The 576,716-nt window shown below is 43.0% G+C and overlaps 17 protein-coding genes across 27 annotated transcripts; 7 read left to right on the top strand and 10 right to left on the bottom strand.

The window, feature by feature from the left end:
* Window positions 1-11,664: 11,664 nt before the first annotated feature.
* efna5b (ephrin-A5b) lies at window positions 11,665-112,760 on the bottom strand. 2 transcript variants are annotated; one of them, XM_069683335.1, is made up of 5 exons: window positions 111,635-112,760; window positions 31,882-32,174; window positions 15,637-15,702; window positions 15,183-15,263; window positions 11,665-13,726 (listed from the first exon to the last, which is right to left on the bottom strand). In XM_069683335.1, exons 1-5 carry the CDS (start codon window positions 111,757-111,759, stop codon window positions 13,599-13,601), a joined length of 693 nt encoding a protein of 230 aa, XP_069539436.1. In that variant the 5' UTR covers window positions 111,760-112,760; the 3' UTR covers window positions 11,665-13,598. The 2 variants fall into 2 exon arrangements, with proteins under 2 accessions (XP_069539436.1, XP_069539437.1); XM_069683336.1 differs by lacking the exon at window positions 15,183-15,263.
* A 70,396-nt stretch (window positions 112,761-183,156) lies between these two features.
* On the bottom strand, window positions 183,157-439,445 carry fbxl17 (F-box and leucine-rich repeat protein 17). The gene is made up of 11 exons (XM_069683066.1): window positions 439,358-439,445; window positions 436,866-437,380; window positions 435,359-435,745; window positions 435,048-435,170; window positions 434,623-434,880; window positions 434,297-434,428; window positions 351,662-351,769; window positions 336,061-336,191; window positions 261,405-261,481; window positions 205,066-205,208; window positions 183,157-185,219 (listed from the first exon to the last, which is right to left on the bottom strand). The coding sequence occupies exons 2-11, from the start codon at window positions 437,358-437,360 to the stop codon at window positions 185,082-185,084; spliced, it is 1,992 nt and encodes a 663-aa protein (XP_069539167.1). The 5' UTR covers window positions 437,361-437,380; window positions 439,358-439,445; the 3' UTR covers window positions 183,157-185,081.
* A 3,080-nt stretch (window positions 439,446-442,525) lies between these two features.
* prxl2c (peroxiredoxin like 2C) lies at window positions 442,526-446,115 on the top strand. Its single transcript, XM_069683324.1, has 6 exons — window positions 442,526-442,719; window positions 443,055-443,123; window positions 444,009-444,062; window positions 444,146-444,251; window positions 444,339-444,473; window positions 444,562-446,115. Exons 1-6 carry the CDS (start codon window positions 442,537-442,539, stop codon window positions 444,690-444,692), a joined length of 678 nt encoding a protein of 225 aa, XP_069539425.1. The 5' UTR covers window positions 442,526-442,536; the 3' UTR covers window positions 444,693-446,115.
* A 298-nt stretch (window positions 446,116-446,413) lies between these two features.
* cdc14b (cell division cycle 14B) lies at window positions 446,414-459,698 on the top strand. Of its 5 annotated transcripts, none has more exons than XM_069682820.1 (16): window positions 446,414-446,715; window positions 447,871-447,961; window positions 448,699-448,774; window positions 449,261-449,353; window positions 449,473-449,549; window positions 450,329-450,395; window positions 450,481-450,631; window positions 450,731-450,961; window positions 451,082-451,220; window positions 451,961-452,126; window positions 452,236-452,333; window positions 456,949-456,996; window positions 457,083-457,208; window positions 457,492-457,660; window positions 458,712-458,777; window positions 458,948-459,698. In XM_069682820.1, the coding sequence occupies exons 1-15, from the start codon at window positions 446,607-446,609 to the stop codon at window positions 458,733-458,735; spliced, it is 1,665 nt and encodes a 554-aa protein (XP_069538921.1). In that variant the 5' UTR covers window positions 446,414-446,606; the 3' UTR covers window positions 458,736-458,777; window positions 458,948-459,698. The 5 variants fall into 5 exon arrangements, with proteins under 5 accessions (XP_069538921.1, XP_069538924.1, XP_069538922.1 ...); XM_069682822.1 differs by lacking the exon at window positions 446,414-446,715 and adding an exon at window positions 447,449-447,719; XM_069682823.1 differs by lacking the exon at window positions 457,492-457,660.
* Window positions 459,699-460,163: 465 nt separating this feature from the next.
* LOC138609778 (intracellular hyaluronan-binding protein 4-like) lies at window positions 460,164-462,858 on the bottom strand. The gene is made up of 8 exons (XM_069682425.1): window positions 462,630-462,858; window positions 461,973-462,054; window positions 461,625-461,768; window positions 461,452-461,523; window positions 461,282-461,356; window positions 460,662-460,833; window positions 460,374-460,559; window positions 460,164-460,229 (listed from the first exon to the last, which is right to left on the bottom strand). The coding sequence occupies exons 1-8, from the start codon at window positions 462,856-462,858 to the stop codon at window positions 460,164-460,166; spliced, it is 1,026 nt and encodes a 341-aa protein (XP_069538526.1).
* A 3,724-nt stretch (window positions 462,859-466,582) lies between these two features.
* On the top strand, window positions 466,583-471,407 carry znf367 (zinc finger protein 367). The gene is made up of 5 exons (XM_069682697.1): window positions 466,583-467,097; window positions 467,904-468,054; window positions 468,362-468,481; window positions 468,944-469,082; window positions 469,207-471,407. Exons 1-5 carry the CDS (start codon window positions 466,819-466,821, stop codon window positions 469,466-469,468), a joined length of 951 nt encoding a protein of 316 aa, XP_069538798.1. The 5' UTR covers window positions 466,583-466,818; the 3' UTR covers window positions 469,469-471,407.
* A 7-nt stretch (window positions 471,408-471,414) lies between these two features.
* slc35d2 (solute carrier family 35 member D2) lies at window positions 471,415-475,247 on the bottom strand. Its single transcript, XM_069682696.1, has 12 exons — window positions 475,120-475,247; window positions 474,958-474,991; window positions 474,801-474,887; window positions 474,646-474,713; window positions 474,493-474,564; window positions 474,250-474,318; window positions 474,063-474,165; window positions 473,444-473,536; window positions 473,283-473,350; window positions 473,127-473,205; window positions 472,805-472,887; window positions 471,415-471,742 (listed from the first exon to the last, which is right to left on the bottom strand). The coding sequence occupies exons 1-12, from the start codon at window positions 475,245-475,247 to the stop codon at window positions 471,613-471,615; spliced, it is 1,014 nt and encodes a 337-aa protein (XP_069538797.1). The 3' UTR covers window positions 471,415-471,612.
* A 3,839-nt stretch (window positions 475,248-479,086) lies between these two features.
* Window positions 479,087-480,523, bottom strand: ccl27a (chemokine (C-C motif) ligand 27a). The gene is made up of 3 exons (XM_069683540.1): window positions 480,431-480,523; window positions 479,833-479,950; window positions 479,087-479,739 (listed from the first exon to the last, which is right to left on the bottom strand). Exons 1-3 carry the CDS (start codon window positions 480,495-480,497, stop codon window positions 479,640-479,642), a joined length of 285 nt encoding a protein of 94 aa, XP_069539641.1. The 5' UTR covers window positions 480,498-480,523; the 3' UTR covers window positions 479,087-479,639.
* Window positions 480,524-491,757: 11,234 nt separating this feature from the next.
* avp (arginine vasopressin) lies at window positions 491,758-493,321 on the bottom strand. The gene is made up of 3 exons (XM_069683215.1): window positions 493,143-493,321; window positions 492,111-492,315; window positions 491,758-492,010 (listed from the first exon to the last, which is right to left on the bottom strand). Exons 1-3 carry the CDS (start codon window positions 493,260-493,262, stop codon window positions 491,874-491,876), a joined length of 462 nt encoding a protein of 153 aa, XP_069539316.1. The 5' UTR covers window positions 493,263-493,321; the 3' UTR covers window positions 491,758-491,873.
* Window positions 493,322-494,753: 1,432 nt separating this feature from the next.
* ubox5 (U-box domain containing 5) lies at window positions 494,754-501,372 on the bottom strand. Of its 2 annotated transcripts, XM_069683380.1 has the most exons (7): window positions 501,285-501,372; window positions 499,745-499,808; window positions 498,906-499,007; window positions 498,075-498,814; window positions 497,328-497,959; window positions 497,044-497,229; window positions 494,754-495,748 (listed from the first exon to the last, which is right to left on the bottom strand). In XM_069683380.1, exons 2-7 carry the CDS (start codon window positions 499,796-499,798, stop codon window positions 495,528-495,530), a joined length of 1,935 nt encoding a protein of 644 aa, XP_069539481.1. In that variant the 5' UTR covers window positions 499,799-499,808; window positions 501,285-501,372; the 3' UTR covers window positions 494,754-495,527. The 2 variants fall into 2 exon arrangements, with proteins under 2 accessions (XP_069539481.1, XP_069539480.1); XM_069683379.1 differs by lacking the exon at window positions 501,285-501,372 and having other exon boundaries at window positions 499,745-499,854.
* A 1,308-nt stretch (window positions 501,373-502,680) lies between these two features.
* Window positions 502,681-512,586, bottom strand: lzts3b (leucine zipper, putative tumor suppressor family member 3b). 3 transcript variants are annotated; one of them, XM_069683286.1, is made up of 8 exons: window positions 512,376-512,586; window positions 508,672-509,640; window positions 507,733-508,203; window positions 507,473-507,640; window positions 506,957-507,085; window positions 506,629-506,820; window positions 506,224-506,454; window positions 502,681-505,820 (listed from the first exon to the last, which is right to left on the bottom strand). In XM_069683286.1, the coding sequence occupies exons 2-8, from the start codon at window positions 509,521-509,523 to the stop codon at window positions 504,720-504,722; spliced, it is 3,144 nt and encodes a 1,047-aa protein (XP_069539387.1). In that variant the 5' UTR covers window positions 509,524-509,640; window positions 512,376-512,586; the 3' UTR covers window positions 502,681-504,719. The 3 variants fall into 3 exon arrangements, with proteins under 3 accessions (XP_069539387.1, XP_069539389.1, XP_069539388.1); XM_069683288.1 differs by having other exon boundaries at window positions 508,672-509,515; XM_069683287.1 differs by having other exon boundaries at window positions 512,418-512,586.
* A 4,702-nt stretch (window positions 512,587-517,288) lies between these two features.
* Window positions 517,289-526,772, top strand: smyd1b (SET and MYND domain containing 1b). 2 transcript variants are annotated; one of them, XM_069683200.1, is made up of 10 exons: window positions 517,289-517,531; window positions 519,429-519,605; window positions 519,747-519,960; window positions 520,605-520,735; window positions 521,374-521,412; window positions 522,378-522,573; window positions 523,684-523,776; window positions 523,919-524,082; window positions 524,185-524,353; window positions 526,246-526,772. In XM_069683200.1, the coding sequence occupies exons 1-10, from the start codon at window positions 517,410-517,412 to the stop codon at window positions 526,408-526,410; spliced, it is 1,470 nt and encodes a 489-aa protein (XP_069539301.1). In that variant the 5' UTR covers window positions 517,289-517,409; the 3' UTR covers window positions 526,411-526,772. The 2 variants fall into 2 exon arrangements, with proteins under 2 accessions (XP_069539301.1, XP_069539302.1); XM_069683201.1 differs by lacking the exon at window positions 521,374-521,412.
* A 731-nt stretch (window positions 526,773-527,503) lies between these two features.
* Window positions 527,504-528,600, bottom strand: LOC138610522 (fatty acid-binding protein, liver-type-like). The gene is made up of 4 exons (XM_069683283.1): window positions 528,295-528,600; window positions 527,903-528,075; window positions 527,685-527,777; window positions 527,504-527,594 (listed from the first exon to the last, which is right to left on the bottom strand). The coding sequence occupies exons 1-4, from the start codon at window positions 528,359-528,361 to the stop codon at window positions 527,544-527,546; spliced, it is 384 nt and encodes a 127-aa protein (XP_069539384.1). The 5' UTR covers window positions 528,362-528,600; the 3' UTR covers window positions 527,504-527,543.
* An 864-nt stretch (window positions 528,601-529,464) lies between these two features.
* oxt (oxytocin) lies at window positions 529,465-531,788 on the bottom strand. 2 transcript variants are annotated; one of them, XM_069683181.1, is made up of 4 exons: window positions 531,699-531,788; window positions 531,481-531,605; window positions 530,243-530,447; window positions 529,465-529,798 (listed from the first exon to the last, which is right to left on the bottom strand). In XM_069683181.1, the coding sequence occupies exons 2-4, from the start codon at window positions 531,598-531,600 to the stop codon at window positions 529,653-529,655; spliced, it is 471 nt and encodes a 156-aa protein (XP_069539282.1). In that variant the 5' UTR covers window positions 531,601-531,605; window positions 531,699-531,788; the 3' UTR covers window positions 529,465-529,652. The 2 variants fall into 2 exon arrangements, with proteins under 2 accessions (XP_069539282.1, XP_069539281.1); XM_069683180.1 differs by having other exon boundaries at window positions 531,481-531,602; window positions 531,699-531,784.
* Window positions 531,789-533,573: 1,785 nt separating this feature from the next.
* On the top strand, window positions 533,574-543,028 carry znf366 (zinc finger protein 366). Its single transcript, XM_069683160.1, has 7 exons — window positions 533,574-533,641; window positions 536,194-537,222; window positions 537,305-537,472; window positions 538,043-538,193; window positions 538,677-538,868; window positions 541,097-541,271; window positions 541,349-543,028. Exons 2-7 carry the CDS (start codon window positions 536,201-536,203, stop codon window positions 541,969-541,971), a joined length of 2,331 nt encoding a protein of 776 aa, XP_069539261.1. The 5' UTR covers window positions 533,574-533,641; window positions 536,194-536,200; the 3' UTR covers window positions 541,972-543,028.
* A 2,903-nt stretch (window positions 543,029-545,931) lies between these two features.
* mrps27 (mitochondrial ribosomal protein S27) lies at window positions 545,932-554,666 on the top strand. The gene is made up of 11 exons (XM_069683421.1): window positions 545,932-546,004; window positions 546,316-546,393; window positions 547,974-548,044; window positions 548,163-548,221; window positions 548,769-548,883; window positions 549,335-549,413; window positions 549,847-549,962; window positions 550,175-550,277; window positions 550,396-550,538; window positions 552,592-552,753; window positions 554,208-554,666. Exons 1-11 carry the CDS (start codon window positions 545,932-545,934, stop codon window positions 554,451-554,453), a joined length of 1,245 nt encoding a protein of 414 aa, XP_069539522.1. The 3' UTR covers window positions 554,454-554,666.
* An 11,230-nt stretch (window positions 554,667-565,896) lies between these two features.
* Window positions 565,897-568,691, top strand: ptger4a (prostaglandin E receptor 4 (subtype EP4) a). The gene is made up of 2 exons (XM_069682892.1): window positions 565,897-566,679; window positions 568,122-568,691. Exons 1-2 carry the CDS (start codon window positions 565,897-565,899, stop codon window positions 568,689-568,691), a joined length of 1,353 nt encoding a protein of 450 aa, XP_069538993.1.
* The last annotated feature ends 8,025 nt before the right edge of the window (window positions 568,692-576,716 follow it).

Raw genomic sequence — 576,716 nt, 5'->3', positions numbered from 1 at the left:
GCACCTGTCAGATAACATCTGTTCATCTGTCCTCTGTCTCTCTGCTCCCTCTCTCTCTCTCTCTCTCTGAGATACTCCTTTATAAGTATGTCTGGCTTTCAATTTTATCTGAACTGAAAAGTGTACAACTTTTAATTGTTTTCTTTTACAATCATACGAAACAGAATCAGGACTATTAGAATATCTGTTAAGTACGCCCTGTTTGCTTTTCCCTGTACACACGCTACTCGACATGAGTAGAGCCCTCAATAAACTAAATAATGCAGTGTGATGTGATATGATAATTGCTGTGTTTCAACAACCTGCGTGGAGCGTCCAGACGTATAATGCTGATAATTAAATCCCCACAACAGCAGGGCACAACCCAGTGAAAACAAGAGTCTGTTTGCGAGTTAGCTGAAATTGCTCCCTTAGCCATGTTGTGCAGAGCCACCTAATGTTTAAGCCATTTTAGAAAATGCTTAAATACTTTAAACTTTGTCTCTGCTGTCCCTAAAGGATGTTCACACTGTAGCCTTGCCCTTGCCTTTGGTTTCATCAGCCTTACCTTCCCTGTGAAGAAAGAGGGTTTTTTACACTTCATGAGAAATAGGCAGCAATGAATTTAAACAGCTAAAAATACTGCGCTCGTCGATGTGTGCTTTATATAACCAGATGTTTTTTTCATGATCTCAAACAGCAGGGCCGGTGTGGTAAAAATATATATGTCTGCAGCTTTTACATGACTCGACCACTTCATGCTGACTGATATACAATATTAGTGTCTATAACATGTACAATGGCAGTACAAGCATTTAGGGCTTGTACTGTATGCCTATACCCAAAGCATGGGAACATAGTTAGTGTAAGAGCACTTCAGCGAGGGCAACCCACGTACTTTACATTGGAACTAAATGCACAGGCACACATATCTGACTGTTGACCTTTTGACCCCTGACATTTACGCTTAACCTTCAGAGGTAATACAGGAGCGTTTAGCAACCAGACTACAAAGGTCAGGGGTCAGCACAGGAGCATGTAGGGATCTGACTTCAGTGAATACTTGCAGTTGTGAGGAAGGCAGTTTAATATTGATTAGGCTTTTTCTGACTTAAAAAAAACATCAATTTTTATGTATGTTACATGTGATCTTAAGTTCTTCACATACAGTTCTACCAAGGCCTCTCTGATAAACTGTCATGACATAAAAATGAGAGGCTGATCTAAGAGAATTTATCACTTCTGCGTGCGCCAATGCTAATACGCTCATGCTCGTGTGTGCGTGTGTGTGCGTGTGTGTAGGTGAGAAAGCAGCAGAGAGGACAGCGGGGAGGAACACAGAGAGGCGGAAGTGAGACGGGTCATTTGCATGATCTTTGGTAATGTTGCCATAGCCTCGGGCTTTTTGCTAAGAATACTGAGCCGAGTTATATCCAGTCATATCAGTTCACTCTGCCAGCTGGAGATAAACACATGCATTTCCACAGTGCATTAAAACAATCATATAAAGTCGAGCTCTCACAATTAGCTCTGCCTTTCCCCCTAATGAATGTTATTCAGTTACCCTTCAGAATAATGACATTTAATAAGATCCATGAAGAACATGACTCCTAATGCATCATTTGGACACTATTAGCATAACAATCATAAACCCACATTCCCTCCTTTGGGGACTGTAGTTTTACAAGTGATGTGTGAGATGAGTATATAAAGAGTAACACTGTAATATGAACATATATGTGTATGTTCTACTGATGAGTTGGAATGTATCATTAATTATTCGTTAGTTCATCTGTTAAACATACAGGATGTGGAGGAGTTAAATAGCACCTCATAAATTCTGTAAAGTGTTCCAGTTCATCCAGAGGCTGATTCTGAGAACTCGTTTCATTACTTATCTAAAGGCATTGTGGGAAAGATTTGTACATACAAATAATGTCATCATCAGGTCACATACAGGGAGGGAGGAACTTTTCTTTAATGCTTTTCAAATATGACTGGTTTTTTCATGTATGTAGCTTAGCTTTTGTTAGCAATGAAGGGAAGAAGGTAAAGAAAGAAAGAAATGAAGAGAGAGAGGAAAAGATTGAAAAAAAGGAAAAAAGAGAAGGAAGGAAAAGAGAGAAAGATTGAAAGAAAGAGACTGAAAGAAAGTTTGAAATAATGAGAGAGAAAGATTGGGAGAGAGAAAAAGGGATTAAGACAAAAGAGAGAATATGATTGAAAGAAAGGTTGTAAAAAGAAAGAGAGAGAGAGAGAAAGAAAGTAAATTGAAAGAAAGAGAGAACAATAAAGAAAGATTGAAAGAGAGAGAAATATAGAATACAGAGAGAGAACTTTAGTAAGATTAAAAGAAAGAAAGAAAGTAAGATTGAAAGAAAGAGAGAGAGAGAAAGTAAATTTGAAAGAAAGAAGGAAAGAAATAGAGGGAAATATTGAAAGATAGAGAGAGAAAGATTAAAAGCCAGAATAGAAGGAGAGAAATACAGTAAGAAAGAAAGAGAGAGAGAGGGGAAGACTGAAAGAAAGAAACAGAATGATTGAAGGACAGAAAGAGAGAGGGGGAAATAAAGTAAGATTGAAAGACAGATTAAAGGTTGAAAGAAAAAAGAAAAGAAAGAACCAAATATTAAGAGAGAGGAAGAAAGAAAGAAAGACAATCCAGCAGCTTCTGCTCAGCAGGTCTATAAAGTAGAACATGTACTAGTTCTGTTACTTTTTCAACACATTGAAATCCGTTTGAAGGTGCAACTAATAACAGTTGAAATATTCAGTTAAACTCGTCTTTCTCCTTCAGGATGAAAAAAAAACAGAGTTTGAATAAAATCTTGAGTTTGAAAAAAAAACCTTGTTACAGCAGAAATATTCACATAATGACATCCTTGGATAAAGCATGGCCGCTCCACGTTTCATCAGTAGTGGAGTAGAATGAGGTTACTGGCAGTTATAATGTAAGTGTTGCCATCCAGTTTGATTCATTATTTCCTGGGTGTCTTGTTACGGACTGAACCTTCAATATTTACACCTGGATTAATGAAAAGCTGGAAGAGTAAAACGAGCTGTCTGCTAATCTGATTTTACACGCTGCATTCTCATTTGAAATACAATATGATGCTATCAACAACAGGAGTGATAATCCACCTGAAGACACATTTGCAGAGATGGAGGCTTCAAAGAAAAGAGTTAAAGAGTGACGTGAAATATGGCCGGAGAAGGAAAGTCTTGAATTAAGAATCAGATTAAAGCTATGGCGAGCTTCATGAATAATGCAGCGAGCGTTTATTTCCCAGGAAGTCGACTGTAAAGCGCAGTCCTCTCGCCAAGTCTCCCCCGCTCTCAGTCCCCTACATTTCATCCACCGCAGTAATGATAGATGGCGTTTTAAAGTAAACTAATTAAACCTGAAAAAGAAAATGAATTGTGACAATATTTCATCGCATCAACATCATAATGGCGCGAGTGTCAGACTGTTTCTTGCCATCAAAAAATTAAAAGCATAAATCAAAGGAGGCGAAAAAGGAGACTGGCTTTGAAAGTTATTGTTCGAACAATGTGACAAAATCATTAGAATCTAATTTATGACCCTGAGGCTAAGACTTCTCTGTGATCTAGTGTTGGCATGTCGGTGTAATATCCCTGTCATCGCGTTAACCGCGTTCATTCACTGGGCACTTGCAGGAAATGCTCTCTATTGGATGGCTCTCGTACTCTGAGTGGAACGAGCGGCTCAAGAGACGACCGGGGCTCTCTTCCCTCTGGCAACGCCGGTGAAAAGCTCAAATTCAACTGCTCAATCCGACAAATATAACTCATCCATTCTGTGAGGGAGGAAGCAGAGAGGCACCCAAGATATACAGCACTTCAGAATCAGAAATACTTTATTAATCCCTCTGAGTGTCAGGAGTTGTAGAGTCTGATGGCCACAGGCAGGATTGACTTCCTGTGGCGTTCAGTGGTGTGTCTCGGGGGAATGAGTCTTTGACTGAACGTGCTTCTGTGCCTAACCAGCACATCATGGACTAGGTGGGAGACATTGTCCAAGATAACCCGTAATTTGGACAGCATTCTCCTCTCTGACACCACCGTCAGAGAGTCCACCTTCACCCCCACAACGTCACTGGCCTCAGTTTGTTCAGTTTGTTCAGTCTGTTGGCGTCAGCTACCCTCAGCCACAGACTCATAGAACATCCTCAGCATCGTCCTGCAGATGTTAAAGGCACTCAGCCTCCTCAGGAAGTAGAGGCATGCCCTTCTTGTAGTGTCTTGGCCCAGTCCAGTTTGTTATCCAAGTACACCCCCAAGTAACTTTTCTTGCTTAACATCACTTTCCCTAAACCCAAAATACCTCCAAACAACGGATGATGAGCCATTTCAGGGGGACCGGTGTTTCGGTTTAGCGATTGACTTGCTCTCTTCCTTTTTTAACGTAACATCAAGCAGCATTCAAAACATGACTGAGCGTTGGTAGCTTTCATGACACGTTTACACAAACACTTCAAAGACATAACAGATTAGTACATTTTGAGCTTGTAATGAAGAGAGGCATTACAAGGACGTATTCTCTTTCTTCTCTTCAACAGCTGCTGTACGACTACGACAACCACAGACGCATTCTGCTAAATCACTCCGGTTTACATGGTCACTCGTCTCTGTTGTTTACTGTTCCACTCTGAACTGCCGCTGCAAGCTATGCGCTCATCACATGACATGCCAGCTCCCCCAAAAGTGAAGCCAAAACCTCTCGCCCCCCTGGGGGACCCTCAGGGAGCGGGTGTTAGTTTAGGAGGCGCTTGATTTGATATGCAACATAGTTTTCTACTGGTGGAGCACGCATTTTAAAGAGGGGTGTTATGCAAATTCATATTTCACTCTGTGATACCTGGAGAGTAGCTTAGCATAATTTACAGTTAAAAAAAAATCATTTTTGGCTGACCGCTGGGGTCAGCCCTACACTGACTGAGTGACGGAGGACGGTACTTTAGCCATAGAGAGAAAGAGTTGTGACATTGCAATGGCGGATCATGGAGCATATTGGAACTCAACTGATGCGACTCTCTGTCCCTTTAAGAAACCCGCCCCTACAAGCCCATCGAAGCCTGCTGAGGCTGCACTTTGTGATGTCACAAAGTGTGAAACCTGGCGTTCACAGCAGCCTGCAGACTGAGCTGAGAAGCCTGGGGATTACTCCAACATACTTTTACCTACAGATTTGAAACTTCACCCACGTTTAGTCTGGACATCCAACATTGTAACATTATATATATGTCTTAAAATGTGAAACAGCATAATGCCCCCTCTTTAAAAGTCAATATCGGCGTCAACCTATTATTTAATCGTGGGAGGCCAAAATTGTGACCGGGATTAATATGAATACTTGTGCAGCCCTACCCTGATATCTGATCTGTGCATGGAAAAAATGTCACCGTTAATTAAATTCTCTTGCTGTAGAAATAAACTCAATTGTAGTTCATGTGAGTTCAAACCCCGGACATTTATTTAACAGTGCTTTTGAACACCACAATTAAGAGACATTAGCCTCATCAGAAGGAGATTAAAAGGAAAATTATTGAGATTCAACACTTACTGACAGTGGAAAATGTGCCTTGTAAATTTTCCTGCCCCCATTTGACACTGAATAAACCACTAACTAGATTTGTTCTCAGCCACCCATTTTTTTTTTATGTAATCCAACACGTGTTCTTGGTGTCACAGTGAAACTTTGAGGTTGCTTTCATATTGTCACATCTCCCTGTGAAATTAGCTGTCACTCCAAATGAGGAAATCTTCATTTGTGCATGTGTGAATACTTAATGTCGCACAACAGACGTGGTGTGAAACACTGTGTGAAAACCTGCTGTTTTCAGAGCTCTTTGTAGCATCAGACTGCCTACACACAACCCTGAAAACAATCACTTCCCTCGCTAGTAAGGATGAAAAAGGACTACAGTATCAGAAATCCACACTGGATGCATAAAACACACAAACATTTGTCCCTCTGTATTCCTCCTCACCTTCCGCCGCCATCTCTTTCAATCTCTGTCCCATTTCCCCCTGAAGTTGATAGTTTGTAGTGGCGTCACATCTTCCTATAATCCTCCTCTGGATTGGCTGTAGCCCCTCATCTCTCAGCCCTGAAGGTCAGCATGTGAGAGGCATCAGTAAAAGAAAATGACCTGCGTGAAACTGCGCGTCGCAGTAACCTCCACCTGAGCTGAGAGTAACCTACCTCGGATTTATGGAGCAAGGACGGGCGGAGAGAGAGAGAGAGAGGCCTGATAATTGATTTTAAAAGAGTCGTCCAAATAAAACAACTTTATAACCTGCTGCAGACGATTTGCGTAACACCTCTGCAACAAAAGCCTTACAGGAAGTTGCTTTCTAGTATTTAGAGGCCAGGTTATGATTTATGTAGTTGCACATCTACAAGATCGGGATGTGTGCGTTTCCGTTCCACTCTGCAAGTGCACTGAAAGCGACAAAGACATTTTATTTTGAAGGGCATTGATCAAACACAGCTGGCTGGAATGATGTGTTGCTCCTGCTTTGACAGAGACGAGTTGTTATAAATAAATGTTTTGTGCTTTCCTGATAAATCTGCTGTAAAACAATATGGCTGACGGCCTCCTTCAAAGATCTCTCTTTTTTTCTCTGTACTCGGCATTTTCCTTTTTGCTTTCACTTCCTGTCTCTCATTATTTCTGTTTTTCTTTCTCAATTTGTTCCTGAAACACGTCAAAGCTGTCAAAAACCACAAATCCTGACCTTGAATCCCAACTTTCCAATTCCAACCATCAGCACTGTGACATTCCCGAGTGTGACTGAGACTCTAAAATGGATTCAGCTTATCAGTTATTTCTGGCACAAGCAGCGCCCCCCCACCCCCACCCGCACCCCCCAAAACTCCCTCTCAATAAATATGGGGTTGACTAAGTTGATATGCCTCGGAGGCGTTTTAAATATCCCAACCCCCCCTAAAAAAAATATCTATGCATAAAGCGGGGCAACATAATTGGGAGATTTATGACCTTTTCAAACCACTGGAGCGATTAACTGAAGACATCATTCAGAGCTGTCAATCAAACTGATTGTTCACATGGAAACAGAACAGCATGCAGCCAATGAGGGACCGAGCTGAGTTGAGAATGATGCCTTCAAGTGCCTTTCAGTAAAGAGGCCTCTTCAGGACTGTCACACTTGTATCTATATGGTAGAAAGAGACATAGAATCGGATGCATGGTTTCATCCCAGTGCCCTCCTGTCCCTCACTGATGGTCACACACACTGTCTATATTCACGTCTTAATAGTACATCTGGGAGACATCTTCACATAAAGCTATCATTACCTCAGATTTAATGATCAGGCGCGGTGATTTGTCTTTATTGGTCGTCATACACACACACCTGCATCTCCAGAGCCTTCCTTTGGTAGAACAACTCGACGCTAATTGGCTCATCATGTCAAGTGTGTTCATGCATAAAGAACTTCTTCTTCTCATGCTTGAAGAAGTACCAGTTTTGGGGAAAAAGGATGGGATTGGAGAGGATCGCATCCTGGATGAGATTTCGTGTCTTTGGCATCAGCGGGTTTTATTCCAGCCAACAAAGCGAGCGCTGCTTTATCCTCACTGTGACCTGAAGAAGGCTGTAATACAGAAGAAACACTGGCAGTGCAGCTATCCTTTAAAAATCCAAGCTCTCTGTATTGCATGTATCAAATTCCCTTTCAAATCCAGCTATTTATACACACCTCCCACATAAAGAGCAGCGATTTTATTCTGTTAAGTCAAATTTCACTCATCCTCATAACATCGCTCCGATTGGCTTATCAGGAGGCCTCTCTCCCCCCCTTTGGTCCTCAGGGCTTGCTGGCACTCAGTCTAATTACCAGAGATAATGGAGGGTGAAGCTAAATGGCACTGATGGGGTCCAGCAGAAGGTTATTAGGTGTCCTCATTAGTGCCCGACTGAAGTGAAAGGAGGTTTAAGGTCTTATTCTGATCCTGATGGATGGTGTTCCTCTCCGTCCGTCTTCAGAGGGTGAGATTCCACAGCGGAGACAGATAGGAGATACATAAAGAGAAGAGTGTGTGTGTGTGTGTGCGTGTGTGTGTGGTGATAGCATCCAATTTGGCAACTGATGAGACATGATTTTACGCAAGTGAGAGGAGGGAGTTCAAATGGAGTATGTTAAGTGCAGTAACATTCCTAATGCATTGGCAAATTTGACAGTGCTTCTGATTACAAGACTAACACCATTCACTTCTAGATATTGATGTTCCACTACTATTTTTTCCTTCCCGATATCGATCCCGATACCTACACTTGACTATCGGCTGATACTGTGTCCCCCTCTGATACTAGCTTGATTTAAAAACTACCCATGTTATTGGTGGAAAATCCCAGACTGCTGACATTTTGCTAGCTTTGGCTAACATAACACTCTCTGCTAGCACTGCACTGCTGTTGTTTTTTATCCTTACATGATCATTTACACCTATACAGATTTTGGGGGCTTATAGGTAGCGCTGTGACGGTAACCACATGGCCGCAATACCGTGGTTATGTGACGCCAACCGCGGGGTGGAACAAGTGACTGTCATCACCTTTTTTTTTTTTGTTAAATATCGACCCAGTGACGTTGCTAGGTACGGGTCCACCGTCTCTGACGCATTCAAATCTAAAGGGATGCAGTAAAGTCACTATCCATACATCCGCAGAGACGCATCTCATTCCATTCCATACAGAACGATACATTGTGAACAATTAACTCGTTCTACAAATCACAGTAATCAGCAAAATGAACCTTGTTGTCAGAGCACTGCTGTTTCAACCCTCTGCGCATCTAAACGGCACAGACGAGCCCGTGTGCAGTCTCGCATCATGCTAGCTAAGCCGCTACAACAACAGCTAGCCCATCACCGCTGGTTTCATTTCAACAAATGAGGATACGAACTTAGTAGTGACGTATAACTTGTGCATCCACCGTTCATGCTGTGTTCACTCATGTCGATGATGTTTTACCGTCTGGGGGATGCGCTGTAGTGAAAAAACAAAACATACTCCAGCAGCGGGCTGAGGTGGCGGTTAACCGCCGAACCGCAAGAGGGTGTTAAGTGTTTCACTGCACTTACAAAAATTCAGTACCGTCACAGCCCTTCTTATAGACCATGGTATTGGATCCGTGCATTAGCTGGCTGATACCTGATATCATATTTACAGATAGTGATATCAGTATCAGAACTCCTCTAAAAGGGGCAAAAGAAGAGTAAAAAAGTAGCACAATGATCAAAGCAATGTATTTCCGTTTTATTGTATTACTCATAGTTGCTCAGACACGTGTATATACAAATACAGATACTTTTTTGTCAAATTTTTTTGTTGTCTTATATACTGTAAAAGAGCAGGTTGGAAATAGTCCCCACTGATGGCAAAGTGGGAGCGGGGTTTCAAAGGTGAGGGAAGAAGGACAGCGGGTGGAGTGGTGGAGGTTATACAAGCACGAGAAGAATGGGGACAGGACAGGTGCACAAAATGAACAAGTGGCTCATCAGCGAGAGGGGGAGCTGACGAAGAGAGGCTTTGAGGACCTGGATCGATGACAGGCTTTACCCCGCTAACAATCCAGTTCAGGATTTGGTGCAGGGGGGTGCACTAATCCCTGAACTGTGCCCAGGACCGGCTTCTACCGCAGGGACGAGTGATTCAGGGTTGTTAAAAAGGGGGAGAAAGTGAAGGGCCCCTGTTGTAGTCTCTTCGACGCCAGCAGCCGCTCCGTGTAAAAGCACAATGGCAGGGAGCGTCTCGTACACAGACGGGGCTGCCGGGGCAGAGGCTGAGGGGCTAAGGCATGGGAAACACTCTTCGTTGCCAAAGAGGGTTGCCGCTTCCCATTCACTGCGGCAACAGCAAATGAGACACGCACACACGCACACACAAACTCAAAGGTCTCACACATTTTTGCACACTGAAAAAACGTCCACACACTGATGTATACACTCCCAAACGCCTCCTCGCGGGGGAGCAGGAAGAGGATGAACAGTCAGAAAAGACAAACTGCAACTACATGGGCTGAATTCAGTCGATGGGTACAGAAAGAGGCGTTTTTAGGAGGAAAAAAAAGTTGCTTTTGAACTACAAAAATGGCCGACCCCCTACTGTAACTTCACAACAATGGTTCGTGTTATGTACATTTGTCATCTGTCACTACACAGCTTTATGACATCACTCAAATGGGGATGCAAAAAACACACAACATGAAAGTGGTCTGAAAATCTAACACGTCTTAAAGGAAAAGAAAATAAGAGCAAAAGAAAACTTTCTTTTTCAAACTTTTTTTGATTTTTTTTTTTTGTTGTTTTTTTACATGTCATCAAGTTCATGCGCATGCCACATAATGAAACCGGCGAGATCCTTCCATTAAAAACCAAACAGTCCACTGGTGGCAGATCTTGGAGCTGACCAACATGCTTTCAAACACTGAAGGCAAAGAAGTACAAAGAAGCCGTCCGTTAAGTGTCTCTCTCCAAGGCAGGATCCTTCTGTGAAGATATGGTGACGGGTGGTGACTGGTTGGAAACATGTAACAGATGAGCCACTCGTTTGGCTAGCGTCCATCCGTCTGTACACTGGTGTACAGCTCCCCCTTCGTATTTGCTCAAAGTGTCAGTAGGCATTGAGGGTCAAAGCACACAATGCGTAGTTTGAGGACAGTACACACTCCGCAAAACCCAGAGATAATACCGTGTTCATTTTTTAGAAAAGACATAAGAACCAAATTAATACTTTAATATCAAACACTATTTACATCAAGAAGTTGTCCTAATAATAATAGTCATAATCATCATCATCATAACAGTAATAATAATTATACAGTTTTAACAATGATGTATCTCACTTTTTTCTTTTGTCCTCCAGAAAGGTACAAAACAGAGACTAACCTAACACTACATGTGGTATGATTGACTACCTCAGGATACACAGTATCCAGTTTATAAGTTGATCCTCATTTCCCAGGTTAAGGTGTGTACAGAATAAACCATGGTAATAATAGCAATAATGACAAATAGTAGTATTGGTAACTATAAGAGAGTACAAGTGAAGCTGGTTTCAGATAAAAGTCGAGTGTTAATCTGCTGACAAGCGTCCGTTCTGAATGTTAGGCGGTGCTCGCTCCCTGTGGTGTTCTCCTGAAAATTAGTACCTCATTAAAAGCTCTCGTCTCCTGTTACCCCCCATAGCTGAGCTGCTATTCCGCGGTAATAGCATTGTTGCTGTAGCGCTAAATAAAAAACAAGTTGCAAAAGGCAAAGGCAAAAGTCTTTCTGGGGGGAAAACAAACGTAGAAGGAAAAAAAAGAAGGCAGCCACAGAAATGAAACAGCAAAACAAAACACAGTGCATGCCTTTGGAGACAGAATGACACTGAACAATGGGTCCGTCATTAAATCAGGTGTTTTCCAGTGGTGTTGCGTGAATTTTCCCTTGTTTTGTTTTGTTAGGCACTCTTGTCACACTACCTTCGGCTACCTCCCGTGTCTTTTCTATCTGCTGCCGTTGTGCGCGTCTCTCCCTTTCATGCTCACCGTCTCCTTCACTCACCGATTCTCTCAAACTGCAAGGTCATTGGTGCTTTAAAACCCCCCCACGGTTGAAATCGACACCCCCCCCTCCCGAGACCCCCCAAGCCTTCCACCATCTATTTTTAATACCAGAAATAACTCCCCTTGCCACAACATGGGGTCCGCATGCCTGTCATTTTGAACCTCATTAAAGAGTCACTTAAACCAGTAACACTAGGAGCTGAAGGTGGACACGCAATTGCTCCTGTGCTGCTCTTCTTCTATCCGTCTTTTAGAACCAATTGCTGCCCTATTTCTCATCCGAAAAAAAGAACCTGTCTCTGAGCTAATTCCTCTGTCTTTAAGAAACAAGCCCCTTCCGTTTGAGAGAGAGACACAATCGGTTTCATTATGCTAACTCGCCATGTGCATCTGTGGGAGCTGAGGGGAGCTGAATATCATTACAACAATTCATTTGAATATAAGTGCTAACATAAACCTAGCCTCGCTAAATAGAGCTGTGCATTGCTTTGATTTAAACGGATAGTTTCCTTTCTAACGCTATGTGTTTTTAGCTAATTGCAGCGATGCATCAGTCCTGTAAACGCTGCACTAACTCTCTGAGCTATAAACTGAATGCGAAAGCAGCTAACTAATGTTTAATGAGCATGAGCTAAAGCTTAAAGATGTAAGACAAAGTTTGGCACTTTAAATTGAAGTGTCTTTTCGTACATGATCTCTGTAATTCTCCTAATTTAAGTGGATTTCACTACAAAAATACAAAGTTTTCAGTGTCTGCAGTATGAAAGAGAATGTTTGGAGACACTATCGGCGACGTAAAATAACTTAATGCTTTAGAGAGAAGGAGGAAGTATTCAATTTAGCTGTGATTTCTTTCAAAATATCACTTTAACAGTCGGTATCAGAAGAAGCTGTGGATGCAAATGTTTATGAGTGTTTTATATCGACAAATCCTCAAACGGAACAAGGAGAACGATTGCCGCCCGGCTCGGTAAACGTTGCATAAAAACGACTGTGACCGTCGCCGTGAAATTGTGTGATCAACTTCCAAAAGCTATCGATCCTCCGCCTTTTAATAGCAGTCTGCAAAGTGTCTGGAGAGAAAGTTTCAATTTGGCCGTCTTGCGAGTCAGAGTGAATCAAATGCTTTGCGAGCTGTTTTATTGAGCAGACAGGCGTGCTCTACGCGGAGGAGGACGAGGAGAAGTTGTCTCTTGGTTTCATGGGTTTTACACTCGCTCAGGAAAAGGGCTAAGTAGCTTATACATCAATGCACGCGCTTTATATTCAGGAGGAACTAAGGCGCCATCTTTAAACCAGCTCAGTCAAAAGATCAGGGGGGCTAAGGTGCATGCTATGTTCGTATTTCTCAGTGCTTTAAACCATCTTTTCCTACGCATCTCCCAGCCTGTTACTGCACTTTTCAGTGAAATGAAAGTGCACAGATCAGCTTCTTATAACCCGGCAGAACTTGAAAGGCTTCTTGAGAGGTCTCGGGACTATTTACTAGTGTATGTACAGTCATTTCTAACTCCTACAATCTTCACTCTCCTACTGTCTAATGCTGCTACTGTCTACAACTTTGTAAAAACCCTACTGCTAGTGACGGTTAGTGTAATTGTCTCTGTAAGTCTGCATGTGTGTGTGTGTGTGTGTGTGTGTGTGTGTGTGTGTATATGTGTGTGGGTAAACATCAGTGCTGCAATGACATAAACATGATGTAAAGGGATGTCACAAAAAAGTCACGGGAAATTAAGAATCACTAAGTGTCAAAAAAGGGGGATTTGGCATCTTAGTTGAAGGTTAAAGAGGCGGAACTGTCTCTCCCACTCCCAACATCAACTTGTTTCACTCACAGACGGAGAAAGACCACTTAAATAGATTTCTGGAAAAAATAGAGGGTTCCTTGAGAAGCCTGCTCTGATGCCCAATCAAGCAAAAAAACGCTCTCCAACCAAAATCCCGCCCCCTTCCCTGCAGCCAGCCTCGGGCAGATTCAGGCCACGCTAGGTGTAAATGCCCTCCGGGACAGAGGGAGGCGCTATAAAGTGAAGAGTGCTGGTAGGCAGACCAGCAACAAAAGCAGGAGCGGACTCGTGTTCTGCAGGTGCGGCGCAGCGTTTGTTTCGTCGCTCCGGGAAGGCTCAGCCGGTTCGTGGCTGGTATCATCTGCAGGGGGAGAAGAAGAATCAAAGGTGAAATGCTATTTATGGCACAAAGTGCTTTCCAGCATTGCATCACAGACAGAAGACAAACTTATGGGATTAGTGCGGTCTCAAGGTTTCTATTGTGTCCAAGGCCGGAAGTGATTGTATTTCAAAATTAGAAACAAGAGTGGAGACAAACTTGAGTGAAGTCTGAGTTGCCATATGAACTTCAGTTGCTATAATATGCTTCAAATCACATTTTTAATTCCGTCCCCATGTGAGGAGTCTCTTTGTCTGTGTGGCCGTGGCATCAGTATCTGTGTGCAGCCATGTGCCCGCTGCACCATGGGAAAGTAGCTGAACCATGCACAGCAAAGGACAGATAGGCAGAACAGAGGCCCGGACAGTTATATAACATTACAAATGTGTGTACGGGGTAAGGGAGTGGAGGGACGTGGCAACGGAAGATGACGGATGAGTGTTTTAATTTCCCTCCTTTGGAGGGCGTATTGTAGGGGAATGAGCCAAAAGAAGCATGCAAGGTGAGAGCAATGAAAGCTGCAGGCGGGAGAGCAGGGCGGGGGAATGGGTGGATAGACAATCAGGCAGGAGGAAAGGCTGGTTGGGATCTGGCCTCTCTGCGTAGTTAATTATAAGCTCAGAACATTACGGTGAACTCAATTCTCCAATTTCAGAATGTTATGATCATATTTTCAATTGAGTAATATCCATAAAAATGTGTTTCATAAATGTAATGTCTTATATTTGACAGTTTCTTATGAATATAGTCCCACTGGGGCGGCGTTTTATTGTTTCAGTCCTTGTGGCGAGCCGGTGCTGGGAGTGAGGCAGCAGCATGTGGGTGATGTTGTGGGGGGAAGTGTTCCACTTCAGTGACTGGGTGAGACACATGTATGAAGACATAAAAAGGCTGTGCGTTCACTGCACACAAACGAATCAATGCTGCGCTGCAGAGCCAGACTGCAGCTCAGTGAGGAGAGACAAAACATGAAACTTTGCCAGATATATTTTTCATGTGTTTATGTGTACATACTATTTAACTGATGACATCTATCAATGTATATGTATTGATTTTAATGTATAAGGGCAGAATGTTGTAAGTAAATGGAACAGAGAGCACAACATGCAGTCACAAGTCCAATAAGTGAATGTGAGTGTGAAACATGCACATCTACAAGAACATCACATGACACATTCATGAGTACCATATATGTGTAATTTAACATATACACCACATATACAGTGTATACACACACATATATTAACATGCAATAAAGACTACAGATGTACGATGCAAGCCACAGTAGCAGGACACGACTTTGGTCATCTGGAGGAGCACCAGGCAGAGATGACGGACAGACCAGCATCACAGTAGAGAGTCACAGAACAAGACACACATGTACAGATGTATGGAGGTCATACTGAAGAGAATCAAAAAAGCAGGAAGCCATACTAACCTCGTGGTTCTAATGTATTGTCTACTTTGTCGTTTACGTCAAATACGCGGTCATGTACGCCTATAGTTTTCACACAGCTGTCTATAACAGAGAATAGGGAGAATGAGAGATCATTAGAGGTATCTGCCAAATAGGTTAGTGACATTTGAAGCCCCCCTCTCAGCCCTGAAATTAAACATCCCAAGCAACAAAGTTCATGGCAACATTCAGATGAGGTATGCAGTGCCCTGGGTTTCATTTGAAGTGATCATCTATCATTGGATCATGTTTTCCACAAAACATTTTCTTAGCCAGTAAAGCAGATCTGTGAGACATGAAAGGGGAATGTTGGACAGTGGGCACAAAGGTAATTGAGGAGGAAGAGAAGGAGACATAAACTGTTTTGATTTTTAATCAAAATGTGGACTTCAACAAGCTCTTGTGCTAAAGCCCTGTGTTGCATGCAAACGCTTACTTGATGGTCGGACGAAAACTTTGAGCTTCAGGCATGTTCTCCTCCCGTTCTCAGCGATGGTGGAGGCTGGAAAGAAAAAGCAAAGGGAAAGAGGAGTGTTAATATGATACTAAATATATTACATCTGCACTAAACAATGAAAATGCTTCCCAAATATGTTTTTCTTTCATATTAAGGTCTGCGAGAAGAGTTTTTTTTTAATGATGAATCAACTTGATCCCCCGATTATTCCGACAAAAACAACCTTCAGATTGTTAATGTTGAATCTTAAGTGGATTTTGTAGGGTTAGTCATGGTTCTTGTGAAATTATAGCCAGAAAGTATTTACAGATGTGTTGTGGAAACCTCTCTAGGGAAAGTGGAAGGCTTTACTCACAATTTAATTGTAGCATTTTAGATTCTACAACTGGCAGCAGCTTAGTAAGGGATCAGGGAATTGGCATCATTTATGAGTCTTTAAAAAAACACAGATTTTTAAAGTGTTTTTGCTTTTTACTTTCCTTTCTCACAACCTCATGAAGGGACACAAAGTTCACGCAGCGAGGATGTATGTGCTGCATGTGTGGATGGTTTGCGGTCGCTGTCAGGAAATGGATCCCTTCCTGTCAAACCCATGGGGTGTGAATCTCTGAGCGTTAGCTACCATAGCGGCTGTATCACATCTCCTAAAAATATCTCCGTTGGAGAGCGTGTGCGTGCATGTGTGTGAGTGTGTGGTTGACCACTAATGGTGTTGTGGTGAGGCACCAGGTGCTGTCTCCTGGATAGGGGTCAAACACATGTCAGTTGGAGCATGGTGGCTCTGTGCTGCGAGCATCCATCACGGCAGCAGAATGTACAGTAGTTTAAAAATATGTGCTGCTGTCTCGTGTCAGGACCTCACATTATAAGGAGAATATTGCAGGATTTTCCCATCATTGTGATATATTAACGCCATTTGCCGTAAACCTGTTTTCATTTCTAGTACCCCCTCCAGCTCCAGAGAGACCATATTGTGCGCTGTCTTTCGGGCATCATTTTATGTCCTCTGTGGATCATTCCACAGCTGATGCAATGAAGCCGAGCATTTCTAAAGGCTACCATTTGGGATCTGTCAACTCCTCTCTAGTGAACCTTTACCTAAGCCCTCCCCGGCTTTCCCTCTCCCAGCTGTGTCACCCTCTCTTCTCGTCTGTCAGCGTAGCCCTATCCATTCATCAAAGCTCAATTGACTGGCCGTCGTCATATTTACAGCACATACACCAACCAATGTGTCCACATACACACACAGGACACACATTTTCTTACATATCTGGAAGTGTCACTATATGTCCTCCTTAATATCAGCTTTTACAATTCTCTGATCCCTTCTTGTCTGGAGTAGAGTTGTTCTGATACCGATACCAGTATCAGTATCGGCCCAGTATATGCCAGTCAATGCCAGTTTAATGTTACGCATACCTGCAAAATGTCAGCAATCAGTGTTTTGAGTGGAGGCAGTATCCATAAATCACTGTATCAGTATTGGTAAATATCGGTATCAGTATCGGTAAATATCGTTATCAGTATTGGTAAATATTTGTAACAGTATCGGTAAATATCGGTATCAGTATTGGTAAATATCGGTATCAGTATTGGTAAATATCTGTATCAGTATCCATATTGGAACCAGAAAAGAAAAAATGGCATTGGAACATCTCTACTCTGCGGAATGTCCTGCATTAAAAATGTCTGTATGCACATTGCTGCAATCAATATTCAGCTGGATCTATTTTATGTGGAGGCAGTGGAAAAAGCAGTGAGCTGTCTCTTTAGCCAAGGGATGTGTTCATTAAGAGAACAAGTGACTAATAACTTAAGAAAAGGATCAGAGATGGAAATCTTTCTTGCATTCTGCATACTCTCTTCTCCACATCGACCAAGATGGAGCCGCCAGTTTTCCACCAAATGCAGACTGCACACTCTTTCAATCACTTTCATTTCACGAAGCCGTCTCTCCGGCTCATCAAGCTCCCTCTCTATGCGGCTCCCCTCTCGACCTCGCTGTTACCATTTTAATGTTGTCGCTTCATCAGCCGCTATCTCTTTCTTAGTCATGTGTCAGCGTGCAAGAGAGGTGGCGTGAGATCAGGAGCTCCTTTTTTTCTTTACAGCTCGCTTCATATTCAGCAGATGCATGGGGGGAAGAAAAGTGGAGGGGCCTTATTATTTCTCTGTGGAGGCAGCCGATGACACGCTAATGAACCTTGACCACCGCTGCTCACCCACTCACTCATATATACACACCAGTACCCACACAATTTATGTCGCTCTTCTTATTGCTCCACTTCTCTTTTTTTCCCTAACACTACTTCATGCCCCTATTTTCAAAGTGTGCGTGTACACACACAACGTCTCCAGATGTCTTATCTTCATCACTGTTGTAGGCCGAGCTGAGTCACAGCCATCGACACCAGCCACTTAGCAGAGGCAGCTGATCATGAGAGAAGTATGGCCCCGATGAAAACGGCAACAGGCATGTGGGAGTCTCTGTCATGATGACAGTCAGTGAAGCTGTTGTGATGTTTATAGAACAAGCTATTCACCTCCTACGCAACGGCAAAAGGCGCAAGAGTGGACAGATGTCAGGATTGTGGTGATATAAGTAGCTTTTACCAGTTATGTAAGAGATGAATTATTCTGTTTTCTTGAGCGGTGTGCAGCAACTATCAAATACTCCCTGTAATCCAGTAAAGGACAATGACCAACCAAACTTTCACTCAGAAGTGCACCAGGATGGCAGAGTGTTTACGCCATTGGACTTGAGGTCCAATGTGGGTTTGAACTCCTCTCTTGGTAGATATATGCAGTCCCTTGTTCTTTGATTCTTTGAAGCTTAATCCAAAAGGCAACTGGACTCGGTTGAAGCTCTTGAAGACATTTCACCTCTCATCCGAAAGGCTTCTTCAGTTCTGAACTTCAACCAAGTCCAGTCGCCTTTTGGATTAAGCTTCGAATTACTATGCCCTGGATGACTGAGAACCTTCACAGACTTGTTCTTTGATAAGACTAAGGAAAAGACATCTATAAACATTATTGGCGTTATGGCGTGGCTGTGGCTCAGAGGTAGGGCCTATGACCTTCTAACTGGTAGATTGGTGGTTCAATCCCTGGCGGTCCACATGTGAAGGTGTCCTTGGGCAAGACACTGAACCCCAGGTACTGCCGTTTGAATGTAAAAGATCAGTACTGATAGGTAGTACTAAAAATAGCAGTCTTTCCATCAGTGTATTAATGTATGTTTGAAAGAGTATGACATGTAGTGTAAAGTGCTTTGAGTACAGTATAAGTGCAGGCCATTTGCTATTTACCACTGTGTTGACATGCTGCGGATGACCGAGGTGTGTTGCCGTACATTCTTGACTACAAAGGGAAGATTAAGCTTTGGCTCTACATTCCTCTCTTGCTAGCAGCTCTTCGTCCTCTGTGTTTGATGAGAATCCCTTCACCCAGGGCCCAAACCGTCCACGCCAGCGCCTGTTTATTTTGGATTAACATGCTGCGGAGGGCCAGCTTATTGTTCTTTTAGGCCGTAACATCAACACCTGCTATTCTGGTTCCCATCAGGACCCACAGCCTCAACCGTCAATCCGTGCAGCCTGAGCAAGTGGCTGCTTTGAAGGACAGAGTCCCTGAAAAGATGTCCCAGAGACGGAGGGGGGAGGGAGAGGATTGGGAGATAGTGGGGGAGAAGGAGGTCAGGTTACTCCTCCAAGCTTGTCCCCTGGCTGGTAATGGCTGGTCCCCTCAGTACACTGCATTATGCAGCAGCATTAAGGCAAATGGAATGAAGCAGAATCCAATTACGGAAGAACAAACAGGTGGGCTCAGCGCGGCTTAGGCGCAGTATTGTTTCAATCACAGGCCGAGCCAAGCTTTATTGCAACTGTAATGTTATCTGGAAAACACATTTCCTTTGGCGTTCAATGGACGAGTCAACAGCACATTCCAGACATGTGGATATAAAACCGTGTTTCTGCGGTGATAGGGAGCTTAAAGCTGAGTTTACACTGGCTACATACAGTGGATAATATCATGGTGGGATACCGATTTCTAATCCAACATTTAGGAGGCGTAATGACTCAGCTGTGGAAGAATTCTGCAGAGTGAGTTGATCAAACTGCTCAAAGTGGTTTGGTTGGGGTTTTTAAACATTAAATCTTCTGGGTGTTTTCATAGCCAGCAAACCAGCAAAGATGTGGACATTTGGGAGTTACAACACAACCAGAGGGCTTAATGCAATTTAGCAAAGTGTTGAGTTTCCTCTTTTGTATTCAGTTTAAGATTCCCTTGTTTGTAGGGGTTTAATGCAACATGCTTAAACAACCACAGAGACTACATGTCCCAAATGATGTGAAAAAGCAGTTAAATTTTAACGTTAAAATAATTTTTCATTAAGGTTTAAAGTTTAATAAGCCAAAACATGCACTTGTATCCCATCATGAGAACATGTAAGATTAATCACATCATGTTATTATGCCTCCAGTCTGCAGCAGGTCTCCAGCTGCGTTTAATAATGGTGCTGTAATCCTTTGATCCCTGCTTATTTGTCAGGATGGGACGGGTTAAACAAAATGCCCTGTAATGTTGTGTCCAGCATGGGGCATTCCTAGCGAGCTAATTCTGCCAGATCCCTGGAAAAAAAAAAAGAGCCGATGGCCTTGTCTTTGATTCAGGGAGATTAGTCATGTGGCTTATGTCGTACAAAGCTAGTCACAGTTTAAGTCCAGGAGTCCAGGAGTCTGAGTTTACATAAACCGGTGTCCAAGAGAGAGGACACACATGGATGTAAACACACACAGGGCTACTTAGAAGCATTGTGCCCTCTTCTGCTTACATCTCCTTCTTTTTAATTAGACAGCCGGAATATCATTTCTTATTTTCCGTGTATAAGAATCACTGCTCATTAACGTTTGTCCTTCAGATTCAGGGTGTTGGATGTAGGCAGTAAAATAAAGTTGAACTCTTCACAAGGACGAAAACCTTGAAGACAAAAGATTAGAGAGTTTCAGACAGAGAAAGGGAGGAATACAATTTCTGTGTCCCCTTCATTGCGTAATATAACCTGCTGCAAAATAGCCTCTTTACAATAGCACACACCTCCAGTACAAACTAATATACGACACAATGTAGTACATGCCTCAAATGCACTCAAAATAACTCAATGTCCTTCCCACATTCAACCAGTTCCAGCGCACAATACACTTTCTACTAAGAATCATAAAAAGAAGAAAAAATACACACAAAAAAAAAGACTCAAAAGTACACATAGAAACTGCACATGTGCGTGCCTACACACAATCTGTGCTCGTAAGAAGATGGAAGAGACTCTCCACTGCAGAGGCCCATTAACCAGATGCTACTACAGCGAACACACAATGGGAGGGAATGAAGGAGCGGTGAAAGAGGAAGACTTGATTCAGGCGGCAGAGCGAACATAAACTCTCCGCCCCCGGTGATGGCTGGCCTTTTGCTCTTTACTTGCATCTTTCAACCTCCGCCAAGAGTGAACCAAAGTCATTCCACACGCCACTCCTCGCGAGGTCAGGAGCGAGATCGGAGGAGGAGAAGAGAGCACTAATTCTTATTTAACACCTAATTAAACATTGCACTAGTTTCCTCATATTATTGCGTATCAATGCGATATACCGGGGTCACAATTCACTATTATGTCAATGTACAATAAGCACGCTAATTTGGTGAAAGATCTCTTTATAGCTATCCAACAAATTGCTTCAAGTCTTCTTAAAAATGAATGCAACTGATTGAAGTCTGAAAAGCCTTTAATTCTTCAACTCTCTTCTGTCTTTACACTCAAATTAGAATGAATGTGATGTTTTAATCTAAGGGGGAGTTAAGGGTTTTAAAACAAGCACATAATAATAAATCACTGTACACAATAATGTTTCATTACTGCACTAAGTGTATTCCATGGAAACATAATATTATTAGGCCCAAGTATCCACCCACTGAGTAAACTGTGTATGTGTGCGTACTATAATGTGTGTTGCAATAAAGGAGGAACAAATAAATTAGCAATAACCAATTAAACATAATGACTAATGCACCGGCTTAATAATATATGTGTTAATGGTTTATTGGCCAAGGATGAAACGTTCTTGTCTTTGTGGACGGCTGTTAGCAGCATGAATCACTCGAGGCCGAGAGGAGCCTCCTGCCCTCTGACTCACAACCCTCTCCGCCCCTACCTTACCTCCGTTCTCTCGCCTCTTCACAGCTTCTCTGTTTTCCGTCAGGCAAATGTGATGACTACTTTATTGGCGGTCAAAGTCACATAACTTGATTAGAGACTTTTCTCTCCCGCCTCGCTTTCTCCAGGCTGTCAACAAGTGTGCCATGACTTCGCTCATGGTCTATTATTAGCCAAGTGTGGCCAATGGGGGCTGGCTCGCTGGTTGACTGCTTCACTTTGTTTTTGAAAGGGGACTCTTAAAACTCCAGTGAGCTTCTCATAGTCGAACCTCTCACACTTTGTTCTTATGTTATTGGATCTTCTCAGGGGCCAGCAGACGGAGCTGACTGATTTGTTACTATTTACTGGTGTGTTTGATGTTCATATTTAGCCTGGAAACCAGACAAGTCTTCAAACGTATGTTTTATTTTCTCTGGCGGACTCGTCTTAGCCCTGTCGTGTTAAAAATCATTTTCATCCCACCTGGCTTTGGTCGGGCCAAACACAACACTTTCTTCTAATATGAGGCTGGTTTAATACAATGACCGTATAACACCCAAGATGGCTGCCGCTGATGTGGAACGTTGTAAATCTGCTGTTGCCACAATATAAAACAAATTGGACGTCAGGTCACGCTGAGTACAAATGGAAAGTGTTGGCTACTAAATCATGTCAATGCCAAACTTCTTTGTATTATGAGGAACTAGAAGCCACATGAATTGGATGTTGGAACTACTGAGCCTAGCATCCTATTGCTTTATCATTCTTTTCATCGCTCTGATTGGCTGCAGGTCTAGCCAAACACATCCAGAAGCAGTTTGGTGTACGCCCAAGTGTTTCACATTTGCAAATTGGTCTGGCAATGCCACGCCAGATGGGTGACAAACTGTAGATAAATTCAAATAAAGCGCAAGTTGTAAGGCCACCACAAGCTGCCGTAAAAGCTTCAATGCTGCTTGGCATCGATTCTACGAGTCGTGTGAAGGCTACTAGAGGAACGGAGACACTTTATACCTAATGGTATTTAGTGTTTTGATGTTTGAAGAGTGTTCTTGAACACGCCGATCGAAGAACTCTCACTCATGTTCAATTGGGTTGACAAATTGTGCGTTAAGGCCATTGAAACTATTACTCATCTTCACATTTAACAAACTATTGAGTGATCCACTCGTGGGTTTCTCTTTGAATTTGTAAGCCTGTACCAGATAGCATATCTGTGGAGCTAATAGGCATCTGGTGCAAAGAGAGGACGAAGGCTAGCTAGGTAGTTCTTTCACAACACTCAAAGAGAGAGATGAAAAGGGAAGACAAGAAGCCATGTAGTAACCAGGGGAGACTGAGGTGGTGGAATGTCCTTCCATCTGTCAGCCTTGTAATAACGCATTCCAGACAGCGTGCATCTGTGTGCCTCTTCTGTCTGTTCATGCGTATGGATGCACATTGTACACGAGTACATGTGTATCCAGCTCCCTGCCACATTACTGCATGTTGTCGGATCATTTCTGAATGCTGATGACAGGGTTGATTTTTCATGTGAGTGTATGAAAGGCTTGAGTTATGATGGTGTCCATATGCAGGTTCCCTGCTTGTACCGCAAATGGAGCAGCAGCGGCTCTTTATCATTATTAGCAGACCTCCCAAAGGCCTAACAAAACACAGGCTGCATACACCGTCGCCTGCTTCTATTTCATTTGTCCATTAATGCCATTTTCCTGCTGCTGCCTGCTCCATGAGCTCCATTCTGCTCTCAAATGCAACATGAAGGAGCGTGGTGCATCACAGGATTTATTATCAATCAGAGGACGGATATAGTCCGTGTGTACGAGGAGCTCTGAGTGCATGTAACACTCCAGTGATGTTAGAGAACATCGCAAAAAGGTTTTCTTGCATGTTAGTTTTGCTATTTATGATCAATCTAGTGTTGCATTATGCATAGTGGCCAATGGGCATCTGCAGATGACTGAAGGCTAACCAAATTTATTTTATTTAGTTATCTAACATGGGTAGACTCATCGCCCAGCCTTGGGGTCTTATTATAGTGTTCATTTGACATCAGCCACAGACTCTCACAGGGTCTTACTGCTTTGTCCTTCTTCCTCAGTGTCACATCCAGAAATGTCTATAAACTCCATCTGAAAGTGCGACACAAAGGTGTTATTGATTCTATTTACCGTGAGGAGCAGTACCGGTCCTTTAGGTGAACAAGTCAGACAACAAGCAAACAGCATCCTTTTCTGCCGACAATCTGCCACCGCGTGATCACACCAAGTGCTTCCCTATTTGCCGCACATCTTACACGCCTACAAACACCATCACTCCACTCACTCACTCATCTCTCGCTGTGAGCTGCCACCGATATTGGATTCTTGCCCTTTTCAGATTAAAATCACTCAAATACGAGATTGTGGAATTGTGTCCATATTAGAAAAAACGTGCTCGCGTCAGCATTCTGCGAGATGGGTTTCGCTTTAACCACGAATGCACTGTGACCTCTGACCTCAGGAGTGCTCCGACTTATCCCTCCTGTCCGACTCGCAGGCAGACGCCTCCGAGCTGTAACTCACTCACTGCTAATGCTGCGTTTCGCTGAGTAGCTTGAGTATATGACCATTCCCTTTCTCCGGGATACATTTAACATCTTTATTGTATTTCCTTCTCTCTCTCTCTCTCTCTCTCTCTCTCTCTCTCTCTGCTCTGTCTTGTGTTGACCGGTGGAGAAAACACAGCCGAGTGTTAACTCCAAAAGAATAAGGCTCCTGAGTGACTCCAGCTTTCATCTTGTCTTCAAATTACCTGCCTCCGAGAGAGAGAGAGAGAGAGAGAGAGGGAGAGGGAGAGGGAGCGCGGAGAGGCTGACACTAACCGAAATGAAGAATTATGACCTCCATTTGAGTAAATTCCCTCCGTCCTGCTCGCGTTGATTAAGCTGTTTCTGTTGTTGAAGCAGATGACAGCAGAACCCTGTCTCCTCGCTCTAATTTTATCAGAGATACAACAAATCAACCCCTCGACCCGCATCGAACTCGCAGGGCGAAAACACCATTAACGGCTATTTTCTCTGCAGGAATATGATCTGACAGCTTAATTTTCATCCACAAACAAGAAAGCTAATCAATCACGTCACTGAGGGCACATTTTTCATCCCCCATTCCCTCCGGTCATTTGGCTACGGAAAGTTATTAGAGATGAGGAAAAGATTAATATTCTGCTACTGTATTTATGGGCACTATTTATGTATATCAGGCCTCTGCTTTCTGTATTAAACAGAAGTGAGTCTAAATGAATTCTAGAGTGAAATCAGTGAAATATTGATCGTCAATAAATAGTCCATCTTCATTTGGGCCTGCTATAAAACTAATGCATTACATGAATTCCCCTACGTGATATACTGTTATGTCTCACGCACATGAATCCATTCACTGTGTCTAACCTCTGCCTTATGTGCTCATAGTGACCTCCAGCTCCGAGTACATTGACATGTCTGTTTACTGCAGGTGTGCAGTATGGTCAGCTTCAGAGGGTAATGATGCATAAGATTTTCCCTGTTAGCACTACGCACTCACACAATGCAGGCAAATGGCCTACAAGGGCAAAGTCTGACCACTGAGCTGCACATCATCATATCATATACATACAGCTTATACAGTGGACATCTATGCTGTGTGACGCTAGACGCTAGACTTGTGACCTCACGTCAACAGAAGTTAATAAGTTACTCAATATTTAAAAAAGAAAGTTGTCTCTAATTACTGTTTGAGATTTATAATTTACACATTTGGCCTTGGGAGCGTTCACTTTTTAATGCTGGAGAGAAGATGATTAGCTGAACGATAATGATCCCTGGAGAAAAAAAACAGGCCAATTCCTGGTGAGCACCAGAGCAGACAAGGCCACACAGGTCTTTTGACACTGCCAGCTTGAAGCCCTTAAAAAAGTATGAAATATTCAAATTTTTCATTCTTAGTAGTTTAATTTCACTATCACCGAATGAGGTCACACAATGGTGATTGAACCCGTGGCCCACTGATGAAAGCCTTTGCATTTGGGTGTCTGTGGCGATTTTTTGGCAGAAAAAAATCACAAGCGGCGCCCAAGCAGTGGTTGGTCTGCCAGAGAGGGTAGGAGGAGCTAAGCAACTGCTTCTCCGGTCCCTGCAAGTGTTGTGAGTAAACAGTAATCTACTATGGCTGAACAAACGAAGAAAAGATTGATGACTACAGATACAACTTCAAAAATAAGTGAAAATCCAAAGAAAAAGACACAAATTCGATGCTCAGATGAAGGCAAACATCACTCATGCGACACTGTCTGGATATCTGGGAAACATGCTCCTGCAATTACAGTTTATCGCCAGATGTGCCGCCAAAGAGAACAAAATTGAGATCTTCAAGATTACCACTTTAAGTCAATTTCATCAGGGCGGCATCATGAACGTTATGTGCAAACTGACTCCTTGTTTGCCCCTATGTAGTGATACATGTAGAACGACTTTTGATGTCAAGCCAACAATGAACCACAAAATGTGACAACCAACTCTGAATAGTTTCCATAAAATGATGCAACCGCAGCCCTGAGCAACAGTTTAATCAGTGTTCACTCATGGCTGCACAGCAGTACACAATGATGACTTCAAATCAGTCCACAGCTTTCTTTCTCATTGGACACAAATGAGATGGGATATAATCAGGTTGGTAGCTGGCAGAGTTTTATCATAGTAGCAGTGTAAGTTAAATATCTACACAACCTGATTAGGAAACATTATGCTTATCATTTAAAAGAGTAACCTAATGCCCTCACTTTGTTGAGCTCTTACAGTGTTATCAGACGCTGATAAACTATATATTTAATGTAATTACTCCAGCGGGAAGATTTTTATCACCTTCTGCCAGACCATGAGAAAAAAGACAGAACAACTGGACGCATATTGTAAACTACGACCAAGTAACCCAATATCATAACACTAAAGATGATTTGTGTCTGTACTGGACGTTATCTGAATATAATACAGCTCATATTAAACTGACAAGTTTATTTAAAATCCTGAAAGAAGCAGCATCTTGCTGAGGAACACTCAGGAAGGACAAAAGCTAGACAACATGCTTCTTTACATGACCACCTCACTGCTTTAGGATATCATGCAAACTTCAAATATAAGGTTGTTTATACTTTATACTTTTGTCTATTCATTTGATTTAGTCAACCAAACCAGACCTGAAGTTTAGGCGAACACTGGAGCAAGGACAAGTGGAACCGCCATGTTTCTTTCTACCAGATGATAAAGGTTCGATTAAGGGTGCTTTCACATCTGACAGCTTTGGTCCGGACTTTTGGACTTTACTCGAAAGTGCGGTTCGTTTGGACAGCTGAGAACACGCATTAGAACTCTGGTGCGGACGAAACCACTCTGTCTGTTTCCAAATGAACCACAGTCCGGCTCGATTCAGGTGAGAACATAAAAGGACTTAAAGTAGAACCAAATATAGGAAGCGAACCAAAGAACTGTGCATTTTGGGATGTAAACAGGTGCTGACATTTGCAGAGACAGCCACACAGCCAGGCAGCAAGGTGAGTAGAGGACTGACGTGCGACGAGGAAATAGAAATATGGGCTGACCAAACAATTTCACAAACGCTTGTGGAAACAAGCTGTTGGACAATGTTGAATAAAAGTAAAAAAAACTCAACAATAAAGTCTGTGATTGTGTTGAGTGTGACTGAGGAGTGTGCTCTCTCTCTTTTTTAATTCAGGGAGTTTTCCCACATGGAAATTCTGACCAATCAGAGGGCAGTTCTTTGCGCAACAACACCTTTTGTCCGCTGGTAAAAGCTGCCGTGTGAATACAAACCAAATGCAACATTTGGTAACAATTTGGTCTTTGATTCGGCTCAAACAGACTTTAGGTGAGAAAGCACCCTAAGGTTGGTTCGGTGACTTAAAGAAAGAACTCCTTTACTTCACTCAGTCCAGGCAACTTAACAAAATAGACAAAGGATCACACTGAAATGTTATTTATAGTGAGACAACAAACTACTGGAAATCTTTTGGCGGATGGTTCTAGTTTGGTGTTGAGTGTAAAGTCAGCATACACAGCTAAAAGGAGAGAGAACTTGCTCCCGTTGGTGCCAATAGACCGCCTTCTGGAGGCTTCCAGTTTTGCTTTTTAAAAAGATTAGGCATAATCAAGTTAGAGCCAGTGTTTGTTGTTTGTTTTTTGTCTAATAAGTAAGGATGTGATCCCTGAGATAAATACAGAAATTAGATTATGCTCTTTTAAGAAGTTCTGGAGCCTGTTCCTTGTTTCTGAATTTGACAGCTCTGTTTATTTATACCACAGATTAAAGGCAGTAAAATGATGCAACCTAATGCAACCTGAAAGCTCTTGTATGTGTCTGCCGGGAGGTGACGAGGAAAATTCCCCTCATGTTGATGTTGATGACGATGATGGTCGCGATGGAAACTGGCAGGTGTAGTAATGTAACCACCCCTCCACCTCTCTTAATCCTCCTCCATCAGCTCTGCGTTCTGTCCGCTAAAGAGACTGTCCAATCCATCAGCAGACATCTCCCCATGCTGCGTCTGATGGACATCCGGACCGGACACAGTGGCAGTGGGAAATCACATGTCAGATGACTTCATGGTAGATGACTTTAATATCCTCCACAGTAGCAAGAGAGGCTACACGTTAGAATCATTCAATGGCCAATGAAGCCGCGGGCCACTAAACCAATATGGCGTGCACCGGCAGAATGGATGTGCTCCATGAAAGCCCTGTCGGTCGCAGTGTAATTTAATCCAGCCCTTAGGACAAGCATCTCTCAACAGAAATGGCTAAAAAGAATGTTAGAAATAGAGGCTTGGATGAATTGTATAACCCTTCGCTAACCCTCATCTACGCTCCCAACTCTGGAGATTTGGCCCTCGTCTCATTTACTATGACTGTCCATGCAAATTGGCTTTAACAGGAAGGGAGAATCTGGTTATATTTCACCAGACAAACGACCAAACATCTTGTTGTTGAAAGGCCTCTGGAAAGGAGTTTCAGGCTATTTGTTTTGTGGACGACTTTAAGAAAGAAAACATCCATTCACCTCGGAAACAACGGCAAACATTAGGGAGGCGACTTTTATTTTATTTTCCGCTCCAGCCCATAACTCTGAAGTGTTCTAGCGCAGGCGAGGAGAGTGAAACACGTGAAGTGAATAAAGGACAGGGAAGTCTTGGCTGGCTGTCAGGTTAACTGCTTCATAAAAAGGTGCCAATTTGGAAAACAGATCCCAGCGTGTGGAGCTCGGCTCAGCTTCACTCCTGACTCTTTCAACGCTGTCTCTGGGAAAACACCGAGACGCAGGAGTTTGACAGCCACCTCGAGCTGCATTAACACCACAGGCCCCATTTTACAGATAAACAGATACAAGTATAGTAAAACCAGCAGCGTTTAGCATGAGGGTGTTAACTGTCAAAGCTGAAGCCCCCTCGCTGTGAAGGAATTTACACTCTTTCTCTCACACATTAGCCCACGAAGTGCACCAATCTGAAGCTATAATGCATTTAAGTGCATGATATTGCACTAATGCTACCCATATAAGAACATAACTCTGCTTCCTGTTCTGTAATATCAGCGTATCCCTGTGACAAATGCGTTCTGAGCGAGTGGCGGTGACAGTGACTCCTCCGTCTCCCGTGTGCCAATAGTCGGCGGTGGGAGGACAAACTCGACTCACTTCCACTCTATCACCTCGCTTTGATAAGGCCTAATTTCCCAGGGGCTTCAACTTCACACGAACTCAGTTAGGCTCAGTTCCTACGCCAAGAGGCAGACAACTCAAAATCTAACGCGAGCTGAATGGGAGCGCAAACACAATGCGGGGAGGAAGGGCTCTTCTTTTTGAAGGATGCTGAATTGTGCGGCTTGGCTCGCCGGCTATAACTTTCAAACTGTCTCAATTTAACTCCCCGGTGAATTCCATTGCCATTTTAGGGAAGAGTTTTTCCTCGAGTGCTGAGAGCGGTGTGAAAAGCTCGGCTGAAAACAGAGCATGAAAGCGTCTACTCGGATCACTGTAATGCCACCTCTCAGAGCTCTCTGTGCTGGAGCTGTGAAAACATGGCTGAGGGATAGCAGTGTGTGTGGTTTGCTCTGCTGAATTAAAGGAAAAACATTAGGTCAGGAGACGGTCGGCTGGGTTCATAATTCATGTCAGGACCAATAATTTGCCTTTATATGTGTCTGTGAATGAAAGTGAGTTTGTGTGAAGCTTTTGTAAACAAATCACACAACGTCAGAGTACTTCCAGGATAGATATGAAAGGCTGAGTCCTTCCACAGCGGCCCCAGGTTCAATACCGACCCTCGGCCCTTTGTTGTGCGTCATCCGCTTCTCTTTCCATCATTTCCTGTATCTTTATAGCTGTCACTATCCATTAAAGGCAAAGTGGCCAAAAAGAAAACAGTTTGGAGATTAGCTAACAGTCTGATCAGCTTTACTGGAGCTCCTTCGTACGTAACCACGGTTACGACACTGTGTTGTTTCTACATATGTCTTAATGAATAGGAGGACAAACATGCCAAATAAAGATGCGTAGGTGCCTTTCAAACTGGATGGCCACTGCGATTCAGTACATTAGCGTCTATCATGTGATGATTTTACATGCTTTAATGATTTGTAAAAAAACTGATGTGAATCAAACAATAGACTCTAAGAAGTGGACGAAGCCTCCAGCACTGAAAAGTGGAGCTAATGTGGAAGTGCCTTAAACCTTCTAAAGGACGGCAGGGAATGCTGGTTCAAAAAGGAAAATTAGCCTACTTCTCACTTGATTTATTACCTCAGGAAACAAGTTTATGGCCTCAATCACTGGTTACAAGTCCTATTCTAAACAGCAAGATGATCAAGTTTAAAATAGATGAGGAAGCAGGGTACGCTTGAGGGCCCTGGATCTCAACTGGTGGCTTGGGACCCAAAAGGGGGTCGGCGGATGTGTGCTTGGAAGTTGTGGCCGAAAGTCTGTGCTGCTTTTTGAAGGACATGGGATTCCTCTGATGGGCGTTCAGTAGTGGTGTAGTTTATTCACACTCCACTGATTGGGTAATCCCAGCCACAGTTACATTTACAATGTTGAAACTTGATGAGCCCTAGAGTCGTTTATTTATGTTACACTTTTTATGTTTATTTCTGTTGAAAAGAGGCGGCCGATTGAATGAATTGTAGGGGGAAAATGTTTTCCTGATGCATTGCCGCCTGCTTCTCATTTTGGCTCACTATTATACTGTTGTGTTTTGTGTAGCTGACATACTGTGATGTTTCGTTCTGTCTCAGTTCCAAACTGCACAGATTTCAATTAAATAAATTTGAGTAGTTAAAGAATTTGGGTTGCGATTCTTTATTAAGGAGGTGTTGGTGGGACCTGAGGCTACACTAGTTGAGAACCACTGATTTAGGGTGTACCTTGATTTACAACTGAGATACCAAGAGGACCTGAAAAATGATTAGTTTATCGTAACGTGTGCTAAAAGACACTCTAAAGAGTTGGCTATTAATTTTGTCATGAATTTGTGTAAAGCCTTTTTTCCCCTAGCCATAATTAGCATCCCAATTAACATCAAAGTTGCTGTAAATAAGGGATGCACCTTGCTATCAAGCTAGCACTAGTGTTAGCTGACAACGAAACATTTGCTAACGCCTAACTCCAGCTCCTCCATCTCATCAAAATATGGTTGCTTCAAACTTGGGGCTTCAAAAAGAAAAGTAGTCCATAACCCAGTGGGAAACGTCAAGGGGGCTACGTTTACATCATAAACAGTCCATTGCTATGACATTTGTAGGAACAACAACCTTAGAGAGATTTTGGAGCTATGTTTGACAGCTAATCTCCAAAACACCGCCAAGGGATTATGTTTAGAAAGAATGGTCATCCTTTCTTTAGAATTCTGCTCATAGTGGCCAAACGCTTTACTAAGCAAGACTCCATGTTGTCTTTGACTTTACTTTGACACTCATGTGTGTGTACAATGTGCACAAAGAAATCCTGACTCACAGATGTAGTAGTACTCTCTGCCCGGTCTGAACTCGAAGCCCAGGGAGAAGGGAGTGAAGAGCTGGAACTTCTCCGAGAACTTGAGCGGTCCGTTCGGGGAGTGCGGCCTGTTGCACTCCCAGCGCTTGAAGCCCTTAGAGGTGTGGTCGCACGAGCTGTAGCCATCGTAGTTGACCATGTAGAGGACGTAGCGCTCCGTCCGCTCCTCAGGCACTGTGTCTTCGTAGTGAGGACAGTAGACATCCAGGTAGTCGTTTATGCACACGTCGATGTGGTAGTCCCCACGATGGAACCTGGTGGTGAAGCAGAACGAAAGAAACGGTTAACTCTTGAATGATGTATGCATACTTCAAAAGTCAATTTAGTATAATCTTAATACAAGTGTGTGTCGACGGATCAACATTGCTTCAGTCATTAGGGGTTTGAACTCGCATTCGTAAGTAGAGAATGCGAGTTTGATCTGTCAACACTCTTTCAATGTTGTCTGGGAATTTACAAGCACCAGCGCTCTCCTCTTCTGGCTTCAATAAATTTGGGCGGGTTGGTTTATCTATAAATCTATCATTGCAGCAGATATTTACTCACACATGTACACATCTGCCGTCGGAACGATAGCAAACTGAAGTATCAAAGCCTGAGGAAATATGCCCACAGAAAACAGTTTAGAGTCTTTTATGGAAATCTAAAATTCTTGAGTATCTTTTTTTTTACAAGACGGACAACCTGAGGCGGCAATTGATCACAAGGAAACAGGATGGTCCAGACAGTAAATGTCATGATAGGAAATATACAGAGCCGGGCTGCCTCTGAGGGCTGTGCGCTGAGGCATCTTTACTGCTCGATGATCTAGAACAGGCCACACAGGGTCAGAGGGTTTCAATACATACAGGCAGATTCATCTAAAGGCCACACACTGTCTACACAAACACTATTTCTTCTCTGTCGCCCACAAAATAAGTCTCACACCTGTTGAAAAAATTCTTGTGTTGTGAGTTTGAGTCTGGGGATGGTACGACCCTCACCTTTAGGTCACGCTGAGAAAACACTGAACACCTGTAGGCTTGCAAGGGATGCCCTCAATTTAGCACACACACTTGAAGCGCTCCGAGGGTGACAATGAGCCACAAAATTGCGCAAGCACACAAACAGCTGGTGCCACTGACTCACTTCACCCAGAAGCCAGGTGGTGTGAGTTTGTAATTGAGACCCTGTTGTTAATGTTGCGAGAGCACAACCTGACAGGAGTTTAGACCAAACTTTTAATTGAAAACCGCCACTGCTGTCTGTAAGAGGGGCTTCTCCGGGCCAGGGACGCACGAAGGGCCGGAGCGTGGGCCGGAGCGTGTAACAGGCTAAAACAATTTTCTCTCTGGAGTCTCAGGATTAACATATTAAAGCCGTACACACACGCAGCATGTACAGTAGTGTGTGTTTGTCTATGTACTCTTCAAGGTCTGCATCGTGGAGAGGACAATGTGGCTCGGATCTGTTTGGCATTCTCTCAGATTCATGTTCTTCAAACATTTCTGCCAACTACTGTATCTATAAGTGCGTCATCCTGATTTTCCATACTGTTGCATGGGTGAAGGATCCCTCAGGGAGAGCGACACATGAGGAGATTAAAGAGTATATTGTCGGGAGAAAATACACACATGAACCAACAGGACTCTCTGGACATGCATTAATGTAAAGATGTCAGAGTGAGGGGGCTGCACATGGTCATGCACCCTGAGCAGTTCCAATTTCCATGCTTGGTCCTTACCAGGACTTGAACCGGCCACCCACCAGTTCCCAAGCTACCGTCTGAGCTACAGACTAAGCTACCATTAGGGTTGGGTATCGATTCGGATTCTTAATGATTCTGAATTCTTTGAAGGGCAGGGTCAAATAAGGTCACATGCTTATTTCACAGAAGAAAACAAAGAAATGCAAGGCCTCGCGCCTCTAAAGGGCCTCGCACAGGGTCCGCAGCAAAGTAGCCCAATTCCGCTGGAAAACCGCGGACCTGGCAACCCAGGCTTGTATCCTGCATTTTCTATTTTAGAAGTGCTTTCTCGTTGCCCAACCCTAGCTACCATCTACCCATAATATCCATGACAGTATGTCTCATCGGTTTTATACAGGAAGCAACAATTGAGCAAGGTATACTTCAAACAACTCCTGCAGATACTTGTGAAACATCAGGAGGGACTAAAAACGTCCTTGATTGTCTCCAACGCCTCAAACACCTGAGATGCTGATGAAAATACTATTCTGTACAGAAGTATGAAAATATCAGTATTTTGCCTTCCCTGTTGTTCTCTTTCCACCCACTTATTTGCTTTCTCTATTCAGACCTACAGCTCTGTTTGTTATTCCAACGTGATATTGGAGTTGTGACACTAAAGAATGGATTTTGGGGGATCAAATCGCTGCACTGAAAGTGCTCATCCTGCTGGGCTGCGTTTACTTCATTCTGCGGCGTGTCTACATAAACTACACAGGATTACAACCACAATGCAAACCAGAACACTTGTTTTGAAGATCAAATATCAGTCTGAGCTGAATCTGGTTTGTGCCTTAATTCATGTTGAATGATACACAGTATGATTAATGCAACTATCAAGCAATAAATCAAACCACAGCCCTTCCTCATTAAAGTATTTTGTGAGTCTGCTCAGTGTATTTATTTGTGTCTGTATGTAAGCGTGAGCTAGCATGTAATGTTTCTTTTCTGTGTTTACCCATGTAGGGTAAATAGCAGTGTGGGGGTGTTTACAACCCAGGCATGGAGTAGCTCATCTGTAACATCTCATTTAAAACATGTCTGCAGAGGTCCAGGAAGAGCCATGCATCTCTCTCACCGCTTTAAAATGTCACCGACTTAATGGTCGCATCCTCCCCTCCGCTGTCGCCCCAGCTCATGTGTGTACTAGCGTGTGTACTGTATGTGTGTGAGAGAGAAAGAGTGTGTGTGTATGTTTGTGTGTGTGTGATGTTTCAGCTGCCCTTCTCTCCCTGCCTCAGCAGTCAGAATAGTGGCTCGTGGCCCTGACTGCAAATGAAGCAGAGGATGTTTGGGTGAGTGAGCACATAAAAAGGGACAGGACAGGCATTTGTAACACGTAACACACTCTCTCTCTCTCTCTCTCTCCACCACACACACGCATAAGCAACAAACACACCACCAGCTAGTGCACACTTTCAGTCGCATACACACCCACGCACATACATTGGGGTTGTGTTATCAGCTCAGTGAGCTGCCTGGCACATTGGCAAAGGAGCAGCAGAGAGACAGCCAGAAGCTGCTAATGGCAGCGAGTGAGGACGAGAGTGAGGGCGAGAAACAGGCAGGGTGGGAGAGAGAGAGAGGGAGAGGACCTGGTTCCAAAATAAGGTGAGGTAATACAGAGAACAGACTGCGAGGCTGAATAATACAGATAGTATTGTCAGGCTGCAAGTCTTTGCAGGAGTTATTCAACCATGCTTTTATCATTGAAGCAGATTCGACTAAGCCTGTATGCGGATGACATGACTGTGTCTGCGGCCAAATCTGTACACTTTATCCAAGTCTGTTCAGAGCACGATTATCATCACAATGCCTTCTGAAAAAAACGACTTGTATGTTATAGAAAGCTGTGTTTATTGTCTTTATAAAAACCCTCTTATCAGGGGACTAATGTGGGAGTTTTAGATGCAGCCGGTGTCTTGTTTATAGCAATGGCGGCTTTAATCGGCTGCTGCTGTTCCATGAACACTCCTCCACCACCAGCACCACTCTGCTTTCCAGCACACTCCGTGTGTACAAACATATTCCAGCCTCTGTACAGGACATCCAAGCACCAGGAGGAGGTTGCACACAGGGAATGTAAATCAAAGCCGTGCTCTGTTAGAATCCCAACCAGTGAAATATATGCAGGCGAGACGCCACAGTAACACTGCGGTCAACAGAGTAGAATAATTGCAAAGATACTGCAGGATCAAAGTGTGCACAGAGAAGTGTCAATTAAAGCTGCATCACATTTGCCTCTTTTATTCATGCATGTGTCAGCGATATTGTGTCCAATTATGCCGGCTGAATAATAACAGACTGTTTAATAATCATTTAATATCAATTGTAAAAGCCTATGCTGATTAATTAAACGACCATTAAAAATGCAATTAAACGGGCCAATTAGCGTAATCTCTTTCCTTATTCTGTCTGTAAATGTTAAATAAATGTTAAACTTATTAATACATGAAAATAAAATGAATGAATACATGATGATAAAATGACCAGCTGTTGAGCTCTGACACAATGACTCCAACACCTGTTGCTGTTGGCAGAAGAAGGCGGCAGCAAGGCGAAACAACCCAGCCAATCAGAGGCGTTGTTGCTGCTCAATGGGGAAGACACTCTTTTAAATGATCAATATCTAATTCATATTCAAATATATCAATTTATAAAGTGATTTAGTTATTATAACTTATAATAAACCATTTGGTTAGAATCCTCACAGTGACTGCCTACATGCACACACATGCTTGCAATCCACTCAACCACCACAATCACTCCCTATTTTACGACTAATGGCAACATCATGAGCAACAATCTTGTGAGAAAAGAGCAGCAGCGGAAAGCGGGGCCCTTCTACCAGTAAAATAGGTAATTAAGGAGCAAAGTTGGATGCTAAGCTAATTGTCAAATGGCGATAATTGCATGTCTTTGTTATGCCACAGCTGTCCCAGTGAGCACTGGGTCAGGACACACAGCCAGGCAAAATCGGCTGGACACAGAGTGTTTGTGTGTGTGTGTTAGTCAGTGAGCGGGCTGAGAGAGAGTGAGGGAGATAATCTTTATTACTAACTGATTACATTTTCACACCACCTCCTCAGGCCCTCAGGGCAGAAACTGAAGGGCCAAGTACTGTCAGCACAAACACACACACACACACACACACAGAGATACACACGCAAACACAGAGTCACAAACAGAGAGAGTGAGTTTGGGAGAGCAGGAACAGTGGAGTGAATGCAGGCTGAGGTGGCACACCACTGCAGTCGCTGATTGGCTCATTTCCATTTCAATTACACAGCCCAGTGACATCGCTGTGCACACACTCGGGCACGCACACACCCTCGCTTTACGACAAACACCTACACCGAAACGTACGCGCGCGCCTCTCCCGCATGCACGCACACACGCAAGCACGCACACACTGCACCCGATGAACTCCCATCAGCCACTTCTCTGAGCCGTGCACGGGTGGCTGCAGACAGAAAGCGAGGAGGACAGGGAGAGATAGCTAACCTGAGTGAAAGAGAAAGACAGAGAAAAGGAGGAGAGCGGGAGCTCGGCGGCAGGGAGCAATCCGAGTCATCTCACCAGTTGAATGAGTGAGACTGAACAGAAAGAGGAACTTTTCAATGTGCCGCTGTGCTCTAAATACCAGCGCTCAAAGGTGCGACCCAGAAGCAGAGTGGGAGTGTTAACACAGGATATCAGAGGATTTAAAAGAGCCTGTTTGAAAGGTTTTGCTTGTTTAGTAGGGCAAAATATACTCTTGGAAAGTCTTCAATTCGTGTCTTCTGCCTCCTGTGTTGTTTCTTTTTCTCTAAGACAACACAGTATGGAATCATAGCAGTGCCCTAAAAGCCTATATTTACTCCTTAAGGTTAAACCTGGGGGCATTTCTTAAAGCAACAGCACACGAGGTGAGAGAGGCTGTCATTATTGCTACTAAGACAATTGATGAATGCACAGTGACAAAACCCTGCAAAGAGGCAGAGCTTTTTATGATAAATGAAATGCCAGAAACAATCCTGCTTCATGTCCTTCAGCTGCAGAGACTTTGACAAGTACTGTCAAAACTGCAGCTCTTACACACGGCAGACAGCTGCATGCATTACAAAGTAAAAGCCCTCCCTACCTCTGTAGAAAAGATCGTCTTTGTTTGGCGCTACCTCGATTTCCTTCTGTTCTCTCTGTATTTTTCTCGCTCCCACTCCTTCTTTTTCTTGATTTTCCGCCTGTCTGAAGTTCTCTCTCTCGACCCAGTCCCGCTCATGACCCCAAATCAGATCTATTTACATTATTTCACCTCTCTCTGTTGAAATTCATACATCTGATATATTTTCAATTCAATATCCTCAGGCAATGTTCCGCTGCCTGATAAATCAAATCACAGTAACCTAGAGACTAAAAAACGCACCGGGACCTTAAAAGGCAAAGCCTGTGATATCCTGTCGAGTATGTGTATGCCTGCATAGACGTGTGTGTGTGTGTGTGTGTTTTCTCCAAGTGAAAGATCATTTGTTGACTTAGGTCCACAGGGAACATTTGTTTAGCTAAGAGAAGATGACCTACGACTGAACCCTGCCTAGAGTACACATGCGGAGGCCTTTTCAGGACCTTTCAACACATGCGCATACAAATGCACATCGCAAACACTCCTCGATATAGTTGGTGCAGTTGTCTAATTACACATGATTGGTTCGGAGGTCAGAGGATGAAAGAGAGAGGAGTGCAGGACGAAAGCAAGGATTGACAGATAGGAATTGGCAGAAGGACAGAAGAAAAGGAGCGCTGCAATTTGATGTTTGTTGTTCACAAGGAGCAGTCAGAAAAGGACTTAGCCGTCCGTCCGTCCGTCCAGAGAAGTATTCACCTTGTTATTACTGACGGCAAAGGAGTGTAATGGAGAGCGAGGAGACGGGTGAGGAACAGATAACTGCATCCAATATTTCCACTCCACAATCATCTCGACTGTAGAATTAAATTCTCTGCCAGACCACCATTTCAGCAATTCTCTTTGAGTCCCAGAGATGGAAAACTTTTTTTTTCTTCATCTTTTTTGTCTGAGCGACCGACAAGAAATGACAATACCACCTTCTGGGATACTCATATTACAGCTCATAATACACGATGGTCTACTTCTCTACGAGTCAAACAATCACTCCAAACAGAAAGAGAGAGTACGTGTGGAACTAAGAGGGGAGGTGGCTTTGAGGGATCATTTCAGTTAATCACAATACAATGGAATATCAGAGCAAAGTCTGATTGGGTCAAGAAAGTGTTCAGACCGGCTGTATACAAGCCGATTGTTTAGCCGGATAAACTAAATAGTTGGATATAATCCCTCGTTGCACTTTAAAGCAGTGTGTAAGCACGGCAAGCTCCTTTACCCTTAAAGCGTCTGGAAATGTGGCTTGTAACAGTTTAAATGAATATATCCCCACTGTTGATGGACATCTCCCTGACTCTTCACACTGTTATGGTGCATGTTACAGTCAGTGCAGTGCAGCCGTAAACTTGATGTTTGAGTCATCTGAGTCAGGATCAGACGACAAAGCAGAAGCCCTGTTATCTGCAATGATTCTTTCAGCTGGACTGAGGAGGTACAAAATGCTTTGCTATCCTTGTCATAGTTAGCTGTTAGCCTACACGGCTAACTAGCTAGCTACGATGCAATTATTTGTTTTCAAAGCTATGAATAGAATGCTAGCTGATAGCTCTGTCGTGTCTGTGGAGGTTCACAGTCATCCAGGTCGTGGTAATTCGCTCTGTAGTGTTGCTAACTAGCTGTAGCTAGTGCTTGGTGTTACGGAGCTAAAGTTAGCTAGCGTTCAACACCAGCTTAACCACGCACTTTTTAAACCCAATAGCAGGAAGTTTACAGAAACTTAAATGACAAAGGCAGGACTTTGAAGCCATTTCTAATACTTTTTTAGATGCTAAATAACTTCTAACATATATAAGACCTTAAATTACATTGTTACACTATTGTGAATGTTGGTTTTGTATGTAAGTAGATTTGCATGGACATTTAGGCACTACTTTACAGATGGCCTTTGTTTTCTTAAAGGTGAGGTTACCTTTACTACTTGTGCTTCTTGCCCCGAGGCCACCACTTAAATTGAAAATAAAATATATTTGTAGTACTGATAGGATAGCAATGATAAGACTCAACTTGTAATGAACCACAGGTATCCTCTAAACTCAAAGATCTTGTCTCACAACGGGTTTGGCTGTTGCACTTTATCTGAGGTGTTTTAAAAAAGAACAACGTGATACCTAGAGGAGAAGAGACGCACTCTTTGAACAAAAAAAACTCTTGTTGAGGTCGAGAGAAGGAGATAGCCATGAAGTCAGAGGAAGAACATGTGAGAGTGTCGCTTGTTATATGACTTGACAGCCACATTCCTTCCTGACTAACCGGCCGATAAGCTTACAGCACTGGGTGAAGACACGGACACATCAGACCTATAGAGTATCACATATTACTGCCTCCAGGACATGGTCGGGGGTGAATGTACGCATAATTTAATATATTTATAGGCGATATGTGTAATGGACAAACACCCACACACGCACACACACACACACATAGGAGTGCATAGCTGCTGGTCATGCTGCATTTTATTGTGTCCATCTGCTGTAGCTTTATGGAGGGTGTACTGCAGGCTCAGAGCAGGTGGTCAGCCCTGTATAATATACTGACTGTCAGCAGTGAGGGACACAGGGACGTACCCAAGCATTCCTTCATCCCTCTTTTTCTCCCATCCTCCCTTCCTGACCCTTTCTCCTACATTTCTCTCCCTCCCTCTGCGTCTCTCCATCGCCACCCTTGACTGTGATCTTGCGATATTCATTTCTGCCATTTATGTCTGTCAGCGCTCATTCTGCCCCGGGGAGACAATGAATTAAGAGCAGTGACAGACAAGTTCTTGTTCTGCTCTCGGTCCTGAGTGAAACAGCGAGATGTAGGGCTCCACTGAGTGTTTGATGTAGTCCGCATTAACATGCTGCAGCTCTATTCCAAAACAGAGAAAAAAAAGAGAGACAGATACTTCCTCTGAGCTCATCTACTCACTACTCTGCCAAACAACCACTTTTATGGGAGTATAACACTGATGTGTGTCGGCTATATATGTGAGTGAATGGCTGTATGTGTGTGTGTGTGTGTATTTCTCTGTGTGTAAAAGGATTTCTTTATGTCCCTGCTCGTCACCAAGGGAGTCGGGGAAAAATGACACATCCCCCAACATCCTGTCAGACCCCGGGGCCATTCTCCTGAATCATTGCTGCCCCAAACCAACTTCAATCCCTTTGTAAATACTGTACGCTGACATGTTTACCGGGACCGGAGTGGGTGTGTGCGCACACCCGCTCGATGCATCTCAGTTTATGCACGGTCACACATGGCTAGTTAGTGTCAATTAATAGCTATACATCATTGAGTGGGAGACGTGTCGGCCATTAATCATAAGTCATTGTTTTATAGTGACAGCGTGTTTGGCAGCTGAGACAGAACAGCAGCAATGAAACGGCTCCGAGGCGTGTAACATGTCTTCCAAACGTGTGTGTGTGTGTGTGTGAGACAGAGAAGGACCTTGGAAGTAAAAGAGACTCTTTACAGGAGGTGAAGCTGTTAAGATCAGTGCAGTGGGAACGATGCTATAGAGTGCAAGAAGAAGATCCAATACGGAGAAGAATGATCTCACACTTAAAGGAGCAGTTCATCCCTGGAAAAAGCCGCTGTCAGTCAAAGCTGGTGTTCTCTGTAATCGATAGAAGCAATTATATTTGAAATTGGCGCCATAGCTGTGGAGAAAGTTGTACAAACAGCTCGTGGTTTCGCCCATTCTACATTCCTACAACACCCAGCATGCATTGCACCCCTCCCTCTGAAAGTATCGGCCAAGAGATGCCGAAGTGAAATACTAAGGTTTTCGCTGCAGGCAATGAATCTTCAGGTCTGACGTCTACATTTTAAACATGAAGATTTTGAACAAGACATGACATCGGAGGCAGGCCTAGATTAAGGAAGTGTAGTTTAGCGTGCTCCCTGGGTCCCTGCTCCCTGTTTTCCAGGGCCCATTGAAGAAGCGGATAGTGTCCTCCAAAGACACAGAGCAAAATCGCACCATAATGGCGTTAGCTCCCCGTAATAGCATAAGACTGAGGTTGAAAATCGGCGAACTGGCCCTTTAAATGCAAGAATTTAATGACACTAACACCTTATCCTGAGCAAACATGAATAGCAGCACACAAGTAGGTTTTTGCACAACATACCCTTTTAAACTTGTGTAGATAAACATCGGAGAACTTCCTTCTTACGTCTTAACTTCTACTGCACACCCACACATACACCTCTTTCACACTGACTTAACAGCAGTTGAATGGGTTGACACATCATCTGACCTGGTTCTGAATACTGCAAACTATACTGCTTCTTTGATCTTTTTCTTTGTACCTTCTTTAAAAGACAGAGAATAACATTTTCCTATGAAAGGGCGATTGTACACATTCCTACCTCACCTACCTTCTTGAAAACAAGACTAGGTCAAACCCTAGTATGTGGCTGACCGCATCAGGTCAATGTGCGCTTTTGTGGGCAATGTGTTACAGGGACTGTCCTTATGAGGCTGATGACAACGTGTTTGAAAGCAGGTGCGCGCTGCGGACGTAGGTGAGGACAGCAGACAAGCAGAGGAGGAGCAGCCCCGCCTACTCCCCGAACAAAGTATCCAGAGCACTATAGACAGAGAGTCGCGTCAGTGGAGGGCCAATATGCTCCATGATCTGCCATTGCGATGTAGCACCTCTCTCTCTCTACGGCTCTGAAAGTACCGTCATTCAGTCAGTCAGTCAGTCAGTCTCACACAGCACCGTGTGTAGGGCTGACCCTAGGGCTGATGTCAACTAACCTTCAGCTCAGGTGGACTTTCCCGCTCTTTTTACTACATCATCTGAAGTCAGTGCTACATCATTGTAAAACATTAAGGAGAAGAACATTGTCCAGAAATGAGGCTACATGGTACCTTGCATGTTGGGCCACTGACCAAGCAGCCGAATTGACAACTTGGGAGAAAGATCCGGCTGCCTGTTGCCCACCTGAAGCTCTATGTGGCACATTACAGAAGAACATCAGCCCACTTGTCTTCTGTTGTTGCTCAAAAGCCCCTCTCCCTCCCATGCTCTCTCTGTCTCTCTGGACAAGTGATCAGCAGATGGGTGGAGGAGTGAAACGAGTAGGAAAGCTGGCATGAAAGGGCAGAGATGGAGAAAAAAAATAAAGGAATTCTGCAGCATGTGACAGGCAGGATCCAGAGAGGTAGGAGGGAAAGAGAAGAAAAGCATGTATGAAGGTTAAAAAGCAGGGGAAAGATGGAGGGGGGCATGAAGGGAGAAGGTAAACATGTGGGAGGAAGAAAACATGAAAAGTGGAGAAAGCGATGATGAAAAGAGGCGACACAAAACATGCATGCGTCTTGTTTGTTTCATCTCAGCAAGCCTGTTTGTGTTCACCGCTGAGACTCCACGCACACACATGTACTGGTCCCCATATGCTTTGTATCCATACCCTAAATACACACACACACACACAATCACACACTGACCTTCAAGCTAGGTTGCCATGGAGCTGTGTCAGGATGTTATAATGTCACCACTTTCATAAAACCCTCGCCCCTTTCACAGTTCACAAACCACTGACTGTATACCACTGTATTGTGTGTCTGTATGTGTGTGTGTGCATGCATGCAGGGTGTGTGTGTCAGCCTTTCTGTGAGTGCAGCATCGTTAGGCATGTAAGACTTAAATAGGGAGTCATGGGAAGCCAAATGGTGAGTGTTGTGTGTTTATCTGTGGGATGTAATTGCTTCTCTGACAGATTGTAGCTATAGTTGTGCCTGCCTGTGTATCACTGTTGTCATGGGAGAAAAGAAACCTGTAGGTTCCCTCATTTCTTGAGGGGTTTCTTTTATAATGAGAGAAAACTGTACAGCTAATGTAACCTTTCACATTCCTACAGATAACATCAATGTAATCTCAAATTCAGTGCTGAAGCTGAGACTAAACGTGTGCTGTCCCTTTAAGAAGCTGTTTTTAAGAGATGAATGTCACACGGTTTACCATACAGTATTTTTTCTTCCTATCATTAGCATGTTACATTTTGTCTGGAGGTTTAAATACTGTACACACTAGGGGTACCCCCCGAATGTCAGCGATTTGAAATGAAAACTCTGAGTCAAATCGTAATTTGTCATTAGATGTACCATAGTTAGGAAGATAGCAAGATGGCGGTGCACAAGGACGCAGCAGTGTAGATTAGCTGATATTATATCTACTAACTACTTTTATATCTATTTATTCTTATTTTAGTCTATGTTTTATCTTTATTTGATCTTATTCTGCACTACGCAGCTCAGGGAGAGGCTTCGCTGTGTGTCGTTTTGAACAATGACAATAAAGACTTAAATCTTGTATCACAGAGAACAGCAGCATGACAGGATCTGAACTTTACAGACCAAGTCTCATGAGTTTAAATCGTTCACGAGGTCTTTATGAGGAGCCAAATGATCCGTGGAGATGTCCTTTTTAAAAGAAACGGACCTGGTGATCAATCAGTAGAAACATGTTCTGCGTGTGGAGCTGCTGCTAGCTTGTTTGTTGGTGCTCACGTGGTTGTTATGCTAGCATCCTTTGGGTGGTTATCTTTCACAAACCTTTCACTGAGACCCTCCCCATAACAATCAAACCCGGTAAAAATGCTGAATGAAGCAGTTTAAGCTTTTAAATTATTGCTCTCAGGCGCACTTTAGCTTAGCTTTGGGTGCTACGAGACTAAGTGCTGCTAACTTTAGCGTGCTAGCTGGCTGAAATCCTTTTTCTTGTTAGTTTAAAACTAAATTGTAGGTAATAGTAAGAAAGTTGTCCGGAAATGTTTTAATATTCACTTGACTTTGATAATCTTGCGCCTTTCTGGTGAACAACGAAACTCGTGTTGACTGATACAAGAGTTTGGTGCAGCGCTAAAGTGAAAACAAAGGAACAAACAGTTACATTTTTGTATTAGACAGCAAAATCAAAAACGGCTCACAAAACTGAAGATTCAGTGAAGATGATTCATTATAGGTGTTAGACTGTATTTGCAATTGTGTATGTACAAGTTATGGACTCGTCCTGGCATGCTGCCATTTTATAAAACACATCGATCTGCTGCGGGTGAAAATGTAAAGCTGGTTTAAAGAGGTGAGCGAGTGCAGCTGGGAGTCGTGCCGATATAAACAGTCCTTTCATTGGTTAATACTCCGTCTTCCTCCCTCAGCTTACCTCTCATATTTCCGGGGTCATTCCTAGATTTCAGTCCTGATTACTCCTGGATAGTTTAATATTACATGAGTCTGAGCAGAATGGGTTATATGAGACCAATGGGTAGATCTGTTTTGTCAGGCTTCAAGTGAGTTAAACCTGTGTCATTAATGTTTGCTCTGGGTTGATTTTCTCACGTTTTCCACAATAATCTCTCGCTCTCCCATGCTATTACTCCTCGTAAAAAGTTTCATTTAATAGATTCTGCTTGTTCACAAAATGAGGTCAACCATTTATTTTTACACTAATTACTGTCTTGAGGCGATTCAAGTGGGCTGTGAAGTGAAATGCAGTTTAACATTGGCATCTTACATTGTAGAGAAGTCGGCCCATGTTAAAAACTCAACCCGGCTAATTGCAGAATAGTGTAATGGACTCATTCTGTGTTGCTCAATAGAAAGCTTGAACCCTGCCAGGCAGTTTTATTCCCAGGGACAGTCATAATAAAAGTGTATTATTTGCCTGTACTGAATGATGCTTGGAGTTAATACTTGTGCCAGCAGCTTTAGTTATGTGATGACATGTTTTGCCCTCTCTATTATCCGCGTCAGTCTAGACAGTGTACACCTGTCTTACTCATAATGTAGTCTACACAATACAGCCTCCAGAGACAGTGTTGACACATCCTTCAGATAAAAAAGAAAATGGCAATATTCCCGGATAGGTATCATCCTGGCAGCGCTCCAAATCAACGTTTTACTTTAGGAACAAGCATTTTTAAAGGGCTCATAAATGTTTTCATGTTTACGGTGCAAATCTATCACAATGATAATAATCAGTCTGCAGGCTGAACGGCCCTGTCTCGTCTCCAGACAGATAACAACTTTCCAGTTCGATCATAACTTTGAAGAACAATGGAAATTCACCATCAGAGTTACGACTCTGTTATTGAAGCGGAGCTCTGGCAGACAGGAGATGTGGTGGATGTGGCAGCAGAGGGGAAATAGGTGGTAATTTCCAGAGCATCTGCTGATTGTAAAAGGCAGAGTGTTTTAACAGCAGATGGTTATGGGGAGATGATGGAAGTCCTTCATAACCAGCCGCGGCACAAGCCAGCAGCAGCAATCTTTCCAAACAAGGGGCTCCTGTTTCTACATGAGAGGTTTTTTTTTCATCCTGTGCTCAGCTGCAAAACATGAATGAACGTATACATGCACAGAAAGCCATACATCGTCATTAAAGATATAACCATAAAGATTTTCATCTGAATAAATGTCTGTTAAGTCTCTATCTGTCGCCGAATGAGGTCACATAATAGTGATTGAGCCTATGGCCCACTGATGAAAGCCTTTGCTTTTGCAGTATGTAGTATTATTACGGACTGGGTGTATGTGGCGACATTCAAAGATAAAATCACAAGTGGCGCCCAGTTAGTGATGCGTTTTCCATCAGCCAGCAGTGGTTGGTCTGCAAGAGAGGGTAGGCGGAGCTAAGCGGCTGCATTTCCGCTCTCTGCAAGTGTTGTGAGTAAACAGTAATCTACTATGGCTGAACAAACAAAGAATAGATCGATGACAGATACAACTTCAACAATAAGTGAAAATCCAAAGAAAAAGAAACAAACTCGATGCTCAGATGAAGCCAAACAGTCTAAAAAGGAAAGCGAACGTGAGAGAGGAAAATCAAGAGTTATAACCGCAACAAAGGGAGCCAACCGTGGACGTCTTGTTATCTGGGATGTATGCGCCCGCAATTGCTTTTTATCACCTGTAGGTGGCACCAAATAGAACAAAACTGAGAACTTCGAGATTATCACTTTAAGCTCATTAAATGTTGAATAACTCAAAGAATGCCCAACATAAGAATATAGGTCGCCTATTAACACTCCTTTGTTGGTTTGAAACCCCCTAAAAACTTAAATATATTCAATAATAATGATATAAAACTGTGAAAGATTTTGTCGACTTTTTTTACCTTTTGCTTCATAAAAGTAATTAGCTCTATATATTTGTGCTTATAGCCTGTCCTTGCATAAATGTGTGTGTATGTGTGTCAGAGGGAGATATATAGCAGCGGTCAGGATGACAGAGCAGTAGCTCAGCAGTGGGGGGGCTGACACATGGGCCTCTGCTAAGTCCTCATGCCTGTTTAAAAGCTATATGGTCCGTTAGCCCCTACACTGTACACGCGTGTGTGCATGCATGCTCAGAGTGTAAGTCTGTATGAATGCAGCGACTTTGTGCGTGTGTGTGCGTTTGGTATGAACAAAGCGTTTGCCAGGACCTTCAGGGTCAGCCTCCCATGGAGAAGCTGTCAAGGTCCCAGGCAGGGGGTTAAGTGGTGTGTCGGGTTCTCGGGCTGTGTGTCTTATTGTGGGCAATGCCTGCCTTATACGGGGCAGCAAAGGTCACTATATAATATAGACGTGAGGGTGCACTCGCTCACCCACACACACATGCACACACCAATCTGAATGCATACATGCGCATGTCAGACATGTGCACATAAATCCTTAAAAGTTAGGCTGTATAGTTCAGGGCCAGTTTGCACTTATCCTTGTATTGCCCTCATTGTAGATGGCTTACATTACTGAGGCCTTGGTCTGGCTACGTTTTTTGTATTTATTGCACACAGACCTTGTTTAGTGGGAACATGCAGAGAGCTGCATATTTGGTGTATCTGGCCGACATTCGAACATCCGAACATGATTAAAATATTCAAACTGTTTTGAAAAGCATAACAAAAAGCCTCGTCAGGATTCGCTCACTGAATATTCCATTTGTACGCTGTGTATTTTACAGTAGTAGATACATGCTCAACATTTGAAAACGTCTTATTTTCAGATCCCATTAGTGCAATCTGAAAATATCACCTGCGTGCACACACCTACTTATGAATACTGTTGCACAAACGGTGCCACTTCTCTTCCCGTCTCTGTTTCCCTCCGAAGACACTCATTGAGTTTCTCTTTGGGAAGAGCGGCAAACAGGATCAAGCCGTGCAAAGCAGGAGCAGTCAGTCCTGTCCTTGCCTTTGATCCAGACTCAGCCCTGTTTAAAAAGGCCCAGTTTGACGGAGCAGGAACTCTGTCAGTTTAACGCAGCTTTGTGTCACGTCAAACAAGCTAAAAGATGCTCAGCGGGCCTTTGTTCTGCTGCGCTGGAGAGAGGGCCGCGGGCGATGAGTGCTCTAAACACGCTGTGTGTGTGACCTTACTGTAGGTGTATATGTACGTGTGTTCGCTCCAAAATCTTGTATTTGCATGAGCTTTGCAATCAGATAGACATTTCTAATCCAAAGTCGGAGAAGGAACGCACATAAAGCAGGAAATGCTGCACATTCATGGCGAGCATACCAAATCTCATTACACCCTCCCACACACACACACACACACAAATCCCTCACAAATCACTCCTCTGATAGCAGCGATTCTGATTGATTCTCGCTGAACCAAAACTAATTCTGCATTGAAACTAATTGGCCTAGTTGAGTTTCCCCTGTGGAGGCAGACAGAAGGTTTTTGGCACTGAAACAAGGTCTTTAGGTCACGTCTTGGTGGGCACAAGCTACATTCTGTTCACACTTCCAACTGCGAGTTCATGAACTTTTGAACTCGCCTCGCCGAACAGGAAATTGAAACAATAAGCTTCTGGAAAGAAAATGTAATTTCAACACAGAGAAGGGATTTGTTATACTAGCAAATGATTTGGCCCCTTTGAGCTGTTTATTTATGCAGTCTGGTTAGTTCGGGCAAACAGAGAAATGCTCCCCGATACACACACACACACGCGCGCACACTCACACGTTCACAAAGAGGGTTTTATGGAAGCAAGTGGTGACACGCTGTGGACAGGTTTTGGGAGCTTTAGCGACATGTGTGGTCTAAAGTTAGCGCGGTTGGAGAATGCCTTCCATCTTTGCGTCCGTCCATCCCTGAACGTACACTCCTCCCCAGCTGTCTCCTTTTTCTCATCTCCTGGCCTGAGCGGGCTGTCAGGGCCTCCTGGTTCAACAGGGCATACTGCACGTTCACCACATACCACGGCTGCGTACTGCAGGACCTCATGAGGTAAAATGACTATTAATCAGCAATAAGAAAGAGGTGCAAATTATGTTTCAACGGCTGAAACTAGGCGCTGCACGTGGTGCATTTTCATTATAGTGCTCAATAGTTTTGGGCTGATTTTTTGGTTGCATCTGAGACACCTTAAACTCTATTTTTCAGCATTTATTGCATGATTATCTCTCCTGTCTGTCCTCCATTTTGTCCCCATCTCCCTCCACCTGCTGCTCTCTCTCTCCACACTGATGCAAGTGTGTCGAAAGCCTAAACCGCCCGGTATTGATGTCCCCATCAGGGCGCAGCGGGGGCCCCTTCATCGCGGACACACATGCAGAAACACAGTTGGCTGGGTGAGATGTCCCAGCTGAGGCATTAGTCAAATGTGTATACGCGAGGAGATGGTCCGTGTCAAGTCAGCAGAGCAGGCTGAGGGGGAAAAAAAAAACTCCCACAGGTGTCGGGGATCAATTCAAACACAAATCATTTCATACTTTAATCCCCTCTCGCAGCCTCACCTGCATGTTCTGACATCACACAGCTGCTAACAGACACAGGCGTATCTCCTCCTCCTCCTCTTTGTTTTTCCGCCATAAAGTCAAGCAATGAGATAAAAAAACATCAATTCCCATAAATACTGCTGACCTTTTGTTTCTCTTGCAGGAAGAGAAAACATCAGGCAGATATTTGGGGAGTGAGCACAAAGATGGATCAAGATAAGGAAAGGAAGAAAAAGATGACATGAGCCAAGATGCGTTCATTTCTGTCAGGGAAAAAACTCGATATTTCAAAGATTATTAAAAAGAAATATGATGATGAAAGAATGTCAGACAAGAGAAGAAAAGGGACGGGGATTATGAAAGCATTAGAATGAAAATCATATGTTGCTATCTAATTGACCATCTCTGCAGTTCAGTTTGAGGCGCACACAGCAGTGGGTTTGTTATGAGAGTGTGTTTTTTTCATGCTGTTCGGCTCATGTGAAACACTAAACGTATAGCAACAGAGGGAGGAGGCGTCTGTTAACCTACAGAGAGCGCTTACACGTCGCAGTTAAGCTCATTTGACAGACGATGGGATCAAAGCAGCACCAGAAACAATCAGTGTTTCTAAACTCTGTAAAAGTGGAGGATTCAGCGCAGAGGAAACACACACACACACACACACACACACACACAGGCGCGCAACACTTTCATAATTCATCAGCCCCCGACTCGATGTATTTCCCGATGAATGGTGAAATATTTGAAGTGGCTGCATCATGAATAGAGAGCGGGCGGAGGGAATGATTGGCTGGAAACGCTTATTTAGAGAGGATGCTGCCGGGGCAGGGAGCTGATGCGCGGAGGGAGGGGAAACCTGGGATTTAGCGAGGAGGATTGTGGGTAATATTTCCGCATGCTTCCCGGTCACAGTCGGTTGGCCTTAAATTAAAACCGGCACACTGGAAGGCACCAGACAAAAATAACATGCGTATACTGTACAAACAGGGATTTAAGCATGCACGGACAAGAAACTGTGTCACACTCACATCCAGTCGAGCTGCGCAGACTCACATCATCAGCGTACACGCTAAACAAATACTCGCATTAAAAACAACCCGACGGCCAGCCGCCGCTAAGCAAAAAGCACGCTGAAGCGCACACACTTGGGGAGCGCTGTAATATAGCAGACGCACACTTGTGAAGCTGAGCGTGCTCCTGCATAAAACATCAGGCGTTGAGCATTTTAAGTGCTTCTATTGTAATCAGGCCAGAGCCATAACAGCTCCCATAAAGGCCTGCTGAGAGTGGCTGAAGGTCCATTTAGGCGTCCAGAACAAAGAGCATCACTTGATCAATAGACAACCTCGTTAGGGCAATATGCTGCGGCGGGCACATTCGGAGGCTCACAGGGGGAGCGGGTGGGGGTGATGGGAGGCGGGTGTGACACGGACAGGGGGAGTCATTCTCAGTTGTGTCGAGCAAAAAAAAAGCAGCAGTGGGCAGAATCATCCTCCAGACATGAAGCAACATACGTGAAAGATCGTCCAACAATCACCGTGCAAGTGTTTTGTGCTTGTGAAAACTCTAATGAGGCCTGTGTGTGTGTTTGTGTGTGTACCCATATGTGTGTGTGTGTGATCGAAAGCCACTAAAAGCTCTTTAGGGGCACCTCAGGGAGCTATCCTTCATGACTTATCAACTAGGCAGACAGGCAAAAGTGTGCGTACACGACACGCACGCACACACTTACATGCACTTATACACACAAAGTGGATCCTTAATGAACCCTTGTCAGTTTGAAGGGAACAAAGGTTAGAGAGAAAGAGGGGAGCGGAGGAGTGGAGAGTGGGAGACAGAAGAATAGAGTGGAGGTGAGGGGAGGAAGAGAACGAGGAGGGACGGGGGGGGGTAGATTCTCCCTGGGCTGTTTGGCCTTGAGATCGATCGCTTATCACTGTCACCTAATCTGTCCATCTCTCCCCCCTCTCTCTCTCTTTCTCTCTGTGTCTTTCCTCGTCCCTCCATCTCGCTCTGGTGCAGAAAGGTGCAGAGAAAATGAAGGGCAGACAGAGATACAGGGCGACAGAATGATGGAGCGCGCGCCTCTCATGAATAGAATTAGAGAGCAGAGAGAGGGAGAGGAAGTCAGCGGCGAGATGGAGTAAAAAACAAAGGCAAATAAAGACCAACAGACGGAGGAGTGGAATGACAGTAAGCACCGAGTGACAGGGAAACAGAGGGGGGGGGGGGGGGGGGGGGGGGGGAGAGAGAGAGAGAGAGAGAGAGGAGGGGTGCTGTGCAGCCTTCCAATAAATCTACAGTAAATCTTTTCAGAAGCACAGCGGCTCACTGATATATGAACAAAACAAAAAGACTGAGGCAGAAATACTAAAGGCGGTGCCAGATATGTGGTTTCAACTGTCACACAAAGCCTTCGCTGTTTGATCGAATAAAGATGGGAAAATACAAGTAATCTTGCTGATACAATTTATGTGTGTTAACTCTTATCTGAGCAAGTGTTTCATTGATCATCAAGCAAGAAACTATTTAAATTAGGGCAACGTAAGATCTCTAATACAGGAAGTACAGTTCTTAATCTGCCTACTGGTGTGGTTCTCTAAAGCCGTTTTCCCACAACACCCGCTAACACCAGGCATTTTTGCTTAGTGGGAAAGGCTACAATCGGCTTTCAGACCTGGTCAAATGACTCTGCAGTAGATCCGAGTAATTATCGCCTCGGCTCTAATCGGCATCGATGGGAACACAAAACCGGTGTCGACGCTCTAATCTCCGCCCCCTTTCCGGCGCGTTGCTATGCTCCGTCGCTAACTTCTGCGACTCCTCGTCATCTCAGCTACAAATGCCGCCTGTCTCCGTCCGAGTAGTGGCCTATTGTTGTCTGCGTTTCCACAGCGGCCTAAAGTTCTGAGAAGATTTTGTAAATCAGGCCAATGACGTATGAAGAAGCAGTAAAAGTAACTGCACTATGACGCCAGTCCAGTAGGTGGTGGTAAGAAGAAGATGACGCCCTAAAACGCGACGAATGGGCCGGTATCATTGTTTGTGCGACACTGCAGTTAGCCTGTTAGCACGGATGTGATTCAACATGTGCTGTTTTTGATCGTGCTTTATTGCACTGCAAGATTTTAAATGCTATTACAGAGATTACTTGCCTTTGCTTTCTTCTCTGACTCCATCTCAAAGCACGGTGATAAACAATCTCGATGAGAACAGTGAAATTGCAGCTGCAGTCTTTTAAACACGGCGGGTGGAATAAAACGCTGCGAGTACTCGGCCAATTAGAAACGATCAGCACGACCTTTCCAAAGTACTACCCCCAAAGCAGGGACTTTTCACGGGGTAAATCAATTACAAATACGAAAACGCATCTTAAAACCAGTTCTGCCAGAAGAACTCCATCAACCCTAAAATAAACCCTCATATAAATGATACACGACGTTCTTTTCTCACTATAATTCAGCACTGAACAACATGTAAAACTACGCCTGAGCTCTCAGCGCAGCAGGTGAAAACTGTCACTCTGTACTTTTTCTCAACTCCCCTCTATGGCACAATTATTACACACTGCTCCCACCCCCCTTTCCTCTCTCTATCTGGCCTTCTTTCCTTCCTTCCCTCCCTGTTATTACCTCTCTCCTATCCCCTGCCTCCTGGCTCTCTTTTGGCAGCACAGGAGGGATGACAGATGAGCGGGAAGAAACAAGAAGCGAGACGTGACGCAGACAAAGACCGGGCTGTTGTTTTTTGGTGTTGCACCTCGAACGTCTTACAGTAAGATGATTTCACCTCCGTGTGCACGTTCATGGGGGTGGAAACAACAGAGATGAACAGCAGCTTTGTGTGCAGTTTAAAAAAAGAGAGACGGAGGTGTGAAGTCGCTTTGAGACAATAGGGGACAGATGATGGTGTGAGAGACAGAATAAAGGACATTAAGGATGGTGTGAAAACTTCCTCTTTAGCTGCGGTGGAGGTTCCACTTTGGGCTACAATTAACCTGAACGCTTAACCCCCATCAGAGAGAGGGAGAGAGAGAGTAAGTTGGTTTAAAAGGGAGAAATAAAAACGCAAAGTTCCCAATTCACAAAAAAAAGCACAGGAAAGAAACTTTGTGCAGGCTCGGGATCAAATGAAGAAAGAGCACATTTGGAGCGTTTAATAAAAAGAAAGCGTTTAATGAATTCAGTGGCAAAATTACCCGTCCTCGGCGAGCAGGCACTTTTGTCTCGTCTCTTGAGAGTGTTTCTCCAAAACACACAAACCCGCAGCATGCCTCCACTTCACACAACTGCTGTCTACTCTGTGGTTGAATGTGTTATGACTCTGATGTGGTTTATTACATGTCTTCCTTTCACTTTCTTCCACTCTCTCAGAGAGAATTTTTTTCCCCCCAGTGATATCTTTTTAAATCCTCGCACTGATGCGAGCCAGAAATCAGAGAATAAAGTCCTCTGGCAGGATGAGAAGCAGTTGAAGTATTGCCCTGACGGCAGGAAAGGAAGCCCAGTTTGAGTCTCTGCTCTTATTTCTTTGCAGTCAATTCTGTTGTGTTGAGCGAAGCTTTAATGGCAGGAGCACTGATGAAAAAGTAGTGCCAAAATGCATGCAACAGGAGAATACAGACAGGACAGCAGAATAAAAGATCCTGTGAGTGTAATGCTTGATTTGAAAGAGTGTAACAAGGTGCAGTTGTGTTTGTGAACTGCATTCACACACTCACACACTGCAACAGTGACAGAACCACTGCAGAGATACGATACCTGCACACACACACACCTGCACACACATCATTCTGCCTTCTCTCCCGGCCTCGAAGCTCTCCGCACACCCGTCCATACGTTCCCTCCACCTGTGAACAACGGTCTCAGTGTGCATCTCCACTTCACCCTCTGCCTTCCACTCCATCACACTCTCTCCCTGTCATTATACAACACTTATCCAGCCTCCTACAACTCTCAATAATGCAAAGGCAAATGGGTACGCACACCCACACGGCCACACGCAAACACACGCAGCGATAAACCCTCCGCGCTGTGCTTCCTAAGTGACAGAAAAATCAAAAGGTGCAGACTTATTACTTATAATTGTAAAAAATGCACATTTAACCTGAAAAGTCCGACAGTTTACTTTTGTCCTTTGAATTTCTGTCCTCTAGTTTAATGCCTGCGAGACATGGCGGGTGCAGGACAGACGAGGCCATGTTTAACTGCCTCCGTGCTCCTGACCTCGTCTGGGACTTCCAAATCATTACCAAACAGGCCTGACATTTTCCTCCGTGGTTTTGTATCATCAGCAGTAGAAAGAGCTGCATAATCACTCGGACGACATCAGCATGGAAATGTGCTCTGATGAAACAACACAGTGAATGTATTAAGACATTTAGATACCTTGTATCACCTCGCCAACCAAAAAGCAAGTTCCAAAAGCAAATGTATGTAACTACGTTTAGTCTTTCATAAGACCAGCATCCATTATCTATACCGCTTTCCTGTTCAGGGTCATGGGTGGGTTGTCGTTGTCATTCACAGGGCTGACACACAGAGACAGACAACCTTTCAAAAGGACACATACCGCCAATTTTAGAGTCACCAATGAACCTAGGAGGAAGCCAGAGTACACGGAGAGAACATGCAAACTCCACACAGAAAGGCCCGCTTCAACTAGGAACCTTCTAGCTGTGAGGTGACAGCACTAACCACTGCACCACCGTGCAGCCCATATGACCTCAGCCAAAACTGGTAATTTCATTAGTTGTCGTTAAGTGGGGTTATGGTCTTCATTTCACATTCTGAAACACTCCAACAGGACACATTGTACCAAGCCGGCCCATAAGGGGGGAAAGGGGAAAGCTTTCTAGGACCCAGCCGCTAGTGGGGGTCCATGGAGTAAAGCAATAACATCCTAAATTTAAGCAATGATATCCAAGTTTTATTTTGAACCCTCACCATCATGCATTGATATTATGAAATCAGGTCCATGCACTGGGCCTCTCATGGGCCCAACCATGTCTGTGGGCGGGCCTGCATTGAACACCTTAAAGGACTACAGTTTAGTTACTCTGTAGGCAACAAAACAGGTCCTGAGCATAAAGTCTAAATGTGAATGTAAGGGAAAAACTGATCATAAGTGACAGTTAAAGTTATAATCTCAAAGATCTCAGTTTCGTTCTCTTTGGCGTCACCTATGGCTATAAACGGTAGTTGCAGACGCACACTTCCAAGATATCCAGACAGTGCCGCAAGTGTGACGTCCACGGTTGGCTCCAGTTGAACTCCTCGCTGACGGTCGCTTTCCTTTTTAGACTGTTTGTCTTCATCTGAGCGTCCAATTTGTTTCTTCTTCTTTGGATTTTCACTTATTGTTGAAGTTGTATCTGTAGTCATCGATCTTTTCTTTGTTTGTTCAGCCATAGTAGATTACTGTTTACTCGCAACACTTGCAGAGACCGGAAAAGCAGCCGCTTAGCTCCGCCTACCCTCTCTGGCAGACCAACCACTGCTGGGTGATGGAAAACACGTCACTAACTGGGCACTGCTTGTGATTTTTTCCACGAAAGTGGCACAAAGGCTTTCATCAGTGGATCAAAGCCTCAATCACCATTGTGTTATCACATAAAGCGATGACTGGTGACTTAACAGACATATTTAAATCTAATCTTGGATTACTTTAAAATGATCGGTCATGTTGTCTAAAAATGATCAAGACAGTGAGCTACAAACATCAAAGATAACATAACAATAACATCTGAATTGGGATACAAAAGTCATTTAAGGTGAAAGCTGCAGAGAAATCTAAAAAGTGCATCAAGACTGAAAGCTGGAGCATTTTTCTAATCTGGGATGGATTCATCTTGTAATGAGTAAAAAGTAATCTGAGCGAGCTCATCGCCGTGATATATTACCAAAAACCATCTGGCAGGGAGGACCACGGTTAAATGTTGACAGTAATGACAATTTAGTTCAGCGGCCTTATTAAATAAAGAGCTCATTTGTGCAGACATATGGCCAATCAACTCATTGCTTGGCACTTCATCATGCACACACACACACACACACACACACACACACACACACAGAAAAAAAAGACACTGAATGCATGCACACATCAACTTACAGAAGGTATTAAGTTGTGTTCTGGGCCTCTATGACAAGTTCATCTGAAGTCCTGTTTGTGAAGATGATTTAAGCTTTGACACAGCTCATTAAGGACACTAGAATAAGCTAACACACAGGCTGCACATGCAGTGATGCAGTTTGTGGGTTCACATGCTGGTTAAAAAAAGAACTATCTTTCTCCATTCTTCTCTCATCCAACACATAAATCAAGCAGCTAGGCTGCAGCTATGGATGGGAATATTGTTTCAAACAACAGAGCCACATCCTGGAGGAGAACTGTCACATGGGCCATAGAGAGAAATACATGACACACAGACACACATTTCACTCGTGTGAGCAATTTAACACAGATTTAAGACTCTGTGGCAGCAAAAAAAGAAGAGTTGTAGCAGACAGACAGCTGGGAATATCTTTACTGGATTCCACATAAACACTCCGAGTGTTGGGGAGAGCGGGTGTCCGTGTGTCTGTCTTCCACATGCCTGGTTTGTGGGGTGTGTGCAGGTGTTGATCTGTGTAAAATGTCCATGACGCAGCTCCTGTTTTCCACTTACAGCTGGCATTCAGCTCACACACACACACACAGGGATGAGTGGAAGAACATGAGAGCGACACAAGTGAGAAAGGGAGACAAATACCCCTTGTGTTCTCTTAACACAACCAACTGCATCATCCATCTAATCTTTTCTTCTCCCTCTCTCTCTCTCTCTCTCTCTCCCTGCCGTTCTCTCCATCCTCTGCTCCTCTTTAGCTTTCATCAGCCTCCAGCAACACAATGAGATCATCTATTAGCTTGTTGTGTGCGTTTGACAGCAGCGAGCAGGTTAGCCTGCCGACTGAGAAAACAACACAAGACAAACTCCAGCAAAGCCCTTCATACTCATTTAGATCAGGCTGGAAACATCAATAACGCTGTCAGAGATTCCCACGCTGTGTCCTCTGTCTAAGCCTTCTGCCTTCGACGTGAAGCCTTTTCACGGCAGCTGAGAAAATCCCGCATCATAGCATCGCTCAAACAAAAGGAAACGTTACACTTAAGTGCTTCCAAAAATTGGCAAGAAATGCAGGAATGTTTACGCAGCCTTCTTTGCTCGTCTTGTCTCACATTTTTGTACTCTGTTGATTCACAAGAATGAAACCTGTTCCCTCCTGTGTTACCGCTCTTATGCTTGGCATAAGACAAGCAAATCATGAATATTCCAACTTATCTCCCATATCTTATCTCCTTTACGCTCTAGGAAGTGTCTCTTCTCGTTCAGCTTCTTACTATTGAAGAGTGATTCCTACATCAACAGTTAGAAAGAAAATGTTAATTCACATCAGAGATTTGTGTTTTTATCTGTGCTGTGGGTTGGAGCGGACAGGTTTTAAAAAGGTGATGTTATATACCTCCGAGTACGTACAAGGATTTAGCAAAATTGGATTCCAAATCCAATGACGCTGGGCCGCTGTCGTGCAAGGCCATCTTGATCGAATCTAATCAAACCCACAAGGTACTTCTGAGCATTTCAGTGTTTATTTAACTGTTAATAGATAATATGTAAGGATGTCCTGTCTCTAAACTTAAAATCTGTTGCTTATCATAAATGTTAAGGTGCATTGAGCCATCCAAACTTGAAGGTATGTTTGCATCATTTCTGCCAGATAGAACACAGAGGTTTTATATCTGCACACAATTATTACAACTTTTGATGGTAAAGAAAAACTGTCTTTACTTTTGACTGAAGTTGTGATGGTAAGTGCCGCCTGTCCTGCTGTAACGGACCCTTAAAAGGAACAAAATAGGTGACGGTCAAAATGTAATGGTTATCTATAATCGTACATTTTCACTTGGTAGGGCTTTTATTTTGAAGGTGGGTTTGGGCCAAACCGGAAATATAACGCTGGTCAGAATACAGTTAGGCTGTGTGTGTGTGTGTGTGTGTGTGTGTGTACGGCTATGGAAGTGTTTCTTCTTCATCATCCTTTACCAAACGATTTTAGCAAACCAGCTGGAAGGTGTAAAAGCTCTTGCGGCGCGGTTAAACGGGAAAAAAAAGTTTCACAAACCATCAAAGAGAGTCTGATTGGTGCCAGTTTAGCTCAGTGTGATCGGCGGTCATATACAGAGGCTATAGTCCTCGATGCGGCGGCCCCGGGTTAAACTCCCGCCCTCGGCCCTTTGCCGCGTGTCATCCCAACTCTCTTGCCCTGTTTCCAACACTATCCACTGTCCTCTCTCAATAAAGGTATAAAAGGCCTCTAGCTGGGGCTGCTACACCTGCTACTTTCACTTTGGTGAGTATAATGGTGGACCCTATCGTCTTCCTGGTTAAAAGTCAGTTATATTTGCATGATTTTGATAAAAATGCAAAAAGCAACGGTCAGCTAGGGTTCCATTTGGTAGCAGCATGTTTTGAGGGAGAGGCTGCACGGTGTCGCCTCACAGCTAGAAGGTTCCTGGTTCGGCCTTTCTGTGTGGAGTTTGCATGTTCTCCCCGTGCATGCGTGCGTTCCCTCCGGCTTCCTCCCACAGTCCAACTAAACTCTAAAATTGCCTGTATGTGTCAGCCTGTGATTGACTGGCTAACAGGATGTACCCCGCCTCTCGCCCAATGACAGCTGGGATAGGCCCCAGCCTCCGCGCAACCCTGAGCAGGATAGATAGATAATGGATGCATGGATGGATATTGTGAAGGATATAACACAGTGCTGTGACTCACAGTAGCTACAGTGTGTGACTTTCTCCGTGTTCAGACGCAGACAGCCAGAGTTTGTTTTGTCTGGTTTAATTTGCAGGACTGCAGAACTGATAGCATTCCCCTTGAAACCTTGTCTGTATCAATGACACTCAGAAAACCCTTTAAGGTTTTACATTACTCACAGATTCCCATATCTGATAACAAACAATATAACTTTTCTTCTTCTTCAGCATGTATCCTTCTTTTATTTCAGCCTCTTTCACCGGCTAACTGTCTCACCTCCACACCTCCGACTATCCCTGCCTATCAGCATGTCGGCCCTCTCGTCCTCCCGTCTTTCCTGCACACATTCTTCATCTATTCAGTTTACTTTCCTCTCCTCCCCACCTCCCTTTCTTCTCCGCTCTCCTCTGCTCTCAGGTGTGGTTTAGATAAGGCTAGAGGAGGGGATTAGCGTGAGCTCTCTGCCATGTTTGCCTTTGGCACAGAGGACAAAAGGACTGGGACGTTTTCACTGCTCCGCCATCTCCATTCACCTGCCTGTGTGTGTGTGTGTGTGTGTGTGTGTGTGTGTGTGTGTGTGTGTGTGGAGAACAGCCAGGCAAGGACACACACACACTCTCCCTCTCTCTCACTCTCACCTGTGTAATGACTGTGTCACCGTGCCCCAGTTATGAACTGAATCAGCATAATCCCTTCACACTCCATTAATCAAGAAAAGGCAGGGTGTAGTCTCACAGAAAAGGCACAAACACACACACACAGAAGTACAGCGCTGACACATATCCTCGCCCTGCGTGGTCTGCCAACTTTAGCCGCTCCCGTGGGCTGATATTACTGGTCTGCTGAAGCAAGTCAGACACAACAGCATGCACAGTCTACAGGTGTGTACATGAGTGTACGTGTGAGTAGGCCTATATATTACAAAAGATTCTAGAAACTGGAGGCGACATGCGGCGCAGGGATGTTACAAAATGATTGGCCTTGTTTCCAGCACAGGGCCGCACTGAGCTCAGCAGGTGGTTCTCATTATTGTAATATTTCATATCTCTCTGCATTTCTATCGTTCTCTTTTCATCTCCTGTCCCGCAGAGATGATTCGTCAGCGCACCTCAGCCTTTAATGAAGACGTCTGACTTCTGATCATGCCCGTATGAGTGCTGCGGTCGTGTTTATTATGACAGTTCCCCCATTGTACAAGTCATCCGTTTCACTTCTCACTCTGCATACTGTGACTGTGCAAGCATGTGTGTGTGTGTAGCTCCTTCTCACGCCAAACTCTTCAAATATGGCAGCTTGGACAGTTATGTGGCCCTGAAGTCAGATAGAGGTGAATGAAGGCGAGCTTAGGGTGCAGTCAGCGACGATGAATGCCTTTCATTAAGGAGACCAGGGTTCGATTCCCATTTGGGAAGAATAGTTAGTGTTAACTTCTCTAGTTAAGCATTAGTTACGAAACACACAACAGCTAAACGAGACCAACTACAATTTTCTTTACAACAATAACCATTTGTTGCACATCCAGACGTCATAAAAAAATTGAAAGTGTGACAGGAAGAGACTTGTTAGGCCGCTCGGGGCACCTGTTTAGCTCAGCGGTTAAATCGCACTTCCCATGTACAGAGTCCTTAAAGCAGCAGCCACCCTCGGCCCTTTGTTGCATGTCATTCCTCTCTCTCTTCCCGCTCTATCCACTGTCCTATCTAATAAAGGCAAAGGCCAAAAACATAATCTTTAAAGGGGGGGTATTATGCTAATTTAAAGCTTCATATTTCACTCTGTGATACCTGTGGAGTAGCTTAGCATAATTTACAGACTCCTCATTTTTCTCACACTGGTGCTCTGTGCAGGCCCTCATACAGCCTCTGCCTGACATGACTCAGTCAGCGCTGCCCCTTTAAGAAACCCCGCCCCTACAAGCCCGCTTTCTTCTGATTGGCCAGATGATTACTTCAACATACTTTTACCTACAGATTTGAAACTTGTTTACATTGTATACATGTCTTAAAATGTGAAACAGCATAATACCCCTCTTTAAAAAAAACATGGCCGCTTTATTTGAAAGTCTAAGAGAATGTTGCATATTTATTGTTGCTAACCAAAACGGATGCTAGGCTAACACGCTAACTTTTTATATCTTGAAATTTAGGCCACTGCACCAAGCTGCCACATTTGCTAAGTAACATGTTGGTGTTTCCAGCTGCTGTCCAAAGGAAACCATATATATCAATGATATGGACTTTATAGCAACAAATAAAGCAAAAGATTTGAGCTTTGTGATTCTGCTTTGTAAAGAGGCTCTGAAAGACTTTCTGTAGCTTTAAGAAGAACTAAGACTGACCACATGGAATATTCTGGACTAGTTGCAAAGTCAATGTAAAGATGAATGTCGGTGCAATCACAGAAAATGATTGGCAGCACTTTCATTTTTGCTATATGTCCTAAAAAAACAACCAAACCAAACCAACATGATTCTATACTGCGCACCGACGATGTCTCATCCTTTACCACAGACTACTTGGACAACCTCTCTGTTGGCAGGTCAAGTGAAAGAAGAGGTTAAACACCTATATCTTTTTGTAAATCTGAATATTTTTCACACCAATGATACCGCCCACATTCCTAACTCTCATCTACCTGTCCGTCTCTTCATGGGTCCCAGCTGGGCCGAGCCTCGGGGCGGAATTGGGCGTCAGTCCAGAGCAGACTGTAATCTGGAGCTCCTATCATCGTGGATCCGCTCGTCTGCCTGTGTGATCAGGCAGACAGAGTGCTGAGCGTTTGATCAGCCTGATACTGAGCCCAGTGGGCGCTGAGCCACCACGGAGAGAGGCACGACAATCAGTGATATTTTACACACACACACACACACACACACACAGGCAAGCCACAAGGAATCGTATATATACATGAAAATAGACTGATCCAGTGAGTGGGCAGAAAAAATATTGAGTTAGTGAAAGAAAAACAAAGACAGAGAAAAGCAAATAAGCAAGAGAGGAGGATGAATATGTGTGTCCGGGTGTTTGTTTGTGTGTGTGTGAGGAGGAAGAGAGAGACCTTGTATTTCAGTTTGCTATCAGGCGAGAGTGTGTGTTGTTATTCTAGCACCCACCTATCAGTCAGGGCCTGCAGGCAGGGAGCAGAGCAGTGTGGGTAGCAGAGGTGTCAGCTAATCTGCTGTGATTGATGTGTGAGTCCAAAACTGATGAAACTTTACTGTACACTGCAAAAGGACTATGCAGCATCCTGCGCAGACACACACGTCCACACACACACACAACGCAGGCAGTGTGTGTCTGTCCCCGAGGGAGGCGCAACATTATGCACACACAATAATGGCTGTTGCACCCTGATCTTCTCCACTCGCAGCTCGTCTCTGAGCCCGTGTCTGCATCCTCCAAAGCCGGAGATTTCCTGCCATAGCTGAGGTTTCACTCAGACATGCTCTCTCCATTTCACCTAATTGGCCGTGAAAAATGGATGACAAACATAAACAGTGACTGTCATTATGTATGTGTGTGTCACCGGCATGACGAGACGGGAGGGATCGGGCGTGTGTGTGTGTGTGTGCGCGTTGGCATTTATGTATGGAGACCGGGGAGCGTAAACCGAAGGTATTCTGTTTGTTTTTTAAGCCTAATTGCCGAAATAACAGTGTACTTTCAAACAGCGCCCAGATGTGGTGAGCTGGCTTGACTATCAGGACACCCACGCAGAACTGAGGGAGAGGAGGGGAGAGAGAGAGAGAGAGGGGGAGGAGAAATAAACAGAGGAGGAAAGTGATTTATCCGTTTGTCTGTCTGAGGATACTTTTCAGAAAGAAGAGAGAACAATAGATTCACTCATTCACCTAATTCTTTCCTGCTTTTGTCATCCCCTCAAACACACTTTACAGGCACAAATAGGACCCGCTTAGATGTGATGTCATCAGAGCGAGGGCTCAGCAACGAGGACTTGTTTTTCTTTGCAGTGATACATCTTGGAAGCGCTCAATCAGTGTTTATAAAAGAAAGAATCATCATTATTTATGCTGAAAGCTTCTGCTTTGAAGCAAAATAAGCACTCTGAACAAATATCACTATTTACATCATGACTCACTCCTTGTTTCCCTAAGAAGCTCTTCTCTAAATAACCATTTCGGTCTCCGGCAACACTCTGTTCTCTATTTCTTGTTAATTCTTCTCTTCCCGGAGGAGGCTTTGAATCATAACCAGACTGTGCTGGACTGTGGTCAACCGCTGTTCTGCACTGATCCACTGTCCTCTACTCAAACACACACACAGTGTATATACAGTGTTATGTGTGGTGGAGGTGTTGCTATCTGAACACAATCTGTCTGGGTCAAAGAAGGATTCTGTGCCCTGTGCAGCACTAATGCAGAAGCATACACAGTGTCGCTAGCTGGAGCAGGGATGTGAGAGGAGAGGACTGTGCAGTGTGTTCGCTCTAAAGGTATGAAATTAAAGTATAGTGTTTGGAAACCTTCTAAGAGAATATGTGAGAGTGTTGGAGCACAGACTCGAGATGTTTTTATTTCCTCTTTTTGTATTGTGTCATCGCCTGTTGTTGGTGATGTTCAGAAGCCTTTATTGTCATTATATAGAGAATACAATGAGATTGCGATCCACAACACACACCAATCATACATCCAATAAAACAATAAAACAAGGCAAGTAAGAGTGCATTGATGTAAATTGCCAGACCATAGTATTGCACAAGCATATTAAACATATTGCACAGATTGTATAATAAGTTCTATGTTCTATGTAAAGAAACCAATATGGCCACCAGAAAAAGGATTCATGTGACTTTCTTCTGACGTACCAAGCCATGGTATGTGTGGTTAAGATTAGGCACCTAATGGCGTCCCATGTACAGAGGCAACAGTCCTCGATGCGGCGGCCCCGGGTTCGACTCCCATCCTTGGCCCTTTGCTGTTTCCAACACTATCCACGGCATAAAAGGCCCAAACGATAATCTTTAAAAAAAGATTAGGCACTTAAACTTAGCAGGAAGTTTAGGTGCCTTTCCTTGCATTTTGTCAGCAACACATTCAAACTGGGCCCCTCCTCCTGGGCTCTTCGTCACCAGAAGCTCACTATCACTCTCTCGTGCAAGAACACGCCCACACCGCCGAGCTAACACAGACAGCGGCACGGTTATCTTTGCGCTAGCATACTGACCGCCAGTTACCGTTGCGCTAGCATGCTAGCCTGTCCTACCCGTTTTGAGGCACCTACCTGTCCAACAGAAAGAAGGCCAACTCTGCACACACACTCACCAACACACATGTATAGAGGCCAATAAGTGATGATTTATATTATACTATATTTTATTTTTCTAGGAAAATCCTGCTTATTATACCTTATATGTAATTCTCATTACATCCCGGCAGCAATAAATAAATCAAATGCCAAGAAAAACTGGAAAAAATTCCAGTGTCTGTCAAAGGGTTGGAATTGCATTGGTTGGAAGTGGCTGAACGGTTCGCCTGCCTGTTGACCAACCTACCAACCTGTCTTTGTTGCACTCTGCATGTGCGCTTATTATGCATGAGTGGATTCTTCTACAAGCTAAAGCTAGCGAGCAAGTAGCATAGGAATTGCAGGGATAGGTGGTTTCACTGAGTGAGGCAGTGAGTGTTCATGTGTAAGAGGTGAGTGGCTCTGACAGACTTGGGGTTGGATACTTTTTAAATCCAGCTTACTCCTGCTGGTTTCCCCAAAGTTGCAGACCCCAGCTTTAAGTTGAGCAGTTTGTGGTCACGATTCAAAGAACTCAACTTTTACTGTCAGGAGGTGACCGAGTCGATGTCAAAGTTGGACACTGCTCCAGATTTTCTACTGCACCAATGTCCATATAACTTTTTTCAGTGCTGTTACCACTTCACGCTACTTACACCTTTACTACTGTTAGCAAACAGTTAGCACCAGACATCGCTTGTGAAGAGACACGAACATGGGTTGTTTGCAGTTCCAAAATCAGACATGGCTCGAGTCAAACATCAGACTTGAATGTCGTGTCAAACTTGCGTGGAAAGGCCGAGAATCCATGCAAACTTTCTCCCACTTCCTGTCCCATTTGCTGCCTGAAGTGTGTGTGTGTGTGAGAGAGTTGTTGAGTGGTGATGCTCAGAACCAAACATTATGCAGGAATGCTTTTGTCCTGAATTAGACCAAATCCAAATTCCCACAAGTGCTCACAAATACTGTCACAAAACACGCTCCACAACACATGGGGGACGCTCACATTGAAACAGCAAAAGTCCCGTCGCTTTCTTTTCCCATCGCAATTAAAACTTAGAACACAAAACAAGGGAGCCAAATGCGAAGGTCCTACAAATTTCAAAAGCCTTCCAAACAAATCTTTAGTACGTCCCCGGAGCCAGGGGGCCTGGGTATGGATCAGAATCAGAATCAGTATTCGGGGACATTGACATTCTACACGAGGTTCGATGATGGGAAGCTTTGGCAGGCTTGTTTCGGTCGTTCCGGTCCGGAATTCCTGATGAGTTGATGTTTATCTTATCTGGAAGAGATAGTAATTTCTGAAGTGTTTTACATCAATTCCACTAATTCAAATGCAGTTTGGACAAACAGCAGCGGTATATCCAATCAGACACGGGGCGCTGTCACACATAAACCCTCCGTAAGCAGCCTCACAAACGCACTCACGCGCTCACAAACGCACGCCTTTTAATAGTGCTCCCGCTCCGAGTGCAATGCAGAGTGAGAGCAGTTACAGTGGTCCTCCTGCAGGACAGGAAAGAGGGGAGAGTGTCCTCCTTCTGCAGGGAGTCTCTCGAGGGCCAATTAGCCAGAGGAGCCATGGTTAATGCTACACAAGCCTCCTCTCTGCTTTATTTCCTTTGATGGCTCCTTTAAAACGTGTACGACAAAGCAGAGCAAATTGGGGGAGACAGTCATTCAGAAATCACGGCGTTTCACACACGGTGAAACGTGCAACAATTCTGGATTCGAATGCCGTTTGAGGATCAAATTTGCAATACTTTTCTGAACAAAGATGGTCCTTTAATGACCTAAAAAGCATTTACGGACAGTTACGTCTACCTCCCAGACTCATATTGATACGTCTGAAGAAGCTTTAATCAGAGGTCCAACACCTGATTGGTTCTCGCTGGCTTCCTTCCTGCTCTCCACCGACATTCTTTCCTGGTGCAACGAAAGTAATTACCAGAGACCTCTACCTCGCCCTGGGGACAGAGAGGAGAGCATATGCCATCTCACACACACAAACACACACACTCAGGGTTACACTGTCCAATACGTGTTCACCATCTCCAGCTCCCCGGCCACTGAATGACAGCCTGGCTAATTAGAATCTGATTTACCCATTTAATGAAAAAAGGAATAATTAGATAGTTAGATAGCAGCCAGGAGACATTTATTCTGCATGCGTTTAGAGTCACGGTGTGTGTGTGTGTGTGTGTGTGTGTGTGTGTGTGTGTGTGTGTGTGTGTGTGTGAGCGTGACCTCGGGGGATAGAATTTTGAAATGGGATGCCTGATCGCACCGCCCATCTAACTGCTTTCTAAATGAAATTACTGTTCATTAGACACACATACGTAAACGCACACACTCATAAGCGCTCTCTCTCTCTCTCTCGCTCGGATGCACACTGACACAGATACACACAAACATAGGCATACACACGTACAATGAATATGAACAATCATAAGAAGCTATATGTAAACATATATGTGTCCATTTGTTATTTCTACATGGGTTTCCTTTTCAAACCGGTGTGTCTTCCCATATCAGATTGTGATTGGACGCACACTAATTGGATTTAGGAATTCATTTTGTCTCGCTACATCTCCTTGTTTAAAGTGTTTTTAGGATGATTTTTGCAGTTTTCAGCTACATGGGGGCTGCACAGTGGTGCAGTGGTTGGCGCTTTCGCTTCACAGCTAGAAGGTTCCTGGTTCGAACACCACGGTTCGGACGAAGTGGGCCTTTCTGTGCATGTTCTCTCTGTGCATGTGTGGGTACTCTGGCTTCTTCCCACAGTCCAAAGACATGCTCATTAGGTTCATTGGTGACTCTAAAATTGTCGGTTGTCTGTCTCTATGTGTCCAGGGTGTACCCTGCCTCTCGCCCAATGACTGGCTCCAGCCCCTCCATAACCCTTAACAGGATAAGTGGTATGGATAATGGATGGATGGATGGATGGATGGATACAGCTCCATGAAGTGAGCGTTCTCTTACCTCCAAGATCCCCACTGTGTGAGCGGTTGTTGTCATTACAAGCAGGGTATTACTCAAAGCTCCTGTGAGGAGTTTTTAGCTCACCTAAAAACCAATAGTGGTTTAGATTGTATGCTATATTTGATTTTTTTTCTGCGCTTTACTTTTCAGTAAGAAAGCCTCTTTATTTGGCACTACTTTGTGTGGACTACGCCTGCAGCGCACTGTTAGCCACTGATCAGCTGTTCCGGTCCGAGAGCGGCATAGTGGGGTCAGACAGCGGTTAGTCGAGCTAAGACTGAATTCAACTCCACTTTTTTGAAGATTTAAAAGATAGTACATTCCTCTGTTTGTCCTGGCTGTTTAAACAAACAAGCTTCCTGGTCGCTGGCTTGGCTCTGTTGGTAGAGCAGGCGCCCCATGTTCAGAGGCTACAGTCTACGCACTGATCGCAGGGTCGACTCCCGGCCTGCCGATCATTTGGCGCATGGCATTCGCCAAAGCTTTGTCCACAGGGGGCGCCAAAATCACCAAAAACCGAAGGTTCCTCACAGGAGCTTTAAATCCGCTGCTAGAGTTGAATATCTCTCAAAGGAGAGGAAAAAAAGCCGAGCATTATGGTAAAATTCAGAAGGGAGTGATGGATGGAGTAACAGTGTTGTGGATAATATGGCGCACAAGGCAGCATATGAAATGTAACAGCCACAGTTGATAGTTAAATCCTGACTGGATTTGAAATGACGTGTGTAGTCTAAAGGGATTATACTAAACCCTCGCCTGTGTTTTAAGCAGTGACAAGGATAGTGAGAAGCTCAAGATGGAACGATGAAATTAAAAAATCATCAAGAGGAGCAAAATTTTGTGTTGAAGCATCCAAGTTCCTCTATAATCAAATTACAGCTCACGAGAGACGTCCAATAAGCAAAACACACCAGTTATTGGATGAATCTGGTGCCTTCTCTCGCTTTCAGAAAACTTCAACATCCAATATTTAAGAGTGAGCTGCCAAAAAGTCCTACGTCCATCACGAGCGATGGTGTCAGGAAATCAATTCTGAGGAAAAATATGCATAATGTGGAAAGCATGATGAGTGTTTGGGTGTTTCATGCATGGGAGAGATTGCTGCTCAGCATTAAATCGTAAGTCAGTTTTCAACCGTGCAAATCCAAATTACATCCCTTTCCCACCGAAATTAGCGCACTGACGCAGGTTTTTCAGACCCGGGAAGACCCGCTCATAAATGCTGATTGTCTCTGTTCCCATTGCGAGTGGAGTATACTGCTGTCCGTCTCTTTTCTGCTGTGTCACCGTCTGACATCACAAACACACCGGAGACAGTGAAGATGTTACGGTGGTTAGGTCTTTATTGTATCTAATACTCATTCAGTCTGTGTATCAAACTCGGCGCCGACAAATTTGTAACGATGTTCGAGCGCTGCTCGGACGGAGACGGGCAGAATTTGTAGCTGAGATGACAAGGAGTCACAGAAGTTATCGACAGAGCAAAGCATCGCGCCAGAAAGGGGGCGGAGATTAGCGTGTTGACACAGGTTTTGTGTTCCTATCAATGTTGATCGGAGCCGAGGCGATAATTACTCGGGTCTACTGCAGAGTCATCTGACCCGGGTCTGAACGCCGATTTTAACCTTTCCTATTAAGCAAAAAAGCCAGGTGTTAGCGGGTGTTAGCAGTTTTTTGACCAGTTGGAAAAGCGCTAAAAAGCTGTCAGAACCATCTCTACTTGCTACCATCCAGATATCATGTAGCTGAAATCTGTCCTAAACTTGTAGTTAACATTGGAAGCGCTTTGGCACTGACTTGAACCATGCATGATTTGTGTAATAGACTAAAAGATGCAAAATAACTCCTAAAGCTGTGGACAATTTCTGACAAACAAATGAATGCAAAGTATTTAACTACAAAAACCTGCACACAGATCCTGTCCTTGAGCAGGTAATGTGCAGCTTCCGGGTGCGAGCATATCTGTGATCCTTTCTCCATGTGCAACCCTTCCTCTGGCCCTTCCTGTACATGCTAATGTGAACCCACCAGCACCAGTCAGAGGTAATACTAATGATTCAATTTCAATGAAAAGGTCAAATCTATTTGTGAAGTAAAAAGAGTCAAAAGCTTCTTTTACCCCTCTGGCTCCAAACTCTCCATATGGTGTAAACAAACACAAAGGACACTTGGTAATGAGGTGGCATTGTTACAGTTTCTCAAGTTGTGGGCATTAGAGGACTCTCTTTCTCTGTGTGTGTGTGTGCGTGTGTTTCAGGGCCACACAGCCTAACACAAGAGATTATGAGTAATGTGTGAACGCCTCGGAGTGAGAAAATCGTCGCACAGGCGGCCTCAAAGAAAACAGGCAAGTTTGCTGTGCTGTACGACACAATGTGGCGTTGTTCACAAGGATTAGTTGCCAGCTTAATTACCCATTGTGTTAAAACAGTGTCAAATACAATCGCTGCAGCACATTGTGGCTTCTGCTTTTTAGTTCTTTATTTTATCACAGCTCTAGTTTGAGCAAAGAGCACCGGACAGCGGGTAAAAAAAAAAGAGCAACACAAGTCGTGTGAAATGCCAGTGAAATGCCAAAAAAGCTTTGTTCCCATCTGGAACCTTCTAAAGGACCCCTTTCTACGCTGCGAGTCGCTCTAGAGGGCCGCCCATCCTCGGAGAGCTGATGGAGCGTTCACCTTATGCCTCATTGAGCTGACTCACTGTAGCATTGCAGAGGATTCAGCATATGGGAGGAAATAAATAAACAAATGCCCCAAGTGTCCTCTCTCCCTCTCTCTCTCTCCCTCCGTCTTGGCTGTGTGTCGGCTCGCAGCCGGGGGCTGTTTCCCCCCCCGTCCCTTCACTCAGCTGTGGTGAGAGCAGCCCAGAGCGGCTGCTGGGCGCTGTGTTGATCCATCACGGTTCATCATCATGCTGGATCAAGCGCCATCCTGATGCCTGAAGAGGCTCGCGGAGAAATCTGTCACACTCGTCTTTTTACTCCTGTCTAACTCTCTCCTGTTTTCTGCACACACACACACACACACACACACACACACACACACACACACACACACACACCTCAATACACACCTGGTCAAACAATGCATCCCTTCTATGCCATGCCCTGGAGCACGCTTGTCAGGAAACTGTCTCACACTTCCAAGACGGCACACTAACACCTTTAATAACACACACACATAGAACAGGTAGACCAGCTGGAAGACAGGTTGATTCTGTGGTACATGGCAGGACAGGTACATGGACGGTTATGTCCTCAGGGCTGCTGATTAGGTGACGCACTGCTGGCAAGTATCACGACATGCATGCTTCTGTATCATTCATCTTCCCGCTACTGCTTCGGCTTCGAAAAACATCCCATTACAAGAAATAGGATGTCCCCTGTGAGAGTGAGAAGAAAGTATGTATGCAGGTATGTTGTGTTGTTTGCAAGTGAGACCTGCCTGCTCATCAACAGCGTTCCTTGCATGTGAGTGCAGGCTTGAACGCGGAAGTTTTGAAACTTGCCCTGGGCAACATGCTGGCTCCGAGTCGCAGCGCTGAGAGGGGAAAGAGAGAGTGATTGGCATGAGGGTGTTTACAGTAAACAAGAACAAGGGCTGGCAGGCTGGCTGGCTATTACACAGGAATGCACCCTGCTCTCTAGCCTCATTTTTTTACTCTGTGTGTGTGTTTGTGTGTGTGTGTGTGTGTGTGTGTGTGTGTGTGTGTGTCTTTGGCTGGCTCCGAAAAACAGCAACACAGCTAATTGTCTCTCCAACTTACAGTATGCGTAAATTATCTGCTCGGTGCCTACATGTGACAAGGCCGACCACAAGAGTGTGTGTGGCAGGATGTTGGATATGCACAGTGTTTAATTAAGAGATAAGAGTCGGACTATCCATCAATCTCTGTCTACAAAGAAGAATATATTTGACCTGTGTGAGCAAAAGTCTTGAGGTACGGCATCTAAATTTTCACACACACAAACAAGTGACTTCCTTTCATTCAGCTTTCTCGTATCCATCTGCCAAGTGTCTTACTTCCCTCTATCTGTCTGCAGGTAGGATGTTAATTATCCTAAGTCGACGGTGGCACCACCAGCACAATTTTAAGATATGATCTAATCTCTCCGTCTTTGATCCCCATGCCTCTCTTCCTGTCTGCTTGTGCACTCCCCATCTTCATCAACACATGCCGTACTGTAGTTACACAACGACTCGGGTCTCCGCTGATACAAAGTGTTATTTACAGTGAGCTGTGTACTTTCTGACTCTCTGTAATTCTTCCAAAAAACTGTCCTCTGTGTGTATAAACTGCTGTTTACTGTATATTTCTGATCCTATTATCTATTGTTCTTCCAGGAAACACCGCTCCGCTTATATTCCCTCACGCTGGATGAGAGGAATAAGTAAACACACAGAGTGATCACACATAAGCTTACTCATATATACAGATGGTTTTTCCTCTGATCTCGGAGCTCGTGGTGTCCCGGAAGACTCCGCTCACTTACAGTTTGTGCTGCGGAAAGTGCTGGTGTAACAAAAGCTGCATGCAGTGCGGATACAAAGGAACGTATGCACATGCATGCACAGCCATTTACAATCACTGTCCTTGCGAGACAAATCAACATTCAAATCAATTCATCAACGTTGCAAATCAATAGGAAGAACTTTCAGTGACTGAGAATGGATTGATTATGGTTGTGTAGGAGTGATACCACGCTAATATGTGCCTATGTGTCGTGCATAAAGGACATTTCCATCTGTGTTTCTTCCCTTTTCCTGCTTCCTTCCATCCCTTTCCCACCTGCCTCTCTTTGTAATATCTAGAAAACACATTCTGCATATGAATACAGAATCTGTAAGCGAGGTTCGAAACGTTCTGATGATTTCCATTTGTAATCTAAAACCCTTTTTACACTGCCAGTTCATGGCGGGATTATTACGTCTCTGTTACGTTCCGTCGTCTACGTAAAATGCACGGAGGAGGAATGCTGGAGCGATGCTGTTCTCTGACCCGGCATCAGAGGTAGTAACGGAGCCGGCAGGGCGGAACAGCGGCATGTGTATGCACTGCATTTGAAGCATGCACTGTTTGTTTACACTGTTTGTCGTACTTCTACCACGCTGGAATGCTCTGTAAAAACACAGACTGGGGCGGCTTTACGCCGGCGTTGCTTGGTCCGATGTAAAATGACAAAGGCTGCATGACGACAGAGCTTCGTTACGTCACTGAGGCAGAACCGCATTGTATAAAGGGCTCATCTAAAGGGGTTCTGGCTGTAGGCCGGAAAACAGTCCGTGTGGGGAGTAAAAGAGGCAGAATGCATCGCTTATGCAATCCGGGAACTCATCAGCTATAATCTGGTGAAGATTTAGCTTAGATCGTCATCTGACATTTCTCGCTCTCATCCACCTCCACCCTTTTCCTTCCCAAAAGTCTGTTCTGGTTTACCGTCTGGCCTACATTCCTTTGCTCTGCCTCAGCCCTCACATCATCCCAAGACAGGTCCAACTCCTCTCTCATAACAGGGTGTGTCCTTTTACGTCCTGGTTTCGGGCCAACCCTTTTTCATCACTTCTCTAACATTTTTTAAAGTCATTTTTCTGTATACTATCCACTTCCCCCTATAGCCCAGCTTTACTGCATCCCTGTTGTCCCTTTACTGGTCCGCAGAGGCCCAAACCACTCTCTTCTTCCTAATCAAAGTGTATTTTCTTCTCCCGGTCTTTTAAAGGAAGTCAAACAAGAAGAGAAGAAATGCATGCTGGTCGCAGTTGCCAGGAGACCGTGTGTCCACGCTTCAAGCTGCTATTCACAAGCTTTTATTTACCCCTCTCTCTCTCTCTCTCTCGCGCCCTCTTTTCTTCCTCTTCCTATTTGCTCTGAATCACTGTACCTGTTTATTTTCCTGTTACTTTATCTCGCAGTCAAACAGAGGAAAAGAGAAAGAAGAGACGAACTTAGAAGGAGAGCCAATAAGAAGGAAGGATGGATCTAAGAGTGTTTCTATGGTATGTTCTTCCGTCTCTTTTCTCCACCATACCCCCCAACTATCTGCTTCTTCCTCTCCTCTCCAAGTTCCAATATCAGTGTCCCTTTGCTCTGCCAGATTTCTTTCCTCATCCGTCTCCACTCCCCTCCCCTCCAGTCACACACAGCCCCTCCTACCCGTATATTTCTCGGTCTGACAGCAGCGCCGGGGGCCTGGGCCAGTTGAAAGGAGGCGTGGCAGCCATTAGCCAAGCACCTCTAGTTTCGCTGCAGGCCGAGAGGATGAAGGAGGAAACAGAGGAAGAAGAGGAGGATGTAGTGGGGCTGATCCACAATGATCTCAGCTGCATGTTTCCTCCTCTGAGCTGTTCCGTTTCGTTCTGTCCTTCCCCCTGCATGCTCCTAATGGCTTCCTAATGACAGCTTGCAGGCACCGCACACCCGGCCATTTATAACCATCTAGACAGAGAGACTGGGTGTGTGTGTGTGGAATGTTTAGAGGACGGGGGGGGGGGGGGGGGTGGGACATTAAAAAGCAGATGCACCTCATCCACAGCACACACATGCTGTTAGCCATCAGCCTACGCCGTCCATGTTTAAACAACAGTCGCCCGAGGCGGCTCTGCATGAACTGAGAGGTGGCAGAAAGAGTTTAAGCGTCTTACCAGAAGTCGTTGTAGCCACATGTTGTGTGAGAAAGCCATCATTAGCGAAGGCTACTTTGTCTAAAATACCTGCAGGCTATTTTTACTTGCAATTCACAAGCTGGTTCTACCTCAATTTTTTCCCCCGAACGCACACACACACACACACACACACACAACTCACACAGAGGTGCAAACAAAGCAAAACTTGGCACCAAACTGTCAGGTTGTTCACTCCTGGTTGTTAAAGTTAATGTGGATCTGTGTAATAAAGCAGGAGGTGTGAAACACTTTTCTCTCTGTGTATGTAAATATAGTCAGGACTGGTTGTATTAGGTGATTCAGGTTCTGCGTAAATCCGATAGCATGCTAAAGATTAAACTCACCACCCAGGGATAAGAGAACACAACACACCAATAGCTTATTATTGACATATGGATTACATAACTTGCACAGACAAGCCCTGCCACGCCAAGTGTCGTGTTTCATTAGTGAAATGGACGAGAGGAAGCTCTGCTAACGGAGGCAGTGTTCGGCATATCAGCTACAAGTATGTCGAGTAAGATCCACAGGGATGAATGAAGAGCTGAGCGATTCAAGGTCTGATTAAAAATGCGGCACACAACTGGGTCTTTGTTTTGACAATCAGCTGAGAAGTGTGTTCTACTGACTGGAGGCAGACGGGAGGAGTTAATTTTAGGAGAAAATGTTTGTGGAAGAAACGAAACACCCTGTGACCTTTGACCCACTGGCGTGCATCAACGTGGGCAAGTACGTTTGCCTCCAGCTTTATGAATGTCTGGGATCGTTTGCACAATCCACCGATCAGCTGTAACATTATGACCACCTGCTTAATTTTATGTAGGACCCCCTTCTGCTGCAAAAACTGACCCGTCGAGGCTCCACTGTGGGCTCCACTAGAGCTCTGAAAGGTGTGCTGAGGTATCTGGCACCAAGGCGTTAACAGCAGATCCTTTAAGTCCTGTAGGTTGTGAGGTGGGGCCTCCATGGATCAGGTTTGTTTGTCCAGCACATCCCACAGATGCTCGATTGGATAAAGAGTACCTGGTTATCCTTCCTTGGACCACTTGTGGTAGGTACTGACCACTGCAGAGCTGCAGGTTTGGAGATGCTCTGACCCAGTCGTCCAGCCATCACGATTTGGCCCTTGTCGAAGTCACTCACATGCTTTCACTTGCCCATTTTTCAGTTTTTACACATCAACTTCAAGGACAATAAGTTCACTTGTTGACTAATGCTGCGTTCCAGACAACTAGGAATTTCCCACTTCTGAACTGTGAAGTCTGGAACGCAGCATTTTTCCGCCCTACGACTAGAAAAATTGTTATGGAACGCCATTCGAAGTTGGAGTTCCTACTTGTGAACTCTGAGCAGATTCATCTACCCGGACTTCCCCAACTTCACCATCGGAAGTCGGAAATTTCTACTGGGAAGTTCTGGAGTTCCCAGTTGTCTGGAACGCAGTATATCATATCCCACCCACTAACAGGTGCCACTGAAAGATGTAATGAATGCTATGCACTCTGTCATAATGTTCTGGCTGATCGGTATATATGTGCAACATTTGAACATGTCACCATTTGGTAATTTCAAAATAAAAGCTTGCCAATAATTTTCACCAAAAAAAGTGTCTACATACAAACAACTGGCGTTCTACTAAACATGCAGAAATGTAGCTCTATATTAACTTCTCATCTACGTAGTGTGTATGTAATACAAGTGAGATTCTATCTGTGGCTTAAAGTCATTAACTACATTCCTCCTGGGCTGAAAGGGGATTCCCTCTGCAGATAAAGTGTGTGTTTGCGAGTGTCTGTGTGTGTTTTGAGGGCGTTGGGTGTTGGATCAAATCAACACCTCCTCACAGGCTTCCTCTGATGTCTCAGCATGTGATGAAAAGGTACGAAACCCCAGTCAGACACTCTGTGACCACACACACACACAAGCAGACACACCAGCTATCTGAGAGCAGGATAAAAACGGGTGGGAGGGGGGAGTTACCAATGATCTGTTCAGCCTTTATTTGTGTACACCTCCAATTTAGTAAAATTCATATTCCTGACGCAGCTAGTATCACTTTGTCTCACCCTGTGCCCGCCTGTCAGCCCGTCTTTATTTCCAGCAAATTAATCTCTCAATGTTCTCCCGAGCCTGTAATCCACTGAGATTACAAAACACAGAGTTGCCATTGAGAGCACATCCTCAGCTGTTAGCAAGAGCCGGTAGCAGCCATATGATCAGAGTGCTGACAGCTCGCCATGACCTCATCCATTTAGGTGAATTTTCTGCTCAGAGCCAAAAGAAGAAAGAAGACCGGGGGAATAGTGGAATTGAGAAGAGAGAAAAAAAGAAGAAGAAAAGGGTAGGAAGACAAATAGGGAGAGCAAGAAAAGGTAAGGAGATTCGGAGAGATACGAGGAGAAAGAGAGTGCGGATGGGGAATAAAGGTGAGAGAGGCTGAGGGGAAGAGGAGGGAGCACCTGGCAGCCGGTCACAATGCAAATACACTTCAAAGCATTGCTGCAAAAGGTGGGATCGGATCGTGAATGCAGCAGGGAGATGGGGTTCTGGGAGGTGACTTGGAAACTTAACCTGCATCTTCAAACCCCCTGATGCGCCCGAACGCGCCGTGAACACATGGGAGATAAAAGGAAAGAAGTATCTGTGTGCGTAGGAAGAAGATGTGAGGGTTCAAGCGAGGTAATCAAATGAGACAACAAGTGTTATTGTTCTTATTAGGTGGACGTTTGAGGAACGCTGTCTTTAAACTTGTGTCAGCTTTTCACACTGGCTGTCTAATCAGCCTCTTCTCCTTCAGTTCTAATTCACTTAACATGGCCGAGATGAGAAAAAAGAGCTGATGGGCGAGATAATGGAGCTGACTCGCAACCTGTCTAGAGACGAGTGTGTAACCGATGTCCAGACGCACACACGCACTCTTCCGAAGATGCATACCTGCTTGCACACAGACGGATACACGAGGCCACCAGACGGAGATCAGGATGGAGTGGATAATGAAACTGCTTCTGACCCTGTTCACTTATGATCCTCTGTCCATTATCCAAATGGACACCACTCTCTCGTATTGATCACTGCCCCTTCTCTTTCACTTCTCCGTTGCTCTTGTCGTTTTTCATCTCGTTACCTCTCCGCTCATCTGCATCGCTCCGCTGATGGTTTCCGTGGCCGTTGATGGGACAATAAATCAGGGGCCGCGCCTTGCGATTATCACCACAGAGACCAACTGAGCACACACTCCTCGACCCTGAAAACCCCAAATGTCCTCTTTGGGAGCGATACACACTTTCTCAGACGTGCACAATGGATGTCCAATGGGCGGGTGTCCTTTAAGTCTACCCTTTGTGAACAGGTTGTAGACAATGCGTGCGCCTGAGTCATGAGTTACGAGAGCAGTAATGGAATCCCTTCCTTGACGCGAGCAGCTCGGCCCATTCCAAGCCCTGTCAACCGTGAAAATGTCAGCCGTGATCTAGAGGGGCTGGAGCAGCTTTATGACATCATCAGTGTGCTGCCACAGCAGAGATATGGCACAGAGGAGCCCTGACAGCCTGATCTATACACAAGGTCTCAAGTCGTGCAAACAGTCACAAAATGTTGGAGCGGGACTTTGTTCCTAAGTGCTTCATTCCTCCCCAAACAGAGCGACACGCTGCAGATAGCGCGAGCGGTTTGAACTCAATCAAAAAGGTACACAGTGAAAAACCAAACAGGAAACCTCCGAGTGTTCTGTGGGTGAGACACAGGGACACTGGATACGGGCATTTCAGCTCGCTATTTAGTCTGTGGCAGGGGCTTTGCTACTTGTGCCACTTTGGGTGCCAATGCAAGCAAACTAGCAAGGCTGCAATCAGAATCAGGGCAATCACAGGGGATTAATGCTAGCATGCAGCCTTCACCACATGTGCAAATTAAAACACTTAGAAAGCACATACCCAAGCATGAGCATACTCGGGCGCACAGACAAAAGGAGCCCACAGATGTACACAGCGGGCACTCGAGCTCCTCATTTCTAAACATATGGTTGTCTCCACATATGCGGATGGAAACGCGAGAGTGGAAATTATGTTTCACTCACTTTCTGGGGACTAATGTAAATAAATGTTCCCTCAGCTAAGCCTCACACCCAGTTTGAGATTAACATGTGGAGAAAGCTTTGCTTCTCGGTGTGTTTTTGGCAGACGAATGATGCAGGTTGCTATTCAAGGCCTCCGCCCTCATCATTGTTTACCCACTTCCTTGGTAACACCGACTCCACGCTGCCAGAGATCACGGCCGTACATCTTTGTTTGACAGTTAAATGAACGCTAATGCAGGAAAATAAGTTTCTTCGTGTTTAGATGGGTTACCGTTCAAGAGAGAAAACTGTTTAACCTACTTGTAAATCGAATTTCTAACACCTTGGATCCTTGAAAAGGAAGGCCTCATGAGAACCACAGGTGGAGAAACAAAGAGAAGAGAGGAGAAACAAAGCAGAGAAGGGGGAAAAGAGAGGAGGAAAGAGAGAGCAGGACAGAGAGGAGAGTTAAAACAGAGCGCTATGTGGATAGTGGTAAATGATAGGGTACAACTAAATGAGGGTATGTAATTTGGGGTGTTTAGTAATTACCCTGGTTTGACAGAGCCATGTCAAACCATCCCTTTGTTGGTCCCCCACCGCTCGGCTGCCTGCGTCTCTGCCAGCATCCTCATGTTTTCCACATTTAGCTCCTCTCACTCTCTCCTTCCCGTCTCCCTCCCACTCGCTCCGGCTTTAAACGCTCCCACTCCAGTCAGCGAGCATCAGTCAAAAAGTTTTACCAGCTGTATATTCCGTCTTCCCCCCTCTTCATGTGACAAGCTTGAAATATAGAGGAAAACGTTAATATATGTTTTCTAGTGGCTGGCCAGGCCTATGAAATGCATTTATAGTGGAGGATGCTCTGCCAAGGAGTCGACGGCGGGTGCGTGTGATCTTCTGGTGATTTATTTTACCCCAAAAGCATATTATTCCAAAGTGTAAATGTGGTGAGTGTGTGTAAGGGAGAGAGGCGATGTTAATGTGCTTAAATCGTAAAGGACCTCAGTCTTCGTGTGTCCGGGTACGTATTCCTAAAGCTCGAGCACCAACTGTGACTTAGAGGGTTCGGTTGGAAATTCTCAAACAGGGAAAACTTAGCTTTTCTCTCAAACATCAATATCCACATGCTGAGTTGATAAAATCCACATTAGTGTGGCAGGAAACCAGCAATAAAACCCAACACATGGAAACAGTCAGGCTCCTGTGATTTCACAGCAGTATATGGGCTCTCCAATGAATATAAACTATGATATAGCAATGATGAAAGACTAAACAGAGAGCAAAGTGGGGTGTAGGAGGGATGAAGGAATAAAGAGGGAGAAATATGATGTGAATGTGTGTGTCTGATTAGCTTGGATACGGTCGCAGTTGATATCACTAAGCTGGGGGTCATGAAAATACAAAGCTGTGTCTGTCTCCAGTGTGGATTCAAAATCTTTCAAAATAAAAGACCTCATTTAAAGTAATATTCTTGAAGATTTTCATTTAAATAAATGTCTGCTAAGTCGCTATGTATCGCTGAGTGAGGTCCCACTGATGAAAGCCTTTGCATTTGCAGTATTACAGACTGAGTGTCTGTGGCGACTTTCATGGAAAAAAATCACAAGCAGCGCCCAGTTAGTGATGCTTTTTCCATCAGCCAGCAGTGGTTGGTCTGCCAGAGAGGGGAGGCGGAGCTAAGTGGCTGTTTTTCTGGTCTCTGCAAGTGTTGTGAGTAAACAGTAATCTACTATAGCTAAACCACAGACTGTATAAAAAGATGGACAACATGACAGCTTCCTAAAAGTGAAGCCAAAACATTTTGAGCGCCCCCTGCTGACTGGCTGCAGTATAGGTCATAAAGCCCGCCTCCTCCATGTTAACAGATGGGACATGAGTCAAACTATAAAATCAAAATACACGCCAAATAAATGTTTCTCAAACATGGTTTCTGTCATTATAGTTAGTTCTTAGTTCTTATAGTTAGATTCACTTCTAAGTGTTAATTTTTCTGACAAGTTTATTTTTAATTAGTTATTTGATGCTGTCAAAATGATGATTGACAGCTCTGTTGACAAATACGCCTCCTGCAGCCGGTCTGTTCCGGAGTAGCAGAGTAGAGGAGGAACAGTGAGAGGAGACGTTTACATATCTGTGAATGTCTGCTTCAGACCAACACAAGAAGCTGTTCTGCTGTTAAACACGCCGACATGCGGGATCTTTGCTGTTTTTTCGGTAAGTTAAGTGTGTGTTTTGTTAGTGGAAGTGGCTACGGCAGCGTCACCCGCCGATCTCTACTGCGCAGCTCTGGCTCCAAATGACGTCACCATCACAAGATGGCAGCGCCTATCACAGGGGCTATTTTGCCCAATTCCGTACAATGAGAGCAGATGGAGACACGTCGTCCATCTATATGTACAGTCATTGGACTGAACAAACAAAGAAAAGATCGATGACTACAGATACAACTTCAAAAATAAGTGAAAATCCAAAGAAAACGTCTGGGACGTGTGCTCCCACAGTTACCTTTTTATCGCCATAGGTGCCGCCAAAGAGAACGAAACTGAGATCCTCGAGATTACCACTTTAATTTGGTTTGGCTGTTTCCTTGCACTGAACTACACACTGGACTACACACACACATACACACACACACACACGCACACACACACAGGTAGAAAAGGGGCTGAAAGGGTGTTGAAATGAACATAAAGCCGGCATTAGTTTAACCACACTAAAACCCTGGGAGAGCCGTTCTTTTCAATCCACCCCCTTATTACATTACATGACCACGGGTTTTTAACAACTGCACACACCAGCGTATAAACACATATCCAGGCACACACACACACGAACATTCACACACAAAACATATGCACGATGCCGATTCCCAGTTCCATTTGACTGCCCCGGGCCCCTGACAGTGTTTGAACCCTGACCTTGTCAGACTTGAGTGGGTCCGAGGGGGAAGGGTTGGATTCTAAGGGGTTCGATTTTTACACGGAGGAGGTCGCGGGGGGCTCCACCCTCGCACAAAAGCCCCGGTTGTGGCGGGTGTCTGCGGGTCGGGGTGGGTCACGGGTCATCCCCGCACCCCAGCCCGCTTTCTGTCTCTCGCCTTCTTCTCTTCCTCTCCTCCATCCATCTCTCTTTTCAACGGAGAGGAAGATCCGAGGAGGAACAATGGCCTTCTTCTGCCCCCACTATCATCCCAACAGTGGGGATGCATACTGAACAGGGGCCACGGCGAGCCAAGGGGTTCCTCTCGCTGCTTAGCCTATTTTCTCCTCCATCCCCTCCACCCACCCCTCCTCCTTTCCCCATCATAACCTCATTCTGCAAACTAACCAATGTTTCTTCTCAAAGCATCCCCTGCTTTTTCTGTGATCTGATGAAATAAGAATAACACAATCAGACGTAAGATACCTGCCTCTGCATCTCCTCCATCCCGCCACCTCCCCCACCTTTCATTCACTCTCTCGCCCTCTTTTTTTCGCCAACCCAGTGGGCCTCACAGGCCTCTCTCTCCAGCTGGCACTACAAGCTGACCTTTGCCACAACAAAACAGCTAGAACGCTCCCTGTCTCTGCCTACACGCACGCAGACACACACTCACGCAGACACACAAAGACGCGTGGACCTTCGACTACAAATGCAGCAGGAATGCCAGCAGGAGCACAGAAAGAAGGCCATGCTGGAATACAAAATGACAGCCTTGTTCCTCTTTCAGTGAGGGTTTAACTAAAGAGTTCCCCCCTGTTCTTCCCTCAGCCCTCCATTTTGTGCCTGTCTGACCCCTCTGGTCCTTCTAGTTGCACCTTAGCAAGGGGCTTCACACTGAAAAGTGGCAGCCAATCCGAGTCCAAATGTGATTAATTTGCTGCATTCACCGGGGTTGTTCTCCACACACAATAGAAATGGACTGTCTGGGAGTCCATTAAAAAGCCTCACAAGCCAGAGGGCCCCCATCCCAGGCACTTGGCAACGACCAGGAGGTCACACACTGCAGTCAAGAAGTTTTAAAAGGTGTGTGTGTGTGAGGAAAAGAGAGAGTGTACACTGCAGGGCGTGCAGGTGTTTCTTTAAGCAGAGAAATAATATTTAGATAGCCTGGCATGTCACAATATGTGACAATAATTCAGCGTAACAAGAGGTGCTCCTACCGTGGGATTGGAGCCCATTAAAAGGAATTCCGGAGGTAATCAATCATGAAAGGCGATTAATGCGGCAGCCGTCAAAATCATGGAGCATATGTGGAGGGAAATCAGCGTGCGCGCATTTTAATATTTGTGCTTATGCGGCCTGCGTATTTGTGGAGCTCCTGCTACGTTGGAAATGATCCTCCCCGCTCTTGAAAGCGGCGCATTAAAAAAGCAGTTTTATTCTGAAGGGGAAGTAAATTTACATTAAAATCAAAAGTTCAGTTAAAGCAACATTAAAGCGATCATAAAGGAGGATCTCCCTCAGGCTCAGTGGGAGTTAAAATCTCCGCTTGCATTTGTTTTTGTGTTCTGCTCTCCCTGCGAAGCGTCTTTGTTTCCTGTCTCCCTCTCTCTCTCTCTCTCACTCGCTCTCATTTCCTGCGACAACACCGAGTGTTGAAACAATGTCATAATTAGTCCTGATTGATGTAGCATATTAAGCAGCAAACAATTAGCATACAGTGTATTGCTAGTCTGGCCGTCTGAGAGTGACTGATGTGACTGACCCGCACTAAGCACAGGCTCAGCAACACACTGAGAGAGAGAGACACAAGAGAGAGAGCGCGTGCTGCTGCTTCAAGGCCACAAATCCGTGCTCATTTTATATGAAACTTTTTTGTTCTGTTATTTCTCTTCCAAACAAATCAATTCTATTTGTGAGATGAAAGGTTGAAAGCTCTCATGAGTCATTTTAACTCTGTATTGAATACTAAATAAGAGCTTTTTTACCTCAGTATTCCAAAGAGGTGATACCTGGTTTTTTTTCCTGCATTCAAGATTAAAACGCCGACTAGAGGAAAAAAGAAAAGCGCCAGATTACAAGCAGGATGTTCAATTGCTACTCACACGCGAGGAGAATGAAGACGGGATTTAGGAGACAAAGATGATAGATTAAGAGCAACGAGGTGCAATTCAACTCCAACAAAGCATAATTAGTATGTTTTATTGTTCTCGCACGGTTAGCGGCGTCTAACCTTAAGCGACGAGAACCCTTTCACACAGAGGAGCGAGAAAAAAAAACACCTGCCTATTGTAGCTGTCCATCAGAGCTGAAAGTTTACACCTCGGCTGTATAACAAAGCAGAAAAGATTACAGGGTGTATATGTTCGGCTACTGAAAGGCACTCAGCAGATCAGTGAGAATGCACCATGCAGGCAAAAGAGACAGCAGTGACACACGGCTTACTCCCGCGCTGCTTTAGCTCCATCCAACAGAAACAAGCCTAGCATGGTGCGAGACGTTTTGTTTGCATTTGTGCCAGTGTGTGAGCGTGATTATGCTTGTCAGTGCATTCATGTGTACACATGTGTGTGCACAGGAAGCCGCCTAAGTCCGACAGGCCGCATGAGCTGCGCTAGCAGCGCTGAAGGGGGTCAATTATCCAGCTTTGTTCCTAGCATGGGACATCATCTTATCCCTGTACAAAGCAGAGGCCGAGACAGGGCCTCTGAAACCACTGCGACCAATTGTTCCCTCTCTGTCGGACAAATAGGAGGCAGGGGTTCGTAAGTAGGAGGGGTTTAGGGCAGACATGCTGGGAGCTTTCCCATTTCCGTTCCAGCGGTGAAAATGTACAAAATACTCATGTTTATAATCATAAATGTGCACAACAACTGACTTATTCTCACTCTTTTAGTCTGTCTTGCACTCTATCTCCATCCGCTCTCCTTCCTCACATCTCTCCCGGTGCAACACAAGACCTTGTGCAGCTACCACCAGGTCTCTAGAGCTCGGAAATCCCTGTGAGGGCTCCCACGGCAGCTACAAACCCAGCCTGGGGCTCCCTACCTGGGGCTCTGTGCTTTGGCTGTCTCCTTAGGGACCCAGAGACACAGAGGGGGAGGCAGGCTGGAGGGATAAACACAAATTTAATACCACTGGGAGGATTTAGGAGGTGAGAGTATGGGAGGTTATGAAAGCAGATGAAGTCAGGGAATATACGCGTGTGTAAAAGTAGAGTAAGGAAGGATGAGGAAGAAGATAAGTGGAGGAGTTTCTCTCGCAGAGATCTTCCCTGAGATCAAAGCATGCTGCTATTTCCCCCGGGGAGTGGGAAGGTGTGACTGGGCACATTTCCCAGATGCAAATTAAATAACAGGTGAATCAGGTGCCTGTCTTTAAAAGAACAGTAGCATGCATAAAACACCCAACAAGTTTCTGCATTTTTACCCTTTATTTCCCCCCTCACCTTTGAAGTTTATAGAGCGGTCAAGCCTGTGTGTAGCTTCAGCTGCAGCCTCAGAGTGACACCTCAGAGTGTTGTCCGTTTTATAAATGCGTGTGTGGGTGGATTACTGCATCTGCCATTTGACAGAACGCTGACTATGCCCACGTACTTGAGTGTATGCACGCGAATGTGTGTGTGTGTGTGTGTGCGTTTGAAGCGCCAGAATGCTAGCACAAAGCCACAAGGGATGGAGGGCACTCCTCATCTCCCGCCAACAGAAAAGGTCAAGCTCCTCAATATTAACTCTGGTTCAGGTCGCCGCGCTGATTACGCTACAATAACCATTTTACACACTGCATCTAAGGGCGTGCTACACCTCCACACACCCCACGTACACACACATTTTCCCCCTCGCCCGTCCTCACACGTCCATTTGGAATTAAAACCCACCCCAGAGGGAGTCCTGTCGGCGCCCCATGCAGACATACATAAACACGTTCTCACACAATCGTCCACGATCACGCTTCCTTTATAGCAGTCTTAGCATAAACCCGGAGCCCTCAGAGACCCCCGCTCGCCACGCTACACGCCACACAGTGGAAATATAAGTTGATATGAGTGTGAAGTGTGAAAATGCACACGGTTACACATGTTAGCGCGCGGAGATGCAGACTGAGGGAGGCACGAACACCATTAAGGCTCCAAGAATGTTGTGGGTTTACATCGGGGACTTGACCCAACCTCAAGCTATGACCTGGTCTCAGTGTTTCTTCGCATGGTACAAGATTGGAGGAAGATTAGGCTGAGAGCTGAACCCGGTCACCCCTCTCAGTCCTCCAAAAACGATTCTTTCCTGCAACAACTTCATGATTATGAAACGCTGAAAAAGTTTGTTATACAACGGCACTGTTCTTAATCCATCCCTCTGTGTGTTTGCAGAAGTCTTCCGCACACCTGATGGTCTAACCAGTTATATGAAATGCAGACAGTTTCACCGCATGTGCATGTAAACTATTTGACATGAAGGTAAACTGTCAAGGTGATAGTAAATCATGTCCCGGCTTCTTGGCGAACAGGCTCGTGCAGGCTTCAAAGACACACATTCTAATGGGCATGTGTGAGCGTTTCAAACACACCCCCCGCCCTCCCCTCATGTCAATAATTACAGAGATGAAATGGGACTAATTTTCCTGCAAATTGGTGGTATTCTGATTGCTGCCACATTGGAAGAGGGGGGGAGGGAAAAAAAGAGCAGAATTAAACAAATCCATTAAAGCGGCGAGGAATGCAAAGTATGAGACAGGAGAACAAATATATTAAGAGAACGAAAAATGAAAGGAGCAGAAGTCACCGTGAGTGAATTAATTTTGGCTCGGCAGCGGAGCCGTATTAAATGACACCTAGTGAAACGTGTGGCTAAAGCTGTCAGCTCCGGCGCCTTCTTTCTGCACTGAATCATCCTAATCCTGTCTAATACTGTACTGCTAAATGTCTGTCTTTACTGCATACAATGTCCTCTCGTAGCATAGTGTTGTGTTAAATTATGTGGTGGAGCTTTCCCTCCCGTTATTAGAGCAGGAGAAAAGGAATGCAGTGGTGTGGAAACAAATAGAGCGTGATTATATTTAATTCTATTATAGCATCATGGTAATAATGTGTCCTTGTGAGTAACAGGGGCGAGGCGGACTTGGAATTTTCATCTGTTTTTCTTCTATTTTTCTTAAAGGAGCATTACGTGACATTGACAGCTCACGTCTAAGAAGAGTACTGCAGTCCAAATTCTAAATATTGGAGAGCGTTGTCTCCTCCCGCCCCCTCCTCACCAGATTTAAATGTTAGCCTTCCCTGCTACAGCGTTCCGACCGTGCCACTAGCATCAGGGCTAACTCCCGTCACTTTACACACACAGCACCGAGCAGGAGTACTTGAGGAGTACGTGGCTTTATTACACGCACAGCCTTACTGTACAGCTGTTATTTTCAGTTACTGAATCCGCTCAGATCCCGTTCACTCTCGTAACTCATGCGCACACACTCCCTCCCTGTGTCTCTCACACTCATGTACTCAGCTATTCAGCAAACAGAGCTACGCTTCTACGACAACAGGTTGAGGACGCTGAACCTACTGGAGCGCAAAAGACGTGCACTTTGACAATGGCAAGCAACGAGTCCTGTGCGCCAATTTGTTTCATATCTGGCGACCCGGGGTGACGATATGGGCGGGATCGCGCAGGCCAAAACACACACAGACGTTCTGCACATACTGGCTGCAGCGTGTCGCCAGTATTTCAACCTAGCATGTTTCCTTAATCTCTGATGACATATCACGGCCATATTATGATCAATTCCAGCAAATATATTACGTATTGTAAGTCCAGACAACAAAACCAAGTATAAAAGTGTCTCTGATTATTCCCAACACACACAAATAAGCACAAATTGACCTTTTAATTGATCTGAACACTAAAAACTCCACCAGAAGCGTCTTCATTATCACCACTGCTGATTCAGAGTCTAACCCTCGAGCTAGCAGATAAATCAGTGTTAATTGTGAGTCTGGCTGCTTCTATAGCCACGTTGGCCACCACCGAGCAACTGCTTAGCGGATAAATCACATTTACCACCAAGAGGTGCCTCGCGCTCGCCTTTCTAGGCGCTGAAAAATGAGCTCCAGGTATAAAAGGGGAGTCGTGACGGATCTCCTCCCTGGTCTCATATCTGCTCCCCCTGTGATACGGGCCATCCGTGTGTGAGGGATGAGACTCCGGGAGCGCAGGAGGAACACTTTGTCATCTCTGAGGATGAGAAGGAGGAGCTGTCAGGTCTAATCAGCGGGGTGACAGGGGTGAAAGCAGAGAGGGGCACAATTTGAGGATGGATGAAAGGAGGATGGCATCCCTCTTGTTAACACAAATTATTAATCTCGCTCTGTTGGCTGCAGAGTTTAGAGTCAAACAAGAGGGGGAGCAATAATTTATCTGTCACAAAGCCTTTTGGGAATGTTTTTAACAAATTGCCCACTGGGAGTAATCACGGCGTCGGCTCTGAACCAGTTCCCCCCTCGTTACTGGGAGCCATTTTTGTTCTTGTGGCTGTGACCTCTGCGTGATCACATTAGGCAAATGCATGGTCATGTCTTATTAAGTCAGCTGCATAAAGAACACATTAGACAAAACAGTGCACAAAGAAAAATCGCTCTCGGGCTAACCATCTCCTTTCCCATTCAAATGAATGCATTGCAGGCCGTCATTAAAGTCAGTGTGATGGAAGCAGAGCGCTGCAGGATGAGCTTGTTTGTTTTCGGACACGTTAGCACCTCTCAAACCCTTTACAATGCATCTGTGCTAACACGCGATGATGCAACACATCGCTGTGTGCTCTGCGAAAAGTTTCTCCAAACAATCGCAATACTTATTTTATATCATCTTTCCTCATTTGATGGCAAAATAGGGCCTGTAATATTGCCTAAATTTGATTATATAGCAATCTTCCCTGTGGGGAATGTCTCTGCCAGTAAACAAGCTGTAGTGCACAGGCAGCGTAAGCAGCGAACAAAAGGGGGAAAAGGATCATTTTAAGCAATCAATTACCTCATTTGATTCCCCGGCTGAAACAGAGACAGTGTGTGAGCCAGGAAGCCCCCGGGCAGACCACAATCTGATTCAGAACAGCACAGAGAGCTGAGGAGCATCCCCTTAACTGAGCAGCTACTGGAGAGGGAGCAAACATAATGGAGGGCGATACATTCATTCATCCTGGATTCATTACACATACACATCAATGTAAATAAATTAAATGTAAACATGATTGCACCGAGACGAGTTCTCTCTATATTGAATCTTCAAATTCAAATTGATAGAGCTTCTTCTACTTCTGTTTTATATACATAAGATTAAACTACATTCCCTCTTCTCTCTTAAGCCCACAAAGTCTCATGTGCTCTCGAGTGTGCAGCTCCCAAACAGGAACCTAATGTACTGATGCTTTATCACAGGAGATAAGGAGTGCGTTAAAGACCTTTATAGGCTTACAAACAGCTGAAGTGCAGTCATTACTCACTAAAACTATAAGACACTTAAAGGTATAATCGCGAAGATTTTCATGTAAATAAATGTCTGTTAAGTCACAAGCTTAAGTCATTAAGCCGAATGAGGTAACACAATGGTGATTGAGCCTATGGCCCACTGATGAAAACCTTTGCAGTGTTACAGACTGGGTGTCTGTGGCGACTTTCGGCGCCCAGTTAGTGACGCGTTTTCCATCAGCCAGCAGTGGTTGGTCTGCCAGAGAGAGTAGGCGGAGCTAAACGGCTGCTTTTCCGGTCTCTGCAAGTGTTGCGAGTAAACAGTAATCTACTATGGCTGAACAAACAAAGAAAAGATCGATGACTACAGATACAACTTCAAAAATAAGTGAAAATCCAAAGAAAAAGAAACTAATTGGACGCTCAGATGAAGGCAAACAGTCTAAAAAGGAAAATCAAGAGTTACAACCGGAGCCAACCGTGGACGTCACACATGCAACACTGTCTGGATATCTGGGAAGTGTGCTCCTGCAATTACCGTTTATCGCCATAGGTGCCGCCAAAGAGAACAGAACCACTTTAAAGATACACACGTGTTCCTTTGTGTCAGCTCTGCCTCTGTGTGTTTAAAAATGTGCGTGCTGCAGGAGATCTGTTGACCCTTTCATTAAAAGAGGAGACTCAGTTGCAGGCTGGACCTCATTGTGCTGTTGCAAAGCACATTTCTTAATTTCTATTGATTGGGGGAGATTGACGAGAAGAGCAGAGCTGCAGAACAAAGGTTTTACGTCTCTGTGAGGCCTTAAAGAGAGTACAGCATGAGTAATATGTGAAAGGAAAAGAGAGAGGGATCTCTTTTTATCTCGTTTCCACTCTCTGACCTCCAGATGGAATCAGGGAGCTGTTGTGAAGCGCAGTGCCCAGAGAGGGCAGCCGTACCTGGGCTACCTTTCAACCGCGTGAACCCTCCGACCAGAGTCCCCTCGCGGGAATGAAAGAGGAGAGACAGATGAAAGCAGCAAAGAGGGGATGACTCCCCTGATCCCCCTCCCTGTCTTCTCCATCACCCACCCGGAGGAAAATTTAATAAAGTCCACATACCAAGAGCCACACAAGAGAGAGAGATGAGAATACATGAAAGGAAAGATGGAGAGATGGAGGGGTGGCGGTGATGACTGACCCCTCTCCCACGGTGTCATCTCTGACCTTCAGAATAGCCAGAGAGCAGCAAACACCAGGAGGAAGGATGAAACACGGAGGTGCCACACACACACAAACAAACGCACAAAACACAAACAATGCTGACACTAAAAAAGAGCTCATGCAACAACTCACTTACACGTTTGCACACGTAAACACACTCCGTCACGCACACCTTTAAGTTTAGCACCAATTGCTGTGAAATTGCTCCGCGGATTACACAAAAATAGGATTTAAAAAATGTGCGTGTGATTCGGCGGAGAATGAGCCCTTTTCATAAAGGTACAAGAAAGCAGGACTCATGGGATCAGCACCAGACTAAAATCTACACACACACACACACACACACACACACACACGCAGTCTGCTCCAAGTAAGTGTGACCTTGAGGAAGGATTTGGTGAGTGTGTTTGAGGAGGGAGTGCTGAGTGAAACAAAGTGGCCCATGTTGGCATCGCGGGCCACTCAGGCGGCAACACGCACACACTTGTGCACAGAGCAAACAGTGTTCGCCGTGGTAACATTAATGTGTCCTTTTTCATAGATGATTACTCCCAGCAGGAGAGGGGGCATCTCTTTAATGACACTCTTTCACACCCACCCAAAAAAGGAGGGGAGGGCGCACGAGGGAGATGTTTAAGGAGGAAGGGGAAGCAATAGTTGGGGATAAAGGACACATAGAGCGAGGGGACAGATGAGGAAGAGGGGGGGGGGAGGATAAAGCAAAGGAGGAGAGAGAGGGAGGGCGAATGAAAGTACAGCAGAGGGGAAAACAAGATTAGGTGAAAACAATGTCTGGAGAGATGAAACTAAAATATTTAGAGGAAGAAAAGGGACGTCGAAAAAGGTGCAACAGATGTAATAAGTGTGCATGGGTGTCTATGCGCACAAGAAGGCGACGGGTTCGTCAAGTGGCAGCCAACAGATGGTGTCTAAGCTATGGAGGGAGCCCTCCTCAGGGCACAGCGGGAGCTAAGGACCCCAAGTGGTGCTCACACAGTCATCAAGCAGCAGAGACTTGATCTCTGAAAAGAGCATCACACACACACACATGCACACGCACACTTGTGTTTAAACATGTCACAGATTGATCGTATGGACATGCAGATGTTTTTTGATCTCTGCAGCTTAACCAAGCGCAATGCAAGTGGCCTGAATCTCCGTGTGACGCTTCCACCTTTAAATGAACACAGGTTTCTTCGGGATAATCCAGTGAATACAGTGACAACACTTTTTACTGGAACAACTTGTTACCAAATAAATATCGCCTGAGAAAAGTGCTGACAGGTTTATGCATCATCCAGAGCGACGGGAACATTGCTGTTTGAAAGAGATGTTACTTCAAAGTCATTATTAAATGTTGCAGAAAACTCAGAGTGCCTCAAGTAAAAACAACAAGTAAAAAACATTTTGCATGACTGGATGCAGCTGGATACGGAAGCCTTTAGCGGACATGCATCCATACATTTTATTGACTCGTTTTCTTGAGATCTGGACTTATTTTTCCCGTTATCTACGGACAACAAAGCTGCTTTCCCCGTGATAACCAGTTAATTTCAGTTGTTCTCTGGCGATCTCGACCTATTTTTCTCGGTATCTCGAGATAACAAAGCTGGTTTTCTTGTGATAACGGGATAAATAAGTCGAGATATCCAGAAAACAACCAGAAATAAGTCGTTATCACGGGAAAATGGAGTAAATAAAATGTATGGTGCTATAATGCTATCTTCCGTAGCTAGAGGTAATTCCAGATGTGAATCAAATCATTAAACAATGCTTTGTTATCCAGCTGTTCTCACATCCAATCAGTCACAAAATAAGGTATTTAAGATGCCATTTTTATCCAAGGCAAATAACAATGACAGAGCAGGCGAGGGTACAACATCAAGAGCATCAACACTAAACACAGGCTGTCAAATCTGTGACATGGCACCATCTCTCTAACCGCAGGGCCACCCCGTCTGCCCTGTGAAACAACAGAAAAGAATGCAGTCAACGCATACATCCTCCTTTCATGCTCCTCAAGTGAATAAACCTAGACCACTGATGCATGCTCAGACACATATTCACACACCCCTAGCCCAAAACACACACACACACACACAAACACACGCAGCATAATGTCTACGTGGCTTTGCATGGTGTCTGTCTGGCGTAGCCCCCAGTGCTGATGCTGCTGTGACAGCGGTCTGAATCAGCAAGATGCAACATTGACTGACTGACCAGGGAAGGTAGAGGCAAGCAGGAGGCCAGGGTGAAGGTGTGCGCATGTAAATGTGCGTCATTGTGTGAGTATGTACATGTGCAATGTACATAATCTCTGTCGTGCGTGCAGGTCAAATCTGTTGTGTGTGTGTGCAGGCTTTAAACTGTCGTGTGTGTGTGCAGGTTGAGTCTGTGATGTGTGTGCATGAATGTGCAAATGAATGAGAGAAGGAATAGAGAAGCATATGGGATGAATTAAGCATTTCAGTTTAAAAAATGGAGGTCTTGAAGGCCTGATGAAAACCTTGGTGTGAACAAAGAGGAACTGTTAGTCACACCGGCCCCCCTCGGGCCGCCCTGTCCTGTGACAAGCGATGAATCAGAGGCCATTTACTCAGTAATACACAGAAATAATAGCGTCTCCAATCAGCAGCTATTCTAATGGGCCTAAATTACTCAGCAATATCACCCTGTCACATTTCAAGTTATTTTTCCTTGAGCCGAAAGTCTAACGGGAGCCTATTGTGTTCTTTGTAGCGAACGTCTAAAGGGCTAAACTGTTCTCCAGGCTCCGGGCTGTGATGAGTTTCATTGTGTGGGAAAGGTGTGTTTTCAATTGTGTGATTTCCTTAAGTAAATGTCTGTACAGCCGACGTTACAGCTGGTATTTTAACAGCTTAATTCATGAAGAAACCGCACACACGCGCGTTTTGTAACACAAAGTAAAGGTGACTCAGTGATCGGCAAGGTGAATGAGGTCCTTGTCGCTTCAAAGACTCCATTTCTCACAGATATGGGTCATTCCATCTCTCTCTGTCTCCTTTTCTTCTCCACAGCCTTCCACTAGTACCTTTTTTAAATTCAGTCCATATAACCGGGCACTTTACACTATTAAACCCTCCCTCACCCCGCCCCCACGGCAGCTCCCCGTGTCTGATCTAGAGACACAGGTCATTTGTCATCAAAGAGGGGAGCTCGAGGAAACAGCAAACCCAGCATGGGAGCTGCGCATCGGGCCTGACAGCTCTCGACGCCGCTCTACAGAAACGCTGAATATAGTCGAGTAGCAGTCAGAGAGGACGAGAGACGTGGTTGGAGAAGCGGTGTCAGTGTGTTTCCGACTGTGTGTCAGTCCTTCTGTCCTTGTGTGTGTGTGTGTGTTTGGGAGTACAATACATGAGCTCGCCTGCTTTCTCTCAGGACGGAGCTCGACTGGGGACAGAGAAGGTTAAAGCAGAGAGGACGGCTGATAGAGTCACTTCTGCATATATAGTGCAGCCTCCACTACACACACTGAAATGAGCATTCACATACACCCACACACACACACACACACACACACACACACAACATCCACTCAGGGTAAGGGGTTGCTCTGTCGTGCATGCTCGCTCTCGCTGACCCCATAAGAACTGATATGACTCTCATTACGTGCACACACACACACATACAGGCGTTCACACTCTCATTACCAGCCATCGCAAAGAGTAGGAGGAGGCAAAGAGGAGAAGAAAGGCACGGTAAATGCATTCTCAGTCTTTTAACTTGCTCACCTCTCCGCATTACATCTTCTTGGAGAAGAAGGTAGCAAGAAACGAGAGCAGGTGAATGAATAAATTAATCAAGACGTGGGTGTAGAGAGAGGACGGAGAAGAAGAGGTTAAGGAGAGATACAGAGGAAACAGGTAAAAGCATAAAGAACAAGAGGACGCTGGTTTAAGAATAGCAGGCCCCCCGCTGTGGCTCTGTTATAGAGCATGCCAGTGTACATGCAGATACTGCATCGATCCGGGCTGTGAGGGGCAGACGATGGCGGAGGGGTATTAAATAAAAGAAAGGATGAGAAAATCAATTTTCCCCTGCTTTAATAGCAGACAGCCCTCTTAAACGCAGGAGAGAAGAAGAAACAGTACGAGGAGAGATAGAGAGAGGAGTGTTGGTCAGCAAGCCAGACTGTGCTGTATGTGGTACATCTCCTTCCTCTGCACCCGTGCCTCGGCCCACACTCCTCACTGCTCGCGTCGCGGGGATGCTCCTGTCAGCACATTCGGCCTCTTTTGTCTGCAGAACCTTCACCTTTCCTTCTCTTGTCAATAACTGTTTTCACTACCAAGGGTGGGTGGAAAAGGCACTGGGACACACTCGGATGCGCATGCACACAACACAGCGCTAGACACGGATACAGACAGGTGCACGGAATGCACAACAGGGCTCGCACATGGCGCTTAAATCAGGTTAGAAGCCAGAGAAATATCGGTGTGTGTGTGTGTGTGTAAAACGTACAGTAGAGTTCAAAACATTGCGTGCCAAGAATCGCCCAGGGAAAGCTTTTTTGTGGGCCCGCCACGTGACCCAGCCTACATCGTCAGCCTAACCCAGACATCGACCACTTATCTACATGCCTCCTCCCCCTTACGCCCTCCTCACTCCACCCTCCACCCTGCACCCAAACCCCATCAGCGACACAGGACCAGGCAAGCGTGAGAGGAGGGCTGGCGATAGACACGAAATGTGGCACGAAATGCAGAAACGGAGCCCCCTCAGACACACACACATGGAGAGTGTGGAGCGCACAGACAGTCTCAGCCTTCCAGCCAAGCCTACAGTGTGGTTAACTTCTGGCATGCCATGCTGGACCAGAGGCAGCTGTTCTTTAACGGAGACGCCATGGCTGGATGGAAAAATCTTCATGGTGTCAGAGGGACCAAGAGGACTAGCCCTGTAGCCACAGTACAGTATCTGTAGTGTGATCATGGTATGAAAGGAGCATATCTTTACTCTTTGGCCTCACTTTGAATGGACACATTATTTAATACAGGGTAATATAAAGCTAGTTTCAGCCCAATTTTGAATTCAATTTTCAAATCAGTTCGTCACGCAATATCCTCAACCCAGATGGCTAATATAATAAGAGGGAAATCACATCTTAATGTCTGCGGGTGGGTTTGGATAACCTTTAAATCTGCAGTATGCGGGTGATCTCCTGCTACTCTGAAACACGTCCCCCTGACCTTCCAATTAGAGCTCACTACCCAACAGCGGCAACACACTAAATCTTCCCCAGGCTGCAGGTTTGGACACCGGTATAAAACAGCCTGCTATAAAATCATTACTGGGCTGTAAAACACTGGAAAAATTCACAATTAAAAGAGCAGCAGAGACAGGGAGGGAAAACAAAGCCAGAAGGAGAGGAATTATTCTGTGTCCAGATATGTGGAAGTAAAACATTTGCACAACAGACACAATAACATACAATTCCTGTGGGTGATCGGCGTTGTAGAGGATGTTTTCTCTGTGGGTTTCAAGGGCGAGGATGGAAGAAATTAAATTACCACCCAGATGCAAACAACCAGTACTCTTAACAGAGGATGTGTCTACCATAGACTTTATAAAAAGATGGACGACATGAAAGCTCCCTAAAAGTGATGCCAGAACATTTTGAGCGCCCCCTGCTGACTGGCTGCAGTATAGGTCATAAAGCCCGCCTCCTCCATGTTAACAGATGGGACATGAGTCAAACTATAAAATCAAAATAAACGTCAAATAAATGTTTCTCAAACATGGTTTCTGTCATTATAGTTAGTTCTTATCATGCTGATTTACATCCAAGTGTTTATTTTTCTGACAAGTTTAGTTTTAATGTAAAAAGGATGATTGACAGCTCTGTTGACAAATACGGCTCATGCAGCCGATCTGTTCCGGATTAACAGAGTGGAGGAGGAATGGGGAGAGGAGACGTAACTAAAACAATCACCACAGTCATTGAAGTTTCCAACTTCTGCTTCAGACCAACACAAGAAGCTGTTCTGCTGTTAAACACGCCGACGAGTGGGATCAGTAAGTTAAGTGTGTGTTTTGGTTAACGGAAGTGGCTACAGCGTCTCCACCCGTCGATCTCTACTGCGCAGCTCTGGCTCCAAACGACATCGCAAGATGGCAGCGCCTATCAATGGGGCTATTTTGGCATCAATTCCGTACAATGAGAGCAGATGGAGACGCGTCGTTCATCTATATATACAGTCACTGGTGTATACATACATAAATCCATATGTTAACTCCCAAGTAATCTATCACAAATCATTCGCCTTTTTCTGACTTCCCTCATACATCACAATGTGCCCTATTAGCACAGCAGCACACAGCTAATCTGAGCTTCTCTGTGACATTTAATTAATTGGCTGTTGACATAAAAACTGCTCGTACATCACACATGTTCAGACTAATGCATCAGAAAGAACAGTAGCTCATCCTCCATCAGCAATGTGGGTATTTAGACTAAATGCCATGCATGTGGCATTAACAGTGGCATTTTGTGATGAGACGCTTTCTTGATAAGACACTAATTAGGTGTGCAGAACTGTGAGGATTCATTAGAGTACTGCAAAGGGGAGAAATAAGAAAGCAATTGCAAAGGGAGGAATAAAGTTCGATTGCATCGCTGTTGAATGTAAATACATGAAGCTACATAAAATAATTGCACAGTTGCATGTAAATATGCAAAAGCAAACCATTAGTAAGGCAATCTCTAGTAAGATAGGACGATAACATTTCTAATTGCTGCACAATCTAATTAGTGACACCATAATAAGCCATTATATCACATTAATGACATTACATTAATGGCGGCGGGGGGAGCTGGGAGTGCGAGCGTGCGAAAGGTCACAAAGAAATGATTTATCTGCCGCTCGTCTCGTCAGAAATCGTCAACTGGAATTAAAAAGTGAAATTGTGGCTCTTTGTGAGCTGAGTCAGATCTGAGACAGCCCGAGTCCACTGTGGGAGGAGGATTCCCTCAATTAGCTTCACAGTGAGACAGAAAAAGGGGCCTAATCCATACCTGCTACTGCCAAAAGCAGTCCAGCTCTGGCACGCTGAGCCAGGCAGTAAATAAATAAGAGGCATACTGGCCTGTTCATATATTCTGCTGCTTCACACGGGGGCTGTCACTATTCTCTCCATGCACTGTGCTGTTTACTCAAAACAGTTGATTATTGAAGTTTCCTTTAATTAAAATGTGTTTCTCATTTGGGGTATCTCAACGTGAATTATACGCATGTAAACAGAATAATTGCAATAAAAGAAAAGCAGCCGGGTCTCTGCAATTTCTCCTTTAATAAGATAAAGGCGAGTCTCTTAAGAATTCAAACCGTACAAAGGATAAAAACATCCGTCGGAGAGGGCGACGGCGAGGCCGGCTCTTTGCAGCATTTAGCCTGTAGGAAGAGAACAATAAAACAAATCGATGGTAAGCTTGTAAAAGCTGCAATTTTAGTTTGAAAAGGAGTGTCTTCATTGGAAATAACCGGGTAAGTCCGAGATTAACAGGCCCCCTATCACTTATCGATCCGCTCTTATTACTTTTAAATGTGGGTAATTGGGGGGGAGTTTGGTGCAGTCTCCGTCTGCATCTTTATAGAATGGCTCCAGTAGGTGTGCGGGCCCTAAGTGCACTCGTAAATTGGTTTTATGACTTTCTGAGACATATCGCTGCTAATGTTTCCACTCGACGGCTTTATGGCCACATTGTAGCGACTCTGGTGGAAGATACTTTCTAATATATTGCAAAAGTGATGTTGACACAAAAAAAAAATATGTGGCTTGGGATGTAGAGCTTTAGTTCGAGCGCGTTTTGGCGCCTCAACCGAAGAGTTTGAGTGCTCATTTTAGACAATAAAAGAAGAAGAAATACCTCTTTTTAATTTTAATCAACATTAACAGGCCTTCATTTATTGATTTATTAGTGATCCGGGATGGTCAGTGTACACATATTTTCCTTATGTCATGATTAGGGCAGAACAATGAAGAAAAGGCCATAAAAAGAACACTATTTAATCCTGCTGTGGTGCTATTAGTGTGTGTGTGTACTCCCTGCATTATTCTCCAGATGTTCCCTTTCGCCGCTCCGGCATTCAGCCCTCCTTTTCCCATTTTCCGTCCTCCGGCTCACACCATCCGATCCCTCCATCAAAGCGGGCCACTTTGCCAAACATGATCCCTGCCTGTTGTGTGTTAGTTTGGTTTCGAGAAGCGGATTAAACAGTTCCCACCAACCCCTCTGATGTGGACCTTATCTCAGGTTTCTCCTGACACTGGCGGCGCTGTGGTGTTATTAGAAGCTAAAGGGCTTTGTTATGGAGCACAAAAGGCCGTGCTAGGCGGCAGTTAGTACGGCTTTGTTCAGGGTCACAGGGGTGTTAAATAGACTACACCTGAGGCCGTGTTAACACCTTCACCTGAGAGTTCCAAAAGCCTCCATGAAAGGGGGTTAAATTCAATTAAGGTGGAGATTTGAGGAGTTCTGTCTGAAATATCAAACCGTGTAAAAGTCTAGCTCGAGAAATAATGTAACTATTTTGGGAATTCAGTGAAGACGAATATATGCAACGGCAGGTCGATTAAAATAAAATGTGAAGCAGGCTCATTTTCCTGCTTCCAAGAGTGCTGTGCTGTCCTCAAACATCTCCTCACACTCTATTTCTCAGTAGATGGCCTCTCTTTGCTGCTGGAGCCGAGCCAATCACAGCTCTCCTCTGGAGGCTGCTGTTTATTGATCATTGTATCGCATGGTTGTAATGTGATGTCGATGCCTCTCTTACCTGCCTGAGCAAGCAGGGAGTGAAAAAAGAAAAAAAACCTGCCTGGATGAGGTCCAAACGGAAAGCGGACCCACGAGTACAAATCTGGCGTGCAGATAACAGAACAGTTGTGATTGCTGAGCCACGGTAATATGAAAGAAATGAACTTTTCTCATTGTATCACATTCAAGCGTGGATTCTGCCCACAGAGGAGCCCCAGGGTAACTTTGGAGTTGGGGGGGAACAGACCACATTCTGGGCCAGCTCAGCGTCAGGCCTTGTTACTCTGGATCCCCATCTCCTCGCCCTCCCACCTCCTTTCATTCCCCTCTTATCCCCCTCTTATCCCCCTCTCCTCTCCCCCCCTTGTCTGGTCTGGCTGGCCTACACACGCGATCCTCACGCTAGCTGGGCCTAAGCCCCGTAAAGGCTAACACAAGCTCGGTGTAAAAACTCCTATAGGGGCCCACCTCCGTCCCCTCTATCCCTCCTCGCTACCCCGCCGATCCCCCTCTTCCCTCCTTGTGCTGCCTGACTACACTTTCGCTTCGCATTACTTCTGCTATTCTAACTTTTCCACTTCTGAGCACTATCAATTATGCACTAGAATAACAGTGGGGCCAGGCTTGGCAGCAGGACATAAAGGCCGATTATGAGTGTGAATAATTCAGCCATCTTCGTGCCATGTTCCTCTTACCAGTGATACAGCCGGTGCGGGCTCTGCTGCTAATGTACGCCAGCAGACGCAATCTGACCTGGCCTTAATGTAAGGACAGCTCTCTACATCCCAGAGACAGCATGAGGATGGAGAGCCGGAGAGGACATTAAAATGTGGCTGTAGTGCATTATTAAAGGAGCTGGGGAGTCACAGACTGACAAGTGTGACACTGTCACGGACACTTAGAGTGACACCTGTCAGCCAGGGAACAAGAGAAGTCAAGGAATAAAGGGGCAGATCTTCAAAAAAATCATCTGAATTTAAAAAAACAAACTTTTATTATTCAAAAAAATTTGACAAAAAAACTGACTCCCATAGTGTAAATTTGTAACATCATACCAGCCATCATCATGTCTCTTATTGAAGGTCATAAAGCCAGCCTGCAGACAACCTCCCGTCACCTTCACGTCTACCTCCACTTCATTCTTCATGAATTGCGTGCAAAGCTTCGCAAGTGCTACTCTTCTTAGACATCACAAACACTGATGAATATTTCATCACTCCACCCAAAGCCGAGCACGCACTCTGATCCAACACCAGGAATATGATGCATCTGCTTTCCTACAGGCTAATCATCTACTTCAACTCTGGACCTCGTGAAAAATACTACCAGAGAAATATCTGCAAATGTTCTGACTTTTCCATTAAAAGTGTAAAAACACAGAGTAAGTTTGAATTTTTAGAAGAAAAAAGAAAAAAATTATAGATTGAAAACTTTCAAAACCCAGAACATGAATAAATATTTATTTATTTCAAAAAGAAAAAAAAACTACCTAAAATTATGTTGCTGTTTTTTCTATCATTGTCAAAAATATACTTTTATTATTTATTATTTATTGTAAAATTAAAAACTTTTTTTTGTGTGGCATCAAAAATTTTAATAAGTATGACATTTATAAAATTGCTTTTTTTTAATTTAAATTTTACTGTAAAATTTTATTTGTGAACCACTTTTCAAATAAAATACATTTTAAATAATCAATAAAAAATTGAAGTAACACAATATTACAATTTCTCAAAACACAATTTTTTGTCACTGTAATTCAGGTAGTTTTTAATAAATGTAAATAAAGTTTTATTAATCTTTAATTTGTTCACTATCAAAATTACAAAATTCTGTCTTCAATGGCAAAATGTTTCTTTGAATCACAAAGTAAAAATCTCACAGTGTTTTAAAAATGTCAAAGGCACATTAACCTTCAGACAGCCGGGACAAACACTCTGTGGTTTCTTTAAGGAAAAAAAAAGGCCCTTGACTCCCTCTTATTTGTGCTTCCGTTCGCCGTGCACGCTCTAATCCTGGCTGGAATGTCTCCGGTCGTGGAGTCCTGCGGCCCGGAGGAACAGAACAGCAGGTGAAACTGAACTCTCACAGGACTTTGTCCCGCTGCAGCTACTCCAGTAGTTTCACTGTGGAGTTCAGCGACAGCGTCTGCTGCACAAAGAGCCACATGTGCGCAGAAAATATTCCACCATTCTTTTCCTTTTAAGAATGTGCATATTTACTTTGGGAAAAAAATAACAATTACACATAATCATATCAAACAAACCCCAGATTATCTTTGTTTGTGAACGTTATCCTGACTGAGTTCATCTTTAATCACTGTAGCCTAATTGTTCCTTTTTTTCTTGAACATTTAGACTCAAAAAGAAAGTTCACACATAGCCGCCATATTGACTTCTTTGTGTCTGGCTTTTGCTCGACTTCCCGCCATGTTTTATCACTGACATACTGTAGGGGTGGGATGGGGGTGCGTGCTTTTAAAAGTGATTAAAAGAGAGGAAAAACAGAAGGAACGAGAGTTTAGGCCACTGTCAGTCATGTGCTGCAGCCACAACATTGAGCCTAATGCTGACAGTGAGCATGCTGGGTCACCTCAGCAGGACTCCTCCAGCAGAGGACAAGGACAGTAGTTAAAGGTCTGATGAAGCCAGAGACAGGAGAGGGAAGGAGCGGGAGGAAACGGAGCGGCCTATCAGGGATGCTTGGCAGGATTAGGAACAGAGGGCATGAGCTGGGTGGGGGGATTAGAACAAAGGAGGAAGTTATAAAGAAAAAGATGCGCTATAGCGTCTCAACCCCCGGCCCACAACCAAATCAAAGGATTGAAACTATTTCATCATTCACGAGGCAATGATTGTTTCTTCAGTGGAGCTGGTTTGGAGATGTTTTGGTTTGCTGAGATTAAGGACATTAGAAACTTTTGTATGCATGACTTTGTGGGAAAAGAAAAACACACACTTCTGAGGATGGAACCATAGGCAGCGCTCATCACCTCTGCTTATCCGCAGGACTTAGGCCACTTTGGGGACTCCCCTTAAGTCTCACTTATCTCATTAGACCCTTAAAACTGATTAATATGAATGCCGGCAAAGGCCAGCTCAAGGCATTCTTAAGAAAGGAGGGAAGGAGGAAAAGAGAGGAGAAGGACAGGGGGGGTTAGAGGAAGGGGGTTTTTGTGTCTCCGGACAATGAGCTGATGGCTTTTTAAGCCTCTCAGTGGCTCTGGGTTAATACCCCGCGCTGCAGTCATGGGATAGGCCGCGGTTCAAAGGCTGCTGCACTCCAAGGCTCGCTGCGCGCTGATTTAAAGGAAGAAAATAAACAAGTAGAATAAATACCACATCTCCTGCAACTTGAACCTCACTAAAGAAATAATGAACTACCCTTCCAAACCAGTGGTGTGTGTGTGTGTGTGTGTGTGTGTCTGTGTGTGTTTGTCGGCCTATGTTCTTTAGGGTGTCATATTTGGTTATGTGGGATAATGTTCAGCGTAAGCCATCCAGTCAAAGCCGGACTCAGATGAGAGGAGAGGGTGAAGATGGGATTTATCACACATTTCGGGCATCAATCGTTTTTTCGGTCAAGCTTCACACAGGAACCACAACACACAAACAAAGACGTGCACAATGCAACATCCCAACACGAGGGGAAACTATCAGGCAGCTCTCAGAGGAGCCGGCTCGGAGAATTGGGTCAGGAATAGTGCTGCGCTGTGCTGTAGTAAGAGGGTGTGAGGTTCTGCTGCTGCAGAGGTCGGCTCGGGATAACCGTGCACGCACACACACACTTACGAAAGTAAGCATGGAGCACCGGAGCATGGATATACAAAAACAAAAAACACCAATTCAACTGAAGACGTTAGGAGTCAGATCTGCGCTATACATTTTTGAACATGATTTATTATCTGCTTGATTTCCAGACTCGTCTCAGATCTACGATCAGACGAGCATCTGCCTTATAAAGGGCTCGGAGCCAGGAGGGTAGATCTGAAAAGAAATGGAGCCTTTCATGCCGAATGTAGTATTAGTAGCCATTGAAGTTCTCTTTTAGCTCATTTGAAATTATAACACAGACTTTTATAATATACAGCAGCTAAATTGAAAAATAAATGTAATTTTGCATTTAATTCTCGCTCTAAAACCCACTTAGCCTCTCAAAGACCCCGAAACCCTCAGACTGACGCAGCAAGAGACAAGCAGACAAATATGCAGAGATTTGATAGAAAATTAGATACCCACCATTAGAATCACAGTTATGCATAATTATCGAGTTAATTCATTCAAACGCGTGATTTTATGCAAAGTGTATCTACTCCTGAAGACAAAACCAGCTCATTCTTACTGTACTGATTGTCTCCACAGCAGATATGTAACAGTTAGGACTGAACCCTCCATCAAGCTGCTGCATTACACGCACCCTGCCACTCTGTCTGTGATACATGCATTATAGTGGGGGGAAAAAAATGCACTCTCAAGGGCACATTGTGCAGAGTGTCACAGTCGTAAAGATGCAACTTAGTACCACAGCACCAACCCCCAAGTAAACACAGGCCTGTGTGCGGGAGTCTTCAGTGTCACAGGAAACAAAGCAGGGGTCTAAACCTGAGCTGCCTTAATCCTGTCTCTGTAGAAAATAGCCCCAGTGTCACTAAAACCCGGACCACAAAGACGACACCTCCTCAGGGTGAAGACCAGGAGTCCGTCCCCTGGAGAACCACCACCAAGCAGAGACAGACGGAGAGCCAGCGAGCCACATGCATCTTTAAACCTTGGCAAGGACAGACAAGAAGTGAGGGAGGGGAGGAGGAGGGAGGCAGACGAGAGAGGATGGATAAGGCTAGTTGGAAATGAGGGAAACTGCCACCTCTTCTTCTCCACACACTGTGTCACCCCTGGCTTGCTGCATGTGTCTGGCGCTCGCATTATACTCCTCCTCTGCTTCTGTTTTTTTTTTCTGTTCCGAAAGCGTACTACATCTTCAGCTGTGCACTCTCCCTTTCTCCCCCCCCTCGCCATCCATTCACACCATTCTCCCTCGCTCCTCTCCTTTTGCCCTCGCTTTCTCTTTTTTCTCCCTGCATTTAAAGCACATGCATTACTTTCAGCCCCGGCTATGTGGAGTGGACGGAGAGAGAGCAGAACAATGGCCGCCTTTCAGTCTCACGGCCCAGTATTGAAGAAGAGGAGGGGGGGGATTGGCTGCTAGTATTTTCTCTACTGTCAATTCAAGCAGGCTAATACCAGCTAGCTTATTATTGGCACGTCTCGCCACAACGGTAGACTGAACAAAGTGAAAGCAACATTGTCGGATTGTTTGTTTGTGTATGTTTTGCGTCAGTGGAAATTTGTCGCAGTAGTTGGAACTTTACAAAGACGTGTTCATGTCGGATACAAGGCCAGGGGATTAATAAGCGCTTTCACCTTTTATAGGACCGTGCCAACGCAAACAAAACACGCCAGATGAGCCACACAAAGACACTCACACCATCTGCTGCTAAAAGAAGCAAGTTTAAACTTCTAAAATTAAAATATATAATAAATATAGACGTCTAAGTTTGGGAATAAACCGTCTGAATTCCAAAGGGAAAGCAGGCCGCACCATTGTACAGTCCCTCTGTGTGTTTCCCCGTCCGTCTGAGAAGAAGTATTACCTCATGAGTCATTTACAACTGGCTACAACCCGTCAATTAGGTCTTTATTCACAAGCTGGAGATGTGTTCTCTTCTGGGATCTATTCTCCACACTGCTGCCCAGCTAGAAAAACATCCATCCACACCCCCGCAGCCCCCCAAGTTAAATAAGGAAAACGGCGGCGTAAAGGTCCGAAGCCAGCCGACCATGAAAGGAATTATCTGTGGAAAATGTGTCTGGCAAAAAAAAAAAAAAAAGCCAACAGTCTCAATCGTTCGCGTCACATTTTCCAGCTGAATAGTGACCAGTGACAGAGGGAGAGAACAAAAAAAAAATGGATGCCTTTAGATTCTGGTGTTCCTGTAAATACAACATGAGCTTGACAGTAAATGAGTTTAACGAGGTCAAATGGAGCACGCCAGACAGAGCTGGTTTGGATCACATAATTGTTTGTAGCTTTCAGTCCGACTGTACACTTGAAATGCTTCTGGCTGAGAGAAGAGGGCATAGAGGGTATCAGAGCACTCTCAGTAGCGCCCCTTTCTGGTCAGGGGTGATAGATCAGCCAAGTGTTACTACAGTAACAGCTGCCTGTAAGCCTCCATCTTACAGAGGGGAGCAGGGAAGCCGAACGAGGATATGGAAGCGCCATTTTCAGCCACGCAAGGACTTACTGCACAATAGCGAGATTCCTGAACTGCAGCAGGCCTGTATTCCTGCTAATCGCTCCCTTTTAGAGGCCTTAAAAGGAAACATTAGCGTTTTCGGATATGGAAGCCAAGAATACTCTTTCTTTCCATGTCTACGGTTTTTATTTTAACTAGAAATCTGCTCAGGTGTTTGCTGTGAAAGTACAAGTTTTGGAAGGCCGGATCTGCTCCAGCAGCTGCTCCGCCGCGGCACAGAGTAACTTAAGGAAAAATAAAGAGCCAGTTGGAGGAAAAGAAACTTTCCACAACTTTGAAATATTGAGTGAAACTGAGACTCTGAGAGCAGGAACAGAGGAAAAATTAGCCCCTGAATAAACAAACTCCTGCATCCAGAAGAAAGGCAACAAAGTGTAAAATGATATTTATGTTTTTTTATCGTCCGCATGGCAGAATGTAATTCCCGCATCGAGCTGGGCACATGTGGGTGTTGCGTAAGCTATTTAATACTTTATTGTTTCCAAGTAAGAGCCATGCAGAGCGCTCCCCTGAAAGCCACGGGTTGAATGAAGGCTAGAAGACAGATCGCTCAGCTGATAGCAGAGTTTCAGCACTCCGTCTGACCTTGGAGTGATTACTCTGAAAACAAAAACCTGCACATTAAAAAAACCTGGTTCCCCGGGCAAGGGAGGGAAACATGTGCAAGTCAATACTGTCGTTCTCTGTCAACATTAGAAGAGACCTGCTCCAGTGTTTGGTGGAACATTTCAATGTAGTTATGTCAAGGCTTTGAGAAGAGATGCAACGTTGTTAGTCACGGGCAGGACGAGGAATATTTATCTTAATTTAACACTGGATTAAATCGGGTGTGTAGTACAGCCTATACCTGCTCTGTGTGTAGAGTGGGGTAACTCATGGTGCTATATAAATATCATTGAGTAATTGATATATAATCACAAGCAAATACAAGTTTGGGGATTTTCTGTTTGTGTTACTTACCAAAATAAAAGCACAAAAAAGTATAATTTTAAAAAATAAAACTCAAGTTACATTTTCAAATCATAAAAAGTTTTTATTTCTATTTATTTGCAAAAAAAATAAAAAATTATTTGGGAAAAAAACTATAATAAATATTTATATTAACAATTAATAATAATCCAGGTTGATATATTATATAGGATTATTCTTTAGATTCATACAAAAAAAATTCCCAACTATTGGGAATGTCCTTTTCCCAGTTGTAGCTCCCTTGCTCCAGCAGCATTAGCATATCCAAGCCTGCGGCCTGAGCGGCAGGCTTCCCCGGCGACAGGGCCGCTTCTGTCCGCCGCGGAGCAAGTCCACGAGGGTCACGGCCAAGAGTCCTCCCCCTCTCCCACCGCGCGCCTGACAACAGCTGCTCTGCCAAGCACATTGACTAAGCATTGACTACTGCCTGCTGGGCTCATTTTCTAGTTAATAGAGAAAAAAAAAATCTAATTTAAATGGAAAGTGCATTTACAGGTCTGCTGAGAAAACACAGAGTGCCATTTAAGCCTAATAGAAGTATTACATCGCACAACAGCATCATTACAGTTTGCTGCTTTTCCGTCAGCTCCTGTGTTTATTCCCCTCTCTCTCTCTCTCTCTCTCTCTCTCTCTCTCTCTCTCTCTATCCTCTGCCTCGCTCTCTTTGTGTCTCCTGCTCTCGCTGTCCCCGTAGCTCGGTGGCTGCTGGTGCCTGCCAATGCCACAGGCATAAAAGAATGACAGAGCGAGGGGTCATTAGCGAGAACTAATCAGCCCTCAGACTCGGGGAGAGATGGAGGAAGAGAAAGAGAGGCAGAGGAGAGGAGAGAGCAGCGAGTGCTAGCGAATGAGTCAGTATGAAAAGATAATGGGGACTGCAGGTACGAGCGTGGGGTCACTAACTACCTACTTTAGCAATATAAACTTGCTTTTAGAAATGACAGGTTTGCAGAATGTTAATTGAAAATAAAAGTTGTAGCGTATAATTTTCACATTTGCTGGAAACAGATAAGGACAAAGTTTCCACCTACGTGCCTTTGTTAGCGCGCAGTTAGCTTTTTCATACACGCTTGCAAGACGTTTGCCCATGTCCCGATGGTCTGCGAGGGTAATGAGGAGTCAGAGGAGAAAGATGCAACTGCTATCTATGAGTCTCCTGTATGACCTCATTGCTCATTTGGTACTTTGCACACTCCAACATGCACAGGCATGTTTGCAACAAAGGAAAGTTGTCCCTGATACCAGCAACACGACTGTAGCCTCCATAAGCCTCCAGTTACAGTCAGCGTAAGACTAAAACTGTAAAACTACAACACAAGCCAGCGTGTTAGAATAATGCTTCCCCGGCTGTTTGTTGTGCTACAAATTATGCAGCAAAATACAAATCACCTTGAGCAATTTACATGACCACAACCGCATCAAACTGTTTATGTTAATAACACTCCACTTCAAGGAGAGTTCTAGTTACGAGTTTGTCATTCGCGAGCCCGGCCAACTTTCTGCTTCGTTATGCCTCGCCGTCAGAGTGTGACCTCTCCCTGAGCTCCTCTCCGAGTGTGCCTGACCTCTGCGCGTCTTTCCCCACCATCAACCGTGGAGGGACTCCCGAAATATCTAATTGTATTCATTCATTTTCAGGGCCCCGGCAAGAGAGAGACGGAGAGGAAGAGGAAGGGAGGGAGGGAGGGCCGAGAGGCAACACGGGAGAAAGCGAAGGAGGGATACGGGGAGGAAGAAAGGGCAGCGGGGGAGAAGAGGAAGGAAAAGGCTGCCTCTTCGGCTTTACAGCTGAGACATCATTAGAGCCGCTGTCTGTCCCCTCATTAGAATAAATACTCACAAGCAAAGACAGTAGGCGAGTAGCAGAAGGCCAAACCACCAGGGAGAAATGTCCCTTTATTTAAAGTTATTTCAAGCTGCAGGAACTCTCTGAGGACGCATAAACCTTCAAGATTTCTCTCAGAATGGCTCTTTAAACTACTTTTTGATGGGCAAAATCTTTAGGAAAATCTAAACCGTAGAGAACTTAAATAAAAAGTGGAGATATGGGTAGCAAAAGAGAAGATAAAGGTGAAAAAAAAAAAAAACTCAAAGCAAGTTTCTCGTCTCATGCCAGAGCTGAGATACACTGCGGTGGACTGGAGCCAGCCAAACGGTGTGGAAATCCCCTCAGCCCCTGCCCCAGTCACCAACAAAGTAAACACCCAGCAGACACAACAGTGGCACCGCTATCACAGATAACAGTACACTAAACCAATAAAAAATCCCCCACTAATCCACCAATTGCTTATCATTAGAAACCCTGGAAACCGGAGAAATTCTAACCGGCAAAAACATTTAGCCGACGAAACGTTCCACTTGAGACACATAGGGTCCTTATCTGATGTCCCAGTTCAACACTGCTGCAAGTCTGAGCTGTAAAAGTGTCCACACCGGGGTGTTTTGTCTACCGGAGTCACACAACAGCCGAGGTGACTTCGACCTTTTGCTTATTTTTGTCTACGTCTAGTTTGGACTCTTTCCGACCACTGTGCAGCACATGCCGCAAGTAAGAAGAAAATGTAAAACTTTTGATCACTTTTTAAGGACTTTTTGTGTGTTTTTAACTTTAAATTCGGTTTAAAACGTCCTTAAAACAACGGAAACAGATGTGACAAACTTCTAATGAACTGTCACGTGTAGGCTTTTATCCTTTCTGTGCATTTCAGGTGATTCAAGAGCAGAACGTATCGCACACGGCGATCCAACTCGGGCACAGTGAATTAAAAGCAACATTTTTGACACAGCCAAACTAAAACTACAGCTCGTAGCTTGACGGATCGTCTATCTGGAGTAAGTCTAGGGAGCGTGCATTGTCAGGCGGTGCAGAAATGAATGGAGGTAGTAAAACGAGCTCTGAGCAACTAGCAAGGGAGAATGTCAAGAGAGAGAAACTAGGTGAAAAAACGTTGAATTAAACTTGAAGTTTCCCTCTAACAGTATTTATGACACATTGGATCATTAGCTTAATTACTGCCGTTATAAAGTGCCTGTTTGTGTGCACACAGTGAGTTCTTGCAGCAGCCGTGCTTTCGGTGTGACTGTAGCCTCAGAACAAAGGCACACGCAGGCACGTTACGTTACAGTGCCACACAAGCTCCCTACAGTAACAGACCGAGAAAGGGACTCAATATTTATTAACTGAGTCATCAATAAGACCAGTTTGCTATCTCTCTGCTGCTACGTTACCTCTCCGGCTCAGGCAAACTGTATTCAGAGTAAGCAGAACGGAGTGACTGCTGTTAGCAGCCTCTGTGAAAACCTGTTTCCTTTCCTCAGGCGAGTCAGAGCTTCACAAACAGATGAGGCTCAGGAAGCTCTCCGTTTCTCAGATATTACTCTGGACCCGACGAGAGACGAAGGCACAACAAGCGAGCAGCCAAGTGGATCACAGGGTTCTTGTCGTCTCCGCTCTCTGCCTCAGCGTTACTGTGTCAGATGTGAGATTAACAGTAGTTTTACTTAAATTTCACCTTTTTTTTCCCCCTCCTCGCTGAAACTGAGAAAACTTGTCAGCACATCTGGAACGTATCAAGTTAACCGAGCGGCCCGACAAGTCCAAACTTTTTTTGTTTTAAAAAAACCCCCAACGTGCTGTCTAATAAAAGTACGTCTATCACAAGCAGAAATCTACATTCGGCTCTACCATTGTGTTTGCCTGTGTTAAAGAAAGCGCTCCATAAATAAACAGGCAGGGTGAGCCGGAGCAGAGCCCCAGACCACAACAGTCATGGTCTACGGTATATCAGGGCCGAGGATCTACGCACCCCGCTACACTGGCCCCGGCTTCAGGAGAGGGCTTACAGTCAGCCCTGCGTCTGTACCCCTGACCACTAACTGCTCCAAGCAATAAATCATGTTTTCACAAACTTCAAACTGAATATAAATAGTTGTGCAACAAATTCGGCGTGTGCTATTAATGGCCTTGTGCGCACTTTGGAGGGTAAGCTGAGCATTTTATTCAACAAATACTAAGTGCGGTTGGCAGCTGAAAGAGATCTCTGTAAAACTGCACAGAAGTATTTAGACTTATTAAGAGCGGGATAAGGCTGTACAGTCTCCATGAGGGGCTTTTAGTTTGAAAAGCCGTCTCGACTAACATATAAACTGAATGCTCAGGTTGAGTGGAGGCTGTCTGAGCAGAGAGGAGTTTGACTCAAGGACTCCTGAGAAACTTTTATTCTAACTCTGCTGATGTCGTCCCGTGTGGCCCGTCTGAGACAACAAGTTAAAAACACACCTTTCCTTATAATAATACAATTTAAAAGTAAAAAAGTATCAACTTTTTTATTCCTCAAACATTTATAAATATTTATTGTTTGAATATTTTACTTGGAGACATTTGGACAGGACGTGACCTGAGCCTCTGACTTTGTTAATGAGTTTCTGTGTTCACAAATATGCAAAAAGAGTAAAAGAAAAGTATGTTTTTTTAGCCACTTCAGAATGAGGAAGCTGCACATTGTTACACAGAGTAAAAGTTTTTTAAAGTATGGAATGGAAAAGTTTCCATACTGTACAGCCATCACTACTCTCACACTACAGTGGAATAAAATCCCCTTCACAGTTTAATGCCGTCCCGCCTCACTGGATTTTATGTTCATATATATTTGGGTTCAATTTTAGCAAGTAAATTTATCAATATTTGTTATTCACAAGTTTAAAAATATTTTCTTAATTTACAATAGAGCCTTGAATGCCAATGATCCAAGATTAAGACTTAATAAAACTTTTCCTCCACTTCTCTCGGACACTTTTCTTCACATACAACATGCCCCATTGACTATTTTAAACATTAATAATAAATAGAAAATAGCTATGAACACTGATGTTAAAAGTCTCTAGTCCTCTGTTTGTCTTTGTAACTTAAAAATGAGTTTGTAATTTGATGTATCTGCTGGTGCCTTTATAATATTAATGAAGCACTACTTTATGTCCTTAAGAAGTGCTGAGACGTTCGCATGGCTTTAAATGTTATTATAGTAATAGTACAGGATTCCGCGAGGGGTCTATTTAATATTGACTGATACATCTCACTGCTCTTATTTAGTTTCGCTAGTTTTTGAAGCTTCACAGTAAATACCTGAAAAACAGAGCTGCTGTTTTCACTACGCAGGTCTGAGACGTGTGGCCTGCACGTATAGCTACAAGTCAAGTTCCCAAACACAACGCCACGAATCTACGCTGCTTTTCTGAAGCAATACACGACCACATTTAATCAACTTTGTGCTGATTGTTTGGTGTCCAGCACAGTTGAAACTAGTTAGATACAGGTGTTAAAGGGTCCACTGCGCACCGCCGGACAGACAAACAACCACAGATAAAGCTCCAGGTTTTAGAGCCTCATACCTCTCAAGATTCTGAACCAATACCTCACAACGACACGGTGAATTTCCCGATATGACCAATATTGACAGCGGCTACAGCGATGCAACAGCAGACGCTGACTATTGTGCCCAGGCCTTATTACGCACGGTTTTAATCTATAGTTTCCTCGGGGGACGCGCTGGTAATGAGCAGCCACGTATTGAAAATAAGACACACTTTCCCTTTACACTCCTGTTCCCATCCTCTCAGCCACAGCCTGTACCTACAGCTACTGGCATTCTGCCCTCACTGCGGAGAACAAACACAGATGAACCCCGGGGTTCATGCGGATGGAAGAGACGGAACATCGCGGTGAAACCTGTCCGCTCTCGGGCCACTTACTTGGCGTTGGTCCGGTTCCAGAAGACGGCGTAGCGGTCTGCCACCACTTTGGAACTGGGCTCCTGGCTAAATACACACATCAACAGCACCAGGCAGACGAAGAGGACCATTTCCATTTGCAGCATCACTACAGCAAAAGTTGGGCACGTATTCCTCTTCTGTGTCGGTCAGTCAGGCGAGTTTTTTGGGGGGGCGCTTCAACCGGGACAGGTGATGAGTCTCATTCACATGTGGCCGTGTGTTGCTGGCGCAGTTTGTGAATGCTAAACACATACAAATGCGCACAACATGGAGAAGGTAATGTGACCATTCACGGGGACGCTGGAGATGACACTTGTTCTGGAAAATGTCAAGTTACAAAAGCGACGCGTCACCGTGTTTTCTCTGTGATGGTGGTCGAGGGTCCAGATGAATCATGGGCTTTATTTCACGCAGGATGTCAGCTCTGACAAATCCGTGGTGGGCTGATTAAATATCTCTCCCACTAATGCACAAACAGTGAGCTCACACACACACAAATGCGCAGCACAACAGGCAGGGTGTTCTGTGGAGAGGTAATGTTCCCCTGATGCAGGGAGCCACTGGATGTAGCCTGTGTCAGGGCAAATGACAACTGCTCAACACTTCTTCTTACTCCAAACCCAAAGCGCACGAGATCAGTCAGTCCAAGATGTGATGGGGAAAAGAGAGAGAGAGAGGCTTAATGTGTCCAATGACGGCGTGTGGCGCACGTCAGATGTCCATGTTCTCCAGGCAACTTTTTAAAGCCATACAGTCAGGCAGTCTCTGGCGGATGAATCGTAATGTAAGGCTCGGTGTGGTCGTTCCCAGCGTAAAAAAAAACAGACTGTTATCCTTCCTCGGTGATTTACCGGAGGTGTCACGGCCGAGGTGGGGAGGAGTCCTTCTCGGTGTGGGAGAGAGGACGGACAGCGGTGTGTTTTCTCATGCGCTTCTCTCCGTGGAGACGCTTGTTTATGTCCGCATCCCAAAGTGTCCTCCTCATATATAAGCCATCGTAGTGCGACGTGCAGGCATGAAAAAAACCTCGCGTTCTCCCATGCGCGCGCTATGTAGTCTTCCTCCTTTCTTGTGTTTGGGGGTTTAAGACGCCGGGGCACGCAGGAAGGTGAGAGCAAAGGCAGGCAAAGCAGGCAGCTCCAGACGCCGACTGAGGGAGTGGGTTTGGTTACGGCGGAGCGGGGGATAGTCCCATTGGTTTGAAATTATTTGAATGGGCGTCACTCGAACAAAGCCAAGCCCCTCCCCCCGCCTAAAACCGAGCTAATTCAATTACGGAGAGGTAGAGCTGGAAGGGGACGGGGGAAGAGGTGGACAGGACAGGGACCGCTTTTAGATACACTACTGTCAGATCAGAGCGATATGTGCGCATGGCACTATTTAATTACACGCAAACGGACGCAGCGGAGGAAAAAGACCATGGACTCAAATTATTTAACTTTATGCTTAAAACAATACAGTTGCATAGATATTGGCTTTGATAGCCTTATTTATAATTATTGTTTTTATCTAAATATAAGCCCAGAATTAAAAAAAAAAAAAAAGATGGAGAAAGTTTGAATAAATAAAGATTGGGATGTTCCACCAATTCAATTATCAGTTTCCCTCTGTTATTTCTAATTCAGAGAGGATTTTTCTTCATATTTAATCTAATTGTGAGGAATCCAACTCCACAAAGGTCACATCTATCCCACAGGTTTATGTGGGCTGCACAGAGGCGGAGGGGGTTGCTGCCTCACATCCTCTCTCTCTCTCTCTGTGATGGTGTAAAGCTGAGAGCTGATGGTCGCGCGGAGCTCCGGGTATAGCTGTCACAGGGCAGCAGCAGCAGCCTGTTGCGGGGAGCACAGTGAGCGGGGTTCGAGGCACCGCTCCAGCGCCCAGACGCCCCGCTGTGGCGAGCAGCCGGGATCGCTGACTAAGCCGGACGACAAATCCAAGCTCGAGCGCGCCAGGGGGAACCGCGCGCTGTCGTCGCCTTAAATCAGACAAGACGCGCGCACGAGGAGGATTTATGAAAGTTTAGAAAATGAGCAGCAGGCTCTATATTCAGGTGGGAAATCCCGAACGAAAATAACTGTATGAATTCATATGGATAAAATGTGCAGAGAGTCCGTGGTGAATTTATGGTGACCAGGCCTTATGGTGCGTTTAAGTACCCTCTATCTTTTCTCCAGATTTTCTCCAGATTAAAGGACTGAAACAATAAATTATGGGGTGAGAAAAACCTGAAGATAATGTACTGAACTAAATCTTTTCAATCTTAAAATAATATGTCAAATAAGTTTATAAAAGCAATAAAGAATTAAAGAGAAAAAAAACTTGCTGATGATTCTTAACAGGTGAGTGAGGTTTTTTTTAATCTTTTCCTTTTATGGTGTCAGACAATAAGTCAGTTTTAAAATAAAATAAAAAATTATATTTGTAAATTGAAACAACAAAGACCTTGAACGTCACATATATATCTATATTTATCCTGAAAATCAAGAAAATTACATAAAGTAGTTCCCAACACCGACTGTGTGTTTCAGTGTGTCTGTGCATGTGTGTGTGTGCGTGTCTTCGTGCAACAGGTGCAGCTTGCCGTCAAGGATACAGAGGCAGGGAGAAAAAGGAGCGGGAAGACAGGAGGAGGGAGGACGGGGTGAGAGGGCAGCTAATATTTTAAGATAATCCTCTTGACCTCCTCCCTCGGACTGTGGTTAACTCAGGGCCGTTCACTTACAGCTATCACCACTCTCACACACACACACACACACACACACTAGTACTGCCACACAAACTGTGGCGTCACAGTGTTACCACATACACACTAATTTTCTCGAGCTTTTTTTTCCTGATACACACACACACACACACACACACATAAAAACAAACTCCAAGGGCACTATCAGCTACCAGGGGGAGGAGGGGTGTGGAGGTCAGCCTGGAGGTCGGCGAACATAGCTGTTTTCACACCCACTTTACAGCCATGACTGCATTCCTCTCCTGCTGCGTCCCTTCTCTCTCTCTCTCTCTCTCCATCCACACACACTTAGTCATATCCACAAACACACTTATAACAAGCGTGTATGACTGAGTAGTGCGCTCAGCGTAGACCCCCCAGCTGCTTTCATTTTCCCAGGCAGAGAAACAGAGCTGTTCCTCCCCGTCCCCTTCTTAACCTGCTGTCACTCTCATAGTGGGCTGATTACTCCTAATGCATGCGGGCCTATTTTCTCCCTCACCCGCTCCCTTATTTTCCCTTTTTCTCGGTCTCTTGAAACTTTTTCAGCCTTTTTCTTTCATGAATTGTATAAATTCACATCTTAAGCACACTTTATATCTTTTCATTTTTACTCCAGAGTCTTGTCTTTCCCCTAAAATACAATATGAGGTTTTATTCTCTGCTTCAATTTTGGTCCTGATTGTAGTAATGCCTCTTTGATACAGGGTAACTGTATAGATCAAGAGCCTCAAACTGATATATAGAAGTCATTCTGGCCAAAATGACAAGTGTCTGGCTTGAAGCCTGAGATTTTCCCCGCTTCACACTCGTTAATGTGTACGCTCGCACAGCCAGGGTCACGGCAGGGTGAGATGGGAAGCCTGACTGACTCGCTGGCTGGCTGGTAGTGTGTGTGTGTGTGTGTGTGGTTCGTACCTTTTTTCTAATACTGTAATTGTTCTTTTGCCAACTGGACAATTAGAGATTGCATCATAACACGGACTCATTAAAAAGATGTGAGAAAGCAGCGCGGTGTGTCTGGTGTCAGCGCGGCAGGTCAGGCATGCCAACAGGCAATTACTGGCATGAAAGCCAAAAGCAAAAAGATCCTTTGAACGAGGCCTCTTTAAAATAGCTGTCAATTAGAGGTGACACCGGTGAAAACATGTCATTGTGTTTGGAAAACCTTTAATTAAAGCTACGTGTGCGATCTCATCTCATTTCCTGAATTGACTATCTATTGTATCCGGTGCCATTCCACCCAAAGAGATGTAAAACCGAACCACTGAGTGGATACAGACAAAGTGGCACCGTGCAGGTATAATGGCCTGCTTTTAATATCATAAACCATAAAAAGGAAGCATAAAATCTGCTCTCAGGACACCTTTAAAACCATCCTCCCTCATCATCACATTTCTATAAAGCATCCCATCAGTTTCAAAGTACATTACTACTGCATGCGTCGTACTGTATAGCATCCCCCGCTAATGTTATGTCTGTTTACCGAGTTTCAGAGCAACCCAGATCGAGCAGTGTGTGCGCGTAATGATCTCTTCAGACAGTGTAGTACCAAACCTCATTGATATACAGCTCACACATCTATAAATATGATGCTCTCTCACAGGCCCGGCCAATGGGATCGTTGTCAGTTAGAATTACTGAGAGCACTGTGCGTGCTTCGTGCCCTATGTAACCCCTTTCACACTGTCCTATGCTGCAAACTGCGAGCGCCAGATTAGGCCCGGGTTACATGCGAGGAGAAAATAGGATTTCACCTCTTCAGAGCTCGGATGGGAGAAATTTTCGTGGCCATTTCAGCGGATAATAATCACATGTATGCAAGTGGAGATGGGCTCTACAAAGAGTTAAAAATACGCACCTGCTACCTGTGTGTGTTCATCATTTGATAGCTGAAAAGACTGCCTGACAAACCATTTAATGCCACGTCTTACGCCTGAAATCCCACACGCATCAGTCAGACTCGAGCGTAGCATTCAAACCCTCGGTGTGTATTCATAAAAACTTGACAAACCTTTCTCATCACACCCGAGCTCATCGAGAACATCATACCTCCCCTGCTCCGTCCCGCTCCCGCGCTCGCTCTTAATTCTCCGCCGCCTCCCCTCTTTAGGATGCATATTAGATTAAAGATTTTATTGTCACACTCAATGCACTTAGAGCGTTGGCAAACTAAATCACAGGGAGACAGCATGTCATAGAAGAGACACCTTGGGTTGACTAAGTCATGACGAGCCGGCACAAATCGATGAGAGGGACTAATCGGATGTATCTGCTGGGACGGGCCCTGCCCTGAATCCAAATGATGGACAGCAGATGGGAACTGATGTTGCCATTAGTACACCATCAGTGATGTAAGGACAAGGGCTTCCTATTGAATGAGGAATCAGCTTTTCAATACAGACAGTCAAGGTCCTCCTGTTCAAAGGAATCTAGTGGCGATGGCTTGTGTTTGTGCGGGTAGAAAGAGAGAGTTTGTTTGGGTGCATTTTTCTCTGGTGTGGTTGTACTTACGAGGACCACATGTCCTCACAAGGACAGAAAGATGAGGGAGGTTCTACCCATTCTTAAAAGATTATGACAGGATTTGGAGCAGATCTTATATCCAAACAACAACATAAAATGACTGTTAAGACAATGATTCATACGAGCGTTTTCCGATTCCACCCTCTCTTTAGTTAAGATTTTGTTACATTCAAGCAACTGAAATGACTTGGATAAAGTTTGGGGAAGGCTGTGGTCATGGTTTAAAGAAACCAACACTGACTGCTCACAGGAGCCAGAGTGCAAAGTGGGGTCACTAGTATCAAAATTACACACTTTCACCAACAAACAACCAACGTGCCATTTTTCCGGGGAGGATAATCTCAGTTTGGACCAATTTTAAATTATTGTAACTGTCAAAGTTTGGTTTGCAGGGGTTAGGATTAAAATGTACGTTCAAGAGTTCATGGAAAAGTTGGAGATTTTGGAAAATCGACCTATGAGAGTTATGCCCCTTTCCCACCGAAATGAGTGCGTTGACGCAGGTTTTTCAGACCCGGGAAGAACCGCTTATATTGTTTTTTATCCCTCTGTTGTCGTCATCTCTGTCTTGTATTGTATGTATTGTGTTATGGACCTATGTGTCTGATATAATGGAATAAAGAACTAGATGTCGATTGTCTCTTTTCCCATTGCCAGTGGAGTGTACTTCTTTCAGTCTCTTTTCTGCTGCGTCACCGTCTGACATCACAAACGCACCTGAAAAAGGGTTAGTGAAGATGCTACATTGGTTAGGCCTTTATTGCATCTATTCCTCATTTAATCTGTGTATCAAACTTGACACCGACAAATTTGGAACGATGTTCGAGCGCTGCTCGGACGGAGACGGGCGGAATTTGTAGCTGAGATGAGAAGGAGTCAAAGAAGTTACCGACGGAGCATAGCATCGCGCCGGAAAGGGGGCAGAGATTAACGTGTCGACATGGATTTTGTGTTCCCATCAATGCTGATCGGAGCCGAGGCGATAATTACCTGGTCTACTGCAGAGTCATTTGACCCGGGTCTGAATGCCGATGTCGCCTTTCCAATGAAGCTAAAAAGCTGGGTGTTTTGACAAGTTGGAAAGCGGCTTTGGATGAGAAGTTTGATTGGTGGATTTGAGGCTATAGGCACCAGCTTGTTCACTTCGTCTGACACCTACCCCCCCACCAGCAGTTTCAGGCATTAATCATAACTGTATAAAAATAATCACTCTTGTTGCTAATGGTCTGGTTTGCTTTTGTAGCTCATATAGACATCAGAATTATTGGTTGTTTCATAACCAGAGAAAAACTCCTCACTGTAGCTTTAAGCTAGCTAATCTTAGCATAAACAAACAGGAAACAGCTAGTAGGCTCTGTCTAAAGGGAAAAAAATACACCTACTAGCACCTCCCTCAGCACACGTTGTATCCTTTTTGTTTAAGCCATGCAAAAACTGAAGTGTAAAACATGACATAATGGTTTTCAGTTTGAGCTGTACTTGTTAGGTAGGTTTTGTTACCGTTGGTAACTGTTGGTAGGCTAGCTGTTTCCCCCTGTTTCCAGTCTTTGTGCTAGGCTAAGCTAACCAGCTGCTAGTGTATTTACTGTACAAATATGAAGCTCATAAAACATAACGCCTCTTTCCCAAAACGTTTTAGTATTTCTGTAATGAATTACTCAGTTCCCTGAAATTATTCCACCAAAGGAAGGTCTGCTAAATGTCCCCATAAATATAGAGAGCAAGAGTGCGTATGTGTAATGTATGTGGGAGCAGCTTTGTACATACAGTACATACCACATATCATGTATGTCTCAGAGAGAGTTAGCTCCTAAAGTTAGGAGTCTTATCTCAAAGTAAATATTCCAGAGAGCAGTTTTACCTCCTTGGATAAATGAGAATGTCCACACAGCCTCGTTTCTCCCGGGGTTTGGGACATACATACCATCAGCAGATAAAAAATTAATAAGAACATTCTCCCTTCTTCAGCTGGACGTTATCAGCCAGCACTGGTGTGAAAACAGCTGTTTTCTGTCTGACCTACACCCAGTTTTTCATCAGCCGTACAGTAATGCTGTCTGTTTTTCTCCCTCCCTACTGTCCACCGTGAAATGAGCGAAGGATAGCTCACACGCAGACAAAAACCACAAACAGCCCTCTGCCCCTGTAGTATAAATGTTTACATGGCCTGCAACAAAGTGCCTTGTGTCCGTGTGTTTGATGCACTATGTTGTGCGATATTTCATCACAGCGCACACTAATGACGTTAGCTCCAACTGTGTGCTGCGAGGGCTTAAAATTTAAGGGTTTTATTAGCCACAAATGTATTGAGTTACTTTTCTTATTGTTCTTTTAAAGCAAACTCTTCCCATCCGTTACCCTTAAGTGTTTAACTTCCACAGGGCCGCGACAGGGTTAATGATGAAGAGAGCGTCGCATGGTGGCATTTTTTTCCTTCTGAGAGGTCTAACTTCTCCTCATTACGGGGACCTGTAGAGGAGCAAATGACAAATCACAGTGTGCGATAATAAAGGTGACACTGTGAAAATCCCCTGGCTGGGATCCATCTCATCATTATGAGAGCATTATGAATGGATGTAATAAAAGTGAATTAAGACAGGACACCGCTGATATAGATATTATGAGCACATTGTCCCGTCTTTAATGTGAATGGTGCTCGAGCTGGCTTCTGCAATAAGGGCCTCGATTTGGAGAGGCTATCCTCAACCCTGAGTACATACAATCATGACCAAAAAAGCTGGGAGGAGAGAGGGTGGGCAACCATCGAGTCCACTTTTGTACTCTCTCTGCTCTTTCATTATAGCAATGAATGTACAAAAAAAAAAAAAAGTCTTTGATATCCCTGGCTACAGCGTGCAGCGCAGCAGCCATTCGGCTCTACGGGGGCCTCACGTCTCTCTTTGAAGTCCCAGGAAGAAATTGATGTTCCACTGTCCCTTTATGACTCTTCTGTTGGAGGGAAATATAGATTCATGGGCCCAGGACAAAGCTAATAGCCAGACTTGTTCAAAGCAAAAGGCGCAGAATAATAGTGCCGTGTGTCAGTTCAAGCCAAAGAATATTAATCTCTTATTAATACCAGTTGATTTTCTTTTCAAACTGTACTTTCTCCGCTTCTGTCTTCCCCCCTCTCTCTCTCTCGTTCTCTCTCGTCCTCTGGCGGGTGTTGCTCTGAGGAAAAGGCCACCGTTGACGAGCTCGGCTATACATCATTGATGAGCGTACAATAGCATTAGCGTATGCTTAGCCTGCTAATTCTCGCTGCCATTATGGAAAGTTTTCTAATCGGGGCCATTTGTAATTCGGCACATAAAAGGATAAGCGCGAGATCCAAGAGGGCTTATGACGCTGATCAAATTAAGATCATTTTCTCCCAACAGGAATACCTGATAATGAAGAACACAATTGCCGCGGAGAGTATCGCTGACACAGTATTGACAAAGAGATTTGCCCGGCGGTATTTATGACGAGGTGTTTGTTATGCACATTGCATATGCGAGAATGTTCCCAGCTACAGGCTATCCATTCGCATACCAGAGGTGTTATTACAAACATCAAACTTCAACAATAATGTGCCACTTTATGTGTATTTATTAGTGCATCCTGGCCCCATTGTGTCACTCATACATTCTTTTGCGTCCGCGAGAACGTTTCACATCCCGCTGACGCCACAGTAATCCTCCCTCTCCAGATATCACTCAGTCTGCGAGATAGGCCGTTTCCTGCTCATGTTCTTAATTTGCCTTATTTTTTTGGAATAGAAAGAATGAAGGCCACATAAGAGCTCTGGGTAAACTCCAGTGTGAATTCCTGCCAGTTGTGTGTGCGTGCATTTGAAATAATTGGGTGGAAACACACACACACACACACATGCACACATAACATCAAGGATGACAGTCGTGCGCACCTTAACACATGTCAAAATAAAAGCACAGAGACGTGAAAATACAACCTCTGGAAATTACAGAGTAGAAGCTTCAGGGTGTGTTTTTCCTCCGAGAAAATGTTAAGTGTAATCACATCTCAAAGGAAAGTGAGAAAACACATTATTTGCTGTTGGCGTACTGTCTGGAATAATGAAGAGTCGAGCAAATATGACTCCGTATCCACAGGTTCGTCTCCTGCTTTGACTTACAGCTTTCTGTTCCTGGAGTGATGCCCATCACACCTGGGTCGTGATGTCATCACTTTTCTCCTCTGTTCTTTATGAAATATGATGTCATCATTCATCCGCCGCTCCGGCGATACGATCCAGGGAAAATGTGAGGTCACCCCAAGTTTCCCCAAACGTAACATCAATCACAACGACTTCCAAAAAAAGCCAGAGCGCGATCCAAAGCAGGGCTGTGCTCCGAGTGGATCAGCACCTCCCCTACACATGGATGAGGGGAATAATGTCACTGCCGTTATGATTTAATCGTGGCGTAGGCGTGACACGTTAATTACCGTGATTAGTGCCAGTGGAACATATGTACAATATTTGTTGTCAGGCTTCGTAGCAGAGCATCTCGCACTTTGACTGAGAACATCTGCTTGTAATGTGATGGGTTCTTCCACAGTACAAGAAATATTGTCTCTCTTCACACTAGTATTGGTTTCTGTTTGACTTTGGATAGCTTTTTTAGATTCACACCCAAACAAAGAGTGAAGTCCCGATCAGACAGAGCCTGCAAAACACGAGACGCGCCTCACTGCCTTTTCTGTTGAAGCCTACTGTTACGCTCACTGCGCCTCTTTTTTTTTTTTTACTGTTGTTAAGGCAACCACCGAATCATTAGCTGTCATTAACCTAACCTAACTGACAGATCTGTTTTCCCTTTCATTTTGGCTAGCTAAAAAACTTATCTTTGTGTACAATAGATTAGTTATATCTGCATTTAACAAGGGACAGGTGGAGGGCAACTGCTCTGGCTTTGATGGAGGGTGAGAGGCAAATTGAACACAGCATCACCCCCACCGAAGGCCTGCCTCTTCATTCATCCAATTGGACAATGCAACGGCAATGATGTCAGGCACTTTTCTGCTTTGAGTTGAAGTTTTATCAACTCAAGGCCCTCGCGAGGCGCACAGCAGGCCGCAAAAAGCGTCCCCCTCATTGACAACAACTACAAAAAGCCGCCCCCAGCTGCTAAAACGCGCTCTGTCTGATCGGGACCTGAGGCACCTAAAAACCTGACCATCCCTGTGTGATGAGTATCAGCGTTACACCTCAAACCACCAGACTGTCACACCTGCCGGCCAGTCGAACACCAGCCGCCCTCTGAACCCACATGTTTGACTAATACCAACTTGTCAGCACTATGTATCCCCTGCAGCTCAGGATATTGGAGCAATTACCTTCACACAGCACCCCTCAGGAGCGCAGGGGTCGCCCGAGCCCCCAATTCATCTGCAGGACCCAGTCAAACCGACGAAACGGTGCCAACGCCGACTTGTTAGGGAACAAGGAGCCTGTCATAATTAGCAATGACATTTGCTGACAGAGAGGCCAAGCAGGCCCCGGCCTCCGCTGAGATGTTTTAGCATAGAGAGGGAGAGAGAGGGAGATCTGTGAGATAGAGAGAGGGCTTTCACCCGCCTCTCGAATGGATGCTGTTGCCTAAGGGGCCGTTGTGCCAATCAGCAACTTTCCAACCAGATCATTTGCATCATAAACAGTCTCCCATGATGTGCTTTGAATTAATTTGTTGTTGGGTTAAAAACTGGGATGAAAAAAAGTTTAACAAGTTGCAACAAAAATTAAATCGCACGTTCATGTTGTAATAATATCAATTGAAATCCCCAAATGTAAAAGCGCCTGTCCTACTTTTAATAGTCGTGCTTTTAAAATCTCTGTCCTCCCACCACCACAAACAATAAGAGTGATTTCCTGTTTTGCCCTCTGACTCTTTAACCACTAGTTAAAAGCAATGATTCAACCACTGCTGCAGCTGGAAACTCCAGCGACACTTATCAACAGTTGCAGTTCCTGCTAATTATCAACCCCCCCCAGGGGAACGGGGATGATAATGCCCCTCTCTGTTTTCAATCTTTACCCTTCTCCACGGCCTCATCAAACAGCACCGTCTCCGCGGGGGGAGCAGTATGAGAGCAGCGTGTTAGAGGAAGCTCGGTGGTGTGACTGATAATGCGCTGATGAGCGGGTTGGTATTGTTAGCCGTGTGTTTCTCCGCATGGAGTCCAGTCACAGCGGTAGAAACACCGGGGAGATAGGGATGAGGACGGAAGGAAAGCACAGCTGACTGCTAAAAAAGGACAATGTTAGAACTTTATATGTATCACAGTCTGCGCTATAATACTGCATGCATGTGAAGGCTAGCATAAAAACACATCTGGTGTCCATCAGAAGCTTCTCTCAGGTCAGGGGCCGCAGGATATTTAACATTTCCATCAAAGAATCCAGATGACAAGGTAATGTCTTGGACAGGGACATGGGCTCATTAAATTACTCTTGTCTCTTGTGATCCGCAAGAAAAATGACAGTAATCACTTTTAAGACCGTGAAGAAAAACAAATGTCACAGTCCAGATGATACATTTCCTCGCGCAGGTGTTTCATGTAGTTTGCAAGTTCAAGCAGGAGCAAATAGTGAACATTTTTGTCTCCCGCCGTGTTCGCCTGAAGGTGGAAACGTAACGCACAGTGCGCTAAATATATGTTAAGCTAAAGAGCCTCACATCAGCCTTTTGTCACGTCTGAGCTGCAGTAAAACAAAACAGATCTCCCCTCATGTCAATCACTCTCACATCTTAAGGAACGGCGATGAAAGCAGACACGAGTCATTTTCAGGGATGAATGAGAACAAGCGCGTCTTGGTTTGCTCGCTCCGCCACCCATGAAGTATGTTCACCGTCTCACCTGTAGCCACATCTCTGGCCTCTCTCTCTCTCTCTCTCTCTCCCTCTCTCTTTCTGTGTGTCTTTCTGCATCTCCCTCACTTCCTTGCCCCAGGCGGGACATGGGACCACCTGCCAGTGGTGAGGCAGGAACACAGGTAGCAATGACAGCTCTCCAATGGATTTGCACACGACTGCAGGCCTCGAGGCCCCGTGGCGAAGGGAAAAAGAGGGAGAGAGAACGCGGGAGACAGGAGGTTAGAGAGAGAGAACGTATTCAGATCCCGACTCCAGGAAACGAGCCAATTATTTATGTAAATCATACATTGACTTTTTAACATTTGTGGCAGAAGTACATGCTGCATAGTAATTGGTAATTTACAGCAACATATATGACGCAGTAATGGGGTCACTGTTCCCTTCACTTCTGTCACATCCTCATGTTCATCAATAACTGCTGTAAAATAAGACCATTAAGAACTTTATTTTTAGCAACACTGTTTCTTTATCAAAGAGAGGGCCTCACCTTTTTCCGTCCATCCGTTATCTACACCGCTTATCCTGATCAGGGTCGCTGGGGGCGGGAGCTAATCCCAGCTGTCTCTGGGCGAGAGGCGGGGTTACACCCTGGACTGATCGCCAGTCAATCACAGGGATGACACACAAGCCCCTTTTACACTGCCAGTTCAAGGCAGGATTATTACGCCTCTGTTACGTTCCGTCTTCTATGTAAGACGCACAGAGTCGGCAGGGTGGAACAGCGCAGTGTGTGTGTATGTGAAGCATGCGCTGTTTGTTTACACTTTGCGCATGCCGGAACGCTGGGGCAGCTATACGCCGGGATTGCGTGGTCCAATGTGAAATTGCAAAGGCAGCATGACGGCGGAGCTTCGTTACGGTGGAGAACATGCGAACTCCACACAGAAAGGCCCACTTCGTCTGAACCAGGATTCGAACGACCGTCTAGCTGTGAGGCTACAGCGCTAACAAAAACCCAGACCCTTTTTCATCCACCAAAATGTTTTTCGTCCGATTTTCAGCCTTACCGCAGAAAATACGTGCTTTCACCAACTTGACTAAAGCCCCTTTTACACTGCAGTTCTGCCTCAGCGCCATAACAAAGCTCCACCGTCATGCAGCCATTGTCATTTAACATCGGACCAAACAACGCCTGACTCTGACACTGACTCGCCTCTGTTACTACCTCAGATGCCGGCTCAGGGCAGAACGACTTCGCCCCACCATTACGCCTCTGTGCATTTTACATAGAAGAAAATAACACAACAGAGGCGTAATAATCCCGCCTTGAACTGGCAGTGTAGAAGGGGCTACAATCTCCTTTGTATTGTCTTATTTTGATTGGCTCATTTCAGCCTCCAGTACTTCTGTAACTCTCAATATTGTTTCAAGTCCAGTTGCAGTACTTCGCTCCTGTTTAGGTCTTCTGATACAAGCCTCGATTTGCTGTTTACTCATCACTTTACTATTGTGTTGTCTTACTGCTAATTAAAAAAAGAACATTTTCTGCAGCTCAGTTCCGCTTTGAGGCTTTAATTTTGAAGCAGAATTAGTGATTGAGCTTGTCAAAGTGTTTTTAGTGGTGCTATTCTTCAGTAAAAATACCGTTCCGTGAAGCCCTGTTGGACAATCAGTCCCAGCGTTCCAGCATTGCTAGAATGGTAAGTATTCCCATAATTTGTTCCCTATTGTGAGGCAAACAGTTGCCATAGAGATCAGAAAACACTCATCTGAATGTTTTGTGTATCTCAGGTATGTTTTTAAAGCATTAATGACATCCTGAGCTCTCATGTGGGTCATTGGGAGGAGAAGAGAAACCTGTTTTTTCTGCTGATTTGTTGGACTCGTTTTACATTTATATAACTTTATAAACTCTTTGCACTGTTACAATGTTGCCATGTCACATGTTATTAAAACACATACATTTTCATTATAACCCATGCCAACCCCCAGCTCCAAAATGACCACTATCTATTACAATCACTTATCGGTTGTTTCACACGTTCCCAGCTCTTCCCCTGCTATGCTCGGGCCCACGCATGCGACCGCAGACTCACAGATCTCTGACAGATTTATCGCCTGTTCCATTACAGACTTGACACAGGATGTATTTCAGATCGGCTCTCTGTGCCTTTGTAACAATGGCACATCAGACACGTCACGTCCAATGTTGTTTTTCTGGCATTAACTGGAATCAGCTGGGGATTTTCCTGCTGGTGCTTTGAGGGTCCCGCAATCCTTCTGCGACTGTTCACTTCACAAGTGCTCGCTATACAGGAACGTGTGTGTGTGTTGCGTGAGCGTGCTCTCTCTTCAAGGGTCTACCATGTAGGCATGGCAGCACCAGCGAGATAAAGGGGATAAGAAAATGGAGAGAGACAGAGAATGAGGCAATATATATGGAAGATATGGACAAAGCTTGATTCTGAGACAACAGATCCCCTTTGAAAGTCTCCGATCATAAATTAAACATATGCATCTTAATAACACTCCATGGGAAAAAAAGAGCAGCACTCTGAATGGGATCTGCAGGCATGGTGAATGAGATGCCGGCCTCCTACAAGAGCAGAATGCATGAATACCACATAGGGCTGCATCCGCATTCGCAGGGCTGTGGGAGAGTAGGAGAGGACAGATTGAGGAGAGTTGGACTGCGATGGGGGAATACAGAGGTGGAGAGGCCATTGTTTTGGTGGGGCGGCAAATACTGGCAAAAGGTTTGACAATAAGGGGGGAACTGTAAGTCATGGGGAAGGATGTGATCATTAAAACAAGCGGCAACCTCCTTGAGTCTGGCTCTGGGAAACAAGAAATAACATTAGGGCGGGCGGGAAAATGCCAATTTTTACAACAGAAATAAACATGTTTACAGCCTGGTACAAAAAATGGTTTTGTTTTAAATAGCTAATTTTATTGTTCAAGATAACTGTACGGGGCTGAATTTTTTATAACACACCTGTTTTAATTATATTAAGCCTTAAATCATTGGGGCAGGTTACTTGAGTGACAGGTGGATCCTGCTGGCTGTCTGCGAGACGACACAGTCACTGAACTTAACTTCGCCTGTTTGTGTGTTTGGAGCTTTTAGAGGGACAAATAATCTCTCTCTGTGGGATTTATGGAACTTTATGGCCGTGCAAGAAGTCTGAGCTTCAGCTTTTCTGTGAGTTAAATGGTAGTATTATTTTATTGATGTATTTTTAGCACTAAGTAGCAGGTATACTGTGCTCGCTTTAGCTGCTTGTTAGCCTGTTCAGTGTTTATCAAACATTTATTTAATCGTCAGTCAGTAAATAGGAGTCAGGACTGTTGTTGGAGAGATTACGGAGGACCGTGGTGATTAGAAGACAAGTTCTTTTACGTGTCCCGGTACATGTCGTGTACCCGCTGCTATCTCACCAGGCGAGCAAGCCTTTTTTATACCCTTTTCCCACCAATATTAGCACATTGACGCAAGTTTTTCAGACCCCGGAAGACTTGCTAATAAATGCTGATTGTCTCTTTTCCCATTGCCAGTGGAGTATACTCCTTTTGGCCTATTTTTGTCTGACGTCACAAACGCGTCTGAAACAGGGTTAGTAAGTGAAGGTGTTACGGTGGTTAGGTCTTTATTGTATCTATTACTCATTCAGTCTGTTTATCAAACTCGGCGGCGACAAATTTGGAACGATGTTCGAGCGCTGCTCGGACAGAGACGGTTGGAATTCATAGCTGAGATAACAAGGAGTCACAGAAGTAACCGATGGAGCATAGCATCGTGCCGGAAAGGGGGCGGAGATTAGGATGTCGACCCGGGTTTTGTGTTCCCATCAATGCCGATCAGAGCCGAGGCGAGGCGGGTCCACTGCGCCAGAGTCATTTGACCCGGGTCTGAATTCTGATTGTAACCTTTCCAACTGAGCAAAAAAGCCCGGTGTTAGCAGGTTTTTAGACCAGTGGCAAAGCGGCAGTCAGTCACCACCATAAAAAGAATCTCCTCTGTGGGAAACACAAAGTTAAACTAGCTCATTCACAAACTAATGGAACAGCTACAGACTGTTAAGCTGTGTTAACTTGTCGTTTGCCAGCCCCTTGCTCCTCTGCAGCACCACCCTCTCATCCAAATATGGTCACTTCAGGGTCCACTGAACCAACATGGTGGCGGGCATATTTCGGTTTCATTGCAGTTGAGAAACCAAAGGGTGACGTCACGGTGGATTGTTCCATTATTTATACAGTCTATGCATTAAAATCAGCTTTTCTGCTGTCACTAAGGCCCCCTTTAGGACACAGTCTCCAATGTCTGTAGCTTTACAGATTTTAGTACACAAAAAAATGCTCTCCTGTTGTTGTTTGCTCTCTTCTTGTCCTCCCACCCAAGCTTCTGTGCACCTGTTGGTGTGTGCGTGCACGTCAGAGGAATTCACTGTTTGTGTGTGCACAGTGCAGCGAGCGTGTGAGCCGCAGGAGCAGACAGATCGGAGCTCTCTGCACAGTGGTGCCAGAGGCAAACCATTAATTAAGCAAAGAGATAGAAATTGACTCAGCTGGTGGTTCAACCTATACGCATGAAATACTCGAGAGCGCACGCCCACGTGCAGGCTGCATACACGCACACACACACATGCCAAAAAAATGCACAATCTAGACATGAGCATGCACATGCACGGATAAAGTCTGCACTGATGTTGTGTGAAGTGTCTGTCTGCAGGCGAGAAACAATTAGTCAGTGAGCAAGAAAACACTTTCGCCTAACGATTTCCCCGTCATCGTCTAACTGTGTCTGTTTTTGTGTGTGTGAACGCTTCAGCCGCTTCTTTACACCAGCTCCTCCCCACGCTGTCGCACCATCAAACCTGCTGTTAAAATATACGTGCGCGGTCGAGGTTGCGTGGACCGCCCCTGCATGTATGGAGCAAACGACGGGTCGTGAAAAGAGAGCGGACTTTTACAGCTCGCCTGTGAGGTTTCCAGGGAGCCACTGGGGCTTTGGTTTATCTCTGATTTTACATCTTTGTCCCATTCATCATGTCAAAGACTGATAGTGAAAAGCTTTGCCCACATGAACACAGACAACGGCTACATCTCCGTCCACCTCTCCCTCATGCACACACACACACGCAGTCATAGGGAGGAAAAGAAGTTAAATCAGGTTGTTTAGATTGGCTGTCTTGGAGTAAATCCTCAGTGCTGGACCCTATGGAGTGAGGTCATGGAAGAGCAGTCAATATGGATTAAGGTAAATTGCTGGGTTGTCTATGGGAGGAGAGGAGAGGAGAACTTCAATGGGCGAGTCCTGCAGCAGCAAAGCTCCTCTCAGAGCTTCACATTTAGGGCTCTGATTCTGAATGTGATACCTGAGAGCGGACCAAAAACACATTATAAAACATTATAAGGCAGCAGAGGAGCAAAACACACCCACATATATACGTACACGCTTACACGAAACTTGCACACGTAATAGAAAAACAAGCCTTAAAGCACTGAATCAGTCGCACTTAACCCCTCCACCTGCACCCACGCGCACACTACAAACAAGCCTACACACACACGCACAATTAAAACAGTATGCACGCTGTAAACAAGTCCCCACTCAGTCACAAGCTCCCTCACACACACACATATTCCCTCTGTTTCTTATTATCCGGGCATCATGAGGCATTTTAGCGGGTGACATTTCCAAAGATCTGTCACTCCGAAACTCTTTCAACTGCCCCTGTGGAATGTGGAGCATTATTCTGCCCCTGCTGTCATCCCTTCACACGTCCACAAAGCTCCATAATGGTAATTACTCTTCACATCATGATTAGAACATATGCAGGCAGTGAATGGCCAACAGATGTGGCCTGATAATCCTGTGATTTGGGGATGAAGATAATTCTAACCTAGCCTTGAATACACAATCACGCTCCTTTTGAGAGCTCCTTGCGGCCTGTTCTCGCCGTCCCGCCGTGACATTTGCAGAAGTGATGGATGGGTTTGGTTACTCTTTTTCGAGGAAAGATGCAACCAAAGGTTTTTTTTTTTTGCACTTTGGATAAAGGGATCCCGCTCTCTGATGCCAAAATAAGATGCTGATAGGATTTTCCCACACAAACCTCGTTGCCGTTTCAGGAGGCAGTGAAACTGGAATCTGCCTGACCTTATCTTGTCCGCATCTGTCTGCTCATTTAGCCCATTTATCCGACTATCTTACAGTGCTGATCCAGCTTGTTTGTCTTGGCCGGTGCTTCCATGTACAGTTATTTCCTTATGTTTCCTGTTATTGTTGCAGTTTTCCCATCTCTCTCCCCCAGATTTAACCCGCAGAACATTCACATTTCATTCACACAGGGCTGGAAAATGTGGAGTTCACCCTCGCTGACCCACATGTTTTCCACATTCAGTCACTGACATAGAATCAAGCGGACACTGCCAGACGTAAAGCTAGATGGATAGACAAGAAGTAAAATAAATGGAGAGATGAACAATTAGATAGCTAAACACACAAAAAGCTGCATTACATGTTTCTGTATACAATAGTCAGTCACAGGTTGTCCGACGGGCGCGCCGCCTCGCTCGGACACAGAAGAAGGATGAGATTACTCTCGTTGAATCATAACCTGGACAATTAAAGGATCACATGCTAAACAGGTCCTTTATCAGCATGTGACTGACACCGTGCCACAATCCTCAGGAAGGGCCCAGGGCTCCATGGAGTCATATCCATTACCCATCAAGCACCATGGCAGCCCTGGGCTGCCCATCACAAATGAAACCATCTGCCTCTTCCATCTGCACTCATTTTGTTCATTATTCTTGGGCCAAAAACAGTCCTGCCCTCCGTCTCCTCCCTCACGCTCCACGACCCGCCACACACCTCCTCTTGCATCGACTCTTTGTGCTCATTTAAAGACGCTCTTGCTTATTTATACACCACCACTTTGTCCTCGTGTCTTATTATGTTGTCACAGCGCTGAAATCCTATAACCTTCCTCATTCTGGTGTCTGTGTGTGGTCAGGAAGATTATTCCCATTGTCAGCTCCTACACTGTAAGAAAATAAGCACAAAGAAAACAGCAGCAGGGGTTCCGGAAATGTCCGGAAAGTACTGTCTAAATAAAAACATAGATGAACAGTATCTTCACCATAATTAGCACATATAACCTTAATTTTAATTGTATTTAAAGCATGAGGGACATAAATAAGTGTGGAGTTCCTAGTGTGATCATTTGAAGTAAAGGATACAACATACTGTTGTAAATAAGTGGATAATTAAAATGAATGCATTTAAATGGAAACTGAATCCAGTGCATGTGTCTTCTTAAACTGAGACGTGTGTCATACATTGTGCAATGATGAGTGAGAAAAGGACAATCAAGGACACATCTGCAGAGTCTGTTGTACGCTGTGTAAAGATGAACAAGGTCTGATTTAAATGCATTTTGATGAATAACATCACCACAGTCCAAAATTGGTTTTAGTAAGTATTAGTTGAGAAGCAAGTTTCTTGTGAACACAGCGAGTGAAACAATCGTGAGAACGGAAAAGAACATTGATAAGTTGACTTGCAGGACATACAGTTAATATGTGATTTGAACACCTAGATGTTTAAATTTATCGACTTTATGGAGACTTGGAATTGTCCAAGAAATCTTCCTATAGTTCCTTGAATTTTTAAAATTTGAATACACATGTATTTTTAAATTGTGTCCTACACCTTTAAAAGCAGAGAAAATGATAAATAGCTCAAGTACAGACACTTACTATTATTTATTACAGAAAGGACCTTATACCTAAAACACATAAAAATGTAATTTTAAGGTGCAAAAACCCAAACTTAAACAGTCCTGCCCTCCTGCCCTTGCATATTTATACACAAGCAATTTGTCTTATTATGTTGTCACAGCTCTGAAATTATGTAACCTTTCTCAGTCTGGAGTCTGTGTGTGGTCAGGAAGATTATTCCCCGTGTCAGCAAAAAAAACATTAAAAAAGTGTGAGTGTCACAAATGTCTAAATGTCTAAATTTTACTACCATTAGAAACGTCTATAACCTTAATTTTATGAGGAATCTTCCTATAATTTACATTGTAAATACAGGTATTGTTAAATAGTGTCATTCACCTTTAAAAACAGAGAATAATTTTGAAAAAAATGAGAAGCTAAAGTAGGGGCTGCACGGTGGTTCTCTCCGGGTGCTCCGGCTTCCTCCCACAGTCCAGAGACGTGCTCTTCAGGTTAAATGATGACTCTAAAACTGCCCGTAGGTCTGAGTGTGATCATGAAGGTTGTCTCTCTGTGTGTCGGCCCTGTGATTGGCTGGCGATCAGTCCAGGTGTAACCCCGCCTCTCACCCAATGACGGCCGGGATAGGCTCCAGCCCCCCTGCGACCCTGAACAGGATAAGCAGTACAGCTAAAGGATGGCTGCATGGAAGCTTAAGTACAGACAATTACTATTGTTACTACAAAAAGAATCTTATATTTAAGACCATTTACAAATTAAACACAAATAACTTGCCCTCCGTTTCTCCCCTCACGCTCCACAACTCTTTCCGCCGCGCCTTCTGCATCATCTCTAATTGCTCATTTAAAGACATGATTGCAAATGTAAACATAAAAGCCACAGTCACAGCGCTGAAAGCCTACCACCTCTCTCATTCTGGTGTTTGCGTGTGGTCATTCATGAAGCAAATTCCCTGTGTCAGAGCCTACTGTATGTATGTGTTACTGAGTGTGTGTGTGAGTGTGTGGCTCAACGTCTCGTGTCTTTCAACGTCTTAATAAAGATGGAGATTGCATCGCATCCCAACTTATTAATCAGCCTCCCCCGCTGCATCACTCAGCACGTCTGCATGTGAACGTGTGCGTCTCCATATATTAAACTTCATAAAGCTCGCTCTCTTATCTGATTAAATGATTAACATCTGTTTAAGCTGTAAGTAGCCTGAGGTGGTTCACGTTCATTAATACCAGCATGTTGAGAATACTACTGTGTTTCAGCCTCGACTTCAATCATCTGCTGCTTTTAAATGTTAATGTTTTATTTATTTATTTAGCTTTATTTTAATGAAACTCGACAAGTCCAGACAGTATACGTCAAATATCCGCCTCCAAAGCTCACCACTGTTTGGTTTTATATCTCATCGCCGGTGCGGATGTTTATCGGGTAGGTGTGAGTAACCACCAGCATCCTCCTCCCTGATTAGCTGCGTGTTTCACATGTCCACACCAGAGGTGTTACGGGTGGAGGCAGCGTGATTTAGATCTACAAACACATCTCCTCCCTGACACATTCAAGATTAATCTCTTAAGTCTCATTAGATTAACTTGGAGGAAAATATATTTTTCTCACTTTCAATTATGCTGAATTGAAGGAGGAGGAGGAGGAGGAGGAGGCGCGCGGACATGTTGATGATATACTTCCACATCTGGGGGATGGGTGGAGCTGTCAGATACTGTAATTAATCAGCGCTCTCATAGGACTTTAATGGGACGTTCAGGCTTCTTTTGGCTGTGAATTCTCACGTACAGATTGTCAAGATCTTAAATGAGTCATCTGGAGAAGCTGGAGGAGCATCAACCCGTCATGATATCTATGAGGGGGATTCTCCTTTGGACCTAAAACACAAAACACTCCCACCTCCTGCTCTCCTTCTCTACAGCTGTATTTCCCTGTCCAGCTCTTTGTCTCCTTCCCTAAGGCCTCATACCCTTCTATACATCCTCCTTTCCTTACCTTCACTCTCCTTCCTTTTAATAATTCTTCCTCATTTTCTTCTCTACTCTATCTCTCTTCAACCTCCTCATTTCTCTAGCGCCTTCTTCACTGCCAGCTCAAGGCAGGATTATTACGCCTCTGTTACGTCTCGTATTCAATGTAGAAGGCACAGAGGCGGAATAGTGGGGCGAAGTCGCATCGGAGGTAGTAACAGAGGCGAAATGGCGGAGCTGGCAGGGTGGGACAAAAAACCTGCTAACACCTGGCTTTTTTGCTTAATTGGAAAGGTTACAATCAGCATTCAGACCCGGGTCAAATGATTCTGCAGTACACCTGGGTAATTACCGCCTCAGCTCCGATCGGCATCGATAAGAACACAAAACCTGGGTCGACGCGTTTGTGACGTCAGACGGTGACGCAGCAGAAAAGAGACTGAAAGGAGGATACTTCACTGGCAATGGGAACAGAGACAATTGTTATTTGCGGGTCTGAAAAACCTGCGTCAACGCGCTAATTTTGTTGGGAAAGGGGTATATGTGAACCTTGAGCAGTTTGCTCCCACTGCATGCTTTTTGCTTCCATAACACTGTAACGCTTTGGAAAAACACAAATAGTCTGCATATTTTTTTTTCACATATTTCACATAAAACTTAAACCATAAAACTCAAATGGCCTTAACCTGCATCATGTTTGGCGCAGAATCTGGAAATGACTGTATTAAAGGTTGGAAAACAAGAGGAGTATAAATGATCAGGGTGTGTGTGTGAGAGTGTGAATGTGTGTGTAACGAGGGAAAGTTTGGACACACAGTTGGAATGGAGCTGCAGAGTGTTAGATGCAGGAGTTTTACAGCCCGGGGCATCGACTGGGGGAGTGTTTTATTAAAGTTAACGAGAGAAGGCCGCGCCCCTTCCACTGCCCATGCCCGAGCTTAAGTGCTTGTTACCCCGTTACTCCGCAGACGTGTAAATCTCCCTCCCGCTCTCGGACACACTCAGATGAGAAAGTGCAAACAGGACAGAGGAGTGTCCAATAAAATCTCCGTCTCCGTGTTTAGAGGGCTTTTCAGAGATCCACACGGCATGCGAGACTCCTGTTGTGTTTATGACAGCAAGCATGTCATACTTTAAACACTGCAGACCTCACATTCACACACACACACACACACACACACACACATACACAGACACGGCAAATTGCTGTTATTGACCCCGCGACCTCTTCCTGTCAAAGCCGACATGTAAAAGTTGCCGTTCCAGTTTGCGAGCATGTGAAGAGACGAAGTAAAGGAAGGGAGTAAAAGGGCAAAGATTGTATAAACGGGTTGTAAAAATGACCCCATATATGTCAGAGTGAGCCGCGCTTTAAGCCTCCTTATCTGGGTTTACAAGTTGTTGAAGTTGTCTGTGCCTGCGTGGTGTCAGGAGGAGGAGGAAGAAGAGAGTGAGACATTAAGAGAAGGAGTGAGATGAGAAATCAATAAGGCAGAAAATGAGACCATAAAAATGATAAGGGACAAAGAGTAATGTGTCTCCTGCCATTGATGCATATTGCTCTTTCACACTAACACCAGCATATTAACTTGTTGGTGAATAATGACAGACAGCAGAGGGACTCGAGGAGATTTTTGATGTAAGACAATTGAGGATACTCCATCAGCCAGCAGTGGTTGGTCTGCCAGAGAGGGTAGGCGGAGCTAAGCGGCTGCTTTTCCGGTCTCTGCAAGTGTTGCGAGTAAACAGTAATCTACTATGGCTGAACAAACAAAGAAAAGATCGATGACTACAGATACAACTTCAACAATAAGTGAAAATCCAAAGAAAAAGAAACAAATTGGACGCTCAGATGAAGGCAAACAGGCTAAACAGGAAAGCAAGTGTTACAACCGGAGCCAACCATGGACGTCACACATGCAACACTGTCTGGATATCTGGGAAGTGTGCTCCCGCAATTACTGTTTATCGCCACAGGTGTCACCAAAGAGAACGAAACGCATCTTCGAGGTTACCACTTTAAAGAACAGCACAGGCGTTTGGAGATTTAAACATTTAAATGAAAGTATATTATAGAGTATTACTGGAAAAACTGTGACGGAAAAGAGGGCCGCTGGTTTAGGTCAGCCGTTAAATTGCGCGTCCCATGTACAGAGGCTGAATCCTCGATGCAGTTTGTCTCCAACCCTCGGCCCTTTGTTGCATGTCGTCCCCACCCTCCTTTCCCCTGTTTCCGACACCATCCACTGTCCTCTCTCTCTCTATCTCTCTCTCTCTCTCTCTCTCTCTCTCTCTCTGTCTCTGTCTCTGTCTCTCTCTCTCTCTCTCTCTCTCTCTCTCTCTCTCAATAAAGGCATAAAAGGCCAAAAAGAAATTTAAAAAAAGAAAAAAAAAGGACAAACATAATAAGAAGCAGCCGGTGTCTCAAATTAAGAAGAGAGACCGAGAAAATAGAGCAGACAGACTTTCTGTGTTTGATTCTGGCTGTTACTCAAGTCTGATGTTGCAAAACTTGGTAACTATTTAGTCGTTTTTTCCAAGTGTTTGTAATAATTTGCAGCTGTAATTGACTCAATTTGCAGCAGATTTTCAGAAAAACTAATGCAGAGCAGCTTTTGTTTAAAAAAATCTGAGGATCCATTGTAAGATTTTTGAGGAGAAAGATTAACTCCCACAGGCTAAAGTATTTCTGACAGGAAGTTGGAGGGCCGTGAACAGGACTGGAAGTTTATATAATGGATTTCATTTCATAATTGCTGGGTTTTTTTAATGTTTGAATTAGATAGCTTAGGTTAGGAGATCAAAGGTAATGAGAGGTGAGAGAGAGGGGGGGGGGGGGGATTCACATGCAATAAAGTGAGGCTGCAGGCTTTGTTGAATGTGTGTGTGTAACCGCTTTCTGGATGAAACTGCTGGAATGATAAGTGCCAATACTGTCATGTATAGAGCACATTTTATGCATTAAGATAGCATATATGGCAAATGGACTGTACTTATGTAGCGATTTTCTTGTCTTACGACCAATCAAAGCTGCTTTTACACTACATGTCACATTCACCCTTTCACACACACATTCTCACACTGATGGCAGAGGCCTAAGTGGCAATCTCAAACAGGAGACGCACATTCATACCTGATGGCTATGCCTTCAGGAGCAATATGGGGTCCAGTGTCTTGTCTTTATGCCTTTATTTGAAGAGAGGACAGTGGATAGAGCCGGAAACAGGGGAAGAGAGGGCCGAGGGCGGGAGTTGAACCCGGGGCCGCCACATTGAGGCCTACAGCCTCTGTTGCCGATTTAACCGCTAAGCCAAACCAATGCCCGCCCAAGGACACTTTGACATGTGACTGTAGCAGTCAGGGATCGAACCCCCAACCTATCCAATTGAGAGACAACTGTTTCTTATATAATTGATTTTAAGATGAACCTGAGCGAAGCCTGGGGACCTCTGCTGCTCCTCAGGACGTCACTTCATAAGCACTGATTTTGCAAGCACTCTCAGCTCGTCTGCTGTGCAGAAATGTTTATGACATTTGTGGCCTTAATGATATCTTTTACATTATAATTTTCAATCACAATCTACGTTTTTATTTTCTTCGTCTGTCTCTTCACTAAAAGGTCAGGATCCTCAGCAGCTGAGGAACTGGCACAAGCAAGTCTGAAAAGAGACCTCACCTCACCTCTTCGGCGAGCCGTACACTCCAGCTGGGCCTGCGTGTGTTCTCTATAGGAGCTCTTTCACACTCTTGTCGGGTATCGGTAAACAGCCACACGGCAGAGTTATGAGGGTAAAAAATCAAACAAAGAAAGAGAAAGTTTAAAAAAAAATAGAGGAGACGGTGGGAGGTAGAACCGAGTCAGATGGAAAAGAAGTGTTCTGTTTAGTGCGAAACCTAGCAGACAGAGGGAAAGAAAGAGGTCAGGCGTTTTAACTCTCTGCTTCCTCGAGAACTTTGAGAACGGAAAAGAGAAACTAAGAGGAGCAAAAAAGAAGACAGAGAGCTCCTGGATGAAAGAGATGGAAAGAAAAAGAGGAGATGAGGAAAGTGAAAAGGACCCTGATGGAATAATAAAAAAGACAGATTGTGAAATACAGTATAAGAGAGGTTTTTGAAAGGAGATAGCATCAGATGTGTGTGTGTGTGTGTGTGTAGGAGACGGGCAAAGAGACGTGATGAAGAAATGGAAAGAAAAGAGGGAAGAAGAGAAGAAGGGTGGGAAGTGCAGAAGTCAGTAGGGTGGAGTATAAATACAGCGGGGATTATAAAGTCACCCTGTTCTGCTTTCTGCTCCCCATCTCTTGTGACAGAACACAGAAAGAGGCTTACTACTGAGTTATGCATTGCAAACTGTGTGTGTGTGTGTGTGTGCGTGTGTGTGTGTGCCCATGGCCATTAATAACATCTTTAAGGGATCCAGTCTGGCCTCGCCTTGTCCTCAGTGCCCTGTCCCAGGCTGCATACCTCTGATCTCACAGGTCCGTTTGTCCACCCGAGCGCAGAGATACCAAGCGGACTTTAACGCCTCCTTTTCTCTCTCTTTTAAACTCATATACAAACCTGTGAGCGCGCACACACTCACACTGGCCCACCATAGCTGCGTGGGTAATAGCCGCCTGGCCAGCGTCCAACATTTGATTCCACTTATCAAAATAAATGATAAAACACCACACGAGTCGATAACAAGCTATTGAGACGTTATTTCATATCAGCGAGTTGGTGGCTGTCTGAAATGTGGGGATGAATGACTCTCCATCAGACCTTTTAAACACTCACGGGCCCGTCTGAGCGACGTCGTAACAAACAGCCGCCTGAGCCCAGACGCCACTCAGGTTTATTTAGAAGGTATTGATTTCACGTCGCGGCACAAGAAATATCACAGCCTTACAGTAAATATCATAAGCACGTATTCAGATGTGAACTAAACAACTATAAATATTTTTTAAAACTCAACTAAGCTGATGTAGCAACCTGGATGCTGAGTGCAACGAGTCCAGCCAAGTTGTATTCAGGTACGCTATTGGTATAAAAGAGGGTTGTTACATGCCAGTGAAATATACAGAGCGGCCACGTGTCAGTCAGAATGGAGATGAACATCCATCCTTTATCTATACCGCTTATCCCGTTCAGGGTCGCAGGGGTGCTGACCAGCTGTCATTGGGCGAGACACGGGCTGACACATAGAGACAAACAACCTTTCACGCTCACACCCACACCTACAGGAAATTTTAGAGTCACCAAGTTACGCCACGTAAGTTATGATAGCCTGCTAGCTACCTGTTGCTGGGCGACAAGAGCTGCGTCTGGTGACACAAGGTCAAGGAGCGGGAACAGCTGGCGACAGGAAATCCTCCGTAGACCAGCTAAGTTCGGCCTTAGCGGCCTACACAGGCTACGAAGACTCATCCTGTGTGGAGCGCGTCCTTCGAACAGCTATAGTTACTTGTGACACAGCTATAGAGACAGACCTTCACACCTACGGGCAATTTTAGACCAATTCGCCTAATGAGAATGTCTTTGGACCGTGGGGGGAGGCCGGAGCCGGATGCACAGAAAGGCCCCCTACTTCCGAACCAGGATTCGAACAAGGAACCTTCTTGGTGTGAGCGAAACAGTGCTAACCTTTGCACCACCGGCAGCCCTAAGGTGAGAAAGCAATAACATTTAAATGGAAGTGTTGATCTTTCATAAAACTAAACACCTACCTATAATCAAATCAAAAAATTGGACCATTGGTGGCTTGCATGGGAGCTGACAGGTACAGTATGTCAATAAACACAGGTTAAATGAGCAGCCTATGGCAACTAACTATTGCAGCTTCACTTCCTCATTTTGCATATTCAACGAAACTTTGTGTTTCTGGACCAAACGTATTTCCTGACTGGTCGTGTCCTGCCATTCTGCATTCCTGACTTTACACAGATTAACATTCTTCCTACTTGCTTTTTGTTCTTTAAACACTCACTGTCCTCATAAACCTGCTTTTTCAGCTCTCGCTCTGTAGCTGTGATGAGTTCAGGTTGTAGGTTTGGAGTTGTTCATTTCTGTATTTGTCCTGCTTTAACACCTCAGGAGTGTGCATGTCATCTGACTGCACAGACGAGGGAAATCACAAGTTATTTTAGTGGAACTAATTTTATTCAGAACACAAAGTCATACTTAATGATGCCAGACGTTTGAATTTCTCACCCTTTTAACATAAATCCCAGAGTTCAATGTGGAAATAAACTTGATGCTCCGATAAGAAGTATTTGAAGTATTTGTTTCTTGTGTTTCTCAGTTTGCTAAAGACGTTAAAAAAGAGGTTGCCGTAGACATACATGCAAGACGAGTTAGTCCGTTTAAAAGCTAAATAAACAAAAACACTACAAGTTAGTGCTCTCTGCCTTGAGGTCTGCCACAGGGAAAGACTGCTGGAAGCTGTAATTTGTTATTTACGAGAAAGGATTAAGAGCTTTAAACGGTCTAAGTAGCTTGAATTCCCCACAAATTCTTTTGTAGGAATTTTGTAACGGCACAAAACAGAAGCTGACGGGGCGAGCAGTGGGAGAGTGGCATTAGTGCCACAGTCTCAGCGATGAGTAGACACATATTTGTGATTATTATACAGACAAAAGTAAAAACATGAGTATGTCAGGCTGTAATACTAAGCTTTTAAACTATCACTGCCCGAGGGTCAGTGCTATTTATGTTAACAGCACCCCAGGGCCCGAGAGACAGGGATCAATGTCCCAGAGGCACCTCTCCTCATTTATGGCCCATATGACGAGCACTCTGACGCTCCCGGTCAATAGTCCGTACTATCAGTGACGAGGTGAGCTAATCAGAGAGAGTGCATTGACAAGGCTTTCAATAAAAATAACATTGATCGGCATAAGTAGCATGACTTCCTGTCCTGTAATTTGTGGACACAGGTTGTGTGTCAGAGAGCTCAGACTCAGGGGTGTATCGTCCTCTAAATGATCTCCCCTCTTATGAGCGAGCACAATGCAATGAATGAAAGAATGTCTGTGAGCCGAAGCAAAAAAATAATGATTGTAACCTCCTGACCTCTTAAAGTGAACCTCAGCGGTCACCTCCAACCCCTAATTCAACATCAAACAGAGAGTGTATTCCCGTATTAGCATTTGTGACACTGACATACTCTGTCTGACACAACCTTTTAGGCGCTGACCTCTGCGGGCCTCAGGGCTCCTCAAAGTGGGGCGAGGGGACCAGATGAGGTTTAAAGGGACAGTTTGCCATAAATTCAAAATTAAGTCTTTGTAATCTCTCTATGTGATCGGTGTGTGCTTCTTTCCCACACAGTCTATCAGAGTCCATGTTGTCTTTATTTTAAATACAAAACACAAATGTGGACTATTCTTACAGGATATGGGGAGGGAAAATATTCTGTAAATATTGAAAAATTTGGGATTTCATCAATCCAAAAGTAACATCTTAGCTCTAGTAGTTTTGTCTCAATGTATTAAACAACTTTGGGATAATATACCCCTTTCCCACCATAATTAGCGCATTGACGCAGGTTTTTCAGACCCAGGAAGACTCAGTTATAAATGCTGATTGTCTCTTTTCCTATTGCCAGTGGAGTATACTCCTTTACTCCTCTTTTCTGCTGTGTCACCGTCTGACGTCACAAGAAGATGCTCTCTCACCTCGCTGTCTTGCCAGTGTTGCTGCAACAAATTATAATTACCCGGGTCTACTGCAGAGTCATTTGACCCGGGGCTGAATGCTGATTGTAGCTTTCCCACTAAGCAAAAATCTGTGTGTTAGCGGGTGTTAGCGGGCTTAAGAAAGTGTGTCCTTTCAAAATAAAATAAATAAATGTGACCCAATATCTCAAGCAGAGCAATGTGATTGTTTGGCATTTTTGCACTAAATATCAGTGTACAGTAAATACATATTTTGGCCGATGCAGTGTCCAATTTAACATTGCAGGAAGAAATGCACTTAGACTGAACTATAGGAGCTAATTTGCTCTGTGTTTGGTTTTCTGGACTGACATTTGGAGTGGCTAATCATTTATTTTGTGGTCCAACATTTTATTAAAGGGGGGGTATTGTGCTTATTTCAAGCTTCATATTTCACTCTGTGATACCTGTGGAGTAGCTTAGCATCATTTACAGTTAAAGAAACTCCTAATTTTTCTCACACTGCTGCTCTGTGCAGGCCCTAATACAGCCTCTGCCTGAAATGCCTCAGTCAGCTCTGTCCCTTTAAGAAACCCCGCCCCTACAAACCTTCTTTCTTCTGATTGGCGAGCTCTTCAAAGTGTGTAGAAAAAACAGTGTGAAACCTGACGTTCACAGCAGCCTGCAGACTGAGCTGAGAAGCCTGGGGATTACTCCAACATACTTTTACCTACAGATTTAAAACTTCACCCACGTTTAGTCTGGACATCCAACATCGTAACATGATATATATATGTGTCTTAATATGTGAAACAGCATGATACCCCCTCTTTAAAGAAGTAAGAGACTGAATTCAACTGGATACGACCCCATACAAAACGTAGCCAACCATTTGGGACCCAAATTCATCTCTGTCAGCGCCGTCTTCTCCCGGTGCTCAGACAGGTTAAAAAAGTATGACACGTCAGTAATAGACCTGTCCAGGAATCAACTGTTGGAAAGCCACTTAGGTACCTTTTGGCGGTTGTTCCACCTGCACAATCCCAAACTAATCCTGAGGGATAACACTTGCCAATCACAAACAGCGGATTGGTCACAGTCCTTCAAAACTGTTTCTTTACCTCTCTCCCCGCTCGTCCTCTCCTCCCTGTGGGTGGATGACAGAACATTATAAGTGTAAGATTTGATAGCTCTCTTCTTCAATGATACTCACATGTGTCACATTGTAATATTGTCATTTTGACGCCCTGGAATGAACCGTTTCATCTCCTTGTCAATCAAAACTATTGTCTAATCCCAGTACACAGTCTTTTATTTTGTGTAATGCATGTTGTAAAGTATTCTTTCCTTCAAAGGAGAATAACTTTGAAGTCATTTCCTCTTGGTAATTATCATTGTTCCATTTCATTGTTTAGGAGCACAGAAGCCATGTTCTGTCTTCCGATCGTGTGCACACAATCATCACAGGACATGTATTAAATATGTCAATCATGGCAGTGAAATGATACGTGCACACACACACATACACATCACACCTTCAGCTCACATTGCCCATCTTAGGGGACTGCTGCGAGCGCCAGATATCATGTGCATATCCAATATTCCTGCCTCGACGCTGCTGTTTGTTCCTCTTCTTTTTTTTGTCCTGTTGCCTCACTGAAGAAAGAGAATGTGCGTGAGGGGAATTTGGCAGCGATGGTGTATCGAGGCGGGGGCAGGACAACGCTCACCTCCAGTCACCTCGTATGCTCGGCGTATTCTGGTCAGGACTTAATGCTGATGGGAAGAGGAAATCAACTTTACATTTCAAGGTGGAAGGGAGACTTCAGCCCGCTGAGATGCAGAAACATCATCGCGGCTTCAGATGCAGACTTCTCGCGTTTGTCCCAGGTGTGTGCGCTCGTCTACTTATGTGTTGTTGTACAGAATATATGTATGTATTGTGAGGATTTGTTTGTGTTTTGTAGTGGTTGCATGCAGGATTGTAAGGCCAGGCTCGCTCTCTGCGTGTGTATTCATGTGTGTTCAGGTGTCCAGCATCCCCCCGGCCTTGCCTCCATAGGGAAATCTCCTCCATTCCTCACTGTCTGCTTGGACACGCTGTATCTGTGTTCGGACTGTCGCTCCCGGTCGGAGCTCTGTGCCCCGATGTACTCGTCATGCAGCTTTAGTTTACCTCTCCTCTCCGCCCCCCACTGCTCTCTCTCTCTCTCTCTCCTTCTTTCTTTTTTTTTCCTGTCTCTTATTCTATCTCTTTTTCTTTCACTGCCTGCTCCTCTCTGAGTCCCCCAGCAGCCAGGCTCACAAACACTCACAGCACACAGAGGTATACAAGCACCAGAGCATTCATGCGCATATTCACATTCAAGTACACGCACATGCATTACTCATTCAGCTGCACTCTGGGATATATGATTGACAATATATCAGACTGCTGGTATCTGTTAGAGGTGTGGCAAAGTCGTGAGTCAGTTTCAAGTTTCGACTCAAGTGTAGTGTAGCTCACGGTGCATTCTTTACCATACTTTGAAACATGCTGTAAATCATGCGTGTGCTGCACTGGATTTAACAGGAGCAGAGTTATAATAAACTAATGGAACAACTCAAATTTAAATGACATCTTCATGTCTTCAGAGAGGATGTACCACAGAGATGAAACCAAACAAACATTTGCAGTAAGACAAATATAACTGCTGATGAGGCGTCCTGAAAGTTTCCCGACAGTTACTCCGTCGTAGGTAACACTGCAATCAAATTAAGACGTTGGGATCTTCCCTTTGGAGCTCGACAATCTCTGCGAACCGTACTCGAGTGTATTTGACAATTGTGTTACCCGGCCAGGGAATGGGCTTCTTTTCCAGACAGGTGTTTCACAGAGATACCTATCAACGTGGTAATATCCTCTGAGGCATAAATACAGGAACAGATGTCTAGCATAGTGCAGACGCTCCGAGTATGAGCTCTGTGCTCGAGCATAATGTTGGAAAGTCTAAGTCACACAGACAGTCACGTAAAACTCTTTTCTCCTTCATTCATCTGAGGCCTTCGGAGGTCATGGTGCTTTTATTGTGCGCCCTGCTCTTTCTAAGCACATTAGCGCTCTTATAATAGTTCTTTCTTATCTGTTTGGATTCCAATAAAAATTCATATAAAGTGGGAAAACATGATCACATCTAACCAGGTCTCTTTTGAAAATGACTGAATAAAGATCAAAATAATATTTAAGGTTAAAAATACTGTTTTTTGCTGCAAAAAGAAAATAAAGTGGTACAAATACAGCAGGTTATATGAAAAAAATCACAATTTGAAAAGGATAATACAGTAGTGATTAAAGTGATAATGTCGAAGATTTTCATTCAAATAAATCTCTGTTAAGTCACGATCAATCGCTGATTGAGGTAACACAATGGTGATTGAGGCCCACTGATGAAAGCCTTTGCATTCGCAGTATATAGTATTATTACAGACTGAGCACAAGCGGCGCCCAGTTAGTGACGCGTTTTCCATCAGCCAGCAGTGGTTGGTCTGCCAGAGAGGGTAGGCGGAGCTAAGTGGCTGCTTTTCCGGTCTCTGCAAGTGTTGCGAGTAAACAGTAATCTACTATGGCTGAACAAACAAAGAAAAGATCGATCACTACAGATACAACGTCAACAATAAGTGAAAATCCAAAGAAAAAGAAACAAATTGGACGCTCAGATGAAGGCAAACAGTCTAAAAAGGAAAGCGACCGTCAGCGAGGAAAACTGTGTTAAAGGTGACAAAGGGAGCCAACTGTAGACGTCCTTTTTATGCTGTCTCGCATCACAGTTTCATGGGGAAATTAGTTACTTTTGCTGTGCTACTTTGTGACCAAGACAGCCGAACTGGGGTTGCTGGTTTAGCTAAGTGGGTAAAGCAGGAGCCCCATAAACAGAGGCTACAGATGCAGAGGCCGCCGGCTCAACTCCCGCCCTCTGCCCTTTGCTGCATGTCGTTCCCCATTTTGGGCCATTTTTGCCTTTATTGATCGGACAGCAGAAGAGATATTAGGAGGGGAGAGTGAGGAACGACAGGGCCGAGGGTGTTAGTCAAACCTGTGGCTGCTGCATGGAGGACTGTAGCCTCTGCACATTGCTCTACCAACTGAGCTAAACCAGCATCCCTTAACGTTAGTACTTCAATTAGAGGTTCTATTTCAGTTGCCATATAAATAGATAAATGTTACATATTAGTTGCTGGCTTTTAAAATGCCATTGTTTTGTTTTTTTAATCTGGAAATGCCCTTTGGTTGGGATTTCTTCCATGTCAGTATCAGGATTCCTAAACACCACCTGTTATGTGGATTGAATCGTTTGCTAACTTCAGGCTAGATTATCATGAGATCTTTTAAGACATTAGACACCAGGTGCGTCCCCGTGCTCCGTTTCCTAAACCCATCCGGCCCCAACCTTGTTCCCCGACAAACACTCAGAAACATGAGCGGCACAGATTGAGAAGTTGCACTCCACCTCTCTCTCTCTCTTTCCTCATTTGCAGCCTTGAAAAACAGCGGTTAACACGGAAATGGAACCAAAGTAGCGTTTCATTCCCGCCCGTTCCTATCCTTTAGGCAGTGATTGAATTTTCCCGTTGCCTGCACAAAGCCAGTCCCCACAGGAGCGTTGGCATAAATGCTGTTGGAAGCCTGCCTGTTAATCCGCTAAGGAGAAGCATGTGATGAGATGTATCATGTTCGTCATGCCCGTCGCATCAGACACACACAGACAGTCACACGTCTGTCCGTTCAGCGGTGGAGGGCCGGGTGTGGAGAATGCACATGATATTGAGGAAGAGAGCATCAGCTGACCTGTGGGAAATAAAGTGCGCTCTCTGGTTAGCGGGTCCTGCTTCAAACACCTCATCTGTCTGTTTGGAAAAGTGCATTGAAGGGCTTTTTTCTCAGTATTTTTACTATATACTGTAAGATGGATGATATGACAGTTGGCAGATTGACAGGGAAGGGTCCAGATTTATGAGTGGGGTGGCCCAACCCGGGCACTGAGGCTCCAAACAGACGCAGGGAACGTGCAGCAGCAATCATGCACACGCAAACGTGTACGTAAAAGCAAGTATATCTCAGGCTGAAGTCCCACCTCTGACCGGTCAGATAGCAATTATAGTTTAGGATTATGTGGTGGCACCCGAGGAGGCCAACTAGATTTAAAGTAGGTCCCGTGCCACCCCCTGAACACGCCCCTGGAGTTGGAGAACACCAAGATAGAATAAGGCCGACAATTAGGTGTGTTGCTGCAGGGAGAAAGACAGCATGACTTTGACCCCCAAGATAGAGCCGGATGGTGGCAGGTAAAGTCCTCCTCCTGCCTCCTTCCTCAGTGAATATACTCTGCATTTACTGTAGTCATAGAGAACGCAGGTAGAGCCTAGAGATACTGCTGACAAGCCTCCATTAGATGTTTCACATTCCTCTGAAAAGGCCAAGATGAGTTTCCCTTAAGATCAGAACGCTGATCAAACTATAAAGGTTTACCAGACTGAGCTCAGGTTCACTTATGTGTGTGTGTGTGTGTGTGTGTGTGTGCATCATGTGTGCCATTCCTCACGTTACACAGCAGCTCTTTGATGTGATTGATGCGATTGGACTTGATCCACTCTTTCATCAACATCAAATAAATAGGCAAAGAATAAATTCAGGGCTCTCGGAGCGACGGCACAAAGGGACTTAGATAGGTAGCGTTTACTGAGTGTGTGTCTGTGCGCAAGCGTGCTCAGAGTCGGTATTTATCACTACACTGTATCAGCACACAGCCTGGTGCTCTGCTATGCTAATGGTGCCATTATGCAAGCATGTTCTCTAAATATATGCCCATACACGTTTGCTAAGAGTTTAGTAGGAGCCACCATGATTGTTTTTCCCCAAACATGATAAAACATTTATCTATCCATCCATCCATGATCTATACCGCTTATCCTTATCCTGTGGGTCGCAGGGGGCTGGAGCCTATCCCAGCTGCCATTGGGGGAGAGGCAGGGTGCACCCTGCACTGATCACCAGACAATCTGTGAAGAAAAGCTGTGCCCCAGTTTAGGGCTGCATCCTTCAAAGGACGTATTTGAAGGCCGATTTCATCTCAGCAGAGCGTCGAAGGCTGTCGCATTTCGAAGGCTCCGTCAGATGCGGCCGACAAATGAGTCTTCCTTTTCCCGGGATCCATCAGGTGCATCCTTTGTGTCCCCAGATTCATTGTGCACCAATTCAAACAAGATGGTGGACTCTTAAGCAGACAATGAATACACTTCGAAAAGTGAGCCATACAAATGTTAAAAAAAAAGAAAGGAGCCTTGAAACAATTTAATGAATATATAATGAAATAATCTTAGCCTTAAGCTTAATAGCTTAATTTAAGCAACGTAAGTTATTATAGCTAGTTAGCCCACTAGCTGCCTGTTGCTAGGCAACAAGAGCCACTTTTGGTTATGCAAGGTTGAGAGCGGGAACAGCAGGTGACGCAAACAGGAAATCCTCTGTAGACCAGACTTATGCAGCCCCTGAATTGAGACACAGCTATAGAGACGGCCTTTTAGACCAATTAACAGGCATTTCTTTGGACTGTGGGAGAAGGCCTGAGTACCTGGAGAGAACCCGCGCATGCACGGGGAGAACATGCAAACTCCACACAGAAAGGCACCCTACGTCCGAACTGGGATTCAAACCAGTAACCTTCTAGCTGTGAGGCAACTGTGCTAACCACTGCGCCACCATACAGCCCAGTCTGCTGAGTGTTCACATTAAATGTGCTTCTTTTATTTCCCTCTCCCTCTCTGACAAAAAGAATCAGAAATAAAATGCCTTCGTGGTTATGTTTAGGGAACTCAAAGTGCTCGGTAAAGGTTATGGCAGAGTGTGATTTGGTTGAATATTAAAAAAAAATCAATGGCGACCTCGAGCCCTTGATGGGATTGGGTTTTTATTTAACCAAAACCCACAACCTAAAAGAGCATAAACCCACAACAAAGTGCTGCGCTTTGTACGCCTAAAACTATGTCACGCTTCTTGCACTTTAAAAAAAACATTGCCAATGTGATCCAAGCAGCAATTGCATATCTGGTAAACACATTCGGCAAATCAAATTATTGGCCCATATTTGGTGAAAGGTTGCATTAAAGCCACACATGCACATTTAGAGCATATTTAGGAATAAATAGCAGCTCTAATTTCACACAGAACATGGAAAATGTCCCTTTGGCTCTCTCGGTTAAATGTGTTTTCCATCCTTCTGCTTGATCCTGGAAACATCAAGTATGTCTCAGCTTCTAGAAATCCCGTTTGACTGACTGACTCATTGTTCTGCACAATAAGTCTTTTAAAAATGCTAACCACTGACCCCTGAGAGGATTAACATAACTACATAGCATGACACGGTCACACCCCGCTGTTTACCAAATGTCTTGAGTCTGACATGTTTGCTCATTCCTGCAGTTTAACACTAAAGCTGCCGTCTGCGGGAGGATGTTTCCATACAAGGTCTCATATCTGCAGCAATGCAAGATGCACTCACCTCTGTGAACATAAGCCTGTCCATATAAATCTGTCTAAGGGCCATACAGCTTGTGTACGTGCTGCCTGTGTTATTAGGCTGCTTGTGTGTAGAATAAACACTACAGCTGCTTTGATAAACCATGAAGCCTTCATTCCACCTTGTATATCCGCGCCACGGCAAAAAACCCATCTGCGAGAAATTTGCTGCGCCGTTCCCGGGCAGATTGCTTTGGCTGTGTTGCTTTTCTGAAAGGGCTGGGGCTAAAAACTGGGCCTGCATGTTAAATGCCAGCGCCGTTTCCTCCAGGGAGGTCTCGTAGCTCTTAATCGGCATTTTGTTTCGAATTTCAATTTACAGGAGAAAAAAAAAGCTTTCTTCTTTTGAATAATATAATAAGAGACAGAGCGAGGTCCCTCCTGGCCCTCTCGCAGCTCGCTGCAGGCCCAGGCCGGGGTCAAAACACGTGTCATGTTCGCGATACACGTGGCTGTGTACGTGTGCGTGAGCTCCCCGAGGGTTTCGACTATACGTTCCCGGCACTGAAACAAAAACGCAGAGAGTTCTGTTTAGCTGAGCTCAGGCGAATTCTCCCTGGCTTAATGACTCCGATGAAGTGTCGTACATTGCAATTCAGTGCTCCTATTAATTTACTTGAGAGAAGAACGAGAGTGAAATAATGACAGATGAGTGCATGTGTCTGGTGTCTGGAGAGTGTTTTAACCTTTCTGCGTGCGTGTGAATGCGTGAGAGCGCATATGTGTGTGTTTATTAACCTTTTGCTCCTGTCTCTGCCTTATGTCTCTCAGATCCCAGGAGCCTGACACCGGGCCACTTCACACATGCACGCACTGACATCACGGGACAAAAGCACACACTCGCACATAAAATACCATCGCTGAAGCAAACCGTGAAAATAGAGGCAGAACGAAGGAGTCAATTGAAACATTAAAGCAACACTTTAGTCATAAAAATCAATAAATGAATCAAGCTGTATTAGACATTCGGCCTCTGGGCAAACCAAATAATTATGGAGTTAAGAAAATCTTCCATCATGTGCAAATTTTCAGCGGTTTTGAGAGAAGACAAAGACTCTTTTGAACGACATCACTGGCTTTCATAAATGCTCCATTTGTAATCCCAAATACACATCTGTGCTCGGACTGTACTCACTAGGATGTATCACTCAGCTTTCATTGTGTATCTGTGTGTGTGTGCGCACACGCTTCAGGTATTCACGCGTGGGTGTGAGTTCCAAAATAAAACAGCACCAGAATACAAGTTTGCTGGAAGCGGAGCAATCAAGAAATGAAACAATGCAAACAGATGGAGCCATCTCTCCCAAATACACACACACAATCACGCACACGTATACAAACGTCACACACAGATGTCCACAGAACCAAAGGTTGCTATCAAAGCACCTACTGGCTCCCCCCTTTTAACAGCGCAGATGGTGTTAAATGGTTTTGTTTGTTAGACTTACAAACACCCACAGACAAACTGTAACGCATCCAAACACCCACATACATTTGCGGCGTGCAGGTACTGTAGCTCAGCCTCCATATGCCCCGCTTCCTCTCCTGCGCGAGAGAGCGGTGTCACCTCTCTGGAAGAAACTGTTTTTCTAATTAAAGGGAGAGCCTGTTTCCATCTGACTGAAACACAAAACCTGATGAAAACTTCCTGCTGCACTAAGCCAACTTCTGCTAACAAGTACGAGATGTATGCCTGCAGCATTTTACTTTGGTATAAATCAAACTTAAGCCCACTCAGACTTCTTTTCCCGGTTATGGCCATCAAGTGTGTGTAAATTATATTCTTGTTTCATCTCTTTTTATGTCAAACACTCACAACAAAGACCAGCTTTAGCAGTGATTGGAAAGAACTTTTACAGCATCATTTCAACACAATTTTACGACATGCAGGACTTATTCCAAGGGACAAATCATTACCAAATAAAGACATCGCAGGAGCGGAACTCTGAAGAGTACCTTCAAGGAAAACACCAAGTAAGTGTCAAAAAGGTGAAGCCATATTTAAATAGATTTTTGCTCTGCTCGTAATCATAGATTTAGACTTTTTTTCTTTCTCGATCAATGTCATAGTTTTGCCGCGCTACAGAGGCCCGATGAGTCCCAACAAAACATCAGGTTATAGATCCCGTTTGGTCGACTGTCAGGTTAATAAAATGCATCTTGGGAGAAGAAATTGGTCTCTGTGCCTCTGTAACAGTTCGCGGTGACATGCTGTGAGTAATATCTGGCCCCAAACATAATTTACCTCAGAACAAAGTGTCTTCCTGTGTGTGGCTCTGTGAGGACGAGACAGTACGCAAGAGAGGAGAGCACATGAGGCATTAAGGAAAGGAAGCATTACTTTTAAATAAGACGTCAGGTTGAGGTTGCTTGGCCGGTGCTGTGTCAATCTCTTTTTGGTAAAGTAGAGGTAAAAAAACCTCTTTGTAAGGATCTATAACACTTCTACAGTTAACATCAAAGGCTAACAGCCAGCGCTGAAGGAGTGTGTACTTTATAAAAGCGTAGAGGGAGGATGTAGAGGTCAGGGGGGGTGATAGACATCAGATTTATGATGGGGACCAAAGTTTGTGTCTTGTCCCAAGAAAGAAGAACTTATTATCGTATATATAGATGCAGTGCTTGGAGTACAAGTACTGCACAGAGTCTGAAGAAGAAGCTGGGTTAACAGAGAAAGTTCACAACCACCACCAGGTTCAGCCAGCTTACTTAAATAAAGCCTGGGTATGTTGAACTTTCTTCGTAGTACAGCCTCCGTTCTGCGTGCATTGTTTCCAAGCTGCTGCTTTGGGACATCCTCACCTGTATGGCTCAGGTCGAATTCATGCCCCTCAACCAATTAAACCAGTTACAGGAATGCACGACCCTCCACCTCCCCATCACTGCCCAGTCTTCATCATCAGCTTCGTCATCTCAGCAGTCTTAAGCCGGAGATATGGCTGCCACGCGTTCTCTGCGTCTGTTTGGATCGCCGGCTGTGCACATCCTCAAAACTTATCGCTACGCGTACGCGAGATGCAGTATGCACATGACCAGTAGGGGCAGTGTAGCGGCTGAGGGGATGTGACAGGGTCAACACAGCAGCAGGAACAACAATTGCAGAACGTTTTGAAGAAGAGCTGATAGATCAAGTCTACATCTGTTTGATGTGTCATTGCCACTGCACAGTAACAAACATGCCTTTCAAAACAGCTGGAGAAAGATAAGTTACATGTTAGAGGTCGACCTGGAAACCTGCAAAACTAAATGGAAACAAGTCTGGGACCGTTACGTCTGAGCATGGAGGAACGTGTTGAAGAAATGGAGCGGGGACGATGCTGACGGTCACAAAAGCTGTCGTTGTTTCTGCCCTGATCTCACAATCAACCTAATAGTAGCCTCCTCGGATGTCAAACATGTCTGTTGTTTACATCCCGCACATGCGGTAGTTGTATACGGCCTGAGCGCTCTGGTGTGCCCTCTAGCGGAATCCAACAGTAACACGTAGTGCAAAGAAAAGTATGTGAACAAATAAGTTTATAACGCAGCCGGTTGTGTACGCGAACGCAAGGCCAAGCAGCAAATATATGTTACAATGTTGCAATTTCATATAGCAGACACTTTTGTCCAAAGCGACGTACATCTGAGACTTTATGATCTATGCATTCTTACCCAATGGCTATGCCACGAGGAGCAATTCGGGGTTCAGAGTCTTGAACTCTGACACTTGACATGTGACTGTAGCAGTCAGGGATCGAACACCAACCTTCCAATTGAGAGACGACAACTCTACCACTAAGTCTAAGACAACATGCTCAGCAAACACCTCCACCTCCAGCGTCTAGACTCCATGGGGGGATATATCTTGCTGCTGCTCCGGGCCAACACCCTTCGATCACCATACCTCCCCGTAGTGCCAAAGACTTCTGGCCGTGATTCATTACCACATGATCTTTGTAAAACACTTACACTGTAGCGTTATTAGCGCTACGCCTAAAGTTCCTTTTATGTTCTTTCGTTGTTAGCGCTCCTGCATTATGTTGTGAGATAATTATGGTGTCAAGGGCTTTTAAACTGTGATATTACCCTGGAAAAAGTCATTTCATGTACTATTAGTCTCACACTAAGGTTTCACACATACAAGAAACCTCCTGTTGGGTGTTATTATGGAACTTCAGATGCAGCCAAATATATGAACAGAGCTTTAAATACACCTGAGAAATAAGAGTGAAGGGACCAAGGTCCTCCTCCTATTGTGAATAAATCTGCTGCTCTGATACATTCCACATAAAAAGGGTACGAGTCCAGTGTGTCTTATAAAAAGGCCTTGAAGAGGATTTCAATAGCAGTATCATTATTACAGAGGTGACAACAGCGCTCGGACATGATGAAGTGCATGCATAATATTCTCCATTATGACCTTCTGTCGTTACAGGTCCTAATAGAAACGCTCTCTGTGGGACTGTGATGGCGCGCCACTCTTGATCCTTATTGATATTCTGTCCCATGCACTCAGAGGTGAAGAGAAACTTTGCAGCCACAGTTTGTCAAAGAGCACCTGAACCCTGGACCGCGAGGTCAGGTCAATGTGTGCCAAACCCTCCAGCAGACAGGTTTGTTTGTGAGCTGGGGAGAGTCGGGCACGCCTCGCATTCTGATCGAGAGAATATTTCCCTCTCTCTCGCTTAGTGGCTCTCTTTACCTCTATACGTGTGTGTCCCTGTAACAGTCAGGTGGAGAGGAGGAAGGGAGAAGGAGGGGTGGGAATAAGGATGGAGAGAAGGGGGAGTTTTCAATCAGTGTGCTTGGCAGTTGCTCCTCAGCGGCAGTCACTGCTCCATTCTTTGTTCTGGGAAGTTTCTCTCCTGTAGCTGGAGCTCTGCTGAACGCACTGGACTACTATCAGATGGAAGAGTGAGCCCTGGTGGTGAGGTGGAGAGAGAGAGAGAGAGGGAGGGAGCCAGGAAGCTATTCAACAGAAGGGCAGTGCAGGACCTGCCAGGCCGAGGGCTCAGTTCAGACATTTATAACAAGCGACTGAAAACACCCCTGATTTACTGGAATCGCCTGCCCAGTCTGACAAGTCAATTCAGCTGGAAACACGAGTAAACAAACAGAATCACAGAAATGCCAAAGCAAAATGTTCACGCTGAAAGTATCTATGGGATTCTCTCTGTCGACGTCCACCTCTGACACTAAAGCCAACCGGCACTTGTTAAGAAATGAAAGGTTCACTGGCTTGATGTGTGAGACAGGATGCTCTGACTTTTTTAGGATCCAACCAACAACTACAATGTTTTCCTAAACTTTATCAGGCAACACGTAATGGTAAGCAGGAAGTTTTCACAAGCATTCACACTGACCTTCTCCCTGTGACCTTTGCATTCGGGATGTCACACTTATCAAATCCAGGCCTTAATCGAATTTTCGCCAAAGAAGGGCAGAGACGGTGCTGAATTTTTCTAACACTAATGCCCCCTTGCGGTTCGGTGGTTAACCGCCACCCCAGCGGGAGGAGCAACGACCCACCTCTCTCTCTTGCTCTCCGCCAATCACAGGCGTGATATCTTGCACAGATCGCTGACTGACAGGCTTACGGCCTTTAAGCATCTTTCAAAACACTGCTGTCATTTAACACATTAACTGACATTCAGGAAAACTCTGGGATTACCCTCAAATCTTGCTTTGTCTGGTAGCAATGTGGCTTGTTGAACGAAAGTGTTGACGAATGCAGTGAGGTCAGCGACTGTCCATTGCTACACAATGCAACGCAACATCTGGCGCTTGCACGCCGTTAGCCAGGTCTGTCTCCATTCCCGTAAGGCGGTGATAGCGGGCACTGGGTCCACCCCGCGGTTGGTGTCACCGGCACAGTCAATACGAGTTATGTTGACTTCCTTACGTGTGGTCTACGTCCTTCACCAGCTCCGCCCCTGCCCACAAGGACCTTAAACAAGAGGTTGAGCTGGGGCTCATCAGGGGATGCAAAGGTACAAACACACAGGAAACAAACACCCACAAACACAAACACCCAGGTCATTGAAAGTCACAGCAGCATATTTGTTCCGTTTCCAGACAACATAATTTAAAAGCATTGACTCTAAATGATGTTTCAAAATTACATTTCAGATAACGCGATGCAATGTAACAAAAGTATGCTGGCCTGCTGACCACACAGACGAGATTTGTATAACATAAAGAAAGACAACTTCCTGCAGAATCAGCTACAAACTTTCATCCCACCTGTGGCTTTGGTGATGGAGTCACTGTCTGACTTCTCAGAGTTTAATGAGTCGGTCGTGTCATTGTCGAGCTAAATAAAGTCATCTTGTGTGTGTCTGAGTGAGGCCACCACTGGCTGTGTGGCAAATAATGAGGATGTCCTGAGCTGGCTGCTCCAAGTCAGACAAGGCAGAATCCACCGCCAGCACAGTGAACTCCACAAAACCCTCCACCCAGACGGAGCAGCGGCCGGCTGGGATTGTCAAGTAAAACCAGGAGTCAAGAGGAAGACGAAGGACATGACATGCGAGACAAAGAGAGGGGGGTAGGGTGAAGAGGAGACAAGAAATAGTTTTAGAAGACAAAAGGGGGAATTTGTAGAGAAACAGGAGATGAAAGAGAAACTGTAAAGACATGGCAGGAGACAGAAAAACAGTGGTAGAAAAGCAGAGGAAATATTGAGAGTCGGGCAGAAAGGAAGTGAATAAGAAAGTAATAAAGGAGACAGAAGAGATTCGCATACACACACAACAGCCTGGGCACCAAACCATCTAAATTGAGTGCAAATAAAGAACCGCAGCAGTGTTTGGCAACCTTCCAATTGCCATGCAGGAAGTGTAAAGACGGGATGATTGAGTAGTTTTTGGACTAACAACATTGTGCCTTCGGAAGAGCCAAACCCTCATTCGTCATCCCGGCGAAGACAGTCAGTTATTGGAGCTGTTATGAGCGATGATGTTAATTATGTATCTGACTATTTTTACACCACGAAACAAGGGCAGATCGGATCATTACTGGGGCTCTGGTTGCAGACAGGTTGGCAGGTAGATGGTGTGATTCGAAAGTAGAGCAGACAGATGGGCGAGCAGGGCCGTGATTACCGGCGGATGAGAGATGATTGCAGTGGAGATAGCCACTGTCATTAATCAAACATTGGTCGATATGTTCCCCTGCGGCAGTGGCCGCGATGCATAAGCAATATTTTGAGGGTAAACGCCTCAGATACAACAGTTAGAAACAATCATTCACATTGTTAAATACAGTTTGAGTCCAAATGTTTGAGTTGAGGAACTGAGGAACAGGTACAGTAGTGAGCTTTAAGTTAACTTTGGGATTATTTCAATGTTAGATTTGAATTGTAAGACAAATGCAGCCAACATCCTTCTTCACTAAACTGTTAAAGGGGTTGCTTTACTGTGATATTATGTAGACATCCAGCTAACAAATATAGTTTGGGACTGCCAAATATCTTCTGGAAAAGAGCATCCCTTACATGATTTAAGATTAATTTATCATTAATATATCATCATCGGTTTCTGAGGCCGAAAGAGCAATAATGTTTGGAGTTATTTTTTCCCCTTAGAGTTATGAACAATTTAAACTACCCTGTAAGAGCCTGGGCATATAACTCTGCAAAGTTCATAAAAATAAGGTGACAATATGTAATCAAGAATTAATATCTCTTGGGCAAAATTCTGGCTCCGGTTGAATGCTCATCTCTGATAGATGACTCCTCTTCAAGCTGACTCACTAAATTCACTATTTCTAGCTCCGTCCACCGGTCACTTTAAGTCTTCAAGGACTTCAGCCAAGTCTAGTTGCCCTTTTTGGATCAAGCTTAGCATTACCATGACCTGGCTGAACGGTGGTGCAGTGGTTCACAGCTAAAGGGTTCCTAGTTCGAGCCCTGGTTCCTTTCTGTGTGGAAGACATGCTTGTTACGTTCATTGGTGACTCTTAAAATGCCCGTAGGTGTGAGCGTGAAAGGTTGTCTGTCTCTCTGTGTCAGCCCTGTGACTCACTGGTGATCAGTCCAGCGTGTACCCCGCCTCTCGCCCAATGACAGCTGGGATAGGCTCCAGCCCCCCTGCGACCCTGAACAGGAAATGCATTACTAAGTGAAACAACTGCAGCCAGTTTTGATAAAGATTTAGATCGTTCAATAAGTTATGCCTTACGTCTGTCCTTTGGCTGGATGCATGTTGAATAATTAAATTGGCATTTTGTTTGGTGATTCAGCCATGTTTGTGCCACAGCTCATCTCACAATATGCAAATATTCCACCAACACAAGTTCCCTCTCACTGTGATATTCCAAGGGCAAAAGAACCCACCGTGTTTAATTCCCTTAGTGAGAAATAATGTTGGGTTCAGCCAGACATCTCTCCAGCACTGGCACAGAGAATAAGTCTGGCTTTGCAGGACTAACTGCTGGTCAACAGACCATGAATAATGAACTACACGAAGGAGAGGGAATCAACCCGATACCTGAGAGCTTAGAGACCTACAAATGCAGAAAAGCCCATACATTAACAAACAATACTGCCTCTCCGTAGATGGGCACATGATATTTCTAGTCAAAATGCATCTTCTTATGTGCTTTCAGGACTCTTTCAAGCAACACACACACACACACACACACACAAAGTCACAAGTCAACTGCAACAAACATACTAAACGCTGAGAGCAACAGGTTTGTTTTTTCCTCTTACGGCTATCGCAGAAAGTGTTACTTTTACAGTAGAAGCAGAGCTGAGACCTTTCGCAGACACTTTGACCAACGATCCAAGCAGAATGTTTCAGTCATTGATTTGTTGATTGTAGTTGAGATTAGAGAGATGAGAGATTTCTCTGTGCTGTAAAGGATAGACTTGTTTGTGTGTGTGTCCGTGTAGCCTTGACCCTGCCTCACAAATAAAGCTCAGCTCGCTCATACTGGAAAGAAAAACACTCACTCAGACTCTCTCTCTTTCCCCCCCCCCCCCCCCACACACACACACACACACACACACAGACACACACAAACTGAGACCACAGTCTGTCTACAAGGTCAAACCGGTGGATCAGCAGCATCCTCTACTCCACTCATCCTTTTCTCCATCTTTCCCCCATCCCTCTCTCTCTCTCTCTGTCTGAGCGTGTCACCTTTCTGCCCCTTTCCTCTCCTCCCTCCCCTCTCTTTCTCTCCTCCATCTCAATGTGTCAGTGATCCCGGTCCCTTCCTCCCATATCACTTTCCTCCTCTCCTCCTCTCCTCTTCCCTTCGTCCCTCTCCTGGCGGGACAACTCCTGACCTCGCGGCCTGACCCTTTGCTCCTACTCTCCGGCTCTTCCCAGTATCACCAGCTGTCAATCTCGTCTGCCCATAGCTGTACTGCTGGAAAAGACCACAGCTGTAATCCATATAAAACAAAAACTAGGCCCTGATGTGGAAAACTGATACCCTGAATTCCAAACTTTTTTATTTGTTTGCACAGAAAACATCAGTTATATTTAGGTCTTTAGACTTGTGTACACCAGCACTGCTGCATAGAAGATAGAGGCTCTGAGCTGCTAAGTTTCTATACAAGAGACTTGTATGAAGGGACACTTGCCTGAAGACTAAAAAGCAGGTCGGAAGTCACTTACTTCTTGATTTATGCAAAAACATCCATTAAGCCGCAGTAAAATATTGGCTTGATAAAAGCAGAATATGACAGCAGCAGACAGGCCTTGACTCGGCCTCTTAGAAACATTGTGGCTCAGAAAACCAATGAACTGAATAAATGAGTAGTTTCATAATTTCAAAGTTTGGGAAGATCCCAAAACATTCGCAGGCCGGATTGGATATCTAACGTGATAGTTTTGCCTATTCAGGTCAATTTAAAATCAGGATGGGCATCTGATGCGGCTAACAATTAGCATTAAGGCCTGGTTACATCAGCATTTAAAATAGCTACACTGATGACTGGATTTGCTCTTTCCAAATTTTTTTCTGGCAAAATTGCATAATTGACCAATGATGCCGAGCTGTCTCGACAGTTTTGACCTTTGAGAAAAGAGAGAGTCCGAAATGGGAGAGACACTGTTATTAACTGCATTCATTTTTATAAATGTCCTCTGTCTGAGTATAAACTGCTTCAGCTACAAATCAGGTTAGCAGTCAAGTTTGCTAAGAGACAGTTAGCAGGCTGTTAGCGGGCTTATAGAATAAAAGGTACAACCACAATACAATACAGACAAGGAAGAGTAAGAGGCATAATGCTGTGAAAATCAAGGACGTAAAATTGAATAGTAGGGACACGTCTCTACCAATATACAGAAATTACTGAACTGTATAAAAATATGATACGCGTAACTGTTGCACTTTCAACCTGCGGAGGAGTCGTGCTTGTGACACTCAACAGTTCAGTTCAAACACTTCACTAAAGTGAAATGTATACAGCGGAACGTGTCTCATGCTCAAATGACCACTCTTTGCGCCGCGTCTGTGCTGTCCACATGCATGCTCCCTCTCTCTCTCTCTCTCTCTCTGAGGGACTGCAGTTTGTTTAAATATTATATATACCAATATTAATTGCCTGACTGTTTTTGGTTACAGTGGGACATGTGAAATGAAAACACCTCATCATCAAAGCGTGCGGTATCAAAAGTTACATTTATTCATCATAAAAAAACCTATTTACTGATACAAATAACTTGTGGTTGGTGATGATAAAGACATAGAGATTGGAGTTTGTATACTTAAGTAATTTCATCTTTTCAGTTTCAAGCAATGATGAAACAATAATAAGTTGTTTGTGAAGTCATAACTCCTTCATAAGGCAGGGAGGGTGCAGATGAAGCACATAAACTGTCCTCACTCTCCGTCTACTAAACTACTCTGAGACTACTAGGAGATATAATGACATGAATAATCATAGTTTAAATAAGGCTAGAAATAACAATTGTTTAACTTAAATAAGTTAAACAATTGTTGCCCCCACCAATGTTACCACGAAAACTACGCCCTTGATGAAAAGAGAAAGAAGCTAGGGGGCCAGAGTGACTGACTATGTCACTTGCATGCTAGCCACGTTGTGTTCTAGGTTTAAGCTAGCTAGCTGCAGCAGTTCATCGACTTCCGCTACCTGTATTCACTACGTCACCAAACATAGATGCAAATATTTGATTGTTAATGACAGAATACGAGTTCTGCTGTGCCTCCTTCTGGTGTAATGGAGTCTTAATGATCTTGTTTCAGAAGACAGTTGGTATCACTTAGCCTAGTTAGCCATGACTCTACACGGCATGAAAGGTGAGATTTCTGGTTCCAGAAGCTAGCTTTTTAAACAGCTTTCTACACCTATCTCTGCCTTTGCATCTGATCTGCAATGCCCCATACACCTATTCTTGGAAAACTGTGGATGGTAGGCTAAAATGGTGTTCATATCAGTTTCCAGGGCTGGTTTTTTTTACGTACCGTAGCCTATGCGACTTGACTCGAGGCTTGCCCAGACAAACTTAAGACGTGATTTGGACTTGTGTTGAAGTCTTTGAGATTTGACTTGAACTTCCCCCAGACTTTAAAGCTGTTTTGTAAATAAACTGTCTTCTTTATATTGCTGAAATATCACATCTACTCCTTTTTGTTCCTGTTAACTTCACCTTTCTTTCCCGGCTGCACCACGTATTTGTCTATCGGAATGTTTTTCCACACAGACCTCAGAACCCCTCTTATCCTCCCAGTCCAGCCTGGCCCAGACCTGGCCAACTTATCACCCGAGCCAACCCATCTTCTCTCCATTACACCACAAACAAATTGGTCTGTTACACCTCTGTCTGGGCCCAGATTGCATTTCTCTTCTCATCCCTCACTGCCTAAACATTCTTTCTTCTTCACTGTGACATTTTCAGCCGCCTTCGTCCACACTTTCACATCGCCCTCCCCGCTCAGACAGCTTCTCTCTCTTCATGTGTGCCCTCGCTGCTTAACTGCTTTTACTTGTCAAGATTGAATCACATCTCTCTTTTGCTCCCTTACATACACACACATATACACAAAGCAAGCATAAATCACATCTCTAGAGAGCGTGTTAAATATCTACCCACATGAGACAACGACCTTTGTTACTAATGCATGGGCAACCGGAGACACACCACAACCAAGGATAAATTGAACTCATCAATTTCTTTGTAACACAAATGCAACATTTTATCCAATTTCTATCTTAATAGTCCCAAGAATTAACTCAGCAAGGAAAAATGCTTTTTGTGCATTCTGGGTTGACTTTCCATTCGCATCTGAATAAATGTAAATACAGCCAATTAAATTAACATACGCAATCTTTATTTGAGACATAACACATGAATCAAAGTGTTCCTTGCAGTTTACTGTTGCCCAGCTTAGGGCTGTCAGGGTACTGAAGGTTTCTTTTGCTCTTTACTGTGTTTTTAACACGAGTTTGTTGTTCACAATGTTTCGTTGGGTATGGGAAAGATGAGATGCTCATGGATAGTGAGTTTACTGTGTTCGTAGACGTAGGATGCGTACCTTGCAACATCACTGGGTCTATAATAGAAAAAAAGAAAATAGCGGTGATGTCGGTCACTGGGTGCACCCCACTGTTGCCGTCACATAACCGCGGTATTATGGTCATGCGGTTACCATGACAGCCCTAGCACAGCTGCAATATGGATGTTCCAAGAGAGGCATGCAGAGAAGAAAAGAGAGAGTGGATTAGCAACATGAGATGCTAACACCTTTACATATCAAAGTAGCCACACTTACCAAAGTATAATGATTTGTGGTTTAAGGGGGAATTATGTGAACTATTTTTCACTGGGGGGTGGTCACTTACTGGAGCCGTGTCGTCACTAAGAGGTTACCAGCAGAGAAGTGAAGATAAAGCCAGACTAGCTAATGGGCTGCAGATTTACCATGCAGATGTGAGAGGTTATCGGTTATAGGTGGTATCGGGTTTCTCTTTCTCTCAACGATGAGGGACTTTCTGTGGTCCAGACACAAATTTAGACCCTAATTCCTCTGACACAACACAAATAAAGTTCCTCAGTTCTTAGAATTGTTCCTAGTTTTCTATAAAAGCTCCTCCAGTGGGAAACGCATTTACAGAATATACATACAGTAAATCACTGACGCACAACTGATGTTCCCACGTTTATGTAGGATGCTACCCACTTGAGCTTTTGGTTTACACAGCCTGAAATCTCCTGAAATCTTTTCCACTTGTTTTCCCTCTGAGACACTGACCCGTCTCAGGTCACATGTGAGGTCTTGCCAGTGAGTTAAAGTCTTAACTGTAGCTTTGGTGTTTCTTTCAATACTCTCCACTGAGTAAAATGATTTAACCACAGGACGCTATCGGCTTTCACTGCAGGCGGAGGCGCACTACGACAGAAATACTCCACCGATTACCAACATATATCAAACCACACACACACACATAACCACACATGATGTACTCATGTACCAACAAACACATGCCTACAAGCTTCCTTAATTTTAATGTTCATTCTGTGGAGCTACGGAGTAGAGATTTTTTCCTGTTTGTTTAAATCTGTCAATACGGCCTTTTAATCAAACAGTCTTCCTCACCCTTTAACTCCCCCTGCCTCCCACACATTCTCCCAAAACAAACATATTGACTGGGATTACAGGGAAGGATGAGAGCAGCAGAACAAGTACAAACTTAGCTTTCAGGTGATGAAAGTCTGACAGACATGAACAGTCAATTTCAGGTGTGTGCTGTGCCCAGCATTGGATTCCGGCCTGGTTCTGTGAGGCTGCATTAATGATCTGACCTGCGCATCACGTCCACATATTCCTGTGTGCACTCGCATGTATGTACATCAATGTGTGCATGTTAGGATGTGTGCTATCATAGTTTTTCAGAGGTTGTTTTCTCAGAGGAGAGACTCTGCAACACGAGCAGACACATAGGAGGTTACAGGGGTTAATACAATGTGGGACTGCGAGTCGTAGGATGGTACAGGAGGAATGCAAATGTTTCATTTCTAAACTTCCTTTCAGATAGAAAAAGGCAGCAAACACGTACAGTATATGCAGGTTCTGTGCTCTTACAAAGCCCCAATACAAGGCTGTCTGAATGAAATAGCACCTGGAAGAACAGGCTGATTTGTATCCTGAAAGTATATGGATACATTTTGCCAGATTAGCATAGAAATTGGCACAGAAATCAGTCCGGGTCACAAGACATAAAAAAACTTTTTTAATAAATGTGGTTCCCAAGAGCAAAATCTGACAAGAACAGTGGGGCCTGAAGTGATCTCCATTTTTCATCAGTGCTCCATTCAAGCTGACCATAAGAAGCTCACAGTGGCAGTCTGCGGGCCGTGCCAGGATCCTGCCTGCCTCGCAACACTGCACAAAGAGGAGACACAGTGATGTTTCCGTATGGAGCGTGGCCATGGAGCTGCAAGATAATCAACCCCATGGCTGCCTGTGCAAGCTTGTGACTCCTTTCCACTGCCAAAAAAAAAAAAAGCAGGAAATCAGTACTTATCTGCGAGCACCATCGTCATGAGACAATGTCAAATCAAGTTTATCTAAAAAAAATTCGAAATCACAAGTTTGTCCCAGAGAGCTCCCCGATCACCTTTTGCCCTAACTCCCTACTTTTAAAATTCCATAAAACAAGGACAGAAAAAACAACATACTATAGGTCTCATAAAAACATACATAGACAGACAACAATTTGATATATAGAGGAAATACAATAAAAAAGAAAGTAGGAGAGCTACAAGTGTTGTACAAGTGGTGATGTTGATGCACTCTCTTTATCAATGACATTAACAAATACTCAGCATACTTCTGCACTCCCACAGCACAGTGATGCACGCCACACACCTCACTGATAAAGTTCCTAAGAAAAGCGACTGACACTATGAAATTAAGCAGTCACACTTTATCTGGAAACTTCTGTGTGATGCTCAGCTCAGAGTCAACTGACTACAGGCTCATGTGGAAAATATCTCAGATTTTCCGGTCTTACAATAGCATGAAAAGTAGCATGAGGATATTAAATGTGTGCACTAGAGTTGGGGTCATGGGTGTGAGGTCAGGTTAGGGTTACATTTACATACACTGTAAAGGCACAGCGGGGAGTAAACTGCCACTCAGTGTCATCAACTTTGTGTGCGTGCATATGAGCTACGACAGTCACAGAAAAAATGTTGGAGTTCAGACGTTCACACATTATTTTTGGCTGACAGCTGGGGTCAGCCCCACAAATGGGTCTGTATGACTGACTGACTGAGTGATGGTACTTTCAGAGCCAGAGAGAGAGAGAGAGAGTTGTGACATCACAATGGCAGATCATGGAGCATATTGGACCTCCACTGACGCGACTCTCTGTCTGTACGGCTCTGGATACTTTGTTCGTCCGCTGTCCTCACCTACGTCCGCAGCTCGCACCTGCTTTCAAACACATTATCATCGGCCTCATAAGGACAGTCCTTGTAACACATTGCCCACAAAAGTGCACATTGACCTGATGCGGTCAGCCACATACTAGGTTTTGACCTTGTCTTGTTTGGATACATTCGCCAACCAAAAGAATTTCAAATAACAGAAGTGCCATTCTTTTTCACGACGAGATCCTTGTCAAAGGTATTTTCCTCACTTGTATCTACAATCTGATAGTAATCCTTCAGTTGTAACCACTTTGCCAACAGTTTGTCTGCAGGTATCTGATGGTTGCTGGGGCCGTCATTTGATGGGCCAAATGGGATGAAAGCATGTCCCATGTATCCAGGGCAACATCTAAAAGGTCAAAGGTTCCCATGCTGAGTGTGAACGCATGATGCGTGTTCATTAAATTGTTTCTTATATTTTCAGTCAGTCTTTTGTGATGTGTGTAATGAGTTATCATGCTTAGTTTTGTATTTTATTTATTCAGTGTTCTTGTGTTGATTTTGTCTTGTTTAATATGCATTTCTTTTGTATTTCGTTGTTTTGGTATTTTCTGTTTTACTTTGACACCTTGGATGTGTTTAAAGTGCCGTTCTACATACTACATACTCACCTTTGCCCGATTAGCCTCACCTCCCTAGTTTATTTAGTCTCTGTGCTCCCCTGTCTCAGTGTCTCTTTGTCGTTTGTCTTCTGTATGTCTCATCCTTCTACGTGATTCCTTGTTGTGAGTCCCTGTTGAAGTCTCCTGTGTTCTTTATTGGTTGGACCTCTTTGTTTCCTTTTGGATTATTTCACCTGGACTCTTTCAAGTAAGCTTTTGTTTGCCTTTTTTTTGTTGTTGTCTTTTAGTTAATTAAACTTTTTTGTAGTCTGCATCTGGGTCCTCTCCTTTTTGTGAACAGTGACAATGTGTTTATTGAGCATTCTTTCATCTTGCAATAAAGAAAATGTGATTTATACTGCAGCCCTAGTCAGCTTGCGGATGTTTGTTATGTGTGGTGAATGTGTTCTTTTAATCGTGGTATACGCAGCTGCATAACCTCACTTGATTAAAAGGAAGGTTATTGTCAGGGAGTAAAACTATCTATGTATTAGAGGTTTTGAGGAGGAGTCGTGGTGAAGTTACTCATTTTTATTTCTGAAATAAAGGAAAACACATCATACCTCTGCACACCCCAAGGACAGTGATGCACGCCACACACGTCACTGATAAAGTTCCCAAGAAAGGCAACTGAGGCAGGTAAATTAAGCAGTCACACTTTATCTGTGTGATGCTCAGCTTAGAGTCAACTGACTACAAGCTCGTGTGGAAGAACTGAAGGATTTTTCAGTCTCACAATAGCATGAAAAGTAGCGTAACGATATTAAATGTGTGCACTTGAGTTGAGAGGTCAGGTTAGGGTTACAGAGCCTGTAACGATACAGTGAGAAGTCCACTGACACTTTGACTTCAACCTGCTTTTTGTCAGTTGAGAATCAGCTTTAAACTCTTTTAAGCTGTGGAATGTACATGTTGTCAATTCACTTGGGTTTTGTGCCGGACTACTTCTTGGTGCAGAGATTTCCTGGAAACCTTGCCACCAACATGAGGTTGCCACGTGCCAGGCAATTGGTGGATGTATGAAACTTGTAATGTTTGAATCATATAATTAACGGCTACATTACTTCACCTGTTGTTCAGAATTGTCAGGTTATTGTGTAATATGTTTTATCTCACACAAGCTGTGTCCCAATCCAGGGGCTGCAGTCTTTGAAGGCCAAATGCGTCACAGCGGCGCGTCGAGGGCTGTCCCAATTCAAAGTCTCCTTCAGATGCGGCCGACAAATGCGTCCTCAGCCGCGAAGGATCCCTCGGGTGCATCTTTCGCGGCCCACCGTATCCCAAGACGCATTGCGCACTAATTCAAACAAAATGGCGGACTTTTAAAAAGCCGAGGAATACACAGTTTTTGGTTTCAACTAAATTGAAGTGTTTCACACGTTTAAAAAAACAGAAGGGCCCTTGAAACAAATATCTTTAAAATAATAGGTTAACTTACGTGACGTTAGTTATGCTAGCTCGATAGCCCGCTAGCTACCTGTTGCTAGGCGACAGGAGCAGCGTTTGGCGACGCAAAGGTAGACCAGACCGTCTCATTTCAGTTTAACGGTCTACACAGGCTATGAATGGAGCATCCTCCCTGGACCGCCTCCTTCGCAGGCTGCAGCCTGTGGATTGGCACACAGCTACAGAGCCCTTATACACCAGCATACTGACAGCACGTCACCACATTCTTTCACACCGTCTCTCTACATGCAGGACAAATACTGCAGAGGAAGAGATTCGAAACGGTGAGGGCACATCTTTAACGGTTAGTTTCATGAGACTCAGCTCACAACTCGTAGAGTCATCACAGCTTTCATTTACAGATTTGACGACACTGCTTACATGTTAAAAATAAACTGTCATTTGAAGTGGTGTAACCATGGTGACAGTGAGGTTTCTTCATAGGGAACATATTTATATTTGTGGCCATTAATAACATGTGGATTGCTTGTTCCTCTCTAACGCTATGGGACATTAGCGTTGTTTCTGTTGAGCTGTAATGATCACCGAAAAGCTTTTAGGGTTTAAAGGGCACCAGCTGTTGGCACCAGCTCATAATTGATGCCCTCTGCTGAATTACTGAGGCAGACGGTACTGAAAATGAACACACACAACTGCATATAAACAACGTTACTGGATTATAGAATATAAAATGTGCAATACAATCAATGCAAAACAATTATGGTATTATTAAATGCACAGCTGGAGATAGCAGTTCAGTGCAGAGTCTGAATGGATAAACACTCCACCTACCATCACATCTGGCTGGATGGATGCCACACCACAGCAGGCCTTAATAACAAGCAGCATGTTAAGTTGGGAACATTCAAACTCCTACACTTAAACCTCCGGGGAGCCCCAATGCAAACAGAACTTTTAATAATTAGATGAGTCTGTTTCCCACGCACTTAATTGCCACATCATGTCGTCTCGCTGGATTCAAGCAGCAATGTGTCTTCTTTATGCACGACAATGAAAAGCACAGGCATGATCAATCTTCCTGCACTTTATCGCTGTACATACAGGACTCCTTTGCCTTTGGAGGATTCATTATCCTATAGTGAAGAACACTTGTGCACGGTGTGAGTGCTACTCAACATGTCTGTTATCCTAATATTTGATTGATGATTAAGCTGTGTTTGTGCAAGTACGGATGCTTGAGTATTGCAATGCAAGCTTTCCACAGTGCAGTGTGTCTATTGAAAGAATAAGCTCTTAGATTGGAAACAGAGAGGGAACACAGAGAATGTGTAACGCTAGATGTACAGAATGTGTTTGCCAGATGAGAGAAGACAGTAAAAACCATGAGCAGCAACATGTAGCAAACACCATGTGAGTCTGCACAACAAGATTTCTCCTCACTGATTTTACTTTACGCACCTTATTCCTGCCAAATGAATGATGTAATGGGAAGTCTTAACTTGCTTGTCAATTATGCACCATCTTCCAACAGGTGCAGCCCTTTACTTTTTTTGTATCCATTTGAATAATTAAGATAACCTGTTTAAATATATAATAAACAATTCTAATGCTTCTTATGGATGAGGATTTTTCAGCAATACCCATTATTTAATGAGCTGAATGTTGTACTCAAAGTGCACTGTCATGCACAGCAGCAACAGGAAGTGATGTATGATCCAGTGGACAAAAACGTTCAAAGACATGTGTAACATGTGGTAAAGACGAAAACATTTGATCAATGGTTCACAATGTGTTTTGTAACGCACTGAATCTGCTCACATCCACACAGGCAGCCTAAGGTCCCGATCAGACAGAGTGCGTTCTAGCAGCTGGGGGCTTTTTTGTAGTTGTTTTCAATGAGAGGGACGTTTTTGGCGCGCTGCTTTTGCGTTGCAGAGCGCCTCGTGTTTTTGAGGAAGCGCTGTGAGTGCCTCGAGTTGAAAAAACTTCAGCTCAAAGCAGAAAGGTGCCCGATGTCACTAGTGTTTTTTCTCATTGTCCAATCGGATTAACGTAGAGGCAGGCCTTCTGTCCGTTTACATAATAATGGTTAGGTTAATGACAGCTAATGATTCGGTGGTTGCCTTAACAACAGTAAAAAATAAGTTATTTTCCAAGATCCACAAATCAAACAAAACCGAACGGAGGACGAGGCCGGTGCATCACCGTGCGAACAGACTTCATTAACAACAAGCTTTTGTTGCTTTAGCAGCCGTCTTAAACTGTATAGCTGCATACCTGAGAACACCACCAGCCTCACCTGATAAATCACAGGCGCTGCAGCCACCCGTCTATCAAGGGGGCGCGGGTGTTTATACGCACCGTCCTCCCACTCCAACCAGCCGGCATTCATTAATCATCACTCAAATCATAACTGAAAACACACAATCCAAAACAAAATTAATGTTAATATAAATTATTAAAGCAACTATTTGGCTCCAACAGCGCACTTGTTTCTGCCCCCAGACATCGGGAGTCATTTGGAACTGAACTCTGGGGGCAAATAAACCAGGACTTTAACATTGTGAAGAGGTGACTCAGTCGTAATTAACATGATTCTTGCATCATGCAACATAGTTACACAACTAAGTGTTTGCTATACTTAGAGCTTAAATGCCCACAAAAATGTCAAAGTTTCCATGCATGCTTTCCCACACCGCAATAGTCTGACTGTTCTGAAAGACATAGATTACACTATCAGTGTTTCACTGTGGGTCAGAAAGCAAAGCTCGCAGACTGTTGCCGCCTGGAGAGACAACCCTCCACTTTCAAATTTCCAACCCTCACTCTGACAGCGATCCCCGCTGCTCGCTCCATGAGATGATAGTGATAGTAAAGATGAACATGATGATAGTGAGAGCGATGGCGGCGCTGGTGGTGGTGATGAGCGTGATGATGATCATGATCTGTTATTGCTGTTAAGTCTTTCCCAGGTAAAGAGAAGCGCAGCAGATATGCTGGCTGTATCAGGTTGCCGGTGGGGGTCCGGGCCAGCAGCAGCAGCAGCAGCAGCAGCAGGATGGGTGAAATCACATTAAGTGGAATGAATGTGATTGGGCCCCAGGCCTGTCTGCAACACACAGGCCTCCAACTGTTCCTGGATTACATCGTGAAGGGCATCGAAGAGGGATCCAAAAATTGCAAGCAATTTACCGGAGGGTGTCTGGAGGTAGAGTGTGTATAGACTTGTGTTTATTTGGATTTAAGAGCGAGTGTGTCTTGTATAAAGTTTGAACAATGAAACAAACATACGTGAGGCCTCTTGAAGAAGAAACAGGGCAGCAAAGCATCACTTTTAAACTGTAGGAGCGCCTGTGTTTCGCCACCAGCAAAGAACACCCCACTACTTACACTGTCAAACAAGCCTCTCAAGTGTCGCCCTGTCTTGTAGCGACACATGCACTCCGGTGGACGTCTCTATCTCTCTGTGTCACTTTGGTTCTGACGGCTTCTCTTTAGACTCTTATTCTCTGGATGGAACCACTTTTCTGATCCATCAATCCGGGAGAAGACGAGAGGAGAGGACAGCAGAGGTGAAAGAGACGACAGGGAGCGGAGTGCAGTGGATGGAGATGAGGTCGGACTTGTCAGACGTATATAGAGTGTCTTTCTCTGATTAAAATAGCACGTTTTGGAGCGACACGCCACGCTGGTTGCGAGGCAGTGTGGCTATGTGAAGGCCCCTGGTCGATAGCACTCCACCACAGCGGAATATGAAAAGTATTGATCTGCTTTTTACCTCGGACAGCTTTGAGCACAACGCCTGTGATGTTTCTGTAGCGAACCTTCAAAGTCAATACGCTTTTCTCTACATCACTCTGACTTGTAAAGAGAAGGAAGGCAGAGAAAAAGGGATTCCTGTCATACCAGACGGAGAGCTGCGTTCTGCTGTGAGCCTTTGTGTCGGAGAGGTCAGCCCGGCTGGTGTGTTTATTACCTCATGGATCTGATGCAGTGGGAGCGGAGGGATAAGGGTGATGAGGGTGAGGGTCAGACGGAGGAAGGTTAGAGCCGGAGAGATGCAGTTTGTGGCAGGAAGGGTTACAGGCTGGAGTAAGAAAGATGAGGGCCAGCCGAGGCCGCGACCTCTTGTCTTTCACACATGCACACATGAGGGTCACTTCTCATGTTCGTGCATTAGCCAGACAAGACCATTTTTTCCCTCCCTGTCTTTTGAACACATACAAAGGGGAAAAAAAGGTGCAGCTTTAAGCCTTCAGACTGTGGAAAATCAATGGAATGAAGAAGAACTGACAGACGAGTTTAAGGGCACAGATCTGGTGTAAGAGAATCCTCCTCCGCAGAGAGACCTACAGAGAGAAACACACTCGGGACAATCCTCACTGGCAAAGCTGGCTGATCCCGGATCAGAGTAAGGGGAGGTCTGCAGGGAGAAAGACAGCGAGACAGACAGCCAGAAAGCACCGGAATAGCAGATCATGGAGCAGCGCCTGAGATCACAGAGAGCTGCTCCACTCAGGAAAAAACACAGACGGAAATCGAAGTGAAGATGTTTCTCCTTTTTTAACCTTGCTCTGGGAATTTGCATTGTTCTCATGCGCTTTCAGACACCGTCGTCTAGGTGGGGACACTTGTATGAGGCTGCAATCACCAAGTCTCTCGGCCTGATTATCTCTCCCGGTCAGCGGCATCAGGTCGACAGCAGTCGGGGCGAGGAAGTGGGAAAACAGAAAGAGACTGTGTAATTAGAATCGAATGAGTAAACGCACCGGGGTGGCTGAGAATTGGACACATCTGCTGTGATCAGAGGAGAGGTGTGGCACTGCGGACCTCTAAGTAGCTGGATTAACCACTGGCCACGGGGCTATTGATGTTATTGAACTGACAGGCTGATGAATGGAGTCCTTCCGCAAGGTGTATGAGTGTGCTGCCGTAGCTGGTTAGTGTGTTCACAGGCCGGCCGCTGCTCGAAAATATAGAACTGCCAGCAATTAATCTTGAAAGAGAAAGAGTTTTGTGAGGGAGCCTTTGATTATTGTTGGGAGAGGCAACATTTGCATGATTAACAGGAAACGTGCCCCGAGGCCAGAAACCTCAGCCACCCCCGAGTTAGCTGTAATTAATCCGTGTTACAGAGGTTAACCTGCCGTCTGCTGACACGTGTCTGACAATATTATTCATTTATTATCTATAAATAGATTTATTCCATTTGTAAGTTACATTATAAGTGCACAGCATAAAGATCGCATTTTTGTTCTCTTTCGCGGCACCTGTGGCGATAAATGGCAATTGCGGGAGCACGCTTCCCAGATATCCAGGGACAGTGTTGCATGTGTGACGTCCACGGTTGGCTCCGGTTGTAACTCGATTTTCCCCGCTGACGGTTGCTTTCCTTTTTAGACTGTTTGCCTTCATCTGAGCGTCGAGTTTGTTTCTTTTTTCACAAATTTTTGAAGTTGTATCTGTAGTCGTCGATCTTTTCTTTGTTTGTTCAGCCATAGTAGATTACTGTTTACTCGCAACACTTGCAGAGAGCGGAAAAGCAGCCGCTTAGCTCCGCCTACCCTCTCTGGTAGACCAACCACTGCTGGGTGATGGAAAACGCGTCACTAACTGGACGCAGCTTGTGATATTTTCCGCGAAAGTCGCCACAGACACCCAGTCTGTGATACTTCAAATGCAAAGGCTTTCATCAGTGGGCTCAATCACCATTTTGTTCTCATTCAGTGATAGATAGTGACTTAACAGACATTTATTAACATGAAAATCTTTGAGATTATACCTTTAAGGACCTGTAAATTACAGGACAGCTGAAGAGAGACGGGGAATGGGAGAAGAGAGTGGGGAATAATATGCAGCAATGGGCCAAGGGCGGGAGTTGAACCTGTGCATTATAGCCTCAGTACATGGGGCACCTGCTCTACCGACAGCTAAACCAGCGCTCCTCAACTCTCTGTTTTGACTGAGAGTCAATTAGACAGTCAAAGAGCCACTCTAATTACTTTCTTAATCTAAAGCACAGAGTTAATGTTAAATGTAGTCATTCGTGGAAGCTTATGGTGGTTTTAACACATTAAAAAGGTGTTTCTGTAGAGTAGCTAAAACGGTACAATAGGCTGGGGCTTAATTCACAGTCACTTAGAGTCATTATTATAGCACAGTGTTAATTAATCAGTCATCTGAGTTTGGCTGTATAACATATAAATTGGAAGGTGTTGAATATTTCTATTTCAGTTACGGAAGGACAAAACTGCTGCTCCACACGAGCACCTGTAGAGTTGTGCAACATTACTTTTAAAAGTTAGTCGTTACAAGATTACTGCCAAAGTAACTCATTACGTTACAGCGTTACCTACTGGGAAAAGTCATATGTCAGGCCCCGTGTCCACATAGCTCCCTTTTCTGGCAGAAAAGCGCTGAAATGAAGCGCTTGTTCGGTGAGAGAAAAAAAAACGCTGCACTCTGGTTTTTAAACAATAAGTTTTACTAACTACACAGCGCACAATGCATAGGGCGATAAAAGCAAAACACTTACCAGCAACATTTAGTGTCCGGCCGATCTGCTCCCACATATAAGCTTTTTGGTCTCTATTGTGATACTGTTCGTTTGTCATATGTTCAGCTCCAGGTAGACAGAAACGGACGAACAAAGGTGCTCCCCCATGTTTGGTGGTAACCAGGGTGACGACTGGCGCCCCGTTTCATTGGCTGCCTGAAAAAAAGAAGCGGTGGCGACACCAGCGTCTTTCTGAAAAGTTCAGAGATTTTCAACTGGAAGCGCCCGGAGCGACCGCACAAAAAGGTGGAGCGCATGTGGGTTATATTGTCAGCATGGCATGTAGCATGCTACATGTCTACCTTTGAGTGTATTGACTCTACCGTCATTGCAACGGCTCATAATCTGTAACTGTGCAGCCTAATAACAGAAACGACAGACGCAATATATCCTTTACAGCTCTTTATTATGCTAACAATCTGACAGTGAGCCGGGCAGAGGCGTACAGTATTAGGCACAGCTGTTTCAATGAAAACAATACAACACGGCCCTTAGTCGCCACCACTGTTTGTTGCCGAGCTGTTTTTAGCTTCCAGATGTTTCTGCGAGTTTACTTAGCGGGGTGAAATATTTTTTGTGCTCCTTGTTTGTGTTATCTTATATAAACTTTCCAGCTGTTTTGTACGTGTGCTTGTCTGCTGTGCAGTTTGTGTGTACACACACTTTCCTTTGGTCTACACTGTAGACTGTATTTTGTACCTTGTAACACACATGCACGCAGCACACCCACTCCCTTTCACTGTCTAATTTCACATAATTAAACAAACAACAGGTTTAATGTTGTATCCTCTGATATAAACATGTCCTCAGAGGTTCCTCAGGGTGTTGTTTAGCTAATCCAATGATAAGGTCAGGAGGATTACTCATATTGTTCTCCACATTCCTCCTCTCTGTCTGACAGGATCCAGTCAGCTGAGCTCCTCCACTAACCTGCAAATCACTCCCGCTCAGACGAGCCGCCCTCCTGACTACAGCTGACCTGGACCCTCCCTCCCGCTTACACTAAACAAATCTTGATCATCTGCATGACACAGTCCCAACACACCACACCTGCCTCCTCTTTGATATACAGGCTGAGAAGTTAAAGCCAAACACCACCTCAGGAAACACAGACACGAGAGGACGAGTCAGACATGAATAATAGAGAAAAAATCCAGGGTGGAAAAATAGTGAACAACAGCAGGAAGAGTTCATCCTCTTTTATGGAAATAATCTGTTATTGTCCATCAACGACATTCCAGGGAAATGTTCACTCCCAAACAGAGACATCATGATCAGATCCTGGCAAAGTCTCAGAGTCTGTTGTCTCAGCTTTTATTTCTGCTTGCCCCAGAGTGGCTGATCTTATCGAATTTGGCTGAGATGGATTTGGAAGAGGAAGATTTATGTTTTTATTACAGTTAATACACATTTATTACACATTTATTACTGTGTGGTTCAGTGGGGAAATTCACAGATCAGGGACGTGGATTTTTAGGGATGGCAAGTGTTCTGGTTTCTGTCTATACAACGCTTGTAGTCCGAGTAATATTGACCAATCACGTATCAGCAGGCTGCGGCGTATGCAGGAAAAACAGTCTGCGTGGAGACAGACGCTGTTCTGTTTTAGGTCAAACATTCAACTTGAGATAAATTCCCTTGACCCCGTGTCACGAAAGCCGTTCAACGTTTAGATTTCCCGACGTCCTCGAATGCATCAGGAATGATCGATCCGACCTCCGTTGAACAAACGAGCATTTTAAAGTAGTTTTCTCTCCTCTTGAGGACAGACCTGACAAAGCTTCATTTTGACTGTTTACTAATCTGCATCATGATGTTGACATTTCCGCAAACTTAAAACCCGTTAATTAAAGTCAATCACAAGAAAAACTGGTTCTTTTTGGGGTTCATACCGCTGAAGTAAGCCAGAGTGCAGCCTCCCTGTAACTTACTATCTACAGTGAAACTGATTCTCACCACAAACAGATGAACGAGCACTCCTCCGGGGGATTTAATGACGCTGTTTATTTTGCCAACATATCTGTAGGGACGATATTCGCTTCACTTTTGATCTGAACACACTCTCGCTTCTCAAGTTGCTAACTGGACTGTGAACAATGCAGCGCGCGGAAAAGGACGTCTTGGCTGGAAGTCGTTTATTGCTAACCTTTGGCTAGCCTGACATGTTCACCGTTGGCCCCACAGGCTTTGTCGTCATCAGACTGATGGGATCAGAGATTGTAGAAATTCAAACACTTTCCACCACGAGTAAAAAGTGACATGTTTACATAAAAACTTCAGAGGTAATTAAAGTATAAGATTTAGCTGAGAAACTTGTGTTATTGCTTAAAGAACTTTTCAATTGGTTTGGCTGAGTTTATCAAACAGTAATGTAACAATCTCTGGCTTAAGTTCGTCATTTCACACTTCAAAAATGCAGAGGATTCATTACGTGCGTAGTTATCTATTTGTTTTGCAGCCAATGATGAAGGTTTCTCACATTTCCAGAGAGAAAACATAATTAACTCAAGTTTACTTATTGCTGGCTGTAATTGTTAATCAAACAAGAAGTCACTTTATTAAATGGAACTAAAGTCTGCATGTTGTGAATGTCTGTTTTTTAATTTTAAGCAATAGCACAGACGTGACTCGTTGTTTACCTCTAAAATAACATCACTTATGTAAAAAGAAAATCAAAATGTAAGACAATAAGACGAACAAAGGAAAGCTGAGAAACCACTCAAAGAGGACGGGAAAGTAATTTCCCAAGTCTGTGCCGTTTTTTACTTTCCTTTCACTCCAAACAGCAGGATCTTTTTTAGAAAAAGAACTCTCTGAAGAGCTGCGAGGAGACAGGTTGTGACTGTTTTAACCACAGAAATTAATTTCCTGAATAGTGGCTTCACATGCCGTTCGTGGCGTTACAATGGTGGGAGCTGGACAAGCAGACAAGACTCCTGCAGGCTGGTCACGTAGGGTGCGCTTACAGACACAAACACTGGTGCCCAGGCCTACACACACACAAACTGGCACTGGAGCTCATGCCAGTGCATTGTTCAGCATGTTTAGATAGTTCAAAGATATGAATCCTGCCTCCTTTTGATGAAGTCATTTCTGGCCTTAAGGAACTACATCACACAAGAGCAACAAAAGAGAGACATGCTCGGTTCGTCACGTAGCTGGATCTATCCCCGGTGTTGACATGTAGACATTTAGATAATTACGCTAAAGAACAAAAACACGGAGCCAAAAACAATGAGCTCCAATCCTGCAGGTCACATTTTGACATTCCTATTGAGCATAGAGAGCGGGTTATTCAGAGAGTGCTACAGAAAACTTGAAGCTCATCCAAAAAGCTTTTCTCTGTCTACCTTTTTCTACACCAACCATGAGGTTATTTCTGAGAGTTAAGCTTCGACTGGAAAGCAGTTTTTCCAAGTCCCTGAGCTGGGAACACGAAGGCAGACGAATGAAAAAAAAAGAAAAGAAAAAGCCAGCACATTCCCAAGTAACTTTTGTGGAAGTGACCCTGAGCAAAGCAATTAACACCCGGCCGGTCAAGTAGAAATGCTCGGTGAACAACCGTGGGGGAAACGTCGGCTCCCAGAGGTGCGAGAGTGTGTGACTGGATGTGGGTGAAGCAGGGCGTTTCTGAAAAAGCGGCTCGGACAAACTAGCTTGAGTAAATGGAGGTAAATAAATAAAGAAAGCCTGTTTTTCCGAGGCCAGCCGCAGCGGAGGAAGCTCTGTCATGCTGGTTTGAAAAAGATCCCCGAACACTGTCTAAAGAGCGCAGCGGGGAACGCTGCCTTGGCCCACATCCTGTGCAAATTCACCCCATTTTGGTTTATTCAAAACACAGTATTCTCATTACGCTCAGTTTGCTCGCAGCACTGTCATTTCATCTGGCTTTCCGCACACCAGCACATTAGCCCCTTTGGTCTAGTAATGTTCAGAACATAACCCATAAAGAACCATTGTAATGTGTCTCTGCCTCATTATTGCCAGGTCAGTGTACGGAGCAACACCGGAGAATAGGCTGCCTCGTATGGCTTGTTAATTCAACACCTCTCTCATTCAGTGCAGCATTTGTACAGCTGGCCTTTTGAAGGGAGTTCAAACTATATACTCCTACACATGCAGACGCAGAGATATGCAGTGACAGCTCACACACACACACCGAGACACACAGCTCTGACATCACTCCACACCACCGGTTCCTGCCCAACCTTCAGCCCCCACCTTGGGAAATCACCCCGAGCCTGTCCAGCCACCAGGGCGTGAAATGCACACCCCTGGAAAGCAACCGATGTGGGGTGGAGGGACTGGGCGGATGGGGTGGCGGTGAGGGGCCGAGAGGTGGCGGGTAGCAAGTGTGAGAGTGCGAGGTTTGGAGACGGAAAATGAGGGGAGAATTCAGTGAGGAAAATGCAAAGGGGAATGTGTGTGTGTGTGATTCTGGAGGGAGCAGAGGGGGTGTTGATTTTAGGGTTTGTGTGGTGAGAGATGGAATTGAAGGAGGATTAAATGGACACTAAGTTTCAGGAGGAGGAGGGGAGAACTTTGAAAGGAGGTCTGGGGGTGCACCCTCGGCCTTGAGACGGGGGCTCCGTCACGCCTCACGTCTCTGCGAGCCACTTGGGCCCGGCGCTCCAGAGGGGAGTCGGCCCAACCTTTGTTACAGTGGAGGAGTGGGGAGTGACAAGGCATACCAGCATGTCTGACAAGTCAGAGCAGTTGGCTTGGAGACCCTGAATTTGGTCGGGTCTGACGCCGGCCATCTGTAGCTTCAGAACAGGGCTGGACTGTTTTAATTGATGAAAACCGCCCCGGGGAGGATGTAGGATCGTGCTTCAAGGAGAAAACAAAGAGCATTTGGTGAATCAGGCGTTGATTAAATGTGCACCGAGTTATTTCAGCGAGCAAACAAGACCAGCATATCCTTGGAGGAACCCTAATGGTAGCTAAATCAAAGAGAGAGGCTTTTTCTCTGCTGAAAGACAAATAGAAATATGCGTGATCAGATTTGAGCATCGTTCAAGTCCCCAGTTGGATGTATTCATCCTCATTCCGTTCTCTAAAAGAGCTCCTTTAATGTCACCCAGCGAAGGGAAGTGATGAAATGGAGCAATTATGTATCCATTTGTGCTATTCAGGTGAAACCAGGTGTAAAATTTCCAATCTGTGCACCTGCTGTATCTTTAATTCATTGTGCTTCCTCACCAGTGTTGCCTGTTAGAAGGTAATATCCAAAATATGGACCAAATATTACATGCAATAAATCTATTTAGCATTATCATATTGCTTCTACAGAATAGTGTTGTTTTTCCTGTGTAGGTTTCGCCCCAGAATTGCAATATCTAAGCACCAAACAAACAAATCTCCTATCAGAAATATAACAGAGTTGTTGTCTTGCTGTAATAAGAGAAAGAATGCATTGCAACAAAACAAAATTGTCCCTCATCAAGAAGCAACATGCTTTATTTGATATCCAGACATTTAGGAACATGAGAGAGAAAACAATGGAGCATTCTCGTCCTGAACGTCGGGGAGAATTATGTTCTTTGGTGAAAACAGATAGCCGAGTCATCTCCCGTCGGGCGGGAGATTAATTTTCATTTTTCCAAAGAGTTTGTGCATATAAATATTCATGAAGCACCTTGAAAAGCGATGAGCGACTTTATAAGGCGGTCAGCAGAGAAACCAACAAACCCCCCTCCCTCCTCTGCAGCTGTGCTGATGAGGGGGGGGTTAGTTCATGATGAAAGACTCTCACTATCCACGACCTTTCCAGTCTAAAACAAAGATTTGCACAATTAACTACTTTTAAATGTCATCCAACTGCCAAATCTGCATATCAACGCCGAGGCTTGCATAGAAATGAGGATGTTTGTAGAGGAATCGTTTTCTCCCCTTTCCCATCCCAGTGCCACCGAATGGGCTTCTTTCTCGTTTCAGCCAGGAAGGAAATGTAAATGTCAACATATCTTGTGTGGAAATCCTTCTGTTGCTAATTAACCTTTGCCGTTTAGAAGCTAGTCTGAGCGCTGCCTAAACACCGCAATTAACTCCAGCTTGAAAGACGGAGAGACAACATCTACACGGAGCCGAGTTACAGTGACTTCATTATCCTCGCCGACACACATACTCCACACACCTCGCTTTTTGGATGGTGCTCATTGGTTGGTATTTACCCCAGGGCGTCCGGAATGAGCCTATTGGGAGGATGTCAAAATTTGGTGGATTAACAAATCTCATTTCTTTTTATCTTCATGAGGTTGGACAGGGAAGCTGGTTTAGCTGTAGCCCCTGGTGAGAAGCAAACCATTATAGGGGAATTCATACTCATAAATCTTCATAAATCAGGCCGACGACTGCCGGGCTCTGTCATGTTCAAGTTCAATTTTCAGAAGCAGTGACTGGGAGGAAAATTCATCCTCCTCTAACTGTCCAAAACAAGTCAATGAGCCGCTGTAATTCAAACACTCTCTTCTGGTGTTGTCAGTGGGTCTCGTCTGGGCCTGAGCTGCACAGGCTCCTCTAGGGTCATGAATAGAAACACTGAGCTCGCTCCTGCTGCTCAAAGGCAGTGTCAGTTACAAAGTCAACCCATTAACATCTTCACTATTCAACCAAAGGCTCTTTCCCAACTGCAGAATCAACACAAGTCCATCGGCAGGCAGAATACCACAGGTAGCTTGGCCAAATACCTCCTCGCTCCCCTGGGAGCGGTGTGAGAACAGTATACGATGATGGACAGGAAATATTTTTTCTTTTATGTGTTGATAAATTTCAAAGTTCTCGAAGCACTCCAGCCAGATGAGACCAGACAAATGATTGACATCATTTCCAAGCGAAAGGAAGAATCTGGGTTTGGAGAGGGCAGGGGTGAAGCGCAGGGAATGCTGAGCGGTGCCAGAGTAAAGTTGATTCAGTGTAGGATGAATGGGAGGGAAGCTTTAGCAGAGTGGAACCCTCCGCAGTCAGCGGAGTCATGGGAGCCAGACAGAACGAGACAATATCCGAGGTAAAGATGACCAACCGAGATTACATGAAATACTTGGAAACAAGACATGACTCGTTCAAGGAGTTATGAAGATGATACTTGTTGTCCAAGCTGCTGGTATGGCCTGCATTGTGTCAGATGGCTACTACAATAGATACGATCAAGTGCAGACACGTTATCGTGGGCACCACCATTGGCTGGATCAACAAGTTCATGCATGTAGCGTTTGCTTATCGTCAGTATCTTGCTCTGTTGCACTAGCATCAAAGGATCTGACATACTTAGATCCTGACATCACACCGACGCCTGAAGAGTGCAATTCTAAGCATCATCCAAAGGGCAGCTGGACTCGGTTGAAGTTCTTGAAAACGTTCCACCTCCCATCCGAAAGGCTTCAGGAGGACGGAGCTAGAAATACAAGCCTCTGTAGGTCATTAGTATGCTAATAGATGTGTAATCAGGGGTGAGTCGTTACCCTGAGCTGTGGCCTAGCATCACTGAGAGTCGTTAGTACCGCCTGGTGTTGACCAGTCGGTTTAGAACTGAAGACGCCTTTGGGATGAAGTGCAATGTGTCTTAAATATAGCCTTCATCATGACTAGAAGCTTTGGATCAGTTCTGGTGAGGAAGTTCAAAGGAGCTCCTATCTTTCCAGCTGAGGACATCCGTCAATGTCAGCTATGATTAGGTCTTGATGATACTAGTGTCTTCGGAAAACTAGAGTAACGTCCTTGCAGGTCCGACAAGACAAATGTCCTGTATGGTCAGTGTCAGTTCTTATCAGCAGTTCATTAAAAATGTAATGACCACATGAATATTTACAAAGTTTAATTACTGCTCTCTTTTGCTATTCTGCCGTTCCACGCTCGCTATTTTCCTTTCCAGAGGGCAGCTTCACTTCCAAGTGCCGGCCGAACGCCTCCTTCCACCTTGATGAATATTGCAGAAGTCCAAGGAGCGAGAGCCATTGATGGAATCCACCTCAATCAGCAAGAGAATCGATGGCATACACTCACATTTGCAAAGGCGCTAATTGGTGGCAGTAAAATTCAGGAGGCTGCATAATTTACCCAAGAGAGAAACCGGAGCCGAGTGCATGGAGATCAGCTAATTTGTAGCAGAGGTATTAAAAAAAACCTGTCATTCTAAAATTAGAGAGCCTTCAACACATGCAGAGGAGACCAAGCCAAAGGGCAAATTATTAATGGATCTGCTTGTCAGGGCCAGTGAAGTACAAGCGACTGAAGGAGGGCTTTTCTTGCAGGAGAAGTAACACTGAAAACCTCTTAACTGATTGATAGAATCTGACTAGCTGATCTGCCCCTCTTCTCTCTACCAACATTTGTTACTTTGAAATATTAGCTAGATCGCCAAAAACACAAGAAAAGACTGGCAATCATGCCAGGAGGAACAGCATTCAGTGAATATGTATGTCTTATAGATAGCTGGTGGAAAAGAACACAGAATAAAAACCTTGCAATTGCATTATTCTCTCCCTGTTTATCTGATAAGAGTGTGCAGAGGAAGTGAGATCAGAACAGAGAGTGCAGAGGAGAGGAAGAGCGAGTTAGAAAGTGTGGCTGTTACCATGGACGACCCCTCAGTCTCTAAGGAAATGACCCTCTGAGTCCATAACAGACCACCAGGCTCAGAACTACTTTCTCCAGACATCAGCTGGGGAGAAGCAGGAAACCACAACTGGTGCTGTTATGGCTGTTCCCCAGGAGCAGGTGGAACAAATCAGTAGTCAGAGAAAGAAGTACTCCAGTACATGATGGCAGCTTTTTGAAGTCTTACCCCCTTCTTTATTTCTCTCCATGTTTGAGTCCATATCTACAATGCGCTGTAAAGATAACTATAGTTGATTTTCTTACAAGTTACTCATATTTTAGCTGTGTAAAGATTTTTTTACATGCAAACAACAACTTTTTAAAGAAAAATTCAAGGGATGCACGATATTATCGGGTATTTATTCATTTTGCAGATATTTTCCGCCGGTAAAACAACGCTTCAATAATGCCTAAGTGCTCGATTACTCCATAAAGAAGCTTGACATAATGCTATGACATTAACTCAGCACGAGTGTGTGAGCACACTGCCTGCATACAAATAAAGACTAAAAAGTCACAGAAACTTTCAAAACTCTTAACTAGCTAACAATTAGCTCACATTCTCGTCATTTTACCGGACCTAACATTAAACACACCGAAAATACACTCACGCTAACAGAGTGTAACATAAACATCAGTGCAAAACTTACTTACATATTCATGGATGCTCACACGATTCAGGTGCGCTCAGAAACTCGGGTGATCAGACATGTGACCATTTGTACAATGCCTCTTCCGTCAAGCGTGAAGAAGGGTGCAAGATGTCTGCGGTGTGGCAGTTTTTGGCCACTACAATAAGAGTAGGCATGATATCAATTCGTTTACAGGGGGGACTTGATGTTCTCTGCAATTAGGTGGGGAAAAAAATGTGCCTAATATGTCGGTATCAAAATCGGCAATCTGCAAAAAAGGGTTGGGAGATATCGGATATCGGCAAAAAATCCAATATCGTGCATCGCTAGAAAATTCAACTGTCGTTTTGTCAGTGAAATAATTTGCAATCTGACCAGACAGCCCATTCCTGTTAAAAATACTACCCTTTGAAGCTTATGATATAAGATTATTCAGTATAGTAGATGTTGTAGGGCCTAAATATAAGTCTAAATATGTAATTTTTGACATGGAAGTTTACAATACATAAGTTGTCCTAATTTTTCTCAGCAAGTAAGATACATAGTGCAGGTTTTTAATGCTACAACGATCAGCATGTATATCTGCGTCAGCTCGATGTAGTAATGCATCTACAACTGATGCCAAAGACAGAGCTCCTTATGCTTCTATTAAGAGGAGAAAACCTCCTTCCTTTCTAAGAATTGCGCCTTGAGTCGAGACAAATTGTGTTGACAACACAAAGAATATATCTGGGAAGAAACAACCTTCCACTCCTGTTTGATGCTATCTCCCGCGTTTGATCGGCAGACATGAAACACTACAAACACACTGAACAGTAAAATAGGCGCTTGAAAGGGACGATGTTGTCAAAGACTGGGAACATACTGAGTGACAGCTTTTTAGCTCTTTGAGGCCTTTGCTCTCTTGCTGTGTAGCAAGCAATTTCCAAGCTTTGTCTCACATGTTAAGCTCCTGTGATTGTGACAACAGATTGTACCTTGGTTTCAGAAGGGTACTTTAATGGAAATGCAGTTTGACTGTAGAAAAGACATGATCAATGCATGGGTATCTATCCTGTATTTGTAGGCTTTGTCATAGCTGCACTTGCTGGTATTTGCATTTTGCCTGAGAATACAGATGCAGTCTGTGTTCAGTCTAAATGTCTACCATTATAGTCATTGTGTGAGTGTATAGTCAATGTGATTGATGTAATAAAAAAGTGTGGAGAAACCCAGAGGAGAAAAATGTTTAAGGAGTCCACAGATGATGTGAAATGAGCGGAAAAGTATTCCACTGTCAGTCTGAATAGTATTCTCCTGCCTCAGTAACACACATACAAAAAGAGAGAGAAAGAAAGCTTGAAGTTGTAGTGTTTTATTCATCTTTATGTAAATCCAGTCATTTACGGTTGCCTTAACAAATCAGGAATCAAGTGTGTCAACATCTAGCGGAGGAGAAAGTGCATATGGGGATTACAAAAGAACAGAACAAAAAAACAGGCCGAGGGAGAAACTCTCCATCGATTAAAGTCTACAAATCCTGACAAGGGTAAAAGGAACATGTTTTTAATTGTCTGAATCTCTATATGCTGTAGAAAGTTTACAGTTCTACTGAGACTCTAAGCTCAGTAAGCTATTGTTCATATCTGAGTGACAGAGTGTGGAGGCTGAGCCCAGAGCTGGTTCACACCATAGAAAAATACCCTGGTTATTTGCATTTTTAACTGTACACTACTGAGTTTCTATAGGATAAAGGAAACATGATCAACTCCTACCTACCAGCTTCCCCTGACCCGGGTTATAGACCCAGGCCAGTGTACTCTTAACATCCTACACCACTAAGAAACAGAAATCCCTCATTGCATTGCTACATAGATAATGATACAAGTATATGCTCAAAACCAATATTAGGCTAAGTAAATCCCACACAGTATTTATTATATGTATATATCAGATCAAATAATGGGAGCATGGTACAAGAGAAACATTTCTGGCTCCATTCCAGGTTGCTAATTGAATGGAAATTACCTACAAACCACTTAAGGCAACGCTTCCTCTCACCTGTCATCACGGTGGTCGTGGTTAATATATTCTCATTACATGACTCAGGGTTTTTAGGTAAAGGCAACTTCTATTTCAAGCACTGTTTGATTTCACTCTCTGCTCACTCAAGGTGATGCTCAGTTAACTTTAAATCTGTGCGGCATCAAAAAAACAGCACCGTTCCCCGAGTCGCGCAGAGTCGCATCCTCTGCAGACATCATCTCTTCGGCTGAAACATAAAGCGAGGGTCTCAATGTAAACATGCAGTTTTTGGGGGAAATTATCAATACCGTTTTTCCTGCCATGCATTCGCCGACAGCGTTGAATCTTTCTCAAAACAAAAATGCATATTAAGTCACAGCAAAGAGCTCGGTCCTTCAAACGGAGCCTTGTCAACAATCTCAACACGAGTTCACGAATGCCTTTAAGAGTTTACTGAACATGAAGGAAAGGAAAAGTCTTCTAATGGGACAAAAATAATCGTTACAGATATTCCTCATGTGAGTTCTCTTCTTCTTCTCGGGACGTCCTCTCCTGATCTCCGAGTCTCTGCTCTGTGCTGTGTGATCGTACTGCAGCTGGTGAGTTCAGTGTGAAGGAGGTAAACACGGCAGAGGGCTGGACGTCGGTTCCAGTTGGGGCGACAAACCGTTTTTTTTTTAATCTATTCTCATTAAAAACAGTTCTGGTCTGAGTATCGCTGAATGCCTTTGATTTCATGATGCATTAGTTTAAGACCGGACCACCCCTCCTTATCGTGTATCTTTACCTTCACTTCATCCAAGGTGACGTGAGGACGTTGAATGTATGAGGCTTAATACTCTATCAGCTGAGTAACACTTAAAGTAGATAACAAATAACACTCATTAGTGCACGTCTCTGCACCAAAACAAACTAGATAATCAAGATTCTCGCCAAAGAAAGTACACGATATTGTCACAAATAATCTGACTTATAACCGATGGTGATGATAACGTTTCAGTCACGGCGCTGACTGTAACCTGTGATTGGTGTGCGTATGAAGGGCCCACATGACTTATTAAAGTGGGAGCTTTGCTTTAAATGAAACAGTCGACGGACTGGGCCTTTTGTCTGTGAGTGTGTAGCTACATGTTCACATGCATGTTTGAACAGTGGATGAGAAGCAAACATGACTTGAACCGCAAACATTGTGTATGTGTGTCTGTACACAAATAGGGCCTCTGTGTAGCTCTGTGTTTGTGCATGTGCGTGTGTGTGTGAGATCCAGCAGTAGCTACGAGGTGTTCGATGTGTTGGGGCTCCAGCCCATTTGATAAGCTCTCTCCAGGGTTCTCTTGCAGTCCTGCATCACCGTGCTGAACACAATGTGAGGGTACTGGACCACCAGCCTCTCCACTGTCTCTTCATTTACCTGGAGAACACACACAAAGACGCACACTGTTAATGTAATCATTAGAATAACTGAAATGACAACACATACAAAACATTCGCAGGGAAATTGACAAGATGTTTTTTAAGTTAGTCGTGCATGAAATTGTTTTGTAATGTTTGTTCCCTTCTGACATGTTTGTGCGGTTTGAAAACAGTACAAGTTTAACAAAAGACAGACATGTACACTTTGGAAATTAACACAATCTTTCAAGTTTGTCATAAAACAATATGCAGGAGCCCAAATGTAGACTGAAATGGCTTTGTCTTATTGTATCATCCCTCCTGTTTAAAGGACGTCTTATTACCACAAAGTTCCCTCTATAATGTTTTTTTTAATGGAAGTGATGGAGGACAAAATCTACCGCCCTCGTTCTGTGCACAGACGTATGTTTGCATGCTTCATTGGTGTGATGTAATCAAATCTAACTGGTATGTAGTGGAATTACTGTCTCTGCAGAGGTGGGATAGTGACTCTATTTTTCTCACTAAGACTGCTGAAGCTTCACATTAACTTCAAATAAACTTCACAAAGACCGTGGGCCCCCTCTGGTTCCATCGGAGGTGCATTATGAAAGGTTCTTAAAAGGCCATTATGAGCAGGGGGAGTGATTACAGCGAGCAGAAGCTGCTTTAGTGTTCATAAGGGAACATGACGTGATTCATCTGAGTCTATCCTTTAAAGATGCTCGACTACTTTATTGATTGTTTGAGCCTGTTGTTAGATGTTACTGAATACTGCAGCTTTATATACATTCATCATATTACAATTTTAGCAATCTCAGATCCCGTCGGCTATAGTCTGACGACGATATAGCCTCTGGGGACAACGGTGATCGTGCTGGCGTGCAGCCAACGGTTAGCGATAAACAACTTCCAGTCAAGACTTCCTTTTCCGCGTGCTGCATTGTTTACAGGAAAATAAATCGTTTTTCTTGTGATTTACTTTTAATAACGGATCTTAAGTTTGCCGAAATTTCAACATCATGATCCAGATTAGTAATAAGTAAAAATGAGGCTTTGTCAGGTCTGTCCTCAAGAGGAGAAGAAAGCTATTTTTAAATTCCCGTTTGTTGAACGGAGGTCAGATCGATCATTTCTGATGCATTCGAGGAAGTTGGGAAATGTAAATGCTGAATGGCAATGGAATTTATCTTAAGTTGAATTTTTGATCTAGAACTAATTGTTAGGTGTAAGCATGGAGATGTCTGTTTATAGAGATTAATAAGAAGCTGAATGGTCATCAGATGTCATCACGGCGCTTTACATCCTGCCTGCTTTTGCTCTCCACACGGACTATTTTTCCTGCATTCACTGCAGCCTGCTGATACGTGATTAGTCAATATTACTTGGACTACAAGCGTAGTACCAACGGAAACCAGAGTACTTGCCATCCCTAGAATCCCCATCCCTGCCTACATAGAGATTACAATATTAGTAACTCTAGCAGGTCAAAGATTCATAATGTAATTTGATAAATTGCATCCATTGTCCGGCCTTTCATGAACACACTGGGCATGTAACGATTTATGTAAGTCAACCAATCGAGCACAGTCTTGCGTACATGTATTAAAAAGAGGCAATTAGCTTAAAACCATATAAATGTAAAAAATATTGCTTTAGCTCTAATAAATACAGATTTTTAAATGACCTCATTTTAATAGAGTAATTTAAAAATCAGTCGACCGTCTCGTCATCACCCCATGATGCCTTATTAAGATAATCAGAAACACAGATTGAACTGTTACTGCCCTGTCAAATAGCAGTGCACTAGACTAATATGCAGCATAGGCAATTTCTAAAGAGCACACCGTGTCTGCACACGTGCACACACAATTGGACTGTGGCAATGGGTTTAGCACCAGAGGACAGCTGAGCTCACAGGCTAATGAGTGCTTCATGTTCTCAGAGGAGGAGAAAGACAAGCAGCTAATAGCCACTCCCGCACTTCTTTGCCAGTCTAACACTCAGTCAGAGCGCCTCTGACAGCTCAGAGTGAGAACGCCTGAGAATCTGACAAAGAGCAGAGCCAGAGGAGCCCTGGAGACCCTCAGAGGTTAACCTCAACCCACCCAGAACCGACCCCCGCCCACCCGCGAGCATGACACTTTCCAGGGGAAATGATGTATAAACACGCGCACACATGTTGAGCACACAGTCATCCGTTGTTGCCAAAGCAGTGACAAAGTGTTTCACAGTTTCCCCCCGAGCTCACTGCCCGGGAGCGCCTTTCGTTTCTGTGTTGTCTGGATGATTGGTAAGAGTTCCCTGGCTCTTGCTTAGGTTATGACCTGTTTTGGTTGTCATCTTTCTCTTCATTGAATATAATTTCTGTAAGTGGTGGCAATTCTTGTCAAGTAGAGAAACAAATGGACTGACAGATGGACCAAAAGAGAGTCAGGAGAGAACCAGCAGCATCAGAGATAGGAGTAAGTGTGCTTGAGCGAGCAGACCACCGATGCCTCTCGGATCACAAAAGAAACTCTGCAGAACCCAACTGAATACAATGAGACTAAAAGGCAACGGCGGCTGGTTAGTTTCCCCTTTGATTGCTGGGAAAGAAACTACAGCTGAAGCTCAGATACTTCATGCCAACACAAGGAGACTTAACAGACTGTTTAAGGGTGCTGTGGATACAGGAAAACATAAAATAAAATCAAGATCACAGGGTCAAAAGATTTTCCTCTGTCTGTTATATTTTTCTGATCAGACGCTTTGAGAAAATTCTTGCCAAAAATCCGTCTCTGTTCTCGCTCCAGTCGCTGTTGAAGAGACAGATACACAGACGGGCTGAAGGCTGGTAAATTAGAAATAACACTCTGACATCTCAACCGCTGGAAAGGTGCATTAAATAAGCAAGTAAGAGAAGTAGTGGGAATATTAAAGCGATAATTTCAGCGCTGTGATGAATGATTCATTAGTAAAGCTGATGCATTAATAAAACAGTGTTTCAGGATATTGCCTTAAAGAATCAACATTATTAGTATAAGAACCTGTCAGACGCTCTAAAACAAACTGTACTGTGGAGATCAGACCCAACGAGTGAAGCAGTCTAATGACCATACTGGAGAAAAGCAGGAGACCTTCTGGATACTTGATCCTGAAAGCTGATTCGCACAGGGCATGAGAGAGGGTGTAACAATCAAAGAGCTGCTGCTGAGGTCTGAGGCTCTGGGCTCTGTTTCCACATGATTTCAGCAGATTCACTGGCTGGGCCAAAGGCAGCCTGTGGAGATGCTTTATGATTACAATAAGAAGCGTCCACAGTCAGTTTTTAATGCGCATATTCAATTTGTGCATCCAAAAAAACACAGACAAATGTTCTTTTAAAATGGAAGAGAGTATTAAGCTTCCACTATTGAATTGAAACTCCCCTCGGGGATTAATAAATACATCTTCCCTTCTCACTAAAAGATGAAGAAGACTGATGAGGAGCCTGTAACCTTGTTAATGTTTTTTACATTAAAGCTGCTGTGAGGAACTTTCTGTTCGTGTTGATTTTGGCGCCCCCTGTGGACAAAGCTTTACCTCTTATCTCTTTGCTGATTTTATCCTGTTCATGCTTAAGTGGTGTTTTTTAACAAAAAACTCATCCTGCCTTCTTTAACAGTCATAAGTATCACTCACTTTAAATGTTTGCCCTGGAAAATGTAAAAAAAGGCAGCATGCAGTTGCCAATCTGAGAATGAATGAATTAATGAACTGAATTAATTTCAGCCTGTTTCATAACCAGTGAAAAACTCCTCACAGTAGCTTTAAGCAAACATCTGTAATATTTCCATCACGTCATTTTCATTAGTTTCAGGTTTAAGTGAAACTTGTTAAGCCCTGCTCTTCTGCTGTGGTTTTAACAAAAACTAAGGGATCATATTACACCTGCTTTAATGACCGGACACTGGCTGCCCATTTCTTTTAGGATTGATTTTAAGGAATATATATCCGAACTGCTGTTCCCCTTATCAACCAGTGCACAGCCTGAGATCCTCAGGCAGGAACCTCTTTAATGATCCCACCTCGCACTTAAAAACTAAAGGAGACAGAGCGTTTGCTATCCGGGCTCCTCAGCTGCGGAACGACCTGCCTGAGGAACTCCAACTCGCTACGTCTGTATCTTCTTTTAAATCACTTTTAACTTGTTCTTCTTTTATTCGGTACAACTTCCTATCTTATTGTGTCTTCCTGTTTTATTCCCTCATTGTTGTGTATTTTATTATCAGGCTTTTATGTTTTGTAAAGCACAAAGTGCTATACAAATAAACGTTATCAGTATTATATTAAATAGCAGCCAACAGGAGAATTAGGGCGTTTGCACAATAGGTACGATTGCTTCGTACCATACCCGATTACGCTTTCCTTTTTGAAAACTTAAGCTAATGGCGCCACCTCATATTTTGTGGGACATGAAATGTGTTTATTAGTCTGCAGTAGCAGAGAGATGAGAGGAGACAAGGGAGGGAGAGATGTATTAAATGTGCTGAGTTGAATCGGGGATGTTGCTGTTCATGCTTAGCGTCTTAAACCCTAATCCACAGGGGAGACCCCACACCTGTTATCTCCAGACAAACACCTGTGGCTTGCCTACAAAGATGGCCGCATGTTGCCTTCACAGAGGACCAAAGCAGGAGCAGAAGAGCAGCCTAACCGAGGCGCGCAGAAGCCGCTGCGACAGAGAGAAGCGAGGTTTGTTATGACATATGGCTGAGCCTCATTAGCAGATAAAATGACAAACCCCTGACTGCCTTCATAACATATTACACTATATCCCTGAAAAGAGAATGAAACATCCCCCAGCTCGTTAATCAGGGCTTAATTACAATTAAAACAGATCTAAAGAATAGACCTGTCAAACTGATGGGAGGCCATAACATTCATTAATGCTAATTAAGTGCAGCTCCACTTGCTGAGCAAACACGGCACACACAAAAAATGGCTCCCAATCAAAACGCTGAATCACTTCCTAATTGCCGGTTGCAGCTACGCTAAATGTTTGAGATGCAACAAGATCACTTTGATTTACATGAAAAGACTAACTATTGCACTGGCTGCTGTTGATAGTTTTGTATGTGCAAAAACTTGTTAAACATTTGTCTTCTTGAGTTTTAAGTCGTTATATGTAATTACAGTCACATGGAACGGACATTAAATTATTGGAATTCAACATGTTATTATTTCAGAGGCAAACGGCAATCAAGATTAAAGAGTAAAGTGATTTTACTATCAATCAAATCACACAGAACAGAAACTCTTTGGACCTGATTTGAGATTTATTTTTATTTTAATTAACTGTCTGTGGATTGAAAATCTTGTTGACTGAAAATCAGTCGATAGAGGCATTTATGCCGCTATATCATCCATTAACTCTGCTCCTCTGCAGAAAAATGACAACCTGAGTTACTGTAAGTCTTTTTCAGGCATTTAAAGGGGGGGTATTAGGCTAATTTCAAGCTTCATATTTCACTCTGTGATACCTGTGGAGTAGCTTTGCATAATTCACACTCATAATTTTTCTCACACTGGTTCTCTGTGCAGGCCCTCATACAGCCTGTGCCTGAAACGACTTAGTCAGTTCTGTCTCTTTAAGGAACTCCGCCCCTACAAGCCCGCTTTCTTCTAATTGGTCAGCTCTCTGAAGCCTGCCGAGGGGGCAGAACTCAGTGTTTGAGGCCCGCCTCCTACCCTGTGGCCGTGTTGCAGAGTTGTGGGCAAAGAGTAAACTTCACTTTTTCAATTTGAAATAAATGTCTGCTGCTTTGTCCTTTGGAACAGTAAACACTGATGTCTCCTTCACAGCCACAGAAACACTTTCTCAAAGACCTACCTAACCAACGTGATGCAGAGCCGTTGAGCTGTGCGGTGAAGGGAAAAACATTTCTGAGGCATACTGAGCTGCTGGGTTGCCATGTCCTTGAACTGCGGCAGGGGCAGGAAGTTCTGCTGTGTCTCGGGCAGATTCCCAAATATAGAGTTCCTTCACTTTGTGACATCACAAAGTGAAGCGTCTGGAGAAGCCTGCAGACTGAGACTATTTTAGCAGGGGATTACTCCAACATACTTTAACCTACAGATTTGAAACTTGACCCACGTTTAGTCTGGACATCCAACATTGTAACATTACATATATGCGTCTTAAAATGTGAAACAGCATGATACCCGCTCTTTAAATAACAGCCTTTAATAAAAGAAACATGTCCGGGCAAGTTTACAGCTACAATCCTTCTCTTTCCAGAACACGCCTGTGTGCCCTCTTCATGGCTCTGTGGTATGTGGAATCAGATGCGATGACATCACCACACCTGCTTGGTATTTGCGGCTCAGAGCTGATGTGAGGCAGGAAGGTCAGACTGAATGCTGGCTGGCAGAGAGGGGACTCCTCTGGTTTCAACAGTTGTGCCACTGACTCCTTCAAATCAGTGATTCAGCAGTTTTTTTCCCTGAGAGTGAGGTTTGTTACTGGGCAAAACTGGGCTTAACTGTATTTTGTTTCCAGGCAACATAAGCTTAAAGTTGATATCATGGAGCAGGGGCTGGATGGCGCTGTAGATATACAGTACAGCTCTGGCAGGGAGTGTTTTTTCCTTTTGCCCCATACAGTCCTGATCCAGTGCGCTGTACTGTACAACCACTCCTCCAGACCTGCTGCCAAGTCTGCCGGAGAGCCATATGATAGAGCCGATCGCTGCTCACTGATGATTCTAATCTTTGAGAGGCATCTGGGAGCGCAGCCACAGCTATCTGGAGCGAGGCCTATACTTATGATATTTTCCCCCATTTTAACTTCAAAGATGCTGCCCTGTAGATCTGAGCGCGCTGTAATGCATGCTGACGGGTAATGTGCCGTTGTCAGGGTTTACAAGAGGGCGAGGGCGGGATGAGCGGAAAACAAAAAGATGTACGTCTGATACGCCGTCTGGCTGAGCGCACCTTTTATTTAAACATGCTGTACAGTAAACCTGACTAGCTTATACGCTAGTGTAGGTGAGCGCCTGCTGACAACATGACGGAAAGCGACAGCACGTTCCCGAGCTGACCTCTGACCTCTCTTTGAGTGCTCCCTTTCTTAAAAGTGAGCTGCTTTTTAAGACTGATCCCCGGATGCAAATGCACTCTATCACCACGTAAAATATACATTTACCGCAAGCCCCTGTCTTTCCCCTCGTAAGCAGCGCAGTAAAATGCGTCGTAAAGATGACTAATGCAGCCGCAGTTCACATTCTCAGCGGGAAAAAAGAAGAAGAAGAAGGTTGTAAATCGATAATCAGATACACAAACACGAAGGTGCATATGATATTATGGCGGCGTGGTGAGAACACCCTCTGAGTGCTGCTTGCAATCAGGCGAGGGAGATGGAATAAAGACAGAGGGAGAGAGTTTAGGAAGAAAAAAACATGGCCTCCGCTCCTTCTTGAATACATCAACGCCACCGAGCGCTGGATTATGCGAAGCAACAGTGACCCTGAAAAAGCAATAAAACATGATTTTGAATAACAGAAGTGAAAGTAAATGGATGTGCATGCTGATATCAGACAACAAAGACATGTTCAGTGGTCCTTTTGATACGACAAAAATGATTCCTTTCCTGTGTTTTCATTACATTCAGCGCAGCTCGACAGGGTTCCTTTCTCCTTCTACTTTCCTCCTTCATCCCATTTCCTTTGGCCATGTGGCAGCCATTGCAGGTCCCAGGCCCATAAAGAGAGACAAATACCCCCCGCTCCCTGTCGACTCCCATGTAGAGAGCGTATAAGTCAACCAGTAAATACATTTGGGGTAAATGTTTAAAAGGCCTGTTTAGGCAGCAGAAGAATGCAGTGCATCAGGTCTTAGTAAAAGGCAGCTTAAACAAGTCTGGATTTAAACAGGGCAGATTTATAGCCTTCTTTAAACTGCTCAGAGGAAAAGCCCCCGCTGTAAAGTTTCTAAACGAGTGACTGGACGACTGTAAGATACTTCTCTGTCTCTGATAGCAGGCGGGGGAATGGAGGGGATAGAAAGAATAAAACAAAGCAGAGGATTTTAGAGACAAAAAAGAGGTCGCCGAAAACTTATTCTGGAGGATTCAATACTTCTAAACGAACTATTGATGCATTGGCTGGGAAGCTTAAGGAATAGACTGCTCTTTACCGAGGAAAGCCTGAGCTCAAACATTTTGATTTAGTCTCAGCAAGCCGAGCGACCCTCGCCGAAATCTGTAGTGCATGCCTCCAAATGTGCTTTAAAAAAAAACAGGTCAGGCACCGATTGCGACAACGTAGGCCTGGTCCCGCTCACGCATGCACCCGCATCTCTGCACAGCATCAGACAGCAGCAGAACTGAGAAGCAGGGTGTCAGTGCAGAGGCACACGCATGTAGGGAGGAAGCTGAACAGGGTCAGAGAGAGAGAGAGAGAGGTTTCTGCAGGCCAGGTTTGTAAAGCCCACACTCCATCACGCGTGACAAAGGTAACTAAAGGAATGTGTACGAGGCTCAGTCCAATCCCTCTCTGCACGCCGGCCGCCTTATCTCTGCAGACTGCAGGAAAACATTCCACAACTCGAGAGGCTTTGCACAATTTATTTGTTAGTCTCAGAAGGGAAAACACAGTAAAACACTATCACAGCCACATCTATAGAGCTGAAAAAAGAAACTAATTAAACGGGAGCTGTGGTGACACGCTGGACTAACAGAGTTAGATTTTTGGTAGCTGTTATACTCATAAACGACCATTTCATATACAGTCTGAACAGGTCCAGGTAGGTTCACATTCTATTACTGTAGGTGTGTGGGTCAATATTATAATATGCTTGGAAGCGGACTCTATCAGCTCTGATCACATGGTGCAGCTGACAACATTTTGGATCGCGTCCAGCTGTCCTTGGATCGATTTTGGACATTGTCTTGCTGTCCTCGCGTCCCTTTCAGATGGGTTTTCTTTATTAATTATATATTATCTATCATTTATATAAATAAATATTATATCATGTAATCAATGTGGGTTTAGGGGTGTGTAACATTGGTCTATTTTGGATTGGATGTAGCATTTAAAGGAGCAGTACTCCCCTGGAAAAAGCCACTGTCAGTTAAAGCTGGTGTTCTCTGTAATCGATAGAAGCAATAATATTTGAAATTGGCGCCATAGCTGTGGAGAAAGTTGTACAAACAGCTTGTGGTTTCACCCATTCTACATTCCTACAACACCCAGCGTGCATTGTGCCCCTCCCTCTGAAAGGAACGGCCCAGCGAGGGCGTGGTTACATAGGGACGCTATAGGTCTGCGCAAAAAGTCTGTTTGTTTTGTTCTTCCGACCAGAACAGTTGGTAAAACATAGAGTGCTACCAAATATATCTACAAACAAAACAAAAACAGAGCATCAAGGTGCCCACCTGCGTTGTACCGGAGTGTAAGGAGAGCAAGAGGAAAAGAGATGCTTGAGTGAAATACTACCGTTTTCCAGTCAAGGAAAGGCGGGGAATCTTCAGAGGGGGGCGCCCTAGTTTGAGGAAGTGTAGTTAAGTGAGCTCCCTGGCCTCCGCCAGATGACGCGTTTTACGTACTCTGGCGTAGGTTTTCCAGGTCCCATTGGAGAAGCGGATAGCGTCCTCCAAAGGCACAGAGCCAAATTGCATTTTTCTTTTCTACCATAATGTCATTAGCTCCCCATAATAGCATGAGGGGACTGAGGCTGAAACGAACTGGCCCTTTAAGACCAATAAAGACCTGTATTTTAAACACTTCTGCCATACACAGTGAATCTAACACAAATATCAAACCTCAAGTTCTTGAAGATAAAACTTAATTTAGAGATTTTAAGCTACACAAAGAGACAGAAAGAGCACAGAGGAAAGAATAACACAGCCTTGGAAACACAGAGATAGTCAGAGATGGAGAGACGTTCAACAAGTCTGCTATTACATTATTGAACCCCCCAGTCTTACATTGTTGTCACTGGGGGGTTCAATAATGTAATAGCAGACTTGTTGAATGCTCTGTAAACAAAGACCACATCTTCCTCTTTAAATAGAAAAGAGAACAATGTAGGGTACACACACATACTCACACACACACACACACACACACACACACCTCCAGGAACTATAGGAACAAATTCCTGAGCGGCTTACTGGAGGTCAGACACAAGCAGAATTCTTTGCAGAAAATCACAACAGAGCTTCTGTGTTTAATTTTTTTTTTTACGGCGCATGACTCCCTCGTTCTTCAGAATACATAAAGCACAAGGACAGCTTGACCTCGTCCTTACAGAAGAACACCATGATACAAAATTCATCATGAGTCTTCGGAGCGAGGAGATTAGATTTGTGGACGGTTACAAACACAGCAGTGATCTCATCTGTAAGGGTAGACATACTGTGGAGTGATTAGTCTGAATCATTGGTTCATTCCGAGTATTTTAATTAGACCAGAGCAATTAGTGGAGCTCTATATGTGGATGAAAACTTCGTGTGCTTCAGCTTTTTGTTGGATTCACGGACAGTACAAGCAGGAATCTTGTCCGCGTGATAAATCTGTTTCTTTGTTTCTGCTCTCGGCTGAAAATTGGTCTTTTTCTCAAATTGTTCACGGAGCAGCCGGAGGTCATGAGAACTCGCTTTTCCTGTGCAAAACTTATTCAAAGCTTCTACAGGGAAGCTCTATTGCAAAATCAATTACAAAACCGGACATCAATCAGGCGCTTTATCGATATCCACCGGAAACTAAAGAATGTCCCGAGCTCGTCTGGAAGTATTAAATTCATACAGACACAGCAGCCAGCGAGGGGAGCGACATCGTCATTAGCATTAATAGCTAATTTATCACCGGCACAGTCAGACTCTGTGCCTGCAGGCTAAAACAAAAAAAAGGGCTGCGACCACCTGCTGTCTCTGTGAATGTCTGAGAGAGGGAAAAACTTTCCCCCAAAAAAACACATCAGGAAAGGCAAGTCTGAGTAACCAGACCACACTGAGACGCGTCTACTGTCTGCCCATGACTCCATGAGATTATGTTGACCTCCGTTGTGATGAGTAAACACTGCTGGATGAGGGAGGAGGGGGAGAAAAAAAAGGGGTGGGGGTTGACTTGAATGAACTAATTGAATGAACAAAAGATGTGAGCGGCATTCAAAATTCAGACAACCTTGGCTGCCCTTGCTTAGAGGAGAATAAGTGAGGAAGAGAGAAACAAAGAGACAAAAAGAGGGGAGAATAAAGTGAGGATAAAGTGCAGGAGGAATGCACGAGTGTGTGTGTGCGCGAGCCAGGTGAGGTCAGCTTTACGCGTGTGTGTGTGTGTGCGCGTCTGGTAGATTTTTGTTGAAGGGCAATTCTGAGATTCCTTTCAGATACTCAGTGAACTCTGTCGGTGTCTCACTTTATTTCACCCTCTCTCCTTCACTGTCCCTTTCTGCTGCCCTTTAGAAACAAGATGAAGGGATGATCAGGAGGCAGCTTCAGTTAAGACCGCCAATCAATACGGCTCTTCTGTGTGGGATGAGACTCCAAGATTACACTGAAAATCACAAATAGCAAATGACTCTTTCAAACTACTTTCCCCCCCCGACTTTGAACGTCGGAGCCTGAACCAAAGCCTGGAAAATAGGAACCAGAGAAGCTGGCAATCTTGCACTCGACGCTGTGCATGCGCGATCTTTCTCCTAATTCCCCCTTTTTCGCTTTCGCAGCCTTTAAACGGAGAATCCCCGCCGCTCACAATAACAACACTCATCAAGGAAAGTTTCGCCCAAGTCTCAAACTCTCATTTCCTAAACGAGACTTAAAATGCCTCTTAACTCTTCGCCATGCTTCATCGTTGTTTTCCTCACTCCAAACCTCCAGGCCCCGAACAATTAGGCCCTTGTTTATGTCTGCAAATTGCTGCGCCGTGCCTATCTGTGTGTAGTCCCCGGCAGCTGGATGCACCGGTGGAACGGCCATATTGATTGGGATGTCTGTTCTTTTAACAAGGTCTGTCTGGTTGCTCTAACGGGGGGGTGCCGCACTGCTCATACGTGTCCCCAAAACGCTGCTTCACCTCACTTTAGGTAATGGGCGCACTCTTCAGAACTGCTACACAAAACACTTTTTTGGAGGGAATTAGCAAACACTCACTCTATTGTTCCCTTTTATCTAATTTTACTTTCTTTCCTTCTGTCATTTGTTGCTTCATTTTCACTCTTTTTTCCTGGAGGCCACCCCTGGTTTTACTTTCCCTTCTCCTCTATTACTTTGATAACTCCTCCTCTCTCCAGCAGCCGTCCCTGAAGGGGCCAGCAGCAGTCAGTGTCATTACTTTCCTAGTCCGGCTTCGTGCTGACTGTGTGAGTTTGCTCCCCCTCTCTGTTTCGCAACCTGGACTGCCCATTTGTTTTCACTCTAATGAAGTAGTGGAAACGAAGCAGAGGGGGGGGAAAGACGGCAGATGAGGAGAGGGGGGAAACTAAAGGAGGAGGAGGACGGAGATAAGAGAGGAGGGGAAGATGTGGGATGGATAGGAGAAGAAAGGATGAGAGGGAAAGAGGTACAATTTGAGCAAGCTGTGAAAACGCTTCTTAAGAAAACATTCCACCGAGGCTGAATAAGATCAAAATCCCCAAAGTGATACATCAGCGCAGAATGAAGGTTGCCAGGAGAGCCCATTATAGAGAGCAGCAACTCACACGTATAGGAGGACGTATGAAAAACCGTGTCAAGATAAGGAGGGAAATGAGCTACACTCTGAGAAAGAGTACAGTTTGCTCGATCCCTGCTGCAGCGCCTGGAAACTTGGTTTTTGTGGTTAGCCAAAAAAGCTATAAATCTTACAGCATTAGCATTTTGGCGTGTTTATTTGTGTCTCTGTGTCTGCCCTGTCCAAAGAGAGGAATGTTGTTTCAAGATAGTTAGTTTTAAAATACCTCACCGACTCCAGCGCATCGAACTTCACAGCCTGGATTAAAACATAATGTTCCATTGTGTGTGCGTGGAAGTGTTGAAAGATGAATTCCTCCCACAGAGAAAGACCTTACATTGAACAGTAGACTCGCTGGGGAGTCGGGCTTCTCTGAGACACATGTACTGACATACGCAGCACCGCCAAGCAAGAAAGGATCCGTTTCTCTGAAGATTAAGGCACTTTTTCCTTGAGTCTTTCAGCTGAACACTTCAAAAGGCCCGCACAGCGGCGCAGCTGAAAGAGGACAAAATGAATTGATTTGATTATTTTTGGGTGAGTCTGGATCAATCGCATTCTTTCCTCTCGTCAGAACGGGGTGCTTCTGCCCCCGAGGGCAGAGGGGTGTAATCATTTGAGGCAGGCGGAGCACGCCATTTGCCCGGGCCTGGAGGGGTTCTGATTTCAATGCTCCATTATGAGCTGTGTTAACAGCAAATAACATAAATTCCTCCCGGAGAACACACACAGTTACACAGTTACACAGTGACACGTTGCATTACAGCGCGTATAAACACACAGGGGCACAAAGGAAATCCTTCAGACGGACGTGTGTGGATGACAAACGCACACATTCCTTTCTATAACAAACACATAGCTGCTGAATGAGAGGCTAAATAAGAAAACATTCTAACAATTAAATAGAAAAATATAGAAATTAAAGTCAAAGTCGCATGTGGACGTAAAATTTCAACTGCCAGGAAGTAAGTAAAGTGTGTACAGTACGGAAGCACGTTAGTGTAAACTGTGACAGAGGAAATCGATCCCTCACACCGCTCCACATGAGGAGAGCCAGATGGATCCTGTTAACAGTTCCTATATGAATTCTACACTTTCTAAGTCCTGTGACATACAGGAAAGCTGTTGCATTGAAATTCCCAGCGTTTGACAATTCCAAACAAATTTACACGGGCCGAGCTGCGCTACCGAGTCGGCGGCTGGGGCTGTGTGTCAAGGTTATCACAGGACCGGATGTGTCTTAAAGAGACAGGACCCGCTCTGCAATCTAACTCTATATTCGGAGTCGGAGGTGGCTTCCCATAACACTGGCTAACATAAGTTCTAATTACGTCTGAAAGAAAACGTTTTAATCTAATATACAAAGAACGTTTTAAGGATGATGATCATTTCTTGTTCTTGTTTTAAAGTTTTAACTGCAATATTCTGCAGATATGTTCAGGATGTTATTGAGGCCTGGGACGTCAGAACGCCTTTCATAAAACATTGGCTCAATGTTACATAAAAACAAAGGTAGAACACGCTCACTGCAACATTCTGGGGATCTTTTCAGGATGTTAGTACGGCCTCAACTATCAGAACGTGATTTATAAAACGTTCCTGAAATGTGATTTGAACATTCTTACTGCAACTTTCTGAGATGTGTTTTGAGAGAACGTTCTCCCACTAATAAAAGGAACTTCCCGCTGGAAACATCACCAGAACATTCTCAGAACATTCTAAGAATAAAACATTTCTAGCTGGGAGAAAGGAAAAAGTGAGGAGGAAACTCAATCGGTGATTTATTTTGAAAAGCCAAATTTGGACTGCATAAGTCACCTGAACACCTGTAACAGAGTCAGGCTTCAGCAGCATGGTAATTAAGCTCTAGGAGATCTGTTTGTGTTATATCATCTCCTCTAATCATATCAAGTGTTTTCGACATTTTAGTTGCACTATTTGTATTTGTGAAATGCACATCCTGAACAGAAACCAAGCAAAGTCCTTGTAAGGGAAATATTAACTGCGGAGTATTTGCAATATGTCCAGAACACTGTCAACACAGCTCCTGTGAGAGATTACCACTTGCCAGCGCACACCACTGCCTGTAAGTGTATACAACAATTTGTTTTCCCAATGCAAACATTCACGGTTGGTAATTATTTCAGTCGGGGCCACTGTCAATGACCCTCTTAGCGAGAGTATGTTGGCTTGGACATTAGTTGGGTGATGGATAAACATTGAGATGGTTCCTCAAGTGTGAGCTAAACAAGTGGAGGCTGTGAAAGGTCAAGCTAAGAGTGTTAAAGCAATTAAAATCAATCAAGCTCGGTAATATGGAAATACCACCCACAAATGCTTCCGTTGGATACTTCCCCCTGAAAGCACGTCCTGTTCTTGTCGCGTGTTTTATTACATAATGTTCAGGTCAAGAGCAACATGAGGGCAGAGAAGGAACATGCACGAAGCACTGCTGATCTTATATGGTCATTCATGAAGAGGACACGAGGCCGGGGAAAGAAAGAGACGGATGCATATACATCGATCCTTTAAGTCCTGTAAGTTGTGAGGTGGGGCCTCCATGGATCGGACTTGTTCGTCCAGCACGTCCCACAGATGCTCGATTGGATTAAGAACTGGGGAATCTGGAGGCCAAGTCAACACCTTGAACTTGTCGTGTTCCTCAAACCATTCCTGAACCATTTCTGCAGTGTGGCAGGGAGCATTATCCTGCTGAAAGAGGCCGCTGCCATTAGGGAATACTGTCTACATGAAGGGGTGTACTTGGTCTGCAGAAATGTTAAGGTAGGTGGTACGTGTCAAAGTGACATCCACATGAATGGCAGGACCCAAGGTTTCCCAGCAGAACATTGCCCAAAGCATCACACTGGTCACAGGCCACCTTCTTCCATTGCTCTGTGGTCCAGAGCTGATGCTCTCGTACCCTATGTAGGTGCTCTCAGCGGTGGACAGGGGTCAGCATGGGCACCCTGGCCGAAAACAAACTGCGATGCACTGTGTGTTTTGAAACCTTTCTATCAGAACCAACATTAACTTTTTTGAGCTACAGTAGCTCTTCTGTTGCATCGTATCACACGGGCCAGCCTTCACTCCCCATTAAGCCTTGGTCACACATGACCCTGTCACCAGTTCGCTGGTTTTCCTTCCTTGGACCACTTCTGGTACTGATGACTGCACAAGAGCTGCACTTTTGGAGATGCTATGACTCAGTCGTCTAGCCATCACAATTTGGCCCTCATCAAAGTTGCTTACATCCTTAAACTTGCCCATTTTTCCTGCTTCCAACACGTCAACTTCAAGGACAAAATGTCATTCCTGCCGAACATATCCCACCCACTGTCATGTGCCATTTTAACGAAATAATAAATGTTATTCGCTCGACCTTTCAGTGGTCATAATGTTTGGGCTGATCGATGTACGTGTTACTTTAAACAGCGAATATAACAAAGTGAGGCACAAGGAAAGAAGTTCTAATGGATTTGTCAAAAAAGAAAAGAATCAGTGGCTGAGAGAAATCTTCAGTAATTTGCACAAGACTTTCATTACATGGGAACCTTGTGGAACTGAGAGTAATCCCCCAGACTCTGTGTTTTTCCCAGAACAGAATTAAGTGCAGAGATGAGATTAGTTTGCCCTCAGATTAAATTGGACATGCCTCTGGATTTTGCTGGAGTGATGCACAAATAAAGCCTGATGCAGCATTGGTACGGCTGAAATGTCAATTGCCAACACACAAAACAAAACTCAAACCAAATTGAACTCACTGAAAAAATTTGCAAAGTACTTTAAAATATTGATTTGATTCATTTAAGAGACACGGCATGCAACGTAGATTACAACCACTCTGGAACCAATTTAAAATCCTCTAACCAAACACCGGTCAAAGCACTCATAATTGGTGCAAAATGACTGTGATGCTATATTTTTGTGAAATACAGTGTGTAATTTAATCAGGTCTTTTATAGAATCAGAAGTCACTTGACTCTGTGAAGCAGAGAGAGGAGGCGAGGCAGCGGGGTTAGCAAAGGGTTGGAGGCCCAGCTCGACAAAAACACAGAGAGAAGTGTCAGATTCAGTAAAAGCCTGGATGTGAAATTTGTACAACTTCTTATTAAAGGTCAGACAGAAAAACAGAAGCAAGGATTTTTAGCCGAGGTGATTGATGATTCTGGAGAGGCGAGGAGAGGAGGAGGAGGAGGAGAGAGAGGAGAGTTGAGGAGAAGGCCGAGCATGGTCACTGCTGCCCCTGGGCTGACTCGGTGATAACCGCAATCCCCCTGGTCCGTCTCTGCGTCTCACCTTCTTTAACTCACTCTGTGGCTCTCATTTTCCCTGCGACCACGGTAACAACAACCTATTTCTGTTTATTTGTTTCCCTCTGAGCGAAATTCGTATTACCCCTGTTCCTCTCCGTGTCTCCTCCTGAAACCTGACCTTATCTACTGTAACTCCTTTCTTCGCCTCACATAATAAAAAACAACAACTAGAATAAAAGGAAAGTAGCTGCCGCGGGCTGCTCTTTTTTCCCCTCACACAGGCCCTAACCAATCCTCACCAGTACTCCAGGCTCATTTGCAATGCAAACACAATTTTAGGACAGGAATTGGGTGAAGGGGGCAAGCATGCAGTGAATTAATTCTGTGATTCAGAGCTGGTGATGCTCCTGACCTTGGAAACTGTCAGAATCTTCTCTCTGCGCGATTCACACTCCATTACAACTCTAATAGCACCAATTACAGCTTTATTTAGCTATGTCATCTCCAAATTCCCCCCTCAGAGCAGAGGCAGAATAATTATTTATCTTTCCATCCTAAAGGTTAAATTATGAGCATGAATATCACGTCTGAAGAGAGGGATGGAGAGATAAATAAGGGCGGAGGGAGACGCGAGCTTGTTCGTTTGGAAGGCAGGAGCATGAAAGCGCACAGAGGAGAGAAACTGAGAAAAATTGTAATTCCAGTAAAGATGTAGGTCATTCCAGAGCAGATTTTTATTAGCATGGCCGCAGATATCGATTGTTGGGTCACTGAGGCAGGCGGGAACTAAATGAAAATGGAATCTAAGTGATCACCTGCGATGTAATGCAGTTACTCTTTATTACTCCTAGATAAATATGATAGATACACATTCACGTCCGCAATAACGTGACTTGAATGCACCGCTTCATCACGGACACCTCACGCGCGGGGTCACTGTCGTACCCTCATATGTTTTAATTTTATTACAGTATAAATAGATAAATATGATACACCGACGTTCTTGTCCTGCTTAACGATCTGCGGGTAGGCCTTTTTATCAGAGAAATCCATAGGGTCAAGCTGGAGGCCGCTACACGCAGATAACACCGATCTTATAATGAAGGAATAAAAATGATGAGTTCCCAACCTGGTGAAAGGCCTCCGCTATAAGTCAAAATCTCTCCTCCCGCCTCCGCTCCCTCTGCCAACTCCTGCATCCACTTTTTACTGCACAGCAGAGCCTTTTAAACTCCGTCAGCCCAAAAGCCAAAAAGTAAAATTTAGCCCCAGTGAGAAAACAAAGAGCTCATTAAAACATACCGTTACACTCACCATATGGAGGCCTATCAGCAGTGGGACTGTAGCCTGTGTTTGTATCACACTATAATACAACAAACAAGGATGTACAGTAAAAGTGCAGGCGAAAGTTTCTGGGTTAAAACCAGCTGTTCACTTTCCCTCCCTTCTCTGCCCTCATCCCACTCATGTCAGACTGACACTAAGTGCATGCATCTGTGTGGTAGCAGCTCCAGCCGGACCAATTGGAGATGTGGGTGGAGTTGTTACCATGGCACTTCAACCAAAACCTGCATCCGTCTGGTTAGTGACTGGACAGGCAAGAAGCCAGATGAGAGTTTAAGGGTGACTTTGGAAAGGTCGTCACTCAAACCCAGAGGCGTCTCAGAGTCGGTTTGAGACAGGACGATATGTCACTTTAGTTATCACAGAACAAGCTGACACACTGGGCACAGGCGGCAGAGGATTAGCTGCTACACACACTCTCCTCAATTGGCCCTAACTTGGCTCAATTGAGGGTTCATGTGTATGTGTTTGATGATTTCTCTGTGTTTATGTGTGTGCATTGGGGAAGGGTATGAAACTAGTTAACAGATATTTTAATAAACCATTGATACCATGGGAAACTTTTCCCTTAAATATCAAAGTGTAATGGCCAATATGGTTGCTTGTGCACACAAGGAGAAGGACTGCTTTATGGCAGTATTGTATTTTAAAGCATTTTTGCACCTGGTGTTATTATTACAATCATTATCTGTTATTAATCATAATAACTATAATTAAGAATTCATACAAGAAATAATATAATTGTATTGTGCAACAGGTTTGCAATAAGACATGCGTGCATACACACACCTGCAGACCCATTTCAAGCTATCCCAGAGCAATGGGGGTTACTGCTGTATCAAATAAAGCAGGGCTGCAACAAGTGACAATTATCAGTAATCAGAGTTTTTTTGAAAATCAATTTAGTGGAATGCTCATTGCAATTTCCAATTAGCAGGGGGACACGTTAATGATCAGTGCTGATTAGTTTCCTGTTGGGGTGGGAGTCACAGCATAACTCACGATACGATACGTGGCCCACGATAGCGATAATTTCGTGATTCTGCGATATTGACGTATTGCAAAACACTCATATTATGATACATTATGATATCTGATTAACTGAAGAACACAAAATGCCCCTAAAAAGGTGAAGTGTAAGATTAATGTATTTATTCACTTCAATTTGGTGTCAGGTCAGTTTGGTGTGTTGGTGTCGACCAATTAAATTCTGTTGACGTTACCCTCACACCCTCAGTTATCAGTGCACCGCGAGGAGTCATGAAGTAGTGACGTGGTGAGTCAAAATCGCAGTGTTCCATAGTGTCGAGTGTCATATATTTGTAAATTAAAGTATCCACATTTGGCCCCAGCCTATAGTTGTATTACACGAGTCACAACGAAGATAAATTGCCTTATAGATATTTTGTCCCACCCGTAGTTTCCTGTCAATCAACAATCTAATGTTTTTCTGCTTTTTCATGGAATGCTTGCATTCTCAACTTTGCTTTTTTGCTGTACATATTGCAAAAAATCCTATTTGCCATGTCAGAATATACTTCTGAGAGCGCTCCCCAGAAAGCAGACGGTATGGGCAGTGCCTTGTTACCTTGTCACATCTCATGAGGCCCAGGTAGCGCAGGGACTTGCTGCTCTGAGCGATCTGCGTGGCTCCCTGGTCTGTGATGTCCTTACACCAACCGGCATCCACCGTCTCTATGGTGCTGCTGTACTGGCCTATGGCTATCAGAGCTGTGGACACGGGAGAAAGAGATAGAGGGACAGGGGGGAGGAGGAGGGAGACGAGGAAGGGAGAGAAAAAAGACAAGGTGTTAGTCTGACAACCTTTTCTCATGCAAATGTGGCAGCATCGTCCTCCCAGAGAGACGTACAGAAATTCGAGATGAAACCGGGGCGAGTCGCGTGGCCAGCTGTGACACATAATTCCAATGTTTACACAACACCTTGAAAATATACTCGCATACACACCGAGTGTAACACACATATGCACAAATCTCTCACACACGCCTGTGCTTGCTGCAGGATTCATCCATTAGAGGGCTGGCATGAGTCACAGCACTGAAAGGCACTGACACCGTGCCAGGGTAAAGTGTGACTCCATGCCAGTATATGATTTAATTTTGCTCGGGTGTGCATGTGTGTGTGTGTGTGTGTGTAACTGCTGCCAGGGAGGAAACATAGTGCCAGGGTAAAGAGTATCCACCGAAACAAATATCTGTCAGCGTCTGGGGGCTTTGTAACAGCGAGGAGCATGTGTGCAGAGAGCTTTACACACACTTTGAACCTCACACATGTTGTTCTTTTGAAACTTTCTATTATAGCAACGCAAATTAAACTGCGCAGCTAACAGACAGGATCTTCTGCATCTCACATAAAGACATACTCTGTTGCATAAACACACACAGACACAACAATCTTCCTCATCAATCTTCGCCCCTGTCAATCGCGGGGCAGACGGAGGAGACCTGTGCTCCACCAGTCGATTGATAGTGCTGCTCGGCGATCGATTGGCCGGGGCCCGGGCTTTGTTCTCCGCTCTCTCACAACCATCACTAATGAGAGTGGGAAGGGAGGGATGAGGGAAAGATGAAAGGAGGAAGGTAAAGACAGAGAAAGCCTTTGACAGCACCTTCAAATAGTTACTTAGCCCTGATGTTGTTTCTCTCATTTGTGGAAATCCGTTTCACGTCAAACTTTTTTAAGCTCGAGACTCAAACGTCTCTTCTTCAAACCGAAGGGGGGATTTAATCTTTACAACTTTTTCATGTCGGAGCTCTTCCTTCTTTGCCTTTCTTGTTCTTATCAGCAGCACTCTTCCAATAACCTCCACATATTACAGTATTTAATAACATTAGACTCGCTGTGGAAGAGTGACTGTATGTGTGTGTACTGTATACAAGTGTGTGCTTACACTGTGGAGCGGCAGCTTGTTCCCACAGGAGAAGGGAAATGAATAATCTTATGCTTTTTGAATCAACTGCCTGCATTTAACCCTCTTTCCTCCTGTCCAACTGGAGTAATGTAATCTAGAGCCTCCTCTACCCACACGCACACACACACACACACATAGAGTAATCATGCGTACAGTATGTAGCATATGTAATATATAGCTTTGGGCACTGAGGGCTCCACATGTGGTTCCTTTTGTGCTCCAGCATGCTCTTGGATGCCATGCATAATGGCACATTACAGCTAAACAGGCAGTAACGTGGCTTTGAAGCTGCAGAATGTTTCATGTAAAGCAGCACCATGGGGCAGAGGCTCCATCAGGCCAGATGGGTGAACAGCACACGGGGCAGCCATGTTGGATTTGTGCTGACCTGGCAAAGTGTTCTAAAAATGGCTGTTTTTGTGTGTGCGACTAGAAAAAGGTAAAGGTAAGTGAAGATGAATGGCTCCCCGTCCCATTCCCCGTGTCATGTCCAATCACACGATCCCAAATTTGATTACCTGTTCCCCGACCTCTCCTCTGATGTTAAGACAAACATATTGCTGCCGTTAAACCCCCCCTCTCAGGGAGCTTTCCGACGAGCAGAGATCAAATAAAAGAGAAGCGCTTCATAGTTAACCGAACCGAACATCCGAACTCCCTCTACTTCCCCTTCACCGACTCCCTGTCCCTGCTTCTCCCCCTTCAACTTTACTTCTTTCAGCCTGACAAAGTGAGAGGATAGGAGCGGACAGGCGCCTACCACAGGGGAATGTAGAACAGGTGCAAGTGAATACATTGTCCACGCATTTCCTGATTACCTTGCTCGACTCACCTAAGCACAGAAGCTTTAATCTGAATAACAGGCCTCAGACTTTGCAAAGAAAACATAAGGTAGTTTGAGATAGCTGCGCGGACAAAGAGCAGAGCAAATAACCCTGAACATCGCTCTGGTAAAGTCTCAAGTTGGTAAACTGGACAGTGAGATAAATCCTTTGTTAGAATGAGCCGAGCGTTGGGCTGTTTAGAACTCTATCAACAAGTTCATCTGGTCGCCATTACAGCCTAATATCCCTGTGTGTGTGTGTGCTCTCTCCCTTCCTTTGATCCTCTATCAGGGGACTGTAAACTCCTGCTACTGCCGGTGGTAAATGGAAATCGTTGGCTACTTCTGGAAAGGAGAGAAACCTTTTAACTGCAGTCGAGCAGTTTTGTTCACCTTGTCGAAGATAGAGAGAGGAAAAGGAGCTTAGTGTCTTGGTTTCTAAGCTAGTGGTGACGCACACATAAAAAAGTATGCTTTTACATGTGGCGTATATTTGTTAAACACAGCTCATGTACATGTTTTATTAACACAGTTATTGTATAATTCTAGCATACAAACATACTTTCATATGTTACAGTAATTGCCTTTTCTTTTACCTTGTGAGGTGACATTTGCCTCACTTGAAGACTGTGTGGGTGCGTGGTGTCTCCTCTAGGATATTTCATCCATCTGTGCTGTCGGCTGGAGCTGCTTGATTGGTGCGTAGCTGAAGCGATCCACCAATCACAAGAGAGCACTGCCGAATTACTGTTTAAGGACCTGTGCCTTTTGATCGAGCCTCTCTTGCTAGTATTCTTTCTGTTGTTAGTTAAATGGATGTTAGCTTTCTGAGGCACTCGTTCTGTCCGGACTGGGCCAGGTATCCGTTTATGTTAGGATCACACGCTCATGCAGGATAATTCATTTGTTAGATTAGCTAGCGATGTGCGAGTCATGAGTCAATTGTTCGAAACGCACGACTCTTTTTCCTGACTTGGGAGTCACGAGTCCTCATCTCCACGCACTCGTTCACTTACTCGCCCCTCCTACCCGCTACTAGCCACTGCAAACAGCGAATTTGAAGCGAGACCACCGTATCAGCCTCGGCGCTTGCTTCAACTCAGTACTCGCTCCCACAGTCCAGAGCTCACTCCCTACCCCGAGCTGAAGGTCAAGTTACAGGAATCACTCACTGAAACACTCACTAAGTCAGTACCCGCTCTCCCAACACGGCAGGGAACAAAAAGCCCTTTTTCCGCACACAATCACGGGAAAATGAGCATCACAAACCCCACGAGATGACTCTCTTTACTATCAAAAATTGATCAATTAGGTCCCAAAACAACCAGAACGTCTCGAAATTAATTTTAATCTTCATTAATGTCAGCAAAATGCGAAACTGAAAGTTAGCCCGATCCGGCTACAGAAGTCTCTAGTGCCCACGCTCTATAGGCGCTTGGGCTGCTGGGGGATTCAAGCTCTGGGTAACTGACTCACTCAACTCTCTTTAGACTCATACAAACCCGAGTTAGTAAAAAGAGTCAAACTTCCCAATCTTTAAGACACACTAGGTTAAGGGGTTCTGTTTCACTTGTGTTGGTTTGGTAAGTTAGTGTAGTAGGTTTTATTTCCATTTATTTGTTTCACTCTTTAGCAAGACAGCGTTTTCTACTCTAGTTTAGAGTCGTCCTTTTGTTCTACTTATTTATTCATTTAAGCAGCATCCACAGACCCTTTCAATTACATTTTGCCTCACTCTGTCTTATTGTTACCAAATGTACTTCTTTGTTAATAAATAACTTTAACCAAAAACAACTGGTTTTTATGTTGCTTCCCTTTCCCCTCACGAGCTGGGTGGTAACAATGGTAATGGGACTAATCAGGTACACACTGGATTTTTTTTAAGGTCTGCATGACCATGCCAGGAATATAAAGGCATTTTAATTGTTTTATTTTTAATTTGGGGCTAACAGAAATGGTTAGCATGAGTTGTAAGTCAAATATATTGACCAATATTGAGAAATACGTAAGCCCTATTTAATTTTATCTACATCATTTCAAACAAACAAAAACAAAAATCTTTGCTTTTTAGAGAAGTTATTAGCTGGTTATTACATTTCTTTTAATCTGTCCCAAACATGTTACAATAAAGGGTTATCAAAAACTTTTGACTGGCATTATATAAGGGACCATAGGAGCAGGAAATTGTCTTTCCTGACTGATAATGATTTTCTGTCGGAGGAATAGATGAAGCGATATGCAAGAGAAGCTACGGTGAAAAAGAGGTGGACGAGTCAGAGGAGGGAAGAGGGGAAAATCCCATTCTGGCAGCAGGAGCTGTGACTGACTGGTGACTACACACTCACAGACGGTAATGAGGACACACTCTGCTGCCCTGCCTGAAAATGGCTTTAGGATCTGGTTCTGTGTGTGTGTGTGTGTGTGTGTGTGTGTGTGTATACACTCCCCCTTTAGAGTGAAGGGAAGCAGAGAGAGACAGAGATTGACCTTAAATCCTGGATATCATTCATTTCCAGCATGGCACATTTCCCCTGTCTTTTACCAAGCCTGTCATTTGGGGATAAAAGAACGTCGTCGTACGAGGAACAGGTGGGGATCACATTTAGAACCAGTTTATTTATGCATCTCCTGGGATTTGGGTCAACATTTCTCCATGTCAGTCAATCAACAGATCAATATAAGGAGTGTCAGGGATCATTAAGGGCCTTTAGGAAGGGCATCTCTGTGTAAAAACCAGATCCTCATAATAGAAGGTCTTTTAGTTATTCCACTAAGGCCTTCCACATGTGAGAATATAAGTGTAAGGCAAGGCGAGGCAAGAAGCGCGGCGACAAATGTCGAGCAAAGTTGAAAAACAGAGTCAGACCCTAAATCTTTGGTGTTCCATTAACTCCTACATTATCTCCAGACTAAGACTCATAACCTATTACTCTCCCATATCAGGCGCAGGCTGTTATCAAACGCCATAAATAGCGGATTTATCCAAACATAGGAGCGCTTCTGAGCTGAGGTAACCGCACTCCTAACAGCGGGGTCAGGAGCTGGTCAATCCTGTGACGACCGCAACGTGAGAAGAAACCTTCCTTAATCAGCTTACTCTCCTATCTCTCCACCTGACCTCAGAGCTGCAGGGGTTAAGCATCTTTTACAGGCTTATTAGATATTCACTTATTACATTCTCCTAAATGATGGTGTGCCATTACTGCTATCTTCTTTCTCTGAAGCCATCTCCATGCCTGTCCGCTGTAACCCTATACACCATCTTTTAGCCGCTGATGAAGACTGAATGCGTAGGAAAGAAGGGATGGTTAAGACTTACTGATGCAGTATGTGCATAAATATGGCAGCAGGGACAACAGAAAAAGGGCTTATTAAGGCTGATGTATTCCAGAGAGCACAGCTGTCATGTCTAATGTGAAAGCCGTTCACTCGGCTCTTTGTGTTGTGTTTAAAAACTTGGCCTCGGCTGTGCCCTCTCCACTGTGCTGCTGTAGGCCCCAAACCAACGTTTCACTTATCATTCTTGTTAGTGGAGGAAGTTCTGAGGGATGCAAAAGATATTCTCCAAGCGGATATGATGGTCTTTTTTTCCCTCAGTCTTTTGCCAACGCCCTTGCCAATACTGACAAGCAGTTTTGCAAGAGGCCAGTGTTAGTTCCTAATACATACTTAGAAGGATTGGACAAAAGGACAACTCAAACTGTGATAGATACTTATACCCTGTGAGACGTTTCCACAATGTTTATGCAGTATGATTTCTACCCCGTTATTTACTCTGAATGTATTAAAGGAATGTTTTTAAGCTTTTTTTCATGCCTGCCTTTGGAGCAGTGGAAGCACTTAATTCCTGTAACTGGGTATCCCCGTTGGAGAGATCAGGTAACACGAAGGTGGATATGAACTTTCTCTGTTAATGCAGGCTTTCTACTTCAGGCTCAGTGCGCGCTCACGCGCTTCGGCACAAAAAAGGAGCGATCATCAGCTTCTGTGGATGATCTGCTGAAACTTAAAGTGTTAATTTTACCTGAAGCAAACAGGTAAAAACAAGAAGAGAGAAAACAGTTTTATTGACTAAAACTGGATTAAAATGTTTTTAGTTTTCGTCAACTAAGACTAGACTGAAACTATAAAGGCCGAAAATCATGCGCCTAGATTCTAAAATGAGCCACAAACAATCTGGTTGGATTATCTCATCAAATACATGTTTCTAGACTTTTGACTGAGTGATCCTTCATACACTGCAGTCAGACTCTATAACACCAGCATTACAATATAATAACAGTAACTATCATCAACACTATATGACAGTTACTGCATTGATTTATTTAGTCACGTATATACATATCAATACATACCATAAATATATATGTTCTTTTTCTATATATTGTTTTATTACATATATAGTTATATTAATCCATAATCTTGTGCAATAAAAGTTTTACTACTGTATCACTGTCAATACTGTCAATTTAAGTGCCACCTTTTCTTTTTGCTACTTTTGTAGATAACTACTGTCATGTTGTTATTCTATAATGCACTCTCTCTATAATGTCTCTTCTGCCTTAATCCATACACTTTATATTTTATATTTTCACTTATATTGGAGTTGTTTTTTTGTGTTTTTCAAATTTTGGCTACAATTTCCTTCGGGATTAATACAGTTCTATCTTTTATTCCTATATATATTCATATAGCCCTGCAATAATGCTGTGCAATTTATTACCCCTACACTGTGCAGTATTACTGCAATATGTTAACTCATCTTGGACTACTTATTATGCTAACACCATATGTGTGTCTTTTTTTATAATGGCTGTACAATTTTCTGTGCAAAAAACAACCTATAAAACAATCTACTGTACATGGACGACTATCTACAGGGGAAATGGTGAACATAGTGTGAATAGTTTTTTTTTTACTGATGTTATTATTTATATTTACATAGTTTTTTAGTTTTTTATTTCCCCCTGTATTTTTTTCTATTTTTATCACTTGATTTCTGGCGCTACTTATTGACTTGACTACTGGTTGTGTACATGAGCAGAAATAGGATCTCACAGGAGTGTTTCCATGCATGTAAACGTACATGTATGAGCACACGCATATCATACACAAGTGTAAAACCTGTGTAATGCGGCCTCAACAAGCAGCATGTGGATGTCACTTAGCTCCTTTGAAGCCTGTGTGACCTGGCCGAGCGTTGGCCTCGCAGTCTGATTGATTAACACACTGCTCATCTTCAAAGTGCTCAGACAAACTGACCGGGGTCAAACAGAGTGCCACAACTAATGCGGTAAACAACATACAAAATAAAGCATTTTCACACGCACAGGAGGCGGGAGAGAAAAGAGAGGCGCTGTTGCTTCGGCCTGTGGTGAGCGGAGAATTAACAAATTAAAAGCTGTGAGAACTTGAGGGAACTGGAGACGGCATGCAGACAATCCCACCATTTAGAGGGAGGAAAAACCCCTGCTGGGCCGTGGACATGAACTCAACCTGAGTGAGTTTAATCTAGCAAAGCAGATAAAATATTAAGATATAAAAAAAAAGATAGAGAATGAGGAAAAGGAAAGAGTTGGAAGAGAAAATAAGCGAGGCAGAGGTGACGTTCTGTGCCCTGACATTTTGGGCTAACGCAATCAAAGACCAGGGGAACTGAAATGAGCCAGGCTCCGCAGAGAGACACAGGAGAGAGGAGGAACAGATTGAGTGCGACACCAGAAGGAGGGGGAGCACTTTATGGTGGGACATGCTCGATCTGGGAAATTAATTAGCCAGAGGGCAGAGAGAAGGCAATGTGTGTGTGTGTGTGTGTGTGTTTGCACTGAGGGCATGGGCATTTTCCCAATCAGCCTCTGATCTGATGTAAACCAGCTGACACATACCGTTTGGAGGCAGCGTGGGCTTGTATGGTTTTATGTGCTTTTTGGCTATGTTAGTGTGTGTGTGTGTGTGTGTGTGTGTGAGAGAGAAGGAAACAGAGGCAATCAGCAGACCCTGAAATGCTTAAGTGGTGAGGCAGAGACAGTACGACAAAAAAAGTGACTTTGATGTTTTATGGAGGTCTAGCATCTGAGAATAATACACTTAAACACACACACACACACACACACACACACACTGCGAGGAAATAGACACACACAAACTGTTTCAGCGGTTGATGTGTGATAACCTTGTGGAGAGGATGTGAAGTTTAAGAAAGGAAGATTGGAAAGGTGAGTGAGTGACAGCGAGGAGAGAGAGGGGGAGAGAGGGTGAGATAGAGAGGAAGAGTGATGGGCGAGGACAGATAGAGTGAGTGAAGGGGTGATAAGGAGAGATGGAGCTATCACAGAGGTGACCTACAACAGGCTTTCCTTCACCACCGAGAACAAGCACTCGTCACACATTCACACACACACATGCACGGGTCAGAGGGACTCTTAACAGGTCGGCGTGATTCATCAGGGCTCAATTAGGTTGAACGAGCTGGGGTCTAACATGAGAGCAGTACATTTAGTTCAATTTGAAGCAAAGATGTACCCACGAAATACTCTTACAAACTTTAAGTACTCAAACCATTTATCACCGTTTATTACACGGCTGTGCTGAATACTTGATTCTGATTGGTTAATTACAATATTCCAAGGTCTGCTATTTCTCTATAGCAGACCATTATACTGTATAATCATTTTTTAAATCAATAAAATCATTTACAAATAAATATTTTTCGTCTAATTATTACAGCTGCGTAATAAGTGGGTTAGACAAGACCAGCCTCCTTCACAAAACAGAGTCGCAGGTGGAAAATGCAAAATGCCACTTGTGTTTTTGGGCGATTTTGTAAAATGTAACTCATGATACTGGACACAAAGTAGGGATGCACAATATTGGATTTTTTGGCGATATCCGATATGCCGATATTTTCCAACCCTTTTTGCCGATTTTGATACCGGTATGTTAGGCACATGTGTTTTTACCACGTAATAGCAGAGAACATCAAGTCTCCCCTGTAGTGGAATTGATATAATGCCTACTCTTATTGTAGTGGCCAAAAGCTGCCATACCGCAGACATCTGGCACCCTTCTTGACGGAAGAGGTCACGTGTCTGATCGCTCACGTTTCTGAGCGCACCTGAATGCAGCATCCTCCCCAAAACGGGGCAGTGAGGGAGACATGCCCGGACTTGTTTACTGCACCTACTACAGAAACAGCAGTGATCGCCGACAGACTCTTCTAATCGTGTGTGCGTCCATGAATATGTAAGTTAGTTTTGCACTGATGTTTATGTTACTCTCTGTTAGCGTCGGTTTTGGCCACGAGTATATTTTCGGCGTGTTTGATGTTGTTAAGTCTGATAAAATGACGAGAATGTGAGCTAACTGTTAGGAGTAGGTGTGTGGAGAAAAAAGGTTATCTGCGCGGTGGCATTTGCTTTTATTTCTCCACCCTGCTCTTCTGCAGTAATGCCGGCAGTGACGGATGCAGGGAAGAAACCAGGCTCTTAGCGTTACAGCGACATCTACAGGAGCGGAGGTCATTATGAGCACAGGAGTTTGAGGGAAATATGAGGGCGTCTTAAATCCATTAAATGTATCGATATGAGGGGCGGGTAAATCAAGACATTACCATGAAAAAGAAATATCACGATACTGTGCTGTGTATTTTTGCACAGCCCTACTGCTCTCTGTACATGATCCCTTAGGGCTGCAGGATTCTGGCAGCCTAGTATCTATATGTCCATATTGGATGATGCCACCCCTAAATATTTATGTGCTATGCCAAAGTTCAGTGCCAGGGCAGGAGGACAAAAAAATCAGTTTTCCTTTCACTAACTGTTATCTTTTTGTTGCCTGATCATAATGTAACACATTTCTGTTTATACAATTACAATTTTTCCTTGACCTCAATCATAACGAAGTGTCCATGCACAGATATCCTCATAATAAAACATGTCAGAACATTGTCCTTGGATGTAAAACATGTTGCTGTGTGTAAACCTGAGCATGAACGGTGCATTTCTGAAAAGAGAGGATTCCACTCAGTGAAACGAAAAAAAGTCAAGGTCAGTAGTCAGGTATAGTGAAGCAGCTACATATATATTTACCTGAATGACAGGGTGGTGGGCGACGGTTTAGTTCAGTGGCTAAATCGCGCGTCCCATATACAGAGGCGACAATGCAGCAGCCCAGGGTTCAACTCCCACCTAGTGTCATTATTATTATTCCCAGTGTTGGGAGGGTAACTTTAAAAATGTGTTCCAATACTGTTACTAATTACCTGTTAAAAAAAATCAGTAACCTAATCCAAGTATCACAGTTTTAAAGTAAGTGATTATTATGGATAATGAGAGCATTTTCACAGCTGGAAGAGATGACTTGCACTGTACTGCGATGTTGCTCCCATTTCCACCCAGTGAAAGCATTCGTTTCACCACAAGGCCGTGGCAACCACAAACTTTGAGGAGCGGAGTTGTGAGACTTGCGTGTCGTGAAGTGTCGTAACGTGTGCGCGCAGGTCCATGGTATTATCAGAGACGGTGGTCAGGCGGACGGTTTAGAAATGAGACTCCAGATGTTATAGAGCATGTTTGGTATTATATCTATTTGGTCTTCATTTTAAAATGTATTATGAAATTGTAATCCTGCGAGTAATACATGTATGTAATCTAATTACCTCTCTATATTGGGGAACTGTAACAGAATACAGTTGCCATTTTTTGTATCCTAATTACGTCACGCTGTTTGTACTCCCCAAATTACAGCTGTGTAATTTTCTCTTTTAGAGTCTGACTTAATGTTTTCAGTTTTTTCCCCCGTTCCATCACTCCTCTCGCACATGTCATCTGTACTTTTGTGATTATTGCCGTCTTGTGCTTTCGCTGATCAGGTTTAGATTGCTGCGATTGATCAAAAGCATCTCCTTTCTTATGAAAATGCAGCAAAATTGAGATCAGGCCAAAATTAAATTGCACAGCGGTAGGAAACGATCTTTTTTTTAAATACAAATACAGAGAAATGCCTATAAAAGGGCCCATTAAAGGCTTATTATAACATACTCACAGGACTACTTCCTGTGTGAGCTTGTGTGCACTGTTAAGAGTGTTAATCTGTGTGAAAATAGTGTTTTTAATCTTCATCCCTCTTTTTTAAGACATCACAGGGAGAAAATAGACTGAAGCACGCACACACACACACGCACACACAGGTTCCCGTTGCCATCAGCAGTAAAAGAAGGATATTAAGCTCTATTTCAAACCAACAGCACCTCTGCTCCTGTGCACCTCTCCTCTGAGGATATTAATCCTCCCCACCTTTCTCTCTCTCCGTCAGTCTCACTTAGTCCCCCTCTTCCTCTCTCTCTCTCTCTCTCTCTCTCTCTCTCTCGCTCTATCTTGGATTGCGTACAACAGAATAACTGCTCTCCAATTCTGACATCACAGACGGAGGGGCACGAAGCTTAACAACTTCAATTTCGAAACGAGAAGGTGAGAGACGAGCGGGGAGGAAGTGAAGAGGAGGCGAGAGGACGGAGATGAAGACAGACGGCACCCTCTTCGCTGAACTGCGCGTTGCATGCGTCTGGCTGGAATTAACGTAGCATAGCAATAGTTCTGGCTTTGGTTATGGATTACGGCTAATCCTGTAGCATAGGGAGCAGGTCTTAAAGGTAATTACACGCTACTATTGGATCCAGAACCCAGAAATGGGCCTCTCGTACATCACGCTTATTAAGATCCAGAGGAGAACTGGCTGCTTACACGCTGCGTAGACAGAGTACAGGTTAATAGAGCGTGGCATTGTCTGCCAATCTTAATCTTAATTTAAACTGGGCTGGAGATTAGAAGAGCATTGTTGCAGAGGTCTCAGCAAACAAGGCCGAAGGATAGAAATACATCTTTAATCTGACTACTGTATATTCTGGTTATATGCGATGCCATGCTCGCACACGTTTCTGACCCTTTCCTCCTCAAAATACCCGTCTGACTCCCGCAGACATACACAGTCAGCGCTCCCAGTGCCGCTAAGTCTGTTCCTTTGCCTTATCTGCAGCCTTTAATAGTCCACTCTGTCCGCCTTTACCCAGCGGGAATCATTAACCAGACACACACTTCCTCCTTCCCTGCCCCTGACAAAACCCTCCAAACCATTATGATCACAAGACGGTGTGTGTGTGTGTGTGTGTGGTTTCGTTTGTGTGTGATTTAGGGGTTTACTTAACCCCTGAAACAACCCTAAAACAAATGACCCAACACCAATTAGTAGACCAACAATTAGGTTAGTAGACCGTAAGCAGACCCACCTAAGGAAAGGCTGCAGTTCCTTCCCTGAACCCTGACACCCGCTAGAATAACAACAATATGACCCTGACACTGCAGACAGAAAGCTGCAATGTGACCAGAGCTGGGACTGAAGTGTTGTCATGTAAGTGTCAAAGGGAACAGAAACAATGGACTGAATATGACATTTTTAATGAGTCACGTACACCCTGCAGTTCAGCAAACTTAACAAAAGTTTTTGAAGCCTAATTCTTAGCTTTAAAATAATATGATTTGGGGCGCTGGTTTAGCTCAGTGGGTGGAGCAGGCGCCCCATATACAGAGGCTACAGTGCCTGACGCAGAGGCCGCAGGCTCCCCTCCTGCCCTCTGCCCTCTGATGCATGTTATTCCCCCATTCTGTTCTCCCCATATTTCCTGTCCCTCTTCAGCTGTCCTATCTAATAAAGGCAAAATGGCCATAAAAAAATAATAAAATATTTATTTGAATATCTATTTAAAGATCCAGTGTTAGATGTAAAATAAGCCTTAAGGAATGCTCTTACAAGATAATGAGGGCAACACTTCCTGAGCTTTAGGGCTGCGAAATGGCAATACTGGTGTCAAATTTGACCAAAGTTACAATATCCAAATCAGAGAAGCTGCATTTTTTTTAGGTTAAAAAAATGGGACAAACTTTGTTATAAAGCAGCTGCAGCGACACTTTGGCCCACACATGTTGTCTTCCAGATGTAAGGAAACGTGTTAGTTGGGTACAGACCCCCAAATATGTAACATTATTGTGATTTGCATATTGTTGTTTTTGCTTTTTGCCTTTATTCAATGGGATAGCTGAGGCTGAAGAGAGACAGGAAGTTTGGGGAGAGTGGGGGATGACGTGCACCAAATGATCGGCAGACCGGGAGTCGACCGTGCGATCAGTGCGTTGATGACTGTAGCCTCTGTACATGGGGCGCCTGCTCAACTGAGCTAAACCAGCGCCTTATAATTGTTTTTATAGTGAAAATAAAAATTGCGATGCCAAAATAATCCGTCATACTAATTGTGAATTTCAAAGAGAACATTTGTCAAAATAATGACTGTATGAAATTTCCCAATACAGTGTAACCTGACTCAGCGCACAGAAATTCCATTCATCTTTCATTGATGTTTATAATTATGAATTCATAACAAAAAAAGTACAATGTCACTGGACCTTTTTTCTTTCATTTAAAGCACATAATTTCAAAAATACTACAATCCTTTTGCCTGAAATTCAAATGCCAAAGTGGTGATGATCCGATGCCCCTTGTTTGACATAAGGTGTTAGAAATGCAGGGTTTTATGACTGGGCGAGACTACATGTGACCAGTGGGAAAATATTGGGGCCTGTGTCCACAAACAGCATTTTCCACTTATCTCTCACAGACCATTCAAAATCAAGAAGGGGCGGGACTTCTGATGTCAACTTTGTCAACAACAATAGTGGAGGACAAGCTAATCCTTTCGTTTATTTGAGGGTACAATTTCTAGATGTAGAGCTGCTGCTAACACCAGGAAACGATTCTGTTTTCTTTGAAAAATTTCCTTGAATAAAAGCGATTATTTAGCATACAGAGCGATTTAAAACAGACTTAACGGTCACTACCAAAGAAAACGTAAGTGCTGCCAGACAACCTTCATAACCTAGCAATAGTATTCGCCGGTGTTAGCTCTCTGAAAATGAGGTTGTGGACGCTGCCAGCACAAGTGGACACAGGCCCTTAAGGTTGCAAAGTAACATCACATTAAAGGAAAATTAACAATCTGATAGTGGAAAAGTAAAAAAATAATAAACAAAAATAGTTTATGAAAGAACAAACTGTTCATGTGAGTGTTTTATTTTGAAAGTGTCAGGATGTTGGATGCTAAACAGGCTCTATAGAGGAGCTGGAAGGAAAAAAAACAAAAGAGTTGCATGTGTTTGAACTGACAAAAAAGGCAGACAAATGTGTTCTCTCTATTTAATGGTGACATTTTCTTCCCTCATTGCTCCGCGTGTCTCACGTCGCTCTCTTTTACACAAACTCCTAATGGCTCTTGAGTCTGTAACAGCACTCCGTCAGGTCTCACCAAAAGCTCTTTAGCAAAGTTTAAAGCTCCTGTGATGTTTTCTGATCAATACCTGGCCATAACTCAAATCACACGTCAAGTGCCATTACTGTATACACAGCACACTATCAAGCAAAGTGCACTTCTGCACAAACACACACACTCATGTAGATTTTCATGAGCTTGGACGGTATTTTTTGATCAATACCTGGCTATAGATCAAACACCTTTTTCACTTTATGGCTAACCTTTCCCAAGGCTCATTTCAGACGCACGCCGAATAACTCATGTCTTACTTCAGACCGCCGCTTTGACTGCGTCTATGAAATTGATAAGTGCTCTTAAATGCAAAATGACAGTTTAAGAACCTTGTTTTTGTACCGCGCCGTAGTCAGAATGTCTCATAAAAGCACAAAGCACTTCTCTCCAGGAGGTAACTTCACAGTCAGTGCCAGGGAGAGAAATGAACAACAGAACAAATGTGCAGATAAAGATGTGGAAGTGCAGAGAGAACTTCTTTACAGGATCATTTGTCCGGACGTAACGAGGGACGCTGTGTGCTGGGAAGCTGTTATTCCCTCATTGTTATCAATTATATGAAGAATTCAAGAAAGACAGTTTATTTTGCCACAAGTTTCTCTCCCACCTGAATATCACTTTCTGTTGAAGGACCTCATTGACGACCAATTTAGCTGCAACACAATCAGCCAAGGATCCTGTTGAGAAAAACTTTCAAAATCACTCTGTGAGGAAAAGTAACTTTCTTTTCTTCATTCATCATAATAAAGTTGCTTTTGGGCTTTTTCACTGCTTTCTCTAACAACATTTGAGTCACCCTGTACTCATCTACCCCGTACTGACCTGTATGCAAGTCATCCTTTTTCCCACTCTCATACCCTTTTCCCACCGAAATTAGCGTGTTGACGAAGGTTTTTCAGACCCGGGAAGACCCGCTTATGGATGCCGATTGTCTCTGTTCCCATTGCCAGTGAAGTCTACTCCTGTCGGTCTCTTTTGTGCTGTGTCACCATCTGATGTCACAAATGCGCCCGAAACAGGGTTAGTAAACAGTGAAGGTGTTACGGTGGTTAGGTCTTTATTGTATCTATTACTCATTCAGTCTGTTTATCAAGCTCGGCGCAGAAAAATTTGGAGCAATGTTCAAGCGTTGCTCGGACGGAGACAGGCGGAATTTGTAGCTGAGATGACGAGGAGTCGCAGAAGTTACGACGGAGCATAGCATCGTGTCGGAAAGGGGGCGGAGATTAGCTTGTCGACCTGGGTTCTGTGTTCCCATCATTGCCGATCGGAGCCGAGGCGATAATTACCCGGGTTACTGCAGTCATTTGACCCAGGTCTGAATGCCGATTGTAGCCTTTCCCATCAAGCAAAACAGCTTTTTTTTTGACCAGTGGGAAAGTGTCTTTTTCCTTGTTTTCTCTTGCTTCCTCATCATCTCAATCTCTGACTTCCTCTCTTCCTGTCCCCCCGCCTTCTCTCATTTCTGCCCCCTTTTCTTCTCTAATGTTTGCTTTACACTCACCCTCCCTCCCTTACCCCCTCTCTGTCCTCTCCCCCTCCTCCTGATCCTCTCTAAAGGATGTTCCTGCGTTCAGGGTCACTGTCACCCCCTCAGTAGCTCTGTTGACCCTTGACCTCTTTACGACTGGGGTCAGCGCCTGTCGCCATGGTGTTTAACATCCCCGTGGGAGGCCGTCCTTGTACATGGGTAAAGTGTACGATTCAAACGTGCGCGCTCAAATTATTTATAATGTCAGAGGCTTACACATCGACCTTTTACATTGACTTTAATCTGCCGCTCAGGTTACGAGCCAAGAAAGACAATAGTCACAGGATATGACAAACCTCCCCCGCTGTTTGCTTCAACATCTTTTACTCATTCTTTTATCCATGCTCGCTCCATGAGCCTCTCTTTTTGTCCTCTGTTGCCCTCCCTTCTCTTCCTCTCCCTGCGCTCTAAACAGGTCCTCTTTTTCTTTGGATGTTTCACGTCTCTGTGACTTTCATCTGCAGGCTATAGAGTTACACAACCACAACACAAAGGCATCCCACAATGACAATTACCCTGCGTAGCGATGGCTGTAACCTGTGCCTGGGAACCAAAGAAGAACGTTTATGAAAAGCGCTCATCCTGCTGAAGTGAAGAGCTCAGTGGTGGCAGAAAGTAAACAGGACTATTTCAGGTTTGGCAGTTATTCTCCGAGTTAACAGCAGCAGTTTGAAATCAAGTGGACATGTGGTGATTTTCTCTTTTAGCCCCGGTAATGTTTCCACACATTTCTATTTTATAATATATGAACGGAAGATATGCAGTTCCTTCACCATGACAAACGCTCATATGAACTTATGAAATAATGTTTTTTTTTGTCCTTGACAAGTCTGTTTCTTTTCATTTTTGCACGCACGTGTATGCATTTGTACAACAATGTGATGTCTGTTTGTGCACATCAGTCCTGTGGCTGAATGGATACAGTTTGTACATCGAAGAGAGAACTCACAATTAACCCTTCGCTAAGTCCCTCCCTTGAACAGCTGCTGTCCAATCCTACGTTAGCAACTGTGGAAGGGAGGCCTGTCAATCTTTCAGAACAAGGAGAAATGCCGAAACGGTGTGCATGTGGAATCTGCAAGTTCAGAGGGGGGTGTCATATTTTTCACTTTTCCAAAGCCAAAAACTCAAAGAGGAGAGAGGTCGGACACAGATTAAAAATTGTGGAAGACAATCAGCTGGTCTCCGCTTGCGATCATGTCTGGCCTTCGCTAACACCGTTGCTGATATTGGCACAGCCTTCATTTTGCCAGCCCTTGATTTGTGCCATTGTCGTGGCAATGTTGTTGGACTTTCCTGTTGAGCCTTTAGGAGATCCAGTGAATGGATCAAGCCCACGATATGCGAGCAATATCCTGACGCACTTTAAACAGAATGAAAAAGCTGGATCATTTAGTTTTGCGAGCAACGGGCTAAAACATATTAGATAATGAAAGTTATAGGGAGTCACAACTAAACATTAGCTTAAAATAAAACAATATACTGACCTACCCTGCTGTGCAAGAACATTGTTGTTCCTGTATATGATTGCCCTTAACATGAATAGTCAACACGTCTGTGCCAAGATAACACAGATACAATTCATTGTCATACTTTCTGAACAGGTTATATAAATTAGTCAATAATATCATTATGAGACGGGCTACTGATACTTTGTCTTTCCTCTTTATAAAGACCGGATACTACAAGTGAGAGTGCTGCATCTTGGCTGAAAAAAAACTAACTTGACTTGGGACTTGACCTGCCTTAACTAAGGACTCGACTTGACTTGACTTGCCAAAGAAAAAATTACTCGAGACTTACTTGAGACTTGGACCAAATGACTTGAGACTTGAGCAAAGATGACTTGGTCGCAAAACTGCTATTTACAAAACAATAGCAGGGTCAGTTGTTGCTGTTGTGCTTCTTTTGCTGCATGACCAGGTGTTCATATTAATTTGTCAATATATGCACCTAAAATGTGTGTGTGTGTGTGTGTGTGTGTGCGGTAGGTCCCTACCCATTTTAGGGGTGTGTGTCTCTGTGAGTTGGCACTTGGCTCAGAGAGTGTATGCATGCGATTCAAGTGGGAGTGGGGAGGCCAAACACTCAGTGGGCAAATGATACAGGTCCTGCACTTCTCCATAAATTACCAGCTCATTACAGTAATGCAGCCCATTTAGCATAGGAAGACGGGGGAGGAACAGAGGGAGATGTAAGGCAGGATTAAAGAAAACAAGTAATTTTGGGATAGCGGGAATTGTACGCAGTGCAACAGATGAAGCACAGATGACAAAAGAGGAAATGGGGTGAGAACAGGGGAGGAAATAGGAGGAGAAGAGAGCAAGGAGGGGAGGAGGAGGAGGAGGAGGAAAAGACAGAGGGTTTGCTGTGATGTGTTTAAGGAGCTTTTCAATCTCAACAGAAGTGCTTTTCATTAGGTTAAAATCTATCATCTATGCTGCTGCAGGAAGAAAAAAACAATGGGGAAATATTAATATAGATAGTGGCTACAGGAGGAGACAGATATAGACCCACACAGAGCGAGAGAGAGAGAGAGAGAGAGAGAGAAGGAGGAGGAGGGGGGAGAGAGAGAATGGGATGAGATGTAACAGTTGTAATTGAATAGTGAACTAGAGAGGGCCTGAGTGCAAGCACTGATTAATACAATTCAAATTGATTGTCTCCTAGTAGCTGTGAGAACATCTCATTCTGACTTTCATATTTGAATGTTCAGCATGTTCTCTGTGTGCATGAGTGCGTGTGAGAGTGTGACACAGTGTGTGCGTGTTTAATATAGAGAGGAGTTGTGAGGGGTAGGGAGATAGAGAGTGCCCTCTAGTGCTTCATGCTTCTTTTACCCCACAGATAGATTTTGGCTTGCTTTGCTTTTTGTGCTTTACTCCATCCCCTGCAATTTTATTACTTACAATCAGAGCAGAAAATGCACCCAAAATGTATACACTAATCCATTTGTTTTCCTCCTAACTATCTTCCTTTTTAATATGGATTAAAAAAAACATCTCTGGAGAAGCAGAACACAATCAAACAGATGAGAGTGAAGATGGCAGAGGAGGAAGAGTCCAGCTCCATTTGCACCTCAGGAGAAACGGAGATGGATTTATAGTTGGGGTGTGAAACAATCATTCACGTTAGCGAGTCGGGCCCTGCTTTCAATTAGCAATAGCTTGTGTCTCACACTCATTTTCTCAGCCTGTGAGCCAAGGAAATGCAGCAGTGTTGTGAACACAGACCACCCACAATTCATTGCTGTTTTAACTTTTTGGAAAAAGGGGAGCGCTGCCTGTCGCACTTCTCAGGAACTGTACTAACTTTGCCCAGTATAGGCTCGTTTTAGCAGAGGAGGAAGGATAGTGATAGTGAAATAATTACCTTATTAAAAGGGTAGTCTTAAGTATTTTAAACTAGTACAATGTGCTTTGACGTTTTATTGTCCTCATCATTAAAAAATGTGGTAATAACAAGTGACCAGGTAAGTGCACTTAAAGGAGCAATTCGTCCCCTGTCAGTCAAAGCTGGTGTTCTCTGTAATCGATAGAAGCAATAATATTTGAAATTGGCGCCATAGCTGTGGAGAAAGTTGTACAAACCGCTCGTGGTTTCTCCCATTATACATTTCTACAACACCCGGCATGCATTGCGCCCCTCCCTCTGAAAGGAACTGCCCAGCGAGAGACTCTACCCTTATCAATGCAGGCAATGGCTCAGAGCGGTACAGAATCCAAAATAGAACGAGAATATACCGGTGGATCTTCTAAAAAATCTTCAGGTCTGCAGTCTACATTTCAAACCTGACGATTTTGAACAAGACATGACATCGGAGGCGGGCGTCCTAGATTGAGGAAGTGTAGTTAAGCGAGCTCCCTGGCCTCCGCCAGATGACGTGATTTACGTAGTCCGGCGGAGGTTTTCCAGGGCCCATTGGAGAAGCGGATACCTCTAAAGGCACAGAGCCAAACTGCATTGTTTTTCCTACCATAATGGCATCAGCTCCCCATAATAGCATGATAGGACTGAGGTTGAAAATCGGCGAACTGGCCCTTTAATGATGTTTTTGTCTTTTAGTTCAGTGGCACAGCCTGAAAAGGGGATTTTGGACATCAGGTGACCAGATCATTTTAAATTAAACTTTTTTTTTTCACTTTTAAACATCTAAAAACTCCAAAGTGACTCTGGGACTGGAACTAGGTTTGTATGGAGATAACCCTGACATGGAAATAGTCAGGAGGTCTTTAAAACTAACCAGAAAATGAGATGCATTATGATGAGCGAGGACATTATCCTCACTTCATATGGGAGATTTTGGCCTGACTACATCTTTATCTGTACATTTGTGCTTTTGCCTTGTTTACTGATTATCAATCAAGCTGTTAAATGTGAAAGAGAATCTCAGATTAACCCAGAAGCAGCTAACATTTATTCTTTCTTTCCTCTTACTGTGCTTACTCCCTTACTGTACTTATGTCTTCCTGTCTTTCTTAGATACACACACAAAGAAGCACTCCCACATCTCTCTCATATCCAAGCACTTTATTTTTAAGAAAATATGCAATTATTCTCTTGTTTATAAATTGAGGGAGGTGTCAAGTGGAGAATGTAGAACTGAAAGGCCAGCCACTGTATCTTATATCATTTTATAATCTCTTCAGACAAGAGGTGGTGATAAAGCAGCCTGTTATTTCGGACTATAAGAACAGATTTTTCTGCACTTCAGGATGTAGTATGCACTATATTTCCCTTACCCTTGAAAGCACTTCCTGTGTCTCGCTTGAGAATGCAATTAAAATTGTATCATTAAGTACTTGATAAGAAAACCCGAACAAACATCACCTAAAGAAAACTCCGAAACAGTAACAAGCAAAACAACTTTTGCAAATCACTCTATGGAAATTTTGTTTAGTTTTTTATTACCAATATTTTTACAACCACAAAATCTCCCATTAACCCTGAAGAGACTCCTACAGCCGGGTGAGAAAAGCTACATTTCAAACACAAGAGAACATTTGGAGGTTAGGTGTCAAGTAGGTACAAACTGTGTGAGTGTGCAAGGTATTGATCCAGGCAGCTGATCAAACCCTTCATTTATTATGGAGAAACAGAGGAGAGGCCAAGGTTCCATGCACATGAATGATTTAGAGACCGCCCTTGTGTACAGCAAGTGTGAAATTTGTGTAAGCGTGCGGAGAGTGTGTCTGTGGAACCAGCTACCTACGCAACTCCAGTAACTCACCGAGAAACTTGGACAACCAACAAGAAATGAGAGTGTTTGAACAAACCCACTCGTGTATGCGCCAACTTTGAAAACCAAAAGGGAGAGGACGTTTCTGAGCTTCTCTCGACTGCTGCTGTCTGTTCTTTTTCCTTTTCATACTGAATACTTCCAAAGCTATCTTTGTGTAAAGCTAAACTAGTAATTCAACAAGATGCGCCACTGCGCCAACCCCCAAACATTTTCTAAATTATAAAAGAGATAAATCTTGTATGTAATGAATAAAACAGTCCTCAAGTTTAAGGCCTTAAACCCTCATAGCTCCCACACTAACATTAACTACTCTTAACTCTGGTCATGTTGGATGGGCTGCTGCTCAATAGAACATAATGGCCAATTATCCTGCATGCATACGCTAAAGACCCACAATAACAGGCTGGAATACGAGGTGGGATGGTGGTTATTTAGTAAAACAAAGTTTTCTACACATCCAGAGTTGTGTTGTTCACAAGCAGGAAGTTTGGGATTTGGCACACTGCTGCCTGCTCAGGTAAGGTTGAATCATCCTTCAAAGGTCAAGCGTTTGGAAGCATCATGCCTCTGGGCCCCAACACGCAGGAGAGAGAATCTGCAACATGCTGAAATCCTGCAAAATCTTAGCTTACTTTTGTAATGTAGTTGCATAGTTATACTTTAGTTATACTTTTAATGATGTTTCTAGAGGTAGGGGTGGGAATATTTGAGGTTCTTCACAAACTGATGGACGCCTAGGTGGTCATCAAATCCAAAATTCATCCAATTTTTCGTCCAGGCTGAGATTTATGAATTCATTATGCCCCTTTAGAAATAGTTTCGACTCGAATTGAAATCGTTTTATATGCCTCCTGGATGGTGGAATTTATTAGTGTTCTTGCTTTCATGGGCTTTTTTTGATGATTCTCCAAGTTGAGACGAGACTCAGGCAACAATTTTGAAGGAACAAAACGAACCCTAAGACTGGATGACTCCTTGGACTGCGTGTAAAGACCAAGCGGCAACCTCTGGTGTTGAAAAATGAAGCCAATGTGGAAGTGAAAAAAATTGTAGTTCCTCGAGTGGCCACTTGAGGCTGGCTCCAGAAAACAAGAAATAACATTACAGCAGGTGGGAAAATGCCAATTTTTACAGCTGAAATAAACATGTTCACAGCCTGGTACAAAAAACAGGTTTGTTATAAATAGCTAATTTTATTGTTCAGGATAACTGTACGGGGGGTGAATTTTTTTTATAATACACTCGTTTTAATTACATTAAGCCTTAAATCATAGGGGCCGGATCACTTGATTGACAGGTGGATCCTGCTGGCTGTCTGCTGGACGTCAACACAGACACACAGACACTGAGCTTAACTTCACCTGTTTGTGTTGTTGGAGACTTTTGGGGATTTTATCATTCAAAGTTTGGACAAATAATCTGTCTCTCTGTGGGATTTATGGAACTTTATGGCCGTGCAAGAAGTCTGAGCTCCAGCTTTTCGGTGAGTTAAATGTTGCTGTTATTGTATTGAAATATTTTTAGCACTAAGTAGCAGATATACTGTGCTCCCTTTAGCTGCTTGTTAGCCTGTTCAGTGTTTATCAAACATGTATTTAATCATCAGCCAGTAAATAGGAGTCAGGAGTTGTTGGCTTTTCCCCAGAGAGATTACAGCGGACTGCAGTGATGAGCAAATCAGTTATTTGAAGTTTCCCGTGCGTGTCGGCTCGCCACTCTCTCACCGGGCGAGCGAGCAACGAGTCCGCTACTTCTTTAGTCTGATAACTAAACACCTGCAGTCAGTCACCGACAGAATTTCCTCCTGGCAAAGTCAAACTAGCTCATTCATTATTTATACAGTCTTTGGCCATAGCTGGCTGATTCATGCGGCCCGCCCATAGAGCTCAGCCATAGGCTGTAGCACGGTCGCGCTCCGCCTCTTTGCCTGCCTCTGGATAAGCTGGCTCTGGCATTTCCAATATGGCGACCGCCAGCGGGTGACGTCACCGAGACTACGTCCATTATTTATACAGTCTATGGTTATGAAGCACCATATTAAAGGGAAGGAACCACAGATCATTGTCAGCACAAAGTCTACATATAACTATTATATATTCTCTTCATTCATGCCCCCTCATAGGGATTGTTTAGACATTCACGCACTCGCAACAGAAACCTGCTCACGTGTAAACACAAACACAAGGATGCCAACAGGCAATACCACCTACACACACACACACACACACACACACCTATTGTAGAACCTGTTCACCTTCAGCAACTCCCTTCACAATCACCTCCGCCGCAATTAATCAAAGCTGGTTCCTTTTCTTCCACGAGTTAAGCCTGTCACACTTACCTCTCACTCTTTCATCATCCCGCGCTTCTTAAAGAGCCACGTGGCGGACAATATGAGCCCTGCGGGGGCGGCGATATGACACGACGTCGACAGAAAGCTGCGGCCGTGGTTTAAATCATACTGACATGCAGATTTATCACTGTTTAACTTGTCAAAAGTGTCTCCTCTAGTTGCTGCAGATCTGACTGTGTGCGCTGGTTGGCTTTCCTCAGGGAGGGCCCGGAGTCCCAGCCAGGTTCAGCTGAGTTCTGCTCAGCTCAGCACAGCACTCAGTCATTGCTACAACATACCAACAACATTGGCTGCAGCATTTGACTTTACAAAGCTTTGTTTCTATTGTGAACACTTTACAAGGCCATGACCTTGCCGCTAGCTCCGTCATAAATCATTTTCATATTCGCAAGAATATGAATATTGAATATAAAATGTTTAGGGAATTGTCTTTTCTTTCTCACCTATTCAATGACAGTTTGAAAGAGGAATTATTTAACAGAGTTAATAATGCTGGATAAATGAGTATGTACTGAAAATTGTTCCTATCGTTCTTCCTTCTATACCCGTCCTATGGGGGTCATCCAAAGGCAATATGGGAAATTACCTTCTTAAGCATTTGTAGAAAAGGAAGTTTTAAGTGAAGGGGGTACAACAAGATGGTAAATTCCAATAATTAATCATACAATGAGTGCTGGGATGCATCTATCATCACTGAACCATCAAACAGAAAAGTGGAAAACAAACAATGTTTTTCTTTACAATCCTCTTGTCAACTGTAATTCAAATTAAAAAAAGACGTGGGCGAATGGTTGGCGGTGAAGGCCCACGCACAACTTAATGCGGAGTACGGACTACAAGATAATCACGCCAATTTTGGGCCCGATTCCTCCCTTACGACAAATGTAAGCAAAGTCCAGCATTTTTGATGGTTGTAAAGATTCTCTTTGGTGTGAGGGATGTTTAGAGTGATTTTATTTCCCTCGATGTTTGGAAGAACGTCGTGGCCGCACCAATTTTAAATATTAACCATGTTCAGTATTTATTATCCGATATCCTGTTGTGTAGAAGGGAACCCACGAGGACAGACAAGCCCGCACTCTGTGCATTGTTACGTGGAACGAAACAACAGCCAATTGGGAAGCAAGCTGACTGAAGAAGGACGCACAACAACAGCAGCCACCACTTCATCCATAGTTTTTTCTTGGTGCATTTTTTGGTAAAAATGAGTCCATCATTGCCAATTGTTCCTGCCTATCGTCCGTAAGCATTTGTTTACTCCAAAGTCACGTTTGACTGCGACAGATTTAGCGAGATTTCTGAGGGTCGGACTCTGCTTGTTGGTGAATGGAATCTGTTGGTGTGCTGTTTTGGCGTTATCGTTGCTCTACAGACACTACAGGAACAAAACTGTTAAATCTATCATTATTTGTCATCACGTGTGGAGTCTTTTGCATTTTCACCATCTGTTAACATTTTATAACTCTTTCAGTGTATACTGAAAGAAAAAAATATCCTAGGTCCTATATAGGACAACCTTCAGTGTCTTGTAGACATATGTGCTTTCTCTGATGAGTGCAATGGCCAAAGGATATTGTTGGATATCTTTATCACAAGTTGAAGGACAGTTAATGAAATTCTCTCTTCTCTTGTATTATATCAGAAGAAAAATACATTCTGTAATACTGTTCACTCTTAAGTCTATCTGTAGTGTTCTGTTATTTATCCTGTCAAAGATCTTTATCCTTTAAACATGATATAAACACACACAACATATAACACACTATATTGACCTAGTTCTCTGTCTTTCTGCAGCTTGTATAAGTGGCTATATAATGCAAAGGCTCCTATGCTTACGTTTCTAGCTACCAAGTCTTCAATATACCAGCGATGTTGGTCCCCTGACAATCATACATAATTCATCAGGAATGCAGAGAACGTGCTGCAACACACACACAGGCACAGATACATTAACTGTTAGATATAAGCTCAACGCAGCACAGCAAAGCTGCAGCCTGATTGTGCGTGATGGATGTGATGGTGAACTGGATCACACAGAATCAGTGTGGTAGGAAAGAAAGCAGGAAGAGAGAGAGATGAAAGGAGGTAAATCCTGGCCCTGAGGAAGGACAGAAGCCAGGACTGATGCGAGTTCATGAGGAGAGTTTAGTGTGAGGTTAGCTGGTGTTTACAAAGCGGGACCAGAGTGGCGAGATAAAGAAGACTCAAAAGGATACAATTCAAATTGTACATTCGGAAACGTTCTTCACTTGTTAACCGGTTGTTAATCTTCTCCTTTCTAGTTCTTGCAAAGTAAAATGTCAAACGTGACAAGCACTCATTCTACAAAGTTGGACAGGGTGTTTTTAAGATACGCCTCGTAACGCAGGAACAAAACAATCATTTCACGCGCCCTCCTCCCTTTCAGCAATCAATGCAATTGTAAAAGTGACAGATCAAAGTAGAGACATGCATCATTCTGTCACGTTCAATCAAAATCCAGCGAGTGGTGTCTGAGATATTGAAAGTGACGGATGGATAAGCAAACAACCAGATGGAGACCAATTCACAGTCCAAGATGGAGAGGGCCATTTGCCTGCAGATACAAAGAGAAATGTGCAATGGCACTGTGAACCTTACAGCTGCGAGTGGGCAATTCAGAGATGGAAGGCGGCAGTGAAAGGAGGGGCCCGAAGGTAAGCAGCCTTGTTGCGTGAGGCGACAGGGGGTCTGCCTTTAGATGGATGGGTCCCGGCTATTGATAAGGTCAGACCTCATTTGCGCCAGACCTTTTACATTTTGTGAAATGTTGGCCTAGCTGTTGGGCTGTCAGGAGCAATACGTCCCAGTGAAAAATGGACTGGCTCATTGAAAACTGTGACTCCATCGTAAAAGCACCAGGCCCTGGCACTGTACTACTGTAACTGGTCATATAAAACCTTCCTGCTTATGTCATATCTCCTCTATGCTGCCATCTACAATATGGCTAACCCCCTCCACATCAGAGCAACAGAAAACCATTGTATTTTTCAAGCCCCCATTTTCCCCAACATCACAGGTTGTCATTTTTAGACTATTCCCAGGTGCAACCCACCACTTTGTCTTCCTGCTCATCTCCCATATCTGTTTCTGTGTCCCTATTCTCTGATGATTGCGAGGATGGTGTGAAAATCCCAGATAAGAGCAAAACTCTAACAACGCTAAAAATAAAGAAAGACACAATGGGCAATTTACCTGACAAACATTTAGGCTTACCCAGCAAGCATAAGTCAAGATGCCCATGGACTATGTCATGGTCAAAGGTGGTGTCCATTCAAAGAAGTAGGTTTTTTGGTCAGAGAGAACTGTGTTGACCCTCTTGACCCTCTTCATCCTTGTATAAAAATAAGGACCACCATTGAAGACATGCTGCGCTTAGAGAATGTTCAACACTGTGTCTAAACATGTACCACAGTGTTAAAGTGTGTAATTTAAAGTATGCACACATGCATTTCACACATTTTAATAAGATTAACTTCAATAATTATTTTTAAAGGTTTTTCAATTATATAACTTAAGGTGACTAAGAAAACGGGGCTTTCTTTAAGCAAGTTTTCAATTAGTTCCTTCCGCAGAGCCTGTGTGGCCTGTATGACAAAGCTATGCCTAAGTGGTAATTCATTTACTTGTGCAAGGAAACATTCAAGGCCCATTAACTTATGCAGTGGAGGCTTATACCAGCGTAAAGCACATTTCCCAGACTGTCCGGCTCACATTTCAAATGAGCCCAGCATCTAATTTGTTTAAAAAGCAGCCGATCCATGTCAGCTTTTAATGTAAAATACAACCACTTTTGATTAAATTGGACTTTGCGCTTCACAAACAACCCCATATATCAAAGTGTATAGGAATTCACTTTGTTTCACTTGTTTTCATCCGTTCATCATTAAAGTACATAAAAGGCTGACCCTCCCACTCCTTAAAACAAGGACATATACCTTGAGTCCAGAGGACTGTAACTCCCGACAATAAGACACCAATCTGGCAAAGCTCCAAGGCACAGTAAAAACAGCTTCCATAAAATAACGCTACCATCAGTGTTTCAGATATGCAATCCAATTGCATCTCATCAGCCCACTGGTCACTTCCATAAAAGAGTTCTGTCTGCACTATTGCCCGAGGTCAGGGTTTATTCCAAATCATGTTTGAAGGGTTTAAGACACAACAGAGCAACATGATTCATGTTGGAACATCCCCCAGAGAGGCTGCGCATCAAGAATCCATTCACTAACAAGGTGAGTAAGGGGCTGGTCTGGCTGTGAGTGGAGGACATTTCAGCCGTATTCACCTGTATCAAAACTAAAGATGTACTTTCAGCTCTAATATGCCAGCACAGAGCAGCAACGGCACATTGTCACAGATCAAAGCAGCAACAGCCAACTGGAGATAATGAGAGGGGAGCATGCTTAAAAAACACAAGGCGCTGTAATGACTTGTACAACACAGAAGAATATGCTAAGGCGCCAGTGTTGTCTGTAGAGCTGGAGAGATCTAGGTGTCTTGCCAGGTGAAGAAAGTCAGCCCTGTAATACCATCCGCCATAGGCTGCAGACAGCTAGCGTGAGCGAGGCAGATACAGACCTCAGGGTAATTGACATAACAGGCCAGATTGGTGTGTCTGCACGACCTGGCCGTCCAATGTTTACATTGGAACTCACTCACCATTAGTCATTAGGGGCTCAAGGAAGAACCAAATCGAGCGAGACGGCACTGTCATGGATCCATGCAAACATCATATATACACGAAGAAATATATTTCATAAAGTCCTCGGCGAAGTCTCCTTCCTGACAACAGCCAAAACACAAAATAAAGCCTCAGTGTTGGAGAGTGAAGGGCTGCTGTGAGGTATAAATCCCCACCACACTGGTGCCTCAAGCACATGTTTACACCCAATTAAACAAACCACAGTGTGTTTGTTGTAGTTGACTGAAGCAGAATTGTATCACCATGCTTTTGTAGTGACTGCAGGCCAAATAAAGTACCTGGTTGGTCAGGTTAAAAGAAAGAGGCCTTATCATACTGAGGACCAGCTAACCCCTCTGGTTTAAACACTCCGCTTCAGCCCTTCCCCTTTGGCACTGAACTCACACTGCTCAGGGAAACTGTAATAAAAATACATATGGAGTTCCTCCGAGTGATGGAAAGAAAAAAGGGCAATTCAATCCAGAAGAGCTGGTGCCATGTAGGTAACCGCATATGGTTGTTCTTCCTGGCACCATGTGAAGTTCATCATGCAAGAAAATTGGAAAGACTTTTCAGGACCAAATTCCAGCAATTTGCCCTTTCCAATCACATTATTTTTAACTGTATACTACTCAGTTTTATGTGAAATATAAACGTTCTATCATCATGATTCAGCAACTGGAGCTGAATTCAAGCAAGGCAATCAAGTTTCCATTCACAGTACAAAATGTTCTAAGCGACATATGAAAGAAGTTACCTGAGAGCGCAAATAGCAGCCAGCGAGATCCAACTCTCTTTCCTGTAGGCTTGATATTATAAACTTGCACGTATCATATTCCTGATTCTGACCGGCCATGGCCATAACAGTGTCTTCTCACACATCTCCCTTTCCAAGCTAATAGCCTGCTAACTCTGGCTGGTTGACCCTGACTGCTGCCATATCAGGCAGAGACCTCTGAGCTGAAATCAATAACCGGTGCAGAGGATAGAGCTTGTTTGTCACCCTGTCCCTGGTCTGTCATTCACCATTCTCCATGTCCTCCATCTGCCTGAGCCATGTAACCTGGATGATTGCGCTGTCCGTGAAAGAGACCTTGAAACGACAAAACGTCTTATAATTTTCGATTAGGATGCTGCTAATTGCATCCATTAGCACAATTTGTTTAGGGAAGGTGTGGTGTAAGACCTGTAGGCGCATGTGAGCTGCGGGTGAGACTATAATATCTTGGCCACAAAGAGTCTTTGTAATAAGCGTTTTTCTTCCATTGATAAATAAAGCAATTTCTGAGTTTGGGTGATAAGGCCTGTTTCATAATAACATAACACTTCACCAGATCAGCCATGAACAGCCAACTCAACTCTATGAAAACAGGTTTACTTCTCTGTAGCATGAGCAACTCATCTTTGTGAAGTACATTTAGCATTCACATGCTCCAGCAGCTAAAATGACCCTAATCAATCCAATAGACGCTCCTATTAAAAAGGACAAAGATCATTCCACTTCTCATCCACAGTGCCTGACTCATTACGGGTTGATTATGTGATGGTTATACAACACATTTAGTAACACACCAACACTAAAGGTCTACCGCAACTCAACCCAAAACAAACAAAAGTTACCAGGTAGATAAAGTGCTTTCACAGAGTTGTCTCTTTTCGGTTCTTTCTAAAACTCCCCACAGCTCCGATCAGTTCATGAAGAGTAAGTGAGTGGAGTTAATTTATTTAAAGAGAGGTGAAGCTGACAAGTGTAGCACTTCACCATAGAGCCGACTTTAACCCAATGTGTCATGAGGGGATTGCACAAGAAGGACAGCAGGCTGTTAAGAAAAGTCGCTGGTGCTCAGAGGTATTTGGAGGTGGCTGCAGGCACTTTGAAAGAATTGATAAAAGCCAAAAAAAAGAAACTGCCCAACAGCTTTAACGCCGTGTTTGAAAGGATGTCAAGAACCACCAGCAGCTCCACTTATCACTGGATGCTAGCACCTCACTCCCTGTAGGAAATGTTTCAGCAGAGGGTGGTTGAAAACCAATCTTTCCTGGAAGCCCACATTTGAACCGATTTCTGGCACATGGTACTTGATGGAAGAACTTGACAGACTCCTTTAATAGCAACTTCACAAAAGAGAGCACAGGTCCAAAGGAATCAAGTCCTCTCTCCTTCTGGAACCACTGAAACCACTGTGAAGGCAGTACTGGACTCGCTTGCCTTGGATTAACTCAGTGGGGGACTATCCTTGATGCACCTGCCAGCCCCTCTCAGGGTCCAAGGCTTGAGGAGCTGCCCCAGGTAAGGTGTGCACCTATAACTCAGTTCAGTTCCTTAGAGAAATCGCCTTCATTTTTTAGGGATTGATCGTGGAAACCAGTGGTAGCTGAATCCACTGTGGCCTCACATTGAAGGCAAAGGCTGAAGGCGAATGGTGCTCTGAGTGTAAGAACGTGATCTTTGTGGCTTCTGAAGGTCAACCCTGCCATAGAAACACTTTCTGTGGACTTGACGTCACTGGTAGAAGTTTTTGTAGTTTAACATAGCAATGGTAAGTTTTTCCTAACTATCTACTTTGTGTTGGCTGGGGATGACAAAGGCCTGTGATGTTGACCTCTTGTAAAATGTTATTGTTCATTAGCCCCCAAAAGCCAATATACAAACTTTACAGATGCTATCCTTAAGCTAGCTAGAGAATGAAGCATTGTCCTTTGATATGGTAGTGTGTCTGCTTGTGTGAAGGTGAGAAAGCCAATTAATAGAGCGTCGTGATTATGAACACACATTTTCACTGCCAGCTCATTTCTCATGTCCATTGACTTTGTATGTGAATGCTCCACAGTTCTGTCTTAAAGATACTATCTCAAATGTTTCAGTTTCGTGCCCCTGAGCACCACCCACTGGTGATAATCGGTAATTACCGTCTACGGCTGACTCCCTTTGTCACGGTTCAAACTCTTGATTTTGCTCGCTTTCGTTTGTAGACTGTTTGCCTTCATCTGAGCGTCAAATTTGTTTCTTTTTCTTTGGATTTTCACTTATTTTTGAATCTGTAGTGATCGATCTTTTCTTTGTGTGTTCAGCCATAGTAGATTACCGTTTCCCCGCAATGCTTACAGAAACCAGAAGTTCAGCCGCTTAGCTCCGCCTACCCTCTCTGGCAGACCAACCACTGCTGGGTGAAAACACGTCACTAACTCGCTGCGGCTTTTTTCTGCGAATGTCGCCACAGACACCCAGTCCATAATAATATGATATACTGCAAATGCAAAGGCTTTCATCAGTGGGCCATAGGCTCAATCACTATTGTGTTACCTCATTCAGCAACAGACAGTGACTAAGCAGACATTTATTTAAATGAAAAATTTGGAGATTATACCTTTAACACACATTTGGGATTACATCCAATAATATAACATGATATAACATAATATATATACATGATTTGCCTGGATTTGCAAGGATGGCCTGGCTCTGACAACAGTGACCTGACCTTAGACTATTTGGTTAATTTAACATACACACAGAGAGAGAGATACTTACCAACCCTACCAGCAGTGGACTATCATTGTACATTACTACTGTTACTTTAAATGTGGGTTTTAATTCAAAATTAAAGAAGTGGCCGAGAGGGGACTTGCAGGCAAACACACACAGCTGCTTGCAAGTGTCTTAAATCACAGCACTTTAACCTGCTTTTTAATAAGGCCAATGTTGGAGCGTCACATATATTTCATGAACTTGTACTAAAGTTTTATGGATCTGAACTCTGAAGACAGAAAAATTGTGAGAACTGCAGATAAGTTTTCATTAAAATGTGACTTTGGATACTCCCAACACTGAATCATCTCAGTCATTCCAGTGTTTGTGTTGCTATCTAAGAGCACATGTGCAAACACTCAAACAGCATGCACGCTCACACACACACACACACACACACACACACACAGAACTTGCCATGCTGCGCCTTCTCAGAGCATATGGTGGATATTTAATATAATTTCCAAATGTCAGTGCAGCCTGTTCACAAGTGTCACCACCAAATCCCTGCTGGGATTTTCCTTTTTTTTTTTAAAGGAGCAGAGCGAGCCAAATGAAACCAAATGCAGACTTCACTTGGACACTAAACTGCATTCCACCTCACCATGTAGAGGAAACCAATAAGGGAAACAAGCCTGCGAGCGGTGGAAAAGATAAGGAAATATTGATATGAACAAATAAAAATGTGAATCAAGTGGAGCCTTAAAGGCTTTTTCCCTTTAATGCTAGGCACTTCACTGCACACACGCACACACTCGTCTCTTTGCATTATTATAACATGCATGGACATTCCATTCATTAAGCCTCCAATCTCTCCAGTCACAAGAAACATTTCAATAAAGTCTGTTAATTAACATGCACACCGATTAGAATGTCATGTTTCAGAATGGGCAGCAATCTGTCTTCCTGTCACTCTCTCCCTCCCTCACGCACATACACACACACAAGCCTCCCAGCCAGTGACTTAATGGCTTTTTTCACCTGCACTTAGCAATGGACTATGGTCTGTGAATAATAAGTGGGAAGAAAACAGGAGAGGGGGAGACTGAGGAAGAGGAAGAGCAAGATGTATTTCATGATTTGACTGTCAATGTAAATGCCATATTCTATCTAGCGTTTCATATTTCTGCCCCTGTTTCCCTTAATTCTGCTTTATTGATGGATGTACTGGGAGTATTTCTCTGGAAGCAGCCAGCACTGATATTAATGGATGTAGTCTGCGCAGGGCCTACTTTGTAGATGAATAAACAGCAAGTGAAAATGGAGGTAGGCACTAAAAACCCCATTACAGCCTTTTAGACTTAATTATAAATATACAAACTGAACGCACTCTCAGTTTCTGTCTCTCAATGCACGATACAGCCGACTTCACTCCACAGCAAAACAACACGTCTCTTCTCTGTCTACATTTAAAGGCGCTGAAGAGAGAAGGCTGAGTACATCTGTATATTTGTGCGTAAGTCTACTTGCATTGTATTAGCCAGAAGCCAAGGCCACTCAGCTACATCTGATTGTACTCAGAGGAGTGGAGAAATAGGTGTCGATAAAACGCGCCTTATGCCACAATGGAGATTGCGTTTGCTGCATTCCAATGGGGCTGCTTTGTCGAGCACCTGCGGCACGGCGCAGTCATACAGAGTGGAGAGGCACTCAAAACAATCGGCAGGCCCCTGGGTCTCACAAACCTAATCTGTGGAGACAAAGGAGGAAAATACACATCCACAATTACAGCTAAGAAATGGAGCTCCATTCTCATTAGTGTTAAAAATACACTGCTAATGTCTGCGCTTGTGCGTGCGGCTGAGGGACTGAACGTGCGGCGCGTGGTCATGTATGTCTCTCTGACGCTACGGTTCAAAACACATTACAGTGTTTTCAAATGAGAACCACAATTTCCATCCCATAAACTGTGCGGAGACTGCTGATCGACTATACCATAGCCTATAACCAAACAACACACACACAAACGCAGAGCCAGTGTATACCTGAGCTCCCCCGGGGCATGTCTACGGGTGTGAGGCTGGAACCAAACTGCCATTTCAGGGAGCTTATAGCTCTGTAAGCCTTCGTATCAGTGTGGGCGTGTGTTTATGTCAAGTCTCCCATGAGGTACAATGCAGACTAATACAAGGTAATAAAGGTAATGTTGACCTTGTAATAGCTGGTTTCCTGCCAACGCCAGGGCCTGACAGGCTGTCTTTGTGTGACACAAGGTGATGTTTAGGCAGATCACTGGAGGGGTTCACTAAACACCAAAGAACACCTTTCTGTTTTAAAGCAGTCACACATGACTAAAATGTCTTGAGTATTATCACAGTCACTATAAAACGTTTAGGTCATATGTGTTGACGGTTGTGTAGCACTGACTCTGAAAGTGAACGTTAGGGCAGAGATATTTTTACACCTCTTTCCTGGTTGAAAGGTCGCTATCATAGCGACTGTTCAATCCCAAGTAGCTTTATCGTCTCTTTAACTCTAAGTGGGACCATCATTTACAAAATTAACATCATGCTGTATCGAAGAAAGCTTAATACGAGCAATTGAGACAATGAAGTCATTAGGAAAATGTTTACTATGGTCATAAATCAAGTGAGAAGTGGGGTCATTTTCTTAATGACTTCCATAGAATCGCTGGCCATTAGAGAGAACGCAGGTTCGCATTGCACTTCAGCATCCGCTTCACTTCTGAAACCAAGAGGCCACATTAGCTTCTGATGAACAGTCTACGACTACAGCAAACATGCATTTCTCTTTTAACAGTTAGTCATTCAAGCCACACTGTGCTGTTATAGCTGTAAATGTATGTTAATAATTAAACAAGTGTGTAGAAATGTTTCAGAACTAAAGACATATCATTGACTGCTGCAGGTAGTAAACCCTGTCCACATCATCGCACTCACTTTTAGGCATCATTGGTGCACCAGCAGTAGTGTGCAGTGACACTGCAGTCTGCTGCAACAGGAAACTCGAGAGTTCTGAATATTAATAATCCATGGACTTGTAAACCGCAGAACTGTAACTAGCCACTCGTGGCCCCTAACTTGCAAGGCAACTTTGATTAAGAGCAGAGTGTATTAATACTGCATTTCTTACGTTGGCATCATTAGCGATTTCGTACTGCAACTCAATGTCTTTGCTAATTAATGGTTTTTAGTAAATTAGTCCTGAGCTAACACAAACGCCCGCTCTCGTGAGACACGGGGAGGAGAGTATCATCAAATGCATCCACAGCTTGGATTATGAAGCGAAGCTGTGTGACTGAGGGGGAAGAACTGGGGACGACCAACTCATTAAACACACTAAGAAATCTTGTTTTAACAAGTTTTGTGAGCTTAAAGTTACTTTTTCAATAAAACAGGGAAGTAAAAATTTGCAGTAGTTGTGTATAATCTCCTGGACATATGGTTTTTCTCGTGTGGGACTCATTATAGATACTAAAAATCATTGATATTGACCATAGTAAATAACTTTATTCCGCCATTAATGGCTAAGTTTGGGCGAAGCAGGCGGATAGTGATCAATTCGCAGTATTGAATGGCGCCATCACCTTGGAGATGAGAGAGAGAGAGGATTGAAGTTTAACAAAAGTAATCAACTCTCTCCTCAAATAGTGATTTACTAAATGCTATATACTAGTAATTACTAAGAAGTAGAGGAATTGTCAGATGATACAGTTCTATATAAAAAAAAGCGTAATATTATCATCATCAAATAGAGCTTTGCTGTTTGCACTGCAGGCTGCATGATAACGAAGCAGAAAAGCAAGGTCGACTTGTGCTGTGATTCCTCGCTAAAGGTTACAAGCCTCTACGGGACAGTACGGAGGATGAATATTCTATCTGCAGAGGTAGGCAGCCTTGAAGCAGTGAACTCCAGCAGCAGAAATGTTCAAACACAATTCATTGTTTGCCCTCCCAAGCTCACCTTTTCATGCTTCATCTGATTCCACCCTGGTGTCTCTGTGGGCCCCGACGCCACAGAGCCTAAACATAAGCTTTGAATGGCCTTGAAAGTAAAATGGAAAAGGATTGAATCGACACAGACCCTTCGTGCCCGCCACGCTGCACAGAAAACTTGTGGGTTTTTATAACAATTCCACCTTTAGACACACTTTATATCGTTATACAGTGTATCAATATCGATTTCAGAACTGGCCGACATGAGACTTAACCTGCATTGTGTTTTAATTGGTACATTTTTAAGACTTTAGGCATTAACAACCTTTAGTGAATGCCCCAACACCTTTTAGGTTTTACCTGTGGATTTCAGAAAGTGATACATAGAGACAGCAATGGTGTTGGTTATAACATGGCGTAACACAACAGACAATATGTCCAATGAGTGCAGGAGAGGAAAATGTACAGAAAGAAGACGCACAACAAACACATGTGTAGCAAGCATCAGACACATTTACAAATATCTACATCAAGTTTTTTCCATCACCCAGTGAGGTAAGAGGGGCAGCTGTGGCTCAGCGTTAGAGTCTTCTTAGAATGTCTATAGATCCTGATTGGATATCGGCACTATCACCATCAGTGTATTACTGTGAGTGTAAAAGGATGAATGCGGTAGTGTAAAGGAGCTTCAAGTGGACTAGAAAAGCGCTATATAAGTACAGTCCATTTCCCACGTTCAAGGTTAAATTTGTGTTTATCTATTTCTCTCAAGCTGATCACTCGCCCCCTTATAGTCTTGGATTCTAAGGAGATGTGGGATGTTTTAAACCAGTGGTTCTCAACTGGTCTAGACTCAGGACCCACCACCACCTCCTCACCTCCTCACCTCACTGGTAGCTCAGTCTGCAGGGGCTCGGAATCGGAGGGTTCAAGCCCTGGTACGGACCAAGTATGGAATTAGAGCTGGTAGCTGGAGAAGTGCCAGTTCCTTTCCTGGGCACGGTTGAGGTGCCCTTGAGCAAGGCACCGGATCCAGAACTGATCGGGGCAAAATGTCCATGTGCAGCCCCCTCACTCTGACATCTCTCCATTAATGCATGTCCATTGGTTCCTGTTGGTGCGTGTGTATAATTTGGGCCTTTGTGTGTGTAGCATGTTTGTACTAAATACTAACTAACTACTAATTCTAAATAGAATTTCCCCTCGGGTTTATGAACCCTCAAGTAATGAAAAATGGTGCAGTTTGGACCTGAGATGGAACAAAACATCAATCATCAATCACAAAACACAACAGTATAATATTCAAACAAAATAACCAGCAAGTGGCAGTGTGACAAAAATATTCCCTCTACAAATCATTCAATAAAAAGCCTTTTCTCAATAGAAACACACAAGTGCAAAATAAATGCAACTACATTAGGGCTCATCAAGTTTCAAGAATGTAAATGTAAGTGTAGCTGGGATTACCCAATCAGCGAATACATGGAGTGTGAATAAACTAGACTTCTACTGCACGCACATCAAAGGAAACTGATGTCCTTCAAAATAAAAGCGTAGCAGACTCTTTACCACAACTTATTTTTTATTAAGCACACATCCGCGACCCACCGAAAACAGCTCCGCGACCCACTTTTGGGCCCCGACCCACCAGTTGAGAACCGTGGTTTTAATCAATCCTATTTTATTAGCATTGCAAAAGTCTTATTAGGTCATGTTCTGTAGGCCTACCTATAACAAGATTACATAGGTTTCACAGGATAAAGAAGAAAGAAATGCACCGTTCATCACAGGTGGTTTTACAGCGGATGTTTGCCAATAAAACAGGACACACATGTGTGTGTCTTTTAATCAGGCACATGCACTTCACACTGACTTAGACACATTAAACAGGAAGTCCAAGCACCTCTTTATGTTAACATAGGGCAGCTGCCAGAATGCTCACTACTATACATGTGTCCTATAAAGGAAACAATTGGCTTGTAGTTCAACTTAAGACACATTTCTTCTATAAGTACGTCCTCTGTCCCTCCTTCTTCTACTTGAACTGATGATCTACAATTGCCTTTTCTGTTTTTCAATCTGCGCAGCACACAATGACAATAAGCTATATAAAGCCATGCACACACAAAACGACACTCAGACACATAAGCAACAGCATAAACAGGCCTCCCCGAGTGTCTCTTTCCTGCGTCTGGGTGTCGGGCATATAATTGAGGGCTTATGATGCGCTCCCCTTCTGCTAAGCCTCGCTATCTATCAGGCCACACACTGCTCTCACAAACTGCCCTCCACTGCTACATATCTGATTAGGGCCTCTCTGTAAATGAAGCTTTACAGGACAGAATGATAACAAGAGGAGGAGGAGAGGGAAGAGAACGATTACAATATGTAGAGAGGAGGCGAGGCGCGGGCAGACTGGAGTACCAAACAGGAACAACAAGGTGAAGACAAGTGAGGGAGGAATGTGATACTTGAGTGAGGTCACATGGGGGTTTTTATTGACACGATTGGCTCTAAGTGCCATTACAATATTTGAGCAGCTGCTCAAAACAGCATTTTAAGGTCCAATCAGCTTATTGAATGGAATATATTCTACTTCCTGAAGAAACATTTAATTCTGATGAAGCATTTAAAATTCTAAATTAACTTCGAATAGATTCAGAAAGTTAGTTATCAAGTGTGAATCATCCTCCCGGAGTCAAATAAATGACTTTTCACCTATTTCATTCATTAACTTGAACCTTTAAACCAGGCCTCCTCAACTGGTAGCCTTAAGTCATATTAAATAGTCCCTTTAATTTGTTAGTGGAAAAAATAATTGAAAACAATATTAATTTATTCTAGGAAATATAGTGCCTTCAGATATTTTCACAAACAAAAAGGAGAAGAAGCTATTCCAACTCATCCCGCCCTGTCAAAGGTTAGAGCTGGAGGATTTAAGGACTTGCATTATACAGCTAGCGAGCTTTCCAGCAACACCCAGCCTCGTTTCCCTATCATGGTGACAGATAACTTCTGACCCTGCTTTTGGGAACCAAACCTAAAACAATTATTTTTAATTTCATCATGAGTTTATGAGCTTTACAAGGTCATGAAATATAACTGGATGGATGAACTAATTGTAAACCAAACTTGATAAAAACAACATGATTTAGTCCACCAAAAATGCACCGCTTGAATCCAGCTTAGGGACCACCAAAACTCATGCAACTGCTCTTTTTATGTGGGGACTGATATTTAAAAGTTATACTATAACAACTTAAAGAGAGGGTATCATGCTGGTTTACATTATAAGACATATATATCATGTTACAATGTTGGATGTTCATACCAAACGTGGGTGAAGTTTCAAATCTGTAGGTAAAAGTATGTTGGAGTAATCCCCAGGCTTCTCAGGTCACTCTGCAGGCTGCTGTGAACGCCAGGTTTCACACAGTTTTTTCTACATGCTTGCTTTGGAGAGCTGGCCAATCAGAAGAAAGCAGGCTTGTAGGGGCGGGGTTCTTAAAGGGACAGAGCTGATTGAGTGGTTTCAGGCAGAGGCTGTATGAGGGCCTGCACAGAGCACCAGTGTGAGAAAATTTTTAAAAGTTAACATTTGTTTAACTGTAAATTATGCTAAGCTACACCACAGGTATCACAGAGTGAAATATGAAGCTTGAAATTAACATAACACCCCCTTTAAATGCAATTATTTGAAAAAATGAATACATGCTTAACTTAAAATACATAAAATAAACGCTTAACAACAAACTCTATTTTCATAATATGGCCTATTCCTTAAATCAGTGCCTGTTTTTGTACGCTAAACTGTGAATGACAATGTATAAAATGAAATAATGTATTTTTTACAAGATCATCCAAAATAACAAAGTGCCAATCGAACTATCCCTCACAGATCCCTACATTATACAACACAGACACATGCTGACTGAAGCATAAGCTGTGCTGTCATGAATCAAGGTTGTGCCAAGACAGCAGCCCCCCACTGCTTTCTGTGTTTGAAGAGCAGTGATTTACACATGCCTTTTAACATATAATCATGTTCATACACACAAAAGCACACATGCTAAGTACAATGGCGGAGGGTTTTGCTCTGTGTTATCAGAACCATTGATCAAATGATGGAGAGGAATAGCCAGCACCCTGTGTGACACCGTGGCTGTGTGCCAGAGCTGCTGCTGAAGCACGTTTAAGAGTCATCAGCAAAGCCATTTAAACGTGGTCGATGCATTATGTATAATAGCCATTCCCCGTCAGCTGAATGATGTACAGCACTTGTGTCAAACAATAGCGTAACAGCAGGGGAAGACATTGTGAACAGTGAGAGGGAAAATAGATGAGAGTGAAGGAGTCAAAGAAACTGACTTCAGGAGCCGATACAAAGTGAGAAAATAAGCCGATATTAGGAACCCAAATGAAAAGTGACCTTTAAGTACAAAGAGATTTTTGCATTTAGATTCCCCAGTAACCTTCCTGTAAGCAGGGGGAGTCCTACAGAGATAAAGATGGGGATGTTCTCTCGGACAGCGGCCACCGATGTGGACTAAACCGCGGCAGCGATAGGAGGTAAATGACAGGTCAAATGTCAGAGGCAGCAGGAGGAAATGACATCAGCAGGAAGTATGAATAAACAGTGGGGAACAATCATCCAACACAAGAGCTGACCTTGTAAGGGATTAGCAGCGGTATTATCTCTCAAATATACAGATGTAGAAAAATGAGCCCGGTGCTGAGTGACCTTGTTATAAGAAAGTTTGTTATTTCAAGTTTCAGGTTTAACTGAAACGCATGATCTGACTAATGGTGTGTTCCTGTTAACTTCTAGGTGTTTATTTCATGGCTTATTTCAATTAAATATTCAAACTGTAGAAAAAGGACTTTGATTTGAATTATCAGTTTGCAAGGTTTTGCATTTTGATGATCAAAGTCAAATATTGTACATGTACATTAATTGTACAAATATGATGCCGATTTTATTTTATTTGTGCCTTTTTGTTTCTTTTTAGGAAGCTTTTTAAAATTAGTTTTGAGATACATTTTTGAATTTTTGTAAGAAATTTGACAAAAAAACAAAAGAAAACACACAATTTTGGGAGTTATTGAGTCTGCCTGGATGTATAGAGAGACCAGTCACTGTCTCCTAAACATCACTTGCAATACATTTTTGCTTATTAATAGCTTAGTTATTGTGTTTTCACTTTCACAGTGTCATATATAAATATATAAAATGTTAAAGAGCAGCTCCAGTCATGTTTTAAGACATATAAAATGCTCTGCTTGAAATAATAAATTGTGTCTGATATGTTTTTACTGCTCCTCTCAAGGCATCTCCTCCTTTTCCTTCATCTACATAGGCCCCGCCCACTATGCAAATTTCCAACCAGCCCCTCCGTCGTGAAAAACAAAACACGTCTCTGCCACCGTTTAGTAGCAACTTGTTGAAACTAAGCTAGCTTGAAATGTAGTAATTACTAGCAGTAACGTTAACGCAAAAATAACGATGACGGTTACAGCTGGCTCACGCACTGCCGAAGTGGTCACCATAGGTTACACATGATGACATGCATAGCGTCACCCCATCCATTAACGTGACTGGCTCCTTAGGTTTGTGACGTCTCAAACCTGCCAATCTGAAAACGTGTTGTTCAGCCTGTCCTTGGTACACTGCAGTTTAAAAGCAGACAGGCCCAGCCATGGAGATGACTGCTCATGTTGTCCCTGATATGTCTTGTAGCACATGAAAAACACCACATGGAGAGGTTCACAAGGTTAAACACTTGATTTTCACTGGAGGGGGTCTTTAACACATGTTCATTAAAATAAACTGTTGTAGTGTAATCCTCGGGTGTTTGGTTAATATTAAAACATTAGCCTAGTAATCGTTGTAATACTTGTATCCTTGGAACAAAGATGTAACAAAAACAGCACAAAGACATGCCAAAGGAGCAGTTATTTTCAATCAAGTACTTACATGCAAAGTTCTTCAGAGATTATAAGAAAAAGGCATCTGCTTGCCAAGCTTGCAAAGTAAAGCATTCTTTTTAAGCCTCATCAGTGAAGAAGAAATCTCAATTGAAGAAGAAGCCCCACAGCAAAAAGAAACTGCCTCTGGCATTTAAGTAATATTACATGCTGCTTCTGCTGTATGTCTTTTTAAATAACCACAATACTTTTGTAAAACAGCTCAATATTTACTTACCAGGTGGGCTGACTTTAGACTACACAGGTTTAATGCTTTGCAGGCTTGTTTGTATTCCAAGCCAACCAGTCATACCTAAAAACACATCCAAGTCCGACTTTGATGTAAATGTTGTATAAGTCGCATGCCGGTGCTATTTCTATCATTGATACCTGCTTAGATAAGACTTTCAACGGCACAGTTGAGTGTTAAGATGGACTTTTTCCAACATCGTTTTCAAGACAATTAGCTTTGGGAGACTTGGACTCAGCTTTTATTAGCTACTTTCAATTTACAAAGTATTCATGATTTAATTAATTACTTCGATTTATTTTGTGCATCCACACTCTGTCACCTTTAATTCGGCAAAGTTTGCCAGTAGCAAGATGTGTAGCCTAAGGGTTCTGTTGGTTTGTGTTAAAGTGATAATCTCAAAGATTTTCATTTAATGTCTATTAAGTCACTGTATATCGCCTAATGAGGCAACACAATGGTGATTGAGCCTGTGGCCCACTGATGAAAGCCTTTGCATTTGCAGTATAACAGACTGGGTGTCTGTGGCGCCTTTTGCGGAAAAAATCACAAGCAGCGCCCAGTTAGTGACGCGTTTTCCATCAGCCAGCAGTGGTTGGTCTGCCAGAGAGGGTAGGCGGAGCTAAGCGGCTGCTTTTCCGGTCTCTGCAAGTGTTGCAAGTAAACAGTAATCTACTATGGCTGAACAAACAAAGAAAAGATTGATGACTACAGATACAACTTCAAAAATAAGTGAAAATCCAAAGAGAAAGAAACAAATTCGACGCTCAGATGAAGGCAAACAGTCTGAAAAGGAAAATCAAAAGTAACAACCGGAGCCAACCGTGGACGTCACACATGCAACACTGACTGGATATTTAATGTGGTCCTGCAATTACTGTTTCTTGCCATAGGTGCCGCCAAAGAGAACGAAACTAAGGTCTTCGAGATTATAACTTTAAGTAAGTTGTAAGAAGCATAAGGAGAGTTCTTAAGCCACATTTTTCAAGTAAGCATCTACCTTTTTGTTGTGGGGATAAATTTGTGTCCTTCATGTAATTGTGTCGTGTTAAATCGCCCAACATTGTTGAAGTAAAACCTGATTATTATCTTGACATCTTAAAGAAGGCCTTCACCTGGGGTACATACATGATCTTAGGTTAAAACGTCATGCTACTGCAGCATCTTTGAGACACCGCCACCATTCTGCAGGGTTTTTGTAAATGTATTCAATGCTGCAAAAGAAAGGAAGACAAAAAGGAAGGAACTAAATTAAAAGCAGAACAGCTGCTGAAATGATACAGGACCTGAAGGGTGGAAAAGAAATAAAGAGCCCTCATGTGCGGTAAGTGGGAATCTCCCTAAAGGGCTCCGCTAAACATTATCAGAGAGAGCCAGGGCTATCTATAGAACTCACAGCAGGGTGCTTAAACTATTAAACACTCACAAATCCGGACACCAACACACATCAGCACCCACGTAACCTGCAGGACAGCTCCATTCACACCTCAGAGAGAGGAGGGGGAGGAATACGAGGGGAGAGGGACGGAGTTAGAGAGCAAGACAGTGAGGGAGAGGAAGGGAGGAGGGTGGCAATGCTCAGGAAAATAAAGGAGATAACCACAGAGAGAAAGAGAATCCTCCAAGTCATTATAGCAGTACTGAGCATTTTACACCTGTCTACAGGCTGTATTAGTGCGGCTCCCAGGCACTGGCGCAGTGGATTTGATGCTGCCTCTGGAGAAATACTTGTCATATCTACACACACATACACACACACGAAGGAACTAATAAGAAAAATAAGAAAATGCAATGTCTCACTTCTATAAACAAAAACCTTATAGCCAGCAATAACAGGGACATCTTCTACAACTTACACAGCTTGGTGTTATTAAGTCCCACGGGCACACTTACAGCACGCAGTTATTGGGAGCTACAGGGCTGAGAAGATGCTGAGAGAGGAGGTGGAGGAGGAGATAGAGAGGAGAGAGATAGAACAAATGGACCATTTATAACAAAGCTTCATAAACACACATGGGGCCTCTTGTTGCAAAAGCTTCTTTCTATCCAGAGCAGAAACATTACGGTCCTACAGCAGCTCATAGATACACATCCTTTTGCAGCACGCACACACACACACAGGGATACATGCATCTGTGTACACACAGACAAACATACATTTACATATAAATCTGAATATAAACAGTCATTTGAATCCTTCTTCTCCGTAGACTTAAGCCTCAAATAACAGAGGCTTAAGATTTTTTACCCAGAAAGTTACAGCAAAGCATGTGTGCTGAAATTTGATAGAGTGAGTGAAGGAAGATATTAACATGAGCTCCAATGTTCAGAAGTGTGTGTGTATGTGATAGCGTCTGGGTGTGTGTTAATGCAAACGGTACTTTTTGGTGGCTGTAATCCCCAAAGTAAGGGGTGTGTGTGTGTTAGTTGGAGAGAGAGAAAGAGTAAGTGTGTGTTTGTGTGTGTGTGACCAGTATAAGATGGTAGACAGCGTAAGCCCCAGCCTTCACAGCTTAAGCCCCCCTCTCTTTTCTCCCCCATAAGGCAAACAGTGGATAGACCACAGGGCTTAGCTGGAGAAAGAGGAGGAGAGGACAATATATGGAAACTAATTCAATTTCAGCCTCTGTGCGCTGCTCCCCAATCTGCAAATACCACCACGGGCTGATGTAAGGAAATGGAAATCTGGACTTATATACTCAGCGACACACTATGAAGAATGTGTAGATTGGAACCCTATGGAAGAGTACTTATGCACTCGAGCAGCAGTCATCCTGCTAAATGCCTTCCCTCTGCGGAGGTTCAAGTCCAGCCTCTCGAGCCGTTTCTGCTCCCTCTTTACCCGTCACCCTCTCAATTTTCCTCAAGATCAACTAATGAACTTTCCAAACTTGCAAATGATGGGAAATGGTCATCCTTCATCTTCTGTACGGAGAGGCTGCTTTGCAGTTTCCATGGCTGAAGCCAAAGCAAACTTTTTTTTTTTCTGGTAGAGACATTCTTTACTTACTCTAAGGGTTTGTACTTATTTCATTTCAAACTTAGTAGTACAAAGAAAAAAACAATTCCAGTGTCAGGTTGCAAAAAAAATTGAAAATAAGATTGCCGTGTTACAATGGCAACTGTCAGTGGGTGGGATATGTTAAGCTGCAAGCAATTTGTCCTCAAAGTTGACGTGTAGGAAGCAGGAAAAATGGAAACAGGAAACAAATTGTGATGGGTAGACGAGCGGGTCAGAGCATCTCCAAAACTGCAGCTCTTGTGGAGTGTTCCCGCTCTGCAGTGGTCAGAACCAAAAGTGCTCCAAGGAAGGAAAACCAGTAAACCGGCGACAGGGTCATGGGCGGCCAAGGCTCATTGACGCACATGGGGAGCGAAGGCTGGCCCGTGTGGTCCGATCCAACAGAAGAGCTACTGTTGCTCAAATTGCTGAAAAAGTTAATGCTGGTTATGAGAGAAAGGTGTCAGAACACACAGTGCATCGGGCTGTGTAGCCGCAGACCGGCCAGGGTGCCCATCCTGACCCCTGTCCACTGCCTAAAGCGCCTACAATGGACACATGAGCATCACAACTGGACCAGGAGCAACGGAAGAAGGTGACCTGGTCTGATGAATCTTGTTTTCTTTACATCATGTGGGCGCGTGTGAATGCCTGAGAAGACATGAAGAAGTACCAGGATGCACTATGGGAAGAAGGTGAGCTCGTGGAGGCAGTGTGATGCTTTGGGCAATGTTCTGCTGGGAAACCTTGGGTCCTGCCATTCATGTGGAATGGACACGTACCACATACCTGAACATTTTTGCAGACCAAGTACACCCCTTCATGGAGACAGTATTCCCTAATGGCAGTGGCCTCTTTCAGCAGGATAATGCGCCCCACTCTGCAAGAGTTCAGGAATGGTTTGAGGAACACGACAAGTTCAAGGTGTTGACTTGGCCTCCAGATTCCCCAGATCTCAATCCAACCGAGCATCTGTGCGATGTGCTGGACAAGCAAGTCCGATCCATGGAGGCCTCACCTCACAACTTATAGGACTTAAAGGATCTGATGCTAATGTCTTGGTGCCAGATAGCTCAGCACACCTTCAGAGGTGCAGTGGTGTCCATGCCTCAACGGGTCAGGGCTGTTTTGGTGGGACCTAAGGGGGACTTACACAATATTGGGCAGGTGGTCATAATGTTATGGCTGATTGTTGTATGTCTCATGGTACTTCTTTTTAGTAAAATTTACCTGACAAACATATACCATTATTGAAATGTATTAAATGTATATAATTGTAATTAATTATTTCAGTCATGTTTTAGGACAAAACACAAAACAATACTTGGTTTTAATTAGCGTTCGATTTCTTGTCTCATTTTATGTGCCTTTTAACTGAAAATTTTTACCCTGCTTAAAAAACTACTTTTTCTAAACTATTCTAAATGATTAATTTCTTGATTCACCAAACAACAGTTAAGATCAAATAATTATTAAAATGTTAGTTGCAGCTCTTAAAAACACAAAGGAAATAGTACCATCCTGTAGCTTCAGCATCCAGGTGGTGTTGCAGTAGCACCACAGTCCGACTCTGCGCTCGGTGTAATGCTGCTTGTTTTCCCCGCGGCGCAGGCACTCTCATTGATTTGCAGAGATAATAACCCACTTTATGGGTCTTTGCCCTCACCATGTCCAGTAGCACTCTGCAACATATGTTACTCTCTCGACGTCCCACTGTCTCTCCAGCACCTCGAGGAGAAAACACACAGCTTATGAACTCTCTTATAGGTGCTATTTCTGTGTGCGTCTGCTGCAGTTGTTTTTAGGGTCTCTGCGTGATGGGGAAAAGGGTCATAGGAGGTGGCCTGAGGGCTTGGCCTCCTCCTGATTCCATTGTTTTACGCTTAATGGAATTGATGTCAGTGGGATTGCGCCTGGGTAGGTGTAGTGTCAGGTTGTGTTGTGATGGTTGCACTTGTCTACATTTAAGTCACCAGCTATATAAAAAGTATATGCTTATATTCACAGCCCAGTGGGCAGTATTGATTTTTTACTCTAAAGGAAAATCTAATCAATAAAAATAACCTAATCCGACTCAATAATGCTTCTCCATAATTCATGTGCATTATCACCTTAATCAATTATACATGTATCATTAAAGGGGGGGTATAATGCTAATTTTTATGCTTCATATTTCACTCTGCGATAACTGTGGAGTAGCTTAGCATAATTTACAGTTAAAAAAACACACACTGGTGCTCTGTGCCGGCCCTCATACAGTCTCTGCCACTCAATCAGCTCTTTCCCTTTAAGAAACCCCGCCCCTAAAAGTCTGCTTTCTTCTGATTGGCCAGCTCTCCAAAGCCAGCGTGTAAAAAAAACAGTGTGAAACCCGGTGTTCACAGCGGCCTACAGACTGAGCTGGGAAGCCTGGGAATTAATCCAACATACTTTACCTACAGATTTGAAACTTCACCCACATTAAGTCTGGACATCCAACATTGTAACATTATATATATGTGTCTTAAAATGTGAAAGCATAAAACCCCCTCTTTAAGTTGTTATAGTATAACTCTTAAATATCAGACCCCGCATAAAAAGAGCAGTTGCATGATTTTTGGTGGTACCTAAGCTGGATTCAAACACACCTAATCAGCTTAAGTTTAAAAAAATATCTGCCAGACTTTCAATAACACCAAGGTATTAAAAAAAATGCCTGTCAGGTTTAAAAACACTATTATGAGGCCTTTATTAATGCACCCATGCATACTAAACTTCAAACGAAGAAACCAAATCCCTTTTCCTACTCAACATACACACACACAAGCACACTCAGCAGTGATAGAGACAGACATCTATTGTCTGCTGCCTTTCTCTCCTTTGCAGCCCACATAAATCTGTCGAACCGCTCTGCGCATTTTAATCGACTGCTTTAAGAGTTACATTATTTACCTACTGGATGCCAGACACAGAGGAGCAAACAAGCTATTACACTATCTTAGTTTACATCACATTATGTTTCACAGCACTTACACTGTATGGGGTGAATAACTGCTTGGTAAACAAACAAGATGGAGGGAACACAAACAAGAGCTTAAAGAGAAATAGAGATGTGAAAAAGGAAACGACGAAGGGATTTACACGTTGATGTATGTAAGCAGTGGGAGCAGAAGAGATGCTTCCTTTTATGTCATTACCATATCACCGCAAGGTTTAAACATGCCACATGTATATACAAAAACGGATCATCTCCTTCAAGTCCTGCTCCCTGTGTTTTATTGCACTGGTTCTAATATTGTGTGGCATTTTAAAAATGGCACCATGCCATGCAGCCCTGGCTGGCAAGCAAAGGATTTTGTGCTAAAGGCTTTGACATGCACATCAATCCCACAAATAGTGCAGAATAATAAAAGTGAATACTGGCTTAAGGTTAAAAGCTAGTGCAGTAACTCTTGAGCTTTGAGTTTACCCTAATGGCCTCATCATACTGTATATGTGAGCCAAACAATCACATGTCATTTTCATAGTCGCTAAGATAGTTACCATGCTTTTTCTGCTGCTTTTATGCTAAGTAACCTCACCTTGTAAAAGCACTATGATACTCAAGGGACTGAGTGTGTATCAAAATTTCCCCGGCGGCAAGGGAAACCTGTTAAAGTCCACAAAAGCTCGCAGAAAGGCAAGAAGAGAGTCGCACAAACACGCATACATGAGTGAAGACGCACGCATGCAGCCATACTTCATCCCTCTGCTCAAGGGGAGGGGCAGGGAAGCCCCATCTATCAACGTTCAGTGCATTTAGAGTAAAGCGCCTCAGATGAAAGTGAGAGCTGAAAGATGAATGGAAAGAGGGATGAGAGGAGAAAAGAGAGGAAGAAGGGGTTTGGTAATGGAACAGGGTTCATAGCAGGGAAATGTAGATGCATGTTAAGTATGAGAGAGCTGAGAACTCGGTGATTAAATAAGAGAATAAGACGCTAAAAACTGAGTGACAACAATAATCCCACAAGCTGACACATGGGTAAATACAGATGGACATGACAATGAAATGCACAATCTGAGAAGCTCAGTCCTTCTTATACAACTAGGCAACACAATCACAGCAGTCTGGAAGATGGGCTGTCAGTGTTAGGATTTCTTATTAGGTGCTTTATAGATGCAAAGTAGGAGGCGCTTCTTCAGAGAGGATTTTTTTGCACTTTTAATTCCCTAGTTCCCGTGAACTTTATCTTTTAATTTCTGCAACATAGAACCAGAGTTACCTGGATGTTTGTTTTTAAATGTTTACTTTTTTGGCCTTTTATGTGTTTATTGAGAGGGAGAGGATAGTGGATAGTGTCGTTAACAGGGGAAGAGAGAATGGGGCTGACACAGCACAGGGCCGAGGACGGGAGACGAACCCCGTGGGCCGCCGCATCGAGGACTGTAGCCTCTGCATATGGGACGCACAATTTTACTGCTGAGCCAAACCAGGTCCTGTGGGCAGCATGGTGGTACAGTGTTTAGCACTGTCACCTCACAGCAAAAAGGTTCCTGGTTCAAATCCCGGTTATGGCGGCGGGGTGTTTGCATGGTCTCCCCATGGGTTCTCTCCATTGCCAGAAGGTTCCTGGTTCGAATCCCGGTTATGGCGGCGGGGTGTTTGCATGGTCTCCCCATGGGTTTTCTCCTTGCAAGAAGGGTTCTTGTTCAAATCCCGGTTATGGCAGCAGTGAGTTTGCATGTTCTCCCCATGGGTTCTCTCCATTGCCAGAAGGTTCCTGGTTCGAATCCCGGTTATGGCGGCTGGGTGTTTGCATGGTCTCCCCATGGGTTCTTTCCATTGCAAGAAGGTTCATGGTTCAAATCCCAGCTCGGGCAGCAAGGTGTTTGCATGGTCTCCCCGTGGGTTCTCTCTGTGTTCTCCGACTTCCTCCCACAGTCCAAAGACACGCTTGTTCATTGGTGACTTGCCCATAGGTGTGAATGTGAGCTAGAAAGTTTGTCTGTGTATGTGTCAGCCCTGTGATTGACTGGTGACCTGCCCAGGTGTGTCCCGCCTCTCGCCCAATGACAGCTGAGATCGTCTCCATCCCCTGCAACCTTTAACGGGATCATTCATATAGCAATTGCAAACTATACACTCAACAGAAGCAGGACCCTATTCAAACTGCTGAATTTATAGTTAGGTTAGCTAAGCTTCAGCTTGTGTTGCAGCACACAAAATAGTTCACAGTTTGTCATATAAAAGTGCCCATATTCAAAACTGCTGATTCAGCCAAGTGAATCCTCTGTCCATCCAAGACTTCAGAGTGTTTAAAATGTCAGCCAGCTAACATTGTCTACGCGGTAAACCTTTGACTTCTATCAGTGTGGAGGCCTGAAATCCCTCTCACTTTAGCTACTCTATAGCAGCTCTGCTTGAAGTCCTTTTAAATACAGACCAAAGCTGCTCCGTCTCCCACCTCTCACTCTCGCACTCCCACAGGTGTCTTTCTCGATCTTGTATTCGCACAGATGTACACAGGAGGCCGTGACTGACAAGGTAAGGGATCGTGGGGAGGCGTGCGGGTGAAAGAGGAGAATTACCATATGTAAAGAACGGAGGTGCCAAGGTCTCTCTTTTTGTCTCTGGATAAAGCAGGCGGGCTAAGAGGGACAAGATAAGCACAGGTACATGTACACACTCAAGAGGGCACACACACTAATGGATGCAAGTGAATGCAAAACACACACACACGGAAGAACAAAAGAGGCACAGGGACAATAAGTGCGAGAGTGAGAGGAGGCGAGGGGGTTTCGGTGTCTATCCAGGTGTGTTGCACACACAGTATGTGCAACCTGCTGTGTATAGGTCAGTAAAGGAGGATGGCAGTGATGGTGTGGAGATCTGATTAGCACTGGGAGCGAGGCTGAGGACGGTTTCTCATCAGGATCGGCTTTCAAACCAACGTTAAAGTGGCGCTTTTATTTCTGCAGAGGAGTGGGTAAACGAGACCCTGCTGCATACGGGAGAAAGGAAGCTAGGTGGTCCTGTTTTTATTTTGTTTTAGCGTGTGTTTAAAGTTTAAAATTGGGGAAGTGTCGGAGAGGCCTGTTTTTTTTGTACTTTTTCAGCCGAGATAAGCATGTCATATCACCACTTTAACTAATGTAACAGGACATGTAAATACATAATCACTGGATGTGTTGGAAAGTGTCTGTGCAGCCCTGGAAGTCTTGAAGTGGCAGTGGTAAGTGGGCACTCTGTAGATTAAGGGGTTCTTACACAACAGGGTCAGGACTTGAAATTGCTAAAGCTGGAGGGTCCCTGTGAGAAAAGATGAGTTGTATTATTTAAATAACACTGGGTCTAAGGGTGATGCCAAATGTGTTCCACATGGATTCATGCTTTTGGAGTAACAAGAACTACAGAGTGCTCCTCATGTGCGATGAGATGGGTGCACTTAATACAGTTGTTCTGGATATTTTTGATGACTTCTTCTGTAGAGTCAATAGTTATAGAGTAGTTATGATTGATTCATATATAATGCTAATAACGTTTTTTAAATTAAATTAACCACACATGAAAAACTAACCAAGTCTTTTTGTTGATGTTCAAAATGGGTTTGGTTGATGAGTATTATTCTTTTCATAGTGGGGATGTGTTGTGTCTGGGTATAGGGGCGGCTGTGGCTCAGTGGTCGAGTAGGTCGTCTTTGACTCGGAAGGTTAGAGGTTCGATCCCCAGCTCCCTCACTCTACATGTTGATGTATCCTTGGGTAAGACACTAAACCCCAAGTTGCTTATTGGTGTGTGAATGTGACGACTGATTGACAGTTGGGCACTTTATGTAGCAGTCTCTGCCATCAGTGTGTGAAAGGTTGAATGTGACATTTAGTGTAAAGCTGCTTGGAGTGGTCGCAAGACTAGAAAAGCGCTATATAAGCACAGTTTACCATATCTTTACTTACATTTTCTGCCTCTTTAGTTGATCCTGGTTTATGGGCACATATTAGTGGTGATGCACACAATTTCATGCTAACTTATGGGTGTAGTGGGTGTTGATAGCTTTGGAAATTTTCAGGAAGACAGACCAACATTCCTGAAAAGTAAGAAAAACCAATGTGTACAAAAAGAAAACGGAGTGTCGAATGAAAGATGGAGGATTCTTTGGAGGATGCTTTTGGAGGTTGTACAAAAATGTAAAGAAGCGTTACCATTATTAATTTTTAATCATTAGTTAAAGGTGTGAACGAGCTACTTAAATATATATGCGAATCTAACATCTGGATGAAAGAATCCAGGTGTTTAACAGGCCTTTAAACTGTGCTAAATGAAAGCAAAATGTTATTTCAGCTAATCAGCTTTCATGTTCTTTGATGAATGAGAGAAGTCCAGGAAGTTTTTGTTTTCCTTTTCCTCAGCATTAATAGCCCTTTCAGCGAGATCATTACGCCAAAAAAAGCTCTATCCTCACTTTTTCCGTTTGTTTCCTCTTCCGCACAAAATAATCTCCCAAACCATCTGCACTGAGAGTAAAATTACATGTTGCCTTGCTCTCTCTTTCTGTCATCTAAACCTGTCTTTATGTCTCTCTCTGTCTGTCCTCAAGGCTCCTATAAAAATCACACAGGAAGCGAACGCTGGCAGGAAAAAACAGAACACTCAAACGCAAGAGGCTTGTGGACATCTCAAATGCACTCAGAGAGGCCATTAATAAAAATAATTAGCAGAGGAGATGGGCGGAAAAAACGGGGGCCGGCTTGGCTGATGTGAAATCTCATTTCTGTTATTTAATTTATCAGAGGCTGAAGCAGGAAATCCACCAATCATTTTGTTAGAGCGCAGAGCTCCGACAACAGGCATCTCTATCCTGGGAGGACATACATGTACACACTCGCACATTAATACACACAGATCCAATCTGAAGCCAAAAGGGGGCCGAAGGGGTCATTAGTGAAGGAAGAAGATCAGATATCACCAATTCATCTTGGTCAGAATGATTAGAGAGACAGAGAGAAGGAGAGGGATGTATGGAGGGGAGGTTGTGTGCATTCCTGGTTTAATGTACTATTGTGATCTTGGAGTCATTAATCAAACACCGGTGGACACACGCCCACTAAACGTTTCACACACACACACAGTTAAGGCTCAGGTTCAGAGGGGTCAGGGTGATTATTGTCGCTGTAACTTACAGAAGTCAGCAGAAAACTGCAGCTCCTGTTGGAGAGGAATACGGTAAAGGAGCAATTCGCTCGTGGTTTCGCCCATTCTACATTCCTACAACACCCAGCATGCATTGTGACCCTCCCTCTGAAAGGAACGGCCCAGCGAGAGACGCTGGAGCGAAATACTACCGTTTTCCAGTCAAAGACATTGATCGCCGCAGGCAATGGCTCAGAGCGGTGCAGAATCTGAAACACGAAGAGAATATACCGGTGGATCGTCTAAGAAGTCTTAAGGTCTGCTGTCTACATTTCAAACCTGATCATTTTGAACGGGACATGACATCGGAGGCGGGCTTCCTAGATTGAGGAAGTGTAGTTTAGCGAGGTTTTCCAGGGTCCATTGGAGAAGTGGATAGCGTCCTCCAATGGACCCTGGAACACAGAGCAAAATTGCATTTTTCCTACCATAATGGCATTCGCTCCCCATAATAGTGTGATAGGACTGAGGTTGAAAATTGGCAAACTGGCCCTTTAAATCTGTGGTCAAACACGTGATATAATGACCACTTTGGTAGGGAACCTTTGAGAAAAGTCCCTGGCATTTCAATATCTTCTTTGCATATCTGTTGTCATTACAAATTAAAACAACTGAAAGGACAAACAAACAAGTGAAAGCACACAGAGAGAAAAAGGATGGAGTTTATAATTGTCAGAAAAGTAGCCAGTAGCTGGAGTTGTAAATTGTTAACTGGCTAATACCTCATTCAGACACATGATGATGCGGCCTGCCAATAAAGCTCAATAGGAAAAACTGTGTTCCAAGATGTCGCCCGATTCACTTCTTTGAGAGTTTTCCACTGGCTGCATACGCTAAGACCTATTTTCAGGCTTGGACTGATGTTCGACTTTAGCAGGCCACTTGAGAGGAAACAAGTTAGAGACTTCCTGTTTCCAAGCCAGCTGACTTCCTCCTGGCTTTCACACGTACTTTTTCAAATTCTGCTCAGAGATTAGTCATTCCAGGGAGTTTTTGGTCTGGAGAAAATGTCTCATTTAGAGACACTTCCTTTGTCATGACTGTGTGTTAGGGCGTCATCATGTTCCTGAGGGTTTGGGTCAAAATGTGTCACTTTACATAGCTTTGTGCTGTTCCTGATCTAGGTTGAATTGGCTTTATAATTACTGCTCCAGTTTTCTTCCACGAGATTCTTTTCTACATGAGAATTTAGTTCCAGTTTACAGACTTTTAAATCACTATCCAACTACCCAACAGGAACTAGCAAACAAGACAGAGAGTGTGCATTAATTGGACCAGCAGAACAACCACAACCACAACAGGTCTGTTTAAGTAGAATATGAATGCTTTGTTTTAAAGCTAACCACTTGTTGGGTTTACGGCCCATGTCATATATTGGTCCCTGTAAGAAAAGGGGGTATAATACAGCATCATACAAGTCAAGTTCATCTGTAAATCCCTAGTTCACAAACCAAGTCTCAGTGGGCTTAACAGACCCCCACAAAAAAACAGCCTCAGACTTAGCCTAAGCTCCCTAAGCTCTGGAGAAAACACCATGAGACTAACAAGCAGAGGGCTTGTTTCTATTATCTCAGTCGTCCCTTTGTGCAATTTCCAATAAGTTAATTATTCAGACAATAGCAAGTTTAAAACAACTAAAGCAGTATTGTCTTAGACAGAGAACTGGAATAGAAAAAGCACAGACTACTTAAGTTCAAATGCAAAACACACCTGCTTAAAGTCGCCAAGTGAAGGAAACTGCATGTGGCAAACAAGCACAAGACTCTTTGGTTTGTCATCTCATTAGTCCCTTTGTGCAATTTTAAAAGGCAAATTTGAAAAGAAATTTATGCAGACAACGTGAGTTTGCATAATGGAAAAGCAAGGAAAAACAAGCTCACACAATACCCACTTACAGTACAAGGGACATAAAGTCAGATTAAACTTACCTTAACAATCAAGGTCAAGGAAGCATGTTACATCCCAGTTTGGGATCTCTCATCATCATCTCTTTGTTTTTGGCTAACCGCCGGGGTCAGCCCTACACATCTGTATGTGACTAACTGACTGACTGACCAAGAGAGAGTTGCGACATCGCAGTGGCGGATCATGGAGCATATTGGACCTCCACTGACGCGACTCTCTGTCTATACGGCTCTGGATACTTTGTTCGGGGAGTAGTGGGACTGCTCGTCCGCTGCTCGTCCGCTGTCCTCACCTACGTCCGCAGCGCGCACCTGCTTTTAAACACGTTGTCATCGGCCTCATAAAGACAGTCCTTGTAACACATGGCCCACAAAAGCGCACATTGACCTGATGCGGTCAGCCACGCACTAGGTTTTGATCTAGATGATGCAAATTCTGGGTTTGTGATATGTAAATTTAAATCTTCATTTTCAATCTTCATTTTTGTCACACTGGTGCTCTGTGCAGGCCCTCATACAGCCTCTGCCTGAAACGACTCCCCAAAACCACCACTTCCTTCTGATTGGCCGGCTCTCCGAAGCCTGCTGAGTCGTCACAAATGACTCCAACATACTTTTACCTACAGATTTAAAACTTCACCCACGTTTAGTCTGGACATCCAACATTGTAACATTATATATATGTCTTAAAATGTGAAAAAGCATAATACCCCCTCTTTAAAAATGAAACAAAACTAGTGAGAAAAAAAAAACCTTTAGATGTTGTTATAATAAGTACCTTACCAGTAGCCACCTAAAAGCAAAGGTTGGCTACATTTGTGGAAGTCCAAGGATACACACATACAGAACACAAACAAAACACACATATATAAAACAGCATTGCAACAACTAAACTCCCACGCAAGGAATCAAATAATTCATGCAAGCAGAGTCAGCATTGCAGCATTGATGCTTGAGTGCTAAAGTACTCCAACTGTGGATTGCATAAAAGACTCAAATATTCTGCAAAAACTCAGGGCCAAATATGTTGCTGCTGGCTCGGTTCAGTTCAGAGCATTTCGACTTGAAGTCGAACATCTCTGAACTGCACCGAGGAGATCCGGCGAACATTACTTTATTCTGTGTGAACTTTCCAATAATATTTTTACTGTTTGCAAGTCTCGTTAGGGGCTGAGTCGTAAAATCAAATGAGTCCTGAATCACGGTAGTGACGCGGGGTAATAACGCTTGTGATAATAATGTCGGAGGTTGACTGCAACAAAGGGACAGTGATTGAAAGTATCCTACCGTGGTCTGTGATTTTACAAGACACCAGGTAGAGCTCCTTCAGACTTCTGCCCTCCTTGGCGATGATTTCCACACACCTGCGGAAACACACAGAGAGAAAGAAGTATAGTTTAAAGTGTCACCTGGGGCAGCACGGCTCTGTATATTGCTTTTACTCTTTCTTCGATCTGTCTCACTGAAAATCATGCAGCTTTCTTTCCCTAAAACTCCTCCTTGGCACACACGGGATTATTCCAAAGCAAAGGTTAAACAGTGCAGCTGCAGGGTCACAACTCCTCACACATCCTGCCTCTGCTTCTTTTAACACACACATTAATAATTAAACACCTGATCTGATTAAAGAACATGCACTGACACAGCGGGAGTGTGTGCGTGTGCCTGTGACACACGCGTATGCATAGCACGCCTGCTCACTTCAAAGGCGGATATCTGCATTCAGCCCAGCGCCTCAGCCCAAAGGACCTACAGCGCGTGTGTGTGTGTGTGTGTGTGTGAGAGCGAGCGTACTCCAGGGAGGGCCGAGGGGAAGATCAGAGTATCTGTATCAAATGATTCTCTTTAAATGCCTCTAATGAGAGGAGTGTGTGCAACAACTACATTTTGATCTACGCATTTGACCTATTAACCTTCAGGAGAAAATGTTTTGATCTTTACGCTGGTGTTCGAGCATGAATATTTATGAGAGAGCACACACGCGCGTACTGTACGGCGCTCGCATTAATGTGAGAGGGGAGGCGAGGGAAAAGAGGGATGTTGAGCCGTCCTCTATCGTCACGTCAGAGTGACACATGGAACAATATTGAGTTCAGGTGCTCATATACTTTCCCGCTATATGACTGACAAGTGATGTTCTGAAATGCATTGTTCATATCGCCGGCTATCCCGAGGCTTATCTCACTATAGGATGACTTGTTTAGAGACTCTGAGCTTCTGCTCTGTCAAACAGGAGCGAAAATAGGATGCAGATCAACAGGGAATTCCAGAACAGGGAAAAATTTCCCGTCGAACAAAGCAACATTTGTAAGCTTGTCTGTTTTTTTTTTCGCTCCAGGTTTCATTCAAGGTGACACCGTTCGTGGATTTTGCTTGATGTGTGACATATCACACCGCAGGATCAGGCAGGAAGACGCGCTGCTGAGAGAAAAGTTAAAATGTGTGTCATATTTCTTAAATCCTTCTTTCTGAGGGAAGCCAAAGCTGTTAAAATGTGCAGCGGCTTGTCTGCTTTAGTTCACTGGGCTGCATCTTCATATTTCACATTTTCTATTAAGTTTTGTTGCCCTGCGAGCCTCTCTGTGTTATCAGGTTGTACTTTTTCTTCTTTTTCATTGTCCTCCCACCTCTCCTTGTTTGTTTTCCTCTCTTACTACGTGCCTTTTGCGCCCACTGTTTGTCCCTTTTTTCTATTTCCTGCTGTTTTTCTCTCTCTGTGAAACAAATAAGAACAACTCCACTCTTGGAAATGAAAAAAAAAACACCAGTTGCAAGTGGTCAATCCTGACCCGACCTTGTGCCGCGGCCGGCTTTAGATTAGATTCAGTTAAGAGAGCTGGATCGCAATATGATGCAGCACATTTTGGGGATATGGCATTAGGGCTGCTAATGAATGAATGCACTGGGAAGAGGCAGGCGGCGAGGAAACAGAAAGCGGTTCAGGGATGCGGCGACGAAGGCCGAGGCGGAGTGCATCCTCTGGGAGCTTGTTACACTGTGCCCAGGGTCAGAGCAAAAGCAATTAGATCAGACATCAATGAATCAGGGAGGGAGGGAGGGAAGAGAGAGAGGGAGTAGAAATCTTTTTACTGTAGCTGGAAGTTGAACAGAGCGGGAGCATCATTGGAGGAAAGGAAACCAAAGAAGAAACAGTAAAAGGCCATTAATAAGGTCGGAGTCGGGCGGAGTGAGGGGATGGAGGATGCAGCAGAAAGTGTAAGGCCCGCTGCACACCACATGAAAGGCCTTCAAGAAGCAACAAGATCCCACCCACCTCCACTCAAACCCCAGAAGGCTCAGCTGACATGAATTAGTGATCCGCCCGCTTTCATAATGTACAGAGCCTGTGACAAAAGGCCCCGGTCGGACGCGCTGTGCATACCGAGCATTAAGACAGAGGCGATGCTGCAGGAGATGATGTGGAGAAGGAGAACATTAGGATGCAGAGTGGAGTCAACAGTGTCGTAACATGGAAGCTGCTGCTGCTGATGATGGTAAAAAGAGGTAAGAAGTGAAAGGTAGGACGAGGAGGGGTGGGGGGGACTGACAGGTTTTGGAGTGAGAAAAAAACTTTTAAGAGAGAGGAAGGAGGAAAAACGGGGGAGAGGGGAAAAAAGGGAGGATGCAGCTGAGGCAGGTGTGTGGAGATGAAGGATTAGGAGGAGGAAGTGATGAGGTGACAAAGAGAAAATGTGCACAGGAGGATCCTGATGATGAGAAAACAACGCGACATGCAGGGATGGAAATAAAGTTAAGAAAAGGAAAACGAATAAAGGAAAATGTGTCAAAAAAAAAAGGGGAGAGGAGTGGAAAAAGTAGTTAAGCGAGGAGAGGATAAACGGAGGAGGAAAGGAGGCAGAGAGCTTGAGATGACACCAATGAAGGGCAGGTTGAGGGGAAGGTTAATGAGGATGATTTGGAACAATAACAGGAAAATGAGCAGGAGGGAAAGAGTGCGAGAAGATGAAGTGTAAATGACGATGCGGACTGAATAATGGCCGAACGTCGCTCCTGCAACCACAAAGGGCAACAGATTCTCAATAACATTATTAATGCAGAAAAAAGTCCAGAGAAAGGATTGTGTTATACTGAGTTAATTCACAGCTCAAGGCCACTTTTTTTACCAATAATACGGCAATAAAACAGCTTCCATTGAAGCTGAAGGACTGCATGTTTTAGTGATTAGTGTAACCGGCAGGCAGAGAGGACCAAGAGAGCGAGTCTCATCGGGGGTCAGCGTGTGCTCGGCACAAACAGCTGGAGGTAAACAATAAAACTGTCACTCCGCTCTCGATCTCATTCTTTCAGTCACATACAAACTAAATCTAACTTCTCTTTGGTCCTCGGCATATCTGGGAATCAGGAGGATTTTTTCTTCCTTGGACACAAAGTCATAAACACATTTTCGATCATAATTTAATCACTGGACTCACACACAGCTGGACCTTGAAGACTTTGCGTAACCCTAAAACATCTTTTATATTTGATTTAATGTGGTTTTCTTGCCAGTTAATGCTGCCTGCCAAATAATTTAGCCTCCACACTGAAAGGTACAAGGCTGAATTGAAATAAAAAGGACAAAGTTACAACTACTACTACTAAAAGGAACAGGAAGGAGGGAGAACAGGATGTAACAGTTTGATCATCTCTCTGAAACACCTTTAAGGGTGTAACCGTGCTCTCGCCCAATAACAGCTGGGATAGGCTCCAGCCCCCCACGACCCCGAACAGGATAAGCAGCATATATAATGGATGGATGGATGGATGGAACACCTTACAGGAGGTGCTGAGGTGCAGAAGCAGCTTTCTATTTCAGGAGAAAAAATAGAGTAATTTGCATTGCTGGTACATAATTGCTCTTCCCTTTAAGAAGAACATTTAATTATGTTACACTATGGTACTACATCACCACTGATAATTAAAGGTAAGACACGTTTAGTGGTGTAGATTAAGGTGGAAATGCCACTTTTTTTGTAATTTTACAGTATTAAATTGCAACTCCCTACTGGCAGGCCTCTCTGCAGGCACATTCAGGCCTCTGCAGATGCGACTGGTCTTCAACCAACCCAAAACATCACACATCACTCCACTGCTCATATCCCTCCACTGGCTCCCAGTCGCGGCTCGCATTAAATTCAAAACCCTGTTGCTCGCTCTTTCACAAACACCTCTGACCTTAATGATGCTATTGATGATGATGACATTAAGGATTGACTTCTTTACGTGCTATGCACTGGCTGTCTGCACCTGCCTGAGCTTGAAGCTGTTCGTTGGCACTTACTGACTTTGTTCCCTCCTGTCTTGATCCCTGCTTGTGTTGTATTAACTCTCACATGAAAAGAGTCTAACCTCTGCTCACTGCCTTTGCAAAGCTCCGTGTCGTATTTTATTTAAAGTTATAGAAACTACTGTGGCCTTATTTCATTTGCTCTTTAAAAACTTCCATATTAAAATGCTATTTAAATGCACTTGATAGAATATTTGTAAAGAGTCTTCAATAACTTTGAATAGGTCTTGAATAATAAAGAGGGAAATGGCAGACCAGCATTATCAGAGGGATTAAATCATGACTGTATTATACTGAGGGTGAGGAAATGGACTTTTAAGTCGAGGCCAACGTATTAATGCAGCGTCTTCTTCACCTTCAGCACGGAGCTGGAGTGACTCCCAACACCTCTGACAAACTAGCGAAGCCTTTTAAAAACCCCTCCATACATCTGCTGTAATGTGAGCTCTTTCACAGCTTTGACCAGTGTATGAAACATGAAAGGACCAATAAAAAAGAGGATTAGCACTTAGAACATCATCGCGCAACCAGGAGATAACCTCTTCTTTTGAGCTCTATACTGTGCTTAAGGCTTTCTTATAGGACAACTGGCCTTTGACTGTACTGTATTTGAGTGTATGTGTGTAGGAGAGCGTGTGTTTCGTTGTACAACCAAAGGTTAAACCTGTACAAAGCCCGGTGATCAACCCTTAATCCCAGCTCAGTGTTTGATCAAACACATCTCTTTTATGAGCTTGTTGCCAAGGTCACCCGTTCGCTTAGAAACACTTAGCGGTTATTTAAGATTTATAAAGTATAGTATGTTTTTTGTGCTATTTCTTATTTAATTTCCTTTATATTTTATTGGTTATTAAGTATGTTTTGACTGCCTTCCTGTTAATTAAAGTGTCTAATTAAACTTTATTCCAGTAAAAGGGTTAGTTTTTCAGTGCTGAAGCTGGTGTTAGCATTAGCATCAGTGTCCACTGGTTTAAATCAGCTAATCTTAGCACCCAATGCTCTCTGTTGAACACAGAGATATCCAAACATACAAATTCAATCACCATATTGATTATTGTCCGAACACAGGCATCTGGAAGGAGTCCACAGCCGGTCAGAACAAGGGGATGTGGGGGACAAAGGGACTGAGGGACAACCCAGTGTTTGTGTGCAAGTGTGTAGCTTGTGCTTGTGCGTATGCGCGCATGTGTCCCCCAGAGGTGAAGCTAATCTTCTTTTATGCAGCACAGCCAGAGGTATCCAAACAGACAGGCAGCAAAGAGGAAGAATAGTGACAATACTTGAGAGAAACTGAGGTCCATATTTATCACAAAGGCTGCAGACGGTCTTCTAGCCAAACAACATGTGTAGCGCTTCTCTTTAGCTAGCCCGTCACAATGGAGCAGGAACAAAGCGGCTGCTGGGAGAATGGCTGTAGGTAGGTACACTAGCATAGTGCTCATCCCGCTCCTCACACGGCCCACAATTACACGGCTGTCTAGCCACACAAAGGGAGCAGGGAAATAGAAATGGATGATTTTGGAGCGAAGAGGGCGAAAAAGAAAGAAAGTAAGCATGAAATGTATAAAGAAAAGCGGTTGAAGGTCTAGGGAGAGGTTGGGAACATAAAGAGAGGAGGAGGAGGAGGAGGCAGCGCTGACAGACGAGACTTCAGACTTCCACGGCTGTCTTTAGACTTAATGAAATGGAAGGGCGGAGCAGCACGGAGGAGGAGAGCAAGGCAAGACAGAGTTTATACTTCTGCAGGGAACGCTCTTGCAAAATGATTCTTGCTGTAAATTTTCTTTATATCGCCCATAAATCCATACGCAAGTGTAAGGAAGCGGAGTTCTGCTTCCTCGGACACCGGGTCTCTGGAATCTGCAGCACAAAAGAACTTTAAGACTTTTTTCATCGGGCTAATATAATAGGATATAAAAATATCCAATACCTCAAAAGAGCCCTTCAGTAAGCAAATAGTTCTTACTGAGGAACAGCAACAATCTTAAAATGGAGCAATACAGCTTTTATTGAATTAGAGGGAGCGTGTTCATCGCTTTTGGAGCTGCTCAGCCTCTGATAATGTCCGCACACTTTTGTTTTGCTGCTTATTTGGGGTTTAATGAAAACTGTGTTCTCAGTAAAAAATGAGCAAAGCAATTGTTTAGTATCAGATGTTATTTCCTATCTCGAGAAGGAGCCGTTATTAAGAAAAGCAGAACGACTTCAACAACAGAGAAAATTACCTGAGAAAGGCTTCATCACAGCAATCATCACGTCCTTTTTGGTTTTGTGAAATCATGTAATTTTTTATAACTTCCTATGGATTTTATAGATGTCAGTATAGGGATGGGCATTTAGAGCAAAAAGACTATTCGAAACTCCCTCGCACACAAACACGCGGACCATTTATCACAACGCTGTTGGTTCTTTCCACGTCAATGTGTGTTCCGAAAAAACTCGCATAAAAAGCGGGGTATAATAAACTGTGCATCTTCCCTATATAACACACAGACATGGATCATTTCTCTTAAAGTGACAATCACACTGTGCATAGTTGTTGTAAAGTTATAAACACTAGTTGTATCAAAGTTTACTTTATTTTCGTGATTTGAATGAAGTTCAAACAGAACTCTCTGACGGCTGCAGACGTCTCTGGGCCTTACCCAAACCACCCGACTCCCTCTCCACTCTCTCTGAGTCTGAGTGGAAGAGTGACGGAGTGTGAGTGGGAAGGGTCAAGTTTGAGAAAGGCCCTCTATGTATCCGGTTCCGGATCTCATAGTGCAACACCCGCTTAACAGGCACCTGGCACTAATGCTTTCTTCTTCTCTTGTTATTTAATGGCGGTTAGCAAGAGTTTTCAGAAGTCCTACAGCCACCGCCTGGCGGTAGAACCACATCACAACCAGGCGCTGGAAAAAAAAGATGAGATTGTCGCTTTAACTTTTTGATTTTTTATACGAATGACTATTCGAATATTTAAAATTCATGACCCATCCCTCGTCAATAAAATGAAAAACTAGAAAAATAAAGTAGTTGTTTCTTCTCAACATCCACACCTTCAATTTACTGTCTCTGTAAGATGTGTGTTTCAAGATAAGTGTAACTGTACAAGATGTTAATAATACATGAATGCATACAACCTGCAACAGACCAACAATGCTGTTAAGTTGTTGCTGTGTCACTGATATCGTAGACTGATCCCATATTTCCTTTTTGTTAAGATAAAGTTACCCAGAAGCCAAGGCTGTAAGTTACACCTTATGTCCATATCTGCATGTGTGTTTGGTCAGTGTGTGTGTGTGTGTGTGTAAGTTCCAGCCGTCTGAATCAGGGTCTGCTTCAGCAATTAGGGCCTGGATGATTTCCCAGGCTAGCCTGCCGTACCCACCGCTCAAATGAGAATCACATTCTTATTGTGTTCCACCACCGTTAATCATGTTTTCAAACGACTCTGCAAAACGGCGGGGCATTCCAGCAGCTTGTCATCAGCCCGCTCAAAAATGTGCCGATGGGGTCATAACTGGAGCCGTAAATGCCCATCATCCCCGGCTTTCCTGTCCAACCTGGGCTTTTTTTGTTTGTCTGGGAAAGGAGCGGCGAGCACCAAATGAGTACATTCTTCAGGCCAAGGCAGCTAACGGGAAGCAGAGACATCAAGGGCCTCATGTGAGCCGCTTTCTGCTCTGATCCTCGGTTAAGTTTGGGCTCTTTGAACATTTGAAGCATTTTCTCCAGCTGAAGGGAAACAGTAGTTGCAGAGTAGTTTAATTTAGTTTATGTGTTTCACACAATAATACAAAAACTCGTGTGAGTGGGTGTAGTTAAAACCTGTAAATGGCTATGAAAACTACACGTAAACACATCCATCCATCCATTATATATACCACTTATCCTGTTCAGGGTCGCACGGGGGCTGGAGCCTATCCTAGCTGTCATTGGACGAGAGGCGGGTTACACCTGGGCTGTTACATCGCCAGTCAATCACAGGGCTGACAGACAACCATACACACCTACAGGGAGTTTTAGAGTCACAGATGAACCTAACCAGCATGTCTGTGGACCGTGGGAGGAACCTGGAGGGAACCCACACACGCATGGGGAGAACATGCAATTGAACCAAAAACCTCGCTAACCACTGCACCACCATGCCACCCCTCCTTCCTCTCCTCTAATATGCTCATTCCCGGCTGTAGAAAACCAACATGGCGGTGACCGAATGCCAAACTCAAAGCTTCATATAACCAGTCCAGAAAAACAACGTGTGATGTCATGGTGGCTACGTCCATTATTTATGCAGCCTGTGATAAAAGGGTCATACAAACATACAAAATCACAAAAACAACCCAAATAGCATCGTTCAAAAATACTCACACATGTGAAAAAGGGCTGAATTTTAGTTTAAAGAAATGAATGGAAAGACGGAGGAGATGTTGCCGTAACCATGGTAATTCGAAGCTTAATCCAAAAGGCAACTGGACTCGGTTGAAGTTCTTGAGGACGTTTCACTTCTCCTCCGAGAGGCTTCTTCAGATCTAAAAGAACTCGGTTTCCGCGTTTTTTGTCACTAATGAGGCGACATAAAACAGTGATGCTTAACAGGACTGTTTACATGTTTACACATATATGTACAGTTACTCGTCTACTACACTGCGGAACAAAGGTGTTGGGATAGATTTTTTCAGACTTTTGATTGGCCGCGATTCTTCTTCTTTTTTGCATGACCGGGTTATAGCGCCGCCTGTTGTTGTGGCATTCTCATGACAGCGTTTATGTTGTGTTTTGGCATTTTCGTGAGACACTTTTCAGGACACAATATTTTAATACAGGGAAAGCAGGAGATCTGCTGTGTGCGCATGGTCATTTAGAAGATCTAGAGGTTTCCAATAATTAATATAGAGCTCAAAAGTGCATCAGACTTCCGCGTATAAATCGCCCTAAAAAGTCGTGTTTTTATTACATACGTCAGCCACCAAATTCACCATCACACACCAGATGATTTGTCCATCTAAACCCCGAGGGAAAAGCCAGCTAAGCACTTTGTGAGGTTAAGTGGCAGTTATTCACTTTAAGCTCATCCAAATGGACAGCCTGTTGCCGTGCCAACTGACAGGCCTCCGTGATGCACATACACAAACAGCATTTTAAAGCAGATGCTCGTGAGCCAGGAGAAACCACCACCGGCCTGACATCGCTCACACATCATGGATTTCTCATAGCTCCTCGCTCTGCCTCTGCGGTTCCTTCCTCTGCTGCACCTAAGCAGTTTCCACCCCCGAGGACATGCAAGTGAGCTCCTCACCTCTAAACGAACAACTGTAGTGTAAAGCTGTGCCATGCCCCTATCTGCCTCCACGGTCAGCCCACTGCAGCCAGAACACAATAAATAACTGAGCAGAAGATGAGCACTGCCCCATGGCAGATGGTGATAACACTTACAGCCTCAGGTCTGAGTTGACTCGGCGCTGTTTGTGTGTGCGTGTGCGCGATTTTCTGTGCATGACAGAAAGTTGGTGGAGCTCTTCCCCTGTGAGATGAACAGTTAGGTTAAAGATGGTTGCCCATGATAGATGTCACCGTGGGGAATAAAAGCAGAGGATGCATCTGTTTTCTTGGTGCCTGTCTTATTTCTCAAAGTTATGGTCAGTGAGAGCAGGAGAAACATTCCTTTAAACCTCTCAGAAAACTGAACACATATTAGATTAAGTTACCACGGCATAAATTAGGCTTGTGTTTTTACATTTTAAAGAAAGCTCAAAACTAAAATTACCAACATGTGGTTGTTTGCCTCCACCAAAAGTACCAATTCACATCCATCGGCTTTTCCCACAGATTGACTGTGGCCGGGATGAGGGATACGTTTTTACATTAAACCTACCTGAAAGAACAAATTACCCTAAACAGCCTAACTAGTCCAAGTGTAATCAGGATATGTCTCAACATGTGATAGCAGACAATCTTGTGACAGCACAATGGACAGTAACAGGATGGTGGGACAGAGAACAAAGATGGTCTTGGATGCCGTGGCTCTCTTGGACCGAAACAAACGTTACCATAAAACAGATGTTATAAGATTCCCCTCAGGCCTGCTGACAGATCACTTCAACAACAATGGGACAAATATAAGCTCGCAGTGACCATCCAAATCTAATCAGTTCATCCTTTAGTCCAAGTACACACTTTTGCCAAATTTTGGAGACGCTCTCTTCCGTACACAGATTTGGCCTTTGGGGAGGCATACAAATGTGCAAGTGCAGTACACATTAAAATCATCAAGGATCAGGCGGCTGGATTCGCTTAGTCAGTAGAGCAGGCACACTGTGCAAAGAGGCTCCTCGGCGCAGCGGCCGCAGGTTCGACTCCTGCCCTTGGCCCTTTGCTGCATGTCATTCCTCATATTTTCATTCCAATATTTCCTGTCTATCTTCAGCTGTCCTGTCAATAAAGGCAAAATGGCCACAAAATATATTAAGGGGAGGTTATTATACTCATTTCAAGCTTCATATTTCACTCTGTGATACCTGTGGAGGAGCTTAGCATCATTTACAGTTAAATTTTTCTCACACTGGTGCTCTGTGCAGGCCCTCACACAGCCTCTGCCTGAAACGACTCAAGTCAGCTCTGTCCCTTTAAGAAACCCCGCCCCTACAGGCCCACTTTCTTCTTATTGGCCAGCTCTCCGAAGATTGCTGAGACGTCACAAATTACTCCAACATATTTTTACCAATGCCTGAAACGACTCAGTCAGCTCTGTCCCTTTAAGAAACAAAAATATCATGAAGGTTGTTCTTTGTCTAAAGTTATTATTTACAACGGTTTATTTCATTATGATCGATTTTCACAAAGGTACAGTAAAGGTTGTGTTTGTGTTTGTTTTTGTTTGAACTTCCATGTAAAACAACCTTGGGTTTCTTAATAGGCGCTATAACAATAACAACAACAATAACAATAACTTTTTTTTTTCTGAGATATAAGTCTAAGTTATTATTTTTATTATTATTATTATTACGAAAAAGTGTAAACTCCCGCACACTGTCTGACTTGCAGAAATGATATTTATTTGCAATGTTTCGGTACTAGAATCTTCATTGCCTGATGTAAACACCTGATGAAGGTCTTTTTTGAAGGCGTTTTTCAATATTGTATTAGTATTATTATTATTAAAAACACAGACAGGAAAATGGTTAACAAATGGGCATGTGACATAGACATGTTCAGCTGGAATCAAACCAGCGCGATGCACCTGTTTGTTACGCCACAAGGATGCCCTGAAGCAGATGTTGTAAATTGCTGTTGAGACATACTTTACTGGAGGATTTCTTAAGAAAATACATGTTTCAGGTCTAAATTATCCACAGAAATCAATAGCTAAGAACATAATTCTTTTTCTTGGGACAGAAACATGCCGCTAGGATTCTAGAAACCTATCAGATAATATATATGTGACCAAAATGTACAGGATTTCTGCGGCAAAGATAAGAACTAATAACCACCAGCTAACAGAAGCTTGTTCCAGGCTGTAAAGAAAAGCAGCAGTGTGACTGTGATGAATAGAGCTGTGTGCGCTCCTCGGGGCTGTATATCGTAACTCTTCTCCTGCTCGTGTCCACACGCAGGGAGAGGTGAACTATCACAGTGTTTACCAATAGGCCTGACACAGTGGCACATGGTAACACACAGCGTACACCCACCGCCCACTCAGCCATGGCTAATTGCTCTGCACTTTGATTACTGCCATCTATTTTAATGAGAGCTTACCAACGCATTCTCTCCTGCCCGCTTTTTCTGTCAAACACGGTACACACATGCAGGAGTGCGCAAGTGTGTGTGTGTGTGGCTGCACGTACGCATAAAAGTGAGGAGAACAATACTGTGAACTGTGTTCGTCCCGGTGGCAGGAAATTGGAGGGTGTTCATTAGGCTAATGGATATGAAGAGGAAGAGAGAAGGAGGATGAAGATAAAACAGAGGGAGGACAGGAGGGAGGGCGGGTGGGAGGCCACTGAGTTATGCCACAACAAATTCGGTACAATCGCACAACAAGTCATATTGCAGTGTGTAATTTCCTCGCCACAATGATAGAGAGAGAATAACTTCAATTACGCAGAGCGGCTTTAATTACGCCGAATTTGCCTCATAAGTCGGCTCCTGCAGGGAACGAATGAGCTGTTGCATTTTTGGTGCTTCTGCTCGGCTCGGCTGGATGGACTCGGCTTCATTAGGATCGCTGGTTTACCAGCACACACACAAGGACGACACAGTCTAATCAATGGACTCACACTGCTCTAAAGACTCGAGGAGAGCGGAGACAGTAGATACCCGACTGGACAGGGTTGCTGATCGATGGTGGAAATGTGTGCTTTCCAGCGAGGCTTCAGTTATCCTCGATTTTCCTGTGGCTCAGGCTGTTCAGAAACTTCCTTACATTTTCTTCCAAGAGTGATACAACTATGCTCAGAGAGCTGGACAAAAAGTGTGCTTTACAAAAAACACATGTGCAGAATGTACATAAGCAGCAAGAAAAGCAAAGGAGACAAGAACAGAGGAAAAGACAGGAAAAAAAGGGAGGAGGAGGAGTGTGAAAGAAAAGAGTGCATTTCAGGGATGGAGCGCGACAACCGCATTACAACCACAGCTATGCCGGATCACATGGTCACACTCTGTCTCATCACTTTACGAGACGTTAGGTCGGCCATGAAACTGGTTCAACATGTCGAGTATAACAGTCATCGGTACCACAACACCACACATGCATACACACACATGCAAGTCCGAAAATGTTGTTCCAGGAAAACAGAGCTGGAAAATAATGCCAAAGTGTGTTTGTATGCAAGGTTTCAAAATGTAATTTAAAAAGGGAAAAAAAGCTTTTATCTTCAGATCCTGAATGAGCCCGGAGCTGCTCATCCTGCTGACAATCAGCCCTGATTCATGACCTCTGACGAGATGTCTGGAGAGCCTGACCTGATGGTGACCTTTAGCTGTCTCAGTTTCATTCTGTGTATTTCTAATAGCTGTTTTTTTAAGCTCTTTTTAACTTTAAAAACCACCACTTAAACATGTACAGGACAAAATCAGCAAAGAGATAAGAGGTGCGGCTTTGTCCACAGGGGGCGCCAAAATCATCACAAACAGAAAGTTCCTCACAGGAGCTTTAATTTCTGTTTGATTGATATGACATGCATTATTTAACACATATTAGTTAATTAGTTAACACATATTTCATATATACTTGGCTACATTCCTTTTATATTAACCTTGAAGAGATGGTGGTGTACCAGACTGTGGATGCATAATTGATGTAAGTAATAACCCTTATTAATAAAACTACCTTATTATCATAATTTGTTTAACATTTGCTTGGTAGGGTATATTTCCCTTTGTTATTATTTTACTCAGATAAAATCATCCACAAACCACCATCCACCTGTAAACCTTAAAACTCCACCAGTACTCCACCAGTAGATTTGTTGAAACAGCTCTGGACCCTGTGTTTAAATGTCGGGGTGCAACCATTAGTCGACATTGTCGATGACAAAATTAGTTGGCAACGAATGTAATTGTCCATAATTAGCTGGTTACGTCATCGCGTGTGTTTTTCATGCTGTGTGCGGACATCGTTTTCCGGAGCTGAGTTTGCAGAGGAGTGAGTCATCTCGCACCTTTCTCTATTATCTCTGCTGAGAGTAGCGCCTGCAAAACAGCAACCAGGAAGTGACAGGTAAACTAAAGTCTGGGAGCATCACCCTGAACTCTGCAAAGAAAAAGGATTGCCTACAAGATTTGTGAAGTGGACATTGCACATCGGTAATGCGTGGCCATTTGAAGAGACGGTCAGTTGGCATTTGATTCAACCCTATTTAAATGTGCACGACAGGTGTTCTGTGAACCAACTGTAGCAGAACCATCAGAGCCTTTTCATTAAGCTCATTAGTATCATTATTATTATAGCAGCATGAGCACGAGTAGCACTTTACCTCAACACAGCACCCTACATAGTGGCACTGTTGAAGGAATTATTACTACACAAAACACATGGTGTGGTTTACTACAAGCAGTCCTATCTCCTCATTTCCAAACTTTACCACCTTCTTTTTCTGGGTATTATCTGAAATGATCCCACCTGACCAATGAAACACACAAGACGCACTATAAATAAACCCCCTTATAAATGAAAATAACCTGAAATATAGAGAGAGGGCTCTGGCATTCACAGTGAAAACTAGCTGCTAATCCAATTGTCCCCTCCAGAGGGACAGGGATCCTAATGAGAAACTGGTGGCTAAATAACCATGATGGTAATAACAGTGGGATGTCTCTCAGAGCAGGCGTTTGACTCTGGTGACACACGGCCATTAGATATTCATGGAAACAGATGTTGCCTGGCTTGCAAGCTCATTGGCCCCAAAAACCTGCCGAAAAAGGCCAGAATCCGAAATGAATTTCCCATCGGAGCGCACCGTTTGATGCCATGCCAAGAAAAAGTGAGGAGGGTTTTTTTATGCTATAGAAGACGGGGAGAGATCGCAGGAGGAGAATGGGGAGGACGGCGTAAGAAAGAAAGAGAGAGAGAGAGAGAGAGAATCAGGGTTTTATCCTCCTTGAAGCTGTCTACTCTCATGACGCCTCCTCATCACCGAACCTCATCTCCGGCTCGTCATGTCCAAAGATGCCATCTTTAGCATGGGCGCAAGAAACAAAATCCTATTAGCTTGATAGCAAAGTGAATTTTGTTGAAGCAGTCGCAAGCAGGCGACGCTCCAGTGGCTTATCACTGGCTAAGCAGACAGAGCTTAGGAGGGGAACGGGTGAGGAGACAGAGAGACGGGGAAGGGGGAGGGCAGGGGAGTTTAGGTGCTTTTATATACAGTGTAAGAAGGGCTCTTTATCATCTATTTCTTTATATTTAGCAGCTAATTTCAAACTTAAAAAGCAGACAATATTTCATTTTTCTCGCATATTTATGTCACAAAAACTAATCTGAAGAAACCTTTGAATTATGTTTGAGTTTGGCGCAAAATTTGCAGCATTTTTGCAACATTTTAAAGTAGTTTACTCTTAATTGCAGTGTCCAGCATGCACTTACAATGCTATGTATTAAAGATAAAAACATTGGAGTGTGTGGGGACATAAAATCTGGGTTTAAGTACCTTTAAATAAAGTACGTCACTGAGCTTGAGGAAGACTATGAGGAAAGAGAAGTATCATTTGTTCCCCTCCCTCTCCATAACTATTGATAGCATAGTCATCATCCTTACAAAGATCTTCTATTTAGTGTGCTGGCAAATTGACCAGGGCTCGCGGTCTGGAGAGGCAGAGGGAGGAAGACAGAGTGGAGGAAGAACAGACTTTAATAGACAGTGTTGTTGATGGATGTGATTATAGCCTCTTCATGCTGCCCATCCATTCTCTATAGATTCCAGATGATAACAGTCCTTAGACCCTCTCTCTCTTCCTCTCCCTCCCTCTCCATGTTTTTTTCCCTTTCATATTTGAACATCCTGTCTTCTTCTCTTTCAGACTTTCTGTTTCTGTTTATCCCTCTTTTTCTCTCTCAGGCCTTGTTCTTTCTCTCTGCACTTTTTTTTTTTTTTTTAACTCCCTCCTCCCCATAACACCATCCTCTTCTTCTCCAATCACTTCCCCTCTACCCTCCTCATGTGCTTCACAGGGAGCCAACAAACCACATCACATATCTAAGACCCCCCCTTTCCCCTCGCTACATCCCCTCTTCTTGCCCTACTATCTTTTTCTCTTTACCACTGCCTCTCATCCTTTCATGGCCATCATCCCAGCGCGCCTCCTTACAGTTCACGACAGTATTCACATTTCCAAAGAAAAAACACCCCCCGATGGGCGGTACATGTTTGCCTGGAAACACATTAGCAGTGTTGGGTAAAACGCTATGACAAATGACAGGAGACTAACAGTGGGGATCCTGCTGGTCATTCAGGCAGCCAGCAGAAGCACTGGAGTGCTCTCCAGCACAACACCGAGGCTCAAAGTGAAACCAATCCTCCAACGCCATACAATATCTGCCTTAATCTTACTCAAGCTCCGCTCATTACACACTCAGCATGGGCCGGAGACAGGCAGCACGGGGAGCTATGCGGCTGGGATTTGTACGCCAACTGTGTGTGTGTGTGTGCGGACGCAATGATGTGGTATTGCTATCACTGCGAGACGAAGCCACACTAAAAGGGTGTGTAATACGCCGTGACACTGTACGCAGATCAAGTGGATTTATCGTCCCCATCATCCCCTCCCGAAGAGTCCAAACCATAGAGAATGTTAATTTCCACCGCCATAAACAACCGTAATAAGCATCGCACTGACATGTGTGCATGTTTGCATGCCTGCGTCACAAATAGCATACTTTCTGCGTACATGACATGCATATGCCTGCGCGGGAGTGTGTGTTTCACCATATGTGAGTGTGTCTCCTTTCTACCTCATTACCACAAAAACCTGACCATGCTTTCTTCATTTGCTGCGTCATGCGAGGTGAAGTCATCCACAGTGAATTCAGACAATCCTAATTGTGCAGGGTGATAATGCCCCCACATAAAGACGAACATATTTCAACCCGCAATAATACTCTCCGCGATCCAACAACTTTTCAGCACCCGCCGGTTTCCAAGCTCACATTCAAGGACGGGGCGGAGGAGCGGCCGTGCCAAGAAACGAGACGGCTGATCTAAAAAACAGAAGAAAAACCTGAATAAAAAACGAATGTTTAAGCACAAAGACGCACGCTTTTGAGAGCCAGATTGCTTCCTCGCATACATTATTTGCTCACATGCGTAAAGAACTATGTACACACGCACACACATGTAAAGAAAGTGGACCCAAAACAGCAGACTGGAGGGTTGGAGAGCTGCGGCTCCCAGTCTGCCAGTTCAGTTTTATGTCTCAGCTTTGATACAAATCCACACAGCATGGGAGCTCACTCCACCACCTGAGCTACGCATGTGTGTGAGTATATGTGCGTGTATAAATGTCCAATCCACCACCTGTTTGTTCGCACAGAAAGCCAAACTCCATCGACTTCCAGAGGGCGCGCTAGTGTGTGTGTGTTGTCGTGCGAGTGTGTACCTGCAGTGTGTGATTCATTCTGTTTTCCTCATGAAGCTGTTGCTCATTAATCAATTTATGGTGGGACAGCTATATGAGTCGAGGCCCTCTCTCCCACTCCTCCTTCACGATAAAACCTCACCAGGGCTTCTTTTCCTGCTCCAGCTCACATAACCCACCTTCTGGCCGGATCGGGTCGAACACACACACACACACACACATACACGGTTACAAGAAAAACCACAATGAGGATCAGTGGAAGGGGCCAAACACATGCTATGATTATTCAATTTTTCAGCTGAGCTACTGTGGGTGCAAATAACGGACGCGCTTTGAAGGTAACGTTTCGACTGGGATGTTAAGGTTGCAATTTCCTTGCCAAATTGTTCTAATTTCCGCATTAAAAGAATAATAATCACACGTTTGCAGGCAAATTTGAGTTTACAGTGTTGAATCCTGGCAGAACTGAGGTGCAGACTTTCAAAATAAAAGCCACGAAGAAAATATATTTTGTAAAATTATGCGGGGAGACACCTCTGGCAGCCGTGGGCAAATCTCTTCGACCACATGTCCGATAACCTAAACTTTTCTCATTCCCCGTGAACCCCACGGAGAGCACATGACAAATGCAGCAGAACAATGTTTTATCTCATCTGACACCCCGACAACAAGGAAATAAACATAAGCTGACAGCCAATCAGATCGCCCATCTGCTGGTCTGCCTCGCAGCGGTTGGATCGCCTCGACAAGTGGTGGAGGAATCGTTTCCATGAGGGACACACCCCAGAGATGGGGAGCAAGGGAGAGAGAGGGGAAACAACAAGAAAGAGGGGATGCAAGGAGAGTGGAGTGGGCATCCACATGGCAACTCGGGGGTTATTTGATTGGTGGAGGCGAGCAAGCAGCCAGGCAGGAAGACCAGGAAATGTAATTCAGGGAGGCTGTCTGAATATGACATCTCTGGGAGCTATTCAATCTGCAGCCAAACCCTCAAGTGGCGCCTCGCCTGGCATGGTGGCAGGGAGGTTACAACTGTGAGCTCACTGCCTGTCAACCCCACTACACCCGCTGTGGAGAAAAAGATATGAAGGGGAGAGAGGAGAGGAGAGGAGGAGACGAGAGGAGAGGAGAGGAGGGTGACAGAAATACCAGATTAAAGAAAAAAATACATCTATATAGCGTAAATGTAACTAAAGAAAAGGTGCAGCCAAGAATAAACAAGATTTAAACAGAGTGGGTGAGCGTTTGAAAGGAACGGCTGAGGGATTGCCAAGAGACGGAGGCACAATGGGACTCCGCAGAATGAATGGGAGCGAGGCTGAGGAAGGAAAGGCGGAGTGAGTGAGAAAGTGATCCAGGCGCCGGCTGTGATTCTTCTCTGTCAAGCATGGCTCATAGAGAGGAGTGATAATTGACAACAGTGGCTGACGGTCTTCATCGGACCACTCTATTCATTACAAACCCGAAAACAATCCAACCCCGGCCCGCCTTACTTTGCCGTAAGAAGTGCATTAAGCAACAGTGAAGTAGAGCTGTGTCTGTAAAGTGTTTTTAATGCAGAATGTCTTGAATATGTTAAATGTAATGCTGTACAACTGGGAGCAACGAGGAGGGACTACATCAGGCAGTGTGGTTTGTGTCAAAGGGGTAAACCAGCAGTATTTAAGGGCTGAAAGAACATCTATGTATGTGTAGTTCAGTCATTGTAAACTCTCGCCTCCTTTAGGCCCGGGCGAGGCTCAAGGTCAAGCAAGCATTATTAAATGTGCAGATAGACTTTCAAAATAAAACACTCTAGTGAGCAATAAGCAACATCCAGTTCGATCCCGTTTGAAACTAAAGCATACTGACAAACATATCACATTACATTAATGTTAAGACTCTTATTCAGTCTTTAAGTGTTACATTTACACACACTGGACACTTTCTGCTTACATCACATACTGTTATTTTATTATTTTATTCTGTTAGATTTGTGCACCTTCCTGCACACACTGTAGAGCTCTTCCATTCACTTATTGAACATATTATATATAATATTGTTTTTTATATTTGTGGCTGGGCCTGTCTGCTCTTAAACTGCAGTGTACCAAGGACAGGCTGAACATCACGTTTTCAGATTGGCAGGTTTGAGATGTCACAAACCTAAGGAGCCAATCCTGTTAAAGGACGGGGTGACGCTATGCAGAGCATTATGTGTAACCTATGGCAACCACTCTGCGATGCGCGAGCCAGCTGTAACCGTCATCGTAATTTTTGCAAAACTCACTGCTGACTACTAACGTTAACGTTGCTACTACTAATTACTACATTTCAAGCTCGCTAAGTTTTAACAAGTGGACACTAAACAATGGCGTTGTTTAGTTTTCGCGACGGAGGGGGCGGTTTTAAATCTGCATAGTGGGCGGGGCTACGGAGATTGGGGAATTTTTAATGATGGAGATGGAGGAGATGCTTCGGAAGGTTTTTACAAGGTCATTAAACATATTTTGCAGAAAAAACGTATCAGACACAATTTATTATTTCATGCAGAAAATTCTATACGTCTTAAACATGACTGGAGCTGCTCTTTACCTTAAAGGTATAACAAGTAGGATTTTCATAGAAAAATAAAATCTAGACTTTTACAAATATAATATAATATAAATCTTCACTTATGGGCCTCTATACATGTGTGTTGGTGAGTGTGTGAAGACCCTTGTGAGACCCTTCCCTTTACATCTATTCTGTTGTTTCGCTTTGCACAGGATGTTTTCAGGAGGGGCGCTGTTCTGGTTCCCTGAGCCAATCACAGCGTATAGGTGAGTGTGGGAGTGGTTCAAATTAGCAACTGGGCCCCGTCAGAACGGCAAACATGGCGCAAGAGCAATGCAGAGGTGGCCTTCTTTCTGCTGGACAGGTAGGTGCCTCAAACCAGCTAGAACAAGCTACCCGGCGGTTAGCATGCTAGCGCAAAGGTAACCATGATGCTGTCGGTGTTAGCTCGGCGGGTGTTCTCGCATGAGAGAGTGAGAGTGAGCTTCTGGTGACAGGCTCAGGAGGAGGGGCCCAGTTTGAATGTGTTGTTGACAAAATGCAGGAAAAATCCTACTTAATATACCTTTAAGTAAGATAAGTAGCTAACGCACATTATGTGGCATAAAAAGACGTCCACGTCTTACATGATGTCAACATCGACTTGAACCAGGCTCGGCCCCTTTCAACCTAGTTTTGGGTTTCTTGTTGCAAACAAAGACACTCAATTAACCAACCTGAGGAAACAACTGGATGACCCTTCTGAACAAAATGCACTTTATACTTTAAACTTTTAAACACCAAAACAGGACAAAATGACACTTCAACATCAAACACATACATGATGCTGCTCTCTCACATTTGGACAGATTGCACCTGGGCCACAGAGGAATGACATCATGGGAGGAAATGAGTGAGCGTCTTTGGGAGCTAATAGTTCAAATGCTGCCATTCAGCCTCAGATCCCTGCTGTCTTTTCCTGCTGGTTCGCCCTGTTTAATGGCAGCTCCTGAAGAATCTTATCAGTCAAGTTATGACTTCACTGTCTGGTCCTCGCCGGTCGGCATTCAACCTCCGAGATAGACGATGACAGCTCACTATTGGACGCAGCTCCAAAAATCTTTTATCGAGCCCATTCATTCATACTTGCATACAGATGGAGAAATTCACAGACACACAAAGACATACAAACAGATCCGCCCCCCCCTTTACCCTCCTTCACAGACACACTCATCTAGCATTTCATCCCAAAGAGACTGTACACATTCAAACAAACAGAGGAGACGCTTTTTGTCCGAATGCAATTATCTTGTACTGTCCATCTCCTTGACTACTGTGGGACAAAGGGCCCTCTGTTGATGAGGCTAGCAGCGTGTGAATGGGAGGTTAGACATCCTTGGCCTTTTCCATGGCTGTGGACATTCAATCTGCCATCCACACATCCCAGTGGATCTGATAACGCTAAACAAACCCCAGAGAGAGAGGGGGAGAGAAAGCCAGACGCTAATGGCTTTAGTATTGTGTGTAAATCCTCTCTTATCTTGCCTGCTCTCTGTGTTAAGAGACTGGTCAAGGGCAGGGGGAGAGAATAAACTCCATAACCGCAATGTTGTCTGACAGAGTTCACCTCAACGTAAACAGTTTGGAATAGGCCGAAACACATCATGTAATTCCATAAACTACACAAGCACACTGACACGCATATACACAAAGCTTGCCTTCCTGACTGCTGCCAGGAAAAAAAAGGCTGACCTGGCATTAGACTGGAGCTAATTATTCTCAGCCTCTCAGATTCTCCCATTGGACTTGTCTCACATACACGCGCACGCACACACACACGTGCACGCACACTAATTGTTGTGCTGATTCTCTCTTTAGCGCTGTCTTGTCTGCGTCTCGTGGCGACAGAACAGTAAGAGGGAGAAAATTAGTGGAAAAGGTAGAAAGGAGCGAGGATGGGAGGAAAAGAAAAGACATGGTGGATTATCCCCCCTAATCCCCCCGCCCTATTATAGGAGGGGGGCTCAGCTTCTAATGCACTAAGAGTACAGTAGGAGCCTGCGTCTTTTTTCTTTCTCTACCTCTCTCACTTTCCGCGTTTGGTTCTCCTTTTTCTTCATCCCTAGCAGAGTATATAATTTATACTCTGCTTTAAACAGTGTTTTATGTCGTCTAGTTTAATTTACCTGATATCAAAAGCTTGTATATTACCAAACTGAAACAACAAACACTTCATAACAAAGTGGGGACTTTATAATTTGCTACAATAATAAAAAACACACCTTTTCAACACTTATTCAGGTACTAATCATGTCTTTTTCTTTTCATTTCTTTTCAGTCTTTGTTAAAACACTTCTGGGGACAATTTATGCATTTATGATTTACGATGAAAAATGCCCTCCTCTAAACGCAAACAGTGCCACAACCACTGGCCACAAGGGGCGCCTAGCGTGCATGTTTAATCATGTACTTTTGTTTTTTTTTTAAAGGGGGGTTATTATGCTAATTTCAAGCTTCATATTTCACTCTGGAAGCGCCTGTGGAGTAGCTTAGCATAACTTACAGTTAAAACAACTCATTTTTCTCACACTGGTGCTCTGTGCAGGCCCTCATACAGCCTCTGCCTGAAACCACTCAGTCGGCTCTGTCCCTTTAAGAAACCCCGCCCCTACAAGCCCGCTTTCTTCTGATTGGCCAGCTCTCCGAAGCCTGCTTACACCTTTAAGAAGAAGCTACATACCCAGCTCTTTCATCAACACCTTGATGCTATTGATGATGACGACGATATTGAGGATGTTGTTGATGTTGATGATAAAAAAACATCTATACGCCCTGTGCAAAGCCTCTGTAAACTACATCTAAATATTTACACGTATTTGATCACACAGTAAAAAGTACTTTGCCTTTAGCACCTTGTTTTTCTTATTCATTAAACAACCTGAGTCACCCCCTCAAACATTCAGTATTTAAATTAATTCTTATGAGCTAAATAAAGAGGTGAGCGTTGATGGGCACTGCTAATAGCAAGCTGCCTAATAAACACTGTGTTATGCTAATGAGAACCTCGCAGTGACTCTGCACTCTTCTCTCTTTACTTCTGTTTAATGCAGTCACACAGAGAAACTCTGTCCAGGTAACAGTTAGCATATTAATGTTAATTGTTTACTTGCACATTTAACTGATGGGACAAAATTGTATTTGCAGACTTCGCAAAATACAACTTAATGGAGCTCCGAACATCTTTCCTCTGTCTGAACCTAAATGTAGGAAATTAGGTGTCTGTAACTTCTATGCGTCTCCTGCATCACGATTGCATGAATGTATGAACCAGTTCTAGAAGTCAGGCTGCAGGTTAAACCAGCCAGTGAGCAGTTAACACTAAATTGTGAATAACTTTCAACACTGTGCAGCAGCTAAAAGGAATCAAAAGCATATTGTATGCATCTAAGACCAACCTGCCCTATTACAGTGACACAATCTGACATCTGAGAGGCCCCGTCTCTACTCCAGTGTCCCGGACACAAAGGCAGGAGAGCGGCAACAATGGCCTGAGAGCGGAGACTTGGAGGAGTTGGGTGTCACATTGTAGTCAGGTACCAAGACTTTGGTCTGTGAGAGAGTGGCAGTCTGGTCTCCTTTGAAAGCTGACAACAAACGCAGGGCCCTCTTTTCTTTCCATTGATGGAGTTCCTGTTCCTCACAAGATGTGCTTAGTGTAACGCCACAAAAAAAAGGACAGCATGTTTCTGACTCGCAAATTAGGCTCGCGAAAAGTAGGTAAATTACAGAGAATTGATCAAATGCGTGTGCGTTTTCAAGAATAAACACATTTCAGGAGAAGTTGTTGGATGTAATGAGTTGCGAAACAGCTGGGAGTGCGGACCCCATCACTGGTGGAAACACCCTGTTCTTGTACACTGAACAGAAACACACACACACTCTTCCTGTACTTCCCAAACTGCATACACACTGTCAATAGCGCTCGTCTTTCAGGGAGTGATTTTGAGCAGAAGAGAGCAGTGTGATGGAGGTGGTTCACACCTCTGCGTGTCAGTGTGTGGGCGCCTTACACTTAACACGGGTGGACAGATGTCCTCCCATGCGTGATGCGTGTGGCAGGTATGGTAATGTGTGAATTAATGTCACAAGACCACACCTTCGCCTGTGTAGTAGTCTCATCTCTGCGGACATGATCCTACTGCAGATGTGATTGCCTCCATCTCCTGCTTTCAATCAGCTCCCCAATCTGTCCATCAGTAATTCATCTCCAGGTACGGCGCTCTCGCTCCGCGGACGCTCTTATCCCAAACATCATCAAAGTCTGAGGGGCTTTAATTGACAAGTACAAGAAAGGAAAGGGAAGTTCTCTTGTAAATGCCTGATGTAGAGAAAAGATACGCTAAAAGCCGCGCTATAAATAGTAGACAACATATGCTGTTCCATATTTAAGATTTCCATATGGGCTGCATTTGAGATGCACTCATTTCCGTTCCATCCTGCAGCCTCTCCATCTTCAATCCCTCCTTCTGTCTGGATGATAATCAGATACAAATATAAATGCTAAAAGCATGGGAAATGAATGCACGGCCAGCATTAGCACTTTGTTACTCACCTGCCTGCACTGTGAGAGGTTTAGAAGACGGAGACAGAGAGGAGAACCCAATAATCATTGTGTGATGTGCTCTTACTCCTCTTCCTTTCTTTCAATCAGCCCCCCGTTTCAAGTCTTTCCTCACCTCGCTGCCGAGCGTGAAGCCGCTCAAAAGCTCTCAGAAACTCATTAATTTGCATTCTTCCATCCATCCGTCCATCCATCCATCTGTCTGTCTATCCATCTAAAAAGCAGCACAGCCTCTCCTCTCCCTCCATCCTCATTGCTCCATCTGTCCATCACTGCTCATTACTCTGCCCAATTTCCATTCCTCCCTCTGTCATATTTGTGACCATCCATCCATCTTCTTCAGGAGGCACAACAGAAAGTGGAGCATGTAAAAATGTAGGAATTCTCTGGAGTTGGAATAAAAGTGGTAGCACTATTTTTGACATGCATCTTCTCATGCTAATTTAAGAAGGCTTCAGTAGTGACGGTTTTCCTGCAGATCCACACGTGAAGCCAGCAGAAACGTTACACTGGATGCTGATGCCTGAAGTTTCTGCAGATACTCGAGGTGGTAGTTAATTGACTAGGCTGGCAATCTGAAAGAGAGTAACAGGGCTGCACCATATTGGAAAACTAACTAAACTATTTATTGCAATTTCAAAAATACAGGGAATTATACAGAGAAATGCAGTGCGTTATTGTGTCCAAATAAACAATTAATGATAATACATTTTATTATTTGGGACTTTTAAGTCTATTTTCTTCAAACAAAACAAACCCCCTCCTACTTTTACCACACTTGGTTCGGGCACTTTGACACCCTTACGCCTCGATCCCAAAAGATTTGTGTCCGTGGCGCAGACGGAACGCGCGGTTCTGGTCCATCAAACGGGCTCGGGTGCGAGCACTCGCCCACAGGAAGCATGTCTGGTCCGCTGGCTCAAGCTCAGCTGGATTTGTGAGATCACAAGATTGCGGGAGAACTACGTTAAGCTTGACGCGTGCTTGAAGCGGCCACGGTCAAAAATAGACCCGGCGTGTATCTTTAGCGGAGCAGAGCGGAGGCACGCTTCTGGGATGCGGCGGAGATGGAATCACGAGCTTTGACTTGACTTGCGATCGACTCCTAAGGTCACGGCGCACACAGCCCGGCGATGGTAACTTTTTGAAACGAAAGCTCACGTCTTCTGCTTCTTGTCGGCACACGCGTGTTAGCTGCAGGGGTAGCCGCTCAAAGTAAACACTCTGCGGCACATCCGCTCCGTCAACGGTCCGCTTATGTAATTAAGAGCAGCATTAAGCAGAACCGCGGCGAGGAGCTTATAAGCCACCGAGCGTCTGCCTCGATCATCCCGCCGACATGATCTGTGACGGCAGCAGCGTTACAGTTTACAGGCAGGTGACACACAGACTCTGTAGCTCAGCGGTCAGGTGTCTGTGTGCTCTGGTGAAGAGCCGCACTAATGTGATATCAGACGGACTTTTCTGTAGATTAGAGATGGAAAATGAGAAACTGCAAATTTGCACATTGCATCAGCTTGACGTGTTGCAGTTAATGTGCCTTACTATAGCACGTCCTGCGATGTGACTATTGCATATGTGCACATGGTAATTGCGATTGTTAAACGGGAAGTCGTGCAGCGCTAGAATACAGTAAAGTCTGCACAGGTAAATGAGTCTAAAACATCTTGAATAGTCCTTGAAGAATCTCAGTGATTGGCTCTAAACTAAGAAAACAAACCACCCAACGAGGCACTTCTTCCATTAGCTTCAGGGGGGAATACAGTCTGTATATATTGTCTGACATCTCCAATCGCGTTTTATTACTGTATGGTAAAAAGCACAAACTCACTCACAAACACAATCTCAAGTTTCTCTGGCAAAGTGGAATTAGTCTAAACAGACAAATAGCTGTTTATTCTCGGCTTTATCTGCAAAGTAATCCGGACAAACAAAAAGGCGTCTGGTCTAACATCCCCCACTACCTGTGGCGACTTGATCTGATAAAAGTCCCCGGCAAAAAGATTCCCCTTTGTGCAAAACCAACTCATCATCTCCAAATGTGAACAATGTATCTCTCCCCTGAAAACTAATTTCCCTGTGAAAATGGGGTTTTAAGTCTTTTGAGGCTCCTTTTAGATTCTAATAAACTAATTCCAAGGCCGACGCCGAGAGAGGCTTATTTCAATTTCACGAGGCTTTGTTCGAATTTGTTTTACATTACGGCGCTGGTCGGCGGGGAGGGGATGAAGGGAGGAGAGGGGGGGGCTGTTTACTGGGTGATGTTTTGTTTTAATGCATTCAGGTGTCTTGTTTTGTTGTTTGCTCTTTTTACACCTTAAAAAGAGAGCAGAAAATAATACGAACAAACTCAGCCTGGTTCAAACACGCTCCGTGTTTCTGTCTCTGCTGATCTGTTATACAGACAAACACTGGGATGCTGCTGGGATGCCTACACACACTGGTGTCTGTGTGCACATGTACCACTGTAAGGCTCTATAAAATAATATTTTCGCTCCACATTACAGCAAAGTAAATCCACATAAACCCAGTGATTATTCTCACTATTTTCCATTTGGCATGACTAAGCCAGGCAGCCTCATACCAACTGTTGTAATACCCCAATAAACAAACACACACATGTACACAGAGAGTGAGAGTCTGCGATCCTTCTCTGTTTGTTGTGAGGCGACAATAACAGCTATAGAGATGGATTTCCTCACATGAAAACAACAAATAAAAAACATGAATGAGTAAAGTTGCAGCACAACAAGTTCCCGGGGGGGACGCGGTGCATACAAAACCGTGGTTAAGATACAGGGTGCAGAGCAGTATAATAGTAATTGCATCCACTAATGACTATAATAACATACCTTAACACTGGGCTGCTCAACTCTGGGCTGCCTCTGTTGATTGCAATCATTGTTAATTGCACGTGTTTGAGCCAATTAAGAACAGTAGCAATTTCAACTGTTGCTGCTCCGAATACGTCCGTTTCATTTACACCGCTTACAGAATTTTAAAGCAGGAAACTTTTAGGGAAATATAATAATCATGAGAACACGCAGAGACTTTAGAATACTTGGGCACAATCAATAACTCCAACAGAATCAGCATCATCACAGCAGCTTGATAGGCCGTCTCCAAACGTAAAGGCTGTGTGCGCCTGTGTGCTCCGGCTTCGTGAGGCTGCAGACATTAGTTTCCTGTTATCTCTCAGAGGGGCAGAATTATGTGTCCACATGGAGCACATGTGCAGCAAAACCAATTAAATGTATACCCAGGGAGGAATCTTACCTTATGTGAATAATTATGCACGCTCACAGAAACACACATAACACAATGCATACCAGAAGCAGACTTATGATACCACCCCGACCCTGCATATGCACTGGGTGAGCCAGTGCGATTAGAGGACAGATGTGCCCATGGGAAGCGATAAATCATTACAGTATAATATATTATTTATTCAGATACATATGGACACATGTTATTCTGCTGTATAGGGGCTGCTCAATGGTTATGTCACGCATGAGTGCTGTAAAGTATCTAAAACACACATGCATGTCTGCTAGAGTTACACCGTCTCTTTTCAACAGCCTCCAAACCGGATGATTTCTGTCCAATGGCACGGCGAGATATGACAACATGCAGCACTGTGCCCGCCAAGGAAGAATTTCACTATAGTTCTTTTTACACTTTTTACGCAACAGAGCCGTAACGAGGCTCCGCCGTCATGCAGCCTTTGCCATTTTACATCGGATCAAGCAATGCCGGACGCTATGTGTGTTTTAACGTAGCGTCCGGGGTTGCAGAAGCAAGAAGTGTGCGAAGTTTAAACAAACAACGTGTGCTTCAAACACGCGCACACGGCAGGCTCTGCAGTTTTGCCTCTGTCACGCCGATGTTACTACCTCTGATGCCGGCTCAGAGGAGGAACGACTTCGCCCCATCATTCCGCCTCTGTGCCTTTTACATAGAAGACGAAGCGTAGCAGAGGCGCAATAATCCGGCCTTGAACTGGGGGTGCAAAAAGGCTTTATAGTACACACAGGTCATATCTGTGATGTTCTACACCCTCAGCAAAGTTGTGGCAAAGAATGTGGGGTATTTGAGAGTTTTCAGTGCATATGTTACTCCTGTTGTATTGCTTTGGAGTTAACAGTAGCCTATTTTAACCTGCAACATAAAGATGTCTCACTACGTTCTGATTTGCTCCCCTGCTCCCCGAGCCAATGCTCTACTTTAGATGTGAAAATACCTCTAATACAAACTGAGAGCACTCTTCTGTTTCACACTGACAGAAACCATTCCACGGGTACATTGTGAAACTGCAACAGCAACTATAAGATTCCAGGTTTGCAACTGACTGCTGCCTCAATGGTCCACACAACAGGAAAACCACCTCACTTCGGCACAACTGTCTTCCTAACCACGACTGAAATCCATCAACGTTTCCTACGCGTCATTTTAGGATGATCTGCACAAATATAACATCGACATCACAACATTTCAACAACAAACAGCAGCCTCCCTCACTTTCCCCTGAAGCCACAGTAGCATCAGAGAGCACCATGCAGTTCAGCAGGCCTTCACAGCAGAGTGAAAATAGTTGGGCGGGTAGAACGGAGTCATGCCTATAAAACATCACCGCTTGCCAACCCCTGGCATGATGGAACCAGCTGAGCTAGCTAGACGCTGAGGTAACGTGCCATTGTGTGGAGACTGGAGCTGTTGACACGCTTCCAGCAGGCTTGTGCTGCTGTGAAATACGAGCCCGAAAGTTACACGGGAATATTTGGATCATGATACAACGGCTGTCCTTGACTTTTACTGCATGCTTTTCTTGGTTACATTTAATGCCCCAATTAAGTGTCCCCTTTGCCAGCCTTTGAGGGAATAGAAAGAACTTACCACAAGACTGCTACTGTAACTAAAAAGGAATACAACCTCCAAAAAAGGACTCAAATTCATCACTTACTAAGTCTAAACTATGTTGGAAACTTTACAAAATAAGAACTAATGGTACTCCCAATCTTTTCCAACAAGAACTTGTCACCTCTGATGCAAATGAAGGTGTCACTTCTTTGAAAAGTGCTGAAAAATGCTCCATTTAACCAAAAACCTTGATGTTGTGTTTGATAGCGATACAACTGCCTTGAAGTCGTAATCGATGTAATGTCTGTTCAGTCACTATCTATCGCCGAATGGGGTAACACAACGGTGATTGAGCCTGTGGCCCACTGATGAAAGCATTTGCATTTGCAGTATTACAGACTGGGTGTCTGTGGCGACTTTCACAGAAAAAATCACAAACAGCCCAGTTAGTGACGCGTTTTCCATCACCCAGCAGTGGTTGGTCTGCCAGAGAGGGTAGGCGGAGCTAAGCGGCTGCTTTTCTGGTCTCTGCAAGTGTTGCGAGTAAACAGTAATCTACTATGGCTGAACAAACAAAGAAAAAATCGATGACTACAGATACAACTTCAACAATAAGTGAAAAACCAACAAGAAAAACAAACAAATTGGACGCTCAGATGAAGGCAAACAGTCTGAAAAGGAAAGCGACCGTCAGCGAGGAAAATCAAGAGTTACAACCGGAGCCAACCATGAACGTCACACATGCAACACTGTCTGGATATCTGGGAAGTGTGCTCCCGTAATTACCGTTAATCACCAAAGAGAACGAAACTGAGATCTTCGAGATTACCACTTTAACTTATTACTTAGTGAGTAAAAACAAGACATATAAATGAAAGTAGGTGTAAACTTGGTTATACTGCTTGCATGAAAAACCTGCAAAAATTAGCAGGACTTTGGTGATAATCACGACACTTCAAGGTCTCCTTTCGCTGTCCGACACCCACCATATTAATTATTCTCTTTGAGTAAAAACAGGCTCGGTCAATCACGACCCAACATCCTTGAGTGACTGCATGTGCACGTCCACTGATTAAAATTCTCAAGGGATTGAATCCCGAACCTCCACCTGCTGCGCACATGTAGCGTGCACACCGAGACACACACTGCCAGCAGCGATTTCACCGAGCTGCTGAATGCCATTAATTCCCGTGCCACATCTCCTTAGGTGAGAAACTGGTGACAGAAGAAACCTCAGTCAGAGAAACACTCTTTCTTTCCCATTCCTCCTCCTCCTCCTCCATCTATCCATATTCAGCAGATTCAGGCATGTGTAATAAGGAGAGAAGGAGGAAGAGGAGGGATGGGAGAGGGAGGGCGGTTTGGTGCGGGCGATTGTAAATTCAGCACCCGCTCTTCTTGTTGCGCAGGAATGACCCATCATTTCACACTGGGCCAAATGGCATGAATTCATAAATATAAATAACAGCAGCAAATTCGTCTTTTCAGGACGGCGTACAGAGGCGCAGACAGGACCGTATTAGAATAAAGATGCCTTCTCTCTCTCTCACTATCTCTCTTATTATTGCCCACCACACACAACTTTTGGCCTCCTTTATCAACTTCCACATTTTTCCCGCTCCTTCCTCCTCACTTCTCCATCACCACCGGCTCTTCTTCTGCTCTTTTGCACCTATCCGCTCTGTGATGATTCATGCAGCATGTGGGAAGAGTACGGAGGCACAATAGCAACGTTATTTTACTTCCTTTCTTTTCAATCTGAAATAAAGTGTATTATCTTTAATGCATTCCTTATGCTCGCTGCTGCTTTTAAGATTTTCTGCCAATTTGGAGTTGGTTTGCAGGTGAGAAACGAGTTCCTCACGACCACGAGTTGCGGGGTGAACCTATGAGGCAGTGGGAGGAAGCGTAAGAGTGGGCAGAGATTGGCCTGAACCGCTGACAGTTGGATTGATAAACAGCTTGGCTCGCTCTCTGCAAAACCAACGCATCCATTTGCCGTCCTGCACAGTTCTTCAGTCCTCTTTCCTGTAAACGTCCATCTTCTCTCCCCGTTGATTGCTCAATTCGGTGCCTTTTTTCCTCTTGGCAGCCGCCGCGCGCACACACAATCAAAAGTGTTGCTTTGTGGTCGTGCTCATACACACAGCGAGAGACGCAGCGAGCATTAAAGCTAGGGCAGATACAACTGATTAGTCAAACTGCCACCTCTCCACACCACCAACGCTAATGGTTGCCACGGTAGTCAGAGATAAATACGGCCAATCAGAGACAATCACCGGGCGGGCTGAAGAGGCAGGTGAACTAATGACAAGGATGGAACGGAACGATGAAATTCTCTCGCGGAGCCTGACAGTCATTTGGCAGGAGTGAAAACAAGTGTTTTTCTCACGCATCAGGTGGGAGCAAATGACACCCACAGCCGCTCTCGCTCATTCGCTCCTCGATCAGGCTCGCCCTTCACCATCTCTCGTCCCCTCTCCAATTCCATTTACCACTTTTCTGTAATAGAAACTCAAACCGGGAGAGAAGGGAATCAAATAAATGTAAATACAGATAAAGTAGAGACCAGAGAGGCGCACAGCCACTCTTTCAGCTGAAATGTAATGGACAGTATGAGTATACAGGCAGGGGGGGGGGCTGTCCTGTTTCCTGTAAGTCAGCTCAACTCTAAATTACTACACTGTCTCCTCTAAAAACATTTGTTCTGATCAACACAGATTCCTAGACAAAGTTTTAAAGTCAGTGCAGTTATCTAAAATTTAAAAAATATGATCATCCATCCATCCATCCATCCATCCATCCATCCATCCATCCATCATCTGTACTGCTTACCCTGTTCAGGGTCACGGGAGGCTCGAGCCAATCCCAGCTGTCATTGGGCGAGAGGCGGGGTTTCACCCTGGACTGATCGCCAGTCAATCACAGGGCAAAAATATGATCAAATATTTAATGTTCTTCAATAGAAACAAAAACATGTTGTGCTACAGAAATGTATGAAGACACATTTTACAGCTTAAAATTAACCAGCAGGTTGGCAGCAACATTAAACAGAGCGCAACAATAAACACTCCTAAATCATTGTGAATAATTACTACAATTAAAAACGCCTCAAAGAAAATCAATGTGAGAGCCTCCAAAGGCATCCTTTTAAATATCTCCTTATATAATTATTTAAGATAAATACAAACCAATGAAAGCCGACGCTTTATCTTTAAAGAAACTTTCAGTTTCACTCAATAATTTAACACTTGAGAACTCAACAACTCTGCTTCTTTCACAACTTTGGTTGGTTTTTGGTTCAGTTTGATCAGATTTGATTGACGGTGGTCTGGCAACATGATCAAACAACCGAACAACTGTCCTAACATTTGCTTCCAATATCGCCTAATCCTGATTGGCACACAGATTAATGTGACATCCAAGTCAGTCCTGTCCACTGCAAACCAGCGAGGAGACGGCAGAGGAAGAATGATTGGACTGAAATATCTCATGTGAAAAATAAAACACTATTCCGTCTGCAGGAATCTGTCGCTCATGTTCAAAGAAAAACTTTTCGGTTCAAATACACATCAACGTGGTTTTCTTCCCAGCTCTTTAATGTTTTTGCAAATACTCTTAAAGGCCATGTGATAACTGAATATTACCCAATAATGCTAAAGTTTTAGTTGGAGTCTAATTGACACGAGCAACATTAAAAGGGACATTTTATTAGAACATATGATTCATTTAAGAGGGCCAGCGCATTACTCAGGCCAGCACGTGCACCATAAACCTCCTGTTGAGTGAATTTAAACTGAAAAGGACAAAAGTGAAGAAGAAAATGCTCTTAAGAGCACTCCATCACAAATGTGTCTCCTTGGACGAAACCAGAAAAAAAAAATGGAACTGTGCGAGACCTTGGACGTACCGGCACTTTGGAGAGCAAAAAGGCAAGGAGCCATCAATGACGAACATTCAATTCCTCTCATTCTTCAGAGCTTCGAGCCGTTCTTCAAATAATAACAGCTCTGAAAAGCCCACAGAAAAAAGGTCCTACCTGGGAGAACAGGGCTCACCTGCTGTATAAGCCGAGGGCAGTGACAGAGATCTCAGCTCTCTCAACCACACATGACCTTTCTCTTTATGTTGCTTTTTTTGTACCCTCCACCTCTCTTACCCTCTATTTTCCCTGAATTCATGTTTTCTCTTGTTCCGGGCTGTTGCCGCTACAGGCTTTTATGGAAAACGAGCACCCTGTTACATATCAAACAAAGGTCAGTATGTGTTAGTGGAATATGCGCGCCTGTCTCCGTGGAAAATGGAGTCGTGTCAAATCACAGAGAAAGGTCAGCGTGACGCGCGTTTGAGTGATCAGGTTTGACTTCCTGCGAGCGACTGGTGTTTGGAATAAACTAATACGCACGACTGCGGATGCTATTAGAGCTCATTCGCACGATCAATACTGCCAATCACTGGAGCACGAGCGAAAGCATTCTCTCAGACATCACAAAACGAGACACTGCTGGACAGAATTGTGTTCCACTGCGCAACAGTAATATTTTACACCTCAGCCTCTTATTGCACAGCAGATAAACTGCTCCTCGTTCATTTCCGAGATAATTTAACCACATTTTCTGCTGCTGCGGTGCTGCAGCCAATAAACCAACAATTCCTTCAAGTGGTATTTCTGAATTCCAGCTCCAGCAGAAGAGAGTAAACAGATATAGAGTCTGTAATATCCATCTGCTTGTATTAGTTTCTGTTGTTTGGATGTGGGTGTGCGTTTCACGGGCAGTCATCTCGTAGGTGTAACTACATCTGATGATTGCTCTGCAAAATCACATTATATCCGAGGAATATGAGGCCATTTTGCAGAATTAAGCACACCCAGTGGTGTTAAAGCCATTTCCTCATGATGTTTCCACGATGGTTACACTCCCATCCTGTGCACCCTGTTAAACAGATTTAAAAGCATGTCATTAACACAAATCAAGTGATTTAAACACCAGTGAAACTTTATGGGGACCTCTGCAGAGACATGGATTTACAACCAAGACTCCATCCTTACAAACATTAAGGGTATTTTGAAGAGGACAAAAGTCCCACAACAGGAATGATGCAGTAATTTGAGACGATAAATATCAATAATTTGTCATTGATAGTCAGAAAGTGCCGGAAAAAACAGGAAATCCACCTCGAGCAAGAAACAGATGGAAAGTCCCTCTCTCTAAAAACGGAAAGCGACACGCTGGCAACAAAGCAATAAGCTCACCTCGGAGGGAAAAAGGAGCTTTATTTTTGAAAGCCAAAAGGTCCGCTGCTGACGCCTGAGTTCCTTTTGATGGAGCCAAGACAAACTGCTTTTATTGAAACATCAAAAAAAGAGTTGAAAAGGAAATAATCTTGACGTGACGTGAGCTGAACTAGCATTAAAGACGGCCCGCCAATGTCAACATACTCAGGTGAAATTTCCTGAGGAAAAAGAAAGAGAAAAAAATCCACCTGCATCAGGATTGGATGGTCGGTCAAGGTCCTCAACACTGTCGCAAACTTCCCATGCAACTTGTACAAAGAGTTAGAGCTAGGTTCATATTGTCTACACATGCATGAGCAAAACTAAATGATAGCAGTGATGTGCTCTGGACTGTACACTCATCCGTCTCCCACCTGCTTCACTGCTGACGCTCCTCTAGCTTCAGTAAAAGTGTCATTAGGTTATCCAGGATTACTCAATACATGATATCACACACCTTTAGACACTTCTTAGGCTTTATCACAGCCTCCTCTGCTCGTGCGAGGAGGGTGAGAAAATGAAAGCGAGAATGATAATTGATAAACCCCCCGGGGCCGACAGACAGGTGGCTGAAGATTCAGTGCCAGCATGCGAATGTGGTTTCATCATCACATGAAAAGGTGCCAGGCACACCGAGGACGGTGTGTTTGATCGCTAGGAGTTATGATGTACTTAATGGTTGTGTAGAAAGAACGCAGTGGAAGTGAACCAACAAGAGATGGAAGCGTGATCCACTCGCAGACATGAATAGCTGGTAGCCGACTGGAGTTCAGTGTCCTTAGGGAAGACGTTGAACCTCGCAAAGATCGTGACGGTCAGAAAAGCAGCCTGCGTGGTAGCTTGTAGCTTGAGCGTGTGCGTGCGAGCAGCAAATACTTTTTATTGTACATTTTACCTTTTACATTCAGTCTGACTTTGTGTTTACTTTATCAGTAGCAACTAATGTATCAGTCTGTCCAAAGTCATTTTCCGTTGACACAGAGGCTATATTAGAAGTTAAAGTGGTAATCTCAAAGATCTCGGTTTCGTTCTCTTTGGCGGCACCTATGGCAAAAACTGGTAATTGCGGGAGCACACATCCCAGATATCCAGACAGTGTCACATGTGTGACGTCCACGGTTGGCTCCGGTTGTTCCTTATTATACTGTTTGTTTTCATCTGAGCGTCGAGTTTGTTTCTTTTTCTTTGGATTTTCACTTATTTTTGAAGTTGTATCTGTAGTCATGGATCTTGCAGAGACCGGAAAAGCAGCCGCTTAGCTCCGCCTACCCTCTCTGACACCTAGTCTGTAATACTGCAAATGCAAAGGCTTTCATCAGTGGGCCATAGGCTCAGTCACTGTGCTACCTCAACACACTGGAAAACATTCTTTCCTGTATACTATCAGTGGAAAAAAGGGCAGCTACAAGATTCCAAAATAATTCTTTAAATTTTGACATATTTGGATTCTATTGGTCCATCCGTGGAAAATCTAAAAGAGCCATATGTTTAACTGTTTGATCCTTTTAATGTGTGCTGGAAGCTAACAGGAAGTTAGCCCCATTGGCGAGCAGGAGGCTACCTTGAGGCTTTTATGAGGTATGGTCTCATCTTTAGTAATGGAATTAATACACCCATGTTGGTTTTCACAAAGACACATATCAATATGTTGTTTTATATCTGTGATTTCACTTGAAACAACTTGTGCAATTGCAATTTCATCCATGTCTGTTGCTATTTTTCATGACTGCAGCTTGGTAGCTAGCTGTGTAGGAGGATGGCGGTTAATCCGATATGATACATTCTGATTGGTCGACTGTTTCTCCAAGTGGTGGAAACAACTGTCAAAGAGCAGACTTATGGTAATGACTGAAGAAATAATAGCTGCACTTCAAAGGTTTGCATATGTATAAATACTTTAATATGATCATATGTTTGAACGTCAGGTGTCATTGCTTCAACAGTAACAGTTTATACATCCTGAGTTCTACTGAAGCAGGAAAATATCCCCATTAATATAGTGATACTTCAACCGTGTCAGTCTTACATTATAGTTTAAAGAATGATCTCTCATCCTGCACAGCAAACTTCCGACTTCCTACTCCTCTCCATCACGCTCCACCTCCCTCTCTCTCCTCTTTCACCACTTCCCTCCATGGCAGCATGATGGAGGAGCGATGTCTATGGAGAGGTATGACAGTCGGATCGTTGGCTGTCACACAGACTGATGTCCATCTCTGCCGGCTCAGACAATTCTGACAGCTTAACAATGAACATCTCAATGTCCAAACAGCAGCCGTGTCTACGAGAATACACACGCACATACACAATCACAACACTGTGATCGAGAGCGATGGGACGGGCAAACAGGCAGTCACACTGGGGGAAACACATAAATACTCTGCCACAGGAAGTTAGGGCTTTAAATCTATTCTGCAGGTCAACAAGATGCAAGCGCACATTAGACGGCTACATGGAAGGAAAGCTAACACTTCATGGGACGATGCATGAAAGGTAAACACCATTTTCAACACTAAGATCCAAACCATCTAGAGACAAAGCAATGCTGTGCAATGGGTCTTCTTGGTTAAAGTCGACTCCAAACATGGCTTTTTTTTTTTTATCATAAAGTGCATCATTGTGTGCAGGCTGATTTGGGAATACGCTGCAACACCTACAGTACCCGGTTAGGAACAGCAGATAAGAAAATACCTATTTACTGGTGGTTCTGAAACTGTTCGATCGTATCACACAATCATCCTCAGCAGATGGAGTTTGCCCAGATGTCAGGGAATTATAGATTGTAGATGTTCTGAATGTCTGCGGCCTGAGCACCTCAGGTAAGTTAATGAAACTCTAGAACAGCCAGGAAATAGATCTTAATGAGATGGGGGGGGTTTTTTATACCACTTCCAAGCTCAAGAATGACCTAAAAAAATCAGCTTTGAAGCCAATGTGGACAAGAAATCCCTCATTTCATGAAACCTGAGCGATCATCTCTCTCCAGAGCTGCTACCAAAAGGACCTTGTGGTGAGATGGTTGGACTAAGGGTGCATTCACACCTGACAGTACCTCACCTGGAAAGTCCGGTTTGTTTCCACATGGTGAGAGGACACATTCACACTCTGGCGCTGACAAAACAACCAGAAAAGATGGGACTCAAGCACGGTCCGGGTCGATTCTGTGGACTGTGGAGCGATGTCGGTTAAAAGTTAAAGTCAGAGATTCTCTCTCTTTGTTTACTTCTGGGAGTTCTGACCAATCAGAGAGCAGTATCCTCACGCATCAAAACTTTTGGTAAAAGCTGCCGTGTGAACACAAACCGAACTCGAGGCGAAATGCAACATTATAACAACTTGTTCTTTGATGCGGCTCAAACAAACGGATCTAGGGAGAGTTTTATTAGCTACCCACGACCCATCTGAATAATCCACAGTAAAACAATTCGATGATTTCATGAGCCCTGTAAGAGTGCGGTGTTGTTTTTAACCCTGGAATCTTGTAATCTTCTCCAGGACAGGTGCCTACAGAGGTATATTTTTTTTATTCCCAGTGTTTACAGTCGGACAGGGGGTTTGCTCGCCTTCCTACCAGCTCAGCTTCTTCAATAATAGATGCCTGTAAGACGTTGCTGTTCTATCTCCAGCTGGGGGGCTGTGAGCCAGCGGTTCAGATGGCTTGTAGAGGGTTATTCATAGATTACGCGTACACACACACACGCACACACACATGCACGCACTTCCCATTTCACCCATGCAATCCTGCTCTATCTTCTCCCAGCTGCCCTATTAAACTGAAGAATCTCGGGAAGTGAAATGAAACTAGTAAATCTCGACTGCTTTTATGATTGACTTGATATGATTTGTATTATAATTTGGACCCGGTGCTCGCTCCCTCCCTCTCTCTCGCAGCCTCCCACCAACACACTCCCTATCCCCTTCTCACTCCTTTCATTACTTAGATTGGCTCTTGTGAAATAGGCCATAGGGTCTTCACAACACACATATGTCCATATATTTAAGCACTCGCATGCAAAGATAGACACACTCTCCTGTATATCCTCCCAGTCCCTAGCCAGAAGGCTCTACAAGCGCGATAAAGGTGATAGAGAGTGGACGCCTCTTAAGCGTTCAGAGAGTCTCCATTTGAGGACCAAGGGAGGAAGCACAAGTGAAATGTGGAAATGAGATGAACAGTTATGGAGGGAGAGCGCGATCTGACAATCCAATCAGACCCCTCCCCCGGACAGAATGGGCCGAGCTCATAAATGAATGTATGAGAAAGCCCTGCGCGATAACCAATGGGCATAAGGACCTCAAGAGAGACGGAGAGAATCATTATATCGAGTAAGTGATGGACTAACTGACAGTCTGACTGACAGACTGATGGAGCGACTGTCTGAATGGACCTTTTGAAATGCAGGCAGCTTGAAGTTGGAAGTCCCGGGGTCTTTGACCATCACAGACTGAACAGACAAAAGCCAAGAGAGGGCAGAGGATTCGACGACGGCCCTTTAGCCCTCTGTGGCTCCATCAAAAGAAATGATAACCACGTCTCCCGACTTTCTCTCTGCTCGGATTATGCGCCCTTGGGCGAACACTTTGCTCGCCGCTCTGTTTGCGAGAGCATCTGTTGAGAACGAAGGCCAAGTCGTAAGTGCCGGCCAGGACTTTCTACTTCACACTCAGATCAGGGGCCTTAAACACCTGCAGTATCCTTTGCTTTGACACTTCGCCAATGAGAACTTTTCTTATCTGTTGAACAGCAGAGAGCCGGCCTCGCCTTCAGTAGCTCTTTCAACCTTGCTTTGAAGCATTAATGTACAGACAGTTTACACAAACAGTGACTCCATATGTTCAGAGAGCATTGTGCTTTGTTGAAGAAAGGGTCCACATCCTCGTCAAGGTCATCGCGAGCTAGGATCGAGCTCCCTCAGCCTCCTTCCCCGTCTCTAACCACTCCATATTTCCGAGTACAGCAGAAAATAATCTTAAAAAAGCAATCCAATCTCTCAGGTCCTTCTCTGCGGTTCAAACCGACTCTGGAAGAACTTCTGAGGCAGCCACTGAAGGGCCTGCAGCCACACATCTGTCTCCAAAGCCAAATGACTCACAGAAGTCCGGGCCCAGTTACCTGCCGGGGCCCCGTGTCTGTCCCAGTCGCTGACCGCAGGAACACACGTGAACATACTTTAACACAAGGACACAGGCAGAGTGACAAGTACACACCTGGCTGCGACCCTGAACACTGACACGGGCTCAGACTCGCTCCACTTTTCCAGGTCCTCTCTGGATGGCACGCGTTGTTTCAACATCCTCTCCTGCCAAAATCAGCTCTTTTTAACAGAGTGGGAGCAAATCATTCAGTCTATAGTCTGTGGTGGGAGGCCAAGGCAAACTGGGCCTGTGGAGGCCGGGGAGAGAGAGAGGAGAGGAGAGGAGAGGAGAGGAGATGTAAGTGAAGAGGAGTAGAGAGAAGAGAAGAAAAAAGTGGAGATATGTCAAGATATAAGAGGACAGAGGAGTAAAGGAAAGGAAAGGAAAGGAGGGGAGGAGAGGAGAAAAGAGAAGAGGAAAGGAGGAAAGAGGAGGGGGGAATGGTAGATAACTAAGAGGAGAAGAGGAGATGAAAGTACAGGAGAGCAAAGAAGATATAACCTAGAGGTGAGGTAAAAGAGGACAGGCAAAGGAGAAAAGGGTACAAAGGAGGAGAGGAGATATAAGGAGAGAGGAGTAGGGAGAAGACAAGAGAAAAGAGGAGGATAGGAGAGCATATAAAAGAGAACATGAGAGAAGTCAAGATATAAGAGGACAGAGGAGTAGAGGAGATAAGGAGACAAAAGGGAGAGCAAAGAAGATATAACGGAGAGGAGAAATGAGAGGAGAAAATGGTAGAAAGAAGGAGATAGGAGGAGAGGGGAGAAGAGGAGATATAAGGAGAGAGGAAAAAATGAGAGGAGATGTGAGGAAACTAGGGGAGAGGAGAGGAGAGTAAAACAGGAGAAAAACTGAGGGGACAAGAGGACACGAAAGGGAGAGAAGATGACATAATAGGAGGTGAGAGGGGGTGGGAGAAAAACTGAGGAGAGGAGAGGAGAGGAGAGGAGAGGAGAGGAGAGGAGAGGAGAGGACAAGGGGGTGTGGCACAGGAAGCACATTATCTCTATCTGTATGGTAATGCTATTACCTCCCATCTGATCAGCATGGTCCCCTCCACTCAGCGGCTACCTCCTAGCTTTCATTAGCAGCATGAATTATGGATCTGCCTCGGCATCTAAATGCTAAGCATTATGCCAATTGTGATGCAGTTTTCCACATTCTTCTCCCTCTTTCTTCAGCGGCTCTCTCCTATCTTCCTCCACTTCACTGTCCCGCTCTTTTCCCCGAGCTGCCGCGGACTACGATTACCGCACAACTATTAGGGACTGTGTGGAGCTAATTTCCATCCCATCATATGCCCCTTGAGATATTGATGGTGAGAATTTTGCCGCGAGATATGAAGGTTGGAAAAAAGGTATTAATGAAAAAAAATAAAGACAGTCTGTAGAAGGAAATAAGGAAAAATGTGAGGAGACAAAAAAAGAGATTTGGCCAACAGATAAAAAGAAGGAGGACAAATGGAGCTTGCGTGCGTCATGCCACATCAATAAGGCCGGTGCAGCGCAGGTTTTTAGACGATACATCAGCGGTGCGACTGAAACTGGACTCTGTGAAATAACAGCTCACTAAAAACATTACAGCTGCTCATAAAGAGCCCAAACCTGCTTTAATAGCTGCCGAGATGTTTCCTTTGGCCTAACTCAGGGGGAAAGAGGACACATCTGAACAGACAGGAAGAGAGTGGGTTTGTGTGTGCGCGCACTAATACAGGTCAAAAGATCTGTCTTCGGCTAGCTGATCCGTAGAACTTTACTGTAAAACCCCAAACCGAGTTCATCTGCCCGTCGAGCCGTTCTTTCGTTAACAGAGTCACAAATAGCCCCGCTGCGGTCGGCTGAATGACATCAACCTCTCATTGGCTGTTTTACGAGCTTCTCTGACCAGCGTGAGAAACCATGGGGCTCTAACCTCACGGAGGTGCAGCCCAAAAGAGCCAGCTGAAAGTACACAAGCTGAAATACGTACACACAGGGAGGATACAGTGAATATGCACACACACACACACACACTTAAACTGTAAGGAACAGCAAAGGCCAAGACCGCACATACTTTCCCCTGCTGATGCCGGAGTTACAGAGTTTTACAAGTTGAGCTTCTCCTCCTGGCCGCATTTCTTTGGGTAAAACACAAGATCTTTTTTGGAAACACACACCAAAGCTTTTAACTGATGATTCAGATTGTTATGGTTGGAATGTGAACTGAGCTCGAACACACATCACAGAGAACATTAGCTCTCGCCCACTGTGTCTTTTTTTCTCCTCCCAAACTCATAAAACATCATCAGATTACAGCAGCAGGAGAGGGTCAATCAAAAGGCAGAAATTACTCAGACGCAGGAGCGAACTGCAGGGGAGGCAGGGAAAAGGTGTGCTTTGGCAGGGGAGTGTCGACAGGGTGGCTTTGGCCCCCTCCGATTGGCCACCCCATAATCCTTGACTTTGATTGGCTATCTGCCTGCTCAAAGGCTGCACATGAGTACAAACCAACTTGGAGGGCTGTGTTGCAACACGCTGCTTGTAGCTTTTGAGGTATTTTAGTGTAGCACATTTTATTATGTTGGCATACATCTTTAATTGGCTCCTCACAGAATTAGAATCAAACCAAAACACAGGAATATAGCAACTTTAAAATGCCTTAATGTTAGTAGTTAAAGTAGATATGGTTAGTGGAGACAGCAAATTGATGCTATTGGGATATGTGTGTGTGTGCGCTCACATTTTTCATGCCACCCCTGCATAAGTCAGTGCCCCAGTTGGGCCACCCCCGCTCATAAAAGTCTGTACACGCCTCTGGTACTCGGGATATGAAGCACGTTTGAGAGACAAATAAAGAAGATGTGTCCATGTGAGATTAAAATGCTACAAAGTTGGCAAAAAAATGATGTTCGTGCTTTGTTGTCTGAGTCATGAACAGACAAGAGAGAACAGAGTAGGTGGGAAATAATAGTGTTATTTAAACTCCACAAATAGTAATATATGGAGTTTCTGGGAACTTTGAAATCAGGCTGAGCTTCAGTGCACATGCATGATGTGCCCTCCTGAAATTGTTGCCTTCTAATCCCATTGGCTGTAGTCTGACAACGATATAGCCTCTGGGGACAATGGTGAACATGTCGGGCGTATCCAGTTAAGTCAGCAGTTGGCGATAAGTGACTTCCAGTCAAGACTTCCTGTTTGCGTGCTGCATTGTTTACAGAAAAATAAACAGTTTTTCTTGTGATTTACTTTAATTAACAGGTCTTACCTTCGCCTACATTTCAAATAACAACACTAGGTCAAAACCTCGTATGTGGCTGACCGCATCAGGTCAATGTGCGCTTTTGTGGGCAATGTGTTACATGCACTGTCCTTATGAGGCTGATGACAACGTGTATGAAACCAGGTGCGCGCTGTGGCCACAGGTGGGGACAGCGGGCGAGCAGCGGAGGACCAGCCCCGCCTACTCCCCGAACAAAGTATCCAGAGCTGTATAGACAGAGAGTCGCGTCAGTGGAGGTCCAATATGCTCCATGATCCGCCATTGCGATGTCGCAACTCTCTTGGAGGTCGGATCGATCATTTCTGATGTATTCAAGGAAGTCAGGAAATCTAATCACTGAGCGACAGCGTCAGGGGAATTTATCTCAAGTTGATTGTTTGATCTAGAACAGATTGTTAGCGGTTAGCATGCAGATGTCTGTTTATAGAGATTAATAAGAAGCTAAGTCATCGTCAGATAGGCGCTGATAGGAGCCGGGATGTCATTACGGCGGATTACGTTGCGCCTGCTTTTGCTCTCCACACGGACTGTTTTTCCTTCATACGCCGCAGCCTGCTGATACGTGATTGGTCAACAGTACTCGGAATACAAGCGTAATACAAACGGAAATCAGAAAATAAAATCCACGTCCCTGCCTACAGATTCTACATTTCTTTGTAGAATCTGTAAATAGAGATTAGTCTTCTGCCACAGCTGCCCTGAGAGTAACCTACATGGAGATGCATCAGTGACCTGGATTATATTAGTTTACACAATCTCTGAAACAACGAACAAGATGCTTTTCTTTTGCCGTGGCAGCAGTTTGTGAGGCTGCATCCAATTACATTTTCTTTCAGGGTAGAACATTTGTTTGTTTTTCTGAACTGGTCCAAATTTTAAATTAAAGAAATGCACGAAAACAAGTAAATACTCGCAGTTCTTAAATGTCACACAGGAAGTTGCCACAGCTGCCCTGAGACTAACCTTCTAATGTCCTCACAGGTATCCAGACAGGCTCGATTACAACACAGACAGAAGAGGGCAGACAGATGGAAAGTCTTCTACAGTATCTTACCTTTACAATCCACTCTGCAAACTCTAACACACGAGCAGCCCTCATCTTAAGAGACTCCACTTCAACCGTCAGCACTCAGCCCCTGGATAAAACAACTGTCGCAAGGGTCACTCTGTGAGGACAACACACCACTATCAGAGCCATAAACAATCAAACATATGGAGCCAGAGTCAGGCTGCTATGTTGGCCATTTTCGTAACTTTGCAACAGGGGATTTCCTGTCCGTTGCATTGCATTGTGGGTGATACTTGCGTCGCACTCCACTTGCTCTGAGGTTGCCCTGTAGTAAACTTGCATAATTCAGAGCCTGGGCAGACCTTCATGACGTGGGATAGCTTCCAGTTTTGACGGGGGGGTTCCCTGAGGACTCATGGGACTGCGTTTGCCTGAATGGGATCCAGGCACAGAGGAGGAGCAAGAGCGACCATAAGGGAAGGGATGAGAGAAAAACACTGTATGCCAAACCTCTTCGTCATCATCCTTCTTTCTCTTCACTCCCCGGGGAGCTGGCTAAAAGACAGACAGGGACACGGGCTCTTTTTCCCTTCATCTTCTGATAATCCCATTTTTTTTGTGTTTGATGTTCCTCTCTATGCTCTCTGAACAAATCCCCTGTCCCTGCCCCCCTAATCGTATTACCTAAGGTGTAGTGCACTCTGGGTAACTGGACTTCCCCGGTGCCAACGCAACTACTCCAAGAGGACGGACTGCCAGCAGAACATACATGCACACGGTCACACACTTGACTCCCTTTAAGACACATACAAACACATTCTGGCACTTAATATAAATACAACCTAAAGAGGCGCCAACTTGCCTCCTGCTAGAGCAGCAGACTAATACTGCGATGACACTAGGCGACCATATTTGATTCAGGCTACAAGCTGGCATCACACCTGACTAAAGCAGCGCGATGAAAGCAAAGAAAGAACAAAGAAGAGTCAGAAGGAGACGAAAAGGTATTAAGCCAAGGCTGGAAGAGAAGAGTGGGCGGCATCCAAAAGCTACTAAAGCTGTTTTTCATTTGGAGCCAACAAAACATAAGTGAGGTTTTAAATATGGACCCTATCAGACCGAGGCCAGGGAGAGAGGAGGTGGAAAAAAAGCAAGAAAAAGCAGGCTGACTTCCACTTTCCATAGCAACACCACAATGTTTCTTTATCGTTGTGTTTGCTCTGCATGATTGTGGACAAATCTAAACCTCTTGTTGGGCAGGAGAGCCAGAAAATACCTGAATGATCAAAGCTCAAATAAGATCCGAATTGAGGGAGAGAATAAACGGAGGGAAATAATGAGAGTCTGAGAAAGCTGAGCAGAGGGGACTGGTTGTCTTACCTGGGTTTGACGCAGGGAGATCAGCAGCAACATGAAAAAAGAGAGAGAGAGAGAGAGAGAGGTTGGTAAATGCTCACACAAACAGGGTATTATTAATATTCATAGGTGCACGTGCTGTGTGGACGTGTGTATCCAGCCCCCCCGCCTGCCTGTCTGTCCACTGGGAATCTTTGTTCCCCGTGTTTCCTCATATAAACATGAGCATAAAAAAACTCCCTGATTTGAAGTCTATATCAAAGTTGGTGATTCACAATCACATTTATTAAAGCAAAAAGAACCAACAGCCACACATGGGAAAACATTTCAGGCGTATTGTATATCATGTAAAACAGTGACTGGGTGCTTGTTCCTTGCAAGAGAGGTAATATAACGAAGATATTTCCTGACAGAGAAATATTCATTATTTCCAGTAGTCATCTCTTTGTGTGAAGAGTTTTGAGATTAATACAGATAACAGAAAAGGCAGCGTATGGGAGAAGCAGCAGCAAAAGAAGAAGAAGCAGAAAAAGAAGACGCAGAAGAAGAAGAAGCAGCAGCAAAAGAAGAAGAAGCAGCAGCAGAGGAAGAAGAAGAAGCACCAGAAAAAGAAGCAGAAGAAGAAAAAGAAGAAGACGCAGAAGAAGAAGAAGCAGCAGCAGAGGAAGAAGAAGAAGCACCAGAAAAAGAAGCAGAAGAAGATGCAGAAGAAGACGCAGAAGAAGAAGAAGCAGCAGCAGAAGAAGAAGCAGCAGCAGAGGAAGAAGAAGAAGCACCAGAAAAAGAAGCAGAAGAAGAAAAAGAAGAAGATGCAGAAGAAGAAGACTCAGCAGCAGCAGGAAATGAACTGGCAGTAAAATAAGATCAGATAGATCAGATCCAGCAACTAGCCCTTATTCCATGTTTGTTCCCTAACAGGACTTGAACCTACCGTCCTCTGGTTCCCAAGCCAAGTCCCTACAGACTGATCAGCGTGTACCCCATGTGCCTTCATGTGCATACTGAATAAACCAAAAGTGTGAATAATAATGACACAATGACAGAAAGGACATAAAGTCTGCTTCCATTCAAATGGTATTAAAGAAACACTCTCTGCAGTGATTCCCACGGTGTGGGCTTCAAAAGTACTCGTACGTGGGCTGTGAGAGGACAATTACAATAAATAAATAAAACGTTTTTCAATTTTAAAATCAACTATTTGCAATTTTTCTTTCTCCTTGAAGAAAAATGTTACTGTGCGGATAGATTGTTAATTTTTCCCTGCATTGCTGTAGGCTCACTTTCACATAAAATCCTTCAGTTGATGAAATGAAAACACATCGGGGGGAAACTGAGTCTCAGAGTTGTGTGATGTGAGGTTTGGTGGGTCCTGGAATATTTTGATTGATTTCAAATCGGAGCACATTTTCATGTTTACGAATTGCTACAACACAATGTTACGATTTCATTTAGCAGACGCTTTTGTCTGAAGCGACGTACATCACAAGCAAAGATGTAGACAGTACTCAACTAACGGCTTCAAGTGCGACTGGACACAGCTGCCGACAGGCAGTGCACAGAGGCGACACACAGGGTGTATAGAAGCAGATTTTTTTTATCATCATCAACAACATCCTCGATATCGTTCCACCACCGGGGGACTACAGAGGAGAAGAGTCTAGTTAGAGACTTAGGGCCCTGTTGGGATGAGAGTACCAGGCGCCTGTCATCAGCAGAGCGTCGTGGGCGGGAGGGAGTGTTGACCTGGAGGAGGGCGTTCAGGTAGGCATGCTCTAGAATAAAAACATTGCTGTCATTATAGAAGCTGCTGCTCTCACAAATAATATTATATATATATAATATAGTTTGTGTCTATTTTTTCTTGCCAGTCATCTTATGTTTGCATATTGATTCATCCAAGAAGGGAAATTGTGTCACAGCAAGGAATTAATGTTGTGGAAAGTAATGAGAAAGGTAATAAGGGCTTTGAAAATCAATAATAATTAATTATCACTGTTTGTCTGTGACTTTGTCTGTTTGTCAAATCAATCAAAAGACAAATTTAAAAAAGAGTGCACACGACTTTGGAGCCAACTCTGCCTGACGTAATTTCTCTTTGCAAAGTAACTTGAACGTGTCATCAGGACTAATTTCATCAGAAGACATTAATGAGAGAATCCTGCAGGTACGTGAGAGGTTGGCACATAAACAGCTCATTAGAGGAGGTTCAGAGTGTCCCTCTAATTGATGTTTGGTAAAGAAGAAGCCACCACCTCTCTGCTTCTTCTTCTGACCTGTGGGAGCGCGCTGAAATCAAAAACTTCTCACAAGCTCGGAAAGAGGTTGATGAACAGCGGGGAGAAGGTGCAATATGTCACAACTATAAACAACAATCACGCTGGTGACACGAGGCGTGGAAACTACCCATGCACACACACAAACAGGCAACAACACACACACACACAGCCAGACGGAGCCAAGCACATGATCACGGACACACACGCAGATGCAAACACACAACAACTCTCTGTTGGCTTTCAAAACAAAGGTATTAATCATCATTACACACATACACACAAACGCACAACGCGGGTGGGCCGGGGGTGGGCGCGCCTGCGGGACTCGTCAAAGAGACACACTGACACCTCAGCGCAGTCTTTACTGCTGCTGTCATAGCAACCAAGGTCAAGTGGTCTGAAGCTGCGTTATGCATGTGTGTGTGCGTGCGTGAGAAGGAATGGTTACACGCTCCCAGAAGAACTGGGAGGAAATAATGAGCTAGTCGCTGTCAGGATGGAGCGGGAAGACAACACAAATCCCTCAGCTGTGCAGCACGGCTCTACCTGAACACACCAACACAATCACACAATTAAGCCTCTAAATGATATACAAGAGGAAGACGAGTTACACAATGACTGATGCTAATGCGTTAAATATAAAGATTGTGACACCTGTGGAGATTTCCCAAGCCGAGATGGCACGCCGCCTGCATAAATATACATCAGCGTGAATAGAGCCACAACACTCACACCAGTTGACCTTTATATGTTTTAGATTTCACCCTACACAACTCAGAAGGTAGTCAGGGAAATTGGTATTAAACGCACCGATAACCTTCCACTCAAGAACACCCCTCGACAAAGAGAAACCCATTCTGACATCCTTCATGCCCCGGCTAAACACAATGTCAATGATGACTTTGCGCAGGAGGATCTGAGGAGAGAGTTTTGAAGTGCGACTCAGTGGTTTGAAGTTCAGCACTCTTCTTCCATCTCGTCCAATTTATTCTCGTTTCAGTCACTGAGGCACCGGTATCCTGACTCCGAACACGGCGCCTGTCAGAACTGTTGTAATCTTCAGCGGAGTGGTGTCACTCCCAACACAATCTGTCACCATCCGCTGAAGAGGCACACGAGTACAAAACAATATTTCTCTTTTCTCATACATGAAGACAAAAAGGAGACAAAGGATGACGGAGGAAGTACAGCTGTCGAAGACGTATGCAGGCGAAATGTTTGAACGAATAATGGCTTTAAATTCTCATAACAAATGCACATTAGTGTCAAAAAATGTGGTGCATAGTAAAAATGAACAAAGGAGCTCTTCAAAAACATGGTCACACACACACATGCACACAAGTGGGCAAGCAGTGTTTGTGAGATCTGTTCCAGGCCAGTGGCTTTGACCCCACCAGCTGCAGATCAGCATCCTTTTTCTGGTTCAATAAATCTCCAATGCCTCAGAAAATAATAAAAAATGACTCAACAGATATTGCCCTAAAAAGAGCATCTTGGTACAAGCTGTGATGTAACTTATACTTCCTCTTGACAGCTGTTTTTCATCAATAAGTTATGGTGGCCGACAGGGGCAATCGAGCCGCAAACGCTCCAAACGATTTCAATTAAGAGAAACAGAAGTCCAAAACAAATGCAACGATGGAAACGCGCTGTAATGGAAAAAACGTGCTGCAAAAAGCCAAAACACATGCATTAACATCGAACGCGCTGCAAATACAGAAACGATACAAACCCAGAAAACACATCCGGTCCACACAACGGAAGTGCTCCAGGCCTGTAGGGGGCGCTCTGCATAACAGGTTTATTATTGACAGGAGAGAAAGAGCGAGACGAGGCGGTGGATTTATTAAACATCAGACTCTGTAATGTTAGACGCCGCTGGAGTGGAGCATCTCTGTTGTTCATGTACCACTGACTGAATTACACAGTTGAGACATTTTGTTGAGAAATGGCCGATCAACAGAAAGCTTTGTTTGAAACAGCTGCTAACTGTAGCTTCTGTTAGCCGTACACCTAACGGTACTTCATGATGAGTCTGCCCGGCTCGGTGTAACTGGTTTATTATAGACAGGAGAGAGAGAGAGAGAGACAGGACAGTGAAATTATTATCAAGTGGAGATTGATTGACGACAGGGAGTAACGTTAAAGTTACAGTAGCCAGGATATTTACGTTTATTTCTAATGTAACAACTACACACAGTGCAACTCTTAAAGGTATAACAAGTAGGATTTCTCCTTGCATTTTGTCAACAACACATTCAAACTGGGCCCCTCCTCCTGGGCTCTTTGTCACCAGAAGCTCACTCTCACTCTCTCGTGCGAGGACACACCCATCCCGCTGAAACACTGACAGCATCACGGTTTGCTTGGCACTAGCAAAGTTTGCCATGTTAGCCGGTCTGAATGGGGCCCAGTTGCTAATTTGAACCACTCCCACACTCACCTATACGCTATGATTGGCTCCAGTGCAAAGAAAAACAACAGAACAGATGCAGAGGGAAGGGTCTCACAAGGGTCTGCACACACTCACCAGCACACGTATAGAGGCCCATAAGTGATGATTTATATTATATTATATTTGTAAAAGTCTATATTTTATTATTCTAGGAAAAACCTACTTATTATACCTTTAAACTATAGTACAGTCAGGAACTGCAGCTCGGTCGGATAACTTTCACTTCATGAAAAACGCGAGGAAAGTTAAAAAAACCACCAATCTGTTGACCTCTCACTCTGACCTACCTTTATGTTAATTCCCCTCATTCTCTCCCTCTTAAATCTCTCTCCTTCTCCCCCCTCCATCTTCCTCTCTCATTGTCCGCATTACTTATCCAGTGTCCCCGTCTCTCTCTCTTCCTCTGGTGTGTTAACTGCAGGAGCGGGAGACAAATCTGACCTTTTCAGTGTAATCATCCCTTTGGCTCCATTAGATCTACAACACGGGCCCAATCACCTGCACATGCACACACACACACACAGACACGTAGACTCAAGCACACCTCAGTAAAAAAAACCACCAGAGGTTAATCACAGAGAGAAAGTAGCTCCATCCAGGGCCGTGATAATCATTCTATCCCCTGTGGACGCTCTCAGCGTCTCCTCAGCGCCCTGCAGAGGCCTCCTGTGCTACCAGAGCAGCTGAGGAGAGAGTAGAAAAATACCCCATCAGTGGTCATAATGTATATACTTTTCTAGCACTTCACAGCGGTTTGGAACTGCACACGGGTCATAAAGAAAATCCAACATATGGAGAGAGGAGCTTTGAATTACAATAACAGGGTTTCTTTTGACTGGTGGTGAGGATAAAATCAGTTAGTAGAGATTAAATCTGCACTCTTATTGTGTGTGTTGGCAGGTGTCTGTACGCACTTCAAGCTACACTGTGAAGCAGAGGCGGGCCGACGTCAGAGAGAGAGAGCAACAAAAAAAGACTGATAGAGTAAAGAGGAGAAGAGGACAAGGACGCACTGGTGACATGGCCGATATCATCCTTCTCCTCACATGACGTCACGCTAACGGTGATTAGATTTACGGCACGCGCCGATGAACACATGCACACGCTCAGTGGAGAGCAAACAGACATTCCTACGTTAACACACACCATCTGAAGCAGGGAAACGGGCACGGTGACCGACACACACACTCACACGCGCCCATCAATCAGGACGGAGCCATCCAGTGATCAGTAAAAGCTGACTCTAAGCTATTAGTTGAGACAGCGTGTTACAGATTGTGGCTGCTCCTCTCCCTTAACTCAACCTTTCCTTTTTCATGCTGTCCTTTTTAAGAGGGGGCAGGATAATTAATAACTGGTATCATTCCAATAAAGCCATTAGCAGTCACTACATTTGTTCGTTCTGTTCTCCCTCCGTGTTTCTCTCCCCCTCTGCCTCGCTCCGTCTCTCGCCCTCTCCGTGATAGATGAACATGCTTGAAAGCAGCTGTAATGCACGAGAGCTTTTAGGCAAAGAAAAACACAGTAAAGCATCCAAATTGGAAATATAAAAACAGGCATGCTGCAACAAAGTGGACCACTGTCATGAAAAACAACCGCAGCACGTCATCGCTGGAGTTCGTCTGTGCCCTTTAACTTTGGAGGTGGCTATTCTGAATTTCCTGTTGCATCGCCATGGCAGTGGTGGGCCGCAACATTGGCAGACATACTTAAACTTTAACCAAACAGAATAATGGATCTTAGTGTGTCAGCAAACGCAGAGCAACTTTAAAAATACTTATTTTCATAGTAATTATCAAAAGAAAATACAGTTACAGTGTCCTTGTAGTCTATCTGCATGCCAGTCCTCTCATTTTTTCCTGTCTGAATCTAGAGGTCCAACGATTAGTCGACAATAATTGATGACAATTAATTTAATTTTTGGTAATAGTTGGTTACATAATTGCCCATTTTTTATGCTGTGTGCTGACATAACACCGTTATCCGGAGCCGAGTGAGCCATCTCGCATCCTTACTATCTCTGCTGATAGTTGATCAAGCAAAACCGCGACCGGGAAGCGACAGGTAAAGTAAAACATAGCAAAATGGCGGCTGCCCATGCAACATCATTGCTTCCTAAAACCTATAAAGTCTGGGAGCATTTCACCCTTAATGCTGAAAGAAAAGAATTGCCTGCAAGATCTGTGAAGCAGACCTTTCTCATCATCAGGCACACCTCGCTAATGGATGATGCAGACTCACGCAGATAAGATACTTAGCTTCTCAGCTAGCTAACATTAGCTATCTGAGACTGAGTTGTACTGGCTTTTTACATTACACTGTAGTGCTGTAGAAAGAAGCTGACGCATCTCTCTTTTTAACATCAACTTAACCGTCGAAGGTTACAGCCACGCTGTGTGATTGTTCTCTCTTTTACATTGTCAGTCCTTCACCTTAAAACCTTCATCTTTTTCTCTCCTTCTCATCTCTTGTTCTTCATCCTTTCATTGATCTTTTGTATCAGTAGGAGCCAAATCAGCAGCAAACTTTTAAAAGATGTATTTTTGAATGAAGAAGTCTTTATTATTAGTTTGCACACGCTAAAAACGAACTGTTATTGTGCAGTTCATTATCCGATCAGTCGATTAATCGTTTCTATAATCAGTGACTAGTCGACTATCAAAATCGTGGTTAGCTGCAGCCCTATCTGAATCTCAACACTTCTCTCCAATAGAGGAAATTATAGTTTGGAATCAGAAAAAAGTCTTGTTTTCCCTGAAACAATAATCGAAGTATGTGTTTGTTCAGCTGTTCCAGCACCAGACGATGGACACTGATCTGCTTTGATTGGTTTTCTGCTGCCGTAACTAATTAAAATTTCCGATAATCACGAGATAAAAGAGTTGCATCGATACGGTGGAATCACATTCTGTTGGTTTCTCATCATTGACCTATTGATTTTGTTTATGCAGTATTAATATCAAGGGCGCAGCTATACAATCTGTCCAAGCCTGATCAATTAACTCCTCCCTCATTATTCACTTCCTGTTAATTTGCCCGGCTATGGAGGCTTGTTATGAAGTTGCAGGATACGACGTATATAAAGAGAAAGAGAGATAAGGAAATGACAGATTAAAGAAACCCTATGTACAGTTTGAGCTCCAGTACTTTGTGGTTTAAAACATGTTATTATATATTCTAAATAGCTGCTGCTGCACATTATCACAAACCACAGCACACATGAGCTGTAAAACAGGGAGAAAACAAAGCTCCATCTATATGCTGATTCCTCATTTTCTCCCTGTTCTCACTCTCCCTGAGGACGTTCTATGATAGCGCTCGCTCCATAATGGCTCAGCGCAGCTACAACTTTTAGGGGTAAATTGATGTCAGTGACATCGCTGTAAGTTTGCATAAAACCGTGGGAACAAGAGCACAAGAAAAAGTTTTGCTGGCGGGTTTGAGAGCAAATTGACAGCAGCCTGCGCTATCTAACGCTTTTCAGATCCTCAAACCCGTGCTAACCTCTGTGCAATCACAGTCCAGCATGCCGGATAAAGCTTTGAAGCAGCCCACACGAGCAGCTCCAGGCTGTGAACACACCGCGCCGCGTGCTCATACCTCTGCAAAAAGAAGTTTTTGAAAGCGGACGAGGAGAAAAATCTTTTGACATCTATCAATTTCTGAGATTAATGAATATATATATATTTTATAACACATTCCTGAAGCAATGTGAATAAATTTGAACTATCTTCTATTTTTGCGACTGACAATTAGTTAAACACATACAATTAAGGAAATTAAGCGCAGCTCTGCGTGGACTTAATGAGTTTGAGTTAGAGCTTAGCATGGTGGTTTTATCTTGCAGGATGAAAAGCAACAGACGTGAAGTATTACACAGCCAGCAAAACTAATGAAGCACTTTGAAATGCTGGTTTTTTTAAGCCTAGGGTCAGCCAAGTCACTTACAGCACAATGGGGTGCAGCATCAAACTGTGATGAAACATCTGTCAGATCTCAGAATGCAGATGTGAGGTAAAGAGGAAAACAAGAAATAACATTACAGCAGATGGGAAAATGTCCATTTTGACAGCAGAAATAAGCATGTTTACAGCCTGGTACAAAAACACGGTTTTTTATAAATAGGTAATTTTATTGTTCAAGATAACTGTACGGGGGGGGAATTTTTTTACACACCATATTAAGTCTTAAATCATAGCGGCAGCTCACGACGTCAACACAGACACACAGTCACTGAAGTTAACTTCACCTGTTTGTGTTGTTGGAGCTTTAAGAGGGACAAATAATCCGTCTCTCTGGGTGATTTATGGAACTTTATGGCCGTGAAAGAAGTCTGAGCTGGAGTTAAAGGCTAGTATTATTGTACTGAAAGATGTTTAGCACTAAGTAGCAGGTACACTGTGCTCGGCATACCTGGCTTGTTGTTATTCAGATGTTGGAGTCAGAAGTTGTGGGCCTTTCCCCGGTGAGATAACGGCGGAACATAGTGATGAGAAGACCAGTTGTTTTATGTACGAGTGCGTGTTGTTCACCTGCCACTATCTCACCGGGCGAGCAAGCTGCGAGTCCGCTACTTGTGTAGTCTTGTAAATAAACACCTTCAGTCACCGTCACAAACAGAATCTCCTTCTGGGAAAGTTAAACTAGCTCATTCACCAGCTAATGGATCAGCCACAGACTGTTTAGCTTTGATAACTTCAGCTTTGGTCACTACAGGCGCCACTAAACCAACACGGCGGCGGCCATATTTCAGCTCCATTTACGCAGTCAGGAAACCAAACGGTGGCTAAGTCCATTATTTAGACAGCCTGTTGTAGAGAAGCATCTTATTTTGACATTTACGATTCATGGGAACAACTGTGCATCACATTAAAGAGTTTAGTTGTTGCTCAGATCCCAGTTTAATCTCTCAGGCCACCCTCCTGTTCTGAAGCTGCTTTAATGTTGGATTAAGTGATTTAATTGCGGATTAACTCAGCAAGTTTTACGCTCATGAGGTTCAGGTTTGGAGGTTAATCACCGTCCAACATTAAAAACCAGTGACCACACGAGACGCCGACGACAGATGATGCAGCAGGATTTAATCTGAAACTGATCAACTCGAGAGCTGCACAGGAGGAGGCGACAGCTTGAGTTTGTTAGCACTCATCCAAACTGTTGGGACTGAGAGGCGACTCCTGAGTTTCCAGCTCCGACCTGAAACATTTGTCAAAGTTTGGACACGGGGTGATCTTTTCATTAAGAGAAGATTTGTGCCCTGACATTTACAACACCCGTAAAAATGAAGATGTATTACATATTTCACAAGGTGGCAAAAAAGGCATCCATCTCTCTGCCTTAACGTCGCTCCCTCCCTCGTGAAACGCTGTACAGTTAGCGGCTTATTAATCTAAAGTGGACTGCATCAGCCAATCCGACGTGAATATGCTAATCAACAATTTTGAGACCTGATGAAGTTTTTTTTTTACGAGAGGCTGTAAAAGTATTTTTGGGAAATTCACTGTCAGGTTCAATTGCTCAAAGTGACTATCCAAGGAGAACCGTATTTCAGCAGTGTGTTAAAGAGGAAGTGAACTGATGCAGAGGATGAGCAGCAGAGCGACCAAGTCACAGATATGAGACAGTACTGCTGTTACAACTGAGTTATCAGTGACAGGTTTTTTCAACAAATGTTGGCCTTTATATTTAATGGAAATCAAGTGTCTAAGTAAGTAGTAGTAGTAGTTATAGTTATTAGTATAATAAAAGCAAGACCTGTAGCCTTGTAGTGACATAAAGTGCTGTAACCAGAGGATTTTCTGTTAATCTGGAGGTTAAACCTCATTATAAAGTTGATTTATTGACTGCTGTTGTCGCAATATTAAAGCGGTTGATCAATAAAGTTGAATATTGTCTCTATGCATCTATTTCACAAAGGTGCAGTCTTTTATTTTGTAAATCCAATTGCAAATTTGGAAAATTCAGTGCTCATGTTGAGGAATGTTGATTGCTCCATGTGCACTAAATTTGAAATCTTTTTTTTCCAGATGTTACGTCAGACTTTAAACAGATGTCTTAAAGTACAAGCCAAGAGGGCGCACCCCTATCTGCTTTATAGGGTCATATCTTATCTCTGTTAAACTGTTCTAAGCCAGCGGGCCACAATGAAACGTACCCTGACATTAGTTAGAGGGCAGAGTCAAATCGGATTGAATTTTCAAGTCAGATCCACAGACTGTATAAAAAGATGGACGACATGACAGCTCCCTTAAAAGTGAAGCCAAAACATTTTGAGCGCCCCCTGCTGACTGGCTGCAGTATAGGTCATAAAGCCCGCCTCCTCCATGTTAACAGATGGGACATGAGCCAAACTATAAAATCAAAATACACGTTAAATAAATGTTTCTCAAACATGATTTGTGTCATAATGGTAATTTCTTATCATGCTGATTTAAGTCCATGTGTTCATTTTTCTGACAAGTTTATTTTTAATTAGTTATTTGATGCTGTAAAAATGATGATTGACAGCTCTGTTGACAAATAAGGCTCCTGCAGCCGATCTGATTTTGAATGTGTAGGCTCCAAAAAGATCACCGAACAAAGTAAGCCCTTGCCTCCTACACTTATTTAATATTTTACTTCTTGTGTGATGCTGCCATCTCATTGTAGACATAATAAAAGTCAATTTAAAGCCTTTAAATGATTCTAAAGTCTTTAACTTATTTCTTACACAAGAGTAATTCTTAACATAAGGGAATCACCGGATCCTTTTCTATGTCAAATAAAACTAATTTATAGTGATGTCGAGGAAAAGCAAAGAGCAGACACAGAGCACCCTGCAGGCTTCAATGTCACGTCTCCCTCCTGATGCCATGACATGTCACCCATAACTCATAACCTCTTTTAATGAGGAGGACATGGTGCTGATAAAGGACAAGATCAAAGACAGATATGAGACTGGAAAATAAAGAGAGAGTAAAAAATATGGTACCTCATCCACGTCTCTCTCTCTGTGTGCACGTTTTATCCTCTGCCCACCTCATTCTTAACGCCCCCTCCCCTCCACGCCGTCAGCATTTATTCCTCTATGAAAAGCTCTGATCGAAGAGTGATTTGCATGATTGCATTTTCCATACCTTGCATTAAAAGTGCAGTAGGGATGAATAGCTAATGGCCTATCACATTTAAGTAGCCATCTCAACCAGCCATCACATTACAGCTCCTTCAATCTGCTAATGAAACAGGCCTCTCTCTGTGTGTGTGTGTGTCACTCTGTGTCTCTCTAAATCCTCCTCTCTCAATGGTCACCTGGTCCAGGCAGGTCAGGGGGATGCTTTAAAGTCTGACATTAAACTTCATGTATCAATCAGAAATTAAGTTTGTATGCAAAGATGTTGATTAATGACAAAAGCAAAAAGCCTCAAACTTGGTCAACACCTGTCCAGCATATCTACAGTATGCACTACAATAAGGCTGCTTGTATCTTTCTTTTAAGACGAGGGGGAAATGGCAAAACTATTTTCAAAATAATTTCACTGTTTAAAGAGGGGGTATCATGCTGTTTCACATTGTAAGACATATATATGATGTTACAATGTTGGATGTCCAGACTTAACGTGGGTGAAGTTTCAAATCTGTAGGTGAAAGTATGTTGGAGTAATCCCCAGGCTTCTCAGCTCAGTCTGCAGGCTGCTGTGAACACCAGGTTTCACACTGTTTTTTTCTACATGCTGCACTTTGTGACATCACGAGAGATGGCCAATCAGAAGAAGGCTGGCTTGTAGGGGCGGGGTTTCTTAAAAAGACAGAGCTGACTGAGTGGTTTCAGGCAGAGGCTGTATGATGGCCTGCACAGAGCACCAGTGTGAGAAAAAATGAGTTTTTTAAACTGTAAATGATGCTAAGCTACTCCTCAGGTATCATAGCATAATACCCCCCCTTTAAGTCAATGTTCATGCAAAATTGCAAAAGAACAGCTTTTGCAGCTTCTCCTGGGACTACTTTCTCTAATCTTAAATAACTTGGAGGATGCAATCACAGGCTCAACAAAATAATTTCACAAATTTCTTACTATAATCTTACATTTCACAAACAAAACATTAATTAAGAAAACAGTCAGCAGAATGATTGATCCAAAAAAATTTAATTTCTTACTTTAATTAGTTCTGAATTAAGAAGGACAGACAAACTTTGAATGTCACAACAAGTGTTTTGTACCATAATTAAGATGTTTTTCATTTAAGAGAGTTTGACAGGTTGTTGGAAGGCGTGTGTATTCATAGGAATGTATCACGCTGTGTGTGCGTGTGTGAAGGTTTTTAAAAGTGTGTGTTTTTCTCTGTGGATGTGCGAATTTAGTATTTCTGTACACACTTGAATTGTTTTGGCTAAGCAGAGCCTGCGAGGGACGCAAAACCTCACACCACAAGGTCACTGACGCCGCACTCCATATTTTTACTCTCACCGGGTTACGGCGAGCTCCCCTCACACCCCATCACCACAACCACCTTTTTAACGCCTCCTGCTATGGCGAATTTCCCTAATCTCCTGAATCTGCTGCCAATAGATTTCCCACCAGAGTTCACGCTCAAGAAGGGGAGATACCCTCAACACCAATGTGCATACATACACATATTACCACATATCCCTTTAAATTCACACTGACTGTACACATACATGCACACCGGCACACATACACACACACACACTGGGAAAGCTCTAGAGGCCTCTTTTAATAGTGTTTGGCTTCTAGGGGATCTGACGGGACCTTGGAGCAAAGGAGAGTTTAAATAGTGATTGCTTTGATGAAAGGAGAGATGGAGCCAGAGAAGGAAGGAAGGATGTAGAAAAGGAAGGAGAAAATATGGATCCAGTAAACGGAGGAATATGAGTAAAGCGAGGGAAGAAAAAAAAGTCGGGGTGAGAATGTATAAGCCTGAGCAAATAGTTATTACCAGTCTCTGAAGGGTGGCGGCGTGAGCTGAATAGACTGGGACTTGGAAACCACAGTTACCGGTGGTGATAGGGGACCGCTTCACAGCCCTGCAATCTGACAAAGGCTTAGCAGGTAATGGAAGCAGACCTCCGACAGCAAAAAAACACTGAAGCTTTAGCACGCTATATCAGATAAGCCCGAGCCCTCTTCAGGTCCAACAAGGCAAACATGTCAACGTCAGGCATGTTTATGGCTCATGATTTGTCTAATGTGGACTTTAAGAAGAAAACCTGAAACATTAATTTACAGTGCAGGGCAGCATACTGATTTAGGAAGTGTTGTTTTGCCTAAAGGCCTGAGCAGAAGCGAGGGAACGCTCCACTGAAGTGTCCTCTGGCAAAACACTGAATCTCTCCCGGCAGCTGGGATGCTGTCTTGTAACTGACCTTGTATTAACCTTCCCATTAGAAGGAACAAATAAAAAGACAGATTTATCTTCCTCTCAGTGGGTCAGCTCCTGTTAACCTAAACAAGAAACATGAACGTTGGACCCTAAAACAAACTGCAGCGGCTGAACACCACGTATACCGTGCATGGTTTTCTCTTTGGGTTTTCTTCATGAGCTCGTTGATAGAGTTACAAACATGCGACTGAAGAAAATAGTTCAAGTTTGAAGGAAGAGGGCAGATTTCCAAGACTTCCCGGGGGTGTCTGGAGAGTGTTTATGCATCATTCTGCTCCAGTTGAACATTAAATTTGAGGTTCAGCCTGATCAGAACAGACAGGCCATATGTCACGAGTTTGGCAGGTAGGAGTCGACTGAAAGAAGGGGGAGAGGAGTTTGTCTGCGCGTGTCGGCATTTGTGTTTACAAATTCCTTGGCTGATGAAGTCATGTACTGAGTATTAACATTACATGCACATTTGCATACATTCTGCATTGATGTATAATACACATAACATGTATGTATTAGTAAATGTTTTGGATTTTTCACCCTTGATTTTGTTTTCACAGCAGCAGGTGAGCTGATGTGAAAGAGGCTGGTCGTTAAAGGGGAGGTATTATGCTAATTTAAAGCTTCATATTTCACTCTGTCATACCTGTGGAGTAGCTTAGCATTATTTACAGTAGGAAAAAGGTCCCATTTTTCTCATACTGGTGCTCTGTGCAGGCCCTCATACAGCCTCTGCCTGAAACAACTCAGTCAGCTCTGTCCCTTTAAGAAACCCCACCCCTACAAGCCTGCTTTCTCCTGATTGGCCAGCTCTCCGAAGTCTGCCGTAGCGCAGAACTCCCTGCCCTGTGGCCGCGTTACAGAGTTGTCAGCAAAGAGTAAGCTTCACTTTTTCGATTTCAAATGAATGTCTGCTGCTTTTGTCCTTTGAAAAAGAAAACACTGATGTCTTTCCTTCACAGCCAAACAAACATCTTCTCCAACACATTCTGAACCAACTTGATGAGCAGAGCCGTTGAGCAGAGTGGTAGAATGAAAAAAAAATCCAGCCATACTGAGCTGCTGGGTGGGCATGTCTTTCTTCTTCTGTTCTTCTGTGTCTCGGACAGATGCCCCAAATATAGAGTTCCTCCACTTTGTGACATCACAAAGTGAAGCGTCTGGAGGCATCTGTCTGAAAGCAAGCGTTCACAGCAGCCTGCGTCAGAGACTTTTTCAGCAGGAGATTACTCCAACATACTTTTACCTACAGACTTGAAACTTCACCCACGTTTAGTCTGGACATCCAACATTGTAACATTATATAAATGTCTTAAAATGTATAACAGCATAATGCTGTTCTTTAAAGCCGAAGCGAACAAAACGTGGTTATGAATGACACCGGAACTACACAGCAGCACTTTAAAAGCTTTTAAAGTAGTGGCATTAAAAGGTCCGTATTTAACACGGACATACTAGAAGAGCTGTTACTCTCTGTATGTGTGTGCTTCTCTCTGATGTGTGGAGACGCTGCTCGCAACAGGTACAGGAGTGGCAGAGCGCGAGAGGAGGATGTACAGTAGTCAATCAATCGTGGATGATGATCACTACACATACATGGGCGTCCAATAATATACCTTGGCGGCCCACACAGGTATAGTGTATGTGGTAAACACTGCATATATAGGATGACAGCTTTGTTTCATAGATCCCCTATAAGCTTGTGACCTGTTTCACAAAGTTGAATGCTGTACAGACGTACTAGTAAAGTCATTTCTGCAGCTTATCTAGTGCAACTTGAGTAAAGGAATACTTTTGAACTACTTGGAAGTTACTCAGAACTTTATTAAGGATTTATAAATAGTTGCTTTGATACAATCCAGGCTCCTCGGTCTGCAGTTTGTTTCTAAACAGAGAAGTTGCAAGTAAGCAGCCGGCATCATGTCCCGGCTTTCTGGAGGCTACACAAGCACATGCATAGCAAAACAAAGAAGAGGAATAACAATCAGCGCAGTATTTGTCCCCAGGACCTTCTAATACAAACCAGGTGAGCTACAATAGAAGTTAATAACTCCAATTTACTTTGTTGTTCAAGTCCCATCACGGAGCTCTGTTTAAAATACCAATTTGAAAAAGTAAATCAGCCACGCAGCAAAAGCGTTTATCCCCGGAGACTAATGCAAACACAAATATCCCACGGAACAAATTCAAGCAGACACAGAGGCCCCTCCATCCATTTAGCATGCTGTGATACCCACAATTTCCTTTCTTCTTCTGTGGTAGAAAAATGGCCTTCCTCTAATTCTCCAGTGCTCAAAACCCTGGGTAATTTTCTTAATCTGGGCCTGCTTCTGAACATTTGCATAAAAATGTTCACTTTTGAGCCTCCCCTAACAGAACATAGCTTTAATACGCAATTACTCTTCTCAATAGTGGCGGCTAATTACAGAGGTGTCAGACAAACAGGTAGCAGAGCAGAGAGGGGGGCCTCTGACACAATGGCTGAGGTGCTAGTCGGCCACATGGGACGGAGCGGCTCAATGGAAAGCAGTAAATTCATTTAGGCTGGCTTCATTAAACCCTGTTCCTTGGGCCCTGCGTCATGCGCTCCCCTTTGCTCTCCCAGCTCTCATTTGCGGGGCGGCGGATGTGCTGTGGGTGAGAAGAAGGCGATCACACAAATGAGTTCAGCGCAGAGGGAAATGGAGGAGCGCTGTAGGGAGGAAGAGAAGGGGAAAGAGGGAAAGGATGGAGGGAAATAAACAGAGCAGAGCAAAGAGAAGAAAGGAGGGAAGCGAGGGAAGGAAGGAAAGGACGGTATCAATAAAGCAGCACGGCGATACAAAAAAAGAACAGAGCAATATAAGAGAAAGTGCTGGTGGGATGGATCAAGGGCATGAGGACATGTGCTCGCTTGATGATAAAGAAATAAGGCATAAAAGGATGAGCATATAAAAGAATAATTTTGAATATGGCTTTTGTTTTATTCATCTGACCCAGTCTTTCCAAAAAGCCACAGAGAAAAGAGGAAAAACAGAGAAAATTACAGCTTTGGTCCTCAAACGCAGGCCAAATGCCAGGTCTCCAGCATGGCGAAACAAGGGCAGCCGAGCCCCGTGGTCTCTTTACCATTTAGATTATACCGGCAACTTTGTGACCCCGCAGTATGGATAACCATAATAAGCCACAGCCCCCACTGTGAACCACCTGTAAGCCAAACATATTCACAAACAACAACCCCGACTCGAACCCTGAGCGCCAACCCGGAGCCCAAAAGGGACTCCACTCGCTGAAAAGAGGGAGGCTGATCGTGTGAACTTTCCACTTCTGCAGAGCTTTTGTCAGAATCCATTCAAAGCCACTGCTTTTCATTTGCACCATTTTGTACCCAATTTAACAGAGCGCACGCTGGGAGGACGATTATGCCTGTTGTAAAACGGACGCAGAGAAGAGCAATGCAATGTTATGAGAGGAAAATGTCATTGGAAGGCTTGGAGGGTTTGGTGAAAGACTTGTGCTCTCTTCAGCGAGTGAACGTGGAGCGCCGACGGTCACGCATTTCCACAGAGAGGGTGTCACCATTCTCAGACCACCGCTTTGGTTCCTGGCCAGCGGAGCACTTCATGAGAACATTTCTGTGTGATTACATTACCTTCTTGCTCGGTTGACACGCCGATTCTGAGCGACTCAAATCACTTTTACACATGAGCCACACATTCAGCTCACACGCAGCCTCGCTCTCCGGGGAGGCGAGGCAGCGCGGCACTCTGTGAGAGTCACACTCAGAGCCTTAAGGCCATATGCACTTAAGCACCCATTCACAGGCAAGCATCTACGACTATGCATACATAGATGCCCACGAAGGTTTGGCTACAGACCAAAGTATCCATACATATGCAAGGAGATACGCACAGAAAAGCACTGGTGTTTTCTGGGTAAGAGAAATATGCACGCCTGACTGAGACTGTATTCAATCTGGGATAAAAAGAAATAAATAGTGATTGATTTAAGCACGAAAGGTCTTTTAGAAAAAGTCAGAAAACAAAATGCCCTTTCTCTTTTTGACAAGACCTTTCTGAATCTTCCATTCAGCAGAAATTTAACCTTCAGAGCGGCATGAATATGAAAGAACACCAGCCCACGACGAGAAGGGAATTCAATAAAAGCTCAAAAATGAGATCAAGTCTGAAAACAAAGACATAAAACAAGATCAGAGGGAAAAAATCTAATGAAAGCACATCCCCAATGTATAGACCTTGTTAGAGGATGCACGGTATATTGTACATATATTTTGCATCACGGCACAAAATCTAATGCTGTGTTTTTTAAATCATGCTCTCTATCTGCTTCCTCTCCTCTCTGCTGCTCGGGTAATAAGCCAAAGTGACAATATGTTTCCCGGCCTGACAGAGCAGAAGGTAAACCTATACACGGAAAAATCTAATTACAGGAAAAATGTACTTGGTCAAAATGGAAGCAATAATTTAGCTGTCAAGGGTCAACAATTTGGTTAACATGGATTTTAGCTGAATTTCAGTGTCAGGCTCATGACTCATTTGGTCAGATAATAGAGCTTCAAGGCCGCTGTGTAATGTGGCCCCACGGCTGAGATGCAGGGTTTTCCATATAATGATTACATTTAGACCAAGGTCATTTAAACGCAGCAGAGATACATCGTTATTTAGGATTCGGTGAGAAATGCTAATCACTGTAAGAAGTGGAGCTTACCAAGACCCAAAGAAGTGACGCTATCAGAGCTTTAATGGTGTTTGACAGTGTGCATGTAGCTAAAATAGAACATTAGCATGACAGGAAGATCATGTCAAATAAAATCTGCTTACATAGAACAAAAACACAGTATTTGACACTGGGGGAAAAAATTGGCCACTCAATAAAATAGTTGGAAATATTTTTTTCCTCAAGACTTAACCAATGTCTTCTGTGGAAATCAGACTTCTTTGTCAGACTGTATGTGACTGACTGAGTGATGGTACTTTCAGAGCCGTAGAGAGAGAGAGTTGCGACATCACAGTGGCGGATCATGGAGCATATTGGACCTCCACTGACGCGACTCTCTTTCTATACGGCTCTGGATAGTTTGTTCGGGGAGTAGGCGGGGCTGCTCCTCCGCTGCTCGTTCGCTGCTCCACCTACGTCCGCAGCACGCACCTGCTTTTGTCATCGGCCTCCTAAGGACAGTCCTTGTAACACGTTGCCCACAAAAGCGCACAGTGACCTGATGCGGTCAGCCACATACTAGGTTTTGACCTGGTCTTGTTTTGTTGGACTTTACCAGAGTCTTATGTGGATATCAGACTTTTTTATCAGACTTTAATGGTGTCTTTGATGCACAGTGGGGGAAAATATGCATCTTGACATCTTGTCCGACAGCCCACCACTAACATTTTAGCCTCGTCTCATCTCGTAAACAAAAACAAAACATACGTGTTGTCAGAGTTTTTGTCATCAACGATCTATTTTTAGCTCGTCAGCCTCCTGTCTTCATCATGGAAAAAAAGATTGCTGACGAACATTTTTATTAACGAAAATAAACACTGGACCAGTGCAATTCCTTTGTCAATGAATGAGGGAGATAAAAGTCAAAGATTCCTTTGGGTTTCAGCAGCTGTTTAGCTTTAACAGACCGTGAATCACAAATCAAATCTTACAACTTCCAGCAATGAGAGCGATTCAATCAAAGTAAAGACCCGGGAACAGCAGGGTGGCAATGCAGGCAGGGAGACTTAATCTTAAGCCCATCAAGCTCATTTCATCTGTGCAGTATCTCCAAGAAAGTGACCTTTTTAATGATGTAATTTACATATTTTATATTGCATATGTGAGTCAGTGAAGTGTTCGACTTTTCATGGCATACACGGAGAGCTTCAGGATGCCTCTGGCCTTGGATCCGCGCCCGAACACAACAGCAGCTCTCACGCTGCTGCGGCCTATAAGCTCCAGCTGCTTGCCTTCATTGTGTCTCTGCGCCGCGCCACAAATGTTCCTCCATCTCCGATACTTATCAAGGCGCCGGAGTTTGACGCTGCCATTACTCAAAATTAATAACCACGGCGGCGTGTTTATCATAGCGCACTTTCACACCCAACCTGCCAGAAATAATCACCTCTGTGTTTGTGTGCGTGACAGAGAGAGGGAAAGAAAGAAGGAGAACAAGAGGAGGAAACACAGAAAGACAACTGGAGGAGAGCTGAAGTGTGGAAAAGAGACAGAACAAAGAGAATAAGAGCCGGAGATGAAAGCTATAACTGCGGGAGAAATTAGGAGAAAATATGCTACATGCATACGTGTGCATCTGCCGTACCTAATCACTCCGCCTTCATTACACCTCGTTGGGTTTTCCTGCACCTTTTTCTCACCATCATGTCTGACAACAGGGCAACACCAGCTCTCCTTGCGCAAGCACTCAGCTAAGCAGGGCTCTAATCTGCGCTGACAGCCCATCTGCTCCAGAGTAAATAAAAAAAGAGCCGTTTTAATTTACTGATCACGCGTGTCCTGCGCAGGATCCGCTTCTCCACTGGAAGGACAGAAATAGAAGTAGGAAAAGAAAAAAGGTGTGATTTTTCTTAGTTGAAGTATCAGTGCTCAAATCGTCGGTCCTTGTGCCGTCTGTGTGGAAAAACTTGAAAGAGAGAAGTGACAAGGACAGGAGAAGGCCCCTCAGCACCTCTGTTCAAACCTGGCCGGACAGGTGGTGAAGAAACAAGACAAGGACAAATGTCTGTCGGTCACCGGTTCGCGCTCAGCTGACATTTTCTGTGACATTTAGAAAACATCCAACAAAATTTGAAAAAGAAAGGCGGGGGAACCTAAAAATAGTTAGCAAAGCGAAACCTGCGCTCAGCGAAGTTACACAAAAGATATAGAGACTTCAGATGATCTCTAATCTGGATGATTTTCTCACTTTCCCACAGTCTTTAACAGAGACCAGCCTTTAAAACTGAACTCAGCAGTTAGCGAGGTCAGAACTGAGAAACATCTAGTTTGTTGTGTTACTGAGCTGAAGGCCGTCCCCATTTATGTCAAAAGAAAGAAAAGAATAGTTCCTTTCAATACCTCGGGCTGCTTCCAGGGACTGTATTTATCAAACTGTGACAGTGAAACACAACACAGTTCAAATTCCTTCACTCTTCTGCCTCTTCACAAACAAAGCATTTCATCGCAGAGGTCGCTGTCGTTATAATTACCAATGCATTCAATTTTTTATATTCTTTTCAAAGGATATTTGGAGAGGAGATCGAGAGTTTAGTCAATATTGGCTCAGACAAATATGAACAAATGGACGATGAGAGTGATGCAACGATGTCAGATAAACTGAAACTGCTATGGAGAAAGGAAATGGGAAACTATCCTGGGCACCACTCCTTCAGTAAGTGAAAGTCCCCACAGACAATGTTATGTGACTCATAGTTGGAGCACTTCTACATTCTCTACTATGCCAAAAGTGCAGCTCAGCAAGAAACATCCCATCACAAGCCTAAAATGATGTTTGTGCTACAAGCGGATGGAGGAACAAAGCAGAGCTTTTTGGTCTGAAACAACAAAGTGATGTGCATTAAACACCACTCTGATTCCTTTAATAGTCGTCTGTTAACAGTGTTCATACATATGACTCTTAGCACTTTGACAAAAACATGCCCGTGTCTCTTTCACTGTGGCCAAGCTGAGCACAGCGACACGTCATAGATCAAGCTGATGTTTCATAAAACGATTCGATTGTGTGGTTCGATGCTTCTCCAGGCACTGCGAGGTCTGCCGGCAGCAGTAGCTCGGTTTACATGGAGCCTAATATTGCGATTATAATCAGTTTAAAATGCTCCATATAAACACCTCAATCAGAATTCAAAAGGCCCAAACCGATTGAAATTTCAACCAGTTGCCGAGTGGTGGTTTAAACCTTTTCATAAACCGATCAAATTAAAAATGGTACCATGTAAACGATCTGCGTTCTTCTGCACATGCCCTCCTGATGGTGACTTCATCTGGAGCCATAAATCCCTCCACCAGTCCACACCACTTTGTAAAGGACCCGCGCATCATCCGAAAGTTTTGCTTCCATTCAAGATCGGTAAATTACACCAGCACAACTCTCTCCCACCCTTCATCCAAAGATGTCTGGTCTTAGGAGGCGGCAGGGGCAGGAATAAGCTTACGCTTCGCAGAGTAGGCCGAACAGCTTCTTGCGCCCGTCCTCTCCTCTCCATTGCTTCCAGCAGCAGTAAGCATACGTTGGTGTTGGTGCGAGAACAGACAATAGATTTCCATCTTGAGCTGATATAAAACACGCAGGTGTTCAGATTAAATGCGCCAGTGCAGATCGTAATGGATCACACCCCATGTAAATCAGAATGACAAAAAACGTGTGCATGTAAACCCAGCTAGTGTCTGTTTGGAATCAGCTTCCATTTCAAGAGACAATATAAAAGAGGGTGTGTTACTGGGAGAATCTTCCTCCAATTATTTCCCGCTTAATAAGCTCCTGAAAGTCAGAGAAGGCCCCGAGTCGTCCCTCATGGAGTCCGATTTCTGTGAGAGGGGACAGAAATGTAAAAAAGCCAATTTGGGGAGTGATTTGTAACGCTCATAAGTGATGGAGATATGCAGAGAATGTTGGCCTGGAGAACAAAGCGAAGAGGGGGAGAGGGACGCATATTGATTCCACTGTTTGAATGAAGCTGGAGGAAAGATAGAGGGAGGAAGACGGAGGGAAAGAACGCCAAGGCTTTTGGGAAATGCCCGACTTCTTACAATACAGATCTCATAAAAGAAATGAGTCACTCACTCCACGAGTCTTCTTCCAGCAAAGACGACAAGCCCGGCTGTCCAGAAGTTGCTCAGAAACACACACACACACACACAGATAAAGAGGGACAAACACATTAATCTGCGTGTCAACACAGGCCGTGTGTCCAGCTGCAGAGTGAATGTTAGCAGAATTGAGTTAAGGAGGCGTCACCGCACACTTAAGAAGCATAATATTCAAAGAAAATACATGTTTAATCTTTTTACTGCTGGCAGAAAAGAAGTAAAACATGATAAAAAAAAGTAATTATACAAATGAGAAATGGTACTATGTAATCAACACAGTCTCCCCTGGGAAAAAAGTCAAGATATTAAATAATCCTCACACAGAGAACATCACAAAACACCATGCACACAATGCAAAAGCTTCCCGTAGGAGTTTCTGCAAGATGAAAAAAAGAAACCAGTCACCAAGCACCAAAGAAGGATAGAAAAAGCGTTTAACTTTGACACTATGTTCTCAAACTGGTTCTAAAAAGAGCGGCTGCCATTTGTTCGGCTGTTCCTCTTTGATCACAGCTCGCTTTCAAACGGTGCGACATTCGAGGAAACACAATCGCACTTCGGTCTCCTATCAGCGCTGGAAGGAGAATACAGGGAAATAACAGGGCCGCCACTCCCCACCTGCAGCACATAGCATCCTCTCTCCACAAGAAATGACGGTGACCAAAAAATAGGCGTCCCACTGTCACAATCTGCCCGGCGCACTGCGACGATGGGAAGTCCATATTTGGTCGTCGTTCCTCGCTTTCTTGCACCGAGACGCTGTTTTTCGGCTATTACCGAGGAAGATGAGGGGGAGTCAGAGGACATTGGTTTATTTTTATATTTTTTTTAAGAGACAAAAAGACAGAGAAAGAGAGATGAAGGGAGGAGGAAATGACTGAAATGCTTTACCTCCCGCAGAGCTCCATCTCTCCAATGGCTCCTCGTCAGGGGACAAATTGATCCTGGAAATAAGGGGTCATTTCCCCCGCCTGTTTACCTGCTCACTGCACACTGTCATCACTTTGAAACACACACACACACACACACACACACACACACACCAAAGATGACCCAGCTGTACCCTCAGAGAGCTGATGTGAGGGAGGTTGAGTCATTTTGGTCCTCACCGTGACAGCCAGCGAGGAACTTGTGTGTGTGTTTGGTGTGTGTGCTGGCTGCAACAGAAGTGACCCTGATGACCTCTGACTCTTTGAACTTGGAGCCAAATAAACCTTTCCAGCCCCTCTCTCTCTCTCTCTCTCTCTCGCTCTCTGTACGTCCATGCGTGTGTGTGTGTGTGTGTGTGTGTGTGTGTGTGTGTGTGAATACACTAACAGTCTGTCTACAGCAGCAGCCATCATCGATAAAATCTCTCTTTGTAACAGCCCATCAGACTCCTCAGACGACTTTAGCTGGAGAGTGTGTTTGTCTGACCGTGTTGATATTGATGTGTGTGTTTATGTGACCTGCTGACTATTATTTAGATTGTCTCAGTTCTGATTGATTCAGGCTCTTATCAAATCGCAGTCCTAATTATTGTCATGTTTCAGTCCAAAAAGTCCGTACAGAAAATAAACCCGCAGCTTATAAATCTTTTCTTATGACAGGATGGTTTGAATACTGATGTTATGTTGTGATTCTTTAGAGAGAAAAAAGGTAAAATTAAAGAAAAAAACATCCTCGACCTTGTTATATACTTCTTTTATCATTACATTAGCATTATAAGTAGGGATGCACGATACTATCGGCAAGTTATCAGTATCGGCCGATATTGGCAAAAAAATGGATATCGGCCAACACGCCGATATCGCCGATATAATTACAGATAAAATAATGGGCTGCTGCATACTTGATTAAATGCCCGACCTCGGCGCAATGTCCCTGGAGCGAATAAGACCTGCGTGATGACGTCACGTGTGTCTACCTGCAGCATGACAGAGTTAAAAGCCAAAATGTCCGTGGTGTGGGAGATTTTCAAAGTGTCCGAAATAGATAGCAAAACTGCTATTTGCAATGACTGCTCAGCTTCGGTGATGCGAGGAGGAGCCAAGGCAAAGTCTTTCAACACTACAAACTTGATTAACCATCTCAAGACCCGTCACCCCGACCATTGTAACAAATGCGATAAGAGTATCACCATTATACTGTACGCTAATTCCAATACAGAAGAGAGTTGATGATCTCTGCAATTAGGTGTGCGGGAAAAGAATATCGGTATCTGTATCGGTAATCGGCTAAATGAGACGTAAAATATCGGCATATCGGATATCGGCAAAAAATCCAATATCGTGCATCCCTTATTATAAGGCATTAAATCAGCCCAACTGTGGACACCGAAACAACTGCATTCTTCATGCTCCAGTTTACAGTTTAATAAAAGCTAAATCTGCCTTCACGCATATACAGCTCCAGAAAGAAATAGAGAGTCCACTTCATGTCTCGGCCAGCGCAATCCTGATCTGAACCCCATTGAAAACCGCCTGAATGTGATCAAGAGGAAGATGGATGTTCATAAGTCAACAACAACAAAGCCGAGCTGCTCCAAGAGCGACCTAACGTCACCCAACAGCAACGTGACAGACTGGTGGAGAGCATGCAGAAAAACCAGGGTTCTTCCATCAAATATTGATCTGTGACTCTTGAGTTAAACATTAGTATTCTGTTGATTTAACATGAACATAAACTTGTTCTCTTTGCTTTATTCCAGGTCTGAAACACACTGCCCTTTTCTGTTATCTTAACCTGTCCTCATTTTCTGTAAATAAAAGACCTCAATGAGAATATTTGAGGCAGTGGGGAGAAATGTTTTAAATATTAAAACAAAAGTTAATTTCACACAAACACACACCTGTAAATGGTAGAACCAGAGAAAAACATGTTTCTGCAGCGGTCTCACTTAAATCTGTATATATGATGTTTATCATCCTCCACAGCCTGAACTGACAGCACAGTTCCATCAAATCTATAGAATACTTGACTTGAGATAAAGATGCTATAACTGCTTTTTAACTGGGACTTTAAAGTTGTAATCTCAAAGATCTCAGTTTTGTTCTCTTTGGCGGCACCTGTGGCGATAAACGGTAATTACGGGAGCACACTTCCCAGATATCCAGACAGTGTTGCAGGTGTGACGTCCACGGTTGGCTCCGGTTGTAACTCTTGATTTTCCTCGCTGACGGTCGCTTTCCTTTTTAGACTGTTTGCTTCATCTGAGCGTCCAATTTGTTTCTTCTTCTTTGGATTTTCACTTATTGTTGAAGTTGTATCTGTAGTCATCCATCTTTTCTTTGTTTGTTCAGTTATAGTAGATTACTGTTTACTCGCAAAACTTGCAGAGACCGCAAAAGAAGCCGCTTAGCTCCGCCTAACCTCTCTGGCAGACCAACCACTGCTGGGTGATGGAAAACGCGTCACTAACTGGGCGCCGAAAGTCGCACCAGACACCAAGTCGCAATTTTGTAAATGCAAAGGCTTTCATCAGCAGGCCATAGGCTCCATCACCATTGTGTTACCTCATTCGGCGATAGATAGTGACTTAACAGACATTTGTTTAAAGGGAAATCTTCTAGGCTGCTAGGCTTGAAATAAATCTGCCTCACACTTCGACAATCACCTTTTTCTGTCGTCTGTATCTGGCTCAAAATCTGTCATTAAATCTTCCCTCTTCAAACCAGCCCTTCCCCTCTTGCGCTCCCTCAGCCTCTCTGTAACATACATTTATTTACACATTATTGCCACTGCTGCTTCAGAATTTTTACGAAATGTCAAAAAAGTGGCACACGACTCCTGAGCCGCCTGCTCCACTGAACTCAAACGTCCGCTCTCGTTCCACTTTGAAGGTGAGCGACTGCAAAAGAAGCATTTTTGAATTTGAATTTGTCGGGATGTCACTCACACGTGAAGTCAAATAAACATCAGTGCGACTACAGCGTTTTCCTCCCGGGCAGATGGACGAACAGGGACAACGTTACGGTTACTTTACAAGAGCCAAGGAAAGCGACGCTAAATAGATACTACAGTTTAGATAAAGACTTCACATGTATGGGCAGTGACGACATGTCTCTGTTGAAGTGGAGGTTTCTAACAGGCCGACCAACCCCTGCTGTGAGCCTGTAGTGGAAACACATGTCATCGTGGCACAACGCGGCATGGCACGGCGAAAGCAAGAAACATTCTGACGACCACCCAGCCGGTTTCTCCCTTTAAATAAACCCCCTCTCTTCCTCCTCGTTCTGAGCTGTGCGACTGTAAAGTGTAACCATAAAGCAGCTTACGACTGGTGGCTTTTATTTGCACTAAGTCCTGGAGCAGCTTGTACACAATACACACGACTAAACACACACACACACACACACCTTCAGGTCCAGGACGCAGGGCAGCATCAGAGCAGCAAGCATGTAAGACCCGTCAGCTACAACTGTCCACCTCGGCCCATCACTGCCCCGCTGTCTCTGCTTCATTCATAAGCAAACGGCACACCGACTGTACGCTGCAACGCACACACAACATGCTGGCTTTATCTCCCACACACACTGCCTCCAACACACACACACACACACACACACACACAAACCATTTTAAATTCCAATATCCCCACAGGAGATCCAGAGAAATCCAGTCAGACGCACATACACCTTCAGCCCCCAAACCAATGCAGTAAATATCATTATGGAATCAATGCAGTGTGTGTGTGTGTGTGTGTGTGTGTGTGATAAAGGGAAGAAGTTGATAACACCACGTGCTCCTGGGAGGATTTCACCAAACTCCATGTTTTTTGATTGAAAGGAGGCGGGTTGGTTATTACCATAACCTTCCCACCACATGTCTGCTGTTAACTCAATAATGCAGGAATGATTTCACACATGATGCACACACACACACACACACACACACGCACGCACACCCTGCACACACATCCATTGTTGCTATGCACCACAGTAAATTCAATATTGTGTTCGCACTCCTAAGCCAGAGTGGGAGTACAGTCGGCAGAGAAGCCACAGCCTTAGCTGTAAATCAATAGATTAAATAGAAAGGTATGAATAAAACACAAGATAATAAATAAAAGAGGAGATGGTTTACTCTTGCCGTCACAGACTGTACAGATTCTCGCCTATTTGAGAGAGAAAAGGGTGGAAAGAAAAATAGGAGTGGGAGCAGCAAGAAAGATGACCAGAGAGAGAGAAAGAAAAGTTCTTGGCGTGCTTTCAACCCGTGCTTTTTTATTCCAGCTTCCCCTGAGCCAGTGTTTGCATGCTTGCATAAAGAGAGTACCTGTTTACGTACATTATGTATGAATAGAATAGACCAGGATTTTTTTATACTTTTCATTACCAAGTTTTAAAAGCGATGCAATCTCCGTTATTTTTTACGTTCGATAGTAGCGAAAGGTACCAAAGCTTTTAAAAAAAACAGATTGACAGTCAAACGCAAGCTGCAGAGAGAGAGCAGCTGTTGTCAAGCGACATAGACAGGAAGTGAAAAGAGTGAGCGTCGTTAATGTAAATAAAGCAGTGAAATAGATAAATAAGACAACAAACTAACACGCCTACACCTCCGCGTGACCCCGCAGGAAAGTACCGGGTTTCATCCTGTCGACCATGTGCGTCTCTCTGCTCCGCCCTCCGTCACACCTGTCGCTCTAAAACAGCAACGACACACAACGGCAAATACCGACGTTCACGTCTCATAAAGATTGCGACAGTGTCCGTTGCAGACACAGAGAGCAGAGCAGAGAGACACAGCCATGTCACGTTTTCATTTAGTCCCGACCTGCTGACTGTTGGCCGAGCTGCACACCGCTGCCCCGGCGACTGATGCCCAGAAATGTCTCAAACGCAGCAGAATAATAAGAGGAACAGAAACATAGAAGAAGGGCAGATCCTCTGCAGACACCAGCTCACACTTCAACCGGATTATGAGCGATGATTAACAGGGAATATTTTAATATAGAAAATCCTGCTTATTAAGCCTTTCATTACTAATGACAGTATGACTAATGAGCTGGGTTTTTTTTTTTTTACTAGTATCGTATGGAAGTTCATTCAAGTCTGGTTCTAGAAAGGTGACATGTAGATAACAGCTATTTCTTATCATCTCTCATCACTGCAAGAGACGCTGTGTCTCTTTCAGGCCTGACATTTTTAAATGCGTTTCCTTACACAAAGCTAGTTTTAAAAAAAGTCTTTTATATCTTCATAGCAGTTACATTTTGATCAGTTAGGAGTCTTTGTTTATACATATCTTCCTCCTGGTTTTTATTAGTAAATTAGTATAAATGTGCCTCACATAATGTAATGCACATAGAGGGATCTAAACATCTCGTGCTAACTAAAGATGAACGCATATTTGTGAATGTATCAGTGATTCAAGGGAAGCAAATACTACTTTTCATTAATCATTTACAGCCCACGCCGAATAAAAAGATCAGAAAAAATCACTAATCAAAAGATTTGTTGGACCCTAAAGAACCATTACTCACACGATCAATGAGACGGGGAAGCCCCACAAAACCACTTTGATGCGCCTCTTGTAAGATTTCTTTTCCTGATATGATCTGATGTCCATTTTTTAATCATACTTTTCTCATCTCTTGGGACTGCCCGGGCTCGGTCAGTGAACGCTGGATATCACAGCGTGTGGTAGTGGTGTATACAGACAAGCTGTACTTGGCTTCACATACCTGTCGTTGATGCTCCAGTTGAGGCAGAGGTTGAGGGAGCTGAGGTTGCGACATTTCCTCACCACCTCCATCACCGTCTCGTTGTTGAGCTCGGAGATGTGTCGCAGGTCGAGGACGTTCAGGTTTCGAAGCTGCAAGAGGAAACACACAAAAACATTTAAATGATTGGATCATGTCTAATTCACACACATAGCTAACTATGCTGCGCACGCTAACTGATAACAATGCTCCGTTTTAAGTGGACTAGATCAGACTAAGTTAAAATGTTGTTTAAAACATTCTCAGACGTAGTTTAGATGGCTGGAGGAACATCTTGTGTTGTAAACTAATGCCATCTGCAGACAGTGTGTTGTTAATGGGACTGAAGACAAACGATCACACCAGCAGCTAACAGGACCCAGGAGAGATTTGCCAGTACGTGTGCATGATGTTTAATGTGCTGCAGCTAAGATGCTAATTAGCTATACAGCATGCAAACTGGCCTCAGCATTCGACTTGCTGCTTCAACAAGCGAGGGTGCAGGACAGGACGCGATATCATAAGTGTTACTTAAAGATACAATCTCGAAGATTTCAGTTTTGTGCTCTTGAACACCACCCACTTGCAATAATCGGTAATTACAGGAACACATGTCCCAATTTAAGCAGACGCCTACTGCTCTCTTGATTTTCCTTGCTTTCCTTTTTAGACTGTTTGCCTTCATCTGAGCGTCCAATTTGTTTCTTTTTCTTTGGATTTTCACTTATTTTTGAAGTTGTATCTGTAGTCATCCATCTTTTCTTTGTTTGTTCAGCCATAGTAGATTACTGTTTACTCGCAACACTCGCAGAGACCGGAAGTGTAGCCGCTTAGCTCCGCCTACCCTCTCTGGCAGACCAACCACTGCTGGGTGATGGAAAACACGTCACTAACTGGGAGCGGCTTGTGATTTTTTCTGTGAAAGTTGCACCAAACATCCAGTCCATAATACTGCAAATACAAAGGCTTTCATCAGTGGGCCACAGGCTCAATCACCATTGTGTTACCTCATTTGGTGTTAGATAGTGACTTAACAGACATTTCTCTACATGAAAAAGTTCAAGATTATCACTTTAAGTTAACAAGAAGACTTCAGGGAAACTTAAAGGTTAAAGTTATCTATAGCTTGTGTTGTGTAGTAGGCTGCTGCGTGGCTCTGTGTGACTGTCTGCTCTGCCTATGACAGACATCAGTGACATCACTGCTTTGTGCAATGTTTAATTGGCTGTATGGAAAAAAAGGGCTTCCATTTTCAGAGATGAAAACACAGTATTTCATTAATTCCATGCAAAAATATGGGGCACCTTCATGAAGCAAACAAAAAACATAAAAAAACACATTTCTGCCTTTTTGGTTTCAGATTTTTTCTTTAAACAAGAACAACAGAGACGAAGTGATTCGCTGTAGCAAAGAAAAATAAATAAATCCACCTGTCTTGTACTTTATCTCTCCCACACTAACAGGTACACAGGCACACAATTTCCTGTCTGTTCATGGAGGAACCAGCAGTTGATTTTTTTCACCGTGAGTGGTGCAAAAGCAGGAAATTACAGGAAGAGAAATACTTGTTTGGTAAAACACACACCTGCAGAATTACACGGATGTTTTTAATGTGTCGCCGAGGAATCCGTCTACGTACTGGGTTAACTTGTTTACCTCCACATGTTCGGAAAGAATTAGCATGAATTCTGAATAAAAGCTAACAAGGCAGATAAATGACACTAAATTGCTCTCTGTCACTGTTTATCATTCTGCGCCCGTGTGCCTGGTGTGAGAGGTTACGAGCCGACACGAGCGTTCACTTTCCCTCTTTCTCTCATCTCCCCGACTCTCAATAATCCCCCTTTCCGATCTGAATACTTTATAAGAGGGGGTTTAGTTTAATCCTCCAGTCTAAATCACAACTTCCTGACACACTCTTAGAAACGCACACTCGCTGAAAATTACCTTTTCAAGTCCCGGCACAGGTGTATTTCCTCTGATTCACGCTCACAACTATTTAAAGCACAGGTGCACACCCACACACAGATACACACACACTCATACACACTCCGGGGATGAAAGATAATAGAGGTATGATATTCCGGCCGGCCGCCAGGGAGGCAGGGAGCTAAATGTCACGGCCGAGGCTAAAGAGAAAACAAGCTTACAGTCGGTGTTAAGATCACTGAGCACTATTGTCGCCTCCATAGGCATGACATATACCTAGCAGCATGAAAACACGCGGGAGAAAGGATAAGGACAGAAGCTCGCTGGGTGAAGTAAGCACACATGTAAACACTATTCCCTATCCCGGAATCAAAGCACACGCCGAGTGCAAACAAACACTTGGAGTGTGTGATGCTGCAGAGCTCTGGAGGTAATAAAAAAGCCTTTCAGAACCTTTAGTCCGAGCTAGCTGCTCCATTTGTCTCAGCGGCCTGCGGCTCGCTTTGTCTCTCCTCAGGAGAAAATTGGATCCACACCTCTTGTGATAAAAGATCTTCTTAGGCATGAAAAAAACATGAACAGGTTTTATTTGAAGCGTATACGGTGAAAAAACGCTTCCATATACTAATGAAATAAACATTTAACAGCCGGAGTGTGCAGAGATCACCGGGGACGGGTAAAAACGGACGTGATAAACAATGTGGTTTAATGAACAGACTAAACCCTTAACTGTGCGAATTATCATACAGCATGCATACCCACATGTGCAGGAGCGCACACACGCATGCACAAACTGTCATGTGCCCTTGTGGCCAGTGTTGGATCGATGTGCTAAATTATTCATGCAGAATATGGCTGATCTGTGTGTGCATGACCGTGTCTGCGAGCGTGTGTGTGCGGCATTGTTTGCAAAACAGAGGCGTTGCAGAAATCAAAGCCAGACGCAGGCGAAGTGACCACTCATATTCAGACAAACACACACTCGCACAGTCGAAGTAATTGCACACACATCCACAAGCACTGGCACATTTGCATTCAGTATTTATATTTATAGTTTTTTAAGCCCGGAGTCAGTTTGAAAAGCCCCGACATCAAAAGTAGTATTTGTTCTCAAAATCTTCAAAACTGCTTATGTCTGCTAAACAGAATTTCTACTACAGCCAATAGCAGCTGTTTCATTGATGTGGGGACCCAATGAGAAACCAGGCCAAGCAGCGTGAGTTTCGATTGGTCTGGAGTGTAGCTAGGTTGTAGAAAATCGGAGAATTTAGCAGATGTCTGCATGAAAGGGAAGAGGCAGAGTCACGGCGGAGAGACTGTAACTTTGTTAATCCATCTGTGAAAAAAGAAATTCCACAGTTCAGGAGACATCTGCCAAAAAAAAAGAAAAATATCCCCCCAAATCCCCTGAAATGAAAAGTGGCACCAAAAACAAGCGCTGGGTAATTAGTGGCACCTCCACAATGTGACAGGCCCGTGTTTGTTTTCTCAAAGCCGACACATTATCACAATTTGACTCATAGGTGAATGCTTCCAATCTTATTTAATCATTTCCACTCATGATATAGCTTATTATTTTCTGCTTGTGTGTTTCTGCGGCCCAAGAATGAACAGGCGGGAAAAGAAAGATAAATAAATAGATGGAAACGAGGTGGAGGAAAGAGACAGAGAGGAAGACAAAGCCGGTGATTCAGCACACAGAGAGAGAGAAACGGAGAGCGACGGAGGAGAGGGCAGGGGATTTGGTGAGGGGCTCGGCAGGTTTTTCCTCCTTGTTGGCTGGAGTCTGTAACCAGGCAGAGTTTGAGTCGCGTCTCCTGAGTTGGCAGCTACACCTGGATAATTATTCATTCAGTTCGTAAAAACAGTGAAACCTGCAGAATCCAGCTGCTCCGAGGCCAGCGTGTCGTCCCCGCCCTGTGAGCACACTTTCATGGCACAGAAATGAAGGTGCACACTGATTATATGAATAACACAAGACTTTCACACACGTGTGCACATGCAGTGGAGGGAAGTACTATTTACATACAAGGCACTCTACACAAGTAAAAGCTGGGCAACTTGTACTTGAGTATTTCCATTTTGTGTTTAAACATCAGCTCTAGTACAAGTAACAGAAAGATGTTACTTATATGTTTTCAGCTTTAATTCCTTTAAGGTAAATTTGAAGATGTTCTGCTTGATATATTTATGATTGTGGTAGTTTTAGACAAAGCTTGACTGGTGTTACGTGTTATTTCATGTCTTTTATTGTGTTATAATCACGTATCCTGTGTTATGTTTGTATGAATGGCTGCTGATTGTTTGTCAGAAACGTTAATGTGCTGCTCCCCGTCTTGGCCAGGACACTCTTGAAAAAGAAATTTTAATCGCTTTTTCCTGGTTAAATAAAATACATAAAAAAGTCCCATTATAAATGTATAAAGTATTGTTCTAAATTTTCCTACCTAGACAGAAATAATGAGCTCAACCTCGAAAAGCTAAAAAAGAAAAGTACTGCTTTCAAGTTTACCCACCAGAAATAAGGATCCAATATTTATACATCCTCACACTACTTTTGATATTTACATTTTTCTTTGTTTTTCAAAAATTTCTGTGCTTTTACTTTGAAATTTTGTACCGCAGACACGTACTGGAAAATAAGTGTTATTATTGTGCTGTATTGCTTCTGATTACCAAAGTAAATAAACGGATCTCGAACAAAAACATGAAGGAAAAGCTTCACAATATAATACTTGTAAAAGAGTTTTGCAGAACTTTAGTTCGTAAGATTAATAATGGCAAAATAAAAGCTGACATTTTTCTGCAAATAAATGTAACCATCCTAAAATGCATTTAAATCATACTCGTATTTTTTTTTTATCTATTTAAATGTTCAATTTGTCCGACAAAATCCGCGGAGCGAAAAAAAATGACAGATTCAAATTAATTTTCACATCAAATCAGATGTGAATCTCAGTTTGTAGACCGACTCTAAACCACTTCAAATATAGGAAACATCAGGCTTTACACAAAGATAAGAGAAAAGCAATCACTTCATTTTACAAGAGCTGGATGAGCAAACAGAACTCGTCTGAGACGAGGGTGTAGCAGCACATTTCTGTGTTAAAGAGGTTGTTAAATTCAGTCCACATGACCTGAGGAGATCAGTGAGCTCGAGCCAGCTTGGCCCCCGTCTGCTTCAGTTAACAAACTCTGTCAAAGTGGGAAAATAAGAGCCTGGGTCAGAGGTCAAACACAAAACGCCACATTGAATAAAAGAGAAAAATAACTACCTGCTTTAAAAGGTAACAGTCTGGCTCACTGCGTGTGTGTACCTGTGCGTTCTCCGCCAGACTGCAGCGCTATAACTACCTGAACTATTACTTAATCTATTTACACAACGTCAAGCATCATAATGCCAAGCAGGAAGTGGAGGCCTAGCAGACCCCATGCAGAGGATATGATGTCATCGGCCCGAGCGCTGGCACAAAGCAGCGTGAGCTCAAGGCTGTTAGTGTCCATCAAACTCAGCGTCCCAGCTGACAAGCAGCTCGATGACATTTAAAAAGCACGCACAGAGCGAGCTTTGTTTTAGTCATAAACAGAGAACATGTTGGATTTGGAAAATATGAGCTGCTATTTCATTGCTGCAGTTAATTTATAACCACTTCAAGATTTAGTATGTGAGTTTGGTCAGTGAAAAATGGGTCCAACTGTGGGAAGTGCATGTAGATCACCAAGAAAAACATACAAGCACTGTCCATGAAAGGGGGGAAAGAAGCTTTTTCGGTTAGGCTAACAGCCGTAAAAGTGGAAACTCTGAACTCGCGGAGATGAGAAAAAACAAGTTGGAATCATGGAAACAAAGCAGGTAGAAGTTTGGAGAGTCACTTTGAAGTAATACCCAAAGTCCTGAGGAAGGAGACAAAGTCACAGGGTGTTGTTGAGGTGGCATTGTGCGCCCTGACACATTTTGCTCGGCTGTCCGCATGTGTTGGAGGCTGTGTGAGACAGGGTGAGGCGGAGGTGGAAAGGTGGGGACGAATGGCAGCAGTGTCACGAGGTGGATACAAGAGCGCACTCATGCATACACACCCTGCTTTTTTTTTCCATATCGGAGCATCCAGACAGTTCAGTCAGACAGGAGAAAGCTGTGTCGAGACAATCCCTCTGCGGCAAGCCTAAATCACACGCAAACCCCCTACTCTAGACTAACACACACACATAAATACACACACACGCAGGCCTGTGCAGACAGAGTGATATGAATATTTGAAAAAGGGGACTGAGGCAAATACTGGAAAGGCCATGGGTCTGGTATCACAAATACATTGTCTGCATCAGTCATGGACCAGTGAGCTGATCCCTGTGTGTGTGTGTGTGTGCGTGTATGTGTGGTTAACTTCTCTCTTTATCTTTCTTGTGCCCATCTACTGTCTATCACTTATTTTCCCTGTCCTACCCCCTTTATTCTCTCTCTCTTCCTCCCCGTCAGTCGCTAATCCTGCATGTGTTGGTGTTGATAACAAACTCAGTGGCGAGGAAAGGCTCGAGGAGATAGAGAGCGCCGGTTTCTCTTCGCCGCGCTAAGCCAAATGACCACGTATAGGCACGCACACACGCGCGCACGAGGTCCAATGTGACAGCGCTGGATGAGAGTCGCAGCACAGTGACACTAGTGTGGCCAATAATGAGACATGATACCTCCCTCCCCCTCCCTCCAGAGGTCACAAACCTCTCTATCTGTGTCTGTCTCTGGGTTAAAAGTCTCACAGCCAAATGAATTATTCTTCAATTACTCCTGCACGAGACGCACATCATCCGTAGGCTCTTCCCCGCTCATTATATTCATAAATCCTCCAATCTCCTCCATACAGCAGGGAGGGAAATTATTATTACAATTTAGACTCATTCTGCGACCCCCACAACCCCATTACCTTTCTTCCCCCAAATCCCCTCCACTCCTTCGTTTTTTCTCTTTATCCTCTCTCCACACCCCCTGAGACACAACACACATACAAGTACACATCGCACACACGCCCGTACACTGGAAATGTACACATAGACACGACAAGCGCACACACGCACACGTACTTCTCTGGTTTGCGTTGGGGGTTATCAGTTTGACACAGGGCACTGTGATTATGTATTTTCTGTGCTCCAGTCAGAGGGAGGAGATAAGGGGCCGGCAGAGTACAGCAAAGCCAGACACCACTCATCCTGCATGGTGGGGAGTAGTGTGTGTGTGTGTGGGGGGGCTGGAGTGGAGGGTGTGACGGTGACAGTGGGTGCAGACCTGTATCTTAACCTTTTGTGTTCCACCATTTTGACACATATTTTCCAACCTGTGTTAACGACAACGAGGGGGAAAATGAGATAATTTAAAATATTACTTCATTTTTTCTCTTTTTCAGCCAAATTTAAACTCAAGACATTGCGAGTGCACACATTTTATTTATCAATTTAGTTTAAGTGCTTTTCAGGCCAAAGCACCAGGCTGGCAGCGCCTATTGTCAATACAAAGCCAATGCAGTTTAGCGTTTTCGGCGCTCACTGTCCTCAGTGCAGGCGTCAGCGTTTTTTTGTCGCAGCGCTCTCAGTTTAAATAGTTCGACTTGTGGAACACAGCCACGCTCGTCAATGTCACTTCTCCCTCACCGACTAATCAATATCAAGAAGGGGAGGGACTTCAGATATCAACTTTGTCAACAACAACGGCGGAGTAGAAGCGTATCGTTTCATTTTTTCAAGGGTACAGTTTCCAGGTTAAAAGCTGCTGATAACGCCAGGACACGATTCCTTTGCATTGTTTTTGTTTTGTATGTAAAATTACCTTGAATTAAAGCAAATATTAAGCCCACTATGGAGGGACGCCGAACTGCCGCCAGACAACTTTCATAACCCAGCAACAGTAAGCGCCCGTTGAAGCGCTCTGAAATTGAGGTCGTGGGTGCTGCCAGCGCAAAAAGCGGCATTAGTGGGCACAGGCCCTTATGCTCATTTATTACACAGCTGTGTTAAATATTTCCGAGGTCTGTTATTCCTCAATAACAGACCGTTGCTATGAAAAACAGGCTGGACAGGATGCAGCTTTAATCCCACAATCCAGGACAACTGTAAACATAACAGAAAATATTAATTTAGAAACTATATTATTAATTTCAAAATGATTATATTCCTGTTTTCCATTTAAAAGTAGTCCGTTACACTCACAGTGAGAGCTGCGTCCATAGCAACGGTTAACTCTAGCCTTGTTCAAATGAGCTAACCGAGCTGTTATTACTCACATTTCCACTGATGGTGAAGTAAGACATGGTGAACAGGGCCGCAGGAATGAGCACAGCACCTCATGGAGGCTTTCTGTCTCGTCACTGCCAGATTCTGTTGATATTTTCTTTTCCTTTCACCGTCTTTAAACACCGCCGTATCCCGTGCTGTGTTCTGTTTAAGGTTTACTTCATGTGTCAGCTTCAGTTTTTAAGATCTCTCTGTCGTAGCCTACAACCTTTGTGTCTTTAAACCTTTATTGCTTTCACTCGACTGTTTTCGTCTCTTTTCTGTTTTTCCCTCTGTAAACAGACCGACGTCAAATTTACCGGACTTCTTTCAGCGGATTGATATGATTACAGTTAGCCTTTCAGATTATATAATTAGGACAGAATCCCAAGCAACGTTATCGAGACATAGCAGACCTCGGAATGCTGCAATTACACAGAATCAAGTATTTAACACAGCCTTGTTATAATACGCCATAACCTGCTCACTATACTTTATCCCTTACATAAAGCACTTTTGGAAAAATGCTATGTAAATACATTTAACTGACTGGCATGCTGCTCCACTGAGCCACCAGGATGGATATGACATATGATTCTGGTTATGGATTTAAATAGCTTCCCTGTCATGAAGCAGACTGTTTTATTTGCTCATAAACACACAGAAAGAATGAGGCATCGCCCGCGGTCCAATTCTGTCAAATTTAGAGAGCATTTATCAAAAGGTCCTAACTCTTTCTCTGGAGAAGAACAACAAAGCCACCGGAGCAGCACGGCTGACTTAATGTACAAGGCCTGAAATTAAGACCAGAAACATCCTGGTACTGCACATCAGAGAGACAACACACAGCTATTACAGTCTCCAAATATACCTCTTTTCATCTCTGACACATTCTTCAACAGTCTCTCCATTTGTTATGTCTTTGGCCTCCTCGCTCTTTCTCCCGAGGGTGGGAACATTCACACACAAAAAAGGCTTTTTGAGGCCCACAGTGTCTTAGGGGCAGTGATAGGTCTGATGTATGAGGAGGGGCATTGTGGGTAGGCATGACAAGGGAAAGGGGAAGCCATCAGTGGGACATCTAAGGCTGGGGGAATGAAGGCTCTCTGGCACCCAGAGCTGCTCTCGAACACTGGCTCTGTGATAGAGCCGACCTTGGACTTAATCACTACCAGAAGAAAAGAGCACGAGCCTGACAGGAAGATGGAGGGACGGTGGGAGAGCGAGTGTGTGAGAGAGAGAAAGAAAGATTTCGGCGTCATGCTTAAATGCTGTAACCAGGAAGTGGTTAAAATCAGAGACGCCCACCATTAATAAGTGGATAGAAATAATATGTGAAATATATGTCATGGAAAAATGTCCATCTCCCTCAAAGTCATAAAAAAAAATCTTGATTTCGACAAAGTGGACTGAGCACATTAAACCTATGAGGTTACACTTTATTTGAGTTGGTAGAATAAAAGAGTGAGAGCATAATGTGATTGTTATAGCTCGTTCTTTACTCAAATTACTTTTTTTTTTTTTCTCTTCTCCCCCCTCAACCTTTGTGGCATCTGCGTTGAAAGCTCCCCATGTTCATTTGAATATAATTCAAGCTAATGTCATTTAAAAACAAGCCTCCAGAAGAGCCAGGCTGTTAATCGATGTCAGATTTACAGCTATTTTTGAAAGATTATTTTTTGGGGCCAATTTTTGCCTTTATTGACAGGACCAATGACTGTATAGATGGACGACGCGTCTCCATCTGTTCTCATTGTACAAAATTGAAAACAAAATGGGCCCCGTGGCGGGCGCTGCCATCGTGCACATTTGGAGCCAGAATTGGGCAGTAGAGTTTGGCAGGTGAAGCCGCCGTAGCCACTTCCGCTAACCAAAACACACACTTAAATTAGCAAAAAAACAGCAAAGATCTTGCACGTCGGCGTATTTAACAGCAGAGCAGCTTCTTCTTGTGTTGGTCTGAAGCAGACCTTCACAGATATGTAAACTTCAATGACTGTAGTGATTGTTTTAGTGACGTCTCCTCTCACCGTTCCTCCTCTACTCTGCTAATCCAGAACAGATCGGCTGCAGGAGCCAGATTCGTCAACAGAGCTGTCAATCATCCTTTTTACAACATCAAATAACTACTTAAAAATAAACTGGACATAAATCAGCATGATAAGAACTAAGTATAATGACAGAAACCATGTTTGAGAAACATCTATTTGACGTGTATTTTGATTTTATAGTTTGTCTCATGTCCCATCTGTTAACATGGAGGAGGCAGGCTTTATGGCCTATACTGCAGCCAGTCAGCAGGGGACGCTCAAAATGTTTAGGCTTCATTTTTAGGGAGCGGTCATGTCGTCCATCTTTTTATACAGTCTGTGGATAAGACAGGAAGTATTGGGAGAAGAGAGTGGGGGAATGAAGTGCAGCAAAGGGCCGAGGACGGGACTCGGCAAACCAGGCCCCCAATGTACAGCAGTTTTATTTCTTTATTGTTATAAAAATAGATTTGCAGTGATACAATGTGAAATAATAAACGGAAAATTGATACTTTTCCTGAATAAAATAGATAATATAAAAGGAAGAAACATATGAACTGCGAGTGTAACAGAAAAAATGATTCATAGGGAGGGTGGAAGGGACCAAAAGAGGACCACAAAAGGGACATCAATAGGTAACAACGCTGTTCAAACAGACGGATAATGACTTGGTGGTGTCATACATTTTTAAAAAGAAGAGAAAGCTCAGAAACTACAGTGTGTTTCTGATTCTAAACCCACACACATATCTGAAATGCAGGGGTTACCCTCAAGCTGGCTGAGTAAAGCCGTCCACCCTTAATAACGCCAAACGCCCACACACAACACGCACACACACTAAATCTACTGCGCTTCCACCTAGTGCCTTGTCACAGGTTTGACTAAAGGGCGAACCCGCTGAAAGTGAATTAGGAGCATGATTAATATCACCAAAGTCCACAAAGAAACCCTATAAAGTTCTCAAATTAGCTGCTGGGGGAGAGAGAGCTCCGGGACACCCACAAAGCCTCCTTTCCCATGATGCTTTGTATCCATTACAAAGCCTTGGGATGTGACAAGCCTCATCAATAAAGCTATTATTAATGTCAAGAGCTAAGAGCTAACTTTGAGCTTCCCTCTCAGAAACCAGCCATAAATAAAAACGTACAGGACGGTCCTGGCAGGGGAACAATAAAGACCACATGAGACACGTGTTTGCTCTTAAAATCATCAGTTTGTGTTGTAACTTTTAAAGCTGTGTGTGATTTTTAAGTTAGGAAAGTGTTAGAAAGCTTATTTTAGTGTAAGCAGGCTAACCTCAGAGCCGGCACAGATCCGGATTTTTGCGTTTAGATCTCTAACAGGATGATGATTTATCAAACTGTGCCTGCCTGGCTATAAATATTGAGTTGTGTTGCAGATCACAGAGGAGCCGCAGAGCTCCCAAAGGGCTGAAACAGTGAAAAACCATTAAGAGGAGCATAAATGCCGCAGCTTTACAGTTACTCTACAGACCATCTGCATCGAACTCGGCTCCATGGGTGGCCCATTTCAACCTTCAGCTCACTTGATTAAGAAAATACGATTCCAATTGATTTCCTCGCACCCTAATTTGTGAGAAGTCGGCATACAAAAATATATCAATCAGAAATGAGTGTGTCGTATGAGAGAAGTTAATAAAAGTAATGGATTTTTTTCTAGTGATGGCTGGATAGCAAGGGAGGAGGGTTGGAAGATTATCAGAGAGAGAGAAAGAGAGAGAGAGAGAGAGAGAGAAGAAGTGGGAGGGAGGGTGTAATAATCGAACAAGAGAGCGCCACAGTCCTGGAATGGCATGCGGGTCCACGGAGTCATCAGAAATGCAACGATTCTAAACGCCAGAATATGATTTTCAATCGACGCTGGATGGGACCAAGTGGGAATGAATGAGAGGAGGAATCAACTGCTAAACGACATAATTACTGTCAGAGATTATAGAGGGACAGAGAGGGGGAGGGAGAGAGGGAGAAAGAATTAGATGAATCACAGAGACGACGACTGAAGTGACAGAAACAAAAAGATTTGATTGGACTATAAATCAGAATGAGCGGAGTCAAAATGTTATCTTTGAAAGTGTCTCATTAATAATCTTAATTACAACGCTGTTTGGACAGTGAGAAAGACTTTTAGTAAGTTTTGGGTGTCTCACAATGCTGTCCAAGTGAAAGATTGCTATAATGAGGTACACCCTGACTGACACAGGATTTTAAGGGTCTGTCAATATTTAAGAGTTATAAAAATCCAATAGTGATATATTATATTATATATTAGCCCACTGCACTAATATTTCTGACCTCCTAAAGGGTGAGCCAGCTCCTCAGGTCAGGCCTCAGCTGTCCACTTACATTTAAAGGACAAAGGACACCCCATTGAAGACAGCAAGGTTCACATCCTGGCCAGAGAAGACCGCTGGTTCAAAAGATGTGTCAAGGAAGCCATCTATAGCTGTTTTCCCACTGGTCAAAAAAACGCTAACACCTGGTTTGCTTAATGGGAAAGGCTACAATCGGCATTCAGACCCGGGTAATTATCGTATCGGCTCCGATCAGCATTGATGGGAACACAAAACCTGTGTTGACACTCTAATCTCCGCCCCCTTTCCGACACGATGCTCTGTCTGTAACTTCTGCGACTCCTTGTCATCTCGGCTACAAATTTCGCCCGTCTCCCTCCAAGCAGCACTCGAAGATGGTTCTAAATTTGTCGGCGGCGCGTTTCATAAACAGACTGAATGACTAATAGATACAGTAAAGACGTAACCACTGTAACGTATACTGTTTACTTACGCTGTTTTGGCCGCATTTGTTATGTATGCTATACTCAACATGCACATTTCGGTGGGAAAAGGGCATAAGGCACAACCTATCACCCACTTACAATGCAGCGTTGAATTCTCTGCTCAAACAGCTGAGATCACACTCAGGATCATGTGAGCCTAACGACCCATCAACATCATGGAATACTAATGACTCTCAGTGTTACTAGGCCACAGCTCAGGGTAACGCCTCACTCTTGCTTACACATGTATGAGCCCACTAATGACCCACAGAGGCTTATATTATTAGCTCCGTCCATCGGTCAGTTTAGACCTGAAGAAGCCTTTCAGATGAGAGGTGAAACATCTTCAAGAACTTCAACCAAGTGCAGCTGCCTTTTGGATTAAGCTCAGAATGACCATGACCTGGATGACAGAGAACCTTCACAGACATCCCTTTATAGTCTTGTTTTTGCTGACCTCTCGTGGTTTAACATATCATCTAGCTGCCGTGATGAAGAAGTGCACAGGGTGTGTCAGTACACTGTGACATCACTTTAGGGTGGGCTTACAGGTGCAGGACAGCACACTTCTGATGGACCTCTGCTTTTCAGCCTGCTGTGAGGTTACTTACTAACTTCAACATATCAACTTGAGGAGTTTAACATTGAAAAAAAACTGTTGACAAATCTAGGAATTGTGACACCGTTTCTAACCATCTTACATGTGTCTTTTGCGCTACTGTAACATTCTTTCTTTAGCACACTATCACTCTATAAGGAGGTAAAACAAATGAACCCATTGGTCCATTATTGGGTACTTCTATCAATCTAAACCAGCCAATTTAAACATGACCTTTATCATACCGGTGATCATTGGGAAGCTTGTGTGAAGCCAATTCTGATTTATTTATTGGGGCCATACTTAAAGATGGTGTGGTACCCGCATTACTTTGAGACAATCAAATTGAGGTGCTTCTATTTGTTTGTCATTCCCATTTGCATTTGTGAGAGGGCAAATATTAGAGGAGCAATTCAGTCCAGGTCAAACCTACTGCTAACTATGACCTCAGTGATGTTGTGTCCAGTTGTTTCAGATGTAAACGTGCGGTCTTCTTACAGGACATGACCTCACAAGAAGGGGTTAGGAAACATACTTAAAGTTCCTTTTCAGTTGAGACAAAAGTGCAGCTTTAAAAAAAAAAGCATAAATATTATCAGAATCATGAACCCACTCATCTAAACTCCTTAAACTTCACCTTGGTTAATATTGTAATAAATAATAATGAGCTGTGCCAGACTGTGCGTGTGGGTGGATGTGTGTGCGCGTCCACCTCCAGGTATGCTAATGCTGTTATGACTGGCTGGCTTCATTACTGTCTGTCTACAACACACCGGCCAAGGTCAGTGGAGGCTGCAGAGATGATAGGGGGCCAAACCATGAGCACAAATTAATCTGCTGTTTAATCTAATAATGCAGCACAGCATCGGGTGTCTCAGTCCTATTAACACAACTGTAATTGCATTTGAGGAGGAATGGACGCATGAAACCCACGAGGGGACGTTCACACTTGCGTGTACACCCAAGAACATCAAACACAAATCGAACTGTATTACCCAAGCACACATGGGTGCCAGCATACCAAGCACACCCACGCATAGGTGCGCACACACATTCTAGATGGATGTTTAGATGGGAAAAGGAAATAAATGAGAGGAAAAATAAAGGTGCAGTCTTTTCTAAGGGAATTCAATTCGCACAATCATCGTGTGGGTGCATGTGTGTCCGTGTTTATATGGCATAGCACATCTTAAACCAGCGAGCCCTGCTCATTAGCATGGTAATATCCAAACAGCAGGGTGTAGTCAGAACAGCAGCGTATTATTAGGATTCATCTCATTAGGCTTTCATGAGATTTAAAAGTTAAGAAGAAATAAGTTCAAAACTAAGTCTTAGATAAAACACACAGCGAGGTCCTGGGTTTACTCTCCACAAGTTAATTTCCTCCCCCGGAGACGATTCATGGCCCGCAGCAACACGGAGAGCTCGTCGACAGTAACAGGATTAGACAAAAAACTTAGTCACGCTGAAACTCCTGTTGATATTTACTGATACTAGTAATTACTTTAAAAAAAAAGAGAGGCTGCTGAGTGAAATTAACCTTCATTTAAGTGTGCTGCAGAAACTACGGCATCCTCAAACTATGGTACAAAAGTAAACACACGTTTTAAGTCCTTTAATAGGCCACAAGTGAGTGAATGAATGGGCTGCACTTGGTGTCACTGCATGTTCATCCTCTCACACACACATTCACACACTGTTGGCAGAAGCAACTATGCAAAGTGCCGATCTCCAATCAGGATTTAACCATTCATGCACAGTCATGCGCCGATGGCTACGCCTTCGGGGGCAATTTGGGGTTCAGTTCTTGCCCAAGGACACTTCGACACGCAGACTGCAGGAGCCGGAGATCGATCCGCCAAACTTCCGATTGGGAGAGGACCAACTCTTCCCGGAGCCACAGCCGCCTCCACGAGTGAACCACCGAGGAACACTATGATAAGGAGGGTAAAATAAATGATGTGACACTTACCGCAGTGAGATGGATGACTCCCTGAGAGGTCACGGGGCATCCCATGAAGCCGACAAACTGCAGCTCAGGACAATTCTCTGCGACGGCTCGCACAGACAGATCAGTGACCTGGAGAAAAGGACGGCAGAGAAGAAGAAGAGGAGAAGAGAGGGTTAAAATAAGTATCTCAGGATGAAAAGCTCTCTGTCGTATCAAATACAATCTTTCATTTACTGTACACAGGTTTCATTTTCTCTCATTTCCAGCATCAACGTAGGACTTTTATTGTGAAAAGACACCCCAAAGGCTTTTCCTTTTTCCTTTAAATCAACCGTTTGCAGTGTGGAAAGCTGAAAATGCCCATGAATGTAAGAAATAAGTCTTTTAAGAGTATTTTCAAAGCTACTTTGTGCAGACAGGTGCTGTCAGATTCAACACTAAATGCGTACTCCATCTGTGCCGCGTGTCTGATGTGTTTGATGAACAGCAGAGAAAAGGAGTTACAGAAGGAGGATCACAAAAAGAGAGGAACAGTAGGTGGAGATGCTAAACAGCCAAAAGAGCATATCTGCCAAGCAGCGAAGGCGTCGACTTATGATGGATGGCCCGCTCCCCATCATTCACCAAGCCGTCTGCTAACAGCTCATAATGGATCAGCGATCAATAAGGAAGCAGGACACTTCCACCAGCTTCCACTGTACTCATCGATACAGGTATTGATAGCTACTTCATCTCCCTCATCACACTCAACACCGCAACAATACGTGGGAGATTGTTTGTCCTCTCTGTAGGCCTCCTCAGTGCTTCTGAGAACTCTTCATCAATCACAAAAAAAAAGATGAGAGGGAGCGAGAGAACTGACTCAACTGTGTGATTAACTCAGGAAACAAAGAAGAAACATCAAACAACACCAGAGAACAAAAAAAATACACTCTTTCTAGGCTTCCCTTTTAAAATCTTCAATGTGCAATTCCTGAAAAGAAAGTCATGCAAATCCGCTTTTCAATACACGCAAAAATCCCAAACTAGAGACGGAAGTATACAAAAGCTAACTTTTCCTCATCAACTGGGAACATCTGTCAAAGTGAATTTGAGCCTGACTTTATTTTGAAAACTTAATCACAAGTAAGGAGGGAAATTAGGCAGAATAAAGCTTGAAAAAGACGGAATAGAGATTTAAATGTATGGTACAACATCTTTACATCAACACCGTCACAGTCCATCCTATCTATACCGCTTATACTGTTCAGGGTCACGGGTAGCTGCAGCCTGTACCAGCTGTCATTGGGCGAGAGGCGGGGTACACCCCAGCCTGTCAATCACAGGGCTGACACATAGAGACAGGCTTTAACGCTCACATTCACACTTACGGGCGATTTTTTAGAGTCACCAATGAACCTAGCGAGCATGTCTTTCGACTGTGGGAGGAAGCGGAAGTACCCGGAGGGATGCACGGGGAGAACATGCAAACTCCTCACAGAAAGGCCCCCTACGTCCAAACTAGATTCTAACCAGGAACCTTCAAGCTGTGAGGCGACAAACATCTGGACAAAAAACATACACTGAGACTGAAATTTGAGCCCGAAATGTTTTGAAAACAAAAGACAAAGTAGTTCTGAAATTTAATGTTTGATATGAAATACAATTAGGAGTAAAATATGCAAAATATGGAAGAACAGAGCTAAAAGGCTTCAACATCTTTACATCAACACTGTCAAGTCAACAATAGATGTTCAAACATGTAGAAATCTTCATGTAACTTTGTCTTCGTAAAAGGCAAAATTATTTCATTGAATCATCAATTATATGCTGTGTTTGTTTCTTGTTTTAGTGGCCTTGACAACTTCTACTAATGTCATCAACAGCTCCTCAGATGAATAAAGAAAAAGCCATTTAATGATTCCTAACAGTCTGACAGTTCATTAGTATTAGTCATAATGCAGAAAGGTTTCCAAACAGTGTATCACTGTAGCGCTGTCGCCGCTGCATGTTGACAGGATAATTAATTAGCCGGTTAGACAGAAGAGAGTGCTGACTCATAAGTGCAGTGGTGTGGTTAAGTTGTACAACAGAAACGTTGATCAGTTACAGGCAGGAGGATATAACAGCACGACACATTCCTCAAGTTGTAATGGCTGCTGAATTATTGTCTTATGGATTATATGGGTTATTAACAGTGTTTAAATGTTACTGAAAACACTGGCACAAACTTAAAATATGTATCCTGCAGCCATGGATTTAAATAAAACTAAGATAAGAAGAACAACACTGTATTTTGGCTGCGATGACATGTCTTAGAGGTTTTGGTTTTAGGTAAGGAGTAAACTTTTTTGTGCTGTGCTTTGCTTTAGCTCGGCCCTTTGGTTGAATTATTTGTATGATTTTGGTGCAAAGAGTCAGAGTCTTACTGCAAGTCATACTGAGAGCAGACAGACACGAGTACAGATCATAATCCATCTCATGCCCTCCTGATAATACTGATTTAACTACTACTTTTAAGTCGTACTGATAACTATACCAACATACGCACCTTCAGACTAAATCAAACCCCTGTAACACCGCGGGTCTACCTTTAACGCAGTGAGGCGATGCAAGGGAGGATGGGAAGCCTAGAAACACAGTGAGTGTCCATTAATACGTACAGTCTGTGTGAAACGCCTGCTTTCACTCGACTGGAGCTCAAAGGTTTCTCATCTTATCAGAAAAGAGGAAATAGAGGAAAGTGACTGCAAAGGACTTCCAGTCACAGGTGAGGCAGTGGACATGGGTTTTGAGGTATCACTTAACAATAAATAAGGTGTTTTAAGTTAGTTCTATTGTGTCTGATTGAAAACAAAAGAAGACAAGTCAGTTGGTCTACCTACACTTGAAGTAACTCAGCCTATTCGTGTATCGTCATGGAGGTTTTTTTATGCACATTCATTGTCACTAGAGGAATAATCTTCACGATGTTGGTGATCCTTTAACTTAAGCTCCATAGTGCCATAACCAGTAGAACATTTCCACATGTTCACTAAAATATCTTAATATCAAATAGATTAATATAATTTCATACAGATATTGGTAACAAGGCAATGACATTTGTGTTTTTTTCAATATATATTCTGTATATATATATTGATGTTTTTCACCACAATTTGAGGGATTGCTAAGAGGTTTGGTACACACATTTATGTTCCGCTCAAGATGAATTTCACTTTTTGTTTAGCTCAAATTAACAAACATGTATGCTAATAATAGACTGGTATGTTATGTTAGCTTGTAAATAGTAAATATTACATGGTAATTATAGGCATGCTAGCTTTGTCACTGTGAGAATGATAGCAGGCATACTTATCATTTAACATAAACCCCGCCTTCGGCTACACATTACTTCACAGAGCTGCTAGTGTTGCTGCAGACTCATACATTATTTTTTTTAGATGTACTGTTTAGCAGTGAGGTTAGGAATTTGAATTGTCTAAGTATAACAAATTGGTTCATTTTGACAGGTTACACATTTTTTGGCTGACCGCCGGGGTCAGCCCTACACATGGGTCTGTATGTGACTGACTGACTGAGCGAGTGAGTGACGAATAAAGTAAAAAAAAACAAAAAAAACAACAACAACGCCCGGGAAACACTTCAAAATAAAAGCATTGTCTCCAAACGAGGGGAGTCAGAATTCCAGATCGGGCTTTTACTTTGAAAAAGCAAACCGGAAGTGTTGACCTGCTTTACTCTCCATGCCTGTGACTTTTACAACAGCAAGAGATATTGCTGTCAGAGATCAATAGGACTCATCACAATTCATGTTCACCATGTATTTTGAACCACAACCTCGCACGGCTCGCTGTATATAAAAAATAGATGAGCCTCCTATTCTCTACATTTTCGGCGCGCGTGTGCATTGTGAAGACTCCCATCAGTTTTCATGCATTGAAAATGAAAATGAACACGTCCGGCAGCCGTCACGCACACGTCACACACGTCACGCTTCCAGTGTTGCCCACTAAAGCGCACGTCGATCTGATGCGGTCAGCCACATACTATAGGTTTTGACCTAGAGCTCTCTTAAAATACGAGCTGCATTAAATTTACACAAATTAAAAAATAGACCTCATTTTTCAATCCCCAAATGAATGAAAGTCCACACTGTATAATATAAGAGCTTTGTACCTGCTTAAAAAAACCCATTGCTGTAGTATCGAGTCAAATAAAATGGATTGGTGTTAACCGAGGAAATAGCCGGCTGTGAGGGAGTTGTTTATAGCTGCACAGTATCCTTCCTCATTCCACAACCTGTTCTTTAAGCCTTTTCAAAAAGTTAATAAAACATCACCAAAAACAGGAAGGTGTTTATCCTGGAGTCGTGTTCACAAGTTGCAGCAGCTCACTGTACGTTCTGCCTTTGTACAGAACAGTTTCTCTGTCCAATCAATAACTGGATGCACCTTAAAATTCCACACCTCAGGTTTGGACCCACCACACCACCCTTCAACACTCGCTGCAGTCAGAAAAGATTAACTGAAGGTGAGTCAGAGCTCCCACTCGGAGACACTGATGCATATGGAACCTGATCTGCAGGGCCAGGTGGAGATGGGGGGGGTGGGGGGTGGAGAAGAGGGGAGTTGTCTTTTTGAGTATAAAACTTGTGTTGGAAAAAAAGAAGCCTCCAGAAGGACCAGTCTGTTCCGAGCAGCTGGCAGGTGAAGTGAGCTGGCCGGAGCTCCTCCAACATGGCCTCTGCCAAAAAACCATCAAGGAAAACATTTTCAGGTTGACTACCAGCAGAATCAAAAAGCTACACACCGCCGCGATCCCTAAATCAGAACCTTCTGTGAGAGGAGCAGACGAATCGCAGCAGAGGCCACCTCCACACTGCAACAAGCGTGTTGGTGTGTGCGCCTCTTCTACACTTGTGTGCGAGAGCAGAAGAGACAAAAAGAAAACGAGCAGGTTACACATCTTACAGCAACTCTCAGCAGGTGAGAGAGGAGGAAAATCCCAGCAGAGCAGAACAGGCCAGGAGGGCATGTACCGTATCAGATTAAGCCTGTGTATGCGGGTGTGCGTCTGTGTGTGTGTGTGTGAGTAAGACCATGTGGGTTTGTATCTTAGATGTGTCTCCAACCCACAAACACAAAAAACAGTCCCAAATTTCTCTCCGCTTCCCCACTCCTCCCCCTCAAACTTTCACGGACTTTGATTTAAAAACAAGAAAAGAGCCGAGGCACGGCTTCGGAGAAAAAGTGGCTAGCCATGTGCGGCCTTAAAGCCTTTTAGAAGAGATCTGGTTTAATGGTCTCTGGGCGAAGGAGAAAAGTCGGGCTGGAATGGTGGAAATGCTGCAGTCATAAAGATAGCCTTTGTGTGTGTGTGCGTGTGTTTTAAAGAGCTGGGAGGTAATTGTTGAGAGTGCTGTGGTAGCAGAAAGGAGTAATGCTGGATGTGAGTGTGTGGTTTTTTTTTTGTCTGGCGGTGTGTTCTTAGAAAACGCTGGGGCAGCACCCAAGGGCCACTTCTCATCCAATAAGGGCATTTAAGCTTGTCAATATCGTCTATCATGCGACTCTTTTGACTCCATCAAACAGGCGAAAGAGGTGGAAATAGAGAAAGACCAGTTCCCTCGCTTTCTCCCTCCCTCGCGCTGAACTTTAGCATCCCTCCTGCGTTTAAAACTGGCCGACCTCACCAACAAAAACAACCCAAATTTATTTCTTTTATTTCTTCCTCCGTGCATAATTTACCCCCGCACACTCACATCCAGGTGAGGCTGCTTTAATCACCGAGAGAGACGGCGTGGAGGGCAGGCGCGCTCTCATTTGTCTACGTTTGAAACTCTGATAATGATACACAATCACACACACACGCCCCCACACAAAAACTGATTTATCCCACCAACGCTTTCTTGCCCGCCCAAGAAAAGTAAAATATTGGAGAACTTTTTTCTTTCATTGCCAGCTCTTTCAGTGCAAGTCGATCCTTGCTAGACCTCCTATCCAGCTGTGCCAGATGGGTGACCGGCCAAGAACCGGAGAGAAGGAGAGATGGATCATACTCAGAATGCACTCAGGCTTTGAGGGTTACATTTTACAGTCATGTAAGACAGTATTTAACATTTGAGTTATGAGGAGCCAACATCGTGACCCTGATGACTTCTCTAAAGTCTCACACTTGGATTGTGTTTCTTCTGTTGTTTAAACAACCCAAATGGCTGCATTCCAGTGCAACATGACGTACGATCCACGAGAGCAAGCTTTGGTAAAAGATGCATGAATTTGAAAGATTATAAAATCGCCTGATGTCAAAAGGAATTGGAAACTCACCACAAACTGATTTTCATCCTCAGTCTGACATTTCCTCCACTCCAACTGATTTCTGTGGGGAGGAGGGATTCGGCTTCCACTAACCCCCCGACAGAGACCAACGAATCAGTCTGAATCCAACGCCATCGTTAGTTGAGGCAAAGCCATGACAACATATTGGTTTTTCCGAGTGGAAAAACAAACTACAATGTCAGGTAACATTGAGAAAACATGTTGCGTCTTTTCTGTAAAGGTTCTCAGTAATCAAGGCCATGGTCATTTGAAGCTTAATCCAAAAGGCAATTGAACGTGGTCGAATTTCTTGAAGATGTTTCACCTCTCACTCAAAGGGCTTCCCTGTCAATGTCCCATGTCATTGTGTACTAAGCGTCTTTGGTCTATAGCGTTTGCAATTGTTGTAAGTACTGTGTTAATTCCGACTAATTATAAGTCCACAAGCAACTCTTATTTGAAGGAGAACTTTTCAAATGGAGAAGCTGCTGTTTAATGTGAAGATGCCAAAGGAATCAGTCGACTCTGTGGACTACAGGGCGTAAAGGTCCAGACAAAGGCGAACGCTAAAACCCAGCACAAGCACTGCACGCCACTCTTTTGTCACAACAATCATAGTAGAAACAGTAAAAGTAAAGAGTGTGTAGTAATGAACCAGGAGTGTGTGCTTGGAAGTATTTGATTGGCCAGCACTTATTGCTAAATAGCGGCCATTAAAAGAACTCAGGTAGACGGTAGCTGGACAACTGATCAGGTCATGCCATTCAGACGTTGACGGACAGTTGGGCTCACCATTGAAGTTTAGCCTGAGCAGACACCATGTAGACATGGGAGTATCACAGGGTGAGAGTCAAAGGTAAATGGACTGTACTTATTTAGTGCTTTTCTAGTTTTCAGACCACTCAAAGCGCTTACATGTCACTTTCACTCATTCACACGCTGATGGCGAGGCCTAAGTGCCAATCTCCAATCAGGATCTATGCACATTCATAAACCGAGGGCTATACCTTCAGGAGCAATTGGGGGTTCAGTGTCTTGCCCAAGGACACTTCGACATGTAGACTGTAGCAGTCAGGGATCGAACCCCCAACCTTTCAGATTGAGAGACGACCGACTCTACGACTGAGCCACAGCCGGAAGTTTAAGATGGTAATAAGTCAGGGTTAGAGAAAGGTGTCGGCTATCAGAGGGCTGTTTGATCCTCACTATAAGGCCTGAAATGAAGATTGCATAAAAATGGTCGCCCAACATTTCCCCACGCGTCTAGTTATAAAAAACAAATGTTAATATCTAATCTACATTGACCGTAACAATTTAAACATGGTGTAACTTTCAGATCTGCTGCACTGTCTAAACCTCAGACACAAAGAAAAGTAACAAAGCCAAAGTCGTAACAATCTGGTTGGAACCAGTTTGAAACAAACTACAATTTCAAAGTGACAAAGATGTTTAATATCAGCAAAACGCCTCAATCAATAGGCCACTGAATATCATGATGTCTTTATGAAAGCTCTCTGTTACTGAAGTACTCGCTGCAATTTTACGGATTTCCAATATTACCCATAAACAAGGACGCCAACTGCAGGCCTGCGAGGTGCAAATTGAAGTGGGACGATTTTCATCAAAGTTCTGTTCTTTCCAAGGTAATCATTTTCTCCATAAATACTCTCTTAGGGGTGATACTGGAGTGGGTTCATCACAGCCTTGGATTACACGCACACAAACACACACACACAACAAACTAAGATGCAAAGTCATAAACCCGTGCACGCACACACCGCTAACTTTGTCTGGTTTTAAAGAGCTCAGATGGGCTGTATCGACGCGAAGGAGTGGTGATCTGGCAAAAATCTAAATGAATACTCATCATCCTCTGTAATATCCGATGCCTGGAGACAAAAGCAACACGGAAAGTCGTAAAGTTTTACTACAGCGAGGGAGAGTCTCTTTACTGTGCTGTCTCCGTGCTGATGAGCAGGCACTGTGCGATAAGTGCAGGAAGGTTTGCGCCGACTTGTGTGGTGTATCGATCAGAAAAGCCTCACAGAGACGAGGAACTAAAGCTGATTCACATTTTAATCTGCAGGAAAACAAAGATATGCGACGCAGGCTCGCTCAGATACACACAGAAACATTCATAGGCAGAGTCTAGACAGATGTAAGGTTCCCTGGTCTCCGGCTATCCAGTGTGTTGTTTTCCTTGGCTAAACAGAGGGACCAGTCATACTTATGAGACGTGATGAGACAGGAACACAGGATGGATCATGCTGAAAGACAGAGGAGGGAGTCAGGGGGAATGAGAGATTTGCAATCGCTTCATGTTAACATAATGTAACTTCTAGTCTTCGGAGTATTGCTTTGGCAAGCTTGGCTGCCTTTTTCATGCCTGTAAATCCGGCCTGAATATGGATGTGACAGACAGGCAGTGAGAAGGATGGAGATGACAGGCCAAACAAGCCTTGTGTGTATGTGTGTGTGTGTGTGCGTGTGAATATGAGAGCGATCTGATCTTATTAGGAGGCCTGACGGGATGAGGAGCTGTGATGAGAGCGCTGAATCACCACCATCTAATCAATCAGTCTAATTAACCGAGCTTTATGAACACCGGGCCGAGCCGGGGAAGAATCCGCCGACACACAGATTAATAATGATTACTGAATACACTGCAACACGTTCTATTAACAATCCATCCTCGCGCCCATCCAGCGGCTTTGCATAACAAGTCGCAGGAAATCCTCTGAAACGTATTAAGAGCTTCTTCTATCTGCATCAAGTCCTCAAAGCAAATGAAACACTTTCTGTCAAGAATTCATTTTTGGTTAATGAAGCGCTCAGCTCGAAAAGTGACACAGAGTGTGTATCATAATATAAGCGTGCTGCATTGTGCAGTAATGTTTTTTTATTCAATGGCAGTCTGTGGGCCAAATCAGGCCCTTTAATGACCTCAATCCTGCCCTTTAATCACTCATAAATGTTTAAAAAGTATTGAATACATTTAAATGATTTCCTCCAATAAGAGATAATAATCTCCAAGATCAGTTTCGTTCTCTTTGGCGACACCTTATGGTGATAAACGGTAATTGCGGGAGCACGCTTCCCAGATATCCAGACAGTGTTGCATGTGTGACGTCCACAGTTGGCTCTGGTTGTAACTCTTGATTTTCCTCCTTTTCAGACTGTTTGCTTCATCTGAGCGTCCAATTTGTTTCTTTTTCTTTGGATTTTCACTTATTGTTGAAGTTGTATCTGTAGTCATCCATCTTTTCTTTGTTTGTTCAGCCATAGTAGATTACTGTTTACTCGTAACACTTGCAGAGACCGAGAAGGCAGCCGCTTAGCTCCGCCTACCCTCTCTGGCAGACCAACCACTGCTGGGTGCTGGTACGGGAAGCGCGTCACTAACTGCGCTGCTTTTGATTTTTGTCCGCGAAAGTCGCCACAGACAAACAGTCTGTAATGCTACAAATGCAAAGGCTTTCATCAGTGGGCCATAGGCTCAATCACCATTGTGTTACCTCATTCGGCGATGGATAGTGACTTAATAGACATTTATTTAAATGAAGATCTTCAAGATTTTTACTTGAAGTTGTATAATGTTTGTATATTGTGCAGCTCTGTCAGTTTTCAGTTCAATTAATCTGTTAACACATCAAAATAAATAAATAAAAATAAATGAAATCATCATTACAGGCCTGACAAATCAAATGTTCGACCAGTTGGAACTTTTTTTTTTACAATCAGACCCTTCTAAAGAAGTGAAAGTGAAAGAGACTGCCATAAATGATAAAACCCCTCAGTGGGAGACGGTTTAAAAACAGTCAGAAGTCATTTTTGTTTACACTCACACTCGACTTTAAGGCCGGCGGGCTGCACTTTGACACCCAACCATGCCCTCACAGGAGAGTCCTGGTGTGGAAGTGGAAACAGGTCACAACAGAAGGAAAGGCAGTAGTGCATTGCTTGTTTATATGTGTGTGTACACATCCGTGTGTGTGTGTGTGCCAGGTCCTCACACTGAGCAGACCTTTAATCGCTAGCGGGGGTCTGCATGTGCATGCGGTGTTGCTGTGACCTTCCGCTGGGCAACAACTGTCAGCGATGACATAACCGCTCCCTGAGTACTTGACCACCCTCTAAGTCACGCTGTGGGCAGCCAGCTTTGTGTTTGCGTTAACAGAAAGTGTGCCGTATTTCTCCCTCTAAAGTTTTAGAGTGGGCACAAACACAGTTGTTACTGTCTCTCTCCCTTTCTCTACCATCTTTCCTTAACCTTTGTCCTGCTCATTTATTTGAGCTGGAAAAAAATATGTAAAAAGCACAGCACAGTCAGAAGGCCAGTGTGTAACACAAAATATGTTAAAGGCCTCATTGTCACACAATTTAATCACGAAAACAGCGGACTAAGGGCCACCAAGAGCCAAGATAAGTGGTATTATGCACAAACAATGATTCATGTGGTGTCTTTGTAAAAACACTTATTTTCTTAAGCGAGTGTGGTCAGTTTAGCACGGCTGCAACTAATCATGGTTTGCATTATTCTGTGTGAATATTCTGCCAGTTATTTTGTGTGTTTTGACTACAGCACTAAATCATAATATCCTGTATATCAATAAAAAGCAATGACATCTTTTCATTTAAGCAGGAATGGCTTTAACCTATAATCCATAAGATAATTCTTCTTCAGGTGTAGCAGGACACCTTGCAAACAGCAAGTAAATACAAACAGAGCAAAAATAAAAATAGATTAAATAAATAAAATAACTGTTATACAAGTAGGAGTGAGTGAAAAGTTAAAGTAGCAGTTATGGGATAAAGTGTATGGGTAATGGCAGCAACATTTAGCAGTATGAGATAATACAGTATGATATATGGAAGTATGAGGTGTAAGACATTGGACAATTCTGGAGCCAGCTCAAGCGACTGCTGAACAGAACACACTGTCGTCCCCACTCCGTTTCTCCAACATGTTCCTCCGTGCACAGACGTAACGGTCCCGGAGTTGTTTCCACCTCGACTTCTAAAGTAGAACTTATCTGTCTCCAGCTATTATGACAGACATGTTTGTCGCTATAGTGGTAATGACACATCGTACAGATGTGGATAATTGCGAACTTGGCCTATCAGCTTGTCTTCAAAATTTTCCGCCACTGTTGTTCCTGCTGCTGTGTTGACCCTGTTACATCCCCTCTACACTGCCCCTACTGGTCATGTGCATGCTGCACCTCGCGTACATGTAGCGTTAATTTTTGATGACGTGCACGGGCGACGCGGCAAACAGACGCAGGGAATGCGCGGCAGCCATCATGCGTATGCGTAGTTAAAAGCAAGTACATGTCCGCCTAATGGTGCAATATAGAAGTGGTAATAAATACAGTATTGTATATTACAGTATGTATATAATGTAGTATAATACGGTATTATAGTTATAATGTAATATGAAGGTAAAATTGCAATTATACAGTATAATAGTATAAAATAAATATAGTATAATATATATATTACAGTATGTGGTATCAATAATAATAATGACAATAACAACGTAATAATGTGTTGTACAGCAAAAAATACTATCAATTATTTTGTTGGTTCTGTACTGAAAAATCAAGTAGTGGAATTAAAATCTATAAAATAATGTAAAAAAAACAGATTAATTAATTCATTGTTTCTTTAAATAAAAAGAGGTAAAGAGAAAAAAAAGCTGTGAAAGTGTCCGCTTGGACTCTGGGAATCACTAGGACCATTTTCTTGCATTTTATAGACCGAACAGAAAACCTATTCTGCGCACAAATCAATAATAAAATATATCATCATTAGTGACATCCCTTATTAATGCACAGGAATGAGCTGGAGTTATGCTGAGGAGGTGCATCACCACCTCACACCTAACCAGGGATTCTGCACATTTCTCCACTGTGACAAAAAGGCCATAAAATGATCTGGAAAGCTCACTGTATATTTTTCAAAAATCGAAGCTGGCTCTGAAAGATGACTATGTTTGAGAAATGAAACTCCCAGGATCAATAGATCCACTTTTCTCCAGCTGTGGCCGCCTCAGACACACTCGGAGAAGGAAAATCTATGAAAAGCTTGCCCTATCCTTTTCTCACATCTCAAAAAAAAAGTAACTGCTACCTACTTAGCAGAGATGATTCCATGGCCTGACCAACGGCCGCATTTTATGCGTTTTTAACGGAAATCAATTAATGTGCTATCTTCACAACACTTCTCTCACTCACACGCACACTTGTCCCGCAATCTTGTCTCGCTGTGACGCTGTCGTCAGCCTTGATAACACCAGGGAGGACTGAAATCTGCATGGGTGATCGCCGAAGTGATTGATCGCCTCACTTGTCTGAACGCTCCACTCTCAACTGAAAATTACCTGTCATTTATTCAGTGGCTTTAGCCCTCAGCTCCCTCAACGCTTTCAAACACTGTCTTTGTGTGCATGCGTGTCCTTGTACATACTGTACGTGTTAGCGTGTTGGCTTCTGGAGACCCCTACATGGCAGTTTCCATGAGATGAAGAAGAGGTTTTGTTCTCGGCCCGTTTCCCTCGGGATCGATCATTCTTTGTTGCGTGTCAGACGAGAATCAGAAGCTACTGCTGCTGAAGCCAGAAGACATACTTTACTCCTTTAAATGTAAAATCATTACACCACATCGTCAAACGGCTCCAACAGTCCTCGCGAGGTTTCAAATCCCACTGTGTTCTTCTCCCAAGCAACATATCAATAGCTCTTTGTTGCATGTCTGACAGACATCAGGAGGTAATGTGGTGGAAGCCAAAAGTCACATTCTACTCCTTTGAATGGAAAGTGATAACTGTCATTGCAGCACAGCGTCAAAGTCCTTGAATGCCTCTCTGGAGTTTTCAAATCCCAGTGTTCTTTTCACAAGCACAACCTGTCTATCCACTGAAGGCTTCATCCTCAACGACAATTTACTTTGACAAAACACATGAGCATACATTTGGTCGATTGTCAAGGACATACAATATATGACTGTATATGACTTTCTCTTAATTGACATATGTGACTATTGTAGAATATTAGCAATGGGCTTATAGGACTTAAACACATGAACAAGTGGTGCATTTTGATGCAGTTTGGTTTGAGTACAGGGGGGTAAGGGAAAGATCATGGTTTGGGTTAAAATACATTAGGGGGCGCTGGTTTGGCTCAGTTGGTGGAGCAGGGGTCCCATGTATAGAGGCTGCAGTCCTAAATAGGGCTGGGTTTAATTCGATTCGAATCGATTCTCATTTGAATGACCCAATATCAATTAATACATCCCAAGATTGATCTTTAAAAATATGTGTAAAAACGTGTCTGATCGCTCACGTTTCTGAATGCTCTTGAACGCAGCACGACTCAGCGCATCCCCCGAAACACGGCAGTGAGGGAGACATGCCCGGACTCGTTTACTGCACCTACTACGGAGACATCAGTGATCGCCGACGGACTCTTTTTATCGTACGTGCATTCATGAATATGTAAGTTAGTTTTACACTGATGTTTATGTTACTCTCTGAGAGCATCGGCTTTGGCCACGAGTGTATTTTCGGTATGTTGTATACAGTATGCCTTTCCCCATAACTCTAGTCTCGTGTGGTTTTGTTTTGTGAGATCTCGTGGCCAAATCTCGCGCAAGTTGAAACCCAGTTTGTTTAATCAAAACCATGAGCCGGATGTTCAGACTAAAAATCTGAAACTGGAAAAAGAGTTTATAAGCTGTCTAATTCATAAAATTGTTAATATCGTGCTGACTGCTGTGTGTTTGTCATATTAGATAAAAAGTACATGATGTCACTTCTTTGAGGTCAATTCTTATTGTAAACATAAAACGTGTTTTTAATGCACCAGTTTAGAGGTGCATTGATATTGTACCTGAAATACCCATAACCAAATTGATATATCAAATTGAATCGAATCGAATCAGGACCTTGTGAATCGAATTGAATTGAGAAATTCTTATCGATACCCAGCCCTAGTCCTAAACGCACTGATCGCAGGTTCGACTACCGGTCTGCCGATCCATTTGGTGCATGTCATCCCCCACTCTCTACTCCCCAAATTCCCTGTCTCTCTTTGGCTGTCCTATATAATAAAAGGCAAAAAGCCCCCAAAAATAATCGTTAAAAAAAGTGTAACAAAAAAAAAACTACATTAGCTACATAACTTAAAGCTGTTGTGAGGAACTTTCATTTCATGTGGATCTTGGCACCACCTGTGGACAAATCGGTACGTTTCATCTCTTTGCTGATCTTGTCCTGTACATGCTTAAGTGGTTTTCCCTGACTAAAAGAATCCTCCTGCTCTAACTTAACAGCCAAACCTACTTCTAACATTGTAGTCCTTTCCATGGAAAACGAAAACAAAGACACTATCATTCTTTGTGCTGTAAATAGCTATGGACACAGACCGGGTGGCAGCAGTGACAGGCATTAAAAATAACTATAAAGAAATAATCTTCTCGCTGAAGGTTTTCATAAAGAGACATCAGTATGTTAAGTTTGACTCCTCCGTACATGCCTGTCTCCTCCATGTTTAGACTTTTAAACTCTATATATAACATCATCTGACTTCCTGTCATCGTAACTATGATCGCCTGAGCTCGCTGCTTATCTATAAAGGTGTAAATGGATGTTACCGTTGCATGCACAGACAATCCATACAGCTGTGTTTTTGTGTGCATGATCTGGATTCACAGTATAAGAGAGAGTGCAGGTTAGTTTTGTTTCGGTGGTGGTCCCAGTTGTAACAAAACATCTTTAAAGCAGAAAGTCCAGCAGTATGTTCAGTACAGTGAAAGTTCAACATTACAAAGAAGTACAAACCGGCTGAACTTGGTAACGATTTTGCAAAACAACCACAAAAGACACCATTTCATAACAACAACAAACTCCCTGTTCTTTCTAGCCTCTTTCAGGGAAGCCAGAGAAAATGCATTATTGGAAATGCTCCTTCAAAAGCCATTCACTCTGCCTACAGCGAGCCATCAATTTCCCAGCCTGCCCTTCAGCTTGTGTTTCTACACAGCTCGACACAAAGCATTCGTCTGCACTCATCAACTGTTAAAAGGTGCCACGCTGTTGAATTTGAGTTTTTAGCATATTTCCAGTGAAGATTACAGCTAGCATACATAAGGTTTGACCTTTGTGATGCTGGTTAAATAAGAAAGAAATCCAGGTCAGAAAAGCAGAAAAAGACCCTGAAGAAGAGTCTGATTGATTTAACTTAAGTACACAACTCTTTCAAAAGGAAGTCATGTGTTTTACCCTCCTATTTGTCATGATTAAAAGGTTCCACAGCAGTCCTACCCTATATTAAATCTGATCAAACTTTGTATACAAAGTAGCACGTAGATTCTAACTACATACACATTGTATGATGGTTTATAAGTATAAGGCACTTCCATGCATCAAAGAAAATGTTTGTGTATACAGATCTGATTATTATATGTTTTTGGGGGTTTTTTTAAAGATTTTTTTTTTTTGCTTTTTGCCTATAATCGATAGGACATGACATGTACCAAATGGATCGGCAGACCGGGAGTCGAACCTGCAATCAGTGCGACAAGGACTGTAGCCTCTGTACATGGGGTGCCTGCTCCACCGACTGAGCTACACCAGCGCCCGTATTATAAGGGTTTTTGATTATATACATCAATGACTCCCCTACATCCTAGTTTCAACATATAATTATCAGTAATGCAATATAAGAGCAACGCAAAACCTCAAGCTTCATATTTTACTCTGATACCTGTGGAGTAGCTTAGCATAATTGATAGTAAAAAAAAAATAAAAATAAATCCTAATTTTTGTCACACTGGTGCTCTGTGCAGGCCCTCATACAGCCTCTGCCACTCACTCAGCTCTGCCCCTTTAAGAAACCCCGCCCCTACAAGCCCACTTTCTTCTGATTGGTCAGCTCTCTGAAGCCTGCACGTCAAAAAGTTCAGCGAGTGGAAAACACTGTGTGAAACCTGCCGTTCACAGCGGCCCGCAGACTGAGCTGAGAAGCCTGGGGATTACTCCAACATACTTTTAACTACAGATTTAAAACCACGTTTAGTCTGGACATCCCACATTGTAACATTATATATATATATGTCTTTAAATGTGAAACAGCATAATACCCCCCCCTTTAACTTAACCTCTGCCAGTTTACCATTATTTCAGCATCTAGACCACTGCCACATTTTTGGATGGATGGATAATGGATAAGGTATTTGGGCGGCTGTGGCTCAGTGGTAGAGTTAGCCATCTTTCAATCGAAAGGTTGGTGGTTCAATCCCGGGCTGCTGCAGTCTACATGTCCTTGCGCAAGACTCTGAACCCCAAATTGCTCCCAAAGACATGGAGACCCGATTGATCTTGATTGGAGAGTGGCACTTTGCATGGGAGCTTTTGCCATCAGTGAATGAATGTGTATGAAAGGGTGAATGTGACATGTAGAGCTTTGAGTGGTCTGAAGATTTAAAAAAGCGCTATATAAGTGCGGCCCGTTTACCTTTTAGGCATCTAATTCTAATTCTTCTAAAACCTGAATATGGAGTAAACATGCAAACAAATCAGGATGCTCCAGAAACCCCATTCTTACAGTCTATAATAAAAAGGACTGTTGTCAGCATGTTCTCTACATAAAGTAATTTGTTTGAACTGCACAAGTTCACGACTTGTTGGCTTGCAGGAGGTCTGTCCCTTTCACAAAGAGCTGGAAACCACCCAGAGAGACACTTAACCTTTAACCCTTCACTGTCCCCATGGTAACTGCACAGAACAATCAATCACGCTGGACCTGAAATTGACTTTTAACACTTTGAGCCTTATTTAGAGATCAGTTTTATGTCTCATGCTAATGATGAAAAATGGGACTTAAAGGGGCCGATCGGACCGCAGACCAGGACCAGAATGACAGGCTGATGTGGTTAAACTTCCTATCAATGCCTGGCGTTACAGCTGTGGTCCATATTGGATTGTTCTGTTCAGCAGCCTATGGAGGGAGCCGCCGCCTCTTCTTCTTATCGACACAGTGCTGAAGGTATGCAGCAAGAGCTGGCAACGGCTGAGAGACTCGCAGGAGAAGCAACAACAAAATACAGCTTCAGTGCTCTTCCTCGACTGTTTCAGAACCTTTGAGATGACATTGATCTCGCTGGTGGATCTTTGCTGTTAATCTTCGCTAAATAAGCTATTCAGCAAATATGATAAAGCCCCGAGTGGTGTGTGAATGTGAGAAAGAGTTTGTGAAAGAAAAATATGCAACTACAAGAGAAATGTATGGCAATACCAAGCCTTCAGCCTTGTGTATTACATTTGTAATGGTAATCTTTTATGCCAACATGGCCTTGCTGTGGGTTCTCCACCACGTTTGGTAAATCAATCGCTTGTGTGGTTCCTCTTGTTTCTAATGTTTCAAAAGAGAGCAATTCAGCTGGATTGCAAATTAAAAATAAAGTAGTGGTCGCTGAGGAATTTCTAAATACAGATAAATATTTATTTTTAAAAGTCCTAAATGCAAGAAAACTGTTGAAATCCAGTCCCATTGGTTCGGTTAGCCGTCAACGAACTAATGTTTCGTTGTGTGTTATGCTGTTCAAAGTAGAGCTAAAAAGTTAACTAAAAACACTTGAACCATTCCCAATGACAAAAGCAACATCCTGTGAATGTATCTTCTTCAGATGCTCAACAAACCTTTTACGTCTAAACTGTTAATGACTTAAAAGCAGGATGGATGTGAAAGGCAAAGAAGTCTGTTTCTAAAGCAGAAACCTGGCAGGGTAAACAGTTTTGAAGACGTACATAATTTTTTTCACTCTGTAAGTACTATATCCAGTACATGCTACACACAAACAGGCCCGAAATACACACATGCACAAACAGGACAATATGGGCATGCATTGATGGAGAGATGTCACAGTGAGGGGGCTGCACATGGACATGCAATTGGGGGATTCGACTCGATGACATCTCAACAGTTACAGAACAGGAACCACCTACCAGGCCCAATTCCATGCTTGGTCCATACTGGTACTTGAACCGGCCACCCTCTGATTCCCAAGCCGAGTCCTTACAGACTGAGCTACCACCTTCCCTCTACTGATAACTTACTGACTAATAACTTACCCAGCTACAGGAAACAAGGTTTTTTGTTTGTTTTAGGTTTTTTAATCTAATATACAAGACATTTATTGTATTAACATAAATCTAAGTTACCTACACTGTACCATAGTCTCTTCAAAGAGCAGCTTCTCCTGTAAACTCCCTGAGATACATTTCTAATTGCTGCAGACTGAATAATAACTGTGAGTGAACGCTGATTTCCATCATTTGTGTCCTGACAAAATGGGAACAATCTTCGAGCACAGATATGTGTAGGAGTTCTTCCATTGATTCCAGAGATCAGTCACTCAATGCCTTGAGAAATAGGCCTACCCGATTTAAATTGCTAATTCTTCAGAAACACAATCAAGCACATGTTGGGGAAGATCTGAACCTTATGGCTACCTCCTTTCAACATTTCTTTCTAATAACCTATAAGCTGCTCTTCTTCCTGCATCTGAATGTTACGGATGTGGACTTAACAGGCTTCTCGTCCCAACTTCCACAAGCTATACACCCTAAAAAAGGGGGATGTGGGACACAGGTAACTGTGGTTTGCAGAGTTGTTTTTGGAGATCATCTTTATGTCAAAGTCAAACTTTCACATTGCAGTATCATGGTTGGCCATTGGCCTAAACAGTTGTTCTGAGGAAAGCAGAGCTTATATCTAGAAGATGCATCTTTAAGCTAACGTGACCTGATTTGAACTCTTCCTAAGACTAGGCTCTCACTGAACGCTTCTTCATCCATATTCCTTATACAGCAGAACTCCACGTTGTACTCCCTCCTCCACGTCAGTGTCATGGGAGGCCAGAAAGACCTGGAGCTGGCCTGAGGGCAGCGGCCTCCTCTGCCCTTAAGGCCTCTGGGCATGCAGCCTGCACCTGCTAGTGCTTCACCATAAGAGCTGGAGGAGCTTTATGGAGACAGTTGGCATCCTGAATACTCCGGAGGTGCACACACATCCACATACACAGGAGTATCCAGGGTGTTCTGTAATGCAGATGAATGCCAGGTAGGTGACAGTGCCCAGGGCAGGGAAATTAGAAGGTTGTCACATGTTGCTGGTCTATGCAGAGCTCATTCACAGGGCATTATTCATGCTGATGGGATGAGTAGTGACAGGGACAGATATCAGCTGTCAGAGAGGCGCAGGTATGATTCAAATATAGAGCAAGTGGAGAACGGAGAGGCCTTTTCCATATGCTTTAAAAGTACAGCAGCAGCCTCTGACAAAGTGGCTGAATGTACAGAAATCCTGATGTCCTGTGGCAATTTATTCATGTAGAGTTCTGCCTCCAAACTGACATTTTTTTTATGTATGGTTAGGCAACACTCACTGAAACTGAACAATCTGACATTTAACTATAAAACCGAATAGGTACGAAGTTAACTCATTGCAAACTATGGGGTAAAAGAAGTCTTTATTTAACGTAGGCCACCTGAGTTTCACTGATCGGGCTGTTCGTCTCAACTTTTCCCAACTTATATAAACTCTGAAGGATTTCTGTTCCCCTGCGTAGCTGCTGTGATTAATTACTGCAAAGAAAACGAATTATGTGATCGATCAATCACCTGCTGAGCTGCAGACAGATCCTGATGCATCTCATCTTTTTTTTACTGTCATCCAGTAAAAGCACAGAAAATCTCACCTCTTTCATTAAATATGCAGCATTTTCTTTTTGATAAAGCACCGATGCAGGTTTTTCTGGGGCTAAAAAACCCTAATATTATACTGTTTAAAAATATTATCATTTCTTGGAAGCGTTATTTCAGGTGAGGCGGGATGCCTTCACGATAATATGCTGCAGGAATTGTTGAAATAACCAGATAAGGCTTCTGGCTTTAAAGTAGCACTTCGCCCCTGGAAAAAGCCGCTGACAGTCAAAGCTGGTGTTCTGTGTAATCAATAGAAGCAATAATATTTGAAATTGGCGCCATAGCTGTGGAGAAAGTTGAACAAACAGCTTGTGGTTTCGCCAATTTTACATTCCTACAACACCCAGCGTGCATTGCGCCCCTCCCGCTGAAAGGAACGGCCCAGCAAGAGACACTGGAGTGATATACTACCGTTTCGCTGCAGGCAATGGCTCAGAGCGGTACTGAATCTGAAATATGACGAGAATATACCGGTGGATCGTCCAAAAAATCTATTTTGAACGAGACACGACATCGGAGGCGGGCATCCTAGATTGAGGAAGTGTAGTTTAGCGAGCTCCCTGGCCTCCGCCAGATGACCCGTTTACGTAGTCTGGCGGAGGTTTTCCAGGGCCCATTGGAGAAGCAGATAGCGTCCTCCAAAGGCACAGAGCCAAATTGCATTTGTTTTTCCTACTATAATGGCATTAGCTAACCTTTAATAGCATGATAGGACTGCGGTTGAAAATCAGTGAACTGGCCCTTTAAGTATAAGTATAAGTATAGAGGGTTGCATTTAAGAGATTAAAATCTGAGCAACTCATGCCCTAAAAGTCAAACAACAATTTCCAATATATAAAAATAGGCCCTAAGCAATGGCTCTAAGTGGTTTCCTATTCGAAGCTGCCTGGACCGGCTCTCGCTCTATTTCTACATAATAAGCTGCAGACAAGGAGACCATTATCTTTCCCATTACTGCTCAACTTGACAATTAATGTCCAGTAGTTTAACGGGGGCTCAACCCATTAACATGGCTAATAGCTATAGAAGTCCACAGTGTGTTTGTGCATGCACGTGTGAGACGGACTGATAGTGACTGACAGTGAGAGAGAGGGAGAGAGAAATCAGTGGAAGGCTAATTGGTCCAACACTATCACAGATGGCTAAGGGGTCACTGTTAAACCTTTATTCACTGCCATATTACCCACGTCAATGCAAATTCTACAGGAGCTGGGTCATCCGCAGCATGGTTTGCATAATAAATGCGTCCATAACACGGCCCGGGGTGTCGGCAAACCTGAGCCTGACCGGCGGAAAAATGGAAAACTGACCTTTTGTGTTGGTTTTTTTTTCTCCCCGACTTACATTGCTCAATCATCAGGTCCAGAGGCTTCCTGCAAAAGGTTGATAGAGAAGCATTGTTCCCCTGGGTGCCACGGGGTGCAATGAGATAGAAGGATGGAGTGAGAGCACAAGAGAGCGTGAAGAAAGAGGAAGAAAAGTAGAGACCAGACTAGAATTGCCGCCTCATGGTTGTATGCCTCCGCCAACCAGTCAAGTTGCCGTTTACATCCATGTCTGTCTCAGACTCATACAGTGAAGACTTTGAAGGAATTTAATAACAGGTATTAAGTATATCTCTTGGCAAAACGTGGATGCTTCACACACACTTCTTCAACCCGGCAGCACAGAGGATCTATACAATCACCGAAGTTTCAAGGTGGGCACCAAAGATCAGTGTCACTAATTCAGTATCTGACCAAATGTAAAATATGGTCACAATGTCCCCTTCTGTTCCTGAGTTATGGCGTTGAATGATGACCAGAAAAGTGTTTTTGCAGAACATTATGATGTCACAGTGAAGTTAACCTGTAACCTTTTGGGTATAAAATGTCATCACATTTTTATCCTATTTTGTCATTTGTCATAGAGCAAATAGCGTATGAATTCTTGAGTTATAGCCAAAAACGTGTTGTCATGGTAGTCACAGTGACCTTGACCTTTGACCACCAAAATGTAATCAGTTCATCCTTGGGTACAAGTGGACAATTGTGTCAAATTTGAAGAAATTCCCTCAAGGCGTTTCTGAGATATGGTGTTCACAAGAATAGAATGGACATGAGGTCACAGTGACCTTGACCTTTGACCACCAAAATATAATCAGTTCATCCTTGGGTCCACATGGACAATTGTGCCAAATTTGAAGAAATTCCCTCAAGGCGTTTCTGAGATATCGTGTTCACAAGAATAGAATAGACATGAGGTCACAGTGACCTTGACATTTGACCTTTGACCACCAAAATGTATTCAGTTCATCCTTGGGTCCAAGTGGACAATTCTTCCAAATTTGAAGAAATTCCCTCAAGGCGTTTTTGAGATATCGCATTCACAAGAATGGGAGGGACGGACGGACATAAAAGATAAAGCAGAGAGAGGGACAGAGAGAGTTGGAATGGAGCCATGGACTTGCACAGACATCACATGAAAAAGAGGCCGCACTGGTGCATTGGCAACAAAGTCAAGTGTTTCTTGCACTTTCTGCAGATACAGACACTCGTACAGATGCTCCATTACAACAAGAGTGCTTAGAGAGAGATGTTTGAGCGTGGAGAGCAAGTATGCTAATTTTCACTGCCAGACAGAACACATCAAGTGCATGTTAGTCCATCTCACCCGCACGTATGAGCTACTACTGCCCACACACACTCAAACACAGACATCCAGGGAGACTGCATCAAATGTATTAGCATCTGAGAAAACCAATGCAGGCCTCGAACTTCTGACATCAACAGAGCTCGTGTGTGATTTGAAGCCCGGCGTTGAAATACCAGCAGTGCGGCTCCCCGGGGTTTAGTTGTAAATCCAAGAAATAAAAGTCAAGACATCTCCAGTGGGGACAGCACTCTGTTTAAACACGCTCGCTGCCTTTCAAACAGCTGGTGGGGACTGAAGTAATGAACAGACAAACAAAAATGAGAATGTTGTGAAAGGAAACAGAGATATAAAAGGCACTAAAGCTGTGTTGACACAAGCATTTGTGGCTGCTTTTTTTGAGATGACAGTAGTTATTTGAAGAATGTTTAATTCAAAGTTAAATGAAATAAAATATGAAGCTACTGAGAGCAGACAGTTAGCTTAGCTTGAACAGTTGGTTGGCTTTGTATAAAGCTTAAAACCCTCTGAAAATAACACATTATATTTTGTTTCGTCGACATTTTAAGACATTACCTTGCAGTGTAAGAGCAGCTTGACTCTCTGGCTTAATATTTATTGTAGAGTCACAACAGTGGCACCAAATCGGACTATTCCTTTACTGATGAAAGTTTCCGTTGCTCTTACTCCAGCTGCATCGCTTCAGGAGCTGAACTCACAGGAAGTCTGCATGCTAATGTATCACACACTGCTGGAGTTAGTTTGCGATCCCAGCACAGCATCTGCACAGATGTTGGGCTGCTAATTTCAAACATATTTGACATTTCGGAAAGGCTAAGATCAGGGTCCAACTTATGGTGAGGATTGACTCTGAGAACTTCTCACGGAGACACATCATCAGAGCAGCAGAGTCATGATTTCCGCTTATAATGCTGAGACGGACAAAATCTGGTTTCAGCTGGGTTTGTGATCCATCTGTGGTTCGTCAGCCTAGAGTCCACTGTATCAGTGAGTGTAACAGAGAGACGATCTTAAGTTAACGGTGTCTAAAGTAAGTCTTTTAGGTAACGATTCAGTCCATCACTTTGGCAGTGGGAGAAAGTTGAAACAACTACTTTGCAGTCTTTGGTTTTCTGGGATGTTTTCCTTTCAAGGTTTCAGAATGGGTAATCGATACTTGCAATTTGTGTTAAGTTTTATGAATTTAAAGATGTGATTTTCCTTTTTGAGAACTATCAAGAACTGGAACTATAAGGGCTATAATAGGCTGGTGAATTCAGGCAGAAGCACCTGGTTCACCTGCCGCATAATGATGAAAGAACAACAGTATAACTCCAGAGGGTTACATCAGCATTTATCCTGGTGTGTGTGTGAGAGAGAGTATCACATGTACCGTCCCAGGCCTCCCCCCGATGGGGACAGCTAATGATAAAAGAAAGCAGAGGGGAGGATAAAAGAGTGGCACATTTACAGGCCGCATTAGAGGGAAGCATAAAAATGTGATATTATGGGATGGCCTGCTGCAGAGTCAGCTCAGCGGGGGGTGACACAGAGATGTGCTATCTTAGGCAATCCTTAGTCCTTGGTGCATACGCAGTGCACTTCAACTCATATGGTATCAAATACGGTATCAGATTATCACACACACACTGAGTCACACAATGTCATCAGCAGTAAATGGTAAGGGGTTGCAGGATTTCAGATTAAAAGCACCTTTGTTTTTTCTTTCAGAATATTAATGTGTGGTGTTTCACAATGTTTAGCTAAAATACACAATTTGCCTGTTGCAATTTTGTTAAATGTGAAGATTTTCTGGTTTGCTGTATCTGATTCAACTATATAACTACATATTATTATATTCAGGGTCAGGGTTAGGGTTAGGCATTGGCCTCTTGGTCGGACAAAATAAGCAATTTGAGACATTCCCTTGAGCTCAGGGAACATGATGTGTTTTTCTTTTACATGTTTTACAACCCAAAAATTAATAAAGTCAGACTAATCAATAATAAAAAAAATATTTTTAGCTGCAGCCTTTACAGAAAACCAATGGGAGAAGCACTGCAGACCTGTGAAAATTCAAGCTGTGCTTCTGCATCACGTTGACCATCAGCAGTTACAACCACTTCCAGGCAACACGGAGGGAGGGAGGGAGGGAGGGAGGGGGAGAAAAAGGAGAGACACAGTAAGGGCAAGAGAAAGACCAAGAGAGATAGTAAAAGAAAGAGAAGCATTGGAGGCCAGCAAGAAGAGAATAACAAGAGAGCAGAGAAAGAAAGCTGCAAATGTATTATTAACAAGCCTCCCCTGCTGATTGTGCTATCAACATGTGCACAAACTCTCTCTCTCACACACACATACACACACACACACACACACCAAAGAGGCAGTGTTTGGGGCTCAGCAGGCTCAGATTATAAGCAGGTTATGATTAATGCAGAAGGGTTAAGACTTTGATACCCCCCGCCACTCTCCTGCCCGTTTTGCTGTGAACATCCTCAAACAGTCCGCACCAGCACAAGCACACAAAACATACTTAGGACAAATGTCAACACACACAATCACACGGAAGATAAAGCCTCGTGTTTTGCATGGGCAGAGAGCGTAATGTAACAGTCCGTTCAGACTCAAACAGAAGTTGTGAAACATCAAACGGACACGCGCACGTGGTCTGCGTCTCCCGCCCCCCTCCTCGTCGTTTTTCTGAGGCAATCCCTTTGTGAGCCAGAGAGCGTGGGCATGCTGGGTATTGCCCGGAGGGAAAGACAGGCATCCAGGAATTGAACAAATGAATCGAAGCACCCAGTGATGAGCAAGTAGACAGCCGGGGTCAGCCTCCTCCAGTGGTCACTGATTCACAATCCCACACCTGTCTAACCCCATTACAGCCATCACAGAGCAGCAACATCTGGAGGCAGTGTGTGCGCGCTGCAGAGGGGAAGTCTGACAGCAGCTGCACTCGATGCGAGGTTTAACTGTAGAGAAGTGTTGTCTATAAATCACATGAAACTCATATTGATCTGCTCATGTCGAACTATGAATCCACTGGTATGAAACGTCCAAAACTTACAGGAAATGTTTGACATAAAAATGTAGAAGATAAGGTATAACATATAAAACAATTGATTCTGGTTTGGTTAGGCCAATTCGGATATTAATATTATATTTTTTAAATTCAATACAACATGCAGTATAAGCAGAGTTTCTGTTAACTTGAATAAAACTTTATTCGCACCCCGTCTGTGAACGTTATTTCTTCCAGAGTTCCCTCAAAAGATTTGTATCGACAATGGTGGTTGTTAAACATTGAAGACAACAACTCCCATGATCCCACTACTACTCTATTTCATGCGGTCACCAACAGTCCCTTTACAAACAGTATTAACATACTGCATTTACTGTATTGTTTAAAAGATTGGGATAAAGATATATAGCCTACTGGACAGGTTATTTTACAGTTAGAAAATAAAATCAGGATCTATTTTATGGGAAAAAACGAAAAAGAGACGAAACAGCAAAAAAGTTAAAAGATGCAAAAACTGTGAGAGATCTGCAAAGCTGAAGACGGCACATGAAGTAAACATTAAAGGGAACACAGCACTGGATACGGCGGTGTTTAAAGACGGCGAAAGGAAAAGAAAATGTCAACAGACTCTGACAGTGACGAGACAGAAAACTTCAATCAGGTGCTGCGTTGATTCCTGCGGTCCGGTTCAACATGTCTTACTTCACCATCAGTGGAAATGTTTCCATTTAATGCGAGTGATATTAGCTCGGTTAGCTCATTATAAGGAGGCTACAGAGTTGCTATGGACGCAGCTCTCACTGAATGTAATATAATCATTTTTAAATGAATAAAATTTGCAAATCAATATTTTGTGTCAAATTATTTTTTATATATCATACTAGGGGCCAAGACAGTCTTTAGACAGTCTGATCGTTTACTCAGAATCTTCAGGACAAACAGTGCTTAATGTGTTGTGTGCGCTAAGTGTAAAACATCTTACAGGAAATCAAAAGGAAATTGAAGTATACTTAAAATAAATGTTTATAAATGAGTCACTTTGATTTTCTTTTCATACTCATTAAACTGAACAAGTATCTGCTGTTTGGGAAGTGAGAGCCCAGTGTGTCTAAGTATTACATACTCCTGTATTTTAAAGGCAATCACAGCAGTTTTGTCTCACTTTTTTTTTGCTCATATAATAAAGAAGAATCAGACAGACCGGCTGTTACAGTCAGCGATGTCTCACTCTTTGTTTTGTACACTTGTGCGCTGAAAGTGTCAGTGTCAGCTAGTTTGTCTCAGATCACACTTTGCTGCTCTCAGTGCACTTCAGGGTCAGATGACTGAGCCCTGACAAGCGTGTAGAAGCCTACATCATGTAAAACAAATGTGCTCAACTTTTTACATTAGTTTTTGGGTACATTAATTAAAAAATATTGCATTATGTGGTTTAATAAAGTTAATAAGTAAAATACCTAAACTGATAATCTAATGTTAGAAATGACTCATCTGTCTTTTAAGAGAGAGAGCAGATACAGAAATGGGGCAAAGGGGATTTTGAAGTAGCGCAGCATTACAAAAAACTGTTTTTTGAGGTGCTTCGTCACCCTGAGGACGGAATTAAGCATGCTGAAACACATGTTTACATCCGTACTGCAGGTAATGTGCTCACTGAGACACAAAAGCAGGGCAGTGTCCTGAGGCGAGTTGCTACAACAAGCCTCCCATGAGCCGACACCTTTGACCTAAAACATGAAACACTGCAGACTCTTATTCTGCGCCGTCACTAACGACAAAAATGAAGAGTCGTCATTAAAGCTCATGTGTATTGCTTTCTCTCTTGTACTAGCTTTAGGGAAGGAGGCACTTAAATCATAGTTAAATTATTTCTAGCACCGTTGAGAGTGTTGAGAGAATCTTGGACCTTCAGATTTGACATCCACCTGAGGGCAGCTATACTGTACAAACCACCTGCTGTTTGTTTAGTTTTTCTCCATCAATTTACATTAACCCACCATCCTCACCGCCTAGCTTACAAAACAGATGCTATATTTGTCCTACAACCTTAATTTCACACCCTGTTTCCCCCTTATTAGGGGCCCTTCTGGGGCTCCTAACCTCCTAATCACTATGGTAACAGGACAGACAGTGACACCGCCTCGGTTTCCTCGCCAGGTGTGGAGCTTATCACAGGAGAGTAAAAAAAAGAGATGTAGGGAAATGAGAGGAGAAAATATGAATTATCAATGTGGTGTGAGCAAATGGAAAATGATTATTTCATGGTGATTGTCTGATGTCTGATTCTGAATTGTAATGATACATTATTTATTCCCTGAATCAGATGAATATTTGATGAAAGAAACAGAAACCGTGGTTGATGTGATTCAAGGGAGGGGTGGAGGAAGGTCATAGGTCATTCAAAGTGGAAAAAAACATCTGCATGCAACTAGAAAACCCTTTGAAAAGCAGATTATTTTAGACTAAATCTAAAATGTATATAACATTAATGACACTTGCGATCAATCTAAGGAGAGTTAAGCTGAAAAACAAGTTTATTCAGACGACAAACAGCAGAACTATCAGAGCAGAAAAGCTCCTTTAGTTTGGAGATCGAATGAATAACCTTGAAAAGCAGCCCAGGCCATTTCGCTGGGGTTTTTACTGCTAATTACAGACATCGCTGAGAGCAACGCATAAGTCAAAATGCCTCTCTTACACACACGCAAAAATGCAAGAACAAAACCGCACCTCGCACAGAACCCTCATGTGCTTTTCACCTGACAAAAAGCATTCGACACACACTGCTCTCGCCGATAATGGATGTTCAATTTCCCTTTTACCAAAAAAAAAAAAGAAAAAAAAGTTCACAAGAGAAAGGATTTTATACAGATTAAAAGCCTTTTAGTGTTACTTCTGCTCGAGTTGCTTCAACAGTCACGTCTCCGCCGAGCAGATTGCCAGGTAACAGTCTGTGAGACGGAGGGGAAAGAACGAGTGTCAGGGGAGGGCTGAGGGCTGTGAGGCAGACGACGCACCAACAAGCCAATTCCTCACTCATGTTTTCATCTGTCTTTATTGCCAGCAGAGCAAATTGGAGAGTGCTGTATTGGTACTGAGAAGAGAGGGAAAACAAGAGAGACATATGAGAGGGAGGAAGAGAGGAGACAATGACAAAACAGCAAGAGAGAGAGTGTAACAGGCTGGGACAAAGAGGAGGAGAGAGGGAGAAGAAGAGAAAGGTCAAGAGAGGTCACCAGACTAGCAACCTGGGAAATTTAAGGCCACTTCAGGTTCAACGCCTGGATACAAAGTGACAAAAAAGCTGCCCTGAGATCAAGATCACAGATCAAACCTTCTTCAAACTATAATTAATTCCTTCTAACATGCCACTAGCACAGACAATGCCAACACACTGCTAAAATGCAGGTCCATAGACACAGTGGCTTGTATCTACTCCAACTGATGCTAAATACAATCTCAGAGACACAATAATGTAGAAGTTAAAGTTTATTATCACCAGACAGAATTACTTGCTACACTCCTTTTCCATCTTTAGTGACACTTTGCCTCAACTCTAACCGATTTCTTTGAGGGTAGGGCCTTTTAATTTACCCCAACCAATCACAGGAGACCAACGTATCCGACTATTATGATGCCAGGTGATATTTAAAGACATGCTGTCTATGTAACCATCTCTTGACTACAGCCAACACCATTGTTTTTATAATTCCACCGATGTTAAGGCATACAGCTTTACAAGAGCTTGATAACAGCATCAGTCCCTTCCATAATGCTGAGATAAAAGGGTTTTTTTTTAATTTAAAGCATCAAGTTTAACAAAATATACCACCGCCCCGGTGCACTGGAACAGCCTTAGCGCACATGGAACATCCAGCGGTGCGTCATAGCAACAGGACTGTACAGGATATTAAGAGTAGTGTGCCACCAAAACTTTTTCTTGTCTACTGTGAGAGCTAAAAAAAAACACAGTGGAAGTTGTGATATTCCCTAACAAGAGAGTAATGACCGCCGGACAGCGCTAGAAAATGGGACACTGGCTAATAGGTTGGGTTTATGTAAGGGCTGACTGTTGCGTTTTTTTGCAGGTGCACAAGATCGTTTTAATCTTATCATGACGACAAAGATGTATTTTGTCCTACTGAGAGACACATTTCACCTTGTAGAAGACATAGGTATAATGTAGGACATGACTGAGGTCCCTCTAGCTACAGGTTACCCAAAAAGTTAAATAAAAGTATATGGGAATTACACCAGGGAGCATGAGCACTCTGGGACATGGGACGGTGGTTGAAAATAGCCTTAATCCCATGATGCTCTATGGCTGGAGCTGCATGTTTAATTAGGGCTGGACAAATAGAACTACAATATGTATCACAACAGTTTGCATACTATCCCATGATCCTTTTAAATAGAGATCAGGAGGAAAAAAAAGGCTTTAAACACCTCATTTTAAATTTGAGAACGTAATTTAGCAATTTATTTTTTATTCCATTACATCTGCACTCATGTTCTCACCCCACACTGTTTCTGTTGTTGTGTCCCATGTTGACGGTGCAAATGAACAACAGTCATGTTAAAGGACTGCCTTTTGGGAGCCATTTGTAGCAGCTTCAGCAACGGTGGAATTGAGGGCTGTTAATAAGCCACAGAGGGAGCGGGTTTGAGGTTTGTCTGTAAAGTGGCCGATATGTCACACGTCTTCAACGGTCATGATTTACAGTAGCCGGGGCGTGCATGTTACTTGCTTTCACGGCAGTTACATTGGATGCAGGTCCACACCATTTCCACGCCTGTGTCGAGTCTGCACACCGTTGTTAACGGAGTATCTGCAGGGCAAAAATGGCCCAAACAAACACAAACAAGTAAAGGGAGATTGGTAAGATAGAGGACGGATGGATCATTCAGGCGTATATAAAATCATAATGTGCACATTTCTGTCCATGCAGGCAATTATTTGTCAATTAGAGAAGCTAGTACAGCTTTTGCCCCGTAGGCCGACACTGTTGTTTGTTTTGTCAGCTGACAATTATGCTCACTGCTGCTGGCTGAAATATTTAATTGCATTTTAACAGTTCTGCGAGCCCCGGCTGTTAAGTGGTGTATCGGCACATCAAAACGGATCCAGTGAAATCATCTGACAATCTGTCGAAAGATTTTCCAATTGCTATAGGTGGAGTTGTCTATCACTGGTACATGTTGCCCTCCAGGCCTCGGTTTAACACACAATGTTTTATATTAAAATTAGGACACTTCCTGTGTACGGCGCATCGTGTGTGATCTTTTCAAGTCAACTTTTCTATTCAAATAAATACAAAAGTTGAGGAACATCAAGACTGATAAAAACTGACCAAGGACAGAAGGCAGACAGCAGGGGTTAAAAGGACGAAAGGAAAGGGAGAAAGACTTGCAAAAGTAACAGAAAGAGGAGCAAAACAAGGAGAAATTACCGTGTAGGAGTAATCAGCGGCTAAAAGCTTCCCCCCGCTGACTCAAAGTGCTTTTGGGAAAAGGCCGAATAGCAGGAATAAAGGGATGTGAGAAATTAGTGGAGCAACACCGGGACTGTGTGACAGCCAAGGCTGATAGGCAGAGCGCTGCTGATGAAGAGAGGAGCGGAGAGAGTGAAAAAAAAAAAAATGAGTGAGTGATTGAAACGGAGTGAGAGGGTAAAAGTGAGGGAGAGAGAAAATGAGCTTCAAGAACTCCAAGGGGGCTTTCTGTCCATTTCTGCATCATTCTGTCCTATTAGTACTACTCTTCCGGCTGTCCAAACACCACTGAAGCCTAATAAAGCCTGAACTCAGTCACTTACACACACACGAGCAAACACACACACAGTGATAGGCTGAGGAGGCTGAAAGGGGGGGGTCTTTCCACAGGGCTTTTAAAAATGACCTCCAAACACTGTGGCCTCACTCTGCCAAGAGCCCGGAAACTTTAATGGAGACCATTTGGGGGTTTTCGGTGATTTGGCAAACGGCCTATTTGGCGCCAGCTCCTCCATTTTCCACCCATTTTGAGGGGAATGGGCAAATAGAAGTTGAAACAGCTTGGAAAGGCCGTTTTTTGGTTGTGCGTGTGTGTGTGTGTTGTGGGAGGTGGGTTGCTGTGTAGGTGCACTCTAGTGTCCAGACAATTTTAGCATAAAGATGGAAATGCAGTTGAGTGTGTACTTCTGCTGTCACGCAGGTAGCTAAAACACCACTCTGCCAAAGAAGAGGTTGTTTTAAAGTGTTAAATCTAGCTGAAGCACGAGAAACAATCGGGCATTATCGCTGGCGGTATCAGCGAAAAAGACGGGCAGAAAACAGGAGATTGGAGTGCAGCAGATGACCCGAATGGGGGGCATCAAACAAAATCATTTCAAAGAAAGACTGTGCGGGTGTAGTAATGTTCACAGCAGCACCTCATAACCGTTCTAATTGCTGTATTAAATATTGAGACGACGCGCTGTATACGGGGCCATGGGTGACATTAAAGTTTAACGTGGAAACAGAGAGCAGACTTTCACGGGATTGTAAAACTTTTTCATAACATGCACATCTTTAATGCTGGAGCGAGGGGATGAGGAGGATGGTGAAAGTGTCGAGGAGGAAGATGCGCAATCTTCTACCAACTGCTCGTCATAGTTTTTACACTCAATTTTGAGGTGCGTTTTTGAAAGAAAGAAGAAAAAACAAAATCCAGACGGTGAGTTGGGGTCTCTTTACACCGTGCCACCTTCCTGAATCTGTGCACCTGCAGCTTCACACCACAACAAACCAGAACAAAGACAAATATGCAAACAGTTAGACACGATTTAAGTCCCTACTTCTGCGAAGAGCAAAGGAGAGTGCCTCTATGGATTTAAAGATTTTCCTCCTCTCAACATCAACCAAATTATAGACATGAAAAGGAAGAGAAATGGAGCCGAGATTAAAAGCGTGAGACCAGACGATGTGTTATTCCCTTTATTCCCCATGCAAAACTCCATCCCCAAATCAATTACTCAGAGGGGGGAGGAGAGGGGCATGAAAAGCGAGGAAACCAGGAGGAGGAGAGGAACGCGCACGGCCGCAGCTTTAAGAATCTTATTAGAGGAGCAGTTAGAGTCTCACTGAGTCTGTGTGCTTGGGCCAGATATTTTTCAAACAAATGCCAAAAATTAAAATAACAATGAAGACAATTTTAATTTAACAATGGCAGAAGATTTCTTTTGAGGCCTGTAACCTTGAATTTAATAATCGCTCGACAAGAAAAGGCTGAAAACATCGACTCCGTCATAAAAGGCAAGGTCAGTCTTTGTGCGCTCTTTGTTTGCTTGAATAATTGGGATGTGATTTCTGAGGGCAAGTGCACCAACAGCAGGTTCAGGCAGAATCTAGGTGCTGCTGTGCACCAAACAATAGTCATATTTCAACTTCAAGTCCAGTAATTACAAGAAAGCTATTTAAAAAGAGGGTAAGGTCGATGTGAGCGTGTCAGAGTTGCAGGCCAGTATTAAACTGAATAATAAAATTAAGCATAAAACCTTAAAGTAGTGTTAGTGGTGCTACGCTTGCAGTAGCACCAAGGCTCCATGAAGAACCTGCTCATGCTTCTGCACCAGAGCCCCAAATGGAAACTCAAGAGAGGAAACCGTCGAGACCGCACAAATCCCACGGTCGCAAACGTCATCACAAGAGGGTCAGGGAGGTGATCCCAGACATGATTTGAAACTATAAATACACAAACCCTGCAGTTGCTGCATGGACACCCAGAATACCGTGGATGCCACTGAGACCATGAGAAGTATAATTGAGCCTTAAGGGTGCATAACGTGGAGGTGAAGTGTACTGGTTACAGGCCTTTTTTTTTATATGTGGGGCATGCAAACTCAGTGATGTGTGTACAGAAATTAATGTGAACAGGACCACAAGTGTGGATACAGAAACACGGCTGGTTTCATGAGACATAAAAAGGGGTAAAATGTTGCAATGGAAGCAGATCAAAGGTAGAGCTAATTTTGTTGCACAGAGCGATGAAATACAAAGACCATGCAAAGATGCAAGAATTCCAATGGGCTCGAAAATGCCTGAAATTACAAGTTGTCCTGACAGCATTCAGCGTTTCTCTCCTCCTTATATCCTGACGTTAAATCAGAGCTGCTCATTCCAAACTCCATTTAGAAAACAAGCATTTTGAAAGTTGTTTGTAGTAATCCAGAAGCCTTCCTTAAAGGGGGGGTATTGTGCTAATTTCAAGCTTCATATTTCACTCTGTGATACCCGTGGAGTAGCTTAGCATCATTTACAGTAAAAAATAAACTCTCCTCGCACTGATGCTCTGTGCAGGCCCTCATACAGCCTCTGTCTGAAACGACTCAGTCCCTTTAAGAAACCCTGCCCTACAAGCCCACTTTCTTCTGATTGGCCAGCTCTTTGTGACATCACAAAGAGCAGCGTGTAGAAAAAACTGTGAAACCTGGCAGCCTGCGACTGAGCTGAGAAGCCAGGGGATTACTCCAACATACCTTTACCTACAGATTTTAAACTTCACCCACGTTTAGTCTGGACATCCAACACTGTAACATTATTTATATGTCTTGAAATATGAAACAGCATGATACCGCCTCTTTAAGAAGATGGTGAGAGGTTGGTTTTCAACTGTATCTGTCGGGGAGAATATTTCGGCTTGGGTTTATCAATGGGAGTAACACCCAAAACTCTGCAGAGTAACCCAAGGCCAAAATTCACTTCACTTTTGGTCTGAAACAATAAAATTGCTCCCTTATTCACCTCATGTCGGCTTTTACAATAACTGCACAGATTCTTTGTCAAGGCCTGAGGGAAGCAGACTGGGCTGAAAAGTAGCGTTGTGGAATGACCTTTGTAATATTACATCTAATGTAATCAACCCTTATTTCTTTCTTCCATTCTTTCCGAAGATAAAGAGTGCTGGAATCTGCGGTTTGGTGCTTTTTAGGCTTGAACTTTTAGATAAGGGTTAGCACAACCTGTTACAGTCTTTATATTGTTGTACTGATAACAGAAGCACACAATCTATTTGGATCAGTTAATCAATGTAGAAGAAAACTTATCTTATTATAGATAACAATGAGGTTTAATCAACAAGAAAAAAGGCACGCTTCTTCGGCTTTATTTCCACAAATAACAAACAAGTTGAATAGAGGAAGAACACAAGATTTGGCAGAGATTACCGAATTAATCCAGATGAAAAGCACTGGACCAACAAACTAGGAACAAGCACAGTGTGAACTGGTAAGGAGGAAAGTTTGAAACGGGAGAATATAAATGTAAAACATTTGGCAGGAGAAATCTTTTTGTGAGAGGAAAAGTTCAGCGTTTTCTGGCCTCTTTGCTTTGATAAAACCACTCTGAAATAAGCTCCATTAAAAGTAACACAGTGTGTCGACATCAGGCTCTGACCGCCCTGCAAATGTAGCTCTGAGGGCGGAGAAGGCACTGTGTATAGAGTTGTAAAGCACAGATAAGTTCAGAAACAGAAAGATATTACAATCATTTACATTTACTTTTTGAGCCATCCTACGATTTTTGTTTTATCATCTACCATGGACTGAAAAGATTCAAGATGCAGCGACTGTGAAATCATTATACGCAATGTTCCAACTACAAGCTCTGATCTTGACGTTTAACACACGATGCTTGACAGAAAACAACACCTCACACCGAAGATGTTTCACTCCTTCATCTCAGGACGTCTGCTTTTCTGTTTCTCTTTCCAGCAACAGGCATTTAATGTCAATCAAATGAGTAATAAACTGGTGCCTGCGGTGGGAGAAGCTCTTGCCAACACTAAGTGAACATACAGATGTTGCTGGCAACCTCTGGTTGAAGGAAAGAATGTGGCTGGCAGAGGCTGACATTTTAAATGCTTGGGCGACATCAAATTGATAGGTGTTTAATTCTAATGTATCCAGAAAACATTACCAGCAAGCTAAAGCCTATCAAAGCTTAAATTGTGACTAGCTTTTTGACTACTTGTGAAGCATTTAGTTTAGGCTCATTTAAAAGGTATAATAAGTAGGATTTTTCCTGCATTTTGTCAACAACACATTCAAACTGGGCCCCTCCTCCTGGGCTCTTCGTCACCAGAAGCTCTCTCTCTCATGCTGTGTCCGAAACCGCTTACTAACGTACTGCCTACTACATACTCAAACAGTATGTACTGCATACTGCCTACTAACCTGACCTGCCGGTGGCATCATACTCAGAGCCGTCTTCTCCGTGTCACGTGACTTAATCGTTTACGTATGTCCGGTCTGATCTCCGGTCCATCTCCGCCATAGTAGAAGCTGAATAGCCGCAATGCATTTTGGGGCGGTTGAGTACAACCAGTGAGCTACCGTCTCATACTCAAATATCCGGGCCGATCTAGTATACATTCAGGCATTTCTCGCATACACAAAATTGCATACTATGAGATGGGAATGCATGACGTACTCAATTTTACGTCACGGTTAGTATGATTAGTATGATTAGTATGATAGTATGCGGTTTCGGACACACCGTCACTCTCTTGTGGGAGAACACGCCCACCCCGCCAAGCTAACACAGACAGCGTCACGGTTACCTTTGCGCTAGCATGCTAACCGCTGTTTACCGTTACTCTGCATCGCTCTTTCACCATGTACGTGATGCAGAGTTGACCTTCTTTCTGTTGGACAGGTAGGCGCCTCAAATCTGGTAGGACAAGCTAATTGGCAGTTAGCATGCTAGCGCAAAGGTAACCGTGATGCTGTCGGTGTTAGCGGGGTGGGCGGTTTCTCGCACAAGAGAGTGAGAGTGAGCCTCTGGTCTGAATGGGGCCCAGTTGCTAATCTGAACCACTCCCACACTCACCTATGCGCTGTGATTGGCTCAGTGAACCATAAAATCGCCCCTCCTGAAAACGTCCCGTGCAAAGCAAAACAACAGAATAGATGCAGAGGGAAGGGTCTCACAAGGGTCTGCACACACACTCACCAACACACATAAGTGATGATTTATATTATCTTAGATTTGTAAAAGCCTATATTTTATTCTTCTAGGAAAATCCTACTTATTATACCTTTTAAGTGCATCATTAAGAAGAAAGACATCAAGGTTTCTTGGCAAACACAAATTAAGATCCAAAGGGGAAAGTCAATATCGGATTTTAAATTAATAACTAGAAACAGGAAGTGTAGACGCTTCTTTAAGCAGGCAGTAGGGGAGTGCTTGAGGCCATTGAAAATAGAGACATGTTAATGAGTCAGACCCGGAGCTGGGTCAGAGTGAGAAAAACTTTATTCAGCTTTCTGTCAAGGTCTCCTGCAGGAAACGCGATACCCCCTCTCCTGAAAATAAAAGCTCCTTCACAAAAGTAAAATGATGTTTTTCCCCTTTCCTCCCGCCGACTCGGCTTCTGTCAATTAACTTGTCCAAATGACTATTTATTTCAAACAGCCCTCCATGCAAAGATCCCTGGGAGTCAAACAAGCCTCAATCAATTAGAGCCGTGTAGGCAAAAAGGCCCCGACAATAACAGCTGGTATCAGAGCAACACATGAAATTCAACAATGCGTAGGCAAAGCAGTCGACAAAGCAGCAATATGGAAGACATCTGCATGCTGAGAGCTGGAAAATAATGTCCCTCCGAGCGCTGTCAGAAATAGAGGCAATAAAGAGAGGAAGGCATTACTGCAATATGTGCTTCTAATGCTAAGACATATTTCCATGAATTGGCTAGATAAGGTATTTCTGAGCTTAGGGCTGTTACAGTACTATATAAACACTAAGCCTACAAATTGATAACACAATAATTCCCTGTAGAATCCTGTATAAACTATACACTGTGGAGAAGATGTTCTTTTTTTATGCTGCCAGTACTTCAGGGGCTAAACTGGAGCCCAACTATTTTATGAATCCAAGCTGGCACTGACAGTGTTTCAGCCGGACATTCCTCTCAGCTCGGTTCGGTTTAGGATTTTGCAAGTTTCAAGTCAGGATTTTCCCATTATCAGAACAGCAGCACTTGATGTAAAGTGTTTGTTTGACTTTTCTTTAGGTTTCCCCTGTATAGAACTTTAGAAAAAACAACAACAACAGCGACAGTAAAGGCGTTAGGATGCTTAAAACAAAGTGTAGGAACGCTTTAGAGCTATTTTAGTGTGTACAACCAGCTGCGACTCCATAACTGGCTCATAGCAAAGACTTTCCAAAAGTGCGTGCCGCATTTAAATCAAATAGGCCAGATGATAGAGATGTGAAGCTCCCTCATAATAACGGCTTGTGACGTTCACATCATCCCGACAGTTGCATAAGTTGTGTGAGGTCTGATAGACTGTGAATTGACAATATAACACCACACATTGAATGATGGTCTTTGGCTGATGTGAAGCTTCTATATTCGTCTGGTTTGAAGGCACTTCCATTAATAAGAGCCAGATACATCACAGCTTTTTCAAAACTATCTCAGAGTTTAAATTATGACTGGAAAGTTAGAAGGAACTTTTAGGTACTTTAATATCACATTCATGTTCATCACATTCACTCCTCTCTAGGACAGAAATTTCTTCAGAGAAAGTCTGAACACTTCTACCTCTCGACATGGTCGGACAACACCATAGACTGTATAAGAGGATGGACAACATGACAGCTCCCTTAAAGTGAAGCCAAAACATGTCGAGCGCCCCCTGCTGACTGGCTGCAGTATAGCTCATAAAGCCCGCCTCCACCATGTTAACAGATGGGACATGAGTCAAACTATAAAATCAAAATGTATGTCAAATAAATGTTTCTCAAACATGGTTTCTGTCATTATAGTTAGTTCTTATCGTGCTGATTTACGTCCAAGTGTTCATTTTTCTGACAAGTTTATTTTTAATTAGTTATTTGATGCTGTCAAAAGGATGATTGACAGCTCTGTTGACAAATTCGGCTCCTGCAGCCGATCTGTTCCTGATTAGCAGAGTAGAGGAGGAACGCCGAGAGGAAACGTAACTAAAACAATCACTACAGTCATTGAAGTTTCCATATCTGTGAACGTCTGCTTCAGACCAACACAAGAAGCTGTTCTACTGTTGAACACATATAAGCTGAAGGGGCGGGACATCGTTACCCCGGCTGAAGCACCTGATCTCAACTGCACAGACTGGCTCTAAAACAACGTCATCAGCGCAAGATGGCAGCGCACGCCTCGGGGGTGTTTTGGCTTCACCTTTGTACAATAAGAGTAGATGGAGACGCGTCATCTTCTTTTTATACAGTCACTGAACAACACTTACATACTAACTACACCTGCTCTTTACCTACACACTAATGACAGACAACACAGAGCTTGTTACTGCATATATATGATGCCTCAAACTGCTGTTGCTGTCTCTGCTGTAATGTCAACATTGACGATATAGCAGCCTACTCGGATGTCCTCATGCTTAGCTATTCTTACAATGTGGAAAATGAAACAGTATGAAGGAAAATATTCAGCCCCAAAGTTAAAATATGTATTAAGGCACAAAGTTTATAGGAAAGAGTGTGAAAATGCTGTTAAATCATGAAGACAAACAACATGAAAAGAAACATTACAAGCACTACGCTAACAAATTGTTTTTGTCCACACCTAATAAAACAAGTCGTAATGTATTTCAGCACATTGTATTAATCTTAAACGCATTACAAAACATCTGCTGAAAAAACAATAAAAGCATTGATTTTATACGTTGTTCAAGGCTTCATAAAAACAAATGCATATTAAGGAAGCCTCAGCCCCATGTTATAACATCAATAGCAGACTCTTTGGCTTAAATGACCTTATCCAAACATGATTCCACAATGATCCCTCGAAGCTGGGTCGAATGTGAACCCAATCAACAATATTAGAACAATCAGGCTGATCTTTGAAATGACATTTTCCCTCTCTGCACCGATGTGCCCCTAGCGATGAAAGCGTGAAATAAATGTGTTTTTGATGTAATAGTTTAAAGAGCTAAGAAGACCAGGGTTCAAGAGGCCACTTTCCCCCCGCACGCAGCATGAAACGTACATTAGAAGTAGACTGTTGATTCATCAATACGGTCTGTCCCTTCTGGGAGAGAGCGGGAGCCAAAGCTATCTGGCATCACACGACAGTTGGCAGCCAAACAGATGAAAGGAGCTTTCTGAACATTTCAAAGAATTATTCAATGCGACTATTTATTTGTTTATGCCTGCTCTATAATCATGTGGTGGGGCCAGAGATGCCCCTGTTATTAGAAAGATTGTGTGCAGCCTTCACAGGTTTGGCATGCGAAAGAAGATACACAGTGCTCAAGTGCACTTTGCAAATGAAACTTTTATACAATAGGCAGGTAATTGTCTGGTTAAGAATGCAAAATGTTGACAGGAGCGGCACAAAGGTAACAAGTAAAAAAAATAATATTACTGATGCAAAGTTTTCTCGACTGTTGCTCAGACGCTCGAACAAAAACAAGAATTTTACCTGCAGCTCGGTTGGACAAATCACATCTGCAGAAATGAAATCAAGTCAAATTTTCAAATTAATAAAAAAGAAAAACTCAAGTAGAACATCACTCCTAATAGACGTGGGCTAAAAAGCTTAGTGAAAAGGTGTTTCAGGCCCGAGCAAATGTAAGACTAATCAGGAGCTTTTATGCTTTTTTTTCTGTGTAATGTTCCGAGATTTTCACACCAAACGTGCCCATTATTCCACTCAGGTGTTTCCACCGAACTGGCAGGCTCACCAATTAATCTAATTTCTTTTTGGATCCGTCGAGCAGGAAAAGTGAACAAAGCCTTTGTGCTCTCACAAGGCTTTCTGGGTGCTAAGTGCATTAACACAGGAAGACTGAACCGCACGGGCTTCCATACACCGAGGAGAGGACACGCTGCCAGGGGAAAAGAGAGATGTGGAGAGAGAGAGAATGACAGGCGAAAGCGGGAGCACCAGATGCAGGTGTTTTTCTAACGCCTTTAAAGAATGCATGACTAAGTTATGCGGGGAATTGTCTAGACATCTGGGTCTCTTCTTGGACTTTCACACTGGACTTTCTGGAGCGGTGAGTTTAAACCTCAAGAGAGAGAGCAGCCATCTTTATAAAAACAGTGTGTGCAGCAAAAGGCGCTGATGAAAGACAAAAATAAAGAATGTGACAGATAGAGGAAAAGCAAAAAGGGGAAAGTAAGACAAAAAGAACGACTTCAAACTCAAAAAGCAGACCTCTGTATAATTTCTCTTTAAATCTGTCTTCTGCTTGTCAATGCTGAAACTCATAATACACCACTTTTCACAAGCCTTTAGGCTCCATCACATCACTCCGACATAATTTGAACCATACGTAGGCCGCACACTTAAACAAATGTTAACATATAAACTGTTTAAAACTGTAGATGGACCCTTGTGATTTCAAAAAACATTTAAATCTGTATAAAAACTCCACCACTGAATCTCTGTCGTTGGAGTCACGCCTCCTCGTGCTCTGCCGATGCCGTTCCAACCCAGCCCGAGCCCCATGTCGAGGGCTTAATTTCATTTTTACTGCGATGCTGGCCACAGACCTGAGTCCCACTGTATTAATGAACTTAGCCAATATAAACGCAATCATGCCTGAGGAGCAATTACAAATCTAATTGAGCATCTTAACAGAATATTAAATTGGCATTAAAGCAGGCCTCTAATTTAGAAGACACTTAAAAAGTCAAATCCTGGCCTGTAAAGTAAACACTATATTACTGGAGGATCGGGATGAGCACGGCTTCCTTTTTTTTTCCAGAAGAGCAAAAACATTCAACTGCAACTGGCTGCAGAGAAACTGTGACAACTTTTTCGTCTTATTCCCAAGATGTTTGATCGTGCTTAAGGTCCATGCTGAGGCTGAATCTGTTCAAATGATTTGCCAACAAATTAAATTACATAATATTTAAGTTGTAGTTGCCCGAGAGAATGACTCATAATAAAAAGGCATTCAAAGTACAAGGGAAGTTGGAGAGCCCGGACCTTTGAGTTTGTTGATGAGTTGGATCAGTGTTTGCTACAAAAAAGTAATGTGTTCTTCCTTTGCCCATGCTACTTCCTTCCACCAAGTTTAAATTAAATTGGGCCAGTAATTTTTCTGTTGTCCTGCTGACAAACAGACAAATGACCCCATTAAAGGGAAGACTTTTAATGTGAAGGAACTGTGAGGGAAGGATGGAGATTCTTTCGTGGTAGCTCAACATTGTTTAGGGTAAAAGGCAAGGTGAAGACTTCAGCTGTATTAATGTAATTTGTGTATTGGAAAAGTATATTTTACTCATTGTGATGGCACTGAGGTAAATAGAGGCAACAAGCTGAGAATTTAAGGTGTAAGCGTTTCCTGAGGCAATGCCTTCATCATCAAGCAGTGCCTACCAAAACTGTTTCAAATAACATTCTCAAGAATAAAACCTCTTTTGTAAAATGACACTGATATGTTTCAGTTTAGTTAAAGGAAGGATAGAGGTTTCAATTACAAAAGGCTACATTACTTTAGTGTCATCATTGTTAAAACTAACTGCTTATTAAAGTGGTAATCTCGAAGATCTCAGTTCTGTTCTCTTTGGCGGCACCTATGGTGATTAACGGTAATTGCGGGAGCACACTTCCCAGATATCCAGACAGTGCTGCATGTGTGACGTCCACGGTTGGCTCCGGTTGTAACTCTTGATTTTCCTCGCTGACGGTCGCTTTCCTTTTTAGACTGTTTGCCTTCATCTGAGCGTCCAATTTGTTTCTTTTTCTTTGGATTTTCACTTATTTTTGAAGTTGTATCTGTAGTCATCCATCTTTTCTTTGTTTGTTCAGCCATAGTAGATTACTGTTTAATCCCAACATTTGCAGAGACCGGAAAAACGCTGCTGAGCTCCGCCTACCCTCTCTGGCAGACCAACCACTGCTGGCTGATGGAAAACGTGTCACTAACTGGGCGCCGCTTGTGATTTTTTTTGCCACAGACACCCAGTCCATAATACTGCAAATGCAAAGGCTTTCATCAGTGGGCCATAGACTTAATCATCATTGTGTTACCTCATTTCTTTAGTCACCATTAAGAGACACCAACATTAACTGGGAAACAGGAAACTAAAGAAGGTTCCCTAAGTGAAAGTCTCAGGTCTTTTTGAACCATCCATCCACCCCATGCAGCTCCCTCTGCTCTAAGTCTGTGGCCCTACAATACTGTCAGAACATCACCTCTCTTGCCACAACACCAGGTCTTTGTTGCTCGGGTATAAACATATTAACCGGCATGACATTACTGGGCAATTGCTAAAATAGCTGTCTCCTCCAGGGTTAATCTTGTTTTAGCCAAGAAGCCCTCGCAATTAAACAATTAAGCACTGAAAATGTCTGCAGCATAATTTGTAACAAAGACTCCAAAGAGTTTCCTTATTAACCCAGTGCAAGGTTTGTTTCACTGAATCTAAAACCCTCTTATTTTTAAGGCATCACATAATTTGGCTCCATCAGTGGGTTCTTTGTGCTCTGACAGTGTTGAGACTAGTGGTGTCAGTGGTTTAAAAGCTTGCTAAAACTACAAAATTGTTGCCGAGGTTTTTACAGACTCCGCTGAAAAAAACCTTAATGTGTTTTGAATTCAAGTGTGTGGTCAAGTTTGTTGATGCCTCTCAGCTATGGCGCACCCCTGATGAGCAATGTGGACACCAGCTGCCACTGTGTGTACTCACAGTAGGCAGGAAGTTCAGGCCAAATGAAGCTTGAGCCAAAGACAATTAGCTTGCCTGGCTAGCAGTATGGCTGCTTCAACAATATTAAGAGCTACAAAAAGTTATACAAACTAACTTGCAGTTCCACTTCACCTTCCTTTGAATGCAATCGTTGGAAAGACTCAAAGATGAGGTAAATGTTAATTAAAAGTTGCAACAATATAAAATTCTATTTGGAGAGTGAGACAAAGCTAAACAAACAAGTTTGCCCTCTAAAGTCTGGCCCCGAGTCGTATATCTTATTGTCAATGAACAAAGAAAAGGTGGGAGATGAGATGAAGAAAAGAAAAGCTCATTTAATTCAGAGAGTTTTTGTAGTGGTGGCTTCTGTCTCAGTGGTGGGAGCCGCAGTGTGCAGAGGACAGCTTGGCTTCCTGTCTTAGGGCAATAGCAGAAGAAGAAGGGCAGATGAGAGTAAAAGTGAGCAGAGGAGCTGAGGAGAGCGACACACTGAGTCAACCCCTTATAAAGAGCCCAGGGGGAAGGTTAGCCCTCCTCTCAGCCCCTCTCTCCTCTACGTTTTCCTTTTCCCCTCCACCTTTGTACATCTGTGAGCAGCAATTAGCCAGCAGCCATGCTCTTCACCTTACTCTCCATGAATATTAACAGAAAGCATTGTATCCAGCACAAACTGCATCTTTGATGTATCTTACTCGCGTACAATTCCTCACACAGCGGCCATTTTCCTCTGATGGAACACTCAGGGTGGGAAGCTCAAATGCTAGCATAGATTTTAACTCCTTTAAATGTAGGGTATCTGACAATCGTTATCATTTATTCACAAATTGAAAAGACAGTTCATAGCTAAAACCAAGAGGGACATTGGGTCATGTTTCAGGAAAACAACATGCTTGATAAATTCCAAGCTGACATGACGTCAACATTTTCCTAGCTTGGAATTAAATTCCTCGCTAACGTTAGCTAGGAATTACACTTTTCCTAATGTATCTTGTAACACGAACAAAGGGCAATATTAGCTTTCAGCCATTTCCCAGCTAACATTACATTAGGAAGGAAGTCAATTCTTGCTTACGTTACATTAACATTACATAAGCAAGGAAGTTAACTCTTGCTAACACGATGCTACTCTAATGTAAGCTAGGAAGTAAATTGCTTGCTAACATTACGTCAGTATTTTCTAAGCTTGGAGGTAAATTTTGTTACGTTAACATTACATTAGCTAGGTTTTACAAGTTTCCTGTTGTATCTTGTAACACGACCAAAGGGCAACATTAGCGTTAGCCATTTCATAGCTAAGATTAGCTAGTAAGGGGATGCTAACATTTGCTGTTGCCTTACAGCAGCTAATAAGTTATCGGATATGATGTTTTACATTAAATATGGCCAGATTTCCCTCCTGATTTCTACTGTGTGTGGTCTTTTTAGTTACTGATCAATCAGGAATGGGTGAAATGGTGATAATTTATGGGATACCTTTAATTCAAATGACTAACAACCTGGAACTCAGCCGGGTGACATTATAATAGCATTTCAGCTTCCTACGCTGCGTGTGATGTTTGAGGAAAATGGCAGCTGTCTGAATATGGTCAATGGCCTATTACTGTGTTTGCACTGGCATGTTTTTTAAAGCAAGAAAAAGTGAACATTATTTCTTTTTCAAGCTCAAAAAGGCCCAAATTAAAGAGAACATCCAGATACCTGCGGCAGCACAGGAGAGGGGTGACACTAGGCATGTTGCCTAGCCGTGTAGAGCCCAGCTGGCCTGAGGGTAAGCACTGATTTACCGTCTCTTGCAAAGAACAAATAAATCAACCATCACACTGAGCCCGACACAGACCTCAAGAGATGCCTCAATACCGCTGTTTATCGATCTCTTCCGTGTGTGTGTTTGTGCGTGTGTGTGAGGAAAAGAGAGCAAGAGTTATTTATGTTGCCGCTTACTCATTTGTTGGGCAGGAGGTACTTTATCTAGCCTGTGTTTGAAAAAGTTAATGCGCTTACTTTTAAATTAAAGACCCACTTAGGAAAGGTTGGAGGGCAAACAAGTGTGGTAGCAGAGGAAGAGAAGAGGAGGAAGAGGAGGGGGGTGGAGGGTAAGCTAAGTTGAGAAGGCCAGCAACCCTTGCTGACGAGAAGGATATTGAATTTCAATTAGCACACACCTGCATTTACATACAGCCTACATGGCGATGCTTGGATAGGCAATTTAACACTCCAATTCAAACAGCTGCTCCGCATCATTTACATAAATTAATAGAGCAAATTAAAATTCTATTGAAGTTTTTTTTTTCTTCTTTCCTGCACGTATTTTTCCCTCCCTCTTCCCTCAAAAGTGAGTAGAATTTATGAGCGAGGGGTCAGGGCAACAAGTTGGCCGATCCAATTTGTGACTCCCAGGAGAAATTATGTCTCCGCCTGCTTTGACTAAACATAAACAGCAGGTAGCTGACAGTTCCACTCGCCGTGTTACCGCACTACCTCGACCTCTGTCAGAGGCACATTTGATTCAACCAAAGCAGCGGCAAGTAATCAAGATCTGCCTGAGCCGGGGCCTAAAACTAAACATCCTAAAACACTACATCATGGCCGACCTCCTTAAGGCTCAGTGCACTCACTGTGACCAAACCAGCATCCAACAAGCTCAAAGCAAATCCTCCAATCTACATCAGGATCCCGACTACCTCCCAAGTGCTTATATTTGGATCTGAACATGTAGGTGTCTTATTACTAATACTTCAACGATATGCACTTTGCTGCAGTGAAATACAGTATTGCTCAACAAAGAGAGAGAATGAGTCTGGCGTTTTGAGGTCAGTAACACAAACCGTCAGACGTGCAAAGCCAACACGTCTTAAGAAACCCACAGATTCATGGAGCCAGATGGAGAAAGCCTAAAGAAAAATTGGAAAGTAAACAATTCACACTCAAAAATAACTGTACAAATGTTCGTTTTTAGGGTGAAACTGTTCGGAAAGCTTACACTTGGAACAATGTCTTAGGTCTTTTTTAAACAGACAAAAAACATTTTATTTGCTTCAGATTTTTCCACATAATAATAACCATATTTAGACTCCTGTGCCAACTATTGCGTTTGTCGATAGCTGTTTTAGTTTGAGCTTTTTCGCTTTCAGCCCCCGCTGTGCTCTTCTGAAGTCAGAAAGGAAAACCTGATATGACATCAAACTCAGATGACACGAAGAGAAAAACACAAAGGCTCCACTTCCTCGACTTCAGTCCGTGAAGGTTGCGGGAAGACGTATGGAAAGAAAGCACTTCTGGACCAGACAATTTTCTATATCTCAGTAATGCATATGGAAATGTATGTGTGTGGACATTTAAAAACTTAATAATGTTACTGTTCTTTAATAAATATTGAACTTTTTAAAAACCAAGAGGCCAAAAATAAAGAAATGTATTCGCCAGAGGGGGAACAACAAAGTTCTGCTGCTTTATCTTAATCAAAAACAATAAAACATTTGCTTTTCTAATTTGCATTGTTGTTATCTCCTTATGTAATTTTGGTATTTTGTGATTTTACACCACAGTGAATAAATGTAAAAAAAAAAAAAAAAAACAGGACAGGACTGAGAATATTTAAATGATTTCAGCAAAAGTAAGAAATTGAATTTCTTTTTATATTATTACTTTATTTTAATAGTTTGTTTGAAGAAAAGGGACAATGTACATTAATCAACATTCGAACAAAACGTAAATGCACCCGAGTTAGCCAGAAAGCTAGTTTTTTTTCTTTTTAGAAATAGATCATTAAACAGCTGTTTGAATTTAGTAAAAAGTTCAGAAGTTTAATCTTGAATGTGGTATTGAATTTACATTTTTGTGTGTGTTTAAGTGCAAAAAGCCAGGCCTTAAACTCCAGCAGTGGGGGGTTTGTTACATTTGTCCTAATGCTACTATTTTGCATGCCTTTAGAGCAGGGGTCTCCAACAGCTACCTCGTAGCTTCCGGCCTGGATTTTAGGATACCAGACAATTAGAAAAAATCCAACGACAGTAAACGCACCTTGAAAGCCTCTTCCCACTTCAATTCAATCAAACACACAGATGTCCCACCCCCTCCAACACAAAATAATATGATGCTGATCAGTGGTCAATATAAAACGGTGATGCTCCTGGCAAGTTCGTCAACATCTGAACCTGACCAATCACAGCAATGCTGCAGCAACCTCCATCGACAGGTCAGTTATGCTGTACGCTACTTGACAACACAAGTGGATAGGATCTGATTCACAGGTGATATGCAGTAACAGTTAAAGCAGTCAGCGTTGACATTTTTGGTTATCAACGAGCCATTTCTTGACATTACACTTACAAGAATGATATGATGGGTGCTCTCTTATTGCCTGTGGTACTGAATCCCATTAATGTGATGCTCTGAGGGAAAAGATGGCCGGGCTAAGTGCCTCCCCTAGCTGCACCTCTAGCTGCTCTGCTTACATTACATTTAAAGATGAGGAAACCAGACAGAGGAGGAGGAGCTAAACCGTTAATAACCTTATAGTCTAGGCAGATATTATTTGATGAGGTTTTCCCAGCTAAGCAGATTATATTTCTTTATGATATGGTAAAGATGAAAGCTGTATGTCTAAAGTTGTAAGTGCTTGTTTATGTAATGATTCCAGTGGTTTCAATGCTGTAGAGTGTGCATTGGACCAGCTTGTTAGATCCCTTCCAGACTCATTTAAGTAACTATTACTGTAATATACAGTAAACTAGTAGGATAATTTATTGTACTGTTACACACTGTGAGTCGTTCTTTTAATGTCTGTTGTTACTTTTTTACTTTCAATTGTGTTCTTATTATGTCACAATCCTGCTTATTCCATAAAAGTGTATAATAGACATTGATATATGATAATATGATTATAATCTGTCTGTAGTTCAAAGGACCCCAAGAAAATGTTAACATTTTAGAAGCGTAAAATCATCTTAATTTCACTCCCTCTCTTTTAGAGATCTTCATGCTAATGATCTGACACGTAAAGGGAATGTTTGTCTGGCTTACCTAACCCTTTGTAATGTGCTGAAAGAGTTCAGTATATTGTGGAAAATTCAAAGCTGAGAGTAGAGAAAACAAGGGTCTGCAACATTGACTATTGGTTTAAGGTTGGACACATCACATACTAAACATTACACAAGTGAACACACACACATGAGGCCCTGCCAGAACAGCAAATCCTTCAAAATCAGAGTCTGCTCTGCAGTATCCTCACCTCGTGCCAAAGAGCTTATCTTCAGATGTGATGAAATGAGGACATTGTTCTGTTTCAGCCTCTAAAACTCCACTCAGTCTGTGGTCAGCTCTGGAGAGGAGTCTGGTTTACATTCAGCCTTAAATGGCTTTGACAAATAGCAATACGGCTGTTACAGATTTGAACTGAGAAAACATGAAATATGTTAGTGACATGTGCCAAACTGCTCCCCAAATCCAGATGAGGACGGAGGGGAGGACAGCAGGACAGAAATGTTTTGTTGAGCTCAAGTCATTTCTGAAGACGTCGCCCCCTGGTGGTGTCTGGAGAAGCTACATCAACGGCTGATATCTGCGGCTGCAGAGCTACTTTCAGGCCAGACCAGCCGGTCTGCCTGTGTGCTCCTCAGGTATGTCTTTAACAAGATCCCCACTGTATTCTTCAGAGACAAACAACTGTTTCAGCTGTGTCTAATTTGTCCCCTCGCCATTCCCTGTCCCACACATCTCACTCTGGTTGCCTCCTCCGTCCTCCCTCCCTTCCTCCTGAGCTCCCTTTCTTCCTCCGTATATTAGAAGCTTTACTGAACTGTGACTGAGTCGTTTCAATATGGCCTCAGGATGCCACGCACAGTGCTTAATTAGCTTGTTAAAAAGGGAGGGAATCATAGCTAATTCATTTTCTCTCTCTGCGACGCCCCCTCAGCGTAACCAGGTGTGGGCCTGCGAGGTGGCACAGAGGTGTTGTGTTGTATTCTCAAGAGGAAGAGAGGCCAAGTTATGGGTGGACGGGCCCACTGCAGGCATCTGCTTGTCATCATTTAGACCCCGACTCACATTAACAAACACGGGCGGGCACACAGAAACACATGCACACCCTCCTCAATCACGTAACGAGGCAGTCCAACGGGGACGGCTCCATTCTTCAGAGGCCAAGTTAACCATGGTCATTAGTCTTGCTTTGCTGCCTAATTGGTCTGGCGGAGGCGCAGGGCCTGTTGTCCATTCTGACTGAGTACACGGCTCACTGCGGAGAGTGCTACACACGGCTACACAGGAGTGCATTTAAGCTTGATCTAAAACGCACAAGTACACAGCAGAGTACACAGGTGTGTGCTCCCCCCGCCTACACCCACATTTACTACAAAGCTGCAGGTGTAAGTGAAACCAGTCTAAATGTATTCACACAAAGATGATACACAAGAGTGCAATCAAGCTTGCATAGCATTTGTTAAGCAGACATACTGCGAGGCCTTTTGTTCTGTGCAGCAGGCTGGTACATAAAAATGAAGAACAGGAGATATATGTACGCTAAAACACGACCAACTTAACTGCAGCATGATCAGCAAGTAAGAAAAGAAGCCTTACACCAACTTAAACGGAGCTGGTTAGACCTGTAGCTAATTAAGTCACAGTCTTCTTCCTGTTTACGTCACGCCAAATCTGATTGGGATGCATGCTGTTTCCTTTTTAGAAATAGATAATTAACTGTTTGAATTTAGTAAAAAGTTCAGAAGTTTAATCTTGAATGTGGTATTGAATTTACATTTTTGTGTGTGTTGAAGTGCAACAAGCCAGTAGTGGGAGGTTTGTTACATTCGTCCTAATGCTACTATATTGCATGCCTTTAGAGCACGGGTCTCCAACAGCTACCTCGTAGCTTCCGGCCTGGATTTTAGGATAACTATGTTTTAGGATAACTATGTTCAAAAAATCCGACGACACTAAACGCACCCTGAAAGCCTCTTCCCACTTCAATTCAATCAAACACACAGATGTCCCACCCCTTCTAATACAAAATAATAGGATAGGCCTATCAGCTGTCAATAAAAGACGGTGATGCTCCTGGCAAGTTTGCCAACGTCTGAACGTAACCAATCACAGCAATGCTGCAGCAACCTCCATCGACAGGTCAGTTATGCTGTACGCTAGTTGAGCTAAAGTGAGGAGTTCGGTGCTGTTAGCCTGTTTAGCCAGATTTATGATGGACAATAAAAAAGCAGAAAACATATAAACACAAGTGTGTGTGTGCCTCATCTGCGGTACCAACGTTTCAGACGACAAAAGGATCAACATGAGGCGCCACCAGCAGTTACAGCGATGTAATGCAAGTAGCTCCTGGCCACTTTCATTTATTCAAAGTAGCTCTCAGATGAAAAAAGGTTGGAGAGCCCTGTTTTAGAGCCATGCTGAACTGATAATATGAACAATCTCAAAAGTAATGTCTGGAAGCGTTTGGAATTTGACACCATAGATGGAGAAATCATTGATGAAGGTTAGCCTTTTAAAAATGCAACTTCCTGTTGTTAGTGGACAAGAAATCTGCTGCATCTGACTCGTGTACAAAACTTCCATCTACAGTTTTATGATTTGGTAACATTGGGAGGCTTTTAAGTTGATCTGAACAGCTTATATGTTAGCTCTAATTTGCCTGTTAGATACGACTTTACCGTTTCAATCCTAGCTGGAAATTAAATGCGTAACCTGCTACCACAGAAGTCCCAAATTAGCTTTAAATCTGTTGTGTAACCCAGCGATTGTTTTCCTGGCACAGATTTGAATTCCTTCCTAGGGTGATGGACAATAAGCACGACATTATACAATACCCACACTGACAAGAAAAACTCTCATCCTGCGAAACAACTTGGGAGAACAAAACAAATTAAGGCTTCGTATTAACTGTGATGGATTACCTGGCTACAGCAATTTACAAGTCTGTGGAAATTGTTTTTGTACTGTACAAGGCTGAATGGCAGTAAATGTGTTCTTCTGACGGGAGAAATGAGTGCTTAATGAATACACGACGAGCAGGCTGTAAGGTAGAGAAGAGTCCGTGGTGAGAGGAGTAACTCAGGGAAGAAGCCTCCTGAAGGAAAAAGCTGCATTTTCAGAGCGCTACAGCTTAAATTGCAGGAAAATGTCAAAAAAAACAACAAGTAATTTCCGCACAAACATTCTTGCTGAATGCTGCCGTTGCTTTCATTATTTTTTTTTCTCCAATGCAACTGCTTTAGAGATGCATCATAGCAAAAAAACAAGCAGCCTGAAAAGCAAATTACTGCTCCTAAAAGCGGGGAAACACATTTAGACTCTCTGCGATAAAAGGCCAGAATCAGCATAACAACAAATCACATTTTCCAAGAAATTGAATAAGAGGAAAATGAGTGATGTGAGTCAGAATCCCCTCGTACGTCACTCAAATCGCTAAAACTATATCGTTTTCTATAGTAGAATCTAGATATTGGTCACTCCATACTGTGAAAAAAATGCTCTCTATGGTAGCTGACAGTCCCTCGGCGCAGCAGAGCAACATACATCACACCAGCTCAATAAAACCCCAGAGCAGACAGTGGGCACGAGCAACACAACAGCAGCCTTAAACTGCCACGCTGCATTGTTGTCGGCCGCCGCAGCATGTAAGCCAAGTCTCAACACATCTATTATATTGCACTACATATTAGGAGCTGGAGTAAAGACCCTGAGAGACAGAGCCATCAGCTGTAAGTGGAGTCAAGTCTCCCTTCTAAGCACCACATTGATATTGCAGAGGTAATTGGAGCTCCAATGTCACTACTTGGTCAGAGGGACTTACATAAACAAGTACAGAGGAGATATTCCATTTATCTTACCTTGTGCCGAGGCCAGACACATCGTTATACACACAACAGTAAGTGTAGTGCTCTAACTAGGCTTGTATATTTGTGAAATGGATGGAGCTGAAGCATGTCCATGCTTTCTCCGGGAAGGATCGCAGCTCTTGTGAGAGCCGGGAGGCGAAAAGGAAAGAGGGGAAGCAGGGAAACAGTCAGTCTCACTTTTTCTCCAGTTCTTAATTTTAAATGTGAACTAGAGTGTTTGGAGCATTTCTTTTTCCACTTGAGGTTTCTAATTCTTCCTGCAAGCCGTTTTACTCCCATTTTCTCCCATGTCTGACATCCGTTCCTGTCAAGTTCTCCTTTTAGCTCCTAATTCAGTGGAGCAAAATGGCTACAGTTAGGGAAAGCCACTTGAGTGTCAGTGTCATTGTGCCCCTGAATTTCAAGCTTTCAGCGCAGAGCAGCTTCCACAGAAAGCGCCGGCTGACAAATGATTTTCAGACAAAGGTGAGAGGGCAACAAAAGCGTCTGAGTCAGGTTAGGGCGCAACAATAGCGCCAACAAGACTGTATATGCTGCATGATAATTGCATTGTTATGGCCAGCCTGCACACCAGAGTTTTCTGTGGATGTCTGAAGGTTGTCACAGTCCAGTAAATGTCCCCCGGAGTGGCACAGCAGGGGGTCTGAAAGTGTCCAGCTGCAGCAGGTTTCAGGCCAGTGCAGAAAATCCAATCCAAGTCCTGCTCGAGGACTAAGAGAGGTCATTTATTTCATGAGTGTGTTGCCATTTTACAACATTTCAGGCCTAAACGACCATAGAATTATTTTTTTTCATCTAAAAAGTTGGCAGCTTCCTATAGACCGGTGCGACCTATATATCAGTAAAAAAAGCAAGGAGGTATTTTATTGTGTTACGGTATTTTACCCAGACGATGGCCGCTACGCATTAAACTGTTTCCAGGTCCGAGCTGCTACAACGTCTCCTATTTAAACTAACTTGATTGTTGCTAATGCTTCGTCACAGACATGCACCGTCATGATCGCCATTGCGGCCGCTACCCTCACAGCAATCATCGTGACCGTCGGCTGCCAGCTACCGCTAGCTAGCAGGACTGCAAACTGGACATGGCGAAAACAGATGGTAGGCTGTAATTTGTGTGTTTTGAATGTGTTTAAAGTGAAAATAAATTGCAATAATGTTGAAATAAGTTGTATATATACGTATTTATTAATTTATTATTATAAAAAAAACCTCATGGATACCTCTGGGATCTTATATTTCAGATTTTACGGTACATAATGATTGATACGGTGATCAAATAGCACAGTAAGGATACACAATTAACCACACAATATGTTTCTATATGTTGTGATTTATGCGCCATTTGCAGGACAATTTTAAGTATTATTTTTCCCACCCTTTGCTTTCAAACTGTGGCAGGTGTCAAAAGGCCTCTTGTTGAGAGCGTGCACATGCTGTATACTTGTACACATATCGTCCCTTATTCCCGAGCGTTCCCTTCCTTTACGTCAGATTGTGTTTTAACAATGTGTGCCAGGTGCTTTCAGATGGCTCTCAGCGTGAAAGATTTGATTTTTACACATTTGTATTTGTTACAACGAATGATCCGGTGTTCGGCATGACTTAAGCACACAAAACCAGGTGTTAAAAGTTACTTCTTTTTTTCCCACCCTTGGTACCTATTGTAATCCTGAGAGATTTTATGGAAGATCCATCTTCCTCTAGTGACATTGGCACTCAAAAGAACATCACTTGTTTGTAGTTTACTTCTTCTTTTTACGCTCTTATCTAAACCTTGAATAAAGAACACCAAATATGGAAGAAAATGCAGCAATGTTGCAACAGGGGACACATCTTTGTTTTGAATTGTGTTTCGAAAGCACAAATATTTTTGTCTATCCGTGTCTTTTGTTTTTAAGAATTTGCTTGCAAGTTGAACTAAATCTCCGATCATATTCTCTGTTTGTCATGCACACTAAGAATAAGAGTTTGAAGGGTCTTTCTTTCATGTCAGCAGTGGACGCAGTTTGCCTCCAGCCCTCCGCCCAGCAGCCACAGCTATGAACTATTCACCACAATCCCTGAGCCAGCGTTCTTCAGGCAATTTCATCAAAAACTTTTCTTCCATTGTATAAACAGCCGAGCATTGCTGATCTGTACCTTTCTGAGATGGAAGTCTCTCCTCAGAGACCCCAGCCCTGGTTTCTCTGCCTTCCTCTTACACACACACACACACATTCACAACACAAACAAAAGACAGCCCGTGTCTGTCCCACCGGTCTGGGAAAGGGTCACGGAGGTCAGACTTCCTGGGCCAGACTGCTCCCAGACGCTATGGTGGAGCTCAGTGTCACTCCGCCTCACACCGTGTCAGCATGAAGTGACAGAGCCGACACGACAGACACCCCCTCCCTCCTCCTTTCTTCTCCTTCGACTTGCACTTGCTCCTACAGCCCTTCCCGATTGGTCCAGCGGGCGTGGGATGCTGAGTGTGAGCTGGGATGAAAGGGGGAGCAGGGGCCAGCAGGATGACAATGGATGGGGCAGGAGGGCAAGGAAACGGGGAGAGTTCCTGTCCTGCCTGATCAGAGACATTTTAGATCTGTTCCTACTGCTCGCCAACGACCTACAATGCCAAAGATCCCTGTCAGGGTCAAAGGTCACTCCCTCTGCATGTCCATATTGACCGCCATACATTTATGAATTTACACAGGATCACAGAGTTCAGCACAGCAGGGGAGAAGAACCAAAAAGAAACGATGCTTTCATGCATGTTGAAACATAATTGAATGTTTGCAAATTCCTCTACATGCATGCAGAATCAAAACCCACACCATTAATAAAAGGACTAAATCCCTTCACATCCTTCGCCTTTGTCTTCGCTGACCCAGAGAGCTGTCAGAAGAGCAGAAAGGCCGTCAAACACGCCCACTGAGAAAGCTGACATGGACCAGTGACCATGACCCGGGACTCAGGACAGAGGGGAGCTGGGGGGGAGATGGAAGTATGCAAGACAGGACAGGAAGACAGGAAGCTACATTACTCTAACAGGGATGGTGCATTGACTTGCCGATACCCGATACTGCGTTTTAGGCCGCATCGGAGGCTAATGCTGAAACACTCTAAGAATAATGACCCTGTTTTTTAGTCCAGAGGAAACAAAGAGAGATGAAAGAAAGGAGGCTATATTACTTGTTTTCTTTGTTAATGCAAGTGTGAAGACATAATTTGACTGATATAGGGATGCACGATATTGGACTGTTTGCCGATATCTAATATGCCGATATTTTCCAACCCTTTTTGCCGATTTCGATAACGGTATATTAGGCACGTGTCTTTTCTACCTAATAGCAGAGAATATCAAGTCTCCCCTGTAGTGGAATTGATATCATGCCTACTCTTATTGTAGTGGCCAAAAGCTGCCAAACCGCAGACACCTTGCACCCTTCTTCACCTTTGACGGAAGAGGTCACGTGTCTGATCACTCACGTTTCTGAGCGCACCTGAATGCAGCATCCCCCCCAAACACGGCAGTGATGGAGACATGCCCGGACTTGTTTACTGCAACTTCTGCGGGGACAACAGTGATCGCAGATAGACTCTTTTTATCGTGTGCGCGCCATGAATATGTAAGTTAGTTTTGCACTGATGTTTATGTTACTCTCTGTTAGCGTCAGCTTGGGCCGCGAGTGTATTTTCGGCCGGTTTGATGTTAAGTTCGGTAAAATGACGATTAACTTCTATTCATTGGCTCGAGTTTCTGTGACTTTTTAGTCTTTATTTGTATATTGTTGATAATTTTGCACAGGCAGTGCACGCACACACTCATGTGTTAATGTTGTAGCATTACATCAAGTGATTTTAGGGAGTCATCGAGCATTTAGGCAGAATTTAGGTGGAAAATATCTGCAGAAAAATGACATATCTACCGATGCCAGTATGTCATCCCTACTCATAACCATCTTCTAATAACAACCTCCTCTGATCTAAAATGAATAAAGAAGGCCTTAAAGGAAGAAGAGATGAAGAGTATGGCAAAAGGAAAGTAAGAAAGGAAGTAGGGTACAAGCAGGAAGGAACGTAAGACAGCAGGAAAGACAGAAAGGGCAAAAGACAGAACAGAGAGCGGATTAGAGGAGTGTCACGGCCCTGAGAGTTCACCATGCATCTCGACCCAATATCCTCTGCTCTCACCGAAGATAATAGAAGCAAAGCAAGGGAAACCACGGGAGGCGATGGAAAGACACGAACACAACAAGCAGATGTGTCGTCTGGCCCGCGCTTAAATTAATCCTCCTCCCTCACCCTGCTTTCTTCCTTTTATCAGCCAGAACAAAGAGACCTGCTTGTGCTTCAGGTCCAGACAACAGAGGTGGCTGCATGGTGGATTCAAGTTCCTGCTGAGAGAGGAGACCAGCAGGGGTGGAGGGGGGGTGGAATAAGGGGATTTGGGGGAGATGGGTGGGAGATGTGGGCGAGTTTGTGCCTACGTGCCAGGTCAGCCGGGGTCTTATGGCAGAGGGAAGATGAGGGATGAGAGGGAGACAGTGAAGGTTCGGGGGGTTTGGGGAAGCTGGCTGGGCTCAGAGAGGAGAATCAAACGCTGGCTCTCACAGAGCTCAGACACACTCAAGGGGTTAGCAGCGTGTCTGAGATAGAAGACGAGGGAGGGAGAGATGGAGGAGGACAAGAGGAAGAAGAGAGGGGGATGAATAGAAAGAGACAAGCATCTTGAGACAGTAAAGAAAGGCATTTTGTCAATGGTTCCAAACTTTTGTTTCGCATGTTTCATTAGATTATTTCAAATTTCATCTTTTCCAAATGATTCACTGTTTCAAACTTTATTAAAAAAGGGGAGGACGAGGAGTCAATATTGAGGCCAAACTTGTCAAACATTTTGGCTTCAGTTGTATTAAAATTTTGCAAGGCCAATTTAAAAGTAAAAATGGGACATACAGTGCCAGAAATGACTCGTAAATTAACTTTTGGTATATGACAAGTTAATGCTCAGGATGCATTCAGCTCAGTACTCATAAAGCAGTGAGGATTTATGCCCAGACTAATAAAGTCTCACTGTTGAATTTTTTGGACCTACAGCTCCGGAAAAAATTAAGAGACGACTGCAAACGCAGGCTTTTCTCTGGTTCTACTACTTATAGGTTTGTGTTTCTGTAAAATGAACTAAATAACATTTCTCACTACTTCCAAATAAAATATTTTATTTGTAGAAAATGACAACTAGTTAAAGGGCCAGTTCGCCAATTTTCATCCTCAGTCCTATCATGCTATTATAGGGAGCTAACACCAATATGGTAGGAAAAAACTTATTTTGGCTCTGTGCCTTTGGAGGACGCTATCCGCTTCTCCTATGGACCCTGGAAAACCTCCGACAGACTACGTAAAGAGCGTCACCTGGTGGAGGCCAGGGAGCTTGCTAAACTACACTTCTTCAATCTAGGACGCCCGCCTCCAATGTCGTGTCTCGTTTAAAATCCTCAGGTTTCAAATGTAGACTGCAGACCTAAGATTGTTTAGATGATCCACCGGTATATTCTCATTGTATTTCGGATTCTGTACCGCTCTGAGCCATTGCCTGCAGGGACAGGTACAACAATACAACAACAGTAGTATTTCACTCCAGCGTCTCTCACTGGGCCGTTGCTTTCAGAGGGAGGGGCACAATGCACACTGGGTGTTGTAAGAATGTAGAATGGGCGAAACCACGAGCTGTTTGTACAACTTTCTCCACAGCTATGGCGCCAATTTCAAATATAATTGCTTCTATCGATAACAGAGAACACCAGCTTTGACTGACAGCGGCTTTTTCCAGGGGCGAATTGCTTCTTTAAGAACCTCAAGCTCATGTTTAAACAACAGCATCCTAATGTTTTAACTCAGGAAGAGTCAGAAATCAATATTTGGTGAAATAACCTGGTTTTTAAATTACAGCTTCCATGCATCTCAGCATGCTCTCCACCAATCTGTCACATTACTGTTTGGTGACGTTAGGCCACTCTTGGTGCAGCTCGGCTTTGTGACCATCCATCTTCCTCTTGATCACATTCAGATTCACCTTGAACACCTGTTAATAAGCCGTTTCTACATGTCGTGTTAGTGATGTCATACAGGCCATTAAATGAAGGAAATACAGGGGCAATGACAAAAGACAATATCAATATCAATTATCATTAAAGAACTCAACAACACAAGGGTGTAATAATGACATATCTAAACCAGAATCTATGACTATGTGTGTGCATGTGTGTGTTTTCATCCATGTTGGAGGTCTTCTTCTAAACCTGCCTTTAATAGACATGATAAAACCTCCCGACATGAGTCCATCCTTCCTCTCTCTGAGCCGTCTGAACACTCGTAACAGAGGATCCCTCTAACACATAGCCAGTCTTGATTGGTCCCTGCGAGACGAGCCGGTAAACCCCTTCCTGGGGGCAACTGGCCCAAAACCCCTCTGCAGGATTAGGGTCTGACCTGCAGAAAGGCAGCAGATGAGCAGGGATGGACACACACTGAGCTGGAGAGCCACAGGAGTCCTGGCAGCAGAACATCTAAGCCCTGAAAGAGGCCACAGCACAAGCCAACATGTCTGTGTCTGTGCATGAGTCCAATTATTAAGCTGTGGTTTTCTCCTGTTTGGAAGGAGGTGGGCTCGTATGCCACCTGGAAATATGCAGCTTTTTTTTGGACATTTATGACTTCATAGCAAAGTCAGCAGGTGAGAAATGACTGGAAATGAGAGGATGGAGAGATGGGGAAGGACAAGCACACAGAAGGTCCTTTGCCAGGCTTCAATCAGGGATGTTGTGGTTCAATTCAATTCCATTCAAAAACTTTACTTAACTGTAAGGAACTTCAGTTGTGTAAAAGCATCAGCATATACACAACACAAAACCGGACAGAGAAACGTAGAGTCAACATACAAGAGCAGCTTAAAATGGCACCGGTAAGAATAAGTAAATCTCAATATATTCATGGTGAAACGCTAGGTTTAAAAGGACACTCCCTTATGATCTCATATTTATTTGGCCATTTCGCCTTAAGTAGATTGGACAGCTGAAGAGAGACAGGAAACATGGGGAGGGAAGAGTGGGGGATAACATGCAGCAAAGGGCCGAGGGCAGGAGTCGAACCTGCAGCTGCTGTGTCGAGGACTGTACCAAATGAGCTAAACCGACCCCCCAGGATGCAGCCTTATTGGAGGTTTGAATGAGTTATTTTGGTATATTAGCACTCAGCATGATTTCAGAACCTAACAGGGAATAATAATGTTAGAGGGAAACTATCAAGAACAACATGCCTAATGTGAATCACAATTGCTGTAGTTGCCTTTCTTTATTCAAAATTGAAGTGCACAAAGTTGCATTTTGAACAAGGCCAGTCTTTTTATCTAACTTCATATGTCGGCATCCTGAATGAAAACAAAACAGGCCCAGTGGTAATAATAGACTTATAGAAGACAGCAAATCTAATGTTTACAGAAATAATCATGAACTACGTCTATGTGTGAGTACTTAATTTGAGGACAGTGTGTTTTACGTGTGGCTTTTGGAAAGTATATGCTGAGGCACTTAACAAAAACACGACCTGACTGAGAGTGGTGGGATGATGCAATCTTCTCTTCTCATGATCTGACAGGCATGAAGACAAAGCTACATGTAGACATAATGATATCGCAATATACACAGCTGTAAGGACATGTGATGAAAAGCTCTTAATCCCAGGTAAATAATCACACGTACTCCCGTTTCTCCCTATAAACTACTTGCACTCTGCATATTGTACGACAATAAAACAAGCTGACAGACTGAGCCGCTTCCCTCTGGAAAAATAACGCCAGGCCTCTGCCAGATATCAACGGGGACTAAGAAGGAGCTCTCTTCCGTTGTTAGAGAACAACTTTGATCAAAGTTATTTCTCCTCATCCATCTCTGACTCTCCTGGCCAGTCATAAATCATCTTCACTGTGCCAACTGTCAGGCTCGGTCCCAAAGCCGTGAAGAGCTAATTCACCAGCAGAACGCCCTGAGCCGAACTCTGCTCTGCTGCCTGAGAAAGAAGCACAAACCCCTGCCTCTTTGGACGCACATAAGTGGCCACAACCTACATTTTAAAGAGGCTAACGTGACCTTGATTATTGGCTAATTAGTTAACAGAAGAAACACAAAGAAAGGTAAGTGTTTCCATGTGTGGCCAAGTCACAATGATTGATCCCAGAGTATTGTTAATTAAAGGGCTCTTGCACATACTTACACATGAGGAAACAAGATGCATCTCTTTGTAAAGCAAGCGCCCGAAGAGAGCCCACAATTGGAGTCTAGTTGACATGAATGAGACAAACCTTTTTAGCCTTTAACTCCCTCGTGGACCACAGTCATAAAATTATTTGCTTGGCTGCGCTGAGTTCTGCCAGAGCGTATCTGCAATGCTAATAAAGTCGGTCGGCGCTGGCAGGTAATAGCATGCTACTGTAACTTTTCTACCTCGGCTCAGCACAGCTCAATCAGCCCCCGCCAGAGGCCTCCACTCTACGAGTCCCCCCGGCTCAGAATCAGCAACTTTCAATCTCGGTGTGTTAGCACGCAAGAAGACGCAACTGTACGTCTGGGATGGGTGATGAGACAAGCAGACAGCACAGCGTGAGAGTGAGAGAACACACACACACACACATACTGTCGCACGTACAAACACACACACACACACACATACTGTCTAATATCAGCTCGGTCCCGAGCTCCCTTTAAGAGACCTGAGAGCAGGAGAGGGGGAAATAAATACTCTGCTTTATTACTGGGAGAAAGACAGAGAGGAGAGAGGAGGGGAGGAGGAGGAGGAAGTAAAATAAAAAGGCAGGATGAGACTGCACACACACACACACACACACACACACACACAGAGTCATGACTGTCTCTACCTGATCTTGCTGAATCCCATATAGCGGTGGAGAACTCTTTAATTTTCCCAGTCAGCAAACCTCCCTCAACCCTGTCCTCTCATATACTGTCATCTAAAGAAGTAGGAAGAGCGCCACCACACACTATATAATGCTGTGTTACCACCATATACATACCATGGTTACATGGTTGACAAAATCTCTCACATAATGAGGCAAAGATCTTTTTTTGGTATCTGCTTCCAGAAGTGCATGAGGGAACACAGAGCTAATGTTAGCCGGCTAATTTTAAATTGTTCACGACAGGTGAGTTTCAATAGATGAAATAACTTCCTGCAAACATGATCACATCTGTTTTGTAGGTTTGTTATGCATCTCCGGGTCATAAAGAGTAACTCTGGTAGTTTATTGCATCTCACTGAAACACAATTTCTTCTTTTGTTACAAAAGGTTTTCAGCTAAATTCTGTTATAAATAATATAATTAATGAATAATGTTATTTGGGCAAAGTTAGCTCCTCAGCTCAGTTCTCAGGTTTATGCCCACCTTCTCTTTTGCAAACCTGGCTCCATTAAAGTCTAATAAGCTCACACATCATGTTCATGTTATCTGGAGTAACAACCAAATTGGCAAAATTACAATTTCTTAAAAAGTGTCAACATTTGAAGTTGTTATTAAGACATAACTTACTGGCTCCCAGTCGCCGCTTGCATCAAATTCAAAACCCTGTTCGCTCACAAAACAGCAACAAAAACGGCTCCTGCCTACCTGAACGCGCTCATCCAGGTCTACACTCCCTCCCGCCCACCACGCTCTGCCAATGAGAGGCGCCTGGTACTCCCATCACAGCAGGGCCCGAAGTCGCTAGACTCTTCTCCTCAGTAGTCCCCCGGTGGTGGAACGAGCTCCCGAGAGTCCCTGTGCCCCTTTAAGAAGAAGCTAAAGACCCAGCTCTTTATGAACACCTCTGACCTTAACGATATTGATACGCCCTGTGCACTGCCTGTCAGCACCAGTGTCCGATCGCACTTGAAGCTGTTTGTTGGCACTTACTGACTTCGTTCCCTCCTGTCTTGATCGTTGCTTGTGTTGCATTAACTCTCAGATGTACGCCGCTTTGAAAAAAAGCGTTGTAGCATTCGTAACAAAATTGTAACACTGTAAACAACTTGATATAACAACATTGAGTTGTCCTCTAACATACATTTTCCAAAGTCCATTGGAGTCTTTCTCATGTCAAGCTGGTTGTGTTGATGTTGATTTGCAAAAAGCAGAAACAGAAAGATCTGCTTTGTTTTTGTTTGTGGTGATCTGATACTGCAGGTTAGTTTGCATTAAAACTGGGTGCATGCGTAGTCATATATCTGCATTGGTGTTGTCTGCTAAAATAAAGCAAAACTGATCTGTCCAGTCAGATTTAAGCTGTTGCAGTTTGCTCTGGCCATGTTGTTCTTGCTTTTGGATAGTTACCGATTGTCTGTGATTGACAGTAGCTTAGTTGTAGGCTAGTTTGCATTCTGTGGGGAGCATTTAATTGCATAATAGGCTGTAAAAGTAAAAGTGTTGAGCGTTAAAGTTCATGTGTTTGTTGTGGGATGAGGTCATCATAAAGTAAAGCAGGCACAGTTTATGTTGCTTCCTTTAATTCACACTTTGTGCACTTTATGTTCTACTATGACAGGGTTCAGTGCGGGCCTCATGATCGGCTCTGGCAGGCCGGAGCCCTCATATTAAAATAATCATTAAGCATCATTCCTGAGTACTCCCATTAACAAGACCCGCTCTGACCAACTTATTTACCAAACTTAACAACCCCCTTTAAACAGGACACACCGTCACACTCTCAAACAGGAGTGTGAGAAAGTGTCCAAGAGGCCTCAGTGAATCACCCTCCCTCGTTACAACCCTGTAGGAGGAGGAAGGAAGGTTTCCCTGACCCAGTGCCACACAGGAGACTCCCTCCAGACCAGATCGGCCCTCTGCAGCCTACACGGACATCCCTGGGCACATTTCTCTGGTACCCCACACAAAGTTTGTGTATATATAGTGTGTGTCTGTAGTAATCCCACGCTACTCTGGCACGGCTCCAGCAGACATGGGAACATCGCAATGGATTACCCATGGAAGAGAGGGATTTACAGAGGAAGAGAAAGAGATCAATGGAGGAAGGTACAGTAAGAGGGGAGGAAGAGCAAAGAGTTCCCTGAATACCATTAGCCTGCAGAGACACACGGTGAGAGAGGGGCAATAAGTTTAAGATTACCATTTCTATCAATACAGCTCAGATAAGGCAAGAGAAGAAAGGGACAGGGGAAATAGGACACTGTATAGCAGCCTACAGAAACTTATCTTCAGATGTAAGGGGATAATGGGGTGCTGGTTTAGCTCTGTTGGTGGAGCAGGCGCCCCGTGTACAGAGGCTACAGTCCTCGACGCACCGATCACAGGTTCGAGTCCCAGTCTGCCGGTCATTTGATGCATGTCATCCCCCACTCTCTCTTCTCCCCACATTTCCTGTCTCTCTTCAGCTGTGCTATGAATAAAGGCAAAAAGCCCAAAATAATAATCTAAAAACGAAGAATGAAAGAAAGAAGGTGACAACACAGTTGATCAAATATAAACTGTTTTGATTTCGGTCTGATGTGCGAGCGAGAATCAGGTAATTATGACATTTGTAATTATGACATGCTTTGACAAAGAGTCACAACAGCGTCATGGCGCTAAATCAAATTGTATATTTAGTTATAACCAATAAACATAATTAACATAATATTATGTTCATTCAAAAATGGACTAAAAAAGCCACTCGAGGGGAATTCACCTCTGTGGCAAATAAAAAAACTGCATCTAGGCTATATAAGGCTATATTTCTTTAGATTGTTTTTTGTGCATTTTTGCCTTTATTGGCAGGACAGCTGAAGATAGACAGGAAATATTGGGTGAAAAGAGTGGAGGGATGACGTGCAGCAAAGGGCCGATGGCGGGAGTCGAGCCTGTGGCCGCTGCGTCAAGGACCGTAAATGGGACAAAACTTTCAGATTTAAAGACGACTCTGCTTCCTTTTCAATCAATCAATCAATCACATTTTATTGGTATAGCGCCAAATCATAACCACAGTTATCTCAAGACACTTTACAAAAAGAGCAGGTGTAGACCGTACTCTTTGTTATTTAGAGAGAGACCCAACATGAGTCCACCATGAGCACTACTTAGCAACATTCGGCACAGTGGCAGGAAAAACTTCCTTTTAACAGGCAGAAACCTCGAACAGAGCCAGACTCATGCCTGCCATCTACCTCGACTTTTCTTATTTTGTGTTTATTGATAGCTGGCAAACCAGCTTAGAAACACTTCAACAGAGGCTGAGTCCTTGCCACAATTGCCCCAGGTTTGATATCAACCCTTAGCCCTTTGCCGCAGGTCATCCCTACTCTCTCCTCCACACATGTCTAGCCAGTCAGACGACGCCAAGTGGACTGGAGTCGACTCGCCCTTCTTACAGTCCCATCATGTCACACTCTGGAGAGGCTGCTGGGTCAAGTGCAACACCTAGTGGTAAGGCTCTTTATAAAAGTCTGGTCCAGTGTTTGGCCTAATATCAAACTGTCTACAACAGCTCAAAGCTATGCTGAAGCAAACAGTTATAATGATGTGAAGGAAAATATGTCGCAAAAACATGCAACTAATATCAAACAGACATGTGTGAGCTAGCTCGCTCTCTCCGTCTCTCTCACACATACACATGCACACACACACACGCAGCACACATCATTCTCCCACCAGGCTCAGCTGCTCCTCTACCTCCCACCACACTGACCTTCACCTGTCACACAGGCTTCATATTTACAGCCACCACAGCCCATCTGCCCACACTCAGCCCTGACTGTCAATCAGCAGCAAGCCGCCTCCCCCTCTGCCGATCCATCAGCGGGCCCAGAGCGGTGAACCACACCATCCGGCACAAACGCCGACAACAACAACAACTGAGCCGGTGTCTGATGGCTCGATGCTACTTTTTGCCAAAGTAACAACTCAAACTTTTAGTACTTTGAACTTTAGCACACATTGTTTTAATGGAATTATGACATTAACAGCGTGATTGTGACCCTGGGTTTTACCCGTCTCATAGTTAAAAGCCTCTAAGTGTAGGGGTGGGCTTCATACATGAGTAAGGAATGGAAATGCGTAAAACACTAACTCCCAGCAGAGATCTTGTGTCTTTATGAATTTGAAGTGATGAAGGACAGATGTGAAAATTTAACAGCCACACCCTCCAGAACACACTGCTTCAACAACAGCCTGTGTAATGGGATGCAGCGGCAGCCAGTTGTGTGCAGTCGGTTCTTATTAGTCATAAATTTAGTCCTGTGCCGGCATAAAAAGGTCATCTACAAATTCATTTTGAGCAGGCACACACCTGTGTTTCTGGTAATGGCTCATATTTTCATCCCGTCACTGCTGTCTGGAAAAGTGGGGCAAATGCTCCAGGTAGAACAGCATGCTAAGAGCTCACAGACACACACACACACAGAGAGAAATCCTCGCCTGCAGGTAGTAGCGCCTGGGTGGGGGGCCACTGGATTCAGCCCCCTGCATCTCAATGACAGCCGCACATCCACAGGGATTTATCTAAATGCAAATCAGCCGCCTTCACTCAACAACAACACACATAATTTACTTTGCATGCGCCAAAATACACGACGCAGCCGGGCACGGCACAGGCAGGCAGCCGGGCGAACCCCCTTCGGCTGTGGCTTCTCCTTTTTATCTGCGCCCTCTGGAGCCGCTCATTTTCACCAAATTCACTTTTAATTGAGAGCTAATTTAGCTGAGCCAAATTCACACTCTGAGGTGGATCAGGTAGGAGCAGAGGAGAGGAGCAAAGGGAGAGGATGAGAGAGGGAGAGAGGAGGGGAGAGAAGTTTCAAGGAGAGAGGAGGGAGACGGTACGTGGAGTGGCAGGTGACAACAGAATCTGCTGTTGGTGTCAGTGTGGCTCTCGAAGGAGGGAGGCAGTTTGAAAGAGAGGAGGAAAACAAGGAGGAAATTCTGAGTTTTAATTTGTTAGTACGCTTAAAAGACAACTATCAAAAGCTCTTCTAGTCCTACAAAGACACAAACAATATGTTTTCATAGCTGCAACAACGTCAATCTAACTTCTGTTCACCTCAGCGACCTGTGCAACCCTTCCCAGTATCAAAGCTGACCCAGAGCAATGTGAAAGCTGTCCATGAAGCAGCTAGGACCTGCAACCGTTGATGTAAAGTGATCTACGCTCCAAAAGGTTATCCAGGGTCTCAGCGATGGGGAAACTACCTCCTCACTGCTGCCTGATGCTTTCTCCACTTCTACATAGCTGTTAATTAGCCCGGCTAAGTGCACCATTAATCGATTGCTTGTCTCCATGCTATATCTCATAACGGTGCTGCACTCTGGCAACGCCGGGCGAAGAAATGTGAGGTTCAGGAAGTCACACTTTTTCGGCTGGTGAAATACTGGTGCAGGAGAGAGAGAGAGGGGAAGCAGAGAGTAATGGCTGCTAGTCAAAGAGGGGCAGGAGTGGGTGGTGTGCTGATGGAGGGGAGGAAAACCGCTGCAGAGTTTAGCATTATTTTTCAAATTATATTACAAGTGGACAAGTGGAAGAATATTTGGACATGCAACACAAACTTGAAATTAGCTTGAACCGTAAGATCAAAATATGTCAAAGAAACACAGACTTTTATTTTGAAATTAAACGAGGTGGAACTACGTGCTTGTAGAAACTCTCACGTTACAGATGTGACTTCCTGAAATGTTCTGAAACACGTAAGAAAATCAACTCTTAAGAGACAAGTGAGGAAATTTAAAGTGTAAGTAAAATTGAAGTTGAGCAGAAAGTGGAAGAAAATCCTCAGAAGAAGCAGCTCTTGTTGGTGCAACAAAATACTACAAGTAATGGAGACACAACATACTTCCTGTTGTTGAGGCCCTTTTGTTAGATGGCAGACACATTAATGTAGAAACAAAGGCATTTTCTTGACGTTAACACACTATAAAATACAAATCAGGTACTGCTTTAACAGATGGCCGTCATGCTGCTCACCTGAAAGCTATTTAAAGTCAACTTTCTGGTTTAGCTGAACTGTGTCAGCATACATTGGCAAGGTTCCTACTAGGGGTGGGAATCGCAGGGGGAACACCAATCGGGACGACAATATATTGTGATATCAATATTTTGTCTCACCCCTAGTTCCTACTAAAGCTGATGGTGACATAAACATGAATCATTTGTCATTTTTTAACCATTTCTTGTATTTGTCATTACAAAGTAGAGCAGCATAAAATGACTTGTGTCACTGTCAAACAATGATGTTTAATGTCGTGATAAGTAGTGGGTGACGGTGGCTCAGCCTGTAGGGACTTGGCTTGGGAACTGGAGGGTGGCTGGTTCTTTCCCCAGCACGGCCCAAGTGTGGAATTGGGATAGTTCCTTGCCTGGGCGCTCGAGGTGTCCTTAAACAAGGAACAGAATCCTTCTCGGGGCGCATGTCCATGTGCAGCCCCCTCACTCTGACATCTCTCCATTAATGGAGAGAGTCCTGTCTGTGCATGTGTGTATTACGGGGCTGTGTGTGTAGCATGCTTGTAAAAACATACAATTGAATTTCCCCTATAATAAAATATGTCTTCTCTTCTAACAGACTACCACATATCCATCTAAGGCTCCATATTACTATTGCTAAGGCTGTGGATAATGATTCATTTGGAGGACATTATTAACATGTTTGGTCACATAAGTATTAAAAATATCAATTTTTTAATTAAAGCAGCCCTTGATGACACTCTGGACTGATTATACAGTAACCACCAGTCAATGACACACTGAAAGCATCTCAATCTCACTCAGATGAAAAACTCAGAGGCTTATAACACCCACCACCGCCACCTATGACATACTTCAGTACGAGTGCAGAAAAACAATATTGTGCTGCGCTGAACAGTTTTAGGAAATAGAAATCCTTCATTCAATCTCAGTTCAACCAACTCCCCCTGCAAGTCCGTCAGCGGACAAGTGAGTGAACTCGCCAGGAAGGGGAAAAAATGTACAAACTCTACCCTGCAAAGTTACATTTGTACTCAAAAATAAAAAACTCCTCCTCGCAACATGAGAGAAGCAACATGTTGTCTCGAGTTACAGGCAGCAGCAAAACAGGAGCAGCCTGAGAAGGAAACAGAACAAATCACAGCCCTTGAGTTCTCTGAAGTCCACAATTGTGGCTGCACAACAGCAAGTAAAAAAATACTACGACAAGCAATATCCTGTGTAAAAATACATGCTATAGTGCAATTCTAACCATGCCGTTTCCTACTGACAAAATAGAGAAACATTTAAGATATAAGCACAAAAAAAATTACAAATTTGTCCAACAGTAAAATGCCCCGCAAATGTTTGCACTTCATGCAACAAGTTTCTAACATTTTTAAAAGTTTGTTGTCAAGTTTTAAAAGATACAGCAGCAGTTATTTCCCTGATTTCCAAAGAAAACAGTGCCGTTCAGTTACATTTTAAAGGTGTTATTTACATATTAAAGTTATAATCTCAAAGATCTCTGTTTTGTTGTATTTGGCGGCATCTAATGGCGATAAACGGCATTTGCGGGAGCACACTTCCCAGAAAACCAGACGTCTACGGCTGGCTCCCTTTGTAACGGTTGTAACTCTTGATTTTCCTTTTTCTTTGTTTGTTCAGTCATAGTAGATTACTGTTTACTCGCAACACTTGCAGAGACCGGAAAAGCAGCCGCTTAGCTCCGCCTACCCTCTCTGGCAGACCAACCACTGCTGGCTGATGGAAAACGCGTCACTAACTGGGCGCCGCTTGTGATTTTTTATCTGCGAAAGTCTTTGAGATTATTACTTTAATATGAATTAAAATATTTATCAGTATATTTAAAAGTATCAGTTAAATCTGCAATAGCGAAAAATCTGATTTTAACCAACAGTTGACCGCAAACAAACACAGTTAGCTGTAAACTAAAGACACATCAAGAGAAGTAGAGCAGTGTGATCTGCAGCTGTCTGTCTCAGGAACAGAGAGGTTTCTCTGACGTCAGGACGCGCTACAATATATGCTCCGAGCCTCCGGAAATAGCCTGGCAGGCCTCTTAGAAAGCCGCTTCTAAGAAGAGAAAAAAAAAGGGCTCGCACAACTGCAGACCATTTCAGTCAGCATTCCTCAGGCGGGTCGTCCTTGAGAAGATGGACAAGCTGCAGCGAGACGGAGGCCAACAGGCGGAGAGATCGACAGAAAGGAAGAAAAATGTACAAAGAAGAGAGAGAGAGAACAGGAGACAGACGGGAATGAAAGAGTCATGAGGACAAACCAATAGAGGGAAAAACAGATGTACAGTACTAAACAAGAGCGGGGAGACGGACAGAAACCGTACAGGTGAGGGAATCCCGATTACAGCGTGACCTTGTTAACCCCAGAGGCTCGTTAGAGTCTCGTTACAGCCGCGTTCTGCAGGCCCATCCTCTGTCACACCTTCATTAAGCCCATCGACCCGCTGTGCTTATTAAACACATTCATTACCCCGAGTATTGAACCGCTGCTGCTACCACAGGCCCCTGAATGCATCACAAAGCGGGGGTGGGGGGGTGGGCAGAAGGGTGACGTCTAGTGGAGGGCGAGATAGTGGACGACACGACACTTTTAGACGTTCATACGGAGACACACCTTTCTGTCTGTTATCAATCATCTCTAATGAAGGCAGCGATTAGAGCTGTGTCGGCCTCTCAATCACGGAGAGACGGAGGGGAGGGGAGGGGGAGGGAGGATATGGTTAGTTTGAGAGAGGGGTGGAGTGATGGGAGGAGTGTAAAAAGTTTAAATTAAGCTGAAAAGGAAGCTAAGTTGATCTGATACAAATACCAGTATCGGTATTGGCCTGCAAGTGTCTCAACTGTGGTATCGGATATCGGCAAGTACGTCAGTCAACACACCGATCCGATAACAACGACTGGTTTCAGGCAAATTATCATTATCCCTTTATAACAACACCAGCGTGGTGCTAGCATAGAGTGTTATGTTAGCCAAAGCTAGCAAAAGAGATGTACTCGCTGTCGACCAACGCTCAAGTCCTGGTATGAGAATCTGTTTCTGGAAGGAAAATTGGTATCATAAAATCTCTAAAGTGGAAGTTTATCTTTTCTCTAAGTCTCCTTTGCTTCTTTACATTTCTGTCTTTCCTCCACAGCGCAGCACAGAAGAGCATCCCAAAGGAGGCCCATTCATCATGATGCACACACACCGGTCCACTGGGCCACAGGCGAGGCCTCCGTCCTGGCTCCTTTAAAATGATGACATCATTCCTGCCCATCTCAAACAAAAGGAAAACTCATCATCAGAGCGAGGGAGAGGAGGGGAGAGGAAGGGGAAAGAGCGCAAAGAAGATTAAGAAGAGTAAAAGGCGTGAGCGAGGTGTCGGAAAGGGCCATGAATCATGGTGACATCTCTGGCTGGGTGTCAGGAGCTACGGCTGTCTGGAGCTGGATAAACAGAGGGCCTCTAAAGCGATGCTCTTTAAACACCGGCCAGGTCAGGGCGCAGAACTGGCCCTCAGGACGGGGAACGGCTGCCAAATTCTTTTCACCAAAATGGATTGTCAAAAAGTTAGTGTGGCCAAAACCTTTGTAACGTGCCGCTGGCTGGCAGGGAAGACCAACAACCAAAACTACCACATTCAGATTTGTTCCAACAGAGAAAGTAGAATCGCTGGTTTGAAAATGTCCACAAGGTCACAAAAAAACAGACTTAAAAAAGACAGAAGGACAAATACAGCTTTTTATTTTCATTAATCTATCAATTAGTTTCTCGATTGGTCTAGAAAACCTCCAAAACTTTGAGTGTGCCCATCACAATATCCTTGAGCCCAGGGTGATGTTATTAATTGTCCAACCAAAAGTCACAAAAGTCACAAAAGTATTCAATTTAAGTCACACACACACGGCCAACGTGTCAAAGTAACAGGAACGCACACACTAGAATCAGTTGCACCCTGATTGGACTGTTTAGCTTCCTCTGATTGGATGGACAGAAGACAACATGGAGGCGAGCCGATTGGCGTAAAGAAACGGTCAAAATTTGTGCTTGTAACTTCAGGTACACACATGCAGATAGGAAATTTGTGTGTCTGTAACTGAGACTTTGTGAAATCTCAAAGTTGAAAATATTGTTGCACAAATTTCAGCTACACATTTTAATATATAACCGAAGTGTAGTAAAAGAAACGGATATTCCGTTATTAAACTTCATATTGATTGTGAAAAAAAATCAACCCAACCTCGGCCGTCTCTTGTGTTCTCGTGTATTCTTGTATGGCCTCATGCGCACTCTCTTGGTTACGGAGCATCTTTGAATGCACACAACGTCACGAGACGTGAATAATTAACTTTAGTCTCGCTGAAATGAGCTAATACAACAACCGTGAGGTGTGTGCTAATGATGGTGGAGAGTTCAAATCCCAGCCCGGCCGGAGAGAGAGATTCTCATTCCCAGCATAACAGACTGGTATAGGTATGTTTTTTAAAAGACATGTTTATGTTTAATAATGTTTTAATAATTCTACCTGTCACAGCACAGCTCGCTCGGAGCGTTGAATGTCCGTTCTACCGTAACCTAATTATTTTGTTTATTTTGCAGGGCGTAAGAAGCCTATGTTTATCTTTTAAAAGGTGTGTTTACGTTTATATTAGATATATTTGCAAGTAAATTTGTCTGCCGTTGAATTGGTATGTCCTCTCTGGATATATTGCGCAAAAATATATTTGAATAGTTCGAACCTATGTGTTTTATTAGAAGGAATAATCGAACATCAGCACTAGTACACAAACATAAATACTTTCTACACCTGCAAAGCTTGTTTACAAATTCACAAATTTGTAATTTTTTTACACATTCATAAATTTAGGATGCAAATTTTTTCACATGCACACAAAACATGAAACGCAACTGCAGGCTTTGAAATTATTTGTAAACATCATTTTGCGAGCGCAAAATCTTTTTGACCTTTATTTGCCCCCATACATTTTACACTTACTTACGCCACCCAACATTTAACTCAGAGCTGCAACTAGCGACACTTGCACTGCCGATATATTTTTTTGTTAATTGTTTTGTTGTTTTGGTCTTTAAAATGTCAGAAAAGTGGAAACTGTGTATCAGTGCCAAAACCAAGATAAAGTCCTCAAATAACTTGTGTTGTCCACAACAGGATACTCAGAGGAGTGAGAGCAGAAAATATTCACATTAAAGACGCTGTAATCATTAAATGTGGTTCCCAAAATAGTTGTTGATTTATTTAATACTTCACAACTAATTGGCTAATTGTTGCAGCTCAATAACTATTCCTCTTTTGAATGTACAACAAAGTCTCAGCGTATGAAATGGAGCCGCAGTGAGCCGTTAGCCCCGAAGGCAGGATTCATTTTGCACAGCCGGCACACAAACCATCCAGTAAAACATGTTTAAAGCGTAAAAAAAGATCAAATTAAACGTGGGTTTCATCTCAGCTTCACCCCCCGTCTCAGGCTGCAGCCCCTCCGCATGCTCAGCCAGAGTAAGCAATGAGCAGAGGAGGATTGGAAATGGAAGTCACATTCGCATTAACATTCCTCAGTGCTTTTCCTGCTGCTCTGGTTGCTGCGGGCGAATGCTTGATAACGTCATGAAGATGAGTGCTGCTACAACGTCTACGGCGCGAGGAGATTATGTATAACAAGCGAAAAGGCCATTCAGAGTTTCTGGCTACAGGTGTGAAAACACTTTTTTTTTTCATCTCAAGAGTATATTCAAATTACCTGCCTGTCAAAGGACATGAAAGGTGCAAAGAGCAACCATCCACTTTATAATTCTACATTTGTGCAGGGAAATATTACAGCCCAAGCATCAACAGGTCTTAAAGCACCGCTCCTGCCCAAATCCAACCACCTCACAGAGACTCCTTTTTAATTCCTCTCGACTACCTGACCCAGGTAAATACAGCGCAAAGAACATAAACAGTGTTTAGGATATTTGTGTTACTTAATTATTCATGAATACTCGCACATTTCTGACAACAGTTTGGATCTTTCATGCACAAACACTCGAATGCCTCCTCAATCACTGCTCTTATCCAGTCCTACGACACCCTCTGCAGGTGAAAAGCAGGAACAGCAACCAAGTCTTGAACTGGTTTGTCTAAAGCAGTATACATGACAGTTGCTGTATTCGTTTAACACAAATAGTTTTTAAATGAGGCGTGTGTGTACTTATTGATAAGGTCACAAAAGTGATTTGATCTGATCTTTGATCCAGAGCTACTGTTTTTTTTACAGTTAATGACTTTAATGAGATTTAAAGGACACCACTGTCCCTCAAGGAGCAACGTGAGGCATAGGGGATCATTAGCACAAATACAACAAAGAAAAATCATATTTACACAATGTAAATTACTTGGATACTTCAGGGTTAAGATAAATAAAATAAGAAAATTAAGAAACTTAAGAAATCTGACAACATATCCCAGCACATTATGTCAAAATCATCATAAAGTGCAAGAACATTAATTAGCATATTCACTAGTCAACTGACCTTGTCTTGTACCATGTTACTGGGGTGCTAAAATGAATATTGACCAGCAAATAAATGAATAATAAATAAATAACATTATAATAAAATAACAAATAATAAAATAATACTTTTTTTTGGGGGGGGGGGGGGGGGGGGGGTTAAGATTATTTTTGGGGCATTTTGTCGTTATTAGATAGGACAGCTGAAGAGAGACAGGAAATATGGGAAGAAGGGAGTGGGGGATGAAGCAAAGGGCTAAGGACGGGGGTCAAACCTGCTGTATATGTATATATAACCCACACCCTGAAATACAAGAAAGTTCAAATACTTTAAGTTAAAAAACATAAAGAACGTTTAATACACATCAACAAAACACCATCATATATGAGCCTACTGTAAATACAACACAATACTGCTAAATGCTAACACAACTGCTGCTATCCATCTTCCAACCACTTATTTTTTGCCCATCAGTAGAGCTACACTTAAGTCCCCTTACTCCACTCTGATCTTCAAACTATTTCTTTTCTTCTTCACAGACACCCAGTCAATAAAAATACGATATACTGCAAATGCAAAGGCTTTCATCAGTGGGCCATAGACTCAATCACCATTGTGTTACCTCACAACGATAGACAGTGACTTAACAGACATTATTTAAAAGAAAAAGTTTGAGATTATTACTTTAAATAATATACTGTATATACTGCACAGTGTGGATGCCAATCTAATAGACAGCCTACTAAGGGTTATATTGCACAGTGCAGCTGGTTCTGTGTGTATTTTATTGTATGTAAATAATATAAGTTTTCTAGTTTTAAATTTAACAGCAAAAACCTTATAGTACTGCTACTGCAACTACTACTGCTACTTCTACTGCTGCTACTACCACTGCTACTACAGGCACAAGTCTCCCTCACTACTTCTGCTGCTCTACATTTCTGGCAGACTTAGAAGTCATCTTTGGCACCCTGTCACTGTTCAACAATAGAAAGCCAGCTACATTTGCTTTCCAAATTCTCACTTACAATGTTTGTCATTGGCATGACTTTGTTTTCTGTCCACAAGTTAAATACTTTGAACATTTCTTTGAGCCACTCAGGGGCTCAAAGAGCATCCAGCCACACCAGGGTCTCTTTCTCCTTTTTCAAAATGTAATTTCACCTGTGTTATTGAAAAGTCGGGGTAAAGATGCCAAATGTTGACGCTGGATCTTTTCATGTGGGAAACTAATGTTGAAAACCAAACAGTACAGCAAGGTTAAATATCACTGCGGGGGCCAGCTTCACAGACTCACATTTCCAGAGGTGCTTTCACTTTGTTCCCTTCTTTCTCCTCCTTTAAGACTTGTTTTGTTGTTGAGCAGACGGCGAGGGGAACATATCGACGATGTCTGTGTCTGAGTGCAGCCGGCTGTCCAACTTAAAGTCAGAGCTCATTAATGCATCTGATTACTCTTCAGGCAAAGGCTGATCAGCAACCGCTCCACACACACACACACACACCCACACATACGCACAGAGCAGCTTTTTGGGGACACGGATCGATACGAAGGCACTTCAAAAGAGCAATGAAGAGGAGGATATCGGAGAGAGGAATGCGCTCTGAGCTTAGACTACACACTGAGAATGTAAGCAGAGGTAACAGTGAAAATAAAAGTTTTTGGGGAATAATTCAAGAGCGAATGACTAAAAAAATTATCTTGTGTCCTTCTTATCCAACTTAGTCAGGCAGTGAGGGCTGCAACTGACAGTTATTTCTATTATTAATGAATGACTCTAAGGCAATATATGTAAACTTAGCTCAGAAAAATGATGTTTACATTTGGTGTTACTTAAGAAAACATATCACTGAGGTGTAAGAAACATCATGAACAAATTTCCTTCCTCATAAAACACCTGCAAGGCCAATTTATATTTTGCACCGTTTACATCCATGCCGCATCCGGCTGTGCAGGATACAAACAAATAGGGACCACAGTGTAAAACTATTGCTCTGTAGCTTTACTCGTCTTTAAAGAGGGGCTATTGTGCTGTATCACATTTTAAGACATATATATAATGTTACAATGTTTGATGTCCATAGTAACCGTGGTAGAAGTTTCACATCTGTTGGTAAAAGTATGTTGGAGTGCCGTAAAATTCAGTGTTTAAGACGCACTTTTAATTTTTTCATCTAAAAAGTGGGCTGCGTCCTCTATACTGGTGTGATCAATATACCAATACAGAAGGGAAGGGTGAGTTATGTTATTGTGTTACAGTATTTTACCCAGATGATGGCGCTATCCGGTCGCTAAGTTGTGATGTCACACCTCTGCATTAAACTGTTTCCGGGTCCAAGCCGCTAAAACGTCTCCTATTTCCAATATGACGCAGTGCTGTTTTGTGTTTTTCTGTTGTTTCTGTTGTGTGTCATGATCATCATTGCAGTCGCTACCCTCAAAACAATCAACCTAGCTGCAGCACCGGCAGCTAGCAGGACTGCAAATGCGACATGGTGGAAACAGATGGTAGGCTGTATTTTGTTTGTGTTTTGAATTAAAATTAATTAAAATAGTGTTGAAATAACAAATAGTAATACATAGCTCTAGAAAACATTTTTCCCTCTGGGATAGCTCCAAAAAACAGACTGCGTCTTATATTCACAGTAATCCCCAGGCAGGCTAAAGAGAGCTGGCCAATCAGAAGAAAGTGGGCTTGTAGGGGCGGGGTTTTTTAAAGGGACAGAGCTGACCGAGTCGTTTCAGGCAGAGGCTGTATGAGGGCCTGCACAGAGCACCAGTGTGAGAAAAATGATGAGTTTGTTTAACTGTAAATTATGCTAAGCTACTCCACAGGTATCACAGAGTGAAATATGAAGCTTGCAATTAGCACAATACCCCCCCTTTAAAAAGTACTACTTCATGCAAAATTAGCCATTTTTAGAATTGATGCTAAACCATTTTCTATCAAATAGTTACGTGACTAATCTACTTATTGTTTCAGCTCCAAACAAAGGACCTGCCAACATACCAACAGTGATGATAGAACTTATTCAGAAATGGAGTGAGCACAAAAAAAATTGGAAATTAGGTGAAAAAATGAGTTTAAATAAATTAGAGCAAGACCAGGTCAAAACCTCGTATGTGGCTGACCGCATCAGGTCAATGTGCGCTTTTGTGGGCAATGTGTTACAAGGACTGTCCTTATGAGGCCGATGACAACGTGTTTGAAAGCAGGTGAGGACAGCGGACAAGCAGCGAATGAGCAGCCCCGCCTACTCCCCAAACAAAGTATCCAGAGCCGTATAGACAGAGAGTCACGTTAGTGGAGGTCCAATATGCTCCATGATCTGCCATTGCGATGTCGCAACTCTCTCTCTCTACGGCTCTGAAAGTACCGTCATTCAGTCCCGTGTGTAGGGCTGACCCTGGCGGTCAGCCAAAAATTAAAGTGAAAGCAGGGAAAGTTTAGAAGTAAAAACACTTTAAGCCTATTTATTAGGAATTCCCCTGCTGGGACAAACAGATGGTTAAAAGAAACGCTCTTATCTGCACAGTTAGGCATAGTGAACATGCCGAAATCCACAGAGACATGAAAAGACAAAGAAAGAACTTTTGATGACATGAAAGCTTGGAAAATCATGGAGCTGAGCTTTTCCTCCATTTGACAACCATAATCCCACACCATTAGCTATTAAACACACTGAATGCATCGTGCAACATCTGACAATCAACATCCTTAAATCTCCTGTCGATGGAGTCCGGAGGGGATTGGGGGGGGCTCTTTAAGAGTAGATGCACAATGTTTGTGTGTGTGTGTGTGTGTGTGTGTGTGTGTGTGGCTGGTCAGAGTAGTTCTCTTTATCTCTAATTACAGTCAAATACGTGAACAAAGTTTCCAGCTCTGGCAGCTACTCAATTCATCTGTGTTTTAAATAGGCCCCTGTGTGTTTCAGTGTGTGTTGCTTTATGTCAAAGGTCCGTCCCATAATAACTGACAGCTATCATTATCACTTCCTTTGACCCTGCAGCGCCTCTAATCTGGCTAATTGAATCAGCTAATGTCAATATACAGTTAAATCTGCCATTATGTTTGATTGGCCTTCGCCGTCTGCCAGACAAAACCAGGCAACTGACAAGCTGGACGGACGGACAGCCAATCAGAGCCTCCTCCACTGACCGCCAGCCAAGAAACACCATCCTCTCTGACAGGTCGTCGTTTCATGTTGTTCCACAGACAAACTCTTCCATCCCAAACGCCGACGTAAGAGAGAGACAAAGCGCGGGAGTGAAGCTCTGATTGTACACGCAGAGTGGTAATTACACCTAAATTGGGGGCACATGGTAATCTATGTTAGGTCATCTCCAATTCCACTTACATTTCCACAGTTTGCACTAATTAAAACTGTAAATAATCAGAGCCTGAGTGAGAGAGAGAGAGAGTGAGGGAAAGAGAGAGCAGGCAGGAACAATGTCTTTGAGATGAGCCGGTGGAAGAAGCGTCACATCACGATGCGGGAAAATTAAGTGCACACTGTTTGATTTTAACAAGACAGGAGAGCAGATAAAGTTTTGTTCTTTAAGAGCGGAAAAGAAAGAAGGAAAGTGCTTCCATGGCAGAAATGTTTGCAGATTCCGAAGTGCGTTTAATTGGAGGGAACGTTGGAGCACGGTTACCGACACGGAGAGACGGGTGACGAGAGCGCTTTGCAGCTCATACTCGTCCACCGGTTGAAACTGACAGAACTCGGAGTCAAACTTTCAGGGTTGTCTTTGCCCCCTACGGCAAATTGAAGAGAGAGATGAGGAAAAGGGGAATTTGCTATTCTCAGAGCCTTTGCCCTTCGAGGTGGTGGAAGAGAACAGAATATGAATGGGGAGAGAGAGAGAGAGAGAGAGAGAGAGGAGAAAACACTTCAGAAGATGAAAACCAGCCTTGAAAGGCAACTGGTGCAATATAACCAACTGTGGCATAAATACTGGATGAACGCCAATAAAGGATGCAGGGTAGGTGTCAGAGGGAGAGCGGCACAGAGACACCGGAATCACCTGCCTTTCACAGAACACTCACTCCTAGTCCAGGGATATCTGTAGCCCGGGGCTGATTTGGCCCCGGGGCTAACAAGCAATGAAAGAGGGAGCGTCAATTTGTCAACTGTAAATAAGTCGCTGCTGGATGCATCCTCGGCAACTTCCAACTGTCATTTGTCAGACAACAGACGTGCCCTTCAGTGTGATAATGAAGACATGAATTTATGTGTTGTCCTTTAGACGGAGAGATTTCACATCTTGCATCATCGCAGAAACGTACCTCGACTGCGCCTCAGTTAATTACCAACCAAGACTTTTGTGGTTTTAATTTGTGGTGCAACATTAGCAGAATTACTAATGTTTGTACAAGCTCTGATTAAATGTTTCCTTAAGGCTACAAAGGCTTTCCCTCAGCCTAATACTAAAACCTATTTAACCATCTACAAAGCCAGATATGGCTTTAACACAGAGAACAGACCCTCCAGCGTGGAACTGAAACCACAACTAAGACGAGAAGAAGGGAAGGAAAGAGAGGAAAAAATGTGCGTGGGTGTGCGCATGGCAGAGAGGGCGAGCGATAGACCACACAGAAGCATCCTGCAGCAATTCAATTATTCAATTTCAGAGGAGGAGGAGAAAGAGGGCAGATCACAGTGAGAGAAAGGCTCATCCTCATCTGTGATTGATTAGGAGAGACAGAGACAGGATACTTGTGCCACAAAAGCCAACGGAGAAGAGGAGAGGGGAGGAGAGGAGAGAGGCTTTCGCTGTACGTGCACAGGACTGCACGATTTATAGCGCACTAAAAACCGAGAAGCCCATCTCTCAGTGATGTTTCCTGGATCATTTCAAGTAGAGAACAAAGGTTCAGCTCACACAAGAATGTTCAGCCATTCCTTTTTTGTGCATAAACCTCTCAGATAAGCCTTTTCTATGCTGCTTCAAACCCTTTTAGTCGGTCTATAAACAGCTGACCTCGGGTGAAATAAGATCCTCAAAGTATAAATAGATGAGTCACCTGTTAAAGTGGTAAGATCTCAGTTTCGTTCTCTTTGGCGGCATCAATGGCGATAAACGGTAATTGCGGGAGCACACTTCCCAGATATCCAGACAGTGCTGCATGTGTGACGTCCACGGTTGGCTCTGGTTGTAACTCTTGATTTTCCTCGCTGACGGTCGCTTTCCTTTTTAGACTGTTTGCCTTCATCTGATTGACAAATTTGTTTCTTTTTCTTTGGATTTTCACTTATTTTTGAAGTTGTATCTGTAGTCATCGATCTTTTCTTTGTTTGTTCAGCCATAGTAGATTACTGTTTACTCGCAACACTTGCAGAGATCGAGAAAGCAGCCGCTTAGCTCCGCCTACCCTCTCTGGCAGACCAACCACTGCTGGGTGATGGAAAACGCGTCACTAATTGGGCGCCACTTGTGATTCTTTCCACGAAAGTCGTACCAGACACCCACCCCTCTGTAATACTGCAAATGCAAAGGCTTTCATCACCATTGTGTTACCTCATTCGGTGATAGATAGCGACTTAACAGCCATTTATTTACATGAAAATCTTTGAGATTGTCACTTTAAATTCTTTATGTAATGCAATATTTACGATTAAATATTAAAGCCAACAGCGTGTATAATTTGACATCCTTCTAAATGACGCATTTATTAAAACACACCTGTACATTTTTATGCCTATCTCTGGTGCCAACACTTTCATCCAAACTCGTTCCGAGACTAATTACAACAATTTTCCTGCAAAGCAACAGCATATTTTTCCGGAGAAGTTGGAAGAGAGCGCCCTCAGTTAGTCTTTCAAGCTGTCAGAGAGAATTTATGGCCCCTGTGGAAAAATGTAAGTGTTTCTGGGTCGTCTTAATTCCTGGCAAACTTAATGACAATTTCGGGCCGAGCAGCCAGAGCGCCTAGACATAACAATTCCCATATAAGCTGGGGCCATTTCTCTGCACACTAATGACAGGAAGCTAAAATAACTGCGACCAATTCACGTCTGAAAAATGACCGTCTGAAATTGATACTGCTGCGCTGAAATGTTATCTGCGGCAATATTAATCTCTCACCCAGAGGTAATCGCTAATTTCATATACTATTAAGTTGATGAATGGGGTTTTAACAAACTGAGCTATTGTTAACAACTTAAAGCAGACTAATTCATCAAGGTCATGATTACTCACGCGCTGCAAGGAAATATTAGCAGGAAGAGTGCAGAAAGGAAGATCTTTTTAAAAGGGCTTAGAAACAGACGTGCCAAATTAATATTCATGCTTCTATCAGATTCTAATACTAAATGTCAAATTGAGTAAAAGGGGGGAATGTGTATGTGAGCGTTTGGTGGAGAAATGCACAATTCAACATCAGCTGACTTCAGAAACTGGGGAAACAGTGACATCTAGTGGTGAACCTGACGTACCTGCTGATGCTGGAGATGGAGCAATCAGCAAACAGATTCAGGAATTATTTTCCTCATAAAACTGTAATATTACAAATTTAGGATGGCCAGGATGTGATCAGATCCTCATATTAGAGTTAAAAACAAGATGCTTGTGTCCTAATGATGAAGGATAAGCGCTCAGTGAAGAAACCCCTCCCCTTGTGCCCTCATCTCAATACCTATAAGCAACCTGCCACATGACCCTTAGTGGTCACCGCGACCCAAGGAGCATTGCCAACTTCAAAAGACCCAGGCTCCACCATGTGAGCGACAATGGCGACAGTACAATAATGTTTTGAATTAAACACAAAAGAGAAAAATAGAGAGAAGGATAGAGAGAGGTGTGTTAGGAAGAAGACGGGAAAGGCAGAGGCAGGGTGACCCCGCTGGATCAGGCTGTACTCTGTACCTCCCCCCGACTCCCTCATTTTCATGAGGGAAGAGAGGAGAGATGAGAGAGCAAGGAAGATGGGGGTTAAGGCTAGGGTAGGGGGTAACCCTAAGCCAATGCTACCTACCCTACCACATGGCTTTAAACAGCCCCCACAACTCAAACTTGTAGGTAGACAGGCAGCGAGAGCAAGCACATCAACAGGGTTATCAAGTGGGCCATGAGAATCTGTAGATTAAACCTAGAAATGTTTGTGTATTTTATGATAATTAAGAAAAATAAGTGTTTTTTGTCCCCTGGTCATTATACTAAATATCAAAGACCCCCTTAATTCTAAAATGTGCTTTCTGATATGTCCCTTTAAACACGTGGCTTTTACCATACAGACGTGTTTCCATGTTTGATATTCGACAGGTGTTCCACATTCCTGTACAGAACTGGGAGATGTCTGTGCACTTTCCTGAAATCTTGTCAGTACAGAGAGTGAAAGTTTGCATCAGCTCAGAGAAAGTATTGACAGCAAAGGTAGAGTGTGCTGTTATGGGATGTCAACAAGACCTCTGAGCTTCCTTCCACCATCAACCAAAACTTCCACCCAACACTTTTTTCTATGTTTCACAACTAGCGCTCTGTCAGCAGCTACCAGACAAGCTAAAAGCAAATGGTGCTCCTCGTCTGAGTCGGGATCTGACTCAAGCTCAAACACGGATGGCTGATCTTTGCATGCTTCCTTCCTTGCACAGGATATGTGGTGAAGAACAGAAGAAAAGAAGAGAAGAAGCAGGTCTGCAACAGCTGATTAAGAGATGTGAGAAATGAACAAAGCTTCACAGTGATGTAAATTGAACCTGATACCATCAAGCTGACGGTGCCTTTACAGTTTTGAGCTGTACACACCACAGTGACAAACAGTGAGACACAGGGCCGCAGTGCTCTGCCGATATAACCGCAGAATAACCACAGAATATTAGCGGTCGCTACATAGCTTAGAAGAGTACGTCTGTAGAGCCAACATGAGAACAATGCACACAGACTTTTTGCTCCTGTGTGAGCAGAAACAGAAGCACAAACACTAAACAAGATGTGTGGGACTGACCATTTTGTTCTCTTGCAGGTAGAGTCTCTGGAGTTTACGGCATCCTCTGGCCAAGGCCACCATGCCATCATCTGAGATGCCGTAGCACTGACCCAAGTGGATGTCCTTCAGCTCACTGCAGGACGCGCCCATCTGAAGGCAAAAAAGGAGAAATACATGACTATAAGAAATGTTAAACACTGCAAATCTACGCTTTTTAGAGTAAGACTACTTAATACTTATTATTTGGGATTAAAGAGAACAAATGAGACAAGTGTACGACACACAAGCAAAGTAGAAAGAGGCTTTGGATATGTTGCGTTTCCATTTGGGATTTAAATGCACACCTTTTTTAATGCCTCATCCGTCAGTTTGTCCTGGTTGCCCACATGCACCTTCACCAGCAGAGGGCAGTGTGTAGCCAAGGACGCCAGAGAGGAGTCACCGAGTTGCTTGCAGCGGTACGCTGTGTACTTCTGCAGGCCAGGACAGTGTGAGGCCAGAGAGGACACACCGTGGTCATGGACACCTCTGCAATCTGAGATGTTAATCTCTGTCACATTCTGCCTCCGAGAGGCGATTTTCACTAGGAGATCGTCGTTTACCTGGGGAACAGGGACACATAAAGTGAGCACATACAACTATCTTTTTCATTCAATTGGTTGCACTGAAAGTTTAAATGGCATGTAACAGATTTGATTACACAAATTGGAGTATTATCTTAATATCTTAAAAGTATCAGATGATGAATGTCACTACTTAATTAGCTTACTTGTTGTAGGCCACTGAGGTCGATTTGCTTCCAGAACTGGAAGTCCAAGCAGAGATCCCTCCAGTACTTACAGACCAGAGAGGCACACAGACAGCGCTCCTTCACTGTCAAGTGGGAGAGCACCTGCATAGAGACAAGGGCCAAAATAATGCACCAAAACATTTCAGATTCTTTGGTTTATTCATAAAAAGAAATCATGTTTTTATCAATAGAAATTTCTGGGTTCATGTTTTGGCATATTTCTTTGTCTAAATCCGGAGAAAAAACATCAGTACTTATTTGAAAAAGCAAACACATTGCTGGAGTCTGACCTTGAGAAGGATGGAGGAAGGCAGGTGGTTGATACTTGAGTGGTCAGCAGCGTCAGAACTTCTCGCCTGGGAGTCGTCATATTGATGGAGGCAGCAGGGGGACGAGTCTGAACTATGAGGCAAATCAGCATGAAGACCCAACCCACAGCAGCCATCAGCAGGTGAGGAGGAGGAGGAGGAGGAGGCAGAGGAGGAAGAAGAAGCAGAGGAGGAGGGAAGTGGACAGAGGGGAAGGTGGCAGTGGCCAGTTTCAGAGTTCGAGGCAGCCTCTCCCCCACCACCTCCCACTCCTCCGTTCTCCAGCCCTCCGTCAGGAGCAGCAAAGGCGCAGCGGGGCTGCTTGCAGGGGGTGCACCTCTGCACCTCTGAGCACTTCCTCTTACACACCTGCAATCAGAGACACACACACACACACACACACACATACATCAGCCAGGTGGAACCAGACTTTCTTCAGACAAGTCAGAACAGATTGAACTATAAAGCCTTTAAATACAAATACAGTTGAAGAAGCCGACACCGCCCACATAATGAAACATCAAAACAAAACAGCACGCCCGACCTGGGATACTCAATAAGAATATTATAAAACAGTCGTTTTACTAAGTTTGCCTCCAACAATTCTGTTAAAAAACAAAACCCCATGTGTCATGGTGTAAAACTGTTTAATCATTTAAACACTTGGACATTTTTGCATGTAGGTTGGAAAGCAATAAAATGATTTCCTTAAGTTTTGCCCCCTTTTTTAACATATCCACTGTTCAGCCTTCTCTGCTTCTAGTTAACGTGATTGGTTATCGTGCCTGAATACTGCCTATTTATATAATACTGCCTATTATAAGTATTTAAGATTTAAGCTGATTCAAATTTGGCCTTTTTGTATCATATATCACTTTAAATAATGGAGCTGCCTTCATTCAGTTATGTTCTTAAATACATTTAAGTTGAATTGATAGTTCACCATCGGGGGTAATGAATTAACCACTTATGTCGTGGCCGTTTGGGCCATGTGTATAGATTCATGCCGTATCTTAAAGAGGGGGTATCATGCTGTTTCATATTTTAAGACATATATATAATGTTACAATGTTGGATGTCCAGACTAAGCGTGGGTGACGTTTCAAATCTGCAGGTAAAAGTATGTTGGAGTAATCCCCAGGCTTCTCAGCTCAGTCTGCAGGCTGCTGTGAACACCAGGTTTCACACAGTTTTCTCTACACGCTGCACTTTTGTGACGTCTCAAAGTGCAGCCTCAGCAGGCTAAAGAGAGCTGGCCAATCAGAAGAAAGTGGCCTTGTAGGGGCGGGGTTTCTTAAAGGGACAGAGCTGACTGAGTCGTCTCAGGCAGACGCTGTGTGAGGGCCTGCACAGAGCACCAGTGTGAGAAAAATGATTGTACTGTAAATTATGCTAAGCTACTCCACAGGTATCACAGAGTGAAATATGAAGCTTGAAATTAGCATAATACCCCCTCCCCCTTTAAACAGTTGGTACCCAAGTTCCCTACCATCTCAGTGTAGTCGCTGTTGCAGCCAGACACAGGCACAGGTACAGGTATGGGCACGGTCACAGACACCCCAGCAGTTCTAAAGAGAGCTGGTGGTGGGATCAGTTTGGCAGGAACAGCTGATAAAAGGCTCCTCCCTTGGCCCTCCCAGATAGCCAGCTCCCGAGGTGACAGCAGGAACTTTGAGCAGTCTTCAGGTGATGCGAGTGTCGCGTATCGCTCAGCGAGCTTTGAGGCAGCCGCTGCTCCGATGCCAACTCCACCCACACCAGGGACACTGATTCCTGTGATGCTGTTGTGACGGCACCCGCTGCCGTTAACGCCGGCCTCCAAGTGGTCGCTGTCGTCTTCGAGACCGCTGCTGTTGCTGTGGACGATGAAGCAGAGCATGCAAGGCAGCTGCAGGAAACAGTTCCTCTTCTTCTTCTTCCTGTGGTGCAACTTGCGTGTCCTCTTCTTCAGGCGGTAACCATTTTTCGAGAGAAGATGGCCCATATAGATGATTCAAGGAAACTCTGAAAAAGAGGAAGTCAGGCCATTAGCAAATATATGACAGAGCAATATCATAAACATCTAGCAGGACTGGGTGTCAACGTTTGTATATAAATGGTTAGCCACAAATAGCAAAATGATGCTAAGTACCATACTTTTAAACCCTATTTTATAAAGTTCTAAAGTTATGAATACATAAACATCCAATGCAAAAATCCTAATCAAGGCTTTAAAGTTTAGAGGATTACCTTGACAGTAAGACGTAACATTAAGTACTCGACAGTTATCAATATTTAGACATTAAAGCTACACAAAAAAGTACTGTTCCCAAATAAGTAGTGTGACATTTTAGGAAGCATGTACGACAATGCTGATGTATCATGATGGGCCCATATCAGCCAGCGGATATATCAGTAGGGCTCTAGTTAATATGATTTTATAGGTGGAGACCTGCATCTACAAGTAAAGAAAAAGGTCCTCATGCGAAAATATTCTCTTGAATAAAACAAATTAATATAATGTACATACTAATAAAAAATAAAAATACATTTAAAGCTGGAGAGATACGAACACAATGAGTGACTTCATAAAAACCCTGAAACTTAAGGCTTGATTTGCTTTTTCTCTTGTGTCAGAAAGAGACCCCATTTGCATGAGGAACAACTGCTGTCACAAAAAACATTTGCACAATGAGTATGGTGTTAAGATTTACGTTTACACGACCCAAAAAACTGTTGGTGAGAGATTAACCAGATCAAGAGTAAGCTGAGACAAAGCTGTCCCAAGGAGAAAAACATCTTTCAGCCAGACAGCTTTTACAGTAAGAGCTTCCCAGTTTTTGAACATCCTCCCTTTCAACATACGCTACAGTGAGTCTTACCGTTCTCTTGTACATAATATTAAAACCTGGCTCAAAACACAACCAGACCTGCCACCATACTTAGCCACTGCATGCTTGCCCTGTCTGCTCTCGCTCTATGCTCTTGCCTGTCTTCTGTAATGTAATGTGATTTTATGTTGTTATGTCTCAATCATTTGCTGATTGTTTGCTTAATACTGTGTTGTATTTATTGTTGCTTATATGTCCTACTGTGCATGATCTTCTGTTCTTCTGTTCTGTTTTTATATATTGAGTGTTTTGTTTGTTGTTTTAATAGTCAACTTTACACCAGGCCGAGGGACAGCAGTTGAAAATCATGCTTTTGGCTAACACTGGCACATTTACAGTGATGTTGATTAATATGCATTGTCCCTGAGAATAAACAAATAAAATAAACAAATAAGATAGATCTTAAAAATGTGAACCTATCCTAAAAATGTCAAGGACAGTCAGAATGTACTGAAACAGCTGTGAACATAGTGCATGTGATGCTGAAAATAGACCGATGGTGGCCAACACTGTCATTACACTCCTCCCCCCATGTAGTACACATTACTAGAAAGCACAGCAACATCCAAGCTTAGTATCACTGTCAAATACTGTTCTTGTTTGTAAAAAGCAACGATATTAGTAGTGTAAGTAAACGTGCATTACAGCACACAACAAAGGAGCTGCAGGCTTTGGAGCAGTGTTTATCCTCCAGTCGAGCCAACTGACTTTTAATATTTGTGTTATAAAAACATAATATGCCACATGTTAAATCCTAATTTAGTTAGAATATAAAATAGCAGATTTGTTATTGTTATACTGCTGTGTTGTAAGGAAACGGCAAAGACCCCTTGTTTGGTTGCTAGCGTATGAAAAGATGTAAACAGTGAACAGGTGGTCATTTGTTTAGCATACACACACACAAAGCAACATTAACGTGACGGTGGTGTTTGGTCTGAAGTCGCGACAGCTTTATGTGCAACATTTGCTCCAACTTGACAACATATTTACACCCTAATTTAAAGAAAAGGACATTGTTCGGTTGCTAACCCAGTTTTCTGACAGGCTAGCTTGCTCCATCACTGATGCTAAGTTAGCTGTGATAGACCCAACATAAAACATCATGTCTCACCACTTCACACGGTGCTCCCACACTCCGGACGGTGCTCGCATAATACTGCGATGCTGCACGGTCACGATGAGCGCTGACAAGTCCCGAAAATAGAGACGGGGATGCAAGAAAACCTGCTACTGAACTAGCGTAGTGTTTATCCAAACAGTGGCAGCTCTGGCTCTGCTGCTGCTCTTGAGGACAACACTTCCGCACAGAGAGGGCAGAGGGATGGAAGCCGACGAGGGCGATTCGTAATTGGTTAAGGTTTGCTAGACGAAACTGTTAGCCTGAGGGCCTTTAGGGAGAACTGAAACCTTTATTTTGGCACCAGTCGCTACCCTTAGTTGTGTGTGCATGATCACATGTTTTAGATTTGAGATATTTGCATGTATGATAACTTTCCATGCTGTATGTACTTTGGTCCAAAAATATATACAAGGCAAAAATACATATCCTGAAGGTCAGGGGCAAAGGGACCAAGCAAGGTAAACCCTTTGCTACACAAATATTTCTGAAAGCATTCAACTCTACAGCAACATGAATCATTAGAAAACGATATCTACGTATATTTTTGAGAAGTAACTACACAGCAGACAGACTATGTAAAACAAGAAAGGGAAAGAAAGCAAGACATTGAGTCTTTCATCACCCTCGCCCACGTGAACTACAAACACACAAAATTGGAAACTTTTCCTGTAAGAACAGTCTGTGTTTTTAATAACCCCAAAATAGAATCAAACAAACAGAACAAACACAACTAATGCTAGAGACAAGGTGGGCACCTTTTGCAGGTCACACCCACATCTTTTGGTCATGTACCATCTTGAAAACCTTCTGGTCAAAAAATTTTGGCCCATCGCCTGGAAGATGTTCTGCCAAATATAATATCATCAGACCAGACAGGTTTCATTAAGCATAGGCAATCCTTTTTTAATATTCGGCAGTTATTGAACATTGTGTATTCTCCCTGTCAAAATGCCTCGGAATGCGTTCTCTCCATGGATGCAGAGAAGGCGTTCGACAGAGTGGAATGGTATTACCTCTTTGAAACTTTGGGAAGGTTCGGATTTGGTGAAGCAATCATATCATGGATTAAACTACTATATTCTAACCCCTCTCCTACAGTTTTGACTAACAACTTATATTCTGAACCCTTTGATTTGCATCGTGGAACTCGCCAAGGCTGCCCTCTCAGCCCCCTTCTTTTTGTTTTGGCCATTGAGCCCCTGGCTCTGGCCATAAGATCTAACAACTCTATATCGGGCATAGTAAGAGGGGGTATAGAACACAAAGTATCGCTCTATGCCGACAATCTCCTCCTATATTTGTCCCACGCAGATATGACGATCCCCTTAACACTTAATCTGCTACAGCAGTTTGGTAAGATATCAGGTTATAAGCTGAATCTACATAAAAGTGAGGTGCACTTTACCCACCTTGGAATCACAGTGACAAAGAATTTCCCAGATCTCCATAAACATAACTTAGGAAAACTGCTAATACAAACTAAACAGGATGTGGCTAATTGGTCTCCCATCTTCTTGTCACTTATCGGCAGAGTCAACACCATAAAAATGTCTGTACTCCCAAAGTACTTATACATGTTTCAGTGTTTACCTGTGTTTGTTCCCTGTGCATTTTTTAAAGAGTTAGATTCGGCAATATCATCATATGTCTGGAATGGCAAACGGCCACGTCTGCGTACAAATCACCTCCAAAAACCTAAACAGGAAGGAGGTATGGCTTTGCCAAATTTTCGACACTATTTTTGGGCATCCAATCTGCATTGTATGTCTTACTGGACATATCACCATTTAGACAGTAAGTGTCCTACCTGGTTGAAGATGGAGACGATTTAAAGTGGTACATCGTGCCCATCTATCTAAATCCAAATTAGCTAAAATATATCCCCAAGTGTGGAGATCTTTCCTGACATTTTTTGACAAACCTTCCACACAGGTGAACGAATAGATGCTGAATTTATGTTCTGACTCTTGACACATACTCCATATGGCCTGATCATGCTGCTTCTGGTCAATTTGTTTTATTTTATTTTTTATTTTATTTTATTTATAACATAATTTGAACATCAGATTACCTTTGTTATCTAATTGCTTAACTGTTTGAGTGACAGCTAGGGGGAAGGGATTGCCGGGTGTGGGGTGGGTAAAATGTTCTGTTCATGTAAATTTGTGAAAATGTCAAAATTCAATAAGAATAACTTTGAAGAAGAAAACCTTCTGGTCAGATGTACAAGCTGCCACTATGAGTATATTAGTATTTGATACTGAGATGGCATGTCTCCTTCTCTACCTGGATATCAGACACAAATTGTCAGTGTAGCAAGCAAGATGTCAAGATAAGTTTTCCACCTTTAACCGATAGATAAATATAGTGTGCACAGGATGTGTAATAAAGAACAAATTACTCAATTTAAGATTACAGAATGTATGTTTAAAGGATAATGCACAATACGAGATATGTTCCAGCTGATTTGAGGAGCCTTTGAGCAATTTAAGTGTTCTAGGCCTCAAATCTAAACCACTGCTGCTTCAATATTCAGGCTATATTTGTGGGTTTTTCTTTAATATGTCTCATGTCAATTCCCCAACTTTATGAAAGAGCAATATTGAATCGCTTAAGAATTCTTTCTGGTTCAGCACTTAAAGCCAGTGCAATGCCAAAATGAAACTCATTCAGTGACTATTTTCTGAATGCACAAATCTCAGAAGACAATCTGCAAATGTTTTTTTTCAATCAAATAACTGCCTGTACATATCTGTTGCTGTACATATGAACTGATGAGTTTCTATTCTTTGTTGAATAAAATATGAATAGAAGTATAAATAGTACGAAAGGTAGCCTATAACTTGACACAGTTCAGCATATTTGAGTATGGTGGTGTATTTGCCTCCAAATTTAATGCATTGTATAGTTATTGTTATTGGTGTTAAAGTAAAATAAATGTAATAAAATATAAATATTGCTTTTACTAGTTTTAATATCTACCATTTCGCTTTCCTATTGCTCCGTCCGCTCTCTTTCTCTGTCGCGCTCTCTTTCTTTCCTTCAGTACACACTGACAGACACACACGCATTCACAGATATTATGGGCGTGAATTTCCAGCCTCCAGCTCCTCCACCCTGAACGCAACCTCCTAAAATAGCAGTGCGACTTCGGGAAGCCTCAGGAAAAAATGGCTGAAGTTGTTTCACCAATAACTCGGCAAGTAACTAAAGAAAACCAGGAAGCTTGGGCCTCATCTGTTGATATTCGTCTTGAAGACGTGGAGGACTGTTTAATTTACGACCGACATGGAGCCTCTTTTCCTTTCAAGAGTTTATATCAAGACAGGAAATCGGTCATAATTTTCGTGCGGGTATGAGAAACACTTTGTTTGGCTTAACCTTGCAGATCATGAGTCACAGGCTGAGCTGCCTGAAGCTGCATTCGTTAAATGGGAGGCTCGATTTTTATAGATTTGGCCCCAAATAGGGCATCAAAGTAGGCAACAGGTGAGCTTCAGCATGTCTGGACAGATGCCTCAACACCATCACAAGCTATGATGGAAAAGCAAGTATGGAGAGATCATGTCTATAGGTGAACACAGAGGGCTAAACGTTAAATAGTTGCAAGATTAGAGTTGTAAAATGTAACGTATTTTGTCATTATATAGCCTGTTGATGTATAATTGTTTTATTTATGTCCCTGCAGAATTTCCTGTGCTACAGCTGTAAAGAATATGTGGATGACTTGAGTAAAATCCCCAGAGAAGCCCTGGAGGTAAGTAATAATCCTGGGCTATGAATGCACCGGAGGTTAGCACATCAAGTAGCATTGTTGCTAATTTGCTGCCGTGGAATGTAAATAAATACAGACTTAAGTATTGTAGGCTTGTTAAGTACAGATGTGAAATACTTTTACTTCACCTGAGTAACTTCCGTTCATGAAAATGCTATTCCTAAATCTCAGGGGCAAATACTGTTCTCTTTACTTGATCACATCCGTCTGACAGTTCTTTTCAGATAACAATTTTTCATACACTTACTTTCCAGTGAAAACCATTGAACTCCCATTGAGTTTGCTTATTAATAAGATTTCTTTCCTATAAGCTGAAGGATTAAGTGTTCCTTTATGGATGGAGACAATTTTCCCACTTCTAAACCAAATTACTATATTAAAAACCTGGAAAAACCATAGTCACATACCTGTAAACAGTGTTGTATTTCGAGAGATAGGATTTTAATAAGATGCATCGCTGTAGATTAAACTACCTAACAGTATATAAAGTAGTTAAAATAGATCTTAACTTACACAACTAGGGTGCAGCAATACATTGCAACAAAACCCATTGGTGCAGCTGTCAAATTAATTACAAAAAAACATCAGAGCAAAACCCTGAGAGCAACCATTTTTCTGCATGAGTACTTTTACTTTGAAATCTTTAAGTACATTTTGCTGATAATGTTTAATTACTTTTAACCAGTTATGGTTTTGAATAGAAGACTTGAACTTGTAAGGGAGTATTTTCATAGTGTGGTGTTGATCTGAATGATTCTTCTGCAAATTGGACACTGATATCAGAGAAATCAACACGGTGATATCTTGGATAAGTGTGATTCTACCATTGACAATGAAAAATAAGAAATGTCATGCTCTTTGTTGCAGGATGCTGAAATTAGACTGGTGGTGATAGGTCAGTCTGCTCATCATCATATAGAGGTAATGATTTTTCTGTTGTTACGCATAATTGTTGTACTTACAGCTGTGCCTATTATGCTGATTTAGCTTTCTATGTCGTCTAGTCATTCTGCTCCCTGACGGGTTATCCTCATGACATATACGTGGACCCAGAGAGGTGCATTTATCAGAAGCTTGGTATGAAGAGCGAGGAGGTGTTTAAAGACTCAGGTAATGCAACAGCAGTATGAGGGTATAAAAACACAGCATATTGTGAGATGATAAATACTGAGGAATTGTATCTCTCTTTTTTTTTAGCCAACCCTAGTCCCCATGTCAAGTCTGGTTTGTTAATGGGACAAATGAAGAGTATATGGAGGGCCATGACAAGCCCTTTATTTGACTTCCAGGGTGACCTACATCAGCAGGGTGGAGCCATCATTGCAGGGCCTGGTAAGCTTCCTCTCTCTCCTCTTCGCTCTCTCTGCCTCTATCTCGTCATATCTGTATCTTTCCCCCTCACTCTTTCTTCTCTCCGCAGGCTCTCAAGTTCATTTTTCCCATTTTGACACAAACCGCCTGGACCACATGCCCATTAACTGGCTCCTGCAGCTCGCCGGAGTTCAACAGTCTCTGGACTTCAGCGATAAGCCAAAGATCATTCATGTGTAGCCAGCTGAGGCCTGAAAGTGTACTTCAACCCATATCAATGTTATTATCATATATACAGGGATGTACAAGTCCCTTGCTTAGTTACAACATTATTGTGCACTGACAAAAACAACAATAAGAGTTTTAAGCTAATACATTCTCTGTGGTATGGAAGCCCTTAGAGGACATGCATTCATACATTATATTTACTCAGTTTTCCCGTGGAAACAAGTTATTTCTGGTCATTTTCTCGAGATCTCTTATCACATTATCACAAGATAACAACGCGGCACCACCATAACGTCAGATGATCATAACTCGTATCCCCAGGGTTGTAAAAGCACTAAACGAACATAGAAATAGGCTTAAAGGTATAATAAGTAGGATTGTCATAGAAAATTGAAATATAGACTTTTACAAATACAATATGACATAAATCATCACTTATGGGCCTCTAAACATGAGCGTGTGTGCAGACCCTTGTGAGACCCTTCCCTTTGCATCTATTCTGTTGCTTTCCTTTGCACAGGACGTTTTCAGGAGGTGCGCTGTTGTGGTTCCCTGAGCCAATCACAGCGTATAGGTGAGTGTGTGAGTGGTTCAAATTGGCAACTGGGCCCCAATAAGACCGGTGAACATGGCGAAAGAGCGATGCAGAGTTGGCCTTCTTTCTGTTGGACAGGTAGGTGCCTCAAACCGGGTAGGACAAGCTAACCGGCGGTTAGCGCAAAGGTACCCGTTGGTTAGCATGCTAGCGCAACAGTAGCCAGTGGTTAGCAAGCTCTTGCAAAGGTAACCATGATGCTGTCTGTGTTAGTTCAGCGGGGTGGGCGTGTTCTCGCACGAGAGAGTGAGAGTGAGCGTCTGTTGACGAAGAGCCCAGGAGGAGGGGCCCAGTTTGAATGTGTACTTGACAAAATGCAAGGAAAAATCCTACTTTTTATACCTTTAACTTACCTCATTAGTGTGGGCAATGACAGCTTGTCATGTGCTGGTCTGTAATAGCACATAGCCTATTGTTTTGTTTTATAGATTGCCGGAAAATCCCGTTATCACAAGAAAACAAGCTTTGTTATCTCGAGATAATGGGCCAAATAATTCTGTTAAAATGGGAAAACCAGATTTGTTTTCCCGAGAAAACGACGAGAAATAACTTGTTTTACTCGAGTAAATAAAATGTATGGATGCATGTCTTCCATACTGGGCAGGGCTTCCGTATTGTGGTCTACTGTTTGAACTACTACTGGGGAATGAATGCATTAGACATTTTTGTCTAGTTTGTTTTTCTACATTTTCTACCTTTTCTGCCCAAGTCATTATACATTATACTGTATGACAATCTCTTGTGTTATTATGTCATGTATACTTTGTGTGATTGCTATTTATAAATAACACCTGGCTTACTGCTGTAAAGGATTGTCTTCATAAAGTCTTTTAAAAACCCTGTTTCCTCAGTGGTTATTATACTGTAAATAAATGTATTGTTATTTCTTGGCTGCCTTTTTCTTGTGTTATGACCCCTCACACACACACCGCATAATGCATGGACATAGCACATCTTATCCAAAGACAATCTATCTAGTCAGCGGCTTGGACTCCATCCACAACATGTTATCTAGGCCTATACACAGCTGCTGAAATTGAACAGTGAAGGGTGGGCACTGGACATCTAATCCTGATACGTCACATGCAGGGGATTCAGAATGCAGAAACCTGCCCCTGCTCATAGACGTCACCACCACCAGAGAGGCTGGAGCAGGCAACTGTACCTCGGTTGACACATATACAACAAACACAGACCATCAGCAGCGCAGGAGCAAGACATGCCGTAATAATACGGCAACAAAACAGGGACAAGACGCCGCACTGAGGAGCCGTGGTGGTCTGTTGCAGCAGCAGTTGAGGAATGTGCACCGTGCAGCCCCTGAGGAGAAAATGAAGCGCAAGAGCGAGAGGAGACGAGCCGAGTCGAGGAAAAAACGCTGTGCAGCTCACAACAGCTCGGAGGCGGCGCCAAACTCCGATATTTACATTGAGATAACAGGTAAGCGGGTCTGCAGAACGAACCCTGTCAACTTTAAGCCCAGTTGGCAAATATGCGCAGAAGCTGTCAGCTGGCTGCGCATGCACCGAACTGCGTTTTAAAGGATCAGGGTGTGTGAAAAGGTTATGTTTTTTCAGGTTTTGACCTAATATGGCCGCATGAGGAGAACGTCGTTCTCTTTATTTCCAATGCAATGGTTTGCCCAGATTTATCTCCCTAATTTATGTACAAAATGAACAGTATTAATATTTCAGCTTTGCTCAAATATTTTTTCAAAGGCAAGAAATTACACCAGAACTTCGCTTTGTTTGCTCCATCCTGTTCTGTGGGTTATGTTTGAGTTATAGATGTGTAAAAAAAGATGAAGTGAAGAATAAATGCTATAAATATCATTGTCAGTCCACTGTCAGTCTAGTCCAAAGCTAATTTTCCTGGTTCTTGTCCCTACGCAGCTCAAATCTGAGAGAGGGAGGTTCGTCCAAGTGGTAATCATGAATTTGATTGGCTGCAAGATCGTCCTAGCAACCGCTTGGGCAACGTTCCCAGGGCCTATCACGTGTCTTATGTAGAGAACTTTAAACTGAAATGGGCGCGGTAGAGCTTGACAGACAGGAACATCCTCCAATCATGTCGCGTTGTGTATCTCTCGCAGCCAATAGTGACCCGCGGAACAGCGTAGGGGAGGAGTCAGGTGGAGAACATTTTTAGCAGAGTGCGCACTTGCACTGGAAACTCTCCTTCCCTCTCCGAGTGCCAACTTTCTTGTCTTGAAGAGATAAATCAGGCTTGAAGGACGTTTTTTATTACTTTAAAGTTTAAAGTTGTCGCTCTTAACTTACTTTTTAAATCTTTTTGCACTCTACCAGTTTAAGTTTAACTGAGTATGAGCATGTCCTCGTGAAGAAAAACAAGCTCGTGCGTTTCTCTGCAAATCGTCATGTTCAGAACTGTGGGCAAGATGACTGCGGACGATCTTTCGTCAAGATGTATTGAGTTTGTCAAAGGTAAGTTGCTAGAAAATATTATTATATGTAGTTGTAGACAAAGATGAGCAGATATGAGAGGAAAGAGAGACAACAGAAGTGTGTTTGCATGACAAAAACAATTAACTGCCACTCTGTTTGTCGCCCTACCCCCCCCTCCTCCCTCCTCCAGATCAACTATATTTCGCCATACTAAAGCAGAAGATCAAGACTACAGCTGAAAGACACTGTTTCTGCATAGATGAAGAGCTGGCATATGAGAAGTAAGTTGTCCTCCTCGTCCAATCTTTTCATTTTAAATGAACTTGGTTTTAAGGTTATTACTGTGATTTGTGATTTGCCCCCTTGCCGTTGCACATCCTCGAGTGCCACCATAAAAGACACTTTAAACCGGCACACAATGCGTGCAGCTTGTGATATCACTGCAGTCTTCTTAAGCTGTGTGAGCATGCTACATGATATATTCTTATTGCAATGAGCCTGGCTTTGATTGCAAAAGCACCTCAACATATTCAGAAAATATAGGAGATGATAAAGTATTTTGATGCACTGTTTTAAATAAAGAAATAACCCATTCTACTATTTGAAAAAACTCAATAATCACTACATTTAAAATATAAGCAAAACCAATAAAAGCTCCTTTCCACTGCCTAAGTTGCAGTCTCAGAGTTTAAAGCAGGGGGCCTGTGTGTTTTAATGGACTGCTTTTATATTGGCTCAGGACAGAACAAGACTGACCTTTTAGAGCCAAAGACATGTCGGCTTTGCAGCTTTTTGTCCTGTTCTGACCTACCCCTCCAGCATCAAATGCTTCCAGATTTAGTTGTTACTCTGTCAGTGTTTTTACTGTTTCAGTCTGATGTAGCTGAATCTATCTACTGAAACGTCCCCAGAGACCCTGGCTGGATGCATAAATAGGCACTCTGACACTCTTTCTTCTTCTTTTATTCCCTCCCTCCCTCTCTTTCTCTTTCTCTCTCTCTCTCCCTCTCTCTCACAGCTTCTATGCGGACTTTGGTCCCCTCAACCTGGCCATGTTTTATCGCTTCTGTTGCAAGCTGACAAAGAAGCTCAAGGTAAAGGCAACCACTGGTCTTAATTGCACTTCCTGGACGAGAGAATGGGAAGCAGAACCAGGGTTAATCAATAGCTAGTTATGCATGCAGTAAGTAGGCTAGACAATGTTTCGTTAGAGTTGTTTGCATGCTAATTAACAATAATTAGCACCCTTTTGCGGTTAAATCCAAGTCCCTAAAAACTGGTTTGGTCATTCTGGAAAACTCTGTTCCACTTTGTCGAGTCTGTACGTCAGTTTAAGCACATGATGTGATCTTTAAGACAGATTCAGGAAGCTGAAGTTGTTAAACTTTTTTTATACAGCAAATTTGTTCATTTGCATTCACCCCACCACACATGCAGCCACCTTGGAATAAAGTCATTATTTCTTTCATAAGTTGTCCATAAAGGAATTTACATTTTTATCTTTACAGTGTAATATTATCTGTTTAAAAGTGAAATACATAAATTATGATTTAATAATTTTTCTTTTAATGCCTTCACAGTCCATAACGCTCTCAAGAAAAAAGATCATATTTTATACCTGTGGAGATCAGAAGAAACAAGCCAATGCTGCCTACCTTATCGGCTCATATGCAGTAAGTGCTGCACAGATGCAGATTTTACATATGTATTTACGTATTTTCCATACAGCTTGTGAGATTGTATCGTCATGTAACAACAGATGTGCTAACTGATTTGATGTTTGTATTGAAAGGTAATGAATCTAAACATGATGCCAGAGGAGGCCTACAGTCTGCTGGTGTCAAGGAATTCAACATATATTCCCTTCAGGTAACATTTCACCATTTCTGTATACATTTCATGTTTAACTTGGTTTTCATTCATTAAACTAAGAAAGGCAAATGGACTAGACAGTTTCAGGATGTACCATAGTTACATAGCATATTTTCCCTTTTCCCTATTTAAAAGAAGTAATTTTTTTTATTATAAACATAATGTTGTGATTTTAAATGCACTTTGCTTTTGGATGCAGACTGCAGTGTGAATAACCAATCAAAGTAATTGTCAGACTGTTCTGTTTAGCATTCTTGCTACACCAACACCCTACAACCCAACAAGCTATTGAGCATCTCATCTGGATTATGCATCTGTTTTAAAATTGGTAAAGAAGACAAAAGAAAACATTACAAAAAAGGTTTATCTGCTATAGAAAATGTTTGAGAATAAAATGAGGCAAAGCAAAAACTTGTCTGTATACATCTTGTCACATGATGTGACCTTTTTAAAATGCTTCAGAGATTTACATTAAAACAATCATTATGGTAAATATGTTTGCGCACGTAATGTTTGGACTTAACTGCAACACATGTAAAGATACAAGATCACTCGAAGAGGAGTAAGGCCCGTTTAGTTTTACTGCAACTATAAATTGTTGAAGTAAAAGAAGAGTTGAGAAAAGATACAGAGCACTAGGAGAGGGGATGTATTTCAGTTCAGCTTATGTGAGATAACAGATTATATCTTTGCCAGAGAAATATTTCAGGCGAAATAAAGATTGTATGTTTTTCTGATGATGACTTTTGGACTATACTGTATATTTTCTCTTTCAGAGATGCTTCCTTTGGAACCTGCATGTACAATCTGAACATCCTGGACTGCCTTCACGCTGTTCACAAGGTACCTCATTATACGCCTTATTTATTTGTCATTCCTGCTGTGTCATGCTCCTAATGAAATTAACTCCATCTCACCCATCTACCAGGCTCTGCAGTACGGCTGGCTCGACTTCTCCAACTTTGATGTGGAAGAGTATGAGCACTATGAGCGGGCAGAAAATGGAGATTTGAACTGGATCATTCCAGGAAAGTTTCTTGCATTCAGTGGGCCTCACCCAAAAAGCAAAATAGAGAATGGTTAGTAATATAAACCTTTCTAATGTACCTCAAGAACAATGTCTGACCAACTTTTAACACCTTCTAAACATACAAAAAATCTATTTTCTCTTACTTAAGGGTATCCTTTGCACGCTCCTGAGGCCTACATCCCGTACTTCAGGAATCACAACATCACAGCTGTGGTCAGACTCAACAAGAAGATGTACGATGCCAGGCGGTTCACAGAGTCTGGCTTTGAGCATCACGATCTGTTCTTTGTGGACGGGAGTACGCCAAACGACTCCATCGTCAGGAAGTTCCTCAACATCTGTGAGAACGCAGAAGGAGCCATCGCTGTCCACTGCAAAGGTAAGATCTTAAACCAACATTCAAGCTGTTCTGGCTGAGTCTGCTCAGTGCAAGACACCCGTGCTGCACAAACTGTGTCCCATTTATTTATAAAATGTAATGCTTTTTTCCCCCCTTTAGCTGGCCTGGGGAGAACTGGCACCCTGATTGGCTGCTACATGATGAAACATTACCGCCTGACCGCTGCAGAGGTCATTGCCTGGATACGGATCTGCAGACCAGGCTCCATCATCGGACCTCAGCAGAACTTTGTTGAAGCGTAGGTTTTTACTAATGCAAGATTTTCAAAATGACACTAATTTTAAACTATTTCTCCATTATTACATGAGCATACACATAAGTTAAAGTTCAGACAATGACAAAAAAACCTTAGAAACACAGTGAATCTGTGGTTTAACCAGACATGATTGACAGTGTAGGCAGCCAATCGCAATAAATACCAACTGTCATTACATTTAAAGTGTTTTTCTAACCAGTGAGGAAGGACTTAAGAACTAAAAACATGTGGCTGACCGCATCAGGTCAGTGTGTGCTTTTGTGGGCCATGCGTTACAAGGACTGTCCTTATGAGGCCGATGACCACGTGTTTGATAGCATGTGTGCGCTGCGGAGGAGCAGCCCCGCCTACTCCCCGAACAAAGTATCCAGAGCCGTATAGACAGAGAGTCGCGTCAGTGGAGGTCCAATATGCTACATGATCTGCCATTGCGATGTCGCAACTTTCTCTCTCTCTAGGGCTGTGAAAGTACCGTCATTCAGTCAGTCACCTATAGACTCATGTGTAGGGCTGACCCCGGCGGTCAGCCAAAAATGTTGTGCATTGATGTTCTTAATGACCCCATCACTCATAGCAAGAAGGTGATTTAAGACATGGTGCTTCAGGGCCTTTAAAAATACTCTATAGAGGGTGTCATGTGAGCTGCTTAGAAACCTTAATAATGGTGGACGATGTTTGCATGATAAGTTTGGTTATTTTGTGTTTTGTTGTTTATTTTATAGAAAACAGAACAGCCTGTGGGCGGAGGGAGATATTTTCAGGGAGAAGATGCTTAACGAGCGAGAGAATGAAAAGATGGCTGTGACCAGGATCCTGTCCGGAGTGGACGACATAACCATCAACGGCAGCAACAAGAACAGAGCGTCCAAGAAGGAAGAGCTGGAACTGGTGAGCATTTCAATTCCACTCCTGCCACGCCTTTAAGTACAGCTGCATGATTTGTATTTAGTACTTCTGCAAGCTCTGCTTTTTCTATTCACTGCTTTGTGTTTTCCAGTACAACGACGAAGAGGAGAGAAACGGTCTCACACAGGGTGATAAGCTGCGAGCACTGAAAAGCAAAAGGCAGGCCAGATCGTCCTCAGGTTCTCTATCGTAAGTACTCAAACTGTCTGCAACTCTCATCATGCTTAATGCTAACGTGTTGTAGTACTGTAAAATGTGGGTCATTACACATACAGAGGTGTTTTTCAAATCATAAATGACTTATGCTTTGAAAAATTAGAGATTTGATAATAACCAGGAAGTGACCTTGTAGGATTTATTTGTTACATTTATCATTTTCATTAGATGAGCTTCTCCTTTCATCAGTATTTATTCAGGGTAGTCAGCTGTCCTCATGGCTTATCTTTCCTTTCACATATTTGGCATTTTCATCCTAATATCATAATTTATCTCTGAGTTTAGGAACCAGGCAGTTTTCCTTTAAATATTTCAATGCTTCTGTTTTTCTGTCCCCTTCTGGTTCTTTAAATGCCATCACATGCAGATCAAGGGTAACACAGGTTTTCATCCCATCTTCATCTACAGTCAGTATGCGATGAGAATGAACAATAAGTAAAGGAAGAAGAAGTAGGTCAAATACTGAGAGAGAGTGACAAACTTGTTTGGAAGGCTTGAGTAGAGTTACCTGACACACAATCTTCAAGAACAAAAAAAGGCGGGCTGGATTTAAAAAGGCACAAAGGATATGGAAGTTAAAGATATAGGCGCTGGTTTGGCTCAGTTGGTAGAGCGGGCGCCCCATGTACAGAGGCTGTAGTCCTCATCGCACTGATCGCAGGTTCGACTCCCTGTCGGCCGATCATTCGGTGCATGTCATCCCCCGCTCTCTACTCCCAACATTTCCTGTCTATCTTCAGCTGTCCTATAAAGTTAAAAGCCAAAAAAATAATAATCTTAAAAAAAAAAGAAGGTATAATCTAAATTTGTTTTACTGCAGGATTGCTAATATGGACATTTTCTTCTATATTAAAAACTTGGCAATCTTAGATTTGAGGGGGAAAAGATAAAAAGGCCAAATAAATATAGACTTCGCTTGTCAGTAGATTATCACGTCACAATGTCCTTGAGTTAATTGGGACTGAGCAAAATATGTGAACTGAATTTTCTTGAACACATCTTGAGTAGCATTTTCAGATCTAAAATAAATAGTATGAGACTATGCACGTATATTACAGGGCCAGTTAGCCAATTTTCAACCTCAGTCCTCTCATGCTATTATGGGGAGCTAATGCCATTATCGTAGGGAAAAAATGCTATTTCGCTCGGTGCCTTTGAAGGACACTATCTGCTTCTCCAATGGGCCCAGGAAAACCTCCGCCAGACTACGAAAAAAGCGTCACCTGGCGGAGGCCAGGGAGCTTGCTACACTACACTTCCTCAATCTAGGACGTTCTTCTCCGATCTCATGTCTCGTTCAAAATCGTCAGGTTTGAAATGTAGACTGCAGAATATTTTTTTAGATGATCCGCCGGTATATTCTCGTCGTATTTCGAATTCTGTACCGCTCTGAGCCATTGCCTACAGCGATCAATGTCCTTGACTGGAAAACAGTAGTATTCACTCCAGCGTCTCTCGCTGGGCCGGTCCTTGCAGAGGGAGGGGCTCAATGCACGCTGGGTGTTGTAGGAATGTAAAATGGGCGAAACCACGAGCTGTTTGTACAACAGCTATGGCGCCAATTTCAAATATTATCAGCTTTGACTGACAGGGGCTTTTTCCAGGGGTGAATTGCTGCTTTAAAAATGCTGCAGACTACAACTACCATAGCACCTCATGCAAAGCTCCGTACTTGAGAATGATCAAAAAGTTTTGCATTCCACTTAAAGTTCAAAAGCCCCAGAGCTGATACATCAGTAATGTCTGAGCATGTAAATCAGTGGTTAAACACAAAACAGGCAAGGTCTCTGTCTCTGTGAGGATAGAGTTGCATTGTCAGTGCTTAACAGTCGGTGAAATCTGAAGCAAATCTTCTTGGAAAGAACACATTTAATTCCAGTTTAGTTGCCAAAAACAGTCATGGCAGCATGTTGCTGCAAACAGATCATGCCTTTGCAGTTTGGATTTTTGTTCTTTAGTGGAACAAGTAACGAGTAATGCTGCACCACTGTAACATGAGATAAGCAGGGTCTCTTTGCTTCCCTGTTGTTTATGGTAATAAATCCACCTCCTTTGTGCCCATGTAAATCCGGCTGTGGAAGGTTGTGTGTCAGCAGGGCTGAGGATGGTTGACCGGCCTCTGCCAAATGTATCCATATGGCTTTGGCTTTTGTTGTCCCATGTCAGGCAGGTGGTAGTGTTCTGCTGCAGCCTCATGGGCACGGCGTGGCCGATGTGTTGCCTGCCGTTCAAAAGATAGCAGAGAGAGGCAGACAGAGAGAGAGAGAGAGAGAGGGGGAGAGGATGTGAGGTTTTGTATGATGGAGGTAAGTGCACATCACTTCCTTTCTAGCTGACATCCTCTTCCTGTAGAAATGGTTGCTATGCCAGAGAACGGTATGGCTGACTTGAAGTTTTCTTTCTTTTCTTTCTTTCCGTGGATGACTATGGTGTGAAGTGGACATGCACTTAATGGATGCAATACATTTGACCCGCTCTTCATTATCTGCCTCTCATGGACACATCGAGCTGTTCTGCTTTGATATCCAGGCTTATCTGAGATATCCTCTGAGTTACAGTGAAGCTCTCGAGTTGAGCCTGCTGTATTTGCACCAATTATTCAACTAATCACGGCTTCACGTTAGATCTGGATTAGTTGAATTTAATATTTTAAGTGCTTGGCTTGCACTACTGACTTTGCGCCTATTAAGAAAAAAACGTTAGTTCGTGAAACTTCGACATTGTTCTATAAAGTCGCTCAGCTGCCTGTTCAACCACTTCAGCTGTAGGTGTTTTTTAGAAATCGCCAATTGTTCTCTATGAGTTAAACTTGAACACCTCCTGATCCTCACTCCAATACGAATGACTATAAAGCATTATATGCGAGCGTCTGAGGAGGTAGGTATTGGGATGAAATGGGTTCTTCTCTGTTCTAAGGAGCGAGTTGAGACAGAAGGGAGATTTGCCGGCACTTCAGGCCATATGCCCTACCTCTAAGATCCAGCTGAACTTCACCATCTGGCGCCACTGTTACTTTTATTATATAATCCCGTAGAGCATGTTGAAATCCAGCTACGATAGCATAGAAAAAGAAGTGTCTTCATCTCTTATGCCTTTTCATGCATGGCAACAGGCATGAAACCCTTTGACATGCACGCATGGACATGCCTCTATGTTTGATCTATGTTTGTGTCTAACATGTTATTGATGTTGGGCTGGGTTCATTGTCGATTGCCTGTTGTTTTTCCATTGCTTTTGTGACTGGATCAGTGTACACATACCTTCTGAGCTCAGTTTAGTCCTTCAGCTGTAGGTCTCTAACAGCTTTGTTTAAACAATCTGTTGAGGTGGAACCAAACTTGGTAAAGGACACTAAATTATTAGCTTTGGCAGGCTTGTATCAACCACAACACAGATTTAGCTATTGAAGTATATTTTGGCTGAAATAACAGTCTTTACATGATTTTTAAGGCTGCCTTTTTAATCTAATGCATTCAGTGTCCGTTGGTAAACACGATATTTTTAATTTGTTTTAAATATTGTTTTTATCAGGTTTCTCATAATATCAATTTTAATTTAAGTATCAGCTGTTTTTTGACTCATGTATATTATTAGCCTTTTTAGAAACTCGTGTATATAAATATATACTTCAAAACTCCGCATCGGCTCTAAGTATAGAGCAAAGTGCTAACACATCAGAGCAAGTGAAGGACAAAAACTTGCTGACTGGCGCTCTATGAAAGGTATTTCATCTAATCCAGTCCCAGTGGAAAAGCAGAACATCAGAGGCTTTGTGTCCTGCCTGGACGTCTCTTGTCTCTCCTTCCTTTGTTTCCCCTTTTTTCCGTTTGCTCTTGTTGTTGGATTTGTCCTCCTTTCAGATGGCTGGTAGCCATGCTGCTCTCCTCCCTGTGTAGCCTTGCCCTGTGGTGGATTGTGTATGGCTTCCCTTCTTCCATCCTGCATTTCTGTATAGACGGGTTAGGATTTCTATGAGTTCTACCGCCCGTCAGCCCCCCAAAAACCTGTCCTGCCCCCCTTCTGGAGCTCTAACTGAGAATGCTGTAAGTGAGCCCCAAGTCTTTTTGTTTTTTTTTTATCCCCGACCCAAATCAGAAATTTGTTAAGACTCATCACCTCTTGTTACGTTGTCCTTTCTGCAAGCACAGTAAACTTAAAGCTGATGAGCAGAGCTAGCTTCTTAAATACCCTAGGCTTGTCCATATCTCCATTTTATGTACACGTTGATTTTTGTCCCATCATCCTGTCTCCTTTAAACCTCATGCTTTGCTGGTGATTATGTTGACCGCAGTTCAATTGTTTGAATGAAATCCTACGAGAGTGTTACCCCTTCTTGATAAAACTAAAAGGCAAATCAAGTCCCCTTTCCACTTAGTGCCATCATGTGGCTTCTACTGGTAACATTCACTAATCCTACCAGGCTGCTGAAGCTGCAATAATCTCTGCACAAGACTAACACCACCAGATTTCTATAACCCATCTCCATACAGCCTCTGCCTCTACTCTGTCCTCTCACCTTTCTCTCAGATCTATCACACTGTAAAGCTCCATCACATTTCTTACTGTCTTGTTACTTGTGTTTTCACAGACAAGAGGAGAATAAGATTCACACCAGGTCATCTTCACAGTCTCTAAGGTTTGTAGTTTATGCACAACATGTAAACCTCGACTCTGACATTCAACATGACTCAGGCTTATTCATGACTTCTGTCTCCTCTGCAGCGCCGTCATCCTGCAGTCCAGTGTTCAGGGCTGTAAGGCCGGCATCACCCCCCTGGCTCTGTCTGACCGCTCAGACAGCAGGAAGAGGAGCAGGGCCTCCCTGCCAGCCAGAGGAGTAGGAGGAAGGTCAGTGGCTGGATTACACCCTCCATACTCATTTATGACTGAACACTTTCATAAAAACATTCTGTTCTTTTATTAGAAAGAGGAAAAAATATATAAAAACTTAACTGAGCTTGAACTGCATTTGTTGATGAAGGCCTTGATAAAGCTGTAAATCCCAGAAACAATACATGAACTGTTTTGATGTGTTTTATGTGAAGATGACACAGCAGTGAAGCAACCAAGAGGCTATAGCCACTCATGGATCCTTGTGGGGTTAATTAACAGCTTCCCTTCTCTCTGCCAGCTCCCTCTGCCACACCAGACTGGTCAGGTCTCTAGGAAACTTGCATGTAGTGGCTGGCGACAGAGACCCAATGTGTGGTGAGCCATGTGGCAGCCACAGAGACACAGCCAGTGCCACAGTCAACACAGGTCCTCTCATCAACTTAAACATGGCACAGGTCCACCTGCAGGCAAGCTCCCCCAGACCCCCTCTGAGCCATATGGAGACCTGAGCTGCATTTGCACACAAACACATTTTGATAACTGTTCAGTTCTCTATGAAGAGATGATCTCTATGCTGTCTGAACAGTGAGTCATATTTTTCCCTCAGTTCTGGCAGCATACAGATGATCAGATCTTTGTTAAAGATGACTTCATTGGTGTCTTTGTAAATCCAGTCAAACTCCAGAGGCTCAGCTCTCTCCTCCTTTCTCCTTTAATGCTGAACATAATCACTTTAAGTCCCTAGGCTGGGATGCATCAACAAGGATTAAATGTTTAAATTAAATGGCATTTTATTCACAAATACATTGAAGTGAGATGTATTATGTTAGGAGTTGGCAAGATTCAATTTTAATCTGTTTTGATCTGACAGTTTATACATGTCTGCAGGGCAGGGTTTTTGAGGTTATTGGGAGACAAAAATAGTCCCTTCATGAAACATAAGAATCGGACTAAAGTGGCCTCTTCACTTTAATTTATTTTATTAGATTTCTTTATAGAAAATAGAAATTAAATTTTCTTTTATATTCTTATATAGTTTAATACTTTGTAATCAGGTTAAGTTTTATTCTAACAAGGATTACATCAAACTTGACCAATTTATTTACCCATTATATTTACCTTCTCTCTATTGTCTGTGATTTAAAATTATGCCATCATGGTGCACCCCAGCCACAGTTTTCCTTCACTCTTGTTTTAAAATTAGATACAGACCGTCTGACATTGTCCAGAACTAACAGTTATCAAATCTGAGCCTACTTATACACCACTGTGAAATGAAATGTTTCCCTCAGTGTCCCTGCTATGTCTTTCAATATCTTTCCTTGCATGTTTCCTAAGAACAGAGGGTTTCTGGGTATGACTGGCTATAGCTTCTCTGGGTCTGCTGCAGCTCACTGTGTCTCCTGCCTCTGGCCTGTCCTCTTCACTTTGTACCAATGTCTGCATCCTTTACTCGTGCTTATCCGTTCTGTTTTTATCTCCCGTTTCCTTCCCTTTTATATTTCTAACATGCAACAGACACGCTGTCTCCAGAGGACGTAAAGCTCGCAGCTCTTTGCAATCTATTCGATTTTCCAGGCTATGGTATCTATTCACTTTCTCTTGCATTTGCAGATTTTTAAAATTATCAATACTATCAAATTATCCAAGTATTAGCATTGGACAATGACATGATTCAATTTTGATTGGTTAATAGAAAAGTGCAATGTTTATCAATCTCTTCATGAATGCTGACATTGTGTTTTTCTTTATAGTCACTCCATACCCAAGGCTAGAGCACCCATACTTCGGTGAGCCTGAGGATCTGGAAATCTGGAGGAACTTTACATGAAATCCATCTTCTATACAGCTGTTCAACAGATTTTTAAATTTGAGAAAATGTTGGAACACATTTTAACCAACATAACGTGACATGTAAATCATTTATGAATCGTTTGATTACAAGTTATTTTACTCGTAAGGCACTTTGGTTTTTATATTTTTAAAGAAGCATCATGAAACTGTTTTAAACATTGCCTGGTTGTTCCTACTTATCAAAGCATGCAGTAGCAAACATGAGCGGACCACAACTATCAGCATGTGAATCTGAGAGATCTTCTCCAAAATGGGCCTCCTGCAGCAGATATCCTGGTTTATAAGATGAGAGATTCACATTCAGTTTGAAAAATTTGAAGATGGATTTGGCCAGGAGTTAGGAATAAGAACCTGCTCTTGGTCTTCCATCAAGAGATACTGTGCACATTTGTACCTTCAAATATCTGGCTTGTCTTTTCTCATTTCCTTGTGAAGCTTTTCAGCTACTGTATTTCAAGACTGTAAATACGTCAACATTTGATATACTCAGTTTGTATTTTTTAAATATTTTGTACTACGTTTAAATCATGCTATGAAATATGCCAGTGGTCCTAACGGGGCCTTGTCTAAAGTCATGTTCATAATCCACTCAACACATTTGCTTAAAGCACATAGAAACAGACTTTTTAAATAAAATGTACTCTAAGAATGTATCTGGCTTTTATTCTTGCATCACATGCTTCAGGTACCCAAACGTGTAACACTGTTGAGTTGACCTGTGTGATAACAAGTTTATCAATGAACAAAACTATTGTTTTATGCCATGTGTTAGTGAGGACCTAACCTGTTGCCCAGCTGAATACAGTTGCATAAATACCTTTCAAATCTGGCAACACATGTCCAATTACCCAAACGTTTACTTGTTGTGTTCAAATCACAGTGATGGCTTTGGGTGGAAAATAAGATGTATATCTCCAAAATAAACTTGCAAAAGCATTTATTCTACAGGAGTCAAATGCTAAACAGTGTGCCTTTGGTGCAATAGAACAAAATAAATCAAGTACAATAAAACCCCAAACCTTAAGAACAGCAGAAACATGACCAGTGTTACTTTTTTTTTAGCAAGTGTCAAGTGCAACCAATATTCCCTGCAGGAGGTAAACTGAGTGAGTTCAGTTACATTCCTGCTGATAGTGCTGGGAAGTCGTCGGGGTCATCAGGGTTTGGAGCTGGATCATACTCCTGTTGGGATAACAACACATTTTAAACAAAAATAGAAAATCCTAATATTTAGACTGATTCCTGTTTCATTGACAGAATATATTGTTTTTAGCCGATTTGATTGCCAAATCAGGTTGGCGCATTGCCAGACTATTGATAACATACCCTCTCCAGTATGGGCTTCGGTCTCTCTGGGCGACTAGTTGGACCACCTCGCCCCCTTCCCCGACCCCCACGACTGGGACGTCCAAGACTGCCAAAATTGATGTCCAGAAGGGAGGTGATGTCATTCACAGACCTGCGGAGGAAGTTGCCATCATCTTCAATGTCCTCAGGAGTCCCTTTGACAATCTGAAGATTGGAGGCAAAGAGTTACACAAAACACAACATCTCCTGAAGTTACCATCTGATTGTTCTTCCTTATGAAAACCTATGAGTGCTTTGCATTCTTACCTCCAGGTGCTTTGACTGGTGGATGACCTTGGCTTTGGAGGGAATCTTGTCCTCTGCTTTGCGGATATTAAACTCTGCCTTGGGACGACTTATCTCCTGCATGGCCTTCCACTCGTCCAGGGTCATCTCCATGGCAACCTGAACCACCATCTCTCCATCTTCTTCTATCGCTCTGTCATGATCAAGGAGAAACTACACGTCAGTGACCTGTATTTGAACATTTCAATAAATTGTGGCAGGAGTGGGTGCATTAAATGTATCAAAAAGGGGCTTAAATCCTTTTATATTCCAATTTATATTTAATAAATTTCAACTACTTTACAAAACGTTACTTGTTGTGCTGCACTTATACACAACAGCAAATTATTTTGTGGGCCCTTCAAGAATTAACAAGTGTTATCTGTGCTGCATGTTATTCTTAGTTTAAATGAACAAAATACAAAAGTCTGTTAAGGCAGAGAGGCTAGATTTTCTGCTTCCATTTTTCAATCTATGCTAAACCACAAAGGCAAGATTTGGTATACAGGTTTATACTAACTCTTGACTGATAAATCTGCCTCTGAACAAGGTGATTTAGCACTGGTATCATGTTAAGACAGATGCTCATGTGTGCCACTCACTGATTCTCTTCTTCTGCAGGTATTTGGGGCTCCTCGGATTTGATTGGAGCATCAGAAGTCACTTCCATCAATTCACTTTACAAAAGAAACACGGACAGAAAGAAATCCAGCTTTCTTGTGTCAAAGTATAGATGTTGTCATTTCCACATTTGTAATCCAAGTTCACTTACCTTCCAGCTTCTTCAACACAGCCCCAGTTCCAGGGTCCCCTTCCTCCTCTCTTCTCCTCAGGAGAGATACCGCTGCAGTAAATGTTAGAAAAGCTGTCAATACACCATTGACAAAAAAAATTGGGGGCTTTTTGAAATTGGCAGCAACTTGTCAAAAATAAAAAGGGGCTTACGTTCCGTTGTGTCGATCATACTCCCTCTTGCCCCTCGGGTTGAAGTTGTCAGGATTCCTGTTGTTCCTTCCTCCACCTCTTGGTGCTCTCCTACCACTGAATCCCCCTCTACCCTGATTGTCTGGGTCTGCCTTATTGGAAGGCCTGAGGTCCAATGAGAATAAAACTCAATTATTACTGTGTTTTCTACATTTCAAACCCAGCTGATGGTGTATTGCTGTAGATAAGGGTCTCTTAATCGGGGGAAATTATTATTTGTTTTATTAAATTGGTGATGGAGCAGTATAACACAAGCATGGGCAGGCTTTAGAAAACATTTTTTTAAGTTTTAGAACTATGACAACATACCGTGAAACGGAAAATTCCGGTGGGTTGTCCCCTTGGTTGGCCCTACGATCCCCGAAGGCAGCCCTCTTAGTTCCCCTCTGGGCTTCCTCTCTGCAATCCCCGCTCTCTGTCACCTGTCCAGGACGTGCATGCTGCTGCTTACGGACTGAGGATAGAAAGTGTACTCAATTAAGACTAAATTAACACTTCATTCTTTAATACCACAAAAATTGTTTGCTAAATATTTAAATTGTCCTGCACTGTTTAAAGTTGCATTCCCAATTATAAAACTGTTTTCTGTATCTCATACTTACACTCTCTAAAATCGCCATCTAGATTCCAGTCAAAACACGTTTTACATTCACTGAATCAGTACATTTCTTGTTCTCCTTTCAGAATTGAATAAAATGCATTCAGATTCAGTTTAGCGTGTACAATAAAATAAGAAGAATGCCATTTGGCAATAGATAACCCCCACAGAGAACAGTGAGGAAAACCCACCCCAACAGCCTGCACATGTGCTCAGCAGCTTTGCTGACCTTGCACTACCAGCAGCTGACAAAGCGCAAGCAAACTGGCCATTCTTGGCTGGACTGTCCAGTCTAGAAATACTACCAGCTGCCAGAATCATTTCAGTTTGGGTTTTGCAATGACAAAGCAGCCAAGCTGTTAGCTTACCTGGGACTGGGTCTTGACCGTCCGACGCAACGGGGAGGCGTCGGTCCTTCTGGGATTCCTTCTGACCCGGTTTCTTCTGCTTGCCTTTCTTCTCCTCTCCATCTTTCTTCTTTTTCTTTTTGTCTTTCTCCGTTTCCACTTCGTTGATCAAGTCGAACGGGTCAGCATCATCATCCAGAAGATTCCCGAACCTGTTTGCCACAACGCAGCCATATGCGCCCGGCAGCATTTTAGCCTGTGTATGGTGAGGAAAAAAGTTCAAAGGCTGATTCACTCCTCAAGATGAAAACATTCCTTGCAGCAACCAAACAGCAAAAATAAAAGAAAAGCGCTGCTGACGTACTTTGCTGCCCCAGTGAACATCCATCAAACGCACATTGTCGAGTTTGTCGACAATTTTAAATGTTTGCACGTGTGGAGACAAGAGCCACCACGCCCCTGCGCTCATCAATTGGCTATTCGCTAATCAATATTCATTGCATAGACTAGGCTGAAGTCCTTTGCCAATGTTGGCGGATTATTCTCTGCTTAGTCAGGTCCTTCTGCTTAATTAGCGCTGGGGCTCTGATTCTTTTATTTATTACATATTTTGAAAAACCTAGCCTGTGACAATTTACACAACCTTTCACGATAGTGGCATAAAACCATTTAAGTTAAATGCATGACACCAGCAAACCAAAAATATACCACACAACATAGCCACCTGGTCAACTAGAAAAAGTTTCAGTTCACGTTAACGTTAACGTTAGGTATCTCTATTAATGTCTAACGGCCACCTAACGTTCGGTATCGATATTAGAATACATCGGCTAGCTAATATTAGGGACAATACAAACCTTAGCTAGTTGAAAAGTTGACAATGTGAGAATAAAATTACACAATAAAGCCGGCCAGGCACGCAAATAGTAAAGCACACAGTTTATGTCAGCCTAAGTTAAATCGATACAACTTTTAGGTCATTAGCTATGTGTGGTAGCTAATTAGCTATACGTTGCTAGTCCTAACAGCTAAGCTAGTCCAACATTCACTCAGCTAGTTACCGTTGACACAAACCATTAACAGTTTTTAGATATTTTTAACTAGCGTTATGTAAAATATCAATCAATCGTTAGCACTGTGCGTGATTGCCGTCTGGGCCGTTTTTTTCAAGACTTACAGTTTGTGAGCCTGGGTATCCGCAGCAGCTGTAGCGTGTGCTGGTAACAACCGATAACAAGTTGAAGGCAATCTTACCTCAGTGTGAGGTTAGGTAGCGTCAAGCAACGTTTTTCTACGACAGGAATAAGGGGGCGGGGGGGAAATCTGATTATTCCCCTCGTATACTCTTTTTTTAATGGTACAGCTACAACATTAAGATAAGATAAAATTATTGAAAAAAATATTTATTGATCCCCCATTCTTGTTACAACAGCTCAAAGTAATAATAATAACCTTTATTTGTAGAGCACTTTTCAAAATCGAAGTTACAAAGTGCTTTACAGAGGCAGCAAAGCAAAACAAACAGGTCATGAAGTAATACAGACAGGTCATAAAATCAAAGGCAGATATTAAAATAACAATTCATTTAACAAATATATAAAATTCATTTAAAAGAACTCCAATGACATAAAATTCCTCCAAACTGAATATAAAATTCATTTAAAAGAACTCCAATGACATAAAATTCCCTTAAATGAATGCTAAAAAATACAATTCTAGTAAAATCCGGAAAGGCTCGCCTATAAAAGTATGTCTTAAGAAGGGACTTAAAAGAGATCACTGATTCAGCTGACCTGACCTCCTCGGGCAGGTCGTTCCAGAGCTTCGGAGGCCTCACAGCAAAAGCTCTGTCCCCCTTAGTCTTCATTCTGGCATTCGGTACACACAGAAGACCTCTGCCCGAGAATCTCAGCATAGGTGTCGGCTCATACAGTACTAAAAGGTCTGAGATATAGCTGGGAGAAAGGCCATGGAGACACTTAAAAGTACTCAGTAAAATCTTAAAATCAATTCTAAAACATACTGGGAGCCAGCAAGATGCTAAAACAGGAGTGATGTGGTTGTATTTATTTTTTTTTGTAAAGGACAAGGGTTAAACAAGTGATGGATAAGAAAAATGCAGGACAAAAGACAATAAAATACAATAAGAACATAAATAATAATAAACATATACACTATGTACACCTTTCACTTTTTGTGGATGGTTAAGTTTTTGTACAAAAAGAAGTCAAAAACACACATGGTGTGTATCATGGTGATATGGTTCATAATAACTAATGTGAAATATTGCAGACTAAATAACAATTGCACATGAAAAGTAATTGCATGGCATGGATGAGGTAAAAATAATGCAGAAATATATGTACCAAAGTATGATATTATACTATATAATATATTACAGTAGATATGCGTAAACTTAACATAACATTCGTCAGAGAATTGTTATTTTATTGTCAATACATTACACTAATAGTTCCTATAGAAATTTTAGCATAGTAAGTAAGCATATAAGGAAGTAATCATTCAACATTGGTTCAAGAAGGCCTTGTCCTGTTTGTGCTTTATGAGTACCCTCCATGCCTATATTAAAAAAAATGTCTATCTTCCTTGAAGTGGACAAAGATCAAAGTAGACTCAATCTGAAGGATATTCCATTAAAGGCTGCAAGTGTGTTTGTCCTTTGTAAATTGCACAACTGTCACTAGCCTACTTATATCTAAATATTGTTCAGACAGAACCAAATTTCCCTCCATGGATCTCTAGATAATTAAAATCAGAACAACAGAACAAGCTGTGTCACTCTCGAAGGTGAATAAGGCAGTGAAACTTAGCTTCATCTAGTGGTCATAGCAGGAAGTACATGTCTGTGGTGTCAACGTACGCAATATTACGCCCAGGTGGGCAGAGGGTCTATTGAAATGTATCTAAAGGCCACATAAGGATGTAGGAACAAGATATTTAGATATGAAATCTAAAAAAAAAACTAAATATGGTCAGCAGCTACATTGTAAAGACATTGTATAATGCAGTAGAATATAAATGGTTTCAGTTAAACTGTATGAATAAGAGACATACAGGCTGGCAGCAATGGCTCAAACCCATAAAACAAACAGAGAGGCCACTGTGACATCACAGTGGATAACTGGGGAAACTCATAGGAAACTATGACAGCATACTTTATTGCAGTGATTAATATGAACATTTTTACCTACATTAAAATTAAACTTATTTGGATATAATATCTGAGACAATGTCGGCGGGTTTTAAAACTGATGTAAGCATTAAATTATGGATGTTCGTTTTCCCAGCACCAGTAGCCTATGTTTAAATAGAAAAATGTTTTCATTCATTCAAGTTCTTTATGGAAACAAACCTTGGCTGCTTTACATGAATAGTAAACAGGGGCCATGTGGTTAATTATTGTTTTCCCCATAACGTTCAAATAACCCTTTGTTTCTATTTCATTTTCTCTCACACAGTATACCCTTTGTTCACAGGTTTCCGCCCTTAACGATTACGTAACTTTGGCGCCTCTGTACCACCGTTTCCCTTCCCTTTAAATTGAGCAAAAACGTAACAACATAAACAGACTCCCTAGCGCGGGAAAGAGACATCTGCTCGTCTGCAATGCAAAATTAACCGCCCTTCACTCTGATTGGGTTTGGCATGACCGCAAGTACGCCGCTTCCTTCTTATTTGCCTATCATAATGTCAGCGTGCAAGGCGCGTCAAGTGTTTAAATCTCATTGGAGGAAAAAGTGTCGACCAATAATTACACATAGAGCGCTCTCCGTACTTCCTATTGGCTAACGGGCATACGGGGTGGCTTAATGTGGCTGCTGCCATTGGTTACTTTGACACGTGGGATCAGATCCTTGCGCCTGATTGGTCAGTCGACTGCTCAGGCGCGATTTTGCAACGCGGGACAACGCTCCTGTGGGCGCACAGTGCACACGGGCCAGTTCAGAGGACCCTCAACGTCAAAGAGGAAACCTAACATCATCTCCATATCTTACTGTATCTTTTGGATACTTTGTTGCGAAGGAAGGATCAGAGATTTTTTTCTAATCCTCTTTGGAAATGAAGGACATATTCACTCCCGATTGAGAAGGCGCACTATTTATGACTTTTACTTGTTGAACTAGAAAGTTATTACGGTTAAAGCTTTTAGTTTTTGCGTGATTTGGTGAGCAGCTTTGACATCCATACTATGGCTGAAAACAAGCACCCGCAGGTTATTTTCTGCAACGACTCGCCTAAAAGAGTTTTGGTGTCTGTCATCAAGACAACACCGATCAAACCCCGGAAAGCTGAGGCCTTGACGCCGACAAGCCCTGGTTTCAGCGACTTCATGGTCTACCCGTGGAAATGGGGGGAGAACGCCCACAATGTGACCCTGAGCCCGGGCTCAGTGAGTGGGGCTTCGTCACCCACCGGGACCCAGACAGCCAGAGAAGCGGACACAGCACCTTCACCTGACCAGATCAGGGTATGTTCAGGTTTCTCTTTTAACCATAATGTTCCTGAGTACAACATGTGGCCGGTCAGGCGTTGGAAATACTGATTACTATTTAAATTCTCAAGTTATTATTTATGTAGCCTATAGTTTTACATGTTGACGACACTGTAATATACTTATAACAACATTATTAAGTTATTACAACACTTAGAGTTTAACTTCTTGTAATAAGCTAAATTTGGGAATGGGGAGGGCATGCATGAAGATACTGACATCTTTAAAAGACACAAACTATTCCAAACTGAGTCGTTATAGAAGAAATGTACAGTCTAGAGAACAACTGTTCATGTTCCGAAATGAGACATTTTAAAACCGTGAACTTATGTCTGCAGTCGGCCTTAATATGGCCGATATAGAGTCATTTAAAAAAACGCCCGCGCAATAGGGTGTGACATGGTGGATTTTAAACCCCAGTTACTTCCTGATTCTGGAGCAGCTGCTCATACATGACGTCTAGTCGCGCGCCAAAAGTGTAACCGGATGTGAATGTATTATAATCGACCAACGTGCCTCCTGCTACAATGTAACACGTGAGCTCTGCTAAGGAAATTCTGATCGATATGATGTTGCATTTCACACAATACAAATCACATAATGAACTTTTGTGCACTGAATATTTCTTCATAATCACAAATATTAATCTTTGTGTTATAAATGTATCAAATCTTCTAAGTATTTAAATATGTGTACTCTGCCAAGGTATGTGTTTCATAAGAATAAAGAGGTCCTGAAGTTCTTTTAGTTAATGTAAAAACTGTTTGTGTTGTTCCTGTCAGGATGGAATCCGCAGAGGGCGTCCACGGGCTGACACCGTGCGGGAGCTCATAAGTGAGGGGGAGACCTCGTCAAGCCGTATTCGCTGCAACATCTGCAACCGAGTGTTTCCCAGAGAGAAGTCTCTGCAGGCTCACAAGAGGACACACACTGGTGAGAGAGACAGGGAATGTTATAATTGCATTACAAAGTGCTGGCTTACTGTCAAAAAGACTAGTGTCTAGAGAATAGGTGTATTCACTGTGATATTATGTCCTTTACTAGAACATTATGTCATATTATACATATATACCTGTAACTGATGCAACAGTGACATGCTGAACAGAAGGGGCTCAGCTATTACTGATTTGACACACAAAACAATCAACTTCCCAGAACATTATTCTGGGACTTTATTGCTATCTTATAAGCTGTGTAATAACAAGTGAAATGTTGAACAATATCTCTATTTCCCCTCCAGGAGAGAGGCCTTACTTGTGTGACTACCCAAACTGTGGGAAAGCGTTTGTCCAGAGTGGTCAGCTGAAGACGCACCAGCGGCTGCACACTGGAGAAAAACCCTTTGTCTGCTCGGAGAAAGGTGAGATTGAATGGTCGAATTTGGAAAAGATTATACTATTCAGTTGGACAGAGTCATTAAAGTGATATTGTTCTGCCAAACAACGATGTCAAAGTTTTGTATCCTTTCATTTTTAGGTACTTTCCAATTGCATGAAATGTGGCGAGCATTTAGTTTTACTGACTGGAAATTTTTACAGGCCAAGCTTTATCTGAAGCATTTGGAAAGTACCTGATAAACCCAGAGTAATATGTAAATATTCAAAGTGAAACTCACTGCCAGTGTTTTTCTGGTTAATAACAAGGTCAAATAAAAAACAGCAAGACCTTAAACTACTATTACATAAGTTACTTGATGCATTTTCATAACAGAAGTAAACCACAAAAGGTCATATATTTTAAGTTTTTGCTCATCTAAAATCACAGAAAAATATCCCCTTTAAAGTCTTACTGCATATATTCATACCTATTGCTTTCCCTGCAGGATGTGGCAATCGGTTCACACATGCTAACCGTCACTGTCCCAATCATCCTTTCTCCCGTCTGAAGAGAGAGGAACCGAAGGAGGGCCAGGAGAAGGCCCAGTCTGTGGATAACAAGGCTGTGGCAGAGTGGCTGGCAAAGTAAGACAATACACAGAAATGCACATACTGGTCCTCTTCTACGTGTATTGAGCAGAAACAACCTGCATGTAACATCAATTACAGCTTACGTTGTATGTAATTATACTCATCTCTGTTCCTGCAGGTACTGGCAAACCCGTGAGCAGCGTGCCCCTACAACCACCAAGGTGAAGGCACAGGGCAAAGTGATAGCAGAGGACCAGGAGCAGCAGGATCCCATGGAGTTCCTCCACTCTGATGAAGAAAACGGGGAAGAGGACGAGCCCATGGAGGAGGAGAAGGGCAGCCAGGGAGGAGGAGCCGCCAAGCGCCGCCTACAGGAGCAACGAGAGCGTCTCCACGGCGCTCTGGCACTCATTGAGCTGGCGAACAACCTGTCTGCCTGAACACCCACCCACTCCCTGATCCTGGACTCCCCCTCCCCTTCCCCTGAATTACCTCCATTCTTAATCCGCCTTCCTGCTATGTGCTGTAGCTAAAAAGGTTCATAAATGCAGATCACTGCCTAGTTTACCTTCTTCTATCAAGTTGTGAAACCAGACTTTGGGAAAGAGCTGAATTGGCCTGAGATCAGTGTTAATGCATGGCATAATCTACCCCCTCACAGCAGCAGGAAGGCACAAGCTAAAGCACCTTACTCAGCTTCCATTTTATCCTTTTAGGCTGCTATAATTGTAGATTTGACAACATGAAGAATGTCACTCTATCTTCTGTCTTCTAAAGGCAAAGAAAGAGTACCTTTTATGTTAAAATTTTTGTTTGCACTTTGATGGTAACGAGTTTTTTAAGTATATTGTGAGTGTGTATGACTGATGTATATATGGATTAAGTTCAGATGGACAGAATGGTACAGGGTGTGGTCCTACATAGGAAATGTAAAGTTGCATTCCAACTGTCAGATGGCCTCTCATCATGCGCCGCAGGTTTCATCTCCAGCATTGTAAACTTCACTGCTACTGATGACAGCAGTGATGGTAGGATCGGATAGTTTTATCCTCACTTGGATGAGCACTCTTCAAGGAGTGTGCACAGGTGGGCGAAACGACACAAAATAAGTTAGGGGAGCTGGATCGGTCTGGCATGTAACATGGTCATTTTTTTATATGAGAGTTGATCATTGCAAGCCTAATCCAAGGGTCTGGTTAGGCACAAGACTCTCAAAACATCCAAACTTTGACAGATTCAGCACTTGTCTTATTATATTCACATCATTATATCTGCATGAAAACATCAGAGGCACATGGTATCAGTCCAACTCAAGCTGCCTTCTGGATTTACTATCATAACTAACTAGAAATGTAAAGATATTTAAACGTCCAGCGTATCTTTTGAACCATGTCATATTTTCATTTTAACAGCTGTTTCTTCATAAATACACAAACCTGCAGGCCTAAAGTTGATTTACAACCCGACAGGAAATATTTTATAAGGGATGATTTCCATCAACTTTTATATTAAAAGGTGACGGACCAGTTATGATAGGGCATCATGAAATCATAGTTATACCTTTTATTTGTTTGTTTTTAATATTTGTGTTCTGGCTAGCATTTGTTTTTTCACCTGGAACGTGTGAAGGAAAATATTTGAGCATCAGTAAAAATCTGCCAATATTTAAGTTTAAAATCCAATCCATTACGAATATGTCAGAAATTTAAACATCAAGTTGATTAAGCACTTACTTTAAGTCTTGGATTAAGCTTGCAATGCACTGAAGGTTTAATTTGTCGTACAGTACGTGTCCAGGCAAATGGCACCTATTTTTCATGAACTGATTTGTGTTGTGCTGGTGGTTTTTTTCTTTTTTTTAAGCAACACTACATCATTAAACACTGTATGAAGCCTCTCATAACTACCCTGCCTCTGGTTGTCTTGGGTAAACCTGCACCAACAACCTGTCAATCTGTCACTCAAGCTATGTTTGAATCCGTTTGATTTACAAATTACACTCGTGGAGTTGCGTTTGAAACTGGAAAGCAAGTTAATGTTGATAATCAAAACACCAAATGATTTATTTTACCCAATCATAGTATATTTTGAAACATTTCTAACCCTTAGTCTATTTTGTGGTTTGACAAGAGTATGGCATTTAATATATAAAGATTGTGTTTGTTAGAATGTGGAGTGTGCACAATTTGTGGAAAGCTTTGAAGTTGAATTTTAGTTTCAGTTTTTCTCTCTGCTAACATCTTCCAACAGTTTTTGTGTTTGTGACATGTATAGAGCTTGCTTGGTAGACATTTAATTCCACATTTCAAAGGTAAGATTTCTCCGACAGACTGTCCACACTGTTATAGAATTCCTGGTCTTCAATAAACATTCACTGAACCTGACCTTAAAATATAAATTTGTTGTCGATTTATTCAATCATGATAATATAGGGAAAATGAAACAGATAGCACTGGTAATGTATCAAGGGAAATCAAAGAATTGATTTAAAATGAATATAAAAAAAATCGTGCAGAGGTAACATAAAGCTCCAATATGGAGCAGAACAATGCCACCAAGTGGTGGATGCTAAAATATTGTCCATTTAGTCTGCAGAGCAACTCCCTTTTATATCTTCTGTAGTGTGAATCTTCAGCTCCTGTGCTCCTTCAGCGTTACCTCCAGATGATTTGCTGCTAAAGGTGAGGTATGAGTACACTAGTCCACCTGACATACTGCAGAGCAAAAAGATGAAACCATTTAATCGTAAGGCCATGGAAAATAATGTTTGAATCACTCAGCTGCTACTCAGAGTGACCCAAAGAATGTGTACATGCATACATTTTCCAATACTATTTAGAATATGACAACTTTTAGAATTTGATACAGGTCATGTGAACACCATACGAATATTCTGAATTAGGCTTTATTCAGAATGTAGTATAATCTGATTATGACATGTAGGAAATGTCAATATCATTTTGGTTTTAGGAGCATTGTTATGTACTTGTATAAAGCTATCTGTAATATGCAGACGTGTGTGACGCACAGCCTCTGGTCTGTTAAAGGTCAGCTCTCTGCATTAACAAACACATTTTGCATCAGTGTATGCATGATTGCATGTAAACAAATTATTAGTGGAATATTCACTTTAATTAGCAATGTAAAGAGCTTAGTTGCAATACTGTCTTTTACATAATAAGGACAAAAATGTGTGTATGTAACGTTGTAATGTACAAAATATCCCAGTGTTATTCCAGATGAGAATAAGCTGTCTTCTAAAGAATGCTCCTAAAACCTGAATCATATCAGGATATCCCATGTGTCATAATTGGTAAATGCTACATACGGAAGAAGGCCTAATTTAAAGTATTCAAACAAAGTGTGCGATGTGGAATATTGTCATATTCAGAATACAAGTGTAAGGTTACTGTGCATGTAAATGTATTGTGCACTCATGCAATGTGAGTGCTAAATCAACAAGCTTGGAAGATGCCTGGAAATCAACAGGCATCTTTGACGTGGATAACAGATGAACTACTCATAAGTGTCTGAACATTTCGGAGCTTGTGTATCTATGTTTTGGTCTGAATTGGAATTTGGGTCTGATATTGAACCTAATGTATGCTGCTCATATAAAATATAATGTGTAATTGTGTATTTATGAAATGCTGTGGCCTCTTATGTTTGGTTGTTTAACCACCTCAAAATCTTCAAGAATGTTTTTGTTATAGTCAGGAAAGAGTTAAAACAATAATTACAAAAACAAATAAATCCAGAAAGGAAAAAAATCTTACCAAATGCTGAGGCCGAGGAAGTTTGTCCAAGAGAACAGGTAGTCTCCACCCACAAAGATGCCAACATAAGCAACTGCAACGTTCTTAAGAAAGTTTAAATAGAAATCAAAGTTAGTGATGAACAAACCTGGACAGGTAAAAATATGTGAATTGTTTTCAGTTTTATATGGTTTTCTGTCTGTTACTTAGCAGAACATCCTAAAAGAGTGAGACAATTAAAAGTAACCAAGTTTCTTCTTGTTCCGAGCATATGGAGAGATTTATGATTTTTCTTTATCACTTGTTTGGTCTAAAAATAGCATTCTTATCGGTAGGTTCGAACCTTTATTGCCCCAACAACTGCAGTTGTAAGTGCAGAGTTATAGTAGTTGCACAGGACTATGGAATACATCAGCACAAACCTGAAAAAAACAGAAATGAGTCAGTCATGTAAGAGCTTTGGAAGTATGGTTTTAAGATGTTTCTGGAGCTTACATACCCCATGAAGCAGGACATGAGGAAGCAAAAAACAAATGTAGATTTGACCCAGTCCTCAAATGTGACTGCCTGTAGATCAAAACATACAAGTTGGTCATGCAAGAAAAGCACACAGTTTTGGGAACACAAGCACGCAGAGTGGGTCACAGTGACTGTATGTACCTCGTGTAAATCTCCAGTAAACACACTGGCCAAAAGAGTTGGGATGATAATGACGAGTGCATTGTAAAATAAGAGACCATGCTTCCCAAGGCCCTTAACGAAAAAGACATACAAATAGTAAAGTTTAACAAACAGATACTTTCTGGAGACGTGTGAGTAACAAACATCAAATCTAAAAACAGTTACTTTTCCAACATGTTAACATTGAAAGTACTAACAATTCTTACCTGACTTTCAAACATCTCTCAGTATCCAAAATCATATGTTTAATACAAAATGTATTTGAGAGTGAGTGAGACAGGGACACAACCTTTTTTTGTTTAGATTTCTGTATTTACAGTTGGCCTGAGTGTGGACAAACAAAGCAACACCTTTTTTGACACCTTAACAACAAAAACATATCTGATCCCAAGCAATTAATCAGTCCGTATGTACACAGGACTAAGAAAACAAGCTTTAACCTATTCCTTTCTTGGAAGGACGTCATATAATCTGCTATAACCTTATAATTAGTCTTGCCCTGGACCATTTAAAATATCAAATAAAGCATTTAAACACACCCACTTGTAAAATACAAAACATTCATCTCTGTTTGCGCAGAATGATCGGGGAATGTTACCTCAGAGCCAAGTTTCTTCTTTGTGTACACGCTGCTGGCAGCAGTGAAGGCATCATTGAGCAGGATGAAAGTATAGCCCTCCACGTCGAAGGACAGATCAGAGCTAGACAAGAAAAGAAGGAGGTAACGCACAGGTGTTCTTCACAATTCCAATTCAATGAATTTACTGTAATAATAAATTCCATACCTTGCAGCCACCATGGCACCAAGGACTATGGTTGCAACACTGTACACAAGGTGCTTTGGAAATGTTTTTCTGAAATAAGGAAAAACATTCAGATAAAACCTTTATCTTGTTTAATGCTTCTCATAAACTCCTTATAAATATCTCCATAATGATAATGTACAGTCATTTAAAACCAGATTTACCAAAATCGTGATGAGGCAAATTGAAATACAAACAGAAGTATAAAAAGGGGATACATCTTACCTTAGTATGTATACTTCCAATATCATTGTCATCACTATGGTGAATTTCCGTAACACTGTAAACATGGGTAAACTGTAAAAGACAACAAGTTAGAGCACTATGAAACTTAAGGACCATAATGAACTTATATAGGTAACAGCAAAACTTTTAAACCTGAGTTTTTTAGTGCTTGCCAGTCCTGTTAAATGGTTCCCAACATACAGCAAAGGGAGAGGGAAAATCTGGTGGGATTAAAAGGTGTACAATATTTGGGATAATAGCAAACAGTAAGTAAAAGATGAACGATGATAAACATGAAAAATGCTTACTTTTAAGAGAACACTTCTGTCAAAATCTTGAAACTGGACCGTTTTGCTCATTTTGGCAGCATATAGGACAACAATAGTGATGCCCATCTGAAAGTGACCGTACATTAGTTTGTGTGAAATACAGACAAAGAAAAAACATCACACCTGGACAACTTACCTGGCCAATTCCTAGACACAAGTAAGAGGGAAACCTGGAAAACCAACAGTAAAAGAAGAGGCATAGTGTAAGTCTGAATAAGTTTTACATAAGCTTCGTCTGTGTGTGAGCTCTCCACTGACACCATAGGTCTCGACGATAGCACGACAAAGCGAAACATACCTGAAACTGGTCAGCACGGTTTTATTCACCACCGTTATAAGAAACGAGCTGCAGGCGTACAACAGAGCGGAAAGGAACTTGAGCTGTCCGGAGTGTTCAGCAGCTTCTTGACAGACTTTGTTAGACATTTTCAGACACTAAAACGACACATTTAAAGAGTCTTTCTACGTTGAAGTGGTATACCCAGGAGAGCCAAGCTGTGTAGTCAAGTACGCGTGTGTCAGTAACGGTGGACATTCGTAACCAGGAAGTCACGTGACTCAACAGCCGTTCGCCTTTTCGCTTTAAAATCTTTCATTTTTTCATTTCTATGAAAACTTTATTTAAATAAGTGATTAATAATGACAGTCTTTGGCCATTTTAACATTTATTTAAAACAAGACAGCATTTTTTCTTTATTTAAGTCTTGGTTCTGTACCCACCCTACTGTAACAGATGGAAAGTTATAACCTGAGCTCTATATTGGTAAGTAGCTTATACAATGGCAATGTTTCATACAGCAATTGACAATTTCATGTATGTTCAAGTCCACATTTATATGAAACTTGGTCCAATTTGAAATTTTTCAAATTCCCGGCAAGGCTGTACAATGGGTTACCACCAAAAAACAATTGTTATATTGGAATATAACATGTAATACAAATACTGAATATACAGTGTGCGGTTCAAAATACATTGATGCCTGAATTTCAACTCATATTTGGTAGTTGTCCAAAACCATGAGCCTTACTAAAAGGACAAGTGTGCAAGCAGAAAGAGTACAATAACTTTGACCAAAATTGCCCAGTCATCCCTTTTCAGACTCCTTGCGAATCATGAAGACCTAGGACTTCATTCCACACTGTTCAACTTGCACTTGGCCCCTGGCAATGCAAGTGGGCAGCCACAACTCATCCCTACCTCACTATCTACACAGGAGTCCACCAGGGATGCGTTCGGGGCCCCCCTGCCTTGCTCCCTAAACACACATGACAGGGTGGCCACAACAGACTCTAATACAATTTAGATTGCTAATGAGTTGTGGTGGGCCTGATCTCGGATAATAAGTTGAGGTGACCCAAATGGAGAATTGCTGGCAGTAAGCAAGACTAAACTCAAGCCTAATTGTTCTAATTGCCAGATTCTTTATTCTATCGAACTGGAATTCGAATCTATTAAAGTCAAACTGTGTATGATTATGAATGTGTCAATAAAACATGATTTAATATAAGATCTTACTATGGTCAAACACACTTTCTCCTCTCCTTGGTTTCAACAGGTCACATGATGACATGTTAAATATTTGCTACATTAAAATTACCATATTTTACAATTATGGTAATGCCAGCTAAACTGTGTAGCCTACAAAAAATACATATATATATTCTGCAGGGTGCTATCGTATAAATATTATATCTTTCACAATAAACTATACAAATGGGTATCAGTTAAGATACACAGTGTGTAGATTTAACACAGAAATCATTGAAATTAAGTAACTTCAATATGCATCATACAGGATTGTAGCAAGGCAACTGTTTTAGTCACTGTCATAGTAAGTAGAGAAGTCAAGGCTTAACTATTATTCATCTAAAGAAATTTTGCAGCACATTTCTGCTCAGCCTCAGAGTGAAACGCAAGCTGATAGTTATTTTATTAATTAAACACTTTTAGCCTAAAAGCAGTCTTTGTACTTTACTAGACAAGTGTGCAAAACAAAGCATACGGTCTGTCTGCCATAGTATGCTGCACCAAAACATCTGCTGTTTGGAAAACAAAGTACTTTGCTGAGCTGAGTTCGCCTGAGTCAGCAGATTTTTCAATATGCTGTTGTCAATAGATCTGTGTGGGAAACGAGGCTGACTAAATGTTACATCTGTGGCGCACATGTGCTTTTAAGACTTGATTGTACTTTATCCATAGTTATTAATCAAAAGAGACATGATGTGCTTTATATCTGCCTGCATGGTTAATCATATTATTATGTGGCACTTTGCTAATATGTGCAGATTGTTATCCAATTTTTATGGTGCATTTGTGGAGTCAAGTACCATCAAGTTATCTGACAGTGAAGAAAGCTGGATCCCGTACAGTTTAGGGGCCTGTTTCCTGAGTGAAACTCTATAAGGAGGAAGTGCTTTATGCAGAATGTGGTGCTACTTTGCAGGGACATGCTAAGTGTGCAACGTTCATAACCATACATGCTCACTATAACTTCCTTTAAGACTAATACATTTATATTTTATCTTAACTCTTACAATCTGAACAATCTGCATTTGAGGTATAATGGGATTGGAAACCACTGGAGTCCTAATGTACCTTTCTTTGCACACCAGTCTCTTTTTGCAGTTCCCCACTTGAGGGTGCTATTGCATCAGATTTGTGAAGTGTTTACAGTGTGAAAGAAAAAATCTTTAACTGTTTGAGAGGCAGGTAAAAACGTTCTCTCACTTTCTGTTTTTCCACCACACAGATGTATACAATAATTTCTTTGTTATTTTTTTGTTTCCGATAAGTGACAGCCAGACGTTTCTGACAGCCTAAGTGCTGATGACAGGACCCTGAAGAGTAATGATGACAGATGAAGCTGTAGGCAGGAGTTCAACAGCTGTGACTTTCTGTGCATGTTATGGGAACCTTTGCTGTGACCCCGTTTTGTTTGCTTTCTCAACATCTATTATCACACAGATGCTGATATCTCGGAGCCAGATTGACTTTTTAACTAATTCGATTCAGCCTCAGGTCTCTACTAAAGGAAATGAAACTCCTGCTGTTGTGGTGAAAGATCTTGGTGTAAGATGTTGAAAAGCCTCACATTGAAAGCTTTTGACTCAATGCGCTGTAGAAACCTGCTCTGACTTGAGCTGACACATATGAGAAAGAATCCCTGCTCAAGAGTCTGAGTGACTGAAACAAATAAAACTGAATTTAGCTTGAGGTGTTTTTTCTGCTGTTGAAAGAGATGAGTTATTAAAGGTCAGAACAGACTGAGGACTCAGGTCTTTCTCAGGTTACCATCTCATTGTTGGTGACTGTAAGTTGGAAGTAATTTTGTAATGAGATCAGCATATATTTAATCTAACTGTTACATGGACACTTTTGGATTGTGATAAGGTTTCATCTAAGTCCAACTCTTACATTAGACTACTGCCTTATTATCCATGATTGCTGCCGGAGGTTAAATGTCAATCAGTATTTGCCAATCCCACAGCTCTTTCATTAATAACTCACTTTTCTGCACTGAATATGAAGTACTGCAGAATACTAACAGTAGTAACAGCATGACATTGCTGCTGCTTTTCTTGACTTTTTAAATTTGTATATGTGACAACATCCTCAAAACAGTGTTTACCAGTATTCTTTTATTATCTTTTATTAAAGTAAGTAAAAGTTACAATCCAAAAGTACTGAGTAAGAGTAAAAATGTTGCCCCAGACTCAAACTAGATTAAAAATGTTGAACAGTGGAGGGTTGCGAAACAATTTCTGCCCTTTAAAAGATCATCGTTAAATAAATCAAAGTATAAAACTTTAACAAAAAAGTGAACGTAAAAAAAGATCCCCACTAAAGTACATAAAAGCTTGTCAGTAACTGTAACAGGAGTAAATGTAATTAATGTTCTTTGACCTCTCTATTGATTCTTTCTAAAAGGATCTTTTTGGAATGAAACCAAATCAAACAAATAAATCAGCTCAGTGAAGCTTTTACTGCCTGTGCTCAGTGCAGGAGCTTGTCTGAGTGGGATTAGTCATGACAGTGGTGGAGGCGTCATAGGACAAGACCGTTCAAGTCCATTTAACTTTCATTTCTGTAAAGATCTGGAGTTATATTTCCAATAAGTAACAGGATACATGATTAGACACAAGAGAAACCAAAACTTCACCCTGATGATATTCGGCTATTACAGGACCGTAAACTGCTACTGCTGCGTCAAAAATATAGAAAACAACATAAACAACACAGTAATCAAATTTTTTTTTAGGGGGGATTCTTTATTTACATTATGAAGAGGCAGAAGTTATGTCATCATTTTAAAGGACAGGTAACATTCAAACAAAATAAAAGCGCATATGTTTTTGAAAACAAAGGGAACATATATATGTGTTATATCACAGATCATTATTATCAATGTTTTCACATGTAAGCAAACTTTAAAAGAGCAAAAGATGGATCTGATTATAACCACTTCACATACGATTGGGTAGTTAAGCATCAAATTGTACATGTGACAATATGTTATGTATTAAAAATCTTTATTTGAAAAGTATCAACAGAGTAAACAAAGTAAATGTAAAAAAAAAAAAAGGACAATATTTCTCTTTAAAATGTTGTAGGGGTTGAAGTATAAAGTTGTATAAAACCGCAAAAGTCAGGTTAAGTCCCTCTTGAGCACTTTACAAGTTAAACTGGATATGTTGCACAATCAATAAGAAGCAACAGCCGTAGGAACTTCTGTATGACACAAGCTCTTAAAAAAACAACCAGTAGAAAACAAGATACACAGAAACAGAAATTTTGCATTTAAGTTCTCAGTAGGTAGTTCACAGCTTGTTATGCCTCTTCCACTTCTGAACCCTCATCAGGGCGCTCTTCAGCTTGGGATTAGCACAGATTGGCCTCCTCGAGTCCTGTACGTACAGTCTGTGGACGCACAAGAAAAGGAAATAAGGTTTAAGTTTCACATAACTTTAAAAGCATTGGATACAGATCTATTTGTTGATCTTCACTACTTACATCAGTGCGTGGATGTCACAGGCGCCGTTACTTTCCTGCATGTCCCATCTTGTGACCTTCCACAGCACATTTAAAGAGATTTTACTTTTTGTGTTGATGCAGCATTTTGGGATGGCAGCTGCAACGGGGAATCGATATCCATGGTGAGACAGTCGGAAATAAAAAATATAGATTAGCAAAATAGGACAAAGAAATTGTTAAAAATTTGCTGTTGACTGATGAAATGTATCACCCTAAATCTCCATAATGATACCTTTGCAGAAAAATGTCCCATTTATTTATACAAAACCATGTCTTTATTTAAAGAGTGCAATATAATAAATGGGATCTAGTTCTGGCTTTGGGTTCAGCTGGGTTTCAAAGATTATTACAGACAAAACTGCAGAGTGACATGTTATTCCTCCAATTGGAGGCTGTAACACTAAAAAGCAGCTGAATGACATAAACAAGCTGTATAAATGCAAAATCTTCCACTTCCTGTTGACAACAGTTAACATAAAAATTGTTCCACACCTGTAGCCTCCCACCTAACAGTATGTACAGTTTGTGTTTCCCTCCTTTGAATATGAGAAATTGTCATGGTTAAGGGTCTTCTTACCATCAGTTGAGGTGAGGGCGAAAGCACACAGACAGACAGTCACGAACAACACTTTCAAATCCATCATGGCAAATGTGGGGAGACTGTATGTGTGAGCTGTTTAAATACTGGCACTGAACACGCACACACACACCCACTAACATACAGAGGCAGTGTGTGAACATGTGCTCGAACCGTTCATGACAAAGTAATTAACCCCCGGCGAGTTAAAAGTCTTTATAAAAACAAATGTTACTTTCATTTTTGAACCCGAGTCTTTGTTCTGAACTTTTTGTTGATGGATGAGTGTGTGTTTAAAGAATGCTCCTCTTCAGCGTGCTCCGACAGGTTTAATAACCACTGTTTCAACGACATCTCATTTGATTGATGGAAACTGGATTTAAACTGGGCAAGTGCAACACCCAGAGTCACGAGAGGCAGGGGATATAGGTCAGCGTGAACTGAATTAAGGCCAAATGTCAAGTTAAGTAATATATTTTATATATATATATATATATATATATATATATATGTATATAGTAATGGTCTCTGCAGATGGCCCTGACCTTTGACTTCCACTTTGAAGAAGAAGAAGAAAGAGCTCAAAAATGATTAAGTACAAACTAAATCTGATATATAAAAGAATAGTACTCAAGTAGCTTATAATCAAAGCCTTAATCAATAAGATAAAGATCTGATGACAAGATGTTTTGTGTACCAGAAGCTACTGCTCGCCTGTAACAACATTTCACATTCATTGTGCTCTTAGGTGTGGCTTTCAAACCTCCGTTGCATGTTGTGCAATTTATCACAGCAAACCATACAATATAATTATTTGTAAAACCAAAAAATAATAATCAAACCGTCCCTCAGGGGAATTCTTGTGGCAGCATAAATGACAGACTGACTTCTTGGTGTTTATTTGAAAGTGGGAAAGTTAGAAATGTGCTAACAGTCGAAACCATCTAAAGAAAACAGTGTCTGAATGATTTCAGGTTTGCTATGTGTGGTGGCAATTTTCTGATGACGAGACCAATAAAGTTATTAGGGAAACAAAGTTGTCTTTTGATGTCATTTAATTGAAGAATATTAAAAGATGAGTAAAAGCAATTAACAACTCGAGCTGGGTCAGACCAGTACTACACAGAACGCAGCTGTCTAGCTGACTGACACAGAATCAAGGTTCACAGTGTATGTTATACATTACAGAAAGAACTCCCTCTCACAGAGACAAAGTAAGGTGTTATTGTTATGACTTTAGCTGAGGCGCCTGACTATCTAGAGTTTACCCCTTGCCCTGGAGCTCTCAGCCCCAGACAAGGCCACTAACTATATCTCTCTAGGACAGAAGGAGCAACAGTAAATCATGCACAAGACCCTGGAGAGGAGCAGACAAATATATCCTTAAAATTAACCTTAGCTGATTATACCATGATTATTAACTCCATAATATTAAAGAAATTTAAACACATGATCAAACAGGTTAACATAAAACATCCTTCACAACTCCCCACTTTTTATCATTAACTGATAATTAAATTTGAGTATATGAGTATATAAGCCTTCAGCAACATCAGAATGTAAACCCTGTTTTACAGTTTAATTACACTCGTCACACAGAAGGGGAGTAAAAGAATCATGGTAAAAATCATTGTGATATCTGCTGTCCTGTGAGAATTGTCAATACTTACCCATGTGTGATATCATGTCTGTGTCATAGTCGGGGAAGGGGAAAAGGTCAGGTGAGCGGGGGTCATTAGGGAGGTCAGAGTCAGTTTGGATCAGTGCTTTGAACGCCTGCTGTTTAGTCGCGTTAGTCTGGTTTGTTTTATTGGTCAGGTCATGTGTGTGCGACACGCTAGTAGTCAGGTTATCAACTCTTGTTGTCTGCTGTTGCATTTCGAACCATAACAAAGGAAAAATGACGATCAATGTTACAAAAGTTAAACAACATATCCAGGCTGCCGGAATGGTCACCACGGTCGTTGACGATCCATTCTGGGACAGCACCAAAGGCCACTGATGAGAGGGAGCTTGGCACGCTACTGTTGGAGGAGGGCGCTTATTTCACCCCTGCCTCTTACTTTAGGTTCCAACACAGCTGTAGGGTAGGGTGGTGCTAGGCTCACTTCCCAGTTGTCTTCCTCAGCGTCTCAAATTTTGGCTTTTCAGCCTTGTTATTTCTTTCAGGTTCCCCCCAATGGGAGAACAAAACTTGTATATTCCAAAGGTTGTAAATCATTTTCTCAGAGGCTCCCCTGTTGGAGAAGGAGCCAGTTTGCAGTTGCTGGTGTGGACCCAAGTGGTCCTCCCTTGGACTTTGAGAGGGTTGTGTGGTGTTAGGAGGACCTGGAAAGGGCCAGTGAAATGCCTTTGCTTCCATTGCTTCCTCCTGACATCTCTGAGCACCCAGTCACCAGGCTGGGTGTTGTGTTGAGGACCAGTGGCCTGTTTAGGCAGTGCAGCCTTCACTTGGAGGTGAAGGGCTGAAAGGGAAGCTGTTAAGTGTACCCAGTAATATCTGAAAAGGGCTCAGCCCTCGCTTATCTCACATGCGCGTCCGCATGTGAAACAGCACAAGCAGATACATCTTTACCCATAGTTCAGCATCATTAGCTTTAGCATTTAGCTTTAGCTTTAAAGGAACCATTTTCATGCTCTACTGCACCTGCACTCTGTGGCTGATAGGAGCAGTGGTGTTTTAAATCAAACCCCCAAAACTTCAGACATTTCTTTGATGTATGTTAGTTGGTTAGTAAATTAGTTAGTTAGATACTTTATTAATTGTTTACAGGGAATTTCACTGCTACTGTCAAGACACCACATGTAACACTAAAACACAAATCAGGCACATAAAAATACCAAAATCAGTTTCTAAACAAAACTAAAATCACAACTGACACATTAAAAGATACTTAATAAATGTACTAAAAATACACATTGTGGATAGAGATGGACACAGATTGCTTGATGAATGACAGCAAGACCATTACCACAGCTTATCTTACCAGGGATCCCCCTCCGAGGAATCACTTCCATGAGCAGTGCCTTTGCCACTGCTGTTGAATCCTGTTTGTTGGAGGGGAAAACTTCAACCCATTTACTGAACATGTCCACCATGACCAAACAGCACTGTTTACCTTCACAGACTGAGAGTTCAATGAAATCCATCATCCAATGTTGTCCTGGGCCTGTAGGGGCGGATGACTGTGCTGTGGGACTTTTGGAGCGCCCACTGCATTGTGAGCTGCACAGATAACAGTTTTTGCAGAAATGTTTAGCAACAACAGAAAAACCTCGTGTATACCAGCATGAATTAATGGCAGCACACATTCCCCCTTCACCCACGTGGTCTTTTCCGTGAGCCAGGCGCGAATACAAAGTGAAAAGAGCATGTGGTACACCAACCAATTTTGACCAAAGTGTTTTTTCAGATTGTGTAGCCATGTGAGTGAAGGCTGTTAGATCAGGTGGAGTGTCAGACAAATGTGAGGATGAGAACATGTTAAATACATCAGACAGAGCGGGCTGCTGCCAAAAAGGTTAGAAACAGGATTTTCAAATCCTCTGTGTCTCCAGAGAGCACCAAAGTCATGCACTATTCCAAATGCGTATCGAGAGTCAGTGTAGATGTTAACAGATTTACCAGCAGCTTGTTTACAGGCTTCTGTGAGGGCGACAAGTTCAGCTGCTTGAGCAAAATTGTGTGAGGGTAATTTACCTGATATCAAAACTTCATGTTGTGTAACTACTGCAAACCCTGTTTGATTCTTCCCTTTTTCATCACGTGAGGCAGAGTCATCAACGACAAACTCGAGGTCAGCATTTGGAATGGGTACATCTTTCAGATCCACTCTGGGAGAGCAAACTTCCTGTAAAACTTGAACACAATCATGTGAGTCATCAGCCTCTCCATCCTCCTCAGTGGGCAGGAGGGAGGCGGGGTTAAGAACAGGGTGTGTAAGAACAGTGATGTTAGGCATGTCCAATAAGTTAGTGTGATACTTAAACCAGCGCTGCGCAGAGATGTGTGTTCTGAGTGTGCAGAATGAGTGTGACAGCGTCCATGTGATCTTATCATGGGCAGAGAGTTGTTGTCATGAATCAAAGATGAGAGAGGAGCTTGTTGTTCAGAGTAGTTAGGGATTCGTTGTCGGGAATATGACGTCATGCAAAGGAAACTCATCATTTGTTTGTTTGTTCCCGGTTTGAGGAGCTCCGATTCAGGCTGAACACGTTTGGGAGAGAGGGATTTGCCCTCTGCTGTGATCACATGTCCCAGATAGGTTTCTTTAGTTTGAGCAAACTGCAGTTTTGTGAGACTTGCTTTGTGGCCATTTTCTGCTAGAAACGTCAGCAGTGCGAGTGTGTCTTCTCGACAGGCTTCAGCTGAAGGGCTACACACCTTTAGATCGAATGCACTGAATGAGGGTGGAGCCTGATGGAAAACTTGAAGTTTAGCAAATTTTGAGTCAGCTGTTGATGGAAGTGCGCGGGAGACTCAGAATAAGCTTGGACGCAGCGTGTCCATGTATAAGTTTTACCTTTAAACGAGAACGCAAACCAGTACTGGCTATCGGGGTGTACTGGGACCGAAAAAATACCGCATTAGAGAGGTCGACAACCGAAAAATGAGTAGTGGTGGTACTTGCAGCAAGATTGTGTGTGGATTCGGTACCTCGGGAACTCTTAGGTGAACTGCAGCATTTACTGCTTGCAGATCTTGTACAAATCTCCATTCTGTGGGTGCACCCTGGTTTCTAATTTTCTTTACAGGAGAGATAGGAGTCCTGACTGGGGATGTTTCACAAAGTATAATGATCCCTCTTTTAAAGGGACTCAAAAACTGGCATAATCCCGTTAACTGCTTCTTTATTTTACTTCTTTATTTATTTATTTGAGAGCATATTGTTTTGAACAGGCCTGTAGTCTGATTTTGGATGAATGATTAAAGGTTCTGAATTCTTCATGAGACCTACATCATATTTATGTTTGGCCCAGAGACACTCTGGGACTGTTGACAGATAAGGTGGAATTTCAGGTGAAGCCAGGGTTACATAGGCATCAGTAAGCAAACCACGTGGTGTGTCCTCAACTAATTGGACATTTCTTTGCACATGTACAGCTGTTGTCAGTCTCGTACGATATACATCACCTTGTGCGCTGTATTCTCTTAGGATCCTCGATGGCAAACGAAGTAAAGACAAGCGGCCCTCTAACGAACCCAGTGTCCCAGATCTTGCCGCTCCCAGTCTCGTGGTTTAGCCAGAAATACATGCATTATATTTCTCTGAAAAACACACTTTTGGGAGAGAGGACAGGGGAAACAGCAACAGCAAACACCAAACTTTTCCAGTATACGTGAGGTAAACTTATTCTCTCTGGTTCAGCAATTTGCCTAAACCATCTGTCCTCATACTCTTTATCTGGACCTTCATGAATGTGTGAGGTGCAGTGTAAATCAGCTTTAGGCATGTAGTCATCTGCACGTGGTGTTTGTTTGTGTGCAAATGCAATCAGTTCCTGTGACCATCTGGTGAGTGTGTTGGGAATGAGCTGCCACACATAGGCATACAGCAGTGAGTGTGGGATGTACTGCACCATGCATGGGGTGGGGTATGACGGGTGAGATCTTGTCAGTACTTTAACTCCTTCTGGTGTGGAAATCAGTACAATGCCGAGGAGACACATAAGATCTCTTCCTAACAAATTTATTGGGCATTGAGATGAGCAGACAAAAGGATGTTTCAAATTGCTGTCTTCTAGGGAGCATGCTACAGGGATGGTAAATTTCTCCTGTACTGGGGTACCACTGGCTCCTACTGTCAAACAAGATCTACCGCTGTACCTGGGGGGGTTGAAAGTGCGTCTGCCATAATGACAGATGTCGTGGCGCCTGAGTCCACTAAGAAGGGTATTGACTGGCCTGCTATCTGTAGTGTTAGTGTGGGAAGTTTTCTGCATGCTTCAGATGCTTGATACAAAGCAAAATTGTACACATCATACACTGGCAATGGCTTTGGATTTCTTTTAGCAGGTTTTGGTGTGTCATTTTGTGGTGTCTGTGTGTGTGTGTGTGTTAGTGGGTGTGGTGTTCTTACTGTCAGTGTTCATGGGAGGTTGGACTTCACTCACTGGGGTCCGCCCACCACCCGGCAGTCAATCTGAAGAAGGCGCCCTCGATGTGTTTGTCCCCTTTTTTCTGTTACTCGGTTTCGGGCAATCCGAAACCCAATGTCCACATTCTCCACAGCGAAAACACACATCTGGATCATAGTCCTGTCCTTGACGCGTAAAGTCGCGTCCACGTCACGTCCACGTCCACGTCCTCTGCCTCGACCTCGACCGCCTCTTTCTTGGCTGCGGCCCGTGGCAAACTGGACCTTTGTCAAATTCGCTTGAGCTTTTATGTCCTTACTTTTCTTTTCTTCTGTTCCTTTCTGGTTTCTGTCCAGGTCCTCTGCATGTTCTGCATGCTGCAGGATGCTCGATAGAGGAGCTGTTTTCCATGTGATGCAGGAGCGTCTGATGGCTTCAGACAGATGTGGGTGCATCTTTTCCAAGAACTTGCTTTTTAGGTTTGATTCATAAGAGCTTTGTGGACTTCCGCCCAGTCCTCCTTCTGGTTTCTGTATTCCGCTGTGTTGGTGGAACAGGGCCGTAAGACGGGCCAGGAAAGTATCCACTGGTTCTTCAGGTTTTTGTCGTAGTGCGTTTACTGCAGACATGTCCGATATGTGAGGGAATTTCGCCGCCATCAATCTTATGAGACCTGTGATGGCGTCTCTGTAGGGAGCATTGTCCACATGTTCCCAGTCTACTTGTTTTAGACGGAGGGCCGATAGAGTGGAAGTAAAATAGTCCCGAATGATATGATACTTTCCACCCATTTTTATTTGCAGGAGGCGTTGGAGCTCGTGCATTGTTGGTCTAAAATCTTGACAAAAATTCTCTATTTCCAGCCCCCATTGGGTAGAGCAGGTCACAGGGTCTGAGAGGTCCCCCATGGCTTCTTTGAGATCTTTTTCATTCCAATGTCTGTACACAAGGGTGGGACCATCATGTTCTGCTACTTCTAGCAACAGAAAATGTCCTTTTTCTTTGGGAGGATAATTTCTCCTCACTCTCGTGGACCTTTTGTTGGCCTGCCATCTTTTAAACAACTCTTCTTCTTCCTCCTCTGAAGTTTCATGAGGTATATCAAACTGAGGTATATCAAACGGCAGGGAGTTTGAGTGAGGAGGGCCAGCCCCTCCTGTAGTGGTGGATGAGCTGGCGGTCTTTTCGTGGCTTGATGTCGATGGTTGCGCCGGGTCGGGTTGGGGTGGCCCTGATGAAGGGCTCTGGCTTGGTGGAGGTGGAGGGTGCGCAGGTGCCGCCGCTGCTGGGTTGTAGGGTGGTGGTGGAGCGGAGTCCAGGTCGTGATCCATTTCTCTCCCACAGGGCCCATGTAACACAGGGTATAACGATTGGGTTAGTGTGTGTTCTTTTGAATCGTCTTGTTTTTTCTTTTCAACCTTATTTAAATTTTTTGCTTCATTCCTCAGTCTCACCTCCTCCCTTCTACATGTTTCGGTTCTCCAATCACCAACTGCCTTCCAGTTAGCCTGGAACGGCACAAATTTCTTTTTTTTAAATTTAGACATTTTTTCTGCTTTCTTTCCGTCCTCCTGTTCTTTATTCTCTAATATTTCACGTAACTGGTCAAGTTGGCGGAGACTGAAACTGCCCTGTTGAGGGAAACCCAATTCTACCCATTTTGGTAATTGATCACAGCTTCCTGGGTGCTTTGACTCCATCACTTTAATCATGTCTGATTGGAATTTAGGTTTCGGACCTGGGTCCGGTTCGCGAGACTGCTTGCTCTGAGCCCTACCCATCCTATCCCTAGCCTTAACTCACCTCCTCTTTGAATAAACAACCTTGGTATCAGTTATCTATGAGTCTCCGGACTCCCAACTACTATTAAGTATTATGACACGTCTATCACCGCCCCCGTGAAGCCCTTCTCTCTACTTTAATAAACGACCTTGGTATCAGTCATTTACGAGTCAGCCGGACTCTCTCCTTGGCGACACGGATTTTAAGCTTTTTCCTTCTTTTACCGGTAAACCTTTAGCCTACTCAAAAATCAATACTCAACAACTAGACATCATTGGAAAATTTCAAAATTAATTACAATTTTCTCTCACCGTCGTATTGTTTCTTTGCACGCGGTTTTGGGTTGGTTCTTTTCCCTTTCGATAGGATCCGAGCGCTGGCCGGGCTCCGCCGGGTGGTCAGCTGCGCTTTTCTGCCAGTCCGACGGAGTCCGATCAGGCGTCGGATCCCATCCTCGTCGCCAAGTTGTGGTGGCAATTTTCTGATGACGAGACCAATAAAGTTTTTAGGGAAACAAAGTTGTCTTTTGATGTCATTTAATTGAAGAATATTAAAAGATGAGTAAAAGCAATTAACAACTCGAGCTGGGCCAGACCAGTACTACACATAACGCAGCTGTCTAGCTGACTGACACAGAATCAAGGTTCACAGAGTATGTTATACATTACAGAAAGAACTCCCTCTCTCAGAGACAAAGTAAGGTGTTATTGTTATGACTTTAGCTGAGGCGCCTGACTAGAGTTTACCCCTTGCCCTGGAGCTCTCAGGCCCAGAAAAGGCCACCAACTATCTCTCTAAGACAGGAGGAGCAACAGTAAATCATGCACAAGACCCTGGAGAGGAGCAGACAAATATATCCTTAAAATTAACCTTAGCTGATTATACCACGATTATTAACTCCATAATATTAAAGAAATTTAAACACATGATCAAACAGGTTAACATAAAAAATTCCTTCACACTATGCATTTTTCAGCACGCATCGCTAAGTACCGGATTTCTTTTTAAGCCAAGTAAATACAAAACAAGTAAAGTACATCTGGAGGTTTATTTGTTTGTCTGTCGCTTTTATTTTACCAAAATTATAGACATGCTTTATTTTCATTTATTCAGACAGACAGGCAGATAGACAGATAGAAAGAAAGAATAAAAGAACGACAGAAAGAGGCCCTCTTGTTCCTGAGTTTTGACCAACAGACCAGTTGACAGCCATGCTACCACACCTGTATTTGTTTTGAGAAAAGGGGTGCTTTGAGAAAAATGCTAACCAAAGTAGCTAATGTACTTAGCCCATTGCCACCACCTAAGGCTGATGAAGGGTTAACAGTGTGGCTGATATTTGGTACAAAGATTTGACAAATTTGAATTTGGACTTAGTGGAGACACTAGATTAAAAGTTGACTAAAGTTGCTACAATTCTCTCTTAGGAGAGGCTTGTTGATGCCAGGTGTGAACCGCTGTGCTTAGAGCTGTCCACTTGTGATCGGATCACCCAGGACACATGCAAAATACCCAATGTGAACAGGGCTTTAGAGGGGCATGATAGACTCCTACTAGACCCAGGAACTCTTTTGTCCCCCTGGCAATAACTGTTCAACTCCTCTCGGCGATGACAGGGGGAAACAGACAACAAACAAAGTGAGAATTAATCCTGGACTAAATGCACCCATTGTACACGCTGATTATCAATTCCATCCATCCATTATCTATACCGCTTTTCCTGTTCAGGGTCGCGGGGGCTGGAGCCTATCCCAGCTGTCATTGGGCGAAGGGTGGGGTACGCCCTGGACTGGTCGCCAGTCACTCACACCCACACCTATGGGCAATTTAGAGTCACCAAATAACCTTACAAGCATGTCTTTGGACTGTGGGAGGAAGCCGGAGACATTAAAATATATATAATTTATAACTTATTTGGTTATGAATATGCACATTTGCACCTCTGAACTTGTGTCCAAAATTTCACGACAATCGATCTAATACTTTTTTAGATTTGTCACTAAAACTATTCATGTCGACATTATGTTCATGCAAGAGAAAAAGTCAAGGGATCTACAGATCTCACAAAGATATCTCACCAAGATACATCCTCTGAGAACCTCGAATGGGCCAATCCAACAATTCGATGTTGGTATAAATGAAGACTTTGACCTGATGGTGGCGCTGGAGGAAAAGTCAGGGGATCACCAAAGTCATTTTGATTCTGATCCTCTGGGAATCATGATGATGATGTAAGGCAATTAATCAAATAGAAGTTAATATATTATAGAATGGCCACAGTTTGCAGCCTTTTCTCTGTTTCTGTTTCAATGTCTGATAATGAGTAGATAGTAAAGCCAAACTTTCCAATTACTCACTGGTAACTTTGACCCAGAGGCAACATGGGCCTTGCAAGAACAAGCCATTCCCGACAAAGATTTCTGAGAGCAAAAGGAATCTCAAGACGCATCAGTCAGATTAACAACACATTTCTGAAAGATCAGGTTCTTGGATATGTCTTATTAAATCAGTCAGAACAGGTAACTGTCAATAAGGGGAAGATCCTGACTCACATTCCAGCTGGATCTGGAACAAGCTGTTGACAAACCGCCATCAAACACACTGTTCTTGGCATAAACACCTGCTTTCAATCGTTATGCACAAAGGAAAAGACGCCTTAACATTTAGTGACTTTCAGTGATGCGAATATGAACATGTTGATACAAACCACACAAAGGTTATGTCTGTGAAGGAGATGAATGAAAAATTCCACTGTGTCATGTGTCACAAATGCTGTTCATATGTGTCATCGAAGCAGCAACTAATACATTTTCTGGACTATTTAATACATGATTTATAGCAACCACGTTTTAATTTACCTTTAAACACCAGATCTGAAAATGCTCGGCAAGTTCAAGTGCTCAAAAATCATTAACCAAATTATTCAGAAGTAGTTGCCAATCTTGGGTAGCATTAGATTGCTGTCAATTGCACACACACAAACACAGGCAGATGAAAGATAACACATCAATGAATCATATTTCAAGGTGTAATTATTTTGAGCCCGCATGGGAATAACGAGAACAGACAGCACAAGGTTTTTCTGGCAGTGATACATTCTGTATTTTTCTCCCATTTTCAATAAACAATAATATTTCTACTACACAGGAAGTAACCGCTCAAGCATGTAGTCCAGCTTTCTTACAGTCATGTCTGTAACAACCTCATCTTTCTCACTTATTAACAGTGCTTTCTGCTATAACTCGTGTATTTGACATGGAGCTCTAAGGCTTTTAAATCTCCTTTATATAGAATACAATTTTGTTTACAGTATGTGCATAAGTATATACATTTCTGAAGGGGAATAAACCTTTTCATACATATTATCAGGATCTGGATGAAGCGTCAATTACCAAAGTGGAAGATAGTTCTCTTTCTGTCATCCTAAACCTTCTTTACAGATAAAGAAATATGACTACAGTAGGGGATAGTGAGAATAAGTTTGACATGGGAGTTTATTGGTTCAGGGTTCAAATCTCTAGGCTCATAGTGGAACAAGATCTTCAGACCATAAGACCCAGAGGAGCATCCACAGGTGACAGTCTCAGTACTCGGTCTGTCCTCTGGTCGCCACGTGCAGCAGTCGGAGCAGCAGCTCTGCAGGTGAGCTACCTGCAGAGCTGTCGGCCAGATCTGAGGCCTCGATCTCCCCAAGGCAGTCGGAGTCAACCGCACAGCTCTCTGAGGGAGAGGAAAATAATTTTATTGAGACTCTGCCAATTCACCAAACATTAGACTCACGAACATGTCTGAACAATCAATCAATTAAACCAGACTGCACCTGAGTTGCAGCAGAGTCCTGAGGCAGCGCAGTGTCCTCCCTCAGATCCACAGGCTCTCCCTCCGGCCTGGCAGGGGGTGAGCAGGTAGTTCTCCTCCACACAGTGAGCGGTTTCTGGGGAGCCCAGCAGGCAGCCGAGGCCCTCCCCGCAGCAGATACTGGGGCCGAAGCAGCGGCCCTTGTCTCTGGGGCCACAAGACATGCACTGCAAGAGAATTGGTGAATTTAAGCATTTATCAAGTGCTATAAATCTAGTTGATTACTTTTGGAACATTGCTACTTTTGGTTTGGCATTAATCTCTGTTATAGCTACTGATGCCTTTTCTAGTTCTGACAGAACATTTTTTGTATTTTAAAAGGAACTTTGTCTCTTTCCTTTCATATTCAAACACTATTGGGACTTAGCACATAGAACAGCTTTTTTATTACTGAATTACAAATGATTGCACATTTAACATCTTGCTTTAGCCTGTATTTCTTATGTGTCTTGCCTCTACACCAGAAATCATGACAATTAAACAATGTAATAAATAACATTCTAACACCGACACCATTTTTGTTTCCCTTTAAAGCCACAAGGCAAACGTTTCTCATAAACACCCACACACCCACACACCCACACACACACACACTTTAAGGTACATCTTATGCTCTTAAAAAAGGGAAAAGGTCTTTGTATTGCTGCCTTTAAGGGAAAAATGTTTTACCTTATAAGGTATACCTTATAAAATTTCCTGTATTACTTTACTAACATAATGACTTTCATGTTGCTAACCATCTTTGGTTCAGCTTTTGGTGAGTGGCTTAATTGTCCTTTATACATCCAAACCTAAACCACTAAACAAATATTATATGATCTCATAAATGTCTTGTACTCTGTATTCCAGAGTTTTGAAGGCTACTTAAAAATCCTTCATTATTAACAACAACTTACTTACTTTAGGTATTAAGAAAGAAATAATTGTAATTCAAGAAAAAAAAAAACTTTAAAAAAAGCCTTTAAAAGAAGGCAGAAGAGATAATGGTCCTCACCTGTCTGATTGCAGTCTCCGGCAGTGCTCGTTTCCCTCCTCGGGGGCAGTTCTGGATGTAGCACGCGGAGGAGAGCGCGAGGAGTCCCAGGACACACAGGGGGATCACGGAGTTAGGCATCGCTGCTGGTGTGGGATGAGATGGTGCCTGGGTGGATGTCTGACTGATGTCCGGGTCGGTCTCTCACTTATAAGCAGATGGACATAATCTGACAAAGCGTTTGACACTGACGTCACTCTCCTACTATTCTGCTCTCTCCACACATACACGCACGCGCGCCCGAAGGCCACCAGCGTGCGGGCGGTGTGCGCGCGAGAGGTCGCGGCAGATGTGGTTCTGCATCAGAAGTGTACCATCTAACAAATGTACTCAGGAAAACAGCAACGACAGCAGAAGATGCAAATGATGTATTCAACAGTGCGCCGGGTTTATGTGGAATAACTTGGCGGTATAATTTCAGCCTCCGTAGTGGATACAGGAGGGCCAACGATAAAATGGCATGGCATGAACAACTAATTAGACTTGTGGACAGTTAATTAGATTAACAACAATGAGCGCACTGATTACGTAAATTTCATGATTATCATGCACAAACCATCACCTCAGGATAGACATTTCTCACTTTGGCGAAATGAATGCAACAGATAACATGACAACCTCAAGGTCGCACAAATTATCCTCCTGATGTGATTTGAAATCAATCAATCAATTAGCACAACAACATTAGCATTTGAAATAAACATAAATATCTGGAGTTCATTATTCCATTCAGTGTCTGGTTGCATGCTTTGGGTTGTATCTCACTTGTTAGCTGTTGTGATGCTCATTAACAAGGAAACGACAAAATGCAAAACTGAGCATCAGAGGCAGCAGGTTAAGCTACATATCAGCATTCAAGCTTGAGGTCTTATTTTGTATTACTGTAATCCTATACAATATGATATATAACCTGTATAAGAAAGTATTTCTAGATGTTTCCTCTCAGAAATACCTTTAATACATCTTGAAATAAATATAACTCTCACAACATTTAAGTTTGAGGCAACATATAACTGTGTGTGCAGAAAACGCATATGTGCGTCACTCAGCCAATCCTTTAGGAATATAGAAGCAGTACTTAACATCACTGAAACACATTTGAATTGGGTATAATTTAAGGGCTTTATCTCTTGTACCACTGCACTGTAAACAGCATGTCTCAATTTCACATGCAGCTCATCTGACTCCAGTCTCGCTCTTACTGAGCGGATACAGGATCATGACCTCGGTGAAGCATAATGTTGTCAAGGAAACCAACATATGAATTATTCTGTTGTTGAATGCGAAGCCAAATAAATTTCCTTTGCCTTTTGGCTTTTTAACCCTTTTGTGCACGTAATAACGGACTCATAAGAGGTGATTAAGGTGAAGTATTAAAGGGTAGAAAATGAAAACGTGGCCGATGACTTTTAGCGTCTGCTATAGGAAATATTGTGCACACATTTACTTCCTCATACATCACCTTAAAGAGAAACCAGAAAACATAATAGGAAATATAGGAATTAGTGGAAAATTAAGGCAGTATGAGATATTACAAAGAAATTCAGCTTTTTAATATTTCCTGATAAACACCTGCTATTGCAGGAATTGATACCAACCTGTACAGTTCAATATTAACACCTGGAAAACATACTACAAAAGGTGGTATGTAATCACTTCCAAGCATTCTCATTATCTCACCTTTGCCTGAAATTAACCCTCTTAAGACACCACAACGCCTATGAGAGTGTAGCAAATGTAAAGTGGTGAATCTTTACAGAAGGGAAAGAGCAGAAGCAGAGCGTGATCCCGTTTCTTTCAGCACAATGACCACACAACCTTGAGTCGACTCGATTTCCGTTGAAACATTTCTGGGTCTCGCTGTCCGTACTCTCGTCCCCCAACCTTTTCTTTGTGCATCCTTACCCATCCAGAGTCTGCACAAAGGCTGCAGAACCAAGGCTGCGACTACACTTCAATGCATGATGAAAAGGCTTAGACAGGGAGAGGGGGGCGAAGGAGAAGAGAACAAGACATGTATTATATATTTTTATGCTATTTATATGTTTTGTTTTTTTTAGAAAGGTCTTGGCTTGCGATGTTCTCTCTACGACTGTGGGTGATAAAAGCAGGGGCCATCAAATGATGATGATGCATTTGTGAAGATATTCACAAAGGAAGGTGGCAGCATCGAACAAAGTAAACAATCTTTAAATTAAATCTTTAAGCTGTGAATGTTTTTTTAATCCAAGTTTCGAGTTCAACACGGTCGTGACACTTAAAAACCTTGAGTACATTCCCCTTGAAAATAACCCTCCCCTTTCATCACAGGCTTTGAAGGTGAGCATGTGCTTTTTACAGCGTCTGTCAGTGATGCACTCGTGTTATGTCACTGCGTGGGGTAGGGTTCTGACAGGAGGGACAGGAGATGTGATTGGATGTTGATCCAGTGACAGAGTTCAGTGGTTGTGATTTCTTCCGCAGGCATGAACCGCACAGCAGGTGGCCGCAGCTTAGACTGTAGAAGGGCGATGAGGATTTGGAGTAAACGGAGATAGAGCAGGAACATGCAGAGCAGGTCTTGTCACCTAACAAGCAAATATGAGAAGAAAGAAAAAACACTTCAATACTCCTACACAATAAAGTCATAAATGTGTGTTTACCAAATGTGTGCATTTAAGAACTTTCTTTGATATATGCATGTTGTAGCTGTCTCTGGTGAACCTGTTTCTCTTAAACATCCTGAGTTTTTTGATTTTGTGAGACCCAGAATGCCCCTCAACAATGAGAAATAATTTTTCCAGATCAGAAAGAAAATGTAAGAATTTTGTACCTAGGTTCCTGCAATTGTACAATTTCAGAGCAACATCTTTTTGAAGGCTGATGAACCCTTACATACTAAACGTTATGTATAGGAAGAACAGAATCAGGCTGGTGACTGAGTGAGCCATGACAGAGCAGTTTCGCTGAAAATTGTTAGTTAGCATTGAGCTAGTTAGTCAGCTACTATGCAAGAAGGCACTACTAATGTGAAGGTTTATCTGATTCCGAAACACTGAACAGCACATTATTATCATTATTCATTCCTGTGAAACTGATGCATCAGAGCATACATGTTATCTTTGGGTGTAATAATCACCTGGTAAAAAATACAAACATGTAAGTGATCTACAAAGATTTGACTGACATTCACAGTGCCTTTTCATGCAGGCTTAAGTCTGTCTTACTGCAGCTTTAGAGTGGGATGCACATACTCCAATGTGCAAAATCACACTATGCTTACATACAAGCTAAAAGTGCTTAAAGACTGGGCAGTGTGAAATGCAGGTGGTGATTTTAGCCCTATTTCGGACAAACAACAGAGTTTCTGAAACATACTGAGTACAAGGATTAGGAGCAGTGAATTGGATTATACTGTAGCAGTGATTTAAGTAAGTAAATATCGATCCGATTGATGCCACTGCCACCTTCTACAAAGGATTACGACAGGACCTTTTTAAAGACACGTTCTGATGTTTGTGTTGTGTTGGTTTTATTTCTTCCTATTGAATTCATTTTCTTAAACTGATTTTAATCCCCTTTACGCTCAGTTTCCTCTCTGCTGTGTTTTTACATGTTTGTTTACATCTGTTGTCCTATTGCTTTAACTTCATATTAACAATAACTTTATATTGTCTTGCTGTGTCTGCCATGTTTGGGTTCCTCTGTTACCTACTGTGCTCATGTTTGCTTGTTTGTCAAAACACTTTGTAAACTGCTGTTTTTAAGGTGCGATAAAAATATAGGTTATTATTGTGATTAAAGTTATTATTTTCCGTTTACAGAGGGTAATATCTTGACACGAGTTGGAGTGTTTTTCAAAGTGGACCTTACTAAATGTTACCTTTTGGCATGCTGGGAGTGCCAGCAGTCTGACCGTGCAGCGAGGTAATCAGTGGTTCAGATTCAGGAGCAACCTGTTTCTGCAGGGACAAGTTTGAAGTGAAGGAGGGTCGGCCTTGCAGGGCAGAGAAGAGGGCCTCATCCAGGCTGGCTGACAAACGCTGCTCATGGGAGCTGCAGCTGGAGGCTGAAGGAGCAAACGTTAACACAACAGACGAGTCAGCAGGAGAGTAACTGGAAAGAGAGGTTTCAGGATCTGTCTCTTACAAAATATATTGAACTCACCTGACACTGTGTCATTTCTTGGTCTTTTTCTTTGAGGTAGAAGTTGCTTCTCAACTGGCAGATCATCTGTTGAGTCTTCAGAAATTCCACTTAGATCTCGTTTGTTATTTCTCTCAAACTCTGATTTACTATCTGTGGTCAGAGGGTGTGAGCTAGATGTGCGATTCCCAATATCTGATGGATGTCCTAATAAAGTTTTTTCTAGTTTTGTAGTTCCATCTGTGTTCCTGGTGCCAGCATTACATTTAACAACAGTACTGTTTGTTGAGCTTTCACTACGACATGAAGAGTTCTCAGACTTTACATCCACCTTAGAGGCTATAAGTCTTGAGGCTTGTGGATTCTCTCCCTCCCCTTTTCTCCCCAGCATCCCGTCCCTTCCCAAGATCCCTTTCTGCAAAAGGAAGAGGTCAATCCGGCTCTTCAGTTGGGGGTTCGGAAGAGGCTGGGAGGTCGAAGTAAACGGGACGCCAGTGAAGGGGTCGTTTGGGGGTCGACCCCAAGTGGCTTCTCTCTTCTGGTGCTCCTCCAGCGTGCTGTTGTCCACTGACATACCGCTGGGCAGCAGCATGGGCAGCAGCATCACCTCCTGGGTTATTGGGTCAAGGAACTCTTCTGGGATGGAAAGATTGCTGGAGTCAGACAAAAGGCAACAGATAATTAGAAATGTAAGAAATGTCATTATTAAAAGCTCTATTTGTATCAACAAGAAGGAGATTAAACAGTTCATTCCTCATTAACACACACCTTGGAGGTGTGGCTGCTTCCGATGGTGCTTTCTTCTGGCTTACAGTCGGAGCAAAAAGCACAGGTCGTGGCAGCCGTCTTTCACTGGCTTCTTGGATTCTTTTAATCCTCTCCACTTCTTCTGCCGGACAACAATAAGCAGGTTGTCCCCAAACGACCAAAGCTTTGAGCCCCAGAGCGGACGCTGCGCCGCCGCAAGGTACAGTGACACGAAGTTGTGTCACAGCACCTAATGAGAGCAGACCCCTGCTCCACAGATCCTCTTGGCGACAATTGGCAGGTTTCGGAGGAAGTGAGGAGAGGAATGGAGGCCGGCGACTAAAATTGGAACGTGTGAAACATACGCAGGTTTCCTCCCTAAGTTCGCAACGACCAACCAGTTTAAACTCTGGCTCAGGATGGCATGATTCAGTGTTTGACCGACACTTGACTGCATGGTCTCTTTGTTGACGCTCATCTTGAGTCTGTTCACCCCACTGCTGAGCCTGAAGACTCCACTGGTGCCCGTGATTCTGCCGAGATTTACTGCCATGCTTTTCTCTGTTCTGTTTGTTCTGGTCTTTTACCTGCATTTGTTCTTTTTGCTGAACCGGTTTGTGGCCAAAATCCTGTGAGGGAAACCGGTCAGAGCTGGTGCTGATCTCCAGTCTCTTGCAGGCCTGTCCCTTGTCCATACCCCACGGCCACAGCTCCACATCCACCCTGCACAGCTCAACCGGGAAGCCAAACTTCAATGTCACCTAGAGGAAATCAGGGTAAAACTGCATGAGAACTGTATCAATCTTCTCATCTTACTCTCAGAATAAAAGTTTAACCTACCGATCATCTTACCTGTACGGGTGGACGTAGGAAGTACTCGAGCTTGAAGCCCCGTCTCCGGAGAGCAGGGTCGGCTGACACAAGGTTTGTGACATCATAGCCATCTGCACACAGCTACAGTTGAAACATAAAAAATAGGTCTCAAGTGAAAACTTAAATTGAAACCTAAAAGAGAGATGTTACAGTATAGCATTTTTTATCATAGTAGACACAATAAAGGTAGGAAACAATAAAGAAAATATCTGCATATTTTCAAATGCTAACAAAAAAACAAAGATATTCACATTTAAGTGTTCATTTTAGGCATGTTAGATTCAGCTAAATATAAATGTTACATTAAAAAGCAGATTTCAAAAGGTTGTGCTGGAAGATGACTAAGAAAAAAACGGAGAAACTCTTGAAGGATCGAAGGAACATTTTTTCATCCACAGTGGGAAGAAAATACATTCAAGATCACATTACAAAATACCAATAAAAAGAACACAACAAGGTCGGATGTGATTCAGTCTCCCACACACAGCTTTGTACATCTGCTTCTTTATTTTCACATCATTCTCCTCCAGCTTAACCCTGTGGCATTCCGTGTCCATGTAAGGTGATGCACCCTGTTCAGCTCACCACTTATCGACCCTTCTTAAACTTTTTATAGGTAACGCAAGGTGAAATGGTCTCGTAAGACAAGAGACTGGTGTAGAAAGGAGAGTTTTAGATTGTTTTATGTTCTAAGTAATTGTTGCTAACCCAGGTGACGTGCCACATTTTGTACTTGACAATAAACTGACATGCAAGCATTGAACATGGTATATAAAAAAGTACAGTTACGTGATAGGTCCATGAAATGTGTGTCACACCTTGTTGCAATGAACTGACGTACAAAAGTGCGGCAGACAGAGATTCAAAACCATGATCTCCAACCTGTGAAGAAACAGATTTACTTTAGAGCTGTACATCTTACCTTGCGTCAGTTATGTTTGGCTTCTAGGTCAAGGCAAAATGAGGCATTCAGTGACAACAACACTGAATCACATTGGTACATTACCCACATCGCCCTGCATTATTAGAAGGTATTCACAGTTTTGCGGGGTTTATACCTTTTAACAAAACAACCTTCAGGGAGAGAAAGACTAATTCACCTCTAAGCAACATTCAGCAGGCGTTTTTTTCAAGGACATACGCTCATTTAATGTTGTTGTGGCAAGTCATATAGTGGTAAAAAGGTAGAAAGTGACTTACACTTATGTTTGACACCTTACTATAAAGTCATCATTCAATAAATTATACAAATTAAAGCCCCTGTGAGGAGTTTTTCACTGGTTATGAAAAAGACCTACAAAAGCAAACCAGACCAGTAACAACAACATCGATTATTTCTATATAGTGATAGCTGAAACTGCTGGCAGGGGGCAGGTATCAGACGAAGTGATTAACTGACACTAACACTAAGGACACAGTTCAGTCTTGTGGCTGCCACAGTGCTGTAATAATAAGTCCATTAATCATTCAGTCAATCAACATAGAAGAAGAAAAAAACAATTAACATTTACTTCTTTTAAAGTGATTAAAAAGGGGGGAAAATGTCAGTCACAGTTTTCAGCTACTCACGAGTGATGATGTACTGTGTTTCTGTTTCAAAAATGAAATATATTTGAGTTTAGGGTTATTCTTGACAAAGACGTTTGATCTGACGACGTGGCCTAAGAAAATTATGTTTTCTTTTTATTGTAATCAGTTATTTCATGGACTTAACGATTGATTAAATCAGCAAGCATCGTTGAGAAGCTCAGTCAATTAAATAATTAGGCGTTTGAAAGAAAAGTAAATCAGCAACAATGTTGATAATCGGTGCGTATATTTTGTATTTCTATGAGCTGCATGTTTATAAAGCTTGTTGTTTTAGTAACCTTAAGTTAAATAGGTTTTAAGTGTTGGTCAGATTTTTTCCACTTTTCATCTTTTATAGTCCAAACTATTAATCTTTTAATCGATAACACAACTAGAACATCAACGGATAGTTAAACATAATATATACATGCAGCCCAAACTAACTTCGTTGTTAAAATGAGTCTCATTGTGGCTCCCTGCTTATGCAGCCACTGGATACTAAGAGGTTAACTTCTATTTCACTATAAAACCCTATTTTATAAACACATTTCAAAGAACATATTCCTGGACCTGAATCAGCAGGCTCTGGGCCTTGCACACAAATAACCGGTGAAGACATTAAAATGTGTTTTGTGCTAAAAACATATCGCATCGTTCCAAGCTAGCTGTGACAGTTTGTTACAGGTGAGCTAATAGTAGCTAGTAATATGATGTTGGCTTAAACTAAAATGCTGAGCATGACTGACAACAATAACAATAGCTTAGTAAACTAAAATAGACAAAGCTTACGTTGCTTGTTCGCTGAAGAACTTTGCTGTTTTGACTCTTTATTTCGCCCCTCTGACCAAATATATATGGTAGCTGTTAGCTAGCTACTAGCTAGCTTAGCAGACAACAACTGCGGAAGCCTAGATAGGACAAAAAATCCTCAATTTTAATTGCGAATTCCGTCAGCCGTCCAATGTCCAAGGCATGCAACAGGTGTTCATTAAAAGTATTACTTGCTTTTTGTTGACATTTTATGTTGTTTTTCATCAGCACAGTTTAAAAGTCAATGGCGAACCCATGTTAACATCTGATAGCCATCGTTAATTGCGTCTTTGACATCTTTAAACGCATTTTTCATGGTACTTTCAAGACGTATCTCCTCTTCCACAAGAAGGTGAACAGGGTTGCTCATCTTCACAAGATGCAACACTTGCAGCGTTTCAACGACACCCCAGTAAGATGCATTTTTTTATCTATGGGGATATGATTTTGACTCGGTGTTATACCATTTCTTAAAAAAATTCCATTTAGTTTACGGTATTTTCATTCAATTGCATAAACTTAGAAGACATTTAGTCAACATTTAAATACTTGTAAGAGCGTTATCCGTCATATTATATGATGAAATAATTTTTTTCAGCCATTTTTAGTTTGTGACATTTTATAAAACAATGCTATGTTTACTTGAATCCTCCTCTGATGTAATTGTTTCAGGATCATATATTCCTAGGCCCAGTGGTGGGAACATTTTCCCAAGTACTGTATTCAGAGAAAGCTCAGTTTTTAGATACTTTTACTTGAGTACCCTGATCTAATGCTACTTTATTTTTTGCTTTACTACATTTTAGAGGGAAATAATGTTCTTCATACTCCAGTACATTCAGATAGTTCTTGTTACATTAAGCCTACAGATAAAGATTTTACTTAAAAAGCACAAAGGAGCCTATAATATGAGGCTGCTGTACAGGTCAAGCTACCTTACACCCCATATATTATTTAAATAATAATTTCAGTAAGATTATTAATGACAATATACAGAGGTCTTTCTTTCCAAATTTGCTTTTGTTTGTTCTTTTGCTGATAATACTTAAATTCATTATTCCGTTTTTCAGTGCAGGCCTTTCACTCATAATAGTTTTGAGTTAGTTAATAGTTGAGCTTTTATTTAAATATAAGGTCTGAGTATGTCTTCCGTCTTTCCAAACATTTAATGACCTCTAACATTTATTCCTTAGCCCAAAGTCAAGAACCAATGTGATAAAACTTACGTACCTATAATAATCCTGTAGTTTAGTATTCAGAGGTCTCCAAAAAGTCCTTTTTGTCAGTCTTTTCAAGGCTGATTACCAAAATCAAATATTTTACTCAAGTTAAGTCTTAATCACAGGACAAATGATTTGCTTAAAGACAAAAATGCTGAATTATTCACATATCTTTATTAGATCTGCTGAAATTTAACAAAGGGGTGTTTTTAATCAAGCCAGAACAGTACTAGAAACATAAATGCAAACAATAAAGTTGAAACATGTATAAAATCCGTAGCATTTTGTTCTCTAAATAATGCAATACTGTAACTACATTTATCACCTACATCAAAAGGAACATCATTTTTTGGACAGGGTTGCTATGATTGCACCATCATGGTAGGCCGATAGGCTATCTACACAGTTAAAAAAACACATAAAGGAAAGCTCAAATGGCACATATTTTCTCTGTCAGTTCACCATAATATAATAACAGTAATAAAGATGATAATACTATGTAATACCTTAGAGATAAGTTAATATTCTTGAGCAACATCTTTGTATGCTGGCATAAACAACACATATAAAAGCCATGATATTCACATCTGAGTCTACTGTACATCATAACTCGTGTGTAACACTACATAGTGCAGTTAGCCTGAATGCTTCCTTTACAGAGCACACTCTCCACTTTTTTTGATTTTTTTTCACTTCCTTCTCCGCCCGCTTTGTCTAAATGAACTATACAGAAGAAAGTAAGAGTTTTTAAAGATATACAGACTCCTCCAGTTTGAATTTCCATTCTCACCGCCTGTTTGTCAAGCTCCAATGAACATCTAACTTAGCCCCAACCCCCGAAAAACAAAATCCCTTTGCACTTAATATATCTTCACTTGCTGTATTGCCACTAGTCCCTCTATCCTCAATCTCATAAGCTGAAGCTTTTCATATGTATACACACATGCACACACTCTCTCTCTCTCTCTCACACACGCACACTCACTCAAACACACATTTACAATCTATAACTATTATAAGTATTTCTTTCTAGTATATCATACATTCTATAATTTTTAAAACTTTGGGAATACCGACTGATTTCTCCGATTTCTTGGCTGTAAATGCACAAAGTGAATGACACAATTATCATAATAGTTAAATTCAAATTGTGTGCTTCTATTCACATTCTCCTTACAGTTCAATGAGAGGAAAGTTGAGTCTGTGAAAGCTCTCTAATGACCTCTAGTGTTTGCTTTTAGTCACCGCAGTGAAGGCGAACCAGGTTCTCCCGTATCGTAAAACGTATTCTATATTCATTTGGGGTTGATTATCTGCTAAACATATCTATTTAATTCAATTTGTAGAAAATATAAACTCTGTTGCTCTTAATGACGTGTTTAAATGACTCATGCATGTTGGACCCTGTGCATGAAATGACTTGAAATCAAGAATCAGTCTGTGCGACCGTTAACATCGATATCTGCTGGGTTTTTAAATTAAAAGAGTCCAGCCATGTGTGATAATTCTGTGTCACTGGTTTTGCTGATATTTTAATTAAAGCACTGAAAATGATAATCACACTTTTTTTTTTTCATCTATTCCCAGCGTTTGTTATTCTCTTATACATGCTGGAAAGGATGGAGTAAGGCGCTCTCTGGCCAAAAATGCAAGGTAACATCACACACTCTGACCACTAATTCTACTTGTACATTACCAGTGACAAAGACTTACAATGAATAAATACCGCATAATATTCTTGTTGATAATTTCTGACAATATCCCTGATTGTCTTGGTCCTTTTTAACTTGGGCGATAAATAACCCCCGGATTAGTGCTGTTATCTAAATATTGTCATTTAACATTTTGTTTTTTTGCCACCCGTCAGTGTGGCACACTTTTCATGAACACTGGTTATGTAGGATGTAGTAGTGTGCAACTTGTGAGATAAAGGCTGCTGAGGAGGTTAAACAATCATTGATGGATTCAACTTCCTGTTCAGATGATCTGCTTGTTACTGATAATGCTGGATTTTACAGTCGGCTTCTGTTGCTGTTTGGTGTCTTTAGTTGCTTTGAAAAGTATGTCAGACTGCTCTGATTTATTCTATTGTAGACTGCATTGTTTTTAAACTGTATGCTGCAGTGGTTTGGTTATGAGAGGCCTTGTCACTGTGAGTGTATTAAGCTGGGAAATGTGTGTCATGGAGCTGTCTCTAGATCTCAGTGGACTCTATCCTCTCCAGGCGGGAGGGTCCCGCCCAGGGAGGAGCAAGCTGGTGGAGAGAGGGAGGGCCCTTCTGGTCCTCACAAGGCGGGGAGATGGTGAGGGCAATGGGGCCAGAGATAGAGGGCGGGGGCGGAGGAGACAGAGGTGAGAGGGCTGGTGGTGGAGGTGAAGAATTAGAAGAGGTGGGTGAGGTGGTAGTGGTAGTGGTAACAGTGTTGGTGGTGGACGTTGTTGTTGGTTTGGCTCCCAGCTGGCTCATACGTTTTTCCAAAGCTTGGTTCTTTTGCAGCGTCTCCACGTAGCTGAGCTGCAGCTGTGCCTGGTATTTCAGAACCCGCTCCTTCTCGTCCTGCCAGGTGTGTCGTTCCTGGTCAAAGTTAAGGGCCTGGCGTTCCCTTTGTTGCCGCTCTAGACGCAGTGCGGCTTGCAGCTGCTCAAGTTGCCTGCGTAGCTCTCCAGCCTCGTCCCAGTGACCCTCCTGGCCTCGCTGAGGCGGGTGGCCATCCTGACGCAGCTGCGCCTCCTGACAGAGTTGTGCCTCATGACGTAGCTGCGCCTCTTGACGCATTTGGGCCTCATGACAGAGCTGGGCCTCCTGACGGAGATGGGCCTCTTGGCGGAGCTGTGCCTCTTGGCGGAGCTGGGCGTCTTGACGAATTTGGGCCTCATGACGGAGGTGAGCCTCCTGACGGTGCTGGGCCTCCTGGCGCAGTTGGGCTTCTGGTCTGATCTGGGCATCCTGACGCATCCTCATGTCCTGCTGCATGTGGGCATCTTGTCTCTGCTGTGCATCACGCCATTGAGCTTCTTCACGTTGCCTCTCCTGTCTCTGAGCTTCCTGCCTTTGGGCTTTGGCCTCATCACTCTGAAGACTCAGCAGGGTGTCAGATGTTGAGGTGAGGGAGTTAGCTGATGGTTCAGGGGGGTTACGTGGGCAGTGGACCACTCCCCAGGGTGGCAACAGCCCTGCAGCAGCTAAGTTCGGGCTCACCACAACTTCTGCTCCTCTGCTCACTTCATTCAGCGCCCGCTTCAAACTAAGCACCTCTGCTTCGAATACACCCAGCTTCTCTCGAAGAACAGACACCTGTAAATGGAAAATATACATTGCAGGAAAATGTCATTTAATTGCAGTATTTGACTTTCGACTGGGAGCATGTACACTTTACATAGACAACTCAAAAAGGCATGTACAGCTGACGAGCGGCGGCTGATGTGTAAGCAAACATACTGTAACATGTTGTCAGACACTGGCCTGGTATGGGTTTTTGTTCACTAATTAACTCCTATATACAAACTAGCATCATGTCTTTCTGTGTGCAAAGAAGCCCGGCGAAAACTGATCAAGAATCTGACTTATAGTTAAGGATTGTTATTATATTTGTTTTGTTGGATTATTGACATCTGCTTATCATTATTCTGTCTGTGTTTTTCTGTCATCAGTAACCCTCATTGTTAAAGCCTGAATATTAGTTAAATTGGGAACGTACCTCTGACAGAGTCCTCCTCAGCTCTCCCTCACACTTCTCCAGCTCCAGACTCTTGGTGCTGTAGGAGTCCTTCAGGCCCAGCATGGCCTCCTCCCGCTCCCTCAGCTGGGCGTTGAGCTCCTTCAGCTGACCCCTCAGGGCCACCATCTCTCCGGCTCGCTGGGTCACTTCAGCCTGACTCTCCCTCAGCTGCTGCTTCAGCAGAGAGATCTCTCCTGCCTTCTGACACACCTGCACATGTAGAACGAGTGAGTGAGTTACATTTTTTCTGGTATTTAAATACTGTTGTTTACACATCACAACACACACACATCCTTAAATGTATCACTTAGTCTACCATGATGTAACCCTGATAGCATTTCACTGAACTAGTCAAGCGCACCTGCTAATATACTCATATCTCACCTCCCACTTGGTCTCCTCCAGACGAGGCAAGATGTCAGCCTGCTCCTTCCTGTAGTCCAAACACTTTCTCTCCAGCTCCTCTCTCTGGGCTAACAGAGCGGCCATCTCCTCCTGCAGCCTCCTCTTGTCCTGGGACAGGCGGGTTATCTGGGCCTGCAGGGCGGTCTGGGAGCGCTGAGCTCGACGGGTAACCTGCAGATTACAGATGGTATCTTTTTTATGTGATTTTGACGTTGCATTTTGAAAAGTATTAGAATGTGAGTTTAGCGTCAGAAGTGCAGCAGCATCCTAAGGATTTTTGTAACATCAAAATGGGTAGTAAGATCACCTGCTGCAGGCGGGAGGCATAGTTCTGTCTCAGCTCGTCCATCTGTCTCTCCCAGACGCGTTGCTTCTCCTCAAACACCTGAATGATTGCTGCCTCACTTTGGTCCAGGTTTCTGCGCATATGCTGCACCTGTTAGAAAAGAGTAATCAGGTTAAGTAGACAAAGTTTAACATAGATAACAACATTTTGGACACTCAAAAACATGTCTAAACATACTGTGATACAGCATACATTCTGCTGTGAGCTGAACCCAAATGTATTTATTTCAAAATCATTTTAGGCAAGAACAAATATTGTTTTTTCCAATCAAAGTGTGAAAGGTTTTTGACTTCTTCAACATGTTTAACATCAGCTTGAAGGTTTGTTATCAGCCAAAGCTCATCACCACAGGCAAAAGGGTTTTAATGTGGCAGACCGGGCCCTTAAACTGTAGGCAAACACCCTTCCTCTTTTTAATGAAAGGCCTACAAAGTGCAAGAAAAACAGCAACTGGGACATTTCTGATTAACCTCTGACCTCTTGCTCTTTCTCCCACAAGCGGTCTTCGAGGTCCTGGATGATGTCATCAGAGGAGGGGGAGGGACGCAGAGGTGCAGGGGCATCACTCAGGTGGCTCAGTCTCTGATAGGACGAGGAGCTCTTTCCTGAGGAGGACCGGCCGCTGTCTGAGGCGCTGAGACCGTTCTGGAGGAAAGGTGCAAATCAAGATACATCAAAGATGGTGACAGCGGGCTGCATTAACCACCAGACTGTGCGTGTATGTTTGTTCACCCTACCTGGTATCCAGGCTTTTCCAGCTTGTCCAGGACTGCAGCTGCCCCAGCCATGCCCAGCCTGTTGATGTGGCTGGTGGAAGCACTGAGAGGCCCCAGGACAGCTGGGGGACCACAACCAGACCCGGAGCCCGTATAGGTGGGCAGGCTGGTCAGGGAGTTCCTCCCTGAGTCAGACATCCCTCCCTGAACCACTTCATTCCCATTTCCCCCGCCCTCACTCCTGCTGACCCTCACTGGGCTGTCCTGGTCCAGGAGCAGGGCCTCTGGGACCTCTCCTGCTTCTCCTCCTGCTCCGTCCCTGCCTCTCCTGCCTCCTCTGCTCTCACTGAACCCTTCACTCCTTGCCTCAGTCTTGCCCTCACTCCCAGCCCCTCCTGCCTGGCCCACAAGGTTCTGCATGGAGTGGAAGCTCTTGGGAACCACCGGCTTGAAGGCAGAGGGACGAACAAGGCCTGAGTTGTTCTGCATCGCCTGCGAAAGGGATGGAGGAAGGAAGAGAAGGAGAAAGGTAGGATGAAAAAAGAGTGCATTGTCATGCATTAAGTATAATATGTGTCATGTATGTGACGTATTGCGATATATTTGGAATTGCATGACATGCATTTAATTCATTTTCTGAGGCACTTTAATCTTTGCAAACAGGTGTAGGGTATGGGTCTTTATAAAATACACATATGTCCACTGAGTGTTACTGGTGGCTATTATAGTTCCTCCTATCCAAACTACTGCAAAATAAAGTTTGTATCTCTCAAAGTTATTGTGTTTTCAACAATAATTCTGTCTTTGTGCTAAACCACAGCTCAGCAAGGAAACACTGTTTGAGCAAAGGAGCTCAAATGATTGGGTTGGTTAGGTAATCATGTTGTGACCCTACAGATTCATTCTACAACACCTGTTTGACCCCAGAGTTGAGAACCAGTGTCCTGAGTCTTGCAGTACCTGCTCCAGTTTTCCCGACACAGGCATGATCTTAGGCGGGTTGTGGTTGGGAGGGTTGTGACCGCCTGGATTGTTCTCGTTGTCGGCTCTGCCGGACGCCATCTCTCTGTGCTGGTGTGGGTTCATGCCAACGACGTTCTTCTCGTTTCCTCCTCGTCCCACAATGTTCCCACAAACATCTAAACCTGCAGCCTGCATTTCCCTCTCTCTCTCTCTGTCCATCCTCTCGTTCTCCAGCCTCTCTCTCTCCCTCTCCCTTTCCCTATCTCTCTCTCGCTCCCTCTCTCTCTCTATCTTCTCTCTCTCAATCCTCTCCCTCTCCCTCTCTCTGGCTCTCTCCCTCTCCCGCTCCCTCTCTCGTTCAAGCCTCTCCCTCTCCACTCGCTCCCGCTCCCTCTCTCGGTTCCTCTCCCTCTCTCGCTCCCTTTCTAGCCTCTCTCTGTCCCAGTCTCGGTCCCGGTCCCTGTCTCTCCCCCTCTCGCGCTGCCTCTCCCTCTCCCTCTCCCTCTCCCACTCCCTCTCCCGCCTGCCCGCTCCGTTGCCACAGTCCAACTGGTTGTTGTTGGACGGGGCGGTCATGGTACATTCAGTGTTGGTGGAGGAGGCTGTTTCGGTGGGCCGGTCAGTCCCGGTACAGGTCCCAGTCCCGATACTAACACTCCCTCGTTCATCGCTAGAAGCCGTCCCGTCTGATATAGTCGCCGGGGCACGGGGCAGCCGCTCTGCGCTGCAGCTGCGGTCAGCAGGGCAACGGCGAGAGAGAGGAGGGGCTCGAGGCAGGGTGGTCCTCGTGCCCACAGACTTCATGGCAAACTCCTGCTCTCCTGCCACCCCACTGCCAACACTGCCCATAGTGGGGGTCAAAGGTCAGGGATTAGAGGTTAGGAGTCAGGATTGGGGAGGGTCACAGATACATTTGGAAGTAGTGTGGGTCATCACAACCTAATGCAGGTAGTGGGGGCATACACACTAGAGGAACACAGAAAAACGAAAGGTGTTATACAATATTGTAATTGCATAATAACTAGTTATACAATAATAGTTCAAGCAGAATAGATTCCAGCCCACATATAGGGGCAGCGGGGTCCTCCCACCATGATAAAAATGAACAGGGTCAGACACATAGGTCTGGACCGTCATGTATATCGTGAGGTTATAAATAAAGTGTTTGTGTGCAGAAGCAAAGGGATGTTGGGTAAAGAGGTCACGCACACCAAACCAGTGCAAACTAAAGATTTTGTCTCAATTCGTATCATTGAACTGGAGGAGGTTCTGTGTGTGCTCTTTTGTACACACAAACACAGGAACACCTGCACAAAACAGCTCTAATACAATGCAAAACAACAGCCCTGCAATAATATCACTCTCTGTTCACTCTGGATCAGATAGATGTTGCTTTTTACCTTGTGTTTGAAACCTCGTTGATTAGAGTCCCCTGACCTCACTGCTGTATGGGTTACAGTAAAAATAACTAATCTATCACTGCTGAATATATATGAACATCAACATAAAAAAAAAGGATTTATATTTCAGGCATATATATAAAGCAGATGTGGGGTTTATTACATCATCAAGTTTTTTTAATCTAAATGAACTTAATTGGGTTTTGGGTTTAAGGAAGTGCTGCTAAAGAAGTACTGCTAACGCTAATCACGTTTAAAAATCCAAATCAGGAAAAAGTCATAAAGTTTCGAGATGATAAAGCAATGTGAGGTGTGTTTTTAGAGCTGTTTAACAACCTGAAGACTCCAGGAGGCAGAGCAGAACATTAGAGCTACGTGAACGGTTACTTTTTTAAACTGTGGTAATAGTTGGTGTATTAAATTGCTTAAATTTATTGCAGGGGTGTCTATAATTTTGTCTTTGCAGAGTGCAGGTAGTCCTACATATGTTTCCTTTATACGTTTCCAGTTTATTAGAATGGCTGGAAAAATAAACATCAGCCCTGCAGTAAATCTTACCTTCATGATAGTTATGATGTCATTTTTTTGTTGCAACTGTTTTAGAGACGTGTTGACATGATCACAGTTTTGGAGGCTGCGGTTTGGGTCCGCTTCTGAATGGTATTCTGTTATGTTCAAATGCTGGACGCCTAACTGGGCGAAGTGCGCAACTTCAGAGGTTGTCTGTGTGGCAGTAGCTTTATTGTCTTTTTATTAATTGAAACTTTGATTGGTTGAATGCACCAGTAAAACACATTTTATCTATCCTGTCCTGCCTTACAGAGGGCCCGTATATTAAGATCATCTTCAGTACTCCTTACTATTTACTATACTGTTAGCTAGGGGTGGGAATCGCAGGCTAACGATACACGCTAAGTGGCCCACGATAACGCTAATATCAGGATACAGTGATTTTTGCGATAATTGATATATTGCAAAACAATCATATAATGATACATCACGATATCTGACTTTTTGTCCCACCCCTACTATGATTCAAATTTAAGCAATTCTGTGTTTAATCAAATCATTACAAGCTAACTTTTAACAGTTTAAGTTTTCGGGTTGGTTTCTTGGCCACTTGGCAAAATGGGTCGGGGTGAATGTGAGTGTGGAGGGCTCAGTAGAGGACCCGAGCAGGTCACCATTAATTGAAATAATTGGGGTGGATAAAACATTTGAAACGCCACTCAAGATAACAGAAAACAGCACTACAAACTACAACCTCCATAAGGTGAATTATTACCTCTTTGAACAGTTGTAACCAAATATTTATTGCAGGTCTGTGTTATCAGTTATCAGTGTTATTATTACTTGGAAGCTGAGGGACAGTTTGCCATCAACTAAATTGACTTTACTTAGAGGTGTGTCTAGTATTTGTCCTATTTACATCAGCTAAAGTAGACATCCTGATGGTCTGGGGTTTAGAGGTGCATACATAACATCATCTAAAACTCTTGCCCTGTTAGCTATTTACTGCCTACTATACAGTGAAGGCAAAAACGTCCCAAAATACTGCAATAAACACCTCTCACTGTTATGCAATACAATTCAACATCACCACAAACTGCTGCCTACAAGACGAACATAACCTTCATGTAGGTAGGGTTTATTGCAGGACTGTTGAACTACTTTTAGGTAGGTGTAACTAATAATATGGCAATCCAGTGAATACACATACACATATATATATACACATGTATGTGGGGGGATAAGAAGGCTGTGTGCTTGCAAATATGCATTTTGTAATAAGGCTGTTTTGTTTATATGGCTATAATCCTACAGCTCACAAATGTAGCCTACATTCACATCACCAAAATCATATGGTAGCATATTACCCTGCTATAGATAGATAGATAGATAGATAGATAGATAGATGGATAGATAGATAGAGACGCAGTCATGCTAGTGCACCTCCCCTTCTCAGCCCATTTACTCGAGGTTTACTTCCACTTGGGTGAATAGTAGTAGTAGTAAAATACACTGCCTATCTATGTGCTGCTCTGCCTCAATCCCCTCCCCTCACGACTCCCCCTCTCTCTCCCTCTCTCTCTCTCTCTGCCTTTTTCTCTGCATCCCTGGGCGGCAAGGGCGGCTTTAGCAGCATCCGCATCAAGCCCTGAATCGACTGCGCTCCCAAACAATTACCTCCTCGCTAGGCCTGAGACAAGAAAGCAGCGCACGAGCCTCGCTGAATCAAAAAATACATCCACATTAAAATGCACAGCGTCATTGACATTGACGACAGTAGCTTTGATTTACCGATTGTAGCATCCTGGCGGTCCATCATCAAAGGCTACTCACTATTTTGCAGCTCGGCGGTGTGTAAGATGGCAGCCTCAATAAACAATATTTTCACAAGACAGCAGCGTCAGTCCTGGTCGGCCCGGATCTCTGTTATTCCGCGATGTAACCGAGGCTCGCTGATATTAGGGATGCTGTCTTCGACCGCTGTCAGCGTCGGATGCTGATGATGGAGTCGGTCGGTTGATACGCGCATCAGCTGAGAGACACACACCCACCTCTGGCCCCGCCCCTCCGGCTGCATGATACTAACGCCCCCTTTTGGCTTTCATCCAGTGCTCTCCCCCGGGAAAAGCCTATAGAGTCATATACAGTCCCCCGGATGGATGCATGGATGGATGAAGGTGGATGAGACGTTGAATGGCAGTAGTAGTCATGCTGGATGCATCACTAGAAAAGTGCTTATTTTTATTTATTAATTTTTAGACTACATCATGTTAATAACCAATTATTTGTTTTATAGAAAAATATATGTTTTTGCATATTAGTCTTTCTTGGCATCTCAGTTTGGGTTACCCATAACATCATAACCCTGTAAGATGAAGACACCATTTGATACAGAACATAAATACAAATCATTTTAATTAATTTAAACCCACATTAAATCATTTTTGGACACTTTGATGACAGGCAAAAAGCTGTAAACACAACACTCACATATAAAAACAATGACTGCTTCCAAATCCTTGTGATGGTGATGAACGTTGCCTCATTCATTCACTTACTTCACCTGTGCCAGGAACATCTGTTCGTGCACTGTAACTTGGGTTACTCCCGACTGAAGTGCACGATGCTTTATGGCACGGCTTCTGGCGGAAAGCTTTTCGAACTTCTCATGTTACTGGTCTTAGCTCTGCATTCTCAATATCTTACGAAGCGAGAGTAGCTGTTTGCAGTAAAGATATAAAAAGAGAGGTAAATCCGTGACTCATTACTCATTGGCTCGTACGGTGCATAAGTCTTGCTAATGTTGCTTCAAGTTGTTTTAGGCCATGTCCACACGGAGACGGAGCCAACTTCGTTTTGAAAAAGTTTTCCGTAAACACGCCGTCTCAGGAAATGTCGAGGAAGATGCGTAATTCCGTATAGGCTGTACACACGGAAACGCCAGGGTGGCGTTTAGGGATTTATCCACTCTGGGAGGCGGTCTCAACAATTAGCGTATACGGGCTCCTGAAACGCTGGTTCTGTGTACGAAACGACCATACAACAAAAAACTTTGGCGTTTACTCCTAAAACCCGTCTCTGTGTGGACATGGCCTTAGTGAACACGAAACCCTTTGAGCAAAATTGCCCTTTGGATCCCTGTTTATGTTGACCTAATGACAGTAACTCCAATATTGACCGTCTTTTAGCTCTATTTTTGGTCTCCACCATCTTCCTCCTAAATTAAATATCTGGCTCGTTTGCTGCTAAATGTTCCACTATGTTCACCAGCTTTAGTTCATTTGTCCTTAAAAAATACAATGGTTATGAGAGAAGTGCGAGTAAACCAAGACAGGCAGGTTGTAAAAATAATTTCTATTTGCTTTTCTTTACGAGCTTCACCTTTCACATTTCACAAAGGCATTTGACCAATAATATTGAGCAGCTTGAAGTTTTCCATACTAGACATTTGTGTAGGTATAAGATACGTTCTTACATTGTGAACTCAGAAGAACTGAGTTAAAGTAACAAGTTCACAAGAGTGATTTTCTAATGTATCAGGCCAAAATATGAGCACAGACACAAACCTTGTTTGTCCTCACATGTGAGGTGATATTTGGTCATATTTGTCCAAAGCACTGCATGAAACGACTTCAGATGAAATGTATGAACAGTGGAAACACAATGGAACATGCTGGAATTTATTTCACTGCAGTATTGACTCTGATGTAAAGTTTAGTTTTACACATTCTTGCAGTTTGGGGATTTATTAGACATATTTTGTAAAGAGTTGTCATCATGCTGCAAAAGTCAAAATATCCAGATTTTTAACCTCTGAAATGGCTCAAGCTACAAATTCCTCGCTTCTCATAATGCAACTCAAGAGCATCTTTTAATAGCCACCCTGTCTGCTAAACACCCACATGTAAAACAAGACAATCCACAGATTTAGCTTTATTTTTTAAAATGGTTTCGATTGACATGTCTTGACTTGCTTTTCCTGTTTTGGACAATATTCTATCCATTCACTGATTTTATGGTGGTCACACAAGTTGCCAGAGAAGCAGATGACTCCTCGCCAGTTTTTGTGCTGAAGTTTGACAGGGTGTCACTCCAAAGTCAAGTTGCAGAAATCCACAGATTCATTGTCATGTATTATTTAACTGGCATCACTTTTAAAGAGACTTTAATGTACTTTTTCTGTGACATTAACTGTCCAGGAGGGGGCAGCAGTGCCTCTCTGCTAGACCCACTGTATTTGGTCTTTAACAGCTGCAATACTTCTGCAGGCATGGTGGGGGAAGACTTTTTCCCAGGTCGCAAGGCTACTTTTACTTCCAGATTAGAATACTTCTTTCACCCCTTCTGATGTCAAGCGGAAATGATCATGCATGTAAATTAAGGGATGCATAATGAGATCATATCTCTGCATCTAAGAACTAATTTACTAAAAAAGAGAAGAAACCACTAATGTATAAAACATTTTAACTTCGGCCTGTAATCACACTTTTTTGTAGTTTTGCAGTAATATTGTGTCTGTAATTATTCTTATAAGTGTTTTTGCTGTTTAAGTATCTTCTGTCTTTATGGTATTGTGTGATTGTAGGGAGGGTAAAGTTTTCCATAATAATAGACTTTTTGGTTCTTAAAGCTCCTGTGAGGAACTTTCTGTTTGTGTTGATTTTGGCGCCCCCTGTGGACAAAGTCGTACCTCTTATCTCTTTGCTGATTTTTTCCTGTACATGCTTAAGTGGTGGTTTTTAACAAAAAATCTCATCCTGCTTTACTTCACTTTAAATTTTAGCCCTGTAAATTGTAAACAAAGGCAGCGTACTTAGCCGTTTCCTCTGACACCTACCCCCTGGCAGCGGTTTCAGGGATTAAAAATATCTATATTCCTCTTCATCCCCTCTCCCTGTGCTGTGACCTTGTCGTGGTGGAGAGGCTTGCGTGCCTTTGAGACCCTGAGAGCTATGCTGGGGGGAGCCTCTGGGTCCTGGCAGGTCTAACCTTACCAGATTGGTCTTGGGCGAGGGGCCAGAAGAAAGTCAGCACACTGGCCCTCCGGGTTGGGCGTGGCGCTAACAATGCCACCCCGTAAAAAACTCACTGTTGACACCAGGCCCATAGAAGACCCCAGCCACGCAGACTTTTTGGGTGGTAGTATGACCACTCCTGATGAAAGCCAAAAGGAAGTCAGGAGTGTGAGAGAGGGTCTTCTTGGGCCAAAAATCAGGTTCCACCTTGGAGCATGGAATGTCCGAACCATGTTTGAGACCTCCAAGAGAGCACAAGTCCTGAGTGAGAGGAAAAGGTAACACCTGGACATCCTGGCCAGTGCTGTATGATGAATCTGTCATCCTCCATTCAGGTCATGAGAATACCCACACACACGGAGTAGCCATCATAATACATGCAAAAATGTCTATATAGTAATAATCAGTCTTGTCACTGATGGTCTTGTTTTCTTTTGTAGGTCATATAGATCTAATCAGAATGAATTTCAGTCTGTTTCATAACCATCGAAAAACTCCTCACAGGGGCTTTGATTAAAAAAAAAAAAAAGTGTATTTGTTGTTTATATGACACTATGACCATGACACTATATAATACTTAAGATTTATCCTATTTCTTATACATAAATATGCACATTAACCATCATTCCTGGGAACATACATACTGTTACTTTGAGTCATATTCTTGGAGGCCAGTGTAGAGGACTGTAATCACCTTTGTATCACTTTACTTAGCCATCTAGAATACATTTCATACAGAGGAAAAAAAGCTACTTTTAAACTGTTATCTTACCATTTAATTCTTCTGGATTTTTTTCCGGCACTCATGACGCAGACATGCGGAAGGATATTAAAAGATGTACAGGTGTTAGTCTGTAGGAACTCGAGTTCTACGTTGTGTGATCAATATGAGAGGAGGGAATAACATGAGTGTAAATTAGTGTAGTATCAATTCTTATCTCTCACTTGCTGAATGTATAGAGAGAGACCTTGCTCTTGGTAGTCTGTTTTCAAGTAAAGGAGTTCAGAGTCGAATCAAATACACTGTGTATGAGGGAGTTTTATTTTGAATATTAACATACGTATGTCTGTGTTATTCTTATTTGTAGCACATTGTGGGGACCCAAACTTTATATTCCACTCTTGTCGGTTGATCTAACCTACATTCTGGGGACCATAGAGCGGGTCCCCTAAACAGTGTGTGAAAGCGATGATGTTCTGTTATGTCATAACTTGTATTGCAATCACCAAAAGAGATGGAGAGCGGGTAGGTCAGAGAAAGCACCAGAACAGGGTGGAGGCTGTGAGAGAGGTCTGTGCCTGTCAGACTTCACGCAGCTGTCCAACGTCACCAAAGACTCTTGATAGGCAGCAGCAACTGGGGGCCAAAAATAACCCTCAGGGACCAGGCGCCTACCACAGTGGGGGGTAGTTCTGCTAGTTGGAAGGACAAAAAACAAACGTTTGAATATTCATTGACAAATGAAAAGAGCGGGAACAAGTGTTCAAGTGGTGTTACTTTTAATTAAAGTACTTTTATTGACAGGTCTGTCCTTAGAATACAGTTTATTTCTCAGTGGACTACTGGGACAAATCACCCATTATCTGTGTCTTGGTACAGTTCAAGAGGTGGAGGGCTATTTTAGGACCCCGGGTGTGGAATGTGCAGTTGTCATTGAAGAACACAAAGGGCACAGATTGGTCTACGAGTTCCTCAACTACCCTAACTCTGTATTTAGCCTCTCTCTAAGGCTGAAACCCTCCTCTCTCATCTGTTCACCGCCTACTCTCTCTTCGCCAGCATCTCAGGAAGCAGAGCAGCCACTGAACCATGGAGAATGTGGCGATATTTGACTCACCTGGAAAAGGGAGAGGTCTGAAGGCTACCAAGGAGTTTTGGGCTGGAGATGTCATCTTTTCTGAGCCCAGCATCTCAGCTGTTGTGTTTGACAGGTACAGTAATGATGAGAATTGTGGATGTGGTCGCTGAATGGGCCAGCATTTGTTCGGATGTGTTCATTTTAAGGCTAATTGGAAATGAACAATACTTTTTGTCATTTCTCAGATTTACAGTATATGTACAGTACGTTAGGTTCTGCTATTAGGGAGGGCCATTCACCATATTCACATGGCAGCCCTTTTGCTCTGACGTCACGCTCATGGTGGGAAGCTGAAATGCTGTTATAATGTTGTGCTGCTGTGTTTCAAGTTAGCAATACATATAAAGTAGTGCAATCTGATCATTTTTTACTCATTTCACTGCTTCCAGATTAATCAGCAACTGAGAAGCAGAGTTGGAAAGTAACTAATTATATTTACTCTCGTTACTGTAATTAAGTAGTTATTTTGTATACTTGTACTTTTTAAAGTAGTTTTTAAAATCTGTGATTATACTTTTACTAGGTCTACAGAATCCACAATTGATGCCACCTTCGATGGTTGTGTTGTTTGAAAATGTTTTATGGGACGGTCTGAACTAAAACGACACATTATACCTCCCTCAGGGTTTTAAATGTCATGTGTCGACATGTTTTATTTTGTTATTGCACTTGAATTTGTAAAGATTTTCCTTTCATCAAAAACAACTAGCTTGAGATTTATATCCCCTTGTCCTTTTAGCACTACACAGGAGAGGCCCCCTCCCGTTGTTAAAAAAGTAACTTTTACTTTAAGTAAACAAGCTACTTTTTACTTTTACTTGAGTACATTTTTAGACTGGTAATTTTACTTGTACTTCAGTAAAATATCATCAAAGTAAAAATACTTTTACTTGAGTAGAATATTTTAGTACTCTTTCCACCTCTGCTGAAAAGACAATCAATAACGGAAAGCCAGTGGGACATCGGGCAATATTTTAAGTCAAAACAACATCATTTTTAATTAATCAACTACCGTTAGGCTAATGATGGACTTTAACCACTTTCTAGCTGACATTACTGTTTGATAGAGTTACATGATATGACTGGAAATGCGTACATTCCTAGCTAACAGTAAACATAGTTAGCTAACGGTAATGTAAGCTAGGGATTAGCTGAATGCTAACGTTAGCGTTATGTTGTTTTACCTTAACGATAGGCCAATGTCCCTCTGGATTTTCACTAATCATTGTCTTTTCAGCTGCTGATAGATCAAGGAGAGGTTTATTGATAACAATTTTCAAGTTTCCCTCCGTTTGTACCATTTGCAAAGCTGTAATACAGCAGTACAACATTAGAACAGCTTTTGAGTTTCCCACCCTTGAAGATGGCCTCTATCTGAAAATGATGGATTTTGTCTTGCAAGATAATGATACATGAGAGCTGCATGCTTACAGTCTGTTACTTTATGACATTGATTAAATTACATGTAGAAAACTTCTATATCAAAGCTCAACCTAAGGAGGATAGTTAATGGTAACTAAATGTGAGCTAGTTAACATTACATACCAAGCTAACACTACATGTCAATAACAATCTGGATCAAATTAGGTATTTATTTTATGTCACATGACAGGTTAGACTTTACTTTCTTTTCATCTAACCTCTTCTATTTAAGACCCATAGTCCAAGTAATAACAAACACATTTTTTATAGCTAAAAACAAATCTTACCTAAAGGTCCATTTACTAGCTTTATTGGAGCTACTTCTTGATCTACTAATGAAAGGATGAACTATCATACTGATCTGAAAAGTTGTTTTAAACTGGCATAAATATATATTAAGCCAAAGGAATAACTTACCATATGCAGAAAGCTAAAGCCAGACTTTACTTTTATTTTGACAACTCTCTCTTTGTATCTACAATAATAATAAGCAGTAATGAACAGATCATGATATATTTTTATTTTGTGTGTCCTCTCTTGCTCTGCAGTCTAGCAGAGCGTATCTGCCACAGCTGTTTCCGCAGACAGGACAAGCTACAGAGGTGCGGCCAGTGCAAGTTTGCTCATTATTGTGACCGAACCTGCCAGCGTGCCGGCTGGGCCGAACACAAGCTTGAATGTTCCTCCATCAAAGCTTACGGCAAAGCACCGAATGAGAACATCCGGTAAGTGGAAGAAGAGGAAATATTAAGTAATAAAAAGGTGTAACATCATGCGTGTCAAGAAGTCCTTTATATTAGATAATGTGTGTCTGATTTTCTTGTAACGCCCAGAGTTTCTACTTCATTGTTCTTTTTTATGGTCAGCTTGGCGGCCCGCATCATGTGGCGTCTTGACAAGGAGGGGAGCATGGTGTCTGACATGCAGATAACCACAATAGAGGAGCTGGAGGACCACATTGCTGACATGCAAGAGGATGATTTGAAGGAGTTCAAAGTGGACATCCACAACTTCCTGGACTACTGGCCCCGAACCAGCAAGCAGCACACGATCGACGACATCTCACATATTTTTGGAGTGGTGCGTTTATGTCTCATCCATTTATTGGTCATAACTTATTTCCTAACATGTGTCTAGGTCTAATAATTAAAATCGGCAGCATTTTTCTCCAAATTACTGGAAGATAGTTTTCTTCTCTTCCATATTAGACAATCTAGCATCTCAGATATGAAAACAGATGCTTAGCTCATCCTCGTAAACTTGTCAAAACCAAATATTTACTGTTAACCACCAGCAACAGCTGTCGTTCACATTCAGGCCCCCAAACAAAACAGACCACAGTTGTTCTGTGGCTCCCAATCCTTTTAACCCTGTGACGAAGCGAAGCATTATTTACTGCCATCCTGGAATCACACATTTCTTGTGTCTAACAGTTCAACTTAAGTGCTATTTTGCGCTATAAAAGTCTAAAGGAAGAATTTTATAGTATTTATTTTATATCATCTTGAGAACCCTCACATTTATCTCATGACCCTACCTGCGACAGTGGGAACGTATATATTAGTTTGATAAAGGCAAAGCTGCTTTTGGTCACTGTTATGTTGCCTTGTTTTTGTCCTTTGACCCTGAAAAGAAATGTGAGGAGATACTAAGAAAAGTTACTTTTCTCCTTAACTTTGACGTCACTGTGTTTAAATGAATATTTCTTCTCTTTCTTCCTTCAGGTTAACTGTAACGGTTTCTCTGTGAGCGACCAGAGGGGCCTTCAGGCTGTAGGAGTCGGCCTTTTCCCAAATTTGTGTCTCGTGAATCATGACTGCTGGCCAAACTGCACTGTGATCCTCAACCACGGCAAGTAAGTCAAAGAGAAATACAGTAATATAGATGAAACAAAGTACTCTTATTGATATTTGTCCCTTAAAAAATCTGCTTAAAATTGACCCTGAAAGTGACTGCACACGGCCCAGACGACGCCCAACTCACCTCTACATTCTAAAGTTGGCAGTTGCTGGTTGCAGTCTCTAGAATGTTCCGGAAACCAACTGCCAGCTCCACACTGCCCCGACACCAGCTGACAGGACTGACTTTTGTTGCCTTCTTACTTAAGTTTTTGCTTTATTTTACATGGACGAAGGTCGTGCGTACTGATGTTCCACAAGCGAGTATGGGCTAGTTGTCAAGGGAACACACTCTCAGAATGTTGTGGTTTGTTGGGAAAAGCTGCACATTGGTCCGACTTTCCTCGTCTCCACCAGACACAACTGGACATGTCAAACTGGAACAACTTCATCTGACAAACACAGACTGTCGGCGCACACTGACCCGACAGTTGGTGCTGGTTGGTGTTGGTCGGCGTTTGTCTGGGCAGTGTGCAGACACCTTAACTTGATAAATAGAAGTTTTAAGAGTGTGTGTCCATGTTTACGCTTTTATTGTGAATACGTGTGTGTCAGGGGGCATTTGGTGTATAACTGCTTCCTGTTTGTCTTTCAGTCAATCGGCTGTGAATACTATGTTTCATTCTCAACGTAGGTGCGTTACCTCAACCTGAGCCTTTTTAACTTTATTAGAGCACCATTAAGTCTATGACATTAAACGCCACATCTTTATATAACCACCATCTTTCATCCATCCCGCCTCATCCATCGTAGAAAATAGAAGTCTCTGTCAGTAGCGCTGTTTGTGCACCGTAGGTTTGATGTGACTCGATTTCACATCAATATGTCAACTTGATTGCTCTAACCTTTATTCAGCTTTTTCAGTGTAACAAAACACTGGTATGGGTTTCTCTATGCGTATTTCTCCACCTGTTGATCCACTTCACAAATCCATCTAACTGTTTTTCATGTCCACACAAAGTTTTACGCGTGTGCTGCTGGTTTTGTCACTTTGTGTGAGCGCACTGTGTGTCTGTCCATCATGCCAACACAGATTGCTGTGTGCACACAAACCTGAGTAACAACGTGTAACAACATGCAAAAACATGAACAAAAACCCCACTTATTTCATGTATACATGCATTTGTTAAACTTGAATATCCATAATTATTTCATATTTAAGCCTATTATTACCCTTCTTTTAATCTAATATTCTAATCTAGACATTTGTTAAATGCTGAAAGGTATCCCAAATTTAGTTTGCAAGTTTTGCAAAATGCTAAAAGAAGTAAAGCAAATCTAATGTGGAAATAACTGAATAATAAATGAAAGAAAATATCCACTGAAAATGGTGCAGACATGCATAAAATGTTCTTTTCTTCACGTGCATACATATGCATTTAGAGAAGTTGTACATTCACAAAATACTTAACTGAATTTTGGCTTAACTGTGAAGTAAGGTCTCTGATATTCGTTCATATTCACTCCTTCAATCCTTCAATCCTTCAACTGGATTGACTGAACTGACGATGGAGCAGAGTTTTACCATCAATCAGAAACATTAATTCTGAGCGTGTTTCTGCCTCTCTGCCTGCATTAAACTGTGTGTCTCCTCTTCAGGATCGAGCTGCGATCTCTGGGTAAAATCGCAGAGGGAGAGGAGCTGACGGTCGCGTACGTGGACTACCTGAATTTGTCAGAGGAGAGACGAAGACTGCTGAAAACACAATACTACTTTGACTGCACATGCGAGCACTGCAAGAACGGCCTCAAAGACGACCTGAAGTTGGGGGGAAGGGAAGAGGAGGGAGTCAAGGTTTGTGCACGTTTGCAGAGTGTTTCTTTTACGTGGAGCGAGAGAATAGTTTGATTCTGCACCAGGCAACAAGGACCCAACCCTCTCGCTGACTTTTAGTGCTGACAGCATGTGTAATAGGGATGGTCGGGAAACATGAGAAGCAGAGGCGCAGGGACTATTTTAAGCAAAAGATAACTCCCGATGGATTCAGCTTCATCACACATACATTTATATAACAGTGAAGTAGAAAAAAATAACGTAAATCTACTTTATTTACTGAATAATTACTTCAGAGTTGTTTCTTTTTTTACGCACAAGAAATCATAATGATGCCTATTTTATTTTATATAATAATCAATATTCAACCTTTAACACTAAACTGCTTCATAATCACTGTTTAATACTCTGGGAGGTGTAAATAAATGTAAAGAGTGATGGCCTTGAATGATACGGCTTGACATTATCTTAATCTGTGAAACATGAGGCACTACGCTTATTTCAAGGCAAAGGTTACCAGTCTGTTTTGCGTGTGTGTGATAGAGTAGATTGTGTGTGTGTGTGTGTAGGTCAGAAGTGTCAGGGATTATCAGCAGATAAAAGTAATATAATAAAATAATTTATTACTCAATTTTGTAACCATTTACATCTGAGAAGAACTTTTATGAACTTCAGGATTTGCCTGTGTAACAATGAAAAACAAGCTAATTAATAATTAGCTTTTTTATAGTATAGTAAATCTTGTTTATAATAAGCAAAACAAGCAATAAAGTCTCGGTCAGGGCTCCTTCAGCCGGTCAAAGCTCTTCTTAAAGGACCCTCGTGACAGACAGGCTTTGAAAAAGAGGGCGAGGGGAGCAGTTATCATATTATTGCAATTTGCAACCTCACCACTAGATGCCACAAAATTCTAAACACCGCTCCTTTATATAATATATACGTTCACCTTCCTAGTCTTAGATAAGGATAGCATGTAATGTCTTTAAGAAATATACAGTGTGTACTTTAAAAAAATATCTGTTTGTTTCATGTTTTATTTAATTATCAGTGTGAGTGAAAGGTGAAGCGTGTAAGTGATCCAGCAGTCTCTAATTTGTTCCTTAAAATCAAATCACCGTCTCCCATTTTTAGCCGTCAGAGGAGCAGGTGAAAGAGGCGACAGATTACTGCTTTGAAATGCTGGAGAAGATGGAAAAGGCTCGATTAAATGCAGACTACCATGAGGTATTGTATCAAATCATCAAATTAACTTTTATTAAGTTGCTTCAGAATGATGTTTTTATTAATAATAATAATAATTTATGTTTTTTTTGCTCGCTCCTACCTCCAAAATCTTTCTCTCTATGTTGTTTCTTTTCATCTTCAGGTGGTAAAATACTGCAAGGAGTGCGTAGAGAAAACAGAGCCAGTTTTGGCTGACACTCACATCTACCTGCTGAGGATGTGGAGCACACTGAGTGAGGTGCAAGCCTACCTGCAGTACTTTAACGATGCCGCAGACTACTCCCGCAAAATGGTGGATGGATATGTGTGAGTACAGAGATAGCATCTTGCACGTAACCTTCTTGCAAGAGTCTGTGGTGTTAAAAACATTAATAAATAAGTACTCAAATCAAAATTTTGGCTTGACAGGAAACTGTACCATCCAAACAATGCTGCTCTGGGTATGGCTGCTATGCGAGCCGGAGTGACTCACTGGCAGGCCGGGGAGATCGAGGTCGGCCATGGGATGATCTGTAAGGCCTACGCCATTCTCATGATCACACACGGCCCAATGCATCCCATCACCAAGGACCTGGAGGTAAACATCTCAATATGACATCGCTATCCGATTACTCACTTTTTTTTCTATGGTTATAACATTAAAGCTGATATAATCAACATTTTAACAATAAGAATGATCCAAATGTCTTTGTGAAAACTGTGTGATGATGTGAATAAGGTCATTTGAAGTCATGAACTAGAATTATCACTTGAATCTGCGGCTCCACTTTGCAGAGCTTTAGAGTGAGCTTCAGATCCTTGTTCAGCTAGCAGACATGCAGTTTTACTGTTTGGGTTTTCGCTCACTGCTCACATATGGCTACATTCACACTGCAGACAAATGTGGCCCAAATGTTTTTGCTCAAATGTGACTCACAAATCACATGGAATCTGATTTGGGCCACTTTCATATGTGGTCCTAAATCAGATACGGGTCTGATGTTTTGCAATGCGCCCTGAGTCTTAACTGTCAAATCGGAATGCATGCGACTATAAACATGGAAGGAATCTTGGCTCAGACTCATCGCATCCACACACACCTCTGTACTGAAGTAGCAACCATTGCTCCACAAAAAGCCAGAATTAAAAATGTGGCCCTCTTTCTCCTCATCCTCGTTATCATCTGCTGTCGAATTCGCTGGCTTCCACGGCACATCAATTTATACATGAAACCGCAAACGCTGACTTCCATGGCACCCACGTGCTGCGCGTAGTCTTTGTTATTGTTCTTTTGCGCATGCGGGTCAGTTCAGGACCGTGACCAGTTCACACTGCAATCTGACATTGGCCACATTTTAAAAATACTGTGAACAGCCAAAGAAAAAAAATCAGATCGGAGCAATAAATCGGAATTGAGCACTAAGGGTTGCAGTGTGAACGTAGATATGTTGGGCCACAGCAGGCAGCTGTTGTCACCTGCCAAACACTGAAAAGCAAGCTGGCAACTGGCAATCATAATTGGGTTTTTAGCAGCTACAGTGCCGGTTAAAAGACAGTGGATACTGGACTGGTGTTTACCAGGTGGCCATAAACTCAATTCCAAATGAATGTTTAGGTTTGATCTGAGTGCTGGATGTGTAAATAGGCAAGTGTTTGCAAACATGTTTAAAATAATAGCTGTTGTGTTCATGTTTAGTTTCCAACTAAGCTGTAGTGACAAATGGGCTAAATGCTTATATCTGATAGTTTTATTAGCTTTTGTTTAGCCAATATATATATATAGATTAACATTTGAACTTTATATACCACTTAAGTATACAATGACTTCAAATTAGGGATGCATGATTTTGGATTTTCTTACCGATGTCCGATATGCCGATATTTTACAACTCATTTAGCCGATTACCGACACCGATATTCTTTTCCCGCACACCTAATTGCAGAGATCATCAACTCTCTTCTGTATTGGAATTAGCGTACAGTATAATGGTGATACTCTTATCACACTTGTTACAACGGTCGGGGTGACGGGTCTTGAGATGGTTAATCAAGTTTGTAGTGTTGAAAGACTTTGCCTTGGCTCCTCCTCGCATCACCGAAGCTGAGCAGTCATTGCAAACAGCAGTTTTGCTATCTATTTCGGACACTTTGAAAAACTTCCACACCACGGACATTTTGGCTTCTAACTCTCTCATGCTGCAAGTAGACACACGTGACGTCATCACGCTGCGCCGTGCAGGTCTTATTCGCGCCGGGGACATTGCGTCGAGGTCGGGCATTCAATCAAGTATGCAGCAGCCCAATTTTTAATCGGTTAATTATATCGGCGATACCCCTAACCCGATAGTTCATTTTTTAGCCAATATCGGCCGATACCGATAACGTGCTGATATCGTGCATCCCTACTTCAAATCATACTAAAAACTGTCCAAGTTACAAGCCTGCGTTTCCTTGTATACAGCAGCGACCCTCTTTGTGATCTCTCCACAGGCGATGCGTATGCAGACAGAGATGGAGCTGAGGATGTTCAAGCAGAACGAGTATGTTTACCACAGTATGAGAGAGGCGGCTCTGAAGAACAGACCGATGACCATGATGCACGAACCAAGGTCTGTGGAGGAGGGGATCAAGAACCTGTTCCACCGGAAGAAGTAATCACACGACTGCAGCTATTCAAACCAAAGGAAAACCATCCCAATGTTTACTGTTAACTTCTGAGTGTTGGTGTGTGAGTCTACACGATAAGTCACATGATCATTGTCTGAATAACTCACTTTTGTAGTTACACTTTTCATTAAAAACATGTCACGTCAAGCTTGTACCTTTTTATTTCAATACTTCCAACACAGTGGTGCTACAGAGAGTCATTAAGAAAAACTGAAGTAGCAACTGTTGCTCGTTATGCCAACAATACCAAAGCAGTGTTCCCTGCAGTTAAACGTTAATGAAATCATTGTGTAACAGAGTAGTTTAATATAATGCCCATTATACTTGAACTATATTGAGACACCAATGCTACCAGCTTTTACAACAGATATTCCCTGTACATGTTTTTTCTATAAAGTTGTTTGAAAAAAAAAAAATTGGATATATTCTACCCTTTAGACTTAAGAAATGTTGTACTTTGTCTTGAAAAAAATATCTAAAATAGATATTTGAAAAGCCCTCAATTTTGATTAAACATACCATATATGCCTGTAAGGGCTGCACACAGAGGCACCTTAAGGACACCACAGGTGTTGGACTCCAAGCAGAATACTCTCAGCATGCAGCCACTGACTTGTGAATTAGCTGTGGCCAGCTGCTGGGTTAACTTAGGTCACATTGAGCAGGCGCAACCCTGACACCAATGTAGTGCTCTGTAGATGTAAGACTCCCCCTGCTGCTCAATGAGTGTTACTGCTGTCAAGTCTTAAGCATAAAACAGGTTCCCCTTTCCCCCTGTTGCTTCTTGGTCAAATTGCTCTTCAGGTATTGCCTCCTTGTGTTGTGACCCAGGCTCAGTTTTATCATTCAACCTTTAGTCCCAGCAGTCAGGAGGAGTGACCTTTAGTCTGTTAAATCTTTGACCCTTTAATCACAAATACAAAGCCAGCTGGTCATATTGACTCTGAACACAGCATTTTTGTGGCCTTGATGATTTTTACTATCACCTTAATTAAACTTGTTTTAAAGCCTCACCAGTGACTCTTTAGGTAAACTACCAAACAAGGTGCGAGCGCCAATTTAACCAAAGAAACTGAGACAGTTCTGCATTTTTAAATATTTATTATCCCAAGTGAAGACATTTAAACACGTTTGCTGATCCTCTTGTATACAATACCACCGAGAGTCATAGTCTGGAGACAGGGGAGAATAAAGAGTCACATTAGAGTCTTGTTAAGTGTAACTTAACACTGAATCTTTCAAGAAGCATTTCGTCTACTCACATTGACAATCGTGTTCCCATCCACCAGTTCTGTAACCGACTCGATTCCCTTGAGGGAGACCTTCAGCTTTTTGCCTTCACGATTAACAACCGCCTTAACCAGACAAAAAAAGAAAAGTCTTAAGTCTTGAACAGGTGTGCGATTGTGCAAGAGAACTAAGGAACATTTGCCATTTTTAGTCAGTGATTTGCAGCCTTAAATTCAACGTCCTGGCTCACCTTGAGCTTCTCCCCAGTGATGGTCTCAATATCGGCCTCCTGTCCAATGGTGAAGGAGTTGACGAGGACCTTTGTGCCGGTAGTGACGGTCACTTTGAAGTTGTCACCCGTCTCCTCAATCTCGGAGAAGCTCTTGATGTCTTTGCCTTTCTGGATGAGCTCATCAGGGAGACCTGAGGCAGAAAAGCAGCAGGTTAAGAAACCACGGAAGCATGCATTTCCTTTGCTTATGAGTTTTACGGAGTTAAAACGTAACACTTTATTTAAACTGCTAGATTAGTGAGGCAACAAAACATCTCATCATCATCAATGCAGAGCCCAGTAACAGAAGCACATGTAACAAACATTTCAAACTAGCAGCAGAACAAACACTTCATAAGCAGAAATCTTACCGATGGCCTTCATGAAAGGCTCAAAGTTCTCCTGGGACTCAAGCTGGTATTTTCCAGAGAAAGACATGATGACAGACAGCGAAGGTAAAGATAAAAGTGTCTCTTTGCCTCTTTTATACTCTCACACTGCAGCGCTGCAATCATTAACCCCAAGGTGTCTCCAATTAAGGCAGAACCAGCCCACCTCCTCTAACAGAGCTCAGAGACGATCCAGCGACGCAGATAAGAACACACTGAGAGATAAAAGCGGTTCAGGGTGACGAGACTTAAGTTAGGTAACCCTGGAGTGACTGTATTTAGCATCTTGTGATTCATGCAGAGATCTTGAAAGTGTTCAGACCAATATATGATGACATTTCATGAACTGCACCCCCAAAAACAGCTTAGTCTGCTGCTTTCTCGCCCCCTTCTTCCTTCTTTAGCTTTGGCTTCTCATTTTCTGTTCCCTTTTAGCTCCCTTTTCTCACTTTGGTCTCTCACTTTCTTTGCTTTGTTTTGCACGTCTTTCTAGACATATTGTTCTTTAGTTCTTCAGTGCAACTACTTGTGACAGTAACAAAGGTAGTGGAGCAATCAGGGGGTTGTATTTCTCCTTGTTTCCACCCAAAACAAGAGAAAAGAAAAGTTTCCAAATTCATGCAAGAAAATAAACGTTTAAGCATTTTAAAAAGTAGCAGCTATGGTGTCATGTTTGAAGTGTTGTTTAACTTACCACCATTTCTATCTTGTCTAATAAAAGATAGCTCCACAGTGTGAACTATACTCTTGATTTCATCACAGGTACTTTACTCAGGTGATGTCACCGTCCAAGATAAGCTTCCTGAGCTCCTACAGAGACAAAATAATCAAATCAAGCACAAAGCCAATGTGATTGATTTGCAGAGAAAGACGAGCTTTACTTTGAAGTTGAAGAAAAAAATGGTTCAAAGTTGACTACTGTACGAGATAACTGTCATAACTGTTGCAACAGTTGTATTGTGTCAGTGAGAGTTGCCAAGACAAAGCACACACACACACATGCTGCGTTATGTGAGGATCCTTAGGTGCTGAACATCAGATAAAGACGGCTGTGGGCTTTGGTGATAGCTGGAGTAACACTGCAGCCTGATAAGATTATGCTGACTTGCTGTGTAGTGGAAAAGATTTCTGCTGTGAAATAAAAACACCACATTGTACTCTCCCAAAACTTTATTTCAACATGCACATATCTGGATGACCACTGTCAGTATTCATCCCTGTTTTCATACATAAAAATAGATCGACAAAGGCACTCTACAGAAGTACTTCAGAGAGATGAAGACGAACAGAGAACTCTAAGAACTACAACTACGAGTCGAGGCCGTGGCGTCAGGAGCAGCTCATTGGTGGATTCGATGAGGAGAGGTGTGACCGGCCAGATGCAGCAGCCTGAGGATGATGTCACCGGGGTCGCCGCCTTCCAGTTGGCCGGTTTGGTCGTCTCCTTCCTCGTCGATGAGGCAGGATTGGTCTGTGGTGCAGCTTTCTGTGGCAGATTAAAAAAAATAGAAATAAAGGAGGGTTATAAATAAGATCATGTTTGTTTATTGTTGCAACCACAGACTTTACAATGTGTTGTTATCAGGATGTGTCCAGGGACCGTGAACAAGAGGGCAAATGATCAAAACAAAGTTCACGGTGACTAATGCAGCATGATGCTCATTTCTTCACACTTTACAGCAGTGAGAGAACTCGCTTTTTAATACAGCTCTAAAAGGAATAATGCCTCTGCTCAAATAAGTCACAAATAATATAGATACCCTTGGATTGGAAACCAACATTCAAACAAAGCTTGCAACATTATAGAAAGTAAAAATGATATAATAAAGATATAGTACTAAAGAAATCACATCAAACAATCCTAAGTCCTAACTTACACATTTACATTTACTCAAGTGCAGCGCTTTCAATCAATTAAGCATTTCCTGACCTGCATCACAGCAGAGTCCTGAGGCAGCGCAGCGTCCTCCCTCAGATCCACAGGGTCTCCCTCCGGCCTGGCAGGGGGTGAGCAGGTAGTTCTCCTCCACACAGTGAGCGGTTTCTGGGGAGCCCAGCAGGCAGCCGAGGCCCTCTCCGCAGCAGATACTGGGGCCGAAGCAGCGGCCCCTGTCTCCGGGGCCACAAGACATGCACTGGAGGAGGCAAAGACCGATTATAATTGAGGAGCTTATTAACCAGGAGCTGATGTTTCTCTTTAGCTCTCCTAAAGTCCCCTCCAAAGTCCAAACTCCTCCAAACTCTTTTTGTGTGCAATAACTGAGAAACAAAAAAAACTTTTTATTATTCGTTATTTTACTATACTAGTTTTTTTCTATAGATACTATTTGACACCTACTGCACGTCTGCCCTTTCTAGAAACTTCTATTTTTCTTTTATGTTTTTGTTGGGGTTGAAGTTGTAATCTTGAAGATCTCAGTTTCATTCTCTTTGGCGGCACCTATGGCGATAAACAGTAATTGCAGGAGCACACTTCCCAGATATCCAGACAGTGTTGCATGTGTGACGTCCACGGTTGGCTCCGGTTGTAACTCTTGATTTTCCTGGCTGACGGTCGCTTTCCTTTTTAGACTGTTTGCCTTCATCTGAGCGTCCAATTTGTTTCTTTTTCTTTGGATTTTCACTTATTTTTGAAGTTGTTTCTGTAGTCATCGATCTTTTCTTTGTTTGTTCAGCCATAGCAGATTACTGTTTACTCGCAACACTCGCAGAGACCGGAAAAGCAGCCGCTTAGCTCCGCCTAACCTCTCTGGCAGACCAACCACTGCTGGGTGATGGAAAACGCGTCACTAACTGGGCGCCGCTTGTGATTTTTTCTGCAAAAGTCACACCCAGTCCTTGATACTGCAAAGGCAAAGGCTTTCATCAGTGGGCCACAGGCTCAATCACCATTTTATAACCTCATTCAGCGATAGATGGAGACTTAACAGACATTTATTTAAATGAAAATCTTCAAGATTACTTTAAAGGTGTTTTGTGAATTGTTTTTTTCCATATTAAAAGGATATATATACAGTAGGTGTAAAGATAGAGAGGGTTTTGTTGGCTGTAGACACTTAAAAAAAACCCTTTCAGACAACTTGAAAAAAACCTGTGAATCTAGCAAACATTTGTCAGGTGGCTGATTCTGACTTCGTAATAAGTGAAATGGTGGTAAAAGCAGCTCACCTTGCGCTGTGGTGCATCCATGATGGACCTCTTCCCTCCGATGGGACAGTTAGAGATGTAACACGCTGAACATACAGACAGGAGGAAAAGGAGGCACAGGGACACAGCGGCTCCGGTCATTTCTGCTGAGAGAGGGGACGAAAGAAGGAAAATGATTACAGTTAGTACCCGAACACGGAAAACAAAACGTCCACTGACCACAAAGCCTAACCACTCACTTGTTGCTTATTCGCTTGATGAGCAGAAGATCTTAAGTTCGTTTCAGTTGCTCCTGGATGCTTCTTCTGCTCTTGGCACCTCTGACACGTCTTATATACCATCAGAGCTTCTTTAGAGAGTGACACAGACACTAAAAAGCCACTTAAGGATCTTTAATGAGCCCGTCACCTCCGGAGATGAAGATGACAACTGGGCAGGCCGGGGTCAAAAGGTCAGGCACATCTGTGGCCTGCTTTACTTCGGGCTATCGAGAATCATTAAAGAAGGGCTCGCGGTGCGTGACCGTGCATGTACGAGATGACGGGGAAGTCGGAGAGGTCGAGAAGAGAATGGGAAGATGAAATTATTCAAAGCATGAGACACTCACATACCACTCTTTGCACGTAAGTGTAGTACAACTATGACTTTACTAAGGACATTTTTTAGGGATTTTTTAAGCACCTTTTTCAGGCTAAATTGGCGGGAAAGTAAAAAGAGATGCTTGTAAACGTCTTCACAAAAACTCTGTGTCTGATCCTCGGCCTCCTGAGCCGCCATCTTGGATCAGAAGTGCTGTTCACAGACTAAGTTTGTGGACCAGATGCTTGTAAACAAACACACAGATGACGAAACTACAAACACACACCTACAAATCTTCCTTTCTTATAATAAAGTCATAAATTCATGACAAGAGGTGGCGCACACATTGTTCAGGTCTGAGGTTAATTGGCGTAATAAGCTAATTAACTCAGCTAATGATTGGCCACAGCCCGTAAAAGACGGTCTCGCTGTTTCAATGATATGAGCTCAATTACTTCAGCTCCCCCCTGACCCGCTAGCTGCCACCTCATCTCAATTAAAAACAAGTTGATAACAGCGTCCAACTTCTGCCAAGGAAGAGAAGAGTTGGACGTTGAGACGTGGCCTCTTTTATATTTAGATCATAAAACAGAACTTAAGTCATCATGTGAGGACAAACTGTTGTCACAAAGTGTTGTAAAGTGGACTGTCACTCAGAAAACAGACCACTCTTGCCTCCTAGTGGCTGTTGTGACACATCTAAACTATCAGTGCATTCATATATTGTGTCATTGATCTATTTTCGTCTGCCGAGCTTCCGTGGGAGATGGAAAAATAAGAGAAGTACTTAATTTATTATAATAAAGGCACAAACAAGGCACCCAAAATATTCTTAAGAGAACATGAAATTGTGTTTTTTCCTTTTTGTCCTACAAAAAATAAAGAAACACTGAATTTTAAATGTTTAACAAAGAGGAAAAAGGTGTTTGCTGCAGGGCTTCTCTGCTGGATTGCATTCAGTTACACTTCTCATGTCTTGGTGTGAATCTCCTGCATGATAAACACACTGCACGTATGCTTAATCTGCTGGAACACTATAAGAAATGCTTTTGTGGCTGTTTACAAGCTTCAAATCTTTTAATTTTCCATCTAAAAACATAGAAAATGCACATTCTAAAAGTGAAAGTCTTTTACATGCATTTGTTTGAGCTGTCTTGAAAGAGAGAGCTGGTTTTAAAAGACAGCGCCCATCTACCATCACTGCATGACACTCCACAGCTGTAAACATGCAATCTGCTTTGTTTTCTCGTGCAACATCAGATCTCTGCCTCCCCGCGTTCCTCCAAAAGCTCTGCAAATCCCCATTTCATAGAGAAATGGAGATGTCTATCTAGTGTTTCCTTATTTTTCTGCAGGAAGGCACTCGGCTTGTTGACTTCCTCTCCCCTCCCTTCCTTCCTTCTCTCCGAAGGTACTCATCTGAAAAATGAGAACAAAGTGATTGTTCCTGTTCTCTTTCTTAAGTCACTTCAAATGCTATCCGCGGACGGGCGGCTCATTGTCAGGAGAGTTGCAGCGCGAGCAGGAGGGAGAGAACGCAGGTACAACAGCAGCAGCAGCAGCCGCACTTGAGCCACAGCATCACAGAAAACACACTCAGCCGGTAAGTTACACACGCTCTCACAGACAGCCGCATGCTCACACTAACGCACACTTACATGGCACTGACTGGCATGTGAGGAGGGGCTTCGCTTTTAATGGATTGTTTGGAATGCATGGAGGGGCAAAGTAGAGGCTGGGGTCTCTGCACAGTGCACCTTATGAAAGAGAGGATTAAAGAACAGGGGGATATATAAGAGAGCTTTAAACTGACTGAAAGGGAGAAATGAAACATTTAATTGCATCTAATTGTTATAAAATCCTGTGAAGATGCAGAGTAACATTCTTTTTGTTTTCTACATAAAAGTTGCATCCACTCACTTGTGTCTCTTTATCTGTATTTCCATTGTTTATTGATGTGATGCAATATTGCCTGTTTTTAGAGCGTTTGTTGCATGCCTTCAAGTTTCCGAAGTATTTTTTGCAGAAAAATAATACAAATTATTATATGAATATATCTGAACTGCCTGCAAGTTTCTCTGATCATCATCCGATCTTCCCAAACTCTATAATTCTCATTCATCATGATTTTGTCTGTTAAGCTGATTTTCTGTCGATCTGTCCTTCAACTCGCTTGAGTTCAGACCTTTAATCCGCCAAATCCACCGGGTAATGAGATGTCACTTCTGTCTGATGTGAGGTAATCAACGCACAGAAAATAAACTAATTGGCAATGAGTCATCATAAATGGATTTTTAAGTAAAAACACCCAAATGTCTCCAGTTTCAGACGAGAATTTGTTCTTTTCTTGTGTGTTTCGAAACTGAAACATTTTGGGGAATTGTAAAGACAGATTCTGATTTTCTCCCCAAACAAAAACAAAAGTTTAATTGAAAAATTATCTGCAAATTAAGTGATGAAATGAATGAAAATAAACTTCCGTTTGTAACCCTTATGCTCACATGAGTATGTGGCTGCTGTATCTGCAGGGATTTCAGCAGTTTCTCATTGATAAGCTCTGAACTATTTCCAGGAATAGAATAGATACGTACAATACCGCTAAGCATGATTTGGACTTCATGCAGAAGTTAGACAGTTCCTCTCTCAGTATCACCATCTCTTCACCCATGGCCATCATCTGCATACAGTAACAGCAGTGCAGACGGTATTTATAGCGTATCTTAACACAGACACATTCATACTTATCAGTTATTTCATCTAAGTCAGACTTCAGGCTGCTCACTGAGATACAGATTAAAACATCACTAGGAGGAGAAAAGGGGGAAGTTCTTCTCAGAGCAACAAAAAACAAGATGAAGAGAACAGAAAAAAAAGACATGGAGAAGCGAAAAGTGAGTGGGAGGTAGAGGTGAACATTTTACTGATAACTTCCTAATTTCAGGAGAGGTGAAGATCTGTGTGAAAGGAAGAAGTGAAAGGTTTCAGGTTAGACACTAAAATGTGCGGGTGTCGTAAACACACACTCGTATGAGTGTACCTGGTTACAATCCCTTCACCGTAACCTTCAGAGAAACAGTTTCATATCACAAAGAAAAAACAGACGCGGAGGGGTTGGATCTGCTTCTGTAAAAAGTTTCTGCAAATAACTTTACTACAGCGTTAGGTACTTTAACTGTACTTGACCCCAAGGTTGTAAACCATGGGACGACACGACCAAAGAGTGCTTGAAGCAGTTAAAACTAGCTTTACTGTCACCAACTACAACATTAAAATGCTGCTTGTGTATTGATGTATAGAGTAGTACTCTTACTTTTGAAACTTACACTTACCTATGATGCACAAAGCAGGACTATTACGCTGGTTTAAAACGGAAGAAGAAGAACACATTTTTTATTGAGGGGAAATTCAATTTTTTCACTCTGTTAGTGCAAACATTCTACACAAACATGCTACCTGAAGTACACACATGCACAAACAGGGCTCTATAGATATGCATTAAAGGAGAGATGTCATAGTGAGGGGGCTGCACATGGACATGCGCCCCGAGCAGTCGGGGGATTCTGTGTCTTCTGTGCCTGGCTCAAGGGCACCTCAACAGTGCCCAGGAAAGGTACTGACACCTCTCCAGCTACCAGCCCTAATCCCATGGTTGGTCCACACTGGGACTCAAACGGGCCACCCTCTGGTTCCCAAGCCAAGTCCCCTACAGTCTACTAGTTCACATTAGCAAACATTGTTGCACTCATCAAGGACAGTTTAAAGGGAAAAAAAGCATCAAAGTCGATGCTGCAGAACCGGAGATATCATCTTTTTTACTCCTTGCTTTCTTCTTCATTGTCAAAAGCTCAGGTCCACATTACCCACAATGCAACACAACTGCAGACGGTTCAGTCTGAGAATCGGGTGTTATGTTGTTATTCCTTTTTTCTTTTTCAAATGTGTAGTCCCGAGGCAGTAATCACATCTTACCCAACTCCCTCTGGAGCCACAAAAGGCTTTATGAAACTTTGCTTGTATATTCAGTAGTCGTACTCCCAAACACCTGTAAACACCGTGAATGTGCAAAAATGGTGGAGTTCTCCTCAAAGTAAAGGATTCTTCTGTCATTGTATCTGAGAGGACGTTTGACCACCTCTTGTTTTCTCTCTAACACAGAAAGAAGATGGAAACAGACAGGGTGAATTTCCCACCAGCAAGAAGTCCTCTGCTCAGAGACGAGCTAAGACAAGCGTCCCAGCACAGTTTCTACCTAAGCCCACCTCCGCTTTATTTTAAGCCCTCAAAGTTCTCTCCTCCAAGATACCCCAGCATATCACCCAACAGAGACACCTATGGCGCGTTTAGCCCGCCTGCTTTCTTTCCCATGCTCGGCCACAGTTACACCCAAAAGGAAGGATCCCAAAAACGCAAAAGAACTCCTTTTAAAATGGACGCACAAGGAGGTGAATCTCCTGACAGAGGAGCAGAGGAGGAGGAGGAAAGCAGCCATAAGAAGACAGTTGACCTCTCCCACAATCCCTTCTCCCTCCCACATCCTCCTGTTCCTTCCCCGTCGCCTAAACTCATCCCCGGCATGATCGAGCTGAACAGACTACAGCTCCATCACAGATCACCGGGCATGAATCTACCTGTGCAGGTAAAACAGGAACCTCTTGGTCCTTCTCCTGTTTGGCCTCCCTCTCCTCTCCTCCTCCGTCCTCCCTACTTCCCATCACTCCACCACAGCCTCCTCCCATATCCCTTCTTTATGCCCGGCCCTGTCATGCACCTCTCCCCTGGTTCTTTCTACCCGAGAGATGACCTCCGTCCCAGGCATCGCAGCAGAGACGGACCTCCTCGCGGTGGGATGACCAACGCAGAGAAGCTCGGACTAAACGTCCACGTGGATGACAGTTACTATGTCGACGTGGGAGGAGACCAGAAGAGGTGGAAGTGCCGCATGTGTGAGAAGTCCTACACCTCTAAGTACAACTTGGTCACGCACATCCTGGGGCACAACGGCATCAAGCCACACCGGTGCCACCTGTGCGGGAAGCTGTTTAAGCAGCTGAGCCACCTGCACACACACCTGCTTACACACCAGGGCATGAGGCCGCACAAGTGCCAGGTGTGCCACAAGGCCTTCACTCAGACCAGCCATCTGAAGAGACACATGATGCAGCACAGTGACGTCAAGCCATACAGGTACAGCAGGGTTTCTTTTGTACTTTCTACTTTCACTCCCATTTTTATACTAATATTTCACACACTTTTTCGGCCCCTCCAGCTGCAGTGTGTGTGGCAGAGGTTTCGCATACCCAAGTGAGCTTCGGGCCCACGAGCTGAAGCATGAGAAAGGCCAGGAGAACGTATGTGTTGAGTGTGGTCTGGATTTCCCAACGCTGGCACAGCTGAAGAGGCATCTGACTGTCCATCGTGGTCCCACCCTGTACAGGTGAGCACAAAAACTCTACGTCCACCTCATTTATTGTGTTGTTTTGAAAAATCGTTCAACATTTTAAGATAATGCTCCTATTAGTATTCTTGACAAGAGTTAGACGAGAAGATTGATACCACTCATGCCCGTACAGTAAAAATGAAGCTACAGCTAGCAGCTAGTTAGCTTAGCATAAAGTAGAAACAGCTAGCCTGGCTTACATCAGATCCTAAAAATATACAGCTATCAACACCTCTAAGGCTCACTAATTTAGACATTATATTTAATTTATTGAATCATGAGAAAACTATCCATCACATAAGCCCTAAGGACTCACTACATGTCTTCTTTATGCTTTGTTTTTGTTCAGATAAAACAAACAATGTGTTCAATATTTGCGAGCTTTAGAGAGAGGTTCTGTTTTAACTTTTTTTTTTTTAACCACTGGTTTACAATACAGGTACAAATGTGTAATCAATCTCTGCAAAATAGCGAACAAGTACATCTCAATAATGATTTACTGCTTTAACATGTCAGTTCTCTGTCTCTCTCTGTAAAGACATAACTGTGTACCCGTTGTTCCTGCAGGTGTTCCGAGTGCCAAAAGACTTTCCAGTACCCGAGCCAGCTTCAGAACCACATGATGAAACACAAAGACATCAGACCGTACATCTGCAGTGAGTGTGGGATGGAGTTCATCCAGTCACACCACCTGAAACAGCACACGCTCACTCACAAAGTAGGTTTCATTGGGAGGATAAACATAGTTGACATAACATTTTGTCTTTTGTTTTGACAGTCAGAAGCAAAAGCATGGATTTTTTGCACCAAATGGAGTTATCGATTTTGTTTTCACATATAAACTTTGACATTATTGTTTGTGGAAAGTCTGGAGAGTAAGAAAGGAGTTTAGACAGTGGCCTTGTGGCTGAACAGGTTGTTTTGGCAGCTGTCTTAAAGCCTTTTTGCCATATATTCTGTCTCCTGATGCTATTTTCAAACCAATTATAGTTTTCATCTTTAATTTCCCCTTAAGTCACTTAAGGGATAGAAAAACACCTGATTCCAAACTGTTACTGCATTATTTGACAGCATTATTTATGCTAAACCTTGATACACAAAAAAACTAGAGGTCAAAGTAACCACCACTTCAAGCAGCAAAAAGACTCGTCTGTTGACCACATTTCTCACACCGCTACTTCCACATCCTGTCGTTCTTCAGGGGGTGAAGGAGCACAAGTGTCGCATCTGTGGTCGTGAGTTCACCCTTTTAGCTAACATGAAGCGCCATGTCCTCATCCACACCAACATTCGGGCCTACCAGTGCCACATGTGCTTCAAGAGCTTCGTCCAAAAACAGACTCTCAAGGCTCACATGATCGTCCACTCGGACATCAAGCCCTACAAATGCAAGGTTGGTGAAATATTACACCTCATGCGGCTCTTTTCATTGTGATTTTGGACTTTGATTCCACTTTTTTTCAATGATTAAATGACTGGTTCGACATTTGGGGGAAAAGCCTTTTTTAACCGGACGTGAGATGAGAAGATTCCTGGGAGATTATGCTCCCATGTCTGTGCCTTGATTAGAAACTCCTCCCAAGAAAGGTAACGGAATCCAAAAAGCCATTAGAAGGTGTGATGATTGATAATGAACATGCTAGTTATTAACTCAAAGATGGTTCCCTAACACTAAACGCCAACAAGAAGCTAACAGGAAGCTAACAAGAAAGATAAAGCTCCCTCTTCCTTTGTGCCTAAAGCTAACTAGCCATAGCGCAAACACATTAAACCAAATTATTTTCCAACACTTATTAGTAGCAGTTTTAGAAGGTAAAGAATAATGTTGCCGTCCATTTACGAGGGTTGTATGACATTTTTTTTTACCTTAAGACAGAGATGGCTAGCTGTTTTTCTGCGACGCTAAGCTTCATATTTAGCCTGGACATGAGAGCAGTATTGATCTTCTCATCTTATTCCTGGCAAGACAGCAAATTAGCGTATTTAGCAAGATGTAAAGCTATTCCTTTTATTGTAAGGCGTCAAAACTTCCGTTGCTACCATGAATTTGTGTTTATTGATGATCACAGCCAAACCTGTATTTTTTAGTGGTAGCTGCAATTAAAGGATTTCCCACTTTTTTGTCGGTCTGTTGTGACCTTGGTGTTTGGTGCAAGGACTCAGACGATGACCAGATAGCAGAGAGGCTTTTTGGCAGTAGGACCCTCCTCGTCCATAGGAAGGATATCGCCGCACAAACTGCCTCTCTAACAATGGCCCGCCGGCCTCCCCGGAGAACAGGGCCCTCAAATAGATTTCATCTCGCTTTCTCTGCTGCTGGAGGGAGCTTCCTGTTTTCTCACGGTCCTCTTGGACAGTTTACAGTCCCTCTCTCCTCCTGAAGGAAAGGACCACCCTAATAAAAAAGAATGCAGAGGAAGGACAGCGCAGGAGTAGCCCTTCCCTGTTCTCCTCCTGGCCCTGTCTCCATGTTGCTTCCTTTCTCTCTCTCTTTCTGTTTTTCTTGTGTGTGTGTCAGGGAGTAAGACAGAGAAAGAGGGTGGGGGCAAAGAGGAAGAGAGGAAAACAAGGAAATAAGGAGGGAGAAAGGGTGTGTGTCTATGTATATCTGAATGCCTGCACATTCATTCATGATTACGTATCTCTACAACTCTGCATTCTCTGAAAATTAGTCATCTACCAAAGGAGATTTGGCAGAGAAAGAAAAATAATAGGTGGATGGTGTTTGTCTATTGTTTCTCTTTCCTCAAATAGTGTCAACAACAGGGCATTGGTTGAGTTACTGGGTACAATTACTTAAGGACTGTGCTTGCGTGCAGATTTTAGCTTTATCTGCCAATTTTTAATCATGCTCCACTGCTTTCTGAGGGCCAAAATTTCGTTTTATTTACTTAGCCACATGTGTTTGGCAGCTATTACTACTAGTACTTTCAGAATGAGCTTTGGTATTTAAAACGCATCAGCTTGTCGGTGACTAAACTAATAACAATACTTTATATATTTTAAGTAGATTGTTGTGATAAAACATCTTTACTATTACTTGAAGCTTGAGCCTAGCCTGAGCCAGCTGTTCATTAGCTTAGCCTAGCATAAACACTGCTTGCATGGCTCTGTCCAAAGCTAACAAAATACTACCTACTAGCACCTCTAAAGCTCACTAATAATTAGCTCATAGCGTTTTGTTTGTTTGATCCATACATTTTTATCAGCCATCCAGATTGCAAGACACGTATTTGTCAGTTAAAATAAAAACTGCAGTTCCTCAGACGGCCACTTGAGGCTAGCTCCAAAAGCGAGTCAATCCCCATAGACTGCAATGTTAAAATGCTACTGCTGCAAAAGACATGTTTACAGCGGATTATTGAATGGGGACTTAAAGATCTGACTTACTACGGTTGGCATATGGATGCAGCAAGTTGTCTACAAAGCTTTTTAAAGTTGGCCTCTTGGGCATCCATTGTCTCATCCAAATAAACAAACAAAAAGGTGGTGACAGTTAAACGATCAGACTAACTGTCAAAGAGGTTACATCGACCTCTTATATACAGTGAGTTGTAAAACATTTCTTATATGGTTCCTGATAACTTACCCAACCATGCACTTCTCTCGCTTGTCATGCAGCTTTGTGGGAAAGAGTTCAACAGGATGCACAACCTAATGGGCCACATGCATCTCCACTCAGACAGCAAACCCTTCAAATGCCTCTACTGCCCGAGCAAGTTCACCCTGAAGGGAAACCTCACCAGACACATGAAGGTCAAACACGGCGTCATGGACAGAGGACTGGATGAAAGACGTAAGCTTATATTGTCAAAGGTATATGCATGCAAATTTTGTTGCTAAAGCTGCCTAACCTTATTTCTCTGGCTTCAGTGTTTAGACAAAGAGGACGATACTGTCTGTCCCCTCCAATGGACCTCCTCACCCGCTTCAGTCAGGAGGAGCCCTTTGACCTCTCCCAGAAGCCCCCGGGCCTTCCCGGCCTCCGTCTCTCCCAGTCCGACGGCGAGAGCGTCCCTGGAAGCTCGTGTCAGGAGGAGGATGAGGAGAGTTTGTACAGGAGGAGCCAGTACAGCCCAGAGGTGGACCACCATGAGCCGGAAGGGGAGGAGCAGTACTCCCCTGAGCCTGAGGAGAGAGGGACGGGGTCTCCTGCTGAACGAAGACAAGGGGAGAAGCAGAAAAAGATGTATCAGTGTAGTTTAGATGAAGACACATATGAGAGGGAGTCAGCATCAGAAGGACAGAGTGTAGATCCAAGAGGTGAGCAGGTGCATCTTCTACAGTCAAAGGAGACGTCTGTGATGGTGTATGAATCTGATTCAGAGGACTCAGGTGAACAGGTGTACCAACAGGAGAGTGGTCATAGACAGTCAAGTGATTATGACTCAGATTCAGAACTAGATGATCAACAAGAGCTAGATGGGGAAGAGCAAAGGGAACAGAAGATTGAGGGTTTTTGTGACGCAGACATGGATGAGGAAGAGAGAAACTAAAGCAGATCAGAGACAGGTGAATTCGTGGAAGTAAAAGGTTGACTCGATGAAGAAGACGTCAATGATTCAAAAAAGAAAAAATGGCCAGAAGATGAAGTTGTTTTAGGGACGGCTGATGTTTGACTGAAAGCAAAACTGACTGACAGTGGAGGATGTGGTGAAGAAGTTTATCACAGGAACAAGAAAGAGAAGGGAGCAAAAAAGTACCTGAAATATGAAGCTGTGAAGAATACTGCATGCACCGAACATATCATAAACTGACAGAAGGTTAATGTGCATATATGAGAGGAGAGGGAGGACAAGAGTGTGGCTATTTTGTACATTCATCCATCCATCCATCCATTATCTATACCGCTTATCCTGCTCAGGGTTGCGTGGGGGTTGAAGCCTATCCCAGCTGTCATTGGGCGAGAGGCGTGGTTACACCCCGGACTGATCGCCTGTCAATCACAGGGCTGACACACAGAGACAGAAAACCTTTCACGCTTACACCTACGGGCAATTCAGAGTCACCAATGAACCTAACGCGCATGTCATTGGACCATTGGACTGTGCTGGAATGAGGTAACCCACGCATGCGCAGGGAGAACATGCAAACTGCACACACCCACTTCGTCCTAACCGGTTTCGAACTAATATCCCCCTAGCTGCGAGGTAACAGCGCTCACCACTGCACCACCGTGCAGCCCCTTATTCTGTATAGAAAATGGAAAAAAATATATATATTTAATATTTGTCTTACAAATAATTTTGCAATTTTGAATCAAATATACAAATGCCTTTTACATCTGACTCTCAATTCTATGTAAATATATGTGATGAAAATAAAATTGGTTTGGGGCCATATTGATATTTTTGTCTGAAGTAGGTATCTGGTGTAATGATGTAGTTTTTGACAAAGCTTGAGATTCTCAAATCATTTTATTGTCCTTAAAAATAAACTGCGATTTTATATTTTTTGTCAAATGTTTAGATTTTTATAAATATGCATTTTGTAGTTGGATGTTTTGTTGTATGGTTGTGTAACGGTGGTCATCTGATATGATTCTGCTGGATAATTACCAAAATAAAAGCCTTAAAGCATGAACTTGTGCAAAGAACCTGTGTTTTTCCTCGCCTCATAAACATCCCCATGACGACTTTTAAAGAATATAAGCCCCGATCAAAAATCCCGATCCTCTCTGTCTGACGCATTCTTCTCTTTCTACCGAGCCAGGGATGATTGCTGCGAGTTTCAAAAAGCTTGCCTCTCTCCTCCTGCTTCTCTTTCAAAGCAGAGGAAGAGGAAGAGAAAACACCTCTCCCCTTCTCTCTTTTAGGTTGTGATCAAACAGCGGTGACGGACACAGTGGGTGTCCCAGACAAAGGCTTCATATGTCTGTGTGACTCAGAATGAAGCATTGTTTCTCCTCATTGCAGAAGCCCCTCTGAAAACACCACAAGAATGAAGAGTGCGGAAAGTTTTTCATTAAAGTAGAAGATGCACTTTTAGACAGAGCATCATTTCACACGTGTATTATAACTATTACAAAGTAAAAGGTAATCTATAGTATCATTTATCACTGTTTCCATTGCATCAAGTTCACTGTGCTTTGCTTTCCTGTTACGCCTCACTTTATCGTGCCAGTTCAGGTAAACAGCGAATCATTTCTTGTTAGATGAAATGCAGAAGAGCAGCTTCTCTTTTCCTAGTACTGACGACCACCGTGTCCTAAAGGGCGAAACTGCAAACAGTTTGAGGAAGTTCTCACATCCTCCTCTCCTTTCCTTTCCTCACCTACACGTTTCAATCCCGACCGCTGGCTCAGAGAGGAACCACGCAGAGTGAATCTGCTGCTTGTGTCTCTTTCTCATGTCACCTAAACTGCTCTATCTCAACCAATCAATCAGATGTATTTATTCATAGAGCGCCTTTCAAACAAATCAGATGTGATTTGAAGTGTTTCACAAGCACCTGACAAAACGTAGGATGTTCAAAGTGAATTTAGAGACTATTACAAACACAAGAAATAACAATACAACTGTAAAATACTAGACAACAGAAATATATAGCAAAACAGTGAAATGTTTTTCAACCACAATAGAGTATTATTCAAATGGTCAAAAGTAAATGTCACTAAAAAATAGATACAAATAATTCAAAATGATAAAAATAGATAATAACATGGAAAAGCCCTACATAAAGGCCAGACTAAGCATTATATATGTAATCTCTGAGGAACAACATGTTTATCTGATACCTGCTCAGACACCTGATGAAAGAGTAATTAAGTGTCCTGTGTGTTTTTACTGAAACTGAGCTGAAACTTTAGAGACCATGAGAATCTAAAGATCAGACAGACACAGGAGAAGAGGTAACTACCTGTCTGATGGGAAAATAAACCCAGTGATTAGAATATGTGATGTTCTGCTTTTCAGTGAAAACTCGCTCAACCATGACCATGAAAAGATGGCGCCTCATTAGAAGAAAGACAAGTTGCTAGGTAGGTAGGTGAATCATTCATTCTCAGAGAAAGCTTTCAAATAGTAACAAAGTGGTTGGCCTTAAACAGCATTTTAAAATTGAACATTAAAAAACTCATTCGCGGCAGACAACCCCTTTGTTCAGTTCTGATTTTACGAAGTTAGGTAGTTGATTAAATAAAAGAAATGCATCCACATGTTCTCCCTCTTACTTGTTAACTACAGTATATATCATATGAATTCGTTCTTTCATAGATGTTCTCATCTTCGCCAAAAGATCCACTAATTTGATCTATGCAGACAGCAGTGTCCTTTACGGGCATGAAGTAAAAAGCAGGCAGACAGAAGATGCATGTAACTGGGAACATGGAAAACAAATGCTAAATTCCTTGCATCGCTGGACAAACAAACATCATTTTTTGATGTGCAGAATCGCGTGGCAAGGAGTTTCAGATATGCACACTAAGTATTGGCTTTTGATTCATATTTTTCCCCTATGCCCACAAGAGGATACAACAGTGTAGCAAGCAATCATAACTGAAGAGAAAAGACAATATGAGACTCCATTAATATTATATTCCCAAAAAAGACAGCAGCATCCCCACATGTGCGTGTAGAAATGTTTACTTCCTGTCCGTTCTCTCTAGTGCGGCTTGGGTTGGAGCTTCCTGTTTTGCTGGGGAGAGAGAAAATGAGATGGTGCTAAAATTCTTCCACGTTTTGTTTCACAAAAGTGTCCCACCCCTGGCTCAACCTGTCACCTCCTTTGACCCACAGCCAAGAAGCTCAATGTAATAATAGGAGTCATCTGAATTTAGAACAAAAAACACAACAAGAGGTGAAAGGGGACAAAACAGGTCAATGGACGAAGTTAATGAATGTATAAACTCAACATCTCAGCTCCCTGTTTGAAGTGAAATCATCTTTCGGCCTTTATTTTGAGGGTGTTAGTTACTGTTTCAGGGATTGTCTGCATTAGACATGTCTGCATGACTGGAAAAATCTAAAGTTTTGACAGGCTTCTGGCAGCACTTATCCATGCTGTGAAATTAACACTGTGACTTTCTGTGGCTCTTTTTGCAGCAATGACAGAGGGCAAAAAGAAGCTGCTGTGCTTTGACTTTAGTGTCTTCATCTGGTCTGCCTCCTCCTTATATAAACAGCGCCCTCTAGTGGAGGGACATAAACAAATAACTTCGGGATGCATTATAGATTGAAGAGATTAAATTGTATCAACCTTTAAAGCGTCATAGCCAGTTACTTAAAAACGTTAAATGGAAAATATCTTGCTGATGAACTCATTTTGCTCTTTTATATTCGTTGATTACAAATAGTTGTATAAATGCTCAATTTCTGTACCAAGTAATAAAAAAGTCTAAAGGCTTTATGGGATATTCATCGGCTCTCACTTTTGGTACAACCCTCTTAGTCAGTTACACGGAACATCATCAATATCAAACACCCCCCTCAGAGTTTAAGAAATGGTATCGTCCAAACATGGCAGCCTCCGTGTTGAAGCGGTGTGTGACTGCAGCAGTCAAAGTTAAATGTTTTTCTCCGTCTCTATCAGGTAAATACTTCATTCATGTGACTACGATAAAATCAAAGATATAATTTATTACGTTTCTTTGTTTAACTTATATTTTTGTGTCTTTATTTGGATGTTAATTAAGGAAGAGCTAAATGTCCTCAGTGTATGTTATTAGCTAGCTAACTGTATGTAAGGCTGTTAGCTACATGAACAAGCTAGCTGTAAGATTAGGGTTTTATTAAACACTTTGCAGTCGTTATGGTGCCTTAAAGTAATGTTAACCATGTTATAAACAGCCGATAAGCGTACATGTTGTGTTCTTAATCTACATTGGTTGGCTGTCTTTGCAGCCAGGAGATGGTTGCTCTCAGCAGCTTACACAGACACCAAAGTGTGGGAGGCGAGAGAAAAAGATCCTCAAAACCTGGGTAAGAGTACAAAACTGCTAATACTCGTATTCACACATCAAATTTAATGAACAATCGTTAATTACAACTGCTAAATGTCGCTGGTGGAATAGGCTCCTGCACATGATCAGCAGGTGTTGAGGATGGATGAAACTCGGTAATAGGTACAGAAGGCTTTAGAGGATACAGTGTGTATGCCTTCCAAATTCAAATACAAGGATACATTTCTGTGCTAGTTTTTATTGTAACAGATGTTATGTCTAAATTTGATGTCTGTGGGGGGACATTAATCTTCAGTATTTATTGGATACCGACTTAAAGCCAAATGAGCAGGTAACAGTGTTAAAGCATTAAACATTGGCCCTTCCTCCCCTGGCTAGACACAAGTAGCTTCCTCTTGGATGCCTGCTTACAGGCCTTTTTCACAGAAGACTTTTTAGCATATCGCAGTAGAAAAAGCGCAGGTATTTATAGTAGCATTAATGATGGCTGTATTCCATTTAGCTGCTTCAATTTCGTGCATGCTGACTGTCTGTCATAGCTCTCTCAGGCACCTGAATAGAATAGAACAAGCTAATAAATAATTTCTGACACCTGTGCTTTTCCTCCTGTTAGAAGTCAAAATGTCCACTGTGAAAAAAGCCCATGATCTGGGCACCAGGTTGCTACGTTTTTATATAAGCAGAGTCCTGCCCCTACATGGTGTTATTGGCAAGGTCTCTGGAGATGCAGACACCACCAAACATTTAGAGACGGTCATATTTTTGTCTACACAATGTGTTAGGAGTACTGCTCATTCTGCCTTAAAATGCATTCAGTGCACAGAGTTATGGCTGACGTCAGGTACTGAACTTTGACATGCAACATCAGAATCTTAGTTGTGTTTTTTGACCAGATATGTCTTGATTTAAATCATAATTTTTCCAATTTAATGTTGTACTGTTAGGTAATGTTGTAATGTCATTGCCTTATTGTGTTATTGTGAGTTTAAAAAGCACTGAAGTCAGGTTTTTTGTAATGTTGAAATAAATTTTTTTATTGTCCTCAAAGTAAGATCACAATATATTGGTTGGGTATTGGTGCTGCATCTTAAGTATTTTAAGCACATTCTTTTTCATACAACATCAAGCCCCTACTTTCCCCTTTACACTTAGGAACAAATATGACATTACTCAGACATACATACACATACAGTGAAAATAATGAGATACTTTTGGTGCATGAATAAGATCTACGCAGCTGTCCAGCAAATATCACATTTTTTGAACATTATTTTGTGTGTCATCAATCAACACTAGGTGGCAGTATAACACTGAAATCTAATGGTGCACTAATTTATAACTGCAATAGATTATGATTTATTATAATTTCACATAGTCTGTGGTGACTGGAATAAAATACAATTAATCAATACTGGTACAAAAAATTCTATTATTAACAATTTATGATGATTTTCCAGTATTTGGTTGCTGTATTATCTCAGACACATTTACACTGTCACATTGTTTCTTTATACTGTTAAATCCATTCTGAGTTGTGTGTTTATTAAACATGATAAATTGTGTTATTATATAACATGTACAATTTATTTTTACTTACAGCTGCACTGGCCAAAAACATGGACCTCACATATGAAAGGAATCTCCCAGTTAGCTCTCTGACTATGTCGCGGGTGAGTTGTGTCCAGATTTAAATAACCTGAGTTTGGTTTGTTTTGAGTGAAAATGACAATAAATAAACAAATAATGACAGTATGGACAAAGTTTTTCAATAACCGTTTAAATTTTCAGTTTGTTGACAACATTTCATCTCGAGAGGAGATCGATCAAGCAGAGTACTACCTTTACAAGTAAGCGCAGTCATTTTTCCCTTTTCTGTTATTTGTCAAATTTCTGTTGCTCGCTTGGTTTTCTGTGGTACCAACTTTTCCCTGCTTATCTTGAAATGAAATGTCTGTTTGGTTTGTCTGTTTTGGTTTATGTCAGTCACATGCTTTTCTTTGTTCGGGGCAACTCCAGACCTTTCCTGTTTACTCCTTCCTCTGGAATTTGCACCCATTCTTGTCATTACAAGAATTGGTAAATTTCCCAATTAAACCCTTTTTCAGAGCACATTGGTTTTCATCATCTGGCAAGAATTAGATAACCACTTTCCTTATTTAGGAAGTTTATAAATAGCAATTATTATTGTGAAACCTTCAACTGTTTAAATTCAGTTTTTATGGCGCATTTTTCAGGATGCAGCTGTCTGATTTTGTATTTTCTCTGCTGTTGGTTCACATACTGAAATAGTTTTCCACAGACTTGTGAAGTTGAAATGTGATTCTTTTCCACACATCTCTTCTCACGAGCAGATCTTTGATGGCAGTATGAAAACCTTGTTTTTAATCTCTCCAGGTTTCGTCACAGTCCAAACTGCTGGTACCTGAGAGACTGGACCGTTCACGAATGGATCAGACAGTGTTTAAAACATGGGGCGAGGGAGAAGGCCCTGCACACACTCAAAAACAAGGTACACACATCATCATCCCTCTGTTTATTCCTAAGAAGATAAAGTGGACACAACATTTGAATTTGTAAATGAGTCTCGTCTTTTTAATCTGAAAAGAGGCTCCAGATCGGGGCTGACACCTGCTGTTATCAGGCAGTGGAAGCGATCACACCAAATGAATCTCCCAGCAACATGTTTAACATATTCAGCCCTTAATGAGGTGTAACATCTGAGAATCACTGAATAATAACAAGCAGAGACGTCCACCAGCCAGTGACGTGTTTACAGTGAGGTAAAAGGGCGTCAGTAAAGCTGCCTCTGAAGTTGTTCTAATAGGTTACTTTGAGATGAGAGGCCTCTGTGTCAGTGTGCATTAGGAATCAGCAGCAATATATACAATCTTTGTCAATGATCATGTATAGATAATTTAAAAATAATCAAGCTGTACATGTAATGCAACTTTTGTATACAGGTCCAGTATGGGATATTCCCCGACGACTTCACCTTCAACCTGCTCATAGATTCTTACATTAAGGATGGAGACTTTAAAAGTAAGGCTTATGTGAAGCTTGTTATCAAGCAAACATTTAAATAAAGGTTAAGACAATTTGAAGGCAGATTCTTTGTATGTTGAAGTTTTGGTAACATTTGTTAAAATAATAAAGTAGCTTTTTGTTTAGTGTGTACTATGTGTGTATTTTGGGCGTATGTGTATTAAAGGAGTGTAAAAATGTAATTTCAGTAAAGGATTAAGAAAGGTATTTTGTCTTCTTGTAATGTATGACTTTAGCATAACACCTAAAATCTGATGTCTTCTTCCTACTTTTAAAGATAAATCTGTCAGTATCCTGTATTTACAGTAGTTTACATTAGTGCAGTTGTTTCAAAAATACTTGTATATAATACATGATGGCACATATTAAAGAGAAAGAAATATACATTTGTAATGTAAAATATGACAATGTTTTTGTTGGATCTTTACAGGTGCGTGCTCTGTAGTTGAGGAGGTGATGCTTCAGGAGGCCTTCGACCTTCCCTCCACACAGATCCTATCTGTGTACGCTCTGGGCAGTTACCTCGCAACCAGACCACAGCTCACTGTGAGTAAAACGGCAGCAACAACAAACTATCCCAGAATATTCTAAAGTTCAGAAACAACTTTAAGCACTCTGAAGTCATCAATATCCTAGCACTCCTAGTGATATACGAGGGGTTTCATGAAGAAATTTCATATTAATCATGATTAAAATTAATGCCTGAAACTGATAAGCATGTGGTTCTGAATAAAATACTTGTTCCTCACTGTGTTCAGGTGTCAGAGGAGCGAGCTCTGGGAGCATCACTGTTCATCTGTGGACTGACGCAAGACAACACTGTGGGCCTCAGCGCTCAGCTACTTGGCAATGCCCTCCTCGGTGTGTGTTTCTGTCTTTCCATATGATGTTGTCTTGTTAATGTTGTGATTTATTCATCCAGTGTTCTTTCACTCTGCTGTTTTTCTCACTTATTTCTCTCATTATTTTCCAAAACCAGGCAAGGTGGAGATGTCAAAGGGCATACACGCCGTGTTCAAAGGGATGCCTGTCTCCTGGAATCGAGGATATCTGGGCCGAGCGCTGGCTATCATGGAGGGAGTGGCTGCTGCTTCTGGTGACATCAAGCTGTCCAAAGACACAGTAAGAACCAAGAAATTCAGAGGTTTCTCAGGGTAATTAGCCAAATAAAAGCTTCGTAAGGGAACAATATGTGAGCAGAGCTGAACTGCATTAGTTTGTATGGGTGAAGAAGTGGCTAGGGAGGGTATCAGTGACTAGCTTGCTTTGATATGTATTATTGTATAACAATAGACAACATGAAAACAAGTAGGTGTGCTTCAGTTTGTGCAGGTATGACTGTAATTAGCTTATCAAGTTCAACCAGACCAAATAAATACATTAGCTTCATCAGTGTGATCGTTAGCTTAATCATTTCTGCTTTTAGTTGCAATCATTACGTCACTGAGGGCTGGACAATCACTATTTACACAACAGTTATTGGAGGCATCATGTTGCCTGTCATGAAAATGATCCCAGTGAGGTGCTCACACGAGTAATGGTACACAACCTTTACATTTCGGGAAAAGTGAACAGTGGTATTGAACCATAAAAGGATACCGTGAGTTGAGGTGTTGGAATGTTTTCAGGAGATTAAACTTCACATCGTATCACATAATGACAGACATCTTGAAACAGGAGTGTCTTTGGAGTATGTGAAAGGCATAATGTTGTCTTGGTTGACTGACCCTCCTGGTTCAAGTCTTTGTAGCTGTGCTGGACCGTTTCTCTCTTTCGATCTTGTTAATCTGTTAATCTCCACAAATCATCAAGTCTTCATTTAGATGTAAGAAAAAAGTTGTTCTTCTTTTATGGTGGCTCATTTAAGGGTAAACAACCGCCTGCATTCGGCCAAAAATCTGTTGTTCTTCCAGCACCAGCGCTGTCAATTGCCAATTACAGTGATGTACTAAGTGGACAGGAAGAACAACAGATTGCAGTTCTAGTCTTTGACTTTGCTTGTGTTGCTATCAATCTATAAAGCTGGGTATACACAATGAAAATGGCATGGTATTACACCTTTTACACTGTCTTGGCTGACTTGGACATACAGCTGTATTTATTTATGCAAGAAATGTAGCAGAGAGTGGCTGCAACTGCCCATGGCTACATTCTGGAAATGATCGGATGATTTTACATCCGCATAACAAGTGTTCAAAAATTCCCCTTTAATGACAAATTATTGACAGAGCGGTCACATGGTACCATGAGTATGACGATTTCCTCTGCATTCAAATAGTTCTACCTATCTTATAATAAAGCAACAAACAGTGCACACAACTACACAGCATTGATCTTACAAGTTCAAAGAATACCAATATACTTTGCAAAGGAAAAACAAACAAAGACGCCGTGCCAGACAGCTTTTCTCTCCGCACTCACTTGGACCTCAGAAAAACATACTGTTAAACGGCTGCTGGAGGATTATTGTGGATGCTGTGTTTACAAATAAAACGTTGCAAGTCTTAAATATTGAGCAATGGCTCTGAGTCACACAACAACATAATAACAGCACCGTGTTACTCATACAGAGTGAGTAGAGACTGTTATAGTCCAGGTGGGCTGTATGACGCAGACCGTCTTCATCTCCTGAGATGGAACACACACGCTGTCATATCGCTGTTATTTTTACATGTATGAACGAACACACAGTCGGGTGTAGCGCCTGTAATCCTGCCTGCGCTGTCCGGTTTAATAGCTCAGCTTTGTCCTCGTCTAATGAGATTTTGAAGAGCCTGGAGCGCCGAGGATGTCTGTGAGAATCACTGAAACAGGAACCAAGCGGCCGGTGTCAGACAGCGGCACAGCAATAATGTAGACAGAGCAGATAACGGCAGAGGACAGAGAGGAAATATTACGTCTCAAATGAAGGCGCTGGTGACTGCCGCCTCAGGTGACAGTTAATTTTACCTCTTCCTAAGATTTAGAGGTGAGTTGTCAAGTGAGGTGTTCAGCCTCTTTCATCATGACACGCTTGTTCTGTCAACTTTAAACAAGAAAGTTTGACTAAAGTTTTTTAATGTAGAATAAATAAAACTTTCCATGGGCTAACAGCTGTTTCTGTACTTCATACATAATAAATACAAATTAATAATCTCTTTGCAAACTTCACCTGTTCATTTTCTTTACTCTTCAGCTGGACTACGTGAATGACTTGCTGCAGGAGCTCTCACCTACGTCGGACTCAGACTCGTCTGGAGAGGAGTCGGCAGATGAAGGGGACAAGAAAGAAGAGGCAGTGGATGAAGATGATCAGGCCGAGCAGGCTAAGCTACCTCAATACGCCAGCAGATTTAAGGTGAGTGTTTGTTGTGTAGGGCAGGTTTAATTCTCTGTCATTCAAATTGAGCACTGCAGTATAAAGAGCAACAAAGCCCATGCAGGTAAGGATGGATAAATGGGTTACACACAAGACTTTACCCAGGTGACTGTGGTTCAAGACCTTAAAACCCACACAAATCATTGACTTATTACATGATCTTTTCCTGAATCTAACAAAGTAGTTTCGGTGCCTAAACCGGCCAAACTGCGACCATTTCACCATTTTTCAAACTTTTGTTTAAAGTTGTGGAAATTGTTGGAATTTACTGAGGTTTAGGCAACGAAATGACTTGGTGAGAGTTCAGGAAAGAAGAATTTTTTGCTCCTCTGTTATAAAACAGACATCTTATGACTATATATGACCTACAAAAGCAAACAAAAACATCAGCAACAAGATTGATTATTTCTATGTAGTTATTTTTAATGACTGAAACCACTGGCGGGTGGTAGGTCTCAGATAAAGCGATTATCTGCATGCTGCCTTTGTTTATATTTTCCAGGGCAAACATTTAAAGTGAGAGATACATATGAGTGTTAAAGAAAGCAGGAAGTGATTTTATGTTAAAAACCACCACTTAAGCTTGTACAGGACTAAATCAGCAAAGAGCTTTGTCCACATAGGACGCCAAAATCAACAGTTCCTCACAGGACCTTTAATCCATGATATGTCAAACGTTTGGTGTTACATGTCGAACTAACAGCTGTCTCCATCATCCTGTTATTTTTGCTCAAGTACCAAGTAAGTCTCAAGTCATTTTTTCTTGTCAAGTCAAGTCACAGGTTATGTCAAGTGAAGTCGAGTCCTTAGTTAAGGCAAGTCAAGCCACTTTTTTTCCACCCAAGATGCAGCACTCTTACCTGTAGTATCCAGGCTTTATAAAGAGAAAAGACAAGGTGTTAGTAGCTCTTCTAATAAAAATATTATTGGCCAATTTATATAACCAGTTCAAAAAGTATGACAATTAATTGTATCTGTATTATCTTGGCACAGACGCAGCCATGATGATGGTCTGGTCTGAGACAGCATTGAGTAGTAACGAGTACGACTGATGAGGCTTCTTTTTGGGGAAAAACAGACCTCAGTCCTCTGGTTAGGTTCAGGGTGACATAGAGCTCTGGATGGTAAATCTCTTTAATCAAACAGTATGTTCTTAGCTTTGGTATACAAATTATTTTGATACACAGGTTAAACATGTAGAGATCTAATTTTGCACTTCACAGCAGTCATGCAGCTTTAAGTCTGGATTTAGTCTATGTTATCGGGAATGAAGGCAGCAGAGATGGCCCACTGAAAAGGAAATATGGGTTCTCAGATTTCTTTATCAGAATAATCAGAAACTTGAAAAAAGTCTCACTGGCTTGGGGAGTTGATTAGATGACGAGAGCCCTTAGTTGGTGCTTCAACGCTTTTCTGTTCCCTTTCTTCTTCAGGAACTGAGGGCCGAGCTGGACTCTCAGGGCAAAGTGGACTCTTCGTCCTTCCATGCTTTGGTCACCGCTCTCGCGCAGCAGAACCTGGCTGCTGCAGAGAAACCCGACTTGGATCAGTATGAGAGTCGGGTGCAGGCGTGGGAGTCTGAGAAGAGGCAGCTGATCCGGAGAGAGAAGGAGTCGAGGGAGAGGGCAGAGCTGGAGAAACGGGAGCGGTTAGCGGCCAGAGCTGCAGCCCAACAGTAGAGACTCTTAAACAATAGCACCTGAGTTTGTACATTCAAGCGATCACAAGAGTTTCATGTCTCATATTGTAAAATACCAACATTGTCGCCATGGCATCTGCTTGTCTCCCTTGTTTCTTTTCTATATGTCAATTAATGTGTGTTTATGTGACATGTGTTGCTCTGTTTTTGTAGAGTTAAATAGGGCAAATACAAATGTGTTACCAAAATTAAATAGGTTTCATTTGTGTCTTAATTTTGTTTGCTCTGTGGATGATCTCATTATTGGAATGAACGCACACATCAATTGTTAATACAGGCGGTCGGATGACCTCATGTAAGCAAAAAGGAGGAAAGCTGGGAAAGATCTGACCATCACATCCTCCCACTCCTTTTCCTTTCTGCCTGCGGTCATCTGTGTGTGTGTGTTTATGCATGTGTGCGTGTGTCTGCCATAAGCATCTTTGTATGATTTCTCACAGGGGAGTGAAAGGGGTATTGCACAGAAGAATTTGCTGATAACCTATCTGAAGAAATCCAAATTCTCCAAAGGAATGCATTCATGACCAGAAACCTTTCAGTTCACCACGGTTACATAAGTCATGCAGTATGATCCTTACAACTGTGAAAATAGACACAGCGTGCGCCTCGGTGTTTGAAAACATCAACAGGAGAGCGCAGCATCAGCTAATACGCTAAAACAGCACACGTGAAACAGCTAATTGAAAGCCTGGCGTGTTTAGCCTCTGCGGAAAGATAAGATAATAGATCTTTGGAGAAGAAAACGCCGTTGTGGTGCACATAATGCATTCATTCCACATTATGTTGCAGCTATTCAGTATTCAGAGCGTGATCTTGGGAAACAGCCTGGTATGCAGTGCAGGATGAATGAGCGCCACTAAATGTTAAAACAAGAACCATTGTGGTGCTGAGGCTCCTCGCTGACTGCTCCTGTGAGAGCCGCTCTTCATTCATAGTCAACGTTTTGTTATATAAACATGAGAAATGTAATTTAGCTGTTTATAAATACCATTACTCAAATTTCTCAATTTCATAACATTGGGGTTTTACTTTCACCCACCTACTGAAACGTGTCTCTCTTTTCTAACTGTGTGAATAGCACTAATATTACCATATAGATGTATTTCTCGCTTTATGCACAGTAACTTAATTCCTACATTTATAATTAAATATATTGGTGCTAGATGATAACCTTATGTGTCCAAAACTCTTGCAAAATGTGTACATGTTCTTATTCATCCAAGTGATTGTGTACAGCATTAGCGTTAGCAGGTAGCATGCAAGGATGGATAAATGGGTCACACACAGGACTTTACCCAGGGGACTGTGATTCGAGACCTTCTTAAAAAAACATGCAAATCATTGACTTATTACGTGATTTTTTCCTAAATGTAACAAACTAGTTTCGGTGCCCAAATCAGCCAATCTGCGACTATTTCACAACGTTTCAAACCCCTGGTTAAATCTGTGGAAATTGTTGTAATTTGGTGAGGTTTAGGCAACGAAATGACTTGGTGAGAGTTCAGGAAAGATTTTAGTTTAAAGCTCCTGTTAGGACTTTTTTTGCTCCTCTGTTATAAAGCAGACTGAAATAAATTCTGATTACTCTATATGACCTACAAAAGCAAACATTTAAAGTGAGTGATACATATGAGCGTTAAAGAAAGGTTGAGGCTAAAATATGTCAAACGCTTCACATGTGAAACTAACAGCTGTCTCCCATTTAAAAGAGAGACAGCGTGTGCTAGAGTTTACAGTCTGAACCTTACCAAATCTGATGTAGTCATAATAAAGCTTTTATCGATACAGTGACTTCCTGTTAACATTTTTAAATGCTTTCCATTAAAGGCACTTTGGACGTTTCCTATCACTCAATTTACACATCACTAACCTCTTTATGACATATCTTAAGTTTTGATCTGGATGGTGAAACTTGTGTCTGAGCACATTTATGATTCCTAATTTTGACTTAGTTGAGCTTGAGAGCAGAGATACAGAAGTACAGAGAATGTTGCTCCTGAACTTGTCATGCCAAAATTCCTGAAATAGGCGTCCATCCATCCGTCCATCCATTTTCTTAAGCTTATCTGGGGCCGGGTCGCGGTGGCAGTAGATAATGAAGTAGGAATTAATTGGTGTATTGGGCTGAAACATGACTGTCGTTGTTGATCATTAGCCTCTTGCCACCACTGACATCAGCTCACAGGTCATTCCCTCCTACTGAAGAGTTTAAAAACTAGTTCATTTCTAAAGTGGCCTAATAATTTCACTTAACATCATCCTCTACAACGATGTGCATGTTTAATCATTTTTGTAAATCAGTGGCACTTTATTGAACAGAAGAAGGAGCTAACCAGGGCCGTTGGCCTCTCTGAGTGCCCTTTCAGTTGACCATCGCAGCAAATGGGCAAAATTGGCATATTGATTTTTCCTTTAGTGTTTGTTCTGTCACTTAAAAAACAATTAAAACAAAATATGATACAATTTAATCCTTAAACTATTACACACAATTACACTGCACATTTTTTTGGTGCGTTTGCCCTTTTTGCTGCAGTTACGTGGTGAGGGGAGAAGGCTGCAAATGCTCTGCTTATGACTAAAAAAGGTTATATAATCTACTGAAACTATCTAAACAATTCTTATCTTATAGCAGCTTCCATCTGGCTATTTTTAGTGAGATGCTTGGTTCCCACTGATAAAGCTTTAGCTGCGGAGAAGATAATGAATCGGCTTCTTTCCATCTCTGGCCGCAGGCTCAGAGTAAAATCACTGATTTAAAAATAATATCACTGTTTACATTTCCTGCTGATGTCAGAGGAGGTTTTCAGCCGTCGCTTCGGGGTATCGATCAGTCAAGTGAGGTGCGATGAGGGGAAAAAGTCAGGAAGTTTGACATCCACATGACTGGTTACCTGATGCACACAGCCTTTTAAGTGTTTCAAAAGACCTGTGTGGGGACGGGTGTAAATATTGCAGAATCAGCAGGAGAAAAGGGGGATGCATTAGACATCAGAGTCGAGCCCTGATGCTGTTCAAACAATCTATCACAACTAGGAAACCTTATTTGTAGAAGAAAACTTCCTTGTCTAATCTTTACAGCTCAGTACGTGTCTTCCTCTCTGAACTGTACCTTCTTCTGAGTGCCTGATTTGCACATTTTGCACACTTGTATCAGAGCTTTTATCTTCCCACGCCTTCAGTTTATCTCTGTCATGTAAATGCAGCCATTGTTATGTTTTCTTTTTGATCCTTTCACTAAAGTCAACAGGATTCTGTTTCCTTTCTCCATTTTTCACATGTGAGTTTCATCTGCAGTGGGAGGCCGTCGTGTCTGTCCTGTTCTGTAAAGCAGATAACAGGATAAGATGCCGCTGCTCGTGTTGCTCTTGGTCCGAGTAAAACATGCTTATTAATCTTCTGTTATTCATCGAGGTCGACGGCTTCATATTTAACAGTGTAAATAAGTGAAAACCAATAAGGTTTAATTTGTCTGTCTATGTTTTCAGGGTATGTGTGGCTTTTATGTGTCCTGACATCAGTGCAGTGCTCAATATTAAGCTGATAAATGAGACAGATGTAAAGTGGTAATTATTAGACATTTGATTTATTAGGGGTCAGATTATTTTTTCATCATGAGCTTATTTATACATAACCTTTTCAAACTATTGAAATGTTTGTATCAATGATGCAACACTTAACTTAAACCTTAATTAGTTTCTACACCTTATTTCTGTATTAATAGGAGGCTCGGGCATTTGTACGTTTTGAATGTAGTTTAATGGACATCCCTAAAGCAACATGAGGATGAAGTTGTGACTAGAATTTTTTTGCATAGTTTTTATGTGTTTTTATCTACATTTTAATGAATTTTGTGAGTTTTGTATAATTTGTTGTAATTTGCTGTAATCTTGAAGATCTCAGTTTTCTTTTCTTTGGCGGCACCTATGGCGATAAACGGTAATTGTGAGAGCACACTTCCCAGATATGCAGACAGTGTTGCACGTGTGCCGTCCACGGTCGGCTCCGGTTGTAACTCTTAATTTTCCTCTCTGACGGTCGCTTTCCTTTTCAGACTGTTTGCCTTCATCTGAGCGACAAATTTGAGTTTGTCGAAAACTTGTTTTTCTGTTTTTCCACACACAAAAAAAAACACACTTCGTATTGCTGTTATAGTTGTCTGGTGCTCCTCACTTCACCCCTCATTCTTCTCCGAACATGTTTAAGATTGATCTTGTACAAACACAACCCTGCTTTGTATAAGGAAAACTTTGATACTCATAGATTTCCAGTATCTCTCTCAACACTCTTGTTCACACAGTGCTGAAACCTTTTATCAACAAAGCTTTGTGAAAGAGTAGTGAGGTGACACTGATAAAACACATCTGAGTGTTCAGCATGTGTTTAGAAAACATATCACAGCCTTGCCATATGGACCGATAAGCACAAAGCAGCGCTGTAGGCTCCACTGAGGAAACCGAAACTTAGCGTTCATATCTATTAATCCTTCAAGAAATTTAATCCCACCCAAAACAAATAATCCTCCTTCACATTGAATCATGGGATCATGTGGGGATCACTGATGAGAAATTGCCAGCAGGACTTTCTCTGGTAAATGTTGAGCAACCAGGTTAAAGATAAGACATGGCTAATCACATGAAGATAAAGATGCTTCACATGTGGGAGCCTCTAATGGGCAGCAAGGCTCATCTAGTCCTGTTAAGATTAGCAGTAAATGTCCATAATGTAGCTTTGAGGTTCTCTCACTGGTGATAATTAACCTCTATATTGTCTTAATCCAATGTAGTTCACACTAGTTCTTTAAATTAATGTGTGTGTGGATGGGAGTCTTTGAGGGCAACGTCTTATAATGTTACCGTTTAACTGTTGCTATGATCTGAGTTGTTCCCTCTTTAGGGATAGTCTGACTCACCAGATGTAGACTGTGTATATATTAGCCTCCCATCAGCTGCCTATTTTAGATTATGTTCCTCTTCCTTGATGAGCAACCACACGCTTAAATTAGCAAGATTTGGTCAGTGCAATGGAGGCCTTTTGTCTTCTATCTTGTCTTTTAAAGGGCCAGTTCACCGATTTCCAACCTCAGTCCTATCATGCTATTATGGGGCGCGAATGCCATTATGGTAGGAAAAAAATGCAATTTGGCTCTGTGTCTTTGGAGGACGCTATCCGCTTCTTCAATGGGCCCTGGAAATACTCCACCAGGCTACGTAAAACGCGTCATCTGGCGGAGGCCAGGGAGCTTGCTAAACTACACTTCCTCAGTCTAGGACACCCGCCTCAGATGTCATGTCTCGTTCAAAATCATCAGGTTTGAAATGTAGACTGCAGACCTGAAGATTTTTAGACGATTCAACGGTTTATTCTCGTCGTATTTCGGGTTCTGAGTCTGAGTCATTGCCTGCAGTGAAATGTGGTATTTCACTCCAGCGTCTCTCGCTGGGCCGTTCCTTTCAGAGGGAGAGCAATGCATGCTGGGTGTTGTAGGAATGTAGAATGGGGTGAAACCAAAAGCTGTTTGTACAACTTTCTCCACAGCTATGGCGCCAGTTTCAAATAGTATTGCTTCTGTCGATTACAGAGAACACCAGCTGACTGACAGTGACTTTTTCCAGGGGCGAACTGCTCCTTCAATGTTGTTTTATCTTGAAGCCATTGGCCATTTTAATACCAGAGCTAGCCTTCCTTCCCGTGTTTATTATGCCAGGTCACAACTGCGGCATCCTGGGCTTAGTGCTGCCAAAGATGATTGTGATTGGTTTTAAGTAAAACAAGCAGGTAGGTTGGACTCATGTGAGAAGGTACCACAAAGATACAAGAATGAATAGCCATAGGGCTCAGAAACTGCTGCTTCATCCCTTAATACGAATCCTTTCCATCAGTGCTGAATTATAATGGGTTCAGGAAAGGTCTTACTATGTAAGACTGCTTTAAGGGAAAGAAAGTGTGTAAAGCTCAATATTAAATGCAGAGTTACTTATTATGAGCTGACGTAGCAGGATTTTACAAGCAGCGTTAAGTACATCGAAAAGAACATCACAAACTCAGTAGCTGGAATATAAATGAGCCAATTACATGAGATTCAGTCTTAGTCTGTGTGCTTTGCTCATTGCTTTCGTTTTCTCCCTGTGGCACTACTTTTACACCATTATCCTCAATTTATTCACCAGCAGCCATGTAACATCCTGCATGCTCTTTTTCCATTCTGCTCTAATGGGCAGCTCGGGTCGTCTGGTCATGTAAAGATTAGCAGCAAATGTCCCTAATGTTGCTTTAGGTTTCTGTTCCTGTTAATGATAAACCACAATAATGTTTGCAGGTATTGGAACACTTGTTCAGCAATGTGCAGTGATGTAGGACTTACAGGCTGTTTTCCCAGAAGTCTGCAGTGTTTGGTTGAAATAACACTTTGGAGTTATAGATTAGATATGAATTAATTTGATGACTGCATGAAAAGTCAGAACAAATGAATGACAGAGTTAACTCAGGGTGAATAATCTATTAAAGAAAAACAAAGCAGGCGAAGTGTTTCTGTTTTCATGTTGGCATCACATGTCAAACACGATGCCAGTCCAAACAGTTTACATCCCGATTCGTTGCACAGCGGCTTTGTTATGCTGAGCCAGATTGCATACGGATGTTATCTGCAAATCTACCAGAGCTCAGAATAAACACATCCAGCGTCTCTCTTAACCAACGTTTATAAAACAAGCTGCAGGCGGGGAGTCTTCAGGGACAACAACCGGTCCACCTGCTTTTCTCAAAGATGTCCGGAGTCCGAGACTGAAGTCAAGCGGGGTGACTGAGGATGGTCTGCTCTGTTTCAAAGTCTAAGATTTGTGCTTAAAATAGCAATGTAGCAAAGTTTATCTGGAGTGAGGGTCAAGATTGGTGAAAACAAGCATCTGAGTCATTTGTGTAGAATGTATCATAAAGCACCAACCTCAAATGACCACAACAGTGTTCTTGCAACTTTTAACCCATTCACTGCTTCAGTCATTCACTGCTGACATTTTCATTTCTGTTTAAATGTATGTCACTTTATAAATGTAGATAAAAGTACAAATCATTAAAGTAGCTACTTGTTTTAATTTTATCCTTACGATATGAAATAGTTAAGATTTAAAGTAATTTTTCACTTTGGAAACTTCTTAACTCATATTAAATAACCAGTTTGACCTTATATAATATGTATATGCCCTTTGTTCCCAGTGTTAGATCAATATTGGCTCGAGCCAGCTGCTCAGCTTTAGGTGGCAACAGCAACTTCCTGACATGTACTCCAGCTCCCACGCCAAGCTGTAGCTTTTTGTACAGATTAAACAACCAAGATATAACATGTTTATTTCATAGCATTAGTGCTGACAGGTGGATTTTTGTTCCCTTTGTACAGAGCCAGGCTAGCTGTTCCCCCCCAGTCTTAGTGCTAACTAAGCTAGGCTAACAAGCTGTTCGCTCCAGCTGCGGAGTTACAGTTCAGACATGAGTGGTATCAATAGTCACATTCTACTCTTTGAAACATGGCGAATAATTGTTGTATATAATATTTCCCGAACTATTCCATTAAGCCAACATGTTTGTAAAGAAAGAACTAAATAGCAGCTTTTAACATCAATAATCCCATTAAAACTGTTTTTCCACTAGCTTGAAGCTTGGTGGAGATCGCCAATCGATCACAGTGAATATCATGTCTGCTTGCTTTATTCTTTAGGATTAAGGCCTGTATGAAAGTCCGCTCATTATAAAAAGTGTAAATTGTGCTTGTACAGAGTCCGGTTTGTCGGTTATGAAACGTGTGGGTGTGTTAGCAGTGCATCCATGCACACGTACTGCAGAATCACACAAGGTATGAAGACGGCTTTCTTTAGCCCATCCCAGAAGCTAGCAAACGTGTCTGTACCTGTCCAAAGAGATCATGTTTACTCTACGGGTAGCTGTTGTATTTCCTAAACATAAAAGGCCCGCAGCACATCGTAATCTCAGGTGATAATTCCCACGCTCAAACTGAGCATTAAACCAAAACACAGACGATTTGTTGCAAGGGAAATCAGCCAGAGCCACACCTAAATAGTGCTTTAGGTTTAGTGGAAATTGTGCTTTATACACCTGTAATTGCATTTCTAGCTTTCTCCTTGTCTGTTATGTTTTTAAGTCAAATCTCTAACAGCTACCACAGGAGAAAAAGCTAAAGTGTTTTCTATTAATGGCCTTCACTGTGAGGATCTATTCGTCTGTGGAGCGAGAAAACCTTCCTCAGACACAAAGTAGTGATTGTTTAGCACAGGAATTAAAGCCCTGAAAAATGCTGTGTTTGGGAAGTTGTTTTCTACAAAGTCCGCAAAGAACAAATGTACGAACAGAGAGGCCAACTCTGCTCTACAATTGTCAGTCTTCAAAACATAAACAGGAGGTTATATTGACAGGAAAATTGATTCTTTTGCAGTGTGCCTGTGGTCATTACTCTGCGTTTGCTGCAGGTTATCTGACTTTGACAAACAAATCCAGGAAAAGCACATTCATGAGAAGCCTAATCTCTGAAATCTACTTACAGAACATTCTGCAAAGCTTGAAATCAGACGTACTCGTATGGGCAAAAACAACAGCAGGCTGAAATCAGGTTTTAGACGTACGCACAGGCCGGCATACGCACACACATTACATAAGAGCTGTTTTTAAAGCGTGGACATTTAAAGGCCAATTAGGTTTCAAACAGTTTACGTATGAGTGACACACTTAAGAAAATGTTATTTTTTCAAGGCTATGTTACACCCACTCTCACACGGGGTTTCCCCCTCTCTGTGTTTGAATGAGTGGCAGATACAGGCAACAAAGAAAACAACAAGTGTGTTTTCAGAGAGCACAGGGTCAGTGTAGTGGGATGACGTCAGGCAGTGGGGCTCAGGGTCTCGGCTCTTTAGAGCTCAACTTGTTCTGTGAGAGTGAAAGAAGTCTAAAGAAGGGGAGGAAACAGACTGAATATGTGTCTGAAAGTTTGTTAACTCATGCAGATTAATTGGGGAATGCTTATACTGTATGTTCCCAGGCCTCTCTGTTACAACTTATTGACACAGTTAGGAGGCCTTTCATGGGGTTTTATGTCCGCAGCGATGTTTTCTTTTGGGGTCAAATGATCAATATACTGTATGTTTTCCTAGGCCAATATGTACTATACCTACGCCCTAAAACCTGTGAGCAAGACAGGCCGTACACAATTGTATCCATTCAAACTTTAACATCAATCTAACTTTGTTATTGTGCTAAATGTGAAGATAGCCCTTACCTAAAACATAGAGATGACCCCATATACACAAGATTTTCTACTCTTTCATGTCATCCAAATGATAAAAGAACCTAAATCTTAGAAAGTAAGAGTGTATTGCATTTTGTTTTGCAACTGACAGCGAGTTCAGGGTTAAGTAAATTGCAGACACACGGCATACAACCTCCAGCCACACACGATTCCCCCGCCCTCTGATGAAATCATCTGTACAGTTTAACAACACCAACCTGAGCATAGTGATGTTAGGAGTTTGTTTGGCTAAGCAAGTCCTGATCATAGACTGTATAAAAAGATGGACGACATGACAGCCCTCTAAAAGTGAAGCCGAAATTCCAATCAGTTCCACATTAGCAGAGTAGAGGACGTGCGGGATCTTTGCTGTTTTTTTTTCAGTAAGTTAAGTGTGTGTTTTGGTTAGTGGAAGTGGCTATGGCGGCTTCTCCTGCTGATCTCTACTGCGCAGCTCTGGCTCCAAATGACTTCACCATCAAGATGGCAGCGCCGTCACAGGGATATTTTGGCTTCAATTTTGTAAAACGAGAGCAGATGGAGACGTGTCTTTCCAGTCCATCTTTATATCAGGTGTCACTCAGGTGTTCCTTAAATTACACCAGAGGAAGGGCGATCTTTTTTTGCGACTTATCAGAACAAAAACAATACCAGTGGTTTCAGGCAGCTGTAAAACAACCCAAAGCATGAATGCAGTGCAATGCCCCTCATGCTGTGAATGTACTAAAATGGCTCCTTCTCCTTCACCCTGATGCTGGTGCTGTCTGCTGCGTTCTTTTAAATAAGTCATACAGGTGTTGCTGTGTTTTTCTCATCTATAAAGTTGTGTTATGCTCTTCTTTGCTGTTCACATTTTCATACAAGTTTACAAGAACAGAAAAGTAGTCCTCTGACACAGATGGATGACAGCCTCTCTAAAGGTCACAAAGATACTGCAGGACTTCTTCCTCTCTTTAACCCACCGAGGATCTGCACAGCACCTTAGTGCTGCTGCTTGTCGTTGGAAGCTTTACTGCATCAGTACTTATGTTGGATCATTAACAAACTGGAGTCACAGTCTCTACGGAGCTATGAGTGATGCACACACTTTCTGTTTGGACTATATGCCACAGGGGGTAAATAGTCCCTGTTTTGTTGTGCAGATGATTTTACAAGCACTGTGATAATCACAGGGACACTGCCTGTCAGCAGGACATCCTGTTTATTTGCTCTGAGATAAATAACGAGCACAGAATAAGCTGTGGTCATCTTGTTAAGTTCTGATTAAAACAAAATGTGGGCTGAATATAAATGAACTGATAAAATGTTTTAATCAACACGATGTTAGGAACAGACTCTTCAACTTAATTGTGTTTTCGACACAGTACTTTTGTATATTTGACTTTTCACAATCAGGCTCTATGAATACAGCTGCATGACATTTAGTAAACTCATTGATAGTGAGCATTAGACTGGGGAGCAATTGATTAGACTGAGCTGATGTGACAGAAGTCTTAATCCAAACCTGCTATGAGATGATTGACAGTTCAGTGTAACCTTTGTGTCTTCTAGTATTGTAGCAAGTTGAAGCTTAATGCTGGATGTTTTTATACATTTTTATCCATCATTTCTACTCTATTCTCTTACTTGCTTTTGCCAGTTTTGAGTCTCACTTTTGCAACTTTTTCCCCCATGATGTTAAAGTTGTACAAGATTGGCTTCGAGATGACGTTGCTGAGGACCTTTCCTGCACCAGACTGAGCAGCTGATGGGCTGTGAAAAAGTTAAATGTAGGGGAGGGGCTGAACCCTGCAGGAAGCTTGAAGGCAGAGCTGTTTTTCAATGAAGTCACTGCTGTCTGTTTTGTTGCTTCTATACCTCTCTATCCTGGAGAGTGAGACCTGCCTGTGTCTGGAGGATTTATTACTGACACATCACTGAACCGTCGTCGACCACAGCAGCAGCCAACACGATGCTCTGCGGAGGTTAGATCGGTTTTTAGTTAGAAGTTAAGAAAAGGTACAAACTGTTTTTTTTCTGATTTGGACAATGTTGTCCCTTCTCATTTCAAGAGCTCATAAGTTTCCCGCTCTGGATTGGAAATACCGGCGTTAAGAACACTTGCTTCACTTGTGTTGAACTGCTCCCATAGGACATTATGAATAATCAGTCGATGACCGGGAGGACCATGGTCCCGACCATCCCGTCTATTATGTTCATTTTCGGGGTGGTTGGGAACGTCATCGCCATCGTGGTTCTTTGTAAATCTCGCAAAGAACAGAAAGAAACCACCTTTTACACGCTGGTGTGTGGGCTGGCGGTCACGGACCTCCTGGGCACTCTGCTGGCCAGTCCGGTCACCATCGCCATTTATGTGAAAGGCTCGTGGCCCGGAGAGGACCCTCTGTGCCAGTACTTTGGCTTCACCATGCTTTTCTTCTCTCTGGCGGGGCTCAGCATCATCTGTGCCATGTCCGTGGAGAGATACATCGCTATAAACCATGCTTACATCTACAATGACTATGTGGACCAGAAACTGGCGGCTTTGACTCTCCTGGCGATCTACATCTCCAACGCGCTCTTCTGTGCCCTGCCGATCATCGGCTTTGGACAGGTGAAGAAGCAATACCCGCAAACTTGGTGCTTTTTAGAGTGGAGGAGTAACAAGACCAGCGACGCTGCCTACTCCTACATGTATGCGGGTTTCAGCTCTCTTCTTACACTAGTGACTGTCATCTGTAACGTGCTGGTGTGCGGGGCTTTGATCCGGATGCACCGGCGCTTTGTGCGCAGGACGTCGCTGGGAACCGATCTGGGGCGCAACGAGGACCCGCGGAGGAGAGGACGCAGCTTCGGGCGCCTGGCAGGTGCAGAGATTCAGATGGTCATCTTGCTCATTGGCACATCGGCAGTGGTGCTGATCTGCTCCATCCCACTTGTTGTAAGTTCTAGTTTTCTCAGCTCACTGTGGGGTATTTGTATCCATTACGCACGTTTTACGCACGGCTGTTTTGCGTAGAAATTAGGTTTTCATTGCTAAATAAAACATTTTGGTAATGCATTTTGCATCCAAGTGGATTATTGAACAGCAAATTTATATTTTTTTAACTGAATAGCTTCTCATTTCTTTCCCCTTTTATGTCACTATTCTTATTCTCTCGGACACGTTTTACTCTTTTACGCATAAATGAAGTTTTGTTAAACACGAAACAACTTGGTCCAAAGAAAAGCTTGAGAAAAGCTCAAACAAAATCCTTATTGGACTGGATTACGTTCCCCATGCTTCTCCCTGCTTTCTCTCTTTTGCTGCTCCTACACTGAAAACTCTAACAAGTTAAGTTTACTTAGAAAAAATAGGAAACCGATTACTTCGGGCAAAGTGAGTAAAAGAACTTAACTGTGTCAAGTCATGTGAAATGATTATGTTTAAAATGAACGTGTTATTTGAGTAAGCTGTACTTTTTTAAAGATGTGAGCGCTTAATGTAAAGTACACTGTAAAACCTGATCAGTTAGTTCAACTCAAGCCATTTCAGGAAACCAACTCTTTTATTTATTGTTAAGGCAACTTAAATAGACGTAAACAGTATCCATTCCATTCAGTGTATTGAACTTAAAATGAGTATTTTGAACTTATCAATTAAGTAAGATGAACTTAGTGAAGTAGTTTATCTCAACTTAAAACTCTCATTTTACTTGAGGAAACCGGTTACCTTAAAACATTTAAGTTGCATTAATACAAACAAATACCGTACAATTCGAAGAATAAGAATATTTATAGATTAAAAAAAAAAATTTCAATAGCTTCCATGTCATGTGACCCAGTGTCCTCAAATCAATGTCAGATGTTAACACTCACTTGGACAAACAAAACACACCTCGTTACATTAGATGTAATTGCTGCTAATAATTTATATTAACATTTTGATGTACATTTTACAATTTTTTTCAACAGACATGCACCGTCATGATCGCCATTGCAGCCGCCACCCTTACAACAATCAACGTTACCGTAAGCTGCCAGCTGTGAGCTACCGCACTTCTTAGGCTAAATAAGTGAATGTAACTAACTGTAATCAATTACTGCAACTTAAATTCTTCCAAAAATCAGTATCCCTCAAAATGAAGGAGTAACTACCACAACAATCATTTCTGAGTTCCTGCTAATTCACTGGGGTGAGTTTCGTCAAAGTTCTCTTTAGGATTGAGTTGACTTAACTTCTTTTATTAAGATAGACTGTTAGGTTTTACAGTGTATCTTCTATGTTTGTACTGTTCTCTATTTCAGCCTCCTTTCGAGGATGACAGATATGCAGATGCTCACCTCATACATGGTCAGAAAATGGATCTATCTTCTCAGCCTGTATTCTCTGTTCTCTTCCAGGCTCAGGTGTTTTTGAACCAGCTGTATAAGACTCCAGTGGAGCTGCGTTTGGACAAAAACCCTGATCTACGAGCGATACGCTTCGCCTCCTTTAACCCAATCCTTGACCCCTGGATCTACATCCTCCTCCGCAAAGCTGTCCTCCTCAAGGTCATTGAGAAAATCAAGTGCTTATTTTGCAAGATGGGTGAGCGGAGGCAACAGAGACAGGGAAACTGCCACTGCATAGATGCTCAACAACTTTCCTCGGTCATCTCAAACCGGGACTCACACTCCCTTGTTTCTCATGACCTGCGAGACGCCAGCATCACCTCTCAGACCTTCCTCTACCTGCCGGAGGGAAGTGAGCTGTACACTGGAGGCTGTCAGAAAGCAGACAAACTCTCTGGTTCAATACTTTCATCAGTCAGGAACTCGCAAGCTTCGTACTCATCCAAGCATGGCAGCGTTGAGGCTGAAAAAAGAGAAGGGACGAATGTGATCAGGGACCTTTCAGCTCTTTCGTGCCCAAAAGACCCAGCACTACAGGTGTCGTTGAGCACTCAGACAGTGGAGGAGAAAAGCATCTGACAGATATCTGAATCGTGAGAAGGTTCTCCTTTCTGTGATGTAGATCATCTACTGAATGACTTCTGAACATTGTAAACCTCTGAAAAATTGAGGGAGGCACATACAATCTGGCACTTGAAGCCGGAAAGAAAGAGAAACTTGAAGCTTCATCGTCCTGTGTTGTCTGTTTCAGCACACAGCTACCTCATGTGATGACTGTATGTGACTCTGTGAGCAGATTTGGGCATTTTTTCCCCAAAACAGAAGACCCCCTTCTTCATGACTCAAGTGTCACTGATGGAAAAACTATCCTTCCTTAATTTAAACTACTTTGTGGAATCATTGTGGAAACCTTTACTGTAAAGTAGAAGAGGCCAGTAGTGTAGAATATTTGAGTCACAAGGTAGTGGTCAGTACGGTAAATGCAGTGTATCATACAGTGTAGAATGTGGCCTTTGTGAGTATTAACTGGCGTGTGTTGCGCTCATTGTGCAGTGAAGGACATATTGTGGTGGTTATACGACTAATGTGCAGTGCAGTATTATGGTGAACACAGATGTGTTTGTTTCTCAGCCCTGCAGTGCACTCAAATATGTCATCTCAAATTATAAAACTTAGTTTTCCATTTTACAAGGCTACACACACTCCGGTTGCCAGAGTCATCAAAACCTGAAAATGTGGTGTAAATCAGTAAACACATGTTTCTTTTTGTGGGGAGTAGAGAGAGTGGGGGATGGCATACACCAAATGGGCAGACCTGGAGTCGAATCTGTGATCAGTGCGTCCATGGTCTGTAGCATCTGTACACGGGGCGACTGCTCTGTACGCTGGGCGACTGCTCTGTACACAGGGTGACTGCTCTGTATATGCATGGGGTACCTGCTCTTTACACGGGGCGACTGCTCTGTACATGCATGGGGTACCTGCTCTGTACACGGGGCAATTGCTCTGTACAAGGGGTGACTGCTCTGTACACTGGCAGACTGCTCTGTACACGGGGCGACTGCTCTGTACAAGGGGAGACTGCTGTGTACATGCATGGGGTACCTGCTCTGTACACAGGGCGATTGCTCTGTACAAGGGGTGACTGCTCTGTACACTGGCAGACTGCTCTGTACACGGGGTGACTGCTCTGTACATGCATGGGGTACCTGCTCTGTACACGGGGCAATTGCTCTGTACAAGGGGTGACTGCTCTGTACACTGGCAGACTGCTCTGTACACGGGGTGACTGCTCTGTACATGCATGGGGTACCTGCTCTGTACACAGGGCGATTGCTCTGTACAAGGGGTGACTGCTCTGTACACTGGCAGACTGCTCTGTACACAGGGTGACTGCTCTGTACATGCATGGGGTACCTGCTCTGTACACAGGGCGATTGCTCTGTACAAGGGGTGACTGCTCTGTACACTGGCAGACTGCTCTGTACACGGGGAGACTGCTCTGTACATGCATGTGATACCTGCTCTGTACACAGGGTGACTGCTCTGTACACTGGCAGACTGCTCTGTACACGGGGAGACTGCTCTGTACATGCATGTGATACCTGCTCTATACACGGGGCAATTGCTCTGTACACGGGGTGACTGCTCTGTACACTGGCAGACTGCTCTGAACACGGGGCGCCTGCTCTGTACATGCATGGGGTACCTGCTCTGTACACGGAGCGACTGCTCTGTACATGCATGGGGTACCTGCTCTGTACCCGGGCGACTGCTCAGCAGATGCATGGGGTACCTGCTCTGTACACGGGGCGACTGCTCTGTACACGGGGCGACTGCTTTGTACATGCATGGGGTACCTGCTCTATACACGGGGCGACTGCTCTGTACACGGGGCAATTGCTCTGTACACGGGGTGACTGCTCTGTACATGCATGGGGTACCTGCTCTGTACACGGGGCGACTGCTCTTTACACTGCCCGACTGCTCTGTACACAGGGTGACTGCTCTGTACATGCATGGGGTACCTGCTCTGTACACAGGGTGACTGCTCTGTACATGCATGGGGTACCTGCTCTGTACACAGGGCGATTGCTCTGTACACAGGGCGACTGCTCTGTACATGCATGGGGTACCTGCTCTGTACACGGGGTGACTGCTCTGTATATGCATGGGGTACCTGCTCTGTACACGGGGTGACTGCTCTGTATATGCATGGGGTACCTGCTCTGTACACAGGGCGATTGCTCTGTACACGGGGAGACTGCTCTGTACACGGGGCGATTGCTCTGTACATGCATGGGGTACCTGCTCTGTACATGCATGGAGCGCCTTCTCTGTACACGGCGCGACTGCTCTGCCAACTGAACTAAACAGCGCCTCAAACAGGAATTTCAACACACCTGTCAGCTTGACAAAAATTATGTTTTAAATGCTCAATGTTGTGTAAAATATTGTTTGCAATAAAATTATTGTTCTCTAAGAGAAGATTCGAGTTATAGAAATCACAACTCTAAAGGGATGTCCATCCTAAAGCAGTGTTTGTATAAGAGTTGTGTAGTTAAATATGAGCAGATAGATATGTGATATATGTAGATGTATGGCTACTTAAAGCACCAAAATCTAGAAAAGCTGAACTGAAATACATGGGGCATATATTGCTCTCTTACTCATTGATCAAGTCAAAATGTCAGAAACTGAAAAAAAGAAACACATAAAGTTCAATTTGCATGTTTTGTCAAACCATTTAGATTTGGAGCGATTTTAAACAGTCTAATAAGTCGAGGCATTTTTGCTTCAATTATGAATCAAAATATTTGCTGGAGATTGTTTGATTAACGTCCCTTAAATTCTAAAGGTTTTGTGTGCTTTTATTTTGAAACGAGCACTGATTATCTGTATTATCCACTTTGATATTGGCTTCATTCCTTTTCTGTGCTGCATGTTTTCCAGTGTCAGACTTTCCCCTTTTGAATGTCTGTCAATTGCTGTCTTAAACGCTTTATAATAGACTGAACTTTTGAACTGCTCCAGCTTTTCCACTAAAACAAGCATTATGTCTTAATTTCAGCAGCTTTTGAAGCACACGGCCTACCTCCTCTGTGTTATTAGATCGGCTCCAGATTGTTGCTTAATGTCACCAATTACATTCTCGTGTTGCTGTTGTCTTTAGAAATGCTGAGAATAATCCCCCTCGTGATTACACAGTGTTATGAAAGTTGGCTAAAGGTACAGTTTGGCATAAAAGTGGCCAGTTAATACGAGGTATTTTAATTTATTTGACTTAATTTTGATGCACTTTGTTTTGGACTTTGTTTGTATTTTTAAAGCAGAATTAAATCTGTGGATTTATAGTTTTGTTTTTTATTTGCTTTTATGTAAACATTGTGTGTGTCAAAATGCATAACCGAGACTTCTGTGTGCGCAGGAAAACAAAAGTGTACATTTATACTGCAGCTGTATATCAATGCTCACGCTATCATTTCACAGCAAACATGGCCTCTGACAGGTCGATATTTGTTGTCAACATAAAGCGGAAGTTGATCATTTGAGCTCCAAGTTTCTCACACTCATTTTTTTCCTCTGTTAAGATTCAGTGAGATCATCTCATGACCCCATTAACAGACAAACAGAGAGGAGCAAGCTGATACTTTTCCAACATGTACAGATAAATAATTATCTGAGTAAGGGTTAAGGAAAATTAAGGGTTAAAAAAAGAGTCTTGTTGAAGTGTATAAAGGCTAATGGCACACACACACAGACACACACACACACACACACAGACACACACATACACAAGGGAAAAATAGAGAGTTGATGGAAAAAATCCGGGTCTCAGGAAGTAGACCTGGCCGAGAGAGCGTTTCCCCCTGAAACAATAAACACAATCTAACGCTCCAATTCATTGCAATTAAGCCTAAACAAGCAATGCAGTGGCTTAAGCAAACACGTTACAGAGCCGCCGGAGTGTCAGAGGATCCTCCAGACTCTGGGAAAAACACACTCAAGAGAAAAATGGTAGGAAATGGGATTGTACAGTAGCGGGAGGCTTTAATGCATGGAACAAAGTCTCCACTTCTCAGCATACTGATCCTCTTTGAGACCTGATTACATGTATAAATGAGGCAGGGTCAACAGGAGTATATTCACATGTAGTTATGAGCAATCAGAATAACCTCACTGACCTTTTAGAAAGTATTCAACAATCAGCAGTAAATGATTATTTTGTTGGATATGCAAAGGTGAGAGGAGCTGATGCTTGGGTTAGAGGCGGTAGGAGGGAACCTGTGAAGCTGCTTCACATCAGCAGGGACCCTCAGTGACGTCTTCCCCTCTGAGCTCATTGATAAACAGCAGAAAACACCTGCAGCTCCTCCACGTCTGCGCTCAGTGTCACTCTCAGTTGAGGAGAACACTGAACAATCCCAGTTTGCAGATAATACTAGAACCAAAGCAGACCTGGTGCAGGGACTGATAGATGATAGAGAACCTGTGCTTCTTCCCGCAAGTGTTGAGAAAATAGAAGTGAAGTGTTATTCAAAGAGAGAAAGCAGGATTCGCCGTCTGTTCTCTCACATTAGTGCAAAGATCAGCTGTTGTCTATGAAGTCGTATGATCTGAGTGCTAATATGTTTTTAAATGAAGTTTACTCTGATTACAAAAACACATTTTCTCATGTATAACAGAAAGTGTGGATTAAATTTCTACACAATGAGATTTCATCATCTTTTGATCGGGACTATTTTTTCTGTTGCCAGCAGTGACAAAGACAACGAGAGCAACAGGGACACTGTTTCTGTGAATTCTATGTTTAATGTTTTTAGTCAATGACGGTGAAGCGTTTCCATCTGCTCTCATTGTACAAAATTGAAGCCAAAATAGCCCCTGTGACGGGCGCTGCCGTCTTGTGATGGTGACGTCATACATAGAAATCAGCAGGTGGAGCCGACGTAGCCACTTCCGCTAACCAAAAGACACACTCAACTTACCGAGAAAAACAGCAAAGATCCTGTATGTCGATGTGTTTAACAGCAGAACAGCTTCTTGTGTTGGTCTGAAGCAGAAGTGATTGTTTTAGTTACGTCTCCTCTTTTCGTTCGGAACAGATCGGCTGCAGGAGCCGTATTTGTGGACAGAGCTGTCAATCATCCTTTTGACAGCATCAAATAACTAATTAAAAATAAACATGTCAGAAAAATGAACACTTGGACGTAAATCAGCATGATAAGAACTAACTATGATGACAGAAACCATGTTTGAGAAACATTTATTTGGCGTGTATTTTGATTTTATAGTTTGACTCATGTCCCATCTGTTAACATGGAGGAGGTGGGCTTTATGACCTATACTGCAGCCAGTCAGCAGGGGGCGCTCAAAAGGTTTTGGCTTCACTTTTAGTGAGCTGTCATGTCATCCATCTTTTTATACAGTCCATGTTTTTAAGATAATATTTGAATGCTGGGGACTTTCTGCAAGGAGTTTGCATGTTCTTAAAAGCGTAAGCGGTATAGATGGATGGATTTTAATGCTAAGAATGCCAAATATGAACATTAATTTCTTCTTCAATGAATCAAAAAGACAGTCCACCAATCATTTGCACAACAAGATCAGATCTTTCATCCTAAAGAGTGCTACTCAGTCTTAGAACAGAGCTGTTCAATGTTTTCTGTGTCTGGAGGGACATCTGGAGAGTCTCAATGTTTTACAGAAAGCCTGCGTTACAAACTTTAGATGTAGAATTAGACATTAAGCAGGCAAAGTCTGATGAAAAATGCTTGCAATGCTTCCAATGAGTTGCATCATTGAAATGGGATCGGGGCCTTATTTTTGGACGATAACCAAGGACTAATATTCAGAATGCCTTTGCTTCTGCTGCACTGATTTTGATCATTCTTTTCATTGCAAGTGGGGAATGCAATACTTAATTACTGAACTGCTTCAGTCGGGTTGTGGCAGAACTCCAAGCTAAGATATCTCATAACGTAAAAAGATAAAACCCAAACTATTTGCATGTATGGATACCATTAAAGGTCAAAATAAGTGTAAAAAATCAGCTACAGAAGGTTTGTTTTATGCATTTTTGCCCTATATTGTTGTCATATCCTTGTATCAGCTTCTTTTTTTATTTATGCTTTTTAGAAAATTTATTTTTTAAATAATTTTAATAACTTTTTGTTGGAATTGTTCTCAGAAAGGGAAAACTGGTCAAGATGCAGCAACAAAATCACTCAAACAGAGAAACCAACACTGAAAATAAATGTCTCACATGTTTGTATCTTCTAACGTTATTTTAAACATCTCCTCGTCTAATGTTCAGTCAGTGCAGCCCGGCCGTGTGTTCAGCCTGGATAGAGACAGCGACAGTGTGAACAGCTCCAGGCGGGGAATCAGCCCCCCTCCTGACTCTGTTTAATCCCACACAAATATACAGCGTGCAGAGCGTCTTGTTTCAAAGATTTTAAAGCAGAATCATGTACACCAGCAAGTTCCCATGAAATCAGATGCTAATTGGTTACTTTGATGTCCGCTGTTATATAATAACCGTGCAACTTGGAAAAACTTCACCGCATTGATGACCTGTCAGACAACAAGCCAAACAGGGACAGATTTAACTTGCTTCTAATGTTTTTGTGTTTTTTAATAGAAAGCTAGCGCTGACATTTTTGCATAATTTTCATTAGGGTCACATTTATTTCAGAACTAACCATTAGTGATGGGAATTACACCTCTTTGAAGGGAGCTGAATCTTTTGGCTCCGTTCTGTTCTGTGGCTCATCATGTTTTAGAGGTGATGTACAGTCTCTGTGTTTGGCAGTTAACAAAACAAAGAGAACTTTGAGCACAACAGCTTATTAAAAAATTAACTTTGATTCATTTGTACAAGCCAGCCGTTCAAAAGAATTGGATCATCCACAAACTAAACATCACCCCTTTCCAGAGTCAACATAAGGTCAAATACTTTCAGGACGTTTAGAGGTCACTGATATCCATCAATTTCTAATTTATATCAGTATCAGACATCAAGAACATTCTAATTGTGGGTGCAAACCACACATCACTGTGACACCGCGCTGCAGAGAGTCCAATCAAAACATTAACAGTTTAAAGTAGTGCGTCAGCTGGCACCTGCGCTGCACCTCCTACACTGTTGGTTTGGATTAAGCTAGTGATCTCAGCTGTATGTCATCCTCTTTTAGCTTATAAGCGTAAACGGTTGTGCTTGCAATGATTTTATTTTAAGGCCATTATATCAAAATCACAATTTAATCATATGTAATGAAAACAAGCTTTTATTTATCAGATAATGTAAAAACCAACCAGATAATGTAATAATCAAGAACCTTATCAACAACTGACTTAAGGTGAAACAGTCAGAATCATTATTGATCACTGCTCCAGAATCTGCTTCAGCTGCTGTTCAGTTATGAATCCTTTCCAACAGTCATGACAGTGATCCTGAAGGCTGAAATCAGGTGCGATCAAATGAACATGACAATCTTTTTTTTTTAGTTCTCCATAATTGTCCTGTAAATGTAAGAAAACAAAAAGATTCAGAGACAGATTTTTGGGGGCCTGAGTGGTTAAAGCACGCACCCCACGCATAGAGGCACAGTCCTCGACTCAGCAGCCCCGGGTTCGACACCGACCCTCTGCTGCAGGTCATCCTCACTCTCTCTTCCCACATAATCGACTCTATCCGCTGTCCTTTCCAATAAAGTCAAAAGCCAAAAATATAGTCCAACTTTTTTTGCACGATCACTTGTGGAAGAGAGAGTGTCATCCATCAGCTCCCCATTATGGTGCTTTATTCATTAAAAATCAACAGTGCAAAACAGTTTTCTGTAAGACAGATGATTGTGAAATAACTTAATGAAGAGGAAAAGCTGTGAAAACAGTGAGATGGATTCTGGGTAAAACATAGTTGCCCCTGTTCTGAACCGAGCTTCTAATGACAGCTGGACGTGCAGCAACTTCGTACTTTAAACACAAATACTTTTTCATGGCTGATTATTAACTTGAGTACAGTTATCATCAGTCTTGCTTAGATACACAGACAGCTGTTCAGAAGGTCGCCGTGCTGCGGCCAGATTGGCTGTCTTTATG

The sequence above is a fragment of the Semicossyphus pulcher genome, unplaced genomic scaffold, assembly GCF_022749685.1.
Source record: "Semicossyphus pulcher isolate SPU_LCO1_2020_fin unplaced genomic scaffold, fSemPul1.0.p SCAF_6, whole genome shotgun sequence".
Lineage (NCBI taxonomy): Eukaryota > Metazoa > Chordata > Actinopteri > Labriformes > Labridae > Semicossyphus > Semicossyphus pulcher.
The sequence above is the reverse complement of the archived record's forward strand: the minus strand, read 5'-3'. Positions and strand labels throughout refer to the sequence as shown.

Excerpts from the sequence above, each read along its gene's own strand:
- efna5b (XM_069683335.1), bottom strand. The coding sequence starts at position 111,759 with ATGCTGCAAATGGAAATGGTCCTCTTCGTCTGCCTGGTGCTGTTGATG. Across the intron at positions 32,175-111,634 it reads TGGAACCGGACCAACGCCAA|GTTCCATCGTGGGGACTACC; the intron begins GTAAGTGGCCCG and ends CTTCACCACCAG. Across the intron at positions 15,264-15,636 it reads AGTTTTCGTCCGACCATCAA|ACAGCTGTGTGAAAACTATA; the intron begins GTAAGCGTTTGC and ends TCTCTGTTATAG.
- fbxl17 (XM_069683066.1), bottom strand. The coding sequence starts at position 437,360 with ATGGGCCATCTTCTCTCGAAAAATGGTTACCGCCTGAAGAAGAGGACA. Across the intron at positions 435,171-435,358 it reads CTTCCTCCATCCTTCTCAAG|GTGCTCTCCCACTTGACAGT; the intron begins GTCAGACTCCAG and ends GTCTCTATGCAG. Across the intron at positions 205,209-261,404 it reads TTGTAAAATCACAGACCACG|CTCTGATAGCCATAGGCCAG; the intron begins GTAGGATACTTT and ends CCGTGTCCACAG.
- prxl2c (XM_069683324.1), top strand. The coding sequence starts at position 442,537 with ATGGCTGAAGTTGTTTCACCAATAACTCGGCAAGTAACTAAAGAAAAC. Across the intron at positions 442,720-443,054 it reads CGGTCATAATTTTCGTGCGG|AATTTCCTGTGCTACAGCTG; the intron begins GTATGAGAAACA and ends ATGTCCCTGCAG. Across the intron at positions 444,252-444,338 it reads GGAGGTGTTTAAAGACTCAG|CCAACCCTAGTCCCCATGTC; the intron begins GTAATGCAACAG and ends CTTTTTTTTTAG.
- cdc14b (XM_069682820.1), top strand. The coding sequence starts at position 446,607 with ATGAAGCGCAAGAGCGAGAGGAGACGAGCCGAGTCGAGGAAAAAACGC. Across the intron at positions 451,221-451,960 it reads CAGCAGAACTTTGTTGAAGC|AAAACAGAACAGCCTGTGGG; the intron begins GTAGGTTTTTAC and ends TTTATTTTATAG. Across the intron at positions 452,334-456,948 it reads TCGTCCTCAGGTTCTCTATC|ACAAGAGGAGAATAAGATTC; the intron begins GTAAGTACTCAA and ends GTGTTTTCACAG.
- LOC138609778 (XM_069682425.1), bottom strand. The coding sequence starts at position 462,858 with ATGCTGCCGGGCGCATATGGCTGCGTTGTGGCAAACAGGTTCGGGAAT. Across the intron at positions 461,769-461,972 it reads CCGGAATTTTCCGTTTCACG|GCCTTCCAATAAGGCAGACC; the intron begins GTATGTTGTCAT and ends ATTGGACCTCAG. Across the intron at positions 461,357-461,451 it reads TGTGTTGAAGAAGCTGGAAG|TGAATTGATGGAAGTGACTT; the intron begins GTAAGTGAACTT and ends TCTTTTGTAAAG.
- znf367 (XM_069682697.1), top strand. The coding sequence starts at position 466,819 with ATGGCTGAAAACAAGCACCCGCAGGTTATTTTCTGCAACGACTCGCCT. Across the intron at positions 467,098-467,903 it reads CTTCACCTGACCAGATCAGG|GATGGAATCCGCAGAGGGCG; the intron begins GTATGTTCAGGT and ends TGTTCCTGTCAG. Across the intron at positions 469,083-469,206 it reads GTGGCAGAGTGGCTGGCAAA|GTACTGGCAAACCCGTGAGC; the intron begins GTAAGACAATAC and ends CTGTTCCTGCAG.
- slc35d2 (XM_069682696.1), bottom strand. The coding sequence starts at position 475,247 with ATGTCTAACAAAGTCTGTCAAGAAGCTGCTGAACACTCCGGACAGCTC. Across the intron at positions 474,714-474,800 it reads ACAGAAGTGTTCTCTTAAAA|ATTTTCCCTCTCCCTTTGCT; the intron begins GTAAGCATTTTT and ends TAATCCCACCAG. Across the intron at positions 472,888-473,126 it reads CAGTTGTTGGGGCAATAAAG|AACGTTGCAGTTGCTTATGT; the intron begins GTTCGAACCTAC and ends AACTTTCTTAAG.
- ccl27a (XM_069683540.1), bottom strand. The coding sequence starts at position 480,497 with ATGATGGATTTGAAAGTGTTGTTCGTGACTGTCTGTCTGTGTGCTTTC. Across the intron at positions 479,951-480,430 it reads CGCCCTCACCTCAACTGATG|CTGCCATCCCAAAATGCTGC; the intron begins GTAAGAAGACCC and ends TCCCCGTTGCAG. Across the intron at positions 479,740-479,832 it reads TGTGACATCCACGCACTGAT|ACTGTACGTACAGGACTCGA; the intron begins GTAAGTAGTGAA and ends GTGCGTCCACAG.
- avp (XM_069683215.1), bottom strand. The coding sequence starts at position 493,262 with ATGCCTAACTCCGTGATCCCCCTGTGTGTCCTGGGACTCCTCGCGCTC. Across the intron at positions 492,316-493,142 it reads CGGAGACTGCAATCAGACAG|TGCATGTCTTGTGGCCCCAG; the intron begins GTGAGGACCATT and ends ATTCTCTTGCAG. Across the intron at positions 492,011-492,110 it reads AGGACTCTGCTGCAACTCAG|AGAGCTGTGCGGTTGACTCC; the intron begins GTGCAGTCTGGT and ends CCTCTCCCTCAG.
- ubox5 (XM_069683379.1), bottom strand. The coding sequence starts at position 499,843 with ATGTACAGCTCTAAAGTAAATCTGTTTCTTCACAGGTTGGAGATCATG. Across the intron at positions 499,008-499,744 it reads CGTCAGTTCATTGCAACAAG|CTGTGTGCAGATGGCTATGA; the intron begins GTGTGACACACA and ends TTTCAACTGTAG. Across the intron at positions 498,815-498,905 it reads TCCTACGTCCACCCGTACAG|GTGACATTGAAGTTTGGCTT; the intron begins GTAAGATGATCG and ends GATTTCCTCTAG.
- lzts3b (XM_069683286.1), bottom strand. The coding sequence starts at position 509,523 with ATGGGCAGTGTTGGCAGTGGGGTGGCAGGAGAGCAGGAGTTTGCCATG. Across the intron at positions 506,821-506,956 it reads ATGCCTCCCGCCTGCAGCAG|GTTACCCGTCGAGCTCAGCG; the intron begins GTGATCTTACTA and ends TGTAATCTGCAG. Across the intron at positions 505,821-506,223 it reads TGAGGAGGACTCTGTCAGAG|GTGTCTGTTCTTCGAGAGAA; the intron begins GTACGTTCCCAA and ends TTCCATTTACAG.
- smyd1b (XM_069683200.1), top strand. The coding sequence starts at position 517,410 with ATGGAGAATGTGGCGATATTTGACTCACCTGGAAAAGGGAGAGGTCTG. Across the intron at positions 517,532-519,428 it reads TCAGCTGTTGTGTTTGACAG|TCTAGCAGAGCGTATCTGCC; the intron begins GTACAGTAATGA and ends CTTGCTCTGCAG. Across the intron at positions 520,736-521,373 it reads GTGATCCTCAACCACGGCAA|TCAATCGGCTGTGAATACTA; the intron begins GTAAGTCAAAGA and ends TTTGTCTTTCAG.
- LOC138610522 (XM_069683283.1), bottom strand. The coding sequence starts at position 528,361 with ATGTCTTTCTCTGGAAAATACCAGCTTGAGTCCCAGGAGAACTTTGAG. Across the intron at positions 527,778-527,902 it reads TCACTGGGGAGAAGCTCAAG|GCGGTTGTTAATCGTGAAGG; the intron begins GTGAGCCAGGAC and ends TGTCTGGTTAAG. Across the intron at positions 527,595-527,684 it reads ATGGGAACACGATTGTCAAT|ACTATGACTCTCGGTGGTAT; the intron begins GTGAGTAGACGA and ends CCCTGTCTCCAG.
- oxt (XM_069683181.1), bottom strand. The coding sequence starts at position 531,600 with ATGACCGGAGCCGCTGTGTCCCTGTGCCTCCTTTTCCTCCTGTCTGTA. Across the intron at positions 530,448-531,480 it reads TGGATGCACCACAGCGCAAG|TGCATGTCTTGTGGCCCCGG; the intron begins GTGAGCTGCTTT and ends TGCCTCCTCCAG. Across the intron at positions 529,799-530,242 it reads AGGACTCTGCTGTGATGCAG|AAAGCTGCACCACAGACCAA; the intron begins GTCAGGAAATGC and ends AATCTGCCACAG.
- znf366 (XM_069683160.1), top strand. The coding sequence starts at position 536,201 with ATGGAAACAGACAGGGTGAATTTCCCACCAGCAAGAAGTCCTCTGCTC. Across the intron at positions 538,194-538,676 it reads AGCACACGCTCACTCACAAA|GGGGTGAAGGAGCACAAGTG; the intron begins GTAGGTTTCATT and ends GTCGTTCTTCAG. Across the intron at positions 538,869-541,096 it reads TCAAGCCCTACAAATGCAAG|CTTTGTGGGAAAGAGTTCAA; the intron begins GTTGGTGAAATA and ends CTTGTCATGCAG.
- mrps27 (XM_069683421.1), top strand. The coding sequence starts at position 545,932 with ATGGCAGCCTCCGTGTTGAAGCGGTGTGTGACTGCAGCAGTCAAAGTT. Across the intron at positions 549,963-550,174 it reads CAACCAGACCACAGCTCACT|GTGTCAGAGGAGCGAGCTCT; the intron begins GTGAGTAAAACG and ends CACTGTGTTCAG. Across the intron at positions 552,754-554,207 it reads AATACGCCAGCAGATTTAAG|GAACTGAGGGCCGAGCTGGA; the intron begins GTGAGTGTTTGT and ends TTTCTTCTTCAG.
- ptger4a (XM_069682892.1), top strand. The coding sequence starts at position 565,897 with ATGAATAATCAGTCGATGACCGGGAGGACCATGGTCCCGACCATCCCG. Across the intron at positions 566,680-568,121 it reads TCTGCTCCATCCCACTTGTT|GCTCAGGTGTTTTTGAACCA; the intron begins GTAAGTTCTAGT and ends GTTCTCTTCCAG.